General features: G+C 37.5%; 1 protein-coding gene across 1 annotated transcript; it reads right to left on the bottom strand.

Moving 5' to 3' along the window:
- Positions 1 to 14,045: 14,045 nt before the first annotated feature.
- EDIL3 (EGF like repeats and discoidin domains 3) lies at positions 14,046 to 275,261 on the bottom strand. The gene is made up of 11 exons (XM_059833892.1): positions 275,195 to 275,261; positions 203,506 to 203,634; positions 169,492 to 169,521; positions 144,135 to 144,263; positions 121,494 to 121,607; positions 92,298 to 92,479; positions 72,047 to 72,202; positions 70,798 to 70,942; positions 65,026 to 65,210; positions 26,041 to 26,196; positions 14,046 to 14,195 (listed from the first exon to the last, which is right to left on the bottom strand). Exons 1-11 carry the CDS (start codon positions 275,259 to 275,261, stop codon positions 14,046 to 14,048), a joined length of 1,443 nt encoding a protein of 480 aa, XP_059689875.1.
- Between the last annotated feature and the right edge of the window lie 301,455 nt (positions 275,262 to 576,716).

Here is a 576,716-nt window from a genome sequence, read left to right on the forward strand (position 1 = left end):
TAATTTGAATTTTAAAAAGTTTTTTCCTGGAGTTTTCTAATATTAATGATGTAGAAATTACATTGATAGAAATTAAGCATGAGAAGACCCTAGCTTTTGAGTGCTTTTGATGGTGTATAGACTATTTCTTTTATTTTTTTTCAAATAGTGAGTATAATTTTATGATCTGCATTTCACTTACCTTATAAAGAACAAAATACTGCCTCAATTAGAGATTTGAACTACAAAAAGGCTAAGTGTTCAGCATTCATTGCCTTCCTTCAGACTGCGAGGATGAGGCATAACCTCTCTCCTGATGGTAATTGTTTGCTGCATTTATCTCATTCATTTTCCCTCTCTCTCAAAATCCGGCTGCAGAAGGATGGAAGAAAAGGAAAGATTTCAATACGAGGGACTGAGTACGCCTTATCCTCAAATATGATATGGCATTCCACAAAACTGTAAGTCATCCTCTGAATAAATAGTATCAGCTGCCTGCATAATATTTGACTAGCAAATGTTAGACTTTATGAATCTAAAACTGCATCACTGAAAGTAAATGGAAGATCTGAATTAGATCCGCATTTGATTTTTGATTAATATGTTTGAGTGATGCATTGGTTATAGGCAATATTCTCAGAAAAAAATACAGTTATGGTGATATCTAGTAATTCCACTTCCTCACTTCCCACTTACTTGGATTAAGATCAACAAACACTTTTTAGGGACTGCAATATATTAAAGCACTTCAGTACCTACTGAATGAGACAGCACAGTTAATGGAATTTGAACAGAAAACAGAACAGGACAAGACAAACCACTATACCAAAAGATGAGCACAGAGCTGAAGTCACTGCAGAGGGTGGTGGCAAAAACCTGTATGTCTTTGAAGGACTCCTAGGTCTGGCAACAATCCTGAGCCAAATAATGCACAAGTAGAGAAAGGCTGAATATTGTTGCCTTTGAAAGTTTGATTGTGAAGTCCAGGCATAATGGACTTTCAGACAAACCTGAAAAATACACGTTTGGCTATATTGCAGGATCAGATGAGCTTTAGCTGATGAATTCCTCTTTTCACTCGTGTATGTGTAGGAGAGCAATACAGGTACCACAGTGCACCAGAAGAATAACTCCTGGGTCCTTCTTCCTCATCTGATGGGCTGGATCTTTCTTACAGCTTCGCTGACACCAGGAGACTTATTTTGCAGTAAGTCCTGATGGTTTTCCTTTGGGGCTCCCCAGCATAAGTGGGGTGCTCCACTTGCAGCCCTCTGCAGACCTTCCAGTGAGAAGGGGGAGTCAGCTACCTCCAGGGCAGACTTCCCTCTTCCCCCTGCCACAGCTATTGGGGAGGGATGGGGTTCATGAGGGTGTTTCTATCGTCCCTGGCTGTCAGGTCAGTTGCACACCCACACATGCTGTGCGGCATGGTGTGGTGGCAACCAGGGCTGTGCCACAGGGGAAAGGCACCGTCAAAGCTGTAGGGACCCGGAAAGAAAACCTGCAAAGTGTCTGCTCAGTAACTGCTTTCTCTGAGCACAGCTTGTGGCTCTTTGGTTTGCGAACAAATCTGATGTTTTTCATTGTGTCTTTTGTTCTGACCTTTTATTTAGTGCCTGGCTTTTAAGTATTCACAAAGCAAAACAAAATAGTGCTTTTCAAAGTAAATAAGCAAAGTAATATGGAACATATTAGCATGTACTGATTTTTCATTATGCTGAAAATTAACTCTTTGGTCTTTGTGTTTCATTGTCAGCTGCAAAGAATAATTAACATCGGACAAAGAATGAATGCCATTATAAGGAGCAGTACAGCTGAGATTTCTTGTCTCATTTGCAATCATGCCTGAAGGTAACAGGATCACATAGCAGGCTGAGATCCTGCATAATCAGTTAAGAGACTTCAACATAATAGGAATATAAAAAGGTTATAGTGAAGACATAGGCAAAGATGCCAGTCATGCAGCTGCTTCTGCGTATGACAATCTGTGTAGCAGTCCCATTCAAATCTGTGCACCCACCCTTGATTAAAGTCAATCACACGTGCACGCACACGTGCTGTGCTGTAGTGCCCTTACTACATCTGAGGAGAGCACAGAGAAAAAGTACCTCTTACAGCTTTGTTCCTCTTGCTTCTGTAAATATAGCTCAAATTCTGACTTGCATCTTCATGCACTGCTTTTCCCTTCCTCCTCCCACTCCACCACCACCACCCCCCCACCCCCCCCTTAACTTCAGTTTAATAAAGGCTGAGGATTAGTATTCATGAGTATGATCTTTCCTTTTCTCAAAGTAACTAATTCCACTGCATGCAATCAGATTGTCTCAAGATGAAAACAGATGAAGAAGCCTCTGTGAAGTAGTTAAGATGTGAATTAAGACAGCACTGACATCTGAATACATTTTAGCCAGAATTGTGTCATATGAATTAGTCTTTCAACCATGTTGGTTATAAAATTAATCTTAATTAATTTAATGAGGAGTAACTCAACTGTTCAGAGCCAGACCATGCTTATAAGATCTCTTAGAGACTGGAAGACCTGAAGAGTCACAGATGTGCTGGGGGCATAAGTTCAGATGAAGATCTACCCTTTTGCCCTTCAGTAACTCTATAGTGAATATTCAGTCCCAATAAGTTGGATAAAAAAAAATAAAAACAAATTCTATACTGCAAAGACTTGGTGCACCATTTTGAACTCTGTCTGTGCTCTTTCTGGCAGTGATGCTCGTAGTTCACAGAGCCTCATGGATTGACTAGCTGCTTGCAGGGCCAAGCCCAAACCTCTCCCTCCTCTCCTTCCACCTTTATTTCAATTTCTGTGCGCTCCAGAGTAGGGAGAGAAGGGCAAGCCAACACCATGGGAAGGGTCAGGGACTCTGAGGCAAAGTGGGAGCTGGAGTCACCTTCAATGTGATTTTACCAGCATTGCTTACCTGGCCCTAAAAACCATGCCAGGAGTCTTACTGATGAGAGCTCAATTACTGTGGTACAGCCAGGGAAGTGTAGTTGAAACCTTGGGTTTTTTTCTAGTGCTGAAGTGCAAGCACAAGGATCTGTGTAAGATCCACCGGGATCGGGGGCTGGTCGCATCAACAATTTTACTCTAGAGCTAAAGGGGATGACCCTTATTTGGGGGGGATAATGAACGGAAAAAGGGGTGTTCATCAAAGTGCCCCTCCCCAGCACAGCCCAAAGTATACATTCCTTGGTTTAAAGTTATGTTACACTTGGCGAGGAAGAACCAGTCCAGGCTGTCTTGAGACAGTAACTGAATGCTAATGAGCCTTTGCCTATTCTTCAATCAAAACACTGCTTTGCTGCATTTCAGAAGATGATCTGGGCTGCAAAAGTGTCAATATATTCAGTTGATTCACAGTGACATTGGAATACAACCGAAAGGATCACCAGTACATACAGAGGGCTCAAAAGAAGGAAAAAAAACCAGCTATGACACAGTCCTCAGTAATTTACTAACAAACTGTGCACCGGTGAGGATTTTTCACAGGACAGACAGTGCAAGACAATTTAAAAATCACTTATGACAGATATTAGCACATTACAAGTCATACTGGAACACTACTGGTGCATTTTACTCTCCTTCAATTAAACAAGTCCTTACTTCTGTGAAGAAGTTGCTTGAATTCAAGGTGCTGACTCATATGGCTATTTACTGGTCTGTTGGCATCAAGGATTTCTCAAGGAGTCCTTCCATTTGGTATGATGAGGATGGTAGACCAGTACTGTACATCTCATCATGGACTTCTAGCAGTCCATTATCTGACTTCAGAAACACATTCGTTAATTCAGGCAGTCTAAATGCATTGCAGATATTAATCTGAATAGAATGTAACCCATTGGAGAAGAAATTAACCACAAATGCATTTTTTGCAGGCCATAGGAATGCTTGTGGTAGAGGCTAGGGAAAAGATTGCTAAATGTTTAAAAATATCCAAACTGTTTTAGTTAAAGTGCAGTCTTTTATACCATGAAGGGATTAACTGGGACATGTTTACCGAGCCATTCCTGTTACCCACTCTGTGTTTACAGGTGTAAACTGTGCATGCCATTCAGTCAGCTCAGCAGTTGCACTGGGACCAGACAAATTTTCCTTCACCACATCACACCTAGCTCCTGAGCTGCTCTGGTTTGGAAGTCTGGTTTTAGACTCCCAGAAATATTTGGGGAATGTGACCGTTACAGTTAAATGTGTTCTTAGTGAAAAGCCATTTGTGAATAGATGGTCTCATTCCCACAGCTAAACAACACTTTCTATTACAGCTCAGAAACTGGAAAGAACTGGAAAGGTGGAACAGCCAATGCAAGTGGTGAGTGACATGTGCTATATATGTATATTATACAAATATTGGGTCGGATTCTTCTGGAAGCCACTTTGACTCCTATCTGGAAATTGAATACCTTTCTGAACAAAAAATCCTTCTTACTTATTCTGGTCACCGGTCAGTGATGGATTTTTTAATAAAATACTTGCAAATCACTCAATAAAGGGGAAAATGGCTTTAAAACACAGAAGTGTTTCTGACTTTCAAGTAATGTTGCCTGTTCCCATGTGAAGAAAACTCCATTTCTGTATAAGCCTCTAAGCCAAGATAGTTAAACAAACCAGGAACATAAATAAAATACCTACAAAAAGGGCTGCCCCCGCCTTATTTCTCTTAAATGAAAGAAAATTATATCAGCATATATAAGATGAACAGCTAGATTAGGTTGATGAACTTAATCAGCATCCTTGAAATGCTAGTTCTAAAATGTTAGAGAATAACAAAATCAGAAAAAAAAGACTAATCACACTGCTGAACATAGAGGTCTGGAGCCACAGCTGGTATAAACTGACAGCTACAAATCAGGCACTTGTCTGGTTTGCAGGCGCCTGTCTGTGGGATCTTACTGAGGCTTCAACTGTCAGAAAACCCCTCCCGTTTCAGTGATATGCTTGCTCAGCTTTAGCTTGCCAAAGAGAGAGGATGAAGCACTGACAGATGTTCTCCCACTGCCTTGACCTAAGGCTTCGCCCTGACTTGCACCACATCATCCACAGACCTGTACTGAGATGCTTGGATGCCTTACGCTACCGCAAGTGACTGCCTTCGGAAGTGCAGAACGACTGCAGGGATGGGTTGTGCCAAAGTTGTAGGCTTAGGCAGTATGCTAGAAGAAATCGTGGCTCTTCAACAGTGCAGCAGAGGACCTTTCATCCTCTTGACATGGTAGTTTCTAGCATGACTTTCGCAAAATTTAATGCTGTACTGGTTGAAATGGGGGGTGTTTATTTTCCTTTGCATCCTTTTAAGGAGGGGTCAGCTTTAAAAAAAAAGATGAATTTTGGAGAAACACCAAGAAGAGTGTACTGCAAGTTCAGCATGGGTCATAAACATTAACTGCCTTTCTATATAACCTTGTTCATCTGGTCCCAGGCAGCCCTCCTAATCCAAAGTCCCCCCGTCCTCCTCTTTATCCTTTTCCAAATTATTTCTTCATTCTAGTCTAATGTTGTCAGTCTGCAATTTTCCTTTCTCTTTAGTAGTTTTCATTCTCTCCATACTCAAAGCAGAGGACTTTGTCTCCCACACAGATTGGGTCTCAACGGCAGCATTTGTGAAAGAGCTCTTATCTTCAGTTCATAGATCAGTGCATTTTTCAGCCTTGTGAGTATAGATCTGGTGCTGCTCATTTATTTCCTATACCAGTGGTGCAAGAACAGGCATCCTGAAGTAAGAGAAAAAGGTACTGTGCAGGTGTGCATGTATCCTGTCTATGTGTACTTGGGAAAGACGGGGTAGGTTTTCATGGGTCATATACCTGTGATGAAGGCTAGTCAAGGCCAAACTGAGCCTAAAGTAGAAAGTAGCACATTATATCTCAGTCTGGGGATTTTTAAAGTTCAGGAAAAGTTTTACAGACCTGGATGTAGACAGCTTGGTATAGACACTGCCTCTAGTCCTTCTTCTCACTTCTATTTAGATAGAATAAGTTGTACTGGGTGTGTTTACCAAACAGTTACCCTTACCTCCTTGCCTGGCAAGATCATAGAACAGATCCTCCTGGAAGATATGTCGAAACATATGGAAGACAGGGAGGTGATTAGAGAAAGCCAACGTGGCTTCACCAATGGCAAATCATGCCTGACTAATCTAGTGGCCTTCTATGATGGAGTGACAGCATCAGTGAACAAAGGAAGAGCTATGGATATCATCCACCTGGACTTCTGTAAGGCCTTTGATACAGTCCCCCCCAGCATTCTTTCCACTAAAGAAACAGGTTTCACAGGTTCACAGGTGGACTGTTAGATGGATAAGTAATGGGCTGGTTGGCCATGTCCAAAGAGTTGCAGTCAATGGCTCAATGTTCAAGTGGAAACCAGTAACCAGTGGTGTCCCTCAAGGGCCCATACCAGGACCTATTTAATATCTCCATCAATGACAGAGAAAGTGATACTGAGTGCACCCTCAGCAAGTTTGCAGATGACACCAAGCTGAGCAGTGCAGTTGATAGGCTTGAGGGAAGGGTTGCCATCCAGAGGGTCCTCATAGGCTGGAGGCGTGGGCCAACATGAACCTCGTGAAGTTCAACAAGGCCCAAGTGCAAGGTCCTGCACCTGGGTCGGGGCAATCCCCAATACCAGTACAGACTGGGGGATGAATGGATTGAGAGCAGCCCTGCAGAGAAGGACTTGGGGATGAAAATCTGGACATGAGCCATTCATGTGTGCTTGCAGACCAGAAAACCAACCGTATCCTGGGCTGCATCAAAAGAAATGTAGCCAGCAGGTTGAGGGAGATGCTTCTGCCCCTCTGCTCTGCTCATGTGGGACTCCACCTGGAGTACTGCATCCACTCTGAGGTTCCCAGTACAAGAAAGACATGGACCTGTTAGAGTGGATCCTCCTCCACAAGAGGGCTATGAGAATAGTCAGAGTGCTGGAACACCTCTCCTATGAAGAAAGGCTGAGGGAGTTGGGGTTATTCAGCTTGGACAAAAGGTGGCTCCAGGGAAACCTTATTGCAGCCTTTCAATACTTAAAGGGGGCTTACAAGAAAGATGGAGAGAGACTGTTCTGCAAGAAATGGAAGAAAATACTGAGTGAAGGGGCAATATACTTAAGCCATCACTGACCTTACCTACATCAAAAGGTTCACTAGAAATGGGATTAACTCTTAGGCTTACTATTGAGTCTCCTGATGCACACTGGATTTATTTGGGCAGTTCTATAAATACTAAAAAGAGCTACAGGTATTGCAACAACATGGAAAGCATAATCACCCTTCTGCTTCCTCTTTGCTCTCTCTATTCCCATACCTATTTAAAGCAAAGTGGATGACACCGCCCTGTAGAAAATGCACTTTTTAATGTATATATATACACACATATAAAATGTACATACTGTATTCACATAAGCGATGCGTGGTTTAATTGCTTATTCAAAAATTCTCCATTGGTGCCTCCTCTAATGAAGCTGTGAACCTGTTATAGTAACATAAGTCACATGTAGTAAAGGAATTTCTCCAAGTCAAAAATAGTATAGGCAACACCACTCAAGAGAAAAATGTGACAGCTGTAAGAAGAGAGGAAAGAAGATGCAAGCAAAATACTTTTCTATACAATTCAGTGTGCATAATTCTAGACCCCAGATATGATGTATGCTTTGCATTTAAAGTTGTGGTGTGTTGACCCTAAACATCATCTAAGCCGCACACAGCTGCTGGCTCACTCTCCTCCACCAGTGGGACAGGGTAGAGAATAGGAAGACCGAAAGTCAGAAAGCTCATGGGTCAAGATAAAAACAGTTTAATGAGTGAAGGAAAGAGGGAGGAAAAAAAAACCCAAACCAACACGTATTGCAAAGGCAATCAGTCAGTACTTCCCACAAGCAGACTGATGCCCAGCCAGTCTCCAAGCAATGGTTACCTTCTCCTAAAGCCCCTTCCCAGCAGTGAAGAAAGGTAAATCCATCCCAGCCAGACCCAGTACAAAAGTCCACAGTGTATCAGTCCATAGTGTCTACACCTTATTGTCTGACACTTTAATAAAAACATGCTGTATCACTTTTTAAGGGGCCTTTGACTCTGCTCCAATGGATTGCATATATATTTTATGCCCAACAGCCTGTGTACTTAATTGTATTTATTGTGGTCAAGGCAATACAATACATTTCTCTACAGCTCCTACTGACCTCCTGCAGCAGCCCAGAAAACCACTGTATTTCAAGATATCCATTTAGTCTTCTTTTGATTTTCCAGTCTGATGCAAATGTTTAGTGACCTTTCCTACCATCTTTTGAGGGCTGATATCCTTCATCTAGTCATGTGGCCATCAGAAATGCACCCACTGACCTACCATCTGATGTGCAACCTCAGATGACCACAGCGCATTAGCTTGTAAACTAGCAAGAAAGCAGCATCAGAAGCATTACCATGATGAACAGACTGTGCTCTGACCGTTCTCTCCATTCGCTGTGCCCCGTCTGTATTTCACTAGGTTATTTGTGCTTCCCATACATTCCCATACACGTGGAGCCTACTTCTAAAATGAGATATACTACATTAAAACACAACTGGTATTCTTACTAACATATACTGGAAAAATGTATTTCGCTGCACTCTTAGCAAGTTAAATTGTGAGACTAAGACATGTTTCCATGTTCTTATGTTCAGAGGCATTTAAATACACATACTTACAGCCTCCTAAATGCTCATACTGATATGTATCATTGAAAGATAATTTGGGATAAATGCAGTTAGAAAGCTATGCAACAAAGACTTATACAAGTCTGCCTTTTCTGTTTTATATTTTTAACCTAAAGCAGTCTGTTGCATCATAAAGTGTATTTCTCTATTAAGAATATTATGCAAAATTTTAAAAAAGAAAATAAAACAGTTTGTATCAGTAAAATTGTCTTCTATTATGTCCTATTTTAATTTATAATTTATAAGGCTAAGTGATCACAGGTCACTTAGTGATCACTAGGTGAACAGAATAACCTCCTGTTATTTGAATCTAAGGTACAAAGTAAGTGTCATTGTATTTACCACAGAAGTATCAGAGACTACATATTTCATAATGATGTAGAGTGTTGGTATGCATGTTAATCCCTTGAGCTCATTAGCAACGGGTATGGGAAGATGGACATTGATAAATAGTTGCTATTCTGAAGAGAATTACTTGTTATTTTCTCTCATTGTCTTCATTAGAGTTCCTGGGGATCTACATTATGAAGAATGAGAGGAAAAAATCACTTTTAATTTCTTCAGGAACAGGCCCCCTGTTTCCTGAAAGAGTTGCGATTTATAATGAAAAGTCAGAAGGATTCAAGATGTATATTGTCAGGAATTTATGACTGAAGCGCTAATATCCAGCCATCATTCAGCAAAAGTAATCCTCTTTTTGTGTGGACCATTATATTCTCATTTTTATGATTGGTAGAGATATGTAATCAGAAAAAATTGCAGCATCAATTCTGTGACTTTTCTGTTGAAAGATTACATGCTGTTAGCGTTCAGACCGCATATTTGGCAGACGGTACCCGTTGTCAGTGCATACTTGTGGATGGGTTTTATCTCCAAAAGACAATTTTTGGTGAAAAGACACAAGCTGAAATGGGTTTCAAACAAAAGCATGTGTATCTATGAGCTTATTCTGGATCAGAAAGGAGTCAACCACTGAAGCTCCATCTCTCATAGGTACACAAAACTTTAAATTTTTTTAAAAATCTCAATGTTTAAAATCGGTACTGAATGGCTTTTCCATGCGGTACTTTAACCTCTAGGCTTCTTCAGAAATTGAAATGATACAGTTAACTGAACTAAGAAATTTTGGGAATTGGGCTGTACAGCAAATGAAGTGAGGATAGGCAAGGGTGTGAGCAAGCACCGGCCTTGCTTTGGCATCTCCGCGGGAAGCCTCATAGTGGGTCTGCGCTGCAGCCGCTGTTTATCTTTTCAGAAATTAATTTCCCTATGCAGGAGTGGAGAGGAGAGGATAAGGATTGATAAATATCCCAATAAATTTGACTTAAAGGAAATGAAATTGTCAGTTTACATTTCTGGTGCTCACTCAGAGAGCAGTAAGATAGAAAATTATTTTTAGACTCATTCAAACCTTTGCTTTTTTATCTGAAAGAACAAAGGGAACACATTGAAGGGAGCAGTTGATTTTGCCAGAAACAAACTTACCTACCACAAAGACCCCACGAATGAATCCAGGAAAATGCCACATCATATCTCTGCTCCACATTTGCTGCCAGTGAGGCTGAGATTAAGTTGCATCTCCTTCAGGTATTGCAATATAAGTGCTTCAAAAACGACCTCATTTTTCAAAAGTTTTATTGTTAAGTTTGAAGACTAGACAAGGTCATACTGGTTTTACATCGTTCTACATGATTTAAGTATATACAAAACCATTTGAATATTACACAGCTTGAAAGGTTGCAAAGGTCATTGTGTCCGAGATACTTCTGTACTTACTGACACATCAGAAGCCAGCACTGAATATTATAGTTCATATTTGTTGTATAGCAAAGATACACTCATTTAGTATCCTTAGTCTTCAAAACCGACACTAATTTTTATGCAGCCATTCCAAAAGAGAAAGTCAACCTCAAAACCAGAGCCAGTTAACATGATAAGCCCTTAACAGAACACAGATAAAACGGAGCCTCGTGCCAGCGCTTTATTTCCCAGGCTATAAATGTAGCACATTACAGAGCTATAGAAAGGTGAAATCTGCCTACAAATACTTAACTGGTTCAGGGTGAAATTTAATTAAGGGAACATTTTCAGTCTTGTTCAACGCCATTGTTACAATTAATACAGAAGTCAAGCATCATTTCGGAGTGTTTCTCCATCCCCTCTTAAAGGGACATATCCTGCACTTTTTTCTGGTTTTGGGATGACAGTTGCTTTCACTGGGAGAGTACAGTCTGTTAATTTATAACTTGTCCCTTATGTCAATGGTGTTCACCAAGACAAGAAAATCAAATTAAAGGGAAAAAATTTAATCCTAGACCATAATCTATTCTCATCTGTTTTGTTAAATCTAAAGTATTCCACAGAAATCAAGAGTTATTTCAGACTTATACTGCTGACACTGGGAGCAGGATTTGGTACTATGGCTGCACAATGCCATTTAAAGAAATCTTCTTGGTAGCTAAGGAATAATTTCATTAGAAAAAGCCCCAGTATGTTGGCTGAAATTGTAAGGGCATCAAATATATGATTCTTTTATAAATTATCACAGAGTGTTATCACAATGTATGGAGCTTTCTTTGCAGGTTGTGAAGACTGCTGGCAGATGAAAGCTGACACAGGATATAAGGGTGAAAATAGTCAACTCTAAATTAATACAAAATAAAATTACTATGTTAGGTATCATGACAACACTGGTTTTATATGCAGATGAATGGATAACAATTAAATTATTAAACCATGAAAGATTAATTCAAAACCAAAATTGAACTTGCTCAAGATCACGAACATGAAAAAAATCACTTAAGAACACAGAACAAATATTTCAAAAGAACATTAAAACAAGTTGGTAAACTAGGGAACCTAATTTTCAGAAATGGCCTTCCATTTTTTGGGTACAGTTGACTAGTGAAATAGCTAGATGCTATTCTTCATATCTGTAATTGCATTCATTAAATTTAGGGTCGATTTCTCTCCCACAACAGGAAAATGGTTTTGGATCTCTTTAAAAATTGTGTGTGCCCTAAAGATAGATATATTACTTCTTTTTTTTTTTTTTTTTGTAGAGACTAAAGTGCAAAACATGGGCAGTAAGTAATTTAGGAATACACTTGTTCCCCATTATTCAGAACTTTTTTTGCTCTTTGAAAATAAATACCACCATGATTGACTTTCTCTTTAAAATCGCTCGCTATGCTTGAAGACCACTCCATATATACATCATTAAGGAATGCTGTTAACACAGTTACAGACAAGACAGTAACAGTCTAGTGGCTTTTGTTATGCAGCACAAAGTAAAAAATAAAGAACAAAATTAGCAGTGTTGCACAGGACCTCAACGTTTCTTACACATACTTTTACCTTTACAAGACTCTTCTTTAGAAGTCTTTAAATGTCTAAGCCTTATAAAATAAATACTTGTATAAATACAGTTTAAGGATTAAGTCATTTTATAGAGGCAGGGTGTTCTGTTTGTTAAAATGTGACAGTTTAAGTGACACTATCAGAAAACCGCCACCAATATATCCCCAATTCTTGTATGTAAAATTCCTGGCTGCTATTCTAGAGTCTTTCACAGTTCAATGGATAATATATTTTGTCTGTGGTGGAGAATGTGTGATTAAATGCAGGTTTTTGAAATCCAAACCATTTTGTTTCCAAAGTAAACTTTGCCCTTTGCAGACTGTGGGCCAACTAGCTGTTTGCCTGGGAAGCAGTGCCCAGGTTCGTACTTCAGTGTTTCGGTGAGAATGTAACTGTGACAAAAAATAAGTTCAGTGGCATTTGCTAAAACATGCAGCTGTATAGATATATACCTATCTCTCTCCACATCAGCATGTTATGAAATTAAAAGGGTGGCAGTAATACCAAATGCTGTTATTTCAGGTAACAGATAAAATGACCCCTCGGTCCTTGTCCCAGGATTTTTTTTACACTTAGGTGCTACTCTAACATAGTCATAGAGCACTTTATTCCAAGGAAACTTGGAGTGCTCTACAAAGGTTGGTATCATTATCTCCATCATCATGGGAAACTGAGGTACGGGGAGAATGTCCTCCCTACTGCTCCACTTTTCCTCCAAACCCCTACTTTTTAAACTGGGGTCCTCAGTGGCTATCGTGTTGTTAAAACAAGATAGTGTGTATGAAGCATTTCTGTAGATGAGGCAGGGTAAAAATCAGCCTCCTGGTGGCTCGCTGACATATGTCTGAAAAGAGATAGATGGGAGTGGGGGGTGCCAAGGACGCAGCTTTGATGCATTCCTACGACACCTCTTGCCTTCATGCCTGGGAGGAAGGCTGTGACCATCACCAGAAGAGACTACTGAGGGGGTTTCCTGGCAGTAAGGGAGTCATTCATTCTTCCTGGCTGTCTTTTAGCACCTGATTCCTTCACCCCACACTTACCTCTTCACAGAAATTAAGGACGTTTCTGAAAGAAGCAATTGAGCAGGCAGGTCTGCCTAGGGTTGTGTGCTCACCCCTGGGCAAGTCACTAAACGGGCCTTTACCTGTGTGGGTACTTAAGATGAGACACCACAAGTACCCTGGCATCTCATCCCAGCCTCCTTGAAAAAGCGCATCTCAAGCAGAATTAATAAACTTTGGCAAATTCATTAACTTCATAATATACTGATAGCAGATTTTGTTCCATATGCAACCAGGTCACCTCTTTCAAGGAAAATAACGTTAGTAGTGATACTAAACAGAAAAGATGGAGTTCATGTCTATAGCATGCAAAATAGAGAAAGAAAATGGGGTTAGTTAGGAAAACCATTTAGGTGCATGGACTCTGCTGTTCAGATGAAAGTGATGAAAGGTAGCTTGCAATATCACAGGTACTGTATTTTACAGTACCACAGAGTATCTTCCAAAATATATGTCATAAATACTGACAGTGTTTGATAGGCACAATTACTATAATGCAGTCATCCCCAAGTAAACTTATTGCTAAAAGCTGCAGTATCACTTTTTGCAAGTAAGATGACAGTATGATTTATGGAGAACTCGTCAGCCCAATGTTTCTAAAGCTGCAAATGAGCTTTGTCATGCTATTTCTCTTCCCTTGTAAAAAGGATGCTGCTGTTTTTCCCTAGCACGTTTCAACTAGTGTGAACAACTCAAAGGAAAACTAGAAAGATAATTGCACAGCAGAAGGGACAACACTAACAGATTTCAAGGACAAAATTGGATTGGATCATTTAAAGGGCAGGCTTAGACCTCCTTGCGAAAGACAGTTAGCGGCCTACCACAAAATGAGCACTTGTTCATGAAAAACCCACTCAGCATCCTACAGGCTTTGCACAGTTTCGTCTACGGAGGGACTTTTAGCTACACTGAGAGCTGCGATGCCTAATGGAGATCCACCTCAGTCCTCCGCTGTGCAGCCCAGCAGCTCCGACCGCAGGGTGATCCTGCCGTACCATGACCACGGGAGGATGCGGATGTGCCGGGCGTAGATCGGAGGATCGATGACGTTCTTACGGTGCGTGTCATTGTCAAAATTTCCCTGGAACACCTGAGGGGCAAGTAACGAGAAGATTTAAGCCTGCATGGCTTAAGGAACAGCTGTGGTACACCCCTGATGTCCCTGGGCACCTCCCTGATCTCCATGCGGAATTTTGATCATCTGGGCACCCAACTGATGCTGCAAAGAGCACCTGCCTTTGTTAAGACCTGGGGATTTTGTTGCAGGGCAAGGACCTCAGAGCTGGGTATGAGCGTGGCATGCTCAGCCCTGGTACAAATTTAGCTTTTGATTCAAAACTTAATCTACTGTTCTGCAACACCCAGGGCCCAGCTCTAAAAGTTGCATAAAAATAATTAACATTTAAAAAATTAAATGTCTTTTTACTTGGCATTTGTATCATGTCAAATTAATCCCAGGAGATCCTGTTATTGTTTCCAACAAAATAACATTAATAATTAAAGTTAAGAAGAATTTTTATTGTATCACTTATGAATGCAGCTTGGATGCAACTACAGAAACCCTTGTAGAGTCAGTGATTGTCAAGAATACTACCTTCTTCTGTCAAACAAAAGTCAGCATATGAATTAAGGGCATCAGTTTGTGATCAAACTAAAAAATCCTAGCCCAGTACAGTGCATGTTATGATGTAATTTCCACTAGTACGGGTTAACCAATACATAAGTGAGTTCTCAAACTTCTGTCTGTGTTAAAACAACGCTGTATTTTTCTCCCGGCAGCCACTATTTAAATTCAAGGGCCATACCATCACTTTTTGGCAAAATGATCACATTATTCTCTTGGGGTATTTTCAGTTTTTATGGGAAATGTTCATTCTCTTAAAATGTCAGCTAATTCACTTTTCATTTGTAAAAACTGTGTTTGATGGCTTTTTGACTTGAAATAAATGAGTTTCGTTTGCATCATGCAGAGAAAGAATATGGACCTCCTGAAGAAGGGCTTATATGACTGCCTTAATGCAGAATCACAAGTTTCCTAGACGTTCTTAGGAAAAATGCCAGAGGTTGAATTCAGAAGAGCTGATCTACTATTTTAGCCCTTAAGCTGGTTCTTTTGTGACATGTTTACAAAGGACTATAAGAAAATCTTCACTTTTTTGTCTGTATGCTGCACGTTTTCGTTGAATTTCGAAAGCTTCTCTCAGGTGCTATCAATTTGGCATCTCGAACAAAATGTGTATCTTCCACAAGTGATGCTCTTTCACAAGTAATAAATTTCCCTTCTCATCTGGCATCTCACTAACACAGCGATGGGAGCATTAGAGCACCTAGGAGTTAAGATAAATGGATAAAATTGCAGACAGACTGACCACAGAAACAACAGTGCTGTGAGGCTAAGGAAAAAGTGTATTTACTACAGGGCAAATTGTTTGTTGCCCAAGTACAGTGTTGATTACATAAATCAGCTGCAGCTTGAGCTAACAGGATTGCACCTGAATTTGAGTTTCATTTCTGGCAATATAGCATACGATAAAAGGCAGTAAGCTTACTATTAAAGTTACAGAGTGGCACCCTCCAATGTACAATATGCAGCTAGGAAAGCTTAAAAGTGAATTTTTTTCATTTGATTTCCTGTGCATGCATGCAGTATATCTTTATATTTTTCACCAAGCCAGGTGATAAGCAATGCAGAACTGCAGACAATTCTTGCTGCAGAGCTACTGGAAAATTCTTTTACTCTCTATTTTATACTCCCTATGGAAGATGTATTTCAGAGGTAACATTTAAATGAAGGCTTAGAACAAAAAACATTGTTGTTTGCCAGAAGAACCCATCTACAGCCCCAGTATTTGTATCTGCATATAGCTATGCAAAGTAAATAAAAGTGTGTGATGCAAACCAAGGAACAAATACACCTGAAGAAGGTAGGATTATGTCATTTACTTGGAGCAGGAAAACAAGAATTAAATTTTATTTCTAACTCATACATGATTTCATTAGCACTTGAAGTCAAACTCATCTGCTTCAGAGGTTAATTTATGCAAATCTGAAATTTACCTTCTCTCAAAATTCAAGATCTGGTTTCAAGAAATTAACCAAATGTGCTAGATCAGAAAAAGGATTTTAGGGAAATAAATTTATCAGAAAATGAGGGAAGCATTTTCAGCATCCACAAATGTGACCTGCACAAAATATAATATTCTAAAAGCAAATGTACTGGATTTTTTTCCTGTGGACCCATGGCAAATTTCTTATGGGAAAAATACATTCTTTGTCACTCTTCATTTTACTTCAGCCTATGTTCACTAATGGAGTCACGGAACTTGGAAAGAGCAGGGAGGACGAAGGACAAAAACTGTGCATCTGACTTATCAGTAGAAAAAAGCTATTTCTGTAGCCAAATATAATTTCTCTTTAATTACCTATTGCTTTATGCCCAAACAGTCAATACTAAATGAACCACCTAAGCAATTAAAAGCTCTTGAAAAGATGGTAGCCTCATACCATAAATGTTCACTCCTCACATTCCTTTCTGAGAAGTTTGTTCCAGTATAAAACACCTCTGAAGACTGTAACAATTTATTAGCATTCAAGAAGCTGATGTTGGAGTTATAATAGATAGCTCTGTAATTTTTTCAGATGAAAAAAAAAATGCCCAGTGACAATAAACCCCAAGCTGATTAGTGGTCAAGGAATAAAGAGCAGAGTGTAAGTTACTAATGTCTCAGTGCATAAAGCCAGCTCATATCTTAATTTTGAGTTCTGGGTTGGTGCAGAACTGATCCTGACTTATCTCAAACAGCAAATATACAGAGTGAAGTGGCAAGATGGCCACAAGCACAGAAGAACATTCTTTTGCAAATTATTAAATGAACTAAGTCTCTTCAGCCTGAAAGGAAATTATGATAGACGTCTATAAAATTGTAAGTGGCATGGAGAAAATCAACAGCGGGCAATATTGAACTGTCCCCTTACCAGAGCCACAACAGGACAAGAAATGATAGCAGGTTTGTTCTGAGCCACCTAAAGGTCACACCTCCCTATAAAACACGTAATTAAACTGTAGCACTGTTTCCACAGCCTTTAACTACTGCTAAAAATCAGACAAACTATTAGGGTTAAAATCAGCAGGGGCTATTAAAAGTAGAGGTGGAAGAAAGCTGGAGGTTGGGAAGGTACACTAAGGAAGAATAACAGCCCTATGTTTTTTATTTCTCTAGTCATCTGCTACAGGATGCTCCCTCCCTTGGACAGAGCTTCAGCCTCACCCAGCCCAGTGGCTCCCCCGTTACAAGGTGCCTGTGTTGGCAAAAGTGGACTGAAGCTCCTGCATTTTGACAGTCCTATTGTAGAATGTTAAAGATTTTACAGTGGATGTATCTGTTTATGTCAGTCTGCATACTTAAAAGGTGTAACTGCTTAAACATTTATTCAGCAGCTTCAGCAAGTTTACACATACACACCCCACACACATATGTGTAGCTCCTCTGTAGCTTAGTCTCTTACAGCTGCTATTAAAATAAAAAAATAGAAAATGCATGCTGTTGTACTTTTAAGTATGATAACTTATTTTATGATCAGTTCATAAAAAAGAGAACAAAAACCTGGAAAATAAGTACTGATATTTTCTGCAAAAAAGATTTCTGAAATATAAACATCTTGTTTATAATTGTGTCCAACAAGGAATTTGGATGTCTTGCCTTCAAACATTCACTAAGATTTTTCAATAGAACTAAGTGTTTTATGGCATAAGCAGCAAATCCGAATAATGACTGTGTAAATTGATTCATATTTTAAAAAGAAAGCTATTGTATATTTTATGATAAAATAATTTAGAAGAAATACCTGAAGAAGAATAGCTTGGGAAAAGTGGAATTTATTACTAGTGATATTTGCTTTGCTCCAAATGTAGAGCTGGAAACCAGGTTTTAGGGCATGTCCATTAACAGGTGGCTGCAGTAGGAAAGATTGTTTGTGACGCTGTGTCAATGGATGTGCAAGCAGGATCAAAATTCTCTGCACAGAGAATATTTCTGGATCTCATGTCTTGCAGAAACTTAATTTGCATGAAAATTCTGCATCGGTCATAGCATTATTGGTTCCTGCTATTTATGATGGCTGAGAGTTGAGATTTTAATATTCAAGCCTCAGATGGTGAAGTCACTATGTTTTCTGCTGTACCTTAACCATATTTTTTACTCTGAGCAGAATATTTTAAACATGTTATTTCACAGAGCAGTTAATCCTGCTTATATTACAGGCAGATTATTTAAAAAGAATAGCTAGACCTAGTTTCTGTTTGGAGTTTTCTTCAGTGCAGAACATCTCAGTGTTCCGACAAATAAAGGGGGCAATGTTCGTTTGAAATCTAAAACAAAGCTGCATAAAAAGAAATTTTTTTCTTTTATTTTGGAAACATTTTATTTCTTTATTACTATTCACTGAAGAAGACTTGCTTAAGCAAGAGAGGGAATCTGCAGATTTGAACAGACCATTTACTTGCTTTAAAGTTTTTTATTGTTGGTGGAGTAACTGTGTTCACCATGAAGAATTACAAGTGAACAACACCAGGTAAAAGGTAGTAAAGGATGTCTTGGTTTCTCACCAGAAACAGAGCTGCTGTTTATAGGCATACTCCATTCTGTGGAAGATGCCTTCCACTCTAAAAGACTGGGCAGGGGTTTTTTTGATACGCATATATACATATGTAAACACACATGTATGAGTGTGTGTGCACATGTGTTTTTGGAGTGATTAAGAGGAGAAAGACATTCTTTCTTTTTGGTTGGTATACATAAAACCTCTGCAGGTTGGTGTAAATTTTCCACTCCTGATCTTAGCCATCCTCCTTTCTTCTTCTTCACAGAGCACTTTCCTCGGGACAGGCTGAAGAGTCAGGAGTTGGTTGGCATGCAATGCATAGCTATGCAAAAGGGTCCAGTGCCAGGAGAAGGCCTGGGTTTTCCCTCTCTGTGATACATGAATAAGAATGTGTATTACATGACCTTTATTATTTCTTTGAGTTCAGAGTAGGTATCAGGCAGATAAAACTTGTGAACTTGAAAAACATGCTATCACATTCTTGTTATTTTTTCCCACTTGATCTGTGTACTGATGCTACTGAAGTGGGAACTTACTCCGCTGTACATAGTTTATAAGTGCTTTATGACAGAAGGTTCAAAGCCAAGTAAAAAGAGAAATATTTTGAAGACCAACCTCCCTCCAGAAATACTTATAGTAATTCAAGGTAGAGACTGTTAGTACGAGCATGTTGTCTTCTTTCAGCTCTTAGTGTGGTACGAGGGAGAGAGACATGTGTGCTGGAGGCACAGCCTAGAATGAGTATAGCTAGATCTTCATCTTATACAAATCATGTTAACTCAGCTGAAAGTAATAGAAGTCACTCATAATTTAAACCAGTGCAGAAAAAAATAATATCACAGTTAGATTAGAAATATTATTTTAAATAATAGTATTAAATAACAATAATAATTTAAATAATATTACTAAAAAATTGTTCTTTAACTGTGCCAAGTGTGTAGATTATATGTAGGAATTGAATCTATCATTGTAAACCAGGTCTAATCATAATTAAACAGCATACAGAAAAATCATTAGCAAATCTAGCAGAAAGATTTTTAACATGACATGATCTAACTTTCAATTTATAATTAGGTTCCTGTCTTCTGTTGCTATGGCAATTAACTAGACATGCAAAGCATATAACTTATAACTAGTTCATCATTTTGTGCACAAATCCAGAAGGCTATTTGCATACTGGACATTGTCTACCTGCAGTTAATTGCACTGCTGATGGCTAATAATGACAGACAGTGCTGCAGACTGCTAGACTCCTTTAGGCTACGTGCAAATGTTCTCATCTTATTTTAAAAAACAGCCTCTAAAATGCCATGTGACATTGCAGTTGGCCTTGAGTTACCTACAGCAGGCTGTGCAATTTATAAATCACATGTGGAATGTGATTTAAAAAAAAAAAAAAAAAAGGTCAAATTTAGTTTGGAAGTCCTTAGCTTTGGAGGCATAGACAGCTACTGACCTCTAGTTGAGAAAAACAAGATAGCTATTAGGTCTGGTCCTTTTTCTAAAATAAATTTTCTTCCTACTTGCCAGCCTGCAATGCAATTTATTTTCCTTCCTGAAGACAACAGGAAAAGATTTCATATTTTCCAGGCAACTCATTCAAACTATTTAAAATGAATGAGAAAGGCTTCACTTTTTAAAGTCATGCTTTTTTTCCCCCCAGTACCTTTTCATCTGCATTCACAGAAGTTTAGCACAGATGTGAACTCAAATGATGGGCCGTTAAAACAGCAGAAGCCAAACAGGAGCTGCAGGAGCCACTGTTGTTGGAACAGCTTTTCCATTTGACGTGGCGCAAATAAGAAAACTGAACATCATATTTCCTTCTGTTTGAAACAGCTAATTTGTTGCAGATTGACCAAAGATACAGACTGCACACAGTGCACTTGTGAATACAAGACACCAATACTTTTTCCTTTGTACAATAACTTCACAAATGATGAAGAGGCAGAAGTGAATAGCTTCAGGAATTCACTGAGATCCGCTGGTACATTAGTCCTCATCCTGTAAACTGCTAAAGAGTGAGATATTCAGCACCAGACAAGATAAAGCCCTCAGCTCTTACTTCAGCCTGACCTCGGTGCCAGGGAAGATTATGGAGAGGTTCATCCTGAGGGCGCTCACAGGGCACGTGCGGGATAACCAAAGATCAGGCCCAGCCAGCACGGGTTCTTGAAAGGCAGGTCCTGCTTGACCAACCTGATCTCCTTCTATGACCAGGTGACCCACCTAGTGGGTGAGGGGAAGGCTTTGGATGTTGTCTACCTGGACTTTAGTAAAGCCTTTGACTCTGCCTTCCACAGTAGTCTCCTGAAGAAGCTGGCGACTCGTGGCTTAGACAGGTTCACTCTTCACTGGGTTAAAAACTGGTTGGATGGCCGAGCCCAGAGAGTTGTGGTGAATGGAGTGAAATCCAGTTGGCGGCCGGTCACAAGTGGTGTTCCCCAGGGCTCAGTTTTGGGGCCAGTCTTGTTTAATATATTTATCTATGATCTGGATGAGGGGATCGAGTGCTCCCTCAGCAAGTTTGCAGATGACAAAGTTGGGAGGGAGTGTTGATCTGCTGGAGGGTCACAAGGCTCTGCAGAGGGATCTGGACAGGCTGGATCCATGGGCCCAGGCCAACTGTATGAGGTTCAACAAGGCCAAGTGCCGGGTCCTGCACTTGGGTCACAACAACCCCATGCAACGCTACAGGCTTGGGGAGGAGTGGCTGGAAAGCTCCCCCGCAGAAAAGGACCTGGGGGTGTTGGTCGACAGCCGGCTGAATATGAGCCAGCAGTGTGCCCAGGTGGCCAAGAAGGCCAACGGCATCCTGGCTTGTATCACAAATAGTGTGGCCAGCGGGAGTAGGGAGGTGATCATGCCTCTGTACTCGGCGCTGGTGAGGCCGCACCTCGAATGCTGTGTTCAGTTTTGGGCCCCTCACTCCAAGAAGGACATTGAGGTGCTGGAGCGTGTCCAGAGAAGGGCGACGGAGCTGGTGAGGGGTCTGGAGCACAAGTCTGATGAGGAGCGGCTGAGGGAGTTGGGGTTGTTCAGTCTGGAGAAGAGGAAGTTGAGGGGAGACCTCATCGCTCTCTACAACTACCTGAAAGGGGGTTGCAGAGAGGTGGGTGTTGGTCTCTTCTCCCAAGTGACAAGCGATAGAACGAGAGGAAATGGCCTCAAGTTGCGCCAGGGGAGGTTCAGGCTGGATATTAGGAAAAATTTCTTTACTGAGAGAGTGGTGAAACACTGGAACAGGCTGCCCAGGGAGGTGGTGGAGTCACCCTCCCTGGACGTGTTCAAGGAACGTGTGGACGTGGCATTGTGGGACATGGTTTAATGGGCATGGTGGTGTTTTTTTGGTTTTTTTTTTGGTTGATGGTTGGACTTGATGATCTTACATGTCTTTTCCAACCTTACTTATTCTGTGATTCTGTGATTCAACGCATTTTAAAGTTACAATATTCATCCACAAATCATTCTTACCAGCCTACCAGTATCACCATAATTTCTGTGTCTGAGACATTCTTTTTATCTTTGCTTTTCCAGAATGTAAAATGACATATTTTGTTAGGACTTTAAAAGTAGGTTTTTTTCTTTTATCCTGTCTTCTTTTCCCTGAAAGTTTTTGGAACCACCTTTCTCCTAAATTATAGGTTGATTGTACAAGGATCACAGGATGAGTATAGGATGAGTAAATCAGCTGCAGAGGAAATAAGAAATCTATATGTTCTATCCTTTATAGAAGAAATCAAGATGTTCAGTTAATAAATAGAATGAATGGGGGTAAATTATGAATAATTTATGCTTGGTGCTGTTGATAGTTGCCAGTATCTATATTTTATCTCCTTTCTGTATCTCCAGGGGACAGAAGAAACATTTCATGAAAGTTTCACTTTGCTGTGAAAACATGGTTTCTCCAACAGTGTTCTTGCATTTTGGGCTAAATCTGGTGTCTTATCTTAAGCTAAGGAAATTGTTGCATATCCTGTGGAAAGATGTTACTATTAGACAGGACCAATGAAGCTATTTCTGTTCTGGTCCCTTTGGATGAGGCACAGCATTGCTTTTTCTTCGGCTGTTTTTTTTTTTTTCCATTTATATGTTTGTTCCACTGCACACAGACCAGACTGTGGCCAGTATTTCTGGTGCTATACACATCCAGTGGGCAAATCCCATCAGACCTCACCGCATAGACACAAGCCTAGCTGGAGCGGTGATGAAGGGTTTGGTGTCAAACTGGAAGGTTTTACTGGGTGACGCTCCATGCCTCTGGCCGCATGCAATTTATGTATTCTCAGTAATGAAATAGATGATGGAAATAGAGTTGCTTGTTAAAAGTGCAGATGTGGCCAAGATTTTCCCATTTTGAAAAGTGGGATCAAAATTCAGAGTGGTCTTGACAAATTGGAGAAATGCGCAGAAGATCAATGGTGCAATTTAATAATGACGAGTAGCAAGCTAAACCTTAGGAAGTCCTAACCAATGTCACAGGTACAATATGGAGAATGATGGAGCAGGCAGGAGTTCACCACTAAAGAATGCAACACTACAACAGGCTTGGGAAACCACACTTCAGGAAGAGCTGGTCCAAGCAGAATGATCTGAGGTTGAGAAAACATACCCTTTGAGGAACGACTGAAAGAACAAAGATTATTTTTTCCCCACGAAGAAATTGAGAAGAAATAAGTTAACATGTTTCAACCAAAACAAACTGTCTGAAAAGAGGAAGATAAAATCACTTTTTTGCGTCCCCTGAGGACAGGGCGGATGTACTGTAGGGAGGGGGATAAGCAACCTTTCCACCTTTAAGGATGTTTAAACACTGGAATAGGCTGCTTGTATAGTAAAATTTTTATCACTGGCTGTTTCTACAAACATATTAAATAATAATCTGGTGGAGAATGGCACAGGGTAAGAGCATTGTATGAGGTGAAGCACAGGTGAACTAATTAAGCCTTAGTTCTAACAATGAACTGTTTGAACCTACTCCTAGGATGGCAGGAAGAGACTTGGGGGTTGTTGAATCCCATCTTCTGCTGAGAAGACCTCAGATGGGATGGGAGGAGAGGAGCATAGTCTCTTCATGGGTCAGGAGGTATATGTTTAGGTGCTGTCTCGAGGTCCTTTCCAGTCCTACCTCCTATAAAGTTTTGCCAAGTTCACTGACTGGCATCTAGCATTTCTGGAATGTCAGACTCTGCCATCGGACTTTTGACTTTTCCAGACTTTTTTCATATGGAAAAAATTAAAAATAGTAATGATATTTTGGATTAATGTTTGTGTATCAGAGACTGAGGTCTAGATTTGTATCAAGTGATCTTGTTTGTTTATTTCGTACAAATTTAAATTCAGAAGTTATAACTTCTAATTTCCAGCTAAGTGTATTTGATCTTACTCTGCTTTTAATTGCTCTTGATCTGTTAAAGAATCATAATAAGATGCAACTATTTTATTCTTAGGGATATTAGTTAATATGGGATGTGAGATGTTTTAATAAGACAATGATTAAGAGTTTTCCATTGCTCTTAACGGACTATGCATATAACAATTAACAATCCAGCTGATGATGAAAGCAAAAAGAATTTAATTGCCTTGGCAAATGTTATAAACAAGTGTAGATTGGAACAGTGCTGTTAAGTGAGAGTGCATTTTCTTTTAGATTTGCTTGGAACTGTTACTGTGTTTCTCACTGGAGATTTGAACATGTTTGTTCCCTTTTTCAGGAAAATGAATTCAACAGTTCGCTAATAGAAGTTTGGATTGGAGAAGACTTTTTTTTTCACAGTAGATCTGCTTCTGTTTTTAAATGCCAGGGATTTAACATGGGATGTGTACAAAGTACTGAAGTCATTATCTGTCATTTATCTTGAATGCATTTATGGTACGTTTACGAAAGGTGAGTTGTTTGTTTCCAGTTTTTATCTGACAACCGATTATACTAGACACATCCATAATCATTGGTGTCAGGACCATCTCACTTGGATGGCTAAACCAACTGATTTTGTTTTCCCTATCTAAAATCCTTTAGAATTTGATAGGGAAAAATCTCAGTGCAAGATAAAACCACAGTGAACAGCCATTTGGCTTTTAAGAGTGGTGGTTTACAGTATCATCTTTGGATAATAACCTTACAAACATCACATGTCTGTGCAGACACACACATACAGTTAAGTACATATTTAACCAAGTAATTTAGGATACCTTCCCCTAATAAATGGATTTATTTTTTAATCATTTAAAATCAGTGAAATTAAGAGATGCAGTTGTCTAAGCCCTCATCAATACATCTACCTGTACTCATACAACACATATCAATACGTATCAAAAGCTTTCTCATTACGTCAAAAAAAAAAGAATTTAATTGAACTATATGAAGGGTATTAATTTTTTACTGAAGAATTTTTGTTTATTCTAAGAAAAATAAGTACAAGTGGGAACATTTATCACCTGAATACAGATGTTAAAACGACCAGATTTGAGACATGCATTATCAGACATATCAGCCATCTGGTATTGTTATTAATGTATCTTTTGTTTCAATCAGACGTAAACCCACTAATTCACATTTTGTCAGCTTGCTTAATGTTTCCCTTAAGCAATGCATATGCTGTAATCTCTTTCTTAAGAGACGATATTATTAATTCAGGTATTTGCAGTATGTAAGTGTTATACAGTTTAAAGGAAATAATGTATAATATCCTAAATAACAAGAGAAAAGTTAAATGCTTCCAGGTAAATCAATCAGCAAACCTATACTTTCTCTACACCTCTCATTAAACATTTGCAAAGGAAATTGTGAAACTTTTTATGTTTTGTGTTCATTTAATAGTGCAATAAAAAATAATGTTCCCATTGGGTATTTGACACCCTGGTGATTAATTTCCAGGAAAAAAAAAAAAAATCAATCCAACATGGCTACATAATGAGGTACACTAAAGATGTGCTTTACAGAAAATTACAGAAAATAGTGCATCCTTATCAAAATATGCACTGAGACACCGTTTTTGAATATACAAATAAACCACTATTTATATACCTTCTCCTCTAGAGTTAAAGGAAGAAATAATTCCAATAAATGGAGAACTGTAAAGTTTTATGTCCCATATTTAATAGCATTAAATCAGGTGCATTGCACTGATAGGTGTGATATTACTGCACTGTGAATGTCATTGTGTTATATGACTCTTTTTTATTCACCTTGACTTTCGTCTGTGGGATCCTATGCATATGGAACCCTATAAAGCAGGCAGCATGCAATAATCTACAGGCTTCCAGCACTGGAGTTACTACAGATGTAGTCCTCTGTCAATGCAACCAAAATATCAATTTTCTCTTTGCTTTACCTTATCCTTCTTTTGTTTTTCATCTTGGTATATGATCCAGTGCTCCCCATCATTACTGTAAGCAAGCTTGTAGGACCCCACAAATTGGACGTGACCAAAATCTTTAGCTCCTTGGGTAATTATGCCAGTGATTTTTGTAGGGACAAGCAGGTCAACCTAAACAAAACAAAACCAAAATAAAACACAACACAGGAGAACATGATTAGAACAGTTTGTGTTTGCAGTTTGACTTTACACCACGCCAAAGCAAAATGGCGCAGCACATCACACATTGTTCGCAGGCGGTTCTTGGATGCAGGTAGGAAAACCCAGGGTCGTTAAGAAGCCCTTTAGCGCATGGTGAGAGAGGACCCAGTCCAAGAAGTGGCTTTGCACTGCTTTGTAACTGTGCCCACCGCATGCTGACACCATAGACAGTAACTTTCCTTCTCCAAGCTCCAAGTCAATTTACTTTCATTTTCTGTTTGTTACTTATTGTTTATACCACCTAACAACAAAACAGGGCTAATCTTGTGCCATTATCCATTGTGCTAGGTGCCATACACAGTCCGAACAAAACAGCAGCCTCCATGGCAAATAATTTGTAGCCAAAAAGTGTTCCCATGTGGTCCTAATAATCAGAATACAATATGCCAGAGGTTGATTCCCCAAGTGCCTTTCTATTTCCTTTGCAGTAACACAGTCTGTGCTTTACTAAGTCTTTTAAAACATTTGCTATCACACTTCTTTTCCTGCTGATCTTTTCCTGTCTCTTTAAGCCTTTATTTCTTTTTTTCCCTCTAAAGCTCTGACTTTTTCATTCCTTGATTTTTTTTTGAGTTTTTTATTTTATAATCTTAGCACAAGACTTTTAAAAATGCAAGGCAGGAATCTTAAAACCTAATAAAATCTGAGCTTTCAAGTGGCTTTCATGTGGGTCAGCACATCTGTGATCAGTTCTTTTGAACCAGAACCCAACACTGAATATAACAGATTTAGGCCAGATGCCTTGGATTAAAATGATCAAGGAACAGAACGCAGTAACAGAAGTAAATTGACCTAATAATGTATTTTTAGAGGAAGAATGGAAGAGTTGAATTCCCTATCAAAATTGACATTTTCTTGAAATGTGAAGGTAAAACTGAGGCTTCATTCTGTGTCCTCCAGCAATGCGGCAAGCCAGTAAAAAAAAAGAAAAAAGCTAGATTTATTTCAAACTATAAATGGCTCTGAAGCAGTTGGCATTTTTAATATTGTTCGTTAAATCAGGCAAGAGAGACTAACAGTAAAAATATTACAGTAAAATGAGAGGAGTGCTGAACTCAATGAGAAGATGAGTGATATGTTTTTACAGCAAAAAATTAAGAGGAGAAGGTGAAGAAATAAAGAATCTCTGGCTGATCAAATCCTGAAGATCCAGTCTTGCGATTTTGGGAAGCTGAGGCCCCCTGAGAAAACTAGATTTTGACCGGAATGTGGGGCAAGACAGAAGAACAGATGTGATACAAAGCACTAGGAATTAATCATGAGAAGAGAATGAAAAATAAACAAGCATAAGAAGTCAGCTAGTCCAAGCCAATGCCTTTGAAAGATGGACACTACACTTTGGACTCTATAAAGAAGAAAACACAGAAAAGTGTAAGAGTACATTTATAAGAAAAGAAGAGGAAAACTGACTCTTTAGAGCAATCAGAGAAGGAACACTGGAGACCCCTGCCCCAACATTTGAAGACAGGTAGCAAATAATGAGTAGCAAATCCTTTTAACAAAAGGAATAACTTAAAAGCTTCAGCACTGAGATACTATGATAGTAAGTGGAAAATGTCATTGTCCACAGATGGTCCAAGAGTTGTGGTTCTACCAGAATTAACTAATTTATTGCCATCTGATAATTTATTGCCATCTGATAGCAGCAACGTGCTCAGAGAAGCACCCCAGCATATGAGGAAAGTATCCTTGGGAGGCAAAACTCTTTTTGTTTTCTCTTTGGTTAATGGAGAGAGAGAGGTACTCAATCAATGATCACTCAGAGCAGGAGTCCACTTTGGATGCTCTCATGGACTGCTTGAAGGGACTTCTTTCTTCTGCAAGAAGTGCAGGGGGGATTGCTTCCATAGCCTAAGTGGGCCCCAGGGAAATGAACACTGGAAATTAGTGTAAGTCTTTCATGAATTAATAAACACCAGGTCTCTAGGTCTTGCTTCCAAATATTTTTGAGTCTAAATGAATAGTCTGTTTTTCAGAAAGGCTGATCTGGTAAGGAATCACTAATTGGACCACACTTCCAGGCAGCATTTGAACTAAACATTTCAGAGTCAACTTTAGATTCTCTTTATAAATAATTTTAACATTAGCATTTTCCAAGTGTAACCTCTTTTAGCAGAGAATGGTTATTATACTAAAAGTTAATGTCTCTCCTGTTAACTTGAAAAAATGCCTCCATAAAAAAGTTGTTTATTTTTAAAATGTTGAAAGTAATCTAAAAGCATTTCACAAATATTTAACATGGCCATGACACTCAGAGTATTTCTCATTGAAATTCAGAACAGGGAGAAAAAATTCTCATTAAGATTCAGGGGATTTCAAAGGTAAAATCACAATAAATCTTTATTATCACACAGATCTAGTGTTAATAAAAATGTCCTAGTAAAAATTGTTTTGTGCTTATAGGACATATCCAGTGGCCTTGTACTGTTTTTCAGAAAAATGATGTGGAAAGCTGAAAGGTAATTTGGCATATGTTCAGTCTTTTTCTGAAAGACTTACATAGCATTATGTAGAATATGTGTGTGTGTGTTATATTTAAAAATAATATTTTAAAAAAAGAAGTAATGAATAGACAGACTGTCCTAGGTCTTGACAATATAGACAATGCATCTTGCTGGAGATGGAGGAAAAGAATAAAAGGATGTAGCACCAGCATCTCCTTCTCATACTTCAGTATCTTATTTACTTATTTATTCGTCAGCTGATGAGAAGCCTTCAGGCAATAAAGATTGCTATTAACCTAGCATTAAAGAAATATAGCTTTTACTCTGTTGCTTTATTACCTACTGCAAAGGGTTAACACCCTTGCTTTTCAGTCTTCCTATTGAAAGTACTTTAGAGCAGAAAAGTGAGAAGAATTTACACCAATTTCCAGGCAAAACATCTGCATTAAAATAGCTTAAATGAAAGTCATAACTTCCGATCAGGATGCAGAACACATTTATTCAGTTAGTGCAGATTGCAAGTAACAGGCAATCAAACAAATTACCAGGGAGAGAAGTTGAATTAACACACAACCACTATGTACTCTTCAAAGCTGAATGTGATTAACAGGATCACAATGTGACTTGGGCTTTTTCAATGCAGCAGAATTTAGCACGAGGTAGAGGCAATTAGTCTGCGACTGATAGGATCATTAGCTGGTTACAATAAGAACCATGGTTTACAGTTTAGTGTACATTTCTACAAGCAGCTGATCAAAAAGCAGTTTAACATCTTGTGTCTGAAAGAACTCTCTTGGGCTATAGCTACTCCCTTTGTACATATCTGTTTCTCACCTTGCTTCAGATGTTAAAGACAATTCAGTGTGATTTGGAGGAGAATTAATTTACGAAAATTACAAAGATAGATCCACCTGAATAGGAAACATTTTTAATGAACCACTGCACAGATGTGCAGCATGAACTGTGTGTCAGTGTGCAGTTAAATGTGGAGTGACTAGTACTTATACTGTAAGTAGGTCTTCTCGATCAGGAGAAAACAGTCACATGCATGCTCTGTCCCTGCTCTGAATAGTCCGAAGCTAATAAACCTCAACTCTCCGCTTCTGACTATGCACGTGCCCAATCTTCATATAGCCACCTTCGCACCTGAACTCCTTGAGAACTGCAACTTATAGATGCAGAGACCTTCCGCCAGGTAACATTCACTTCTCCCAAAAGCAGGAACATAAGGATGAGACAATTCTAGACATTTGGGACAGCTGCTCATAAATCAGTTTGGATCTGCAAGCAGTACAACTGCATTTGCATGCACTGTGCTTGAGCACAGCTATACCATTTCTGGCCTCAAGATAGTCCTCATGGTGATGGATTGCCTACCACAACCTACTGGCTTATATCAGGAAGCTCAGTACAAGTGGAGAAGATGTGCCATGAAATATCAACCATAACTTTCTGAACATTCCCTCCCCACTCCCAACACACCTTTTCCCTCTTCTTCATACTTGGCGGAAACAAATTAAGTTCCAGGCATTTGCTGGGACTATTAAGGAGGCAGGACAGCACATGAATGATAAGCCATGTGTGGACAGGACTCAGGAGAGGAAGTGGGTAGCTTTCATGAGATCACACATGGAAGCTGAGTGACCACACAGCTCAAGTAGTCTCTCCTGGGACAGAAATACACACTGCGACTCTGGCTTACAAGAAGACAAGCCTCAAGAAGATACACATTGCAGAAGTCTCCAGCACCTTAGACATTAACAGGGGAGATGCCTCTAGATGGCCCTACATGGCAACCAGATCTGGTGGCCTTGCATGATCGGGGGACGTTGGACCAGATGACCCCCAGAGGTGCCTTACAACCTCAACTATTCCATGATTCTCTGATACCTATCAAAACCCAGCCACACTGCCCAAGGCATTGGAGACAGGGAAACCGATAAACACAGGCAGGCTGCATTTACACTGACAAGCAGCACAGTGCAATGGGCAGAGACCTGTAAATCAAAGCAGCTGATATGGAGAAGAGGATGTCTACACAGTGTGTGCTGCAGGGATTTTACTTCCAGCTAGTCTGGACCAACCTTTGAAGCACGTCTTTTGGCTTAAGTTCATCTGAAAGGAATCCATTTCATGCTCTGTGAGGATACTCCGTCATGTGAACCAAAGCATGAAAAGTGAAGACAGTCTTTAAAAATAACACACTCCTTATCTACGCTGTAATGTTAAAGGAAAAGAAAGAACTCTCAGAATCCAGGGGGCACCGGGTCCTATTTCACCATGAAGATAATGGCAGGATGGCTCACCTGACCTTCAGCTGTGCATCTCTTCATCTCAGGACACACTATCTCGGCTTCAATTCAAAGATGCAAAGGAGAGACATAGGATGGAAGATTTCAGGAGTGCTGAGGTTTAAGGTTAGTTCAATAATGTTTTTTAATAAAAATTTAAAATGTTCATTTTAGTCCTCTCCTTATACAGATATTATGTTTCTGCTCCCAGTATAGCTAATCCCATGCCCAGCTTTTTTTGTAATTTTAGAGATGTCATTTTCTGCCAGTTTTTCATTTATTTACCTTTGTAGTTTTTGTAGATGGTTTTTTATCACTTGTTGCCAGATGACTCTGATGAATTTCGGGGTAGTCCTACTCTATTTGGCAAATAAAAGAGTCCTTTGGACTAAAAGCACCAGGGATCAAACAGAAAGAAACACGAATCCAACTACGTGAGAATAAGAGGGAAGCACTGCCAAGGTCAAGGCAGTACTTACCCTTAAAAGATTGAAAAAAGAAGGCCTGCATGGTCTCCAGCTTCTACTTCACCAAGGTGCAGATCTGCCTATCACATATGCTGGTCTTGCAAGGAGGTCTCGGATATTTTGGGATGCACAAGGTAACGTTAGAGACTCAAGGTAATGTTAGAAACTCATGGTTGGGCACCTGAATCCCACCAAGACAGTCTAATGCACTTAAGCTGTCCTCTTCATTTAAGACCTCATGGCACCCATGATTTTTCCCGGGTAAACTGGCACACTTGAGTAGTTGCTATCTGCACCTAACCATAAGAAAAGGAGGGACAGGCGTGCAGTTTCTACAGCATAAAGGCAGAACTGCAGCTCTCCTTATCTTATTGCATCAGATTCAGGCGCTTAGCGTTCTCCTCCATGCCCGGACACTGGAGATAAAAGGAAAATTGGTGACAGTACAGTACGCTTGCCACAGATGTGCAACATCTATATGTTTCTAACAACATTTCAGCAACATTTCTTGTTTGTAAACTATGAAGCTTAGAATTTCAGGCTGTTTGCCAAAGGCTCATATTAAAAAACAAAACCACAGACTATAATCCATCATGCCTAATTGCATCTACAAACTTTGAAGGAAAAAAACAACCAAGCAACTATACACACTTGGTAGAGAAATCTAATTTCCATTGTAGCATCGTAAGTGGCAGAGTGTTTTTAGTATAGTCACTTAAATATACATTAGTAGGGTAAATACTTATTAAGAAAATCTGAAAAAACTACAGTAAGAAAATAAGTTATGAGACAAAAGGAAATGCTTTAGAAGGAGCCATAATAATCTGATAGGAAGAAGCATTTCAGACTGTTTTGTTCAATATTCCACTATAAAGGATTTGCATTCTCTCTAAATAAAATAAAATAAAATGAAATAAAATAAAATAAAATAAAATGTGTTTACATTTAATTGGGTCCGTATTAGCTAGCATATGTTTAAAATTAAACTTCTTCTCATGAACCCAGGTAGAGATGGGTTGTTTTCAGATGAAATAAGATTGGAGTGCCTTTCTTCTTTAATAATGTAGGTTTTGTTTTGCTTGTTGCTTTTTCAATTTAAGCTTAAACCTTCAACGTTATTTTAACATTGTGCCACTGTATTTTTAATGACTGTAGTCCTCTAGCCTAGGATAATAAATAAGACTCTTATTTTCTTATTTAGTCTTATTTGCCTCTTCTTAAAGAACATATTTCCTCTGAATCGCTTTATGACTGCAGCAATTCCGTATAAGAAACAAGTTAGAAAGAATACCATGTACCATCAGCTGCCCCCAGTACAATTTAAAAGTGAGACACTGGGGTGTGAGGCCTGTTGCTTGAAATCTCTATGGCCTGTCAAAAATACTTTTCAGGCCATTACTCTGAAATTTTTGAAGTGAAACACATACAGAAGCTCACAGGTCACTTCATTTCCATAAGCAACTTCTTAAGGAGCAGCTACTTCTTCAATAGCATGGACTGTGTGAATCCTTCGTTAATGTATTTATGTACTTAGTAATAATGGTTATATAGGTATTATGGGAAAAAGAGAAATAAATCACCTGAATTACTATAGAATTTTTTCAGCATTTTCGTAAAAATTCAGATAAATCAGATTTATATGATCAACTGCATAGCCATTTTAAAAGCAGCATCTATTTCTCACAGAGAAACTTTTTATAACCACACTTTACTAAACCATGACTAATCTCATTTTATTGCTGTCTCAAACTTAAAATGTATAAAAAAAAGAAGCAGCCAATTTTAGCCTTACGATCTGGATTTTCAAAAGTGCCAAAGGGGGTTGCTACCCATTTCCTATGGGAACTCAGGGCACTTGATGTTCTGTGGTGGTAGTATCAGCACACTGGTAAATCCCGCCTGCAGCACACAGAAGATAACAGTTTTCATACTGATCCTGCAAGCTGGAATGACTGCTCTGAGTGTCAGTAACTCCCACAACTTATCAGGGAGTATTCACATCCTCATGGGAAATGGCAGTACCTGCTATGTCCAGGTCTGAATACAGTCTGAAGTAAAAGAAAATTTAGTATTTCAAAATGATAATATCAGTGATGATTAAATCTATAACCTTTTCTGCTAACATTGACTATTTCACATCTGTGTACAGGAGTATTTTTACCATAAATGGGATTAGAGGATTTTCGTAGAGAAGACAGTTGATTGCATTGGTCATCAACAGTCAAGAAACCATTAATAAAACAGCAACAGTCTCTCTATCTGCTATGGAATATTCAAAGCTTATCAGCCCTTGATGATGCTAAGAGATTTAAAAATAGTCCATTAAATTACCAGTGATTAAGCAGGCTTAGACATCTGGTGGAGTTAGAAGAAGCTTTTGAGCTGCATTAGTACACTTCAGAGTTGATAAAATCTGTAATACCATTCTGTGTTAGATCAATCAATTGGAGTTCTCATGGGAAAGTCAAGGACAAAACAATACTTAGCCATTTAAAAAAAAAAGAGAAAAAATATCAATATGATTGTGAGTAGTTCATGGTAAAACACACTGACAGTGAATTATGCCACCTTTCTGTCAAGGTCTTCAGCTGAACAGTACTGCAAGCAGTTATTGTGCTGATCCTGGCACCTAGTTATGGCTAGAAATAGATATGGAAATGGGAAAAAAATTTCATGTACATTCAGTTCTTTACTAATGGTACATGTCTTTAAAAACAAAAATTGCATAAAACTGGATGATAGTATCTTTCAGGAGTTTAATTTCTGGAAGATATAATTTAAAGCAGTTATTGCTGTACTAACAATAATGATGCTGATAACTTTTGATCAAAAGATTTTGACTATGAATAAAGGTGAAAATAAAACACAGAAAAGAACAATTACCAAGGTAAAAGAAAAAAAAATTATGAACAATATTGGCCATTTCCATTTCTGCTTGTCTTTCCTCTAATTTATAAATAAGGAACAGCTCATCCTGAGATGCTAGATGGGCATGCTCCACTCTCTTTAGATTGCAAGAAGAGCAAGAAAGAAGTTCTGTTACATCTCCTTATTTTACTAAAATATATCTCAAGTTGATGAGCAAATTTATCAGTAGGATTTCCTGCGTGCCACCAGTGCTGTGGGCTCTGACCCACTGCGATTCCCTAGTTTTCTGCTAAAGACCATTGCAGGGAATCTCAGGTGCTGGAGTGGGTAAAACACCAGCAAAATCCTGGCAAACACAGATAGGAGAAAACTTGGAATGTAAGCAGGGGAAATGTGGTCTATTTAACTGTAAATTTCAGAATGACACTTGATAACCAGAAATGTGAAGAGCAAGGAAGTTAACATTTTATACCAGCACTTCAAAACAGCATCAAACTTTTGAACTACAGTCAGGAGAAATCTAGGTATCTCAGATTTCATTTATCTTAGGTTTTCAGTGCATTATGGGTTTCAAACTGAAGTCAAAGGCTGATGATGCAATGCCTGGGAAAGCAAAATCCTTCCCTACAAATGAATTACTGCAACTTCTGCTTGGTTTTCAGTAGAGAAGATAATGTGACACCTTTTATTAGAGGACTGATAAATATCTTTGTAAAAATGTTGGGATCATAAATGGACTCACCTATGCATAAATAGTGGTAATATGGAAGTTCATTATTCACCTGGTCAGCTTTTCTCAAGTGATTAATAATGTTGCAAATATTTTCTGCAGTACATAAAAATGTCCCGATAATCTATGAGTATCTGGGCTACAGATCAACAAGTAAACTGAAGATAAGCTTGCACACAAGATACTGCAAAGTGACTAATTATTAATATAACTACTGAACTGTTGAAATACTAACAAAAACCTGCCTGTAAGCAAAGTTAAATCTGCCTAGAAGATAAGTGGTGTTTAGGCTGAAAGTTCCTCCCTGTATTTAAAAGCTCTGGGTGCATGACTCTTATTTTCATAGGAAATGCAGCCAAGACGGCGTCATTCAACCATTCTTTTTAAGAATGACTTTGCCCATCTGTCAGCCAGGATTATTATGCATAACCTGTTTCATACAGCTATGCTGCTGTAGCTGTAAACTAAAAATGTCAAAATTGTGCTACCAGACTTTGAAAACAACAGTAAGCTGCTTTTTTTTCTCTTCTTTTTTTTTTTTTTTTGTTCCCTCCTGAAATGATAGGACAGGCTCTTGTTTCCAGTGATACACTGTTAATGACCAGCAGAAATACACAAAATTGGTGCACTACAATGTAGGAATTGGCTTTGGCTTTTTTAGTTAGAGAAGTATTTTTCCAGGTTTATAGAAGAAACCAAGTTTCTTTTTCCTTTTAGACTAAATGGCTTGGCACTTCTAAGGCAATAATCTCGTAATGTACTGGCTTGAATACAATTAAAAGGTCTATTAATCTTCATTCTCCAGGACATAAGAAAGATTATCTGTTGTTAGTCAAAAGGACACCCTGGAGCCCCTATTATAGAGCTTCGTAAATAGACCTCTGGTCAAAATAAGACTAGGCTACTGCCAGGACATATCCAACCCTGGGACTCAGTTCTGCCTTTGATCTGACACAGACGTATTTTCTTGGCTTTCAAAACACCCTGTAACGCTTATCGGCTCTCTGCACCTACTGCAGAGCGTGTGGAAAGCACATGGCATGACTGATTTAAGGGATTAACACTTTGCTAAAATTGTTGACCAAGCCTGGAGTTATAAAGGAAAATATTTTCATGTTCCCCCAAAGTTTAAAAAAAATAAACAAATCACTTTGCACTGTCAGAAATGGAAAAAATCTTGAGAGACGAAAAAGTATGCTTTTGAAGCAGTTGATCTGTATCTTGGCCATTAGGTCTGCCTGGCCCAGCTTCAGTTTCTGATCTGGGTAAGGAAAAGAAAGGTCATGAGAATGGACTTCCACATTCCAGATAAAAGTAACAATTGAGTAACTTTTACCATTTTTACCACATATTCCATTTTAGAGCTTTTGTGATGAAAGTTCCTCAAAAACTGATTGACTGGGAAATAACATAGGAATTTTCAACACAGAACTTGGATTAAATGAACTTCCAAAGTTCAAACCCAGATGTTAAACTGGAACCCACAGATGCAGTAGCAGTTAATTCAAACTGCACTGTATTAAATTAAATATTAAGTAAAACTGATCTGGAACCAGAGCTTTAGTTTTTGGAAGTGATTCAGAAATGATTTGTCTCTGAAATTTGAATGATATTTCTCGTAAAATTAAAAGTTTCACCATTTTAATAGTGATATGAATTTCTAATGAAGACATTCAAAATTATCTATCAAAATATTTCATTTTCATAAGGACAGGTATAACAATAAAAATATGAATTCCAAAATATTTTGAAGTTAACTTAATAGCAAAAAAATAAAATGCTGCATTTTTCACTTAGAATGTTTTCCATGTCTTTTCTTAAAAATTGTTGAAAGATTTATTTTTTTTAAATTGACAGCTATTCCATACTTTGTACTATTAAATAGTTAATCAAAGGGGTACTGATGCTTTGGTGCACAGACAACAGGGTAAATCAATGCAGACAAATTATTTCCTAAGCTTATCTGTACTATTCTCAGCTTGAAAAAGAAAAGGACACATAAAACTGGAGGTCTGTGAACATGGAACTTGGTTGTTGAAGTTACATCTGTTTTGGAATTAAGTATATCTCCTTATGCCTCAATGGACCATATTCCTTGGGAAAATGGCTGACTGTCTGTGACTGGCCCTGACAACTAAAATTAGTCCTGAAAAATATTATTATTAATTTTCTTCAGATTTATAAAATTAAACACTCCTACTTTTGCACTCTAACACATGTGAGAACTTAAAAAGAACATAGTGCAGAAAGTTGGCTTATAAATATATCTATCTCAGACTCTCAACCAACACTACAACATGGTTTACAGATTATTTTGTAAGCCTAAGAAACCTAGGCTTTAGGTGACTGAGGCTTGAAACAATTTAAAAACTGATGACTCCCCACAAAGAACACTGGACAAAACACTTCCAGGGTTATAGAAAGGGATCTGCAGCTACAGTCCTTCTTTTGATACCCGTCCCCCCCCAGAGGCCAGCAATGGTCAGGCATAACCAGAATTTACACCATTCAGGGGTGAAACTGGATGCAATGGACTTTCTGTCAGGGCGCACAGAGATTTTATGAGCCTGCTTGGTCTTTTTTACCCTTCTTTTTCACTCACCTCCAACTGATTCTTCATTATGCTCTACAGTACTTCCACTGAAGAAAACAACATGCAAACCAGACGTGCATGTTTTTTATAACCTAAACACAACCTAGAGTAGGTTCCTACACATAAAGCCTCTCTAAGCCCTCCTGAAACAAACAGAATGAACTCAATGATTGTTAATGGTCATATCAATACCCGCCTAGTGGATGAGGGAAAGGCTGTTGATGTTGTCTACCTGGACTTCAGCAAAGCCTTTGACACTGTTCCTCACAGTATTCTCCTGGAGAAGCTGGCGGCCCGTGGTTTAGACAGGTACACTCTTCGCTGGATAAGAAACTGGCTGGATGGCCGAGCCGAGAGAGTTGTGGTGAATGGGGTGAAATCCAGCTGGCGGCCGGTCACAAGCGGAGTCCCCCAGGGCTCAGTTTTGGGGCCAGTCTTGTTTAATATATTTATCAACAATCTGGACGAGGGGATCGAGTGCACCCTCAGCAAGTTTGCAGATGACACCAAGTTGGGCGGGAGTGTTGATCTGCTGGAGGGTCGGAAGGCTCTGCAGAGGGATCTGGACAGGCTGGATGGATGGGCCCAGGCCAATTGCATGAGGTTCAACAAGGCCAAGTGCCGGGTCCTGCACTTGGGTCACAACAACCCCATGCAACGCTACAGGCTTGGGGACGAGTGGCTGGAAAGCTGCCCAGCAGAAAAGGCCCTGGGGGTGTTGATCGACAGCCGGCTGAAAATGAGCCAGCAGTGTGCCCAGGTGGCCAAGAAGGCCAACGCCATCCTGGCCTGTATCAGAAATGGTGTGGCCAGCAGGAGCAGGGAGGTGATCATGCCTCTGTACTCGGCGCTGGTGAGGCCGCACCTCGAATGCTGTGTTCAGTTTTGGGCCCCTCACTCCAAGAAGGACATTGAGGTGCTGGAGCGTGTCCAGAGAAGGGCGACGGAGCTGGTGAGGGGTCTGGAGCACAAGTCTGATGAGGAGCGGCTGAGGGAGCTGGGGTTGTTCAGTCTGGAGAAGAGGAGGCTGAGGGGAGACCTCATCGCTCTCTACAACTACCTGAAAGGGGGTTGCAGAGAGGTGGGTGTTGGTCTCTTCTCCCAAGTGACAAGTGACAGGACTAGAGGAAATGGCCTCAAGTTGCGCCAGGGGAGATTCAGACTGGATATTAGGAAAGAGTTCTTTACTGAGAGAGTGGTGAAACACTGGAACAGGCTGCCCAGGGAAGTGGTGGAGTCACCCTCCCTGAAGGTATTCAAGGAGCGTGTGGATGTGGCATTGTGGGATGTGGCTTGATGGGCATGGAGCTGTGTGGTGTGAGTGGGTTGTTTTTGGTGTGGGTTGTGGTGTGTTTTGTGGTTTGTGGGTGGTTTGTGTTTTCTGGGTGTTGGGTTTTTTTTTTTTGTTTTTTGTTTTTTTTTTTTAAATGGTTGGACTTCATGATCTTACAGGTCTTTTCCAACCTTAGTGATTCTGTGATCTTCGAGATGATACTCAAAAGTCACCTTTTAGATGCATTGAAAGTATTAAACAATATTACCACCATTTCCAGTATAAATAACTATACCTGTGTTCCAAACATCATGCTTCTTGCTTTCTATGCTTAACATAGTAAAGATTTGGACAACATCAAATGTTACGTCACGTTCACACTAAGCAGGTTAGTAAAAACATTTGAGTCATTTTTTAATATATGAAGAGTGCCAAAACTCCCTAGGAATACTTTGGCTACAACTAATTGCAACTAACATTTTTGAAAAAGAAGAAAACAACTGTTTCTTGAACCAAAGATAGTAAAAGAGAAATGTATAGCTATTGCTGGAAAAGCAAACACAGTCCTCTCAAAAACATAACTATTTTCTAAAATAAACAAGGCTGGATCCCAAAGAAAGTAATATCTGAAGCAGAATATTTGTGAAATTCTACATTTGCTCATACCCACACAACCCCTACTGACAACTGTTACGGCTAACAAAGAGCTGCACACATACCACTGAGTGTGAAGTCTTGTCTGCCATAAAACAGCAGAAAGATAGGAGATCAATTATTAATGAAGTCGAAATTGTAACTTAAAAGTTTTGAGGATGAACACACAGAGAAGTCTGTAAAATCACAGATTTAAGAAATCTGAAAAGAATATATTTTCAGTTCTGGGCGATGCGTTTTCCTTGTAAATCCATCAAATATTTCTAGCTTTTTTTGTTTGTCCCTTGTGTTCCCAGTGTTCCTTTCTCAAAGATTAATCTCCTGAATAGCCCCTGAAGCTCTTGCTCTGCCAGGTGGGTATAAGCCTAATTTATTAAAATTCAGTGCTTATTGTCAAAGAATCTGCACCTTTGTGGAAGGCTTGGCAAAACCAGAATTTTTCAGTCAACTTCAAGCACGTGGGAGATGTTGTGACACATCCATTTTCATACTTCAGTGGTTAAAAAATAAATTTAAACATATAAATCACAGAAATAAACTTGAACATCTACCAATTGCATCTACCAGGAAAAAAATCCAGATAAAAACATGTCTTAATGTAAATTAACTTCTTCGAGAAAGTAAAGCATTACATTGGCTGGCAGACAGAAATAAAAGATCTTTGGCTTATCACTGCAGCAGACTGTCTGCTAAGTAGAGTTTTCTATCAAGAGTTCAAGTAAAAAATTATGGATATGCAGCTTACAGATTTTCTCCACTGATTGTAAGTAGATGTTTCTCACTCGTGCATTACGGTTCCATGGAGTGGATTGTTTCCTAACTATTTGCTCTGTAGGCAGCAGAAAATATACCTCTATTACTATAACACAAATCAGCAGTAATTTGTGTACTGACTTGCAGCAGATTATTGTGCTTATATCAGATGACTCAGTGAAAGAACACAATTTTCAAATTTGATGTGGTATCCAATAGTGAAAATGTTCATTCTTCTCATAGAAAACAGTATTTTAAAAAACACAGGCATAAAAAGAAAGTTTGTATTTTTTAGAGCAACAGCACCTGACGTATTTTTCCTCAGTGACTGATTCCCAGCAAGCCTTCGCAGAAAGGTCTTGCCAAGGTGAGGTTAAAAAGACACTCCTAAGGTTATACCCATGGTGGATATAACTGTCTTGTTTTTCCCAAATGTCACGTTAAACTGACCAGATTTAAAGGCTTTGTGGAACTGGGTATCAGTATTCTTCTTGGAGTGAGTACTGCATTGCATTTCAGTTGTGATTAAACGGTGTCTTCATCTTTGCCCCAGAAAAACACAAAAAAGCACCTGATTAACCTCCTTTATGTGTACTAATGTGCTTATCCCCATAAACATCAATGAAAACCTTGGCTATAGGCAGTGCACATGGGTACAGGTATTAGAGATCCGGAGTTCACAAGAAATTATTAGCTCAGTGAACTTGACCTGCTTGTATCACAGGCCAGAGGTCTCACCCCAAAACTACAGATCATCCCCTGAGACTATTTAGGTTAGCTACTTCAGCCTTTTTAAATTGCAAAGCCATGGACAAGGCAGATGAAGCTTTTCCTACATGTAATTTTGATTTTAGAAGGACCTTGCTGAACAGAAGGCAAGGGGGTTTCACATAAACAGGGGTTACCCTGATTTAAAAGTACTTTGTGACTCTCCATGGTAAATGGTCCATACTCTATCCTGAACAAGAGCGTCAGGGAAGACCGGAGAAAAAAGAGAAGGTATCTACTACTTTATATTAAGCAAATCTACTGATTTGCTTAATATAAAGTGGGTACTTTATTCACAGCAGTGGTTTTCTTTGTAGTACTGTGAGTGACGCAAATAATTCCTAAATTAACAACAACAACAACAAAAGCCAATATTTAATTCCTAGTATTTCCAGAATTACAAATGCAGTCAGGTTGTATGAACTCTGATCTTATCTGCTGTATTCACTAATTTATATCCAAGGTTGAGATGATGATCCTGTGATGACAGCACATTTTGTACTTTGGTTTGAAAGAGATACTTGGTTAGTATGTCTGCAGTTATGCTCGTGGACAAGAGAATAAAGGTCAGAGGCTAAATCAGAGCAGAGTGTTCCGGCTTTTAAAGTTACCTTCTCTGCATTTCTTTACTTCTATTTTTGATTACATATTCAACAGCAAAAGAGATCCTTAAAGAAAAGCAGTTTTATTTTGCTTGTCCAAGTAATGCAAATTTGAAATGGGCAATGGCCATTTAGAAAACAAACAAAAAACCCCTGCACAATCCCTTCCATTTTCTTGGGACTTCACATAGTTCATGAAAGCCTCATTGACTGAGATGGTAGTGAAATTATCTGCAAGCAGAAGTCTGGCTGCATTTTCATTGCTCAGAAGCCAATCGGAGTCTTTACACCGGCAGGATGTCAAAAGAGCTTTTATTTGAAATGTTGTAAGACGGCACCAGCTCTTGACAGCAGGTGGGAGGAGAAGCCTGTAGAGACTCTCTTGCTGGCTGTAGCTCAGCAGAGCATGGCAAAACATCACAGACATGCGTGGTAGCAAGGAACGCGATTCCTTCCTGATTGCTACTTATGCAAGGCCTATTGAAAACTCTAAAAGAAATTCTGTACAAACTTTTGAAAGATGACCTCACTTTCTAATAAGGCAACTTTTTCAGTGCATTTGCATACATTTGGCAAGTTCTCTTCTGTACATTGAAAGTCCTTTGTAGCCAAAAAGTGTTCTTCCATTATAGAAATACTCAATGTGTATATATATACACACACACGTATGTATACTTACATACAGATATATACATTCAAAATTCCACTGAGACTAACCTTTACCATAGCATTGTATGTCCCAATGTCAGGGCTATATTTATTATCTATCTATCTATTTATTTATTTATTTATGGTAAATTCAGCTGTGATCAGGTATAAGCACATGTGGAAGAAGCAGCAAATTTAAAAAAGAAAAACATTGCTGAAAGCAAGCAGAAAAACTGAGTTTCTTGAAGTAGAGGAAATCAAAGAACGGGAGATATAATGTAGGTGATCTAAAAATACTGCAGGATTGTGTGGCTCTTGTAACTGGGGCAGTTGTAGCTAAGAGCTCGCACCCATAGCTTGAGGAATTTTCATTTTCATTGTGGTGCCAACGACATGGATATTGGATCATATTAAGTCCCTAATGTTTTTCAGCAAAGCTATGTGAAATATTAAAAACACGTATTTACATTACTTTTATTTAGTCTACATTTAATGTTTCCTTCTGTAGGCTCTGGATGCCATAGCCATACACCATCAGAAAACAATGCAGTTCCATTTAGAAGGTTTAAAATAGCTGCTGGCGCTTGGTCTAAAAAAACCCCACCAATTCACATAGGAATAAATACTTCACACAGGCACAAACCCTTTTCATGTTCCAGTATTTGCCAATACTGGGATAAATAATTGAGCCGTAGAGTGTCACTGTGAAAAGCACCTTCTGGAGAACATTCGTGACAACAGCTTCTACCCCTGAGCACCAGTGACAGCACAGGTAGCAAGCAGACAGCTGACACCTTATCTGACAAGTTCAAACTATTCTATGAGTTTACGGTTCAATATTAATAGAAACCAACAACCTCCTCTCAGTGCAGCTCCATTTTCCCGTTTTCTCAATTCCTTTCATTTTTGGCCTCTGGAAGACCTTCAGAGCAAATCTAAGAGTAGCAGGACACACTTAGTCCTGTGCTGGCCCATTAGCTACAACCAGGAATGCTTCGGTATTCCCTTGAAGTAGGGGATACTAACAAAATTAAGAACATTCCTGTTAATGATAACAAATATATCAGTTGGCCACATAAGGAACATCTATTTCCTCTGCAAACCTTGCCTCAGCTACGTTCTCGCTGATGCATGCAAATGATAGGTTATTTGTTATAAGCATCTGTGCTTCCTCAAATATTTTTTGAATATTGTAGGAATATCCTTCTTTTATCATTGCTTTCTGCACCAGTTTACATGCACTTATTATCCAATCCACTCTGACTTCTCTGAAAATCAACAAAAATAATTCAGGCCAAAATAAGACAAAAAAAACTTCATAAATTTTTACCAGGCACTGAAAATGCATTTAACCTGTTGACAAGTTCATTAGTTACATATAACTCACATCATGGGCCTCTTAAATTTACCACTGCGACAGTAAGAAGTGTTCTGCATACCAAACATTGCATTTCATGTATTCACACTGTTCGTAGTTTCTCAGGCTGCATATCAGAGAAGTTAGGCTTATTTCTATACAGCAGATGAAATGTAATGATCCTGGAGAAATATGGAACTAACCTTTTTGAGAAGAAAGTGCTGAGCTAAAATAAATGAGATAGTACTTGCCTGTATTTTTATGTACTACTTAATGTAGAGCTCTGCAATATATATTTTTATCTGCACAGACTTCTGAAAGAGCTAAACCTTTTCTAAACAGAGCATCGAATCATTAAGAAGGGATATGATATAAGTTTTTCTCTCCATAAATGCTGATAATTTTATGTCTGCCAAATTCTACACCAATTGTTCTAAGAGTGTCTCTGCATGCATGCAAACAAGATTCGTAGCTATGTACACAGTCCAACTCTAGCTCTGTCTTTTTCTCTCCACTGAAGAGTAAAACAAGCAGTTTACTTCTTAAAGGAAAGTATTTAAAAAGTGGTATTGGCTTTTTTCCACTTACTGCTTGAAATGTGTTACTCATAAGAAGCTCACCACCATAAACCTTCCTGCAGAGATCTGATTATTACAGCACCCACTTGCACTTAAGTACAGACTAGAAACATGTTAGCATAACCAGAGATTAAATATATATAACTGCATTTGGTGGTTAAGGTAACAAACCTAGGTACTGTAAAAGAGAAACCAGTTATGATGTAACATGCTGTAATTGGTTTCCCTGATATTAAACTGATTGTCTTAGAATCAAATCTTTTTCCTCACATGTTGAACTAGTGAATGCTCAGACTTCTCTTGTTTGATAATTTTGCTCTCTTTTTGACGTATAAATATTTACAGTGTATGCAGCATGGCTGATGTGAAATCTTGGCATTTGGCTGCTTTGTGATTGTATAAATGCAAAAAGAGCCAAAACCTTGCAGATTGTCTGGCTAGCTGCAATGATAAATACTGGTTAGCGATAAATGACTCCACTGCCATGGATGCCTTGAGCACTGCTTCCAAAATACCTTGCCCTACACATTGTACCTGCCCAAAGTAATGCAGCAGCTCTTGTTATTAAAATGAAATATCTGCCCCCTGCTTTCAATAAGTATGTGTCTGTGATCTTCATGAATCATCATGGAAGGAGTGGAAGAACTTGGAAACAGGAACATCAGTGCCACAGAAATATCAGATACCTGTCTGGAATAGATGTCCAGCAGCAAAGTGGTGGCCTCTGCGCAGGGTTGCCATCCACATGCAGAGGCATATGGAGGAGGCAGATGGCCAACATCCCTTCACGGCTTCCAGCACGGCTGCAAGTGCAGGCTTTGACAAACACAACAATTAGGAGCCTGCACTAAATGTCGTTGTGACTGAGATGGATGAAGGGATGCAAACCTTTGCTTATTATAAGGGGATGAAATATTCACAAGAAAATTATAGTGGGATGTTGGCAATATGACTCAGGCTGCTGCTGTTTCAAGGCAGACTAGTTATCTTAATATGAATTATTTTTCTCGGTAGGTAGGTTGTATTGGATTTTTCTGTAGTAAGACTGACTTAACTTTTAACATGAGTCTGGCATCGGTGTTACTTTTCATTGGTAAAATGTTTAAAAGATTCCACCTTTTTTTGTCTTGGAAGTGACATACTTACATTATAAAATCAATATGCACCTCAGGATACCTTTATCCGCCTGCTAAATGCCTCAGTTTTGGCACGGTAGACAGAAATGCATGGATGTGGATTACAGCTGTTGAGCAAAATCTCTCCACAAATTTGAAAAGAAATACAGACGCCATTAGCGACAACATTTTTTCCCACCTCAGATGGGTAATTCTGATTTAATTTCTATTCTGGCAGTGTGACCAGTGCATGACTGCAATGTATCATCCAGTCTAATGTGATGCATCAGATAAATGAATTTGAACATCATGTAAGGCTTTTGATGCATTCTGCAAAAACAACAGCTAGCACTTCACCCCTTGTGATGCAGCTAATCAAGAACAGCTCATCAGGTCTTGCAACATGTTCTTAGTTCCCAGAGGAAGCCAGCAGCAGCCACAGTGGCTTGGAGCTTCTGAAAGGAAATTCAGACCCTATTAACTTCACTCTCTAGCTAGGGAAACAGGCAAGCTGGTTTTCTTGCAGATGGGTTGTGAGCAGAATGAGGAAAGACTTCAGTCTGGCGAAAAGTAGGTAACACAACTCTTGCTGAGAGCTCTGAGTGCCTCACCAGGTCATTCTGTGTGAATCTGAATTTCCAGCCACTAGCCTCTTCAGACTCATGTGCTCTCAGAAAGGCAGAGCTGCCTAAAATACTCTGGGGAGCACTTGGAGCTTGTTTGTGGTGAGGCCTGTGAGCACATATACTCAAACAAAAACAAAAGAAAGCCGAGTCACTGCTAGACATTACTCAGTATGTAGTATGGACAATGTAATAATTGTTACGTGTGTACAAAACCCAGTAAAAATAAAATGCAAATGCATTGATAATGTTATTATGGAAGTTTAAATATTTTTATAAATATTCCTATGTTTGTTGAAATCTATAAGGATGTATATTTGCACAAATATGTACTAATTTGGAAACCTGTACAACAATTAACACAAAATAAAGATGTTGAAAAGACTAAACTATAAAGTAAGGTGTCTAAACAGGTCTTCAAACATTAATTTGCAGCATCCATGCAATATCCATTGGTCTGCTGTACATGTTAAACCCTTCATCCCAGGGAAAAAAACCAAAACACCTAGGAAAAAATACATCTTGTAGGCAACATCTCCTCCTCCTTCAAGTGATGAAAAGAACAGACAATATATAAACACCTGCTTGTTCTTTGTCTGGTGGACAAGCTCTTATTACCATGCCAATTTCCTACTGTCTCTTCTGCTCCCTGTAAGGTTCCCCCATAACTACTACAACAGCTTATATTGTTACAATGGAGTGTCAAGCATTCTGTGTTTCCTCACAACATCTTAGCCTAAATCACACATTTTTGTTACTGCAAGCTTCATCTAATACAAAGTGCTTTCACCTCAATCACAGTGAAACACAGCAGAGTGAAAAATCTTTCAGCTTCTATATCAGCAAGAGATTCCTATGAGTTCTCACAAAAAAATTTGAAGCTCTTGTCACATGAAGTTACTCTTAAGTACATGTTACAGTGCACACACTTCTAAATTCTCTCAGGTATTCTTCCTGTGATATTTGTAATCCAACAGTAAATTCTGCATGTCATCCTTATTTGTACAGCGTCTTCCAACAATGACATTTTACAAGTACTATTAAAGCAGGTGCATTTAATAATGATGGTTTTGATAGTAAGAAAGTAATGCAGACTTGAGTAATCAGATTTTAAATCCCTATTCTTTTTCCTCTTTTTCCTCCCTAACTTTTATAGTGGACATAGCTAATTATGTTCTATGCCTTGAGTACTTACTCATCAATGTGCCACAAACACGTTTAGATGTTGCAGTAAATTAAGCTTTTTGTACATAGCTCGCTATCAGCATCTTGCCCATTCTCCAATTGTTTATGTAACCAGGCTGAAAAACATTGTCATTCATACAAATCAAAGCTACTGTCAGTACCTTTAAAATTTCATTGACCATCAGTAACACTTCAAAATTCTTCTGTAGAAAACCATCTTTTGTCCATTTACACAACAGCTCTTCTATTCCGTTATGAAGTGTAAACTCCTCTGTGCAATTTTACTTAATAACAGAAACAATATTGTGAAGATTGCTTGACACTATCACACATAATGGTATTTTAAGAGCTTAGAAATACTGATAATGAAACAATTAGGTAGTAGCATAAAATGTCCTGTCCTCCTGGCTACTTGCTTAACTGCTTCTGTAGGTAATTCATTCTATGATGAAGGTATTTCAGCTATGTAATGAGAAATACAGCACAGTGCTTGAGATGAAATATATAAAAATCAAAAAAGGAAGCCATACACATAAAGGTTTATAAGATATAAGGAAGCCCCTTGGCAGACCTGAGGTACTTATCACCCTCTTCTAATGCAGTCCTCCTCGTCCACCTGACAGTGCCTTTGGGACCTTTTCAGTCCAGTCTTGTGGATGAAACCAGCAGATCTACTAAAAACAAATTCCAAATACTTTGTATTATCTGTCCACACAATCAGGTTGCCCTGATTGCCAACCCCCAAGATTTACTCTGTTTCCTGAGGGCTAACTGGAAAAGGCATGTGTTAATTTCAGGGAACAGCAGGCTGGCACAATACTGTTCTTAGCATTGAAATTATTTCAGGAATATATTTCAGGTTATTACCTTAGTAATATTGAAATAAAATCAGTTGGATAATTATATTAAAATTACTTCAAATAAAAATACTGAATGACAAGTTGGGGTAGACTTGATCTCGACCAACTTCTTTTTTTGTGAAGGGTTGGCTCCTAACCAAAGCTAGACATATCAACTCAGCAGAGTGAATGGAGAGTCAACGGAGGGAACAGCCTCCTCCAGAGAGCCTTCATTCTGCATATCCCAGATAGGCACCTCAGGAAATCAGTAATTGCTCTTTGCCTCCCTTTAAGAGAGACTAGAGTGATGGAGTGCCAGTGACTTGCTTAGATTTGGCTAAATACATTTAGGAAAAATACAGACACACCAGTGCACAGTAAGCAATCATACTGAAATGATCTTTTTACAGGATTATAAAACAGGAAAATTCCTATTGCAAACTGCAGCAACAGTTGCAGGGTATGAGTCTACAGAAATAAACCTGAAAGTTCTATAAAATTAGAGTAACATCCATAAAAACCCTGAAAGTTCTATAAAATTAGAGTAACATCCATAAATTAGTCTTTTGACATTATTCCCGAGTCAATCAGATTATGCAAGCTCAGTGGAGAAAACTATTTTGATTATTAGACTACAGAAAGATGTGCCCCATATTTGGCCTGAAGCACTGAGCATTTACTTCCAGCTGAATGAAACAGGAATTTTTGAAAGCAGTTCTCCTAATGATAGAATTACACAGAAATCTGGAAATGAAAAAAAAAGAAAAAAAAAAATAATGCCATGTTAATGAACAAATATGCTGTCCCAACCTTCTTGTTCAGTTTATTCTTCCCTTTCCTTGACTGCAGTACCTTTGCTTGTATGGTAAATGTCTCTGTAGAAGACCAACAGAAGAAGACAAGCTGTACTGGTGCAAACAAAGGGCCAAGTATTTGGCTTCCATAAGTGGCCAAAAGCAGATACAAAAGTCAAAACATATACATAAACATTAGCCCAAGACACCTGCAGTCTCCATTAATTTTCAGGTAAGGGAATTTCTTGAGCCTTATGTGTGTTGCCTATTTAGTAATTCCTAATGGGTTTCTTCCTGTAAGAACTGAATGAGTTCATGTCCAGTCTCCCCTTGAATTCAAATCGACTTCTCGCAGCCACAAAATAATTTGCCAGAGTTTCTCTGGTCTGTCATGCAATGTGTAAAACCACCTCCTAAAACCTGACTCCCACTGTTGATGTCCTCTAGTTCCTATCACATGTACTTCCTTTATCCGTGCACAACAGGCAGTATCTTATTATCCACTTACGGGCAGTACAGAGGAGAAATGGGGGTACAGAAAGAATGAAATTCCTAAATCCTCAGTTCATAGAGTCTATAGGTGGCTAGTGGTATGGACTACTGCTACTACAGTGAGCTTAATGCTAGCTCTTAATGTGGATATCCTTCCTTTTATTTATATAAACCTGCCGCCTGCTAATCTCATGTGACCCCACTTAATTCTTATATTGTGAAAAATACTGCATATTGCATTCCCAACCTGCTTTCTCCATACTCTTTTCTGACTTTTTTTGTTATGTTACATACAGAGAACTTAGAAGATTGGTCTCAAAAAAAGCCCCATAACTCAAAACCAAATTGATAAAAGTCTGTCAAGTACTTTAGGCAACTGAGCTAGAAATCATTTACAGGATGGTATGGAGAACAAATCCGGCGATTAACAGGAAGAATTGCTGTAGTAAGGCAGCAGGGTATGAGTAGGGGTTGCAGTGCATGACACTGTTTACTCCCAGTCATTATCATATGTATTGTGGCAAAAATAATAAATACCAGCATTTACACTGAATTTGCTACATCCTGGATCAGACTTCTGATACTTATTTTTGAAACATCACAGCATCAATTCTTAAATCTAAATCAAAGAGTGACGACCAGCATGCTGCCACTCATTTCTGAACATACACTAGCTGGCTTCTTCTACTTCTGTTTCAAGTAGACATTGTTTATCTTGGATATTAATGTTTCTGTAAAAAACCCCACATTTTACGTTACTGTAATAGGTTAGTTAATGGCAGTTCCTGAGCTGTAAAAATCCTCCCAAATAACTCCTACAGTCTTTTGTGGGCAATGTGGTCCTAAAGTTGGTGTGATAAACTAATTAATATAACAAACTAATGGAACTGCCTGCCATTTGTTTTTATCCCTGCTACATGATGATTAAAATCAAGCACAGTTCAGTGAAGAGATCTGTATTTTATAGATGATGCCTTTTTAGAAACATGACATTGAGTTTCTTTTTATGCATTTCCCTTTAATCTGTGAAATAATGGTGTGATACAATGCAAAGTGACAGACGATCAAATTATCTAGAAAGCTCCTCATACAGAGTCTCTATTCCAGTTTTAAAGACCGCATTGCCTAAATGCCTGAAGTGCAATGCTCAAATGAGAGTTACAGTTCTCTGTAAAACTGAGGAACAGATTAAAATTGAATAATTAATTTTAATGTTTTCATTTATTTTCTTGTGCATTAAAGTTTAACTTGCTTATACCTTTTAATGCAAGAAATAAAATCTAATTCCCAGAATTCAGTTCTTGTTTCAGTCAAAATGAAATGGAAAGGCTTATGCAATGTGGGAGGACTGTAATGTAAATTGATTAGCCACAATTTCCACCTTTCAAGTGAGCTTCCATGATAGTTGACAGACTTTTTTAAATCACAGAGTTAGATGTTACTCAACATGACAACATTTATTTCCAGTTGCTCCATTTTTTCCCAGAATGCTATTATTCCATTTGAAGTTTGACTTTTCAGAGGGTCAAAAAATACAACACTGCAGTCCTTCACTACCTATCCTTTCTTGCCCTGATAGTGGGTGTCATTATTGTTTCATTAGAACTAAAACAAGATAATATATAATGACATTTTACTATAAAAGTGGAATGCAATCAGAAAATTAAAAAAAATATAGTGGAAAAAGGAGAAAGATTGCACCCTCCCCATATGCATCTGCAGAGATATAAAGTAACTCAAACCTGCAAAATTCTCAAAAGACCCTTCCTTCATTCTCTAGTGTTGTATTAATGTTGTATATTTTAAATGGAAAATTATCTTAGAATTACAAAAAAATTATTTTGATTATATATGTAGACTCAGATTACCTTAGCAACAAAAATTACATACAGTAGGATGGGGCATAAAGAAAATAAAGGGAACTCTCTGATAATAACCCCTAAATAACTCTTAAATTCTCATAAACCAGAGTTTTAATTTTTAATATCAAAAGACTCTCTAAGACTATGAATTGTTGCCGTGAACCTTGGAAAACAACACTTCTAAGCTCCTCTCAAATAAAAACAACCCCTCTTAACAACAAAAGGAGACATAAGGAGAATCTTCATCCTTTATTGGATGCAGGGCGAAACATAGTGACAAAGGATGAGGAAAAGGGTGAGGTACTTAATGCCTTCTTTGCCTCAGTCTTTAATAGTAAAACCAGTTGTTCTCTGGGTACCCAGACCCCTGTGATGGTAGGTAGCAATGGGGAGCAGAATGAAGCCCCCACAATCCAAGGGGAAATGGTCAGCGACCTGCTACACCACTGAGACACCCACAAGTCTATGGGGCCTGATGGGATCCACCCAAGGGTGCTGAGGGAGCTGGTGGAAGTGCTCACCAAGCCACTTCCCATCATGTACCAGCAGTCCTGGCTAACTGGGGAGGTCCCAGCAGACTGGAGGTTAGAAAATGTGATGCCCGTCTTCAAGAAGGGCCGGAAGAAGGATCCAGGGAACTACAGGCCTGTCAGCCTGACCTCGGTGCCAGGGAAGATTATGGAGCAGATCATCTTGAGTGCCATCACGTGGCAGGTACAGGACAGCCAGGTGATCAGGCCCAGTCAGCATGGGTTTATGAAAGGCAGGTCCTTTCATAAGGACTTTCACACTTGACTAACCTGATGTCCTTCTATGACAAGGTGACCCGCTTAGTGGATGAGGGAAAAGCTGTGGATGTTGTCTACCCAGACTTTAGTAAAGCCTTTGACACCATTTCCCACAGCATTCTCCTGGAGAAACTGGCTGCTCATGGCTTGGAAGGGTGTACACTTCACTGGGTAAAAAACTGGTTGGCTGGCCGGGCCCAAAGGGTTGTGGTGAATGGAGTGAAATCCAGTTGGCAGCCGGTCGCAAGTGGTGTCCCCCAGGGCTCAGTTTTGGGGCCGGTCTTGTTTAATATCTTTATCAACAATCTGGATGAGGAGATCGAGTGCTCCCTCAGCAAGTTTGCAGACGACACCAAGTTGGGAGGGAGTGTTGATCTGCTGGAGGGTCGGAAGGCTCTGCAGAGGGATCTGGGCAGGCTGGATCGATGGGCACAGGCCAACTGTATGAGGTTCAACAAGGCCATGCAACGCTACAGGCTTGGGGATGAGTGGCTGGAAAGCTCCCCCGCAGAAAAGGCCCTGGGGGTGTTGATTGACAGCCGGCTGAAGATGAGCCAGCAGTGTGCCCAGGTGGCCAAGAAGGCCAATGCCATCCTGGCCTGTATCAGAAATGGTGTGGCCAGCGGGAGCAGGGAAGTGATCGTGCCCCTGTACTCACCTCTGGTGAGGCCACACCTCGAATGCTGTGTTCGGTTTTGGGCCCCTCACTACAAGAAGGACATTGAGGTGCTGGAGCGTGTCCAGAGAAGGGCAACAAAGCTGGTGAGGGGTCTGGAACACAAATCTTGTGAGGAGTGGTTGAGAGAACTGTGGTTGTTTAGCCTGGAGAAAAGGAGGCTCAGGGGAGACTTTATCGCTCTGCAACTATTTGAGGTTGCAGAGAGGTGGGTGTTGGTCTCTTCTCCCAAGTGACAAGTGACAGGACAAGAGGAAATGGCCTCAAGTTGCACCAGGGGAGGTTCAGGCTGGATATTAGGAAAAACTTCACTGAAAGGGTTGTCAGACATTGGAACAGGCTGCCCAGGGAGGTGGTTGAATCACCATCCCTGGAGGTATTTAAAAGATGTGTGGATGAGGTGCTTAGGGACATGGTTTAGTGGTGGACTTGGTAGTGTTAGGTTTAGGGTTGGACCTGATGATCTTAAAGGTCTTTTCTAACCTAAACGATTCTATGATTCTATGATTCTAAGATATATTTTGGAACACAAAGCAAATCCTTCTGTGGCCCTGCAATTTATATCAATGTACCTGAGGGGGAAGTGAAAAGAGTAAACAGTTTGGTGGCAGATGCTGTGAAAAACAGTCAACCACTAATAAGTAAACTGGCAGCTGTTTTAAAGCAGCTCTGAGGTTTATTTTGAGTAAAGCAGTCCTCCCAGTGGAGATAGATCTACGGACAGGAAACAGGCAAGTTTCTGTAAGGAGCAAAATTAATGTATCCTTTGTTCGTTAGTCACCTGGCCCCTCTCTACTGATGGTCAGGCTAGCACTCCCATTAGCTCATTTGGATTTGGCTCCCATTCTCCTAATGAGCGACCCATCATTGTTGTGATGTCCATGTATTTGATTGAGGTTCATCCCATTCATTGTTCATGTGTTAGCATTCAAGACATATTTATATATGGAAGAAAATAATGATATTTCCAGAGATCCTGTTGACGTGGATGAAGAACCTTCACAGGCTCATGAAAGACGCTGAAAACAATATGGCTTTCTTCTGTGGTGGACTTGTGTGCTGCTTTCAACTATGTGACTGCTGTGCTCTGAGGCCCTTACTGAGTTTGGAAGCGTCTCAACTTTGCCATGTATGTTAGCTAGTGAGTCAATAAACCACCTTCTAAAAATATCTTACTTTTACTCTTTGGCTCCATGAAACAAAATCAACTGAAGCTGTCTGGTACTTCTCCAAAAAAGCAAGTATTTGCTACTCCTCCAACATGCTATTGAGATTTCTAAAAGTTCAGGATGCTCAGCGCTATGTAGGAAAACACAAAACTGAATCCACAGTATTTGTATATCTGGTATATAGCAGCAGTATTTGAGTTCAATGTAACAGAAGTATAAATAAGACAAACTGAGGGACATCCTAAGTAAAGTCAATAAAAATAAATTCAGTTAAAGGAATCTACAGTGAGGGTCTGTTCCTATATTTATAAATACTGTATGACGCCTTTGTAGTATTTCTGATGTTGCCAAAGGCAGAACATTAACCATCTGTAGTAAGGCCTTTAAAAAACATTCTGATGGTTTTCTTAATACTTCTTAGGTTAAAACAGTATTTGTGTGTTATATTTCTCATTACCTCTTAACAAAGATGACCCATTAAAATAGGTCTGAATATTTTTACTTTTGACATTAGAAATAACACATCTGTGTTTTTTACAGAGGTGTTTTCCTTTTACTAGTTATATATAAAATTAACTTCTAATTGTGAAAATATTTTTCTGCTTAATTATACAACAAAGGAAGGCTGGGTTGAAATAGGATTAATATATCTTGTGGTTAATTACACATGAAGTTTCTAAAGAGATCACTCCAACAACAAAACCAATTAAGACTTGGTTATGTATAGGACATAATTAGGCAGGAATTTCTTGTAATCCCAAGGACTAACTTTTAAAGTATGCATTCCTTTAAAATAACCTATTATCTGACTTACTTTAGAGAAAACTATCAAATGTGAGCACAAGCACTGTCAACTCAGATATCGTCTCAGCTCTGCCCTGATGTCAAAGATGAATTATAGATTAAAAAACATGGATCCATTCTGAGAAACTTTGCCTCTCTTTCTACCTTTATGCCTGTTGAGTAAGTCTCAGCTCTTGTGAGTAGATGTACACACAGACACAAGCCCAAAATCAGTGAGGAAATTCCGATGAGAGCCTGTTCTAACGATCTACATTACAAGTCTCAAGGTGCTCTTGAACAGGACCCAGATAATTGAAGAAATGTTTAGTTCGAGTGTTTTTGTGTCTACTGTAATTTCCCTTTTAAATTCTCCTTCTCTCTTTCTCACCTTTTCTACTAAGATTTTTCTCTTATGTCATGTTTTCCGACAGTGAAACTGCTCTTGCATTACTTGAGGATCAAGCAGGATGAATGTTACTAGGCCGAGTGGAAAGAGGGTCTTGCACAATACCCTGCTATATAGACACACCTGAGTTAACACGGAAACCAAAAACAAAAAAGCCAAGCTATTAAGTATTCTGCTGAGACCAACAATAAACTATGATTGGGATGTTACTGGGGAAAAATACATGATGAAACCAATGAATAGGCTAAGATTCAGAAACAGCAAGAGAAATGTGTGTATCTACTTTATGTGATACTTTAACATGCAGATATAGGACTGTTTCATTTTTCTGCTTACTGCTAGGTAAATGTCAGCTTGGTTAATCACGTTTCCCCCTCCTCTGAAGAAGACTGCTAGGCAGTTTGTTGCCTTATAATTTAGATTATTTTGAGGTTCCTTTGCCACCACTACTTCTTTGTGTTTGTGTCTCAATTTCTTTATTTACTTAGCAAAAAAGATACAATCTTTGTTCACCATTTGCCAGGCTAGGAACCAATCTGTTGCTATCTACTTTATGTAGGGAACAGAATAAGAAAATGAATAGCAGATTTTGAACAAACTTGTTCTGAAGTCAACCAGCATCTTGTAATACAGCTTCACTGTCTTTTTAAAGTGAAGACTAAAATCATATGAATGCAAAATTGAGACGCCTATTCAGTGAAGAACAGCTTTCCAAGACCTTTGTATATTTTACTCATAAGATCTTGACAGATACATGAAGAAAATATAACTGTCTTGCTTCGTCAAGAAGTAACATTTGGGAACAAACGTGCAGGGCTAATAAAAACAGCACAGTCCAGTTAATAAAGCATCAAGCTATCAGAAAACAGAACTAGACCCAGTTTCACTCTATTCTTTTGCTTTTGTCTCGTCTTTTTTTTACATCAGGTATTTTTTTGCTGCTTAAAGATACTTGACCTTCTCAAGGTCGCTTCATTTCTCTCCTTCATCTGTATTTTCTTTGTCATCCTTTTGTCTTGTTGAGACTGAAAGTATTGTGGGGCAACAACTGTGTCCAGTTGTGCTTGAGTCTAAAACTAATTCATATGTAGCTACAAAAACAATGAACAGTTTTATTAGGAAAAAGTTAATGCTATTTTGAAACTCTGCCATGGAAGAAGGCGGCATGAATAAGAAACACATTTGCTTCCTTTCCTTCTGTATGCTTATCTAGTCAATTTTGTAGCCATTTTGTTATGTTAAGAGAGGGAAAGGAATACAGCTTTGTTTCACAAATAGACGGAACATTTTTTCAAATTAGTGGAAAGGACAGCTAGGTAAAACAGGCAGGAATTTAAAACAATGAAAAACTAACATCTTTCCATTAAAATTTAATGCATGCCATTTTCAGAAGGTATTGGCATCAAGTAAGAGCAAAATTTCCACTGTAAATACACAGTAACAAAAAATACTTCAGAGTCAAATCCTATGTACAGCAAAATTCAGAACAACCAGAGAGATTTTTCTTACACTCCCGGATTTTTTAAAGCAAGATCAAAAACTGTTATTGTAATAGGAAATGGGTCATTGTTCAATTTAACTTTCGTCTGCAGGGGAGTGATACACAGAGAAAAACTACAAGTCAGTAAGGGAACTGACAGTACTCTCTTGCAACGCTTTAGAGCTAGACATGATTCAACTGTTTATGGAAGCTTCTCAAGTAATTTTTGTTAGTGATGATGAATTTGTGATTTTTCAGATAGGCTCTGGAGCAGAGTTAAACCCTCATTTTTTACTGAAGACTTAACAGAGAGAGTAGGGAATATAATTCACTGAACAGAGAAGGACTTTGTGCAATGAAACATTTTTCTTCTATAAAATCTTAACCATAACTAATTTCAGATAGACTCTTTCCTTTGTACCTGTTTACGAAGGTGTTGTCATACAATTTTTTTCCCAAGAAATAATCATGCTGTATCTATTTGTTGCCTATTTCCCAGACATGTTGCAACAAAGAGCTTCTGTACTCTGCCTCTCCTTCTAACAATCTCCTTGTATTTGGCTGGAGTAAAATCAATGATTCTACCAAGGCTCTAGACCTTGCTAACTAAATGATAAAATACATCCTATCCTACAGTATTGAAAAGGCAAAATAAACCAAGATTTTATGCTGCCTTATTTAATTTCAAGGCTTAAATTCAATTACTACTATAAACATTTCCATAAAATGAATTGCAGAAGAAAGCTTTGCAAAGTCAAAAGCAATTTAGGAAGGGCAATGCTGAAATGCAGCATTTAGTAACATTATTAATGTGAATAATGTATTTAACTTGAAATCATTTGGAGGAAAAACTGGGTTAGAGAGTGACCTCTGGAATGGCCATCAAATATTTTCTGGCAGGTAACTGCAAATAGGAAATCAAGGCATACCTCTTAACACCATTTCTCTAAGCTATGTGTTTGTTAGTAGTGTTAAAACAGCACTGGCATCAGAGTTAAAAAAAAAAAAACCAAAAAGAAAGAAAAAAAGCTTGCTGTTCACCTCGAGCTACACACTGTCCTGAAAGCAAGCAGTGATCATCTAGTTGCAAACTTAAGTCTATGGTTTATTGGCAAGTGAAGAAGTCAGTAAAGTGACCTGTTCAGCATTCTAGCCTAGGCAGGGCAAAGTGGGTAAATTCAACAGTGTGCAATTTAGTAGTGGGTATCTCTCCGTACCTGCTTTTGTCTTTGACTAAATCAGTCTGGACTCTTTGTCCATTACTACCTTATTCTACCACTAGCTGCTTTTTATAGGGAAATTTATCTAGAGCGAGTTTCTGGCAAAGTATGGGAAAGGAAAGATCCATATTAATAATTTAATCACAACCCCCCTTGTTATGTTGCTGCATCCTGTGAACTATCAGACTGTGTGAACAGACTATTACTCTGTGAAGCTTGTCATCGAAGCAAGCATATGACCAAGGAGATGCCAAAGCTGAGTGTCCAAGTTAAGTCCTTCAAGCAGAAAATGACAGCTGCCTTGCCAAGAAACACAAGGAAAGAAAAAGATGACTCTGAGTTGAAAAGATAAAATGACCGATATTGATTGTAAATAACTTTCAGTATCCCGATAAAAAGCATGGCACAACGAAACGTTGACCGCTGCACCACTTGTCTTCTGCCATCTGAAATCTGAGAACTCACTTTTCTGCTTGTGAGAAATTATGATTAGAAAACAGTACCAACTTTACATCTGAAGAATGAGAGAGACATTTTGTTACTGTACATGAAAAGGACATTGATTCCTTTCCTGAAATGTTAGTGATGGCTGGGGTTTATTGAAGCTACAGAGAAAGATACATGGCCTTCATTTATAATGTGTTATAATTAAGCTTACAATTCCATAGAATACTGTATCTTTCAAAGACTAGTCACAACACACTGCTTAGCAGTCCAAGCCTTCTAGAAGTCATGTAATTTCCTCATTATGTTAATTACTAGATTGGTCTTAAACTAACATTTTATCCTATTCCCATTTTGGGTCTTCCAAGTCCTTATTTAATTAAGATGTTGTTAAGCATCTTCTCTTTTTCCAGAGTGTGGGTGTTAAAATAAAATATTTAAGCTGGTGGCCAGACATAAACCACTTATTTGGCTATTTTAACCAGTATTGGTATTAATGCTTGCTTTGCTAACAACACAATTCAAAAGATAATTAAAAGATCCACACAATTCTCTCCTTATGAGTTGTTTTCAGCATTTAGGAAATGCTACAGTATAGTGATTTCCTATCTAGTAACCTCTGCAGAATTCATTACAAAAAAACCAGGTAAATACAACAAAAAAGGGGAAAAAGAGGCAGGTGCAATAATAGATGAGAAGCAAATACCACATGAGAGACAGGAAACAACATTCCTTTGTTTTAGTGACAGTGAACACTAACATTAAAATAATCTCAGGTAACCAATATAAAATGAAAAATGATGTTCCCTTCCCATATCAAAAAAAGGAAGGATTCACCTCACGTAACTTTCATCATTCAAAAATTAATCTAGTTTAAGCTAATTGTCTCTCTCTGTGGCTAACAGAGTAAAGGCATATCTCCAGGATGATTCATAACAGGAAACTTAAGACACTTACTTAGAGTAGGATGAATTATTCCCTGATAGTGCTGTCCTCTTTCCATTGACTATAGAAGGAGCCTAAGCAACTAATGAGAAGCAGATATTTTAAGGTATCTATAAATTGCATATGTAAATTTTATATATAGAACCTATAAAATTAAATATTACTGTAGTTTAGTCCCTTTGCATCAGGTTATATAGCCAACAACTTGGTGAAATGCAAAAAAAAGTCTGGGTTGTCTCTCTAGGTTCATGTTAACTGTGCTCTGCATGAGGCTGCTGGAGGTTACATAGCATTAGGCATGGTTACCCTCTGTCTTCTCTTAAACCTCATTTATCTTAGTATTTAGACAATTTCAGATGACTTGTGTTGGTGGTGCAAAGCACAACATGTACCACTGTCAGGTTTTGTGAATACTGCAGAAATGCAGCACAAAGTCTACTTTCTATTAGAGTACTTTGTAAGAAAAACTGAGTAGAAGGTGGGTCTGGTTTAGCCTTTAAATAACAAGCCTTCCATTAAATAACAAGACTTTCATTTGATCACTTAGAAGCTTAAACACTGTAAATAAATGCTAAGCAATGAAGATAAGTAGATCCTATGATGGCATGAGACTTTGTAGGTAGAGATGGTTTTGCATATATATAACAGAAAGTGAATAAATATTTGGAATAAAATTTTGCCTTTGTTTTCAATCAGGAGACTTCGTGATGTAAAAAAGATGATCATGTATTAAACTGGAAGGATAAGTCAATTGCAGCGCTGAGACAATTGCTTTCTAATGGTGTTGATGAAAAATCTCCATAATATTGTCTAATACTGGAGATTAGGTTGGCAGGAAAATACCCAACCCAAATGTATTATACTACTGGCAATCATCACATTTTAAAAATGTGTAGGTATATATTTAACAGTTCTTTGGCAATCTTCAAACAACCTGCTATCTTTATCAGCAACCGCTTTTTCCCTAATAGTGCTTAGCTGATTCCATCACATACAATCACCAAAAGAAACATTGGAATAAGACATTACTTGTTGCTCCACTCTACTATTTAAGGGAGGGATGATTTTCTTAAATCATCTGAGCTCAATGGCAACTATATAGAAGAACTGTGGATAAACTATATGAGGTTTATCACTCATGCACATCAAGCTGCAGAACCTTCCACTAGCTTTGCCACAAAATACAAGCTAAGCAACCAGATGAAAGTAATTTTTGCAGTTAGTAAACTGTTTTAAAGTTTCAAGTACAACTAGAAACGTAAAGCTATTGCAGTGCTGCTGGTGAACTGAAGATAATATGAAGATATAAAAGGAACCACAGCAGGCTTCCAAGATGGGCATCCTTTTCATCTAGCTGTGCTCTGTAGAGATACAGGCCTTCAAAAAACCCAGCGTATCACTGGTTTTAAAATAAAATACTACCAATACCCATGGACAACTAGAAAGTTAGAACTAGGACAACATACAAAACAATTTATGCAAAGGAGATGGTTGGGGGGGAGAATAAAGCTCCAGCTATTTGGGGACGCCAAATGAACTGAGATGCCTCAGCTCCGAGGAATATTGCAGAGGACAGTAGATCAGAGAAGAAGCATCAGAGAAATTACCTGCTGAAGCACCAGACAAAGGACAAACAGGCAAAGGCATTAAAGTATGAGGTGTTGCTGTCCTTATTAGGCAGTGAGAGAGAGTGGGAACTCAATACAATAACAGATATGGCATCTGCTGATCTAGCAGAAACAAGGAAATATCTTAAAACAGAAAAAATTAACTAACAGTAAATAGAGAAAAGGGAGTTTAAGCCGCTGTCCTGATTTCATAATTTATAACTGCAGAAAATTAGTAGTAGAGTGGGAATGAATTTTGAGGAAAATGTTAATTCTTTTGAACTATAATCTCAGTTAGGAAAATGAGATGCAGAATGGTGAAAATCTGTTTACAAGAGCCATCACCAAACACCTGAAAGATCAGCAGGAATAATTTTCAATAATCTTTATAGCCTCAGTGCCTCATTATAGGCATAAGGCAGGAAGTACTTTAACATTTCCTTTCATGTCAAATAACTGAAGAAATGGGAAGTGGGGTGGCCGGCTAGAATGACAGCCCTGGACTGTGTCCAGGAGGAGCAGAAGGACTCCCAAAACTAGCAAAGCAGCCTTGCTTGGTAGTTCAGCAGGAGATCCTGGAAAAAGCCAGTGAACTGGTTCAAGGTAGCAAATGATGCTGACAAACACATCAATGTAATGAAGGAAAGGGACTGCCTTGACGAAGAGCAAAGTTTAGGCTTTTTCTTTCTTTTCTTGGTAATTAATTTGAAATGCTTTACCTCGCTTAGTTTATGCTGAATTTATGCATAAATATGAGAAGCAAAACTTTACTATTTTTTTTTTTAATTTCACCTCCCCACCTCTCCCCAGTCTTTAATTTTACTGTTATTCAGATTATTTCACAGACGTGTCTCCAAAAGGATGGGAAGCCCTAAAGAAAAGTATTCAGGAGCAGAGAGAGTTGCTGGAACTCATTATTTGCATTAGATTTGGTACCAAACCTGAACAGCTACATTGTTCTCTAGATACTGCGTAGATTTCAACTGTGATGAGTAGAGAGACACTAAAGTGGCAGGTTACCTAAGTCAGTGTAAGCTCCTGTGCTATGAATTAGGCCAGGTAACTGACATGGCTTCTGCAGCATCATCTTTAAAGGAATGGCAGGAGTGCCCTTGTGCAAGCACGTGCGGGAATTCAGACCCAGATCATGACGGAGCTGGAGAAGGATGATTTTGGTCGTCTAATCTCATCAGCTTTTCCCCCACATCACAAAAATACTTTCTTCCATTACCAATGATGGTGCTTGGTGTAAAGGAGTGTTGTGTGGGGAACCTGAAGTTTGTAATTGAGTAGAGTCTAGATCACAATAGATTTTCGACAGTGGCAGCACCAATAAGGTGAATATTCCTCTTGAACCCGAAAACGCGCAGTCTGTGTGTGGAGCACATAATACTTCATATTCCTGCCCTCTGGAGCTAAATTATGGATGTATCAATGCAGAACACTTTAAAACAAAGACCATACCTATTAATGGCTGCATTTTTAATTACATAGAAGTTTCAGATTTTCCTTTTTGAGAGAAAACCGAGTAAAACAACCCCAGCTCATGACGGAGAAGAATTTATCTCTAGGGTTCATACAAAAGTGCTTTGAACTGCCCCTAAGTAGCAAGTAGCATTTATGCACATGATGCAAACATCACCTCTCAGCAACCATTATCACAGCAGGCGCTTTTAAACAGAGGAACAGTTGATAGCAATGGCATTTGGGCATGGATCCCTCAAAATAACTGTAAGTCAGAGCAGATCCATTCAAGTCATCCACAACAACAACAACAACAATAATTTTTAAAGGCATTCAGTAGGCTTTTACCCAATTTTATAGGCTTTCTAGTGAAAATTATAGAAGATAAAGCAAATAAGGCATGTGGAGAAAATTCAAAAGGCATGGAAAGCCAACACTGTGAAATATCATATTGGTAGGCCAGCTACTTCAGCAAAATCCAGCAATCTATGTCTTACTTTAAGCTTGTTTTAGGATAACATGGAATTGCTATTGGGATCATTCCTTGTAATATGTAATTGCTGAGAGAAAAGGGCATACAAATAAGTTTGCTTTCACATGCTTTTTCTTACAAAAGTGATTTGACTAAACTATATGACAGCAGCATGACGATAAAATTGCAGTCTGTGTTAAAATGTTACAATACAATACTCTGCGTTTCAAAGAAAAACAGCAAAGAGAAGAACAATGAATGGATGAATTTAAATGACAGGCATGTCTTTCTTACAGAATCGTTACCTAGACTTGAAGTATGTGAGCCCATCTCTACTCGTGGACTGAATTCAAAACAATCGGCCTATAGTAGAAGTTAACAACCAGTTTAAGCACTGAAAAAAACAAGTGTTTTTAATGTCACCTGGTTTTTTTCCAAACAAGAAATATTATCATAATCTTCTGGAAATATATCATTAAGTATAATGACTTTCAGAGAAGGACATCAAAGTTGGTGAGGGGTCTGGAGCACAAGTCTGATGAGGAGCGGCTGAGGGAGCTGGGGTTGTTCAGTCTGGAGAAGAGGAGGCTGAGGGGAGACCTTATCGCTCTCTACAATTACCTGAAAGGGGGTTGTGGTGAGGTGGGTGTTGGTCTCTTCTCCCAAGTGACAAGTGATAGGACAGAGGAAATGGCCTCAAGTTGCACCAGGGGAGGTTTAGGTTGGATATTAAGAAAAATCTCTTCGCTGAAAGGGTTGTCAGACATTGGAACAGGCTACCCAGGGAGGTGGTTGAATCGCCATCCCTGGAGGTATTTAAAAGATGTGTGGATGAGGTGCTTAGGGACATGGTTTATTGGAGGACTTAGCTGTGTTAGGTTTAGGGTTGGACTTGATGATCTTAAAGGTCTTTTCCAACCTAAACGATTCTATGATTCTAAATTGGTCATATTCCTGTGAAGTTATTGAGCTCATATTACAGCCATATGACAAAAGAAATAAAAGATGAATATTTCTTCACAACCTTCTTTTGACTGGATAAAAAAATGTATGCCTGATACTTCAAGGACTTGCAGAGATTCTGCAAGTGGTCAGATTCAATTCGCAGGTTCAGGTAGGCTCAAGTACAGCAAGACTTAGAATAGAATGGAAAATTTTAAAATGTAAGAATTAACTCTGCATCCCCTTGCTATCTGTAGTTAATTAAAAATCCACTGTCACCCACAGGAGGAATAACACACCACAGGATATTTCTGTGGAGTCTCTGCACGCCCTTCATTTCTTGGTATCACTGATGGGGCTAAATATAATATAACTGCTTCTCTTTTACATGGAGAAACATTTTCATCTGCTTCTCCACCATAAAATACAGCAATAAAATCTTCCTCCTCTCCAGAGGTTAGTAGCTGCTGTTTCAACAAGCTGCTCTAAAAAACTTTCAGCAAATCCCAGGAACTTCAGTTATTCAAAAGTTAAATAGACAAGGCAACTGCTCCTTCCTTTCATTATGTGTGTAAACTTGGAGAAAAGATAGTAATCCTATTGCTAAATTGCTTAGCAACTGTAGGTAAAAAAGCTAATATGTCATAATTTATACGTGAAAAGATTGCAGGGGCTTAGTAGCCACGTCTAGTGCTATTGAGGCTTCCCCCTGAGAACTGCACTGCAAACTGGCAGCTGACTCTAAACACTGCTATTTTCAACAGTTCAAAAAATGTAAATGTGTCAGCGACTGGTCAAATAGGCTTCCATACCAGTGATTTATTGCAATCTTTCACATTAACATACTACTGACTTGTATAAATTACTCCTAGGCTGAAAACAACCCCTGTGCACCGCTTTATAATGAATTCAAGTGCTGAATCAATCTTGCTAGCTTGAGAGTGATGTCGGAAGGTAATTTTGAGCAGTCTCAATTAGACAAAGATAATTTCAGTGGGCCAGATTTGCTAACGTGCACAAAGCTGAAGTAAATATGCTTTTCCAGGGAGCTTTGGAAGGACAGAAGGGGAAAAAAAAAATCACCTTTTTCAGCAAAAGAGAGGAAGCCAGTGAAACAGATCCGCAACTACTATTTGTGTCCATTAACAAAGGAAAATTCATGGCTGCTGGGCAACTCGTAAGGTTTGGCTAGTGGAGGTTTCCCTGAGCAGGGTTTTCTGCAAGTGTGTTACCAAAGACATGAAGATCTGCGTGGGCTTTCATAGCTTCATCACCTATATGTGGCAGAGTTAGGATGGTTACACTCAGAAGCTGAAGAAAATGAGTATAATCCTAAACCAGTCAACCTTCCCCATACCTGAAACACAAAGAAGATAAACTTTTGGGAAAACATATGTGAAACTTTACCTGCAACCACTGTGACTGATCATTGTGGCCAGAGGTCCAGGCATTAACTTTGCCTTGCTTGTCCAACCGGGCTTTCCTGGGCTCCCAAGCAAACATGTCCATGTTGAGTGTTCGGAAAACACTGGAAGCAGTAATTTGGTAGTCCTGTATATGTCCCGATTTCATTCCCAGGGGTTCAGAGCAACCTGGAACAGCAAAATAAGATCTATGACACTACCTACATATCTCTGTAAGTGGTTTAGGTTTTCCATTATGGAAAAGAAAACTAGCAATTCTTGAAGAAAAGGCTTTAATCAAGATTATTTTTGGAGGAACTTGCAAACAAACAAATGAAAAATAGCCAATTCAAGGCACTTTATTTCAACACTACCTTGGAAGAATCAAAAATAAGATAGAGAATTCAACATATTTTATTCTGGCATAAATTTATGAAGGCAAACAAACAGAAAAGATGTCTTTTGTCTCTTCTTATCTTTGTTTTATTTTCCTGTCCAGCAGCTTGCTATTGTTTCTCCTATTCAGTTTGATTTTATCATGCTTTTATGCCATATCACATCAACCATGTGTTTGCCTACTGAGGAAACATTAATTTTTCTTAAAGCAACTGCTGAAGTAAAATGTCAACAAACACTGAGCCTTCTACACTTTCGAATTACTTGACACCTAACAAAAAACTTAGAAAGCCCCAACACCTACTGGCAGTGGAAAACTACAAAAAATATACTGTGAAGGAGGGACAATGGTAGGAGATGATCACTTAAGAGAAATTGAGGATTAAAGGCTTATTTGTTTAAACCAGGTGGATGTCCCACATCATTGAGTTATTTTGATTGCAGCAAAAGATAGATCTTGAGCTTCTCCTTTCTTTGTTGGGTGTCCATGAAAAAAAAAAAAATAGTAAGTGTCTCTATGTTTCTCTGCCTTGCTATTTTACACCGGGAACACAGGCAGTACATTTGGACCCAGAAGAGGGAAGAAACAAGCTGACAACAGGAGAGGTACCCTTCAATAGCAGCACTGTAACAACAGCACTGGAAGTCAAGGGAGGTAGACAAGCTGCCTGGTTTTAAGACTAAAAATGAAATGTAAAAGAGAGGCAAATCAAGTGGCTGAGAGTGAGAGGGCTGCTAAGAGGTCAGGAAAGGTGGATGTATGGCTGGGTGGAGTTTGATGGTTGGTTGAGGAAAAGGTGAAAGATGGAGACAGGAACATGAAAAGAAGCAATTTTCTCATTTCCTTCCCGCCTCAGCTGCCAAAAACCTGCATATGTGCAGTTGTTCCAAAGTTTTCACTTCACAAATTTGGTGATCCTACTTAGTTCAGTAGCTGACTTGACATAGTTAAACTGCAAACAATATCTTAACATACTCTAACTCATTGAGTGAGAGTGTGCCCAGGATCTAACCTGGTTTTGGAAGGAGTGCATCATCACTGTGAATGCACAGAACTTTGACTTTATGTATCATTGGAAAGACAGAGGTTTTCCACCTGACACTCACATCCCATGTTGCTGAGCTGGTTGCTATCAGGTAATCATTTGCCGAGTCACCAGACATGTTTCTTAAAGCATACACGTAAGTTGTGAAGGCTTTCCTGCTGGGACAATGATCCTTCTCAGCTGGTGTCTCTCAATAGAGCCAGAACACTATGTGACCACTTAAAACACCTTCAAAATTCTTATTTCGTTTTTCAGTTTGTTTAAGCTAGATATCCAAGCTGGTTCTCTTGTTCTTAAAAGTCCATTTCCTCCACAGTATGTTTACCCAGATTTAAAGACCTGATTCTTTTTTAGTTTCTTTGATATTATTAGCAAAGACCTTTTGGTCAGATTCTACTTTCTGTTTCTCCTGTAGGTTTAACACACAGAATTAAGTGGAATTATTAGGGATTCAAATCAGGAAGGTAAGGCCAGGCCCTTTGTGGGGGCTCTAACAGCAGGAGCAAATGCATATTACCAGAGACAGATAATAATAATAAGCTCTTTAATGTAGTAACAACTGTATTTAAAATTTGAAATACTGACATGTTTCATATTCAGTTAAAAATTTAACAGAAAATAGAGTTAACTTTTGAAAAAGCCCAACCTTTCAGAACTGATTCTCAGTGCACAAATGGAAATTGCACAGCCTTGTCTGTAGGAGGAACTACCTAGTTCAAAACAACAACAAAACAATTTTCCTCACAGTAGTAGGGAGCAATTGATAGCACAAATGAGAGAGACTCATCTGTTGCTTTAGAGAAGGACTTTGCTTATTATTCAATTCTGAAGTATCGCTTCAGGATCACAAGGGCTGTCAGCAGGAATGTTTCATCTGAGGAATCTGAAGGAGGCTCCTGACACAAAAACATGGGTTGTCAAAAGTGTTTTTCAGTGCTGGTCCAATCCATCAAAAATAGTTCTATCTTTTCTGAGTATTATTATTGATTTATGAAACAACAGATGTGTCTGCTTGTGTTTCTGTGCATGCGTGCATGCATTAATTGGATTTTACACTCGCCTTCCTTCTCCACTGCCCCAAAGGGAGGAGGAAAACAGTTATTAAAGGTACAGGAGAAAGTGAGAAGAACAATGAGAACCAGAAGAGATGAACATGATGCACACAGGTGGCAGAAAACAGTCTTAATGCTGTGTCACAGAAAGCAACAGCAGACCCAGTCGCTTCCCAGCTCCCTCGGCACCCTGCTGCAATGACAGAAGATAATGACTGTTTATTTTGATCGGCGAGCTATGACTTAGAGTGCAAAGGACAGAATTGTCAAACTAGTACAAAACTTTGTGTCTGTAGATAGTCATCCCCCAGAGAAGTGTTTTTTTAATAATGCTTATGCCTCCCCAGGACATCTCCTCTTCACTGCACTGTATCTTCTTTAAATTTGCTTTGCAATGTCCCTGCGAAAGGATTCAATCTCTCTTCCCATTTTTAAAATCTGTCAAAGTTAGTGAGAACTGATATAGACATACTATGTTCAGTGCAGCATCTTAGGTCAAAATGTTTGAGATGCTTTGGATATCACCATCTGTGGTAAATGATATCTGATAACTCTGTATGTTTAAACCTATCTAGGTATAAGTTTGCAGTTACTTCTTATTTGGTCTAGCTCAATGAAACAGAAGCAGCAAAATAATGAGGATGAGTATGGATTAGCATTGAAAAATGAAAGAATCCACATGAAGGTTATTCTCTGTTGACTCTTCTGAGGGCACAACATTTTACTCTTCAGTCTGTGTCCTGTACCATGCCCCTCATCTAACTCTTCTTTCATGAAAGCTCAAATCCTCAAAGGAAATATTAAATATCCAATGCAGCGGAGGCAAGACCACAAATGGATCTGCATGCAAAGGTCTACATGCGTCTTGTCTTGGGCCAGGATTCATGCAGTATTGGTGAAAGCAGCATAAGTCAATTATTTGAGGGCAAGGGTGATTTTGTTTTGATTAATACTCTGATATTTTTCTTTTCTGAATACCAAGAGATTTTAAAATTTTTCTTCCTACTAATGAACATAGGATTCCTTTCCAGATTAGATAGTGCTGAAGACAAACAAGGGGAGGGGAATCTAGTATTCGATGGAGATGTTACAAAGTCCTCTTGTGTGTGAGTTTGCGTGAATGGTACCTATAGGTACTGTGAGGATAGAGAAACAGTTACAAGAGAACAACATACCAAAAAGAGGAAAATTACACACTCAGAAGGTGCTATAAATCTCACAAGGATGGTTAAGTTTTGGTGACCAGCATCCCTCTGTAAGAACTGACAAACTCAGAACACCAAGAATTTGCTGAATTGGTACACAGCCACCAACATACACAAGCATCAACAATGTATGACACAGACCACATACAAGAAGGCAGAACCTGCTATCTGCAGGTGTTTGAGTGTGTGAGTGAATTGCATGAGGAAATGACTGTGTTGTGCGAACAGTTACCGGTTTTTAAAGACAACAGCTTGATGCTGCTATTAATAACAGCTTAATGAATAAAGGCATTCTAATAAACAGTAGCTGTGATCTGTTTCTCCCCCCACATCAATATTCTATGAAGGGAAGGGAATTTACAACACAGAGATGTGCAAAACACAGGTAAGGCAGGAACACAAGGCTATGAAAATTAATGCCTAATTTATTGACAGCCGACTCCACAAGCATTGATCATGGTTTTCAATAAGATCTCACCATGGGTCCTGGTAAGTAAAGCTATTTATGAGCCTAGAGCAGATTATATTGAACATTTTGTTGAAGATTTTCCTAATAAAGAATTATTTTTTTTTTATGATCTGGTGCTGTGAGACAGTCTTCTTCCCTTCAGTAGTGACTCTCTTCTCTAGCACTAGAACTTGTTAGAGAAGCCAGACCTCTCAAAGTGTTTTTCTGCCTAAGACAGACCACCTGGAATCAGAGTGACTTACTCTGTTGTTATGTATAATCACACTCTTCTTTCAGTAAGATTGAAATTGTTTGGCTGCGCCTTGGCTGCCTGCAGTTCTAAGAAATGATGACCTTGAAACTGTTAGCAGACCACTGAAAAGAATTCACTTCAGTAGCTTTCACAGTTCTTTGAGCAAAACAATTCCTGGTCATTCTGGCAAGGACTTACTCTAAACTGTGGTTCCAGAAATGGAAGACATAAAAAAAAATTTTCTAATAGACTAAAGCAGCTAGACAGAATTTTCTATTTACTCTCAAACCTATCTATATTGGAAAAGGGCTACAGTGAGATTAATACATTAACTTTTCATTTCTGAATCTGGTTTTGATGCCGCTAGAGGACTGAGAATTATTTAACTCCAGCTGTGTTGATATATCATTCGTGAACTGGGTGACTATTGTTTGTACAGTCAGCAGGCAGCCACATAAAAGTCATTCTTAAATGAATTCAGTGGTGTGCTCCCACCGGTAAAAGGTTGATCTCTTGAAAAAGATAAAAAATTTACATGCTTTACTGAATTTGTAAGGGAACGTGGTTCTTGCAGAGAGTGGCTAGAGGTCAGGTTTTACACTCATGAGCTATAACTTCTGCTACTACAAACCTTAAGAGGGTTTATATTGGCTCCACTTGTTGATTTACTTTTTGCTATGAGATGCAATCCCTGCTTCTGCTAGAAATCCACAAAGCAAATCTAAACTGAAATCTTGCCTAAGCAAAATACATCTTACTGCACTTCGAGTGGTCCTTGACGGCAGCTGAAGCACCCTTGTCCCTCTGAGGATGTTACACAGCACACCGGTGTGGTCACCCAGCAGCCAGGAGAAATTACTCAAATCAGCTTTGATGCCTGCTTCTGCCGTGACTCTGTTGTACAGCACTGCACAAACAGCTTCAGCTCTCAGAAAACGATTTCAGCGCTTACTTTAGGCTGTGCTGGGTGTAACTGTGAGTTAGAGACTCTTTGTCTCATGGTCTGCTTAGTATGTAACATAATGGGTCCTGATAGCTGTTGATACTTATTAAAACTGCTGTAAATGACCTTTCTAGGTCGCACGTAATTGGAGGCCAATGTGCACAGAAAGATTTACAAAGTGTTATTAGGTTGCTACCACATTACCCTACTAATATTACTGGCCTACTGCAAGCAACTATTGTCACTTACATCATTTAGGTAAGTGTTGTTGCTTATGTAATTTACATAGAAAGAGATAAGTAACTGTCTGGATAAACTCAGCCCTGCCAACTGCATTTCACCAGGAATAAACTGCACGCAGTTTAGAACATGGGCACAAAAATACGCTGCTTGATGGCTGACTTCAGAGATGAGGTGATTGCAGAATACCCACCTGACAGTTCACAGCCAAGAAGTTCCATTCTCAACGTGCAGTGTCTTCTGCACACCTGAGGATACAGCCGTATGTACTGCGACTTAATTGGAGGGGTGAAGGAGTTCGCGTACGGGGTGTTGTTGTCCACGTTTCCACGAAACACCTGTGATAAAATGAAATATTCATAAAAATATGCCAGGAGGATTACTCGAGGTTCAGTTGATTTCCATGTCTCAAAAATATCTGCATTGTTTTTCTGACCTTGCCTGCACATATCTCTGCAAGTTTTTCCCAAATAGAGACTGTTTTATAATTTCTAGTGCCCAACATACAAGTTTTTGAGCAAAACTTACTGGCGTTGGCTCGCATCGGCATGCGTTCGCCACCTGTGCTGAATCAGGACCTCTATCTTGTCACTCCTAGAAACCAAAGCTACTAATGGAACTAAATTATGTCTTCTTTTCTAATTAGTGTATTAGTTCCAATTCAATTTAGCCTGCAATTATTTATGCTGACTGCTTATTTTTTTCCCTCTACTTCCAGAACCTGATCCAACTGCCACTGAAGCGCACTGCAACCCTCCCATTGAGCTCAGGGGAAGCTGAATTAAACCTATAAGCATTCTTCTGTTCACGCCTCACTCTAACCAGATATGCTTGTACTTTGTTTTCTTCCCTCATTATATACCTCTTCACACAGCATTTTAATTTCCTAGTAGAGAAAATATGTCTAATGCCGCAAAGTGCCTTAGTTCTATTTTAACTTGCAGAGTAAAGGGATTTTTGCTGCTTTGTATGCACAAGTCTATAAAAAATAAGTGGTAACTGTAAACTGTAAACACATACTTCCCACTGGATGATACTGTTTGTGCAATACAGAGATTAGCATTGATGAATGGGTTCTATGCTTTTAAGGGTTAACGCTAATCTGCCAATGTAATAAAACTAAATTGAAAACGGAGTAATGAGTAATTACTGGTAAACTAATTAAAATGAAAATCAGTTAAGTGTAATAAACAGGATTATTCTAGCCTTGGGACATAGTATTTATACACCCATCAATTAAAGTATAAGAAATCCTTAGCAGACAGAAAGTGCAAACTTATTGATGATTTTTTTTGCAGAGAAAAATAATAACAAGGCAACCTATATCACACTGTCAGGCAATTAGGCTTATCTACTAGAGATACCTCATACTTCTGAAGGCAGCTAAACCATAAGATGTATTCACCATAAGATGTATTCATATACAGATGACTTAATCTTACCATATCTTCTTTTGTGCCTTTTACTTTGTACATTGCCCATGACTTCCCATCATTACTGTATGCAATTTTGTAAGATTTTACATATTCTGGACTTCCAATCCTCTTGGCACCTTGAGTTATAACTCCAGTGACTCGCATCTTCTTCTGCAGGTTTATCTGAAATAACAGTACAATGTTACCACCAACCATCTGAGGGACACAGTTCTGATTCCTTTTTTTTTTTAAGGACAGAAATGAAAAAACATAGCTGTAGCATTTAAATTACTATCTTTACACTTGCATTAATTCCTTTTCTTTCATTCATTTCATGTTCATATGCATATAAATAAATGAAAAAAATTGAAGCAAAAGACTGTACTATGCTTATGGCTTCATGTGTATATGTACACATACATGTATATATTGTTGACATACAGGATATTACTGGTATATTACTGGGATATAACATATTACTGGTATAGAGGATTACTGCTATATATTTCCTTCCTAAAAAAGAAATGCAACAGTGCAATAATTTACCAAAGGCTGAATCTTCTGGTCTATTAGAAGCCAATTTGCAGTCCCATACAAAAGGGCCTCAGTTAACTTCAGGTCACATTTCTTTGTGAAAGTAAAAATACAGGGATGTTCTGTCAAGCAAACAAATAGACTTTTCCTTGATTCTCACTGAAAGTTCATATATCTAAAGACCATGGTTGAAATGCTAATCCCAAAACAGTCAATAGCAAAATACCAATGGCTATCAATGGATATGAACATTCCCTGTGTATTTGTGTTGACCTCAACACCTTGAAGTACAAAATGAAGATGTACGGAGAGTTCAACAATATTCAGACAACCTTAATTTTGCCTTCTTTATCCATCTATGATATGGGAAAGACAACTATCTTCTCACAAAATTCAGAATGTGACATTCAAATCAAATAATGCTGGCATCATCAGCCTCGTCCCTGCAATGAAGTCAATCATGAAGCAACCTTTGGCAATTGCACTCCCACCCTCCCACTGGTAGACAGCTGAAGTCTATAACTTTTGCACTAAATGAAGCTTAACAAAGAGCTGTCATACTGTGAGAATTGTGTGAAGGTGCAGGCAGATGTGTGATAAAAGGAGACGAATGGAAATACTAGAGAGTAAACAACTGGGACAGTGTAAATAATACATTAAGCTACATTAGCACTGTCTCCTCCAAATGAATCTTATCTCTGCTCCCCAGTTAGAGGAGCTGACCTAGTGCATTCCCTGCTATTTGGGATACCACCCCCAGTACAAGAATATAGAGAGTCAGAGACAGATCAGGGATCTGCTGTCCAAATAGTTTAATCCCTTTTTTCTTTACAGTGTGGTTTCAAGATTATCTCTCACTTGGTAATGTAATTTAGACTCTAGTAAGGACGCAAGATGATCAAACTTCAGTGTTTCAATATCTTACTGTGTACACAATAGGAAAGTGGAGAAAGAATTTTACTCCTGTTTTTTTAAGGGGGTCTAGCTATTTCTCTGTTACTTATCTGAAATAGTTGGACTTCTGATATTTTTATTCTTGAGGAAAAAGAAACTTCAGTGTAGTTTTACCATAGTTCTCCTTATAAGTAATTAATAAACATTCATACACCTTTAGAATAACAATGGATATTTTAGAGGTTTAGACTCATTGTAAGGGGAGAAGCTGCCTATAAAAGATCAGATTTTTTTACAGGATCTCTCTCACATATACCAAGAACACTCAGGAACATTTGCAATTGCAATGGGGAGAATGCACTCACAGCTGGAATTTAGACAGGTATTAATTAGAAGAGATTCGGGCCTTTTTACAGTCTTGGGAAACCTTCTTTTCCCACATTCCAGATTTCCCAGAGACAAGAAAAAGACACACTGTATTTGTAAGCGGACAGCTCCAGAGACTACTATCAGGCCCCTAACTACATTGAAAAATGTAGTTAACATAGGACAGTAACCAGTCAGACATAAAGATTTCTGGAAGTCTCTTATACAGATTTCACTCTCTGTATGGAATTTAAGAACATGAATAAACAGACAAGTAAAATAATCTTTCATATATTTACAAAATTACTAATAATTAAGTGAACAATATCACAGAATCACAGAATCACTACCATTGGAAAAGACCTGTAAGATCATCAAGTCCAACCATCAACTAAGACCACCATGCCCACTAAACCATGTCCCACAATGCCTCATCCACACGCTCCTTGAACACCTCCAGGGAGGGTGACTCCACCACCTCCCTGGGCAGCCTCTTCCAGTGCTTCACCACTCTCTCAGTAAAGAATTGTTTCCTAATATCCAGCCTGAGCCTCCTCTGGCACAGCTTGAGGCCATTTCCTCTTGTCCTGTCGCTAGTCACTTGGGAGAAGGGACCAACACCCACCTCTCTGCAACCTCCTTATCTCCAAAAACAAATTAGAAAGCACAGTCAAACAGAAACCAGCCATTGATTATTTGCATTTTGCATAGTAGTATCATTTTGACTTGTAGTATCTTCACATTTCACTGTTTGGGAGAAAGAAGATGTAAGGCAACACCAAATAAATTTTCTTTGATCCAGTTCTGCATATACCTAATATTCTTTCAACTTCATTCCCAGTTTTTCTTTTTCCAGATAATAATCTAGGACAGGTTATTTGGATGAGAATTTATGTAGAATTTTTTTTTCCCTGTTTATTCAGGAAGAGTAGTTTCTAATGATACCATGGCTTTAACCAGTGGATATTATATTCCCACACTGGCTCCTTTCCATGCCCCAGCCTCCATCTCTAATGCACAACAAATCAACCACTGTATTTGACGAAGCAAAACAATGACAAAAAAGCCACCCAAAAGTAATCTGCCGAAAAGTTTAATAGTATGGTTGAAATTAAAAAAAAAGAAAAGTCCTACTGAATGAAGGGAAGATTTGGTCAGATAATAATAAAATTTAAACAAAAACAATTTTGTTTTAAATACTTATTTAATATACATACTATTTAACCTGTGTTCTTTGAGTTTCAGGAGGTAAAACCCCTGCCTCTGTTTTGCTATATACCAGCTTGCTCTGTACTCTTATCTGTATATCTGTACATATAAGCTACACAATTTTATTTACTTCTCTGTTTTAACAGACAGAAGCTTTCCTTTTAGAGGCCTTCTTGATCAGTATCCATACTGTGAGTCACAAACTGAGCTTTGGCTTTAAGCAGTATTGAGCTTGATATAACACCGGAAATAAAACCAGGTTACTGTGTTTTGCAATTAGGTCTACATATTCTGGCAATGTTTGCAGGAAAATCCCAATGAAGGGGGAAAAAAACCTGCTTTCAAATCCTTGCAGCTTTCCTACATACAAAATCCCCATGGGGCTAACGTCAAGGCTGCGGTAGCTCTTTTCAGTGCATATGGATACACCAGGAATTAATTGGCCCTTTGTGTCTGGGTTCTTTTATTTGTTTTAAATTTTTCAAGTCAGAGCTTAGCAAAACTCAAAATATTACAACTGGGCAATGACTATAACGAAGCAGGTGCTGAATTCTTTCTTACTTAATGTACTTCAGTAAGAACCAAAGTTCCCCACGTGAAATGTGAACTAGCTCTTTTAGCACTAAAAGCATTTTCAAAGGTGTTTTTCTGCAGCGGTTGTGAAGAAAAGCAGCTTAGGAAGCTCTGCTTTGTGGATTCAGATCTCGGACAGAATGTTATATATTCTAATTACATGGGTGACTGTTTTAAAACAAAGAAAGAAGTGGAAGTCACCAGGATAAGAACAAGAGTTTAACACACTTTTTTGAAAAAGGTAATAGCTTATTCAGTTGTAAAGGACCCCTTACCATTACCTAGATTAACTGGAAAAAAACAAGGATGATAGAAGATCAATAGCATTTTGAGGGATTTACCCCAGTAATTTAAGTATTAATGCACAGTAAAGACCTTATAGGAAGAAGATGCTTGCATAGAAATTTGAGGAAACTACTTACAGCAAAAAAAAAAAGGAACTGATCACTTCTATCAGTCCCACTTAAATTTAAGGTTATTTTGAGACTAATGGATTCAGACTTGACACTCAACCCCTGTCCATGGACCTGCGTTCAGCCCCAGCTCAGAGTGGGGCTCCTGGGTCCAGCAACCTCCATGGGACCTAATTCACCCAAAATACGTCAGGAATTTGGCTACGATGTTCACAAGCAAATACGATGATGCTCATTGCCTTACATCCTCATGGCATGAAGCATTTTATGAAGCTTGGGTAAGGTGCTGTTTAACACCTACAGGTAATGGAATCTGCCTCAAACAGGTTTTGCATTTCAGTGAGGAAGTTTTCTGAGGCTAGAATAAATGATGAACACTGAATCACTCAGGTAAAACTGCATCTGAAAAGTGGCCAGTAGTCTGACATCAATCCATTTAAATCTGATACTACATGAAATAGATTATGTCTACACAATATATGGTGGATGATGCAACGTCACTGTGGTGATACTGCAAAAAACTCAGCTAGACCACAGACATGGTAGTCAACTCAAGTTAATAGACAGTGCCAAGGGACAAGATACAATACCTCAGAGTCAGTGCTGTATATGCTGTCGAAGGCTGAATTCATGTACCGCCAGTCACTCAGTGCCTTCTATACTAGGTCATACAGCCAAAACTAAGTAAACAGAAAATCACTTGAGGCACACTCCCTCGAGTGCCATGTATGCGCAAAAGCTGGGGAATAAAATTGGCTCTGTCAGTTTAAAAAGTTGCCAGCAGTTCTTGAAATTTCTTTTAACTTTGTTCCTTTCAACTACCACAATCATTCTGACTCCGAGGTTAGACAACTTTTATCATCACAGCAGGTTATAGAGTCATGGTTTCTTTCAAGAGGAGGGGAAAAAGTAACCAGTATGCCATGTTTCCTGCTCTCAGCACTGATTCTGTAGGAGTAATTATCTATTAAAACAATTTTCACTGGTGTACTGAAGTTTTTGACTGCAATGACTCTGTTTGAGGATGTTTGAATCTGTTTGAGGATGCTGAATTATTCAGTTGTCTACACTGATGAAGATGTAGCCCATTAAGATTTTCCCGGAACTTGAAAAAATCTATATAGGAAAGGAAATAAAACAAATGAAAAAGAGTATTTTCCCAAGAGAAAGTGGCAATATGAACAAGGAAATTTTACAAGTTCCTCTAGATTGTGCAGTGCCTCATTTTCAAAGGCAATTCAGAACCAATTCTGCAAATCTGCATGGTGTGGGTGCAGCTTCCATTTTAGGTGTGAGTAAACGTAGGACTGTTAAGACTGGAGGGAACTGCTTCAGGCTTGTTTTCCACAAACAGTCCAAAGGGCTCCAAAAAACAACGACCAAAAATAACTTCCCAGCATGCTTAACGAACCTTAGAATTGTAGAAAAAAGATTACATTCATAGTCATAATATGTCGATGTAACAGAACAGCAGAGATTAGGGACAGCAGCAGTGGAAGAAGTTTATATTCCTCTTCAATCTGTGATCAAATATTAGTATATTCAGTGTGCAGAAGCTATGCACTTGACAAAAAAGATAAAAATATCAGTTGCATCTGTCTCAACTACATTATTACATGCAGTATGGGAGAAGAGGGATGAGAAGATGGAATCACAGAATCACAGAATGATAGGGGTTGGAAGGGACCTCTGGAGATCACCTAGTGCAACCCTCTAGCAAGAGCAGGTTCACCTACAGCAGATTGCACAGGAATGCGTCCAGGCGAGTTTTGAATATCTCCAGAGAAAGAGACTCCACAACCTCTCTGGGCAGCTTGTTCCAGTGCTCTGCCACCCTCAAAGTAGAGAAGGTCCTCCTCATGTTTAGATGGAACTTCCTATGGCCAAGTTTGTGCCCATTACCTCTCATCCTGTCACTGGGCACCACTGAAAGAAGACTGGCCCCATCCTCCTGGCACCCACCCCTTAAGTATTTAGAAGCACTAATAAGATCCTCCCTCAGTCTTCTCTCCTCCAGACTAAAAAGACCCAAGTCCCTCAGCCTTTCCTTATATGAAAGATATTCCAGTCCCCTCATCATCTTTGTAGCCCTTTGCTGTACCCTCTCCAGCAGCTCCCTGTCCTCCTTGAACCGGGGAGCCCAGAACTGGACACAGTACTCCAGATGTGGCCTCACCAGGGGAGAGTAGAGGGGGAGGATAACCTCCCTCAACCTGCTCGCCACACTCTTCTTGATGCACGCCAGGATGCCATTGGCCTTCTTGGCCCCAAGGGCACATTGCTGGCTCATGGCCATCCTGTTGTCCCCCGGGACTCCCAGGTCCCTCTCCACAGAGCTGCTCTCCAGCAGGTCAGTCCCTCACCTGTACTGATGCATGGGGTTATTCCGCCCCAGGTGCAGTACCCTACATGTGCTGTTGTTGAATTTCATAAGGTTCCTCTCTGCCCAACTCTCCAGCCTGTCCAGGTCACGCTGAATGGCAGCACAGCCTTCCGGTGTGTCCGCCACTCCTCCCAGTTTTGTGTCATCAGCAAACTTGCCGAGGGCACACTCTATCCCTTCACCCAGGTCATCAATGAATATACTGAACAGGACTGCACCCAGTCCTGACCCATTGGGAATACCACTTGTTACAGACCTCCAACTAGACTCTGTATCACTAATCACAACCCTCTGAGCTCTATCAGCCACTTTTCAATCCACCCCACTGCCCATTCATCTAACCCACACTTCCTAAGCTTGCCTATGAGGATGATGTGGGAGACGGTGTCAAAAGCCTTGCTGAAGTCAAGGGAGACAACATCCACTGCCCTCCCCTCATCTATCCATCCAGTCACGCCATCGTAGAAGGCTATCAGATTGGCCAGACATGACTTCCCCTTGGTGAATCCATGATGTCTACTTCTGATAACCTTCTTTTCCTCCCCATGATGACTACTCCTGATAACCTTCTTTTGCTCCAGATGCTTGGAGATGACACCCAGAACAAGCTATTCCATCATCTTTCCAGGGATGGAGGTGAGGCTGATTGGCCTGTAGTTTCCCGGGTCTTCCTTCTTGCCCTTTTTGAAGACTGGAGTGACATTGGCTTTCTTCTAGTCCGCAGGCACCTCACCTGTTCTCCAGGATCTTTCAAAGATGATGGAGAGTGGCCCAGCAATGACTTCTGCCAGCTCCCTCAGCACTCACGGGTGCATCCCGTCAGGACCCATGGACTTGAGGATGTCCGTTTTACTTAACTGGTCTCTAACTTGATCCTCCTCAACCAAGGGAAAGTCTTCCTTCTTCCAGACTTTCTCTGTTACCTCCAAAGTCTGGGGCTCCCGAGGGCTGGCCGGAGCAGCAAAGACTGAAGCAAAGAAGGCATTCAGTAACTCTGCCTCCTCTGCATCATCTGTCACCGTGGCACCTGTCTCATTCAACCGCAGGGCCACGTTTTCTCTAGTTTTCCTTTTGCCTCCAATGTACTTGAAGAAACCCTTCCCATTGACCTTGACATCCCTTGCCAGGTTTAACTCCAATGACCTTAGGGAGACACCACATGTGATGCGCCTGGCCAGAATACATAACCGTATTCCCCTTATTTGTTATTGCACAATAATAGTGCACTAATATTTCATACAGGACACATTTCTCTGAAGTATATCTTAAGAGCAAGCTTACAAGAAATGCTTAGATTAAAGCCTACATGAAAAGTTGGGTCTGAGACTGTAAACATAGTTTTACATGAGGCTTCATTCATAAACAAAAATGCAGTTTATGGAGAACTATGGTGTTCACCTGTTTCAGTTACGAGAAACAATAGCATTTCTATAAATAATTCTCCCTCTTTTCTAGCATAAAGTATATGTATTTTTACTAACACTCACTATTACTCATATAAAAATAGAGTTGAGTAAGGGATCAAGGTTATACTGGCATTCAAAGATTTATTACAGCAACCCTTCCCTGCTGATTTCATCAGTTTTGGAAGGATTGAAAATTAATTTTTTTGTCTTTTTTTTTAAAGTCATAATTCTGATAAAGCTAGATAGAAAACACCCACAGAAATATTTTCTGATGAAAAATAGGGACACTTGCCAATGGAAATGTTTGTAATAAACTCAGGAAAGGAGTAACCTGACGTGATTCCCTCAATACTGGGAAATTTAATGAGCCTAAAAGCTCCCTCCCATGTTTCCTTTTCCATCTTCAAGCACTAGAGGCCCTGAACATGACTGAACATTGCTGTTTCACCCTGATGTCAAGAGCAAGGGTCTGCAGAGCAGGACTCGCATGTGATGAGGTGCAGGAAGGTCGGAGCAGGTCAGTTACTATTATCTTCCCTGTTGCAAAGCATTGCTGACACCTGGACGTAAGGCGCTCATATATCTTGCCTGTCTGTGGCTTTTTGTTACTCTCCTAATCAGCACTGCCAGCAGAGCTTCTCTAGATTTAGTTGAGGGCATTAATGCAGTCAGCATAGTAGCAGTGATATGTGTTTTAACTTGCATCCAGATTAGGTAACGCAGTGATTTATCCACGGTAGCACTCCAGCTGTTGCTGCCGTTCTGGAAGGGGGTTTATTACATGGAGAAAAGCCAACATGTTTTATCTTATAATTGTGATAGTCTAGGAGAACTAACACAGTCATTTACTACAGGTCCCTTTACAAATAATAATTCCTAACCTCATTTTGGGATAGTACCTTGCAGACAAACCAATTAAATACTTGGGTTATTTCTGATCCCAATCCCATTTTTTTTCACTTACAGGGATGCAAATCCAGCAAAGTCTCTTCACAACTTTGGTATTAAATCCTCTGCAAACTCATCCTCCCAGTACTGTTGTTTCCAGAGTGCCTTGCCAGTCTATCATACCTTATGGTAAGAACAAACACCTCTCAGGTCTTGCCTGTACTCATCTACATCTTAGCCCCAGCCAACCATCTAAAAGCAACTCATCACCTTTGCTATCTTCAATAAAACTGTTTCTGTGCTTCAAGTTAGGCATGCTGAATCAGAGACACAAATTGGCCCACTAATTTAATTTGCCTTTCTGTGAAGAGATCAGAATATAGGTTAAACCCTACTTGTATGGAAAACATAAATACAGGGATCGTTTGGCCCATGTAATGCTAATACAAAGGAGCATATGTTATGAATATTACCAAAAAGAACTCTCTCCATTTGGCTTCCATTGAGAACTTTAATATTATGCCTTAGAGTGTTTACATAATTAGAAAAACTAAAAACTTGCTTGGTCTGTTTCTTCTTATTATTAAGTCATTATTTCAGTCCCAAAGGTGGTTGTTACAAATGCCAAATGCTACATTATTCAAATACTGGCATGTTTAGACTGTCATCTCAAGAAGAGGTCCATAATCAGTCCTATTTTGTTCAGAGGTTTGTAGCCCTGTAAGATTTCATCTCATTTACAAGGTATTGATTAAATGAGTATTAACTATCTGCAATTTACGGTTAGCTAAGGAACACTAAGATTGTTTGTTGTTATTATTAATTCCTTCATATACTTTGAATTCATGAATACTCTTCCTGTCTTTGGCGTGCTGATGTCTCCCAGAAAGGACTTCCCCAAAACGTCTAGAATACTTCTTAAAGTATCAGTCAAACGATGTGTAAATATAAATGCCAGAGAAAATATCTATATGTATTTCCACTTGTAAAATAGCTTTGATTAATAGTTCACAGAGGTTAGAAGATAGGATGTCACAGAAACAAACATTCACTTTTCTTTTAATCCTACATGAAGACCCTCTTCTTTAGGGAAATGAAGTAAATTCAAAAGGTACAATATTAAAATCACCATGAAAATATACCCAGGAAAATTCTTTATGTGCCCATTGCAAATATCAGAGGTACTTTCTATTGCATCCTTTCCATTTGTTTTTAAAGCACTTTGTTAGATGAACTTTGGTAAAAACTCTGATAACAAATATGACCTGCCCTCAAGCCCAGGACAACTGGGAAGAATTCCCATTCTGAATTCAGTGGGGTTTGTCTCGGTCCTGTGTATTTTCTCAGACCAAGAAATGTAAAGTAAGAAGGAAATCTGCTAGAAAATGACACGTCTGTTGCCCTAATGAAGAAATTATCTTCATTAGTTTTGAATATTGAAGATGAAACTGGAATTAAACCCATCCATTTAAAGATGGGAGCTAAAGCAAAAACTGAAATAGCAGGGAACACACAGGAGATTGGAATTCCCTGGCACTGTGAGATCCCTTCTAGGGTTTTGTGATCATTGCACATTCCCAGATTATTTTAACACACTGGAAAACTAAAGCTACTTAGTTCCTCCACCAGAAAAAAACCCGGTAAAATGATAATAGTGCTATCAAATGGTGCACAAACAACCCATGCAGAGAGTACTTCTTAATCATAGTTCACTACCTTGTCTTTTTTTTATACAGCTTATCTACAGAAATTATACTGATTACTACTGTAAAGGAAGGGGAAGAGCCTACCTGAGGAATGGTTCCACAGGACATGATCATCATGGGTTGTGCAACAGGCAGACTTCCCTCCCTATGTAATCCTGGCTACATCAGCCTTGGGAGATGCTGCAAATCCCACTATTTAAATGGGGTCTGGATTTTTTGCAAGGAGTCCACGAGGAACAAGTGACAGAGTAGATCTGTGCTTGCAGACTCCTGATGTTTAACTGCTTCTCATGATACCACACTTTAGCTACCGTTCCTCAGCCAGTAATGAAATGTTATTTTCAGCTGCTAAGTAACTCACAATGCAGTATTTCAATTTTCCTAACACTGATCATAAAATACACATCTTTACCTCCTTTCTTCCTTGGACAAGATAATCCCAATCTTCGTATACCTACTTAAAACTTTCTTTTCCAATGAACCTGGCAGCTGCAACTGGCTTTATGCTGCCTATCATGCTGATCATACCACCCTTTTGTTTTTCCCATGTATCTGCAAATACCTTGTCTAGTTAGTGCAGAGTCTTTTTAGTTGTCTGTTTATAGAGGACCCAAAGCACATTGAAGTTCCAGCTGTAACTAGGACTTCTGACTGATCTGGTAATGCTGTTCATAATTAGGGCAATTGTAGACTGTGTTCGCATCATGACAAAATTTGTGGGAGAAAGACAAATGAGAAAATGGGAGTATGTGAAAGCAATCCTTCCCACATATTGCCATCTTTGAGAATAATCTGTTAGTTACTATGAGACTGGCTGTGTAGGGAGAGAGGCCAAGGCTTTACATGGCCACAAGTGGAGTAAAGAGGTAGATTAGTAAGCACACAGGGGACAGATGTCTTCGTGACTGCTGAAAAGACTATGACACTCAAATCATTTCTCCATCCACGGATGCTATTACAGAAAATGAAAAGTTGGCTCAAATGATTAATCCCTCCTGAACCTTAAGAAATTGGCTGAATATTGGTTGCATCACAACAAACACACTCATCATATATTTTTCATTATCTCTTGAAATTAAGAATCAATAGACAAAAAAGTTGATATATAAATACAAAAACTTATCCTTCACTGAGACTTTCCAATCATTTTAATTATCTCTGCATTTTTCCTTAAAATACTTTTTCTTTCTACAAAAATTCACAGGCAATAGATTAGATTAAAAGCTTTAAATTTTGCTTGGGTTTGTGATAGACAAAGAAAAAACCCTCAAAATCTGAAAAGTCTCATTGAAAGACTCAAGACTTGAATGACGTCTCTTTATCTTAACCACTCATGGAATAAGGAGGTTGTAAGAGTGCAAGAGTAAAATACACTCCTATTTGTCAGTCAACAAAATTGATGTTCCGCTGAAATTAGAATGTCTTTGAGATGACAAGCACACATCATCATTTCCAGGGGAGGTCAAGGAGTATTAGTTTACTTTAGCCCTTGTTTTCTGCTGTAGCATCATGGTGCTGGTGACTTCCCCTATTTCCAACAGCCTATATAAAACAGTGGCTTTTCTCCACCAGCTGTAAAATCACAGAGAAACATGGAGGTGCAGCCAGGGACTGCATGCTTGCTTCTCCACAGCTAGAGCTGTACCAACGCTTTGCCCCTGTTTTCATCCTGCAGATTGCTCTGCACTTCTGTGACCTACCTACACACATATGAACTCAGCATATATGTACTGCTCTGGGGCCGTCAACACAGAGGTAAGTGTATATACATGGTTCTATATCACACAAAAAAAATCCTTAACACATTGGCATGTAATTTTACTTTTTCTTGAACTTTGTTTCCTGAACCATAGCTGTAATGAAGTAACTTGAAACAGCTTTTTTCTAGTAAGTCAAGCCTAACAGAAAAGTAACTGTAAGTGAGGATCGTTTGCCTTGACAGTTTAGAAAGTGAGTGTTTGCAACATAAAATATGACTTGTTTGACTATCACACATCAACATAGTCTCTTTTTGCAGATTTAGATGCTGTGCTCCCCACAAGAGAACTGTGGTGCCCACACATCACTCCATTACAGTTGGCGAGCCACCATATAGGCTCTGGGGCATCTCCACATGCAACTTATTACTGACACGAGAAACCAGACACACATTAACTCACTTCAGTGTGTCACCACGTGCTGGTTTGCTTACTTTTAATATCAGGATCGTAAATGTGAAAAACCATTAAGTCAAAATAGATGGTGTTACAGATGCGTGAAACAACACATTTAAAAGTACTGTTACTTCAGTCATTCAGCCATATTACGTAGAGTAATTAAGGAAAGTTGGCACGCGGGCTGACAGAGGATGTTATGGATAGTGTTCATAACAGCATCAAGTTTCAGTTGCCATGGGGATGCTAACTCTGAACTGCCTGCTTTTGTGTACCCAAAACCTCAATCAAAAGTTGTTTGAATACGTCTGTGCGTGGGTGTTTGTGTGTACAAAGAATGAAACTAAGAGATATAAGATGATATCAAATAGATACCAAGATATGGGACACAAGGGAGTATCTGGATGATTACATGAAGAAATAGGCTCCCAGTCCTTTTGTTTTCTTGTTTGTTTTGAGTACATAAATAATATCTTTAGCCTGTAAGCTAAATGTATAGATGTTGAGGGAGATCTGCAGCTAGCAGACATTGGTATTGAGTTCACTGAAGTCAGTGAACTTATAGCAGACTTTGACTAGCTGAAGGTCTCTTCTAATTCCTGCAGTTCAAAGGTCCCATGTGGAATAGTTTTGAGAGAATTCAGCTGTGCTTTCGTTATTAGTTTCTGTTCTTCCCTGCCAAGGGCTTTCAGGTACTTACTGCCACTTGTCAATATCCCCCAAGGAAACCCTCCTATGATATTAAGTCAAATTTTGGAGTATTGACAAAAAATGCAGAGCTTTAATAGTTTTTTCAGCATTTAACTTAGCAGTTTAAGTCTTCCTATATGGTTCGAGTCATCTTACACAATGACTCTGAGGTTGTATTTCATAAGGTTTACTTGGCCACATTATACTAAGCTGAGAGCTATATTAAGTAATATTAAATATTTAATCTATGATGACAGGTATTTTTGGAAGCTGATACAACAGTACTCACGAATGAGGAAATGAACTTTGACAAAATGAATGGTTTGACAGATGGTAGTTTGCTTAGAGCTCTTACTAACAGATGTTTGAATGAATGTTCTGCAAGACCTCTGTGTATTTTGGGTTTTATCATTTTATTAGCAAATAGCTATCACCTGGTGTATACTTGTTTTTTGGAAGTTCTTGATGTGGAAGCTGCTAATTTTTTTGCTTGCCTTTTTTGGAGAAAATCCCCCAATACTTCATTGATTCCTGCTTGGGAATAGGAATGATGGAACTTAGAAAGTCCTTATTACAAGTCCATTTTTTGCGTGTCACAGTAGTTATGATTAGGTTTGTGACACTCACAGACACACAATTAACTATGCCATTATTAAGGACTGCAAGCCCCAAAAATGTGACGCTGAACGTCACAGGTGGGATTGAAACCACAGGTGGTGTGGGAGACACTTGTGTAAAAAACATATTAAGCCACAATTAAAAAGATACATTCTACCTACCAGAAACATTATTCCAATATATTTAGACTTAAAAATTTAAAACAAAAAGAAAAAAAAAGAAAAGCATTCTCAATAATCACTAAGTAAAGTACCATCATGGCTTCTGGAGTAGAAACTTAGATTCTCTCAAACAAGTATCCTAATCACTGTGCTGCACAATTCTTGTCTTAGCCCCCTGATTTTAAACTACTGTAATGTAAACATCGTATCCAAGAACATGTTAATACACTATTATTCCTCAGATATATTTTTAGTGAATGCTGTGTATGGGCAATACTTAAGGAAGACTCTCGTGCTCCGTTTTCTCTGGATGAACATCACTATCACCCATGCAGCATGCTGACTCTGTGCACACCCTCCAAGGCACTGGACATTTCCATGCATTTCAATGTGTGCCCAATGTATTGGTCACTAATTAATCACTGTGATTTCTGCTGTGGGAAAAAGTTCTGATAAGAACTACATTTTTGTGGCTCTAACTGTACTTAGTTGACCTTAAAATTCTAAATTATAGAGGGGCTTGAGAAAAAGTTTACCCTGAATCTGCTGGGGTAGATCCCTTTCCATCACAATAAATAAACCAATTTTTTTTTTTTTGGACTAGAATACTAGCATATTCAAATTACCAATTAGAAGTTGGATACCTTTTCCATCAAATTGTTGTATCTCAAAATATGAAGTTTCATCTGAACTTTAGCATATAGTTTCAGAAAAGCCATTTAGGGAAGAAATTAGAGAAATGCTAGAATTAGAATACTCTTTTCATATATTCTAAATAAGACTTCTAGCTTTTCCGTTTTGAAATCACATTTGACATTCAAAAATTGACCCCAAAAAAGAATAAAAATATGAAATAGAGCTGGAAAGGGATGAATTATTTGCAGAGGAAAAAAACCCAAACTAAATATTTTGGAAACTTTTGTATGCAATAAAAACTAGGGGGGAAAAGCTAACTACTCAATCTGAACCTACTTCATTTCCCATTTTTTGATTCTGCAACCAAACTGAGCAGTCCAGCTGTTTTGTAAATGAATCCTTCTCCTTCTCACAATAATAAAATTCAATATTTGAATATTTTATTTAAAAACCAATTGGTAACCACACTGATGTCTCTGGAGAAACGGTTCCTGCTATTTTAATGAAGGATATCAAAATAGCTTTTTATTTTTACATTTAATAACTTACATTTATATACAACAGTCTCTAGCAACAGTTCAGGTGTTCAATCATAGCTCCCACACAGTTGTATGATATGCAATAATTAGTTCATTTTCTTAATATTCTCAAGATGTAAGGTATGCCCAAATCTGCTTTTGGTGGCTGTAGATTAATACTGACCTTGTAAAAACAATTTCCATGTCCAAAAGACCACAAAGCACTTCAAAAAGAGCTGGTAGTCTCTTGTACACCATTATATTTATTGCATCATCAGGCACATGCCTCATGGAGATCCTCTTCACAACCACACTCGGGGAACAAACAGAAATTAAGGGATCTCTTGTTCTCAGATGTGATAGCTCATTCACAGTGCAACACCAGCAATTGCACAGGAACCGGCAGGCACTGATCTTTTCCAATCCTTACTTAATCAGTTGGCCACAGCCAGGACTAGTAAATCAAATTCACCCCATCCTTCCCTCAATCAAAACTTTCCTTGACCCCTCCTGACTTGAAACATCATCTTTGGCAACTGTACCAATCTTTGCTGCATAATGCTTCCTACCAGACTTCACTGCACACCCACATTCTTGCTGTCTAGCATTAAATCTGATACCTTCTACCCTATATGTCTTCTACACCTTTACCTGCCTTCTTCCTTTGTTCTAAGACTGTCATGTATTTTTGAGGTTGATACTCTTAGGACTCGTGGTACATTGAAACCCAACCCAGCCCAGCCTGATGCACTGCTGTGAGCTCCTTCTCCACTCCAGGCTCCCTGGCGTAGGTGGTATAAATCTCACTGTTGGGCAAATTAACATTTAGAAAGGTTCATCTATGGACTGAGAACCCATTGCACTGGTATTATTTGCAGAACAAAAAGACCATACCTACTCTAAAAGTCTAAAGAAGCAGGACTATTATCTTACAGACAATATTCACCCACTTTGCTCTCTCATCCCTGAGTATGGTTCCTCAACGTCCATCCTTCTTCCAAAGTTACATTTACATTTTAACTGCATGACTTGGGATTTCAGTACTGTAGGCCAGTCCTTTTATTGCTAGTTATATCAAATTATTCTATCTTGTCTTACAGTGTTCTTCACGACATTGCAGTTTATGCATTTTTGGCATATCCACCATGGCTGAAGTTTTTGTGTATTACAGGAAAAATAACTGCAGTGACATAAAAAAGGATAATATTTTATGGGAGGAAAGGGAAACCAGTCATGAATAGGGGAAAAATTAGTCAAGAAATATTAGGTTTGGGTGGTGAAACTCGGCGAGAAGAAGAAATGTAAGGTATAGGCATGGATCTCTCGGTTAGAAATCACTAGAAAGGAGTAACATTTAGAAGGTCCTGTTAGCAGGTTCGTGTTAGAGATTAGCAGTTAGTATGACTTTGGATATGGTAGAGAAAGAATAGAAAGAACAGTCCTGCCCATGGCCATCTCTATTCTGAGCCACGCTGCCTTGAGAAAATATAGATATGAATAGAAAAACATAGATACGTGCAAGAAAGGAGTAAAGATGATGTGGAATCAGAATAAAAAGAAACAGCATATTTTCCAGTCTTGAATGTAAAAGGACAAAAGGCAAAAGAGAAACCAGTGCTCTCTTAAAAGAAAAAATTTTGCCAAAAAATTTGTTTGTGCAAGCTGTGCAAAAGATTGCACAAAAGAAGCTGTGCAAAAACTTTGTTACCGGAACAGGCAAAGTGACCATGTTGTTTATATCTCAAGAACAATTAATGAAAAATAGAAGTGTGGGAATTTTTCTCATTGTATTTGGAAACATTAAAAGTTAGTGTCAGTAATAAAGTGTTAAACAGTATACACAGGTGTTATTTTATCACAGCCAGCCTACGAGGAGAAACAGAGGTCAGCAGAACTTTAAAAGGGAGATACGACTTACTCTGACTTTAATTTGCTTTCAAAAACATGGTCACTGACCCTTTAAATCACAAGCCAATTACAAGCATTGTAGTGCCATTACTAATTACATGCTGAGAGTGTAAATTTAAAATGGCAATTTCAATTTTCAGTTCATTGGGAGAATGCAGGAAAATGAAATTGCATACTAATTAGTTCATGTGTGTCAGACACCTGAAAGATTAGAGAAAAAAACTCTGCACTCATTACAAGTGAGTTATAGGCAAAGCACTCAAACCTTTAATTTGCCAAGCTGCATATAAATAAAGAAATTAAATGACAAAGAAAATTGATAATGATGGAACAAGGCAAAAATAGCTACAGGCCTATACATAATTATACTTTGGGGAACTTTGCCCATTATACACAGCTTCCTTTAGAGTTTATCCAGCATTAGAAACTATAAGAGGGTAACAGGCTACTGCTTTAGGTTCACTGTGCTAAATGTTAATTTACATTTCCTAAAAACGGAGTTTCTGGCTTTGAAACTTTCCTCTTAATCTCTGCCAAACATTCACACCGTTTTTCAGGAGCCGTCTTCTGGACCAGCTGCTTTGTCACTCAGACCAACATAGAAAAGGTCCCATGTGCAGACCCCTCACATTAGGATCTGTGAAGAAGCTGGTGATACAATAAAGAAAGTAAAAACTCAGAGTAGGCTGTTATTAGAGGGAGCATCTCTCCCACAGACCAGAAGGAAGGTAGCCAGAAACTTAGCACAAATCAGAGTGGGCTGACTTTTTGTAACCTTCCACACATGCTTATGAAGTATCTCCCTGGCCATTACAGAAGCTGTGCAAAAATAAGATACGGGATTTCTGCTTCTCCTCTTCTCTCAGCAGAAACTGTTCACCCATGTAAGGGTCAGGCAGTGTCTGTCTCTTAGAGTGTATTTCACGCTTGAAGAACAAGACAATGCATAAAGTGTGAGTTTGTGGAGGTCTGTATCCTTGCCAAATCAAAACAGGGTTTCTACAGAAGACTAAAATGCATTTTTTCTCTGCAAGTATCATCTCTCTGACAAATTTAGATTTTCTGTTCCCAGGTGTCTTAAGGAGAAAAGTCTTCAGAAAAGGAAAAAAAAATCCTCTCAAGATTTAAACTGCTGTTTTTAAATGACGAAGAGTTTTTTATTTTTACTCTGAACTACAAAGAAAAATAAAATACTTGGCAACTTTGTGAAAAGTATAGACCAAAGTTTATTTTTTAAAGAAAAATGAGAAGAAAAAGAGGGGATGCTAGGTGCTTAGTACACATTAATCATATCACTTAATTAGCTTCTAGAAAGTCCTTACATACTGTGGCTGTCAAAATTACAGAATAACCCACATGGGACTGGCACTACCTAAATTACGTCATTAACTCCAAAAAAGAACAAATTGTTCAAACCTGATGCCATGGGCTGAAATTTATAGCCACATTTTCTCTATTGGTCCAACCTTCCTTCCCGGTAAGAGCAAGAGGAAGACTTCGCTGGGAGCGAAGTCCGAGACAGACATAATTCTGGTCTGGGTAGAAACCTGCACAGCTGCCAGACTGTTGCCTCCATGGTGGGTGGTGGCTTTGCCAAGTACCAACGTGGAAGCAACAGACCATTAGCCATCCCCATCCAGTTCATCTCCTAGTAAAGACATGTCTAGGTAGCCAGTGCTAAATGGTTGCTAAATTCAAATGATTTTGGATTTTTTCTCCAGCTCATTTAATAAAGCCCACACTCTAAAGCAGCCCAAAAGCTACTGTAACACTGACTTTTTCATTATCCATAAAAGTTACATTAGCTTTCCACTCCTGTGAAAATAATTCTGCTCAAGTCCCTTAGCAGTATTCTTTCCAGTTCTGTTTCAATGTATAAATTTTACAGACTTCCTAACCCCTCTGGTCTTTACGGAAGAAAACTGACTTAAGATGCATTGAAGGGCCTTTGTGGTTTCACTCTGCAGTGAATAACAAACAGTAACACCGGCTTCATTTTTCAGAACTGACAAAATCCAGCACTCTCACCACACCAGTTTCAGAAAACTTCATCAAACAGCGCTTTGTGCCCACTCCCCAAATAAGAAAAATGAACAGGTAATCCTGTACACTTTTTCCCCACATATCTGAGAACTGCTCAGAAAAACCACAAATGGTGTTAGTACAAGAACTTTAATATGAAGAAAAATCATGCCATGTACACAAAGGTAGCTTCAATAAGAGTGTGCCTGACACACCCGAGGGACATATGGACAGTTCAACTTAGTGCTGGTAAACAAGATGCTCAAATACCATCTTTTGCTACTCCTGTGATGGTTTTACTGGGAGGGAAGCACCCTCTTCACATATTGACTATACTGATTACTGCAGAAGGTTTTCCCCTAAGTATCTAACATCACCGTTATTAACTAACATCTGAAAATGCCAAAGCTTAGCCCAATTCACGTATCATGAAAAGAAAACCCCATAAAAGTAAAGAGCTACAGCAATCACTAGATAATCATTATCTTCATTAAAATACAGCCACAGAACTTTATATTCACTGCTTCACGACTTTTACGGAAGTCATTTGCTGAGTGCATAGAAATCTAGTCCACAATGAGGGCACTGCCATTTGAATCATTCTAGCGATTACATCCTTGAGTGGGAATGAAAAAACGTGTATTTTCAGCCCCACGGATGTGGTTGAACTAACAGCTATTTCAACCTTAATTAAACCAGTTCTTGTTACTTCCAGCAAGATGCACACAATACTTAACCTGTGTGCCCACAGCAGCTCAGCAGAGAGGACAAACTATTCCTGCAGGCTCTGGTACAGCCAAAACCACATTAAAGCACTCTAGAATGATGCCCAAGAAAGGCTGCATGTGTCAAAGTATCTCTACCAAGAGATATTGCTGTGAAATGCTACTAAGGACCTAACGAGCAAATGTAACATATGTGGAAAGCAGCTTCCTTGAAAAGAGTCTTTATAAATTTGCTTCCATGGTTTAGAGACACAATGCAACATATGCACGTATTTTTTAAATAAAAAGATTTGTGCATTTGTAAAGTCAAGATTATTACTGTTTTGCAATTAAATAGTCCCTTTTAGTCTAGGCTACGTTTCTGGCAGTGAATAAGAATCTAGCTGTTAGTTTACCACTTGTCTTCATCAGTTTCTTAAGTGACTCTGGCAATTGAATCAAGGAGATTTTTTTCCTCCTCAGCTCCATCTGTTACCTGAATCCATGGCCATCTGTCATTTTCTGCAGCAGTCCAAGCATTCACAAGACCCTTCTTATTAAGTCGTGCATAGTATGGATACCATTTCTGGAGTCCAAAAAGAGCTCGATGAGTGGATGACGCAGTAATTTGTTGGTTTGACACAATTCCTCCTTCTATACCTAGTGGGCCAGAGCATCCTGCAAATGGAAACAAGAAAATAAATGAATGCAACTGAAATGATCAACTCTTCTGAGTCCCAAGTGGCTGTAATTACAAATAGCATAAAAATAGATCCAAAATGTCATGTCAAATATGTTATTAGAAGAGATTTAAAGCACTCGAGTAGCATCTTATTTTTGTAAAAATTAAAAAAAAAAGTACAAAAATACTGCTCGTAAATAACTATTTCCATTGTAAAATTAATGAAATAGATTAAGCTTTCAATTTCTTTTAGTTTGTTCTATCTGAAGAGTTGTGAGTTTGGGTTTTACGGATACAATGAAAGAAAATTATCCTTAGAGTCAAATATCGAAATAATTGCTAAAAGCAAATTTAAAATTCTGTAATTACTGTAAAGTTCCATATTGCTGCTCTTGCCATAGAGGTTAGCATTTAGCCAATACGCTACAAATTGTTATTGCAGTTATCTTTAGAAATATGAAACTAGACACGATACTTGTTCAGTTACATTAAAAGTAGTTAAAGGTCTTACACATTTAATCAGCAAGTCACAAAGTATGTATTTAACTGTAATACTCAAGTGTTCATAATTTTATGTGTGGTATTCATCGTTAATTTATTCACCTGAAATACTTGTAGACATAACCTTTTTTAAACTCAAGATATTTCTGCATACATTGTTTTCTGAAGCCACTCCATTTGGGTACAGGAACAAGAGCATTCAGTTATTGTGAGCAATCCAAACAGAGAAAATTTTGAAAATTCATTATATACAAATGATTGGCAGGCTACCTACTATTAAATACCTCCACTACTTTTAAGTAAACGAGATTTTTTTTCTCAGCTCAATTCTGATGCAGAGTATAAAGAGAAGCTAGTTGCAGAAACTACTGTAGCAGCCGATCTTGCTCAGTTGCCCAAAAGATCTTCTGCTTTGTGGGTCAATTGCACTGCAGCAATTTTGAACACAGCAGGACAGACATTTACTTACACTTTAGGTTTTCTCAGAAGCCTGGCAGTGTTTCACCTCAAGTAGTACCCAAGAATGAACTCTGAAATGGTACTGCTATGAAATCCTTACACCACATGGGCAGAAAGTCATATATAATTTAATTCCTCATTAATTTAAAGGTACAGAGAAGAAAAAGTGACCAATGCAATTTGCTCCTCTTGGCAGAAGCTGAGGCAGGGAGACAGTGCTGGGAGTCACTGGCAATACAATCCCCAGGTATTGTGTGTCACTGATAATGGAGACAAATATAAACTAAATTGCAGTTTTAAGTTGATTATTGAGCAAGGGCCATGGAGCAGCACGTGCTTGCGCACTGAAAAGAGAAACCAAACCCCCCCACACAGACAGGGTTCTGAATATGTTCCTTCTTAAATGCAAAAATTGGCTTTCTTCCAGGATACGCTTAAATGAAATCCTGGCCCTGTTGAAATTAATGACTGGCTTGCACCATACGATGATTTCATCCTCATTTTTAACAGTCCAAGAAGCTCGGCTAGAATCTAAACTCCTAGTGCTACTTTTCTGTGTCACGGCACCCAACAATGAAGGCGGTGCATTCAGCACTTTACTAATAACTGTTCGTGCTGCACAAAATATAACAAAATGCAGCTCTCTCCTGCTGCTGTGCCAGGTGCGTAGTAGTGCCAGAAAAAAACAAATTCTTTGTCAGCAGCACAGGCAGGGACAATACAGGATGTATTCAAAAAACCCACGTATCGGTGGGGGAAAGTGTCATTTTTCATCGTGATATCAAGCGTTAGTTATAAAATGAAAGACCTGTTAAAATCTTAGCTCTGTTTCTGAAATCTTTTCATCTAACCAGAATAAATTCTTTTGCTGTATAAACTGCCATATCTGCATGCAAGCCAGAGATAAACTACTTGCCTAAGAAAGCTGCCTATTTTCAAAAATTTCTTGTATTTACTTATTAAAATATCTTTCTCATCTCATAATGGAAAAGAAAGTGCACACAGGTGTTTCTATATGTATGTGTGACTCACAAACACACACATGTACATGCAGGACTGATTCCAGCTTACCATAAAATTAACCACCCCTAACAGCTGGTATCTCAGATTGATAATTATTTAAAAATAGAGATGTGACAAAACAGAAGAGACATTTCCAAGAGGAGCTTGAAAAGGAGGCATGGAGGCATGGCAGGTGTTTTAATACGGATGTGGAGCATGCAGCTGTATTCTGTCTCCTCACAGTGAGGAGCACAGGGATGAGGACCCTGCCAGCCCTGATGCTGTTATCCCATGACCCAAGAGGAAAAATGTGTGCATGAGGACAGGGTCCCAGCTGTATCAGGGCCAGTTTTGAGTGGGGTCCAGAGTAAGGGTATTTGGCTTTAACAGATAATTTTCAAAAGAAGAACATGTAGTGATGCCAAGACCCTTGGTCTCCTATGGACATCCCTGCTTTGGCAGACTTTGGAGACATGTGGATGTCCATTTTTTTTGCTTATCAGGCTCTGCTTAAGGTACAGAACTTTGTGGAAAGTTTTGATTTGAAGGCATGTTAGTTCTCATGCTTGAGATGCATTAAATGATATTTGAATTATGTGCGAATTCCTTATGAGAGAAAGGTGAATTTTCCTTTTTAAATTGAAGGCAGTTAAATTACCAAGTACAGCACTTCACTTTGTCAGTTATGACCTTATATGGTCATAAGTGTTTACCTTCCTTAGCTTTAGGAGGATTATTCCTGAAATCCAAAGCAAATCTCTACCTTCAGGGAATAGGTACTTCATTCTACAAGCTTCTCATTTCGATTGCAGTTCCAGTCTTGGTTTGTCATGTTTGTCAGTTTTTCAACGTGAGTTAAACACAAAATTTACCACTCCTAAAAACTAAACCTACCACATCAGAGATACTTTCTACTTCGGTGTTAAGTTCAAGCACAAAAACATGAGATGCATAGGAAATATGAGACTGGATAATATTTTCTAAAAAATATTAGCCTTACAACATAATATTTATCTACACACCACTAAGATCTGTATTTAGAGGACCATTTTTTTTCACCGCCTTGAAGGACATCAGATTGTTCTCATAAGGTGGGAAGCTTAAAGGGAAGCTAAAGCTTAATCCTGCTGAAGACAACCTTGCAGGTCCAAACCACAGAACCTGCAATGCAATCCAACTCTGACCATAGCAGTGTGATGAACTGAGCAATTTCCGAGGCACAGGCCTGGCAGATGGGCCTTGAGGAAGCCCCCCCAAGGCTATCTCTTCCTGAGACATAAGATACCTCCACATGCATCATGAGGGGGGTTTTTTTGAGTTGTCTTACCTTGAACTGGACCACATTGAATTTAACCTTCTGTTTCACAGAATCAATATGTATTTCAAGATATTTTTAAAACTCTTCAGTCCGTTTTAATAATGCCACGTACATTTCTTAAATTACCAGAATATTTTGCTCTCTTTCTTATTTATTGAACAGCCAGGACTTCAGCAGAGGTTTTGCTAGGACTCTGTGAGCAAGCTCCTTCCACTGTTAAAATTGCCCATTTACCCACCCTTTAGGTCTTTATTTTTAATCAGACATTATTCTACCAGAAAACTTTTCAATTTACTTTCTTTTATCAGTTGAAAGGAAATAGTTGAACACATTTCTGGACAGTCAAATACCACACAGCAAATGGAGTTCCCTTAGCCATATGCTCATTAATTTCTTCCAAATACTCCAATAGATTTGTGAGTCATGCTTTCTCCTTGCAAAAGCTCTAATGGGGCTATTACTCTCTAAATTCCCAAGAAATTTACTTTGCCTGAAAACTCAGCTGAATAACCTACCTCTGGTTCCATCAAACATGTTATATCAGTAAAGGACTGGTTACAGACTAGCTTCTGCGTAAGATATTCGAGACACAAGCAATACTTTCCTTCAAGTTAAAGATATCCATTATTTTTTTTAGTGCTTAAGGGTGTGATATGCCATTGACTACTAACAATGAAGGAAACAAGCAAATGCAGCTTTTGGAGATTGTTTGTCTTTTAAATAAAACTGAGATACATATTTGGCAGAACAAGTACAAGCTGTATTATATTTTGTTGTTATACATCTGCTTCTATTAAATCCACAGTTCATTTAATATAAATAATGACAGCTTGGGATACTGCAGTCTCCAAGGGAGTAATAATATCACTAGAGTGACTCTGTACAATTCAGTCTGGTCAATGTCAGTCATTAAATAGAAAAGCATTTTTATTAGTTAATGCTGACACACTGGGGTATAACAATCAGCTTGATGCAAGAAAGTAAAAAAAAAAAATATGAGCAATTAAAAAGCTGCTTGACAGGTTCATGATACAGATTCACAAGGAAGATTTTGTCACTTGAAGCTGTTATTTTAGTGTCATTAAATAGCAAAATACTAACTCAAGCAGTATTGTTTCTAATCCCACAGTGACAATTGATATGCACTAAATAAAAACCTATTGACACTTCTCTTGTTCTCATCAAACACAAACCTATGCCCACATTGCCCCATTGTGCACGAAGATGACAGAATGCAGAGATGCACCAGTAAGCTACATACCTGTGAATAGATCCAGTGAAGGATGGGAAAAGTCAACAACACAGGAAAAATGACGGATTAATTTATATCTTTTCAGTTGTCCTAAGAATCCTCCCCAACTCATGTGAAGATGGCATGGTTATAACGCTGTCTTGAAGGTTTCTTTTACAATCTCAAACTTAATTAGATATGAAATGTTATGTACTGTTTTGCACTATGAGGCAAATGATCATTAGTCCAGATTTCACTTGTAGACCAAGGGTATGGGGATCAAATAGCTCCCCAGTCAAAAGATGAGTTCTGCGTTTCCACCCTTATCTCTTACAACAATAAATCACTCCAGCTGAACAAAAATATTTGTGCAAAAGGAAATAGAAGAAGATGAAAGTTAGCTTACTGTGTTTTACACTGATATCTCTTCAGAGGAAAATTAGAATAGGGAAACATGTCACTGATTCTCCCTTTTAAGTGGAAAGACAAAACATTTTAAGATAAAGAATTACTACAGTAGGAGATAATAAGCAGAAAGCATGGGTAAACATGTTACTTGAGTATATTTAAATTGGACTCCACATTTATGTCAGTCCACAAATTAAGCAAAACCTCCAAATGGTTTAAAAATTGCTTGAAAATGTGAGGATTATGCCTCTGCAAACAGAAGAAAAAGATTTCTTGTTATTGACGATGAAACATGCCTGATTTTGCAGCATGAATATACAGCTTTCATTTCCTCTGTTGGTTTGTCTCTAGCTAACGTCATCAAAACAAACAGATGCAAAATTGAAGGCATGCAGAAAACAAATCTGCTTTAGACATCTGCAATCCTGTCTTTCTCCAAGCACCTCATTTTCTGGAATGAGATTACTCTGGCTGTGCTTAGCATAGCACGGTGATTGTGCTGAACACAAACCCTAACAATGGGATTACAGATGACCTCTGATATTGCAGTAATTAATGCTGCTCCCGAACATGCAATCTAGGCTTTAGCCTCCTATTTCTTCTTGTTCCTCCTGCCACCAACACATCCCTGCCCAGTTTGCTCTGTCAAGGATAGCTCTCTTCAGATAACAGTGAATTTGTTTTTATAGGAGCTGGTTAGATGGGTATGGACAAGCATTTAGCAGTCTGCTATTAAAGTGCCCATCCATATGCAATGTATGAAGCGATGTTCTTGTAGGGCTTGTTTTTCCACAACCATGACATGATAATGCTAAAATCCTCTCTTCTTTATAAATACTGTGTAAAGTGCTTTTGCAGAGAGGTGGCTGGGAGACACAGCTTCCCTTTCTGCTAGAGGTGTCAGTGGACCCTCTCATGGTTTTAGTGACATGATGGTCCCCAATTGCCAACTTCACCATTGCACAATGGGATTACAGATGACCTCTGATATTGCAGTAATTAATGCTGATACATGCATAAGCTCCCCACCATGCAATCTAGGTATCAGCTTCCTATTTCTTCTTCTTGTTCCTTCACACAGAGACTTTGGCTCTCTGACTATAAGCATTTTCCCACACTGGCCTGCAGTCCCCAGGGTGGGATTTATATCCCTCATATCCCTCTGATGGACATCCAGAGGGATTTTCTACTGAGCAAGTCTGCAAAAACTTATACTTCCTGCATAGTGCAGGAGCATATGGAGATGACGGCTCAGACACTGAAAGCAGATTATATTTTTTTTATATAGTGCTGTGTCTGAAATGGAGGGTTGTTATTCAGGACTAATTTGCTTAGTTTTAGTTTGGCAAATTCTCCATTCTGCTCTTTGAGTAGAATAGACAGGATTGTAAATTCTCCCCAAAAAGCACAGGGATTAACCTCTGCAGAACTGCAACATACAGCACAGTTGAAGAGGGGACCTATTCAACAGGAATAAAATTACAGGAAGATACAACTTCTGATTTAGGAACTCCCCCAAACTGAAAACTGCTGGAAGCTGGGAAAATACAATGGGAGAACCATCACTCAGTGCTCATTCCCTTTTCTTATACTCACTCATTAAGCATTCATTTCAGATCACTGTCCAAGACAGGACTACTGGACTGTCATTCAACCAAGCATGGTTATTCTTATGCTCAAAAAGAAGGGTACATCTAAAATCTCATATCTGCAAAACTGTAATCAGAAAAATCACTCTTTTAGTATTGCTCCATGAAGTGATTGTTGCTGCTATTTTTGTGCTGAACTCCGTCACATTAATAATATTAACAGCATCCCCAGGCATGTTCAAAATGCTTTTAATGGAACTGGCCTGGGAAAAGGACTTCCAGAATGAAGACGCACTGTTTGTAGAGCCCTGTCAGAGAAAACCACAGCTTTGAATGATCTGGAAAAGTCTCTATCCCAAGACATGTCAACTACATTACAGCCACGCCACTCCTGACAAATGTTTGCTGAATGCCTTTTTTCAAAAGCTCCAGTAGTGAACATACAACAATCCCATTTGGTGTTTGATTGAAGTCCAACTCTAATCTTTCTTATTCCATTTATTATTTCTTGTCCTGATTCTATACATGTGGACAATGATGTCCTCTTCTTAAAAGAGCCTTTAGTGTATCTGTCTCCTGTCCTCTTTCCCACCTGGGGATGCCAAATAACCACAATTTAGACTAAGCTCACGGCGTAGCACAAAGTGGGAAGGAGCAGAGCTGTCCTTGCCCTATGGGTTATTGGACTAACTGGAGGCACAACCCAAAATCCAATGGAGAGTTTAGAACCCAGAAAAATGATCAACTGAACCTTGACCATGACACACCATACGGCCAATTTACAGCCACAGCAGAAAACTATCACTCCATGGTGATTTCAGAAAGGACAAGCACCATTGTCTAACTACCAAATGCAAAACACTTCCTCTGAGTTTATACCATTATTCAAGTTACAGCATTCAGCAATTCACTGATACACGTTACCTTTATTTTATTTTGTTTTCAAGCAGCAATTATGAATTTTTTTTTTAAAAGATTGAATTATACTGCAGTAAGGAATTTAGTTTCTCAAACTCCTCTGTTAAGCTCTCATATAGAAATATATTAATCTTTATGTGAAAAATGATTTTTACATTTCAAGTTGGCACTGTGAAAAATAGCATTTCTACCATGTTTGAGTAGTGACATTAACCAGTTTTATATAACTCATAGCCACTTAAACACTACTAAAATTAATCTGAATAAAACAGAATTTATGGAGTAACACTAAAAAAACTTCTCACAAGAATTAACCTGCATTCATATTATAGCAGTTAAATTCATAGCAGCTTTCAAGTCACACTATAAAATAATTGCCATGTGGTCATACTTACACACTTCAGGAATGGCAGACACAAAAAACATAGCCCCTAACTGCAATGTAACAGTAATTGATTATTATTTTCTTAGGTCGCAATGACATGAAAAGAGATGTGATCCCAAGTTCTATTTACCAATCCCAAGATTTTATGGTGGATCTGGACTTGGGCAGCTGTGGGTAGGGGAGATCTGTGCAGTTGTGGATCTATTAATTACCTCCTTTACTTCTAGCCATTGTAAATGGTTGTGGCACCGAGTACAGCCAATTAACAATTTAAGCATAACTTAGTCATGTAAAAATGAAATTAGGAACACAACTGGATTTTAAAATAATCTTTTTTAATTGCTGCTGCTGAACGCTGTGCAATCTGTGCACTTCTCTCCTCCTTGGGTATTGATAGAAACATTTCTTCAAAGAATACAGGAAAACTCAGCAGCTTTCCAGGTATGTTAGGAAATTTGCTAATGAGACACAGTATTCTGCGGAAGTTCAGCCTGATTTCACGATAGCTACAGACAACTTTTCTCAGATTTCCTTGGTTTTATATTTATATTCATCTGTCTTCAATGACAAAGAGTTTGGGGTTTTTTTTGTCTATGGAGCATGCAACGCAGACAAAGACCTATGTGGCAAATGCACTATATTGTAATGTATGATCTCTTCTTCCTAAATTCATTCCAAAGGACACGTTTTTTTTCTGTCAGAGGGCAACATTTGTAATAATTTGGTGAAACAGCAGAACAGGCTGCCCAGGGAGGTGGTGGAGTCACCATCACTGGAGGTGTTCAAGGAGCGTGTGGACGTGGCATTGCAGGACATGGTTTAATGGGCATGGTGGTGTTGGTTGATGATTGGACATGATGATCTTACAGGTCTTTTCCAACCTTAGTGATTCTGTGGTTCTGTAATAAAAACCTAGTAGTTTTTAAATAGAGTAGATGAATATATCTTAAACTGGTAATGTTACAGTTTCCAGGAATTGTCAGCACTCCCAGGAAAAAAAAGTGCAAGCCAAAGAATATTCATACCAGTGATGCAAAATGGGAACCACTTCACCACTTGGAAAGCCCATGTTCTGCCTCTGGACTAGAGTGACCCGCTGACGCAAATGCACACTCACAGTTGTCCTGGCTGGTGGTAATGCTAATTTCAGAGGTGCTAATGGAACAGGAAACCTCACTAATTTCCTTCATAACTTTTGTTAAATCCTATCAGAAGAGGTGAAATACCTGGATTCTGACCAGCTGACCGTTTTGAAACTCTGCCTGATTCTCTGAATCAGTTACAGGAACCAGATACTGATACTACTCTTTTTTTTAAAGTGCTAACCAACTACAGCTCATGATATGTGTATCTATGTGTTTAATGCTTGCTTCTTCTCAAAATCTGCCTGTTCCAAAAAGAAACTTTTAAAAAAATCCAAACCCAAAGCTTCTCTTGGAAGTAAAACTGGAAAGACAAGTTATAGTTACACTGAAAGACAATCTGCATTTTTCTAGTAGGTCTACACTCAGTGGGATTACAACGTCAATGTAATTAACATTCCTGCAAGCCAGCCTGACAATGAGAATGTTCATTTGCCAGGAGAAGAGTACGTGTTTTTCAAGTAGCAAATCTCATTTTGCTGCCTAGAGACATTCTTTCTGTCTTTGTAGTTTGGTCTTGTTTTTTTTCCCCATAAGAACAGTAACTGTTCCTAGAAATGACAATATTACTAGTTACAAGATGTATTCATTGAAATTGTTTAAAAACTACTAGTGGCACTAATATGAATTCTACATTACAAAGGAATCCATATTCTTCAGAAAGAAGTAAAAAAATCACGATATACTACAATATACTGCTGCAGTGATATACTAAAGTTGAGCTATATCCACAGTACCAAACACAAACTGCATGCAAACAACTGTTATTTAAATTTGACTACCCAGAAACAGCAGTTCTTATGGTCTCTAAGCTGTTTTCATTTTCTTCTATAACATGTCTAACTTTTTAATAACTGGAAATTCAGATATTGGCATTTAGATCTTGTTCCTGGAAGCCATTTGATGTAGGTATAACCTTATATTCATGTAAAGCAGCTTTAAGGATCAGGGCTTCAAGTCCTGTAAAAAATACAGAATTAATTTAAAGGTCATGGACTTTTATTAGGATGGAAAAAAATTCAGAATGATGATTCAGAAAGTTATCTTTGTATATGTGCAGTAAAAGAAGTCTTTCATTACTACAGCAGTGTAGTAAAATGAGATGTTATATTTGTGACTCCATGGTGTATTTTAAACATAAATCTCTACATATACTTTTTTTTTTGTACTCCCTTATTTTTCCCTTTCAACATCTCTTTTCACCATAAAAAGGACATTATTCTAAAGCATTTATATTAAGAAATAGCTAACATTAAAAAAAAAAGAAAACATAAGGGATGCAATCCACATGACACAGCTTCAGCCATCTAGAAGTTATGTATCTGCCCTGAACTACGTGCTTAGGCTCTTTCTGTCATCTGTGGGAAGAAACCGGCAACTCTAAACCATGATTTCCATTATTCCATTATCTATTAAGAAAGTGTTTGAGAGAGATGTAATCATCTTTTCCATTTCTACTGACCAAGGAACAAGCCTAGAGCACTATCTTCAACTTAGTGCCTAGGTTTAAGAGGCTAAAATGCAGTAAAATTAATGAAATGAGTTTTAAAAACACTGAAAAGACATAACTTGAAAAATATATAATGATAATTTTTTTCTGCAATGTTAGATTTACTAGACAGTTAACATAGTTGGGCTTTATAGAAAAAGGTCTTCTAAAAACAGATGCCAAGGAAGAGATGAGCATAACAGCAAATAAACAACTTTCCAGACTTTGATTTTTCTGCTGAAAAAGATGATTATGAGACAGTTGATGTGACTTTGGAATTGGGATTACCAAGTGACTCAAGTTGAAATACCCACATCAAACTTCAGACAGCTATTTTCCATAGAAATGCCAAGTGACTCCTCATTCTGTCTGCATTACATCTAATGTTGCTGGTGCTGTACCCCAGGGGTCAATACAGGGGCCAACACTGTTCAGCGTCTTCATTAATGGGACAGAGTGCACCCTCACCAGCTTGGCAGATGATACAAAACTGGGAGGAGTGGCTGATACACCAGATGGGTGTGCTGCCATCCAGAGGCTGGAGCAATGGGCTGAACAGGAACCTCATGAACTTCAACAAGGGGAAGTGCAAAGTCCCGCCTCTGCCCCTGAGGATGAACAACCCCATGCATCAGTACATGGTGGGGGCCGATGAGCTGGAGAGCAGCTTGTCAGAGAAGGACCAGGGGGTGCTGGTGGACAACAAGTTGACCTTGAGACAGCAATGCACCCTCATGGCAAAGAAGACCAAGAGCCTCCTGAGCTGTATTAGGCAGAGCATTGCCAGCAGGTCAAGGGAGCTGATCCTTCCTCTCTACTCAGCACTGGGGAGACACATCTGGGGTGCTGTGTCCAGTGCTGGGCTCACCACTATAAAAATGACATGGACTTACTGGAGTCAGTCCAGTGCAGGGCCATGATGACCAAGGGACTGGAGCATCTGACCTACAAGGAGACGCTGAGAGAGCTGGGACTACTCAGTCTGCAGAAAAGAAGGCTCAGGGGGATCTTACCAATGTGTATGAATGTCTGATGGGAGAGAATAAACACAAGGGAGCCAGACTCTCCTCAGTGGTGCCCACTGACAGGACAAGAGGCAATGAGAACAAATCAAAACACTGGAAACCCCATTTGAATGCAAGATTTGGGTTGGTTTGTTTTTTCTTTTCTGCGAGAATGGCCAAACACTGGAACAGGTTATCCAGTGAGGTTCTGGAGCCCCATCTATGGAAATACTAAGAACATGACTAGACATAGTCCTGGGCAACTGGCTCTAGGTGGCCCTGCTTGAGCAGGGAGGTTGGACTAGATGATCTCCAGAGGACCCTGCCAACCTCGACCTTTCTGTGATGCTCTGATTCCAAATAGTTCTAACCCCATGTTCTTTTCAGATCAATGCTGACATCCTGGTAAATCCTGGTGTCAAACCAGCACAGAGGAGCCCTTCCTGAGTAGGAATAAACTGACATTGTTCTGTTGACTTTGGAATGTTATTGACTTACAATGAGTGAGAATTTGTCCCTGAAGTACTTCACTTTACCCAGTATTATACAGTGCTACATGAAATAATAATGATAATAATAATGATGATGATGACGACGACTATGACGACAACGACGACGACGATGATGACGATGATGATGATGATAATAATAATAATAATAATAATAATTTGATCATTGATTTAGCACTTTTTTCTTCTTGGGAGCCATTCTTAAGCAGAACACTTGATACAAATGTATTTGCAGTCCAAATTTTTTTGATAAAGTTACATATGAGTATATTTCTGTCCCAGTCAGTCACAGTCTGTTAGAATGATACCTGACATACAAAAATTCTGTCTGTTTACCAACTTCAACTTTTGCTGTTAGCTGCATGGATATTTAAAAAAGTATAAAATCTATATTTAAAAAGTAGAAGAATTTCTAATTGTAGGAATTACATCTTAATTTCCAAAAGTAGCGGCCCAAGAAGACTTTTCATCTTCCAGAAGATGCTGTCTTTGCATATGTATGCAGACCATTATGTGTAAACATACACTGTGACAGACTGAAGAATAGCTAAAATCTTAAGTTACTAAAAGTACTTTGTTCGGCTTTGTACATACAGTTTACTTCAGTCATTGCACAGAGCAAACATATTGTGTGGAGGTATTGTGAAGGACAGTCACATATCCCAGCTCATTATCTCATTAATTGTCTCACAGTTTGGCTTCAGTAGTCCAAGAGCACTGATCACAGTGTACAATGTACAGCTGGATATTACACAGAAACAGTAGGTATATTCCTATATACCCATTTTTTGAAAGTATTGGCCCCCTTCTTTTCATCAGACACATTCTTACTGACATCTCATCCACCCTCGAGTTCATGACAGTTTTCCCCCCCCCCACACTAGCAGCTATTGCTTCTTATGTCATCTCTTAAAACATCACTTTTAAATACAAGCAAAGCCTAAGCCCTCTACAGTCCCTCCCACACAGAGGCAGATTTTCACTTGGAATGAATCCCAAATTGTACAAGAGCTGTGTATGGAACACTGACTTTTTAAATTCTAAAACTCTGCAGATCTCTAATATGAATATTAAAATCACCATTGCCCAAAAGGGATGGTATACTACTGCATCCCCACTAGCTATAAATCTGGTTTTGCTAATCAGACCTTTACCTGTACCTAAAAATCTCTAGCTCAAGTGAAACAGTGCTTTGGACTTGAGCTATTCAACCTCTCACTATATGGACTGGAGTTTGAAGATTGCTTGTGAGCATAACATAGGGGGATGCAGCTGCACATTTTAGCTATTGGCTATTTCAATCATTCTCCAGCTAATCAAATCGTTTGCTTATTCCATGTAACACAAGTGTTTTTTCTATAATCCAATGTTCTGACCTGAGTGGTATTGAGTAACTTGATTGTAGCAACTTATGTTAATTGTTATTCTGAGGACTAATCCTGTGGGCAAGACCAAATCAATGTTTTCATTCCCATTGAGGGAATTTAATTAGCACTTCCACTGAGACAAGGTAACAGATCATGTGTTCCTCTTTCTAGTCCATCACAATGCAAAATGAAACCACAAAATAGAATTTACAAACCCCCATTTTATCTTGCATTTCAACAGACTTGGAGAACACAAAATGTCAGTGATTATTTCAGATAGTTTTTATCTATTGCTAGATAAAAAACTTAAAGTCACAGGATTTATAACTTCCAGGTGATTCCTAACTACACAGTGGAATAGCACATTTTTGCCCGGGCAAGGTAAGTTTATAGAGTGATTCAGCTCTGAAATCTGATTAACAAAAAGCATTTATCCCCATAAGTTTGATTCACAAATTTAAAACAAAACAAAATGAATTTTCTTGAACTATTAACATTTTAATTATTATTACTCTGATTTCTGAAGTGTGATTCCAAGCACGTTAGTAGCCAGTGTGGTACTCCAGCACTGAGGTGAAGAACATGATTAATCTTGTTTCATGCCTTCAGATAAAATACTGTATGTCAAAGGTAACATCTTTACCAATTTGCATCAGTAGCAGCTAATGAGCACACAGACACTTCCAGACAAGCAAACTTTTCAAATGATGTTGTGTTAAGCTACAAGTCTCTAGGAGGTGACATGAAAATGAAGTGATTAGTTATGTTCCATGCAACAGAAGACAGCTTTTCTGACAGTAATGGGAAGAATTGCTACCTATTTGCTGATATGTCCAAAGACATTAAATGCTTTTCATGCTGATGTAGCATCTCAGCCAACAGCGGCGCGTTATTCTGTTACCATATTGGTCAACACGGTTCATGTCTGTAAGCAATGGCTATCAGAACTAATCAAATATAAAGAAATTGGTTGTCACGTTCTTCTTCTCAGCAGTGCCATTACTGCTAAGTGACTATCATGTGCCTCCGTTACCAAATCCTCTGTTCGTACTTTTACAGTAAGGTTGTAAAATTCACTTTCGGCCTTTGCTTGCTCTACAAGCTCCATGCTGAGGACACAGACTGAAAATAAAGTTAGGCAATGCTTAGGTAGTCTGACGATTTAAAAAATGGAAGCAAAAGGATTTTCGAGTTCTTTCAGCACCTAATAATGACTTCCTTTTCTCAGTGGTAATGTGATTTCATGATGTAGTGGTTTTAGGAATTGTGCCTAGATGAAAAAGCTAGATTTAGGGATGATAGAGCTGCACCGATAGATTAGTGCTCCACTCCCATCTACCAAAAACAGCTCTGGGGTGCACTGTGGGAACTACAGGCAGGCAAGTCTACTTTGACACCTTGTAAGCTGCTGAGTCTATAATTAAGATCACTAAGTACTTGGATAAAGACAATCTGTTGGAAAAGAGCCATCATGACTTCTGTAAATGGCAGTCCTGCCTCACCTGATGGAGTTCTTTAATGGTGACAATATCCATAGGGGTAAAGGAAATACAGTGGAAACAGCATACTTGGATTTTCAGAAATCATTTGATAAGGTTCCACATGAAAGACTCTTGCTTTGGGCAATGGCCCTGCTATAGACAGTAATCTAATTAAAGAACAGGAAGTGCCTTTTCAGGATGAAATGTCAGCAGTGGGATCCCTTGAGGATCATTGCTAGGGTCAGTTTTACTCATCAGTGACCTGGAGGAAAGTATAAATGGGGAAATTGTCCACTTTGAAGCTACTAAACTCTCTTGATCAAATGCCACTCTGATGATGAGCAGCTCCAGAAGGATATAAAAAGTTGCGTGAGTGTTCAAAAGGGTGACAGATGAACCTCAATGTATGCAAATGTATACTGCATCTATAAAAAAAGCCCCTAAAATGTGCCTATACAATATTGAACTCGGAAACTGTCATTGCAACTGCAAATAGATCTCGGAGTCATCATCATCAGTTCTCTGAAGTCATTGGCTCAAAATGCAGTGGCAAACAAAAAAGCCAATAAAAAGTTAGGCATTCTGAACAAGACATAGAGTATTATTTTACAGGCATATGAAACTCTGGTGTGACTACATACCATGTGCAGTTCAGGTCTCTGCATCCCAAGAAGGTGTAGAGCTAAAGAAACTATAGGGAATGGCAGTTCAAATGATTAAAGGGATAAAGCAGGTATCATAGGAAAAGGGAATAAAAGCCTAGAATTTTTCAAGTTGGAGAGGAAAAGGCCAAGGAGCCATATGACTGAATAAACATAGATGAAATGAATACAGTACTGTTCGTCACTTCTACATTACTGAAAACAGGGAGCACTCACTGAAATTCACAGGAAATCAGTTTAACTTATGTAAAAGAAAGTACTTCTTTGCAGAGTGGGTAGTGATCTTCTGGAGCCTTCTAGAGGCAGATACAGGATCAACAGGTTTAGAAAGAAACTGGACAAATTCAGGCATAACAGGTCCACAGATGATACTAAAGAGACTGATAAGGGGAGTAACCTATAATATTCCTACAGGAACTGTAGACCTGGAGGAGATATCAGGGGAAAAAATGACAGAAACTGCCCAAGCCTACATTCTCTCCTTAAATAAAGTTTATCATTGCCACAGTCAGAGAGACATGATGGTAAGCCAAACAGATTGTTGAACTATCTGACCCAATATGATGCTTTTTTGTGTTCTTAAGAAATTACCAATAAAATGGTAGTGAAATTTAGCTGAGAATCCATTATGTTATTCACGTAAATAGTCTATTTAAAAACAACCCCCCAAGAAAACTCACTGCATACATAATGAATAAGTAGAGCAGTTCAATTAAGAATAAAAACTAGATTTTAAAAAGCTACTATTTCAGAAGGCATCTCCTTTTAATACTGTTTCCAGGCCCTTTACTTGGTATTCTGTAGGAAATCTAATTATCCAATACTTTAATATTATACAGGAAAAAAAAAGTTTGTTAGGGAATTGCCAAGAAGAGAGTTGTATTTCTAAGCTGACAAACTAAAAAATAATATCCCTTTTCCTGAAATTCCTCAAAAATACACATGGTCAATGAAGCCAGTATACACCTGTGACTTTTTCATTCCAGCTGTTTAGAGAAGAGATAGATCATCTTAGAGAACATCATCCAGGCACCAAAATCCAAATCTTTTAGCATTTTCCTTTCATAAATAAAACAGAGATAAATATTTGCATTTATTGTGGATAAAATCCTCTCACCTTATTTAGAAAATGCCTAGACATTTGAAAAGATAGAGATTGACTTAGTAAATTTCACTTATGACCGTGTAACGAGAACTATTCACAAAATGTTATAACAAAAGGCAAATGGGAAGTTACCTATCAGTAATATATAAATGAGCACAACGCTGTTTAAAATTCATCTTGATGCATTAGACTCTGATGGCTGAGTAAGAGCCAAGAGACTCCACTGTGCTGACAATGTCTGTATTCAGAAATTCCAAATAAAGTTGCACAGGACAAAATTACAATGCAATTACCACAGCCAAGCTGATTCTTTTGATTCAATGAAGTAGTAATAGCACTGAACTATGCTATTATTTATCTGTAACGACTTATCAAAAAACTTTATGCTATAAAAATTTACACATCTCAGTTTAAATTCCCAATAACCTCTTTGTCCTATGTCCTCAGTGCCAGTGCAAAAAGCTCACATGACCCTGGAAACATCTTAATGCCTTTCTTGTCTAAGTCTCCCTATGTGAAATTCCTTGTGACTTGAAATCCTTTTGGCATAACATGGACCACAATATTACAATGTTGGATGCTGACCTGCTAACTTAACTGCAGGAGGATTGACAGAGCAGGGGAATTTGTTTCTTAACTTCTTTTCTTGCGCAAGAGAGCAATCTCAGCACTAAATGCAAAACTCACAACAAGAAGGAATGTGTGCACTTAACTACAGTGTATCTGTCTTCAGCAGGCATGCATTTGCATCTAACAACACAAATAAGAATGAACTGCAATTTGGAAAATGGAGCAGCCTGAGTTGGAGGTTTATATGTCTTTCAGGAGTGGTAAAGCTTAAGTGAACAAGACTACTACCTACTTGTAATTCCTTCATTATCTGATCAAATTTGAAATCATGTTATTCATACCCCAGCCCCTGACGTACTGGGAATTATGGGTTGCAACTCTGACAACCGTCTCCTGAAGGATGCCAATTACTTTAGAGACCAGACTTTGCTTTTCATCAGGCGCCTTCTTGGGTCACAGAACAGCATGGTGACATGTCTGCTTTCCCAGGAGGAAACAGTCTTCTGCATCACATCCCTTACACACGGGCACTGTGGGCAGGTGCAGTTTTTGCTGTTCACAAAAACTACACTTTTCCTCAACTTTTCATACTGGCTAACTTATACAACTCCCTACAGTAACCTCTCTTGGTGAATTAGTTGGTGTCTCCTTGTACTTTGCAGACATAGCAAAGGTGACACAGATGTCACTAGGATAGATGATGACTGCCAATAAGGCTTTCCATATTGAATCAAAACCCACTTTTAACGCGTCTGAACGTAGGATTCTCCATCTCTAAATATTAATAATGAACAGCAAGAAAACACTAGTGTTGCAATCTTTAAATCAATGCGCAATTAATGTTAGACAGATTTAACTTCTTAGGTGAAGGGGACAAACATACTACATTTCATTAATAAACTGTATTTTACTTCCAGCAGTTATACTGTATGTCTAAGACTAAAGCACAGCTTTTAAAGGGCATCATGTAACTTGTGCCCCATCTTGCCTGCAGACAACTCAGTGGGAGACCCACCACCACCTTCAGCAGAGATGAGAAGAGGCTGAATCATGCGCTTTGGGAAAGGGATTTAATTCTTGAGGATTTTCTGCCTGACACTTTTTATCAAGGAAAAAACTTCCTATGTCTAAAAATGAAGAGAACCCAATAATCACTCAAATTTGCACCTGATGGAAAACTTAAAGCTATCTTGAAAACATCTGTGGAAGAACTAGGAGGTAAGAAAAAGAAGAGGAATAGATTCCAGTAATCACAGTGAAATCTCTATTCAGCTTCCTGCATGGACATTTTACTGCTATTCAGAAGAGAAAGGACACTTTTTAGAAATATTGAAGAAAAAGAAAGAATCATATTTGCACAGAGTGAATGTAAGGATTCAAATTTGCTTTCAAAGTTAAAAGAATACTGGGGAATATTTTTCCCAGTAATATTTGCTTTTCTCTAACTTTGATGTAATAAATCACAATGTGGTTACTTTTTATGCTATGCCTAGGTTAAAATTTCAAAACATGGATGGGTAAAAGTGAATTGCATAAAAATAGGAACAGAGTAATTACAAAATTACGTTTCAGCAACAGAAGCATAAATGGGAATTGATATTATTAGAATAATAACAGATACAATATTACGAACTACACACTGAAACTGATATTCAGTGAAGGCAAGCAACGGTACCATCAACTGTACAGATTTGCCAAAAAAGGAAAATCATATTTATGGGTGAGCTCTATCAAACAGAATATTGCTGGATCAGTAATGGATATTAATCTGTCCATCAGTTTTAAAGAGTAAAAGTTTTGCGTCATTCTTTTCTGTAAAGAAAATTTCGAAGCACCAAACCAAGAGCTGGCCAAATTACATTTAGAATTAATATTAGAAAAAAAATCACTGATACAAAGGAAAAGAGTTTGAGCTAAGAGTAATTCCACCAGCCTTTCTTGGCAAAGTAATAATCCTTTATTAAATTTGTGAATTTTTAAAGTTTTAACTCTACTTCAATTCGAAAACTCACTTTCACTCTTCTGAGTCACAATTTATGTACACCATGACAGAAACACACAAAGCCTTTCACTCTCAGTATTACAGTGCCGCAGAATTTTTCATATCTGTTCAACTCCTCATTTATTTGGAAGCACTGACAGCCTTCAGTGAGTAACACGGTGGCTGCTGATCCTCCAACCTGCAAGGGTGCACCCACATGGGGTGGCTCTCGGATTGATGGCCACTGCCTGTGCAGCTGCCTGCAGCCACGGAGGCATGCCATTCGCCTCTGATCTGATAGGCAATGAACGAGTGCCCTTCCCGTGCTGAACCCTGAAGAGGCTAGAAGCAGACTAAGTTGTGATGAACAACATGCTGCTTTGCCTTCTAACACAACCAACGATAAGACGCTGGAGATAGTCTGAACTTCTTGTCCTGTAAGTCCTCAGATCATCTAACAGAAGCAACAAATGACCATGGTGGTGGTCTGGGACTAAAATGGATGTAACCTACTAGCATCGCTCACTCCCCTCCTACGTATCTTACACATCACTGCACTAATGCCTGGAACAGGAGCTTTGCTGGACTCTCCGTCTGTCCAAAGCAGCAGGACCTGTGAATCTTCCCTCAGTGGGAAGTTGATCACTGAACATATTACATGTCCTTCTCCTTCTGAAAACTGCAGGTGGGAGCTGTGCAGAGCCTGGAGATTTCAGTTCGTTTAGGGCTCACGTAACCATGTTTTGTTCCATTTTCTCTTTAGTTCACATGGATTGTCATTTCACAGCTTGGCTTGAATTCCAAGTCCAAATGAATCTCCAAAATGTGAATCAAACCTCCAACTTCTGCAAGGTTTATGCCATACTTGCCTGTAATTCTACTCTGTGCCTGGTTTGTTAACTACTGCAAACCTCAAGGCAGTTTCATTATGTGGAGTTTGTATGGCTCTAAAGATGGTTTTCCTCTCATTGCTCATTCCTGTTTCCACCAAAGGGCAGGAGCAGACTAGACCAGGCTGACTTGGATGGCAAGCCACCCTCCTCAATTAATCTATTTTGAAATAAATGGCCTATATCTTATAAATACTGAGCCTTGAAATAAGGTATTTTCCAATTGGATTAGTCCCTGAAACAGAAAAAAATGGTCCTGTGACTTGGCTATTGGCAGCTGTAAATTGTTCATTTCATGTATTTATAATCATTAGTGCTTTTATTGAAGGAGTTCTTCCGTACTTTTAAGGGTGTTTTTTGTCATAATATCCAGTGATTTGTTTTCAGCTTGCTTCTACTGGCTACAGTTTGGTTTTTATTTCTTTATAGTACCAATTCCTTACCTGAAAATTATTTTTCATTTCTGTGAGGATGTAAAAAGAGTATGTGCATTATTGACCAGACCAGGAACTTAAGAGCTACAGAGGCTACTTTGAGTATAACAATGAGCTGTAATTTTTCTTGTAAGGCTTAGAAATGCTGAAATATGCATTGTCATAGGCTTTGCCACACATAAAAATGCACATAAAAGTTCTTCCAACACAGAAACGGTGGTTTATATTTATAAGGTAAGCTTTTTTTCTCCTCTGCTTTTTGTGAATACCTATGATTCCATGTTACTGAAAAGGTAGGGTCGCATTGCTCCCTCAGTAGGAAGAACAGACAGGTAAAGACAGGTAGGAGAAGGAATCCCTGACCTCCGTACAACCTTCCTGTCTCTTTACTGAGGGTAATTGAGGGGCACTATGAGTCAAGAATGCCGGAGAAAAGAAGATCAGTAGGTTTAAGCAAGAAAACATGTCAAGAAAGTTGCCACAACAAGGTGGTTCAAGCTAAAATGAGATGTTACAAAGTCGAGTTGTAGATGTCTGAATATAGGGTTGAGTTCATATTGTAGTTATTGACACAACCCAAAAGCTACCATTGCACTAGATGACTCATGTAGTATTGAGACGATTAAGTGTGTAAAATATGCCTGTTGGGTCCTAAGGGCCTGTCTGAATATTTTACAACAAGTTTCTGTCAGGTGTCTGACTAAAGATTGTATCCTCTACTGCCTAATCAAAGTAAGATATTGAGAAATGAATTTTCAAAGGGAGACATTGCTGTACAGTACAACTGCAGCAAGATGAAAACGTACCCAAAGGCATAGGGCTGAGGGCTTTGTTTCAACATCAAACACTAAGAGATCAGTTTCATTTTCCTATTGTGTTGAAAGGAAGAACTACAATTCTGATCTGTTGAGCATAATTTGGCACACATTTGTGTCTTACACGGGATGCTTGGACAAAGAAGGTCTGCAGTGGAAGGGCCAGAGTGTGCTTTGTTGTTTGAAGACTCAATATGAGAAGTGTTAGAGTTTGATTAATATTTCTCACTAGGTCATTGAAATGCCTGGGAGAACATTTCAATGTTAACAATGTGTTCTCTCATTTCTATAACATTTTCTGCCTCTTTGCACTTCATTGCACTTCATACCAATACACTGCACAGAAATCCTAGCCAGACAATATTCCCAGAATGGCGTAGCCTCAGCAAACCTCAGTAGTTTCAGCAAGATCATCAAGGTGGGTTTTGTCCAATGCATACATAGAAATTGTGTTCCGTCCACGATTAGCTGAAATAGTTAAAAAAGTATATAAAGCATCACCCTTGCTATTGATACATTTAGCCTGTCTTTCAGCATTTATTTAATCTCTTAAATAATTTCTGGTTTTATTCTTATAGCATATTCAAAAAAGGACATGACAAATTGCCTAGATTGAGTTGAATTATATGGGTTAAAGCCACTTTTAACATGTAAAAGTTTTCTTTCTTGCACTTTCAAAATGTATTTCTAATATGTTTCTGGTCTAAGATATTTCTGTAATCGAGGGAAGTCATAAATCAAGTATTACCGGTAACTTTATATTAAATTGATACATTTCTTCATTTCTTTTAGGCACAAACATTTTTCCATTCTTCCTTTTGCCTGCGATTAACGACATATTATTCTGTAAACCAGTAAGGACATCATATAAATGATAAGTGAACTACCCTGAATGCATTAAAAAAAAGTGAATTAATTTTTCTAAGGATAATATTTGAGTATACATACACCTACACACACCACCACACCACCCCCCCCCCAAAAAAAAAAATCTCCTTAATTTTTCCATGTAATCCCTGAACTTGTCATCTAAATAATAACAGACAGGAATGTATATATTTACTGAATTTTTATTCATTGTATCCTTGGCATTTATGTATCCTCTAGCTTTAAAATGCTATGATCCTTGAAGAGAAACAAACCAAGAAAATACAAAAATTAAAATAAAATAAATTCTTATCTTTTCTTGAGCATGAATTAAAGAACAGTTTCTACTTTTTTGATTAGACTGTGGCTTGACTGACATTTTTAACTTGAGTTCTTGAGTTCTCTCCCCTGCCATTGCTTTGTAGCAGCCCAGTATTTGTGTGGCCGTGAAGTTTACCACATCAAAGAACTGATGTGGTTCATTAATTACCTTATTTATTTCCAGAGTTGTTTTTTGCTGGGCCAACAAGGCAAATGGATAAAACAGCAGCCCAGAATGAGTAGCCACAAAACAGCAAGATGGGCAAAGAAGAGCTGAAGCAAGGCTCCTTCCGGCAGTAGCAAGGTTGGTTTATGTCCGTTTTCAAGGAATTGCTAATTTACAGTATGATGCAATGTAAAACAGGGGTAGGGCCTTTTTGTCCCAATTCCCTGACAAAAATAGAAAATCTGTTTGGAAATTTCTGGAATTTGAAGGCAATTACAAGAGCTTACCTATTTAATAAACTGGAAAGACAGCAACAGGAAAACTGTCTTGATTCAGTTTAAGGTCATAATCTACAGGTCATCTAGAAATCTCTTGGGTTTAGCATGTGCCTTAACAGAATTTCCAGTACATACTGGCAAGATGAATGAAAATGGAACAGAATATCCAAAATAAGAAAGTAAATTATTTTTGTACCAATGAATGTGTATCTTCTTTTGCAGATGATTATAATGCCCTTGATTTAAATACAGAAAGTCTGTATTTCCAGAAACTACAATTCTTTCTATAGTTCATTTTTTTCCCTAATGGAAGTTGAGAACCTGAATCAACGGATTAAACATGAATGGTTGGTAGATATCAACATAAATCATTGACATCTTGAACTATAGAGCGATTTCAAAAACACAAAAGAAAAATTAGTACGTTTGACCAGTTTTGTTTTACAGAATTTTGCTACATTTTATGTAACACTAGTATTTCAGAGCATAAAACTGTCAGATATTCCAAACAATCAAGAATGTGCTTAAAACCAAACTTCATATTGGATTATTCACAAAATTAGTCAAACTGGTATTTTGACCTGTAGAGAAAGTTAGGTTCTTCTAAATATCATTCAAAGAGATTTTAATAGTAATCAGTAATTTAGGGAACTCAAGTCCATGTTGATTCCTGTCAAGTAAAGTGTTTCACAGTGGCTCAATACAAGCTTTAAGCCACACATATTGCCAACTGGATGTGCATTAAAAAAATCTCATGCCTTAAAACCTAGGTTCCCCAGCAGGTAATCTGGAAATGAGGCATGGTTGTAATGGGATCACGTTTACTATTCAACAACAGCCCAGTGCTTAATAGCTTAATTTTAATAGGGCATTTTCATGAGCTGAATTCACCAGAAAGCCTGTTACAGGAGAAAATGGTTAAGTTCTGATCCCATATTTTGAAAACACAGACTTCTTGGAAGAAAAATTTTAGCAAGACGCAAAGTTTCCCCCTGAAAATACAGCTTTTAACTGTTTCATAAATTGTTTTATTTTGCCTGTGCACTTTTTATTCCCTCATGCTGTGATGTTTGTTTTGTGTCGATTTTTCCTGAACCTAAGCATGGAGGCTTTCTGAACCCTGCTGAGCCAGGACTGGTAAGAGCCAGAGCTGGGGAAGTCGGAGATACCCACTAGTCACTGAAGACTGTGAGCATCAAGCAGAGGAGTTCAAAGGACAAGCACCTGAAGCCAAAAAGTCCCAACAAGTGAGGACACGGCCTTGTAAACATACTTGTAAGTGAAATACAGAAGACACCAAAAGAAGCGATATAGTCTTCTCAAAAAATACAGTGAAACTAGTTATTTCTCCTGCGCTACAAATCATGCAAGTTGCAGATGTCCTGTATTCCTGGGAACAATTTTGAAAGAAAGAAAATACTAAAATCACAGCGCATCAGAACATTTGGATGACACAATCTAGCCTGGGTGTACAAGGCTGCGTGTAAGCAGAAGTCTTGCAAGTCTGTCAGATCTTTAGATAATTTTTAAGTAAAAATGACACTGAAAGAAGGGGTATTTTCATTTAAATAAAAAACCCACCACTTTGATTTTCATGGAGAGGACAGCAGAAGACAACCAAGTGCAATATAAACACATTAGTGTACTAAAACATAAAGCACAGGAAACAAATGAAAATAATGTGAAGGTACACTGCTTAGCAGGATTTCTGACATGCTAGACAAACTAAATTGGTGCACGTGCTCTGAATGCAGTCCTCCTACATATGGGCATGTTGATAACACAGAAAAGGAGGTGAAGGGGCCATAGCATATGCAAAAAATATTTACAGTGACTAATCTGATCTACATCTTTAAAGCATGAGAAAATTTGCCATATGCTTTAATGGCAGCAATTCTTGGCAATCAGGAAAATACAGCTCCAAAATGCACAATAGTGAAATTGTAACATGTCCACTGTATAGTACCATCTGCTAGATAAAAAAAAAGTGATCAAAAATTACCTGTGGAACTCCTCACAAATTATTGCAATTCACAATCCACGTTGCTCATGGGAGATTTTAACAATATAGATTCATACTGAATAATGCAAATAGTCTGACACTGATGAAAGTGGCTCCCTGTTGCCTGCAAGAGAATTTTGTGATCCAGAACGTAAAAACATCAACCTTGGGAGAATCTGTCTTGGCAGCAGTACTTATTTATAGAGACTCCAAGACTAAGGAAAGCTGTAATGGAGGTAAATATAATTGATAGCTTGAATTCAGCACAGAAGCAAGAAATAGGTTCAGAGAGTGCAAAAACAGAATGAGATGCATCTCATCAAGGATACGCTGAGGCCTTAAGAAATCCGGAAAGTAATATGGAATTAATCCAGTTTAGCTTTTGCTTTCAGAGGATGCCAAAAGGTGGTCTCTTTCCATTCTGTGTTTCCTAAACATCTGCAGGCAAATTTTGTAAATACCAGATGCTCAGTGAAGTATCTCTTAACAGGTTGATAAGCTTATTCCAGAACAATTGAATATGTTTTGAAGCCGTCAGTGCTCTTGCACTCCACATTACTTTGACTTTGCCTCATCCTGTGCTTTCCAGCAATGAGAAGCAGCTTGTTGAAGTACCATTTATGGCTGAATGGCTAAAGATAGCAGTAGCTAATAAGAAAGAAAGAAGACTGAATTTAAGCCTCTTCAGAAAAAAACCAGGTCAGAAGAGTGCTTCAAAATAAAAAGGATATGTCAAAAAAACAGAAGGTGGCCCCAAAGGAGCAGAAGCACTGTTGGGGTGCGAAGCACATCAGCTGGCCAGGAGATCACTCCATGTCTTCTGAGAACCTTACTTCATGGCTGAGCCCTTAGAAAGCAACTCCAAACCTCATCCATGACAGAAGGAGACTCAGAAGATGGTCAAGGTGGTCCAAATATGGTTCCAAGCTCATTAGGCATTTTAGCACTATTTTAGTACTCAGTTCCAGACAAATGAAAGGGAATTATTTAGGAGATCAGCTAAGAGAAATGAATTATGGTAAAATTAAATTGTGGAATTAAAAAGAGAGAGAAAACTTAGTTGGAGCATTAGGAAAAACAGTCTGACATAAACTACTTCAAGCTGATGAGTAACATGACAAGTCATTATTACAAAGCATTGGTATTTGGGATCTACCAAACTAGATATACTATTAGAAAATGTATCCTGGAGAACAAGATTGCGATGACAGGCGAACTGACTGATATATTTTTGCCTTTTTATTCTCAATCTAGGATATTTCACATATTTTCTGTGATGCGGATTAGAAAACTTTGAGCTTTGTGAGGTAATTCTGAGAAAGCAATCAGTAATTTACATAATTAGCATAACAGTATTTAATTATATGATTACTGTAAATATGTGTAAAACTCTAATGGTGTAATTAGAATGTGTAATTACTACTTGTAATTACATAATTAGGTATGATGACATAACTAAACATCTCATTAAAAAAAAGGATATTTACAAGCCCAGCTATAGGAACCGGTATAGTGCACAATTATATTGGTGGTATAAAAAGAAAAGTTATCATTTCAATGCTAGCTGTGCTAAAGCTAGCTCAAAAGTAGACGAATGCTAGAAGTTTGTGAACTGTGCCATATACTAGAAGAATGCATTGACTTTCCTCAACAGGGGTAGTTCAGTGATTACAGTCAGTACAAACATTATTCCCATCCTTAATTATCTGTTATTTATTGATAACTCTTCATACGCTTAGCTGAATAAGATGAGTATAAAGAGTGGTATAATGGGAGCATTCAAATATCTACATTGTGTAGCATTTTCTAATTACTGATTTAAATAATACATTACTTTTCTCATAAGTCTTCAAAGCATGTCTGATTTCACACTCCTCCCATGATACCGTCCTGCAGACACCAGATTGGTGGTACCTCCATATGCAGGTCCCTACCCACAGGAAGTAGAGACCAGAAAGTTTTTGCCACGGCACTCCAGTGTTTCATTTCCACGCCCCCATTTACCACACCAGAGAATCATAGAATCATATTGCAGCTGACAAACTAGCAGTTACTGCAAAGCATGTTTTAAAACTTGCTGTCCTTGATCTCTACACCAAAGCAATTTGACTTTGGTATAGAGCATTATCATAATAATAAAAATTCTTTAACACTCAACAGAATTATCCTTTCAAATAACTTAGTGATCTTCTCTATGGGGTAGACGATGGAGTCCTGGGTCACAGTTGTCAGCATTTATCTACAGAAGCATCTCCAGAAAGATCATTTGACTAGGTGATTGGCTTACCAGTATAAATCCCCAAAGTATGACCCAGAGACACAGGCTGTGGGTAGTGTATTTTGCAATTCAGTAATGCTTTACTGACATTAGCAGAATTCTTTCATTATTTCAATATACTGGAAATTTCTAATTTTTGTACATGTATACTTTTTGTTATATGCTCTCCAGAATAGAAATATGTATGTGTGTGTATATATATACACACACAAAACCAAATCCAGCATAATATATAATATATACAACTTCACACACAAAGATTATTTTTACATATAATTACATATACATCTATAAAAAGAAAAAGAAATACCAAATAACAGATGATGATCCAGAAAATGGAATGATCACTTCAAGTAATAGCCCTGACTCCCCCACTTCTAGCAAAACAGGACATTGATTTTACGTGATCTAAAATCTGAGCAATGTTTGTGATGCAGTCAAAAAAACAGAAGGGATAGACTCTGAAGGGATGGATGAGATTCCTGGTAAAATTCCAAATGGTAATTCAATGGCATCTTATAAGGAAACACATGAAGTGATTCACCAGCAACTTTTACAGAAAACTTTAATAGATGTTAATTTTTTACAAATTCTTTCAGGTAGCCATATAAGCCTGTAAAATTTCTCAATGCAAATCTTAACCTTTGATTTCTCTCTAGAATTATAGACGAGTTATGTTGGATGCCTCAAATCTTTTGCCTGTTACATATATAAATCTGGGAATTCACTGAGGCTACTTCAAAAAATTCCCAGCTTGGCATTTGTGATTATTGGTCCATGTTTTTTTCTTCTCCATTCTTCCCTGTGCATACACAACGTGAACACACAAAAATGAATCATACTCTTCAGCTTTGTTATGGTTTCATTTATTTAGTATTCAACTTGCAACACTTTTTAAAATTTTTTTCCGGCTACACATAGTAGATCTTCCTTGAACTAGAAATCCCCTTTCTTGAATGTGGATGACTCCAGTATTTCAGGTATTTTGAATGTAGTGTCTAATACTAGAAATGCTAATATACAAATACTTTCCTTTTTATCCTTAAGGTACCAGGCTTGACATATCCTGGGACAATATTAGCTTTTTCCACAACACCATCATATTAGCATCCTTTGTTCGAGTAAAACACACAGGCTTTCTTCTCTGAAGTATTTCAAATCCATGAGCCTCTAACATCTGTTATTAACCGTTAAGGTATATCACATTTCGTACCATAGCAGTTTATTCTATTTTTGTTGTCTTGGTCTTCAGGATTACCTGGTCTTTCATACATGAAGAACTCCTTTGTAGTAACAACTTTAGGAATCAGACCTTTATAGTGCATTCATAGTCAACGTTATTGGTAAAATCACGCGAGGTTGTTCCCAGGACAGATCCTGGAGGAACTCCACTAATAACTTCTCTGTAAACCAGTGGTCCAGCTTTCAGAGGCTAGAGGGATGTCAGAGAAAGTAACATATATTTTTGCCCTGCTGTTACACTTGTTGATATCTGCTAATAATTGCTGTCGAACACAGGATACTTGGCAAGATGAACCCCTAGGCTGAATCAGTCTTTGTATTTTTGTACTTTACACTATTTGCTCCTTCTGGTTTAACTCTTAGATAATAATTTTGCACTTTGCAAATGTTTCCATCATATCAGATGCTTTACTTGAATGCATGACAGATTTGGCCTCTTAAATTTTTCCATTTTGAAAAGAATAAGATAGCTATTTTGAGTGTTATGTATTTGTAGACTAGAGAATATTTCCATAGCATACTATAGTTGTTTCTGCAAAAGAAAATACTTATTTATTTTATTTTTAAAAATAGATGTAAAAACATGCATTACTTACTCTGTTGGCAGTTTCTTCCCATAAATTCGCCTGGACATTCACAGGAATAATTGGCAACAAGGTCTGTACAGATTCCTCCATTCTTGCAGGGTTCCGCTTCACATTCATTTACATCTGCAGGTAGCACACAAGATAATGTCAGGATTAGCAAATACAAATTGTAAAAACAATAAGCATGTTTTCAAGCACTAAAACACAATGTATTAATACAATGGACATTAGAAGACATACATTCTTTTGCCAAGCAAACATGCTCAGTAAAGGATGTGATTAAACAGGTTGTGCTTTAGGAAAAAACCACAGCAATCTCATATAAATTTAGCTAGTTTCATATACCTATTGAAGTTTTACTATGTCCCATCACACAACAGAATTTAAAGTTTTGCTCAGGGATTTTCACTGTAACTTCTAGAAGACATCAGGGCCACATGTCACAGTTTGGCCTTAAATAAACAAATTCAATTAGTTCAACAGAGCACTCATTAGTGACCCTTGCAACTTCAAGAAATGTAGCTACTTCTTTATCAACAGATGCCAGCTAAGAATGTCTTTCAGTTCGTCTTAATTCATTAAACTTCTAATTGACAAGGTGGTTTAACCGTCTAAAAAATTTCCTTTCTGTGCATGAGTTAGTGGGCAAATTGAAACTAATAGCTTGATCTAAAGGCTTGCAAATTTTATTAAATTCAAAAGACAGAAAAGGTGGTTAATTTCATTTGAGTTTCCCTTTTCCAGTACACTTTGTTAAATGCTGCAAGAATAATACTCCCCTGTGTTTTTCAGTGTAGTAACCTTGAAGTATAATATCAGATTCTTTTTCTCAAATGCAATATAGCATTTTTCAGTCATCATAAATAGGCAGACAAAGGATAATGATATCTCATAATTAAAATTCTCCATCTTTGCATTTATGGAGTCTCCGTCACTGTAGATATTCAAAAACCATTTGGATATAGTCCTGGGCAACCAGCTCTAGGTGGCCCTGCTTGAGCTGGAGGGGGTGGACCAAGTGAACTCCAGAGGTCCCTTCCACCCTCAACCCTTCTGAGATTCTGTGATAATCTTCCCATTGCTGTGAACAGAACTGCAGGGACAGACCTTCAGCTAAATGTGGAGCCTAGTTTCAGTTCTTTGAACCAGAAAAGATTCAGATTTTTGTACTAAAATTGATGATGATTACTGATCTCTGAGCTCCTTTTTAGTCCCTTGTGTTTTACTATTTGTTGCTTATAAAGTTATCACATACTGGACTAATAAAAACTCACAGAGTCAGCTGAACTTCTGTGTATTGAAGAGGAAGACAAGGAGTAACAGCTTAGTGTGCAAGAAATAAAACCTGCCAAAGGAAATGACCAAAGAACAGAGTTGCTCAATTCTAAATTAAATTCTCTCTATGTATTTATAAAATCTAATAAGATTCTTCAGCTCCCTATTTGCCTTTTTAAGCAAAGCCCATTAACCTTACTTCTTCATCAGGTTATTCATCATTTTAATACAGGCTAACACGTTTGTGGCAAAAAAATACGAAGGTCACTGTGAACTAAAAAACATTAAGTGAACATAGGAACTATCTCTTCCTTGATGAAATAAAGGTAGTAATTTATCCTATTAAAAGCTTTTCTGCGTAAAGATAACATCTCCTCAAGATATTTAAATTTTTTTAGTTTGCCATTCATATTGAAATACATAGGAAAAAATGCACAACTTTCCAGCATATTTCATACTGGCTATGCAATGACGTAGAAAACAGACTGAACGTTAGATACTTAGGTACTTTTAAAGCAATCCTCATATTGTATCCCTATGGAGCAGTTAGCTATGATCAATGCAGAAAGATGGAAATTTGCTTCCAGTTTCCCAACTTTTTATAATAATAAAAGTTTGCTTTTATTATTATCTTTGTTATTTGGATCCTACAGTGATTTTTTTCCAGTAATTTGACAACTTTTAGTCCCATCAGTTCAAACAAATATGTCATATTTGATGAATGAGGAAAGACTAGCTCATTGTAGCATCATGTTTGATACCAGAACAGACGTTTAGTTGGAAAGATAATGAACTGAACTGTGTTAAAAAAAGGAGCATAAGTTCTACAGAATTATTTAATTTACTATTCATTATTTCATTTGATTGAATGTGCAGATGTAGCATATTTAATTAAAAGTGGTTCCTACAAATTGTGGTCAGAATTTGTTCAAATTCCTAGATGTGCCAATTATGATACTAAACTTTACACCAGCTGGTGTGTTTCTTTCTTCTGAAACACATATTCCCTTTTAAAATTTGTCATATTGTCATGATTAGAAGTAAATTTGAATAAAAATTTTAAAATGCCAGAGTTTCTGGAGTAGTTGCTCCTGAAGCCAATAAAGGCTCCTAAAGAAAAGCCCGCTGTATGTTGTCAGATATGAATTCTTCACTGACTATGCAATCAACCTACCTGTGTGAGAAGGATGTGCTTTTAATGTGCGTTAACTAATACAAAGTAAAATCGCTGTAGGTTGCTCATGATTTTTCAGGTAAGCTTAGGTTTTATGCTGGGTCAGATTTTGAAGTGTAGTTCAGATAACAATCTTACACACTGCAGTAACTAAAACAGAGATAGCTGGGTGTTACCAGAGAATTCAGGGTTCCTCAGAAAGGGACTTAATAAGGCTTTTAAATACTGAGTGAAATGGACTCCTGAAGTGGTTTAAGTGCCAGCACAGGAGAAACCTGTATTCCTAAATAGTGTCCAGGTTATCTAAAAAAAAAAAAACAACAAAAAGACCCTACCCAAACCCAAAAAAACCCAACCCTCCCATGCCCAAACTCCCAAGATTTCTCTACTGAAGATGGATTCTGAAATTAATTGTAGTGCAGGAACAAGGAAACACTGACCGTTTTCTGAAAACAGATTGTTCCTTGAATAATAGCTTGAAGGGCTAAGACAGTTGATTAGGAAGTAAAGGTTTCTTTTTATGTTGAAGATGATTGATTAAATTTACATTTCCTACTTTTAGGATCAAACCATAACTACAAAGCTGTTAAGCATGCTTCTGCTGGAAGCACAGTTGTGCAACCTGGAACAGAAGTATACTGTCAGAAACTGGGCAAGTAAGAGAGAACATCACTATATTACATAGTGATTTGGAGAATCATCATGAGTTCTGGGGTTTTGTCCTTCTTTGCTGGATTATATATATTTTTTTTAATCCTCTAAGTATTTAATAAAATATGAATAAAAAGTAGTACTGTACTTGCAAACATGATATAATTAAAAATACATAATCCTCATTTTGGACTTTACCTGTTAAATACGGTCACATGTGTTTTCCTGAAAAATTACCCCACATGAAATGGGTGTATAAATAATGTAACTGTTGTAATCAAAAATTTACCTATTACTTCCAGTAATGTGAGTTCTTCGGCAAGCTACTTGGTATAAACCTGACTTTTTGTGACAAAGGGACTGATAAGCTCAATCAGTTGTTTTTGCCAACGCAGCTTGTGTTTTGGCTGCAAATGCACACCACTATCTTGTTCCTGCTCCCTGCTTGCTTGTTCTGTACTTAGCCCAAATTCCTGCTTCCTGCCAGCTGAACCCTTGTTTCTGATCCAGGACTCCCTTTTACAGTACAGACTTCCTGAAGTTCCCTCCTGCTGACAAGCACATTCTTCCCTTATCCTTTGATTTTATACTCATTTTGGCTTCCTGATCACAGTTGGTCTGCTCATCTGAACTCATAAGTCATGGTTTTAATTGTCTTCCATCTTGATACAATGGGTGGCCCATCACAGACACAGCAGGTAGGTTCAAGTTTCCAGTCTGGAAGTCAACTTGGCCCTTATTAGGAGCATTGATTAGACATAATCCAGTTATACCTTACTAATATTGCAAATATTTTTTTCCATAATAAGGTCAATTTAGTATATAGAAAATGGATGGGAACAGAAGACCAACTGGTTATAACTTCTGTATCATAACCATCTTCTAGGAAGACCCACAACTATACACTGGATAAAGATCAAGTCACAATTTGAGAAACATGACACACACACACACGCACAATTTTATTTTTTTTTAAAGAGAACCAGAAAACTTACAATCTTCCCTATCCAGTTCTATTTCAAAATAAAAGTTGTTGGTAACTAACAAAGTGTTCAAATACCTTTACATCTGGAAACTGGCAAGGTATAAAGTGGAGAAACATGTAGTATGGAATAATGATCTTTTAGCTGGAGCTTAGTCTAGGCTTTTTAGTTGCTTGATGATTCTTGACAGATTTTTAAATTCATTCTCAGTATTTTTTTCTTTATTATATATTGATCCAGAAAGATTTAATTTAATTTAATTCAGATATTAAAACTTTTCATTATTACTTTCCTAACAAATACCATGAAAGTCAGATTATATACTCTTTTTTGTTATTACAGATTTGTATCAATATGCTCAAGCACCATATTTTTTATGAGACATTAAATGGTAAAGCTCCATTGAAAACAAAATTATGCCAGTTTTATTTGGTTACGAATCTGACTCAATAGAATCAATAGAATTTAATATGGCTATCTTAAAAGCAAGCTACTCAGTTAAATGATAAAATTTGAAAGATTACAGCAATTCATGTATAGAAGGACACATCTCCTTTAAGAGTAGGAAACTTTTGGTAAAATATTTACAAAAAAAAAAGTCATGGAAATGTTCTTTCTCATATTCCTGTGGTTTACTAAAACAATCCTGAATTGTAAAGGTCTCCTAAATGAGGATAACCTCATTTTTTTCTAAAAAGCTAAACAAAAAATAAATATTGTATTTAAACAGAATGAATAAGCACCACCAAAAGGTTTGCAAGCAGAGGTAGATCACCTTCAATTTTTGGTTAAAAGATACAGAAGAGATAAGTAATTACCATGATAATAATTCATTTTTTTATTGTTAATTATAGGTTTAAGAAAGTTTCTAACCGGTTTCTAAAGAAGTTTTTGGCTGTAATTAATGTAAACAAAAAATAAGCTGTAACTTCAGCTATAACTGTTCCTTGATTTAACTAGGATTATAAAAAAACAAGCACTAATACATTACTGGTACAACCCTGGTTTGAAACATTTAAAAAGAACTGGAGCATATTCCCACGAAATTTCGGAATTTAGTATATATCATTAATTCTGAACTGGATTTATTCAATGCACATGCAACACAGGACAGACATCTGTTAAAATTCAGTGGTTTGATTGCTTTTTCAAAGCTAGTTTCCTGACCACAGAAGGCTCTAAAAATGCTGTGCCAAATAACCTGCAGGAAACTTCAATATAATGTCATACTAAAGTGATTCACTGTTCAGATATCCTTATTAACTGATCTTCAAAAAGAGCAGAAAACAGCCTTAAACTTGAGACAAAAAAGTGTAAAGCCTCTTGCTCCCCACCCTTAGAGGCCAAACATTATATTACCCCTACTCATATTATTCTATATAATATTTTCCTTCTCCTGCAAGTATTTGGCACAACATATTGTGGTAAATGCCCTCCAGAATAATCTGTCACAGAGCTGCCTATTAGAATTTTTCCTGAACCATTCAGTACAAATATTTCAGATAGCATTATTCTATTAAAAAGAGAGTAAGTCAGACAAGAGAGTTACTAAAGTTGTGTTCTGAACCCAAAAAAGGCATTCTAAATAAGCAAGCCAAGGAAATAAAAATAATGTCTAGACATAAGTCAGAACTTTTGACTTGACTATGTGTGAATGTTTAAGATACCCTCGTAACCCGCAATATATATTAATGTCTAAACACATAACAAACACAATTTTGTTGCTCCTATCTAGACTTCTGTCAGAAACTGCCTCTTAAGCATTCTTCCTAATATAACAGACTTGCCTTTCCAAGCAATTTTATGTCCTCTTAGGCTTCTTTAGACTAATTTATACTTTTTTCATTATGTATCTGAAACAAGGTCTCTTAAAAAAAAAAAAAAAAAAAGAAAAAAAATACTTAATGTTACCTGCAAACACTGATATATTTCCTTAGTTTGGAAAAAAATCAAGTGTTATTTCCTGCCTTAGTGATTTCTGAAATAATTTTAGGTCAACTTTTTTCAAGAAAAATTCAAATATATAGCTATGATTCTGAGTTCATCTTGATTCTAAAGAAATCCAAGTTCTAAGAAACTGAAAATGAAAGAATATTTTGAAGATTTTTTAAATGATATTTTCTTAAATTTAATGTGGCAAGTAAAATCTTTACTTTTGACAAAACAGCATTTTTATTATGACTAACTTCTTTCCCCACCAGTTCATTATTCATATTTTCCACCTATGATTTACACCTCTGTTCAAAGTAACGCTGTTACAGTATTAGTGAATCAGTTGTATCATCTATCTGTAAAATCACATTTTAAAATAGATTTATTATCTATAGCATTTTCCTAGCTTTCTACATGTTCTATATCGGCATTTCCCCTATGCAACCCTCACTTAAACAAAAATTTCCAAATTCAATCTAAAGTTTTCAAGTCACTTATTAATACATTTCTATACAATAGTAACTATAACCACAGTTTTCAGAATGATGAGATTAACTGTAGAACTATTAGAAAAATCATAATTAAAAAATTATCAAAAAAAAGACCCAATGAAATATTTTGCAGACTACTTTTCTTCTTTCAGCACTTTGAATTAAGGCCAGGAAAAAAAAAAAAATTGTTCAATATAAGAAATGCTACTAACCTACAGAAGCAACCTCTGTGAAAACTGAAAAGTTTATGCATCACTCCAATATACACATTTAACATTTTATGTTCTATGCACATTTTCTAATGCACAGGTTTTTCAGCAAGAGAGCAAATATTAATTATTTCTGTATTTTAACACTCTAAAAGTTGTTTTCAACTGTTTTGCATAGAAACTATTGGAAAGTATGTAAAAGAATGGTGAGATCACAGAATTCATTTCATAAAAGTCTAATGGGAGATTCTGGAGAGAATAAAGGTGCTTGTTGACTTCAAAGGACTTGAGCAGATTCTAAATAAGGCAGGGCTTTAGAGGAATCTTTGCTGCAGTAACTATACGTCTTGTTGCATTCACAGCAATACTTGTGGCTTTATTTTCATACTTTTTTGTGTATTTTGAAGATACCTTTTTATCCGTACTTGTGTTTTGAAAACTCCCATAAAATAAATGAGAAAACTGACTATTGCTCTGATCATACAATGAAATTTGAATCCACACAGGTGCGTACTGCTGGTCTTGCAAAATTTTTATCTTTTAGTTATAGCCACTAAAAAGTTATTGTAATCTTCTCTGCGGAGTCACACTTCCAACACTGGACTATGACAGTATTTTCCTGATCTTCTATTTACCTGTTCAAATGCATATTTAATGGCTTTTCATCTGAGGTAATTTAAATTTAATAGAATTTTGGAACAGCATTCCCAGGACCTTTCTTATTAGTTTTAAAAGAGTTGGTACTTTAAAAGTTTTTATATAAATTGAAGCAGATTTTTCATTTTTCATTACTTTTAATGTAGCCTGGCATGGAAACCTTCGTCCCATTAAGTAACTTACCATTTAATTTTACACTGTAGAAGCATGTGTTCAAGGCAACAATTCCTATCGTTTCCAATGAAACTTATTAAAATAATTGGCTATTTATATAACAAGCATTTGACAAATCATTTTAACTGTAGTTGAGAAAAAAAAATCTTATTAAAAAGTGAATCAAGTTGTGAATCATTTTTTATTACAAGCAATGCTCAAAAAATATCAACTTCACAAGTAAATTTAAATTATCCAGCATTAGACTGCAAACTCTAACTGGATTATTTGTTAAAACAGCGTAGGTGGGCTCATGGCAAGAAGTCCAATTATTTTCAAAGCAAGTTTGAATCCAGGTCAGTAAATTAGCTTATTTCCATTCACATATCCCAAAATAATTGTATTTTTGAAAATGCAGTTGTTTATGCATTTCAGAATGGAGTGAGCGTAGGGATATATCTTTTTCACATGAGTACAGTTATGGCATGTGTTTTGATAAATGTTATTAGACCAACAAGTCCTGAAGGATATGATGATGGATGTTCCAAAATGACTAAAACAGATGGTTATATTTGTTCACTTGTCTGTATTTGATATACACAGGGTGAAGTGTATTCCTTTATGGCCAATCTACATACATCTCATTTAAGCTCTCACAAGAAGTTGTCTGTGGGACTTCAGTGCACTTACGTTGCGTAAGTGCACATAAACGTGGTGCATAAAGGTAAGTTCTACTCTTCGCTAATACCTTTCAAATTCATACTCTCAGTTGCTCATAAATACATGCATGTTTTACTGTTTATGAATATTACTGTTAGATTTAATCACAGAAATAATCTACCACTGTAAGTAGGAGAATGGGTTAGGTCTTTTGGCACAGTTCTCTAACCTTTCCCCTCTAGTGGCTGTAGAGTACCACATTTTAGTACATTTAACATACATGGACACATATTAGATTAAAAGCACATTAATCACTTAAGAGTTATGGAGGGTTAATAAATGAATGGATGGCTTAATACGTGGTTAACCAAATGTCTTCTATTCACTATAACAAATCACTATGTTCATTATAATCATAGGTATATCCTTAGTCCTATAAGGATTATACATTATACATATATATATAGTATATGTACACAAACATAAGAGCAAGTGGAAAGACCTGGGGAAGTATAAGTCGGTCAGTCTCACCTCAGCCCTTGGAAGGTGATGAAGAAAGCTGTCCTGGAAAGCACTTCCCAACACATGAAGAACACGATGGTGATGCAAAGCAGTCAGCATGGATTTATAAGGGAGAAACCATGCTTGACCAAGCTGATAGCCTTCTACAATGAGGTCATTGTGTCAGTGGATGGGGGTGAGCACTGGATGTTGTCTACCTCAACTTCAGTAAGACTTTTAACACTGTCTCCCACAACATACTCATAGGCAGGCTGACAGGGTGCAGGTTAGATAAGCAGATGGTGAGGTGGACTAAAAACCAGCTGAATGGCTGGGCCCAGAGGGTGATGATCAGTGGCAAAAAGTCCAGTTGCTGGCAAATTGCTGGTGCTATACCCCAGGGGTCAATACAGGGGCCAACACTGTTCAATGCCTTCATTAATGGGACAGAGTGCACCCTCACCAGCTTGGCAGATGATACAAAACTGGGAGGAGTGGCTGATACACCAGATGGGTGTGCTGCCATCCAGAGGGACCTCACCAGGCTGGAGAAATGGGCTGAAGAGGAACCTCATGAACTTCAACAAGGGGAAGTGCAAAGTCCCGCCTCTGCCCCTGAGGACGAACAACCCCATGCATCAGTACACGGCGGGGGCCAATGAGCTGGAAAGCAGCTTGTCAGAGAAGGATCGAGGGTGCTTGTGGACAACAAGTTGACCTTGAGACAGCAATGCACCCTCATGCCAAAGAAGGCCAACAGCCTCCTGGGCTGTATTAAGCATTGCCAGCAGGTCGAGGGAGGTGATCCTTCCCCTCTACTCAGTGCTGGGGAAACAAAGAAACATAGAATGGTTTGGGCTGGAAGGGACCTTCAAAGATCATTTAGTTCCAACCCCCCTGCCATGGGCAGGGACATCTTTCACTAAAACAGGTTTCTTGAAGCCCCATCCAACCTGACCTTGAACACTTCCAGGCTTGGGGCATCTGGAGTGCTGTGTCCAGTGCTGGGCTTCCCAGTACAAAAAAGACATGGACTTTTTGGAGTCAGTCCAGCAGAGGGCCATGATGACTAAGACACTGAAGCATCTGACCTACAGGAGATGCTGAGAGAGCTGGGACTGCTCAGTCTGCAGAAGGAAAGGCTTGGGGGAATCTCATCCACGTGTAAAAATATCTGATGGGAAGGAATGAAGACAAAAGAGCCAGACTCTCCTCAGTGGTGACCACTGACCAGACAAGAGGCAATGGCTCTAGTTAACATACAGAAAACTGCATCTAAACATATTTTCTTACAGTGAGAGTGGTCAAGCACTGGAAAGAGGTTGTGGAGTCTCCATCTGGGCAAATACTCAAAACATGACTGGACATGGTCCTGGGCAACCTGCTCTGGCTGACGCTGCTTGAGGATGGGTATTGGACTAGGTGATCTCCAGAGGTCCCTTCCAACCTAAACAATTCTCTGATTCTGTGATATATGCATATGGTACATATGCTATGTATGTAGTATGTATTATCTGTGGCAAATACACTAACTTGCTAACCACTTATCAATCATTTTATCTTTTGGACTATGGCAATTTCCTTGTCTCCTCTGCAAAGGTGAAAAGGAACACCACATCTCCCTCCCCATAAAAGATGCAAAATGTCTATGAAGTAGTTTCCTCATATCACCAATGACTGTCTAGTACAGGAAGGGAAATATTTATTGCAGTGACTTCTGTCTCCATCTGACTGACAGCTCTATTATCTCAGGGCACATACACCCCAGTTGTTCTTCATGACTCACAGAGAGTTATATGTCCTGCACTAAAACATCTCTCAGAACTGGAACTTGTATTTATGGCAGCTGGTCTAGGCAATGTCACCTTTGCTTGATGATCACAGTGAATAAGACCTATCCAAATAGGTTTATGCATTTTCCACAATTATGTTTTGGAGATAAGGAATTGCCTTCCAGTTGATAGATATAGTCTGTACCATAACTTAGAGCCATGGGTGGTACAATCCCTGTAAAAGATCTTTATTTTTGCTGAGAAATAGGAGGAGGTTTCCTCTCTGTTAGAGCACTGAAACAGTGAAGTCAGAAAAAAATATGGTAAACTCTAAATTTTAGACTCAGGCAAAAATTCTTTTCACCTTTTACTTTTTTCTCATTTTGTTGTACGTCTTCTGCAATGTTATTCTGAAGCTCCCCTAAATATTAATTGTAACTGACAATGAAAATAGAAAGGATGAGAAAAGAGCAGACTAATTTTTCTCTAACAATGAAAACTACTGGTATCGGAAGAGAATACTGCTTTTACATAAACTCTAAAAACTACATGAGAGTAATGATTGTATGCATAAACAGCTCTGCTACATACACGAAAGTATCACATAGAACACATTTTCAGAACCAGATATCTTACTGACTTGTGTTGAGGATAAAATGAAATCTGACAAGATTACAAAACTTACCTATTATTTGCAGGTAAATAGCAATTTAAATTTGCTTTTATGGAGTAATGCATACACATCTGGACCAAGCAACATCAACTCACTGCCAATGATTTGTTGTAAGGGAGCAATTCTTGAATGCTACCACTTTTGCTCATTCATGGCCAAGCACAGATCCCAGACAAAGTCCTTCTGAGATGATAAGCAACTACTGATGGTTAGAGTCACAGAAGCTCTGTGCGCTTGGGCAGAGAAGTGTCACAGTAAGAACTAATAACTTCCTCTGGAAAGCCTTAGGAGTATCTTTGCTCTTATTAACAGCAGTCACTGAAAGGGGGTGTATCAGTTTCAGTATTATATTTAATCTGTTAGAAACGGAGAGCTGCCAATTCGACCTTTTATGTCCTTCTGTTCGTTCCTGTCTCCCCACCTACTCTGGGAGTTGTGTGGCTACATTCAGTGACCTGATCCCACTGAAAATCCCTTCTTGTGGTTAGGTTGTACACTTCCAGACAAGCCTGGTGAGATGAACTCAGACTGAAGTGTGATGGGGATATATTCTCAGGGAAGATGGGCACCATCGCTTTGGCAGAATCAGGCAATCACATTAGAGAATTAAACAAAATTCAGGCCAGATCATGAGACTGCAGAAAACCAAGTGCCACTCGTGATGTCAGACATTAACAAGCCATAAGAAAAGGAAGATAAGATCTAGCCATTGTTTACAGTGTACTTGGAGAAAAATGTAGGCACAGACAGATTATGTCTACATTTGTGAGTAGTGTGGTCTTACAGAATTATAGTTGTAGAGTGAAATGATTAGAGCTGAGGACACGACGTCTGCATGTCCCTACACATATCTCAGGGATGTTTTCTCTGTACAAGTTCTAGGCTGGCTGGGGGGATGGAATGCCCATTTACCCACTGGAATATTTTATGTCAATACACGAGGAATTTTAGACTACTAGACTATTTTCTTTCAGATTATTTTCATCTCAAAGGGATCCATTGCTTGTGCTCTGAGACTGCTGTCACATGAAGCAAAGCACAGTAAATGGAGATGATCAAGAGATTTTCTTTAAAAATGCACTCCTTATTCAAACTAAAACACTCAACCAGATGCCCTACAGAAATAATTGTATGTTATTTAACATATCAGAATAAATGCAAGCTAGAAGAATATCCTGGCTATTCATATGCAAATGTGACAGCATCATGAGTTTTGCTCGAGATATTTTATGAATACAAAGGAAATACATTTGTAATGCAGATTGGTATATGCTATTAGACTATCACCTCATTATATTGAGCTTCAAGTCCAAGTACCGCTTTTTCAAGTTTTGCACACATAGGTAATGAGTCTGACGCTGTATCCTTCTCTCCCTCTGTATACCGCTTACTTACAAATAAAACCACTGATCTCAAAAGTGTATCCACATGAATAAATACTATTTATAATTTCAAAAGAGTAGCTAGAGTACTGAATATATTTCTGGATCTTCCTTCTAAAAAGTTCTTGGCTTCTTCAAACTGTTCACTAGGTCTGTAGTATAAAAACAACACCCGATAACTAAATGTTTTTCTTTCTTTAATTTTTACAAAAATTGCCATGTGAATTGTTAAAGTTCCAAACATTAAAGTCAGTCATATAATTTTCAACTAGTTCAATAAATAAAAGAAATACTAATATTCTCCATAGCAATAGGGAACCACACAACCGTATGCCAGCATAAGTTCCTAACACAAATACAATATTTCAATTCCGCATCCTTGACACACCTACACACACAGATGGCTGAGCACAGTAGTTCTTACAGCAGCAGAACAATAAAAAGAAAAAACAAGAAAAAAATCTAAGTTACAAAACTCATCTTTTTTCTAACAGCTACTTCCTACACAGATGGATCAGACCGTGCCACTGTGTGACAAAACTCTAAATGATAAGTTTTGTCTCATTAAATAATGAGATTTCATTTACCTTCATTATCTTCCTCACAGAAATATGCTGGTATATCTGTAATGAACCTGTGAGCACAACAAAGACTGAAAACAATCCTTCCTTTAGGTGCGGCTGTGTTGATCCTAAACCATCACAATGGCTAAAATTGTCTTATAATTTCCTGAGTCTATCTAAATAGGCATAAAAAGTGGGGAAAAGGAACACAGAACAGATGCTTTGTTCAGCTTCAGTTTCCCTGTGTTCTTCCTTTAACCATCCATAATTCTGTTGTGGTTCATCAATTGTTCTCCTGTGTGGGACTGAGTGCACCCTCAGCAAGTCTGCAGATTAAGCCAAGGTGAGTGCTGTAGGTGACATGCTTGGGCGACGGGATGCCATCCAGAGGGACCTTGACATGCCTGAGGAATGGGCCCATGTGAATCTCATGAAGTCTACAAAGGCCAAGTGCAAGGTCCTGCACCTGGATCGGGGCAATCCCTAATATCAACACAGACTGGGGGATGAATGGATTGACAGCAGCCCTGCAGAGAAGGATTGGGATGGATTGGTGGATGAAAATTGGACATGAGCCAGCAATGTGCGATGGCAGCCCAGAAAGCTAATCGTATTCTGGGCTACATAAAAAGAAACATGGCCAGCACGTGAAGGGAGGTGATTCTGCCCCTCTATTCTCGTGAGACCCCACCTGGAGGACTGTGTCCAGCTCTGGAGTCCCCAGTACAGGAAAGACATGGACCTGTTAGAGTGGATACTCCTCCTCAGGAAGGCTATGAGAACAGTCAGAGGGCTGGAGCACCTCTCTTATGGAGAAAGCCTGAGTGAGTTGGGGCTGTTCAGCCTGGAGAACAGGTTCTGGGGAGAGCTTATTGCAGCCTTTCAATATATAAAGCGGGTTTATAAGAAAGATGGAGAGAGACTTTTTATTTTACCACGGCCTGTGGTGACAGGACAAGATGCAATGGTTTTAAACTGAAAGAGGGTAGATTTAGATTAGACAGTAGAAAGAAATATTTTATGATGAGTGTGGTGAGACACTGGCACAGGTTGCCCAGCGAAGTTGTGGATGCCCCATCCCTGGAAGTGTTCACAGTCAGGTTGGAGGGGACTTAGAGCAACCTGATCTAGTGAAAGATGTCTCTGCCCATGGCAGGGGTGCTGGGCTAGATGATCTTTGAATCTTTCCAACTCAAACCATTCTATGATTCTATGATTCTGCAATCTATATGATCTATATGATCTTCTGGGCCAGAGTAGCAAATATTAACACATACAACAATAATAATTCCATACTGATGTAATAATGTGGTTAACACAGTGTCTTAAGAGTTTCTTATTAATGCACTTTCTTGAAGAAAAGTTGCGTAAGTGACAATTTGGGAACAGCCCAAAGTTATAAGCCACTTAGCATCTCAAGGCCGTGTCAAAGAAACTCATGTTCAAAGCTTTAAGAAAAGGGCTTATGACATGCAGAAAGTCAAGGATATTGCTCTCACAACAAGCATTCTTTGACTGTTAGAAAGATGAAGTTGTATAAAGAGATGGAAAGCAGGCTCATTTACAAACTGTATTGCTTGTCAAACTGACAAATGTGAAGGCAAAAGTTTACAATAACTGAAATCAGTTAGGATCAATAACACTAACAAATAAGGTGAGTTTAGGTCTTCCAATTGCTGTTATTCCATTCCAAGTCTGTTTTCCTTTGCAGAGTCTTTCTATGCCAAATCCTTGCTAAAAGACCATTGAGAACATTCCCATGGAGAAGGCTAAGACTGAACAAAAAGAAAATGGACAATTGTCACACTTCTGGGAAGTTGCCAAAACCGAATATTGAATTTGGGAAATGAAATATGCAAAGCAAAGCAGTAAGAAATGCGTATTTTCTCGACTCAAGTTCTGAAAAGGGAAGGCAAGAATAGCATTTAGATATGACGAAGTGACCTTCTCCAGCGACCGCTTTTCGTCACAGAATTGAAATGAACATTTTTTGGTAAGTATGAAAAGAGAACCCAAAAAAGGAGAACACAAAAGAATAAAATGACACTGAGCTCCTAGATAATAGCTTTTGCTTGTTTGAATGCATAATCTTGAAGAAAAATGAAAATATTTATATAGCAGATACTGCATGGAATAATGCAGTATTAAGTGATAAAGAATGAGCGTAACACATCAAGAGATACTGTATTCATTTTTGTTGCTCTTAACCAAGAAAACCTTCCACTGATCTAAACTTAAGTTTGAACGACGAGTGCATCATCATGCCTTTATCTGAAATACCCTATCTGTTTAAGTATGAGACATTATATGTAAGAAACATAAACTCCAAACTCTGGTATGATAGCTTAAAGAAAAAAACAACCCATGGAAGTAGGAGTGGATGACACCAGAGGAACCATAGTGTCCAGTTCCCTGTCTGTTCCCTGTCTCTGAAGAAGATCATATAAGTCCTGAAACTAATCATAATTTTCTTACAATATTTATCTGTTACAAAATGAGTTTAACAGCATGATCCATATATTCTTTCACATTCTTATTTCATAAAGCCATGTAAGACCATTTACACATTGCTTTCAAAAAAGCAGTCTACTTATTGAACATCTAAAAGGGAATCTTTGTGGAATTTTTTGTAAAAGTGTTTTCATGCAGCATTAGCAAGACTCATTGCTAGTATTTTTGTGTAATGTATTCAGGAATATAAACAGTTATTCTTATTCAGAAGAAACCCACTGAAAAGGCATATTATAATATTTATGTTATAAAAGAGAGAATGTGTGACATTGACATTACAATGGGATAACTATTATTGAATTTAAAGAGGTCATTTTTAATTCAGTATTTATTATTAATTCAAATATAAAGAGGAGCTTGTATGTGCAAAATATCTCCATAAGTTATCTTTTTAATGCAGAACATGAACAAATTAAATTTCTTTAACAAACAGCAATTCATGGATTTTTGGAACATGAATTTATTTCCACAGTAAAATAACACTAATCCTTAAGAAAGACAGTAATTAGGAGAAGAGAGATTTACCCTCCTACAAAATATGTTTATAATGGCTATTGACAACCAAAGTGATTTTTATACCACAGAAACACACATCTTCCTAAAACTACCATTCATTGTATAGTTCAGTCAGTGTACAGGTCATAAGAAATCCACCCCTCTGTTCAATATCCCTGTAAAACCCAAAAGCAGTCGGGAAGATCTATTTCCTCACACTATGACATCTTATGAAAGAACCTTAGGCATCAAAGAAGGCAGCTTAATAAAAGCCTCAGCTCAACATCCAGTTATGGTTAAAACAGGAAAAATCAAAAAGAAACTTCCAACAACATGCTGCATAAAGAATATAGAAAGTACTGTAAGGATCTTCTACCTAACAAATGGTACAGCTTTGTCTGCAGTATAGGTCACTGTCTCAGTAAAATATACCACAGAACAAAAAGGATTTTGAGAAGGCTACGGAGAAACCGTTTAAAAGTACTGGAAAAACTCTCATGTGAAACAGAAAAGGAAACAATCTGAATTGTTTGCATAGGAAAAAATAAGAAGGAACATGAAAAAAGTATGCAAAATAGTAAGTGGCATACAGAAGGCAGTCAAAAGCTGCTTTTTTTCTAGTCTTATAATACAGAAAGAAAGAAACATTTAAAGTTGCTGAAAGACAGCATGTTTGAAATTGAAAAGGGATTTTTCTCAATATACAGCACAATTAGACCATGAAACTGAATGCATCAGGAAATTGTTAAGGTCAGTAATTCAACAAGAAAAAAAAGCTGTTGGAAATGTGTATGAATGAGAATAAACAGTGCTATATAAGAAAATGCGAACAAGAGCGAAAAAATATTAGAGGGGCTATTATACTTCCTACCTGGGATTTTAAGCCGATCTTTGGGTATTACAGAATGAAATAAAATCTTCAAGTAGGGGGCAAGTTATGCACCTTCTTTTCATGGTGGGGTTGTCTTGACCCCTCCTGTGAAACATCCAATGCCAGTCTATTACCTGAGATTTAATGCTTTTTCTCTCTGTGCTTCAGGTAGTCTTATCTCAATCAGCTACTGCTTTAACCAAGATACTTATCTGGATTTCAAGGGAAACAAACCCCTACTTCCAACCCCTACTTGTTGGTCAATCTCACCACACATTTGTTGTAAGAAGCTTCATCATCAAAACTTCCTCTGTTTTCAACTGATAAACCCATCATTTTTTACCTCATTAGAGCATTTGTTTTTCCAGTCAGTTTCACAAAAAAGTTTTCCTGGACTTTTGTGAATGGGGCAAACATTTGCTGTGCTCCCACACCTGGTCGTTCTGCGATTTTTGTGCTCCACTTTTTGTCCTCTTACACAGTTTCCCTTTTAGGAACAATATTTTATTGACTTTTCTTCCAATAGCATTTACTGGCTGTTTGCTTTTTTCTTCTTTATTAGTGAGCTCTCTTAGACGTCTTTCAAACTACCCATTTTCTCTTACATTTTAATTAAGCAAAATTCTAGAAGATCCCCAAATGAGCAACGGTGTATCTGTCTTCCTTGATTTCTTATCTAAGCGACTGGTCAGACACAGGAATAGTTTTCAGATTCAGCTCAACAATGCTTAGATGTATAAGCTCCCTAAGGCATACTTATACATGTAACTTACTACTACTATACTATATAGCTTATTGCTACTACATTATGTAACTTATTGCTAGTCTAATTTGTTAGAACTATGCATACCGCTAGTTACCACGATCCACCCCCACAAAATAAAAAGGAACACCTTCATTAGATTTAGAACTCCCCAAGCCCAAACAGGTATTAAAGGAGAAGCCATAGTGAGTGTTCATCAGCAGAAGCATGGGATGAACATCTGGTATGGTGCAACTGTATCTATCCTAGTACATTAAATTTGCCCACTCGGCTAGGGGTCCGCTGGCTTGGAAAAAACTGCATCTGTGCAAGATACAATTGGCTTTAGCCTCCAAAACAAGACAGCTGCATGAAAACCACCTGTGGAGAATGGTTTCTGGAGTGCTCTACCACCAGACTGCAGCCAGAAATGGTTTAGCAAGGGCACTCGCTTGCTGTAACAGACAAAATCCATGCCATAGGATGTTCTACAGCTTCCTCACACATATTTCTTCCTAGTAGCTGGAAAAGTTACTAGGATTTGAATTTGCTGGTAGAGCTGAAGCTGTAGATCATGCATCATGTCAACTGGCCAGAAATGCATGGCCACTGGCCTTTCCAAGTTGCAGTGCTACAGTTGAAAGCTCCTGTTCTATGAGTAGTTGGGATGATGCCTCAACGTGCTATCAAAATGTGAGCTCTGCTACATGACCCCCACCTGTGCAGTCTCCCAATACATCAGCAGATGTGAATACCACAGACCATCTATGTCAGGGAGGTACAAACCAGAGAACTCTGTACAAACACTGGAAAGGACTTGCTACGTTATTAAATGTGTTTGATTAATAACATTTGTTCTTCTTGGAGTACAAGGCATTTAGTTATGGCTGACAGAGTTAATGATCCTCAGAATATAAAACCACATCCAAATCAAACCCATAAATACTAACTCTTTATTGTTTCACACTTGATTTTTTCTAGTTGGATCTCTGTCATTTCAGTTAGTTGAGTGGCAGCCAATAACCCACACTTTGACATATATTGTTACTAATGCCTCAGTTTCCTATTTTATCAGCAGGCAATCTCTATCTGATAATCACAATAATGCATATTGTCTATATCTCTCAATGTTATGGAATTTTCTCGGGGTGGAAAAACTGTCCATTTCAGTCTTCTGGGTACTTCCATAGGTTTTGACTTGTTCTGCAGAACTGTATTTCTAGGCTGTTTTAATAGGTGACAGTATAATTCCTCTATATGTAGATGAAGGCATCAATTGTCTGAACAGCAACTATTTGTCGAGCATTTTCATCTGTCATATGAAGAGTAATTAGTGAGGTTGATAATGGTTTAACAATGGATGTTCGTTCATGAATAGCAGTAGGCCTTTTTCAATAAAAGCCAGAAAGATCTCAGAAGACTGAATTTCTTGAAGACCATGGTTAAAGAAAAGGGAATTATAATGCACCCAATGTTTACATTCCTTCTGGTGAATGACAAGGACACATATTTACATGGCTTTCAGTCAAAGTGATCCTGAAGGAATAAAATTATTTGCTGCTCTTACGAATGAGCATCACCACCACAGAGTACACCCTAGTCTTCCTGGGCATGAGTTGTATTCTATTTTCAGGAATTTAAATGCTCTAAGTTACTCTCTGGAAGCACTGCTTTCTCAGTGTAGTAAGACTGTAGGGAGACTTGCCTTGCCTCAAGGTAGTTCTTGCAAACAACTCCTCTCTCCTTGTCGCTAGGTACTGTCAGTAGTACATTTGAAAGCCAGATTGCCATACATTAACTGCATGAAAATTTGCAACCTGGACAGGGTTTCAGAAGAATCTTCATACCGAGCAGATAAGTAAACACCTTTTAAATAATGGAGGAATATTTAAAGAACATACTGTTCTTGGGTATCACCACAAAAATCTGCCTAGGCTTCTACCTGAGGTAGACTTTTCTATCCAAATATTGGTTAGTTTATGAGCCCTGAAATGGGAAACTCTTTTTTTGCCACCGGGGAATCAGAATCTTTTCAGACAATCATTGCCAATTAATATTAGTTTTGCAATAAAACTAGAACATACAATCAGTGAAATTGCTAATGATCTCTTTTATAATTTACATATTAGTTATTTACATGGGTGAAAGGTCAAGGAAGCTCAGAAATATTGGCAGGATGTTTGTTGATGTGAATGACAGAATACAAGCTTTGGGAATGTATCTTGACTGCAAGATCAATCACCTAGCTTAGTTGATTTAGCAACATAATATTAGACATGAAAGAAATCCAAGATAAAAAACCTTGTACAAGAGAAGTATAACATGATTTTTGGAAATCTTAACAGTTTAAATGAAGATACATGTCTTGCAACGAGGTCATTTTAATTTACCTTTTTATGGTGGAACTACTTTGACAGACTTCTTAATAGATTTACAGTGAGTTCAGAATTGAATTGCTAAACTTTATGAAGCAGAGGAATTTTTATTAAAGGAACTTTGTGAATTGAGCTAAAGGGGTACCATATAAAAGAGTTATATTAAGTCCACTACTGGAAGTCCTATACTTCCTCCTGATTGCAGAGACCTCCTCCACTGCTTCTCATAGCTGACATCCTTAGAGACGCTCTGAACACCTATACATTGTGTATGGTTTATCACCACATCTTAAATCAGATTATCTGAAAAGGACTGAATTTCATTGTCCCCCAAAGAGTAACTGTTCACATAAACTTGTCTTACCTCAAATCACTTTAGCTGCCTTCCTGGGTTCTAGTCTCCCCACAGTGAATCTGAATCACCCATGTGAGAGCTCTACTTTATTCTGAGGTTGGTATAAATACACTTTGCTGATTATCAGGATCATTAGCTAACTGTTACATACCTGGATATTTTTAAAAGAATACTGGGGACCCAGCAAACAACTACAACGAATCACTCCATAATGCACTACTGTATGTTTTTTTCATGAATTAGGTAACAAGAGATGGTATTTTCCTGATAGCACATGTTAAGCATGGATCTCACTTGATGAAAATTTATGGTGTTATTCACTTCACTGCATCCTTAACAAAGGTTGCCTCTTTGACATTTAATGGAAACAGAAGCGTTGTATGTCACATGTTGACTACGTGACTGGTCTCATGATGGAGCATACCTGAGAACGTTAGGCCACATGAGGGTGTTTTCACATGAGCTCCTCCATATGACTGGACATCAACGGTACACAGAAGCAGTCTGCCTGTACCCTCACTTAGAGCAGTCACAGGGATGAAGGTACAGCTTCCTGTCTTTCCACTCTCCAATGACTTTTGCTTTACTTCCCAGGTGGCAGACTTATATAAAATGCATGCAAGTACAAGGAACAGGATCTGGAACCACAAGGTACTGCACTCACAATTTAGCCAAGGTACAATTTTTAAGCTGGTATAACTCTTGAGTTACAGCTAGACATAGTCTTGCCTGCTCTCCTGGTCTTGAGGCTCTCAAACTCCTGGCCAGGTGGTTTGAAGGCTGGCAACGACTATATCCTTTGCCATCACGATTACACTATGTACTCAGTCACCCATCTTGACTGAGTGCTCTAAATATATGACCATTAAAACAAAAGAAAGTCCGTATGACTGTTGCTGGCAGTCAGCTCAACTAGACGGCCATCCCCAGAATCAGGGCTAGGTGGAATAGATCCCAAAGGAGTGGATAATATCCAAAGTTTCCATGTTCCCAGTGGAGGAGGTAGACACATAATTTAACTAGATTAAGTTAGTGGGACTGCCTATGTTACCTGCGTAATTAACTGAGAGAGAGAGTGTGGCCAACATTAATGAAATTGAATATCCATATTCAGGTTTTTTGGAGACAGTGTCTATTGAGTATATAAGGAACATAATGAACATAAGTAGTTATTTCAGCTGGACTGTATTGGTTTCTGACACTTCAAATTATAGACAAGTATCTAAATGGAGCACTTAATTAAGGTAGATTGGATTCAGCGCTTATTCACTCTGATTTGAATGAGTGGATTTATCTTTTATGTGCAAACGGAACTCGATTCTTGACTGTTTGTTTGAGTTTTTAACCTTCTAACTGAGTAACAGTTGGCTTCCAAATGCATCAATAACATGAGATTTTAAGAACCATGCTGTGCTTTATTACACAAAATAAAACACAAATTTGGCACATGAGTTTCTCCTTAGGCAAGCACTTGTTCTAAATGAGTTCTACACATGGAAAAAAACCCAGCTTCTATTTAAGTGACAAATAGATAATGAAGATTACATTTATAGGTTAGAACATGATCCAGTCAGTCACTTGCAGATGAACATGCAGAGCTCTTACTAGTTGGTTTTGATCACACAGAACTTCTGATGACATTAACTGGAGAAACATGGACCTGTAGTTTTCAGTCTGAGCACAAAAATGCAACACCTATTTACGTCTTAATATTTTTGGTTGGTGAAGTGTAGGTCTTGCTATCCAGTCCCCTACGAGATATTATTGAAATCTCAAGATTTTTTTTTTTCATATGCCTACTTATCAGTTCTGTAAGTGCACAGTCTAAGACTAGGATACCAACCTTCTGTTCCCAAACTGACTTGAAACCAGGAAAAACTCTTCAAATAAATGATAATGATCAGAAAGAGGTCCAGATACTGTGTTTTAAATACGATTAAATGTAAATCCGATTTAAGCCTGGAACTTCTACCCTTGAATTTAAGTATTCCTTACCATGCTCTAGAATATGCGTAGCAAATTATGCACTGTTGTGTCAAGTAAGTTGGAAGTAAGGTCATTTTCTGAAGGTAGTAGTAGTATTCAGTAGTATTAGCTTGCTCATAATATAAAGGCCAAAGACTGATATACTTCAGAAAACCAGATCCAATGTTAATCCTCAACATTGCAAGCAATAAAGAGGCTCCTATCCATAAATACAATAAAAGTTACCATCTGGAACTTACTGTGCTGGCAGTGAATCCCATTAAATCCCTCTGGACATTTACAAACGTATCCTATGAATGTGTCGCCTCGGTATGCTTCACTAATTTCACATATCCCACCATTATGACATGGATTAGGAAGGCAGGGTCCTGAGAGAGGAGAAAAAAAAGAGAAGTATATATACATACATAATAACAACCATAATAATTTCAGTCATTTATATGGGTTCATTAAAGAAATAAAATCCCTTATGTATACCCTCATATTCCACTAACCCACTAAAGTATACTCTTCACTTAGTTCAGATTACTTGCCAGCACAGATTTTTATGAACAAGAAAAAATATGAAGCATGTCACTACTCATTAATCACAACATTATTTTTTAATGTAAGAGAAGACAGGAGACAGAGAAGCTAAATCTTGCTCTCCTATTAAAGATAACAGGCATTCTAACTTTTATACCACTGAGGAAATATGTATTAATCAAACGTGCCTATCATGTACAGAGTGACATGTACAATATCCCTGAATAATCACTGCATGTCGAACTAGTAGTTTGAGGAGATCTGTGTTATGGCTTTGGGTGACTTTCTGAATATGCGACTACCTGGGCCAGCAGCTAGCAGCTACTAAACCAACTATTGCTTTTCCATTGAGTGCCTTTTTAGCATATCCACCTCAAGCTGATTTCAAAAATATCTTCTGACTAATTTTTTTTCCTCCAACTAATTACATGGTAGGATACCTAAAATTTCAGCAGTGAGATCTAATTTGTCAGGTTTTCAATGACTATACATAGCTTCAAATAATAGCATCTTTTGAACTGATGTCTAAAGTTTATTCCTTTAATGGCACATGTTAAAAGCCTTTTACATCCTATTATCTTACTAATACTACCTGTAACATACCTTCTACCAGAGGAAAACACTTTAGCATTTTGAAGAATTTTTTTTCCAATCTCACTTTAAAGAACTGGTAATCGTTGGCTGGAAACCTCATGTGCAAATTTGTGAGTGAAAAGATTTGTGAATTCAGTATAAAGTATGTTATTTTCAACCTTTGCCATGTACACAGAGATGTGTTAATCTTCGTTTATGGAAATGCAATGTCATAATTATTCACCCATTTAAAATTGCATTTAGAAAAAAAACAAACCAGAAAAGAACTTCTTTCCACAGAATAATTCACTGACAATCAGCACTGGGGATTGAACAATTTAAACTTAAAAGAGCTGTAAGTTTAATGTTTCTGAGGGTCTGCCTATTAGTTTATGTTTCCAATTACAAACCCAAGGTTTGACAGATGTTCACAGCAACAGCATTCATTTAGAATGTCACGTTAGTGAAAACTGCACTCTAACAAAATATTAATTTGCAAAGGATAAAAATTAACAGAATGACAAGGATGTCAGAACACATGCCCCAGCTATAATTGCCCGGGTGGTTATAGCAATTTGAGAAACTATCCATGTACACATTTCTATTACAACTTATGTCATCAGCCTATTCCAGGACACAATCCTGCAGAAGTTACGCTTGTGCGCATCGTTAAACATGGGATATGTCTCACTGAACCCAATAAATATAAGACATGAATATATAGCAGCTTATTCTAAATTCAATTAGTAGTAAAAAAAGGCAAAAATAATGAAGATGAAAAGGAGGAGACTGGCTGTTGCCTTTTTTGCCTTTCCCCATCCACATTCTGCATTACATTTTAAATGTAATACTATACTACATTCTTAATTTCATGCAACATATATCATTCCTTTAACAGGTCTAGGAAGACTCATGGCTTTCAAGTATTGCAGCTTCTGTTCATGTTATTTCTCCTCTGCAATATTTTGGGAAGAAATATGTTCAATAATTTGCACTTTCAGTCTCCCAATGAATATGAGCTGTGTATTTTTCTTCAAGTCTCTGTTATCGTGCTGCAGTTTGGGGAGTACCTGCAGGTAGCCTCACATGTTAATTATTTCCATGCAAGCAGATCTCTAATCTTCTAAGAACAATACATCTTTTAATAATTACTTTCTCATTTTCCTTGCTGCTTTCTCCATATGGCTTGTTAAGCACATGTTCAGCATACTTTCATTGATTTTCTTTAGATTTTGCATTTTCTCAGATCAGTCCAAAGTATAAAGACTTTAAAGGTCATTTGAGGTGTACGGTAATAAATATACTGGTGCATGCCAGGATTTCTAATTAATCTTAGTCTTCTACGATGCCTTCTTACTGAAAAAAAACCCCACACCAACAATATGAACACTTTTTTTGCCTGATTATAGTTGTTATTTGGTCGTAGACATATAATAGCAGTATTTTCAATCTAAATGTTGAGTAATTTTGCTTTGTTTTTTTTTTTGTTAGTAGAAATTGGTAGTTCAAAAATGATTTTGAGAGCAATGAAACATCCTAATTAAATGCACTGAAACTAGTAAACAACAATCATCTAATTTTCACTAGTTAACACTCATTTCCTAAAAAGGACATGAGTTAGGTTCATCTGTGTTCTAAAAGAATGAATCAGTGAAACTTTAAAAAGCCTGTATCATCATACCTTGTTTCGCCTAATTCTCCAGAGGACCATACTCTTGAGTTCACACTGCTTCAGGATATTTAAATTGCGTGAACCTTCAAGGATATGATTCCTTTTTTTTACTGAGTCTCCAGGGTCCCTGATGCAAGTTATGCAGATTTGAGTCTCTTGAAGGACCTGGGCCCTAAGTCTGCCATTATTCCATTTAAGCATCAAAAATCATAAGACCTAGGCACTCCTGCTGAATGATGAGAGGTCCCAACTAACTTCCATAGGGTTGCATAGGCTTTTAAATAACATGCTAGATAATTAATTCCCTGACAATCTGATTAATATTCTCAGCTACTCAGATCTATAGCAGCAAGTTCAAAACCATCCTTCTTTACCAAAAAAAAAAACAACCCAAAAAAACCCCAAACTTGTCAACTAATTTTCAAAAAACAGTGGATGGACTTCAGGGATTTGGTTTTTTAAATCAATAGCACTGTAATACTTTTGCAGGTAATCTTTAAGTGGCTTCCAACACAAAGAGAACAACAACATTTGATCAATATTAATGAGCAGTGGAATTCAATGGTATGCTTTCCAGGCATTTTTAACCATGGTCATATAAAATAATGTCAACAAGATTAATTGTGCACTCAAAGTAATAGATCTATTCACTTTGCTGCTCTTTTGAGTGCTTCTTTGTGCAGTTCCAATGGTATTAGCCAACATAATAAGCATAGTCCAAAATACGTTATTCTGTTATTCAATTGAAATCCCATGCTGTTTTTGAAAAGACATTGAAAGTTAATTTAAAGCATAACAGGTTTTAAATTTTTAGATACTCTTACTAAAATCTTTGAGATTTTATACATGGACGAATCAAACAAATGCATCCTCAGTAGAGCTGCAAAGGGGCTCAAGGCAGAATCATGTTATCTGTTTTCTTCTTTGACAAGTACAGTCAACTAAAACTTCATAAAAATAAAATCTTGTATAATGCAATACTGATGTGGCAATTACATATTTGAGAGAAACCATTAGTTTGTCTATAGCAAAAAAAGGCAGAAAAACAAGGAAAGCACCATTTCACCAATAAGAATGTAATTTCTGACAATGATAATATATACAAAGAATGAATTAGCCTATTTAGGAAAACTGTAACTTCATTTTGTCTTCTAGTATATTCAAATTCCTTTGAAGTAATAGAAAGAAGTGTCCAAATACCTTTCTACATTTTTCCGCTGACAGTCTGGAGCAAATGTATTTTTTAAAATACCTAGTCTGATTTCGGGCTTCTTCTTTTTGCAGGGTCTTCCATTTTTGAGAAAAAACCAAACAAATAAACAAACAAAAAAAGACTAGAAACACTGTCAATTGTAAAGCACATTTAAATATGTGTATGTGAATGTCATTACCTGAAATTCTGATTGTTCTCTTTTCAATTATTTAGTTTTACTACAGACTGACTGTATCTACATGAGCAAGCTACACAGTGAAATAGGAAGGCATCTGAAGAGCAAGAGGGCTGATGCGGATCTGATGCCCACACAGTGTCCTTTCTGAGAAGGGAGTGGTAGAGTTACTCTTGTGGTAGACTAATTCTAGTCTTTCTCAAGGTTTTTCATCTGCTTAGGTTTGTATCTTTACACATGAGGTATGACACTAATTACTGTCCCCTCTAAGTGTCGAGGATGCATTAGAATTTAAGAAAAAAGAAGAAAAATATTACGTTTCCAGCACGTTGCTGATGAAGCACTGCACCCAGCTGAGGACAGCAAGAGCCGTACACGAGTTCATTTGGAGTGCCAGTGTAAAAAGACACAGAGCCTATCTGAAAGGGCAGGCTGTGCAGATGGTGAGCAACACAATGAACGCATGCAAGATTTCGTACAATGCACTGAGGTGCATTGTCAAGAAGTCTACAGTTGCTTTGCCAGATATTTTTCTGATAAATCTTTACCTAGGACTTAAAAATGTGACAAAGGCCAACTTTGAAGTACAATGATTAACAGTGGAGCTGTGTAGCATTAGCTTAGCAAAATACAAGAAATCAGAAACTAGTTGAAATAGCAGCTGTAACAGGAAGAAAAACCAAACAACACCCCCTCAATGACCCTTTCCCTTACTACTCCTCAATTCAGTGACAGTCACCTGTAAAGCAAGCCAATTCTCATGATTCCACCAAACAGCATACGCATTTTTTGCCAAATATAAAATCTGATGCTGCTTTCGTGGGAAAGACATTCAAAAATACCAGGCAGTTACAGGGGATGCAGTTAAACAAGAACTCTACAACAGTCACATCTTCCTCAAAGTCTGATTCCCCATACTCAAAAGTCTGCTTGCTGCTGTGCTAAAACAAGAAGATTATCAAAGTTCTAAACCCAACATTTCTTACTAAGACAAGATTAAATGAGGAATGTGAAAAGCATAAAGAGAAATAAAAAGAAAAATATATTCCAATGGAGTGACACATGCCAAATAATCACATTTTAAAAAAGTAAAATTAAAGGCAGTGCAATACAAATGTTAACACTTTTGATGGTATCTATCTATCTAGCCATCTTCTCTTCATGTAGAAATAATGCAACTTTAATGAAAAATTCTAAATTAGATATTGACCTTGATATACATCAAGATGAAGATACTGTTAGCTACAAAACTAATTCCTTCATTTATTTTGTGGAACATTACTGAAGTAGGACTAATAGAAAATGTTACTCTGATGATACAGTAAGCACCAAATCCCATCAAAACAAATACTGGAGTTATCATCAAACTAATAAAAGGTATCAAATGATTTTACATTTCATTGTAAAAGAAAAGTATTCTCTAGCTGCTTGCCTTCATACCACTGGCTTTTCTTAAGTCATTCTTGGCTCTACACAAATGTCAGTCAAATAGGGTTTTTTCCCTCTGGTAAGTTGAAATCTTCATCAGAGATCTCTCATGCAGTTTTAACATTAGTAGTTTGAAGTCTTCCCCCCACCTATGTTTTCATAATACATAATACTTTAGATGCTTCCTCTGCCAAAGCAAAGTCTTCAAAATAAGCTGTGACAGAGCCCACTTAAGAAGATCTCTTGTATTTTGAAACCAGTAAGTGTAAAAGAAGCCAGTGGCACATAAGACTTCTTTCATCTTTATGGGAAGAGAAGAATTAATCTCCTTGCTGCTGGAGCTAGAAAATGGCACAAGCTTCCCATGATGAAGTTAAGGATTATCACACTGAATTAGACTCAGTGTCGAGGTAATCCAACACCCTGTCCCTGCTTGCTACTCATCAGTTCCTGCAACCTCAGAAGAAATCTGAAGAATCCTGTAGTGGGAATAATTAAAAATCTGCATTAGATATCTTACAAATATTTGAGATGAGCTTAATCTCTGAATCTTTGTATTTGACGTTCTTTTCTAACTAATATGTATGTTTTCTCCATACAGTTAAAAATTATGTTTATACCACCTATATATACATAAACCAGAGACCACCTCTTTTGCAGAACTATATTAACCTTTTCATTCCTCATCATCCTTTTAAATAAATTAAATCACAGAATCACAGAATCGTTAAGGTTGGAAAAGACCTGTAAGATCATCAAGTCCAACCATAAATGGATTAAATGGATTTTTGAAAGGTGTGCCCCTTCAAATGTGAGCTTATAGATTTCAAAGTTCAGCAGACACAATTCCAAAATATAACATAATGCTATTCGAAAGAGACCATCTTCCACAGAGACACACAAATGAGCACTTAAAGCCAACAGGAATGTCCCTACAGGTTCTGACAGAAAACTTCTTTATTGCACAAAAAGGGCAGGAATATAACAAAAGCTTTTGAGGCTCTCTGATCTTCCTCACATTTACTACTTTGCCTATTAATTTAACGTGATTGTGCAAGGCTTATCTAACACAGAGGCTGGTTTTGAATGCCCCCCAACTGCATGTCTGTGTGGGAGTCGTGCTACTTCAGAGGCTATTTTAACAACTTGACAGAAATAATCCTGCATCTGCTGAGTTCTGGGGATCATTAAATCATACCAAAATACATGCTTATGACTCAGCCTATTTGTATGTTCAAACACACAAGTATGACATATCCATTCCAGCAATGCTACGTAGGGAGTTAGGTCTCACTAGCACATGTACTTAAAGCCTGTGCACCACATTTGTGGTTAGGACCAAGCTTCTGCTTAAGTATTTTGTAGATTTCACCTGTATTTAGAAGAAAACTACCATTTCCCAAGAACAGTCTGGATGTAGCTGGGTCCGAAGAACAGCATGCTTGTCACTACTTGAAACTACAGCTACATCTCAGCTGCCTGCTTTGCAGTGCACGGTTTTGAGGACATTTGAAGAGAGCGTTCCCAGCAGATGTGCTATTGACCTTCTGCCAAAAAAGGCTGTAATCATGAAAAAGGTTTCTTCTAGTCAACACGCCCGTTCTGCCACTTATGTATGAAGCATCTTCAGTAATGAATGAATAGGTTGTAGTCCAGTATTTGCTGGTTTTTACTTACAGAATTTTTTTTTTGCCCTTAAAAGTCATTCTGGGTTCAAAATTTACATAAACATCTAAACATTTTAGGGTCCAACTCCCATTATACTGGTGCATCATGACATGGCTCAAAGAAAATAAAGAAGTCTCTCAGTTTAACTAAAACCCACGGAAGATGAACTTGATGTATTTTGAACTACCTCATCCTTCAAGTCTTCCGAAGTGTAATAAGAAATTCTTGCTTGTCCAGCATACTTGAATATTTACAAAAAAAGAGAAAAAAACCCAAACAAACCATAATAACTCCTACAGATCAATATATTTCATACAAAGTCCTTTTGGAATTTGCCACTGTTGATTTTATTTTGCTATTAGGATACAAATGAATTTTGTATCAACAAATATTTATTATACCTACAGCCTGCTATTTGTTTCATTATTTTAGCCAGAAAAGAGTAGGCATTGCAGAACATCATTCACAGTTTATGTGGAATATTGGTAATAGTGACTGATTGCTATATGTTATTGCAGTTAATGCATGAAAGTAGTAAAAATAATTAGCAGTTACACACACCTTCATCTCTTTACCATTCTCAAAATATCAGCTTTGAAAAAAAAATAGATCTGTTCAGCTTGGTTCATAAGTGAATTAGTACTGTATTAGATTCTATCTAACTATATATTCATTATAAACTAATGGCACTGATCCAGACTTAACTGCACTATGATTAAATATTTATCTTGTTTTTAATGCAGCAAATGGAGCGTACTGATTATAAAGATCAAGGTGTCTCCATCTGGATGCAGCAAAAGCTAAGGATCACCCTTTGAGTGCAAAATGCTGTAGGTCTTTTCTGCACATTTCCCTCTAATTCTATTCTGTGGATTTCTATAACAGAGAAGAAATTTAAACTGATTGTCCAGCCATCTCCCAACCTTTTCTTAACTAAATAACTAGAATATTTTCTGGAAAAATGCTATTTAAACTTGATGGCTATACAGTGCCTTTCCTTAATAAAAGTCTTAAGTTTCTCACCTAACCCTTCCATTGACTGAGAATGATGGATTATACCCAAATTTGAGGTGTGGTCAGTGTAGTAGGCAATGTAGTGATACTACACAGGGTGAGACCTGAAAATGCTCCAAAAGCTGGAGAAAGTGTTCGATGCACGACAAGACATTTTCCCCAAGTTCTCTCTCATTATTTCTCCTCATACTCCTCAGCTTCCAAGCTTGAGAACTTTCTTTCCCCATTTTCAATGCTGTTTTTCAGGTCTTTATACTCTTTGTCACCTACATATGTTTCTGAATAAAGCCCACAGTATTCTTCTCCCACCAGTTATCTCATAAACCTACTGTAGTAAATTAATATGAGAACTGTTCTGCATCTCTGCATGACCTTTCACAGGAGGGTTTTATCTTCCCAAAGATCACCTGCTTTGTTTAGAGAAAAGCCAGGTTCAGGCTGCTTTCCTTCTCTTCCTCTAACTTTACACTCATGCAGCAGCATCGAGGTTTTTTTCCTAGATTATACTGTTCCTGTCACTGACTTCTCCCATTCTTGCTGACCCAAGTGTGGGGCTTGGTTGCTACATTCCATTTTTTGTGATTTGCTTTGTGTCATCATTAAGTCCACATTAATTTTCCAGCTTATGTTAGAAATATTTTCCAAATCTCTTTTTCAGTTGATTCTGGTTCACATCAAACAGAAAAACCTCTGCAAACAGAGACAATCTTGTCTTTTCAAAAAATTTTGCTGGAGGACTGCAAAGACTTGAAGAATTTTGTACATTATAATATTCAGAGAATTATTATAGATTGGGATGTTCGAAAGATTCAGTTCCAAAGTGCAGTTCTGACAACACTAATGTTTACAGGTTCTACGTTAAAATAAACTCTCTGAATCCTTTCTCTATACAGTTGAAACAAATCCATCTCTGTATTTACCTCATTGGTCTGTTGCTTAGGTAAAATATACCCAGCAATAAGGAAACTATACATAGTTTGGTACCTAACGCAAAGCCTCACTGCCAATTGGGATTTCTGTGCAACAGTGCTATTTTTGTCATCGTAATTCTTGTCATCATATATGAAGATGTCAGTTTTCATTGTTTCACTGCACTTTAAACTGCCAGTGGTCAGGATCTCTCATCCTTTTTTGCTGTGTTCCACTAATAACTGGAAAATGGAAAAAAACAGATTATGTGAATCTTAATTATAACAGCAAATAGATTAAAATCGAGTTAGTCTGCTTGCTGAGCATTCCAATGGGAACTAAAAAAGGCAACAGCCTAAACTTAACGCTATTCATATTTGTATGAGTCAGGTCCTAATTACTAGTGTCGCATTAATGACACGGGAACAGCAAAAGAGAATCTCAGAGGGTGGTTATCCTTAGGACATGAAATATTATTAAAAAGTGATGAAAGAGAATTAATAAATGTGAAATATGTATATAGTCCAAAAAGGCATAAAGTTGTCCACAGCAGAAACCAAGGGAAATAGACAAGACTTACACTCAGTCATTTATTTCCCTTAGGCTATAGGATAGAGGAAATACATCCTTTCCTCTTTGCATTTTTTTCCAGCTGTCATGAAACCCTTCCGATTTCATGTACCCTACCCTAAATCCTTTTGAATTCCAGATCCTGTCACTGTTCTCTAACTCTTACTCCCTTCTTAGCTAGATCATCGTTCTCGTTTCTCCTCATACCCCACTCCTGCTTCATACTTGTCTCTTGCCAACTCAGAAAACCACAAACTGCATAACCATCCCAACTTAAAATCAAAACCCGTGTTTGCACTTAGGTGCCTTCAGTTTTTAAGATATACAGTAGAATCACTGGATGTCTGCTTCCTTTGCACCAGCTACATCCACAGCACAAACACAAATTAACTGTTCTTGGTTAATATGATTCACATGCAGTTAGTTGTACATGGATGAAAATACTGACCTATTTTGGTGGGTAATGGTAATAATTCCTGCACAGCAATACTGGAGATTAGTCTTTTCAGATAAACAGTGCTTTAACTTAAAATTCCTTTTTGTGTTATTACACACAATGCAGATGTGATTATTGTGGTTCAAATACAGTTCTCTGAACAGGTAAGTTTTGCCTTCAGCAGAGCCTTGTGCAAGGGCTAGGGCATAAACTGCAGCACTCCTGAGGTCACAAATATAGTCCTTAGGGAACAGCATGGCAGACTTGCTCTGGAGCCACACACTCTTTTCTGGTGTCCACCCTCAGCTGTGGCATGGGTAGTTCATCAGACACATCCAACTTTTCTCTGGTTTGCAAGATCCACAGATCTGTGCACAGGCATAATGATGGCCATACTCACCTGAGTGACTTCAAAAGACGAGGGCATGTACTAGGCATAATTAACTTCCCCTCACCTCAGTATAGATGACCTGAGTGCATGTTAATATTCCCTTTCCAATCTAGTATAATCAGTAGCTGGATAAAGTTCCTGAAAGGGAATCCATAATATTACTCATCTGTTGATGGAATGGAGTCAGGCACAGAGAAGGTTGGCTGGTTGAAAAATATGGATGCTGCATTTAGGTTCTGAATGACAGGGAATAAGAGAAATATGATATGCTATGAAAACAAACCCACTACTTTACTAATGTAATGTGTACTTTCAGTGAGGATATCCCTAGCTACATGACTTAAACAGTTTGAAGCAAATTCTTTATTTGGAATTTCTTAAGAGGTTGCAACACATTGCCTGTATTCTGGTACAAAAAATTTAGATAGAAACAAGACTTGATGACAAATATATTACATTAGACCTTCTGCCCCTGCCACTGCTCAAGGGAGGCTAAAGCAGAACACTGACCTGACAGGATCATTGATTTGTATTTCGTTTCAAAAAATGCCCGGTATTACTGTTTTGTAGAGAAAAATATTAAAATGTTTTTCTCTTCTAGGAGGCTGATTAAAAAAAGAAAATTGAGAAATTCCAGGTCGATATGGAAAGATTAAGAATCAGATACTGAAATTTTGTCACCCTGTCCCTTACTGTATATTAAAAAATAAATACTGGTCTGCAGTTTTAACAGGACGAAATACTGTAGAAAGCTTGAAGCTAATGACATTCATGAATAACTGTAACAAAGACTTGTAATATTGCTGTAGAGTGTTAATTCATGCCTTGCGAGTAAATGTTAAAATATGGTACTGCAGACAAAATTAATATATAAATCTATCCCCAGACCCTTTTTTTTTTGGGCTATGGTTTCTTCATTGTAGCTAGCTGTTTCAAAAAAACTTCATGAATTCCAACTCTTTTCTCAGCTTATTTGACACAATTCAAATTCTGAAGTATATAAAGGTACTGTTCATTTTAACACTTTTTAGTAATAGACTGCTAGACATTCATAGGAGCATGTTACATTCTTAGAATTGTTATTTTTATCAGAACAGTTGTCATACAACCACAACTACCATGGCAGCCAGTGGAAGTTGAGTCTTGAATAAGTAACGAACATACACTTCTGGAGTGGACTGTGAAAGCTCACGCTCTTTTACTTATCTCCAGTCATACTGATAATTTTCATTTGGCAGTCTATTACTTTACAGTACTGTGGATAGTATGTAAATATTTTTGCCCCAATTTTGAAGTCACATAGTACTTACTCATAGGGAGTACTACTGAAGTCAACGGTTTTATAGAAGTGCAAAAAAAGAGAAAAAAATAGTTGTTTCCAAAATAATATTTTGAAACACTACAATCGTATAGATAAGATTACACAATACAGCAGAAGATATCTGAACACTACATGTCATTCTTTCTTTATTCCTAATAATGGACATTCATGCTCTGAGGTAAAACAGTGTTTATCTAAAAGACTTACAGTGAAAAAAATGAAATGCATTTTAATTGCAGTAGTAAGGTCTTCAAAAGAATAAACAAAAAAAATCTGTTCAATTTCTAAGATAAAAGAAAAAAGGGAGATCTTCACTCAGGGAAATGGTTTTTAGCGTATGGAAAGTCAATCTATAAGAGCATGAATGAGAATTAGTAGATGTGAATGAAGTGACATGTATTTGTTATTGCAAGGAATGGTCTAAAAAGTTGCTGCATACGTGCAGAAATACCCACATCCCTGTCTGAGTGAAGTCAATTAAGCCTTTGCTTGATATTTCCATGCCCCTAAAGCAACTTATGTTCTCTTTATGGGAAGAACTACATCTGGATTTCACCTGTAACATTACTTCAGCGATGCATTTCAAAGAGGGCTGTTTATTCTTGGTCAATGTTAATGGCAGGTAACCTGTGACTGTTTTTTAAAATATAAATGCCAAACCTTCCTTCAACACTTTTTTCCTTTTCAGGCTAGGAGAGACTTAAAGATCTTCTCAACACCTCAGTGATACAGCTACTCAGACAGTCCAGCTAGCTGATCCCATACTGAAAAACAGTACTGACTGAAGGCAGAGTCAAGACAGTTTGGGATAGCAGGGCTTTTTTATTTGGTAGTGGGTTTGGGGGGATTAGTAGTAGGTAGAAGAACAGCAAACACAGCGCAATACAGGAAAAAACTCATTTGGATGCGAGCTAGGCATCAGATCAGTAGCTGATGAGACACAGATTCATAATAAGAAAGACCAGATGGAAGAAAACAACCCACCTCAGCTTTACTTTAAACCCTGCTCTTGGTCCTCCAGGGCACTTAATTCCATTTGCAGATAATTCCATTATCTGCCAGTTTTAACACTTCCTGGGCTTTGATGCACTACAAATTCACAGCAACATAATGGTATTATGCATAGCCATGATCATGATCGATACAATACTGCTGTTTCAGACATGAAGAAAAACTCACGTGTCTGAATGTCTGTCCATTTCACCTATCAGCTGTTTCAATAAAATATGCTACCTGTATCTACAAACCTTTCCTTGTTATAGCCTTCCTGCAACCTATGTACGTACAACAGAAAATGATCCTAAACATCACATCTTTCCCTGATTAAAAAAATCAATCGCAGAGGAGCCTGAATTTAACAGAAGTACCATATTGTCTCAGTTCAGCCATGCTCTCAGTAGTAGCAGGCTACTTTGCCACACACCAGAGAGCTTTCCTTGGCACTTCCTCCTTACTTGCTTTAGCAGCTATCCAACCTGCTTAAGATTAGGCAGATCTATAAGTTCTTTAACACCCTTACATAATAGGATATGAATTACTGAAAAGGTAGGACAACGATTCTGCTTGCAAGAATTAATGCTTTTTTTGCTGTGCAAGATTACTGAGAATCAGCACAAGAGTCAGAATAGACTTTTCCTCTTTTGCTTCCTTTTTACTAAACAAGAGTTATGGATAGAAAATGCATTTATTTAGGAACAAGAAATATTAAGTGATAGGAAAAGTTACTAGAACAACAAACATACAAGATACATGATTGAATTTATCCTTACTGTTAAAGGTTTTCCTTGGCTGCTTCACCATGTCAGCCAACTTGTAAAATTGTAGACATTACGCTACAGAGTCATTCCCAGGAGGGTTATTAGAGAGGGATATTTCTCATTCATCCTGCTGTTAAACATCATAACATGGGGAGCAATAATAACATATAGGGGCAATTTGTTCTTAGCTTTAATCTCAAAATACTATTTTTTGCTTCTCTTCCTTCTCTTGCTTATTGCACGCAACAGCCATAGGACTGGACAGCAGACAGTATGAACTTGCAATACTTACACCTTTCCATTCCTATGTAACCTGATTAATATTTCTATTGTTTCTTTATATATTGATTTTACTACATTCTCAAGATAAGGCTTTTCTAGTACCCTTCTTCCAACATGACACTGGAACTCTACAGTCATATCAATGGTACAGGGTACTTTTAAGATGCACACTGGTTAACTTTGCTCAGAATCTACAAATGTTATGTTGAGGTAGTCAGCACCAAGAGTGTACAACTTCCACCTCAAAGATCATTAGATTTCAAGGAACCTCATCACTCCCACTCTTATTTATTTTATATAACTATAACTATTTGCAGCCTGATCTTTAGGAACTTGCATCAGCACAGTTATATATGGATGTAGCTTTTTGTAGGCTCAAAACCTTTGAACCACAGAACATTCAATGCGTTAAATGTATATCGTGGAAGGAGATACCATAAATCAGTATGAAGAAAAACAAATGACAAACATAACAAATCAACAGTTTTATGAAAGGTGAGGTCCTAAAAACCTCAGGAGAAAAATCATAAATGTGTGCATACTCATATGTACATACACACCATGACACTGGACTACACAAATTCAAGATCCACTTCTGGGTCCTTCCTGTAGAACCCAGAAAAAGGGATTTACTTAAACTCACAGTTTATTCCTAATTGACATTAGGAATGTCATGTACACTCCTTCTGTAGTAAACAGAGAAAATGTGGAAATAACTGTTTTAAATATCTAACTTACTGCCACTACTCATCCTCTACAGGTTTGTGTTTCTTTTCTTTGACTGCAAAGACTGACCTAGATTGGACATTTCATTCTTGAAAAGGGTATCAGGATGAGATGACATCTACCCATGCTGTCACTGCACTGCTGTCCAAAAAGAATATTACTGCCCAAACAGTCTTGGCACAATTTAGTGTCAAATGCACAACTGCCAATGGTGAGGATTTCAAATTCATAAGTATGCAAGAACTGGCACTCATAAAGTATATGACACCACTAAAACCTTACAGTACTGAATATTATTTGGGTTACAATGACTACCATGGAAGGGTCTGGTTTGTTGTCCATGCAAAATATACTTTAACACCTTTAACAGCACACCTACTTTATAGTACTTAACTTTGCTATCATGTACTATCTTTCTACAAGACCAGTCATTCTACAAATGGGTCATTATTCAATACTTCTTTATCCTCCTGAATGAATGTGTAATACAAAGCCTTAGTAACCAAAAAAACACTTAAATTTGCACTGAACAGAAAATGACTAAAATTTCTTCCTCTGTACTCTTATGTTTTCATAGTCAATCCAATGCTTCAAAGATGGTCATAAGACAGTTTAAAACCAAAATAAGCACAAAATAAGCCTCTTTGGGATGCTATTTTTGAACAGAGTCCTTTTCATCAGGCTTCCAAATCCTCAAGTGCTACTCCTGTTTTTTTTGCTTTCATTAGTATTTGCTTTGTTTTTTTTTCCTTTCCATGCATCTAATGCCTGGATGGGAATCTTTGACTGATTTAATCCAATTTAATTACAGTATCTCACCAACGATGACTGGTATTTTCTTCACTCTAGCTTTCGCTACTTTTTCACCAAGTTCCCCTTCCCACTGAGAGCACACATGCCACTACATGGCAAGTCAGATCAAGGAGTTGAACCAAATGAACACTAACTCTGTCAGGGAAATTGCATTAGGCAAGATGCTACTTTCAGCTGGAACAGCCACCTGATGGAGCTCAACATGTAGCTGTACAATTGCTAGTACAAGCATAAAGGAGAGAGCAAGAAAGCACGAATAGGTTGGAGCAAGAAATCAGAAATAAACGGTCTGCATGAAGGAAACGACTCTTCCAACAGCAGCCAACCCAACACAGATCATCCCACTGCAGCCCTTCCCTTAGTATGCATGTATTCAGACCCACACACTCTGTGTCCATGCGCAACTCATTAATCTCATTTCTTTGCCTGTCAACTCCCGTCACCCTCAGCAATTTCTCGTCTGAGTTTCCATCGCTTCTCAGATGAAAATCTGTCCCTTCTAAAAGGAGAGGATTTTGTCACGTGTTCTCTTCAATAGTTAGTCTTTTGCCATATTTTCTCCTGTGCTTCAGCTCTGCTTCTTGGAAGCACAGAGAACTCAAGGAGCAATATAGTACACTGAGATTCCTGGAGCAACAAGAACAGTAATTTTTTCTTTATCTTGTTTGTTCTTGCTCCATCGTCAGAGGATGAAGCAATCAATATAAAATAATAATCTTTGACTATTTTATTCACATGACCCTGTCTTAACTGCTAGTTCTGCTCTTTGTATTTGTCCAAGCAAGGTCTAGATGTCTGCAAAGCCTCTTCTTAGGGAATACTGCTTCCTAGATAGAAAAGCACCTAAGTAAAGCTACCCTATCGATACAGACCTGGTACCAACAGACAGTGCTGACATTGCTGGAGCCTGGGACAAAGGTGTTGTGTTTCCCTTTCAGGGTGACATCTCCATCTGTTCTGCTCCCTGCTCTCCTTACAACAGAGACACATTGGTAGTTGGTATGGCAGACTTGATTTCACTCACCTTCAGCCAGCCAGTATACACTGCTGGTTTCCCTATAACAGACTTCTCAACTCTGTTCGGTTAGGAGCTGTCTCTGCTAATTGAGCATGAACTAAGCCTACCTCCTTGGCTGACTCTGTGGACTTTTCCATGGCAGTAGTAAAAGCAACCTCTGACACTGCACTGTGAAATTGCATGTCCCAGCTCCAAAGTATCGGAGCAGAAAGGTTTCTCAGTAGAACAGCTTGGAGAATCAAAATGGGCAGCAGAACACCTTTTTTCCTCAACCTCATTATGCGAAATAGTGAAATGCTTTGAGCTAAGTTCAGCCTGAGGCAGACGCCTGGCATGGAAAACTTCTGTCTCAAAGTTCAGGTGAGAAAGTGATAAGCAACAAAAAGAGAATGTTCATGACATAAAGCAATAGCTAGTTTAGGATATACTATACGATCTTCCACTTGTATGTGTACACTGGGATGAATGTTGTATACTCACCACAAATATCGCTCTCTAAAACTATGCAAATTATGGAAAAATGCCCAAGTATGATTTTCTCAGACAGTTGCCAGCACTGAAGACTAATCTCAACCTCCTAGCATCCTTTTTGTCTAATCCTGAAAAGAAGTGAGCAATTTTGCCAAACTGAGTTATTTTCATGATATATGGACAGACATTCACTAAGGGATAGGCTGAGAATACTAATTAATTTCCATTCCTGACCTAAGCAAGATTTCCAGCTTTTAAATGTGACAGCCTACCGTAATAGCCTTCAGTGCCACCTGGCATCTAGTGCTATTTTTACTGCATAAGCCTCATTTCCATCAGAATAGGGTTCAATATGACCTTTATATAATGTTCTGATTTAGTCTATATTTTTCCTGGAATATATGGGAAAGTAATTAACAAGTTAGCTTCAGGCACTGAAAAATAAAATATGCACTTCAAGAAGAAAAGGAATTGTTACAAATGTGTAAACCAAGTTAAGCAAGAGAGTAAATCTCCGTTACAGACCCTGGGGCAATGGCAAACCCTTTCCCTTAGAACAATACCGGAAGATGCTCTTCCTCTTCGAAATGTGTGAGACAGAATAACTTTGCATACCACAGAAAAATTACCGTGCCCCAAAAGACATCCTGAGAGCATGCTATCAGAAAACTACAACACTTCAGATGCTGCTGTACAGCGGGCAGTAAATTGAAGCCCTTGTGACTAGACTGGATGCATCTTTGAGGTTTTGAGGGTGAAATACTAAGCAAATTAAATATCTCATGAACTTTTTGAAAAGTGTCATTTCAATAAGCTAGGGACATCTGTTTATTTTGTTTTTTCTTTTCTGATAAAAATCAAAGGAGTTACAATTTCAACTTCTTGCAATCAATAGAAGGCCATTAGGGCATTATTTTCAGGAAGAAGAGATACCCGTTGTGAAATCAAATTTCATACCCACAATCAATTAAGTATTTTTAAGGCAAATGTGTATTATAGTTAGCATATAAGGATATAAAGATAATTCCTATGTAATTATTAATCTCAGTAAGTTCTCAAATGTTTTTCATTTGAACTCCTAATGTAGTTCTCTGAGAATCAACGACATGTTGCCAGTGCTTTAACCAACTGGATTTCTTCTGCTCTTTGGAAAACTGTGCAGCACGAAATGTTAAAAGCATTTGCTGACATGAAGGAAGGAAAGACAATGAAAAAACTACAGTATTCCTCTGTTCAAGCAAAAGACTTATCTAATATTTGAATCATAAAATCATAGAAAGGTTTGGGTTGGAAGAGACCTTAAAGATCACCTAGTTCCAACTCCCCTTCCACTAGACCAGATTGCTCAAAGCCCCGTCCAACCTGGCCTTGAACACTTGGGGCATCCACAACTTCTCTGGGCAACCTGTTCCAGTGCCTCACCACCCTCATGGAAAAAAATTTCTTCCTTAAGTCCAATCTAAATCTGCCCACTTTCCAAACTATCTAATATCAAACTATTCTTAACTATCTAATGTAAAGCTATCTAAGATGGTGCTGAGTAGAACCTTCCTACCTTCCACCATAAATAGTTATGAAAAATCAAAATCTTAAAAACTTGATGTTATGAATTTACCCCAAAATAAATTGGGACAAGGGAAAACCTCTGATTTTAATAATTTTATGTCTAGTGTTTTAAATCTATGAAAAATGATAATTCAGCAAATTTTTAAATGTAAGTATATTTGAAACAAGAAAAAGCACTTATATTTTGCCAAAAACATGGCTCACATTTTTACAATACAAATTCTATTCTGTTTTTTTTAAACTCACCATGTCCTATGAACAATTTTATTTCTGAGGAAACAATAATATTACTAGAAAATTGGTAAAAAAGTCTTTTTATAGATAATACAAGTTTGCATACTGATTTTAAATCTACACATTAGTAATGTTTAGCACTTATGCCTGGCAAATGCACATTAAATACATTGCTTTATTGTCTCTATGCGGTCAATTTCCAGAGGTCCATAAGGGGAAACACAACCAATGATATCATAGGCATCTTTTTATAGGAGCAAGTACCTAATTCCCATTCTATCATACATTATGCCCTAGAAAGCAGGTGCTGGCTTTGCTTTGCTATTTCAGCATGCTACTCACAAGAATAGAGTCAGCGTGTGAGCACTGGGACACTATGTCAGGGAAGGGCTTATGGGTCTAAAACCTCCATGAGAAACTGCCCCATTCACAGTAAGGCTCACACTAAGTCCAGGGGCAATGCATGGCAGGTAGTGGAGCCCAGGGAAGCAATGTTATTTCTTCCTAATATGCCAGCAGCCTAAATCAAATTTACCTAAATGTTAATGTGAATAAAAGAGAGAAATCTAAAAAACAAGTCAAAAAGAAAACAGAACTCCATTATTACTACAGAAGTCTAGAGGATGTCTAATAGGAAAACTAACAAGGTGTCTCTTAAGAAGTATCTAGGCTATGTCTAGTAAGTCAGGTTTGAAATATCTATTGGTTAAAATAATTTATAACTACTTCTAATTTTTCATCTTTTTCCATCTTTTTTTTTCCAAACAAAATGACTGATCCATAGTTTCTTATTCTGCAAATAGGTTCCAGGGCAAACACTAAGGTAATATACTGGTGTCCTGCTTTAAAAGGCTTCTTAAACACAAGAAATCTGGGAGAGAAACAAAGGTCCAGTTTTAATAGCCAGAGAAACCTGGAGTTCTCCTAACAGAAACAAAATAAAATACATAGAAAGCAATTTAGATTTCAGTTATCGCTTAACACCATGCTCATAGCGTAAGGTTAATGGGCAAATCTTAAGACTTTCAGATGTCTATTTTTTATGACTTTTTGATAACTCTTAAGTGCTATCTCTAGTACAACTTTCTACCTGGAACTTCTGTTATTGTGCTTTTCCATTCTAATCCTTTAATTTCTTTTTCTGAATTAAACTCTATTCTAGAGACTTTCCAATAGAGTCCCCTTCTCCATTTTATATGGCATTTTCCACTTCTGCTGTTTCTCAAAAGCTATTTTTTTCCCTTGTTTTTTTAATTCTTTAGGAAAAAATGCTAAAATAAGTTTTATAGAGGTTGAAATTCTAAACAAGGAAGGGAACAGATTAAATATCACATGGAATTGTAGAAAAGTAATATTATTTTCCATGGGAAAAAATAGACTGCTTGTAGTAGTTACACATAGATACACAATGCAGCTGTCTGCACATGTACATGCTGTGCCACAGGTTGTTGTAGGGATTACTTTTTACTAATGTCTTTGGAGAAGAAATTTTCCTCATATATTGAGTCTACTATCTCTTCAACACCTACATTTCATTAAAAAAATATTAAACTCAAACCGTAAAAGAGCTTTTACTGTCATGAAAGTCTAAATACATTTGCATATTGTACATAGATGGAATACAAAGACATAAATGCCAGTTACCTAAAACACTAGGCTTAAAAGAAATCAGTGACAAAAGCAAGGAATGGCTTCAGTTAAGTGATGATCTCAAGGGCATGTATTTATTATTTCAGTCAAAGTCACAGTGTAAAGGTGACTGTACAAGTGCTGCGTATTGTGCTGTACTCTGTCTCATCGTGTCTTGGAAGAATTACTCTTTGGTATCTTTAGAAATTATTCCAGACTCTTTGAGGAGAGGGGGGCAATATGTAAAACCACGGGGAAACATTTTTGAGATGCAAAGCTTCAAACAGCAGGACATCCAACAGAGGTTGATACATTAGGCTTAAAAACAATTTTCAACAAAGCAACCTCCTCCTAGTTCAAGCTTTAAAAGACTCATGTCGCATGTGTAGATGGGAAAAGAAACATGGAAACAAATCTCCAAGAGAACTGTCCTGAGATTTTCCTAGCTTGCTTTCACAGGATGCATGAGCTTCTGGTAAAATTATTTAATTGATCTGAAACTCAAAATAAATTAACAGATATGCAGAACTGCCTCAAAAGACAGTGTTTAGATGTCTACGACAACATAAAATCATAGGTATTTAATTGGAATTGAAAAAGAGATCTAGATCAATGCTTATCCAGAAGTAGGGCTAAGGAAAACCTTGTTGAAACTCTGAGGATCATTTGAAAAACTCCTTGGTTTGGCTTTAGTTAAAAAGCATGCAAAAAATAAATATGCTTTGTCTTAGATGAACTATGTTTAATGAGTTATAATTACAGTTCATTAGACTGAAGCGTTCTGAAACTGAAGGAACTTCTGTGAAATACCTTTTCTATAGAGAGATACTCACAGGACATTTATTATTTCAGGATTACTAATCTTCAACAGAGTGTTCACAACAATCAGAGTAAAATTTTAGTAATTCATTTCTATGCAATTACTCATGGAGGGTGTTGTCAGAGAAACTAGACTCTATCCTAAAGAACAGAGTATGGAAAATACTATTGTTTTTTCCCTTTGACTGAGTAGAAAAAGAAATTCTAGTTTTGATCCCAGGTCAATTTGATCCCAGGTCAATTAAAAGTTATAATGTTCATAAAATGTTCAAATAACATTTATAATCTTCATAAAAGTAATTTATTAGCTGCAATTTATCCTACCTCATATTCTTTACTAAGTAAAGGGATTGTTTAGAAAAATACTACATTGCCCTCCAATTAATCTTCTCACCTTTCCTCCCCTGTAACTGTTACACTAAATGCAGTCTCTTATCTCAGAGTGTTTAGAAGACAATTATAAGGTACTTCTAATGATTTTGAATGCTGAGTGATGACTTCTGGGCCTTGCAGCTGGAAATGTGTGCATACCTCTTCCCCAACACTACTGTGTCAGCACTAGAATCAGAAGGTTAATGACACTCTGCTAAGATAAATGTCACAAACTGGAGGAAACTTGCTGCTTTTTTTGAAAAACAGCAAAATCTGGTAACTGATAGAACTTGCTTTCTGTCTATAGAAGGCACGTCCTACTGAAAATCCCACTGTGAAAGGCTCTAGGTGACTGCATGAGGCTTTGGATGCAATTTCTATTTATTTTTCAGCACCCCTGTGTCTTTCAAACTGCATGACTGCCTTCCTACTCTGAGGAAGAGGTATCTGTTATAAGCAGAACACACAGCTTTGTACATGTAAATACAACCTGAGAAATAAGTTGTATTAAAAAAATCCCGTAAGAATGCACTAATCCGTTACTTTCAAAACAACAACATGTGGTCATATCTTAAAGCAAAATCAATTGAAACTACAAATTATAAAGCATCTGAAGAGCTAGCACTGCTTATTAAATTTTAAGATAAAAATTAATGTTAGGTAAAGAACAATTGCACTTTATTAATAGATTTTCCTCTGGAAAAGCTAGAACAAGTAATATCTTTATAACAAAGGTTTAAAAATTACTTCAGTTTCACATGCATGCCCTTCATCACTGAATCTAAAACTTTTTCCTGTTTTTTTCCCAAAAGTCTGGTTTTTATTTTGATACTGCCAAGAGCAAGATAGTGTTCTTTACTGTTAAAATTCATATTGCACTTCTAGATTGCACTTCCACTGCACCTAATTTGAGCTCCAATCTAGCAAACACATGCTTAAACACATGCTCACAAAAACAATAGGTCTACTATGCACTGACATTCAAATATTAACTACATACTTCACTGCTTTGCTGAGGAAGATCCAAAACAAACTATGTACACATGTGCAGAAAATTATTGTTTCATCTTACAGAATTTCTAAAAAACAGTATCTGTACACAAATATAGCTTATTTTAATCATAGTCACATTTCATGGAAATGTAGACATGAGTTCTATTTTATTAATATACAGCAGAAGAGTGTAAGATCCGAAGTTTCCTACTCAAGGCAAAGATTAAAATTGTTTTCCCAAAGGTGGAAATTTTCATTTGAATAGGAAAAAAAAAATCATTCTGTGCCTGGAGTTTAGTCAAATTAATTCCTTGAAAAAGCTTCAGATTAATTAAAATTTTTCTCAAGAAAAGAATTGTTTCAAAAATAATTCCCGAAGAGTCTAACCACTTGAAGTATCAATGTCGTAGAACCAGATTAAATAACAGAAAGTGTTACTGCTACATTAATTCACTTACTTTTGCAGGTATTTAGTCATGTTCCTTTGTAACATAATTTCTGAAAGTTGAGATTTATTTGCACAAATGTTTACAAATATGTGTTTTGTCTTGTGTTGTAAATCTACCAGGTACCATTTATGCCAGAGGCATTTGTTCATCTCTCCAAATCAAAGAACAAAAACATTCTAGTGCTGCATGTTTGTGTACTTTTAGCTGTTGATTTGTCTGTGTGGGAATATCTATCTGCATTGTTGTATCAGTGCACCTCACACATGCATACTCTTACTGCAAACAGCATCCTCTCATGGAATAACTAATGAAAAAGTCACCAGTCTTTCCATTAAGAGTTTCATACAGAAAGTTACATTGGTATAGCAATTACTGCATAAATAATTGTGGCACATTTTTAGATGCCAACAAACCCTGAAACACTAAGAACTATAACAATAAAAATAACAGCTAAAAATTAGGCACAGCTCATTCAACCAACCACAAGTAAGTAAATTATTTGAGTCTGAAATACATCTGATCAGGTCTCGGGGGAAAATATTTGAAAAAATACTGGTGTAAAAGGTGTTACTGATAATGGGTGAATTCAAGGAGATTATGAACATTTAGGAATATTCTGTGATGGAGCAATGCTCAAAAGATGTTCATTGTAAATTATTGGCTAAGCTTTGTTGAACACAAGAATTATTTGGAGAAATAAACAAAGCAGTGATACTAGGGCAAAGTAAAACAAAACAGTCAGAAGTGATTAAAAAAATCAATTTAAATGAATACAAAAGCAAACAAATAATGTCATCTGGCACTGCAAAAGGTAAGGGCCCCCGAGGAACTGAACATAGAATCTGTACGCTTTTGTGAAACTACTGAAATTTCTAAGTCTAACAGAGACCTGTAGTGGAGCCTGTAGTGGAGCCCATGTGGGCATCCTTAGAAATTCCTTCTCTCCTTTTACCCATTTTCAGCTGATGTATCTGGTTAGCTTGGCCAGCTCACAGTTACGTGTTTTGACAAAAACAGCAGTGATTTTCAAAATGCAAAGAGGGAGGCCATATCTTCATGAGACACTCCACTGGTCGCAAAAGGAATGATGGTTTTACAATGCACAACCACAGCAAGATGGTCTTGAGGATTGCCACAGCGTATTCACATATGCCTCTAAACTCTAGCTCTACAAAATGTGTGTACTTAAACCAATTCCATAAAGGGAAAAAAGGGTGCTTTTTTTTCTTTCCTATGTAAAAAAAAATCTCCTTTTGTAACTGAGACTTCTATTGAACAGCTGCAATAGGTTTCTATTAAGATATTTTCCATGAAAATTTCAAGACTGACATCTCTCAAGAAACAGATAGTTGAAGGCTGATGTTTAATAATTATATACTCCTCAGGAGTGTGTTAGTACTCTACAGTTCTTTCCCAAACTCTTCCTTTCTCTGTTTCGCAGTGTTTTTTCTCATCTCAGCCATGCTTTCTTTCTATTCTGCTACTATCTTCAAGTTAAAAGCTCCCTTTTAGCTTCTTTGTCTATTCAGTACTAGTTTTAACTATTCTCCCTCTCTCACATTCTACTCTTGGCTTTGTTCTCCATCCTTTCATTTATTATTCTCCTCTGTGCCATAATTACTTATATTGCTCCCAAGTTGTAGGTTAGTGTTGTAAACAGTTAGTGTTCAATCCTTCCTTGCCATCTTCCTTTCTTCATTCACTTCTGTTACCTTCTCTCCTTTGGTCCTCTGGAGACCTTTACTTCTTTTAACAAGCCACTATAAAGTGACTCCCTATTCATTTAATGTCTTAGCTCACTGAGTTTATACAACTCAACGCCATTTCAAATATGTTAAGCTGTCTAGTGGCATTCTTCTTTGGTACGTCGTCTTCTTTTTCTTTAAATACTCCCAAGCTAATGGATTGCCAATTAATTAGAAATAGTTAATCTTAACAATAGAATAAACACTGCATGTTTGTGTCTCTTGGGGAGCTCCTAAACTAATTTTTATGACTGTGTTGTTAACCGTTCTCACTACTTGGCAGCCTGTCAATGGAAATAAAAGTTCACTGAGCAGATATTCAGGCCATAGTTTGCAGAATGTTTTCTTTGAGCAGGATGCTTCTGCACCCGCTGTCCTTCCCTTCCTTCACTGCTTGTTCCCAGGCTGTGCTGTCTTTAAGGATGCCAGTTTTGGGGGTCATGCAGATGATTGAGCTTCAACAGCATAAAGACAAGTAAAAGAACTATCACAAACACTGATTTTTTCGAACTCTTGATTGCTTTTGACCTGGTTTGTTGTGTGAAGCCCAATGTGCCAGCTTAACCGAGGAAGAAGCCAAAAGGAAGGAACTGTGGCAGGGAAAATTTTGAACCACCACTGGAGTAGTATATCTCCTACTGTCTCCAAATTGAGGGAAAAAAAAATGAAAGGAAGGGGAGCAGACAGAAAAGAAAAGAACCCAACACTGATATGGCTATTTAGCACATATTATGCACAAGATAAACCTGGTTAAAATTATTTAGAAAAAAAGGTAGCTCTGAAGGAATGGTTACCATGATGCAGGTGTAATTCTAAATTATTCATACCTGTTGAAGTTGGTTCCTCTTCAACTGATGCTGTGCAAAAAGGAAGGAGGGGATAGGGAAGGGGGAAGGCGGAAGGGGGAGAGAGAAAAAGAAAGATGAAGAAATCCAAATAGTGCTAATTGTTACATTATTTACATTTTCTTAATATATGAGCAATAAAACATCATGAAAAAACTTGTTTATTCTAAATAGTGTGATCAACTTTAGTAACAGATGTTTCATCTCAGTGGAGAACTAAGCTGAAATGAGTTAAGATCTTAGCCTACATTTATAACATTACACTATTAACCTTTCCTTCTAATTTAGCTAGCAGGATAGGCCTAATACTTTAATAGAAATGCTCAACAGAAGAGTTTCAGTTAACTTCTCTGCAGTCAGATTCACTGCCAGAGCTAGCTGTTGCTGTTCTTAAAGTAATGCCTTCTAAAAAAATCAACTGTAGGATCCAGTTATCTGGTTAGCTAATGAAGACTCTTGTCTGATGACACAGCTAAACCAGCTGCTGGTTAGCAGTTAACGAGAGGCACAGTACACATCTTTTTCCCATCTCTCCCTCCTCCACCCCTTCCCTGCCCTTCAGTCTCTTCCCAACTTTGTGCTGGCAGCAACGATTTAATGAACCTGAAATTAAGTAGTTAGGGAGCAAAAACCACAGTTTGGGGGTTTTGGTTTGGTTTGGTTTGGTTTGGTTTGGTTTGGTTTTCTGGTGGGATGAGGCGGGGGGGGCAGGGGGTGGGGGCAGTTGCCCATTTGACTCTTCAATCCAGCTGTTTATTTTCTGAGGAAAGCAATAAAAATCTGTATCTTCATACCAGAACCTTTCCCTTTTGGTGCTAGATAGCCATTAAATTGCCTTAAGTTACCATCAGAAAGCACCTTTGACTGTAGACTATCTATTACCTGTACATTCAAAAGAAAGAAACAGATGTATTCACAGTAAAGCTGTATTTTAAAAGCACATCAGTGACCTAGTTCTTTCTCTCCTTGCAGTCAGTATGTTTTATATACACATGCATCATAAAAACAGTCTTCTCACAGTCTTGCAAAGTTTTCAATGACAGAAAAACCAGCAATCAAGTGATTCTCACTGGGATATTCTAAAAGCACCTAGAAGTCTGAGACAACTCTCCTTAAATGTGATATAGAGATCCTCTTAAGATACTAAACACGGGTATCCATACTTTTATTTTTTCTCTTTTAAGGAGTCTCTTCTACCCATTGCAATGGAAACTTCTTCTCTTTGATTTCTTGCAGAATCAGTTCTATACAAACAACGCTCCTACAGCCATGGCAGACATTGACCCATCCTGACAGCATCAAATCTTGCACTTGGCATGGGTAAAGATTTCAAAGATTTTCTCAAAGATCAGTGCCATGCTTCGTAAATTGACTTTTTTGCCTTCAGCATCACTCCATGTATTATGTTGGGAGAAATTAGGAAGGGAGCAAGAAGATCTTTCCTCTTTATAGTGAAACTTCATCAGACATAGCAGAGACCTTGTCAACAGACATCAACTGCATTCGAGACCAACTATAAACCTTGGTTAATTTAGTACAATATTCTATATGCAACTGTATGTGACAATTAACGCTGGATACATCAGTTATTTCTAATTGCAGAGTAGCAAGGTGTCCTTTTGGGGGCTGTCAAATCCAATCGATAGAAAATAATGAATTACTGTCTGAAGCACCAGCCAACTATCTTATATCTAACTAAAGTTTCCTGAGGTGAATAGGTGATTTTTATTTATATAGCTTGGTATTCAAATAAACACTTAAGAAGGCTACATTACAAGAACAGTACATTATGAAACGCATAATCTAAAATGACCTAAACAGGGTATTTAACAGGCTAACCCTTCTCTTTTGTTAACTTCTCATTTAGTGTCTAGATGTGTATTTTGAAACTAGATTAATCCATTTTGAGATGTATATAAGTAAAGATCACATCAAGCTTTTAAGTTTTACAATAACACGTTCTTTTACTGTATAATTGCTGAATTTAAGTGAAATGTGTTTGTAACAGAGGATTTCAAGACAATGAAAGAAAGAAGGGAAGATACTACCCTATTGTTTTTAAGTTGAACTAATCAGATACATCCTTAGTTCAACAACAACACGACAGCCAATTACACAAAACAGAAACAGCGTTGAAATCTTAAGAACGACAGAATCGGAATTAATTAAACAAACTACAAGCTGAGTGAATCAAGCATGTTGTAATTTCTCAAGCTACCAGTAGCAGAGAGGATGACTACACAAACAGTACAGAACATGAAAGTTAGTTAGAAGTTCCCTTATTAAATTTTACAAATGCCCCAAATCAGCTCAAATGCTGCTTGAGCAACAAATAATTAAAAGTACTAGTGACTGTGCATTAAAACTGGTTAAACAAAGTTCTCCAATTATACAAAGAATATTCATTCCAGTAACAATTTTTTTCAGACTGCTATTTGAATAATATTCTTAAACTTAATTATTGGGATGAATACCAGCATTAGCAATTCAAAATCGTTTCAGTGGGACTGTTCTGCACTTAGGTACACATCTAAATAAAATAGCATAGCAGAATCTCAGCTGAAATAAATCATTTGGATGCCAAGACAGTTACTTTTCTGTTTATTTAATTAATTTTGACTATTTGATTTTTGGTTTAGGCTCTTTCAGGAACAGACTGTGTTCATTTCTTGTTTGAGTTAGACTACAGTTAGTTAGAACTGCTTTTGTAAAATGCAAAAAACCTAGTTCTACTTGTCAATACTGTATTTCTTAACCCTAGACAGAAATTAAAGGTGCATATTAAAAATAGATATGAAAATGCAGTTATGAACTTTTTTGTTCTTCATGAACATTTTTTAAAAATCAAATAAACTTAATCTCTTGCTCTATGTGCCAGGACTTCTTTCACCCTTCATGGCTTGATAAACCGTGTTTAAAAAACCAGCCTTCAGTAAGCTATTGAATACTCAAAGAATATGCTATTTTTGCTTTATCATACCACCCTGTATGCAATGTCAGCACTCTGCTTTCCACTCGTTAAGTAAATGCACTAAATTATAACACCAGAAATTTCCTACACAACACTACTTCTTTTTTTCATCAGCAGAGATTTAAAACTTGAAGTTATTTTAAAAAGCTATTTATACAGTGAGTCATCTCCATAGTAATTATCTGTAATTTACTTTCTCTACTTATTTCAGAGGGGTGGAGAGGGAGTAAGTTGGAATTGCCTTGCTGAACAGAGCTGGCACAAGCTGTGACTCACTATGCTGGGTGGTGGATCACCATCAGCCTGGCTTTCTCCTTCTGGCTCCAGAGCGGTGAGACTTGCACAGAGGAGCCAGGTATTTGACAAAAAAGGCCCCAAAACAGTCACAGACATCCCCAAGCCATGGTCTGATAACAGCATTCCATGACCTTAAACTGTAAAATACTCTGCAGCTTTAAAGCATTTTCAAGAATTTTTTCTTCCCATTTTAATGCATCATTGACAAAACATAGTAATACATATGGCAGCACAAACATCAGGTTTTACCTTCTTAGAGAAAATCTGATGTTCGCTTGGGAAAACTTAATCATGTTTTCCTTAGAGGTGAGTAGTACTGCATGATAGTAGTGGGGGAAAAAAATCCAAGAAGACATGGGCAGATTTGGAAAGTATATACCAGTATACATATCATCCAATATATATTAGCTTGAGAGAGATAATGTAAGAAGGCAATGCTTGGACAGTTTCTGAATACCTATACCAGACTTCTGATTATTTCTGTTACAAAGGTAGAAGCCTTGACAGGTCTGGGAAGAATCTGAACTTTGAAGCGTAGGAAAGTTGAGGGAGACAGATTCAGTGTAACAGTGTGCTATATTACATTATATATTATGACACATTACATTAGATTTGTGTTTATATTAAGACTTGTGTTGATTTTACATTAATGTGAAATATGTTTGCCTTTAATGTTCAAATAAAATGTAAGACTCATATATAAAAGAATAAACTTAGATATATGACATTATTTCTATGGAAAAGGCTATGCAAGAGCTCTAAAAAATTATCCAGATGAACCACCTGTGAAAAGCAGAATCCAAAAGCAAATAAAAATTTTCTGAATGCAATGTCAAAATTATATTCCCCTCAGCATCAAATCTCAGGGTCTCAGAGGACCTGCACGCTACCACAACTGACTGACTTCCCAAAAACTCAGCATTGGTCATTAAAAATGTGATTTTAATGCTACAGATGTTTCATTGAAAATGCACGTTTAAGAAGTCTATCTCTTCACCCACATCCCATTAAACAGACTTCAGTTCATTTTTCCATAAACTGGCTCAATTTTCTTTGGTTCTCAACATGGCCCTGTGGGCAGTATTGACATGACTGATGAGTCAACCCATCGTCAAGCAGAGAGCTGAAACAAGCTGTGTTTCCACCAGAACCCCCTTTGCACCCAACCTCACTCTGTCCCACACTGTCAAGTTAAATGTGCTAAAGACACCTCCAAGCCGCAGCTCAGATGATTAATGCTGTCTCACCAACTCATAGCAACTCACCCAACCAACTCAGCTGGCTGCCACTGCAACAACCGATATAAATAATCAGCACACCTAGTTATAAAAAGGAGGAGCAAACCCTAAAAAAAACCAGATTGTTTTCAAGATGCATGAATCTGATGAATCTGGAAAATGCACCATGAGTCTGGAAAATGGACCACTTATGCCAGTCGGTCAAAGATACATCTGTTAGTGTGAGTAAGAGGTTTTTATCTTGCAGTTTAACAGTGAGGTTGGGCTTTTTCTGTTGCTGTGTGTTACTTGTAATTGTGGTACTGGGACACCAGCACAGCCTTCACCATTTGCAGGCCCTTGGGAACAGCAGTGCCTCCTTCTAGCTTCGGCCAGTTAAGTTGTGTTTGCAGCTTTTCGTGAAAAACAAAACAAAACAGGAAGGAAGACACCAGGCAACTCACTAGTGCGTGGCAGCAATAACTCACTATGAACTGATAAAACTCTGCTTGGATGACAGATGTTAAATGGAAAACAAAGTCTTTATAATTGAAGTAACCTTAGAAATGCCTGTGGCACTTAATAGAGGAAACCTATCACTCTGCATAGATTCAGATCCACTTAAGCACTTACAGCGTATGAAAAACTTACTCTGTCTTCTCTTCATTATTTTATTTGAAAAAATAAATTTCTAACACAAAGCAGGTATGCGAGCAAATTTTCAGGTATTATTAAAATCTAGAATACTAGTGTCTTAAAATGACAGTGTTGGAAATCACCAAGAGAGGTGATTAATTCCTTCTCACTAGTCTTCTTTATTTTCTAAACATCAGGGCCTTGTGCAGAATGAGAACATGTTTAAATATGAAATAAAAGATTTAGTTAGGTGAAATTCTATATTTTGCAGAAGACAAGATTAGATAATGATTTTTGTGGTTAGTGCCTTCACATTTACAACTCTGTAGAACAAGCCAGTCAACGCAGTGCCCACTGAGCCTAGTTTGGCAGGATGTTCTTAAGGAAAACAGCGTAAAAAAGATTTAGTTTTAAAACAATTATTCAGTTCTTAGTCAGCTGCAGTTCTTGCCAAGGTTTCAAGTGCTGCCAAAGGCACAACAGTACTTAAAGCTGTAATTCTGAAACCAGGAGTAGTCTGTCATGACTTGAAAAATCACACAATTTTACATACACACACACACACACACACACACTGCCATATGCAGTTTTGAGATGTGCATGTTCCAAAAAAGCAAAGAATGTAATCAGAAAATATCCTAGCACTTTTACTTACAAAAACAAGTGTACTCAAATAGCTAAGTGACTAAGACCGTAAATCAGTGTACAGTAATCTTTGCTTCCTTAAATTTCAAAGAGCATTCTCCAACATCCAAATGCATAATCTTAAAATTTAATACTAAAAAAGGCTGTAAAATATAGCTATGGTTAAGCAGGTACCTGCTATTGTCTGTTACGCTTATGGATGCAAAAGCCTCCCATATCCCCATAGGATATCCCCATAGTTACACATAGAAAGCCTCACCTTCCAAGCCAAACAATTTCATATTTTCATATTTCAGTCACTTGCCTGAAGCTTTTTCACTTGGTTGTTTTATGTGTTTTAAGGGAAATTTGACCAGCTATTCTTACGTGAATGGAGAATTTTAAAATAACGTCAGATATCACACTGCAAAGTAATAATGCTGATGCTAATAATTTTTATTTTATGGCTATTGTCTCTCTTGGGAAAAAAAAAAAACCACACCCACAATAAAAGCCCACTCAGATGCTCACAGTGTGTTTGACTCTGGTTTTGGACTTGCACAGGAGGCTGGATTAGCTCTCACTGCACATGTGTACCCAAGTACATGATCCAGGCCAAGTCAAAGGTATCTGGGTGCTGTGCCAGATAGACCATTCCTTTGTATTGTGGGCTGAAAATGTGTTGCATCTCAATCCACAGGTGACAGAGGCTGACTGAAAGGGCAGTCTGATCTGCTTTTGAGAAGAGTTTACTCAAAGCTGGGAAACTCCTGGCACTTGCTGTCTGTGCAAGGGAGCAGAGCAAGGCTTTCTCAAAGGTACAAAAATTCAGGCTGAAACAAAGTGGGACTGAGATAAGTAAAGGTTGAACAGGGTCTGAGCATCACCAAATCTTCCACCAGAAATAAGAAGGTAGAATTACTACTATACTGCCTGACAATATCCAATATCCAACATCCAATGAACGAGGAAAGATTCAAAAGACAATAAACAATCCTCAAAAAAGAGCAGAAAATAGCAACAGACAAATAAACCCCGGCTCTACCTGGTCTTGTAACACCAGCTACCAACTTTAATGCATGAACTTTCTGTGACGCTGTTGTGCCATTTCTTACCCCAAACTAACCTCAATCAGCCAGCCAGTCTGCTGCCAGCAAATTATGTCCAGGCTGACCAGCTTGCCTCACTGAAATACATACTAGGAAGGTCAATAAACACACAGGAAAACCCAACAACTTTCAAACCCTAAAATTTCAGGACAAATATGTATCCTGAAATTTTCAGTGCTTTTCTAAATACTTTGTGGGTTTTGGCAGATTTTCTAATATGCCAGTTATAAAGATTGTACTGTCATCCTTTCCGGGGAATGGAGCTGTATAAACCAACAGACAACAATTTTATCACCATACGAAATGTCTTTAGATTGCATCAAGATGAAATGAAAAGTATTCAATAGTCACCATTTCATAGAAAATACTCTACAACATGTTAAACAAAACCGCATAGGACTATACACGGGGGCATACAGTTCTCAGTTCAAATGCCTTGCTTCGTTCATAGGCCCTACAGAAGAATTAACTTTTTTAAAAATCCGAGTCTATAGTACTCTTTTCAGCATGATTGAGGGCCAGCATGCTGCTTTACTGAGATAATTTCCATGCAACACAATCTTCATCACAGAAAATTTGAGCTGTAAATTGTATAATGTGCCAAGAGGAGAATTCAAAGGAGCAGATGGCAGCTACAATGAAGGATGGGGTGTTAGAGGCGTCCCATGCAGGGAGACATATCGCTTCGGTGCGGTATGTGTTTTTAATAGTTTTTGAGTAACTTCAGGAATGAGGAATGGGAAATACCTCACCATAAAGCTACACGGCATGAATACAAGTATAGAAAAGAGAAGACTTGAGTCATGGTGCAAGAAAGGCAAAGCAGGTATTTTTAAATGAATAAAACAATTGATTGCCCAGATAAGTTTTGGAGATTGGAACACACTGCTGAAGGAATGATTGACATACCAATATACAGTTCTAACTTTTCTGATTGGGCAGGAGCAGAAGAAGGTCCTATTACCTTTGTAGCTAATATTGGCTTTATATTTAAATTCAGTACAACTGGAATAAATACCTAAATATATTTGAATCCATTATTGTTTACTATTGAAAAATATATGTTGAAAAATATGTATGATGTAGACTGTGGCAAAACAGTGTCAATAATGTCCAGCTTCAGTAAAACACTGCCCTCATCTAGATCTCAAAGAATTTATTACCATATATCTGTGTTGAAAACAGCAAGAATGACTCATAGAAAGTACCAATTTGTCTAAGGATATCTGCAGAGGCCATATTGAACCTGGACCTTTTCAAACCTAGCACATTGTTCTGCCCTAAAATAAGAGTGACAAAGCAGCTTACTTTAAACCTAGGGCAGTTTGAACAAATTACTGTACCCTAAACTGGTTTTATTGAGCACGCAAAGTTCTTTGCTGACAACTGTGTTTCAGTGAACAGAAATGCCAAAAGAGAAACATGCTTAAACATAAGCGTAAAAACATATGTTTTTCTCTCTTGCTGACACTAACATGGGTTTGCTGTGTGCAGTGAAACAAGGCAAGAGAAAACACAATGATATGACATAAAAAAATACACCTGGCATGAGGTTTCTTTATTCTTCTCAGAAATTCTACATTTTTCCCCTTAATTTGTCATCTATATACTATTCTTAATTTTTCAGAGAATAATTAAAACTTTAGTATTCAAGGTTTTTGCTCATGAACAAGTGAAGATAATTTACATTGATTTTTCTTTTATCTTAATGAATAAAGCTACTAGAAGTCAAAAGTTTGTCAGCCTCTCTGACTTCACCCCTGTAAAAAACATTTTCACAGCAGTCATCAGTCAGCACTCTGGTGCTCCTCCACACCTTTCAATTTTCATTAGTGTAGGAGTCAGGCCTATTGATTTTGAGCTGTTTTTCTTTTTTTTTTAAGATTTTTTTCATCCCAAGTATATGGATTTTCTGAAATTCACCTCACCCCTACTTTTCCATACGTTCCTCAGAGCAGATTTATTCATTTTCTGTGCAGCTTCCATCAGAAGCAGAGTTCTGCGTTTTCAGAGGGTGCTTAGCACCCTCTCCAGTGGCTACATTTCAAAAGCAATCCCAACGAGCACCTGCTGCCATGACAAAGAAGAGCTGTTGGGCTCTGGCGAGCTGTGTTAAAAATCTGTCCTTCATTCCTTTTGGTTTTCCCTCTTCTGTGCTGCAAACAGATGGTAAAACCTCTCCTTGCGTTATGCCTTTCCAACTAATGTTTGATGGGGTCTAGAGCACTGCTACACACTTGCATCTCCACTGCACACTGTTGCAGCCCACTGCAAAAACAAGGATTACTAGTCATGTAATCTGTTCTCTTCAGCACTTGAGATGTTGCAAATGCTTTTTACTTGGTCCGTTCAGGTCAGAATAATGTAAATCAATACTTTGATCCTTGCTCCTGGACTCAGTAATGGCTGGTGTTCTTCATAGAAAGTCATACAGAAATGCAGGATACACAGAGAAAGCTGTGTGGTGCTCTGAACCATTGAGTACAAGACCTGTAATCTTACTTCTTACCTGCTGATGTGGCACTTTTGTTTGGGTTGTCAAAGTGCTCACCATTCTGGATTCCACACACTGGACAATATGTAAGGTTTTTATATTTTTCTTTGAGGACGAGAGAGGCTATAGAATCTCCCTCCTTGGAGATACCCAAAAGTCATCTTGATATGGTCCCGGGCAACCAGCTCCAGGTGGTCCTGCTTGAGCAGGGGCGGTTGGACCAGAAGCCCTCCAGAGGTCCCTTCAGCCTCAACCCTGCTGTGATTCTATGAATCATGTTCTGTTTAAAGAACAATTAACAGAAGGGCTGTGCAATGGGAGAGAAACGAAGTGTATGTCTAGTTATTCAACTTTTTTCTTTTAAGTATTTGCCCTCTTTATATAGGGATCTAACATGCATTTTATGACATGTTGACTGACATACTATCATTATTGAAATACGTTACATTTAAAGGACTAATTACAATGACAGTGATGGAAAAATCCCTACTGCTTCCATAGTCTTCATCGCTAATGTTCAAGGAAAATACATTTAAGTGCTCTAAGTGTATGTTTCTGGAGATCTGGGAAAATGACAGACAGATACTCACATACTTAACTCAGAGGAACTACTGAGAAAACCTTGACTGGAATGTGATTGATTTTTATTACAGTTAAGTGCACTAAGGAAAAAGAAATTACAAGTTTGTCTTCTCCATCATTAATTGCTTTCGTCAGGACAGAACCTGAAGAATAATCTTTTGTTGTTTTTTTTTCCCCTCACCTAGTGGAAAAAATTAGTATATATTAAGCAGAAGTGAAAACCTTTATATTTGGGTCAACCTAAAACTTTCATGCTTGTAGTGAAATAGCTTATCTTAATTTCAACCCTTTAAAGAGACAAAATAAAACCCCAACACTTTTAGAACACTTGGAATACCTTTTAAAAATTTCAAAATTAGACATCAATAAACAGTCTCACAAAAATAAAAATTAAATTCATTAATATATTTCCATGAATATTTTCCCAAGTTTTTAGGTTAAATCTTTTTCTGTTAGTTTTTAGGTCAAAGTTATACGTGTTAGTTTTTAAAGTAAAAAATGCCGTCTGAATTTAACTCACATTCATGAATAATTTGCATGGCCCCCATGGCATTTTCCAGTTAATATGCATGCAAAAAAAATTTCAGGTTTAAAGATGAGCAATCTAAATGCCTGTAATGCTAACAGATGCAGTTTTATTGCATTTTCAATTACTCAACTTTATACAGCACTATTAACGTTAACATGAAATAGTATCTAATTCCAGTATCTAATAACAAAGTAAACTTGAATTAACTGCACTGACTTAACTAAAAGACAAAAACTAATACCACAATATTTTGTCAAACAAAATTAATTTTATTCCCTTCCAAAACCTCTTTTTCACTAGGAATTTTATGATGACATCATTGAATAGAAAATAATGCCCTTAAGGAAATTTGCTAGAATATTAAATTTTAAATTAAACCATACATTTTAAAGTCTATGTTAATTACCACGTACAGCATTCTGCAAGAACTTTCTACATCAAAGAGTATTATGACTAAATACAAGATATATTCAAGAAATAGACATAAATAGTAGTCATGAAATATTAATCTTCTACTTCATAAATATTATGTGTTTCAACGTAGTGAATTTTAGCCATGACTCTCCATTAAAAGGACAAAATGGCACACTATATATGTAAAAACAATACACACATATATACATACATACATGCCTGCGTACTGTAGGCTGATAGAGCAAAATGTCCAATTGCTATTTGCAGTCAATGACTAAAGCAAAACAGCCAATATTTGACTGAATATCTTTCACTTATGTATCTTCTTATTGATCCTTTGCACCACACAAAGGTCTTTACATGAGATCCACTTTATAAATGTAAAAGTGACTGACTGAATTTATTGTCTCCTGTCGACCTGGAATAAATCAATCAAATACACATTTATATTACCGTCCACTAGCTGTGCTTCTCTAACTGTAATGTTTTGCAGTTTAAGAATTCCTTAAATGGCCTGCCACTCCACTAAGGGACAATTCAGACCTATATAATGCAGATTGAAACTCCACTGAAATCACTGGAGTTTAGTCTAGCCAGGACAAAATCCAAGCTTATAACTCCAGGATAATTAATTCCTCTGTAATTAGGTCAAACTTTCCCATCAGAAAGTGATCATGTAAATTTTGCTACCATTTTGCCATGACAAATGCACACCTCAATGAGTGAGAAGCTTAATTGTGTTCTAGCTGTTTTCCAAAATGTGTTATATTGCAAAAAAATCTTCAGCCTTCACTCCACACGCGGCCTCACAAGTCTGGGCAAGGTCAGTAGTTGCAGGTCTGTGGTTGGCTACTGTGCATCAAGGCGGTCAATCAGATCACAGGGGAGGGTTTGTTTTTTCTTTCTTTTTATACTGGCAGAAGCTTCTGTGCTCCTCAGGGGAGATGACAGCTCAATTTAATGAGCTTTCTTTTCCTTCAGATAGTCTTATACCTGATTTATCAGGCAACTTAAAAAGTGACAGTCACTTCGGTGGATTGAGGGACTTGGTAAAAACTAAAGAACGGCAGATGTTGTTTGTTTCCTAATAATATTAAGGAGGAAAGAAGTTAATGGTAAATCCATGTTACCCATAAAAAATTTTTATGGATACCAGTAAACTGAAAACAATCAAACCAAAACGTTTTCTGTCCATGTTTCCTCTCCATCTTCTAAAAATCCTTTTGCCTTTCTTAGTCACCTTGAAGCCTTTACAGGGTACTTCTTGTCTGCTTTCTGTATTGTTTGTTCTGCACTGCATAGTGACAAGAGTGATACTAGGGTTTTTTCAAAATAAAAGCCCAAATTACTTTTCAAAAAAACTCCTGATGGAAATCTTGCAAATCAATTAGATTTTTTTTACTGCCTATAAACTTCCTTGTTTTGTTTTTTCTGTATGCTGTGTACAACTTCAAGTATGCTATTCCATGAATAAGTGTCCCAAATCATTAGGATTACTACCGTGGTTTGGGGATTTGTTTCCAACCTACGATGCCAGTGACACTAATACTTTAGATTGTTCATATATCAAACTTATTCCAGCTCTCCTACGCCAAACCTGGGGGTGAATAAGGCTCTCGTAAGCCTTTCAAAAGGTTACCCCATCCATGTCCCATGATCTGCATCACCTCTTGCAAGTATGAGCCTGTTAACTGCTGCTGCTCTGCAATAAAGTTATATTTACAGGTTGCCACCACCTCATATCGTTATCATAGGTTGCTTTTTCCTTTGTCTTTTCAGTAAGAATGCCATCGCCATAATGCCATTTGTACCTGGTGTTATGTTAATCAAGGATACATCTGGACCCACAAAGAGTCCATGTTCACGAACACCTTCCAAAAATGTGTTGAGGATGGTCAGAACAATCCAGAAGAACTTACCATTTCTCACCCAGTTTTGTTCAGGGCACACTATACTGGATAACAGTCAGTACCAATATTTGGTTTTAAATAACTACTGCCATTGTCTGGGATAAAATCAGAACCCTCAGTTCAGTTTATCCCTGACGCTAAGCTGCTGATCAGTTCTGGTGTATTTCAAAATACTATGGGGTTTCATACTATTCGTCCTTTCATTCATCAACATTACTACTGGAATATTTATGGAAAACTTTCTTTCTATATTCACCTTCTCTCTGGGTGCTCATCACATTGAATTACACAACTTTACACTTTGTTTAAATGCACACACCCCGACTCTCCTCCTCTTTCAAGTTGGGACCACTGTTGATATTGTACTCTGCACAGTCCTATGTACAACTTGCAATATCCAGTTGCCTACATGACAATGATTCTGCTGTATGACTGCATGTCAGATTAATAACTTGCTCCATGGGTTTCTCGTCAGCAATCTATATTTACCCACTGATCAAAGAACTATTTTGCTGTGTGTCATACAGTCCATTTTCCATCATCTCATCCACTCATTTTTAATATTAGAAGAAATATTACAGTAAATGAGATTCCTGGATATAGAGACATAACAAATCTTCAAAAAAACTGTAAAATTAATTTGCTTCTTCTTATAACACTGCTAAAACAGATTTGGATTAAGGCATCCAGTTGTCATGTCTACATTTCAGCAAAGACGTTAAAATATCAAAGAAAGAGAAAATTAACACATCAAAAATGTTACCAGAACAAGAAACACTAGAAATAATCAGAAATAAGGGTTAGAGAGTTCTGTCACTCAGGCAATGGAAACATAAATAGAGAATCACCTGACCACTATTTACATATAGAAAATAAATCTGATGCTGAAAATGTTTTTGTTTTCTTTTTAAACACAGTGTGCTGACAAAGACAAAAAAGTTCAGTAAATTGGAGACATTCACCTTTAATACATGAAGTGATGTTTCTAGATGAAGGTGTAACTGTATATTTTACCACAGTGGTAGTCAGAAAAATGGTCAGGAAAAAAAATTACCCTGAAATATGCACAATCAAACCAATGGCATTTTCCAGCTACTTTTAGAGCAGGGACTGTCAACTAGATCAGCTGGGCTTCTCTCACCTCATCAAATTCCCTACTCTAAAATCCCCTCTTCTTTCTGCCTGTATCACATTTGTAAGCTTCCTGAGAAATGCAAAGCTTTAGTCTGACCCTTTGGACTTCATGCAGCAATATTTGGGTGTGATGACACACCGCGATTTACAGGAGGTCATACCATATTTCCTAATGGTCTCTTCTGGTCCTATCGTTGATGAATCCTTACAGCCAATCAGAAATTCATTTCTATTCAAGTTGCATGCTTGTGAATAATGGACCCTGAATACTTGTTAAAAATTTTATAGTGCACATATATTTAAAAAAATAAATCTTAAAAAAAAGTACTATGAATGTGCTTCAGTTCTTTGGAAAATGCTCAAATCATCATCTACTAAATGCACTGTTTCTTTTGTAAGCATAGTTACACAAATAGCATGGCATGCTTTTGCTTACCATACAATCCCATAAACTGAGCATATTTTTCTGCTTTCCCTGAAGCCTGACACCTGTATTCTCAGCTCCTCTGTCACCATTTTGCACTGACAAAGAGTTTGAGGACCCTTCTCCAGGTTCTTCATTACCTTCTGTATTCCCAAAGAGTGGAAATGTGTAGTCCTACAGATGACATAGTCCTACAGATTACACATGCCACTTACTAATCAACAAAACTTAATTTTCCTGAAGTTTCACTCGAACTGTGGAATCAGTTCCTTCCCCTTCTCTTGTGCTACTACTCAGCTGCTTTACTAGGCTGTTTTGATTCCTTTTAATCACACTCCCTTCATCACTTTGTTCTCACCAGGTAGGTCATTGCCATTATGTTTCCCTGTACTGCACTCTGGTTTTCTATTAATCACATTCTCTTTGCTGCTCCAAGTGGCAAATGAAATTATATAAAAAATATGCCATTTAATTCAATTCTGATTAACCAGATTATTGTAGTTTTAATATTTATTTTCCTAATCAAAGGTTGGATAATTCTCTAAAAGTATTCCTATCAGTTTGATTTCAGCAAGGCCAGACAAGAACTATGTAACTTAATACTTTCTGTATTTAACTGTAAAATGCATGAAAGAAATACTTAACACATCCCAATTCTAAATTGTATCAACATTCATAGCGTGCTGATTTAGGAAACTGTTTATTTCCTAGTCTTTGGGCATTCATATATTCAGTTGAAATACTTGAAACATAATTAATCTATTTCATTTTGGATTACTAATTCTTTGAAAGTGCTCAGGTCCCCGCTTCCACACTGAGAGGGCAAGTGATACATGTACTGATGTTTTGGAAGTATCCACAACTTGTATTCAGATTGATATATTTAATTACTTTGTTTATGCTACATTGGTCAGGGTCTCTTGTTTTAATATAACTAAGACTGACCCCCATGATACCGCTAGTGAGGACAAAGTTAATCCACTGCTTACTTTTGTTGCTGACTTAGGCTAACGTATTGTTCAGCTATGAGCTAATGACTCCTGCAGATGTTTCTTATTTCATGCCAGGAAAAGCAGAAGCTGAAATTAAATATTTTCTTTTTATGACCATTATAGTTCCCCTTATAAATTATAGACCATTCAGTCATATTTTTGAATAAATCAAATGACACTGACAACGCAGTTTTCCTATCTGCAAAAATTAATCTTACAGGACAAAATTCTGGCCTCATTAGACTGTTCATAATGAATAATTTAACTGATCATTAAAAAGTTGACCTGCCTAAGAAGGAGAAGAAAGTAATAAGAATTTTTAATCAAGACATACCTCTCTCTCTCTTTCAACAAGAGTACATTTGTGCTTAAAGACGTTGGCATGTATCTGTCTTTGTATTATTTCACACCCTTGCTGCCCCTACCTTACTTACACGTGGAGAAACCCAAGAAGACATCTTCAGGAATTCCTTTTGTTTAATCTAATGGCAATTCAAATTTACCTTGCCATATTCAGAACTGGATATGGTGGTTTATATTTCTCGATAATAGTAGTCTAATACACTGAGTTTTAGCTCTTAAAAAATATTTTCCTTGCTTTTTTCTCAGGGCTTTAAGGCTTGATCCACAATCACGATTCTGTTACAAGCCTTGATCTTACCACTGCCTGTGCATACCCAGATCTTGTGCCAGCACAGGGCTGCAACAACTTGTCAGGACCTTCGCTCAGGCTTATCTATGTAGCTAAGAATCCCTACTAATGATGGTAACTCTCTTCGCCACAGCAGAAATATTATTATTTCATACTGTCCCAATGGCAGAAAGCTGGTTAATATAGTGGAAGGACTCATCTATCATGAGAATGGGGGTTTTGTGTACAGAACTAAACATAAAAAGTGGTTTTAAGTATCTGAAAATGGTGTGTTTTGGGTTTTATGATGCCTTTTAAACAACATTAATACTGAGACAAGTATATTGCACTGAGCCCCAAAATACTGGCGTCTGTACTCACTGTAGGTTCTCACTGGGAATCTAATTTTCACCTTAATTAAATGCAGCTTGTTGGTTTGTACATAAACATCTTGGAACTGAGCTTTTCACTCTTCCTAAGCCTCTAGGCACTGCAACTGGTGAACAAACTAGGAAATAAGCATTTTTTAATGAATGCATATGTTACTATCATGTTGAAGAACTGGACATAAAAGATCTCTGTTCTCCTGTTCTGGTACATTTCTAATAATGTATTACCTTTTCCTCAGCTACGCCCTTTCTTGGCACTTACAATTCATCACATCTCCTGTCAAGCTGTTTCTGGGATCACCATGTCTCTGTCTTTGTCCATCTGACTTACTGTCAAAGCACATGACTGTTCACCACATCTTGGTGAAAAGCCTTGGTGACATCCACACAGCAGAGCACTCAACAGGAAGCAGCATTTGGACATTGCAACTTAAGAACTTTGCAGGCACTTTCTTTGGCCTCTCCAGTGCAACCTCACAGGCAGTGTCCCTCTTCCATCATTTCTCAGGAAATGGGACAATGTGTCAAGCTACTGGAGGCCGCAAGACCAGTTCAGCAGCTAACATAGTCTAATTTTGCATACAGTTTTAATCCTTTATGAGTTACAGCAAGGAATGCAGGTATTTTTGCAGAATAAACTTCCGAAACAGCACAACTTAACATGTGCATGTCCCTTCTCCCTGGTGAAATCAAACCTGACGCTAAGGAACATATGTATGAAGGATTCTTTTAAGCATCCTAACCTCTGAGAATCAGTTGTTTTGGTTAGTTCCAGCCTCCACACCCTCCATTTTCTCTCACTGGATAAGCAGTGCTCTCTTTGCCTGAGATCACACAGCAACACCTTCTTCATATAGCTGGATCGAACATCTCCCACAGCTCCCCAGACCAGAGAAAGAAAGGAGAATGAGAACATACCTTGCCCATATTTTTCCCCATTGATGGCTTTTGCTACAACACATCTGACAGTTTTGGGACTACCATCTTTTTTTTTGCCTTGCTTTGGGTTTTTTTGTTTTGTTTTATAAAGCACATTAATTGTTGATTTATAGCCAATTCATTTAGCCTTAAATATGCACTTGAAGCTGTAATTACTTCCAGAATAGGTTTGAAATGAGACGAGGTCATTGTCAGCAAATGTTCCTAAAGGTTAGCATTACAAACACAGGAGTCATTTAAAAAACAAAAGGGGAAAAAAAAAAAGGAAGAAAGAATTCACAATTTGAATACAGACATAATCTTCAAAATTTGGCATTCTATTGCATTATTTGTTCATCTTTTACATGCACCTCATTATGCCGCCTCCATTCTTTTTTCACAACAAACCTTTCATACCTCTTCCTCTGTTAACAGTCTCTAATAACTCTCTCAACATGTTTGCCATTGTTTGTACTTCAAAAGGCTTAATAAATACATACTAGAAATGACTCATACTGCATTTGAAAAAAATAATTTTCCTTTGTGTTTGAAAAATACACTTTGCATGAACTAGCTTCTAACAGGATGCAAATACCTTGGCAGACCCCTGACAGCTAACTGAATTGGCAGTGTTGCAACTTAGGTTAAAAAACGGGCCTCCTCTGAAACAGTGAAGAAACCAGCAAATCTCTAAGGTACTATAGCAGTACCCCACTTATTGATTTGTCATAGAGTCTCCTTATTTAGCGGAATCAATTCAATTCTGGCTAGTGCTTTGTCTGCCTTCTGCTGCCAACTCGTTTTCTTCCAGCTTTGAACTTGGAAGAGTGAAGCACTTTGCACAACATGGGCATTGGTCCACTTAGATACACAGATACCTGCATGGACAAGAGAAACTTTAGTTCTGTCCTGTTTCTGTTTACACTATAAAAGGCACTAGACTCCATGAAAACAGTTAAGTATGTTTAGAAGAATAATTAACTTTAAGGCAGTTACCACAGCTGCAGCTATTCTTTCCTCTCTAGTTTTTCCTACACCTGCAGCTAGAAAGACCAGTTGAGCAAAAATAGTTAACAGAAGCCAAAGAGTTAATTCTGTTCGAAGCCATGAAAAACTGCAAAACATACTGGCTGGGATTTAGAGGAAGGACTCTGGCGTTTACAAGTATCTTGGACTTTCCCCCTCAAACAGAAGCTCTGAACCACCCACCACCCCCCCCCCCCCCCCGGCTCCCACGACCATCTTCCTGAATGAGGGATGTTACATGGGATAAATAGCTGCAACTTGTACTTCTTTCCATGTTCTTTTTGGTGTGTAAAAGAAATAACAAATGCATGACCCAGATGACAGTTACACGTCCTTCTGCAACACTAAATGTTTGTTTGGATGCACAGATGGGGGGGCAAGAAAGACATCTATATGAATTGAAATGCAATATTTGAAGTAACTCCATGAGGATTTGAAGTCTGAGCATTTGTATCCCATTCTGTATGTAGAAAATGCTCATATGGCAAACCTAAATATTCCAGGCTATTTTGACCACCCCCGTTAGCCTGTCAGGAAAGGGGAAGGGAGTAAGTGTAGGATACCAGAGTTTTATGCATATGGACACATAAACGAAGTAGATTACAAATGCATGTCTTGTAACCATCCATTTGAAAAAACATTAAAACCTTGCATGCATTCATGCATATTTGAATTAGATATTTGTCGAAAGCATAGATCAGAAGAGTGGAACTATGCATATTTGCACCAACTACGCATGAAGAGACACATAAGCTCAATAGCATCATAAATACCAAGGAAGATGAAGTGTGGCTTCACCAAACCATGTAGCTTGAATTCTACCTCACCCTTTCTAGTTTCAGGGACAAAAAATCAAACTCATGTCCAAGTCAACCCCTCACCCATGCTTTTCCAGACTTCAGAATTGCCTGGTTTACAGTGGAATCAGTCCAGTGCATGATTGAAAATGAAGATGGTAGGAATGATTGGAGAGTTTGTACCTCAAATTAATATTCTAATATTACAGATATAGCCAGAGAGGACCAGTTGAAAATATTAATCTCATTGATTACTTTTTTTAAACATAGGAAATAATATATTGACTCTCCTACCTCATGGTGCAATGGCAATTCTCAAGCAGGTGTTCAGCTCAAGTAATACATTTGAAATATTAATTCTGCAACCATAATTTAGCATAGAATCTCATGCCCTAATAATTTTGGCTATTAGTATTATAACATAAATATGACTGAATTATTAGTAATCATTATTTTATAGCATCATCAAATTAAGAAAGCTGTACACCTGTGACACAACATGAGAAACTCTCAGTATATCTAAATGAAATTATTAATATGCTTCATATAGTCAGCATTTCACTTAAGTCCTCATTATCCATTCTGGGGCCAAATTGAAAGAAAAAGGATGCCTGACTCGTCTTGCCATTAAATAGCTGAAGTGTAAAAACCCATCCTGAATAACATCCAGTGCCACACCAGACGTGTGCCAATATCCAGCAGCTGCACACAAAGATGAGCATGTGACATATAGTGTCTTTTCACTCCCAAAACAACCATCCCAGATAATTTACTAGGTAAACAAAGGAAGAGGAGAGGAACCAGTGGGGGTCCTTCAGCCTGGTTATTAACAGCTGACATGAGCTGGTACAGCTCAGGCACGTCTGACTGAATAGGAACAAGTCTAGACAAAAAGCTGACCTTACCCTGACATAAGGTAAGAACGGTGAGACACCCCTCCAGTGGCTCTTCATGAGCCACCTGGAGCTGGGATACAGCAGCACCATTTGAGTTCATTCATTATAGAGATTACCCCAACATCTCATTAACTTATGCTGAAGGGTTATCAGATAACACTGTTTCTCTGAGAACTGAAAGGACTTCTTTCTTCCTGTTATTTTGAGTGATAATTTTCACAGAAGTTTGATAATGAACACTGGTCTTTCAAATTCTGATTCCCATTTTATTAGATTATCTCCTATAATTCCCCTGTTTTGTTTACACCTTGCAAGAAATCCTGCATTTATTCAGTAGCCTAATACGAAAAACTTTCAACCATAAACTTATTAGGAAGTTCCTGTAATTACATCTATATTTGAAAAAAAACCACAACAAGCGACCACACCAATTAAGAGCTAAAACATTTAGTTATTCCCCTTACCCAGGTAAAATGGGATTCTGTGGGTACTCCTTTGCTGAAAAAAGTAAAATAAAAATATCATCTGCTGTACACCAGCACAATTCTTCTACATTCAGAGTTGTGCCCACTTCTACCAACAGTTCTCAGTCTTTAACATACTTAAGAACAAGGTATATTTGTTCAAGACAATACTAGCTGTATATATTCCAGTTTAAAATCTTAGTAAGTTCATTAAGTATTGTGGAACTGCACAGAAAAAAATGGTAAGAGAGTAGAGTAGATACATTATTCCACACTGTTTTAAACACTTAAGAAAATTCTGCTTCTGGAATGGAGTGCTCAACAGCAAAGATCAGATCTTGTACCCTTTAGCAAATGACTTTTAACAGAGATTTTAAATAAAAAGGGAATGAGCATACAAAGGCATCAGCTCCCACAGAGTTACAGAGTGAAAAGACATTTCTGAGCTACTAATAGCAACTTTTCCCAGTTAGAAAGATTAAATTTATTCAGAGAAACATTTGGGTACTCTTATTCTTCTGCTTCTGAGCATAAGAATATTTATTACTGGAGAAAAAAGAAAAAAGGTTGATGAACTATTGCATCTCTTTATAGTGTCAAAAAAATGTTTCCCTAATTCATTATTTTAAATATAAGTAAACATACATGGGGAGAAAAAGGTAAGCAAATGTGATTCCAAATCATGATGAATTTTGCTCTATTTAATGAGCTATTTATACAAATAGTTTAGCAAAAAACATCTGGAAAATAACTTGGAGCGGAAAAGAAAGAAACAACAGTAATGTCCATCTGTCTCTGGGTTTCAATATTCAGCTTTTAATTTTTGTTTCTTTTACTCTGGAACTGCACTGCATTTAGAACTTGCATTAACCTGAACACCACTAGGTTTTCCATCTGATCGTTTTTGCCTAAGAAGTCTAAAATCGTCTAATCTGAATCTCCTAGGATGCCAGAATTATCATCTCATTAAAGACCAATTTGCCTTTTCAGCTAAAGAATCAGCTTCCTTCTGGCATTTTTATTTTAGTAAGTTGTTTCCATGCTGTTGAGTCACATCCTTCTGCATAAAAATCCAGCAGCACACTATATTATGTAAAACGGGAACACAAACAGGAGCGGTACTTTAAGAACATTTGTTTCTTAAGTCTAAATTTTATGAGAAATTAGGTCATCTGGTCTCTTCAAAAACATCAAAATTACTTACTTTACACTAGCCAAAAAACTAAAGGAACAAGAAAGTGAATCTATAAAGCTACCACCCCATTTCTAGCAAAACAGAAGAGTAATTAATCCCTGAGCCTTATTGATAATTCTTAATGAGTGGTGTATTTTAAAAATATAAAAAGTTCTGCAAGTCTTCATTTCTTGAGTCGGACATGAACATACAGATCTCTGATTTAATAGTTGGCAAAGATAATGGCATACATACAAAAACGATCTAATATAAGGAACTCTCTTAACGGCACTAGCAAACTCCCAGTATTTTAAAAAATAAAACATGTATCTTTTACATGTTTTTAAACACACAAATACAAAATAAAAAAAAGTCATGAGAGACCTATTTTAAATACCTAGCTCTTCAGACTTATGTAGAACCAAGGAGTCCAGACAGGGCCAAATCTGTGCTGCAGCTGACAAGCATAACATGAGACTCTGCAGTAAACACCACTTTGTTCTAACCAGTGCTTGCATGGCCTCATAGAAACCACAGATCTCCAGATCTTTCCTCACCAGCCAAAAATGAACAACACTGAACAACAAAATCAACATAATATGGAACTTCACTACAAACAGCCTAGCAGCAATGTCAGCAAGTCTCGCAGGCACCTGGACTACTTCAGAGGTACTAATGGATGTGAAATGTGCATAAAGTTGTGTACCAGAATATTTATTCCATCAGATCTCGATGTGTCATGTACTAGATTCAGCTGTTTTAATCTGCTACAGCTGTTGCCCACCAAGACCTCTTTCTTTTGAAGTGGTTGAATTATCTGCAGGCTTCTTTTTCCAGGCACTGTTAGAGCACCTATCCAAAGAGCAATTTCCATTGGCTATTAGCATAAGCTCTCCACAGATTTTTATGTGCTGCCTATTTTACTGGCAGGTCTGGCAAAATGTAATTGGCTTATTCTACCTACTTGTTTGAAGCCAGTTTAAAACATATCACGCCACAGACACATCACATTACTAGGGAAAACACTCTTATTTTTTTATGTCTCCTCTTTACCCCTTAAAGTAGGGCAAAAATCCCAGTCAGCTGCAGACAGGAACCCAGTGGAAATGGACCTGGCTCACAGGAGATGCTTCCCTTCCAGTACACACAGCCCAGGCAGGTCTGATCTGCAGCATGCCAAGTCTGTTTTCTGCAGTACCACGCCTTTAGCAGACTCTATATACTTGGAATTTCCAACTAAATACACACCTCACCATTTTGTGACAGTTCTCCATGACCTACACGCATCCTTTTCTGAATGTTTTTTGTATGCAAGGCTTGGCATCGGTGTTGGAGCTGTTAATCAAAACATGATCTACTACTGAGAGCTTCATCCCTCCAATTCAAAACAGGGGCTGGGGGTGTGTTTTGCAGACCAGCCCATGCTCACAAACCTTATTTATCTTTGCAAGGCCTCATCCTGAGCAGTAACTCTGGCAACAAGAGTCTGGATGTTTTTCGTTTGTCTTCTTAATTAGACTAAAATGCATAAAATCTCCCTCAGTATGTTCCACTGCTCTTTTGTCAAATGCTCTAGTGTGGGACTACAACTACTCATTCCTTGCCAGTTTGTACATTCAAATAACAAATTTGTAAATAGAAAAAAAGAAGTGTGATATGATTTTCAGGATAGGGTTTATTTGACAGGATATTTTTAACAAAGGTACTAAACTTCCCACTACCTACCAACATTGTGGATGGTCATCTCAAGATCAATGGTACTAAGTAGACTTTTAAGATTAGTCATATACTTCAAAATGCTTTATAAAAGATACATCTGATTAAACCCAAGAGTGTATTAAGCAACTTTTTGCCCAATGCAGCTTGGGCTGCATCAGGCAGAGCATTGTCAGCAGGTCAAGGGAGGTGATCCCTCCCTGGTGAGACACATCTGCAGTACTGTGTCCAGTTCTGGGCTCCCCAGTACAAGAGAGACATGGACATACTGGAGAGAGTCCAGCAAAGGGCCACAAAGATGCAGAAGGGACTGAAGCATCTTTCATATACAAGGAGAGGCTGCACAAGCTGGGACTGCTCAGCCTGGAGAAGAGAAGCCTCAGGGGGATCTTATCCAACTGCATAAAAATACCTGATGGGGGAGCGTAAAGAAGATGAAGCCAGACTCTTTTCAGTGGTATCCACTGACAAGAGACAATAGGCACAACCTAAAACATAGGAAATTCCACCTGAACACAAGATAACAATTTTTTTTGCTACGAGCAAGGTCAAACACTGGAACAGGTTGCCCAGAGAGGTTGTGGAGTCTCCATCACCAACTTTCATATGGAGAAAAAAACCAGCTGGACACGGTTTAATTGACCATGCTTGAGCAGGGGATTAAGATTAGGTGATGTCCAGAGGTCCGGGCCAACCTCAGCTGTTCTTTGATTCTGTGACACTGTCCCAATGAATTTCAGCTTCAGTACTCCAATACAGAAGTTCTTTTAATAAAATACTAGCTCCAGTCAAAATGAACATGGTTGTGTATCACTCATGGGGAAAGTGTTTCAAGGATTACTTGCCCAATTTACCGATGCCGACGCAATATTTTTAAACAACTTTTCTTTCAACCGCGGTGAAACAGAAAGCAGCACTCCGTTGGCAAGGCATGCAGCTGCAGCAACAGTAAGTTCTGTGGCTGAGCGCTAGATCGAGGTGTACAGAGGGGTTCCCGGAGCCCGGACAACCAGAGGAAGAGCAGAGAGCCTTGCCAGCAGCCGGCAGCTCTTGCCAGAGAGGCCTTGGGCATTGCCAGGAGCAACTGCGGGAGATTTGAATGGCCCCAGGGAGTGCTAGCGACCAGGAGCGCTGCGAACAGGACGTGCAAAGAGGGATCGAGATGGCGCAGCAGTTCACACAGAAGGGCGCGTGAGGAGGGCCATGCACCCTCCTTGTAGGCCCACAGCCCAGGGAAGTGCTCTAGGTCTCTGCCATAATGGTGGGCACTCGCCTCAGAGTTAAAACCAGTGTTTATACAGAGAAAGCCCCTGAGGTATCTGATGCTTCCACCCAGACGGAACTGGTAAGGAAGGAGACTTCAGTACAGATGTTAGGTTGCAATGAGTGCCCAGGCCCTTCCCCTGGAGAAAAGGTAAGTACCTGCAAAAGATGTGCACAGGTTGATGATCTGTTGTGTCAGGTGGCCAAGTTGCAGGAAACAGTTAAAAAGCTGCACAGTATTACAGGGGCTGAGATAGAGATGGATAAGAGGTTTCAGAACCATGCTCCTGTAATGGACACCACACAGAATGAGGCGACCCACAAAAGCAGGACTCTGCTTCAGTCTCACCCTCCAGCATTACAACCAAAACCAGATATGAAGCTTTAACAGCTATAGACACCCACGAGCAAGGTTTGCAAGGAGAAACTGTACCAGCAGCACCCAGTGGATACTGCAAAAAGAAACAACAAGTGCTTGTAGTGGGTGACTCCCTGTTTAAGGGGCACTGGCGCACCCATCTGCCAGCCTGACAGGGAATCACGAGAGGTGTGCTGCTTTCCGGGAGCAAAGGTCTGACATGTTGCCTAGAGGGTGCCACAACTTGCCAAGAGCACAGACTGCTATCCATTGCTACTCTTCATGCGGGCACGAATGACACTGCAAGCTAGAACTCGGGTGGAATCAAGGAAGACTACAAAGCCCTGGGGGTGCAAGTGAAAAGTATTGGTGCCCAAGTTATCTTTTCTTCCACTTTACCAGTTAGAGGAAAGGGTGCAGCCAGAACTAGATGTATAATGCAAATCAACTTCTGGCTCTGTGGCTGGTGCTGTTGTGAGGGTTTTGGCTTTTATGACAATGGAGCATTCTTTGATGACTATAGCCTCTTAGGGAGGGATGGGATCCACCTGTCTAGAACAGGCAAGGTTATCTTTGGCAGCAGGCTGGCCAACCTGGTGAGGCAGACTTTAAACTGAAGGACTTGGGGGGGCAGGGTCCAAAGTGGTAATGCTCATGCCATTGCAACCAACTAATAATAAGCCAGGCCAACCAGAGCAGCAACAAATGTTCCTTAGCTGCCTCCCAAGATGAGAACCAGAAGATCAATCACCTCAAATGTATGTATAACAATGTACGCGGCCTGGGGAACAAACAGGAGGAACTGGAGCTCTGTGCCCAGTCAGAAAGTTATGATATCATAGGAATAACTGAAACATGGTGGGACAACTCACACGACTGGAGGATTGCAATGGATGGCTATAGGCTGTTTCATAAAGACAGGCAGGGAAGAAGAGTCGCACCCTGTGTTAAGGGGAACCTTGAATGTACAGAAGTCATCTACAGTGATTGTGGAAGCCCTATCGAATGCCTCTGGGTCAAGATCAGAGGGGTCATCTCTAAGGGGGATCTTACAGTAGGCATCTGCTGCTGACCTCCAAACCAAGACAATAAGATCAACAAAGCAGTATTTGGGTCACTTAAGCAAGCTTCAGGTCAACAGAACCTGGTTCTTACGGGTGACTACCCAGACATTTGTTGGAAGAACAATATAGCAGCTCATATGTCATCCATCAAGTTCCTGGAACACGTAGAGGACTGCTTCCCCATACAATTGTTAGATGTGCCCACCAGGCACGAGGCAGTGCCGGACTTGCTACTCACAAACCAAGAAAAACCTGCTTTGTAAGGTTAGTGATAGCCTTGGCTGTGGTGATCACAATGTTGTGGAGTTTGGAATCCTGCTGAGCATGCTGAAGGTTAGTACTAAGACAAAGGTTTTAGATTTTAGAAGAGCAAACTTCAGCTCACTCAGAGCTCAGTTGGGAGGGATTCTGTGGGATGCTTCCATGGAGGATAAAGGAGCTAGTGAGTGATGGGAGTTGTTCAAGAATGCTCTACTGGAAGCACAAAAACAGTTCATCCCCTTTAAAGGTAAGGGAAGTAGGCGGAGTAAGAGACTCTGCTTGGCGTAACTGTGAGCTTCTGAGTCTGCTTAAAACCAAAAGAGAGGTGTACCAGAGGTGGAAAAGTGGATGAATACCCATTGAGGACTACAAAGGCATTGCCAGGGTGTGCAGAGATGCAGTCAGAAAAGCAAAAGTTCAGCTCAAATTTAAATTGTTCAGAGATGTCAAAAACTACAAGAAAGGGTTCTTCAGGTACGTAAACAACAAGCAGAAACAGAGGAAAATATTAGCCAGCTGTTAAATGGGAGAGATGAATTAGTCACCAACAGTGCTGAAAAGGCAGAGGTTCTCAACACTTTCTTCACCTCTGTCTTTATCAGCACTCTTGGGCCCCAGGCCTTGGGAGCAAAAATCCAGGTTGATGCAAAACAGACCCACCATCAGTGAAGGAAAAGTTGGTATGTGAACTATTACAGGAGCTTGACACTTACAAATCAATGAGCCCTGACTTTATCCACCCCAGGGTGTTGAGCACTGGCTGACATCATTGCGAGGCCGCTCTCCACAATCTTTAAGAAGTCACGGAGATCAGGGGACGTCCCAGAAGACAGGAAGAAGTTTAGTGTCACCCCCATCTACAAGAAGGGCTTAAAGGAGGATCCAGGAAATTGTAGGCCCATCAGTCTTACTTCAGTCACTGGGAAAGTTATGGAATGAATTCTCCCGGGGGCTGTCACAAGTCAAATGAAGCATGTGATCGGGAAAAGCCAGCAGAGGGCTTTAAACTAGATTTGAAGGGGGAAGGGGATGAAACCAGGCTCCCTAGAGATGAGCCTAGGGCCGGAGTGCTGATGTTGGGGGGGAAATCGATAGCCCAACTCAAGTGCATCTACTCTAATGCATGCAGGGTGATGCCCTTGCTGATGCAACCCAGCACCCTGTTGGCTTTCTTTGACAATGTCAAGAAAGGTTGGACCAGATGATCTTAGACGTCCCTTCCAACCTGGTATTCTATGATTCTACAAATATCTATTATTTTAGCATTCTCACCAATTTTGACTTTAGCCCACATTTTCACAACAGATTTACTAGCAATCAACACCAAAGACAATTGTTTTGGCACAAACATTGTACAATTATCATTTACAACATTTTCTGCGCTGCATTTAATGGCATTTATTAAGCCATTCTACTTACATGCATTTAGTCTACTCAATTTAGATTTCTGTGCAGTACGCACTCTTCAAGCTACCCAGAAACTAAAAATTAATACTTAATTTGTCAAATTATTTTTATTAATATCTATTGATTGCCTTTCAACAGAATTCCGTAACCTCTGAGAACATCTCCTAATGAGCCAAGCGCCCTGATTATATGAGAGTTCCTGTTTAAAAATCTGTTTTATAGTGAATTCCTTGGAGATGTGAAACTATAGGCTGTAGACTTCAGAACAGAACTCTGAGAAATGCCCTCAACGTCCTGAATGTACAACTGCTACAACCTTACTGAGAGGAAATTTAGTAGTCCATACTCATACTGCAAATTCTAATCATAAGGAAAGTAATATGAGGGTGCACTTCAAATAGTTTAGCAAACACCTTGGGGATACTTTCCACTAAAACCAAACAAACAAAAATCAGCTTCACACAAAACCAGCTTCATTTTAATCAGGTGCCATGCTGATAGGGCTCCACTTAACAACTGCTTTCATTGCTCAGAAGTGGAAACCTGGACATTATTAAGAACTCTGCAGCAATAAGCTGTTGCTCAAGAAAACTAACACTTTCCCTCTTTGCCCACAAGGAAAGAAATCGTCACAGAATCCAAACAGGTATCATAGATAAAGCCCATCAGGGAAGAATCCCCTCTCCCACTCCATCTCACTCTTCTCCCAGGACAGAGTAACCTTAGACCATGAAATCTGATTATTCTTCCTACAATCAAATAAACATGGGCCCAACTCACCATCCTGCTGTTTCACTTTTATACCAACAGAACCATTGAAAAAATTTTCAAGAACAAAAATATAAACAAACACATACTCCTTTCCTTTGCAGTTTTTCCAAATAATAAATCAGTATCAAGAGCAAAGCATGACACTTTACTGAAGAAGAACTCACAGCCAGGTAAAAAAATCTCCCTGTTGGCAGTAAGAAACATGGTGAGTAAGTCACTTACGTGTGATCACCAGTGCTTTAACTTGCACTATTTCAGGCTGCCTAATTAGAGCTAAGGCAGCTACATTTGTATCAATTGCATACTAGATACACATGACATTAAGCCATTGGAATTTATTTGCAAGAATGGATTCATTTCATTATTTCTACCTTAGAGAGAAAATCCATTAGTACATATGTTCAATGTGTGGTGCAAACAATCCTCCTTAAAAAATGACATATTGTAGCACTATAAAAACATCTTTGAAATCATTCAGTCACTTCCACTCACGGCATTAAAAAGCATCTGTAACACTGACTGGAAAATGACAGAAATTTATCCTTAATAATTTTTTTGACATGCTCTTGTCCTGTCAGTGCAGAGGTCAGAACAGCAAAGGTAGAGACTTAGGTTGTGCAAAGAAAGCCACAAAGCCAACAGATCATAACACTCTAGGTCTAATCCATCTTACTGAATTTTTATTTAGCAGCATGAAAAGGAAAGAAGCCCTTTGATTCCTGTGTCCCAGGCTCAGAGACAGTAGCTCTCAAAGAAATAGTTTCCCTTGGATACTGGAAAGACTAAACTGATACGGAAAACAGTGCAATGTGATAAACAAGGAACTCTGCAATCACTTCTTAATCACTTGGCAGAATAAAGAGGTAACACAAAACTGGCATCTCCTTTTTTTCCTTTCAGCGCTCCTCCCTTCTCTCAGCCACCATGCTGCACTTAGACCCAAGTTTCCTGTATTATGTGTATAAGATCATTAACTTGCCTTTCCACCTTTCTAAAATGCATATAGACATTTTTACCATGTTTTTCAATACTGAGTTCCTCCCAGTGAGTATTGAGAGCTGATGCAAAAGGTAAAGACACTTTCCAAAAGGGTTCCGACAGCCTGTTTGCAGCTTTGGAGAGTGTTCCCAGCTCTTCTCTAATGTGCTCGTGGCTCCTTTACCCTCCCTGTCACTGCACATCATTTATTTTTCCACTTACATAAACTAAACATGTTCGCCAGTTTATCCTCTCAGAAAGCTATTGAATTTCAGATTTGGAAGATCAAAACTGCGTGGCTTTAAGTTGCTCATTTTTCAAATGTGAACAACATGGTCACTCATGGTACATACTGTGATAGCCTTATGGCATACTAAACTTAGCTGCTCTTTCTTTAACTTTTATCTTCAGCCATGTATTTCTCTTCGTTTTTTCCCCTAGGCACACAGCAAATAAAACAGGAATAATTTTTATGTCAAAAAAAATTTCCCCAAGTATTATTTCAATCTATATAGCCACACTGTCTTTGCTCCCTTCATGCACTGTACATGACTAAGCTACTTCTCTTTGATCAACTACCGATGTATTAAAGACTTCTATTAATTGTATGTAACAGTTGTAATTTATGGTATTTCTGTAATTTACATGGCTTCTGAGAATTACTAGTGAGTTCTTTAAATTACGTAAAGTCTGTCAACTTGTTGTCTGTAATGCATTTCAATACCAATGTTAATTACCTGTGAATCTTTTTCAGTCTAGGTTAAAATTCATGTTTCCAAAGATATACATAGGAGCCTGCTAAAGAGGTAACTCAGGCCATAGTGTCCTTATCTCTGGAAAACATCCTGCTATTTGGGAAGCTTGATATATAATTACCTTTTACTCTTATCTGTTCAGCTAAACAGGTTTCTACCTCACTGGAGGATGTGCTGTACTGAAAAGAACCACATGTACTGTTTCCTGCTTGCCTCTCTTATACTCTGCCAGTTTATCAGATATTTAGAATCTGTTAGGATACAAAGAGCATTGAAAGGATCTGGCTGCACAGACAGGGTGATATTATAGACCTATTGTCTAATCTCAACTCTTTTAGCATGACTATGCATAGTATTTAGTATGAGGAAACATAGGAAATAAGGTAGGATTACCAATAGAGAAAGAGTAGGATCAGAATAGGATTAGTAATTTGAAATATATAAACTACTATTGCAAACATTTTAGAAAAATTTTGGGTTAGATACACTCAAAGTTACAGGATCAGAAAATAATGGAGGGGTATGGTAGAAAAGTCAGGATTTTCCATGGGTAAATTTAGAAAAAACCAGCAATAATGAATCTTAGACTGAAATAAGGTGCTATGATCATGTTGGGTTATTTTACATCTTCGTTTTATTAAGCAAAATAACGGGAGTTACATTCTTAAGTCCTTGAACTATTCATGCAGCTCCCAAACTGTCTTGAAACTTGTTGATCAATGTAGGTACAACTGCTGCCTAAATATTTAATCTTTCTACCTTTATGTAGTTTTATGCATCTATTTTTTTTCCTTTACATGGATTTATAGCTTCCTGTCTGTATGGCATTGTTTTTTATTTACCCACTTTAATGCGTGATTAAGTAAAATCCCCGTTACCTTTTACCGTGAAATCCTCCCGTCTGAGGTATGTTCCTTGAAAATTTGTGACTTTCCAGCCATCGTCCAGAGGACAGTATCCTGTCACTGGGACTGAATAAAGTCTAATAGTGGTGTATGTAATGAGAGGGCCGCACAGAACACTCAACTGCTTTTAAAATTTGCTGTACAGCCCTTTCGAGGGGAGACAGAATAACATAGGCTCCTGTCTGTGTTGGTCCTCTCCCCAACCCTCCTCTCTTCTTCTTACTCAGTGCCTCCTGACATCTTAAATGCCTAGTTTTCAACACAGTGTTTTCAACTACACAGGAAATTGACAAGAAATTTTTTTGAGGTACTAAGGATTAAGAGAAACAGCTTTTGTGCAATAACTCGTTAAAAAGCCAAAGAGAAGTAACCTTTGTTAGCATTCCTTCTCCAATCTTACATCTGCTAATAAACACGCTTGGTAAAAGTGATCACACAGGGTCTTGCACACCTGGGCTCCTCACAGACCCACCTTTCAACTGATTATTTTACTTGAAACACTCCAGTATTTGAATTAATGGAGTCTAACTGACTAATAGCTTACACTATTCATCATCATCTTCATAGGAAAAATCAAAATATTATCTTGAAATACCATTTTTTTCAGTAGTAAAGTAATGGCTAGTCTCTGTATCCATACATGAAGCATAATCATACTGGACAAACACAAATTAAATTAACACTCCGGATTTTAGATAATATAGCAATATTATTAAGTCCTTTACTTAACCAGTTGTCCGGTAGATACTCCCTCTGGATTGCGAACTAAAAACGTAATATTCTGCCTGCAGAATTCTGTGATTACCACATATTCTCAAGCTCTCTATTTGCTTATGCTTTTCTCTGTTTACCAAACTGAGATTTTCTTGAAGTGTTTGAAGAATTTAGTTAAGTATATGTGTATTTTTTAAAGCCCTATTAATATTTAGTTGTAAATTTCAGTGACAATTATCACAATATGCTTTTCTCTCAGATTCACTCATGATCAGCATCCTCCCAGTTATGTGCAATGCAGTTTTCTGCCAACAAAGCACATGATAAATCCAAAAGTTACCTGCAGTAAACCCATGTCAGGGCCATTTTATGGTATCATGATATATAGCTGTAGGATAAATTCAGACCCTTCAAGCATGCATAAAACTGGTAGGGAAAGGAATGGGAAACAGGATTCTGAGGCAGTGTCTGGTGGCTGCATTAAGGGAACAAGCAGTTTCTTGTGCAACTCAGATGTTAGGTAATAACCACATACTATGACATTTTACAGTCAGAAAAAAATGCAGCTGGTATCTGATCAAAGCTGGTCATTCTCTCACAGGAACTAGTTCATTTGCCTGCAGAAAACTTATCTTCAGGGAAATCAAATTCAATCCAAATTCCCTTAAAATTGCATTGTGGAGATGTAGAATTCACTCCCAGAACAATGGTAGCATCATTTTCAGAAAAGAAAAACAGAAACCAAAACCAAAACCAAATCAACCCTGGGTTCCTGGACTTAGTTCTGCTTGCCTTATCTCATGATACAGAGGGATATACTTAATCCCCAGAACATTGTATTCAGGTTGTGCTTGTGTAGCCTTTATTTATTTATTAAAAAATGAAAACCACACAGATTTAGGATGGTTGCAGCGTTAGAGAGATGTTGAGCCTAGCGGTGACAGTTTCAACGAGACCTCTGTAGAAGCAAGGCTTCTTTCAGACCTTTCTGCCCAAGGTTGGTGCCCTTCAGCACAACTGGGAGAAGCAAAATGTGTGAGTGCTACTCAGCTGTCACAGACTGAAGCATGTTAGTGTAACCCAGATTGATGAATCACGGACGCGGACGTAGGATATGAAATATGTGAAGGTTTGTACTGCTTTCAAATCCTTTGGCTGTCAGCAGAAGAAATGCAGGCAGGGCATGCAAAGCCTTCAGATAAGAGGTACTGCCACAGAACCTCCACTTCTGTGTATTTTCCTAATACGAACAAAGTAAGAGACACTGCCATCTCTTCTGTAAGCCAATGCTTTTCTGTGTCTTTCACCTTCCTATCCTAACTCCCACAACTCCGTGGAGGAGATAGGTATAAAATGTACCTATTTAAACAGTAGTGTCTATTTGTTGTTTTGCTCTACCATATGTACTTTTATACCTTTTTGGGATAGTATGAGAACTTGGTCAACTTGAAGTTCTTCTGGTCCGTCAAAAATGATGGGATGGACTATGACACAATAAGCTGTCTTCCATCTTTACCTGTGCACTTTGATTTTCTCCTTAGGTTTTCTTAAGACGGAGGCCTGACCTGCCAGATGTTTTGGAGCTACCACTCATATTTACATTTACCCTGAGTCAAACACACATCACAAAATTTCAGTAGATTTGTCTTGCACTCTATGCACTCATATAATGATTAATTACAACCTCCAGCTGGGTTATTGTTTTGAAATTCAAACAAGTGACTACTATGTGTTATTCTGATTTCTCCTGTACAGTTTCTGTAACTTCACTTGTTTAAGTAATTACTCTCTACTCTGGACCTAGGCATAAAACTACCAGAAACCAAGATTTACATGGCCATTGATCAGCAGAAGGATGTACAGGAATACCTAATTACATTGATCTTTGAGAAATGTTGGCCACTTTAAGTCACAGTACTGATCTCTTCTCTTTGTGAAGTAGAGCACTGAACTTTTCTGAGTGATTATGTTCTGTAGATACATTTCTCAGATACTGTTTTAACTGTTAATTACAATACAGGTATCTATGATATAGAGATAAGGTTAAGAAACCAGTAATGAACAATGGAATGACCACAGCACTATACAAAATGTCGTGGACATGATCACTGTTTGGCCAGCCACAGACTAACAGGATACTCAAACAACTATTCCAGCATTTAAAATTTGCACTTACCAACCTCCACAACACTAGAGCAATTGGGGTCTGTGAAGCCTTCAGGACACTCGCATGAGTAGAAGTCATCATTCAGCCCCGACAGGCAGATGCCACCATTTTTGCACGGGTTCGAGTCACACACGTCCCCTGTGGGTAAAGGGAAAAAAAAAAGATTCCTGTATAAAACTCTCCAGAAGTTATGCACAAGCTCTAAGTATGGCAGATTGTTCATAACGAAGAACAGAAAGGAATGACAGCCTCTATGTCCTTTTAATACCTTTTGGCTAATTCCATTTAATATTTATTTAAGAGCACACCTCTGTGTAATCATCTTTCCCCTAGCCTTCTACACCGTGAAATGTGATTCTTTTAGACATACTGACGGCTATTCACTTGCAAAAGACAACAAAATTTAACATAAAATAATTTTTCGCTTTCTCTCATTTGAAGTCATTCAGGATATACACTTGGAAAGGAATTTACCCAGGATTTTACCTCTTCAGGTTCCCTTCAACATAAAGCTGAATGGTCATTTCAGTTCAGGCTATTGGCTTATCACCTGGTTCGTAAGCAAAGAACTGTGGCTGTGGTTACACCACCATGTGCTCCAGACTTACGCACTCTTATATGACTCAGCAGCACAGATTTGATCCAGATCAGGCATTGGCATGCAGCTGTATTTCTGCTAAACACGGAGCATGGCACTCAGGGCAGCACTGTGCTTCTATGTTGGCTTTATGTCAGTTGCACGAAGATCAATTACATGTGATCCCAGGATAAAGTTTGACAGTACAGACTAAAGCCATTAAAGTGTTTTAAGCAATTTAATTCTAACAGTAAATTTACAACCAATCAATGATTTTTGATGTGGAGCTCTGTGACCATACCCGCGGTATATTCACACTGTGCCCCCAGGGAGGCTTCCACTATGACTTGTCACCCAGCAACTCCATGTCAGGGATGGAGGCTAAAGAACTTGAGTGGCCATAGTCCCTCAGTGCTCCTCAACAGTCCCCTCCATGTCCCAAGGAGGTTTGCCAAGTTCTCCCATACTTCATTTTGATTGCAGAATCTGAACAAATCACTTAGAAACAAAGCTATGCTTCACTTCAAAACTGTGCTATGCTGTGAACCAGCTATGCTTCAAAACTCCCTGGGACACAGGGCAAGCATAGGCACAGTGGGTAGCTTCAGTCTGCCTAAATAATGCTAAACAAACAGACTTTGTTTATCTTTCAATTGCTCTTCAGTGAAGACACCCTATATAGTCAATTAGTGTTGAGGTGATCAACAGCAGAAAGATGTAAACTCTGAAAGATGCACCACAGGGCTGCTTCATATGCTCAGAAGTTGAACATGCCTCCAGTATTACCAGTGTGTACAACACATTATTGTGATTTTCTATCTAATATTATTCGAAACAGCCCTCAGGAGGAGATACAAAAGAGAGAACAGAGTGCTTATTCAATTCTTGTAATTCCTCAGTTTTAACACCCTTAAAGAACCCCACCCTATCACAGTTCTACAAATATACAGAAATACAGGATTGCATGCTGTCCCCAATGGGATAACTGGAAGCAATCCTAAAGAATGCCCTAGACTTTGGTCAGCTTCAATTTAATATTTTTTCTCAGATAATTAAATATATATTTAGATGCATTTTTTATATATCTCAAGCTTCATCTTATAAGACAGATATTTCTCAGTATTGTTTTTAGAAATACTAGTAATTTCTGCAGTACAGTTTTGTTCTGCAAAATTTTTGCAAATGCAACTTAAAGCAACATCTGCAGATAGGTAATTATTGAAAAATAAGTACATTATTTTGTATGCTTTTTTAGATTGAAAAGTTGCCAGTCTTTTGCCATGTAATTGTAAAGAGTTATAGAAATGCACTTGCTATTTTAGTAGCACTGACATTATAATAAATTTTGGACTATAGTGGTGGTAAGGGAACTCAAAATGTTTTCAACGCCTTTCTGGCACACAGGCTTCAGATTAGTGCCTGGTGTGAGAATTCCAGTCTAACAATCACTTAAGAAATTTAACTGATGTACAAAATTGCCTTTATGAGTTCTGTGCATCAGTTGCAAAAAGCTTTGGTTAGTTTGCTGCGTTATTTTTAATTTTATTTAATTTTAATCTGTCAGCTTTAAGTTGCCTTCATGACACAGAGAATTGTCATGTGTCTACGTACTTGGCATTAACAGTTTTGTCTTGAAAATTGTCCAGCTGACGGAAGAGTAGAGCTATTTGAAAAGAGTCAATGACATAGAGGTTATCTGTTCAATAACTAGACATTATGTCTTCCTAACTGTATCTAAGTAAGTCAAGACTTCCCATTTTCGGTTGCATTATTGGGGTAGCAAAGGATGCTTGTTTTTTACTTCGTGGGGCTTAGGCATTTGGTTGTGAAAGAACAACTACTATTAACTGAATGCTCTGATAACTGTATTCCCCAACCTTTAATTAAATTAATAAATTAAAGAGCATCTGGAGCAGGATCATTTATTATGCAAATCCATATGGATATTCTGATTAAAATGAGAGGGGACATTTTTACTATGTGTTTCCTGATTCAGTGTTCTTCTGATTTCAATTATGCAATACAAGAAAGAAAAAGAAATTTCAAAAGAAAAAAACCTGTTTCCATTTGTAAGTTTTATATTGACTGACAAGCAGAACGCATCCCCAGTTTTCCATTATATTTCCAGAAACTGAAATCTCCTAATATGATCAAAGTGTGCATACTTAAATGTGTAGTCTTCATTTGTCTGAAAATTCATGTTGGCTTTTCCAGTCTGAAGTAAAGTGACCCAACCTACAGTTTGGGACTAATAAAGCAGATGCTGTCCTCTAACAATAGTCATTTATTTCCATGTTCAGGAAATAACTGCACTAAGTGCTCTTTTGACCCACCACCTTGGCCCAGATTCTACTGTCAGTCACTGATGTAAATTTTTAATTGTCATTATATCACATCACAGAAATAAAATGAGTACAGCACACCTGTAAAGAAAATGGGACAAAAAAAAAAAAAAAACCAAAAAAAGGACAAAAAGCTCCAAAATGAAAAATTACCTAGCCTGTCTCATTCATGTAATGCTAAAGAGGGCTAAAGAGGGAAAATCTATACTTTGAACAACAATGGTTAAAATAATACCATAGTACGATGTCAAATATGATGCAAAGAAATGAGCAACTGCACAGACACAAACAAGCAATAATTCTGCTTAAGACTAGATACCAGACTGTGCAAATTTGCATACTTAAATTAGTAAAACTCACTTAAAATGTTAGCACTTTTATTTATGACTTAGTGTCTGTGAAATTGTTCAGAACACAATAAATATCACCTATGAATCAACAATATTCCCCTCAATTTACATTTTGTGCCTCTTGAGAGGCCCTTCATATTGAAATATTGAAATCTAATTTGTTATACATTCTACTGAGTTTGACAAACAGAATTTGATTTTAAAGCTCTTTTCTTATTAAGACAAGCTTATATGGGTGCACTTTGTCTTAACACAGCTGATTAAGGGATTTGTTACCATTAAAATACTATGTTGTATATGACACAACTTTTAACACAACAGTAGTTTTGGGATTTAACCTTAGAGTTACAATGAATGGAAGAGTAAAAACTCTTCCAAAGAGAAAACTATATATCCTTCACAGTAACTCTTACAGAACTGTGTTCTGTGCTGCTGACTTTCTATAGTGATAGGTAATATGCTGATTGTTCAAAAGACTGTGCAATTTAAGAAATTTGTGTAAATTGAACAAATATTCTAAGAGAAACTCCACTATTTAAAAAAAACCCAAAAGACATTTATTATTGTACTTTTATTAAAATGTTCAGAAAGGGATCCAGCAAGAATGCAAGTGTCAAATAAAAACAATACTTCATGTTTTTCTTTACTATGTCTGACTAACTCTGCGCTTTTCACTACGTGGCTACTCAAGCATTAAAGTATGTCTCAAGACTGTGTATAAAATATGTACTACAACTATTGCTGCCTTTACTTCATCCTCGGGAAAACCTCAGACAGCAAAATCTCATTGCATCAAGCTATTGAGATTTGCTGCAAGGATCTGTGAAACAGAATCAGCAAAGGATACACTCACATGGTCCCCCCTTTGCAAATTGCCAGAACTCATGACCACTTTGCATCTACCTCTTTTAGGGGACCCTTGCTCTGAAGTGATGTTATATATGTAGCTTATTTTATATATATAAAATATATATGTATATACACATCCTTTTTGCATGACATCATGCATGGAAGAGTTAAGGTAGAAATGTAATCCACATTATCTCAGACCATACTGTATTGAGGAGCAGACAAAACTTTTACATGATTAGAGGATACCCAATTTAGGGGATTTTTTTGTTTTTATTATTCCTCACATCTTTAATTTCTTCAGAACATTCTTAAGTAAGTCAAATAAGTCCTTGAGTGAATTATCCATCCTTCTCTTTAGAAAACATGGTTGGTTAATAATAAAAAAGCAAGACAAAAAGAACAAAATGAAAGTGGAGATCCATACATCTCACCCTGCTTCTACAAACTCTAAGAACCCTCCCTGCTTCTACAAACTCAGAAAAAAATATACAGCAAAACTCAAATAAAATGGTGAGATATTTGCTCTCTAGTAACAATTAGGCTTTTTTTAAAGACTATGACAGCTTTTGTCCATAGTGAATAACTCAGTGAACCTGGGCCTCTTTTATTAAAAGCACCTGGAGAGGAACTGTTCTGTAAGTCCATCATGCTCCATGACATACCTTCATATAACCACTCTTAAGCGATATCCTTTTCAACAAAATACTGAATGTACAACTATTGCTACTTTCCACAAGCAGCTAATGGTGGGTAGGAGGATAAAATTGTAAACCCACTCTTTGACGAACTTTACACTTTTATATGGCATAGTTTTTGATCCTATAAAACCCTGCAATATGTTATGTGATTCTTGACTGAAGAGTGCAATACTATGCTTGACAGCAAAGGACAACCTGAAAAAAGGAACTCAACTGCTGTGTATAAATAATGCAGCACACCATGATGGTAACACTTAGCCCATCAATCCTTGTCAAGAACAGAAATTCACAGAGTTTATGAAAACAATTTTTGTGATATGAAGGCTAAAGAAGATGCATTGTGATAACAGAAAAGTACTATCCACAACCACGTGCACGCACTACTTTGTAAAGCACTCTTTGTTGTAAAAGCACATAGACCAGCCAGCTACCGTTACTATATCCAAATCAAATTGCAGTTCACTAACATTTGTCAATGAAAAAAAGAAAAATAATTATTTACTCCAACTAAAACTATTTACTTTTTAACAGTATAGTTCCTGGGATAGGAATACCTGCCAAAAGCTAAGGTACAGTATCCTGAATTAGGCATGGGAGAAGCATTTCAGTCGCTATGCACAAAATCATTAGCCTGAAATGAACACCATTTCCCTCAACTACCTTATAACACCTAGAATGATAACTGTTATGATTTCTGGCAGAAGTGTTACTGTAAGAAACATCTGCTTGAGACAATGAAATGATGACAAAGAAAGAAACAAGTCTTCAAAAAATCACATGGAGTCATAAGATTTCAAAACTGGAAGGAAAGAAGTGATACAAGAAAGATGATTTGGGTGTTTGGGCACATTTTCTTCTATAATTTAAGAATAGAGCTGATTCCGTGAAATAGAAAGTGTGCATGGCAAAATTCAATCCTATTTATTCTTTTTTATAATGTGCATTAAATATAAACACATTTAGTATGCATTACATATTGATGTAGTGAAATTTTACCGAAGTTGATCCTGAGGTAAATATACTGATGCTGTAGCAGTCCAAGGAGATGCTGACACCCATCGAAACAAAAGGCATGATGAAATCTACAGGTAAACAGTTGCAAATGTAATGACATATGAGTTCAGGGTGGTAGGCATGCAAGTCGTTAGGGAGGTACAACACTCTTTACTGGTATGATATATATGGGTGTTTTGTAGCTCAAGCATTTGGCTTCACCATTGATGGGAAGAAGTGGACCATTGTTCCAACATAAAACAGAAGCTATGTTTTTATTCAATTTCCTATATTGCTACATGAAATACGGCTTATTTTAAAAGGTCTCTCTAAAGAAATAAAATGAATAGCTATTCCCTTTCATGAGAATAAAACTTGTTACAAAGAAGAAATCTCCAGGTGGCACCAAAGAATAAACAGCCCAGAAAATAGCCAGTCAATAGAAATTTGGTGTAGGCATAGTAAAAATGAGCCTCACTTCTGAAGCCCAGAAGAGCAACTAAACTTCAGAAGAAGACTGAGAAAGTACTTGTTACCAGTAGCAGCTTCACGTTAAAATCAATTTTCAGAAAAAGAGCTTTAATAGTTCTCTGATTTACAGAATCATCTGTGCAGTGTCCAAGTTCAAATCCATTTCTCTATAGCTGAACCACTACTGAGAAGTAGAACCATAAATCATATTGAAGACACACCTGTGCAGAGATGCAGAATGTGAACCTGAAAACAGATGAGCTCTGCAGTTCTCATAAGAAATTTGTAAGATGCTTTTTCAGATTTAATGGCGAGGCAGCTGATTTGTTTTTCCTAAGGTAAAGAGACAGTTGAATAATTAACTTGTATCCCTTATTATTTGAAAGAGAAGTTAAAGTTTCTAGATAGCAATAGCTTATCTACCTCCTTCTGCTTGTTTTCTAGGCTGATTTGCTTACCACACAGGTAGAAGGTTCAGCCAACTTTCTAAGAAGAATATTCATGGCAGACTGTTTAAATGGTTTTAGAAAATGCATAAACTGAGATCATCAACTCTAAATGTCTGTATATGAATTGGATGGGAAAACTTACATGAAAACATAAATTTCAGAATAAACAACTCATGATTTTATCACAGTTCTTATGAAAATTGAGGTAGTTGCTTCTTCCTCTGAAAGCCTCTGGGATCGAGAGACTGTATCACAGAACCACAGAATCACAGAATCACTACGGTTGGAAAAGACCTGTAAGATCATCAAGTCCAACCATCAACCCAACACCACCACACCCATAAAACCATGTCCTGCAATGCCACGTCCACACATTCCTTGAACACCTCCAGTGATGGTGACTCCACCACCTCCCTGGGCAGCCTGTTCCAGTGTCTCACCACTCTCTCAGTAAAGACATTTTTCCTAATATCCAATCTGAACCTCCCCCTGGCACAACTTGAGGCCATTTTCTCTTGTCCTATCACTTGTCACTTGGGAGAAGAGACCAACACCCACCTCACCACAACCCCCTTTCAGGTAGTTGTAGAGAGCGATGAGGTCTCCCCTCAGCCTCCTCTTCTCCAGGCTGAACAACCCCAGCTCCCTCAGCCGCTCCTCATCAGACCTGTGCTCCAGACCCCTCACCAGCTTCATCGCCCTTCTCTGGACACGCTCCAGCACCTCAGTGTCCTTCTTGTAGTGAGGGGCCCAAAACTGAACACAGCATTCGAGGTGCGGCCTCACCAGAGCCGAGTACAGAGGCACGATCACCTCCCTGCTCCTGCTGCCACACTCTTTCTGATACAGGGCAGGATGCCGTTGGCCTTCTTGGCCACCTGGGCACATTGCTGGCTCATATACAGCCGGCTGGCGACCAACATCCCCAGGTCCTTTTCCACCAGGCAGCTTTCCAGCCACTCATCCCCAAGCCTGTAGCATTGCATGGGGTAACTTAAACTTGCACTTAAACAAGCTGTAGCTTGTAGTTGTGGAGAACTGCAGCATACTCTTTTAAACTAGACGTAAACATTTCTTTAAATGTAACTTTTTGTCTTGTAATCTGAGGGGATGCACTAGATGATTTTTGAAAACCTGAGATGGCATTACGAAAAGAAAATCAGATAATTCTAAGCAGAGAATTCTCTTTCAAATACCACTCTGGGACTGAACTGAAGCATTAATCCTGGGTGAAGATGAAGTGCTGACTTCAGCTTTGGATTTAGTCTAATAGCACAATACTGTAAAAGTGTGTTCCTACTTTCAGGGTTAGAATAGAGTCCTAAAGTAGTGGCTGCAGAGATTAATTTCTATCATAATAAACCCCCTTCTGCCTTAAAAAAGTATAATCTCTTCCCTTTCTAAAGGTCTACAGTATGAGCTACTTTATTCATTCGAATGTGAAAGAGCAGTAGTTCACTGTACTTCAGTCTGCTGCGTTACAGACTTTTAAGCATCTGATATTTGACAGTATAAAATACAAGTAGAAAGAGAAAACAGCTTAAAAAGTAAATTCTTCTCTCTTTCATAGGTTGCAGAGAGTTCATTTCTATGTCAACTGGCTCTGCAGGGAATAAGATGAACTATACCTGTCATTTCAAATCTTTATTAGTAAAAAATGGATCAAAAGTGATTAAAGGAGGAATATGGTTATATAATGCATTTCTGAATAGTTTTACAACTTGTGGAAAATTTTTCATGCACACACTGTCACGAGGATTTGGGAAAAGCTGTCATCAGTTGAGACATTGCTTTATCAAAGGAAAAGAGATATACTCCCCCAAACTGATCAGCTGATGATACCAGTGGCACACAACCCCTAGCACCCAACCTCAGCTAACTGCAATGATGCTTCCTTCACAAGCAGAGAGCCAGCTGATACATGCCTTTAACGAAGATGCCCTAATCCCTATCAACACAACCTTCCACAACATCTTTTCTCTCTGCGTGCTCAACAAAGCTGGCAAAAATTACCTAGGCACTCCTTGCGCGTCCTCATTTGATTTCAGCTGTCATTCACGTCAGCTGTGTTTATACAATTATTTGCCACTCGCTAACACTCATGTGAATCAACCTGTATTTCTGCACCTGTTCAGATCTACGGGGTGAGAGAGGTTTATGAAAAGGGAAAGAAAAAAAGCTTAAACTGAGACTTACTGTACAAGCCACTTAGGCTAAACTGTCTCTCCATTAAGTTGTTTTGTCTAGTTAAGACTTTCAGAGAGACACCAAGTCATGATGGGAATACATATCATTTTCAGTCACTTGTCCTTTGTTTTTAAAGCTGATCAGGAGATATTTAGTACTATGTTCACTTGAAATTTCTCAGTTAATAAAATATTCACATTTCTTGCTAGAAATTAGTATGTTTTGCAGATCTCCTGATACAACTTCATTGGTTTCTGTCAAAAATCAGCTGGGCTCCTGCAGGCTTCTCCACAAACTGTTAGTAGGCTCTACTTCTATATCCAAGACTATCAAATGGTCAATATTGGGATTTAGATTTCTTATTTGACTTAACCTACACTGAACTTTTGATTATTAGCTCTTCCTAAATCTTTCTTCAAAATATTCATTGTTCCCAAGGCTCTCAAAATGCCTCAATCCCCTGATCAGGAAACAACTCGGACACACAGCAGCTTCTCTCTTGCCCATCTCCTGCTTTCCATGGAGAGAAAATCCATGCACGCAGTCAAATCAGCAGCACAGTCCAAAGGGTGCCCTTTAAAATAAACAGACTTAATTGTTTATGGCCTTCTCTAGAGAGGTAACATCTATCTTCCTTCCCTCCCCTATGGACTGAGAGCGTTCAGGTACACATATTCTTACCGGTCTTGACAGTTATCTTTCCAGGTTCTACTTTCTTTTCATGAGTGAAGCAAGATGGTTTAAAAACAAACAAACAACACTTATTGTGGAATTACCACTTTAAAATAAATATTCCCAATTTTCATACACACTTTAACATCTCAGTTTTACCTTTCCATTTCTCTTCTTTATGTTCCACAGCTTTTGAGGTTAGTAATTTGGAAGCATGAGAGCGTATGTCTATATGTATACATACACACACACATATTTAGCACCATACTTAAACATACTGTATATTTATGCAAATGAAAGTGTATTGTTTTCCCTTTGTTTGCCCTATATTGGATATACTCAGGCACCGGTTGCTAGGCAATTATTAATCTCAGCACTGGTGAATTTATCTTTTCCCATCCTAAATAAATCCAAACTTGAAAGCTGAGCAATTAAAGAGCCATCATTAACACCTTTAAAACTCTGATTATATTTCATAATATCCTCCTATCTTCACCAAAATGAAATATGAATTCTAAATATGCTCTCATTACACTTTGAAAAGTATTCCTCGAACTCTAGCTACTGCTATTTTTGGATATCCACTCTTAAATACCTTATTTGGTCATATTTTTTACAAGAGGTGTCAACACTATTTAAGAAATGGGCAGCATTTAATACCCCAAGTTAGGTATCCAAAATACAGAACATGCAAAATTTATCACTGACTTTTCAAAATTTTGAAAAATCATGTAAGAACCAAGTACATCCCTTAAAAACCCTTAAATATATGTCTACATGTATACAAAAATATATACATTTATAAAAAAATACACACACTTTCACCTCCATCAACAGTTTCAGAATGCATACTGAAAATGAAGGAATATTTTCTGCTTTCAAGCAATATTCCAAACTGCAAAACATATCTGAAGATGTGTCCTATGAAGCAGTCAGCATTGGCTACGCCTAAATTAGAAAACAGCCTGGCACAATGTGAGCAGACCAGTATTTCAAAGCATGCAGCGCTCAGGCTTCTGTATCTACATTATATGAAGCCTGTGGCTTTTGTTTCAGATTTAATCACTTCCCTCCATGTGATTTGAAGGTGCCCAAATGACCAGTCATCTGTTCAGACCTGTAAGTAACCATTAGGGTGTCTACTTGAGTACTGCTTCTAGTCCGATGTCCTTGGGAATGAATCCAGCTCATGCTCATCAAAACCCCTCTGCAGGCAGAAGCAAAGCGAGCGTAGGATGTGGAGGCCATCAAGGGATTCACTTCCAAAGCCCACCGGCACGCTAGATCACCATTTTAACAGACGTGCCAGCACTAAACACTCTTTCCTGCATGAACTTTTTCTACAATGAGCTCTTCTCTTCTATCATACCAAACCCTGCAGCTAAAGAGAATAAAGCAAAATATTCTGTAAATTTCCATTGTTATTATTAGCTGATCTTACTGCATTCATTTCTTGCATGTTTTGGCCACATTTAAATCTATCACCATGAAGGTTCTATCACCATCATAAAAGACATGTCACCGAAGGAGAGACAACAGTATTGCTGGTTTTCATAATTTTCTTTCTGACTTTACAGGAAGGTGATGTTACTGATCGCACTCAGAATAATAATTAGGTAGTGAAGATATGTGTCCCTTCTGTGAAAGATATGAAATAAGGGCATTACAGCTGTCAGCTACAATAAAGAAGTGATTCTCTTTATTTTGAATGATGCAGCTGGCAGTAACATGTAAGCTCTGTGAGTGAATGATCCAAACCCTTTTGGTTATTTTTGCTAAGAGTCTCTGGAAAGAGGAACAGATGCAATTTTTACCTTATTTGTTTAAACTTGTTCAGAAATAGAATAAATGTGAAATTTTTGCACCTATAAAGACTCCTGTATAGATTGTATAACATACTGTTACTTGTAAAAGCGGTTTCTTCCAGCCCTAGCTTTTCCCCAAATACAATACAAAATTAGATAAAACAACATATCTACCAGGCACATTTTAACTAAAGGCATCTGCAAGAACTGACTGTGAACCTCTGAGAGCATTTATTCCATGCAGCAGCATGGAATACACCTAAAGACACCTAAAACAAGGACTTGGCCAAGGTGGTAAATTGGATTACATAAAATCGTTTGATCGTCACAGTTGCTTCACACGCATCTGCATTGTACTCAACTCGTACAGCATAGCCATGACCTTAAGCAACCACTTATCCTCACTGCTCTGCACCGTTCCCCAGTTTTTCTTTCACAGTGGACATCCAAGCACTCAAAGCCATGCTGCAAGGACTGCTTCAGACTTTAAAAGCCACTTTACTATATGACGGTTTACGGGAATGTTAAGTAAGAAAACAGTTTGCGTATGTCAAAACCTTGTCTCAGTGTGTCCACACTGCAGTAACAAGCTGTATTCTATTCCATGTTTTTTAATTTGTCTTTATTTTTTAGGGTAATTTGTAAACCAAACCTAAACAAAGATGGGTAGCAGCTTGAATGTGCTTGCTGCTTGTTGCTTGGTATGGAGTAAGATTTGAAACTGAAGAACTGGGAATAGTAATTGAAAAAGAATGAGAAAGAAAAAAGTCTGGCAGAGAACAACATAAACGGAAGATACTCACAAATGGAGTGGCTGAGAATGTGATGCTTTTAGTACACTATATTGTAAGAGGGACCTTAACGTTTTTTTTAATAATGGTATATATAGATCCTTGACTATTAAGCTAAATAACTACACTGTTTCAGCTTCTGAACATAGACAAATGTTCCTATAACAACAGGTTTCTTGTCTGGAAATCAACCAAAATATCTGATCTTCAGAACTGAAGTGCACTATAATTGCTTCTAGTCTCAAGGCCAAGTCATTGACCTGCCCTTCAACATCCCAGATACATCCCAGATTCAACAGCATGTCTTAAGCAGACCTGAAAATAAAGCTGGTCTCCCACCCTGGCTCAATTAGTGGAAAAAAGAAAAAGGAGGGTTTCCCTAACTGGCCTGCTACTTTTTTTTTCAATTTATCTGCAGCTTTGCTTTATTAATTGCATCCAGGTAATGTTAACATGGTTAATTATGTATAGGATGTCCACAACATACTGTTTGAAATGCAGCTGCTGTTCTTTGGCACTTAACAGAGTCCTGAGTCTGCATGTATAGCATATATTTTAAAAACACAGGGCTAGGCAGAGAGTAAATACCAAAGGAAGGGAAAAATACTAAAAAGGAGGTGAATATACTGAATATTAATAAATAATGAATAAATATAATCTATAAAAAAACACTGCCTTTTTTCATCAAACATAGAGGAACAAAGGGAGGAAGGTGATTACAGTTTAATAGGTACAATTAAAGTCATAAGCCTTTGTCACCGTACATCAATGCCTTCTGATATTTTTCCGCTTTCCACACTCCTACCATTTGTAAACATGGGATGCCAGAACAGAATACTGTAGTTTTTTTAGAGTAAGAATGAGGTCTTTACATGGATTTGTATGATGCGAGCACTACACCAATAAAACACATTTTATGTACCTACACATAGACATATGCATATAAAGTACATGAAAGTATATAATATGTAAAGTATACAAAATAAAAGTCTAGATCACTGCCATCTTCAGAAACAAAGAAAGGACCTGGAATGGAAAACACTCATGGACATGAATATCTTTTCTCTCAGAAGACTTCATGTGAGTATACTTTCTCATGGAAAAAAATAATGGAAAATTCACTTTGCTTTGTAAAACCTCAGAGCCCTTCAAGTTGAAAAGATGAAAGAATGATTATTTTCTCAATTAACTCTGAGATAAAAGTAGATTAAATTTATTGCATTTTAAAACAAAGCATTAGGATACTTCTGTGGAAGGCTGCTCAAGCCATTGGATTCTTGTAGCACAGGAAATAGATATATTAAAAAAAAGAGTAATTCAGATTGAGAGAACTAGTTTAAATTCTAATGGTATAGATAGTATTTCTAGATTTTTTTATCACTCTAAAGAGTTTTTAATCCTACAGAATACAGAAATAGCATTATTTGAAAGATCTTGAGAGGGTTCAACATTTTCAAATATATAATTCACAATTATATTTGAGTTTACTGTTCAATCCTCGGTAATTATTTATGGTAATTACTGCAGTTGGGAATTCACATGGTAGATCTTATTGAATTTGTTTCTACAAAAAAAAGATTAATCTGAAAATTAAAGATTATTTTAAAATAAAATTCAGTACACTTTGTTGTGACACATTTCAGTTTCTGATACTGATAATAAAATACTTCCTAATCAAAATTGAATCATTACACATCTACGAAGCTTTCCAGTTTCAACAAATCAACAGTTGCTGACACAAAAATGTTTTGTGGAATACTCCTGAGAAGTAAAGCTTGCCTTCTAATGAGAACAGCTGCTCTTTTTCACATACCATCTTTATGATACAAAAGGAACCTAAAAATACTCTCTTGCGATTCACCATAAATTCTTCTGCCAGGACACCTACAGAAAATAAGCAGATAAAGTATATAAAAGTATAAAGTTTTAAGTGTAAAATTGTACACTTTGGGGGACTGAATGCATTTTTGTATACTCTGGGGGACTGAATGCAGCTTATTTTGCTGATCCACAGTGACTGGCGAGATCCACATAGCGGGGCAAGATCACCACCGGTCTCTTACTTCTTTCTGTCCTTGTACATCAACTTATTTTCAAATGCGTTCATATAATTAACTTCATTTGGTTTTCCTTCTCTCCTTCCCTAAACACAAAGTGCAGACCATTTCCTGACTCCAATCCCATGCACTAACTTAGAAATATTATTTTTTATCATTTGCTGTTGGTATCCTGTAATTTATGCCAAGAACAAAGAACACAGTAGTTATAGCACAAACAGGTGATTAGAGAAGCCTCATTATTCACCAACAGGAAATATAAAAGAGTTATTGTGGGTACACAAATAGATTGCTACTACCTGGTCTTGACAAACAAAGGGACTACAATAAAAAAGGCCAATAAATAGCATATAACAGTGGAGTCTGAAATTCAACTCACTTCTCAGATTAACAACAACCCAGAGGCTCATTAGGGAATTCCTTTCTTTTTCCCTCTATTTGTGGTCCTCGTTACAGGAATCACCCGTTATTTTGTGCATTCAGTAGTTGTGTGTTTGCCACTGAAACTTTTAATTTCCTTTTTCCTCCAAGAACAGGCTTAGATTTTATTTTTTAACAACTGTTGATCCCTCCCCAAACTCAAAATTATTGCCACTATCCCTGCACATGCCTCCGTGTTGCCCAGGGACCCATGCCACGGACCAGAATCGCAACAGGTTAACTGCTGCCATTTCTTTGTTTTGGTCTTGACCTCAAACTAACTTTCTGAAAATATTTTTTTTTACTAAGCTGGCCCAGACCACTGCCTACAACAAGGCAGTTACAACCGCAGTTAGTTGCCGTTACGGGGCTAGGACAGTATCTCCGCTGTAAATTAGGTCTTCTCCCCATCAGAGCTGAAGGCAGAGATGCTGTTTTGCACAAGCTCCGTAGCCAGGACACAGGCAGTGCTCCCCCTGATTACACCACTTCATTACCAGCAAAGAGGAGTACATAACGCACAGCAGTGCTGAACGTCCTGAATGATAAAAGCATTATTTGCATAACACTTGGCACTCCTGCAGGTTTAAGGCCTAATAAATCTCCCAGGGAAGTTAAAAGCAAAACTCTTCCAAAAAGCTGGATCAGAGCGCTGCTGCTTAAGATCTCTATGTCAGGAGCTGTTACACACAACTTCTAATGAGTTCAGCAGAATCGGTTTAAATCCAAATGCTATTTGCATCACTCTTGTGCAAGTCCAAAGTAACTCCATTAATTTGATGGTATTATTCCTGTTCGATGTTGTCAACAGAAGCAGTATTTGAATCGTTTTCTTCATTGCTTAATTATATTGTAACATCAAAACAATTTTTAAGACAATTTCTTAGGATTTTATTTCCTCACAGTATTGCTTTTTTCCTTTCCTCCAATTTCCTGTCTCATTTATTTTTAATCCAGCAATGTTTAAACCACATTTCTATTTCTCATAAGTGTCTGATTAGTCCTTCCTTTTTTAGCCCAATTTATTTTTATTTGAACTTCATTCAGTCGGTAGTGTTTGCTTTTCAATTTGTGTACAGCCTTTTATGATTTTCCACTTGTTACTCATCTGCTACAATTTTCTTGCTCAGTAGTTTAAAGCTATTATTTTAAGAAGTGTCTAGAAACTTTTGAGCCCTTTAGTGTGTTCTAGTGGCGTATCAGTTTTGTCTCAGTAGTATTGCTGATTGCTGGGTTACTAAGCCAGAAATTGCTGCAAATGGCTCCTGCTAGTCTTGCTTAAATCAAACATGCAAGATGTATGTAAGACAATTCGGAGAAATCAATAAAAAACATTTATCCTCTATTTGCATTTGCGTTATACAAAAAAGCCTAAAAGGGGTCAGACATTTATTACTCTGGACAAAGGCATTTGCTGAAGTCTCCTGCTATGTTATTCAGAAATAAAGCGATTTAGGTTATGAAAGCTGCATTCAAAGTATCAGAATATTGCACACAGTTCAAGACAAGTCACTTCAAACAATTTCAGCATTTTGCAAGCTGCTTCTTCTTTATACATCTACACTGGTAGGTGACTGAAAGGAAGACAATGCACTATGAATATTTTCCTTGCACCAGCTGCCAAGTAAGCCTAACAACACTGTCTGAAAAGCTTAACTACTGAAAGCAATCAACAAGGCATCACAATACAAAGCATCTTGAATAATTATAGATCAAAGCCAGACACTATTGTACTCCACTACAGTCTTTTATTTTCTTGAAACATGCTATAAAGAAATAAAAGTAAGCATGAAGTAAATTTGGTAGGTTTCATTGTCAGAAGCGCAATGAAGACAACAGGTCTTCTCAGATAACACATATTAGCATGTAAATTAGAGTAAAAACCATGATCACAAAGTAGTTAAAAGAAAGTGAAAACATGGAAAGCACAGTATTTATCAGTGCTAGAGACCTCTGTGTTTATCTTCAAAATCACTGGTTGAAAATCGTAGCTTAAAGTATTTGCTGAAAATGCTTATCTATTCAGTAGCATGAAATGTAAGTTGCATGAACTGATATTTCCCGGGGTACTGTATTGCTTCTATTTTTAACAGGAAAATTATCACTACCTCCACAATCATCTACGTCCTCATAAATCCATCAGATACCTAGTCCTAAAGAAATCAGATTATTTTCTAATAGATCAGGTCCAAAGCTTATTGATTAGCTTTTTGTAAGAAAACCTGCTCTTACTGCAATACAAATTTGACTAAAGAGGACAAAACACAGATTATTAAAAACGGTGTGTAGAACAAAAAAACCACATCTTTGCCTATGGCCATCTTAACCCCCCCCCCCAAAAAAAAAAAAAAAACACAAAACATTACGAGTCCCGGAAAACTCTTTCCCCATAGGTGACTCATCCAATCTACTACCAAGTCTTTAAATCCCACCATCTTCCAAACTGTACCAAGCATTGTCTGAGAGCTGGTATACCTCAAAGCTATGCCAAGGAGAGGATCAAGAATTAAGCAGTAGAGGCTGTTGTGGGATTGTGCCTAGTTCTGTATGGTGGACCTGTTTTGTTATGAGCGATGTAGATTCTGTAGATGTCAAAAAGCCCCTTTCCTCTGGTATCAGCACCTGAACAATGAGAACTACTTCATTAGACAGAGGAAACAGAGACCCTCTTGTAGCAGGAGAAGGCTTGGCTCTTCTGTCCTCCATTGCTAGAGATGCAAACAGTGATCACCAACAGGCCAAAAGGGAAGTGGTAGTTAAGAGGAGCTGGATCCCACCTCTATCCCTCTATCTTATCTTTAAAGGAAGGGACCTTTAGAGGACCCTTTGAACCCAAACTATTCTATGATTCTATATCCAAATTTTCTTGCTGCTATTGTGGTGAAGGGAGAAGTGACTGACACTCCCTACGTTCCTTTTCTAGCAGTATTATTAAGCACTTTTAAAACCTATAGATTTTAATGAGATTTAACTGTGATTTTTCCTCTCTAAACAAATTTGGCACGTGCCTCAGTGTTTTCTGTTAGCTTGCTTTTTGTTTTATTTTGTTTTTTGCCGACCCCTCACTGTTACCATGCAGATCTAGGTTTCAGGTGAACGTAACATAGAAGAAAAAGTATCAAATTATCATCTTTTCAATGACAGACCATAGCAGAGAATCTGAGTAGGCCATTTCTCAGGGCAAAGCAAGACCAAAGGATTTCATTAGCGAGAATGAAAGGAGATCACAGGGCACTGGTGAGAACACCTCTTACGTGTGTCCTCGCTTCCTTTTGGGAAAAGTTTGATTCTTTTAGGTTAAACTGACAGTGGCTGAACTTGTGTATTGTTCTGTGGCAGTACTAGCAAGTAAAAGGGGTTTTTTTGAGAAGCAGGGCAAGGGGGAAATACAACATGTGTTAGAATTAAGAGCTAAAAGCCAGTCTACCATGTCCGTTCTCCTGCATGCCAATGCACTTTGGTATGGGCTACTGTCCTGCTACAATACAAGTAGGAAAAGAGAGATCTTACCAATTTATAAGAATTCATAGAAAAATTTAAAAAAAACACAACACCAACAACAACCAAACACATATGATTCTAGATGGTTATTCAAAGAATGCTGTTTCAGATCCTGCTCTAGGAAGATCTGGATTTCAGCCTTTGAGAAAGACCACTTCAATGGGTTTACATGCCTTAGCAGCTGTCCCTAGGGTTTGACTCATAAAAAGGAAAACCATTTGGACTACCAGAAGACTAACCCCCATACCGAGTAAGCAGTCAACGCTTTTCCTTGTGATAACCACAGATACTAACAGTTCTGCACAGAGTGCAAATTGTCGCAAGTCTGCACAGCACCTTCATATAACATGCTAGTATGCCCTAAAGAAGTGATTCTTACATGTTAGCTTCCATTTCTAGATCTTCTGAATGGGAAGGGTTATGATAATCCTAACATTTCAAAGATTTACCTGACTTCAAGTGTAATCTGTTCCACGGATATCAAAGGGGCTCTTCAAAGACACAGCAGGCTCCCTATGAAAAGCAGCTTGCAGGCTTTGTGCTTCAGGTCTTGAACGCCAAATTAAATGGAAGCCAGGATTACAGGTACTCCCAAATTAAACCACTTTTATATACATGCTTAATTTTAGTTCTGAAAGTCATAGTTCTTCAGAAATTTAGTACTTATTATCATTTTGGCATTCAGGCCATTTAGCTAATGCCAGAATCTTCCCCAACTGTTTGGACACAGGAACATGCACATGTATTCAAGAACAAACTACTTCACTTACTTCCCTGCTTCCCCTCCTTTTTTATTTTTAAATTAAACAAAACTGTCAGGATGTATCTAGATTTGCTTTAAACATCCGTGTGTTTAGAAGGGCGAAGAAGCTGGTGAGGGGTCTGGAGCACAAGTCTGATGAGGAGCGGCTGAGGGAGCTGGGGTTGTTCAGTCTGGAGAAGAGGAGGCTGAGGGGAGACCTCATCGCTCTCTACAACTACCTGAAAGGGGGTTGCAGAGAGGTGGGTGCTGGTCTCTTCTCCCAAGTGACTAGTGACAGGACTAGAGGAAACGGCCTCAAGTTGCACCAGGGGAGGTTCAGGCTAGATATTAGGAAAAAGTTCTTTACTGAGAGAGTGGTGAAACATTGGAACAGGCTGCCCAGGGAGGTGGTGGAGTCACCCTCCCTGGAGGTATTCAAGAAGCGTGTGGATGTGGCATTGTTGCATGTAGCTTGATGGGCATGGAGCTGTGTGGTGTTGGGTGGGTTGGTTTTTGGTGTGTGGCGGTTTGTTGTTGTTGTGTGTGGGTTTTTTTTGGTTTTTTTCTTTTTTAGGTTGGACTTGATGATCTTACAGGTCTTTTCCAACCTTAGTGATTCTGTGATTATGTGATTCTGTGGCTAACATGTTTTGCTTATTTTAAGCTGGATCGTATTCTGAACTCCAGTTTACAAAATGAAAAATAGTACTGGAATAACAACTTGGTAAGCAGTATTATGGATTAGTAATTTACAATATCTCTAGATTTAGAGCATCTCTCTCTGCTCCTGTCTGAAGCTGCCTAGAGAGAACACGTTTGTTTTCTCATCCTTCTCCCTGTGTCCTGCTCATCTCCTTGTTTTATTGACCCCCACCAGTCCAAATGGAAACCACATAGCACAGTTAGGTATTGTGTCAAGAGCATGCTCCCTTAAAAGCAACACATCTCACACTCCACCTGCAATACTACAAAGTGGATTTAGAATGCTATAGTTTCATGTCTAACCTGATGCAAGATTTAAACTTGAATCAAAGGAGTACAGACCTCGCTCTCTGGGCAGCCTTTTTGCAACACTGGTATTTCCACAAAGAGTTTATGTTTTGAATTTCTGACATTTTCCCATGAAAATCCCTTCTGTGAAAGAATTCCAGACCATCCTTAACTTGCTTTGCTTTACTGCCAGGTAGTAAATGCACAGTGATCTGAGCATGCGTTTCGTATAAATGTGTGATAAATGACGCACAAAGTTGTCCTGTGAAAAATGCCAGCAAAGCATACTGCATACAGTGACCCTTTCTGTGTCTACTGCTGCATGGCCTTCAGCAGGGACACAAAGGACAGAGTCCAGCACACGGGTCGTGAGCAGCATACTGTGAAGCCACCAGCAACCAGAGGAACACATTACAGTGAAAGTGATGCTGTCACTTCTCATTGTCAAGGTAGTAGGTGTGAAATAACATTTTATCCTCCAGGGCTTTCTTGGAATTTCATTATTAGCATGTTAAAAAACTGGGAGAAGTCACAATAATTTTAGTTTCTAAATATGAAATGCACTAAGAAGCCAATGCCTATGTTTTTATTACTTATTAGAGAGACTAAAAATCTGACTACAGAGTTTGTGAGACTCTCTTGAAACTTGTTTTTTAATTATACTCCTGTGAGACTTTTTTTCAATAATGATAAATATCATGGGATATATTTTTACATTAAAGGGCAAAAAATTACCACTATTACCACCACATTCAGAAAGTGCTGATTATACATGATAGACTTATAAGCCCATGGTTACTTTCCACCTCATGGCAGAAGGCATTAAAAAAAATAACAAATAAAGGTTTTGACGATACACCGCTGACATGCTAGTGATTCCTCCGTTGGGTACCTACAGGCCGCAGTCTGATGAATTAATTAAGCTAAGTTATAAATAGGATGTTTATTAAATTGAGAATAAACTCAAGGAGAACTCCTTTTCAGCATGCAATATAAATCCTTACTTTTTTTTATTTCAAAACATATACAGACACTTGCCCTTTCTATACTTACCCATGCCTTGGTTTTTAACTGTCTCTATATCAAAATAAAGTGGGAAAATTTCATCAAAGTCACTGGGTTGATACAGGAATAAATGTGGTGTGGGGAAAATAATTAAGCCCATTCTCTTAACACTTACAGAGAAAACAAGATGTTCACTAGTGTAACTAAGTGTGTGTTTAGTGCAAATAAACCCAACACCTGGCCAAATACAGAAACCTGTAACAAAGCCTAGGTTATGACTCCAGGTTACCATGACAGGCAAGTGACTCACTCCCTCCTGCATGGGTAGCGCACACTATCGTCTAAGGTTTTTTCCGACAATTACAATAGGACAGGAATTTGATTTTCTACAAAAAAGCTAGATGAAGGCAAATATCCAGACATAAGCCAAGCTTCCCTGCTGGAATTGCAGCAGGCACAAAACAATATTTGTTTTCATGATAGGGGAGCTGGGAAACACAGACTATCTTAATTATGAAGTTCTCAGTACTTTCTGAAAGAAAGGGGTTCTGCATGGCTACTCCCTACCTGACTGACTATTCCTCCTGTTCCAGCATAGTCATGCTGCCATCTGACCATACTTGCACCTCGTCACTTTTTTCAGTCCCTCCAAGAATACTTGCCAGCCAGAACATTAAATGTTGAAAAATATTATTTGGATAATCCCTGTATATTTCTCATGTCATGAGCCAACAGCATCATTTTCACCCGCAACACATCTCTTTCATCTCTCATTCTATCTCAAATCTCAATTTTTTCTTCAAGCACATAAAAATTAAAAAGGGGAAAAAAAAATCAGAAGGCAGTAAAAGATAACATCAGATAAGCCAAACTGAGTACCAACTGATTTTCAGCCATTTAATAGTTTCACTGCTATTATCACCCTCTCCATGGCAAAAATCAAAAAGGATTATCTGGCCCATAATTAGGGAAAGATTCCAAAGTGTTTGCTTTTTGCAATCAGATTGTGTTGTTCTCTCTGTTCCTTTAAAAGGTCAATGAGGATTATTTAAAAAAAAAATAAAAAATCAAACTACAAGTTTGTTACACAGAAGTTGGCAGGAAAAGTCATTATTAGGGGATGGTAGCTTGTTTTAAGATCTTGTATTGGCATGGCTATGAATGTTGTTACAACACAACGTAAAGCTAAATATAACATTCATTTGGCTGGTGTATTTTCCTTTTTTGAATTCAGTATTGCTCAACGTACCTCATGCACAGTCAGCATAAAGTCCTACATGGAAATAATTCGGAAAACAGTGTTTCTCTCTTAAACTTGACATTAAATTATCATTACTTCATTTCAGTTTTAGGGAAAAAAAAATCTCACTCTAAACTTGTGTTGATATTGTTATTAATTCAGAGGTACTATAACAAAAAACTAAAGATGGAAAGAAATTTTAGTTAGATGACCACCTTGCTGAGAAATTGATTAAATGAAAACCACACTTGGTATGTAAAGAATGCATATTGTCTTAGCAATCAAAAGGGTTTTTTATCTAATAGTATTATAAATACAAATAAATAAAATGCTAGGTTTCAAGGAATCTAACTGACTGACTTACCATTTGAATTAATAAAACCTCTGAATTTTACCAGAAACAGCATCACTGCAAGACATAATTAAGTACTTTAATAGTATCTAAATATTTATATGGCTTTTGAGAATGTAGAAATGTTGGCCTTATGTCTAAGCTATTCAAATAAGGTCCTAGAGGATGCAAACATCTGGCTTCCATTTAGGTTATAGAAACTTTCAAGTTCTTAGTTTTCTCCAGATTTCAATTATGCAAAGAGTAGCCAATATACAAACAAATCACTGCAATGGCTCCAAATTTAATTTATCATTAATACAATAAGGGGTGACAACTGACAGTCTGTAAGTAATTGCATCTCCAGTGAAGTCCAAAAAACATATAAGCTACAGCTGAAATAATGAACAATCACAGTAATTTATGATGAAATACGATTAGTATGATGAATCATAGTAATTTATGATGAAATTCATAACTCTTCAGGATTGCCATGAAAGCCTGATGTGTGAGATGAAAGCACAGCATTAACTACATTTTTAAGCTATTCAAACTACTTCATATGAGCTCCTAATCCTTGAAATTCTGCATAACACACCCAACTGTGATTTGTGAATACAGGTGTAGAACACTTTAAACTATTTGATGCTGCTCATGTTAGCTCCTATCTGGTTTAGGGTTTGGTTTGGTTTGGTTTGGTTTTTTTTTGAAGAGACAAGCAAGGACGCGTAAAGAAATAAACTAATCTGTGTTATCCATTGCATGTGAATGGTTCTTGCTGACAATCCACGATACCTGCAGTATAGGGGCTACTAATGCTAATATGCCAGCACTTCTAATGTTAGTCCACTATCATCCAACCTAAAAGACAGGCTGAAATAGAAATATCATATCCTTTTCTTCCTAGTCCTCTTACCCAATATATACTTCTAGACAAGGGTATTATCATACATTTCTATTGTATTTTCTTACACACATGATACTACCACTAAAAGCATTTGCATGGTTAATATAAAGTTGACCCCAGTTTTTGGACGAGCCTGTCTTAACTGTCCCTTTAAGCCAAAACTCTTAAGACAGTCGTCTTCTTTTACAGAACAACTGGAATGTGGTACTGTTGGATGAAAAAAAAAAATCCCATCACACTCAAGCTACGTCCTAAGAAAAAGCAATCATCAAACAAACAAACAAGACAACTTCCAAACACCACTTTGACAAAACCAAAATATGGATATGATTCAATTCTTTGTCAGGCAAGACAATGAAAGCATACTTCGGCTATCGACTGTTCTCCCACATGGCGTCGCCAAACATGCATGTCCCAAATTTCATAGGTTTTAGTGTTTTTTTTAAATGCCTCAATGCAAGCAAGGAATTAGGTGAACCTCTCAAGTCTGGTAGCCTGCTTTATAAACTTAAGTTTACAGTTTATATGTGAAGTTGGAGAACAACAATGATCATAAATAGAATCAAGAATCTAAGGAAAACCAAGGGTACAGTAAAAGAACACTGCTTTTCAAAATGTGAAGAGCACCTCATGACTTAAGTTTGAGTCATGATGTGAATGAATTTATGATTTTTCAAAAACTTTAAGGTAGAGAATACCAATCTATTATTATCTCAGTGTTTACCAGAAACACTGGTGATGTACAATGGATTATATATGGACTGAACTTTTCTGGTGCTAATTAAACATACAAAGAAGCAGCAGTATGACAGTAACCATGTACAAAAGGAGCAGAAAAAAACCCAACCAAAACACTTAAAATTAAAGGTATTAATTTTTTGCAGACACAAAAAAACTTCTGAAATTTACTTGTTGTATTTGCTAGGGCCCAAGAAGTCAAACAATCAATCAACTTCCCAAACGATATAATTTATCTAACAGCTCGTCCATCCCCATTAAGTAACAGCTTCAGGGAATGGTATACAGAATAAGTCATAGTAACAAGCAAGCAGTAAACACTCACAACAGGGAGACCTTCTGGGGTGCCTGCTTCTTAATAATTACTTCACAACAAGCCAGCCATTAATTTTTTTACAATAACAATTTTTAAAATTTAGAGGCCACATGAAACATGCAGTGAAAATATGTTACTGAAACTGCATTAAGGAGGAAAGAGGAAAGAAACATATATCTATAGAACCCATTGCTTTCTCTCTTCAGCTCCAAAAATCTGAATAATCAATGTTGCAGTCATTGACCAGGAAAAACTGGGTTGGCAATTTAAAAAAATAAAAAATTAGGAATGATTGAACTAAAATTAAATAACTTACAGTCATCCTTCTTGTAATATTTGCATTACTGGCTGTTCTTTCTAACTCAAAAGCTATAGTTTGCAGCCAGCAGCTTTGATAAATCTCTCATTTCACCCAAGCAGCCACACTGATGGGTTACTCAGGTTAGCATTTCTCATTTTGAACCAGAGATTTCAAAAGTGGCCAAATCAAAACTCAATGGAAAAACTGGGAGAATTATTAAGTTGATCATATCCTGACTTCTAAGTGTTATATTGATGGTCCTTAAAGGGCCCATATTTGCTTTCACTCTAAAGCTACAAAGGGTGTCTTGGCATTGATTATATGGTATTATCAGTTATCCAGCAAATGCTACCAGAGTTTCTGAGGAAATAATGTCAATTAAATTTTGTTATTTGTATATATGTAGGAATATCCAGAATATAACTTGGAAATGTGTTTTCTTCCTTCTCTCTGTTTCCTCACTTGCAGTGACCCCTTTTCATCTATTTTTCTTGGAAGACTATGGTTGATGAAGTGGCTTTCAAAGATGTCCGGTATTAAAACACATCTGGCAGACTGACTTTCTATAAAACAAAACTTGACTTTCTGCAGAAAAATAGAACTGACTATACAGAAAATAGAAGTAGAATCCTTCATTCAATCACCATGTTTCACATATTATATTACACAATTAATGCACAGGCTTCTACCCAATTATAAATGCTGTTTCTTATTTGAAAACACACGTCTAGCTTTTAACAAAGCATACAAGCATGGTGCAGAGCGGTCCAGCTGACCGAGCCAACATTAACAGCATGCCAAACAGCAGGAGGAAAATCATTTCAAATGACCTGCGTTTTCTGTGGCAAAAAATTCTTGTTTCCAAAGGAGGAAAACAAAACATATTTTTCAACATGCATGCTATTTATACAAACACAGTCGATCAGTAGGAAAGCAGATAAAGGACACAAAGGCAGCACAAGACACATTTGTGTCCTCCAGCAAGGAAAACCCCATGTCCATGCAACCACACACCCACATACAGATACAGATAAAATGGATGACTCCACAAGCCCCAAGGAGTTAATCTGACACATTTTCCCTGGGCGATCAGGTGCAAGCCAAAAAATTCCTCCAATGAAAAAACTGTGAAGTCCTGTCTTCATCACAAAATAACCTGTCGGAACAGGTCATAGAAAGACTAATGTTATTAGTAAGTTGTCATACAACAACTCAGTAGTAATTTGAGCCTCAACCCTGCAATCTGTCTTCTCGAATGCATATTATAAGTCTCATTAAAGATAATGAGGTTTTGACGAGGCTTCAAACTTACAGGCTAGATTTTAGGATTGTGCACTAGACATTTCAATTGGACTGTTTTTATCCATTCTAGTTTTTGCCAGCTTGCTTTGAGGTTTGCATCTTCCCCTTGGCAAAACTATTTCCCTATAATGCATTTGAAGGACCAGTGTCTTTAATTATGAAGTTAGCTTACTCACAATTATAACTACTGTATATTTCATGCCATGATACAGCATTTATTTTGAAATGTCTGCTGTAAATACCGCTTCTTGGGTTATTTTTGCAAAATGAAGACTTCCGCAGACTGTCTGGAATGCACATGGAGCATGCAAGTATGCTGGAGAAAATACCTTCTGAAAAACTCACCTTACTAATATGCAATTAATATTAATTCACCATTAAAGTGTCTTCTTTACAAACAAAAAAACCCCAGCAAAACAGAAAGGAGATATATTGACATATTGACGTGATGTTATGAACATGATGTCTCAGCATACCACAATACTGAGGCACAGCATCAACAAGCTCAGAGCCTTTCCTAAAAGAAAAACATTTTGGTTACAAATGCACAGCAGAATCCACAAAGCTATATCTATCTGACAGTGCCACCCCTTAAGGGAATGAAGAAATTTGCCCCAGCCAGAATATAGAACTTTGCACGCTATAATGCAGGAGAATCCACAGATGTTACTCGTTGATTTTTGCTATTTTTGTACGAGCACTCACCATTTTAAAAAACGCTTGAGAGTATTAAGTAGGTTTTCTAATTAGAAGTGTCTCATCATGGGTTTGAAACTGTCACTAAAGCACAGATTTAAGCAGTTCAAAGGAACTCAGAAAATGGTTGTTGAGAATCTGTTGTTCTCAAATTCAGTGGAAAAGGGAGAACCACATTTACTCAAGTTAATCTGAAAACTTCCATGCTTCTTTCAAGGTGATAGTAAATGTATTTGTACAAAATGAAGAATTGATCTAAAGTTCTACTTGCTACCACAACAGCTAAAAGGCCATTTATAAAGACGCATAAATATACATCTGGATGCTCAGGATCATGACTGACTTTCCGACCTCACCCTCCTCTTTAGACAGTTTATGAGGTAATTTTATTAATATGACCACATAAGTGGTTACTCACCCAAAAAACCTTAAAAATGTGTAACATTGTTTCTGAGTAATCTTCCAGGTCTTTTAATACACAAAAAAGACACCTCTAAATTCTAGAATCTAGCACTGTTTCAAATTCTCCCAGCTCATCAGCCAGCCAGCTGAAATACTACATCCGTTTTACAGTTGCTTTCTGGTGGAGCTAAGAATCATTATCACATAGTGGAATTAGGAAAAGATGTAGGAAAACATGTATGACGTTGCTTGCCAGGTGTTAAGAGTCCCACCTGCAATAATGACTCACTGAGCTACATGATTTTCCTGTAAAGCAGCCTAATGTTCAGGCAGAGTCCCTTCATCATGATATTAAGGTGTTATCCATCTCACCTAACCACAAAAGTCTATACTATAATGTTTACAGTTAATCACCTGGCTATTTTCTCTCCTGAATTAAATTCTGCAACAAAGAACACCTGCAAAATTTAACTGATTTTCTACTTTAACTTAGATTTTTATTTTTTTAACATTTCTGCAGTTTTGCTTAGAACTGTTTAAATATGGTATCAGAAGAAAAAAAAAAAAACAACTAGGATCAGGACTTTGCCAAACAAGTCACTGGTCCCAAGCTCCCTCTTGGACTTGATCTTTTATGTGAGTAATCAGTGCAGGTCATTATCAGCAAAACAGTTTCCAAGTAAAACACAGACACTGTAAAGAACAACTAAACATATATTACATTTTTTTACATTGTTGCCCTTGTTATCTTGCTGCAGATAAGGCAGCTCAGTAAAGAGACTCAGGAACCAGCTATGATAAAAAAGAGGAATATGGCAGTTCATCAAGTCCTACTTGGGATGTGTATTTATGGACTTACTATCTTCAGTCAGCAGCTGGAACAAAAACTTGTTTCCAGAACTGAGAGCAAGTCTGACAATTTGCACAAAATCCGCCGGCAGAACTAAATTCCTGCACATGTTGCAGAGTACAACCCTCCTGCATCCAGCACCCGAGTCGTGACGGCCTCTCTCTTAGAAATGTCCAACACTGCCAAAAAGCACAATTTACTCTGAGCACATATGGGCCGCGAGGTTTTCTGAGCTTTTAAGTTTACTTAGTTATGAAGATACAATAATGAATTGCATCAAATCCTGGAATCACAACATTGTTACATACACAATGAAAGATTATACTGAATGTTCTCTTGATTTGATTTTGCCTGGTTTTTTCTGTAGTTAGAAAACTAACATTTATTAAAGTAGCTGCCCCAAATTCATTTGTATAACTCGCTTTGGGCACTTGCATACACACACACAAACACTCTGCAGATGTGAAATTAGGTCCCAGGTGCTCAGCAAATATTGAACGTGTAAGCTGTACATGCTGTTTTGTACTAGAGATTAATTGCCACTTTTTAGAGTGTTGAATATGCTTTCTAGTTTCTAAGAAATGAGAAATATGTAAAAGGTTAAGTAACTGAAGATCTGACTATTAAACCTGAGATTTATATTAAACATAGGAATATTAACAACTACCTCCATATTTGAGTTTTTAGATATCTAACACCATTGAAACAGAAAAAAATGAAATGCTATCTGTTTTCAGAGAAATATATTGAACTACCTGATGTTAACCACCTTCTTTAATGGCAAATGAAGCATTTCTTATTATTTTGTGGTCTTTAATCCAAACAAAATATGTTACCTATGAATAAACCAAATTTCACAAATTTTCCTCTTTTGGCAAGTGAGTAGATTTGACTGAGAATACTGGGGAAGAACAGTGAGAAAGAAATAAAGAGGACACAGACAATTACAACCCAATCCACCACAAAATCTTGGGAAACAACTTTGTGAGAGTTCCACAAGATGATTGGCAAAGAGAACATTTAGTCTTAACTAGATACTAAACTGTTTTCTTGTGATTTTAATGTGAAAAAAGCATATTTAAAAAAAATTCAGCAAGGCATTATAAGAAATGGTTGCGTACAAATTATTTTTAAAGTCTATCTACCAGTAATTCCTAGGTGACATACAAATCTTAGCATATAAAATGTACTTATGTTTTAAAATGTTAGATCGCTCTTAAAATAGGTAATCTGGTAAATTTATACTAGCTTGAACATTTCAAATAGATGTATAATAATTATGTACTCTAATCAAAATTCACAAGTTACTTGGAACCAATGACTATTCATACCTAAATATGCTAAACATATGAAATTGGACTCACTTCTCTATTTTTAGTTTTCCACGGCTTCTAACCAGCTACCCTGTAGGAGCTTCCCAGACTTGCATAAATCAGCTTAATTAGCAGATGCTCAGCTGGATCATACTCTGTGTCAACTTTTCAGCTTTAAAAACAAGCAATTATTCTTAAAATGTATACACAACACCATTTTACCTAGGTGGATAAAATTGCACGTCTTTTCTCATCTATGGGTAAATGCAATTCCTACTAAGTGCTGTATAGAGTTCATTGGGACTATGCATTATTCAGGGATATATCAAGATTTAAATGGTGAAAACAACTCTGTTTCCAAAAGGACTGAGCCTTGGGATAGCTTTCCTTCAGTTACACTAGGGAAATAAGTCACTACACTGCCTGACACAAATCAACCTGCCCCTCCTTTTTCATGGCTAAAAATTGTAGGTAGGAAGAAGGGCAGATGAGTACTGGCTCCACAGTACCAGTCACTGTCAGCCATCCTTCCACTTGCAAGGGCAAGTGTGAAAATGGAAAAGATTGGACAGGTCTGGAAGACATTGGAGAGGTCTTCAAATGAAATCTGAGGCCTTCCAACTCCTTCTTACATACCTCTTACAGAAGGTCTGAGAGGACTTGTCTCTAGCAATAACCACTTTCTCAGGTACATAAAAAAATACTGTCTAGCTGATGTATAGTTTTTAATTATTGTTATCATTGTCATCTTGAAAAGCTTCTAAAAGGTTTACCTCCTTTTAAATCTCACATTGGTTTGCCTAGCTTTCAGGTTCATATATTTTTTTAAGTAACTTGTACAGAAGAGTGTGGGGGTGTGACTCCACAAGCAAAACCAATCTTCTTTTACTAACAGAATCATAAAGATCTACTCAAAAAAATTGTCATAATACGAACAAAACTCCTAGGTTCAAAATAGATGCATGAAGAATGTATCTCTCTCCACAGATTGCCATTTGATAAAATTCTGACATGTCTGACCTTCCTCAAGAGAACAAAGTCAGAGCTGTTACTCCACATTTGGAACATTGTTTTGACTATTCAGGGATACTTTTACCAGTCAAAATAAGCCTTCAGGTGTGGCTATCTAAAAAATCCCCCCCAAAATCCATTTATTTGAAGATTATATTGTGAGTATAATTTTTTCTACTTTCTAGTAACAAACAGTAGATGCAAGTAGATGACTCAGTGCATAAGAAATCCAAACCATGCTTTCACGAACAGCACTGAGATTGCAGTACTTGCTAGTGGAACTATCTATTGTAAAGCCAATAAATAAATTATGCTTCTCCGCTGAATTGTTATTTATAACAGTCATGTCAATAAAATATTTTTCAACGTTTCTTCACTTTTCATAATAGTCTTCAGATGATTGGTCAAAGTATAGCTGAGTACAAATCACCAGAAGCAGCTTGATGTGATGCTTGCTATTTAACTTCACTCTTTCAATCTGCCATTTGCAAGAAAATGGACAAACATGAAGATAGAAGCAGACAATAATCTAAAACTCCATGTAGCTAAAATGATTAATGCACTGGTGACATTAATTCAAATTTAAATATGCCTTCAGTTCAACAGATGTGCAATATTCAAAGGCAGTCAAACAGCACATATAATAGAGACCACTGCCAGCGGACAGGAAACAAAGATGCAAAACTATTATGAACGTAGACATATTTGCACAGATAAGTCATTTTCACAAGCAATGTCCTAAACCCAGTTTCTCTGCCACTGCCATTTCTTTAGAATTACATTAATACCAGATTCACCTTTCCCTCACTGATTTTACCTAATCATGTTGTTCCAGTACAGCCAGGGACATCTTTCAAAAAACTACTTCTCCTGAAATGAAAGTAAGTCAATTTTATAGTATTTCTGTCTCCAGGAGAAAAAGTAGCCGTCTGGGGACCGCTCCACATTCCCTTTGGGAGAAAAGATTTTAGAGAGAAGAGGGTTAGTCCACATCACACCCACTGAACAAGGGGCAGAAGTCCAATACTTGATGGTGAAATCATTTACTCTTCCTTGGTCTTACTGTCTGTGGCCTGTCACTTATATCAGCAATACCAGTCCCATAAAAAAAACACCCAAACAAAACCCAGGGAATCAGGATGTGAGGTAGGGGGAATGGGTAATCAGTTAAAAGACTATATTAAGAGAAAGACATAATTGGGCAGCAGAAGGACAACCCAGAGTGCAAGAGTTGTAAACTAATGATCTGGGCGAGAAAGATGAACCCTGTAAACAGCCACAGAAAGTGTGCAGATCCACCTATGTAGAACAACCACTTTGCAGAATACAGCCAGATGATTTCAGGTTTGTCAGCCAGCATTCAACAAGGTTGAAAGCTTGAAATTTTTTTTACTCCATTCTAAAAATCTTGCCCAGTTGGCAGACCAGTAAGAAGCTCAAATATTTTTAAAAGAGCCACACACAACCAACCTGTGTTACCTGCTTTTTCTGAGAAACTTCAAACCTGCTGCCAAGCACCTTAACATCAAGATACTAAATCCATACAGGCAGGATGTTTTAAGTGTCCTACACAGTTTTTCAGGAATAAAATTATAAAAATGGTAGACCTGTGGATTAATTTCTATCATCATGGAAATCTGGTCAGAACAATACCAATGGTTGCTTCCAGTTTTGTAAGAAACTGTAGTCTATTTTAGGTGAAAATTTTATTATATACTTCACTAGGTTTTATTTTGCTATCCATGGTGATCCTGTCTTCTGACAGATCTAGTTTCCATTTTAAGAGCTGTCTAGCTAAAAGTTTCAATGTACCAACAGCTGCTCACATTAAACCAAGAGTTTTCCACCAGTCTGAGGAAGATGGAACTACACAATGCTGAAATGGAGGTTCCTGGAGTGTGTGGAAGATAACTTCCTGATGCAGCTGGTAAGAGAGCCTACCAGGGAAGGTGCCCTGCTTCATCTGCTGTTTACAAACAGAGAGGGTCTGGTGGGAGAAGTGAAGGTCGGAAGCCGTCTTGGGATTAGCGACCATGAAATGATTGAATTCTCAATTCTTGGCCAAGTAAGGAGGGGGGTCAGCAATACCACGATGATGGACTTCCGGAGGGCAGACTTTGGCCTGTTCAGGACACTGGTTGAGAGGGTCCCTTGGGAGACGGTCCTGAAGGGCAAAGGGGCCCAGGAAGGCTGGACCCTCTTCAAGAAGGAAATCTTGAAGACGCAGGAGCAGGCAGTGCCCCTGTGCCGTAAGAAGAGCCGGCGGGGAAGACGGCCGGCCTGGCTGAACAAGGAGCTTTTGCTGAGACTCGGGGAAAAAAAGAGGATTTATCACCTTTGAAAGAAGGGGCAGGCAACTAAAGAAGAATATTAGGATCTCGTTAGGTCACACAGAGAGGGAATTAGAAAGGCGAAAGCCCAGCCGGAGCTCAATCTGTCCACAGTCGTAAGGGATAATACCCATCTACCAGAAGGGCCAGAAGGAGGATCCAGGGAACTACAGGCCTGTCAGCCTGACCTCAGTGCCAGGGAAGGTTATGGAGAGGTTCATCTTGAGGGTGCTCACAGGGCACGTGCAGGACAACCAAGGGATCAGGCCCAGCCAGCACGGGTTCATGAAAGGCAGGTCCTGCTTGACCAACCTGATCTCCTTGTATGACCAGGTGACCCGTCTAGTGGATGAGGGAAAGGCTGCGGATGTTGTCTGCCTGGACTTCAGTAAAGCCTTCGACACTGTCTCCCACAGCATTCTCCTGGAGAAGCTGGCGAATCATGGCTTAGACAGGTGCACTCTTCACTGGGTTAAAAACTGTCTGGACGGCCGAGCCCAGAGAGTTGTGGTGAATGGAGTGAAATCCAGTTGGCGGCCGGTCACAAGCGGAGTCCCCCAGGGCTCAGTTTTGGGGCCGGTCTTGTTTAATATATTTATCAACGATCTGGATGAGGGGATCGAGTGCACCCTCAACAAGTTTGCAGATGACACCAAGTTGGGAGGGAGTGTTGACCTGCTTGAGGGTCAGAAGGCTCTGCAGAGGGATCTGGACAGGCTGGATCGATGGGCACAGGCCAACTGTATGAGGTTCAACAAGGCCAAGTGCCGGGTTCTGCACTTTGGCCACAACAAACCCATGCAACGCTACAGGCTTGGGGACGAGTGGCTGGAAAGCTGCCCAGCAGAAAAGGACCTGGGGGTGCTGGTCGACAGCCGGCTGAATATGAGCCAGTGGTGTGTCCAGGTGGCCAAGAAGGCCAACGGCATCCTGGCCTGTATCAGAAACAGTGTGGCCAGCAGGAGCAGGGAGGTGATCGTGCCTCTGTACTTGGCATTGGTGAGGCCGCACCTCAAATGCTGTGTTCAGTTTTGGGCCCCTCACTACAAGAAGGACATTGAGGTGCTGGAGCGTGTCCAGAGAAGGGCGAAGAAGCTGGTGAGGGGTCTGGAGCACAAGTCTGATGAGGAGCAGCTGAGGGAACTGGGGTTGTTCAGTCTGGAGAAGAGGAGGCTGAGGGGAGACCTCATCGCTCTCTATAATTACCTGAAAGGGGGTTGCAGAGAGGTGGGTGTTGGTCTCTTCTCCCAAGTGACTAGCGACAGGACAAGAGGAAATGGCCTCAAGTTGCACAAGGGGAGGTTTAGATTGGATATTAGGAAAAATTTCTTTACTGAGAGAGTGGTGAGACACTGGAATAAGCTGCCCAGGGAGGTGCTGGAGTCACCATCACTGGAGGTGTTCAAGGAATGTGTGGACGTGGCATTGTGGGACATGGTTTAGTGGGCATGGTGGTGTTGGGTTAATGGTTGGACTTCATGATCTTACAGGCCTTTTCCAACCTTAGTGATTCTGTGAAATCCTTTGTCTTCTGGATACAAATTAGAAAGACAGATACAACTAGTCAAGGCTTAGACAATTCTGGGCTCAGGAGCTGATTTCTGTGGTTTTTAACTGCTCCTGGTAACAAACATTTAATGTGGGGCATACAATCATTCATAACAATTTCCTTGCATGTTAGCAACTGAAAGCAAGACAGTGTTGAAGAAAATGAAAAGTTTCAAACCATAAAAATGGTTTTATTGTTTGTCACTTAACCTTGTCTAAGTAATTTTTGAATGCTTAACATGATTTTCATCACATCGTTTTTCAGCATATGCAGTAACTTGACTGTCCTTTGAAACAGGGCTTCCAAGACACTTTAGCCTTGATTTTAGTATTAAGATACCACTTCTAGAAACTTAGTCTATGTCTTATTGTGGTCAAAAATGCATGCTCGCAACTGTACCCACCCATGGAGAACTCTCTACTTGTCATAAGCATTTTTCCTCTGAAGATCTTACTGAGATAGCTTAATCACTGCTCACTCTTCAAGAATGCAAACTTACTTTTAAACATCTGGGGTTTTTAATGTGTTACCTGAATAACTAAATTGTTAGAAATCTTCTCTGCATTAAAGTCATATCCTCGGTTCTTTGCCATGAAAAATTCATTAAGGGTACATGAAAAAAGTCTTAAGTAAAAATTTCTCTGAAAGCTTCTCAAATCAGTAGTTGTTGAGCCTAGCAATAGTTACGGTCTCAAGATGTGAAACAGAAACAGACTTCACTTCAAAGTCAGCAGACCCTTGCAACGCTACCTGTCCCCATTTCCCATTTGTATGCCACATGTCTGTACCCTAACAAATTCTGAAACTTCTACACAGTTGTCCACATAGTAGATCACTGAACTACCCAAATCTCCTGTTTCAGAGAATGTCTAAGAAAGTAAGTGTTGAAATCCATTCCTGCTGCTATCCCTGAGAAGATTGCTCCCAGCCTTCTTGCTATGCCTTCTCCAGGATTACTAGGCAGGATGGGCAGACCTACTGTTTACACAGACAAAAAAAAGGCAGAGGGAGAAAGAAAATAGAGTATCAAATGGAGATGTGTTTGCAAGGCAACCTGATTTAAAAAAAAATATAACCGTGGTTATTCTCATGTTGTTCATTAGATTCCTGCCTGGGCACCTCCTGTCACCAGAGACAAAATGATGAGGGGAAAAAAAAGATCTCAGCAGTGCAGGGAAAAGAGAATATTGAGTGCAGAGTAAGATCTCTCCATCCCCCTGACTGAATCCTTAAACATCTAATTCGAAAGAAACAGACACTAGCAAAATCCTTGGAGGGAAAGAAAATGCTTTCATAGATTTTTCCTCAGATTACTTGCTCTGCCCTTGCCTGCTGGGTTTTTCAGAAAGAAGTACATTTGTAAAGGAACACTTGTGTTCCGCCTTAGAGGTTATCACAAAATCTATATTGGAAACGTCAGATCAAGCTCCTATTTTCCTATCTCCACTAAGCAAATGACATTTTTCCCTACATTTTGCACCTTTTCTTTTGCAAGGAAAACCTATGCTCAAGTTTTTCCTTGCAGAGATTCTGAAATTGATTTTGGTGGTGGTGGTGGTAGTGCCCAAATATACAAGAAATCCTTTCAATCCTGAGCCTTGGGCCAGTCAAAGAGAGTAAATTCATCCTGGCTGATATCCAGTATGTCTTCTATAAATTTCATTCTAAAAGTGGCGCCTTCTCAGATGACAGCCTTCTTGGATTTCTTGAATTTTTTTATTATTATTTATGAAGCTCCCTGTATCCCTTGGAAATTAGTAAGACAGAGGTGTACATCCTGTACCTGAAAGGCTAATAGCTATGTCAACAGTCTGAATTGACACCTGAGAATAAAATGCGGTTTTGATTGCCACTTACTCATGAAGCAGCCAGACTGTCCCCTGATTACTTTATCTAAATATCTTCCTTTTTCACAATGCATCACCTTCCTGAAGTTTTCACCACATTCACATTGTAAGAGATCACTTATTATATCCAGCGCTTCTGCTACAGCTCGCGGTTTGTCCATACTTGCAAGTCCATCATGATTAAGTAAGTAGAACATGAGTTTAATTGCAATAGGTATTCCCAGATATCTCCATGCGTGGACACTTTCACCCATTTTAGATTAATTTATAAGAGCTATTGCTATAAAAGTTCATGTAGAGAGAACTCCTCAGCATGATGAGACACACAACAGCCTTCCCCTATCCTCTGTACTCTTACACTCATGTCCCTTGATGCTAAGATAAATATTTGTCCATCTTGATTCTCTGAGAGAACCTTTTTTAAATCAATGAAGCGGAAAAACTAATTGTTATGCAAATACAGAAAATACATTTTGTTTACTACTTGGTTTTGTTGATTATATTGTAACATGAAATTTGACTACTTATGCAGTAAAATTAACCAGAAAAGGTTGGAAATAGCAGTCTCCAAGTAATTTTACAGGATTTGTATTTTCACTGATGTTTCTAGAAGCTTTGCTTGCTGATACCCACAATAAAAGCACATAAGAAGTCCTTCTCTGTAAAGAATCTGAACCCACAGGTTCCAATCTCACAGCACCCCAGTTACCAGTTTGGGTCTTCCTCTAACCCTCCCATTCTTCTCACCATTAGATGGGAAACATGATTTATTTTCTCTCTGTTGAAAAACAGGGGTTTATTCCCTTCTGGTACTACTTGAATGGAAGAGATAAATGTATATAGCTAGATGAAAGAAAGTATATTGCAAGAAATAAAATCTTAGTTCTGGATTTAGACCCTAGAGCTACTTACTATAAGCAGAAATATTTGTATCAAATACGTGGATTTCCAAAATCTGCCTCTAAAGCCTCATCACAGTCAAATGTGCATAAAGAAGAGCAGATTTTAACACCTTTTTATACTTCCTGCTAATTCACCATCAAATAATCAAAATGTGTATTACCTGTTTTCTAGTATTGCTCTGGCACTAGTTAGATAATTATGGGGATCACAGCCTCTACAAAGTCAAAACACTTAGCAACTCTCTCAGCTGGGTAAGTGGAAAGACAAATTAAAAATCTTTATGTACTCGAATAAACCGCCTTCCACATACAAGATTTGGATGGAGCTCTGCCATTTGCAGTAAGGTTTTGGTTGTGTAGTTTTTTGATATTTTGAAATGACTGAAAAGGCAGGAGTTTGCATACGCACCTTCTGGAGTTGTTTGGGTCTGTGTGCTGGAACACTCTGAATCTGGAAGCTGGTGGGTAACCGAGGTGTCTCAGTACCTCTGAGACACGGTGCCACAACCTGAAATAGGCTGGATCATCAAGACAGTCAATTCTCACCTAAAGCGTGGGATTTTTGACAGAGGTGTCTCAGGGGAACACAAGGAAACACACTATTAAAGGAGGGAGAGGCAGCAATCTCAATAAAACCACTGCCTTCAAAAGCTGTGGATAACATTCATCACCACATTAGTCCAAAGGCTGATTCTAGCACTCTGTGGAAACACCTTGAAAAACTATGGATATCTGCCAAGTAAGTACTGATAACTAATATTTAAAAGGAAATAGGTCCAGATTTTAAGTAGGACAAGTCACAAATATATGGAAGAAAGAAGAATCTGAATAAGTTGTAGGATGATGTGGCTTTAACGTAATGCCCTGACACTAACGAGTTATCGTTTGCAAACTCTGAAATGCAGAAGCACTTAGCATGAAGGTGTGCCAGTCAATTATTCTCTATGCTAAAATCATTTGTGTGTCAAAATGAATAAAGGAAGCAACCTCCAGTGTCTGCATTAATATCAGTTCTGCAAACTTACGTTGAGTGTTAGGTATGGGTTTACATACTTCCAACCGCAATCCTGCTATCTTTGGCTAGATTAATCACTCATCCACAACTGTAAAACTTCACTTTCTGTTGGACTGAAGTCTTCCAGCTTTTCTACTTCATATGATATTTAAGGAAAGAAAAGACTTAAGTTATATATGCAAACAAGGTGAGTGAAAAAATGTTTGTTCAGCCACAGTGAAGGCATACAGGCTGGACCTAGTATGCATCATAGTTGAGCGAGCTGAGTTATATTGTAGTAATAGATTAGTTACTCATGAAATAACAGTTTGAGCTGAATGTGCTGAATTACAATTGAATTTCATGACTGCTTTGCCAAAAGAAAAAACTGGGAAAGTTTTCAAGACAGCATAAGTATTTTCAATTTGTATCTTGAAACAAAATTTCACTTTGAAATGTGATTACTGTGGTTTCCTTAGCGAAGTGAAAAACACTCCAAAACCACATAATGTATTATTTCAGGAAACAAGCAACATTTTTGTTTTGGGGGGAGAACTTTGTCTCTATTTTGTTAAGCAAAACAAGAGTTATTCACAAAGGTCACAACAGGAATGTGCAGTGAAAGATATTGGAGATACCACTGTTTTTTTATTTACTGGAAGTGTTGCAAGGTACATAATGGTTGACACAGGCAATTACAAGAAAAGGAGAAAGGTTGTCATGGTTAAAACAGTGGAATGAAACTACAGAGGTACCTCCTGTTTCACTCAGACTGCTCGTGACTGGTTGCTACCTGTACTGCTTATTTTGTGAACTCCAGATGTTGTAAGCAAAACCGATGAGAACTTAATTCTACAATAAATGTATTATTTGTGAGCTGAATTTTTTAAATTCTCTCTAACAAAACAGACTACCATGACAGTATCAGATAGCCAGAGTGTCCTGCCTCAGTTTCCTATTTCTGCAAAGACAGTGATATCCTCTCATTTCAGAAAGTTGTTATAGAAATGTTTTCAGACACATTCAGGAAGCTTGCAAAGATACTACAAGGATGAACACTGATGAGCCTGCAAGGAAATTAATGATTCTATTTCAGGAGCAGGTTTTGAACAGAATGCAATAAATAATGTTCAACCCAGCTGTGATTACAAGGCAAATGGGCTTTGAAACATAACTCTTCTCTGGGAGAAACAACAGGGAATAAAAACCCAACTTTCATGCAGGTTTGGGCTCTGGACTTGTATGTTCCCAGTTTGCCAACCAGAATTGCATAGACAGTGTGGTCCAAAGGGCAGTCTGAGAAGTGCTTCTTGATGGAGCTGAAAAATGACTGCTCAGGTAGCAGGGGACTACGTAGAAGAACAGTCATATTGGGGCAGATCAAAGAGCTCAGCAGAATTAACAGCGGTTTACAGCAGAGATTTACAGCACCAGTGAATAGCAATTCTGTACTGCTATGCTCTTTGAATTTCCAGCAAATTACAATGAGAGACTTCTCAAGTGAGAGTAGGTGCCTTCACAGCAGGAAAAATCCTGCAAGGGATTTTGTTCTATGAGTATGTCCGTATTGCCTTTTGAACCTGAGCAAAACCTGTGGCAATAAAACATGACAAACTGTCACTGTTTACCAAAACACTGGACTAAGAAGTACTTCCATCTATTTGCTTTCAGGTGAGACCACCTCATCCGAGAGCACATGTAGCGGAACAAGACATGTGCCCACAACACAGATGACCCAATCCTGATCCAATCCACTCTGATGTCTTAGCACATACTTGTCTTCACTGGCAAATCTTTAAACCCTGCTTAATCCTTTGATCATCTTCCAACCAGGAAGAACTTTTAGTAAGTTTCATTTTTTTTAATCCCTGTACTGAACAAAAAAAGTTTCACTTTACCTAAACAGCAGGTATATATGCTCAAATATTTGAAAGAAAATGAGGAAAAAATATCAGCTGGTATCTGTAAGCTCTATATATGACTTGTATTCTATATTCTGTGTGTAGACATTGTTTTACTTCTCTCTCAGCTTCTCTGACAGTGTCCTTTTAAGCTCGAATAATACCGTCATACAAAAACTAATGAACTAATGAACAACAACTCACTATAAACTCATCTGGATTTTTCAAAGAAATTTGCATTACCATTGAGATTATTGCATAATAGATTAAAAGCTGTTGAAGAGCCACCTGTTACGGAATGAGGAGATCTACTACTAAGTGAACACACCCACCACTGCCTTGTGCCGTGATGAAGAGTCTCGCCTTTATAGGACAGAAAACGGTATGTAATCACGTATTACATCACAAACCAAAGATGAGCTAAATAAAGGCCATTCAGACAACATTAATTTTTGTGTTTCCCTCTGCTGCAGTGCTTGCCTGACTTTGCAAACTTAATATTCCTTTAGCATTTTTTTGTGTACATGCTTTTTTTTTTCCCTAAGCACACAGGTTAGTGCAGCTGAACAGGAAAGGAGATATATGAACTCAAACATTACAAGAAGCAATAAAAATTGAAGAGACTTATTTAGCAAACTGAATAACAGGAAACACAAAGCTTTCTTCCAGGGACAGAGCAAATTAAAGTTTCCCCAGTTTCCAAAATTAGTTATTTCTGTAAGCCTTAATTTTAGACTAATATGTAGAAATCATTAAAATAATCTCTAAAATTTAGGCTCACTGAGAATGAAGCACTCAACTGAAAACACATTTCTGAAGGAAAGCAAATGGAAATTAAGAGCAGGAACAGCCCAGTGCTCAATAAATTTTAACATTCTTCAAGGTGGCATCATCTAACTAATTAAACTGATTACATTTAAGAACTCAAAAGGCCTAGAGATAAATTCCTAATCTTGAGTAGTCTTAAAAACCTTGATTATTAATCTGCTAATTGTGTGAAGGCATGTGCTATTAACTTTAGCAGTTCAGAAAGAGAAAACAACCTTTGACTATCGCTCAAAGCCATTTTAAATAATAAAGTGAATTTCTAAACTCTGATTCCCACTGCAGCTGCTGAAAGAAAGTAATTGCATTCTGTATCAGAAGGCAAATTTAAAGTTAACAGAAGGATAGTTAAAACTATTCTCAGACTTCCAAATATTAGTTTTTCTAGTTCCCATCCGATGGGAAATATTATTCATCACAAGACACATGTAGGAAGGAATCTATCCCTAGTGGCCATGCTCTTCTGTACTGTAGAAGAGAAAATGTTTAATGTTCTTAACCTATTTTCACTCAAGACTAAAGAAGCACTATTATTACTATGCAATAAGCAAGCAGTATTATCTGAGTTGTACAAAACTGAGGACAGCAGGAGGAAGAGGGAGGAAGCTACTGAGAAGGCGGCACCAATTGAACTAGATGATCATTCTAGGTCCCTTCCAACTGAACTAGTCTAGTCTAGTCTAGTCTAAGTCTAAGAAGGAGCACTAGTTTGAACCCAGGTCTCCCAGCTCCTACCCTTTGAAAAGTTTTTTCCTTATTGCACAATTTCTCTGTAAGTTTCCAAGGTAGAACTTTAATTCAGGTAGACCTGGAACATCTCCCTGCTCATAAGGAGGATTCTCTTATGATTTTCGTGCATCAAATACATGTGGGGGAAAAGAGAGTTTTGAGTTCCCTTTTTTTTCAGACTACACTACCGAAAGATGTACCCTCTCTTCCTACACAGTTCAGCTCTTCCTCCTACACCACTCTTCCCCCAGGGCTAAACTGCCAATAACCCTTGTAGCTACATATTCCTGCCAGGTATAGCCCTTCTTCCTGAGGGATGAAAGAAGGAAGGAGGAAACTGGACCCATTCTTATCACTATACAGACTCAAGCTACCTCTTCCAGTAAAGTTCCTAAGTGAAAAGGAAAGAGGAACATGACTAGAATTCATTCCATGTCTTGTGCAACTTCCCTTGCCCACACAGAAATCTAGACTGCAGACCTACAACTCCTCTTCAGTGCTTTCCTTCCAAGGAATAAATAACACCTCTTCTTTGGTATGGTTGGCCAGACACGCACTCATCTCTCTGACTTCCAGAGACTGTTTTTGTCTGCTTTCCTAAACAAAAACATGTATACAATTCAATTGAATTAATTTTTAAATATGCTTCAATTCACTGAGTAGAATATCAAGAAACTCAAAGATGGTTGCCTTCATAGGAGTTTTGTGAAAATAGCTGGCTATAGACAATTTATTTCACATCACGTCCCATCCCCATGCCAAAATATGCAGTCCTCTTATCCATCATCAGATATCAGCAAGCCCACTCTAGAAATATGCTAAATACCAGTAACAGTTTAAAATCTGTTCTTACAATCAAAAGATATCATTAGAAAAGTTTTCACTGAACTACTTAAACAAATATTTTAAGAATCCTTTCTGACAAGCCAAGTGTGAATTACAGCGGGGACAGAGAAGAATGCGTACAGTTCTTGGTTAAAAATAGGGGGGAAAAAACCTAGATAATTTATTCACATTCAATACTCACAAAATTATATTTGAAATGATACAGTTATTTAAATGGAAGGGGATATGCTGTTGATCTCTAAATGAAGCAACTGAACCCCATACAAGCTCAAAACAAATACTGCGGCTAGTTACTAGCTCTTTGGCAACGGTCTGTGAAGCGCCAGTCAAGGCGTGCACAGGAATTCTTAGTATCAACTCTTCATTTTTATTCCAATGACCAGAAGCAGATTTTCTCAACCTGTCAGTCTTTTCAGAGCTAAATCAAAAGCATTCTGCTGACATCAAGCCTTGGAACTGTCTCTAAAGGAGAACAGTGGCAGCCACATGATTTAAATTTTAAAAATTAGCTACCTCATTAAGTACTAATGCATGTTCAGCAGGAAGACAATCCTACACAGTGAGAGCGATATGGGCTAGATGATTAAGCTGAAAAGCTAGCAGAATAAATGTTCTCAGTTTCACCAGGTAAAATTCCTGAGCTAAAGTTTCCTAGTTAATTGTTGTTTTGCTTTTTAATCCCAGTTTTCACTGAGGAATTACTACATAATAGGCCAGGTGGGGCTACTGAAGGCTTCAGTGACGAGTTGAGAGAATTAAGCAACGTCACCATTTCTAAAGCAGCTGAATGTGCAGGGCTAGAGAAGGAAACAGTGGACCTTGCAGGTGCAAGTAAAGGAAAAAACATCTACCATCAACTCCGTAGTTAACCAACATTAATGGCTTACATATACAAGCTTATATGCTCACCAACCTTACATCAATCACTTCAGTATCTTAATCTGTGATGTGAGTGGGGTCCTGCATCACAGTTTACTATGAAAAAAACCCACACCACAAAGCCAGAAACCAAACAAAAAGCCTACCATCCAGAAAAAGGGTAAAAAAAAAAGGTGTGCTCGAGCATACTCAAGCAAATGCGAGCGTAGAAGATAAAGGGTCTATCTTCACTATGTTCACACATATAATGTGAACTTCACACTGTTTCCTGAACCTTTCCTGAACCCCATGCTGTAAAATCTACACAAATAGCTGGAGGGAAAAAAAAAAAATGCTGAAAATTTACATCAGAAGTGAAAGACCCAAATCCAGATTCACTGCTGTTGTACCCTTTCTAAGGTAAACAATTTCCTTCTGCAGTTCATAAAGGAGCTGTAGGGAGCCAGAGTCTATAATCTTGCAACAGAAAGCCTGGAATAACTTAGCACAGTGTTTCAAAAACTCTGGCCTTGGAAATACTAAAACTCACACACAAACCGAATACGCATAAATAAAATACCTACAAATGTACATTCATAGATTTTATAGGCATTATTAGACCACAGATGCCTTGGGTCAAAAATACCCTTTTTTCCTATGTTAAACATAATGTATTAATAAAGAATAATGTGATCTCTGTTATAACTTTATTTAAGTATCTGTTACAGTACATTCTTTAATATATAAGTCTATAGTACATTCTAATAAATGTCTGGCCAGTATGTCCTCTACATGGTGTATACAGTTGGAATGTATTAAACCACACAGTACATTATTTTTTGCTTACACATGTATAAACTCTGTGTTTGTGCTCCAAGCTGCCAAATACCAGTCCTTTGCAATTCAAACAGCCCTGCAAGTGTGTCCCCATGGCACCCTTCCTGTGCTCTCGGAGGTTTATTAGCTCAAGCACCACAACTACCGGACTTCTGCCTCCCTTTTCCTTTCAGTAAATCATGTGTGTCTCACTTCAGGATAGGCAGGTGAAGATATGCAAATCAAACATACATTTTGTTCTCTTGTGATTATTTCACAGGGATAGCCATGAGTGTGGCGTAACGTTTTGTTGTACAAATTATTATTCCTTCTTTCCTCTTAGAAGACTTTGTATTTAGATGCACCTGTAGATGTTCATTGTGCATTTTTAGGCCGCGCTTTCATTCTTCCAGCAGTAGACTCTTCCATGTACAAACATAACAGCTGTACAGAGTATTTTTTTCAATAGTAACAACACTTTTTGACAGAGAGGATGTGACAGGACAAGTTCTCTTTCCAGTAGAATAAGTAAGAACATTTGGTGAAGTGCAGGAATGCCACACAAATGCTAATACAAATTTGGGACTCTAAAAAAAGAAGCTGGTACACCCATCATTTTATGAGTATTTTGCTGGTTTCCGCTAGTCCTCCCTCTTCTTAGATAAGAAGAGTTTTTTAATTTAAAGCTGTTAGAGGTAGATAACAGATTAAATACTATTTCCACGTATATGAAACACTATATCACTACTATTGATTTATTCTGAAATTTTTGGACATAGAAAGCAATAAAAGGTGCAAGAGATTATTTATTTAATAGATTATGGTAAGCATCTGAAAGCAGTAAATTTTTTCTGATATTTGAAGCTCTTGATAACATGTCACTGAAATCAGCAAGACTGCTTATAGTATAAGAAGTATACTCAGGATTAGGTTTAAAGTGAGGAGTCATTCTACAAAGTTTTTAAACAGACCTATTTAGACAGCCATATTCCATAGGCATTTGTACTGTTTAAAGTTTGCTTGCTGCCATAACAAGCAACAAAATTAGGAGGACAAGGAATAACAGAAGAAATGCTATCAAAAAGAACAAAAAAGCCTTACATGAAATTTGACAATGTATTCCAAGTTTGTCTGGATATATAAGGAGTAGGCATGGAAGAAAAAGAAGATTAATCAAATGAGATAAATATTCCTAATAAGTGATGGAGAATGCTATGCAGAAGCTAGTTTAGATAACACCTATATTAAAGAAGTGTCTTTTAAAAAGACAGAGCTGTTGATGAAATACAATTGAACCTTACAATTCTATCACTGCCCAAAAAGGAGGCTCAAATTGATCTAAAGAAGGACTGGTGAGCATCTGACACTTCCCCTAAGTACTTTTTCAGACTCATGTCTTTTATTCTGCTCACAACCACCTTCTACATAAATTTCTTTATTCTTTCACTTGCAAAAGGAATGTTATTGTTCTCTTTCCTCCTCTCTACCCATGACTTTTCTTCTCTAAACAACAAACTAATAGATAAAGCTAAAAATAAAAGCGAGCTGAAGATTAGAAAGATATTTTATTGTATCACTGTCTTGAACATGCCTTCGAAACCACTTCTAAAAAACCTTTTATTATGTTAATACAGTTTGTATTGATACCATTCCCTACTGAAATGTAGATGACAATAGCATTTATGAGCATGTTTGAACTGCGTTTTTTCTTTTTTTCCTACCAATTCTCAAGTTTACACCATAATTGCATAGGACACCTAGAGGCACAGCCATATGTTATGGATACCATCTCTTCCAGAGTAATCAGCAACCCTCAGCTTTGCCTTGCACGTTCCACCTATCACAGGTATGCTGACATCCATGACAACAGACATCCTGCCTGTGTCTCCCAGCTTAATTAGAAGTGTAACTTTTCTGGACTCCGACACTATGCAGTGAAATTGTAATGAGTCTAATGCATGTCTAAAACCATCATCTTCACAACAGACCCAGAAATACATCATTATCATAACAGGTCAACTATATTCTTGTTCTCCATATGATTTAACTGTAACTGCTACTGTTTACACAACATGCTGGAGGAGTTATATTCACCGATTCAGTGTTAGCAGGGCCTCCTGTCAGCATCATTAGCAGAGGCAATGTAAGGTGAATACAGACTTCATGTGGATAATGAGCATGCTGAAAAAAGTAACTCTGGCAAAGAGCGGCATTGCTTCTGAAATGTGTCATTGAATAGGTCTTTTAGTATTTCCACTGGCAGTCTCGCTGGTGATACAAAGCTGGGGAATGTTATCAATACTGAGGCAGATTGGTATAGCAGAGGAATAATTGGATGAACTCAAGGAATGCAATCATACAGATGGGATAGCATTTACTAGAACAACATGCCAGTTCTCAATATCTAGGAATTAATGGGTGCCTCTGAGCTGTGGGCTCAAAGACCTATCAATCATATGATCCATACTGTTCTCACTCCATGAAGAAGGCAAGTGGCATGCTAAGGATGTATTAGATGAAGTATTTCTGGTAGACATGCAAAAACTTGAGTAGCATTCTATAAGATCACAGTGAGCTCTCATCTGGATCATTATATACAGTCACGGTCACTAAAAAAAGTGGATTAAAGCACGCACAAAGGAGTATAGACCTTACCACACATGCAGAAGTCAGAATAACTGTTTAGATAAGGCAACACTGACAGCATAGCACATTCCTGTTAATTTCAGCTACTGCTCTTTATTGACGTTTTCCCTACTTGTTTAAAATATCAGTACCAACACAAGCACCCATGTATGTAAATTATTCATACATAAAAGTCTGAAAATTGGAAAAGATGTCTACATATTACTTCAGTGATATTACTGATATGACTAATATGAGACTTACAAACAGCTGGATTACCAGTCAGTACATATTTTAAACAAATCAAGTGAAGGCAGGACTTTATTTCCCTTATGTCAGATAGAGCAAATGACATATAATTTATGTTAGCCACACACTGGCAAAAGGAGCAGGTCTATATCAGAGCATCATTTTGCTTCAGAGCTGGGAAGTTCTGATCTGGAATGAAAAACCTTAAACTTGTATTTACTGTGTGTTCAAAATTATGGTCCAATGTTTTAGAGAATACAGCCTTACGCTTGGAATTGTACGAGCAAAAGTCTTCAAAAACTCTACTCTCAAGCAGTTTTATTGATGGTGATGTTACAAAGAAATTACTTAATCAGGCAACTGTTAGCCATGTAATGAGTATGGAGAATGTGAAGCTACTCTACTCAATGTATCTACAACTCTACGTCATAATCTGCCTGCACCTCCAATGAACAGCCTAACGAAATACATATACTTTTTTTTACCTTCCCAATCTTCTCTAAGCCAGTTGATTTTGACCAAGGGCACACATTTACATTTCTTGCCACATGGACAGCAGACTTAATAACTAACTTTACAGTTGCATGGGAGGAGAGATACAGGCATGTGTGCTACTTAAGTCTTACATAAACCTTTCAATTTAAGGATTGATGACAAAGCAACTCAAATCAAAGCATTTTGTACTCTTCCTAAAATTCTAGCTCTCAGAATAATTTCACTCTTTAAAAACAAAATGACAGAATGCCGTCAGCACAGAAATGACTTTTAAAAGACCTTCTGCAAAGCTTGACATAAGGCTACCATTGAATGCAGCGGTCAACCAAAACCCCTAAAATAGATACAACTGCCATACCAAATCAATTATTACTACCTGGACTACTATACTTAACCTATACAATAATAGTTACAGGGTTTACACTTCAAAAAATGACAACTCTAACTTACACATTGGTTACTTAGCATTTCTAAAATAATAATTCTGACATGACTAACAGGAGTAACTAAAATTCTCTTAGGGATTCCCATCATAAAACCCAGAAATCCCACATGTTTAAAAGTGGAAAATTTTACTGGGTATTTGCTTTATTCCCTTCACATACTCCCACATGTGACTAGAGAATTGTGCGAAAAGCACACTATTAAAAAGCACAGACTATTAAATTCCTCTCATTTTTTGATATCTCAACCCTCAGGTGACCAAGATGATCAGTTTACTGGAAGGGCAAGAATAAGACAATGAGTCCTACATATTCACAAAGAAACAAATCGTTGCTCCACTATGAAGAACTAAATAATTCAAAAAGGTATTTATCAGATTAAGTATTTTTTTCATAAATGAAGAAACCAATCTGCAGTAACAGTTAAGATTGTTGTTTTCATAACTATAAACATGGCTGTAAACAGCAAAAAAATGACTAGTTACTAACTGGACAATTCAAACAAACAAGAAAAAAGTAATTTCACACAGAAATAAATGGTGCCATTTAGATATTTTATATTCTGGTAAGGTTTCTAAGTACAGAATATCTAGCAAAACACTATAGGAATTAACAAAAGATACTTGGCTGTTCGATAACATGACAAGCATCTCTGATTTTACACAGACGAAACAGACCAGTGATCTTTTTATGACAGTCCCTCCCTCCTGCTGATTCATGGCTTATAAGTACTTGGCAAAGGGCAGCTTTCAAATTTCCTCCCAGGATGATATTCCAGCTCCTTCTGTCCCAGTAAATACCCTTCGCATTTCATTACCAAACCAAGGATGTATGTGTTTATGTGATGAAAAAGGAAAGGAAAAGGAACCAGGGAAAAAGGAAGAAAAGGGACAAGAAAGCAGAAAGTACAGAACACAAAATCCTGGCACTGGTGTGTGCCTTCCAGCACAGCCCCAAGCTAAGAGTAACACTGGGATGCTTTTTGCAGATGACACAACCCTGTATAAGACTTGAGTCCTTTGCATCGCCCTGTTGCTTCAGGGAAGTGCAATTTTCTTTTGGCACAAGCAGTGCTGAGCACCATCACCCATTGCTCCAGCAGCGCTGGACCGATGCAACACAGAGGGGCTAAACAGGTCCAGCCTCTTCGCTCTACACTCATAGCATATGTTGGGCTGTGACAAACTGAGTTTTCCTACTCAACTCGTGTAATGCATAGTCTTATCCACTCTAGTCTTATCCACTGTGCATATGTGTGCACGCACACCCTGATTTTAAAAAAAACCCAACAAACAGAAGAAACCCATCTGCCTCTAAAGCTTCCCTGAGTGTGCCATGACACTTCACCTCTCTGTTTTAAGTAATGACCTGCTCCACACAGACTATTTGCAGACGTGACGGGTCCTAGAACAGTACTGCAATCTTCCATACCACTGGCTAATTAACAGGCAAGCTGCACATAAGTCAAAGACCATGCTAAATATAGTCAAATAGTTGTCCAGGTGTTATAAGATAATGCTAGTAGTTACATGTAGTTAAGAGACAGCAAATGCTATTTATACTTCCCAGTTTATTTTCCTATTTCCATCAGGCAATTCCTTTAAAGCACATAAAAAAACCTGTGTGTGCAACAGGCACGAAAAAATATTTAAAGCAGGTCTGTGCTGCTCAGGGTTGCTCAGGTAGATCTGAAGGCAACAGAATCCACACCAACCCTGAGAGCAGTAAGGACACAGTAGTGCATGTTGTGTTGGTATGGTGCCACTTCTGGACTGCAGGTGTACCAGTACAGAGCATCATGCTACACCACAAGCACATGTAAGCTTGCACTGGGGCAGCCAGCACTAAGCAGCTGTGACTGAAAATTCCTACCGTATGTAGGTCAATCTGTTCTGTGCAGACTTTTGACAAAGTCTTTCAAGAAAACAGTTTTGACTTTGGTTTATTCCTCTAGCCTACACATGCCTACACCAGCAGCTTGAGTCAGTCTAGTTCAAAGCCATCTAATTCTTCTCCTCTGGCTACACAAGAAGCTGAGGACTACACAAGGCAGAAAACTTACTGGAAGCAAGGGATGCAACATGTATAAGGAGATCCAAGAGTTTATATTCTTGAAAGTTAGACAGAAAATTATGCAACAAAGACCTGCAAAGTACATGCACCTATAGTCCCTAAACAGACCGTGAGGAGCCATGTGATGGTTTCTACCCATGTATTGCTCTGGGTAATGAGCTGTGTAAACAGTTTACTAGTCATGAAGTGGGTCTTCATCACGACAAATGCTTTATGAACACAAAACAAGAAGTATTCCCAGATGCAAACACTTAGAGTCCCGGGATGCAATTCTCATCCAGGGAAAGGATATTTTCATCGATTACCCTGGTTTGAATACTTCAATTCAAATGTGGAATGCCCCAAAAATGTAACCAGTATTTTGTTACAGTTGACTTTTATTCAGGTAAGTGTCCATTTTTATAAGCAGTCACATTGGACAACTGAAATGCTATTAGTCTTCCTAAAATCTATAAAAGCTGCATAACCTTGAGCCCCATCTGCTGGTACCTGATCTATTAACAAACCTATAGAAGGTATCCGTTGTATTACAGGGGAGAACTACTGAAGGTCTTACATACAAGCCTACCAAACCTACTTATAGACTCATTTGGTAGTGTGGGTTTGTTTCTTAACAGATTTAGTTTCATCCTCAAATATATATTTGTAACACACAGTTACAATTGTTTCTGGACAAAGCTAAAAAAGCCCAGCATGGGTATTTTAAGGACTGCATTTTCTTATAAAGCATTCAACTTACCCTTTAAATGGCTAAGATGATATTAGCATTGTCTATACCATTAAGTTCTCTTTTCCCTTTGACTTTTCTATCCTAGTCTATCATTTTGATGATTCTGCTGTCCTTAGGCTTTTCTGCTGGAATAGTCCCCAAGTGAAATTGTGCCAGATGATTTAAATCCTCTTGTGGCAATACTAGTGAAAGAAAACACATCATTCCCATTTCAGATAGCCACATCACTGCTAAACACAGAAGACTGTCAAGTTAAATAAGCCGCTGCTGAAGTGCAGCCAAAAATCCAGCTTCCATCTAAAAAACGACAAAGGGAATACTGAAATGACTGGGTGTTTGTTCACAAACCTGAGAAGGAATGTATGCATTTATGTTTAGGATTAAATATACTCAGATTTTAGTAATTTTCTTTAGGTTTCTATTACTTCATGAAATATTTTAAATACCTTGATAATCAGTGAGAGACCTTAACATTTCTGATACTAGCCACCGTATTCAGAAAATACCCAATTCTTATGGCGCATCTAATACAAGTTCTGATCTTTTCTTTGCTCTCTGCCTTTTATGAAGAGCAACAGCTTTATCTTTTTGTAAGAAAATACATACTATACATACTTTTTTTTCCTGAAGATAGTTATGGAGGTCTGGAAATTCATTTCCTTCAAGAATTTCTTCTATTATATTACTCAATGTTTTTAATTGCAAATTTTAAGCTGACTCACCATATACATCTAACTATTTTTAAACGAAAAATGCATGCAATTCTAGTGCAGAAAATTACTGTTTCTGTTGGAAGTCTGTGATCAGCATGATTTACTTTCTTACTCCTAAAAGCTTCAGTAGTTATGAAGTTAATGAAAGAAATGGGAAATGGCTTAAAAATAACTGTAACATAGCTGAAATCAATAGAGTATATTTAAAATCTCTGATTTTGAAGGACAAACATTTGAATCCTGTTGGTCTTGGTGACCAAGAAACAATCCCTTCAGGTACTAATCTTGAAACTATTGTATGTGTCTAGCAATTTGATAGTTTTACTAGGATTTACTAACTTTGGTGACTGGGGGGGTGGGGGGGAAACACCACCAGAAACTCAAAACAGAAACAGGACAAAGTTCCTTCTTTTGGATTCGTCAAAGGTTACATTTCTCTCTTCTTCATTGAAATACATGGTTTCAATAATTTCAGTGACATTCTTATGAACACAATCTTGACTCTTCTCCAACCAAACCCACCAGAACACAGCAAGATTACCAAAGGTGGGGGAACAAACAAACAACAAAAAAACCACAGTCAAAACAAAACTAGAGTCCTACAGAGGATAAGTGAAGAGAGACTTTCAGCTTGGCTTGAGAAAGATCCTGCTGCTACACACATTCTCTTAACCTCCACAGATGCCACCTCCATGGCACTAATCGTTCCTACTATTTCATCTCAAAGGTCATTCCAGTGACCACAGAACAAGCATCTCCAGTAAAACTGGGGTGACATAGTCTGATGTGGTCCTGGCTATACACCATCATCAGGTAGTCTGCAGCCTGATAGCATTAACTCAAAAATACAGATGACCTCAAAGAGAGGTTGCTCCATCTTGCTCCATGAGAACATAAAGCAGCCACATAATTCACCTGAAATATGATTAAAAAACAAGATTTTTTTAAGCAAAGCGTATTTACTATTAAAATAAGAGGAGTTTTTATAAATAGAAAAAAAATCCAAAAATTTTATGTTAAGCCACAGCTTTGCTCATGTCTATTGCTAAATCAAAATTCACCTTTGCTAACTTCTGGGAATGACATAGACAAAGGTATCCTGGCACTTGACTTAGAGCAAGTTCAGCTGTAACCTTACTAGAAGAGTGAGAAGCAAGTTTACAGAAAGTCAATAAAAAAATACAAGGAATGAAGCCCAAGCAGGAAACTCTCCAGGCAAGCTGATACTAGTAAATCTAATACCTAGATGCTTGAAACATTACTCATACAGTAAGACTTCATAGTGTCATCATACTCAAGTGCATCTTGGCTTTATTATATTATTGCTTGATGTTCTACAGCTATTCAACTTATTTCCAGTCTCTTTTCTTAAGGTTACATGGGATTATTTGAACACAGTATTTGTTTATATTTTTTTGTGATCCATGAGCTAGACAGACGCTCACGATCGGTAGCATATAAATGGCTAGGGGAAGCAAACATTAGCAAAACATTACTTTCCTGCATGTACTAGTCATTACACATGTAGCAACCAAAACTTTGCACAGTTCACACCCATAAAAGAAAACAGAGGAAACAAGCAGCAGATGCTTTAAGGTGCTGTTCTCTGTCAAAAACCTGGGGCCAAACTCTCAGCTGGTAGAAGACAGAGCTGCTCCAAAACCGCCTGCCAGGCTCTGGCATTCAACCAGAAGCAAGCCGGGCTCCTTCTGAAAACAGCAACTGCTGACAAAAGGCTATGGAGACAAGAGCATAAATAAAGTTATCTACCTCTATGGCTCATTTCCTCTGAGACTCTGCTATCACTATTTCTACAAAGATGTTCCACCATTTTATTTTTTCAGTAGGACTGAACAAAAACATTAACCTATGCAAGATCTGTCCTTCATTCAATTTTTACTCTGTCAGTAAATAATGTCCACCTAGAACCTTTTCACAATCTGAGATTTCAAAAGTCTAGGGGGACAAAAAGACTGCTATGTTTCAGTCAGGTCTCCTCATCACCTTTCCCCAGAAAGCGAGGTAGAAAATTACAAATGGTATGATCTGGTTTATTTTTAGCTATAACTTAAGACCAGTCATTTTTATCTTTACAAGGAAAAAAAAGTTATTTTCACCTGTTTCAAGAATTGAGCAAATTAATGTACAGTTCTTTGAACATGCTACCCCTTCCTGTTTGTGCAGACAGAGGACACCATGTAAGAAAAGTCTCTCTTTCTCAATGTTCCATTATTTTTAAGTGTTAATACATGCAGCTTTGTTAATACTATTTAAGCATAAGAAACCTAAAATACTTTGAAAGTGGGAGCTACAGAAAAACGGATAGCTCCTCATCTTCCTTTGGTTGCACACAGATTCTGCAAATAGAGCACAAATGGAAGTCAGAGTCCCACATCAAATTAACTCAGAAGTCTGGATTCCCACTTGACGATTCTGACTCTGCACTTACAAAATTGATAGAGATCTATTTTCACAAAAATGCTCCTATATGGTCTCAACTGCCAGTAAGTACTTTGCTTCTTTCATGTTCCAAAGGAGCTATGCAGCTTTTTTTTTTTTTTTTCCAAGGAGGGAAAAAGGAGTTTTGCAAGTATAATAGTTAAAAACAAAGAAAAAAATGAACACGTTTTACTGATGTGGACCAATGACCTCCATTTGGCCTAAGTTAGCAGACCAGTGCCTCAAAGTATGAAGATTTGCTGCTCATCACAACTTATTCCAGAGATGTGCTTCTCCTCCTGCAGGATAAATTGGATCTGACTAATGTTGCCTAACATAAAATCACATTTCTCTCTCTCTGTCTCTCATGAAACATGCTCTAGTACCCAATGAGTTCATTGAATCATTACACATGGTCATCTAAAACATTCGTGGATATTGCCTAAGGTAAATAATTTTCTAAGTCAGTTCAATTAAATCATCCATGAGACTGCTTTTTGAAGGCTGATGATACTCATGTGATCTGCATGCAATAATTATCCAGCCTTTCTATTCTGCATAACACATTATTTGCATTGATAGTGTTAAAAAATACTTTTTTCTTTCACCCTTGTTTTCCAAATGACTTACACTTTGACCTTCATGAACTAAACCTGAAATGATCTCTCAGTTGACTACACGACTTGTCCCAAGACTGCAGTCCCCTAATTATCCAGTTTAGGTTGGAGTAATTACAGAGAAAAACAGATCAAGGCATCTGGATTTCCTTTCTTTGGAAACCTGTGCAAAGAAAGAGGCCGTGGTAGCATGGAGGGTAAAAGGGTCTCAGACCTCAGCCCAGTATAGCGTAATGCTTGTACACACACTTGGGTCTCGGAGCTTGGAAGTGCCCCACATCTCTCACTTCAGAGACTCTCTCCTGCATATCCTTTTCTTTTGAAGAAAAGCATGCCCCAGAACTTAAGACTGGAATTAATTTATTTTATTCTCCAAAATCTTTGTAACAGATTCATCACCTCTTGTTCAACTTCCATTTCACTCCTTGTCAGCTCAAGTCATGTGGCTACAATGAATATTCTTCATCCAAACACTGCCAACTAGAATCAGCTGGACACGTTCAACTAGCTGATTTAAAAACTTTGTTAGGGATAGGTTTTCCCTTTTCACCATTTACTTCATGTATTTGCACTCCATGGGCAGACGGAAGAGCTCTTCATAATGCGTGCTGGAACTTCTGGACAGAAAGAGAGGTTTGAATAAAGAAGAAAAAAGATTTGAGTCTTAGTGTTCAACTACTCGAGAAGCACACTAACAACTAACTACTCCCTCAAAGATCTCAGTGACCTTGATTTCCTGCCAGTATATGAAGGATCCTCAATTACAATGGCTTATATGGTACAAAACCAATATCGCAATACTGACCACTATTACTTTGCTTGCCACTTGATTCTAAAAGGCGTGAGAGTAAGGAGCTATGCTGGCTGACGTTCTGCCAATTTTTTCCTTAATTATACCCCTAAGACACAGCCCTTCCTATCCACTGGCAGAGCTAATCATCCCAAGTTCTCATCTGCTTGAGTTTGTATTAATTTGTCATCTTTCACTCATGCTTTCAGAAATGGAACGGTGACTTTCCAAATGCTATTGCGGAGCATTACACAAGCCTTTTACTTTAACTAGATCATTACCATCCTTTCATACCTTCATTTTCTCACCCTTTCCTATCACGTCCAACATATGTCACTACTCTGTATTTTCAAAGCTCTTTGAAAGGATATCTCTTAATGTATCGTCTCTTACCCAGTAACAAGAAGTCCAGCTGCAGCTTCCATGTATTTAAAAATTCATCACCAAAGCACCCTGTGTTTCAGTCTCTCCCATGTCGCCCCTTAGCTTTGGAAAGATATTTTTGAGAAGTTCAACAAAGCTGCCTTTCATCTTCTCTAAACCCGTTCTTAAAACTCTCCTTGTCACACCATATCGCTGACCTTTAGTTACACCAGGGGATCACGAGCTCTATAGCCACTTCGACCATCAGAGCCTCATAATTCATTAGGCTCCATCTGTGTTCAAGCAGCAATTTCTCTTGTCCTGAGGCTGCAAGGTTTGGGGATTCTTTTGTGGGGTTTTTTTTGTATGGTTGGCTATATACAATGCTGTGGCGTCAGCCGATATGTCCCTAGACACTGGGAGAACAGAACTAGACACATTTACTTAACCATGGTCTTCAAAGATTTGCCATGAAACCTTTTGCCATGCCACTGGTTCTGCTGCAATTCAATACACTTTGTTACAAAAACAGAGAGATGTACTACGTACCCCAAATATCACTCTTAATATTTGCAAAGCAATTTCATGCTCTAGATCAGAAATTATAGGAGCAGCAATAAGATACTTGTACAAGTGGACATCAAACCAATGGCTCAGAAATAAAACATGATCACATTTATTCTTGCAGCCAAATGCACTAAGTAGGAGTAACAGAAATCAGTAACTGTCCTGCTGCATCTAAGCATCCTGAACACATTACGCCACCAGTGCCGTATCAGCAGCACTGTTACTATTTCAGGACCCTAGTGAAAAAGTTAAATTAGAAAGCACGCCCTTAATTTGAGGCTCTCGTGCTGCGGTATATTTGGCTAGGAGAGAAGACTTGTGTAAGCATTAGAAGAAAATACAGGAATCTGAACATTAACCCTGAATGTAATCCTCAGTTGATTACTTTTGTGGTAAAGAGTGAAGTGTTTACATATGAGAATACATTTTCCGGAATACACAGCATTGCAAGATTGTGCCTTTTTTATTCTAAGTTCTATTGAGCCCTTTCAATTTGTAATGAAGGCAATCAAAGGCAAGGAAAACTGACCAGCTTATTCGACTGACATCTTCATTTTTCAAGTAAAAGAAACATTTCATACAAAACTAAGAGAAACATAGCTCATGATCAATGGTCAGTAATCAAGACCATTTAATTTATGCATATTTTTATTTCTCTTCTTATACAGATTGCCATATACTGATCAGCTATGTTTACACACCTTTTTTATTAATAAACTAGTGCAGGGTACATACATTTTACTGGCTAATTTGCTTGAAACTAATTTCTTGAGGCAGAGCCCAGTGAACTGAAGCACCTATAGTTTTTGTGAAAAATATAACAGCACTTCCCATTAGTTTTAAAGATCAGCTGCTTTATTATACAAAATATCTAATTTCCTACCTCAGCCAAGAAACAGGGAGTTTTTAAATTAGATAATTAATTATTAGAAAATGTCTGTTCTTCCCCCAGAGTGTAACCAAAATGAATCACCAATTCAGTTCATTTTAATTTCTTCCCTTAACACTCATATCAGCAGAGTTGTTAAACTCTTTGCATGATCACTGAATCTTAAATCTATAAATCTCATCATCTTAGCAGGAGGTTTTCATCTGAGACCTCTTGTGCCAAATCCAGATCGCATTTTAAAATGCAGTCTTATAACTTCATTCCAATAAGTTTGAAAGCCGTGTTTTTCTGTCACAGTTTCGAAATTGGACATTTCTATTATTACCATCTCAAGCAGGAAAATGTTCAAGAAGTATCTGTATATATTGCTATCCATTTCTTCCATTTTTATTTCATAAACAAACATAAAAGGAAGTTAATAATGGAAGTAAATCTTTGGGTTTGGGTTCTTACTGCCAGCCCACACAACTGCAAGACTATAAAGTGAAAACTGCAAAACAAAACGAAAAAACTTTTCATTGAAAATTGCAGTTTGTTTAATGTTGCTTAGTCGACTTCATTAATGATAAGCAACAATTACAAAGTAAACGAGCAAACAAACCCAAAAAACACCAGATGTACCCTGTAGGTCTTAGATTTTATTTTTGCTTGCATCTACATAAACTACAGTCCTATTCTTTACACTGAAAGGAAAAAAAAAAAAAATCACTATTCTGCAGACGGCTAATTGAACAAGAGTCTTAATCTCACGCAGCTATTCCAAATGGGGCTTACGAGGGACACGAATCTTCATATTCTCCCCACAGTAAGGGTCATATTTACAGAGAAGACGACTCTCGCTCTCCTGCCGTGCACTGCTGTGAGGGGTCTGTCTCTGTCTCCTCGACCCCCCCTTCCTGCAGGCAGCGGGGGCTGCTCTTGTACCCCTGAAGCTGCCCCCCTTGCCTGCTGAGGCAGCCCTGCTCCCACAGCTCTATTTGCAGGGCAGGGGCTCCAGTCCCCGCCAACACAGTGGTCTCCCTGACCTCACCTCCATTTATCCAGGTCTTTCCTGAACTGGGGGTCCAAGACCCAAAGACACATGCCCTCACCGGGGCTCTCCCTGTCCAGGGCAGGACTTTGCATTTGTCCCTTTTTACGGCTCCTGTTGGTTCATTCCCCAAGTGTGGCCTCTCTCAGCGGCAGCCCTGCCCCTGAGGGCATCCACTGGTCATGGTGGTTTGGTGTCACCTGCACACTTGATGGACGAGGACTCTGTCACCTCTTCCAGGCCACTGATAAAGATGCTAAACAGGAGAGTTCCCAGACAAACCCCAGTGGTGCCCCACTTGTTACCAAGCTCCAGGCTGATATGACCCATCTACCACAGCCCTCTGAGTCTCATCATCCAACCAGTTTTTTACCTGTCTCACTGCCCATCCATCCAAACCACCATGGCCCAACTTGGATGTGAGAACAGCGACAGTGTGAGGTGCCTTGCTCTAGCCCGGGTACATGACACCCACCACTCTCTCCCCATCCACACACCAGTCATTTCTTCCCAGAAGGCCATCAGGTGCGTCAGATGTGATTTACCCCCAGTAAACCCATGGTGACAGCTCCCAAACACCTCTTCCTTCACATGCCCAGAAACATGCTCCCTGATTTTCCAAGGGACGAAGCAAGGCTGACCAGCCTGGAGTTTCCTCTTGGGTCAACATTTTTGTCTTTTTGGAAGACAAATGCAACATTTACCTTTCTTCGGTCACTGGGGACATCCCTGGATCTCCATGACCTCCAGAGGTTACAGGTGTCTTGACCTGCAAGGACACTGGCCAGCTCTCAGCACCCTCAGGTGCAGTCTGTCTTGTCCCATTGGCCCATGGGTGAGGTTGTCTCCAGCCAACCTGGCTTGATGCTCACCCACTGCTCGTTATTTCTCTCCTTGACCCATCTCTCCAAGTACAGAGGTCTGGCAGGACTGCCTGGGGAGGACTGTGGCAATGGCAGTGTTTAGTTCCTCTGCCTTCTGTGCCCGCTGTCACACAAATCACCTACCCCACTCAGCAACGACCCCACATTTTTTTGCCAGGCCTCCCTGGCAGTATCACTGGCCATAGTCTCTCTGCAGCATCCCAAACCTAAGCACCCAAGACAAGATGTCAAGTCACCAGACATGTGCCTCTTTTCCCTGCAGGGGAGTCTCCATTAGCTATCACCCTCTTTTTTTTTATTTTGCATGTTCACTTGGTTGGTACCTGTAACTACAGAACCCAAGGTGGAGAAGAGGGCTGAGATGTGATGCCAGAAGTGACAAGCTTCCAGCCTCCCCCATAACATAAGACTCTATCCACAGTTTGTTTGGAGCTGATCCTCTAGATTTCCCTCCTCCCTCGCAACGCAGGACTTGAGCTGTGGGCTTTGTGAAGTCTTTGCAAGACCCTGTCAAATCTCTTGTTTGTCCTCTCTGATGGCACACAGCACATCTTCGAAGGCAAGGCCATCACCGTCCCTGCCCCGGGCATCTCCACCTGGAGCAGCAGCATCCTCCCTCAGTACCTTTCACCTGGGTCAAGATTTCCCATCTGCCAGGGCAGTTGGTCCAGCCCATGCCAGAAGCAGCCTCGTTTGGCACATAAACATAAATGAACCATGTTCTCCCAAGAGTAAATGGCCACCTACAACACCTATATTTGAAATACAGTCGTGTTCAGGTCAGCTACACATAGTGTTACTCAGCTGGCTTATTGCAAAAGGATGATTTCACCACTTAGTATTAAAAAAGTTGATAGGGGTTTTATATAACTGCTGGCAAGCAACCCAGATTAAAGGCCCCAGATTAGATCATAAAGGGACTTGCAGTCATTAAGGCACAAACACACCTAATGCATTGCTGGCAGTTTTTGCCTGAGAGATGGGAGTCCAAAACTGAAAATGTAATGTAACTCAAAATTTCAGAGAGGTTTTAGCCCATTCTCTAATGAGCTGTACTGCAGCTCTTTCCCAAAGGTTCTGTGAAACTATAAAATCCTAAACTATGTTTATAATAATAAAAAAAGCACATCTGATTTGAAGATTTAATTACTCAGTTTGGACATGAAGTGACAGCTTGCAATATAGATAATAGTTTTGGCAAAGCTGCAGACATTAATCTAGAGGAAGCTCTGGTGTAAAGTTATTCTGCTGTATTCACAAAAGGTGTCTTTGCGTTACTGCAAACAACAGAAGCCACAAAAATCCATATTCCTGAAAGAGTTAAATGCGAAGAGCAACCTACTTTCAACATCAAATAATTTGGATTAACATCTACCAGGGCCCTTGGTCTTTGAACCATCAACAGAAAAATCAAAAATCCAGGAGTTCAAGTCAGTTCACAATTACGAATGGAAACAAGAAAATAAAAAGGCATAAAATAATAGTCCAGAGAAAAGAAGCAATGGGTTAAGGTACAATATAAATTCTAAACAGGAAAAACACTTTCAAATAGCACTGTGTTTGACACGGTGAAGCCTTTTGTCTGTGTTTCCTGCCCTGAGTGTACTGCGGTTGCAGCTGACTCTAGTCCTTGGCCATTATGGTTTGTAACACCGCTAATTTTCAGAACTGTTAGAAAGCTTTCAATTTATCAGGAGAGTTCCAGGAAAAGAGAAACTCCATGTCAAACCTTTGTGCAAAGGAAGAAGGTAGGACCTCATAAAAACCTCAGGCTTGAAGAAACAAAATATCCAGGTAAACAGAAGAGAATTACACCTCTTCCTACATAAGAAAAACCACCCCAAAACCAAAAAAAAACCAAAAAAAAACCCCAAAACCCAAAAAACAACCTCTTCTTTACTCTTCCAGACAACAGTACATGTAGTCTAGAAGTTCAAGGTAGTTAGTGATAAACTAACTAGGTCATTACATAGATACCAAGGATACGTACAGTAATTTCTAATGCAGGGAAACACTCCCAGAAATTTTTGTGAAAGCCTGAGATAGCTGTACTGAATGCAGAAGCCTGTTTTATCTACAAACTTCACCACCACTCTTCATTTTTTGGTGAATATTGCAGAACATAAATACTATATAAAGATTTGTTCTGTGTTAGTACTTATAGGTATGTTAGAAAAAGCCAAAAGCCACCACAAAAATTGCACCGTAGTACAGTAATGCCTCATCATCCCCAACTAATACATCCCTCTTACAATTCATGCCACTGCCATTTATAAGCAGACTACCCATGAGCTCTGACGGGATCATGTGGTGACACATCTACGCTGCTCCAAGAACAACGCTGGCAATATACCACAAACTCCATACAGATACAATTTCTTCTGAGTCCTCGTTTACACCAGGAAAATAAGGGATGTACCATGCTTTAAAGAAATACTCTCCCCTTCCACCCAGACAGCAATAGGAAGTACATGGCATAGGACTGACCCTACTCCTTGATCGGTCACTGGTAGAGTGATGTCCATCTGTGGCCTTCAGGCTGTTCCCCAAAGCCCAAACTCTGGGCAAAGCCTATGTGGCTGAAGAGCAGAGGCAATACAGTTATTCCAGTGCTCAGGGAAAGTATGATCCAAAAGAAGTTAGCATTTTATTTTTAAACTACATCAACTTAGAAGAAGTACCTTCCATAAAGCCAATTTCAGCAGATATACACTACAGCTTGTAATCTACTAGAACAGTAATTTTATGTCTTTTATGCTGCTCTCTTTCAAAGAACAGATGTAATATGTCTAAAATCTTCAGTAATTTTACTGCTGTACCTTCACAGGAAAATGGGGCAGAACAAAACTATACCCTTTCTGAAACTGCTTTTTTTACAGAAAATCTGTTCTGAGATCCTATATTAAAGGCTTTTAAAAATTATTCCAACTGTTACAAAACACATATACCATGCTGTAAACAGGCTGGGCATTTGCAATTTGAATTTTAAAAGCTTCTAACACCTCATTTTGAAAATGAAAAAAAAATGAGAATCTCTTGCATATACAGTAATAAAGTGAGAATACTCAATAACATTAACTGAGAGTTCTCCTGAAAAAAGCAATTCCAGATGATTACCTGTTTGTGAGAACCCTGCCACTCTTTGGGTAAATATTACCAGTATGCTAACACTTCTCACACACACAATGAAATGTATAAGCAAGCAGCTGCAATGCTTGCAATGCAGGAGCTTGCACTGAGGAGACCTAACATCACAGCTTTTAGCAGACATAAGTCATCAAATCTCACTATTTCTCTTAAAGGTAGAAGCCTTTCTATGTGATGTATTGACCTTTGTTTTCAGACTTCAGGGATGCTCTTTGCATCATCTGGAAGGTACACACACTTCAAGAAGAAAAGGGATAAAACCAAAACAAAAAAAGCTTGATGTGACACAAGAGACAAAAGATTGCTATGAAAGATGCTAGCACAAGACATTATGATTATCTGCCAAACTAAAATATTTACAGAGTGAAAGAGTAGCTTCCTGAATCTCCAAAAACATAAAAGAAGAAAACCTCTTGTATTTCTTGTTACAGTTCTTCAGCTCTGAAAACAGTGCTGCTCTAGAGGAAAAGCCATTTCACAAAACTAATTATAATTAAATCAGACTGATCTTTATTCCAGTGAAGTTGGGGTACAGTTTTAAAAGGAAATTTTTAGTTGGAATTTAAAATTCTGTTCAGATTTTTCTACAAGCATAATGCCATAACAAAAATTCATTACTGGAAAAGAAACCAATGTACCCATTTTTAAGTATTTATTGCTTTTTACAGGAAATAAAAAAACCCCAAAACTTGTCTATCAAAAAAACTATCAAGCAGCAGACTAATTGGTCAAAATTAGTCAATCACTGACTGGTGTCAGACCCTAGGAAGAGACACAGCTCCCATAGTGCTGCTGTGTGAAGCTGGGCTAAAGGGACACTGCCTCTTGCAAAGGTCACATTTCTTGATCAGGTTGTTCACTTGCTGAAAGATGCTGCTTTGTCCAGCTGAATCCAGCTGCCAGATTCAGCACACACACATACACATGAAGTCTTTGTGAAACAAATAACTGAAAAATTTTATATTAACATTTTGAAGAGTTTTCTTTTTCCTCCTGAAGTAACTGAAGCATGTAGTGATGTTACTCATTAATTTTGGCCTCTTCTTTCTTCCTGCTCAGCCTTCAGTTGCTCTGAATGGACAAAACAGAACCAAATCTACTCATCAGTAGTTTTAAAGCAGTTTACCTGCTTCAAAATAAGACAGGGTAGAACTTCTAAGGCTAGCAGCTCCTCCTGCTCTACTGAGAGCACATGGGGAGCTCCTGAGCCTCACCTGCTTTGCATGGGCAAGGAGCAATCTTTATCCATAAGGTAAATATTTGGCACAAAACAATTAAGGAAGAAAAACACTGTAATCTGTCCTCATCAAAATAACCTACCAGGGCAGTTTAGTTAATCAACGCTCGATTGGCCTCAGGATGGTGAGGCAGCATGCAGATACTCAGGAATAGGAGATGGCAGGAGAAATGCAGAATTTGCTCCTCTGCCTACAGCCACGCCAAGGCAATGCAGACAGGAATGCAATGCATACTCACGCATCTGATTTCTGCACCTGGTTTCCACAGTGGGTCATACATAGCTATACACAAGGCAGGGAGAAATGCGGCATTCTGCGCTCCAGGGTAGGGTGGAGGAGCGAGTGAACTTGTCTCCTTGCTCAAAATGGTTTAAGTTTACCTGTTTGGCAGTCTGAAGAACAGACTTGGGGCATTCACACCTTAAAAGCCAGCGAGCACCTGGAGGACTAGGTTCAGAAACATGTTTCTTGGCAAAAAATGTATAAGCTGTCACCAAGAAAACTATCTGTAACTTCCCCTTGAAAGAACCAGGTGAGGACACATCTGGTGTGCAACAGCCCCGTCCCACTCGCTCTTCCCTCCCTCTTCCTATCGCCCTTCCTTGCACCAGCACTGGGACTTGCCTGGTCCTGCCCTAAGTCATCCCAACAAGCTAAACTACCAGAAAACTAGCATGGAATAGCAGTGAAGTTTTTTATTGCTCTGAATAAGACCATCACCAGTGCTGAAATTAGGGAAAAGTCAGTGGCAAAGAGCAATTAGATGGGCTTGGCCATACTGTCAAATCTCACACGGCAGAGTTGCTCGTCTCAGCTGATGCTTAGTAGTAACAAACTATAGTGACTTAGGAAGTTTCCTACAGACTAGACCCTTGTTTCACCCCTCCAGTGGCCAAGAGGCTCTGACCCACAGGTCAGAGCTGCACCTTTTACTCGTCTTTCGCTCACACTCAGCATTTTAAATGCATATTAGCACATAATTATTGAAATATACTGAAAGATACTGAGGCATACTAGAGTAATAAATGTGCTTGCTGTGTGAAGTAATATAGATGTAGTCTTAATATTAAGCCAGTATATATAGTCAACCACACTTTACTCCAGCTGATTTTAGGGTTCTTACTCAGTATGTTTCTTTGATTTTTTTTTCCCAACAGATTTCATGAGAGAAGAGATATACCTCTGAGACTACATTCCCAGGTATGTCTGATATTGCTTCAATTACCTTTTTTTGTTGATCTCTGGTCGTCCACTATGATTTTAGTAACAGGCTGAACCACAAGCCCCACACTTGGAGAAGAGTTTTAGGTTAAGTAAAACCACCATAGGAAGGAACCAGAGTGTAAATGTACGTGTAAATGTGCAACAGTACAAAAGTGCAGCATTTCTTAGAGAAGTTTCTAAAAGAAAACATGCACCTGAACAGGGATACAAGGTTAAAGAGAAGCCTGGTAAAGAAAGTCAAGAGGTTACAATAAGATGGGCTTGATCACACCCAGGAAAATGAAAGTCATTATTAAAGAGGCTGATCTTTATCCTGAAGGACTCCCTATAAATGATGCATCATTTTGTATGAGGTCAGAAGGTAAGCCATAAAAAAGACATCAAAGAAATTAGACAAAAGCATCATTAAAGAAATATATATAGGACATACCATAGAAGAGAACTACTCGTCATTTTAGCTACTTCCCATGACAACAGCACATAATTTCCGCATCCACACTGTACAGTATTCACAGTATTAAGCTAATCTTCCCTTAAAGTTGTTCAAATAAATGAACGTTCAGTGGTTTTGAAATAGTTCTGGAATAGTATCTGAAAGCAATCAGCTACTAGGTCTTCATTTTTGACCTAGAAAATCCCTTGTAAGGCAATCCTGTGCAATCCCTCACACAAGTAAGGAATCTGACAAGTAACACAGCAAATAATATTTCCCCATCTCTATTTCAAAAGCCCAAGCTGCAAAGGGTGTGAGTAAAAAAACCCAAAAGGTCAGTCTCAGAGCCCAGGCCTCTGTCTGCAAACATAATACTTAATTAGAAAAACAAAAAACTGGTAAACAGATTAAAGCAGTATGGCCTATGGAACTGTAATAGAGAATAATCAGAGAGGAAGCCTGGATTAAAGGGGCTGGTTGTGTGCAATGATATCCAGCAGTGATAGAGGCTGCCGTACATGAGGGAGAGATATAAATGCTAAAAATAAAATAAATCAAACGTCTTTTATTGTCTATTTTTCGCACTCACACATGGTGTATATAAGTCTTATCCAAAAGTATTTCCTATATTGTCTGTTGTAGCTTCACTATTGTAGAAACCTAAGACATGAGTAATCAGATGGCTGAAATGACTGTTATTTACGCACTGCTGTCACAGCTCTCCATAATTATACAGGTTGACACAGCATCTTGACAATGATACGAAAAAAGCAGTTTTTGTAGAAATTTTGTCAGCCTCCCTACATAGAAGCATGGCAAATAAAATTACTGCAGCTAAAAATTGGCAATCATCTCTTTCAGGTTTTTTTTTGGTCTCTGTCAAAAGGTTACTATTGTGAGAATATTCAAAGACACACAAAAAAAAGCCCTCTATGTCTAAACTGTAGCTTTCTCCTACGGTAGGGCCACAATCTGGCTATGCACATATGCCTTGTGTTGTTTAAAACTTAAGAAAATTAAGGAAAAAATGAGTTGCAAAGGGAGTGGGACAGAAGAAAGTTGTTTGGAGAACACTGAAAAAGTCCATCTCTGTATTAAAATAAAAAATTTGAAACCCTCAGATTCAAATCCACAGTCTGAACAGCTTAATAGTCAACTGGACCCCACACTGTCCATGTCCCAGGTGAGCAAGCTAAACACCAGAGCAGGCCAGGGAAGACTGAGTACTGGTTAAACTCTTGTATGTACAGAATTGCAATGTTCTGATACAGTATTTTTTGTTGGCAAACTTCTCAACAGCTTTAATCAAGAGCCACCAGACTCTGTATGCTGGGCAGGTTACGCCTCTGGATCTGCCCCCGCTCTCCCACACACCACCTGGGATGAGAGGCAACAGAGAGCACCCACACCAAACCTCCCACCTCCTCCGCGGCGGGCAACAGTGCTCCGGCTCCCCTCCCTCTTCCCTGGGTGGCCTCCAGGGTCACACAAGACCCATGAAACTGAAGCAGCTGCGCATCTTTCGCTCACGATTTTAGTTTGCTGCTGGGATGAGCAAAGCTCCTGCCCGGGCTCCGCTCAAGGACAGGAGGTCTTCTTGCGCCTGCTTATCCATCCGCTGCTCCTCCCTGCTGTCATCTGGGATATACCCACAATATAGTATGTATGCATATAGCCCCTATATAGTATGTAAAATTAAGTTTTATTCACGTACGTTTCATATGATAATGCATTCACTCACACACCACATACTGTAATTAATAGCTAGATGAGCTAGACACTTTATTAGATAATCATGACCTGTTTCATTTCTCAGCTTTTAAAACTTAAAATAGAAGAAGTACCCCACTGTGATGAAAGGTAACACAGCTTGCTGATTAAAGGGAAAAAAACCCACACAAACAAATGAACAGAAAAACCCCATAAGTATAGTCCCACAACAGCAAGACTGAGATTTGATAAAATCCCAAGCCATGAAAAGACATGCACAAAATCCTGTGCCTCCAAATTGTTGGGACACTTCAGCTGCTAGCTGAGCCCTGCTTTCAGTAATACCCAGCATCCAGGTCCGCAATTGCAGCTGCTGTTTTCGAACAGGTCCACGCCCTGGTCCTGCAATACAAATGGCACAAAAGCTGCTTTACCCCCTACACACCATATTGTTAGAAAATTAGCCATACCCTACTGCCACTACATACAGTGAGCAGCTCTCCCTTTCAGATAAGATCTTGCACAATCTAAGTTTCTTATAAAGAAGGAAACCTAGACCCGTTATCACTTATTCCTCAGGCTTATGTAACACTCTGAGTTTAGGCTGATGTTGGCTTTCTCTCTACTTCCTTCCTTTACTCCCTTTAAATGGAAAATGTATGTAGGTCCTCCAGTACGAGACAACATATTCCACAGTTTTTACATATGCAAATGTTAAGGTTCTTACAATCCTTATTTGTGTTTGAATCTTTTAACTCATCTTTTATTTTCCAGTTTATCATCTGACCAAGAAAAATTAAACTCATATTTTCACTGCGAACCCGTTTTGAAAGTTGAAGTAAATTAATAGTTTTGATGTTTAACCCATATTCTTTCAAACTTGAGGTAGCTAGGCTTCAAGTGTGCTACAAAGAAGCCCAATATCACTTGTAATACAATGCTGATCATCCTCTAAGTTTTCAGAAATACTCCTGGCTCTGTGGCTTACGTGAATTTTAAATGTGTAAAAACCTAAAAAAATGGAAAACAGTAACATGCTAACTCCTGTGTGACTCACAAGAAATTTGAGAATAACACAGATTTATTTCTGACTCTTGCAGTCTCTTAAACGCCGCTTCTCCAGATATCTTTACTTACATTGAAGGGATATCAGGCTATGAGTTTCTTACTGCTGCTATACGGACATGTGCTGTATAAACAGCTAATTCAAGGCATAAAATTCAACCTCTTAATAAAAAGTGAGCGTCTTTTGAAATAACTTCCAAAGTGGATCATTTCCTTGATTTTCAACTGGATGGTAATTGGAAAAATGTGGAGGAGGCGAGATAAGACAGTGCCCCTTTTCACTATGCTACCATTGATACAAAACCTTGTATGAAGTATATCCTTTGAAAAAACACATAAAGGATAAAGACATAAAGGGCAGAGAAATGGAAGTCGGACATTTAAAAACCCTAACGAATACCACCAGGACTATTAATTCCGGTTATAACAATGCATGGCTTGACATCAAATTCTGTCCTAGACTGACCAGACACGTACAGGATGCAATAGTATATCTGCTATATGCTTTCTGGAGGCTATATGAGCAGTCATGGAAAATCAATTTGAATACAAATGTAATTTGTTAAAAGAACAGTGAAAATCATTATGCAGGGTCACACTGTCAGCAGTTTGTACAGAAGCAGATGCTGTCCAAAGACGCAAAGGCATTTGGTAAAACAGAAGAATCTTGGTCTTTTAAAGTGTCTGTGATCTTTTCAGTTTTTTGGTATAGTTACATGAGAACAAAGCTACAGTTTACCTCTCTTGTTTCTCAGCACTTTTACTCCTAGCAGCTCATTCCAGCTGCAGAAAGAGGCTTTATAGAAACTTCTAAGCCTCCGAGAGAGTGAAGGTTCCCACTGTAACGGAGAAAAAGCAACATCTTTGAAACAGTTCCTTGAAAGCTCCAAAATACTTGTCTCAGGCTCACAGGACAGAGTCATAAAACAAAGAACTAGATTTGCCTGGTTTTGGCAATGTCAATTCCATTATCAGGCAAAACACACATAAAAATTCAGCAACAAGCTAAGTGAAAAAGCATGATACAATTTAAGGATCAGTTCACAATAAAAACAACTCAAATGGTAAATCTTCAGAAGATCCTGTTGCAAAGACATATAACACACAGACATGGAATATATCGATTTGCTATGCACTTTGAGTACCATTACTGTAGCTGATCAGCTTACCCCATTCAATGAAGTAAATCTGGGGACTAAAACAGCCACCAGTTTTAAATTATATCTTCCCTGCATTTGATCCCAATGTTCACTCAGTGTTCTGAAATGTATTGGCTTATTTGTTCCTAAAAATTACACAGTGGGACTCAGAAACCTGTATTACTATAGATGAGATGCACTATATTCCTTCCACCTTGTGGAAGGAATACTGTCTTGTGGTCTCTGTAGTCACTTTTGCAGTTACTGTCTGTCTACTACAAGGTAGAACATCAGATTGGCTTGCGTTCAAATTTGACCAAGGAACAGCAACAACAGCAAATGTAAAACCTTACAGCTGTTTTGAAATATGTATAAAAGGACATTCCTTATTAAAAATGCACCTACATCTTTGTTGCAAACTAAGGAGTAGAAGTCACTGCACCCTTGAAGCCTAGTTTCATCATATACGTGCATGTAAACATATCTCCGAAGACCAGGCTCCTGTTACAGTGCATGAGATTGCAAATTTATCAGACTGGCCACAAAGAAGAAAATTCCAGTCTTCCATTGGGATGACTTTTTCATCATCATCATTCTCTCTCTCTCTCTCTCAATCTTTCTCCCCCTTCTCTCTCCCTATTTCTTTTAAAAAAAAAGAAAAAAGAAAAAAAAAATTGCTGATATACTACGTATGTGTTCCAAACGCAAAAAGCAAAAGAGGTTTTTAAGACATGATGAATAAACAGGATTTTGATCTCCATCATTACTTTTCAGAGGTCCAATAAAAAAACTGTAGGTATTTTTCTTTAACAGTAGACTTGAAACACAGATCAGTAATGAACTGTATGACTTAACTTTGACCTGCTGTTGGAATTTACCCCAAAAGAAGGCAGGGAAGAACTGGCCACTGCATAGATGACACTACCATAAGTTTTCATTATACAACATTATGCAAATGGACTCATGAGCAAGCAATGTTCAAACAATGCAGAAAAAGTTTCATACTGTTCAAAACCTGCTCTCTAGTTTCAGTTACTTACAGTGCTTACAGTCATCATAACTTTGAGAGGATCTATTAAAAGTAAACGTTATGACAGCGAGCAAAATTAACCCAGTATATCAGACCTGTCAAGCATCGCTTTACTCTGTTTCAGCATAAAAAAAGACTCCGTATAATTTTCTTCTGTTCCATTTTGAAAGCCAAGGACAACCCTTTAACTGAACAATTACAGCTTAAGCAATCACAGAGCAAACAGATTTTTTCCTTCCTATTTCACGTCTAGTGGAAAATCCATGAAGAAGTTCTGTTCTGAAGTTATCTAAAAACATGGCAAGACCATAGACTTAAATGAAAAAACGTCTCAGATGTGAACTATGAGAAGTCCTACGGAAGCCCAGTGGAAAGTATTTATGACAAGTCCAGACTTTGTGACAGCTACAGTATCTTTTGCTTAGAAGACTTTCAGCATAAACTGCAGGTACAAGGATGCATTGCATAAGCTATCACATGCTCGCTGCAACTGTGTGAGTGTTACTGGATTTTGAGAAGCCACCGTGCTGAATAATTTAAGATCTAGTAAAATATTCAATTTTACTGATACATTGGTTTCGTTTTAAAATAAAAAATGTCAGTAATGACCGGAACAGGTCTAAAAGTCAACGGAAATATTCCGTTACTCATTAGGATAACAGTTGTTCTACTAAGGTTCGGGAAGATACAACTGGGACGATAAAAAGGTCTCCAACCCCGAGAGATTCCCCCCAGCCCGGCTATCGCAGGGAGGGACAGAAACAGCCCCGGCACAGGGGCACGTTTGGAGCTCGCAGAGGGCGAAAAGGCTCTGCGGGGTTGGGGGGGGGGGGGCACGGGGAACCCCCACGCGGGACAGAGGCCGCCCACGGAGGATTTCGCGCCGGGGGGCGAGGGGGTGGCGGCGGTGCGGAGGGGACCCACGGCGGCCCCGGGGGCTGAGCTCCTTCCCCGACGGCGCTGGGGCTGCCTCGGCGGGGAGCGCCGGGGCGGCACCGGGAGCGCCCGGGACCGGACGGGACGGGCGGCAGGTGAACTCCCACCGCCCCCGGCGCCTTCCCCTGGGGCAGCCCGGCCGCCCCCGGCCCCGTCGCCTTCAGAAGAGCGGCTGCTGTGGAACCGGTCCTCCCCCACCACCACCTCACGACGTTCAGCCCGTTGCCAGATGAGCTCCGACAACTTTTTTCATGCGAGGAGGGAAAACCCATCTAGCCTGCACTAAATAATTATTCTAAATAATATTAAAGAGAACTCCAAGAGCTCTAAAGTTATTTTTCTGGAGTAGGGTTGGCTTTTGGTTTGGGTTTGGGGGTTTTTTTTGGGGGGTGGGGGGCATGAGACACAGAGAAGGCGCCGTTGGTGTTTTAGATGGAGATGCCCTACTTAGAGGTAGGCAGGAAAGGGGTCGGCTGACACGAGCTGTTCACCGCTGCCGAGATGCTGAAGCCCCCGAACGTGTTTGCGAACTGTTCCGCGGTTTGCTGGATCTCCGGCTCAGAGCTGGCAGCCTTCAAATTAAAATGAAGACCGGTGACTGGGGAGGGGTGAGGGGGAGGAAGGGAAAAGAGATGTGGACAGCTCTGCGGATATTATTAAATCTTCCCAGCCGCTCATCTGGATTACATTTAAGCTCTCAGGGCATTTCTTTCCCCCTCTAATTAAGCGTAGTTTCAAAACAGAACATGTCTGAGGGTGGATCTTTCGTCGGCTTCTATTTAAAATGTAGAGATAAGTATTCTGTTTTCAATGGAAAAAAAGAAGGGCAAGCCCAGACGGAGGCACCCGGCTGAGAGCCGGTCGCGCCTCCCCGGTCCCCCGCGCACTTCGGCTCCGACTTTTCGAGAGCTCCGGCGCGGCCCCAGCCCCGTCCCCGCCGGTCCCCGTCCCCCGGCCCCTCACCTCGGGCGAGGCGCGGCGCCGCCAGGCTCCCGCAGAGCACCAGCCAGGCCAGCACCGCGCGGCTCATGGTCCTCTCCTCCCGCGGCCGCGCCGCCTCTGCCGAAGGAAGCAGGCGGCAGCGGCGCCTCCGCCCGGCGAGGCGAGGCGAGGCGAGGCGAGGCGAAGGTCCCTCCCGACGCGGCGCGGCCCCCGGCCGAGCGCAGCCCCCGCCGCGGCTCCCGCTGCCGCCGCCCTAGCAGCGGCGAGGAGGCTGCCCCGCCGCCCGCCGGCTCTGCTCGCCCGCCAGGTGCCGCCGCGCCTCCAGCATGGCCCGGCCGGCCGCCTCCGTCCCGCGGGCGGGCCGCCGCCGCCTCCTCCTCCTCCTCCTCCTCCTCCTCCTCCTTCTCCTCCTCCTCCTCCTGCGCGACCGCGGCCGCTCTGCCCGCGCCGCGCTCCCGCTCTGCGCGCCCCGAGCGGCTCCTTGGCGGGGGGGAGGCGCCGGCGGCGGGCGGCGCTGCCCGACACACCCTGGCACCTGCTCCGCCCCCCCCCGGCCGCACCTCCCTCGCCGTTGCGGCGGGCGATGCGGGGGTCGGCGGCGGGGCGGTGGTGGTGGGAAGGGAGGTGCGGTGCCACGGGTGGGGGCGAGGAGGGCGGGGAGGCGGGAGCTGGCTTCTGCCGGAGCCTTTCCCCCAAAGCCCGCTCCCGGCCCCTCTGCCCGCCGGCCCCGTCTGAGGGGACCGCGGCCTCGGGAATGGGCCCAGGACTGCACCCCCGGCCTTCCTCTCCCGCGACGAACCAGTATGTCGTGGTTCGGTCGCCGGCCCCGTGGGTAGCTGCCCTCTCCCGTTAGGGAACGGGGGCAGACCGGCGCGGTTCACGGAGGTAGTTTCACCCTCCGCAAACTTCCGTCTTGTAGGTGTCGTCTAAGCCCTGCACTTTGCCGTGCGCTACTTCAGCTGCCGACTTAAAACCCTTTCCGAACATCCAGACGGGGAACTCACACGAAATGTAAATGTCTGTTCTTCCACCGCCCTCCCCGGGTAGGATGTCATCCCGCCCGTTACTGGAAGGAAACCAAGGCGAGAATGCAAGACGTGGTGAAATTCCAGTAGTCCAAGGTGGAGGACGGTAAGGTCCCGTGTCAGACCACCACTCAAAATTTCTTTTTTTTTTTCCTACCTGCATATATACAGCTACAAGAGTGTAATAAGTACTAATTGCCCAACGCGAGTCAAAAGGCTCTTCAAGTATTTTTATGTCTGTAATTTGCATCCCCTCTACATGCCCTCACAGTAAAAGAGCCCATATTAATACTATATTAAACGTTAATGCAATTGCTGAGTGAGAAGGATGCACTTAACAGCATTAGGCTGTTGAGAAGCATTTCTATAGATACAACCTGAATGTCTGGGCTGGTTGCATGACGACAAGGAGAGACATCATGAAATTAAGTGCGGAAACGACCCGTTAAGTCGTCTAATCTGTTGGCTACTTTGGCTAGCGTCTCACAATAGTTTCCAGCATCTAATTTTACAAGCCCTTTCTCTAACATTAAAAGCCTGCAAGTGGCAGGGTGACAAACCCTTCCCTAAAGCTCTAGTTTTACATCTGAGCTTGCAATTAATCACATTTTTCTCGGACATCGCAAGTATTTCAGTTTCAACACATTGCATTGTCAGGAAAGAATTGAAAGGATCAAGCTTTTTGCCTTGGTTTTGCCTGGAAATTACCAGAAATAACATACCTTGATAAAGAGCATCTTACACACAGAATCCCAGAGCATTTTCTGCTTGCATACAGAGCACAGGTGTGCACACCACGCACCATCACGGAGGTGCAAGCCTCCCTCCTGGCACTCAGCCACCAGTAGTGTGGCACTGCAAAATCATCCAGCGGGTTAGGACAGATAAAGAAAAAAGTCTCCCCTACACTTAATGAAGCCCACGCTAGCAGAGGAGATATGTTAGCGTGGGCTTTAGTCCAGCATATCTCTCTGGACATGCGGTAGCTGGTAGCATTCACCAAAACTTTCACTGTCTTCACTGTTATGTGCGCTTGTGTAATTCACCTGGCAGCGCTCTCATGGTCTACAATCATGCCTCCGTTTTGCTGCACAGGCATACTCTGCCATTGCATCATCACTTCTACAGCAACTTGGGTTTTACACGTCAGTTTCCATGCCAGAGATCTCCCTGAAGAACTAGTGTCTGGAAAGAAGATACTTCTACTTCTCCTCGAGGCTTGCTTTCCTATAAATACAGAGATTGTGGAAATTCAGGAAGCCTTAACAAAGCTTCTGATATTAATGCACCATTTCTCCAGAACGGTGCTAATTTTACTGCTTATCTCTGTTTTACAACCAAGAATCCAGCTGTCATAATTACAAGGCAAGCTGCACTTTAGCTGCTGTGGCAGCCCAGCATGCCTGCACCCCCAAGTGGCAGGCTTGCCTTTTTTTTTATTTTTCTTGAGGGAATAATCCCATAATGCAGCCCCGTTATTTCCCCAATTAGGATAAATCTAAAGGGCCTAACTACATTTGGTACTGGGAAGCCTTTTTCCACTGAGAGCCTGTGACTAGCAGCTGATTAAAATGACATAGAAATAGCTTCTTCAAAGCCAGGCATTGTTTATTCAGCCAAGAGGGATGAAACAACAGAAGGCTTTTATGTTTGGTTCTTACCTAAAGTGCAATGCCTTTTTGTCTCCAGATTTTGAATAAGTCTTATTGAACAAGATCTATCTCCCCACCCCAGAGTAATCAGGCTGTTCCTGCAGCTTTCTCTCTGCCCCTCTCTGCCAGGCTCCTCTTCAGGTGCTGCTTCCTGGTGCTTGTTCCCCCATGTTTCCAGAAGGACCCTGACTCAGGGAAGCTGCAGGAGCCCTCCTTCATCCAGCGCCTTCCATCTAGCCCAGTCGTTTTTCCTAGCACAGAGAAATGCAATACCCTGCTCCAGCTCGGTGCTGTGAGAATGGCTCAGAGCTACAGATTGTTCCTTCCTCCCAACTCAAATCTAGGAATTATTTGCATCTATGTTTTCTTAATATGGATTTTTCTGATATGTATAAGCCAAACCTATTTACTGTGCTACCCTGAGTTTTACTGAAGACTCCCCATGCTATTGTGCTATGGGATCGCAATTCTTCAGTGCTACATCGCCAGCACTGTCATCGGGGTTGTTGCGGTTGCAGCACGTCACAGCGCTTTCCGCCCTCACTGACTGATCCCTGACCTGACCTTCTTGGTGAAGAGGCTGACCTGGTGTCCTTCGTTGTCCTCTAAAGTTCAGAAATGGTGGATTTTTGCCATTTGTCGTAGACAGCTTTCTTGAAGCAACTGCCTCACTTCACAGTGGGAAAACCTGCCTTCTGACTCTACCATTTATAAGTACTACAGGTATGTAAACATCATTTTCATACGGGAAACCTCAGGACTCAAGACATCTTGAAGGTTCTCTTTCCCTTATTTGCTTACATATCTGCAAAACCTTAATGACTTCCCAACGGTGAAGGCACTTGGCTGAAATATGGACGAGATGGGACTGGAATGGCACAAGCCGTTGCAGCTCAAGCTGACATTCTCACCTTTTATATGGATTTTAATATTTATATACCATATATAAATATTACATTTTTATATTTGTATTTTGATATTTATCTGTAATGCAAAATTCTTCCTTCTGTCATGTGAATTCATCACATGCTTCATGTTCTGGAATTTAGTACCAAAATGGGCTCAAGAGCTGGCAGATATTACTACTATCTTCCTTTTTCTGCCATCCATTGCATGAACATAAGACACAAAGACCGCTTTTCATTTTCCAAATTGTTTCCACATGTCAGGATAATTTCTGCCGAATTTTAATTAGCTGCAATCTAATATCAAACTATTTATTTTATTTGTTTACTAATCACTCAGGGTCAAGAACTCTTTTGCATCCAATCTTTTTAACTTCTTCCATCTAAATGATCAGCATTGTTTGCCAGGAATTTCTGAGTAACAGGATTACCAGGTAGGGACTGTGGAAACTGCCTAAACCTGCAACACCCCATGCTTAGGCTAAGGATCCTTACTGATCTTCTGTAATAGAAAGGGTAGAGAAGAGAGACAGATCAACTGCTACCATTCAAAGGGAAAACACAACATTGTCAGCTGCATTGACGCTGGGCAAGAGCTATTCCACAGCTGGTAATGTCCCCATTTTTGCCTTCATCTTCCTTTCATTAGTACTGTATTTTTCCTCCTCTTTTCTCAGCATTATTTCCTGTCCTACCTCAAATGCTCAAATTAACCCTTTGAAGTCCTGCAGCACATCAAACAGAAAAAAAATATAGCCGTTAGAAATGTAGGCAGCCACGCCATTTGCGACACTGCCCTTAGAGGAAAAGCTGTCAGTAAAGGAACAACAACAAATCTTAATGCACAAAATGAACACATTTTTAGCATAAGAAATAGAATAATGCTTAATGTAATGACATAAGGTCTAATACTTGTTACACAGAAGGTGAACTGTGTAACTCCCATCTGTGCTGAGGTAGTAAAAGAGTAAGAGCTTATCCTTACTATTCGTCAATCTCCTGCCAATTTTAGAAGTCGTCTAGTAAACATAAATGTAACCTGCCGATTACCCTGTAACACCTTTAGGGTATCTTGGATACCAGCTTTGGTTAGGCGATTAGCTTTATCACTGGCTCCCATCAAAGCACCGGCCAGATTTGAGCCTTCTTAAAGTGAGAGATCAGGACAAGCTCAGAACCCAGGGTGTACCGGCAGAGATTATATTGCCACCTTAGTTATAATTAGGGCTATAAAAGGCCACTGCTGCACACAAGCAGTGTAGACCTTTCCGTAATGTTTTCTAATAATATGTACTTTGTTTGTCAGGGATTTGTCATACACCATTCACCATAAGCGACTGCTTTGATTCTGCAAGTCATCGGCATATATTTGCCTTGGAGAAAAGAACAGCTACTACATCTGTCTATCACCACCACCGCAACACTGCCAGAATTATTCTTTTGGTTGACACTGCCTCTGAAAAAGGAAACAATTCATTCTTTTATCTCTTCCCAAACAGAGCCTGATCCCCAACTTTTTGAACATGCAAGGTTTCCAGTTAAGACAACGTGTGTTTTTGTTGTGTAAAGCATGGAAGATCCTGCTTCCCTCAAACCATTCTGGTTCAAAAGAAGTGTCATGTAATGCTGCATCACAGGAAAGGGAGAGAAGTAGCTGTGCAACACAGGGAAACACTCCAACTCCATGTGAAAAAAAGAAAAAGTACTTTTTCTTTCCATCGTCTGTAGCATGGATTTTTTTTTTTTACTTTTTATAAAAAGGAGGCAACAAAATCAGTGCCATAATTGGTTTTGATTCCCTTTGTTTTATCTTGGAAATAAGTCTTTACTGTCTACAGAGGACAGATATTTAAGAATCCCGTGCAATGGCTAAATGTCTGAGTACCTTTTAAAATGAATCCTTTGCCACCCATAATATGAGTGTGTAATGTGCACGAGAGCATAAAAGAGGAGAAGGGTGCACAGGCTAAGGTGTGAGAGCAACCCCTGAAATGAGGTATTCCTACATTTTGTTCTACATATCTTTCTGCACACCACTGAAGTTATGGAACTAGATGCTAATCAATTCCTGCCGAAATTATTCCCTGCCCACTTGTGAAAGGAAGAAAGTTAGCAATTTAAATTTATGGGAATGGTGAACTGCGGTTCTTTGGGCAGCAGTAGGACGTGTAGAAGCTGAGTGCTAATGCACATGTGTCTGTTCACTCCCTCTACAGACAGTTCGTCACCAACACCACGTGGTTCCTCTACTTTCTACACAGGAAGGTCTGAGTTCAATGTTAATGTCACTCCTCTGCGTTGCTGGTGTTAAGGTAACCCCTGTAAAGTGTTACTTGCAGCAAGCTGCACATAGTGGGTCTTCTCATATGGGTGCGAATTGGTTTCTGCTGAAGATCCTGTACCAACAGGCAGTGATGCTGTGAGATTGCTGTTCTCAGGTGAGCACAAATCCTTCTGCCAGAGGGCTATGGGGTATCCGCGATTCTTGAGAGCACCGTGAGTACCCAGAGAGTCCATGACGCTGCTTAACCCCATGCTTTGCCACCTGCATCAGTTTACAAAACACTTTTGCACTTGGTAGTGAGGGGGAGTCTGACTGGCATCTCCGATCTTACATTTCTGTGCCCTCCATGGCCCTGCATCCCACTTCCAGCTGCAAACGTGTACTTAAAGGAAATCAGTCAGTGGAAGAGAGACTATCTGAACAGACCTCAGTTCCTTACGAAACCAAGTTAACACACACCTCTCTCCTTTTGGAGTTCGCTCTTTCTGCACTGGTGCATGATTCCTATTTTCTCCACTTGCACACTGGCTGCCTTGCACTGCTAAAGATTGTTCTGCCCTGCTTGTTTGTATTCCCTTTTACGGCACAGCTAAATCATGATCGTTAATGGGAGCATTAAGTCACTATCAAACACATACACCATTCCGAACAGCTGTTTAGAGAAAAGGAGGCAAGAGTTCTTTGAATTCTCTAGCAATGTTTGCCTTGCCTCTCATCCCTCAATATTGGGACTTATTAGCACCCTGAATCATTGCAGGAACAGCTATGAAGTGCAACCCAGTGAGCCAGATTTGTAGAAGCTGGAAGGATTCATTCTCATGCAGTATACGTTGCAGGCTTTGAAATCCGTGTTCCCGGGTGTTGCTACCACTTGATCAAATGAGGCTGAAGCTGAATTTCCAGAAAATACACAAGGGCTGTGGTAGAAAGCTTATAGCATTCCAAATATGTCTTTTTAGAGGCAAATCTGAAGTTCCTGCCTTAAAGTCTGTAATGACCACAGTGTTTTGTTTTGTTTTGTTTTGTTTTTTTCCCTTCAGTGCTTCGTAAATGCTGGAGTTGCAATTTTGCCAAGTTAAAAGTGTTACACCAAGGTCTGCATTCAACTGTTATTTATATCAGAATTCCAAGGACAACACCACAAATTAACTTGGTGAAAGAGTTTATTTCAGATACTTACAAGAGATATTTTAATCTTAGCAAGAATATGCTTTAACCATTTAAACTGTAAGCAGCTCTTACAGTGTGTGAGGCTGCTTTTTCTTAAATGTGCTGTTGCAGATCGTTCCAATAAATAAGAAGACTTTACTCCTTTTTCTGTTGTTTTGTTGTTGTTGTTGTTGTTGTTGTTGTTGTTGTTGTTAATCTTTTTATTCTGAGAGAAAAAAGAGATTGGGAATGTAATTTTTAAAATTCTTTTGTCTTACTTGCAGCACTTATTTTGCACAGTTAGTTTTAACAGCTCATTCACACTGAATTTCAGAACCCAGGGGAGGTACCATTAAATCACAATAAAGTATTTAATGGAGTTGTGCCATCTGCATTTCAGAGACTTAACTGCAAACTGAGCCAAAGATCTTGTGATTTCAAAATAAGAGGATATTATTAGAGCCAGGAGACTTTTGACACCTGGTCTCTTATAGTGGAATGCATTTCAAATTAACATTACATACACTTAATAGATTTCAATTATTGGTTTTCTGTGAAACAAGAAGACAAGTAACCAAAACTTTTTCTTTCATCTTCTGATGAGCTGGCAGCCTATCACCATATATTGTAAATCATTCAGGTTGGAATGTGTCGATGTGAGAGATTTTAGGAATACTTTTATATCACTGCAGTGAACTGACAGAGACATTCTGTCTCAATGTATGACAACTTTTACTTGTCATACGGAATTATTTTTAAGTGTTCTCGGGTTTACTTTTTTTTTCTTTTTTTTTAATAGTTTTTGTTTGCTTGTTTTGTGTTTTTTTCTTTAGGTAAGACCTAGAAATGTGTGTTAGAAATTGATGTTCATCACCAAAAAAAAAAAAAAAAAAAAAAGTAGAGGAAAGGAGATGTGCTAGTTCCAGTCAAATTTCTGAAAGGTAATATTTTTCATGACTGGTAGAACATTTTTGTGCAAGACGGAAAAGGGCATACTCATCTAAAGAAGACACAATATCCTCTTTTCTTTTCAGATTATTAGTGGTACAGCAGACAGAAAACTTGCCAGACACAAGATGCTGAGATTCCTACCCATACTCTAACTCAGGCAATACAGCTGCTTCATCCGGCTTTCTGGTATATCAATTAAATATCTTGACTATTTCCTTCCCCTCAGGGACTCCGCTCTTCCAATGAGTAGTCTGGTTCTCATGATAACTTTGAGAAATCTTCATTTTGTCTCATTTGATTTTATCTCTATTGACAGTCAAAACATATTTTCCAGACAGCTGTTGTAGAGTCTCGGGGTTGAGGCTGCACCATATGAGAGTCTGTGCCAAGGTGCAGCAGCAACAGCCCCGTCCCTGGAGGATTCCCAGTTTAAGATTACAGCCGAAAACACACAGCACAGGAGAGAAACAAAGTGAATGGGCAAAAGAATAAGTAAATAGATAAAATGTTTTATGGCAAAATAGGATCTAGCCATGCAAGTCTTCTTCTATTTATGGTATTAATTGCATCGAATATGGGTCTCAGGAAAGAAATAATTCGAAGATAACTTGGGTTGTCTGGTTAAAAGCTCCTTCAGCACTGAGTGTGACATATGTATCTCACAGAAACCTCTTAAGGATTGTGCAGGTCCCAGAGCACCAGCAATGTCATCTCTTTTGAGTTCAAAATCAGGACATCTCTCCCTGGAGCAGGAGGTTGCTGCAATACTCTTTTACCCCACTAGCAGTCAATTTTAATAATAGTATCAGTATCAGTATCAGTATCAGTATCAGTAGTAGTAGTAGTAGTAATACTTCTGCTAATGAAAATAAAGAGAAACTCAGAAAACAAAAATATATTTAAGTATAGACACCTACAACAAACGTTTATGTCATCACTGGACGGCCACATTGACCATATTATTCAACAGAATTTATAATACAATATGATTAAATGTTTCTAATACTATCGATAAATCTTAATAACATTAAAATATATAAATATTTCACACAAATGTTTTCTTTCTTCCAAGGTTTTTATGTATGCCTCTCTGCTTACTCCTTTTAGAGATCCTGAAGTGCTACCTGAGTGGTGGTTTTGTCACATCAAAAACTTTGTTTAATGTTTATAATTGGGAGTTTTGTATCTTAAGCAAGAACACTTTAAAGGGCAATTTCCATCCTCCATTTCTCTCAATCTGGAAAACTTCCTGTTTAAGAGATTTCCTTACACAAGAACATGAAAGCAAAGAGTATGATAAAGGACATTTCTGTATGTATATATTTTTAAACGTGGTATTCAAGAATTGGAATTTTCAGAAAGGTAGTTTTCTTTCAATTCCTTTGATTCCAGTTGGCTAAATAGAAAAGATTAATTACTGCTATAAAATTCAATTATAAATTTGTATAGATATAATATGGAAGCATATTATTTGTTGTAGTAGATGACAGACGAACCCCCTGCAATTGACGGTCTCCCTCCCCTTTTCCTCTTTTCGCAGAAACATGGGAAAATCACAAGTACAAACCACAGTGACCCATAAGTACCCAGTACAGAAGGTGCCTGACCGGCAGAAAGGCAGTCGGCAGAAAAGGCAGACAGCCTGTGGCTTTTGTGGTTTGATTTTGGATCATCATAACTGCAAGTAGATGCACATGGGTAAAGCAACCTAGCATATAAAAGCTGAGCTTTGGACAGAATTAGCTGAGGATCTCACTGGCGTGGTGAGATCGTCCTGGCCAAAGACGCTTGACTGTACGTCACTGCCAGTTGCCATAGTTGCAATTGTAAGTTTGATTTGTATTGCTATAATTTTAATTTTGATAAGGTATTTGTATATCTTTATCAATGAGTATTTGGATGGAGTTACACCTCACATAATTTTTGTGAATATATAGATGCTGAATAAATCATATATAAGTTGGCAATCTCAGTGTTTGATTGGTTTATTTCTCTTCCTCTGGGGGGCCAGTGGACACTTTTCTTTTATCTCTTATTCACAAAAATCGTTCTGTGGACACTGGTTTGGTGTTGCACACACACCCATTTTAGAGAGCTGGGCAGAAGTAAGGCAACCGAGGAGGAGTCGTGTATGTGACCATGGTTATAGCCAAATACCTGGGTCTGCCTCCACAGCAGCCTGAACCTTAACCAACGCATAACCCCTCAGAATAGTTGGGTTATGACATTTGTCAAACTAGTTTTTAGTATAAGCAGTCAAATATTTTAGTATCTTGCAAATTAGGGTGGATCTTACAAATCTTGTATACTCACTCACCAGAGATGTAATGGTGTCTAACATCTATTCAACATTAAGGTTTTGTAGCTTTGGTAATCAAATAGCCAATATTGGAGCACTGCAGCTGTAGAGAAGAATATTAAGTCTCAAAATCCCTCTTTTCATGATGGGGGGAAGAGAGAAAAAAAGGCAGAAGCTGTTAAGAATAGCCAAAAATACACTTTACAAAAGCATTTTGATCATGAACCTTTGGCAAGTTGATGATTAAAATCCAGCTTCTCAACCATATGTATGCATGCAGGTAAGAATAACCCATTTACACCCAGATTTTTTCCTGGGCCAAAACAAATTGTTCAGCCTAAGCAAGGTTTAAATTCACTTTTACAGTCCTCAGATTAATACAAGAATATTGTATCTGAAATACAAAAAAATTATGACCTTCGAGCCTGAAGAAAAGTCACCTTCTATTAGATGGACAGAGAAGAGTTGTACTTCAATGCCAAATGTTATTTGTTGATTCACATATCATTCCTGCTTCTGGTAACTAAAGTCCCTAGAGATCAAAGGACTGGCCCAGATGACCAATCCTTTAGATGCTGGTGTTTTATTCTTCCTGTTCATTTGGATCTGCAGGTACTGTTCTTTTTTTATAAGGTTGAAAAATGAACCCTTTATGCTGAGGTGCAATGAACCAAATACTCAACATGTTACAGAACATGAAATGAAAGTTACACCTGTACTTTATCCACTATAGCCTACCAAAGCTGAACTGCCACACTGTGAACTGCACAAAAGAAATTTGCTGCATCTGCATAGTTCACATTATTTAGAAGAAATAATGTTCTGAATAAGAAATTCCTTTCAGTTCTTGAAAAAAAAAAATCCACGTGATTTAGCATGTTTGGTTTGGATTGAAAACGCAGAATTTCTTTGTTAAGTTTTAGAAAATCTGAAGTTCAATGGCTCCAAGTCCTACCCAGAAGTCTTCCCTGTAATCTAAATTTTTAATCTTTTAATCTAGGTTAGTTCCTCCAAAATTCCTCTGTCCTTTAGGTTTTTTGCGTTTTTTTTGAGCAAGACAACATGTTTAACATTCCTTTGACCCGTATTTCTTACCCCATTTTCCTGCTGGATATGAGACTTCTGGAAGACCATGCTCCCACAGTAACTCCAGGATTTTTCTTTTCAAAGATTTAAAATAACTTCTAGAGTTTAGCTGTTTGAAAGATGGATGCATGTCCCAAAATACTGGGAAGATCAGTGGCCAAATAAAGACACCTTTGTCTTTCCACGGGCAGAAAGGCACACACATAATTTAGACAGCAGTTGCTCACATTGACAAGAAGATGCAGAATAATCAGAGTACAAGGGTGAGGAGATCTTTGTCCACGAAAAAAAATTATGGAGATACTAGAATGAGGAGAAGAAGAAGAAGGATTAGAGGTTCCTTATAATTGGAGGACCACATAAAGTAACCAGAAATATCATCAAAGACTGGGAAAATGAAAGGGAAGAGATAAACTCATTTAAAAGAGACTGAAATACTGTGGTGTGGAAGAGAAATACTAATAAATTATTAGAAGGGGTGACCTGATGCTACTTCAGTGTGGCTTTATAATGGAGGACAGAGATTACCATGGTTGGAGTGTCATGCAGATATTGCAGTAGATTTTGACAAAACAAACAAACAAAAAGACCCCACAACACAGGTAGAAAAACAGGCTTAATTAGTTCTGTTGCTTACAGAGGAACTCTTTTTTTACTGCTTTTTAATACAGATGCTTTGGAAATGTAATACATTTTGTAAATGTGTTTATTGGTTGTAGAAAAGTCAAGATAAACATTTTTCTCTGCCTTTATCTACGATAACAAAAGAGATGCTATCCATTAAAAAATGTTAACATTAACACTTTGATCACTTGCAAGAAATATACACTTGGCCAGCAATTTTAAAGACTGAAATTATTACACATAAAGTTGTTGATATCATCTCTAATAAAAATAATCGATACCATTGTAACAATACAGATGACCAGCATTTACTAGAGTCCATAGTTACTATTCTGGCTAAACTTTAAATACTTTTTGTATTCAGTTTTCTGCTTGTTTTTTGGTTTTATCACCTTTCATTTCCATCCACTTAAAAAAGTTACTCGTTATTTTAAGATGATATCTCCTCTTTATATGTTTTTTTTTGATTCAGGGTTGCTTTTCTGGAAGGGAAAAAAGGAAGCTAGAGCATGAACTACTTTCTTATGAACCAAGTACAGCTCCTGTGACTCATTTTCACATCAGATTAATTCACAAAATCTGAAACTTCATAAATAAGAACACAAGGCCATCATTTCTCACAATTTCACTTGCATGGATCATTATTACACCAAAAATATTAGTACAAAGACCAGTGTGATTTAGAATACATTTCTAATGCTTTGTAATACTTAATGGCAGCAGTAAACAAACCAAGACAAGAATTTGCTTAACAACACCATTTAGTGAGTTAGAGTCATATGGACATTCATGACTAAGGTTTTGAAGAAATGCCTTTCAAAGCATACAATATCACACACAGTGTCACTTATTGTGTTTGTTTGCTGTCTGAAAAAACAGTTTTCTCCCATCTTTGATATCTTTGATACATTTGACAGTCTCTTCAATATACACTGATTAAAAAATTAAGGTGTTGGATTTGTTGGTTTTTTTAAAACTGAAAGGATATTTACAATATCTTAAATCTTTTTTTCCCAGTGCTGAAATTTAAAAATGCTTTCACAGTTCATTGATTGCAAGAAAGAAATACGTGTTATTACAAATAATCAAGCAAACCAAACCTCAAAATGAGAGATGGATATTTGAGTAAAAAAAAGTCAAATTTCCTTCTTGGAATTTAAATACAGGCAATTATTATTTTTCATTCAACACCATGGAAGTTAGCTGGAATAATGGAGAACAAAAACCTGATTTTACTTAGGTAATATACACTAATTTGGTAACTCAAGAGACCAGTTTTTCCTACAGTCCTGCACTAAGTTAAAGAATACCTTCGTTAGAGAGTGTTTATTTGCTAATACCTGTGATTTGCCAGTCTTTTATCTCTGATGTTCTTTGAAAGATAGCCTGATTGATTGAGAGTTGATCTATAGCCTCCCTTAACATGCCTGTGTCTTGTCATCTCTTAATCCACACACAAATGATCGTAACACGTGGTGTTAAAATATGTGTGTAGAGCACTCAATCAAATTAAAAACCAATAAAATGCAGCAAATTAATGTAGGAAACCATAGTTCGTTTCCACTAGACAATGTTGAGGATGCTTACGACATACATACAATATATTAACAAAAGATAAAGGCATTATTCAACATCTGGTTTAAAACCACACAGCATTATGAAATCTTATGTCTTACTTGTTTTAAAACCTAAATACCCAACCAGCACTTGCAAAACAATACCTGTAGGTTCACATTTATTCTCCTTTATTTTGTGTGGTCAGTATCTTCCCTTTTTCCATGAAACTATCATAGACAGGAACTAAGTTTACAGAAAAACGAGATTAAGAAAAATTGTTCAATAAAAACTGAATTATTCAGTAGAGGGAGGGGCACTGCGGGATACATTGATGAATGGATAAAGCTTTCAACATCAAATATATGCTTCCTACAACTATAACTTGTTAAACGCTCAGTTCTGTTGCATTCCAATATATCATCAACTCCCAAACCCTACACAATAATTAATTGTCCTTTTAAACACTCTGTCTTCAACAATAATTAGCAATAAAAGATCCTCCCACAACAATCTACAAAAATCCAACAATGCTTCATCAGAAACACCTCCAACTCAATCAAACCTAATTACTGATGAAATAATTTTTATGGTCCACCTCAAGGATACTGTACTGCAGCTGAAGTAGCAATGGCTGTAATTTTCTGATAGTTTATTAAAAAAAAAAAAAAGTACAATTTAACATAACAGCAATTTTCTCCTCATGTACTTGCAATTTGGGATTTTTTTGTTTTTTAAAAGTGGAACAGCCATTCTTAAAATACTTTCTAATGTTTATTTAAAATTGTTTGACAGCCACTGTAATTTTTTCTGCTTTTTTTTTTTTTTAATTTTATGTACATTGAATTGGTTATTTATGGACAACCTACAGTGATTATCTTTAGATTTTCTCAGTTTCTTGTATAGAAAGAGAGAATTCGCAACAGCATCTTCTAGAGCAGAATTAAGTCCTAAATGTTCCTTATTTACTGTGGCTATTCTACTCATGAGTGGAAAAACATAAGTGAGAAATGCAGGTCATTCCTCCCAGAAGCATGAAGCATCACAAACAATGTAATTTGTTTATGCTGTATAGTTTTCATAAAAAATACTAAGACAATGTAATTATTTAAAAAATATTATTGCTATCTTTTAGCTCTTAGATTTGTCAAAAGTCACCCTGAATAGGAAGAAAATAAGTAACTGTAAAGCCTGGAAATGATCTGAGATCTCCATCTACCCAACAAAACCTTTTCCAGGTATCTAATATTATGTGTTAGGAATTGTTATACTGAAGTGTAACAGACTCCCATAACACCTGAAATACCTGAAATGCAGAGGCATGCAGGTTTCTGTGTTGGAAGCTGTTGCAGAAGGGATAATAAAGGGATTTCAGTCTGCAGGACCCTTTTGTATTCCCATGCTCAAGCAGAGCTCTAAGTTAAAACCAACAGGAAGGGAAATTTTGGATAGCTTTTCTCCCAGTTCTACCATTTAACAAAATTGTCTCTTAAATAGAAATCATTTAGGTAGTGCTAATAAATTAATGTCATGCTTTGGTAAGTTACCAAACTAGTTGTTTGATGGGTGTTTTGGGGGGTTCGGGGTGTTTTGTTTGGTTGCTTTTTAAGGCAGGATTCCCTCTTCATAGTCATTTTACAGAAGACAAGGTCTTTGGAACTTAGGTTCCTGGCTCAGTCTTTCTCTATTATGTTTCCAGGATAGCATTATCCAATTTCCTCCATTATTAACTTGATTACAGACCTACCTTCAAGGACCATAGAGCACTTTCAGATAACAACATAACTGACTCTCTTTAAATGCACAAATGCACATGTATTTAGGTAACATTTTATTTAGCCAGATAAATATTTTATCTTAAAAAATGTCAGTTGTCTTCCGGTTCTCTTTTTTTTTTTTTTGTCTTGAAATATACTGTAATAGCTTTCTAGAGCTAATTTGCACTTGCTTTTCTTGTACCAGGCCTCAAATGTGGAAGTGTTTAAGCTGTGTTGAAAGCAGACTGCCCATGCCTTATTCCTCTGCCTCTTCCTTCTGCCTACCCAACACTCTGACAGTCTCTTCTGCGATGCAGATTACAAGACTGCTCCTTCCTCATACCTGACAAACTGTCATTGCTGGATACATGCGAGAAAAGTATGCTAATGGTGCATTTCTTGCATAACTATACATGCATCATCCTCTGATCCCTCAGGAGGTCTGGAAATGCTGCACTTCAAGGTAGTCTGTATATAGTTTTTCTATGTAGCTGCTTATCATGAGAATCTGTCTCTAATATAGGTGATTTACAAGAAGAGAAACATAATTCCAGAAGATGAGTTGATTCAGTGTTTAGGGAATAAGCTGGAGACTAATGTTGCTATTGCTGAGTTTCTGTGTGATGTTTTATGGCTCATCAGGTACATAATGGGACCGTCAGCGCTGCTTGGATGCATGCTAAGGTGCAGTCATGAACTACCTGGGCTAGCCCATGGATGGAAAAAGAAGCAACACTTGAAATGCTCCTTCTGAGCACAGAGACCAATACATGCTCTCCTGATGTACAGATAGGGCAGTCAGATATGACATATCCCACAGGGCTTTCTAGGAGCATCACTTAACCACATAGGGTGGACAAGGCAGTCACCTCCACATGCTACTTGTCACACTGCAGTCACTGGAGGCTGTTGTGATAGAAATGTCTACATTATGGTAAAGTGCAGAGGTATAAAATAAAGGTCAGAAAGACCTGTGTGCTGTAGCACATTCTCAAACCATGCTGCTCTGGGCAAAATAAATGCATTCTTTATGTGTCTATTCTTTTTTGTAAACGGGGATGGTATTGATTCCTGACCAGGCAAAGATCTTTGTGGTGTAATAGATGCATAGGAGACTCTCAGAAGCTACATTAAATGAAACAGAGAAGTACCTTCTCATAGATATTTATTGCAAAAATATTAGGAGGAGTGGGCTGATGCAGAAAGAGGAAAAACATTGTAAGTATTGTCAAATACTGAACTAAAAGTATCATCTAGAAAGTCACATTAAAAGGACCTATAATTCTATTTAATAAGAAATTAAGTAACATTAATCCTCAGTTAGTGGCTTCTTTGAAATACACTTAACATGTTAGGTTGAATTTAGAATGAAACTCATGAATCTTTTGCTGTTGCTAGCACATAGATGCTACTAGTCAGGACCATACTTCGAAATATGAAGGAAGCTTATTGCTAAAAATTTGGCTGTGCTCTTTGAGAGAGTTTTCTTTTTGCAGAAGAAAAAGCTGACAGATTCATGCATTAGTATCAATATCTTTCTCTCTGTCCAACTCTCTTATATGTACGATTAATGTATTTTCAGTTAATAGTTTCTAAGATTCTTTGTTATGTCTTGTCAAACAGTAGGTGGACAGCATGCTAAACAATTTCAGAAACATATAAACAAATAATTAAGGATTTTGTACATTATTTGTTAAACATATGGCAGAAGAGAATGCAACAATTCTTCATTAACTAAATACTGATGATAATATGGTGTAAAGTGTGAAATCTACAAATTTTTCTATTACTTTTAGAAATAGTTTTTAGAACAAGGAAATTATTAAATGGTTTACATAAAAAAGTGTCTTAAAACATGAGTTTCTTTTCTTTTCTTTTCTTTTTTTTTTTTTTTTTTGGATGGCTCTCTTCCAAGACTAAAGAATAATAAAGATCAACAGTTTTGTACTGAGCTGTGAAATAGATGGCACTGTTGGCACTCAAATTGTTTCTGTGTCAGGTCTGGACTGTTTGCCTGAGAACAGGAAACTGAGGCTTTTGCTTAGATCCTCGTAGTCATTATGAAAAGGAAGAAAGTACTTCTGGTAAATATGCTTCTGTACTTCCAGGCCATTCACCATGATATTTTCTACACTACATTTGTGCTGATAGCTCTTCATTAGGTTCACTCATTCCGAAGGGTTTTGTCGCTTCTGGGAAAAATACATGAAAGTAGACAAGCAAAAGGTAAAAACTTAGACGCTGCTTTAAATTGGCAAACTCACCTGGGCTGTGATTATTAAACTTTGTCATCAGTCATGAAATCAAGTAACAGAGAAACATAGAAACACCTTATTAGCGTTGATGAGACAGGTTACTACCTGTACATTTTTCTTTCAGGCATTCATTAATTATTATTTGGTAATCTTCTACATGAACACAAACTATGGATTCTCCTAGTTTTCTTTATGTGCAACCTCCAGCCTTCCTTTTGTGTTTTTCCTGTTAAACCTTTTTTTTTTCCCCTTAAAAAACACCCAAACCAAAATGATTTAACAGATAAAGGACTCATTTTTATTGTGGGCTGAAGCAGGGCTATTTGCACTTCACCTGGTGCGTTAAAAATTAGCAACCTGAAGTAAAGTATTTGAAGACAGAGTTTGGGTATGTGCAGTCAGTGATACTGAAGGAGCCATCAAATTTTGTCCTTTCATCTTTTAGACACAAGTTTTGCTAAGATTCACCATGTTCTAGTACAAAAAGAACAGGATATTTCAACCTCTTTTTTTTATGTTTGGAGTTGCCCTTTCCCCTTCCCCTCCCCTTCCTTCCCTTTCCCCTTCCCCCCTCAGTTACACCTTCTAACTTCATATGCTCCCATGGACCATATAAACCACTTAAATGTATGGCATGAAGACTTTTAGTACAGAAATCTGTTTCATACCATTTGTTTTCATTAGTTTTATTGTGCCATTTTGTCCTATTTTGCAGGTTTCCTCTGGATGACAGGGAAATGGATTCCTTTAAGGAAAGTTAAAGTTTTTAACTTGTTTTTTTCTTATACTAGACTTATGCTTGCCATAAAAGCAAAGAAAAACAGTCATTACTTTTTATAAGGATACTGCTTAATCAAAAGTGAATATCTGGAAAATATAAGGCTATTCACACCATATGACAGATTCAGCCTAAGTAACCCCACATCCCCAAAAAAGTCTCAAAAAACACATAAAAACATCTTCCCCCCCTCAGCTGAATACAGACAAAAGTCTAAGTTCTTTCAATAAAAGGAGAAATACTGGCTCTGTAGAAGACATTAAAAGATTATGGAAGCTTTTAATAGCAATTAATTAATGCAACCTGGAAGTCATTGATAAGAAAAAAAAATGAGAAATTTTCTTAAACTTATCTGTAGAAAAACTTATCTGTTCTTTCCTATCCTTGAATAATTCATTGAGAATCACACATATTTTCTAAAACCTACAGTTCCATCACTCAGGTTAGAAAACAATTCCCAGGCCTCTAAAAAATCAGTGTGCTTAGATAAGAAAATGTCTTCACTGACGTCAGAGTCTAATGAGGCATTACTTTTGCTGTATAAGAAAATATAGACAGCAGCCAGTATTTATACATGCAGGAAAAGAGCCTGATCTCCAGCTGTAATCCTAGGAGTATTGCTTAGCTATCTTTAAAGAGAATTACTCTTCTGAGTAAAACTTTGAGTATCAGGCTCATTGAGGGATGCACTCCGTATGTGAAGGACTTGTTACTAATGAATGTTGTTTCAGGTTAGCTGTAAATGCCTAATATTGTGAAGTCAAATATCAAATACATTAAAAACTGCTCTTATTCAAGTACATGGAAGAATTACTCATTAATTTGAGCGTTCAAATGCAATTTGGAGTTGTTCCTGAGACTTGGGAAAGTAGTACTATATGCTTTAGTATTTCTAGTGCTAAACAGATTATTTTCTCCTGTTACCCTGTGGAAGAAGACTTTGGAACAACCAATGCTCCTTGCTCTTTGAGGCTGGAGTAGTGTCTTTGGAGCAATTTTATATCTATTTACTCTTCAAGGTGTTTTTCCCCCTCTAGGAGCTTTAGGATACTTAGCTGAGTCCCTTGAATAGACATAAAAGGTTTATGTCTGTATTTTCAGTGGTGTGGGATACAATAGAAAAGGATCTTAGTGACAAAACACTATTATTTATTACTTTAAATGTTTTACAGAGGTACCGTAACTTGGTTTTCTATTTCTTTTTTTATTACTTTCTAGGGGAAATGTTAATGAGCCAACTAAGTAAGTTCATAGTTTGCTAAAATGCACTAAAAAGAGTAAGACCTCTCTTTCCTTTGACAGTCAGAACCAGATCCAAACTCTCTGTCTCATAATTATGGATAAATACAAAGAAAGAAATAATTCTGAATATCTAGGCTACAGAGTTCATGCTAGACTTGTGACCTGATTCAATATAAACTTCTGAAATACCATAGTTCACTTCTTTTCTTAAGACAAGAAAAGGATGAAGTCTTCCCTACGTGTGGTGGGAAGCCAGCAGCTAAGCCCCACACAGCTGCTCAGTCACTGCCCCTGCAGTGGGATGGGGGAGAAAATAGGAAGAGCAAAAGTGAGAAAACTCATGGATTACCATAAAGACAGTTTAATAGAAGAAGGAAAGAGAACAAACCAACAACCTATACAAGTGATACAAAGACAATCACCCACTGCTTCTGAAAAGTAGACTGATCCCCAGCCAGTCTCTGAGCAATGGCTCTCTTCCTGACCAAACCTCAGTTTCTCTTCCTCAGCTTTTATTGCTGGGCACAACATTATACAGATGGAATATCCCTTTGGATAATTCAGGTCACCTGCCTGGGCTGTTTCCCCTTCAAGCCTCTTGCCCACCCCCAGTCTACTTGCTGGGGGAGCAGAGTGTCAAACAGAGAAAGCCTGAGTGTTGTACAAATACTGCTTATGGGATCCAAAACACTGGTGCGTTATCAACACTGTTTTAATCACAAATCCAAAACTCAGCACCATACAGGCTGACACAGTGAAGAGATTTAACTCCATCCCTGCCAGACCCATCCCATCATCGTGGGTTAGTTATGAATACTTCTGCCAAGGACCTCTAAAATAATTTTGGAAATGTGTGTTAGAAAGAACATATCAAATGACACTGTGGGATACCAAGCTTCTCTTACGAAAATGATCTATTAGTAAAAGGGTTTATCTTGGGCTTTCTGCTGCTCATTACCTGTGTAAGTGCGGATAGACAAGTTAACACCAAAAATGAAAACATGTTTAAAGGTATGGATAGATACACAGAGTCTCATGTCTCAGTCCAGATAAATAAAAGCCAGATGCAGGACAGAAGATGCTGATCATTCTCTAAGGTATCTTGTTTCTTGGCGTGATCTTTTAGATCATGCTCAGTACAACGTCAGTTTAGTGACCAAGGCAGGACTGCATCCAGTTTAGGAATCAGGCACAATGGGCGTGTTTGTGGTGCATAAGCCCACCTGAGCGTGGTCCTCTAGGAACCTATCCAACCTGCTGGACATAATTGTTCTTTAAGATTGATCTAAAGTTCCTCTGGGTGGCCAGCACTGAACTTCCTGTGACACAGTAATTCTTAGTAGGGTAGATTTGTTGACTGAATTATGAGACTTTCAGGCATATGGGTTATTGTCGAATAATCTTTCATTTGAGCAAACCAGATGATTTCATAGTTTTCTTTTTCTCCCCCATGGCCCCCAGTACTTTCCTTTCCTCTTTCCCTTCCCTTCCCTTCCCTTCCCTTCCCTTCCCTTCCCTTCCCTTCCCTTCCCTTCCCTTCCCTTCCCTTCCCTTCCCTTCCCTTCCCTTCCCTTCCCTTCCCTTCTTTGAAAGCTTTTTCTGACCATGAAATTCTCATGGAAATTTCCATGTTGTGCCATAAGAGTAGCCTGCAGAAGGTTTGTTTCTATCCCGGTTGGAGGGCAGTTGCTTTTTTCCAGTTCATGGAAAAGTCAGATAACTTAGGAATTTACATATCATCTACTAAGAAGACAGGGAAAAGAAAAGACAGAGACAAAGGGGCTAAGTTAGACATAATTCTTGATGAAAATCAGGAGGAGTTAAGTGCTTAATAGTCGTTTGAGTTTTTCAGAATTTTCTTTGAACAGAGTAAAATAACACTTTTTATTAGGTTATTATTATTTTATTTTATTTTTATTATGCCATTATGATATACGTAATTGATCATTTTGTATTAAATGACTGAGTCAGATCTGCCCCTTGGTGGCCTTGTAAGCCTAATAAGAATATTGTCTTTGTGTCTATTGATGTTTTAAGTGTGTTTCCCCCTAAAATAAGGTGCATATTTCAAATTGAAATTGTGAGTTGTTATTGAACTTATGACAGGACAATTGTGGACAATACATATCCATAGAAATTACACAAACACCCGCAAGGGCCAGTTGTTAACTTGCTCATGGGGCAAGCTGCCAGACATTTTTAAACAAATTGATTAGGCCTTTGCTACAGATGCTGCATTTTGGTATTAACAACCTCAACTGCTGTTTTTTCTTAAAGCTGGAAAGTTATTTAGAAAGTGGATTTGGAATTTTTTAGCTACTTTTGTAATGCATAGTCTGTCATTGTTTTCTCAGTCTAGTTTCAGTCTTGGAGGGGAAAGACAGGCTACATTGATATTTCTGGGGGGATAGGTATCAAATTGTATTTAAATTGAATTCTTGAATTTGTTAAACAAAATGGATACGATTTGAAGAACAAAGTTTGAACATATGTTGAATGAAACTCATTTTGCACAGATCCATTCCCTTTTCGCAGTGAAGTCCTGAAAGTCTGCAAATTAGCATCATCTCTGGGAATCTTAAGCACAAGGGAAAACATAGAGATGGATGTGGTTTAAATTCTAAGCCATCCTAAACATACACACCTATGTTAATTTTAACTCAATTTGTCTAAAAGCATCTGATTTTTTAACAATTGCAGATAAACTCAAACTCAGTTACTGAAACATAACATTGCAGTTTTTTGAAGGTAGCCTGAAATGAACTTATGCCATCAGGAAATTCCTACTTCAGCTTTTTTTCCTTTGCAATATGCAATGGAATAGAAATGTTATTTCAGCAACCTAAAAAACCCAGAACATACTGTTAGTGCCTACTTATTAGGTTTCATACTTGGAGGTTTTTTGATTTCATGAGATTATATTACTAGAAAAATAAGTCTTTTTACTTTTTTATTCTTCTTTTGTGCAGTTTTCATTTTCTCAGAAGGACTGCAAGCACAACTCACATAAAAAGTCCCCCGTCAATACTGGAAGTTAAAGTCCCTTTTTGCTATTATGAAATGAAGTAGAAGTTCTACCAAATATAATTTTAGTATGATTTACCCTGTTTGGGAAAGACCCCTTCTCAAGATGAAACATATGGTTATAAAATGGCAGGACTCTGGATGTGATTTCAAAAATCATGACAGACTGTGACATGGATTTAAAAAGTGAAATGAAATAAACAACTTTTATGAAAGGTAATTCTTAGTTAGCATCAAATTTGAATGAAATTCTTAAATACACTATAACCCCCTGCTCACTTTCCTTTGAACATAACTTTTGAAAATAAATACTTCCTGAGGATGTCTTGAGGTTAAGGAAAACAAAAAAATGGTCTTCCTTTATAATAGCTCTGATATTAAGTGTGTTCTGAAAACTATTTGTGAGATAAATGCATAAACAGCATGCTAACTGAGCATTGTTTTTATGAGTGAACAATATAATGTAGGGCTTGTTTCCTGATAAATGAGAAAACCTTAGTTAACATAGCTGTTAACACATATGTTGGTATAATTTTAAATAAAAATATACTTCATTCAGTCTAGCATATGATCTAGAAATTGTAGTCCAATATCTCAGTTCAGCTTTCAGTGATGCTAATGAAGGTTTTGTGGCTTATTATATGGATCAGACCATATGTCATGGTCCTGAGGAGTCCACTGCCACTGCTTGTCTAATAAATGAAAATCTCTGGGAGGAAGTGTTTATGCCGGGTAAAAATGCCACTAGAAAATCAAACTCTAATTAAGATCACTTTTTTCTTTCAGGTATGTCTGCAGTATATGCTGAAGCTGTATGGATAGAGGATTTAATGTCAAATGAGTTAAATTAAGTAGCATAAGTAGTTCTGCTACAGCAATACAGATTTGCCTACAGTGTGCATGGTAAACACATTCTCATTTAGGCACATTCAGGAATATTTCTGATGGAAAATCTTTGATACTTATTTCTTCACTGTTCTGTCTACATTTTTCCTCTTAACATTTTTATTGACTTAATAATCAAGAATATTTTCTGTATGATATAACGTTAAAGAGTCTGTTAACAGGATCAAGCATCTTATTCCCTATTAAATTAACCTTACCTAAGTAAATGACTTTTTTTTCAGTTAGTTACATTATTTAATTATTGCAAATCAATATTTCCAACACTTTTTCTTCCATAGTCTTTATAGGGACCTTAAGTTTCTTTCTTGCTCTGTTTCTTCCATGTATTCCCCTCTCTGTCTTCTTTGAGATAAATTTGATCAATGCCGATCCATTTCAGTGGGCTTTGGTTTGGGATTGTAAAAGTTGCTTGCGTGATAAAATTTGAGTTATTCGAAACATTGGTCCTTTTATTTTTATGAGTTGGCTCAGGAAAGTGAATATATCTCATTCCACTTGTGGGAAAAACTTATAATGGCCTACAAAATATACAGGTTTTGGAAGCAAATCTCAATCACCAAACATTGACTGCTTGTCTTTCAGGACGCAGGATGTGTCAGAGCAGAGCTATGCTTTGGATAACATGTCAGTGAGAAGAAGTCACCTTCTAAGTCACCTACTTCTAAGAAGTCACCAACCTAAAGGGCGGTTCCAAAAGCCTCAGCGATTTTCAAACAAACAAACAAATATTCTCACTGCAGAACCGGGTCTTGGGGGTGATATCAAAGATGACAGAGGAGATTTAACAAAAAAACATAAACCAAACAGTGATGGGCAGAGCTTGGAACATCCCATGCTGTGGAAGAAAATCTCCCCTGACCTCTGCAACTCTTCACATGGACTTGGGCTTTGACTTAGGAAGTCAGGAAGCTCTGGTGATTTTATCCTAACTTGCATAACCATTGATAGTGTTCTTCAGTGTAATTATTTAGCATTCTTAATTGAGGTAGAACAAGTGAAACATAGTAAATTTGTTCATAAAATTCAGATGAGATTATTGTCCTACAAGCATGTATCCCCCTACAGAAGTTTCTCCAGGGAAGAAAATAAACCTGAAATACTCCTAAAGCAAATCTACTCTACTCTACTTGTTCAGAAAAGATAATAAGTAATTAGCAACTTACTATATTGAAACCACTAAATCAGAATGATTTTTATCTAAAAGGAAACATTTTTTCTTCCTCTATTCTTAGAATACACTAATGGTTGTTAAAAAAAAAAAAAAAAGAAAAAAAAGGTTAGGTACAAGTGGGTTTTGCCATAAATAATTTTTATATACAGGGGTGTGTATGTGTGCATGCACATATAGGAATAACTGCTTACCAAACCAGAAATACAAAAAGATATGAAAAAATGTAAGGTCACTGACAGAAAAGGGCAATAGGTCACATTATTTTTATCAGCTTTGCAATGTTTTTAGCAAGAAAATGATTTAGAAAAAACATAAATCATTGTTCCACACTTTGCTGTCCACAGCACATCCATAACTTTATAAGCCTGCAGTGTTAGATACTAACATTCCCCTTTTTAGCCAAGGGAGAGAAAAAGTCACTTGCAGAACATAGTCATCTAAATCATCTCATCTACTTTAGGTTAAATGAGCTTTTAGATTAAGGATGAGATGAATTGTTCCCTTTTTCTCAATATCTACAGTAAAGGAAATCCTGATGGCCAGCTCATCAGCTGAATTCCAGCAAAATTCACGAGGTAGTGCTGATCTGTCAGGTGTTTTCACATTATTAGCTGCTAAATATGTGATGAGAGCTGAAATTAAATACCTGTGCATATAGACAGAGAATAGGAAGGTTTTAAAGCTCCTGTAACCCAAGTTAGTGCTTTTACTCTTAGGAGATTTGACTGATGGGGAAGGTCACTTTACACTCAAGACAGAGAATAAGGTTATGACCCTATCTGTGAGTCCCAGTGCTCAGAGTTTTAAGTTAAAGCGTTCCCGCATTTTGTTTGCTTTTGGATGTCATTCTTCAAATTGCAACAGATCCAGACAACCCTAGGATGAAATAGAGGAAGGGAGCTTGCTGCCGTAAACCTACAACCAAAACAAAAATTAACAAATAAATGGATGAAAAGTTTATTGAAAGCAATATAAAACCAAAGATGTACTATCGTCTTTGCCAGAGAAAACCCCTAAACTTTGTCCTGCTAAAAGCTGAGAAGCCCTTTGTATGCCTGACCTGATTTTGTTTGTCTCTGAAGCAACACTTACAGGCTACTATTAGAGACAGGATACTTGGTTAGCTGTGATGAGCTATTTTTATAGCTCATGCTTGGCTTTATTCTTTATATTTAATGTGATCCAGTAAGGCCATTCTTAAGTTCTTGCGTATCCTTTCTTCCTTTCCTATTGATAAGTCAAAGCAGACCCTTGTTAATTCCTGTGAATCCATTCGCAGGACACACGTTTCTGTGTTACAGAGTGGATTCTTCTTGTTGGCAAGATCCGTAAATGTTCACCATTGTGCTATTCATCTCAGTAATGCATGCCAAAGGCACTTTGTAAGGAATACCTTTAGTTCATTTTTTTTAGAATCTGTTTTAGCAGTCTCAGGCAAAAGGACTATTCAAAGCCCATTATTGGCAGGGAGATTCTGTTATTCACTTTATGAGGCTTTGATGGGATCAAGCCCTGTGCAATAATGTATAAAACAAACATGGTCCAGCTCTGCAGTCACTGGAAATCAACGGAGTTTATGAGTTCCCCAGAGATGTTCAGTATCTCAAAAAAAAATTAGACCCAAAATGTTCTCCCTGACTGTAACTTTGGGATATACTTTCTGAATGAATATCATCGATCATTCTGAACTGATAGGACTCAACAGATGTTTAATACATCCTCCTTTGAAATATCTGGACAGGATCTTAAAAGAAAAACCCCACCCCTTTAACTCTATATGTTTTCCAAAATTTGTATCTGAAGAGGTAAAAGCAAAGGCAAAAGGAAAAATAAAATAAAATAAAAAAGCACCACAAAACAACCATCCTAGAGAGGGAAAGGAAAGCTGAACGTTGAAAGCTTTTTAAACAGGCCATTGTATAATTACTGAATTCTTGCTGCTTTTCTAATTAATCAGACAATCAAAATCTTGAAGATAAAATCTAGCAAATCCTTTTAAAATTCCCATTCTCTAGCCTCATCTGTGGGTCTCAGATTCTTTTCTTTGTTTCTGAGATGGAATTAATGACTCCAGCACATTTCACATTTAGGTTTGGTTGATTGTTTTAGAATATCAATCCTGAACTTTGGACATATTTTTACTTATTGTCAGAAAAACATTTGCTAAACTTAGCATCTATCACATTTATTTGAAAGTGGTTTGCATTAATATTTCTTTTTCTTGGTATCTTTACTGGATTAAAACCATTTGGCTTTAGGACTTCTTCTGACATTTTATTTTTTCTTTTGCAGGATGTTCTTCCATGAGCAGGAGTTTATTTTAAATAAATACATGATGGCTTGGAATGAAATTAAAAATTAAGTTCCTAATGTGCTTCAGGCATGATTACCCCACCCTCAGAAATCCTCCTTCTGTTCTCAGCTCACTTATATAAATATCAGAATGATAACTTTTCCTCCAGTAATTTAAAAGGAGAAAGAAGATTTCAGAAGTAGGGCATACACTGATGAGTCTCAGGTCAGCAAAAATTAGTCTTTGTACATCTCATTTTACTTGTAACCATAGAGAAATCTTGTCCAGTCAAGCCCAAGCTGTTTTTCATCATCTTTTGTTTCATGTCACCTGCCGCTGTTTCCTTTCTGCATGGTTACTCCCCAGCCTCTTTGCTCAGCTATCCCCATTTCTTCCTCCCAGCTGACTGTCTCGGTCCCATGAGGAACCGGCAACGAGTCTCACTGCAATAACTGTCTTTCTTCTAACCTGTTCTTCCATCCTCCCGTATTTTGCAGTTCCAGAATTTTTTTTTTGCTCCTCCCACTCCTGTTTGTCTTCCTCTGTCTCATAGTGGTTGGGTTTAGCAGGAGAATATTGGAAGCAAGAAAGGACAGGCTCACTGCTCTCATTTCTGCTGTGAGTAGCAGCTGCTGGGAAGGTCCTGTTGTGTTATCACACCCAGATCTGTAGCATGGGTGCTGCAGGTAAAATCACAGAATCACTAAGGTTGGAAAAGACCTGTAAGATCATCAAGTCCAACCATCAACCAACCCCACCATGCCCACTAAACCATGTCCCACAATGCCTCATCCACACATTCCTTGAACACCTCCAGTGAGGGTGACTCCACCACCTCCCTGGGCAGCTTATTCCAGTGTTTCACCACTCTCTCAGTAAAGAAATTTTTCCTAATATCCAGCCTACAAAGCATGTGTGCAGGGACCTGGCACTGAATTTATTTCTGCTGTGCAAGTCTGCTGTACAGATAGGGGAGAAAGTGTGGACACATTGTCTGTTCCAAATAAAGCATCAATTCCTGCTGGTAATTCTGTAAGCACAGACTGAATGCAGAGGTTCAGCTCTTTTCCCCTAATTGTTAGATAGCACACACACTTTATGTATGACAGCTACAACCTTTCAGAATGGTCAGACATGAAAGTTTCTCCACACATAGATATATCCCTGTTGCCCAGATCAACCATCTTGGTAAATTTCTCTGTTCTAACCCAAACAATGGGGTTTCTCTGGTTCAGACGACTTGAGGAACTTCTGCTGTGGGCAAAGCCATACTTTCTCCCTAAATTTATTCTTTGAAATTATAGTTACTTTTGGACAAAATCTTGAAATAAGAAAATACTCAACTTGAGATGTCCTGACATGGAGAATTTCTGAGTGATCACAGTTACATAGACTGTGCATACTATGCATTAAACAATGCATAATAGTTTTGGCTAATGGAAAATGTCCTAATTTGACCATAGATCCATCTATTGCAAGATACCTTTATTTCCTTTATGTGCTAGTCTTCTGGTAATATTATGCTATTGAGAAATGTATAGTCAGATGAAATTTTGTGTTCTATATTTCAACGGTTTAAATAGCCAGAATATACATTCTTTGCCATTTCTGGTATGAAACTTTTAAAGTAAGGCTTTAAGTTCTTCTCCAGGATATTAGAATTCTGGAGAGTAAGAAAATGACTCTTTTCAGGTGTGCTGTTACGAAAAGAAGGCAAGACAAAATATTTCAAGCTTTCAACTGTAACTAATTACTTAACTTTGCACATGGAGTTTATATATACATTCTTAGATATTATCCCAAGAATCAAAATATTAATATATTTATCTGAAGCTTGTAAATCTTAAAGCAAATAAATATCTTTGAGTTATTTGACTTGTAACTGGTTTTTGCTTCAGCATAACAAAACACACAGTGAAAGCTTAATTTTTTAAAAGAAGGAATGATACCCTGTGGATGAATCTTGTACCAGATTTTATAGGAAAAACTAGCTTTTGCTGACATTTAAAGTAAATAATCTGAAATGTCCTTTATTTTCTCTTGTACAGTTTTTGTAAAAATATGATTTGGAAAGCATCCTGCTGATATGCATAAGGATGCAAGAAAGCAACAAGACTCAAAGTGTGGGTATATAATCAGAATTCAGTACTTATATAAAATTATGTCTGTCTTTGTTAAGTACTTTGAACTCTGCAAAAAAGATTGCAGGCTAGATGGTGATGTTGTTTTGGTATTCTTTTTCATTTGTTATTAGTGTTTAAAGCATAGTATATTCCTCCACTACAGATAATTTAAGTTTATGTCCCCCTTGCCATTCTGAAAGATTTTTTTTTCTTTTTTTTTCTGAAAATATAAAAATGTCTTGATCATGTTCTTAGTAGCAGCATTTATTTCCATCATAGTTTTACCAAGAGAACCACCTGAGGGATCCAAATGTGTGATTTTCATGTGCATGTTAAAAAGATGCCCAGACCAAAAAAGAAAAGCTTTCAGTTTACTGTATATAATTAATGTGCTGTGGGATTTTAATAGTGATCCAGCTTCAGTATAGGCATTTGTTGCTGAAGTCAATGATAAAATTTCCACTGACTTCAGAATTCAGGACACTTGGAGCACCCTTGAAAACTCCATTTCATACACGCTGAATAATACAAGAGATCATATCCTGTGATCCATTGCCTAAGCCTAGCTCCGTCTGCTGGTAACAAAAACTTTGCTTCTTTAAGGACCCTCACAAAGCACAATATGAAAGAAGAGGGAAGAAGGTCGAGCTTAGGATGAGAAGCAAATTTAAAAAAAATGCCTCACTTAAAAATTTTAGACATTTCTCTTGCTGTTCAATGCAATAACTTTTATAGACAAACTTTTTGGGCTACTTTTTTTTTTCTCTTTTCTTTTTTTTCCCCCAAGTTGTGTAGCAGGATAAAGACATGTTTGCTGCATCCTTAAAGGTATAAGCCTTATTCACAATCATTACTTCAGAAAAGTTCTACTGTTACAAAAGCCTTATTGCCATAAAAGGCCTGATAGAGGATCAGGCCCTTGTTCTGTAGTCTGTATAGCCCTTTTTCTTAACTAACTGTCTGGATAAGAGAGGACAGACATTAATCTTTTTGCAGGTGTGAGGTGTCCTTCCAGCTGCATAGGTGATTTGTTTTGCTGGAGTCAGAACCTCCTGAAACCAGACTTTTGAGCATAAAAGTCCTTTAATGAAGGTGTACCATTCAGCAGAAAGCCGGAGCATCTTGTGGCTAAGTAGTCAAATGTGCCTTGCCCTCTATTTCTTATAGGATTATTGCAAAAACTCTGTATTTCTTATGTATGCCAAATGGTCTGTGGCTTAGGGACACACCATCTTCATTCTGCTGACCTTAGTTGTGATAAGGCATGCATGTTTTTTCTGGAGTCCATTTTGAATAGTTTATCTTGTTTAAGCTTACATTTAGGTCAAGTTGAAGAGCTATAGAAAAAGATTGCTTTTAGAACACTGTTGAACACACTCCAGTTCACTCTATTCTTCCCTTTCTGAAAACAAACTCTGTCCTTGCCAAGTTATCTAGAAATTGTTTAAGCACTGAGGAAATATGCACTGTTAATAGTGGATGTAAAATAGCAATCGCTTCTGAATTATTATCTGTAAACACATACATTACTTCAAATATATATAACTGATGCTAAAAATTATAAAAGTAGAGAAGTCAACAAAAATACCTCATTGTAAACAAATGTTTGAATTCATTGGTTAAAATTATATTTTGAATTATTTTTTTATTAAATAGCTGTATTTCTTTGAAAGCCTTTGTTTTCTTCTGATACATTTCAAAATGTATTACTTTATTGAGCACCAAATGGGAACTGAAGCTCTTGTGCTAAACATTTTTTAACTTCAAAAACTGGGTGGACTCTGCCTTGAAGAACTTCCCAATGATCTAGTAAATTTTGACAGTGTTATTGTAAAGTATGCTGAAATATTCCCCCAAAAGCAGATTTATAGCACCACTACAGCACAGGAGTGTATCATCTATGTAGCAAGGTCCTTAAATATGCAAGACTGTCACAGATGCTATCATATGTCATTTCCATTCATAATAATTATAAGGGATATGGACAGGGGAAAAATGAAACATGGATGACAGTGGTTCCTTTCTGCTCCAGCAGTTCCTGGCTTTACAGTAAATCCCTGGGACCCTTACAGTAATTCAGGAGAGAGAACTGTGGGAAGAGCAGACCAGCTGTGTTATTTTGGGGTAGCATCCTTATCCTGCATTGATAGCCCAGGTGGTGCCACTATTTTGCATTGCGTCTTTTCATAGGACTATTTTTCCACCTCCTTTTTTTAAGTTGCACTTGAGTTTCTGACCTCTTCTCATATTTCCTTAAGAAATCCAAATCCACCCTGAGAGATAATACCACTGTCAGAACATTTTAGGCTTGATAGATTATTTCTGCGATGTGTACTACAAAGCCTGTAAGTAACCAAACTGAGCTGCTTTCTCCCAGCACTCGGGCAGGGTTGCACCGAGCTGTGTAATTAGTACAGGTGCGGCGTACCTCTGGGGAGCGGGTCAGCACTGTGTGCTGTGCCTGGGGGGAGGCAACGGGACGGGACGTCAGCGTTTAGATGTAGCTGCATGCTGAAAGATGCGGGAGTCTGCTTTTCTGGACAGAACTGGTACAAATGAGTCAACCCAATGCAGCTGTGCTCTCTTGGAGCTTAGTGGGCAATCTTTATCTTCAATATAAATTGTGTACACTTGCAAACTGAGCTCTTTCGGTGCTATGCTGCTGCTTTAGACAAATTTGGAGAAATAGATGAATGTTAATTTGACAGCCCCTGTATCTCTGTCCTCATTAGAGATTTCAAAATGCTTTTTGTCAGGGGATGACTGATTAAGTAGTAGCACTGTGAATGTGCTACAGAGCTGAGAAAAAATTGATTGGCCTGACCCAAACATTCGCTTCTTCATTTAGGTCAAGCCTTTGTTAGAGATTGCTGTATTTTGATTAACTTTTTCTCATTAATTTGTATTTTCATAAAACTTTGCACGTTGAGATTCCCTGACGATCCCCAGGCAGAGATGTTAGTCACATAGAGAAACCTCAACCTTATACTACATATAACATGAATAAAAAACTAAGTGGATTTGGGTGAATACTAGTGCTGTAAGCTAACTTTTGTGTGATACTAAGTGTGCCACTGTGCCCAATACTGAACCTCCTGTGGTTCTGAAGCAAAATTCTTGTTTGTCTTCACTGGAAGAACAATAAGTTTAAGCACATACTCTGGGCAGTTTCAGGGTTTATCTTTCAAACTTGTTCAATTTACCACCCTGTTACCAAGGTACTAGGAATTCTCTTTCATTTACTGTGTGGAAGTTTAATTTTGCTCACCATATCTGGCCAAGTTGTTTTTGCAGCTACTTCTGAAATCAGCAGGATTGCATACATTTCTTTGAGGGTGGTTTTGGCTCTTCATATGTGCCTTTTCTGTTGTGGAAAATGAAAGCATTTTAACCATTAATAAAATATAAGTAACATAATAAGCAAGCCGATTATAAGGGATGTTAAAAGGAAATTTACTAATGGACAAAGAAAATGCTTGCCAAATTTTACCCTGACATTTATTTTAATAGCAGAGCAATATTTTTTTTTTTTCAAAAATATGTTTCCAATAAATAGCTCAACAAATTTTAACAGCAATAACACCTTCCCATTGAAAATATTTTCTAATAAAATGTAACAAATGTTTACTAATTTTGCAGGTTAACATAAACCAGTGAATTAACAATTGGTAAGAGTTTCACGGAATTAACAAATTTTTAATCTATTATATAGCTGTTGATTAAGTACTGTGAATGTAGCCTGTAGAAACTGCCTTTTCCCATAAAATGATTAAAATATATTTGCAAAACAAGTACATAAGACATTCTGGAGGTGTGTTTAGTTATTTCCCTCAATTATTTTCAGAAGTGAGAGTAATGAAAATGAATGACAGTAATAAAATTGGAATTCTCACCTTAGAAAGCTTTTATCTTGTAGAAAATAGTTCAGAGAAAAATAACCTAAGAAACAGCGTTTTGTAAACATTGACCAGTATGTAAATATAGAAGTTAGGTATCAGGCACACCACTGGAAGAATAAACCATTGCTTATGTATGGCAACAGATAGATCCTACCATGTTGGGTTGAGTAGCTGTCTGCAGTGTCATCTTCTCTAGAGGGGGCTTACGAGCGATTCTGTGGTCGGAAAGGAAATAGAAGGTGTGGAAGTCTATCATTAAGCTGCTGGTCTTCACAACGTATTTAAGCAAAGCTTGTGTCTAGCCTGGTGTCTTGGTGGGTTTGGGAGCTTCTGTCTTGTGTTCTCTGGTAGCAGCAGGTTCATGGTTTGATGGTAACACATTCCCGTTTTCCCCAGCTATGTCTGCAAACCTGTGATAGTTATTAGTAAACCTCACAATTAAAGGCATTTAAAGTCATGTCAGCGCAGAAATACATGGTATCCAACATATATCTGCAGCTTAGTGTATTATGACATGCTATTTACCCCATTCACAAGCATAAATTGATTTGTACACCTAATGAGTGAAATGGGGAAGAAATGCTTGGGGAAGAAAGGTTTTCAGTCTCTAGTAGTACAGTATTATATGATCAATGTCAAAGCAATAAGTCTGTCTGAAAGAGCAGTGGGCCCTGGGAGGGTGAGAGTCTAAGCTTTTGTAGACCAACATCTGCTTTCTACTGGATAAGACCCTAAGCTTCTTATTTTGGCTGATGTTTTAATGCTTAATCTGTTTTGCTAAGGAGTTCTAATATAAATGTTAATATTTTATACAGATCATACTACGATGCTTCTTCCAAATAGCTGGAAAGCCTAGGAGCATGTCTGAAATGAAGTTCCTGGAATTTTCTGAACAAGACAGAAGGCCACCTTGGAAGACATTTTTCATCAGTATTGAAAATTCGTAAGAATTTTCCCATGCACACTCTGTGTTCTAATGGATTAACACATTAGTCTCTTACCTCAGAAATCTTGGAAGTTTTATAATCTGGGTTAATGTACATCTGAAATTAGTTCAGTGGACTCGAAATCTTTCTAGTGCAGAATGATTCAAAGTTCATAATCACAACATGATCCTACAATACTCCTGACAGGTAAAAAAAGATACATATCTAGCTAAGGAAAAAACATTTGAGGAATGCAGTATCCCAAGGAACTTGGGAAAGCAAAGCATGAATAATTTTGACCAATTCAAAGATGCTGTTTTCTGTGTTCTTGGATTCCTGGTATGGGAATATCAATGGATGCTTTTACTTTAAACTACATTTGGTTTGAAGGAGAAGGGAAGAATTCTTCTACACTGTTTTTTACTAACCCTGATGCAAAATGTAAGTTCTAGTAGGCAGCTTGTCAGAATCATGGTCAGTGATTGCTTTAGTACAAATGTGCAAGTCAGATGAGCATTTTTGGAGTAAAAAAGCAAAATGTGCACACTACTTCTAGGGAAGATACTAAAATTGACAGGAAAATATGGACAAGAAAAAGAAGAAGTTGGTTTGGGAGTAATTAAAGTTTAAAGGACAATGATAATCAGAAACTGTTTCTATATTACATTTGGAACTAAAAGTTGATGGGTCTCTGAGAACTGTTTTGATAAAAGTTCTTAGTGTTTGTTTGTTTTGTTTTGTTTTTTTTTTTTTAACTTAAACACAAGCAATGGTATTCAAGATCAGTTGTATTCAAAAGCTGGAATGAAAGGAAGGCAGGATTTTAGCATTAAAGGTTATGATATTTAAACATCCAGTTTTGCAAATGAAGACAGAACTGGCAGGGGTCACTGGCGTAAAAAGACTTTTTCAGATATTCAGAAAACAGAATAACACAATTAATTTAATATCAATACCACTCAGAAGATGTATTGTGTGTTGGTTGTACCAGCACAGTATGTCGAGAGTCGATTTTCAGATTAGTTTTAGCCTTGTGCAGCTTAACAACATTGTTGTAGGTGCAATAGATTGTTAGTTACGCTTCTTCCATTTATGCTCTGGTGATATTCTTTACAAACTCATGAAGAAACAATATTGAAACCAAATAAAAAAAACCTCATGAAATGAATGACAGTCTTTCCAACTAATTTCACTAGGTATTAGAGCAGGCTGTAAAGTTGTACAGTCTGACTGTCTGCTCTTGCACATGTATAAAACCAATGTAAGAATGTGGAACTGGTACCCAGTGGATATGACAGTGTCCAAGCAACATAGATTTGTACTCATACAGTGCCTGCAGGTGTAGAAATCTGGACAGAAAGAATGTACTACCACAATCCATTTCAATATTGAGAAGCAATGAGAAGTCTTGGGTAGCACTACTTTAATTTCTAAAACCTTTTAGGTTTTTTTGGAAGTGCAGATAACTTTAAAGTTTTGATTGAAAATAAATTATCCTGGGGAAGGATTTGACACTTTCATGATGAAATACACACTGTTTTTCAAGTAACTGAACTATCTCGTTGAACATCAGATATGTTTTCTGGCCTCAGATTTCCATTTGGCTAATGACTCTTTCAGCATAGAGTATGACTAAAGCTGTCACTGCAGTGGCTATAGTAATACATCAATAAACAATGTTTCCCCATTTTTGCTAGCTTTACCAAGTGAAATGAAAAAGATCAGTAGACTAATCAAGCTGCTGTTGGTGGAATGAAAATTCACAAAACATATGCAGCTGGAAAAAATGGGAATGGTCTTTAAGGGCACTTACTTTCTTGTACTCCTGGAAAGAAGATCTTACACCTAACAAATACATTTGTGCAAAGTTTGTGAGTCTCAAAGACCAAAATGATATTGTTCTTTGGTGAACATAATATGATTTTCTTATGTGACTACACAAATAATGTTTTAAGCATTGATCTGTTGAAGGCAACGTATTACTCTCTCAGATGTTCACAAATCTTGAATCACAAGCTGGACAGTGTAGAGCTGTACCTATTTATACCAGCTGAGATCTTGTTGAGATCTCCAAGGACATTTTCACTGAAGATGCAAAACTGAACCATGTAATATACACACCACAATTTCTCTAAATTACTTCTTACTCAGACTGATATGAATGAATTGTTAATTAAATAAGGGAATTTTTTTGCGTGTTCTAACACATGGGAAACCTAGATCACTCAGTAGTGGTGACACCCTTCATTAACAAGTTCAGTTTCCAGCAGATGAGGTGCTCACATTTCAGTTCTATTTGACTGTTTAAAAATAGTTAATTAACTTCTGTTTTTGTAACATTTTAAGTTACATTTGCCAAAACTATGGATTATGACTAGCAAAACAAAAATAAAAAATGTTTTTTTAAGGAACGTAATTCATGAAGATATTTTCTACATAGCAGATTGATGTATATGACCATGAAAATGTACAAATACCGCCTTAACCCTAAAAGCTCCTAAGTCCCTCAAATTTATAAGCACATGGTCTTTTTTCACTTGCCAAATATAAGACATTTTTATAATTCCAGAAACTTTCCTAAATGTACACACTTATTTTGTCGTATCCTGGTCCTTACCATCAGCAGGGGTGTTCTCACTAGCTCAGTCCTTTGTAATTTGTTATTTCAGTTACTTGCCCAGGGCCTCACCCCATATCATTGGCCTATTTCGTGTGTTCGCAGGAACCAATTCACAAGCTGTTAAAAAGGGATGATATTGGATTTAGGAGTCTGAATAAAGTAGGGCAGAGATTTCTGCTATGTAGGTAGAACAGCTGGAAACATGGGCAAAAAAGGGGCAAAAAAGGGGCAAAAAAAAAGGATTTACCTGATCTTACAAGCAGAAGCTGCATGCAACTGAAAAATAGGCAAAGATACTAGTGACTGACTATATAATATGTTAATGAAAGATGGGAAATCTGAAGGTGAAATGTTGACTTTTTTTCCAAAGAAATAAAGGGAAAATAATGAAAGTCTTTCTCATATTAGGTAGCATATGAACAAACTATAACCAACAGAGTGTTTCTCCAATAACCTCTTCCATTCCTGTACACTTCTTTCCTGTCTCATTCTGCTGTTCTGTCTTTTTCTTAGGATGAACACATTGATAATTTCCTTGTGGTTTTGCAGATATGCACAATTCTAATCAAAAAACCTTAGAGAACTGGGACATATTACTGGTCTCTTTGTCTCCATGGTAAGCAATCTGTTGGCTGTTTTGTCTGAGGAGGTACAGAAACAGAATACATTTCCAGTTTATAGAGGGATCATGTTTCCCTTATGTCATAAAAGTTATGGCACTTTTTGCACAACTTTTGAGTTTCACCAGGCTTCTATTACATTCATGAATGAACTAAACTGCAGAAGTCCCTCCCTAAGCACAAAGATACGTTTGGGTTTTGAATTGTATTTTAAACAGGAAATACATTGTTTAAAATTACTTTCGTTAATGTTTAATGAGATACTGTTAAAAAAAGGTCCTTTGATGCTACATTTTCAGTACTAGCAAATGCTTACAGCATGGCAAAGGAGAAGAGCTTGTGACTATGAGATATGTGTTCTTCAGAAGTTAATGTGGTCAAATGGAATACTTGAGTACTCTCATCTCCAGTATCAATCAGGTCTTGTATGACTGTAACTTTAATTTATTTGCAATTCAATTTCTCCATTTTGTTATAGAGAGAATAATACTTGCCTTTCATCAGGAAAGAAATACAAAATTTGTAGCTGAAAGTTCAAAACATGAATAAGAAAAATAGAACTCATGTCACATTTCATATTCTACTTGCAAAGCTCATCAGTGCTCTTAACAAGGTTATCTCACTTATTTTTGGAAAAAAAAATTCTTTTCCAAAAGGTTTCAATAACTCAGCTCTTTAATTGGGATCATACATTGTACTTTTGCAGTATACTTCTTTTATGAACGTCTTCTAAAAGGTTTTATACATATGTGTTTCATAATAATGATGTTATTTCATGTCTAGGTACTTGTTGACCTTTCTCCTGTTAATGGAATAATGCAGCCTTCTCAGGTATTTCTCATACAGCTATACCGACTCCTTATTTAATGGCACATTTTGAACAAACACACAGGAGCTCGTTTTTAGTGATGGAGAAAATTGGATACACTGCTTATTCTTATTTGGATATGGCAAATTAATGCCACCTTTTGCATCTTGCCTATTAGCAACATGGTTGTTGATGACTTGCCACAACTACATTTAATATACAATTAGTATTAATTTCTGAGTTGCTGCTTATATGAAGGCTTATGTTCTTGAGAATATTCATGAATAATATTTTTGATATTTCTACAACTTCAGCTCTTTTCAGAGATGATTGATACTGAGATAAAAGTAAGTTTACTCAGTTATACAGTGATTCCAGTGTTTCATTTTAAAATGACACAGTTTTGGTATTGATTAAGTCTTTCAGTTCAAACATGTGATTCGTCTTCCTTTTCAATCTTCTTTAAAAAAGATCTAACTACTATTCCATTCTAAAAAATAAACATATAAAACCCTAGTACTGTTGCATATCTGTCGGATATGCTTTTTGAAAATAACTATTTTAGAACTATGTTTTAAGATGCAGACTATACGACACTTGCTCTCAGTAACACCTTATTCCCTGTGAAGTCCCCTGTTGTTACAGAGGAGTTGAACTACCTCTTGGAGCGAATAAGCATGACAAAATCGGATCCTTCATTTCTGATACAAGTAAAACCACACTGCAGCTTATCAGTTCTCCCTGAAGTTAATTTGAGGTTTAGACCATTAAGAAGGGGGGTGAAAAAAAGAAAAAAAAGAAAAAAAAAAGAAAAAAGAGAGCTAATTTCTTTCAGACCTTCTCTCCGCATGGGAGATTTGATAGCAAGTACTGTAGTTTAAAAATCTGAGTAAATGCCAATGAAGGAGAAACTGGGACATCTGGGTATAAAAGTATATTATGTAGTTCCAAGAGGTCCAGTGGCACTCGTGTTGTGTTTAATCAAGTAGAACAAAGTAGATATTAGATCCTGGTAGACTATTTTGCTTAGCATTCTACAAGTTGTATTTAAATCTCAGTGGCCTGAATGCTAATTAATAGAACAAATTAATCTTTTTGACCCAAAGGAAATTTACAAGCATGTTCATCTTACACTTACAAGAGTATTTATGTAGGCTTTCAATGGCTCCATTGGAAAGCTTGAATAAGAGGCATGTGGCAGTCCCAAATCAAAATTAGGAAGAATCAGATTTTAATCAGTGAGGCTTTTTAGAATGTAATTGTTAGAGTAGAGCTAGGCTGCCACTCAACCCAGTGTCAAAACGGTCTGATATCTCAGAGGACATTATTTTCTCAGAAGGAAACCTTTTTTTTCCCCATTGACGTTTGTAAACCGATACTGTTCTCTAAAAGTATCCAGAGGTTTTCTGAATGTGTTTTGTTAATGGAGAACAAGGAAAATAACATTGCAGTGGATGCCAAATGGAAAAAGGGATTTAAATGTGAAGGAAAGGAAAATGCATTCTGGTTATTGAGGTACAAACTCAAAAAGCGAGGGCATTGTGGGTGAGAGTGAGATCTGAGTGGTGCATTTCCAAAATTTAAAAAAAAAAAAAAAGGCGGCATCCCCAGGCTAGTTAATGGGAAATGTTCCAGAGAAGTACTTTTAGCTGCTATGTGTTGGGTTGGTGGGGAACATCAAAGAGCTCTGTAGAGCAGAAAGGAGACATATTTTCACTGGCTCAGTTTTGGGACCGGTCTTGTTTAATGTCTTTATTGATGATCTGGATGAGGGGATAGAGTGCTCCCTCAGCAAGTTTGCTGACGACACCAAGTTGGGAGGGAGTGTTGATCTGCTGGAGGGTAGGAAGGCTCTGCAGAGGGATCTGGACAGGCTGGATCGATGGGCTGAGGCCAACCGGATGAAGTTCAATAAGGCCAAGTGCCGGGTTCTACACTTCGGCCACAACAACCCCAGGCAACGCTACAGGCTTGGGGATGAGTGGCTGGTAAGTTCCCCTGCAGAAAAGGCCCTGGGGGTGTTGATCGACAGCCGGCTGAAGATGAGCCAGCAGTGTGCCCAGGTGGCCAAGAAGGCCAACGGCATCCTGGCCTGTATCAGAAATGGTGTGGCCAGCAGGAGCAGGGAGGTGATGGTGCCTCTGTACTCGGCTCTGGTGAGGCCGCACCTCGAATACTGTGTTCAGTTTTGGGCCCCTCACTACAAGAAGGACATTGAGGTGCTGGAGCGCGTCCAGAGAAGGGCGACGGAGCTGGTGAGGGGTCTGGAGCACAAGTCTTATGAGGAGCGGCTGAGGGAGCTGGGGTTGTTCAGTCTGGAGAAGAGGAGGCTGAGGGGAGACCTCATCGCTCTCTACAACTACCTGAAAGGGGGTTGTGGTGAGGTGGGTGTTGGTCTCTTCTCCCAGGTGACTAGTGACAGGACTAGAGGAAATGGCCTCAAGTTGCGCCAGGGGAGGTTCAGGCTGGATATTAGGAAAAAGTTCTTTACTGAGAGAGTAGTGAAACATTGGAATAGGCTGCCCAGGGAGGTGGTAGAGTCACCCTCCCTGGAGATATTCAAGGAGCGTGTGGATGTGGCATTGTGGCATGTAGCTTGATGGGCATGGTGCTGTGTGGTGTTGGGTGGGTTGTGGCTTGTTGTTATTGTGTGGTGGGTTTTGGTTTTTTGTTTGGTTTTTTTGTTTTTGGTTTTTTTTGTTTTGTTTTGTTTTTTTTTTTGTTTTTTGTTTTTTGTTTTTTTGTGTGGTTTTTTTTTTTCCCCCCCCAGGTTGGACTTGATGATTTTACAGGTCTTTTCCAACCGTAGTGATTCTGTGATTCTGTGATTCTGTGACAGAGGCCTTTGAAAGAATATTTTTGCATGCAAAAAAAAGTTTGGATCATTTCATATTTGAATTAAGAAATTTCCTAAAGCATGAGAAAAGCTTTCCCAAATAAATGTTTACCTCATAAACGCTCTGATTTTAGATTTGAAGCCCTGCTCTCCAAAGACACAGCCTTGCCTGCTTTGCTCTTGTAAAATTTCACAATATAATAGAAAATGTCAGGTTTACTTTCAGTGTTTTTCCTCACTTTTCATGACTACAGGTGTAGTGATTGCTTCTCAGGAAGAGCTGGTCAGGTTATTTATTGTTTGTTTGATCATTTCAGAAATAACAACAAAAGTCTTGAGACCGCTGCCAGCAAGAAAAAACCTGTCTGAGCCTACCCTGGGGTGAGCGAACCCTTCACTCAGAGGTAGACCAGCAAGACGTGGCAAAGCAAACACAAGGAAGCAAATACGGGATGGAGCAAGCTTTGCATTTGGCTCTGTTGTTTAGCATCTTCTTGCCTTTATTGCTGTCAGCAGTTGCAAAGTTTACTCAGGTAACGTCCTGCCTCAGCACTGAGCTGTGCAACTGGCCAGTCGTAAGACCACTTGTCTGACAGAACTTTCTTTCCTTCCCTGAGGCTCTTTGAACATGAAAGCTGTGTTAGACTTCATGGCTGCAGACCATGGTAATAAATCACCTCACAAAAGCAGATCCATGCAGTTGTGAACATCTTTGCACTACCATCCATGCTCTGATCCAAATCCATTGGTTTTGTCATCCCCTAAATGCGCAGGATTCTCCTCTCTGAAGGGTTGTAAAATGATACCTACAAAAGTTTTAACTTCCTTCCTGCCATTATTATTGTTGTACAACCCAGAACAACTTTATCTTAGCAGCTTTTGGCATTCTGCCCTCAATCTTGCATGCAAAGTCACATGTTCAGGCATATTGCCTAGTTTATTTTGTTTTGGGGATAAGCAAGGAAAAAATTTTTCACTTCAGCTTGAGTGTCAGGAGAGACTGAGGAAATTCTCACATATACCATCAAGACATCTTTTCAATAAAAAATTCTGCATTTCTCACTGGAAAACAAAAGCAGTCAGGTAAGGACACTTCACTATCAACACTAAATCTCTGACATCCAAAGCCTGATTTAAGTTCTTCCTACTAAACTGATACTCATATGTCATTTATTGCTACCTATTGAAAACCATTCTCTGTGGACTGTTTACAGGTGAAAGAAAAATGCAAACATTTTTTTCTAAGGCTGGAAGAAAAAACAGTTAGTCTGAATTCTCACCATCATGAAAAAGCCATACCCAAAAGATGGATTTCAGTTTATATCACAAAAAAACCCACAGCTGACATTTACTTCGGTCATACCTTTCCAACAACCATGCTAGCTGCCCCCTGCCCTAAGCTGTATACATGTAATGTACCACACGTAGTCTTTTCCTTTTTCCCAAAATTGTGACCCTTCTGAGGGATACAAAAATGCTCACTGAGAAAGGTCTTGGCCCAATGGATCTTCTGAAGTGCTAAATAGAGTACTGTGTCATTAAAACACCACCCTTTTCTTCCATTTAATTGAAAAGACTACAACACACAAAATACTGTAGGGTTTTTTTTTGTTTCTTTCAACTGTCCCAATCAAGTAAGATTGCTGATCATATATCATAATATTATTTAACTCCCTAGTTTCCCATGGCAGTTAGGTGTCTGGCTGCAGCTCTAGCAACAGACTCTGCTCAGGCAACATAAAAAATACACCACTCAGCAGTGACAGCACAAAAGCAGTCATTCATGGTATGGAGCTCCTCAGCCAAGCAAGCACTTTTACAAGGCATTTTTATCATTATTACTATCTGGATACTCTGCCCTAACAGAATGTAGCAAAATAATTAAAATGAGCAGACTGCCAAAGTACATGTTAATTAACTTTGGTTAACTTCCTCCAGTATTAGCCTATGAGAGGGACGTCGTTTGAAATAATTAGGCATTGGAGACCTCTAAAAGTTCATCAACTTGTTCATTTTCTAATGCTTTGCCCTCACTGAACGCTTACAAACCTCAGGGATCTGCTTGAACTCTGCTACTAACACTGGCCTTTCATAAGCAGGTGTTCTGGTGCTGCATTTCTACAAAAAGCAGGAATCTCACATTAGTGTCAAGTCACTTGCTCAGATGAAAATGAAGGACATCGAGCTTTACAGAGCACCAGAAGGATGAAAATCTGCTTAGTATTAATGTAAAACAACAGAACAGGCAGGTTTCCTTCAATCCAGGAAAGCAGCCTGCACTTGCAGAAGGAAAGAATGAAAAAAAGAGTTTTCATTTAAAAAGAAGCATGGCAAGCGACTCCTCACACATTGAGCAGTATGCTTCTTTATGATACTGCTAATTCCTCCAAGCCTTGACCTCTAGTCCCACAGAAACCAAAGAGAATTTTGTTAATAAACTTTATAGGTGGTAGCTTTTTACCTTTGCTGGGGGAATGCTGTGATTTAAGACAGCTGCACTATAGCTGCTGTCATTACTCTTCCCAGAAGGAGAGAGTAGTAACCTTCTTCCCTCCCTGTTCCTGGAAAGGATATCTACCTTTAAGAAGTCTTTTGATAGCACTGTTGAACCTGCTGAACAAGAGGTAAAAAAACCCCAGCAAACAACAACCAGTGCAGACAGACCAATTCTAGGAAAACAGCTATGGCTTGAATATGCAGAGAAAACCAAAACAGCATTGGGTTTTATCGGGTTTGCGTGGCAGCGCTTTGGTAGCAGGGGGGGCTACAGGGGTGGCTTCTGTGAGAAGCTGCTAGAAGCTTCTCCTATGTCTGATAGAGCCAATGCCAGCAGACTTCAAGACGGATCTGCCACTGGCTAAGGCCGAGCTAATCAGCAACAGTGGTAGCGCCTCTGTGATAACATATTTAAGAAGGGGGGAAAAACCGCGAAGGGGCAGCTGGAGAAGAAAGGAGTGAGAATATGTGAGAGAAACAACTCTGCAGACACCAAGGTCAGTGAAGAAGGAGGGGAGGAGGTGCTCCATGCACCGGAGCAGAGGTTCCCCGGCAGCCCCTGGTGAAGACCATGGTGAGGCTGTGCCCTGCACCCATGGAGGTCCACGGTGGAGCAGATATCCACCTGCAGCCCATGGAGGACCCCACACCGGAGCAGGGGGATGCCCGAAGGAGGCTGTGACCCCGTGGGAAGCCCACACTGGAGCAGGCTTCTGGCAGGACCTGTGGCCCCGTGGAGAGAGGAGCCCACGCTGGACCAGGTTTGCTGGCAGGACTTGCGATCCCGAGGGGGACCCACGCTGGAGCAGTCTGTTCCTGAAGGACTGCACCCTGTGGAAAGGACCCATGCTGGAGCAGTTCATGAAGAACTGCAGCCTGTGGGAAGGACCCACCTTGGAGAAGTTCATGGAGAACTGTCTCCTGTGGGAGGGACCCCACACTGGAGCAGGGGAAGAGTGTGAGGAGGAAGGAGCGGCAGAAACAACGTGTGATGAACTGACCGCAACCCCCATTCCCCGTCCCCCTGCACCGCTCGGGCGGAGGAGGTAGAGAAAATCGGGAGTGAAGAAGGGAGGGGTGGGGGGAAGGTGTTGGTTTTTTTTAAGATTTGGTTTTACTTCTCATTATCCTACTCTGCTTTTGATTGATAATAAATTAAACTGATTTCCCCAAGTCAAGTCTATTTTGCCCATGATGGTAGTGGTGAGTGATCTCCCTATGTCCTTGTCTCAACCTACGAGCCTTTTCCTCGTATTTTCTCTCTCCTGTCCAGCTGAGGAAGGGGAGGGAGTGAGCAGCTCTGTGGTGATTAGTCCGGCTGGGCTTAAACCACGACACAGACCAATTCTAGGAAAACAGCTATGGTTTGAATATGCAGAGAAAACCAAAACAGCATTAGCCTGTCTGTTGACACTAACCAGTTCAGCATTTCTCGCTTTGGGTTTCAGTGTAACCATTCTTTTCAAACAATCTCAATTTTCACTCATAAATTTGTGCACGTGTTGCCTTAAACAGCTTAGTGGTATCCTGCTTGTTATGCACAGTGTAACTCTGTTCTGTACCCAAACCACCAGTTCAAGAGACTACTAGCTTCCCAAATCACTCATATATCTTCTAACATTTGCACAGCCACCTACTCCAAATCAACACTCGGCCCAGAAGAAATGTGCAAGACTGCTATATGGTCCCTCAGCTTTTGAAGACAGGGAACAACATACTGGTTTACTGTTTTGCTGTTCTATTTCTACAAAGATAGGCTTCTGGATATATCTGTCACTAAGTGTAAAAGAAAACAACTGAAAAGAAAAAAGTTCCCAAGTTTGGCAATGCATTAGTGTAATTTTTCAATCGGTTCATGTGTATGGTCACAAGCTGAAGCGGTCTTCACACAAGTTCTGCATTAATTCCTCTCAGGGTGAACTGGCTCCAGACTAGGACATTGTGCCAAGGAAGCCTGAATATTCTGCAGAGCTGACCTTAGAGATGTGGCTCTGATTTATTGTAGTAATAAATTTGAATTTATCCAGCATGTCCACCTCTTAAAACTGTTGCACAACCCTTGGGCTTCTTATCACTGGCCTTATCTTCCCCTCCCAAGTGCATACCATTCCCAATGACGACACCATTCCTGTGTCCCTCTTTCCCTTTTCAAGGCCCTACAGGTAAATACAACCTAGGTTAAAAATGAAAATATTAAAAATAAACAATCTTCTTCTTTTCTTCTTGCTTAGGCAAAGATGTGAAGGAGATTTTTTTCAATTTAAGGGTTTTCTTACTCACATTCATAATCTCAAGATAACATTACTATATTCTTTAAGGTCATGAAAAGACAATTTAATTCATTACTTTTGAGCCAAGATAAGCTCTAGAGTCTGAAGCAGACTCTGAAGCAGACAAAGGGTTTGTAGCACTAGTAGAAAACCTGGTCTTGAGGCTCTGGGTCACTTTCAAAATCCCACCTCGAGCTGACATTCCACATCAACCCAATCACACCAAACAGGGAATGTCCACTTGGCATTCCATGATGAACCTCTGAGTCCTCTACAGCATGGCCACATGTCTCCATCCCACCCTGCCCTGCTGGGCACCATCTGCATGCCCAGAGGGCTCTGCACAAAGCTACATTCTGATCTCAAGCTGTGGACAGTGGCAGAGAAGTCACTGATGGCGGGATGAACCAGGACTGAACAAGGTATCGCACTTGTGAAACACTTGCTTTTCGTTGTCAGGTGCTTGCCAGAAAGCAAAATTCCATGTGGCCAGGACACTAGACACCTGTGTTTCCCAAGCCCACCAAAAACCTGCTTTGGGAAGTCCCTTCTCCCAGTCCTCCAATGCCTTGCTCACCAGCATCTCTGGAGAGAAGGTGTCTACAGCCAAGTCCCATAAAGCCACTGTCACTGTACCACCAGCAGCATTATTTAACTGGGAATTAAGAAGTGAGTCTGGGATAAATATTGTTTTCCTCTCATCCTGTACTTTAATACTGAAATGCCTGCCTTTCATTTAGATGCAGAATGAAATCTTTTTAGTCTCAATTGAATGTCATATTTACTTATTTTCCTGCCATTATTTTGTGTCTCTAATGCTGTTTGTCAGATTGGACTATTTTATACACTGGGATATTTTATAGTTGGTTAATGTTAGACACTGTGGGTGAGTCCGCTTTAAGCTCTTGTGCAGTGCATAGGCAGGCATTGTTTTCCTGGCTGGTGATTTAGAGCAGTAGCTTAATTTAGGTATTTTGAATTCTCTTCTGCAAGCACTTATCTCCCTCCGTATGTAAGGTCCTGGGGCACTGCCACTGCCGAGCCTCCCCAGGGCCTCCGCAGAGCCTGCCCATGGCCCAGGACCCTGTTTCATCCCAGCCTGGGGCAATCAGCCCCTGCCCCAGTGATGTCGTGAGATGCTACAGCCGTGCCCTGCTTGGCCATGGACCATGCTGAGCCAGGTCCCACACGCCAGCTGACACCCCATGCAACCTGACATCACAGGCTGTAGGTAGTTTGGGGGCTCCACCTCTCTGTGATTGTGGTTAACCCATGAAAACACTCATTTCTACTTCTTCTTCCTTATTACTGCAGTTCTCAGATCATTACACAGTATAACTTTTCATCTCTGAAAGAAAGTTAACCTGTTTATGACTATAGCCCATTTAAAAAAAAAAAAATGCCTCAACTTGTGTAATCGAGTGAAGCATTAGGCCAAGAGGAAGATTGTTTTTTGGAAAAAAAAAAGAAAATCAATTCTTTGGTAAGTTCTAAGTCTGGATTTATGGGAAAAAAGTCCCTTCAGTCCAGTCTAGAAGGTTTTTTCCATTAACATTGGGATAAATCATAACACTAGCAATCAATTGTGGATCCTGCAATCTGTTGAGAGTTGGTTTCTGCAGCTGTACACTCTGTGTGGATGAACAAGTGTTCATTTCATCACTTTCACAGGTCTTCAGAATGACTCTAGGGAATTAAATCAGGAGTTTTATTATGCATCAAAACTGTAGCATATTGATAAACAACTGTGTTGTAAAAATGAATGTCAGCTTGTAGTGCCATGTTTTACAACTTGTATGGAAAGTCTTTCCAGGTGCAGTAGTTGTATTACTTGAGCCTGTGTATATTATATGTCCAGTACGAAACACATTCTTGCCTATTTATTCACCTTGGTCAACAGCATAGGTTAAATTAATTTTTCTTGCTCATTATTCATAGAATAGGACACTCTTGTTCACTGCTTAAGTTATTAATTTGTCTTTTTCCTCCCCCAACTTTCATTTCCACCAGTGATCTGAAGATTTTGTACATTCTGCCAGAGATATCCACAAACAAGTTCCTGCATTTTGAAATATGTATTTATTGGCTAATAAAACTGGACTAAAAATCAGGTACTATGCCTTGAGTTTTCTTAATTTGTTTTAGGAAAGCTTGGTTGGTTATCAAAAGAAATGTTCTTAAAAATTTGTATTTAGATCTTGTAGCTCAATTTCTTTGTTCCTTCCATTCCTAAACCACAAAAAGTACTTAGAATACTGTGAATTCTTAACTTATTGGTTTTGAATATAATTTCATTTTTAATCATTTAACTTTTTAAAGTTATAATTTATTTCTAGTTAAGAAGCCAGGCTTGAAAAGAAACTTAGAGGTAAACTTTAAAAATATGTGGCTGAACCATCAATAACTTAGTCTTTTCACATATAAAGCTATTTAAAAGCTATGAGTACCAGACAATTTCATATTGGTGGAAAATTAAAGACTATATTACCGAATCTCAGTTCCACAGGTATTCTCCACACTGCAAGTTAAATTAACTGAAACACATTCAAAAAAGATCAACAGGAGGCATTTTCAGAAAAGACATCTTCCTTTTCAGTCAGTCATTTGGAAAAATGAAACTATTTTTTATTTCATAAAGCATAAAAAATTAGACTTTTTTGAATCAATTAATGTTTCTCTTCTTCTCTTCCTCTCCTTCATTACAGCAATGGTGGGGTTCCGGTAGGGAAATATGAAGAAACAGTTACAGAAAGAAAGAAGATGCAATACTTTAAGCTGGTATTGCTGCTGACTATTTTGATATGAAATTGTAGCTTATATTTCTTGGGTTTCTCCCAAGTATGCTAAAATTTTCTTCCTCATTTTCCTACTTTCTTACTCTTGGTTTTCTTCTCCTTTCACACACAGACATGAACATGTGCAATCATTCAGACTTCTAACCTCAATATTCACTTTCAGTCTCAAGGATATCCTATAGTTCATACAATTTAACATCTGATGTGCACTGTTTTACAGTTCTTTGGAGAGTTTTGGGTCAAGGACCAAGAAATAATTGACCAAAGAAAAGGCCTACTTGTTTATTTCTTTTATTTGACCTATTCCATTTGTCTATAACTGTAACAGCACATTTTAAGAACACAGTGAAAGGTCTGCAAACCAAAAGACCTATGCATTATGGCAAGCACATTTTATAGCATAACAATACTTAAACATCTGAGTGGATTACAGCCAATTACATCTGATGTGCAAAAGGATAATTGTATTTTTCTTGAAATTAAAAATAGAATCTCATAGACCTTAGCTGAATTCAACCATATCCTTTGTGAAGCCTACATTTTGGCAGCTTTTAGAGTTTTTTGGAGTCTTTTTTACCTTATCAAGCCAGTCAGGTACTAAACTCATGTCAACAAAACATTGGTCTTTGGACTGTTCCTTTCCAATTAGGAGAATCCCTCATCCTTAACAAATTAATTTCTTATCTGTATTGCTTTCATGTTATCACAACTAAGTGCCAAAGCAGGACAACAATACTTAATGAGAAATCACGTGAGACTGAGGAAAAAAAAAAAAGAAAAGGTAGTAAGCAGAGACAGTTTTTCAGCTGTTGTGTACATAAGGGTAGCTCTTCTAAAGCTGCATCAAGCTAGCTGAGGTTTTTCTGAACTGAAATGTAGTAACAAGAACTTACATCAGTAGAAAATATGGCTTTTTTTTTTTTTTTTGGTAGTTTTTCATTCTCATTACAAGAAATGTTTCTGATTCAGTCTGGATTTTTTAAAATCTTGTCTATGGAATTCAAACTTCTTTTTTTCTTAAAAAAAACCAACTTACCTTGAGTTGCTTTCTAAATTACTCCTCTACTGGTATTTCTACAGTAATTTGAAAAAACAAAGTGTTTTGTAAACAGCATTAAGATGGTTTGGTTACTATAGATCTCTAGAGGTTAAAACTGAGTGCTGATCAGAGTACTCTTTAATTTTTACTTTATTTCTGTATGGTAATAGAACCTGGACAATTGCATTTCTAAGTTTATAATCAACTTTAGAATAAAATTAAAGATGTGCATTGGAAAAAGTGAGTTAACGTTCTCAAAAACATTGTGTAATATCTGTGTGTAGAAAATAAATTCAAAATGTAGTCAGTCAGTTGTTTGGATGCAAGGTTATAGTCTATGTGCATCTCTGTTATACAGTAAATACAAACTTTTCATTAATGGTTGTGATTTGCATTAGGAACTTAAGGTCTGGAAAAGCTCTAACTTCCTACATTTTACTGATATATTTCTTACCGTTCCAGGAACTAAAGCATTTCAAGGAACCTGATAGAGTGGAATTGAGATAGAACGTATGTTACCTTTAAATGGATGGCCTTTGACTTAAAGACTTCAAAATCCAATGGAGATGAGGGCACCAGTTAGCCTAGTGGTTCCAAAGCTAAACACTGCACCAGTTTGATAGCCTAATTTTGAAAACATTGGGAGAGAAGAGTAACTCAGTTGTCCTCTCAGCCAAGACAGGGTATACATATGGTGTACTACAAAAACATGGAGAAGCTGCTATCCTTTGACTCCCTATAATGCAAAATATCTTCTTGTAGAACATTTTGGCATATATGGGCGTATTCTGCATGTATGCACATATTTTGTGTGTACAAAGATAGACGTTGTTGTTTGCATCTTTCATGGGACAAATTGATGGGACTGGATCACCAACCATCTAGAACTTGTTGAAAGATGAGAGCACTTCCTTCTCTTTTCATGAAACTTAGAATGATATCAGGAGTCCTTTGAAAGTAATGGTAGTAATATTTAACACACCTTAATATCTCTTGAAAAAAGTTATCAAATACTTAGATGTTAAAGTTACACAAATGTAGGTTGGGAATAAAGTGTATTTTTTATTAACAAGAGCAAGACTAATTAAATAAGAACTCGCCAAGGATGAAGTGAGATCTTGTAATCTATAAAACAGGATTAGATACCTTCCTCACTGAAAAAATTGCACAACTCAAATTACATGCAGAGTTCACTGGATTAGTCTTAGAATCCTAGAATTGTTGAGGTTAGAAGGGACATCTGCAGATGTTCAGTCCAACTCTCCTGCTAGAACAGGGTCAGCTAGAGCACATTGTCCATAACCATGTCCAATCAGGGTTTGAATAACTCCAAGAATGGAGACTCCCCAAGCTCTTTGAGCAATCTGCTTCAGTATTTGATCTCTGTCAAAGTAAATTTCTTATGTTTAAGTAGAATTTCTTATATTTCAGTTTGTGCCCATTGCCTCTTGTCCTTGATATGATTGATTCTGCCTTCTTTACACCCACCCACCCACACCATTAGGTATTTAATACATTGAAAGATTTGACTATGGTATAAACCAAGCTAACAAAAACCTCCGCTTTGGGCTGCTGAAAATTTAGGCTGCTATTTCTCGGGAATTTTGAAAATAATTTGATTCCAAGTGAAATGGACTGAAATCAAGCAGGAAAATAACAAAACCCTTCTGCAAATGGAATTCTAGATCTTTAGCTATGAGCACTGTATTAAAAATATGCAGTAACCTTAATTTGGTAAATACAAATCTACATGTGGGGAACACCTAGAATTTAGGCAAAGATGATTTACAACCACATATTGCTTTTCTGTCTAAAGTATTTCTTCCATCTTCTGTATATAGTAGTTTAATAATATTCTACATATTTACTTTTTGCATTTAGTTAACGTTTGATAGAGTTCAGAGTATTCAGAGGACACAGGGCAATTTTGGAAAATGTTATGCCATATAGATAAAAAAGAGGCATGTTGTCCTACTGAGTATTGATTGCATCATACAGAAAGTGTTGATTTATTTTCTTTCCATTGAAAATAAGTATAAGTCCCTCCTTGGACTTATACATTGAAAGCCAGAATAACCTGAAACAAGTTCTACAGCATCTGCAAATGAGTGACACACCAAGAGAATTTGGCTTCCCTCCTGTGCTGTCCTGATGGTTGAATGAGAATTTCTAAAGCTCTTAGGTTTGGCTCAATGAATTTGAAGACCTTTTAAAATTCTTTTCTAGAAGGTCACTAAAAATAAATTAAAACTCAGCTGTTTTCTGTTACAAGGTTTCCTACAGTAACACACAGTATCTATAAAGTCTGTCAAGTAAAACCCTATTTGTAATACTTATTTCTGTCAATAGATATATCTTTTTCCATTTTTTCCAAAACAAATTACATTGTTTCTTAGGTAATTTAGATATATGCAGTACAGACTGTTATCAAATATTGTGAAAACCAAAAGTAAACACTTGAAGAAATGCAGGGTAAGACTATTTAAATTCAGACATTTTATAATAAACTAAATACATTCGAAACTACAGAAGTGGGTGTTATTATTTATTCTTTTAAGACTACCATTCTAAGATGCCTTAGAAATTCTAGAGGTAAACATTTATTTTAATTTTCCTTGAAGTATCTGTTAAATTTCAAGAATCTGGCTCAATAAATGCATTTAAATTGATGTGCCAGGAAACAATAAAAAATCAATTTTCACTAGTTTTATTTGAAGTTGTTTAGAAGCCCAAAACAAATCAATTGTTGTGTATATGCACTTTAAATGTCAGCAAACATGAAATGAAATGAAATGAAATGAATTTTTGATTACATCACGAAAGTCAGCATTCATACATTAGTTACATTAGAAAATCGCCCAATAGACCCATTATATGCTATAGTCTGTCAGCATTTCTGTTAGAAACACTGATATTTCACATACCACAAAAGGTCGCTCTGATTAATGGAATTTTTTTCTTAAATAAATTTTGAAATGCATTCTCAATTTGCAGGGTTACAAAAAGCTAAATGCATGGGATTTTTCCATATTCCTCCAGCTAATACTGAATTGTTTTATTTTTCATAATGAGCACTTGTTGGCATCTAGCCTATGCACAGTGTAATAATATTCATCATTTTAAAAAATTAGTACAATGTGGTATTCTGAGTGAGAATATGGAATGATGGATGTGTAATGTATGTAGGTACTATGCAGAGAGGATGTCATTAAGGTTTATTATGCATTTTTAAATACAATCAATATAGAATAAAAATACCTTATTTCTCTTTCCACTATTATTCATACATTTTTTCTGTTTCTGTGGATTCCTTTATAAAGTTCATAAAAGCAAAGCTTCTTGCCCATTTTCTTGTCTGTTTTACAGGCTACTGGACCTACAAGTAGCTTGTCCCAAAAAGACAAAAAGTGCCACGTCTTTTTTCAAGCACTTTCATGCATGCATGTCCTCCTTAACACTCCTTCGGAATGTATCTTCTTTGAACACCGGGAAGACTAACAGCCATTTTACAAAATCTTTGAGCACAAATCCTAGAACATCCACATCTATAAGAATGTTTACAAGAAACTTTAAAGGTTATCTTTTGGGCCAATGAAGACTGTCAATGGCTTATCATGGACTCAGAAATGAATGTTCCTTGCACTGGTAAGGATTTAAGGTCCAGATTGAGAGACTTAGGACAGGTATCAGATACTCAAAACCAGAAAAAAAACTTTTTAATGAAAATACAAAGTAATATTTGTAATCAAACTATCAACTCCATGTTAAATTCCTGTCTTAGAATAGTTCCAAAGGTGAAGATACTCCAGGCCAAAGAGGGAAGCAAGTGTAAGCATTGGACTGCTTTAGGCAGGACAGTTTGATAAGACTAGCTGCAGTACCTTCAATGATATTTGTGATGTGTTCTCAGCCCAGCTTTTCATTTTTTCAAAAACAAAACTCACACACATCTAAATGTACAGAGTATCCACTCTCAGTTTCCCCGTGAATAGAGGTAAAATTACTTCTCTGTAAGTCTTTACTAGTTACATGTGCTATCAGCTTCTACCAGCAGAAAAATGGAAGGACCTTTTTATGTTTCTTGCCATGATCTGAATCCTTTCAGAGCCACTGCTTTCTATGAGATTGTTTCTCTTTATATGAGCATGGGAATATTCCTTTTATCTACAAGTGTATCATTGTATTTGTTTGTTTACAATGAATTTTCATTGTGTCATGCACAGATTATAAAGCAATCATCTGAAATACCTTTCTCTATTGATTCTGCCTTTATTTATCCAGACAGTAAAATTAGCTTTCAGTTGAGATACAGGGTTGTGGCACACATGGCATTTTGGAAAAGGGCACTGGCTTCCAAACTTACAAGGTCTGTGTGAATTAAGATGCTTATTACACTATTAGGACAAAGACTGAAGCAAAGCTGTGCTTCTGCAGAAAGTAATCAAGGGAAATTAACTAGGTCTGGTTATATGAGAGATCTGGGGATTATTATCAACAGGTATATTAAAGCCTGCTTTAGTAATCACAGCATGTCATGACACATGGCCTTCTGTGTTATTTTATCACCTGGAAGTCTATATGTAAAAGTAGGCATTTTTTATGCAGCAAAATTTAATTCAGAATTTAAGTTGAATTTGGGTCTTCTTTATTTCAGTGGCAACGTACTCATGGAAAAACGAAACATCTATTGTAATTACTTACATAGCTCCTGTTACTGCAGTACCTGAGAGCCAAAATCATACTTTTAGATATCTGCACTGAAACAGGGAGGCAGCAAGAACCATATCCATAGAAAAAATAAAGGTATTGAAATTCAGTTCTAGAGTTCCAATTCTCCAAAAGAAAAAACATTCCTTGCAAACTAGAGGATTGAAATTGAAGAAGAGATAGTCCACCTGATTTGGGAAAGAGGGGTGTGTAGAATATCAGGCAACATTCTTCAACATACACCAATTCTCATTGACATGACTCATTTTTTTAAAGTCGTAAGACCTGATTCTCAGGTGAGAAATCAGCATCCACACAGACTCAGTTATGTGTGTCACTGTACAGATCTAACCCACCGCATACTGTGGAAAAATGTGTAGTCAGAGCTTTATGGTAAATGAAAGTTTCGTTGTATTATGGTAAAACATAGTCTTTTTGCTGTACTGTTCTGAAAGATTATATGGTTGGTTTCCTTTTCATAGTGTGAGGGAAAAAGTCACTTCAAGAGAGAATAAGGTTATGCAGTACAAATCAGCAGTGGAAAGTTAGGCTACTACTTCCTCAACTGGATGAAACAAAATTTATGCATCAGGTGATGGCAGAGATGAAGCTATATATACGAGATATATTCATAAGGCATGAGATTTAAATATTCGGCTGTGCACAAAGGGTCGGATTATCACCTCCCTTCTGTATGTTTAAGAGAAATGTAGGGAGATGAAAGAATGTGCTAACAGTGTTGATGAATCATGCCAACTCTGCAGAGCTACTGCTTTGGCAGGGAAAACATGAGGCAGGCTGATGGATCTGCTCACTTGCTCATGTCCCCCTGTGTAATTCATTCCTAATACAAGAAGGAAAAAATGATGCAAGGCCATTCACAACGATAGTCCTAGGTGTATACCATGAAATATATCTTAACGGTTTTATTCCTTTACCAATGCTCTGTACCCCACAGAAGTCAAGGGAGAATCACTGATCTTTCCACATGTCCATGTCAGTTCATGTTCCCGGTTATTTTTCATTACTGTGTTTGTGATTGGGGTGAATAAAAGTTTTGCTGCATATAAGCCAGGTAAAGGGAAAGGGGTTAGAGTACCCTAGCATGGGATTAGGGAATGCTGCCTTAGCTTCCTTCTATCACAACTTGTGATATTGAATAATAATCAGGTCCTCGGTGGAATTTCAGGATAAGGATTCAGAAGTATTGCCTCCACAATATACAGGGGAGTTAGACGCTTCAAAGTGGGTATCATAAAAAACAGACTGCAAAATAGAGCTGCCCTAGATAACCTGTAAAAAATGCTGAGGAGAGGTATTACAGCATCTTAAATCCCAGCTGTCTCCAAAGTTGGAGTTATTCTTTCTGTTTGAGGTGGGTGAGCTTGAAACTTTTCCTAAATGTTCTTTTATTTTAGAACTGGGAGGAAGATCCTACCCTTTTCCTAGGGCCAGCAAAAAGATCAGCATCTTTCTATACAGCAGCTGAAAGGTTAGAGCACTCCACCGTCACCTGGGTCAGATGAGTCCTGATTCCTTTTCTCTGCAAAAGGTTCCAAACCACAACTCCTGCTTCCCTAGACAGTACCCAACACATCAGATGCTACTCCTTGTTAGAGTAATGGGAAATACTAAACATAAAGGATGTGATTGTGTCCCACTGTAGTTCACCTCACTATGGGAAGCATGGTGGGAGGCAGCCTGAACAGTCTCTTCTTGGCTACATAGGACTGAATGTTTTAGAGCTATCAAAAATAAGTAGTGATCAGGGGGTGTGACAAGAAAATCAGAGAAGCCTATGTGAAAGTGACTGCTTTCTGAACTCAAGAATTGCTAATAATGCAGTCTTTCTGAATTACTTTTTACTAAATTTCTTTTTTAATGAATAGTATACTTTCAGAAAGCTCATTTTTTCCACTCCATAATACCTAATAACTGAAACTCATTTGAAGAGTTTGCGATCCCTTCCTGTAATTTAGAAGCTTTTTCAGGAAAGGGGAAGTTTCTGCAACTTACTTGATAACTTGAGATGAACAATCTCATGTAAGGGTTGTAGAGCTCCATTACCTCTGAACTAAAAATCCTGATGGGATGCAAGTGATGAAGGGAAACATCATTCAGTTCCTCATCTCTTGTCTTATTCTGCCAGAGCAGTGTCCTAGCTTTTGGGTAAGGTCAGTTGTACAGGTTCCTGTGGAGCATAGGGTCTGCAGCCATTCTTCCATCTGATCTTAATCAGGTGTCGAACCTGACATTCCTATTCATGTAAGAAGACATGGCTACTAACGTATAACACAGAACACCTTTCTTTTGTGGAATCCTTTTTGATAGTACACAGCTTTCAAAGTCACTCCCTTTTCAGTCTCATTGAAAACATGCAAAATGTTTACATTTCCGTAGCTTTAAATTGATAATAGTTGCATAAAAAAAAATCCTTTTTTTTTTTTTAAATGGGAATATTTTTATTTGAAACAGAAAAGGAACAAAACAGATACTATATTTACTTACTACATATTCTGAAAATAAGTTCATTTCTGAGTTTTTAACAAAACAGGAAAGATATTACTTATGAGGAGAAAGAGCATGTATTTGCAGTGAATATTTTTAAAATCTGTATAAGGAGACACAGTAATTATAAGCATTTGTAAAAAATGTAAGCTTCTGTTAGTAACTGAATGTGATAACCATTTAAGAGTATCTCTGATACTAATAAGGATTTCACTGGCTTCACTGAACACTGTAGCAGCTTTTTTTATATCCCATTGTATAGTGGAATGTCTGCCTAAATCAAAGCTCTTTGTACTTCCACTGTAGTCAATGAACAACCTCACACAAAATTGAAAATGGGCAGATATTTTTAGTTCTTTTTGAATTAGTTAGTCAGTCAGCAAGGACCCTCATGATGATGCACTTCAAGTCCAGAGGTGAAACAATCTGTCTTTGTGTCATGAATGGAGAGATTAGCTAAAGATGCTGAACAGTCAATAAGCAATGCAGAGCTGTTTAGAAAATGATTATAGGCAGCATCTTACAGGGCAAACAAGGGTAGCTTGTACATTGATCTTTATTTTAATTAATGATTACAAAGATCTGTCTGGCTTTACAGTGCCTCATAAGATTAGCTCAAGCCATGGTAAAGACTCAGCCTGGTTATGAATTTTGCCAAAGTCTGCAAAACTGCTAGAGTAGTAAATAAGAAACCTTGTTGCTGCAGATGCTACCTTTCTTAATACCTCAGTCTGCCAGGAGGGTAAATATGCCATAATCATAGAACAGCTTGCGTTTTAGCCTGTTCAGAACAACATTGACTAGAGTTGTATATCTCCAAAATTAGAGCAATACAACATGGATTGGTAAAAGCAGGAGTAACCTCTCAGATTAAATTCCAGTGGGTGATATATTAATGTAGTGGTGCAAATTGTTTCAGGCTCTTCCTGGGGCAGGTTTTGTTCTGCTAGCATTTTTAATAAGTAGTGGAGGCATCTTTCTTGAATGCATTCATTACAATGGTACAAATTTATTCTGTTATGTTCCTTTTTTCCTTAACTGAAACATAGTACCTTTTAGGCAGAGTCAAAATATTTCATTTACAAAAAGAATATTCAACTAAATTTAAGTGTTATATTCAAATCGTGTCTCTGAAGGTTTATGGTTTTTTCTTCCATCACACTGACAGCTTCTTGGCATTTTGGGGGTAATAGTACTGTCCCAAAAACTTAAGATTAGGAAGCAGTCACACTTTGGTCATTTGAGAGCCCAAGGGACTCTGAAGATACTTGAGATGATTCTTTTCTATCAGAAATATGTATACAGGTGTATACATTGCAGCCAAACACATAGAGATGCACAGCCACAACCACAAAACCAGAATTTTCCTGAGTAGATTGTTAGTCCAAACATGTGCTGCATGTTCTTTTGTTGCTCACCCATTAGTACTGATAAAGTAGAAAGACATTCATTGTATGTCTTCGTCATTTTGCACTAGGAATTAGCAAAACTGTATTTTTAAAGCGAAACTGTGAATTAAAATAACAAGTTTTCAAAACACATGGAAATAACTATCAACTTCCTTTCTACTTTTTATTAGAACCTACTGAAAATCAGAAATTAACTGCTGATACAAATTTTGATATTGCCTGCTTTATTATATCATACTAATTTATTAGAACCTGCCATATACCATATTTAATTAGAATTTATATATAATGATTTCCATTCACTTTCTTAGACATAGTTAAAAATGTAAATATCTTTTCATTTGACTAATTAAAATAAATTATGAAAAAACATTATGCTACACATTGATATCGGATCATATATCTTGCAGAATTTTTGTGAATTTAATGGGACTACACTTTGACTTATGTGTTAGGGCCAGGGTGACCCTTTTTTGCATATAATACAGTGTAGATCTTTAGCACTCTCACTTTGTGTTAGCCTAGAAGAGAAACTGCACTGTTTTACTGTGTTTATTTTGTTGAAGTTTTTACTAGCTGTATACTTCTTTATTTGTTAAAGTCCTTTTCTCAGTTATGACATAGAATTGGGCACAGATTAATTGGGTTTTGTATAATTAAAGTAATTCCCTTGCATGTGATCTTAATTTTTACTTCTCCATTTGATACAACATAAACTAGTTCTCCTGGTTTGAAAATGGGTATCAAACTGACTTGTATATTCTTCATTGATTTGTGTTCTCCGTTTAATCAGCTCTTGAATTTTCTGTTGTATTTTTCTGCCTTTTTATCTTTCTTATCATATTTACTGCTTTTTTTCCTAACCCTAGAAGATCTGCAGCTGGATGCAAAGGTACCTCTTTTGGCTCAGTTGTCAATGAAACTAAAATTTTTGGAGGCTTAGAAAAATTTAAGCGTGTTTTGTCTATTTCCACGGTCTTCTTTAGGCATCTAAAGTTGATCCTTGCTAGATACAGTCTACAGGCTCAGGTAGACTTTTGATTGCACTTAATATGGCTGCTCTGACATTAATATAAATCAATTTTTAATATAGTGACAACACAACACTATTTTTTCTGTATATCCTAACATTTCTTTGTATTTCTGTTTTTCTGTTTCCACTGAATGACTTACTTAGGCATATGTTGCAATTGAACTGCTGTGAGATATTAGTGTGTTTTCTTTTTTAAGCTTCATTTAGACTGGACCTTATTGCTACATATCAGTAATACACATTACCCCTTCTAGTACGTGTTCTTATGCAACTGTTGACAAAAAATTCTGCAGTCAGGCTATCCAATTCCATCACATATTTTAGTCCCTTTCTTATAGTCTCCCACTCAATACTGAACTAAAACATTGTCCTCTCATCTATAAACTGTGAATTTCTTATTTAGTCAATACTGTCTTGCACTTATTGTTCCTATTTTTATTTTTTAGGAGAGGTGAGGCCTGTTTTAGCACGAATTTTAAGAAATATAAATGAATATCATAAGCAATGCGACCGCAGGAATGAAAGCTTCAGTGTATTATGTCTCCCCTGGATTTTAGCAAAGGTTTGTTACTATCCTTAAGGAACAAAAAAGGCATGCATACATAGCCAGTTGTAAGTCCATTTGCTGCAGAAAATATTTCTACTTATTTTTTCTTTTCCTCATATAACACCACTGTCTGCTGACCTGTAGCTTAAATGGAGAAAGTTGCAGACATTAGGTTTTCATTGCTTGCATGCAGAGGGGCTTAGAGGTTCTTAAAGAATAAGCATATTTAGTTTCAATTATGTAACTTACTTTAGAGCATTGAGTCAGAAGATGAAATTCCTTTACATATTAGAAAAGTGAGGAAAAAAAAAATCATGTTAGCTAGTACCTCTGGTCTTTTTGGGGAAAGAACTTGGAAAAGGTGCTATTAAATATTATGGTATATTTGAAATTTTTGAGCTACTTCACAGAATTTTGGAAAAGCTCATGTCTCTCATAAGCCATAAATTCTAGGGAAATATTCCATAAGGTAGAGTTTGCCCTTAATTATAAGAGCATAGGTAACTAAAATGAGGTGGTTTATTGTCTCATCTAAAACTAAAGAATCTATAAATCCAAACAATTGCACTACAGATAGAGTCATAAACAGAAAAAATCTTGGGGTGCCTTATCAAACCAGAAGAGACATGACCAACCTGAAAAGAAACATTTGTTTCATTTTCAAGACTTCAAGCACTTCTAAAATCCTTCAAAAATAAAATGCATGCTTTTATAATAGTTTAATTCCAATTTTTAAAGAATCAAAATTAATTACTTAGAAAACCCATTTGTATTTGCATGGATTGAAATTCTTTCTGTCAGTTCAACCCATTTGCAGCACTGGATTTGTGTGAACAAATTCCAGAGAAGAGGAGACTGGAGATTGTATGTATTTTTCTGGCTGTTTTATTATGCATGATGGAAATAATGCTAAAACAGCATCCAAAGTTCTAAGACGGTCACTGAAGACAAGCACCCAGACCCTGCCAGTTGCAGATGCCTTAAGTTGCCTTGTCAAACCTAAATTTTAAATCAGCAATGAAAAAGAAAAAAAACAGCAAGGATCTTAACTCATGATGAGCTAAAAAGGCTGCATATTTGATAGTCAATTTCATTTTTTTTAAGGTCAGGAAAATGCCTTCTCTTTCCTTACACACCACTATTTCTCATGCTTTGGAACTCTACAGAAGTGGAATTTTTCTTTTTTTCACAGTTTTCAAGGTCACCCTGTGTAGTGAAGAATTCATAATTTAAATTTGAAATGTCTTATTTGTTTTAAATAGAGTTAAGGGTTAGAGTCTAGATTTTGATTAGACCAACCCCAAATATCAGTAATTCTCTTCTCTAGGTCTACAAGGTTTCTTTTGAAATAACACAGTCACTTGCTGGCATTAAAAATGCAGCAAAAATCCTGTACTTGCAATTTGGTAATCTAGCCCTAAAATAAACTTGCTGCTTACAGGACCTGACCAGATTGTTATTTTTGACTTTAAACTCCAATTTCAGATATCGATTTTGGCAGCAAGAATGTTTCCAGATGGTAGTGCCTGCCTGACCCTGGAATGAAGTTAGACACTCTGTCTGAACAGGAATTCTGCTAAAATTAAAAATAATAATAAAAAAAAAAAAACACAAAAAAACCCCCCAAAAAACCCCCCAAAACCAAACTCACAAGCAGACCAAGTCTTCCAGAACATACAGCTGTGGAGTTTCTGTGCAAATTTGCTCAAACACATGCCCAAGTATTCATGTTTATTAAAGGAGACATTTTGATGAATTTCACACGTTAAATAATACTAATATTTTTTGCAATTATATGCAGGCTTTTCTCTTGATGTTCTTTTACCTCATTTTTTTTTACCAAAGTGTCCACTTTGTGCGCTGGTCAGAGCAATAGATGAAGCCCACTTCCCTTATTTCCTTTCTTTGCTGGAGCACTAATGAAAGAAATAATCATAGACCTAGAAGAGAAGTATTGACTTGAGTAAGACCAGTTTCATACCCTTGTCCCCTAAACCAACAGGAATATCAAGTTAATATCAATATAATGAGGGAAAGAAATAACACTGAGAATAATGTAAGGTGGAAATAGCCCCCATGTGACAAGAAGAGAGGAATCCCATGGTCTCTCAGGCTGAGACCCTGTATCCTGGCAGTCCTTATCAGATGCCCCCTGAGTCCCTCGCTGAGACATGAGGAGGACATGGAGCTGAAGACATGCTGCAGTGCTGCCCTGGGAGCTGTCAGGTCCACCACATCAAGAGAGCAAGAGATGGAGTATACTGCAAGGTGATGGGTATTAATAATCCTCTTCCATTAACACTCCCTTGACCCTCGGGAGGGGCCAATAAAGAGAAAGATGTTATTGATGAGAGCAGGGGGCAGGTAAATAGCTAAGAGACCTAAGGGACTAATCAACCTAGCAGACTGTGAAACCAGAGAAACAAATGGGATATTTGTGTGAGGTTGGAAAACCAAATGAAAGCATTTTTGTTCCTGATAGAAGGTATGAGAAAAGATAACAGAAAAGTATTGAAATGTTGATAAGGTTTGAAATACGTGTATACACATCCAGGTAAAGATGATGATATATACTATGTATAAATGAGTTAAGTAAATGTAATAGAAACCTTAACGTTTTGGGTCAAAACTCTTTGAGGGAGAATTGTGAGAGAGTTTCTCCTGAAGATGTATGGATCTGCTTCTAATAGGCAAGTTTTGATCTATTTCAATAATATCAGACAATAAATATTGAAGGGAGTTATGCCATTATGAGAAATTTAAAATTCTGAAATATTTACAAACCACTTAGGTAATTACTTGTTGAAATAGAAAAGATGAGTACAAGAACTGTTAGTACAAGAATTGTGAATTAGGGAAGAAATTAAGGTAGGGTTGGCAACAGAGTGTGTTGAAAGGAGAGTGTGTCTGAAGGATGTCATAGTAAATTTAACAAGGACATTTACCTTTTTCATTTAGACTTTGGCATACAAACTGGAGTTTTTGTAGCTAAACTGTTTAGTGGCATGAAATTGGGAAGAACTGTTCATGCAGGAAGGATTACAAAGTTATACAGGAAGAACTGAATGTTTTTGGAAAGGGAGAAATAAAATGGGATGGCATTTAGTAACAGAAAGTAAAATGCCTATATGGATCTTGTACTTGGAGGCTAACAAAGGTTTTTTCCTATGAATGAAGGATTATTAGGAGCAGAAAAAAACCTGTGAATTCTAGCTGACCCCAATGTGCGGAAACAACAAATGTGATGCTACATGTCAGGATCCCCCATATAGAGAGAAGAATTACAAAAACCCTAGCTAGCTTTAAGTTGCAGCTTGATAAAATGAAGAATAAAATATGTGATATGGTTAACTGCTGTACTGTGAGACCAGGCTCACTAATCTGGACAATTGTTCTAGAACAAAAGTTCATTCTTCTAATGTCTTCTTTGCCTGATCCTCCTTTTCACATGTCTGTGCCATAGTCATTGCAGGGGGCAAGGGTTGCTTCAGGTGTGTTTTGTTCAGTGACAGTGACTGTCATTGTATGGTGACACTACTTGGAAAACCCCTAAAACTTCAACCATGTGACTAAGTTGCTTATGACCATATTTGCTTAAATTATTCACTTTGAGAATTTAGTCATATGAAATACAGTGCCTTTGTCTTATAACTACCATCAATTGTATTTTGCTGCCTTCTAAGGTGAGTATATTTTTCTGAAAATATAATACTTTGTAAAGCATCTTCTTATTTTAAATGACACATAGTAGGATGTCTGTGAAAAGACTAAGTTAGAGCTTAAGTATAATTTTGCTGCATAAAGTATCTAGAAGCACAAATAATGATCTCAAGAGATCTCAGAAAAAAAGAACCTCAACAAAGCTCCAGATTTTTTTTCAGGAGACAAATACTGTCTATTCAGAAGGAAACTTTCTTCTCTAGATTTAACCTTTCTGCTATTACTTTAGCTAGAAATATGGATATCTAGTTCACCCACAAAGAACATAATTGAGTGAGATATTTTCAACTACTAATGAGTCAGCAACTGAAGAAGTAGTAAGATCACAAATAGAAATTAATCTATTTTTGTGCTGTCACTGGATGGATTCTCTGGTCCTCAGCTTTAACACGGTTTCATACACACTGTCATGAAAATCTTTCTCCAGTAAGTACACAGATCCTCTCTGCATCTCTCCCAGCAGCTTCTCTGATCTTTTTCATTCATAAAGGTCACTGAGAAACTTCAAGAGGCGCACAGCATCACCAGGTTTAACGTGTCAACTAACTCGCTTGGGTGGGTGGGAATTTAGATTAGACTCTGGATCCTCAGGTGAGCCACAAACATCAATGTGGTCCATCTGACCCTTTGAATTATTAATAAATAGACTACTTTTTAATGTTAATACATATTTTTAGTATCAAAGTCTCACATTCAAAGTTTTCGTTGCATTTGACAGCTAATGTACCCACTTGAATTTATGTATTATACATATAATGTGTAATTTTTAAAGTAAGTTGCTAGGTAAACAGCCCTCAGTTTGTTACCATACTTAAAAAAAATCATTGGAAAAGAGAGTCTTACCCTGCAAAGCATTTCTGAGTACATTACTTTTCAGATGATGGAAATCAAATGGTACATTTCTGACACGTAATTAAAATATTCTTGTTAATGTTATCATACAGACTGTTCTTTTCAACCATTATAATAAATTGTAGTGCTATAAAACAAGGATTAAAATGTGCACAGTTCTTTGTTTAAAACGTAGCATTACAATTATTATTAAAGTTCTAAATAAGTGTCAAAATTCTAAATTTACATATATATTAAGCTACCTGGAGAAAACAAGGGTGAGGTGTGTGAGTACAGATACAAAGAATAAGTTTGTTTTTGTTAACTAGGTTGTAATTTCCCTGTTTCTACAGGGAAAACCGTAGAGTTATGTCAGATATAGGTAGATACCTGCAAAAGTGTTTTGTCTATCTGTCTGTCTGGTGAATTACAGATCTGAAGCCAGGTTGACGACCAGTGAAAGCACTGAGCACGCAACATTGGATTTATGGGAAATCCCTGCACCACCTCCTGGATGCAGCCATGGTGAGCTGCGGATATCTGTTGTGCAAATCCCAACAAGACCCAGATACCAGTAGGTGCTTCTTTGCTCAGTTTGCTGGAGATTTCTGTACTTCTGGGCTAAAAATCAGTATTTGAGGCAGGCCTAGAATGCCTGGAGGATGTGAGGTCTAGGTTGCTCTGAACTCTGAGACCTTCTTGCCTGGATGGTATCAGCCATGTGGTGGTGGCTTAGGGCAGACACAACAATCAACAGTGCCTCAGGCATCTGAACTTCAGGCGGGTACAGACCTCTGTGAGCACAGGCATACATTTCACCTCAAAGACAGGGCTAAAACATGTCCTGGATGCCTACTATATCCTGGGCCATGCCTGAAGGTCTGAACAGTAGGAAGTTGTACCTAAAATACAGTGAATATATAACGTTAATATCTAAAGAATTTTACTGTCAAAAACCTGGAGAAAGAGAAAGTATAAATTCAGACGTGTTTCACATTTTGTGCTTGCTCTTTAGACTGGGAATGTCTTGCGACTTTTATATTTGTATAACGTTCAGTAAAACAACGTCCAAACTCATCTGAGACATACAGGCTATATAAAAATTTTTGGGTTTTGGAGCCCCTAACTCGTGGTCCAATAAACAGCCCAGCACTTTCCATACTGAAACAAGCCCTAGACATGCAGTGGCACCTCACACCTTTGTGAATATGGAAAAAAAAACCCAAACCCAAAACCTGGGTGAGTTGGGCAGGCTGAAGAGCCATGATGAGCTCTAGCCCTGGTGCCATTGGAACTGTCTCTGGAATCAAGAGTATGAGCCGTGCTACAGAGGGCTCCCACATTTCTGCATAGACATAGCTTTCAGCAGTGCAGCCTATTAATAACAGTAATGAACATAGTACAGCCAACAGAATAACAGATGTACCTCCTTGATCAAGCAGTTGGAGAAAACAGTGCAGAGGAAAGGCAAAGTATTTATATATCCATGTCATAGTCATATATACCAGTTAGCAATAAATACACCAATTTAAATACATGTGTGTAGAAGTGTGTTTCTCTAGAGATATATACACACATGCATACATACAGCCTCAGTGGTGCTTATCACTATAGTTTGAATCCCTCATACATATTAATGAATTTAGCCTCAAAATACCCTTGGGAAGTAGAGAATTATTATTATCATAAAAAAGGGAAAAAAGTAATACATTGCATCATGAAGTAAAGGGTAGGAAAAAATATTGCTACAAATATCCAGTAAGGGTAACCAAAAAGAAGATGTCACAGAGAAGCTAAGATAGTGCAGTAACTGAACATTACAAAACAGTAGACCACTGAAGAAAATAGGAAGGGTAATTTTTGGCAGTGTAGGGAGTCATTACAATGTTTTAAGATTCTGTGTGTAGCTATTTGTATCTCAGGATTGTCCAGTGTATATACCTCTCAGTATATTTACTTGCAAGCAAATTGTAAGTTTTAAGTGTTAGTAGGAAACACATAAATAAATATTTTTAATAATAGCAAGCATATATATTGATTCTTTCACAGCACAAATTGCTGTAAATCTGGCAAATGGGAGTCTCCTATCTACATATTTTCATCTTGCTCAATACTCCAGACACTCCTACACCCTTCCAAAACCTGGCCATTTTACTTAGGAGTCCAAGTTCTTCGAAACTTAGGTTAGTTTAAGAAATAAATAAAAATCCCCAAACAATACTTATGATCTTGAGAGATTTTAGAGGTATCTCAAAATATCTGAAATGTTTCATAAATTCATCTAGGTGTGAGGATTTCTTTGATCATTTTATATACACATTTCTGTTGAACTTATCTCTAGTGTGGGACATTTCTAGTCCCTGCAGCCCTTTTCTCTAATAATAAGATTCAAGATACTTCTAATTATATCCTCTTCAGCCCAGTTGTCTGTCTATAAGAACTTGTACAAAAAAACTTTTCATGCTTGTGGCAATCCATGTTATTTCTTCAATTTTCAGTTGCCATCTAGGCCACCTAGAGTGTTACATAAACCTGTAGGTTTAAACCTATATTTATACACCTTAAAAGTTTACAGAAATATACTTGCAGAGATAGTCTTTTCATATTATTTAGCACGCATATTTCTGAAAAGCCAGTAACTCCACAGAGATTTTTTTTGTTGACACTACAGTTGTTTTACTTCTGTTCCCTCCCCAGTGTAGAAAGTGGATTTTCAGCTTTCTCATTGTGACATTGTCAAAATCAACAGTAAAAGCAGCTCTAAAGGTATTTTCATAGAAGTTAACAACTTAAGCATGAGTTGGATCCATGTTGAACCTGTTACATGCTGTGCTTTTTTCTACTGACTTGCTTTCAGCTTCATGCAACTTCACTGTGCCATATGTTTTTGTAAATATCCTGTAAAATTACATATTTAAAAAATGCTAAATAAAATACCCTCTACTGTCCACATTATCCAAGCAGTGGACAAACCCCAGTAAACTTCTTTTCTCTGCTTAGGTTTTCTGCTTTGAGCAGGTGGACACCCAGATCCCACCATGAAATTTGAGGAGGTTAAGTTGTGCATCTACAGCTGGGAAGTGCCTCAAGGTTCCAACTTCAGCCTCACTGAGGCCAAGTGATGGAGTGACGTGCTCTTAGGTGTGCGTAAAAGTGACAGAATCAATAAATGAAAGCGGCTGCAACATTTAAGGATTTTGTGAAACAATGCTTTCAAATCCCTACAGAAAAACAAAACATACATGCACATATGTAGGTATCCTTTCTGGTAGGTAATCATGGTAATTTCTAATTGTATCACTTGAAAATGCACTTCTATATGTATATACCTCTCTATATAAACGTGACTATATATGAATCTGTAATACACCTTATGTTGTCCTACTCAATTCTAAATCAGTCAGCTGTTGCCAGATATCTAGAAAAACCCTCTGTGGACTGAATTTCTGGCAGGCTGGCATTCACCCTGACAGTTGTCATGTACTAAAAGAAATAGAATGAAAACTTTATACCTCCTGAAATAGAGATTAGAGAGAACAATGATACTGAGGTACTACTGGAAAGACAGAGGTAGTTGTTATTCCAGAGCAGTTAGGATCAAGGCTATGCTTCATGCCATATAATTTATTATAATTTACAAGTCTTTTGTGCTTCCTACCCGTTCTTTTTTACAGGGTTTTTTTATGTTTTTTTTATGTTGATCAGCAATTTAATTTCTTTCCACTGAACTTTTTGTTTTATAGCAGTGAAATATGATTTCCTGAATCTAGTTCTGGTAGTTTTTGGGGAAAAAATATTCAGCAAGGAAGGCAGGAAGGGAAATTAGACTGTGTGTATAAATTATCTTAATGGTATTTATTTCTACCTACAAGAACATACGTGAAAACTGAAAATATTGGGATAATACTTTCCTGATGTGTGAAAATGCATGCATCTAATTCTTATTAGGAATAATTACTATAGCATAACACTAAGCTCTGTTGCACTACTACTACTAGTCCGTAAGTTAATTTAAAAGTAGCTGAGGTAGTGCTAAACTACCCTGCAGTCAGAGGCATTTTTTAAGTTCTCTTGTGTATCAAGTACTTTGAACTTACATTTGAAGACTATTTCTGTCGTGGGAAGGACTTTTTTAAAGAACTGAGTAGTTCAATGAACAAGGACAAGCATGCAGAGCTTTCCAGTCTTGGGATCCTGGTTTGAGGTAGAGATGTATTGACTGCCACCTGGCAGACCCACCTCCTCCTGGGAAATGAATTTTTTTTATATATATATAGATATACACACACACATGTCTATATATATGTGTGTGTGTGTGTGTGTGTGTGTATATATATGTAAAAGGCAGGAAAACTACAGAGTCCAGGACTGTTAACTAAGGATGTAGAGTGACCACCCAAAGGAAAAATCCTCCTCCTTATTGTTTCTCATCTGACAGAATTGTATATTACGAAAGAGGCACTGTCATCCTTGCTGTGATGCTGGCCTTGCCTTCGTTCACCAAGCAGCTTGCCCCCACTGCTCCCTGACAACTTGCAGTTTCATCTTGATCATATTTGGTAAAAAATGCTGGTTTTCTTTACATATTTTTACGATGGTCTAGAAGACAAGCTTCATGTCTGTCAGAATATTAAATTGCCTTACTCTCCATACTTGTGCCAGCAGAGACTCTAGAAAGCTGTAAGCTACTAACATGCCATCCAGCTCCTAAACGATTTTTACTCCATTTGGTAAAAAAAGCTGTGACTCATTTAACCATGTCTTAACTTACAGAAATTACAGCTCAGAATTGCTTAGGCAATCTGGTTATTATTTTGAAAAGGCACTTTAATGAGTGAAATTTCCTTAGTTACCCTTAACAAAATTTTCTCTGGGAAGTGCCTATATCTGAGCAAGTGTAACATTAACCAATAATTCTAGCCCTTAGCACTAAGCTGTAAAAACAACAAGAAAAGGTCATTATTTAAGGAATATATCTACAGAAATCTGAGCTTTTTATACCCAGTAACAAGCTAAACATGAACTGGCTCAAGCTTTTTCAAATAAATTACATTTCATTATGAAGATGATAATGTATTTTTACTAGTCCATTCTATGGGAGCTGTAGAAAAATAAGCGTTCCAGGTCTGTGGAAAACTACATCAAGGTAAATATTTTATTTCTTTCATGTTTAAGAGCATTTTAAGACAAATTTTTTATATGTGTGTATGTATATAAAAATGTGGAAATTAATTCTTTATCTTAATTTACTCAATGATCAAAAAAAGTTGTTATTCTTAACATGAATAATATGAAACCTTAGACAGCTGATGAAAGGGATGGACGTGTTATTTAAAAATTTCTAGAATTCTGCCTTTATCTCACTAATATGTCTGGAGACCCATGCAAATGTTCAAGTGGTAATTTTGAAAGAGCTTGCCTAGATTCCAGGAAGAACAATCTCACTCATTTTATATCTTTTTAAGAAAAGAGGAAAAGAAGACAGCAGATCAATTCTTAACAGTGGTGAATATTTACATAAAATACAATAATAATCATTTTATGTTTCAGAAAGCTTCTCTGGTTTTGCGTTTCATTTTATACCCACACATATATATAAATATCCATGTACAAATGCATACACATCTATAAATATATATGTGTGTATGAAAGCACTTTTTTTTATTACAATTCTTTTTCTCTACACAATTAATATAGATTAAAGAGGTTAGTATATAGTGGTAATTAAAAAACATTGATTTTTGGAGACTTGTTTAAGGATTAACAGCTTTGGAATACCATTTGCTAAACTCTCTCCCTGATAAAGTGTTTAATTTGAAATAATAATTTTAATAGCTTATTAATATTTACTTTATGCCAAAATTGTTTCATAGTCAATGCTTACCACAGTTAGAAAACTTCAACAAATTCACGGATACTTGAAGCTTGTGCATATGACCCCGTGTTCTTGTCTCTCCTTGTGAGACATTTATGAGATTTATGAAAAAAAAAAAAAAAAGGGAAATATTAGTTTTCTCATATTCTGGGGAACCTATTCTACATGACAACGCACTTCTGTTGTTTTATAACCAGTCCGTCAGATCTAAGCCGTGAGCAATAGCATTCAAGCCTGTGCTTTAGTTAAGGAGCAAAGGTCAGAAGAGGCATATATGAGAAGTGGGAATTATAACTTCTTCCTTTATGTTATATTATATACCTATATATCAGTATCAGCGTCCTTTATATCATATTTTCTCAAAACATATTCTTATGCAAACCCTTTTCAGATCCCCTGTGAGGATAGTTAACCTCATGATGGCTACTTGTTCTTGATGCTATATTGGTCCTGAACCAGCGCTCTAGTTTCCCTGGTTAGGGGAAGCAGAGAGTGTGCTGTCTCTAACCTTTCCTTACCAATTACTGGAAGTGGCTTCACCTGCTTGAATTCTGAACTATGGTGCAAACTGGGCATAGATAACTTCAATTAAGCTGATGAACTACACAATTTGTACAGGTAGTGAATATATGTTTAAGAACATAAGAATGTATGTAATGTCAAAGTCTGTGTCTGTAAAGGGTTAAGGAAGTAAATAATACGCCAATAATTTATAAATGCAAATCATGTTTTCAAAGAGGAAAAAAAAAGGAAGGATTTTTGCAATTAGTTTCAGACATTGTCATCTTAGTTTTGGAAGCAACATGACTTAAGCACTGTCTTATTCAAATATCAAATGATTGAAATGAAATGCAAATATCTCTATTTGTTAATCAAGTTTCAGAGTTTTCTGTGTAAAGAGATTTTTATTCCCACCTACAGTTCAAACTGTAGGGAACTTAAGGGAAAAAAAAGGAGTATTATGAACTTTGAAGAAGGAAAGATTCATTATTTAGACTGTAAGAGACCTATTTCCTACGTTTCCAAACTGAAAAACCTAAAAAAGCTAAAAAAATCTAAAAAATCTAAAAAGTACTTGAAATTTGGGCGTGTATGTCATTTTCATGTCACAACATTAACAGAGGAGCCAGACATAAATCCTGAATTCCTGACAGCCATTTCCATTTGGTAAGTACATCACAGCGATTTCTTCCCTGAAGAGACAAAATAAATAAATAAATTCTCAAATATTGCAACAGTGTTACTTCAAAAAAATAGGGACTCTGAGCAACCTCTTGAATAGTTGAATTATTAACGACGATTTCAGAGGATATGCACAAGGTGGGCTCTTCCTGGTGCTCAGTATGGACAAGGCATGTTCTGCCTGGTGCTCATCCCACGGCTGATGATGGGGCATAGTTCCCCAGCAAGCAATTCCCTGCTGTCCCCATATTCCCACTGTCAGGAAGGTGCTCCTCACTCAGGGTGACAGCCACCAGCTCAGAGGCTCTTTGGTGGGAGTGAGAGACAATGTGACTGCTTCTGGTGGACACAGATATCCACTGCTTTTGTTGTACGTGCTCCATGCCTGGAGCCATCCCACAATGGCTCATCCCCTACCCCCAGCTGCAGTTCACACACACCTGTGCCCAGTCCCATCCCATTTCTCATTCCCAGCAGTATTTCTCAGGAAGTCTCCTTGTGTCATTTTGGGAACTGATGCACTTGGTGGCAGTGGAAAGAAACTCTCCCTATAGACCAGCGCATCTACTTAGGGCATCCAGCTTGCTTTTTAAGATATTGGTATGAACTATGCATAATATCATTCACGTCCTTAAAATAACAATATTGGTAATGCTATTAGATATGAAAAGTAATTAATAAACTATTTTGGATCTATTTAATCTACATCTATTTAGCCCTATGAAGTATACATTGTATTTCAGCCTTTAAGGTTGTCCCTAAATTGCTCACTTCAAACATCTGCTGTCTGGAATTGTTAACTGCAAATTTGCTACCTCATGTGACATTGTTTGTATCCCAGGACTAGATGATTATAACATTTTAATCTGGAGATGAATGGTAGATAATGAATATTGTACTTTTGGTGTAAGCTGTTGGACAGATAATAATTTATGACATAATTCATAAGCCCTGAAGGGTTTGTGAATAATTTCATAAACACAGAATCACAAAATCTTTAAGGTTGGAAAAGACCTGTAAGATCATCAAGTCCAATCATCAACCCAAGACCATCATGCCCATTAAACCATGTCCCAAAGCGCCACGTCTACATGTTTTTTGAACACCTCCAGTGATGGTGACTCCACCACCTCCCTGGGCAGCCTGTTCCAGTGCTTCACCACTCTCTCAGTAAAGAAATTTTTCCTAATATCCAGCCTGAACCTCCCCTGGCGCAACTTGAGGCCATTTCCTCTAGTCCTGTCACTAGTCACTTGGGAGAAGAGACCAACACCCACCTCTTTGCAACCCCCTTTCAGGTAATTGTAGAGAGCGATGAGGTCTCCCCTCAGCCTCCTCTTCTCCAGACGGAACAACCCCAGTTCCCTCAGCTGCTCCTCATCAGACCTGTGCTCCAGACCCCTCATCAGCTTCGTTGCCCTTCTCTGGACACGCTCCAGCACCTCAATGTCCTTCTTGTAGTTAAAACTGAACAGAGTTTTCAAGATGCATGAAGAGCCCAAGGCAGACTAAAAAGTACGGCTATAAAGCAAGCTGTACTTCACATACTTCCAGAATTTTAAAAATTATTCTTTCAACTCCGTCACTCTTGTCATCCATTAATGCCCACTCCATGCTGTCTGGGAAGAGCATATGCACACCTCCCTACCTTGAAGTACCTTGGGCATCTTGTTAAATAGGACAAAGCTATTGGTAAGGATTTTGAGGGGGAGAAGGACAATAGAGCATATTTCTAAAAGATTGTAGCCTGCAATGGTCCCTTCTAGTTCCCTTATAATGGAAACTGCAGGGAAAGAAAAGGGTCTGTACATCCATATATGTAGCGTGTCAGGTGTAACTGACCTCTGCCATAACTTAGTGTAGAGTATTGTGTGGTGGTATTCCCATCTGTTCTTCATCCTTTTGAGGGAGATATATTCTCAACTCATAGAAGCTGTATCCTGAATGAAGGACTGTTCTTGCACCTTTTGTGTAAAGCAAAGTTTTTTGCATCCTAACTATCATGATGAATGGAAAAAAGTGTCTTATGTTTAGAAATATATAGAGACGTGTTGATAACTAGTCATATTTTAAGGCACACCTCTAGAATTATTGATTTTAAATCCTCTTTATATGGGAGTAAAAGTAGTAAAACCCCTGCAGTTTTTCATATTTGACTGATGATATAACACACTTATTAGATATGCCAACTTTAGCACTAACATGAGTTAGTTACTAATACTTTCTACCTGGGTCTTCATAAAAGATGAAGATATTTAATTCCCACTGTCACATATGAAAGTTTTAACCGATTCATAAAACTTTAAAATACTGAATTCTTATAGATAATAGTTTTCAACTATTTACTAATATTCAGTCGTTGTATAAGAAGAAGATGCTAATGTTCTGTATGAGGTCACTAACTTTATGTAAGAATACTGTTACTTTTTGGAACCTATAGTAAAAACACATGCATATGAGCAAGTTTAACTTTGTTATGGGGAGGAAAAAATTGCCACTAAATAACCATTGCTATAATCAGTAATAATCACAAAAAAAGATATTCTGCCATTATAATAAAGGTTGTGGGGTTATTCTGGGATCATGTGTTTGAGATATTTGGGTCAGAAGGGTAAATTAATACAGGAAAACACAGTAACTTTACAAAATGAAGACAGTGAGATTAATCTTTTTGAAATCCAAACATGTGAGTGTACAATATCTACTAAAATCTTAGCAAAATTTATATTATGTTTGTGATTTAGAAAACCAGAAATATCAAAGGACAGTATCCAAATTTCTCCCCTTCTCTATTGGTTTAGAGATACCCAGATGGGGAAAAAATATTGTTAATATATTATTAAATATCTTTCTTTGGGCTACATATACTCTGCAATATTTTTTAACCAGCTGAGTGTTACAGCTGATGAGATATAATGATGCTGGTCAAATTAGCAAATAGTTGATATTCTAAAAAACTTTTATTTTCAATTTGATTTGACTTAGTTACACATTTATTATTGACAGATATCTGATGAGTTGGACACTCTATTCAAATATCCTTGACAGTTAGCTTGTTAGCAAGTCTAATGGCTGTTCTCTAAGCAATGATGGAGAAACTGTTTGACCTCTTCAGTTGAAGCGAGCAAGACAAGGACATGAGGTTGTTGTTCAGGAGTGCGCAGTTCAATTAAAGAGAGTCTGTCCTGTGCTGAGCCAGGCCCTCTGCACAGTTTAAGGCAGTATCACATTTGCTGCTATATTTGCTGGCTTCTGAGGGCTGGTACACCAGCCAAAACCCTTTTGGGTGTGGGAAACTGTGAACTGCTGTGAATGCTCGCACTCCAAACTCCTGAAATCCAGTCTCAGCAGTAGAGGGTGAAAAATGTGGGAATCTGGGAACCATTAAATCAGTGCAGCTGCAAAATAATTAGCCTTAAGTGGTCTTATTTTGACACTTTGTTCCACCAGCCAAGTGTAACAAATCTATACTAGCAGAGTCAATAGGGATAGAGCTCCACTGAATTTAGGCATTTTGCTAGCTTATAACCGCTAAAGATCTGCTGTAATAATTGCAGGTGAGGCACATCATCTTGCAAAGACATTTTATCCATCATCGTTTTCCCTCTTTTTGCCTAGTTTTGGATGAGCTAGCTCTGGCTATATAATTTGTGAAGGATCACTGATATGCTGGCAAATGAAGATGCTATGATGTGGATTATTTTAATATCAAATTAATATTGCTCATTAGGTGGATAAATGTATTGATGGTTTGAGGGGATCCTCAGTTGGGGTTCAGCAGAGATCCCTTCTATTTTGGAGAGGGACAGGAGAAAATTGAGTCTTGCTTTCATGACACGTGATATCCTGCATTTCAAAAACTAAGCCTTCATTTAAAACTAAGAACAAATCACTCAGTGTTGTAAATCCTACCGTCCCTGATTTCAACAAGGGTATCCCAGCTCATAGCCACTGAAGTCATAGTCGTGAAGAAAACCTTTGTGTTATGAATGGAAGAAGAAAAGGACTCATTGGTATTTGCCTGAGCAAGCAGTCAGAAGCAGTCATTGCAAGGCGTGAATTCTTCCATTCATCTTATTAATATCATTAACTCTGGATCTCAATTATGCCAGCTGATCTGTTAAGTACAGCTATCTCTTTGATGACCAAGCATATATAGAAACAGAAAAACTACCCCAGCTGATAGCATGGTATTCAGTGCATTAAAGTAAGGAATAATATGTCATAAAGATCTGTACACTCCAGTGCATATTTCATTATATCAGTGATATATTATGCTGACATCTTGAATGACACAAGGCTTATGAGTGAGCCTGGTTGGTTTGAAATGCCAGAAAAAACACCCTTTCCTTTTTTTCCCCTCTACATTTGACACCGGCTGCCAGACACAGTGAGTCACAAGAATTAACTGTCTGCCAAGTTCCAGCTGGTATGTTTCTGCTTCTGTGGTTGCTGAAACTTTTCACTTCTGCAAAAACACAAAGTATTTGGGCCAGAGGCTAACCAACAAAGGAGGATTTTGAACCTAAGCATGTTGATCAATCTTTATTGACTTGGCATATTTTTCATCTGACTACTGAATAATATTTATTGTTTGCTGTCTTTCTTTTTCAGTGCATGATGAGAGTGGGAGCAGACCTTATATTCATTTTTCAGTTTCAAGCATTGGTGTTTTTAATATAATTCATTAATCCAATCTGGTAGTTTTATTTATTTAATTTTGCTCCACAACAATGTCTGGCAACACGTGGATGTATACCTAGGTTTTTTCAACTCTCAGTCATTTAATTTGTGAGGTAGATTTCATCCCTAAGAAGACCTGACTGCATGTGGGATGGATGTTTCTCAGAAATGAGGCTGACTAATCAGAAAAAGCAGTAATTTACAGTGATGTCATTCTTACTATAGACAAAGTAATAATGATTGGAGCTGGCTCTCGTAAATTAGACATAAAATGAGTTATTTGATTTCCTTCACCACTATTACCACAAAACGGGAAAAACAAAATTGCACTTCTTTCTCATCCTCACTGAGCTTTGTGCCTGCAGCAGGGATGCATTATAACTTATTTTTCTTATAATCTACAAAATTAATGTGAGGAAGCTGAAGAGAATGGGACTGTGGAGGAATTGCTTGTTTCTGTTGGTAAATTAATTTTGTGATAGCTTGTTGCTCTGGACAGATCTCTTTTTCATCTGTACCGAAGATTAGACTTCAGAATTTTTTCACTGTCTTGTGAAATGTCACTGAACAGATGGTGCTTTTCACTGTTTTCTTGATTAGAACACAATCTGTCAAAGTGCTTACACACATGCTTAACTTAAGCACAGCAGCACTCCCATTTGTATCAGTTTTATAATCAATGCTTTGTAGATTTTGGATTTTAAATAATCCTACCAGCTAAGGAAAAGTTTCCTTAAAATTTAGCACTCAGTTACATGTTAGTTAACTTAAAAACTTATTTAAACCTCTGACTGCAAAGAAGCCATTGTCAGAATCCCTCATTTATGAATATACTTCAGTGTGGATGGCTGCATGCTCTAGCAACAGGTTAACATGATAAAGTAAGAAAGACCTGAATGAACTACAAATTAATAATAATAGCAGTCTCTCTATCATAAATAACAAGGGTTTTAATAATAATATATGAGCAGATTAAAAAAAAACCCATAATGTTTGGGGTTGTATTCTCAGATCACTCTCACCAGTTGACATACACAAAGTCTTACTTACTTAGCTTAAACTGAACATTTACCAGCTCTCCTCAGCAGCACACATTAAGCACTAGAAATCTCTTCCTGCTACAGGATTTGAAGTGGTGATTCCATCATTTGTGAGTATGCAAAGAATGGAGAAGTATTTGCAGTTTCTTTTAAAACTTGTGAGGAAGAAGAAATTTCAGCTTGATGGAAAGGTCAGCATCTGAATCCCCTTAACTGAGCTTGCAGGTCCAAAGCCATACTTCCTGTTTTTTAGGGGCTTATTCAGCGCACCAACCTATAAGCCAACTATCTCTCCTTTTAAACTTGGGCTATGGAACAATTCAGCTTAAGGGTGGAGAAGGAAAACATTTTAGCAGGCATGACTTTTCACGTAGGACACTGTCCTTGTACTTTTCCCAAACAACAATACTGTAGATTTCACTAAATGCTTTTGGATGAGTGAGCAGTGAACAAGCACAAACGGGACTCAGTCATCCTTCTATTACTTTGTGTCATGTGAGATTGCTTTGAATTTTTGCAAATATCATCCTATCTGTTTCTTGGATTCATGGCTAGAGCAAGCATCCCTTTCTGATGTTTTTGTTTTCTTTGTTTGTTTGGTTTTTTTTTTGTTGTTGTGGTTTTTTTTTTTTTCTCCATACATCCAAGGCTACACACTTAAGACATCTTTTGGAACAAACATATTAGGGTATGAAGCCACCTGTCTTGCTATGACAATTCTCAGCTGAAACATGAAATGAGATCCTAAAATCAGGAAGGACACATTTTCGAACATCTATTTTCATAACAGCTGTGAAAATAAACTCTAACTTCATCTCAACCTAACTTTGCCTTAAACCTTTATCTCACTCTTTTCTTCACCATAATCTCTATTTTGGTATATCATATTAGCTTAGAATTTAAATTTAAATTATCTGCTACAACACTACTTTCCTCTTCTTCAATATAGTATTTATTTTTAATTCCCTCTGATTACACCACTTGGAAAGAAAAATTGTTTATGATGAAAAAAATCCATTTACAGCAGTAAGAAACAGTCACAGATCCATAGTTCATGAAAAAAGAGAAGTAATGCAGTAGTGAAATTATTTTTCTTCAGGGCAGAAGATTTATCAGAGTATTTCCTTGCATTGGATGCCAGTTCATCCATTATAATATATATATTATTTGCTGGATTGTTTCATTACACAATAAAACTAATTGTCTCCTATGTGGTGTTATGCAAAACACCATGAAACACCAAATGTACTCATGGTCTAAATATATTATAATAGTAGTGTGTTGAAATGACATCTGTGATTTTAACAAAATAAACACAATTCAGGTGTTCTGTTCCAGGTCCTTCCACAATAGTTATTTCATCATAATTGCTTCATTGTCATTTTATCCTTCATGTCATAGTCCCTATTTGTTTTTCAGTCCATTGTCTGTTGCCATACATTTTGAGTGCCAGCTTGTTGAGATAAGGAATGTGCTATTTTTGTACTTTTTCATTACAAGTATGAAGTGCCTAGTACATTACAGCTCGCATCTCTGCTAAGAGGTACAAATGAAATATGAGCAACTGTTAGATGAAATAACAAAAGTGATTAAATGCAGAAAACGTGCAAAAATGCTGTTTCAGTTGCCCTAACAGTCATAATTTGAAAAAGCCCAAACTGCTGTAGTTCAGTCCTTATACTTGAATATGGCATGATGTAGGATTGTATTTAATGTTCACCTAAAGAGGACTTATGACAGGCACTTAGAATGATGGCATAGGATTTCAAGGAAATGTTGAGTTTTTGACAATTGCTATTAATCAAATCTGACAGACACTGGATCCTCTTTTTCCTGAAAGCAGGCTTAAATATGCTTAAAGTCATTAGCCTAAACAAAATTTCATCTGCATCCTCAGGCTTAGTGATTTTTAATAGCCAAGTGCTTCAGAAGTTTCCTTCCATTCTCATTCCCTCAAGTTTTTCTGGAGTATCATGCTAAATCCTTAAAGAATCCCTGCCTGTTTTTTTTCTGACTCAACTGTCAGGTGGCTGCTATGTTCATATAGGAACTATATGTATGTGAAATGTAAAATCCCCTAACGTCTGTTACTCTGCAGAAAGGAAAACCATAGTAGAAAATGTTCAGCTTAGACTAACTGACTCTAAATTTGGACTACATGAGAATTTGTCTGTCAAGGTAGTATGCCTTTACTAAGTATTTACCATCTTCAAAGAAAGAAAGAATTATTCTAGATCAAGTAGGAATGGATTTTGGTGGTGAATTATAAAGATCTACTTCAGTTCTTGCTGGCCAGTTTCAGTATGTTCTCCAGGCATGGAAATGTGATAATAAAATGTGAGTGATTGCAATGTAGTCCTCATAAAAGGAACTGTTGCATCTAACAGGTCAGCTACCTATGGAGCAAAAGCCAGGAGAGACCACAAATGTTAGAAGGAAAGACAAAGTGAGAAAGTTTTACTAATTGTGATTCCTTCAGTTGATTCCAATCTGACCAATTAATAGCAGTACAAAGAGAAACACTTTTAATGAAAGCTGAAATGAAACTCGTACTTCATCTCCAGGGAAAAAGCAGACCTCTGTCAAGTATTTCTTCTTTCTACCTGTGTTTAATGATATGCTGATGTGTTCATACACATGTGTGAAGATCTGGCAAGTGATGAACAGACAAGGCATCAAGATACGCATTAAGCAAAAGAGAGAAACTTAATGTTCTTTTTCTATGATAAAATTACTAGGTAGAACACGTATTTTCAGTTTAAATCTTCCAGGTGTTGGAGAATCAAAAATTGTTTTTGGATTTGCCTTCAGAACAGCTAGTGAACAATCAGGAAGGGCACTGAATGCACTGAAAAACATGCTTAACACAGGAGATTCTGGTAATTTTTATAGTCTTTAAGGTAGCATGTCAGTTACCATTCCACCTCACCAGCCAAAATAATCTTTTCTCACACTGAGGGTCTCTGGGGAAAGGTTAGAATTGTCTAATAGAGTCTTATGACTTAATCATAGCTTCATCTGTTTTTAAGGAACACTGTGTTGTCAGATTCCTTCCCTGAAGATGCTTGTGCGTGCTGAACAGGAAAGGAACACCTCTGAGGAGCAGAAACCTGTAGCTGCCACTGTCTGAAGGCTATAAAACCACTCTCGCATGCATTTCACTGAATCTAACCCTTTTTTCTTGCTAGGAGTTGACAGAACTACTACATCAGAAAATTGCCATGAGGAGATTGTACCATCATGTATGAATAAAATTTCTATACTAAGCAACATTTAAAACAGGATAGCTTAAGCCTCCCCCCTCCCAGCTTTTATTTTAGTATGTCATCTTACCCTTTTGCCTGAAATAGATATCCTGTAGTCAATTATAAATAAAAACTGTCTTACAAATACTGTTTTACAGCTTATTGCAACCAATAAAGAACAGCGCAGAATGTTTTGATGTCTTCCAAAAATGAACTATGACACATTAACATGAAATCTATTTTTTTCATTTCCCATTCTAAAAGTTTAGACACAGTTCTTTTCTTTTCACCCTTCAGTTAAACCTAAATCTTTTGCATAATTTCTGTTTCTGCTAGTGATTTACCCAGGCATATAGTCATCATACTATAGCCATCTAAGCAACAATAAAACAAAACTCTGAGCAACAATGACATTTCACTACCCAATATCTTGGTTATTTTGATACTGACTGTACAAGTGCATATGAAACACATCTTTGGTATTTAACAGCAGGCTGTGATTTCTATGTTCATCCATAGTTAATCAATCTACAAATCATGACCCAAAGGTGCAGAAAACATAATGTGCTCATGAGTTACATCTGTGTGTAACCAGAGAAAGCTAAATATGCAAAGTAGTAATAGATATGGTGTTATGATTTTCAACAATTCTAAATGGCTTTATTTTGCTTTGATTCACAACCATTTTGGGATAATAGAAATATCACAGTGTATATAATCACATACCTAGCAGAACAATTTTTTCCCTGAATACTTGCAAGGGAATAATCCTTTGTGTACATTCTGAGATATTTTTTACCTAATGGTTTTATTAGCAACTTTTGAATAGAATATTTTTGGTAGAATATTCTAAATGAAACAATTAGAAAACTCAAAGAGAATGAATTCTGAATTTAGAATTTCAAGAAGCCAAACCAGATGTCTGGCACAGGACAGACTTTAATCTTCTAATCAGTGAAGGAAAAAATTGCATTTTTTCCTAATAAAAATTGCATTTTTTCCTGATAACAAACATTAATTTACAAATCATCAGCAGATGTAGAGTAACTTTTAGAGATTATTCCAATAAAAACTTTAAATGGTTAATAAAGGTAAAAATTGCCTCAGAAATTCAATTTTCTTTATGACATAATATTTTCTTTTCTATTGTAAAGCATTAATGACTTTTTCCCCTCAATATAGAAAAACAGATTTATATGATTTAGTTATCTGATTTTTTAAATCTTCGTGTTAGTATTTACAAGACATGCAGATATAGCAATGTCACTTTAGCTCAGAAGGTTTCTACAATTTTGGGAGATGTGTGGCCATTATTATAAGCTTATCCAGTGTCTCCTTTTCCCCTAGGCGTGACAATTTGTTACCAGTTTTTCTCCATTTCTATTTCAGATATGGACATTGTATTGTGCCCCTGATAAAATGTTTCAAAGCATCTACAAATTTTGTGGCTTTGGTTATTTCTTTCTTTGATATAAAAAGCCTGAAACTGTGTTCAAAATCGGGAAGAACAGAAAAAAAACCCCCAACAGATAGATCTGATTCAAAGGTTACTTTTCAAAGTATATTGAACTCTTGAATTAACCATCTTCTATTTTTTATTTTTAAATAGTCATGTTTAGATCAATATTACTTTTTCATCACCAGTTCAGAGGTTTTCTTGTGATCTTCTTTTTTGGTATTATTTAAGGTTAGAACCATTTCAGTATATTTAGTACTTTTTTTTCTTAAATTGTAAATTATACCTGAATAGAAGACAAATGCCCTGTGGGCTTTTTGTGTGATCATCCCATTGTGTTATTCCTTCTAAGGAGCAATTTGAGAGGTGGCTACTGCTTCATTTATGTGCACAAATCCATATATTGACCCCTTTAAATTATTATACTTTGTAAACTACCAACAGTTTCTCTTGCTTCTCCTTCTTGTTTCTCTTTCTACTGCTTCTCTCTGCCGAAGCAAGCCTACTTATCTTCTTAATATCCAGGGTGAAGTTAACAAACCACACTGGCATCAGTTAGTCAGCAGAAACAAATTACGATGTCCCTACAGGGTTCCCAGATATGCTAAGAGAAGTTCAATCCAAACAGCCTGCAAATGCTGTTTATTAAGTCCCACAAAACCATCCTCTGCTTTCTACTGCTTTTCTTTCCATGGTGACACCAATAGTCCCCAGGCAGGAATAAGCCTCTGTATGTAGGATGCTCCGCAATCTCAAAGTAAAACAGGGCTTTTGCCCTGGAGATCTCAGAATGCAAATGCAGAAGGTATCACCACTATTTTTAGGAAATAATAGAGAACTGAAATGTGGATGAGGCAAGATAAATTTCCTGGTCCGTGCAGGAAGGCTGGCCTGCATTTCGGTTCTCCAACTAATTTATCAAATTTATTTTTAAACAGGATCCAGTTTTCCACTGGACCCAATGAATAACCTGTTTCTTTGTAGAAAGTGGATCATGCCAACAGGTGACCGATTATCATTCCCTGCAGAGGAAAGAGCTGGGTTTCTGTTGTCAGACAGGCAAAACCTCAACTCCTACCTTCCCTGAGAGCCCTCCAGCCTGCTGGTTTTGCTCTGGCTATCCTGGTGCAGTCTCTTTTCCAGCTCCAGGGAAATGTCAGTTTTCGATAGTAATGGATATGAAAAGTTAAAAACTCATGGTATCATTTGTACTGGACCTGAGGCATGGCTGAAGTGGGAGGAGAGGGCACCCAGGACACCCAAATGTCTCTCTCACATGCATGGAGACTTTGCGTAGAGAAGATGAAGTTGTCTCCTACCACGTTACGTCTCTGAGTGTAGCTGTCACTCCTGTGGAAATATTTATTCATAAAAAGAGGGGGCATGACCTTTCAGTTTTCTTTAGAAATCAATCTATGAAATATTCACTCTTTTCCATGCAGAAAAACCTTGATAAACAGCTGATGTTTTGCTTTTCTGTGTGGTTTCCTTCTTTTTTGTTTTTTGCTTTCCCACAAACAGCAGCATATGGTATACGAGTGTGGGGTTTTAGTTCAATACAAAATAAAAATGTAAGCTAAACCTTTTCATGAATCTTCATGCTGTTTTGATTATAAGATGTTCTTAGGGCAGAACAGCTTTTATCTTCATGAAAACAAAACCTGAATTCTTTATGCTGTGCAGATTGGGATTTTTCCTTGTGTTTTAATGTATTGCTGGAGGTTAAAGTGTAGGTCAAGAATCTTAAAACCAATTTTTTTTAATTGTCTTATGCAGCGAAAATATTTTTCCCCAAAACAAGAGCAAAAGTGCTCTGTTGTTTTTATGTTACCATAATTTCATAAAATTTGACTTTCACAGGATATTGCCTCAGGACCATGATAATACACCCCAGACCAAACCAGGCATATTCTGATATACTAGTGTCCTGTCTCCAAGACTGAAAATTGGACATCATGATACTATCATTAGAGAAATTTTCCATTAGTAATTTCTTTATGCCCTAAAATGAAATAATGTTGCTCCTCTTAAAAATATAAACTAATCACTGTTTAAGGTAGATATTCTAATACCTGATACAACTAAAAAATAATTCACTTAAAATTTGTAATTTAAAGTTTAAATAATAGCAAATTGACATTTTTATAATATAGTTTATTTGAATCAACCTTAAAAATATCCTTTTATGAACTATATAATATTGTTTAGAAATCATCTTGTGCCAGCAAATACTACAGTTTAATGACAAAGTAGGTGTTTTTTCCAGACAAGTTCCTTCCTATTAGTGATTTTGCATTTTTGGACTTTACATTTCTCTGAATTAGTTGGTATTTTGTTACAAACAGAAAGGCCTAGCTGACCTTTTGAATGTTGTTCATTACTGATCAGGTGAAAAGGGTTTTTATCAGATCACTTCAGAATCTCAAAAAAGTTTTAAAAATATCCAGTTTGAATTGTAAATATGGGCCAAGTGTGAGAGGGTCTTTGTTTTGTCTGATGACATTCCTCCCTTTGCAAGGATATGATGTTTACAGAAATATTTTACTAGACAAATTCTAAGGCAATATGTAAACTTTCTTGAGTACAGTAGTTTAGAAAAGAAATTCTGACAGATCACTAAGCTGAGGGAAGCAGATGACAACTTTCTACAACTATAAATTACAGGCATTTGTTTATTTCTATTTAGCATTTCCATTGCAGACTGCATACTGATGATGTGAATTGGAAGGATAGATGTTGATTAATCTGTAAACACTTTAATTGGCTTCTGAAATGTAGCAGAATTATATGCCAGGGTTTTATCCACAATTAAGTCAAGTTTTATGAACTTAATTTCTCACTATTGTTTGCTGCCAAAATAAAATTATCAAAGCCTTTGTTCATTGATATGCCGTGAACAATTACAGGGTTATTTATCAGCACTTGTCTTGAATATTGTGATGAAACAGCCTGTGCTAAGGTGCTGGTTTGAAGCATTAAGCTGCATTTTGACAGCATTTTCTTTAAGTGTCTTAGGTCTGAGCTGCAATTTGGAAAATGTGAAGAAGCAGAAAAGTGCACGTATGCAGTGAAATGTGTGAGTGCCCTGTGTGCACCTGAAAGAAGTCACCTGCCATATCATGAGCTCCACCAGAACTCTATCGATTACATCATAAGTTTGTAAGTTTACTTAATTTCTATCATTTTGAGAAGCAAGTGTGAAAGTCCAAAGTCTAGGGAAATGAAAGATTATGGAAGGCTTCCTCATACTTTCTTTCTGCTGCACAGAATCACAGCAGAGATGCAGACAGTGTCTTCCTCATACTGCTCTGTATGCACCTGGTAATGGGTTTTATTACATCTGTTGCAAGATGAACAGCAACCTCAATTCTGATACACGCTTTAACTTTTTTAGAGGTCTGTTTTTGTTAGTTACATCTCAGTGAGTTACAGCAAAATTTGCCCAATATGCAATGAGATTGACTCTGAAAATTAAATTTGGAGAGCCAGGCTCCTGGTCAAGCTGATCATATGTTCATAGGTGCAGTTACTTAGGTATGATATTTAGTTAAAAATAGTAGGTGTGCGTTAATATGGCAACCTAAGATAACTATAGTGAAATAAGGAGGGGAAAAATTAGGCTTACAAGAATAGGCATCTGCCTTTTTCAACAACCATCCATCCATCCTCCAGATTGCTTTTGCCATTTTGCCATATGTTCCTTTCTATTTTCTGTTTGCTTACAAGGATGGCTAGTTTACAGGAGGCAAAATTATCTAAAAAGTTTATTTTGAAGAAAATGGCTAAGTAATCAAAGGAATTCTATGCTGATTTTGATTTTATTATGAGACAGTTAAATTGAACATAAATTGAGTTTTTTAGTAATTTTTGTGTTAGAAGAAAGTTTTTCTCAAAAATATCAAGCATGACAACTCTTGCTAAAAATACCACAGAAACTTTGCCATTGAAACTCAATAGGTAAATAAGTGGTCTGAATAAACACACTGAATGTGCTTTCATACATGTCTTACATATAGCCATTTAAATTCCCAATCTTTTTAACACATTTTAATTCTGTTTTTTCTGTACTCACTTTGGTTATTCTTTTTTTGGGCAGGAGAAAATGTCAGAAACACTATTTAAGTACAGTAAAGGGTATTAATAACATAGACATCTTTCTTTACACTAGCTGAAAAGAAAAAAAATCCCATGCTAATGTCAGTTTAAGGAAAAGGGGAAAGTGCATATGCAATATTCAGGTTTTTTCTGTATTATTTATTATTACCTATAAGGTCCACAGGAAATTCTTTCTACCCAATGTGCTACTTCTGTTTTCTGAAGTAATAATTTTGGGTTTTTATCACTTACAAGAAGTTAAATTTGTTGTATTTGAAAAAGTGAAATTCTATAAAAGAAAAAAATATCTAATCACTTATTTTCAATCTGCCTAGATATTTGGCAGCATTCTGCAAGCCTCTTATGATGTTTTGGTGGTTTTCCGTATTTTTGCACTTTTTTCCCCCCATTTATTGGCTTTTCTTCCTTTTTTTTTTTTTTTTTTGTTTTTAAATTCAGCTTCCTATTTTTACTCCATTCTACTCCCTGCCTGGACATTCATTTAATCTCTAAGAAGTTCCTATTACGTCTTGACTTCTCTAGTTCCTTGTTAAGAGACATCTGAGTGAAGACACTGAGATTTTAAAGTACTAAATGGCAGAAAGTTCCAAATCTTTTAGGAAAAAATGCCCTCTTGCTTTTGAACAGACCAAATTTCCTACAGCAAAATCACTTCTTAAAGTACTTTTTACTTATCTTAGAATGCATTATAGCAACCAGAGCTGGCTAAATACTCCCCAACTCTATCATGGAGCTTTTCTGTGGAAGAGGAGATAGATATTTTTTAATCGTTCTAATGTCTCTTTTGTACAGATCCAGGTATTTGTCTCTGCTGGTATATAGAGGATGATGGATATAAGGCCCCAAAACAAGGAGATACTGTTTTGAGCTTCTAATGACACAATGAATTGCTGCACTTTTCTCAGATCACCTGTCACTAATAAAATAATCTCATCACTAAAATTTGAGAATTACATTATTTCATGTTAGTGTAATGGTCCCTTTTTGAAGAATTGTTCTAAACATAACAAAAATGGCCACTGATTTTTCAACCTTTTTTTCCCTAATGTCTAAAACCTGTTTCTTGCTAAAGCACATTCGAAATCCTTACAAAACCACACCGCATTGAAATCTCCTCTATTATTAAGCTCTGTCACCCAGTTAGCTGACTAAAATTAGTATAGATTTTTTTGTGAGGCTAATTATGCTTGTAAATGACTTGTTTGAATTGCAACACCTCTTTATCCCTAACCACCCTGAAAGAGACTGTTTGATACTAGAGAGAGGTAGTGCTTAAAGTGTGAGTTAACTGGAGGTAGGTCCTGCTCCCTCCCACAAAGTCTATGTCTCTGGTAGTTGGTAATTCATGCAGGAGCATTAAAGACCTGTATTTTTAAGCTCTGGCTGTGTCTCACCAGATATCCAGTGCATGGGGATTGGTGGAAGTGCAGCAATTTAGTGCATCATCTGACCTGTCACTGTGTGTGCCCAGTGTTGGCTCTTGAGCCCCTAACACTGCCTGGGTGTTTTACCCAGCTTCTGCAGTAGCATTTTTTTTACCATAGTATTGTTCTTGGACAGAATACAAGGATATGGAAATACTCAAGGCAATATTCATTATGGTTAGTATTGCTCTAATGCGAAATGAAGGAGCTAATAAAGATTTGCCATATACTATGTAGTGTTGCTGTTTTAATTTTGTGTTTTCTAGCAATAGACTTCATTAACCTTAGAGAAAATCTGGTTTAGGTGCTCTAGAAGTTAATTTGGTTGTGTGTACTAGTTAGTGTTACACATTTTCTATATACTTGTGTGCATAATTATGTATTGCATTTTATTTATTTATTGTTATACATACTTATGCATATGTCTTATGACGACTACTTCCAGCAGTACATAATAGCACTCTTTTTCCTATTTTACAGCAAATCTCAGCTTTGTAATTAACATTTGACTGTTCAAATTATGAAAAATTTTTCTTTAAGTTTTTTAAAAAAGGGTCAGTGTGCGCACTTACAAAAACAGTTATGAGCAATGTAAATATTCATTCAATGTACCAAAAAGTAAAGGCTAGCACATATTTAAACCAAAGATACCTGAGATTTGCATAAAAGATAAACTGATTACATTGCATAAGTGATTTGGGGGCTTGAATTCTGTGGAAGGTTAATGAAGGTGCTGCGGAGAGACCCATCTTCCAGACATCACTGATCATTGCAGGGCTGCTTAAATAGCATGGTGAATTTTAAAGTTAATGAAAATAAACAGAAACTAGGAGCAAATCAGAGAACAAAAGAAGATTTTGTACATTTCAGTAGTTATGTGGATTTAGAGATGATAAATGAAGTAGGGGCAGGCTGGGGGAAATGCTGACACTCAAGGACTTCAGGAGGATCTGAATAACGGTCCTCATGGTGCCAGTTTGCAATGTCCTGTTAGTAGCTGCTACTTGATGAGGTGAGCTGGAGCATGGCAGTTTATAGAGCTGCCAGCGCTCTTCTTTCCTCCTTCTGCTTACAAGAATGACAATGTACTGCTCTTTCTTCTCCCAGCTAGTCATATCTCCTACTGGTCTTCTTCCCTGCACCTTTGAACCTGATGGTATTATGCCTTTTTTTTTTCTTTTTTTTCATTTTTTCAAAAGAGAACCTCCTTGTGTGAATTTTACATTAACTTTACAGATACCCCCAAAAAGGATCTAACTCAGAGCCAGCTGGTAATCTCCTGCCTGTTATGGTTTCTTTGCTTGCTTTCTTTTATCTTTCTTTCCCTTTTGAAGATGTTCAGTCACAACAAGGAACCTTTACCAGTCCATCCTCTAGCTCTTCCAGTTCCATAAAGGTTAGGACACTTGGAAGGGTTTTCTGCATTTAAATAAACAAGAGAACACGACTGGGATAGTTGTACATCTGGCATAGCTGTTTTCAAAAGTAATAGTTAAATAAACTCTCTAAATGTGAATTCTTGTAACCATAAAATATTGTCTGTATTATTAGCAAACAATTCTCCCTTGATTTTGAAATATGAGCAAAAAAATATACAAGGTGCATATTTTATTTATTGTATAAGGGAACAAACATGGATTTAAATCACTTATATTCTAAGGTAGAAATCTGAATTATGTTATATCTGTGTTTGTAATTAAAGGGCAGAACAGATGGTAGAGTCTTAGTTTAAAGCAATATGTCTATTAAATTAATGCATGCTGCCAAGTAGTTGTTCCAAATCACAAAATGTCCATTCACCATGCTTTCAGAAGAAACTGGCAGTCTGAGACACAGCTACTTCTTGGGAGAATTTAACAAAAAATAAAAAAAAAAGTAAACAAAGCATTTTTCTAATAGGCTGCTAATAAAATCCAAAGTTAGGAATATTAACTAATTTTCATAAAGGAATCACAAAATATCTATATCAAGATTTTGTTAGATACTCATAGAATTGTTATACGGGTTGGGCAGTGAGAAAATATGAAAGATGTAAATTTTTACTTTAAATAGACATACTTATGCATGTGAGCATTGTTAATAAGTTCTAAGAATGCTTTTATAACAGTAAACTGTGAAAACATAGCTTTTTATTTCCTTGGGATTCATATTGAGGCTCCAAAAGATTGCATGCAATTTTTACGTTTTCTGTACCTTTGCTTTGCACTGATTTCTGCATCTAAGACTGCTCGATGCTTTGCTGTTTTAGGAACAGTTCTCAGCAAAATTTCACCTCATAGTCTGAAGTCATCACAGTGACTCAAGAGAGGAGACAGAGAGGTGTTGATGGTAGTCAGACAGGTGTAGGGGGTACACTTAATTTCATCCCTATTATCAGATTATCTTTTGCAGACTGGAGCCAGCTAAGTACACAGCGGTAAGCCATTGTCAGGCACATAATCAATGAGATGTAACATGTTTAAGTGTTTTCTCCTCTCTTCAAGAGCATAAAACTATTCTTTTATAGAAACTTTTCTAGGGTTTTCTGGAAGGTTTAATCTATTTTCATCTACTTTTTCTAGTGTTTACAAATATGTGCTTTCTGACAGAGCCTAGTTTTTTTATTTTGTATTTTTTTTTCCTAGGAAAATAACATTAAGATATTTCTGAAAAAAAAAAATTACAGAAAAAGCTGTTTAAAACTACCTGACATTTGAAATCTTTTTAGGGTGTGTTCATGAAGTTAAAAAAAAAAAAACACCTTAGGTCTTTAAATTCAAATTAATAAAGGCTAGTTATGTCATAAGCTTTAAAATGTTTTTATTGTTTTGAGAGTACAATTCAGAATGTGATTGCACTCTCTTATTTCTAAATATTCTCATCTACAGTGAGTTCTGAAGATTATGGTTTCACAGATGATCACGAATGTTATCCAGGTAAAGTGGCTGGTAAAAAGTGCTTATGCCCAAAAGAAAGTTTGTTCAGTCAGAGACAAGGAATACATTAGATACTGGTGTTAATTTACTACAGTTCATGATTCCTGTTATTCAGCACGACCTCAGATCCTAGAATGAAATTCACTTGTCATTTTTAATCCAGCTTGGCAGACAGCCTTTTCTTACTTGATGACGTATTTTTGTTTCCTAGGACTCCTGCTTTATTCATGTGCAGGAGAGGGATGAGTAAGACAAATGGGAGAGAAAAGAATGTTTATGTTTAAACTCAGGATTGCAGCGTATGATAGATGGGCTCTTTTCCAGGGTCTGACAGACTTCCAGCCAAGCTAAAAATTGTAAAACAATTGTATCTCTAGTACTTAAAAGATGTTTGCCTCAGATTCTCCAAATTTAACTTATGACACCTTTAATTCTGAATATGGATAGTTTTCTCCTGAGTGTTTATATGTAATATATCTCCTATAAGTACTTTTTTCATAAAAAAGCAACTATAAAATGATATCCCATTGCTCTCTTAGAAAAACCCTAAAATACCTTTGAGAAAATCACAAAGCAGAATTGTAGAAACAATTGTAACACATCATTAAGAGAAGATAAAATAAGATCTCTGTAAATGTTTGAAACGACAGAAGTAGACAGATTCTTGCTGATGTGTTTAAAAATAGCAAATTAAAGCCGTTCGTGGCTTTTAATATGCATTTTTCTTTCCTGTTCTTCTAGTCCAACATTTGACAGAGAGATAAAAACATTAATTAAGAGTAGGTGTGCATTTGACATGCTAGCTTTCCCACATAGTTTATGCTTAAAAATTTTCATTATTTTTCAAAGACCTGAGAGAAACAAATTTACTAAAAACAGGGTGATGTTTAGACTGCAGACTGTTTTTTAGATATGTAGTTGTGATTTTAGACTAGAATCTAAAATAGAAGCTAAAATCCTGATACAAGATCCAGCAGAATTGCAAATTCTCAACTCTAAAATTGCTGTTAAAAACCTATTGATTGCTGTTCACTTAATCCTGGAAATAAACAACCTCATAAGATATCTTCAGGTATGACCCAGCCTTTTTGGATACCAAGAACTGGGGTTAGGTATCGGCAAAAAAACCTGTTCAGACGTATTTAGCAAACAAAACGTCTAGAAAGGGATTTTGAGTGCATACATTGTTGCCTTGAGCTCTTAAACACAAAAGATCCTTTGTAGTCAAGCCTTTGGACAAAAGAGAAAGCCTGATTAAAACAAATACATTAAAGTACCTTGAAATAGATAATATATTGATTCTAAAGCACAGCCCAATAAGAGAAAATGTACAACTGAAATCTAATCTTATAGGTAGGGCAAAAGGATGAACAAAATTTTTAATAATTTAGAGGGCTTTTTGGGTAGAAAATAAACACATTCTGCTTACTACTTTCTGCTCTGCCCAGAAGTAGTCATGATGAGACATCTATACTTCTTATGGCACCTGAAATGGCTGTGCATGTTTAGTATGGAGTTTGAATTCATGAGAAAGATGAGTGAGATATTCAACCTATTTACTATACAAGGTTATTTCTTGGATAAGATCTGGCTTCTTACTTTAAAGGGGACAAGTAAAAAGCATGTTTAAGTTGCCTACAATTATCTTCTTCTGTTGCCAATGTACAACTGAAGTCTGGAAGCACTCTTTTCTCTCTTAAACTTAGACATCACAGGCTAAGGGACATTGAGTAAGACTCCAGACATCTGTGGCCAAGATTTCCCCAAGTAATAAGCACCAGCCTTTTGTACTGTGCAATGCAGATACACATAGATACATGTATTATTCCCATAGTAAGAACTGTTTCTGAAGTCTTCTAGAAAATTTCAGAGAATGCACAGAACACTTTCTGGGAGAGAATTTGAATCTTGACCTGTTCTTAGTCTCTTTCCTTGTAATTTCATACTGCTCCAAATCAAATACTTGTCTGTTTCCATAATTAAAAAAAAAAATCCTGTGACAAAAATGGTACTGTAGAGTTGGACTGAAAGTTAAAGGCCTGCTTACTTTTCTGTTCCCCTCCCTGCAGGAAAGGGCTTCATTTGGAACAGATGGGGTGATGAGTGTTTTCGCACCTGAGATTCCCTGTCACTAGCATATATGTGCAGGGAATTATGCACATCATTTACTATGCATCTCATTTCCCTAAGCTATGTTCAGCTGGACCCTGTACTCTCTGCCCTTCACTTTCATGGACAATAAAATCTTCTTGAACATATGCTGGGGAGAAAAGAATTAACCTGTAAAAAACACCAAACCCCTTGATCTATCAATGCAGATGATTCATCTTAAGCATTTCTAATTCAAGGAACACCTTCCTTGACAAATTTGTGTCTGAGGTGATTTTATCTGTTTTGCTTAACCCCACACTAGGAAAACTTAGGAAAATAAATCACTTTATAATGAACAGTGTCACTGCTTATATTTAAACAAATACTTGGCCAAATCTCTCTTTTAATATCTCTTCTGTCACTAAGGTTGCTTGCCATTAAATCCATTGAGGGTAGTAGACATTGCTGCATACTGTCACCAGTAACCCAGAAGCCTGAAATTGTGATGTTGCCAGTATGACCTCTAGGGAGGTGATTTGGTTTTTGCATTCCCTTGTAGCAACTTCTGTCTTTGACGTTGATTACCAAGGAAAGGCATTTCCTGCTTGACATAACAAAATCATGTATGATCATTTCATTCCTTCCAGAGTTCATGCTCAGTGGTAAGTGAACTTGCTTTGAAAGACCAACAGGTTAAACAGTGACAACAGTAAGATGAATCATTGCCCTGCTGTTCTGCCTCTACCACCCTGACTAGAGATTTCTAAAACTTTTAATTTCATTTTGCTTCTATTTCTGTTTACAAGTTAGCAAAGACTAAATCTATATCATTAATTACATTGCACATCTAAAGGGTAGATTACTTGCCAGACCAAAGAAAAGACTTTTCAGGGCATAAAGCCTTCTTTTTTTGCCATTGCATCCATGTCATCTGTTAGTATTACTACATTATACTTGATTTTACACACTTTAATGCTCTCCCCATCTGTCAAAAAGTACACACGGCTGGTCTAAAAAAACCCTAATTTATTCTGGTTTCCCAAAGTGCGTAAACATAAATACCTGAGGTTCAAACTCAGATCAAACTTGTTCTGTCTCCTGCAGACGTTTTTGCACTAGCTCCGACTTAATTATATTGGCTTTTTAAAAATTAATAACAAAGCTCCCATTCACTTCAATACAATTATGGTCTACCCATTGAGGTTAATGGGACCACTAAATTATGCAGATATTTTCTGGCATTTAAGATTTTGAAGGATTTTTATTTGAATCCAAAACCATAACCTTTGATTTGCAGCCTGTGAAGTCCCTTCAGCAGATTGCTTTTGAAAAAGAAGATGAAAAGGGCTTACAACCCCGAAATGACTGCATGAGTCCAAAACATTATATTTATTTATACTTATAGGTGTATTTGTTTTTATTCTGCATGGGGTTTTGTAGTTTGTTACCACAAGTTCTCTGCAGGAATTAGAAACTCCTTTTCCAAAAGCTGTGTTCATCAGATGTCAAAAGCAGTTGGAAGCAGTATTTCCCTCTTAAAGGAGACTCCTCGAGGAATAGAGTGAAAGAAATGTTGGTAGCACCTACATCTGTGGGAGAAAAATATTTTATAGGAACATAAAAAAATAGTTTGATTAATAAATATTCTGAGTAAGACTGTTCTCAACCTCAGGCTGCCTCCAGACGATGGGGAAGTTAACACCTGGCACTATGTGCAAGGAAATATCTTGATACACATGAGATTCATCATCAATTACGCTCATTTTCTTTACAATAAGGTACTAAAAGGATTGCCATTGTTACTGAGCCTCTTGGCCCAGAGGAAGGTGTAGTGGCTTCAACTCAGGGCTATATCTCAGTAAAATGACTGTACAGAAGTATTATACTCTTTTTTTTACCACACAGCACTTGCAGTGATACAAGAAAGTTATAAGGACAAATCATACACTTCACAGTACAATGTTATACTTTCAGCTACAATTTCAGCACTACCGTCATTCATTATCCTCAGCCATCATGGCTTAGTTGTTATTATTGCATTATCAAACAGGTATTTACTTTCTGTTTCTTTTTCGTTGCAGCTGTGTCAAGATTTTTATCAGACATCCAATCCCTACCAAACAAATACTTTCAAGCCTATAATCGTCAAGTGATGTTACTGTCAAAATACAAAGCTGTTTGTCCTTCAAGTTCACAACAAAAGTAGTGTGACTAACCCCTTCGATACTCAAACATTGGTGAATTGTTGTGTTTCCCCCAGCATGGGATCTAATAGTAAATGTGGTCAATATTAAGTATACACAGACAAGATTTTTTTCATCTCTTGCTGTGTTAACAAACTATTGTGGCTCCCTTTCTTTCTTTTTCTTCCCCAGAGATAGCAGCACAACAGCAATTTGAGGCATAACAGTAAGCCTGGCTGAAATACATGTGAAACCACTGATTAAAAAGTAATTCTGTTGTGTGCACATCCTGGAAGAACATGACATTAATTAATTAAACTACCTACTCAATGAGAGATAAGTAATCAAGATCACAATTATCTTTTAATTCCACTTCTGGGCAGTGCTGTGTTATAATACAAATAAGTAACAATAATAATCAATATTAGTAAATTTTTGTTCTAATTCTGCTCTCATAAACATAACTAGTATTTCCATGGATAATTTTATTGGAAATAGGTAGGATCTTCTAAAAACTCAAAGAAAACCCAAGCAATACAAACCATGAAATTCACATTGTATGATTTGCTGGGTGTTTTCAAAGGAGTTAGTCCTCAGAGGTATTCTGCAGAAATGCATTCACTCACTGAGGTTCTGGGTCCCTCACATTTTTCCTTTTCAAAGTCCCAGTCCACCAAACCGGCTGTACAAAACGAATGAATGGTGGTAACCTTTTTAAGTAACACAATCACGTGTTGTACCCTTTCCATTTCTGATTTGTATAACTTCCTTCTTCCTTCCAAATAGGTGAATCAAAAATGTGACTTCTTGAGCTTTGCCTGATTCTTAGGTACAAAATACACTGAATAACTCAGGCGTTCTTGACTGAGGACAGAGGAGAAGTGCTTATACTACTTCATTCTTCTTTCAACCCTCCCATCCTCAAGGCCTTCTCTGACAGCAGGAAGGGATGATGAAAACAGTCTTTTCGAACTTAATATACTCAGTCACAGACCTGCTGAGGAACACGTGCCTATGGCCCGAGAAATGCAGAAAACATTATTTTTTTCTGGGCACATGCTGATTAATACGGATGTACCTCTTCACCATTAGTAGTAATCCACTGGTCTGCTACTCCCAGACTTTCTGCAAAGATGGTCTATAATTTCTGTGCCAACATCACAAAACTTGTTTTCTTTGACAGTGAATTACCTGACAAAAAAACGCAAGTGACATCATTTTATGCCTGTCTGCCAATGTGTCATAGCTCAGATGTGTGTTTACCTCCAAGGGCTTAGAAGTGAAAGACTCTCCCTCTTTCCAGCACCCCTTAAATATTATCCTTTCTCCAAAGCCAAACTGCCATTGCTAGGTTATACATTTGTCAGGGATGTCTCTGAAGGTCTAAGGCTCTGGTGAACAAAAGTCTGTAGCAACACATGCAGATGATGAAAAATGAGCTGTGATTTTGATAATAAAAAAGAAGCACTTGTTGACGTTAATGGGAGGTTTTCCTGTATTATTTGTTAAGTAACAATTTGTTTCTGAAATATTCTGTTCTTAACTATTGGGTAGTCATATTTGCATTGTCTGGAGGCAGAAACCTAATTCATAGTGAAATTTTATGTAAGGGCAGCCACTACCTAAACAGATAGGTTAATGTTTTTTTCCTGTTCCTAGGCTTGTGACTCAACGTATCAAAACCCAGAAAATATTTAGGAATGGGGAAATAAGTTTTAATACTTTTATATGAATAGTAACTAATGTTTCTTTTCTGTACTTCTGAATAGTGATTAATTTGTGTGATAGGGCCATGACCTTTGTCTTACAGACTTTGGAGTCTTGAACTATATATACAGTGGTACCTTCACTGACTGGTTACAATTTAAGGTATGAAGTACTGCTTTGGTCAGAAAAAAATGTATATTGTCTCCTATTTTGCAGTTAGAAGCCTGATCTGACAATTAGGAGACACCAGAGTTTTAGAGTGTCTGGAGAGATCTGTAGGTTTCCACACGAAGCTTCAAAGATCAGTGTGAGAAATAGCAATGTGAAGCACCAAAGTCTGGGAACATGAGTCACCTGTAAGAAGTTTCTTACAGCTTAGGGCAGCCTCAGAATACCACTGTTGTTGCACAGATAATACTTCAAAAATGTCCTTTTTACTCTAAACACTGCAGAAAGGAAAACCAGGAGAAATAAACAGAGAAATACTGCTGTGTGCCAAAAGGAGAAATACTGAATTCTATGCCAAAAAGATTGCTTTGCTTTGATTTTTCTATTTTCTTTCAAGCATCACAGGGTTTGCATCAACTAATTAAGTCTCCTTCCCTTAGGCTTAATTGATCTTTGACAACTTTCTATTTTCTTTTTCAAGAAGTGATAGCTCACCAGCTAGGACTTTTATAAATTCTCACAGTTCTAGCTTTTGCAGTCATCCCAAATCTGTTTACTACTGACCAAAAAAAAAAAAAAAAAAACGGGAAGAAGAAGAAAAGGAAGAAAAATCCAGAGCGCTTTTAGGACTATTGTCCAAATTCAAACTGGTTGAAACTGAAGGAATTATTATTTATATTACATCAGCTAAATGTGGTCAAATAACTGCTTTTATCATGTTTTTTTGGAATCACAATTGTACAAGAAAGCCCAAAAGTAAATGGAAGACTTTTTATGCTATATTTGTATTCAAACAGTTCCCATGTGATTTTTACCATACATACCAGTCATATGCAGATTATGACTCAAATCTTTTGAAGAACTACAGGTTCACAACATTAAATCATCCTTTGTCTAGAACTTCAGCAAAATGAGTAACTATAGGAACTTCAGAGATTTCTCATGATCTAAAAAGTGATTTAGACAGCTAAAACCAATAAAAAAGGTTTTTTCATGTTTCCAAAAGTGCAGCTCAGCACTTAAAGATTAAAAACAAGTTGAACAGCATATAATTAACAAGAAGAAATTTTAAAATTACATTATGGCTTCTAAAAATGCACAGATATCTCTTTTAATAGTGTAAGTTATGGCCATTTTTTGTATATAAATAGAAAGAACATTACTTTGATTAGTGAATTCTGTTTCTTGAAATATTATCAACTTGGTTTTTTTGTTATAAAATATGCCCTGTCTGTGAGAACTTTCAAATTACAGCTGTTATTCTTTCAAATGTGAAAGCTTCTTTTATCAAAGAGTTCTAAGATTTCTTTTGTCAGAAAGCAGTCTCTGGACTTGATGTGTTTGTAGAACATGTCTTTTCACACTAGAAAAAAAAACAACAATTTTTACCTATACAGATCATGTGAAGACTGGGTTTTAAACTACTCCAACAAATGCTGCAAAACATACATTAAAGATGTATAAATACTATGTAATTTCAAATTTGTGAAAGTAAGTCCATACCTTTGGTCATAAAAGTAAGACAGATAGATATTCTAGATTACACATGTATTATCACTTCTCTGAAGAATCTAGTAAGCCTTTATTTTTTTTCTGTTCTTTGATTCTTTCTTCATTTTTCTGGGGCAAGCACTTTTGTTTAGGCTTCTTTTTCTGGGTCTGTGTTTAAATTCAGCTTAACTTTGCATTTCTAAAATGACCTTCACTGTGATATGTCAAAATCTGGTCACTACAGTAACTGCGGGAGTCTATGCAAATTCCTCCCCCTCTACTTGAGGCAAACTGGGAGTCCTGATCCAGACAAGCAGCAAATGTAGATCAAGCTCAGACTGGGCTTTAATCAAGAAGCCAGCAAGTGCTAAACTTAGTAATAAATAGCATCTGTTCTTACTTATACTGTGGTACAACCTGGGCACTTGGTAGACTCTTTGTAGAGTATAAAAGTCACCTTACAAAGCCTTCAGTTCACTTTCAGGAATCAGCCCTGCATCCTACTGTGGCATAGACATCTACAAATATATAAATCCTGGCAGGTGTGTCTTTTAGCCTTTATGGTCACCCTCAAGTTATTGCAACCCAAACTTGTCTCTATTAGGTTTAAATCGATAGTTCTTTCTAAGCTAACTGTGCCCAAGACCTAGTAACCAAGGTGAAGACATCTACAAGGACTGTGTCAATTCAGTCTCAGTTCTTTCCCAATCTCAGTGAATTCACTGACAACCAGTGAAGGTTGCTCAAAACCTCTACATAAAATACTGATAAATAAAGCAAATTATTAAGTATGTCAAGTGTTTTTCATATCCTGTAAAACAACTGCACTGGTTGTATGAAAATCAAGAATCAAGTTTCTCACTGTGCTTCAGGTGCCTATCACACTTTCTCTCTCCTCAGCTATGTGTTTTACATGGAGTCACTGTCTAGAAACTACTTGATCCCGTCAGTCCAGCTGCTGGTTATTCCTCTCCTTCATTCTTTTGTTGCCAGATGCCTGGGCTTATTGTATACTAACTACATCATCCACTCAGCTGGGAATGGACATTATATGCAAGTTTTGCTGCTTTCTCTCAAATTCAGTCTCCTCCTCTTGGCTGCGTTGACAGAGCACATTATCCATGTGGCACTTCATATTGCTGTTAGCTTGCATATCAAGAGACAGATAGACATAACGAAACCCTGCAACTCAGTTGAAGTTTGCTGTTAATACCTGTGGATTGGGATTTCACATCCTGAGAGAAAATGCCCTTTTGTGTGGTAGGATATGCAGCAGCTAAATTGGAAGTTAGATTTTGAATTTATGTTCTGGGCTTACACTCCAAGGTTTGATAGATTTTTATATTTTAAAATGAGGTCTTATAAAGAAATGAAATTCAAACACAAAAATATGTATTTCAAAACAATGCCAGAAGAGCCATTTAAAGTGCATAAAAGCAGATTGTTCCTCTTTCTAAAATGACTTCTTTTTTTATACATATTTTCTCACAATAGTAACATTATGCATTTGCTAGAGAAGACATGGTGTACATGGTTTAAATGGTAATTTATTTCTGTAAATTAAACTCAAAATTTGGTAGCGTTATGTCTCCCTGCATCTGTCTTGAAAATGATACGAGGCCATTCTTAGTCTCCAATAATGAGAAAAATTGTTCAGTTTTGTAGACTGCTTAATCACACAGTATCTCAATGTGTATTGGATGGCAGATAGCAGGTAATATTTAGCAATGTTTTAGTTCTTTACGGAAGGCAGAGTGGAATGATATAATATCCTATTATATAATAGGAAGATCACACAAACAGATAGCACTAGAGAAACATTGCAAAAGTGTAGCTTCAGTGTGTTATGATGAGTATACTCCCCTTTCTATTACCAGCACCATAAAAACGTAAGATCACCCGCTGCAACCCAAAACTTTTGTCTGAGTGAGCTGTTTCCGGAGAATTACATGTAATACAGAAAAAATCAGATTTAGCAAATAGTGGCAATTTGAATATTCAATCCATTAACATCACAGCCTGTAAAGGTTAAAATGCCAGGAGATAGGCTCAAGATCTGAACGCCACAGTGCTGTGAAAAAAGGAGGTGAAGAAAGTGGAGAAGAGTTGTTTATTCGTGCGTGAAGAGGTTATAGTGACTCAGACTTCTGACATGCTCTATTTTCAGGCCCAGATTCTAATCCCAGAAGAGCTGCAGAGCTACAAGCTGAAGAAAACCTGCTACTCAGCTTGTGTGCATAAGGAGGTTTTAATATTTTTTTGTGTTACAGGAGCAGCAGATACATCTACAATTAAGAAACAGTCCCTTGGACTCTTTGGAAGACACATTCCTTGTATTTACTGCTACATATGAGGGGTTCTGCTGATCCCTGGAGTTTATTTGCCTACTTTAAAAATTACTGTTAGTAGCTAACTTAACTGGACAAAACCCACTCTTACTAATTTTCCCTGCTATCCCTGCAATCTGTTTAACATCTTAGCAGGATTTATGTTATCTGTTTATCCAGTAACTGGAATCAGCATGGCTATTGACTTAGCAGTATCTTCTGTGAAGGACATTGATGCAATAATAAATACTTACTAAAGCAAATATTAAAGTATATTTATAGTAGACAATGTAAAATCTAATTAGGAGCCAAGTTAGGGTATTATTGAGCAAAATGCCATGCAAACACATCATGAATGAGAAGTCCTATCTGAAACACCTGAACTGTTACAATAAGAAGTCAAAGGTTGTAATTCACCAGGAGGAGAAGGGTGTAATCCTAATAGGGTGGTTTACAACAGCCCTGTAGTAGGCAGATGTCACTGATGAAACAAACTGATTGTGGCTGTGACCACAGCTCCCTGCCCTCCCAGCCACTAGCCAGAGACCTTCAAGGTGGAATTAAAATACGAAAGTGATGGCTATGTCTGTATACTTTTCTCTACCAGGAATATGTGGGGATACTCAGAAATTAACTCTTTTGCCTCCAGTCATGCCTGTGTTGTGACTGACTCTCTGAGGTGTCTTTTACAGTATATTTAATGTGCAAGTGACGACGTACAGATGTAGCCCAAATGTGTAACCTGAAAAATGAAAAGTAAGGGGGCAGGAAATATATTCTGCTGACATATAAAACAGAGAGGACACAGACATTTCCAAAATTTTGAAACTGTTGTGTTTGGGATCTGCAATGACCTTTTTCAATGATCCTGCATAAACACAGTTTTTAATCTCTTCTATAGATATAGGGTATTGCTGCACCAATGATTTATATGAGTATATAGTGGGAGGGAGAAAAAAAGCACATTGGCTATCTATTAAAAATATTTTGAGAAATGACAAACCTAACCTCAAACCCTCAACCACAACCAGTTTTGTCCTTTTTGTTTTTGTTGTTTTCACTGAAGACTCACAAAGCTCCATTGAGTTAATATAATTTTATCAGTCCAATTTAGAAACGGAAGCCATTCCTCAGTCTAGATTTAGTTGCATACCTCAGTTATTTATTTTGAGGTGATGAGAAAAGAAGGCTGTTGCTGCTCTCGTGGCCAGGAGTAACAGCTGGTATTTTCTCCTCTTGAAAGGATTGCCAAGAACAGAAATACATGGAGCGCTAGTGGCGCAAAAGACTCAGAAATCTGTCTGAGCAGCTGTCACTGCGATGAACATAGTGCAAATATGCAAAACGTTTCTTTGGGTTGCCAAAATCTTCAGTGGTTTTGGCACCTCTTAGCTGTAAAACTGCATGTTCTGTGGATGGTGACAGTAATAGCAATGTCAGGGACCTCTCTGCAGCGAGTAGGAAGATGCAAGGTTTTTCATTGCATGTTTACTGAGACGCTGCCAACGGGATGGCAGAGGCAAGACAGGCATCAGTATGCTTTGGTGACTTCATATATGGATTGTTCTTTAATTTAATTTAGTTTCACAGTCAAACAAATATGAAGCAACCAGTTAGCATTTTTCACAGTAGGGTGGCAAGAAAGAGATATGCTAAGGAGCAAGTCTTCAGCTCTAGAAAGAGGCGAAGAACTCAGAAGATGGATTTAGGAAAAGAGGAGGGGAAAGGCAAGAAAATCTGGGGTTTGCACAGTTGTTGAGCATTTCTATATAAAATAAGTTACTATTTGGAAATGTGCCACTCAAGAAACATGGACTCTTTTTTTTTTCTTTCAATTTCGTGTTAGTGCAGCTTTCATAAAGGAAATTCATTGCAAAATCATGACACTAAAGTTTTGCCATTATACTTAATGGGATAATATTCCCTTAAGTGCATTGTGGGCAACTCATTCAGTTTGGATAATCCATTTTAGAGTGGGAAGGTATTGCTTCTGTCTTGTCTTCTATCTCACATGCTGAAATGGAGGGGAAAATGTCATCTGATTGTTTCAAAACAGTCTGATTCATCTTGTTGTGACTAGAGCAATCATTTCAAGGTCCTGGTAATAGAGTAGCTAATGCATGGCCCAGACGGACTTCTCTGCTATAGGACATGAGCTAAAGATCAATTATTTTTTATTTTTGAAGTCCATGTCGTTAGTCACAAACTAATATTCAAACTCCATTGACAGGTCATCTATGTGGGAAAGCTTTGCACCTTTTTCTTTTTGACTGCTGTGTAACAGGTCTACTCACAAGCATGCAAAAGGAAGAGAAACGTCTAGGACACACATCTTTTTGAAAACACAGTTGTTGAACAAAGCACAATTTGTAATTATTAGTCGCCTAAGCACTATGGGACACAAAACAAAATATAAACCACTTCCATTAAAATAAGAATCCAGAAAAAAAAAAAAAAAACTAAAGAGGTTGCTTTGTTATTTCTTTGACTATAACTAATTAAAAATAAAAATGTAAACAGGCACTAGATTCTAGCAAATAATTATATAAAATTATATTCTTTACTCCATATTTTTCTGGACACAAGAAAGAACAATACCAACCACAACATAAACTGATATAAACATTGCAGGAACATCAAGAAGGAATAATAAAATTAACATGATGTTGTAAGAGAAACTACCTAATGGTCCAGGATTGGCACTGTTGTCTGGGCAATGTGCAGCAACAGTAAAAACAAATAAACAAAATGTAATGATGCGTAAGGAATAGGGTGGGGAAAACAGCAGAAAATATAATGTCGCAATATAAATCAGTGACTTTCCCTCATCTGGAATATCATTCGGTATATTCCAGCTCTGAAAACATACATCAGAATAGTGTAAGCCATCCAGAGGAAGGTGTTTAGAATGACTTAATCCACAAAAACTCTTTTCTGAAGAGAGATTGAAAAGATATGGCTGGTTTATTTTAAAGAGAACATAAAGAGAACACAATAAAAGTATATTCCAGTAATTTGCATAACAACTACAGTACAGAAGATCAAACAGACTCATATCAGTTGTCATCACTTTTCCAATTTTCTATTTCAGGGAAAAAGCACCACCAAAACCAGATAGAATACAAAGGTCATATTCTTTATATTTCAAAAGAAAACTTACCATAAGTACAAATAATTTTCTGACGCTTTACCAGGAAGATACTTTCTCACAGGAAAGTGTAAAGATGTTTTTGTGTTTATATGGCACAAAGGCTTGGAGGTAGAAACTGACCCAAAATAATTGTCACAGTTGCAAAAGCACACAGTCATACTACCAGATGCAAGAACCAATGCCAATATATGTCAGTGAAGATGAGGTAAAAACTGATGAATAACAAACAGCTCATATGATCATTCGTTTTGATCTTGAAATGAATTTTGCTGAAAGCATGGGCAAATGAGCTACTACAATGTTTTTAAAGCTGTTCTGATTTTTAACATTGTTCTTAAGGTACAAAAATTTAGAGGCTGTTTTTGTAAACTGTTCATGCTGCTGTTTCTTTATCATTTAAATGGAGATAAAAATTTTTCCAACAGGACTCTGTTGAGGCTTACAGAATTTGCAAAATGTTCTATGAAGCTTGAACAGAAATGGTGTGCAAAACTGAAATGTGCTGTTATCCTAATGGGATTTTTGTAAACATACATGGGAAAGGTATACAGTTTCATCTGGCTTCTAAAATTTTAGCAGGTTTGGCTTGTCCTTACAAGAAATCTGCCTCAAATATTCAGTATTCACAGCCTTTCAATAAAATGAGCAATATATAACCCCACAGAGATCTTTCATCTCTCTCAATAATGCACATATGATGCATTAGTGCAATGAGAATTAAGCTCTTCTCACAGCCAGACTCTACTTCGTGTTCTCTACTTCCCATTTTTGAGATATATTTTCAGTTTACAATTCATTACAAATGTTAGAACAAATTGCTGTGCTGAAAACCAAGAACAATCATTAAAAACACATTTGTCCTCAAAAGAGAATGGTCCATATTACCTATTTTGAGGACATAATTTGCTTTTAATGTGCACTTTAAAGAGTGAGAGTTGTTTTGTTTTTGTATGTATGAGTGTATGACTTTTTTTCACATTGGTAATGATGTTACCAGATTTCAATTAAAATTTAATTCTCAAGCCCTTGGTATAATGAGTCTTGCATCAATTTAAGCTCTCTTTATGTAAACCAGACTAATATAAAGTAATAAAGTGTTTGTCTTTAGCCACTTAGAAAGGATAACTTCCAGGCCGTTGGCCTACCTGAAATTAAGTCTTAACTTTCTCAAGTCCTAACTTTTCTCTGCTTAATGTTCTAGACATTTTTCTTCCCCTTCCCTTCTTCTTTTCTCAAGATATTTTAATTTTCACATGCTATTATGTTTTCCATTGGACAAAGTCTACCCCTATTTTTCCATTTCTAGAACAGAAAAAACATAGTTGACTGCAATACCTGATGATCCCAAGAAGGTCTCCTATACCTATAAATTGGAAAAATGACTCAGATGAATTAAGAATTTGGAGATTTTTCCCCTAGTGTCCAGAAAATAAGAACAGTAATAATCTTTGGAGCATGGCAAAGGTTATTCCCAGTGGCAAAAGGACAAGTTGTGAATAAAGACAGAGATATATCTTAAGAGGACAATGAAATACAGAGAGAGTGAGGAAAGTGCTCCTGTTGGGAAAAAAATTATGGCTGTGTGAAGTCTGTTAGTTATTTTATGCACACAAGTGATCAGGGAGCTGTGTTCTCGGACCAGATGCTAGAAGAAGTGTTGCTAAGACATCTTGTAGGAGCACCCCATGCTCATAGATCTGAAAAAAATTTTAGTATTTTAATTTTTAGCAAACACATATTTGATAGGCAGGTAAGATGAACATACCTGATAAGTGATAAATGACCATTTGTCTTTCTGAGAAAGGGCACACTGGGGGTTGTTTTTAAAATATGCTCAAAAATTCATTTGACCTTAAAAAGTGGGAATTCACCAGACAATGTAAAAAAGCTTGTCTGTCTATAATTTCTATGGCCTTAAGATAAGTTTTATTCATTCTTTGGAACTTTGTTATTGTTCTGAAATCAAGTAAATCATACACTAGACAAAGTAAATTCTACATAGAAATTAGAACTAAATGCCATATGTAAGGCTAAGAAAGAAAAGACAGCTACTTAGTAAATACAGGGGAAACATGCTAATATACAAACCAGAAGATTCTAACTTAAGAAACTCAAATGAAAACAAAAACTTTACAATGGAAATGTTGACTAAGAACATAAGGCAAATGAAAACAAATGTTCTGTAGAGTTCGTGGTAAAAACTACAGCATTTCTATCCATTTCTATCCAAAGCAAAGTACGAATTCCTTAAGCAGCAGTAAGTTGGAAAAATATTCTTCAAAGGAAGGAAAAACATCGGATGAGAAATTTTCTCATTACCCTTTTAATAAATGTGAACAGAATATGATAAAATGTGGGAGAGTTGGTTTTATTTTTTGTTTGCTTTTATTCTTTTGCATTGCTTTTAGTAAGCAGCTGAAGGAGAGCAGCTATGTATCAGGAAAAAGGGAGGAGGGGAAGCCCTCGTAAATTCTACTAACATTAATTATTCAACACATGGTCAGATTTATTGCAATCATTATCTCCTGTGCTTATAGGCCATGCAATGTCTTATGCCTTGACGCTATTTCTGGAACCTAAAGATCAGAAATAACTTGTCTGGCTTTTTGCCTTTTTGAACAAGATTATGTAATTTCCCACAATTACTAAAATGGATGATGAATGCACTCTTTACTTAAAAATGCTAAATAGATGGAATTATCATAAAGGTGTTCACTTTGCCTTTTGGCAATAAAAAAGCTGTTGCAAAAGTCATGTTTTAGTGAGCTACTTGGTATTCAGGTTCCTGGTGTAGTCAATTTAACTAGAATATGATACTTCATTGGCAAAAAACTAGAATATTACCACCTTAGCATTCTTCCTGCTTTCTGTAAGATGCTTACAGGTCACAGCTTTATTTGCACTGGTCGTGGTTTGAATTCTAATATTTTTATATTTGGCAGAAAAAGGTGATTATGGAATACACTAGAGATACAGAAATTTGAACTCAATTTCTCTTTTGTCTTTCCTAGTAAATAGTATAGGTACACAGTGAATGAGTGATTATTTTTTATTCCATACACATCTTAGTTTTGTATGTTCCTGACAAAAATGGGGTGTTTCATACAATCTAAACTGAAGAGCTATGGCATGACTGTCATATCATTTACTAAGCAGAGATGGGAGATAAGTTCATTAAATCATACGTCGTTATTGCTGAAATTTTGGACGGGTGAAACAGCTTTGCCCTGACATTGTGGGATCACTTTCAACCAAAATCATCTCATTAGTATGCAGATTATCCACGGTGCTGTACAAGATCCTTGATTGCTTCTTGCTACAGCTGATAACAATGATTTCCAGAACCAGAAGGAAGCAAGTTTTTCTTCTTCTTCTTCCAAAGTTTTTTTTTCCAATATATTTCCCCCATTCATATGGTATTGAAAGTCTTCATTTATATGAAAGTCTAACCATAGGTCTACAAGGTGTGCCCACCTTACCCCATGCCCATAAAAGAGGATGAGATCATCTGACCATTAAGTTAGTGGTGACATTATTCTAGAGCATGGTGCAAAGTCTTTCTAGAGCACTTTCTACACTGAGGGTTTGATGGCTAAGATTGCATAGCTTCTCTGCTATCAGTGGTTTTCTGTTCTTATCCTCATAATTTTTTCAGGAACACTTTGGAAGGAACCTTAAGTGCACTAGTGAAAGTTTGCCATTCCAGGGAAAGTGTAAAGAAAATGGAAGAGCTACTTTGAGATATGTCTTTATTAAAAATGCATGCATTTATATTGTTATAAACATGTGCTAACACTGAGCAGCCTCTCATTGTTAGAAGGCTGAAAGCAACTTGAAACTTGTCATTAAGTGCTAGTTCTTTCCCACTTGTGCAACAGCACAAAGGTATTGGTCTATCAGGTCCTTTACACAGAGTCCACCATAACTTTTGACATAGTTAAGAAATAGCTTTTGTTGGGAGCTTTTTACTTAGCAATACACAGCAGAAAAATGTAGATAAATAGTTAGCAGACAGAGTTAGGGTGTGTACTTTATGCAGTTTTAACTCCTCGGTGAGGGACATGAAGGCCACAACATTTCAGCAGCCAAAAAGCCTCAACGTACTATCTCCTGCCCCCAACTCCTTTGGGCTCTTTGCCACGGTATGTAGGAAGAATTTATTTCAATATTTTTCTGTTCAAGTGAGTATACATTGTTAAAGCATAGTCACTTGCATTTTAAAAAGAAAAAAGTTTTTTAACTATTTAAATGCTCAACTCTGATACCAGCCAAAACTACCAAGAGCAATACAGAGAAACAGTTCTGTATGAGCAGTGTTTTTATTAAAATGGAATTAATCCCTAAAGATTACATTGTTTGGCTTCATCAGCTCTAGTGAGTCTGGAAAAAGGGATGTAACATTTTTCACCACACAAATCCCCCTCTAAAGGTACTAACTAAACTCAGTGTCTTGTACCATTTATTTTAACAGTATTTATTTTTGAATGAAAAATTTAAAATTAAATTGAAAAAGAATTAATAAGGGCACCATTTACTTTTTTCTTAATGAGCTTTTTCATAGAACAGAAGAACAACTCTAAAATGCACAGATTTGTAGGTCTGTTACTTTAAAAGAATACTAAATAGTTAAAAGTGGATGAAACATGCTCAAAAGTAATAAACTTTGCAAAGATGTTACAGCAGGTGTACTACCGATAAGCTGCAGCTTAAAGTCTTAAAAGGTCATTTGCAATTCATACAGAAACCTATATCTGTGCTGCATGTACTTTAAAAGGTTGTGTGCAACAGAGCAGAAAAAGAAATTATTTTAATCTGCTAAATATTGTTCTGATACAACCTTCTGAGACAAAAATGTTAATTTAGTACCTGTGGCATTCAGAACGTTCTGTTTTTGCGATTATTTGCCTATTTTACATGGCCATGTGACAGTCCATTTAAAATACAAATGATCATCAACAATAGTCCTTTATGGTAGAGGAAAGTCCTATAGAAAAAGCTGGTAATTTGAATTTCTAATGAAAAAGTCTGCAGATATATGTTCTATTATTTTGTTGAAAATGAGTGTATTTTAGTTGAAATAATATACTTCTCTCTTTTAAAGAGTCAATAGATGCAAGAGTCATAAACATCTAGATAATGCAGGCAAATTATTTGGACACCTGAAACTAGAGTCATTGCAGAATTAGAGAGAGAGACAGAAATAAAGCCTGAAGTCGTGCAAGAGCTGGTCCCGTTCCCAACATGAAACCATCCAGCTTCCAAACTGTGTTGATGCACTGGCATCTGAGCTGTAAGATGCCATTCTGGCACCTTATAATAACAGAATGGAAAACAGACTCCTTTCCACCATGAATGCTGCCTTTACTGGTATGTGGGACTGGCAGTAGTAGAAAGCTTTTGTGCTGGCTCTCCACACCGCAATTTGCCATTAGGAAATGAGATGTTAAGTAGACAGTTAGGGTTTGTTCAGGTGCTTTAGCAGTGGGCAGAATGTTTCCAGTTAGAAGATGCAAACTATTAAAATGTTACCTAAATTAAAAAAAATAATCTGACAGACACACTCTAGCAAGTTTTAAAGAATGAAAATTTGCAACCTTGGCAAAAATGCTTGTCAGATTTCATTTAATATGATAATGTGGTTTCATTACTTTTTAATTGAATTATACTTAGCTAATACTTGACAGCTAAGACTCTTAATTTTATAGGAAGCCATTTCACAATGCAAGAAGTCTTAAGTGATCAACTAATTGGAAGAGCTTTCTGAATGTCAAGCATTATGTAAATGAAACTCCTAGCCTATTTAACCTGCTCTTCTAATGTAATTTTGTGAACTGTGTTCAAAGAGTGTAGTAAAGTATACTGCGTTACTGCAGCAGTACAAAGAGCAAGATTGCTGCAATGAGCATTCTTCTATCACCTTTAGTGTTTTTTTACATTATCCTTGGAAGTCATTAAAAAACCCACTGTTCTACACCAGTTTGAAAACTGTATTTAAAATTTTAGTTTATGCAGTGGAACTTCTTCTTATACAAAGGGAATTATCCTTTAAAACTTACAAATGTGTCAATCTGATCATGTTGCTGTTTCAGTGGCATTAAAATTCCCACTTGGATTTCTTTGTCTCCCCCCCCAGTCTGGACCAGTAATGATTGTGTTACATCTTTCTGTCATTTTTCACAAGTCTGCCTTTCAGCTAAGACTTCTCTATACATTGTTCATAAATATGTATTGGTACTACACAGACTGCTGAGAGCAGATGAATGACCAGGGTGGTGTCAGGTACTCCAGAACCCTTCCTGACAGATACCTTTAACTTGGTTTTCAGAGTTCCCATTAGCAGGGGTTTTACAGCACCTCCCCAGACAACTAATTTCAGTGCTGTACTAGACTTTCAGTCACAACATTCTTCTCCTAGAGTCTTTGTCTGTAATTTACTTCCATTTCTACTTGTCTTATCCCTGGTGAAAAGAGGGAACAGTCTGAAAGCTGTTACCACATTTATTTTCAGCCTTCAGCAGGAAAAAAACACTAAATCTTGCAGTTGTGTTTTTCAGATCACTTTTGTTGCTCTCTCTTGCATCTCCTGCAGCTGGTCCCCGAGCGGATCTGCCTTCATTTGATCACTGTGAGATGGATACATAACAGTGTGAAACCTCACAGCTTCAGCACCAGTGGATATTGGCAAGTTCAGGCAAGTGAGTCCCAAAGGGGCATTGCCCCCTTAGAAACAAAGACATCTAGTATTCTGTATATCCCAGTATTGTGGAATTTATACGCCTAAATACAATGCATTGGACAGTGTCCTACCACTGTAAGGTGATCTACAAGATATGGGATGAGCTGATTCCTTATGTATGCTTACACCAGCATCAATCACGTCAGCATTGGCATTAGGCACATCGGCTCAGTGTTGGGTTCATCCCCCAGCACTATTTCTGCTGACCAAAGGTGGTCCTTGAGTATTTGCATTGCACAATCGATTGTAGCATTTCTTACCTCACCAGCAACCTTGACTCTCTTGCAGGGAGTTGTTCTGTCCCTGGCATCCCTGCTTCCAGCCAGTTTAACCCCTTCTGCAGTCAGACCTTCTTGCCATCCATGCCAGATCACGAATTACCAGTGCTGAGTGATTACAGTTTGAATTTTCCCTCCACCAGGCAAATTTTCCCTCCCTCCCTCCACAGCGTTATGGAGAAGGCTTTTGTTAAAAGTAAAATTGAAATGTTGCAGAATATCTACCATTTAACAATAAAGTAACAAACTCATTCTTTGTGGTGTCTATTTTTCAGCTGCACTTTTAATCCAACTATTCATGTTCGCAAGTACACATTAGTAAAGTGTGTCCTTGAGAAATAGTTTATTAATATTATAATCACAGGTTGATTACATTATGTAAGATTTCCTTTCTAAGTGGGGCCATAATATTAAGACCCTAAATCTTTTTTTTAAAGGTACTTACATGAGTGGTCTGTTTTTTTCTAAAATGTTAAGTATTCGGTGTTTCCAGCAGTTCAGGAAAGAATTTAAGAGTTTAAGTGCTCATTTATTAAAAAAAAAGGAAAGATGTCTGCAGTGGCTATAAAAGCAGTAAATGCCTGATTATTCAGCTATAAAACACAGCTACAGCTCCCATTGCCTTTAACTAGAGTGGAATATTTTCTGCACCTTAAAAAGTCAGACTCTACTGTATGTCCAGGACATTTTACTTCACGAAATCAGTAGTCAGCCATAAGATATCAGCATTTGAAATCCAGCTTTCTCTACCCAGTCTAAGCATTCTCTGTTCAGTTGACTCAAGCTTTGATTTACTAGACTAAAAGGGAAAAATTTAATCATTTTATTGACCTTTTTACCTAATTGTCTACAAAGCTTGATACCTTCTACCATTCCCTCCATCCCCCAGGTTTTGGCCACGTTTCTGAGGAGTTCTTTTCTCTGAATGCCTCTGTTCACCTCTGAACATGTGTTTAAGGGAAAACCTAAAGATTCATACTCCTGTGACTCCAATACAGTCATGTGTTTAGTCTCAGCAAGAACAACATAGAGAAGTTGAATCATAAAGGAGCTGAAGCTTAAATTGTACACATACGCAAAATTCATGAAAACACAGTATACTCATTATTCATCCATAATCAGCAGCCACAAAAGTTTTTTTTGATGCAAGTAACATGTAGGTCTGTCCTGGTTTCAGCTGGGATAGGCTTAATATTCTTCCTTGTAGCTGGTATAGTATTGTGGTTTGGGTTTAAGATGAGAATAATGTTGATAACACACTGATGTTTTAGTCGTTGCTGAGCAGTGCTTACACTAAGTCAAGGAGTTTTCAGCTTCTGCCAGGTGCACAAGAAGCTGGGAGGGGACACGGCCAGGACAGCTGACCCAAACTGGCCAAAGGGATATTCCAGGCCATATGATGTCATGCGGAACAGAAAAACAGGGGGGCACAGCCGCTGTTCCGGAACTGGCTGGGCATCAGTCAGCAGGTCATTGTCATCATCGTCATCGTCATCGTCATCGTCTTCTTCTTCCTCTTCTTCTTCTTCTTCTTCTTCTTCTTCTTCTTCTTCTTCTTCTTCTTTTCTTCTTCTTCTTCTTCTTCTTCTTCTTCTTCTTCTTCTTCTTCTTCTTCTTCTTCTTCTTCTTCTTCTTTTCTTCTTCTTCTTCTTCTTCTTCTTCTTACTTTCTTCCTTTTTTGTTCTATTAAATTGTTTTTATCTCCACCCATGAGTTTTACCTTTTCTCTCATTCTCTCCCCCATCCCACTGTGGGGGAGTGACCGAGCGCCTGTGTGGTGCTTAATTGCTGGCTGGGGTTAAACCATGACAAGGTCTATACTTTGTCCTTCTCCTTGTTCCTGTGTCAGTGCACTACAATACAGTAACGAGATTATTTCTCTCTTTGTAAACATTTAGGAGAATAAATTTGCTTTTACAAATGTTCTAAATTTCTTTGGCCCCAGAATATTCAGCATCAAAGGTTGAAGATAACTTTTTAATTGAATTTCCAGTTTATAATGAAATATAAAAAGATTTGTGCACTTGGCACAGAGTCAATACAGTCCTTAATTGTAAAAGGATAAGCTATCCAGTAAGGCAATATTTTTGGTTATCTTTCTTTCAGATTAATTTCTGGAGAAAGAAAATCCTGAAAGCACTACAAAATTTTGCTCCAGAGGAGGTGACTCCTTAGCCAGATTATTGGAGACGTATGGGGGAAATACTTGGGAAGAGAAGAATATGGTACTTCTGCCATGAAGAGAGTAAGATCTACGCCGTCCCACGGAAGCACATAAATTTCTTTTAAATGATGGTAATGCCTTGAAGAACAAACCCCAATTGTATGTAAAGCTATTCTGATCAAATATTCTTCCTACCTTTTTGCTGCCATGAAGCTATATTTGAGTGCTGAAAACATGTTAAGACTAGACCTTAAATGAAAACATATTGAGAGGTATACACATATTAACAGGTGCTGAAAGTTTTCCTTTCTAAATGAAAAATGTTGGAAGCTAAAATCACATGGTTTGTGATGGAAGGTGTTGCATCATATTAAACACCAAAAAGCTACTGCTACAGTATCATGAACTTTCGGTCATTTATTTATTACACAATCTGAACTGGAATAATCTGATGCTGGTTAATATTTGAACTTGGTGAATAGTTACATCATTTCTCAAGGTTACCTCTCCTAAAATCTGTTTCTGCTTCCAGTGTTTGTAGTACCCCATCCAGCAGACTTGTTTGAGCTATTAAACAATCAGACTTTGCAGTAAAAGTTAAACTGCCTAATATGCTAGCATTCAGCATTTCAGAAAGCACTTTGTATGTTAATATTTTGGAATTGTCATATCTTTCAGCTGCACTAAGAAGAATGAATTGCAATCTCATGCTGGATTTCAGAGTATCTATTAGAGACTCATTAAGTATTACACCATTTTCTTTTAGCAGCAGTCTGGTATGTGACCATCCAGTTCTTCAAATACTAAAGATCAATAGTAACACAAGAAATTTTTTTTTTTTTTGTATGTGAGAATTTGTCTTATGGATAACAATCAATCATTTCTTTAAATGGGTGTAAAAAAGTGATATGCATCATACGAATTGATTTAAACCAGTACCTCAAAGTATTCTCATGCATTGTTGTATGAAGGGAACTGGATTTATAAGTGAGCTAAGGACGGACCTTTGCCCTTTGCAGGGTCTGACATGTAGAACCAATAAAGCTGATGGCGGGAGTGCCTCAGGCAGAAGTTCCACTTTCAAGGGAAGTCCTCTGTCTAAAGAGATTAAGCAGAAGAGGAGGGATGCAATAAGTGAATGGTGGAGTTCAATTTATTTTACATAGAAACAAGCTAGGTTTAAAATTTGAGTTTATCAATACATTACCTTTCTCTTTTTTTTCCTTCCTGAGGGAGTGAGAAAGGCAGGGGAATAAAGGGAACTTATCTTTTACTCATCGGTATTTTATTTTTAACTTTTGCTGGTTTTTTGTAATAGGTTGTTATTGAATAAGAGTTGAAAGTAATTTCCTTCTAACCATATTGATGTTTTCTGGTTGACAAGAACATACTTAAGGGTGATACCAAAATAACTTAGGTGGCACACATTTGACTGGTAATTTCTGTGGATGATTAGTAGATTAATATATAATCCAGTGAGCAGTGTATGCAATTGTTGCTGTTTGTAAAAAATTATGCCTTAGACTATGTTGCCTACATATTTTTTAAACTATATGCAGGTATTTATAGTAGCTGAATATGCAGATGACTATTTCCAAACAATGTGTGAACAAGAATTATGAATAATTATTTGCTGATACTTAATCTACTCTGCAAAATTTCCCAAGGATGGGTGTTTATTTTGTGACAAAATGCTCGGTTTCTTTTATTTCTGATCCTGACTCATTTAACATTAGTAGTGCAGAAAAGGAATAACAGTCTAATGATATAAACCCCACTGATTTCACTGTCAACCTGCAGTTAAACACAGCATCTGATGCAGATTAGTAGTAATTATTAAGACTCAGTGATCTTAAAATTATTCTGAGAAATACACTCCCCATTTTTGTCTAAAAGGAATAAGAACAAGTGAGTGCTCTCTGGTTTGACGATATGAGGTTGATAAAGAAAAAAAACCCTGGGAAATGTTTCTTTTACACTACCATTACTGGTTGCCATAACTATCAAAACAGAGCATGTCATAACACGAAGGTGAAGGAAGAACTGCTAACCAAAAGAAAACTGTTAGGATCCTCTTTCCACAAGATAAAGATTAATCTGAAGACAAAAGAAGAATGATATCCTCTTTCCATTTTGTGTACAACATTTAGAGATACGCACAAAGTCAGGCAAACCAACCTTGTTTATGCTAAACTATGTTAATGAGAGATAAAATAAATCCCTATATAAATGTATATACATGCTTATATACATGGTCTATTTGGGTAGGCTTATTCCCTGGGGAATCCTTCTGGTCTTCAGTCTTCCTGGAAGATTGCTCAGATTTTTAGTATTTTAATACTATGGACAATTTTATATGATTTTATATTGTCTTTTACAAGAACTTGAGAACCATTGAAAATTTGCTTTCAAAGCTGTGGCAGTTCCTCCACTCTCTGTCTTAAAGAATTCCTGAGTGATTTCTTTTGCACATTGCCCATAGCTGTTCAATATTAACCTGTTGTACGTGCTGGGTTAAGGTAGTGTTAAGGCCTCAAGCTCTAGTATTGTTAATTGAATGTTAATATTGAAACATATATTAAAAGTATGGATTAAATAAAGCTGGTAACTGATCATGATGAACACATTACTGTAATGCTTGAGTATGCATGAGAATTCAGAACATGACCTAACTATAACTTAGTTAAATGTTTAATGAATAGCATATTAATTACACCACACAGTTCTTCAGTACTGTAAAACTTGAACGCTCATGTGCATTTGAAAGACAAATCTTAATGTCCTCCTGTTCTTTTATTTCCTAATATGTGTTTTTTCCCCATCTTTGGTCACATTCATTCCCTCTCTCAGCCAAGGGAGTTTCTTCAACCCATAGTAGTACTTATGGGTTCTGGACCTTGCTACCCATTTTATTTTTCTTTTTGATGTTTGGTGTAATTATGGGGGAAAGCTGCAAAATGTGAGATGACTGGATGCACCTGGCAGAATAACGTTTTGTTATGCCATGTCAGCTGGTCAAGTTATGCCACAAAACTTTGCTTTTAGGGGAAAAAATATTCTGAAATACAAATTCATTTTTATGTCTAAACAGTTTAAGCATTCCACACTGCTACCACTCAGAATTCCCTGTTGGTCACCTAAAGCACTGTTCAATCTCAGCACAGCCTGCCTTTCTTGATAAACAGGGAGAAATAGCGAAGTGCCATAAGAAAGGATTTGTGTGACAAGGAGCAGACACCTTAACAAGTGTATTATTTAGCCTTGACACCACCCCCCCACCCCCCCAAGTTTCCGATCTGGGTCCATAGAAGCAATGAAAAAAGATTCAAAAGAGGTTCTTATCTTGACCAAATTAATTTGCATGATGCGACACAAAATGCAATCAACTTTAATACATAACTTGAAAGGTCAGTTTGAAGGATTAGAGCAGTTTGGCTGTGAAGTGTGCCCAGAAATCTTGATCTGAAAGATGATGATGAATTTCTTCAAATTATTATTGGAGCAATAAAAAGCACAAGGTTGAAATGTTTGAAAATTAGGTGTGCTCACATAATTTCCAACTCATTGGTTTCCCATCTAGAAAGGGAGAAAACAGCCTGGGGAATTCTTTGAGGATGTGAATCATGAAAACCCCTCATCTAAAGGCTGCTGTAGGTTCAGATCTCTGCAGAAATGGTTATTAAAGTCCCTTGAGGAAATCCAAAGGCAGCTGTAGTGCTGCAGGATATGCCTTTAGATGGTAGGAAAAGTTCATCCAGGTAGATGAATTCCCACACTGACTGAACTTTTCTCTTCCCCTGTATGCTTGTGGAGGCTTTGGTGCTGTGATGCAGGGCAATGGAGGACTCTCAAGAACATGCAAATGGTAGATCATTCTTTATATTCAGTACAAAGTGGGAAGCTGGGGAATGCTTACCCAGCTGTAGCAAGAAGCAATTCTCTGATGGCTGTCTGCAAAACATTCTTCTATTCAAGCCAGAGGAAGGAAGTCAAATGCCCCGTTAGCCAAATCCTCTCATCATTTCTTTTTAGCATTTTAGTACTATTTGATTCTATCCAAACCCAGCACTGCCTGTCTTGGGTCTACCTATAAAAATGTCAACGAAGACACTGACGAATATTGGCCAATACCCTGCTCTATTTTCAATCTAATTTAATCTTATGGTTCCAAATATCTTGCTATGTTTTCTTAAAGCCTCAAAAGTGAAAGGTAAATTTTAATGAGAATATATTCTCTTTAATGAGAATATTTATCTATGTATTTTTTGCACATGCTATAATAGTGAGACTTTTTTTTCCTGCTTATACCAGCAGGTTCTACAATAAAAGTCATGCCATGGATCTTCCAAAACTGCAATGAGAGACTGATGTCAAGAGTCTCACTTCAACTCATTTTGCCACAAAGAGAAGCTGAGCTACATGATGTTCTTTTTCTTTTTCTTTTTTTTTTTTTTTAATATATGAAGTAGCTGCTCACCAAGCTAAAACTATGGTAGAGATAGTCCTTCCCTCCTATGCATCTGCAACAGACCTGAAAAATTAAAAAGGTGCAGCAAGGCAAAGAAACTCTTGAAGAAATTAAGATAAGATTAAATTTTCCTTTCAGACTGTGTGAACATTTTGTTCTCATTGGGGCTTCTTATCTGATGCTCAGCATTACAGTTTAACCTCAACATTGCTGATAGATCAAAGCAGCCAGGTGAGGAGTCATGTTTAGCCAACTGCTTCCCTGAACAAAATATTTTGGGGTACTGTTAGGCACAATTCACAAATGAGATAGAGAAATGTTACCACCATCCATACAGTCAATAACCTGATAAGCAAGGTGATAAGATAATACCTGTGCCCTTTGCATATTTTTTTTTACAATCAATGGAATAGACTTCATATCCCAGAAAATGAGGGGCAGTAATATTTCCTCTCATCCTCCAAAGTACCCCTAGTCACAGTCAAAGTTAATAACCAGCCTTACTTATTCAAAGATGGTGTCCCTAGCAGGTAGACAGGTCACGTTCAATGTACAGAGTGAGCAATTAGAAGTTTAATATATACCCTTTGGAAACAGGAAGAATAATTTGTCTACTTATAAGTGATTATTATCAAATACCAGGATACGTTTCAGACACTATTTCTGATGAAATAGTTTCAGCTAATGGGTAATGATATGTATCTGATGAACTCTGAAGACTTTGTAAATCCTTTGGATTTCCGAAAGCAAATACATGAAATCAGCAGATTATATTACTGTCAACTAAAGGATTAGCCAGGAAGAAAAAAAAATAAATACAAATAGCTAATCTGCTAGGAAGTAAGACAAAAATAGTAACTTCCTGCTATGTCCACCGTCCATAGAGCTGTGACGTTTCAAAGGAATTTATGTTAATGAACATAAGGGTCAACTGAGAGTGACATGAGTGAAAAATCTTGGCGCTGCCATTCACAATGAAAAAAATGAATCTGAAAAAGAAGGCAAATTTTATTATACATCAAAATAGAAAAATTCTTTCTTTGCTTGGTGAATTCGTGGTGAATGGAGTTAAATCCAGTTGGCAGCTGGTCACAAGTGGAGTCCCCCAGGGCTCAGTTTTGGGGCCGGTCTTGTTTAATATATTTATCGATGATCTGGATGAGGGGATTGAGTGCTCCCTCAGCAAGTTTGCGGACAACACCAAGCTGGGTGGAAGTGTTGATCTGCTGGAGGGTCGGAAGGCTCTGCAGAGGGATCTGGACAGGCTGGATCAATGGGCCGAGGCCAACGGTATGAGGTTCAATAAGGCCAAGTGCCGGGTCCTGCACTTGGGTCACAACAACCCCATGCAATGCTACAGGCTTGGGGAAGAGTGGCTGGAAAGCTGCCCCACAGGAAAGGACCTGGGGTTGTTGATTGACAGCCAGCTGAATACGAGCCAGCAGTGTGCCCAGGTGGCCAAGAAGGCCAACGGCATCCTGGCCTGTATCAGAAATGGTGTGGCCAGCAGGAGTAGGGAGGTGATCGTGCCCCTGTACTCGGCTCTGGTGAGGCCGCACCTCGAATGCTGTGTTCAGTTTTGGGCCCCTCACTCCAAGAAGGACATTGAGGTGCTGGAGCGTGTCCAGAGAAGGGCGACGGAGCTGGTGAGGGGTCTGGAGCACAGGTCTGATGAGGAGCGGCTGAGGGAGCTGGGGGTGTTCAGTCTGGAGAAGAGGAGGCTGAGGGGAGACCTCATCGCTCTCTACAACTACCTGAAAGGGGGTTGCAGAGAGGTGGGTGTTGGTCTCTTCTCCCATGTGACGAGAGACAGGACAAGAGGAAATGGCCTCAAGTTGTGCCAGTAAAGGTTCAGATTGGATATTAGGAAAAATTTCTTTCCTGAGAGAGTGGTGAGACACTGGAACAGGCTGCCCAGGGGAGTGGTGGAGTCACCATCCCTGGAGGTGTTCAAGGAACGTGTGGACGTGGCATTGTGGGACATGGTTTAATGGGCATGGTGGTGTTTGTTGGTTGATGGTTAGACTTGATGATCTTACAGGTCTTTTCCAACCTTAGGGATTCTGTGTGGGATTCTGTGAGGGATTCTGTGTGATTCTTTTACAGTATAACAATATGGAGCTTCCTTGGCACCATTCAATCTGTCGAACAGCTCAAGGTCATATGCAATATGGAATAGATGTTGCTTTTTTTAAAGCAACAGAATTTTGAGTACTGTACAATCATACCTGTTGGAAATATGATCTATGATGTTGTAACTGCAATCATAAAGAACCTTGTGCTTTTATAAGTCTTAGACTTATCTGTCAGCTAGATAAAAGGAAAACTCAATAATGGTCACACACTTATCGAATGCATCCATCCTTTTAATTCTGAAGAAGAACCAGAGATACAGAATATATGAACTTAGAGTGAAAGATTATTCTATGTGACAGTTATGTTATTAAGCTGTGAGAACTGCATAGAAATTTCCACATGTGTTTGATTTACACAGAGGTGTTTTGTATCAGAATAGCTGTTTTCAACTTTTTGATTAGCAAACCATTGCAACTTAGAGTTGAAGTACAAGCAGACCTCTGTCTGCTGAAGTTAAATTAAGGGAAAGTAATATGAACAACTTTGTCAAAAATCACAACAGCTTAGACTTCTCACAGTAGTAAAAATACACACATAATAATGTAAATCAAGTAAGACATTAGATATTGAAAATTGCCCTTATTGTTAAAAACAGGTGTTTAACTTTACCTGCCTTTTCCTGGTGGATTGAATTGCTTTTCATAGTTCTTGCACATCATGTCTGCACTTCCTCTGTCTTTTTCTACTTATCCTAGGATATCCCATCCTTTCACTTAGCTACTGCAACTTAGCAGTAAGTAGTTCTTACTCAGCTCCCCTTTTCCCTTGCTTCTTCCTTTCAGGTTCTTTTAAAGAACAGGCTTATAGGACCTGTGTATGGGTGCCAAAGGTTAGAAAATAGTGTGACAGCTTGTTGGTATTGCCTATTTTCGCTATGAAGGTACATCGTGTTCAAAGACCCTGACTTGCTAGGTTTATATGGAAAGAGAAAACACGTAAAGTGACTAAAATCTACCTAGTAGTATGTATTTGCAGTCAGCCATAGCTTATCATCTGTCTAAGGTAGAGCTGCTCTGTATCCATGCAATTCCAACCTTGAGATGATGGTTCTCTTCTCCAGTCTTGCAATCTTGTGTAACTGCAGTAGAAGACCCAAAGAAATCTGAACATATGCTAGTGGCTGGTGGTACAGTGGCTGAATAAATATAGCAATTGTCTGGCTGCAAAAAATCTAAAATTAATCTTACTTATGTATTTGACATTACAAGATCATTCCTGTTAAGGTGTTACTTTTATAAACATAAACATTTCTTTGAAAGATATTAATGGCTTATTTATCAGTATGATTGCAACATTCATCTAGCTCAGTGTGCAGATGTTTATGTGTAAAAAATATGTCCTGCTCACAGTCATTTATTTCTGGAGGAGTTAACTATGTGGCATATGTAGTTCTGAAAATATTATGTTATTGAATTGCATGTTTTTTGTGTTTAAATTTGAGTTAGTTACATTTGTAGGTGTTTATGTCCCACATACTGAACAAAATTTGTCAAAATATATGCACTTTATGTCTCTTTACAGAAGAAAAGAAAAAAAGTAATTTCCATTACTAGCATGTCTGGTCTTTACAGGTGTATTTACTATATACAAGTGACATGGCTTGTACCTGTTTTATAGAATGCAGAATCTCAGTGTTTGTCTCTTACCCTTTCCTTCTCAGGACATTTCATTTTTGTTATTTCTAATCCTTTATCTCTTATAGTAATTACTAGATCCTAAAAAGGATAGGAGGTATGGTAAAAGGCTGTTTATAAACCTTAAATATATCTGACTATTGGCAAATAGGTGTCACCTAATTTGGAATTTTGAACTGCAAGTGTTAAAAAATAAAAGTCACGTTTTTGTTAGGCTCCTAGCCAGTCACAAAAGGTGGAAATACAAAATATTAGAAGAGTGAAAATAAAATGCTAAAAAAGGGAACAGCAAAAAAAAAAAGAGAACAAAGGAGTAAGAGCAGACTTTTAAGTTATCATATAAAAATTAATTTAATCTAACATTCCCTGCAAAGTGATCGCTTATAGATATTCTGTCTTTTGCTTCTGTCCTTTCAGCCATGATATTTGCTCTTTGACCTGAAAGAAGTTCCACCTTGATGCCTACAGATCATGGAAGATCCCTGGGAATCCAGAGCCATTCATATGATGGCATTTAGCTCTCTGCATTGACTCTGCTCCCAATTAACCCCCAACCCATCTTCATGTGGAGCCACTCAGTAATCAAGATTTCCATGGCAGCTGCAACCCCCATGAAACATGACAGGGGAGATAGAATCCATATGTCTAGTTAATAAGGTTAAATCCATACAGGCTTCTCCAAATAGCCTTCCACATATTTTTATATATAAAAATCATATTCTTCCTCAGCTTTAGTTCATGCCTTTAGTTCCAGCTTTTATATCCCAAGGGATTTCTCTGAGCCAGAGGTACAATAACACTCCATGAGTGAGGAGGACCTGTGTCTACACAGAAATGCTCTCTCAAATGCAAGAGGATCTACTAATGGTGATAAATGATATTGTGAAAAATTCTACTGAATTTAATTCCATTTCTCTTTCTTAGTTCTGATTTAGTTATTTCATGCTAGTTTTAGTTATTTGTTTATATCAATGCATAATTGTAGCAGGGGTTGAAGAACTGTAGCCTTCCTTCAGGTAGAGATGCTTAAATCCTCCCCATAAGAATCATTTTATTGTGTATAAACATGGTGTGGCTGTGGAGGAGGAGAGGATGTGCTTGAGAACTCGAATGGTATTTTTAAATTACATTGAAAAGAAGTAAGCCACTAAATTAAGAGGAATCCAGACCTTTTACTTCTCGAAACAAAAAGATCTAATGCTAATCAATCAAATAAAAACTTTTCCACACAATCCTTCGAAAGAAAGTACCCCACCTTTCACAGAATGGAGTGGTATATACCTTCAAGCCTTCTGTAGACCATCTTGTAAACTCCAAGTGGGAGTAAGGAGAATTTCCTAGATGTGAGTAAGGAACCCAGCTTTCTGCTCTGCTGAAAACTGGGCAAAAAGAAATGCTCTTCAGGTCTAATTTCTAGAGGAGGTGTCAAAAAGTGTGGCAGAGCATGTGAAGAACGCCTAGATTTCTCTCATAATTTTGGACAAAAGCATGAGTGCCTATCCCATGAAACAAAATTGCCGTAAATCTGGGAGTGAGACCTACTTCATATGAGCTAAGCAGGTGGCCAGCATAGGTAGGTATTAATTTTACAAGGCAGACATAATAACTGTTTGGACATCAGGAACATTGGAGCCTGCAGACGTGATGCTCAGTTGAGATGATTGAGCAGGGTGCCCGTTGCATTGGGCTCGTCAGTATTATAGACTGCTCCAATTTCTGAGTTTTCAAGCCCCAGAAGGCTAACAGGAAGGGCTAAAGAATACACTTTCAACACTTCCTTTCTCTGCTAGAAACCACCTTCCTGATACCTCTCCAGGAGCCTCAGCAGTTCCTTAACCAGCCATTTCAGCAGTTGATCACTAGTAGATGCCACTCTGAGGTACCTAGCTCCATCTTGGTAACTCTTGTTACACCCAAATTGTTTCTGAATCTGTGTTGTAGCCATTTTCTGTATCATGGAACATGACTCCTGAGACATTTCTTCCTCTTATAGTTGTCTGCCCAATCTGCTCTTTAGATGTGACATTGAAGCTATTACCTAATTTCCAAATAATTTATTGCTGTACAGAGTATCTTTCTTAGAAGGTATTATGTCATAGAAAAAAAAGTTTGCTGCTTTTTTTTGACTTAATTCCCTATAATGTCTGTGACTGTAGTTATTGCTACTTGAAGATCACCAGTTCTGAGTTTAGTTTAACAAGATTAAAGTAGTATTAATTCAGTCTCCAGAAGCAGGTGTTCTCATATAGTCGCATGATTTCAAACCGCAAAATTTTAGAGACGTGATAGTAATTTTTGTGAAAGAAACAGAAATAGAATGCTTTGTGTCATTAGTAAGAATAGCTGTTTTGTTTGCAAGATACTTTAATTTTGATTCATTTTATGACAGCTGTATATACTTCAAAAAGGAAAAAAAAGTTTTATTAAGAACTTATATTTATTTGTTACTTCCTTTCCTCATAGTATAAGGAAACGTTCAAACAGCAAGAAAAGGCAATAAAAGTCCAGAGAGATAATGTGGTGCAGGATTTAAATGCTTGACAATATTCTAGCAATGAACAGGGAAAAAACCAACACCCTTCAAAAGACTTACGAAAGGACATTTCCTATTTATGCAAATTAGGATCATGTAAGGAATGATCAAACTAGCTTTCCAACAGAGTGCCAATTTGTTAAATGGAACAGATTGAAAATAACAGGGCATTTTACACAGGCATAGGGCATGCAGGCCTATTTCAAGCTAAAAGGGATCACAAACAGTAATTTGAAAATAGCATGTCATACATTTTGTCACCCTGGCGTATACACCTATGAGCAAGGTAGTTGGTGTGTTAACCCAGTGTAAAAGCTCTTCATTTTCTTGGTTAATACAGACCACTTTATATTCCTAGAGAAAAGAGGTCTTTATTTCCAAGCACCAGAAAAGTTGTCACATAATTTGGAAAGCTCACAGCACTTTGTAGTGATGCCAATTTGGTAGAAAAAGTATAAATTGCACCATGTGTTATTTACAAAAATAATTGCAACTATGTCTGGATTCTTTTCTGAACCAGGTTTAGCGCCTCAGGAAAATAAATGAAGTAAAATCAAATTGCCCATGTAAAATTTGTCAGAGAGGAATGTTCTTTATAAATGAAAAAGTTCTGACTCTTCCTCCTCTGGGGAGAGTAGCTTGCTGTAGTCATGTGCCAGCTGGAAGGGGCTGTTTGTTGAAAGACTCACAATAGGGTGCAAAGAAAACTATGCCTACTCCCTATGTCCTTTGAGCTTTATTGTATAATGTATTTTGATTATCCGGGCAAAGACTTGACACGTTAAGCAAATGCCGCTTACATTGAGCTTTAGTCAGTCACTCTTTGCTTTTACTTTCTGTTTGCAGAAAAGCATTTTTTAATTACATGTACATCATTGATCATAGCAAGAAATGTCTCTGTGTCCACCTCCCAAATCATTGATGACTTTCTGTATAACTATTCTCTGCCCTTTTCTATTCTCAAGATAAGCCACCCATATGTCCTCATCCTGAGGTCAAGCACTTTGTTCAGAGTTGGTAGAAGTTTGCAGCCTTATCATAGGCACACCCTATGGCCAACTGTTTGGTACTTGAGAGGGTTTCTACCATCTCAGAAACTGCCTCTGCTCTCCCACACAAGAAGTGCTCAGAACATGAGCTCTTACCGTAAACCTATTCCCTCAAAAGGTGTTATTCAGGGAGTAATTGGACACTCATGCAGGGCCACAACAACTGTGAATTCTGATTTCTTCCTCTTCTCATTCTTAAAATGTGCATTTTCAGGCAATGAGCAAGAAGATGAATGGAAAGTATTCTAAACTAATAGAATGGCTGAATAAAAATGAGTCACTGAAAGTATTCAAACAATAGAAAATTGTGGTCTTTTAAAGGGTCATTGTGGCCCACACTCTATCAGATGCTTATAGAAAGGGGTGCGGTAGGTATAGTTCTCTTTTGGGCCCAATCTGAGTTTGTGAAACCGAATAGGAGGCCTTTGTTAGGAGCATTGGTCTTTAGGAAACGTGTAGGGCATTTGATGAACCTGTTCTCACCACATCAGCAGGATTGTTCTAACCTTTAACTGAACCAGAGCCTGAAAACCTCAAAACGTAGAAATGATACACGTAGATGGACAGAAAGGCTCTGTGAGCCTTTAAATTATCTTCTTTGGGAGTAGCTGGGCTAACACAACCGAGTCAAAGTGTCAGGCACAGCACCTGCAATCCTGGGGCTGGCTGGATGATGACTATGCATGCTGGGGTTGCATCAGTTACTGGGGAGCTGAGGGCTCTCCTTTGGGAGTAGCTGACCTTCTTCTTCTGGTATCTCCACAACTAGCTGCCAACGAACATGGCTTGGCAGCTCTGGAGCCAGGTAAGGAGTCACTTGCAGGAGTATGGGTTCTGCCAGTTTCCCAGAGCATCCAGCTCCTCAGCCTCTGCCAGATGGGTATGTCAGTTAGCCCAGACTTCTGCCAGCCCTCTTGAACATCCTAGGGGATTCTTTTGACAACAGCCACAACAATCCTGTTTGCTTCTCCCTCCTCTCCTAGAAATGCCACCTTGTCCTGAGATGCTGCTTCTTCCTCTCCAGGGGAATCTCTTACAGAAAACTCTACTCCCTACCTGTACAAAGATAGAATCAATGGGTGAAGGCAACTGCCACCATGTTCCCTCCTGCAGTGAGATCACAGACTATCCCATATGGAGACATCAGTACCAAGAGACAGAAGCCCAAAAGACAAATAAGAAGCTGACTCAGTAGTGTGCTTCTGCCTGAAAAATCTCTACATACAATAGGAATAGGTCTGTCATGCTTCCTCTGAATCAGTTGTTGCTCTAGTTCCGGATCACCACCTTCATCATATCAGGTTGACATGAAAGATAAGAGAACCACCAGAGGCAAAGACCTTAAAAATCTCCTGGTGCTGGTACCAAGATATCCCCTTGCTGAAAAGCTTGTAGTCCTCTCATGGTAGAGATTAGTGTATGGTGTTATCTTTTGGGGTCTTCTGGCAGCATGTCTGAATCTTTTAATGTAGGGATAACTAATGCCAGGGCACAAGAGTAAGGTTAGAAGGAGGAAAAGGAAAAATGAAGGAACAATAATCCATTTATCTTTATTAGAATCATAGAATCATAGAATGGTTTAGGTTGGAAAAGACCTTTAAGATCAAGTCCAACCATAAACCTAACACTGCTAAGTCCACCACTAAACCATGTTCCCTAAGCACCGCATCCACACATCTTTTAAAACCTTCAGGGATGATGACGTTACTACCTCCCTGGGCAGCCTGTTCCAATGTCTGACAGCCCTTTCAGTAAAGAATTTTTTCCTAATATCCAATCTAAATCTCCCCTGGCGCAACTTGAGGCCATTTCCTCTTGTTCTGTCACTTGTCACTTGGGAGAAGAGACCAACACCCACCTCTCTGCAACCTCCTTTCAGGTAGTTGTAGAGAGCGATGAGGTCTCCCCTCAGCCTCCTCTTCTCCAGACTGAACAACCCCAGTTTCCTCAGCCGCTCCTTATAGGACTCGTGTTCCAGACCCCTCACCAGCTTCGTCACCCCTCTCTGGACACGCTCCAGCACCTCAATGTCCTTCTTGTTGTGAGGGGCCCAAAACTGAACACAGCATTTGAGGTGCGGCCTCACCAGAGCCGAGTACAGGGACATGATCACCTCCTTGCTCCTGCTGACCACACCATTTCTGATACAGGCCAGGATGCCGTTGGCCTTCTTGGCCACCTGGGCACACTGCTGGCTCATCTTCAGCCGGCTGTTGACCAACACCCCCAGGGCCTTTTCTGCCAGGCAGCTTTCCAGCCACTCGTCCCCAAGCCTGTAGCGTTGCATGGGGTTGTTGTGACCCAAGTGCAGGACCCGGCACTTGGCCTTGTTGAACCTCATCCAATTGGCCTGGGCCCATCGATCCAGCCTGTCCAGATCCCTCTGCAGAGCCTTCCTACCCTCCAGCAGATCAACACTCCCACCCAACTTGGTGTCGTCTGCAAACTTGCTGAGGGAGCACTCAATCCCCTCATCCAGATCATCGATAAATATATCAAGCAAGACCGGCTCCAAAACTGAGCCCTGGGGGACTCCGCTTGTGACCGGCCGCCAACTGGATTTCACTCCATTCACCACAACTCTCTGGGCTCGGCCGTCCAGACAGTTTTTTACCCAGCAAAGAGTGCACCTGTCTAAGCCACGATTCACCAGCTTCTCCAGGAGAATACTGTGGGGGACAGTGTCGAAAGCTTTACTGAAGTCCAGGTAGACAACATCCACAGCTTTTCCCTCATCCACTAACACGGGTCACTTTGTCATTGAAGGAGATCAGGTTAGTCAGGTAGGACCTGCCTTTCATGAACCCATGCTGACTGGGCCTGATTGCCTGGTTGTCCTGTATGTGCCATGTGATGGCACTCAAGATGATCTGCTCCATAATCTTCCCTGGCACCGAGGTCAGGCTGACAAGCCTGTAGTTCCCCGGATACTCCTTCCAGATCTTCTTGAAGATGGGCATCACATTTGCTAACTGCCAGTCAGCAGGGACCTCCCCGGTTAGCCAGGACTGCTGGTAGATGATGGGACGTGGCTTGGTGAGCACTTCCACCAGCTCCCTCAGCACTCTTCGGTGGATCCCATCCAGTCCCATAGACTTGTGGGTGTCTCAGTGGTGTAGCAGGTCACTGACCATTTCCCCTTGGACTGTGGGGGCTTCATTCTGCTCCCCATCCCTGTCTTCCAGCTCAGGGGGCTGTGTACCTGGAGTACAACCAGTCTTACCATTAAAGACTGAGGCAAAAAAGTTACTAAGTACATCACCTTTTTCCTCATCCTTCATCCCTGTGTTTCCCCCTGCATCCAGTAAGGGATGACAATTCTCCTTAGTCCTCCTTTTGTCACTAATACATTTATAGAAACATTTTTTGTTGTCTTTTATGGCTGTCGCCAGGTTAATTTCTATTTGGGCTTTGGCCCTTCTAATTTTCTCCCTGCAAAACCTCACAACATCCTTGTAGTCCTCCTGAGTTGCCTGCCCCTTCTTCCAAAGGTCATAAACTCTCTTTTTTTTCATGAGTTCCAGGCAAAGCTCTCTTCAGCCAGGCCGGTCTTCTTACCTGCAGGTTTGTCTTTCGGCACATGGGGATGGCCTGCTCCTGCGCCTTTAAGACTTCCTTCTTGAAGAGTGTCCAGCCTTCCTAGACTCCCTTGCCCTTCAGGACTGCCTCCCAAGGGACTCTGTCCACCAGGCTCCTAAACAGGCCAAAGTCTGTCCTCCAGAAGTCCAAAGTAGTAGTTCTGCTGACCCCCCCTCCTTACTTCTCTGAGAATCAAAAACTCTATCATTTCAGGATCACTGTGCCCAAGATAGCATCACACCGTTGCATCCCCCACAAGCCCTTCTCTGTTCACAAACAACAGATCCAGTTGTGCGCCTTCCCTAGGTGGCTCACTCACCAGCTGTGCCAGGAAGTTATCTTCCACACACTCCAGGAACCTCTGGGACTGTTTCTTCTCTGCTGTGTTGTATTTCCAGCAGACATCTGGTAAGTTGAAGTCCCCCACAAGAACAAGGGCTAGTGACTGTGAGACTTCTCCCAGCTGCTGATGCACTATTTCTTCTGGCTCCTCATCCTGGTGGGGTGGTCTATAACAGACTCCCGCCATGATAGCTGCCTTGTTGGCCTTCCCCCTGATTCTTACCCGTAATCACTCAACCTTTTCATAACCATCATGCTCTAGATAGTTAAAATACTCTTTGACAGACAAGGCTACCCCACTGCCTCTCCTTCCTTGCCTATCCTTTCTGAAGAGCTTATAGCAAACCCCTGAACCACTCCAGTTGTGTGTCATCCCACCGTGTCTCTGTGATGGGAACTATACCACAGTTTTCCAGCTGCACAGTGGCTTCCAGCTCCTACTGTTGCCCATGCTGCCTGCATTGGTATTGATGGACTTTAATTGGGCTATTGATCCCATCACCATATTGGGAGGAGAAGCCCTAATTCCTGTGTGACTGATCTCAGGCGCTTCCCTGTTTTCTAGCACACCAACAGCCCCTACATCTTTGCTGCTGCATGGGTCCCCATCCCCTACCTGCACTGAGCCGGCATTCAGGAGGTCCTTGCCAGCATACTGCCCTTCAAACATTGGTGTGCCACCCCCAGGCTTATCTTCAGGGAACCTGTTTTTGTCCCTTTCCCCTTTCAAGTCTATTTTAGAGCTCTTTCTAGTTTAAAGCTAAATCCTGCACCAGGATCTTTCTCCCCCTTAGAGACAGGCATTCCCCGCCTGTTGCCATCAGGCCTGGTGATGTATAGAGCGACCCATGATCAAAGAACCAAAAATTCTGGCAGTGACACCAGTCTCGCAGCCAGGTATTGATCTGCTGGCTCTTCCTGTTTCTTCCCTCGTCATTCTCTGCCACTGGAAGGACAGAGGAGAACACTACTTGTGCTCCCAATCCCCCGATGAGTTCTCCCAAGGCCCTGAAGTCTCTCTTGATCACCCTTAGGCTTCTTGTTGCAACTTCATCACTGCCTACCTGAAGAATCAATAATGGATAATAATCTGAAGGCCATACCAGGGTAGGAAGCTTTCTTGTCACATCTTTAACATGAACCCCAGGGAGGCAGCAGGCTTCCCTAAGAAGTGGGTCCGGTCTATATATTGGGCCTTCTGTTCACCTTAGGAGAGAGTCCCCGATGACAATGACCATGTTTTTTGTCTTTATGGAAGCCATTTTTACAGAGGGCGTAGGCTGGCTTAGCCTTTGTGACACCTCCGAGCTGGATGAACCCTTGTCCTCATCATTGTTTGGTTCCACTTGCAGAGCCTCGTACCTATTATGCAACAGGACCTGAGAAGGTGGGGTAGTAACAGAGGGGGCTCACCTGCTGCGCTGGGCAGGAACTTGTTGCCATTGCCCGCTATCCTTTGACTCACCTCGTTCTGCTGGGTGGAGAGAGAAAAGGGAGTCTTCCGTATCCCATCCCCTGTCTGCCTGTTGGGCCTGTCCCAGGGAAGGTAGGGTGTGATTCCAGTGGTCTGTGTCCCTCTCACACTCCCTGATACTCCTTAACATACTCACCTCCTCCCGGAGCTCTTCCACTAAGTGGAGGAGCTCCTCTCCCTGGGTGCACCTCCCGCAGGTGTGCTCACTGCTGCCTTCCGATACCGGCATCAGAGCAGGGCATGCCCTGCAGCCTGACGCCTGGGTGGCAGCATGTACCCACTGGAGCTCTGTCTGGGAGGCTGCGTCAGTCATGGTGGGTGTAGAGCTTAGAAAGGCCATGGCTTTCTGCTGGGTGGATACCATAGCTCCCTTGCTGAGCCGGCAGAGCTTTCTGCACCCTCCCTGCACACCCTTCCGTGCAAACTGCCACGCAAAATGCTGTGCCATGCCCTGGTCGCTAATGCTCCCTAGGGCCCTTTAAATCTCCTGCGGGGACTCCTGGCAATACCTAAGCCCCATCAGCCTCACTGGTGAGAGCTTCTGGCTCCTAGTGGGTCTCTCTGCTCTTCCTTGTATTTCCCTGCCTCTGGGAACCCCCTTGTCTGCCACAATCTAGTGCCCAGCCAAGGAACTTACCGTTGCTGCCGCTGTGTTCCTTGCTGACTGAGAGACAGTAAGAGACATAAGGACTTCTGAAAAGCAGGGCAGCAATAGAGGTACAACAAGAAAAGAAGGGAAGACCAGAAGTCTAGATGGAAGATGGAGAAGCAGGAGAAAGCTGAAAGAAAGAACAATTTAAATGCTCAAAGTAACTAGCAGCTAGGGAGATGTACACATTTGACCATTCATATTGCATGAGAACCATTGCAGGATGTCATGGCAGCTTTAGATGAGACCCTTCTGCTGATGCATGCTATTGGATATGTGTTGGAGGGCATAGCTGTCTTATGACCAACATGTCAAGCTGTAAGCAATGTCTCCACTAAGCACTTGATGAGCTTCTAGAGCAAAGCTTTTGGCTGAATTCCTTCCAAAATGAACATTGCTCATGTGCACTAAACACTGAGGTCCAAAACACCATTTAGTTAATAGAATCAGTAAGATGACTTATTTAAAGCTGCTCTTCTGCTCTGAAACAAATCTCACTAGCAGAGACTAATGCTATTTCAAACTACAGTTTTTGTTGAGAAATACAAAACTTCCTTGCTTCATTCATCTGCTCTTCTGCTTCACTACACCCTTGGAAAGAGTCTATTCTTAAAGTTATGGGAATGCATCATAATCTTCTGTCTGTCTCACATGAAACCTCCTACAGGAATGTCCAGCTTCATGTGAAATGAGCATGTAAAGAGGAAAAATCCAGGAGTTGAAATTTCAGGCCTTCCAAACTGAGAAGGCTGGGGGTAGGAGGGGGGAGAAAACCCATGTTATCTCTGCAAAACATGAGCATTTGTGAGTTTCGACTGAAGTCAGTTTCCTCATTCAGATTAGAATTTTTGGGCCATCTGATGTGCAGAGGATTCCTGATATGCTCAAGTCTGTTCAGCTTTCTGTCTGCAGGTGAAGTGCATGATGAACAGTCTTGAATAACTGTGAAAAGAGATAAAACTTTATTACCTCACATCTAAAATTAGTTAGGGAAGTCTGTCATACCAAACAGAGAGGAAGACCGAAGTTAATGAGCTGCTTTCAGTGTGATGGGTTTCTTCGAAAGAAGCTGTTTCCCCATAGCGGTACCATTGAAGAAAAACTATCACAGAATCAGTGAGAGGCTCCATAAATAATAAGGCGCGAGAGCACAGTGCTGCTTAATGTAACATAACAGTTCTGATCTCAAGACAGTGTAAGCATGGGCCTTCATTTACAAAGACTCGTTCACTATCCCTAGAAAATCAGGAGTTATCAGTCTCATCAGAACCTGAAAAGGTACACATGTGGAATTACTTCATTATTATGCAGTTAGGAAAGAAATGCTTTGTTACTGTTTGTGGCTATACTCTGACCTTTTAATTGCTTTAAGATTCATTGCATTGATGCATCTGTTTGGTATACCAAGTTGGAACAAGACACATATAGCACTTGGCTAAATATTCAGCACAAAAATAAGGCTTAAAGGCACCCCAAATGTTAAAACGGTTTGAAGTTATAGTCAGTATACTCCAAGCGAGAAGGAGGGCAGACAAGTTTGTTTGACAAACTGCTTTTATACAGCAAGTGCTTTATTTGCTATTTTATTTCATCTTATATGCTGATGTCTGCACCCGATCACTTCAGCAGACTGAACAGTTATTCAGAGAATAACAGATTTCCTGAAGGAAAGAAGCAGCATATTAAAACCATTAATTAAAGAGATGTTCTATTCAAGTCTAGGAATAGCAGCCTTTTCATTATACATACGTGAAATAAAGTCATAAAAACAGACTGCAAGTTCAAATGCTTAAAGGTGCAAAACCTTACTGTTTCTCCTGCAGAAAATGAGGGAATAACTTGTGTTCTCTCCATTTCACCACTTCAATACCAGCTTGAAGTCTGAAGAGGTAAGAGTCTAAAGAGGTAGCTCTAAAGAGGTAAGAGGTAATTCTAAAGAAGTAATTAAGGCTTTAATATTGAATTAACTTTGTTTGAACTCATTCAAGAAAGATTTTAACGCCAGGTACATCTGAGAAGATGGAAGTTCTAAAGAGTTTCAGAAAATGGCTTGAATAAAAAGTTAAAATATTAGCTAAAATACTGTGATGTTCTCTGTAATATGAGCAAGGACAATTAGAAATATCCTGTGTACACATTAAATAGCATATTTGAGATCTAAAGATGTTAGCAAGATCCATCCATGGCAATATTACATCAATAAAAGGATGAGAAAAAGTAATTTTAAAACCAGCCAAGCAAAAGACATGTTTTAATCCTTTCATAAGGTATAGAAGAGGGTGCGAAAACAAGATTGTTCCAGTCCTAATCCTAGTATTAAATTTCCCAAACGCTCTTCCCATTTCTGTAAGTAAATAGCAAACAGAAATGAACTAAGGTGTTAGATAGAGGCAACAAGCCTCTAATTCAGAAGACATTAAGAAGAGTAGCACACTTAAGTATTGGTAGCATACTGGAACAGTGATAAAATCAAATTCATGGATTACTTATTTTATAGGTAGCTTGTAACTCAACATTAGGAAATGTAAATTAAATCTCAGAGAACTGAAATCCTTTGCTGTGACCTGACATATTTAAATCCTTATCTCCAGCAACTTTTCTTCCATTTAGAAGCTAGGTTAGAGCCTTGCAAAAACCTGTGGTTTTGACATAGCACTTCTTTTCTCCTGAAACATCTGCTACTAAAATTATGAAATCTCAAATTCTGATATTCTAGAAGTTAGGAGTTGCATTGTGTGTGTCACAGGGAATCTCAAACTGGTTAAATGAATGTTCAGAACTGATGCTGGGAATATTTTTTATCTTGTACTTATCTTGTCCTGATTAAGAAAAAAAACAAAACAAACAAACTTACCTAAATTCAGTTCCTTTCTTAATGTCTCTACCTACAACAAATTGTTGGCTTTGTACAAGGAGTTTGCCCTACTGACGTCAATGAAGCTAAAGGCTCAGGTCCTGAAAAAGAGCTCTGAATAGAACTGTTGTAGTCAAAGGTAAAATCCTCAGAACTTGTGTTCAAATAAAACACAAACTTTTAACTACTAACTTTACTATTACTACTAACTACTACTACTAACTTTAAAACTAAACTAATTCTGAAAATTAGTTTGCTAGTGAAATGAAAAATTGGCTTTGAGTAAATCTAGAAACACATCCAATTTGATATTTATTGAGGTGAAAGTCTTAAATAGGCATTAAATATTTCTTTCCCTGAATTGTTTTTTGAGGTTCTTAGCTTTTTCCAGGCATTAATCACACATGTTAAACTTCAACAGAAGATAAGATTTAACCAAATTCCCTAAACTATTTTAGTGAAAAGAAACTTAAGTGTGAAGTAAAGCTTTATGTACTTCCATCTTCTGCTGGAAGTGTTCAACGTTGTCAAACATTGCTTTAGAGCCCATAGGGAAGGAATTATTATTAAAAAGATTTGGAAAGTATTTTATACATTGTGAGTTTTCAAATAAACATGAATTTACGACATACAGTACTCAGGAACAATAGCTAACATTTAATAAAGGCAGTACTATATTACTTCATTTTTTGGATAGCAGCATACTGAAATTTAGAACAATCTTTACCTTAATAAAATGCACAGGTAAAAACCTTAATCTAAGACTCTTAAGGTGTAAGGAATTATTGTTCATTATTTTGTGATCATAAAAAAGTTCTTCTCCCCCTTCTGTCAAACACCCATACTCAAGTCCCTTTTCCCTTTCCCCACACACTACAACTTCTTTTGTTCTGGAGCCTCAATAAAGAAACATGAAACTCATGCATTATATATTCCATGGTATTGCTTTAACATCTTAACCACTTAAAAATAATTTTCAGGGAAAAAAAATCTTGTAGAAATTTGAAAAATTTTGCAAATCATCATTGCAGTAAAACATACAACAGTTACATCAGAAAACACCTCTCCTTCTGGGAAAAAATATCAAAGTTGTATCCTCAAAAAATTTAATTACCTTCTGATTCCAAATCATTCTTATCAGCTATGGGCTATCATTTCAAAACGATTCCTACTTATAATAATTGTATCTTACATGACTGCATTTTCTTATGAAACTATAACTGAAGTTAAAATTTCCAAATAAATGCTTTAAATTCTGTCATGTTATTTGGCATTAATAGTAATATAAAAATATTTTTTGGTTATTGACACAAGTAAGTACTGATTAGGATATGTCATTTTTTTTTAGCTAACTGTAGACTTTAAGGCATGCAGAGTGGTTTCTGTAAAAATAGTTCCATGTACATTTTACATGTCTTTTATATTATGAATAGAAATTCATGACATCAGTCTAACAATCTGCATAAGTAATTCTACTGTGCATAGGTAATACTGTGTTAAACTACTGCTGATTAACTCCTTGAAGTTTATAAGTTTTACACAGGCTGCAGCAGACTTTCCACAATAAAAGTATGTAAGATTTCTATTCCCTTTTCCAGCTACTGTTGTCAGAAACATTATGAAAGCAGCCTTTTTTGTAGCATTTATTCTTCTATCTTCATCTAAGACATAGTGAAGTACAGTCAGAAGAACAGAGACAGAGGAAAAATGCAGTCTGAACTTGGACATAAATAAAATGTAGATGAATTTTTCAAATAAAGTTATATGCTTGTTTTGATTTAAACCTTAGCCATGGAAATACAAAGAAGATAAAGAAATTATATTTCTCAAATCTACTTCCTTTCTCAGTCTGGATTCTAGGGAAAGGAACAAGAACCTACTTACTTTAGTGTAAGCAGCATTTTGTCCAAATGATAATGGAATTACATAAATACATATGCTTTCCCTCCCCAGACTTTCAACCATTTTCTTCCCTGAACTGCTTGACTTGCTTAAATAAATAAAGCAATACAAATGTTGTGTTTGCAGACCTAATCCTATCACAATCAGTGTCAAAGCTAAAACCTCTTCAGAAACATGACCACCAGAAAATGGCTTAGCCTTGGAAATTGATACAAAACTTAAATACATCATGTTTCCAGTGATATGGACAACACTTCACTGAACCTTCAAGGATGCACAGACTCTCTAAGCGGACTTTGGGTGAAGGCAGGAGAAGCCAGCTCTAGACCACTTTGTGTCCTTGGGACTCTGATCTCTTTGGATGGTGGAAGGGGTAAAAAACCCTGTAACTCAGTGTAAACCAGCCTAACCTCAAGTCTAGTTTAGTTTGGATGGAATCTGGAAATACCTTCCTCGCTCTTCATCCCTGTTCACTTTATTATCCCCTCTTTATGAAACTATCTTCAAGACTTTGTTTCTATGTCTGAAAAATTACATTCGTCTTCTCATTTAAGTCTTTGAAAACCAGTTAGATCATGCATATTCTGGAAATGTGACAATGAGGACTAAACGGAAGGGAGACATTCTTTTATTCCTGCGTTGCTATTTCTGTTGGTCTTTTATGGCCATTTTCAAGGTTTCACAAATCCTGATTTGTCTTTGTCTTCAATTTTTCATGCAGCATTTTCATTCCCACACTGTCCACCTTCTTTCCCAAGAAGATATTTGACCGATCTACCATTTTCTACTACCTACATTTTCCTTAATTTTACATTTCCTCTGAATACTGTTCCTCAATACTGAAATGTGCATTTCCCCACTGCATACATGTTTATGGAAGGTTCAGGCATATCCACTTACTGGGTTAATTGATCAGAAACACAAATTACTCCAATCAAAATTCAATGCCTACTTTGTTTCCTACTGACTTATTCATAAAATGGAGAAGTCGCTATTCTTTTCCATTATATACTATCTTACACTTACATCTTGCATTTAAGAGGATTTTTGCTCAGCAGATATAACCATCATTGAGTTACAGAATGATATGATGGCATTTTGAGATACAAGCATGTTTTGAAAGAGATTGGTTTGAAAAAAGTCTAGAAAAAATAATTGGTTGGGATCTTTCAGTGCTATTTTGAAATAGAAATAATTAAAAATCATAATTTTTCAATGGGAGTAACTGATCCAGGGCTCTTCTAGCTATTAATGAGAAAGTGCACATAAAACTACCTTCCAGAGATATTTCTTTATTGGTGAAAGTGAGCAGAGTAGTTTATTTATATGTTCATTTTGATAGTGAGACTCTGAATTCAAATTTGGCCAAATAGGATCCCGATATCGAGATTTTTTTTCATAAAAGTCTACATTGATTTTTCAGCTGCAGCCAGAACTAGGAGTGATAAAGTCTACTCTACCTCATCCTGCTTTGCCAGAAAAAGGTTACTTTAGAATCTGTTTCTGACCAAAGTTCCTTCTGACTGAGCCGAAAGCTGCAACAGTACTCCTACACTTGGAAGAAACAGCTGAGTCATCACACAATTATACACAGTCAACAGTGGTAAAATTTTTGAGTAGAAAGTATTTATTTGATTTGAAAAGCCTAGAGGATAGCACTGTATGCGATTACTCAAACGGCACTAAAATGACTTTCATGGTGATGAACTGAAAAATACTTGTGGATAGTAAATATATTTTTTTTAAGTACACTAGAGTACACCTATGGGTATCTGAATTTCCTCCATAGGTTTTGGAGTAGTTCCACCTGAGTCTGGCTAAAATATGAACCCCATGAAGGTGAATGTGCTATATCCAGGCTGGCAAACAGACCTATCCCATTATACTACTTATTAATATGTTTGACAGCTCCCTGGCTTCTGGTGAGCATGACTTTTGTTGCTGGTAATTACTCTGCATGCTTTGACAGATCTGGTGATGAAGAATGGACACACTTTCTCCTGTGTAGAACATAAACAGGAAACAATCTTAACTGGCAAGCTTTAAAGTGTAAGAAATTGAAGATTAAAATTCTATTAAAATCCAAAGCAACTCTATCACAAAATTAAGAATGTAATTATCATTCATCTTTTAGCTGCTTGTAATATAATAACACCAGAGTACTTAGTTTCTTCCACCTGCGTTTATTGAAAATAGTATCTCACAGATGCTTGGGAAAAGTTAAAATGCCCCAATCAAAGCATTCTCTCATTCTTTCACTCAGGAAATCATTATGAACCCTAGACATATTTCCATGAACTTGCAAAATAGGAACATTGAATTTGTCACCGCCAGTCACTCATCCCCTCACTCATATGTAAATGTTAGTAGTCATCCTATTCAGTTCCCTGAGCTCAGAGTTTGAAGACCCAATCTCCTTTCTTAGTGTGATACTATGGATTAAGTTCAGGATGGGAAAAACCAAAACCACAAAGCTAGTATGACTCACTCTTCTTCTTTGAAATTCTTAGCCCTTATTCTGATTTTAAAATACATTGACTAAATTGTCAGACTTTTCTGAGAGGGATTGAAAAGTGAGGAAGCCCTCCTATCTTTCTTTTCACTATCACCACCATGGCATAAGTAGTGGCAAGGATTTCCATTAGAAAGCCACGTATTCACAGGTAAGAATGAGGTGCAAAATCTGATTTGTTTGAGTTCCTGTGGCACACAGGGGTACTACAGGGCAACTTCTTCCTGGACAAGCCCACTTTAACAATAAGTAATCTTGTCTGAGTAGAATCTGAAATCTTCAGATATTTTCCCAAGATTTCTCTGTGTTACAAAGTTTAGCAACTACTCCACGCAAAGCCCAGCTATGGCTAGCACTAAAACATGCACTATTATCACGTGTGCTGTGTTGATAATCACAAGCTCCACAGGGGCATCATGTTCAGCTTGCCTCTGATTTAATGCAAGTGCTCTGTACTGACTCACTGTGAAGTTGATGTGTGCAGTACAACTCAATTAGTGCATATGTGAAGCTCATCTGAGCTGTGCATGTATTTCTGGCAGAAAAACACTGAAAGCCCTAACACAGGCAATTGAATTCACAAAATGCCACAAAGTTTAAGTGAAGTTCAAAGGATATGAAACTGGATCAAGAGGCATTGCATTTCACTTGCTAAATTACAATTAAAATGCTGTATTTTCTTAATCTGTAGCAAAAAACCTCAAACCTCAAAGACAAAAGAACCCTTTCTGACCAAGACTGAGTACAGAACTTAATATGATTGTCTTCAGTCTCAGGTGAAGAAATGGAGCCATGTTTCTACATATTTCTGGGGCAATAGGAAAGTATGTTAAACATTCGGGAAGCAAAGCATCTTTCTAGGACTTTACGTTGTTATTTGTTTTTAGTTCTAAATATGGCTTTGATACAATTAAATGCTCTTTATATAGAAAGGTCTTACTGAAGTACAATAAAATAGAATGCTTAAAAACAGGCTTATCTTTGCAGATAGAGATCAGAGAGACTGGAAAAGAAAAATGTTTTTTCAGAGTGTCATTTTTAGATGCTGACCCTAGATGTTATTGTATACTTTTGATAAAGGTTGCTTATGAGCCCAGGAAGCACAGCTTAAATAAAGCTAGAGAATCAAAATAGCTTCAGTAACTGTTAAAAAACATGAAAACTTTTACCGTGAAATTTATCACTGCAATTGTCATCACAGCTGGGCATGCAGTAGGAAAATATTAGAGCTGCAAGTAAAACAGAAAGGTTGCTAACCAGTTCTGTCTTCAGAGATATATTTGAAAACATACATAAATACAAATATTCAACTATCTGAAATTGCAATACATTAGGCTTTGAGGGGAAAAATCTGAAGATAAAGCACATTTGTCAATGAACAAGCAAACAAAGGCTTTATATTTACAGTGCCTAGTTCCATCTCCTTACTTAAGTATGTAGAGGCTTATTAAAAAGATACAGCATGTATGCATTGTAGGAATAATAAGAATATGGTCTATGTAAGTGTGTTCTGTCACAAATATATGGCATCATCAAAGCCAGTCATTTAGCTAGTCATTCTGAGATGACAGAGGGTGCATAAGACAGTCATATCTTCATATCATCTTTTTAAACATTCAGAAAAGGAACAAAAAATGGAAGAAATATTCCAGAAGCTACCACATCCGGTAGAGTGCTCATAACAGTGTTTCCATATAAACAACCTCACATTTGAAGTCCCTCTGAAACAAGAATGTGTTGTGAATTCTTTTCGCAGAGTAATTGTTGTAAAATCAGCAGAAACAAGATCAGGCTAATCTCTGCTGTCACAGTAAGGATTTCAGCTTCTAGAATGATTCACACCCCAGTACTGTTCTACATTCTTTTGCGCCAACTGTGTGGGAAAGAAATTGAGGCTCTTCTCTAATAATAAACTTTTTATAAGCCAATTCTTACAAATGTTCCACTTAACAAAAAACCCCTTTATAACACTGAATTACCACAGGCACCAGAGTAAAAATAAACTGACTGGTGAAGGGGTTGTGCAGAAATCAAAGCTGAGCATCAGCAAGACATGCACTGCTAAAAATAGGTTGAAACAGAAATTAGATTCTTTTTTTCTGCTTGATATTAATCCTTAAGATGCAGAGGTTTCTTTGAATCCAACTGTTTGCACTATTGTCGTGAAAACCCACAACTGAATCCCAAAACTTATGAAAGGGAATTAAAAAAAAAAAAGAAAAAGAGAAGAAAAAAGACAGACAGGAGTAGAAACATAGTAATTTTTACCATGCTAAGCATATTGATGAAACATAAGAACTCAGAACTGTACGAGCAATACACAGAGATGCATAAATACCTGTTCCAGATGTATGTGTGCATTATTGGCAAAGTCACGCACAGTATGTGTGTATTGTTCTTGAATTTCTTTGGAAATCTCTTACCCACACCACTATAGATCTGTATTATATGTTCCCAAAGGCAAAAAATGATTTTGCAAAATGATGTTACAAACACATGTGCAAACACATGTTTTTAGAATGCATTAATTATTGCATAATGTTGAAGAGTCACAATTTCAGTTTCTGAACTTACAATGACTGAGTTGGAATCTTAATATGGAGAATGTCAGCATTTCTATAAAGATCTTATCCTTCTTCAGTCTAGCCTCAAAGAAGATCTTTACTAGATAAATTTAAGAAACTATCCCAACCCAAAAGATGAACATAGTTTTCAGTTTTCCCTGTTCTTTTTCCAAAGAAGGACAAAAGCTTCCTTAATATTGATACAGCTGCAGAGTTGTTCAGCGGTAATTACAGCACAGGGGTTAGAGTAGTGGGTGTTCCCTAAAAGGTAATAAAAGAGAGATGATGTGAAGGCATGATTTCATCCAAGTCAAGATTGAATAGGACTTGAAGTTTAATGCCTGAAATGGAATGGCAGCCTGAAGGTTGTTGTAACCATCTTTGTGGATATATACAGTTCTTGTCTAATAAAATATAATTACCACTGAATACATTCTCTTTAAAATTACAGTAAAAAAGGAAGAATTTAACAACATATGAGAAAATACAATTTTGACAAAATGCCGTTCACAGCTGAATCTGACCATTGCACTGTGGCATTGAGAAACGTATAGAATAGCACTTCTCTAAAATCTCCTTCTTAGAGTCTGCAAAGTGCTGTAGCAATGTCTCCATTTGAATGTACAGAAAATTGGGCAAGAGTAAAGCATGTTTGCCTATGTTTTCAAAAGTCTTATTTTAACAAACTTACTAACAAAGTGATTCAAAAGCTTCTGTACTTGGGAGGCAAGATTAAAGTTTAAGGCTAAGTGTAAGCAGATAAGAATCAACATTTAATATTAGCTATCATGTAGATGTTTACACGAAATGTGTTTCTTGCAAGTAAATGACCTGTTTTAGACACCTTGACCCAGACAATTTTAGAAATATCATTAAGTGAAATGATTATCCTCAAATATTAAATTTTTACTCTAAGTACATTCTTGTGATTTTGTTTATTCAGTTCACAATGCCAGAACTTCTTACCTGGTAGTTTACATAGAACATGTGACTCGCTGTGCAGCAGCATCAGCTCTACAAATGAGCTCTGCTACATACATTTGGAGAAAGTATTTAACTACAGTCCTCACTCCAATCCTCACCATAGAAGCAAGTTAGGAAGTGGATGAGGGAAAAGCTGTGGATATTGTCTACCTGGACTTCAGTAAAGCCTTTGACACTGTCCCCCTCAGTATTCTCCTGGAGAAGCTGGTGAATCGTGGCTCAGACAGGTGCACTCTTTGCTGGGTAAAAAACTGGCTGGATGGCCGAGCCCAGAGAGTTGTGGTGAATGGGGTGAAATCCATTTGGCGGCCGGTCACAAGGGGAGTCCCCCAGGGCTCAGTATTGGGGCCGGTCTTGTTTAATATCTTTATTGATGATCTGGATGAGGGGATCGAGTGCTCCCTCAGCAAGTTTGCAGATGACACCAAGTTGGGTGGGAGTGTTGATCTGCTGGAGGGTCGGAAGGCTCTGCAGAGGGATCTGGACAGGCTGGATCGATGGGCCCAGGCCAATTGGATGAGGTTCAACAAGGCCAAGTGCCGGGTCCTGCACTTGGGTCACAACAACCCCATGCAACGCTACAGGCTTGGGGACGAGTGGCTGGAAAGCTGCCCTGCAGAAAAGGCCCTGGGGGTGTTGGTCAACAGCCGGCTGAAGATGAGCCAGCAGTGTGCCCAGGTGGACAAGAAGGCCAACGGCATCCTGGCCTGTATCAGAAATGGTGTGGTCAGCAGGAGTAGGGAGGGGATCGTGCCCCTGTACTCGGCGCTGGTGAGGCCGCACCTGGAATGCTGTGTTCAGTTTTGGGCCCCTCACTCCAAGAAGGACACTAAGGTGCTGGAGCGTGTCCAGAGAAGGGCGACGAAGCTGGTGAGGGGTCTGGAGCACAAGTCTGATGAGGAGCGGCTGAGGGAGCTGGGGTTGTTCAGCCTGGAGAAGAGGAGGCTGAGGGGAGACCTCATCGCTCTCTACAACTACCTGAAAGGGGGTTGCAGAGAGGTGGGTGTTGGTCTCTTCTCCCTAGTGACAAGTGACAGGACAAGAGGAAATGGCCTCAAGTTGCGCCGGGGGAGATTTAGATTGGATATTAGGAAAAAATTCTTTACTGAAAGGGCTGTCAGACATTGGAACAGGCTGCCCAGGGAGGTGGTTGAGTCACCATCCCTGGAGGTACTTAAAAGACCTGTGGATGAGGTGCTTAGGGAACATGGTTTAGTGGTGGACTTTGCAGTGTTAAGTTTATGGTTGGACTTGATGATCTTAAAGGTCTTTTCCAACCTAAACCATTCTATGATTCTATGAAATTCATACCTTTACTGTTCTGTACTTTTGTAATAAAATTGTGGTTATCAAATTGTCAAATGCTGCACTGCAGATATGGAAGCTAGTAAACTAATTTTATTGTTAGATACCTTCTCTATTTTTTTTTTTTTTTTGTTACCCTATATTTTGTAGATTTCTATAGTTACTTAAATCTTTCGCACAGGCCAAAATTTCCTATTGATTTTGCAATAGCTTCTATAGTTGCAGGAGAATCAATCAAGTAAACAAATAAGTAAAGGAGCTCTGTTGTGAAAGTACAAAAACACTGAAGCAAGTAGAAAGAGACTGTCATTTACTCAGAAGTATAAAATTAGCAGTCACTTCTGAAAATTTGGTCTTCCTTGTTCTTCTGTTTATGTAGTGTTACTTGTCTTTCCCACCTTCTCTACAGCATTCACATGCTGCAGGTATCCATACCAGAAAATGCAATAAAATGAAACAAGTGCTTGCACATAGGTCCAATCTCATATTTCCATCCAGCATGTTACTTTCTACCTTGCTGTGTTTGCTTGGATCTTGGCAACAGAGTGAATTTCCCATGAGCTTGCAGGAATAGTTTTTCATGAAACGTTCAATTTCAAGCATAGACCCTGAATTGGTTTTGGTTTAGCTTTCATTGAAGGGTGCCCACGATGGGGCAGAAACAGCAGTCTCATGTGCTAAATCCAACAAGCACCATGAGGCTTGTTTGGAGAGTTTGAATCTCTGACAAACAGCCAGCTGTTCCTCTGGAGAACATTTCCATCACCTGTTCTCATCAGGAATAGTCTGCTTATCAGGTTCAATGCCAGTTTCTCCTCCAAAATTTGAACTCATGATTTCAAACACACACCCACAGAGTTATTGCCTCAGGTTATGGTCATGAATCTTGCTTAATCAATAACTTGTATTTCTCTCAGGGGTTCCTGTATGGTCTCAGTGGCAAAGTTTACAGTATTTGAAGGCACAAGTTTTGAAAGCTGAGATTTACAGGAGGGAAAAAAAAAAGAAAGAAAAGTAAGGGAATATGAAAAATACAGCATACTGAGTAATACATGGGTAAAACTAATTTATAGACTGCTTTGCTTAATCAAGCAAATCCATCAATATGGTATTTAATTAATAGGAATATCCCAAGCAAACCAAACTGGAATCAAAGGAAACTGCAGTTTGCAGTCACGAATCTGTTTGCACTGTTCTTAGTGTACTGGGCATATGTACCTGGCATTGGGAGTCATGACAAAATCCAGACAGTTATCCTTGCTTTTGAAAATCATGGCACCTGTACCTTAATTCTAAACAGGTTGGAAATAAACAACATTAAGAAACATAATGTCTGGGAAGAAAGCATTCCTAATGATAGGCTTTGCATATGTCTTCGCAGTAAGTTCTCATTGTTTAAATATGCATTTTTATTTTTCACTCCCTGGATGTGAATCTTCTTATTTTTTTTTTTTTTATAATTATAAGCTAGACTCTCAAGCTCTATTTGCCTGCTTACATAGATGGAGTACTGCATGTTAACAGGAAATCTTTTCAGGGATTTCTGTGCTTCTTCTGTAAAGAAAGGGTAAAAAATTTAGTAATCTCTCTGCTTATAAATGACCCTGCATTTACTTTCCAGGTTAATTATGACAATTTGAAATAAAAGGGCATTTATACACATTGTGTGCTATGCTATGTCATATGTCATATTACTGCATTTTCTCCATACTTTTCTACAGTTAGCATAGTTTTCTAACCAAGCCTTATCACTTTGATTTGCAATATTTGTACAATAACAATTATTTGTACAAAATACCTATATGAAGCATTGGCATTTTCAAAATCAGAAGGAATAACGATAGCATTTTGCTTTACATGGAGACTGTCAAATTTCACTTAAGTGGCAAGAAGATGCAAGTTCAATTCCTAGACCATAGAGTAGCATAAGGTCAAACAAATTGATTCTGAGGTCAGTTTCAGAATTACTGAAGACATGAACCTCAAGTAGTCTAAAAACTTTTCGTATTAATAAGCATCATTTACTCTATATTTATTTCTTTTTAATAGATGATAGTTTACAAATAGAAGTATAATAAAACCAAGCTTTTAAATTTTGTTGATGCTCTAATGTAATTTACAAAACATACTCATTGTAAGTGTACCTTCAAGTCAAAATACCAACAATTAGCTAATAAAATCTATGAGTATTATTTCACATAAATTTTGAATGAGTATTATCATTTTATTGAAGCTTTAGCTACAGTCCAACAACTACAAGTAGCTGAAGTCTAACACTCCATAAGCCTAGAAATGGAAAACTCTTCACAGGCTGAAATTTTCTCTACCTGTTAAATTACAGAGAAACCTATAACCAGCTGTAGTGCCGAAATGATCTGACATTTTAAGAAAACAAAAAACAAACCAAAACCCATCAACATTTTCCTGAAATTTAGTAGTAGTATCTGGAGCTCTAGCTGTAGTTCCCATGAGAAATTGCAGTAGATCTAGAGTTTTGTTCAGAACTCAAGAACAAAAGTTTTGGATGACATTTCCTCCTACGATGCATTGTCAACATGTTGGGCTTTCCTGCATGGAGACTTTTTTTTTGTTTTGTTATGGGAGCTGTTGCTGAATTTCCATTACAAAGGCATTTAGAGAAGGTCTGGATGTGCAGTTCAAGTTTTCTGAAGTTTCAAAGTGAAAAAGAATTTTTTTCTTTCCTCTTTACTTAAATAGCAACTCCTTCAATCCTTTGGAAAGACACATAAAAACAAGTGATTTAAGACCGTATGAGTTTTGCACTAACCCCGGTGTTTATTTTTTATTTATTCAACCACCCTTAGTAAGAATTCTTGTTGTTGCTGATGGTGAATACATAAAATATCATTATCAATATCGTCTGTAATGGTAGCCTTGTGGATTCTCTGCCAGAGCTAGCAAATGATGGGATTTTTACAAAGCTTTAATATTGCAGGTCGCAGATGAAGAGAAACAGAATAGATAATTCTGTATGCCTCAGTTTGGTTGACCAATCTGAGAAACATAAATGGCACCCAATAGTGTCAAAACCCTATAAAAATAAAGCTTAAAAACTTTGTTCTAAATAATTTTCATGTGGAATAGAAAGAAAAGTAGATTTCAAAACAGAAAACCCTTTTTCATTCCAACTCAACTTTACCCAGAAGGAGCTAGTAACTTACATGCCCTGAGGAAGTGTTGGGAGCTGTCATGGCCCTGACAGCACTTGCTCCAGGGATTTGGGTGCCCCTGTCTAAGGTGCAGCTGTGAAACCTTGGATCTCAGTGCTGTGAAAAAGCTGTCTGAGAAAGAGCTGGGGGAAGTCTTTGCAATCCCTAACCCTCACCGTAAACATGGACTTCACTTTCTGGCTCAGTCTTGGCCTTGTTCTGCTACTAGGTGCTTGTTGCATGGCCATAGGGACACTGGCTGACCCTTGCTCCCATTGCTGGTCCAAATCCTGACTTTCACTAACTGGCTTGAATTCTTGGCTTGACCTGGTCCTGCCTCATTGCCGTGGGCTTGTCTGGTGATCTAGACTCTTGGCTGACCCCAGTTACTGTTGCTAAACCTGCCCTGCTCTTCTTGGTCAGGTCCTGTGGGACTGTTCCCTTGTTGGTGAAGGGACTGTCCCTGCCCACCGCAGCCCCCAGTTTGCCTTCCCCTCTGGGGGAGCCTGCTCCTGCTGTTCCCTGTCTTGCACAAGCTTGACAGGATATCAATTTTTACATAAAAATATAAAACTTTTTTATAGATATAACATTACGGGAAGAATGAAGGGAAAAGTTAAATAATTTGTTAAATCTATATAATCTTGGTTTTCATCTCACAGAATGATAATGGGTCCAATATTGAATTTCTTGCCACTTTCTCCAGAGCATTTGATCCTGCCCATTGACAGCGAAGGGGATGCTGAAAATGGACTTTGGGGGTGAGCCACTAAGGTTTGTGTTATTCCCACCTCTTGTTCCTAGCAAAAAGTTGCCGAGAAGCTAGGAAGGCCACAGCATTTGCACGCATCTTTGGTGCCAGACACAAGCGTTTTGAGACACCATATAAAATGAGGTACCACTTCCAGAACCTTAAATGATGAAACAGAGAACCTGAAATTCTGGTACCCTTGAACTAAATGTGAGCCTTACGATTGATTCCCAGTATGTCCAAATTAACTTTTGATTATCATATATGTGTTTGAAAAAAAGTGAACCCAAAAGTCTGTATTCAATCGCCTTCTGCCCCACAACTTTTCTGATTAAAGAGTGGACAATGTAATTCATTTTTCAGTAAAAAAAGCAGCAAGTAATGTCATATTCTGGCATTGACAAAACTGTGAAGCGATTTGCCTGACTTCTGCTAAAAAGCCCTTGTTTGGTTTCAGTTGAAATGGTGCATGGGTAGAGGCAAAACTGCTGAATGGAAAGTAACTTATCAAGCCGCTGTTAGATGTCTGTGCTGACTGATACACATTGGTGTCTTGAACATAAAGCAAGGAGTATTCTGCTCAGTTAGGAACTATCGATGCCAGTCACTAAAACAAGGTGCTGTCCCCAGCAAATCAGGACAGATGGCAAAATACTTACATTGCGAATAGCATTGAGCATATTAAGTTATAGCTTCAGATGAGCTAGGAGAACTTGTCAAATGCCAGCCTTCATGTAGTCTGTGAATTAAGGCTGCTGAAATACCAACAATTAGTTCCCACTGCTTCATAGTTTGTCCACCTCATTTCAAATCCTGGTCTTGGCTTGGAGTGGCTGATGTAAGTCAATACTTTGACAGTTAGATGGCATTTGTTCAATTCAAATGACACCCATCACGCTGACTTTTGTTCTAAAGCTCTGAGAGGTTAATTGAATGGATATGAAGAACAAGCCAGGCTAAAATTGCCTCTGCTCTAACTCAGAAGTACTAAGCCTCTGGACTTAATTTAAGACTCCTCTATTTTGTGCATTAGACTGAATCACGTAGGCAGTTTAAAGGAGAAAATGTTAATAAAAGACAACTTAATTTTTAAATTTGCATATGGTAAGGAATTTCAGTACAGCAGAGTTTAGTGGTTTCTGTACCTATCAGTGAGATTAAGGCTTTTCCCATCTAAAATATTTTTACTGTGAAAAAGTAAAAAGTGGAAAAGTGGGAAAGTGTGACATAATCTGATTTTTTTTTTTTTTTCAACTTGCGAGTTTGCTTATGACCTTCAAAAATTAATTCACAGACAATTTAATGTCAGTTTGGGGGGATCTGTGATGACCTTAATTTTAATTTCAAGAGCAACACATTGCAGACTTCTGTTTTAGATGCAAATTAATTAAGGGAATAGTCATTATATGCTGTATTCAGTAGGTAATTATGAGATAGTTTGGAACATTTCTGTGAAGTCTTATGCTTAGTTTTGTAAAACAGCAGTCTGTGTTGGAATAAATGAGCAAAACTAAATCTACTAAGAATTTTTTTTTCCCTCTGCATTACCAAATAAAGTTAAGTTTCTCTCTAAATTGGAACAGGCTTGAGATAAAGACAATATAAGTAGACAGTGCAAAGTGCCTTGTTGAAGAAAAATACTGCCTTAGCTAGAAAATATGCTCAGATGATTTTGCAGGGAGTATGGTTGTAATCTTACCCAAGATTGCTTCATGTTTACTGTAAGAACCTTTCTGATTGATTGCATTTCAGCAGTTTTCAGTTTTAGGGAATTTCAGATTACTCTTGTTTATAAGATGACAGGGAGTATACCTTTCTGCAGTAGTTATTCTAAGCTGCAGAAGTAGGTATTAATTTTTTTCTTCCCCTATTGACACCAAATAGATTGTGTACAGCTTATGTGTTCCATTACAAGAAAAATTCAAAATTCTGTTAATAAGGCTTCCTGTAGTTTGCTTTATCTGTGGAATTTCTACAATATAAAGAAAATCATGATACAGCTTTATTCTTTCTGTTACTTTTATTTTGCATATTTTTCAGTATGCAGTCCTGAATATTTCTGCTTTGCTGGAAATAAAACCAAAGCTCTTTCTGCAAATCTACACTTGTTTAAATTTGAAGTTAGCATTCAAGTCACTTTTCAAATGTTTTTATATGTCTTCAACACTCACTGCTGCTGAGATTATTTACAATTTCATTTGCCTCCCCTTGAATTGTATCTTCTCTTCCAAATTTCCCATCTTTGTCTCTCTGAAATCTACTGAATGTCCTAATGATGAATCGGCAAAATGAGACCTTGCTAACAGGAAAAATGCAGTGGGGAGCTTTTCTTCCTTACCACTTTTTTTCTATGAAGCTAACACAGCCATGCACCTGGTTTTCCAGGTTTGGGTACACAAGGAAGACATATCAAGCAAACAAGTGAAAATTATTACTAAAGATAATGTTCACTGAGATATTCCATCAGCTTTGTCCCATCTCTAATGAACATTCATTTACACCCCGAAATCTCAACAAGAAGTCAACAACAAATGAAAATCCTCTTGGGACGTTCAGTGGCTACCATGAAATATATTTCATATATATTCAAATAAATTAAATTATTAACTGTAAATGCCATACTTTTAAAGGAGAGCTAGTATTCTTTCAGATCTGCTTATGAATATCAACATACAAAATACATAGGACTTACAAGTTAATATTTCTAAACTAGGTATTTGACTATTTTGTCATACAGTCCTTTCAATATATATCCAGCTCTATTGTAATGAAATTAAGGTTCCTGATCTCTCAACCACCTTTGGAAATCTACTTCAGAATTTTACTTTCTGGATGTCATTTTGTTTTAAATTGATACTGACACAACTTTATATTGTGTTTTAAAATGTTTCTGAAAGATGTATTTTAAACAGTGGCACCTTAACTTATTATAGTTGCTTTAGATTTCTTATTTATTGGTAACAACATAAATGGTGAAGATCCAAAAGACTGTAAAATAAAAGTAATGAATTTCTTAATTTTTTAATAGCATTACGTTTTTGGCATTTGGTATTCTTACAGAGGCTACTTCATTACTGAGAGTTTAGAGCTTAAAACCACTAAGTATGGAGGGCTGAAAGATTTTTTCTGGACCATTAGATTCAACTTTTGCCCTCAGATTCATTCACCTTAGGAATCCAGCTTATAAATGTCAAGTTCTGTGTTAAAACCAGTAGCATTTCTTTCTACTCTTGCTCTGCCAAGGCTACTAAAATATTTTCTCTAATGTTAGAAATACCCTTTGAAATAAATTAATTGACAGCTTACATTTGAAATTGTTTCAAAATTGACATCGAAAGGCAGGAGATCAGGATTCTGGTATATTAGTGTGAGGAAATCTGCTTCAAAATACATATATTGTAAGCATTCATACAGCTAGGAAGATGAGATGAATTAGACCACTTCTGAGTACTTGAGTATTGAGTATAATATATTATTTGGTAGCTTATAAAAATCTTTTAAACCTTTCATATTATAGTGAGTTTTTGCACATATTCAGACAATGTAGATACTACTTACAGATAAAACAATGCAATCTGCAGAAATGTGTGCTTTTAGGTTTTGTGTTATGGTATAAATCAAGTGGTTTTCTTGGAGTGGCGCCTCTGAGACAGGACTAGTGATGACAAAATGCATCAATTTACAGCACTGTTACGGTGTTATGAATCCCCTAATGTTAAAAAAATTTTCACTAATATGCTGATATATTGATTGCCTCATAGCAGACGTCTGACTAATCAGCTGAAGTAAACATTTACAGAATTAGTCCAGAATCAAATGTGCAGAATCAAACGTCGTTATTAGACATGGCAACCTGTTTGTTGAGACATATAATACATAAATGCAGCATAAAATAGAGTAATGGAAAAAATTATTTTTATAAAATTTTAAGAAGTTGCCCTTTCAAAATCTAGAATTTTCAGCTTTTACTTCTATCAAAAATTTCTAGCAGCAACATTGTATGCACAGAGAAACACCTGAAGTCCCCACATGCAGGGATCTGCCTGAAGGCATTCTTAACATCTGGCACTGAAGTCTGTAGGAGTTATGTAGGAACCTAAATTAGGCAAAAGCTTTAGAAAAAGTATATACTTTTTTCCAACTAGTAAAAATGAATTCAATCAAAAATAGCTTCTCACATGCAAAAAAGATTTCTTTTTTTCAAATTAAAGGAAAGTGTGAGTCTTCATCACAATAAATATTATCACGAATTGTGTTCAGTTAAGCCTTTCACCTAGTTAGGAGCAAGGCAGAAAGAAAAGCTCTTTGGATTAATAATGTCTTTCATATTTCTTGATGCTCTAAGTCATTGAATTAGTATTACAGAAAAAAGTGCTTGAGGCAGTAAAAGAAGTAAATATTATGCACTAATCCCAAATGATGCTGAACAAAATTTTGGAAAAGAAATATACATGAAATGGCAATTTCTATCTGATTTTGTGTAAGAGAATGCTGGTGGGCAAGGCTGAACAGTAACTTACAATATCAGGATTGCAAAACAGGCTGTTTTACTTTTTCCCAAAAGTCAAATCCCTCTTACTGCTGTTCATGATATTATTTTGCTGTCTCACGGAAGACTTCCGTTTAATGTAAATGTGGCAGATTCTGGTTCTAAGTTTTTGATAAAAAAGTATTTCCACAGGGAAGATTAAAGAGTTCTGCTCTCATGTTTGAATATTACTTTCAGAGTCAAGGGACTGTGTTGGTCCTATCTGTAACCTGTTCTTTATTTAAAGAGAATTTCTGGCTGTCTGAAATCATGTTTTAGATCACTATAGTGCTGCAGAAACATTGATTTGCACTTCTAGATGAAAAATGAAAGACTGGATGTCAACATTATACAGCATAATTATGCTGATGCTTCAGCTGAGTTTCAGCACATGTCCTGTGGGGACTATAGTATCAGAAGTCTGAACAGAGTTGGGTTGAAAAATAGAATGGCTGGTCCCTTTCATTATGAACTCAATTCCTGATCCTTGTCTTCTGAATATGCTGAATCTAATTCAGTCTTTCATTAACATCAGTGGTAATTGCTTATAGAAACTGGAGGTCATGGAACCGTAGGAGTACAGCAATGACAGGAGAGAATATTTTAATCCTTAAGTGTTTTCTGAACATTTCTGGCAGTTGATGGAGAGGCCTGTGGCATAGACAAACAACACTGCATGCTGTGAAGGCACAGATATCTCTTGGGTCCTTCACTCAGGAAGGTTAAAAAAAAAAAAAAAGTAGTCAAAATTGTTCCAGGTAAATATGAAGAGTTATTTTCTATGATGTGACTTCTTTTCAAATTTATAAATGTGTCTAAAAGTTAAGCAAAGTTTATTCTTGTCTACTGCAGGAGCTAAATAAATTCTGCCCCACAGAACTTTAAAAGTTCATGAAATATTGTGACATTCCTGACTTCCCTCACCACAATCAAAAGACCATAATGTATCAACATGTTCCTTCAAATAGTTAGATGCACAGAATTTATTTTCTCTCTGAGCCCATTCATGAAACACCATTACCCCTTCATGCAATTTAGTGTATGCATTGACAAGATCAAGGTAAAAATATACAAGAAAAACTGCACATTTATTATCTAAACTAATTCCAGATATGGTTGTTAAAAGATACTTGAAAAAATTCACTTTACTTCTCTTCTAAAAGAACTTGCAGAACCACAAGTGACAAATGCAGTCTTACTTTACTCTTAAGTATGTAGAAACTTCCCCTTGACTCAAAAGATGTTGAAAAATGTTTTCAGTTTCTTAGTCTTTTGCACTATAACTCAGTAAGTTACTGGTAGCTCCCAGTAGGCATATCTTTCCTTGGTGTGAAACTCTATCAAATTTCATACCAGGTCCCAGTCTGCTATTTTCAAAAAGATTATATATTTTCATGGGAGAGTGTGAGGAATATCTGGTGATTTTAGCTTTGCCAATAGTTGGAGAATGACAACAGAAACCAAGTTGGAAATCTTGTTTTTAATTTCCAGTTTTTCTTACTGTTTTGTTAACAGTGACCAAAGCACTGTTTCATGTTCAGCCCTGAGTACATCTTGAATTCCCAGAAATACTGAAAATGTTTCTTTTAATTAACTGTTCAGTTATAACACTTTCTATTTTGTTTTTGTTGAGTCAGAAAACTAAAAAAATGAATTAATTATAATTATAGTTGTAATATTCATTTTACAAGAAACGCTGAAAAACTGAAAGTAATTTAAAGTCAATTTGAATAGAACATTCTGTTGAAGGAAAAGCCTGAAATGATCAGAAAATTCAATGTGAAATTCTGATCTTCAAAGCTTCTGGCTGTGATGGAGAATCTGGACCTCACATAGTCTTGGTCTTCATACTCCAAAAGCCCATGCTGAGCCAGGACTTGGAAAGCTAACAGTTAGAGTTTTCAGTGTTTTCACATTGTCAGGGTTGTGGCATAGGACAACCTAAATATTGAAAGATTATTTGTTTTATTTGATGCTATCGGAAGTCTTTTCATCTTTATTTGCTCTGAGAGCTTTCATAAAATAAAAACCAAGATAAATTATCTAAGTAAATAATTAAATGAAAATTCAGGAGACATATACGTCAAAATGTCTTCATTGATTTACTGAATTTCCCTCTCAGTCTGTCCCAAATAAAAGGGTAACACAGCTGTCATAAAATATTTTTTGCTAAAATATTAAAATATGTTAAAAAACATACAGTCACCACTTCTGAGACACTGAGCTTTCTCTTTATCTACTCCGAAGATCAGATACTAATTGGAAAGACTTCCTTTGGACAATTACTCTTATATAAAAAAATGTATCTATAAGATATTGAAGGAAAATTCTCATGCTTTTCCATTTCATACTGACATACTGATGAATCAGGGATTAGGAAACAGACCAGAGTTCATTCACTTTATATTTCAAAAAGATCTATAAACGTTTATTAACTTTAATAGGTTAAGTGTCATCTCTGTTTTGAATACCTTATATTAAGAAAAAAAAAACCAAGAGTGCACATTTTATGATCTGCCAGCAGTCTAATGGAATATATTATTCATCAGGTCCTAAGCAGGACAGAAGAATAAATAGGAAAGAAAAACAGGTTCAAAATTGTGGCTGCATTTCAGCAACCACTATAAATACTCCTCTGGCTACAATAAGGGCCAGAATGTTATCTCTGGACCTCAAATTAATGTGGAAAAACAAGAGAGTCAGGAAGGTCTCAAAAGAATTTGAAGGTCATTAGTCTGGATGAGAACAAAGCCTTGAAATGATCAGAGGACACAGAAACTAAAATCACAAGGCTGTGAGTTAGCACCTGGTAAACAATCGCCAAAGTAATTCTGTGCATAAAAAAAAAAAAAAAAATATCATTAGCAAATGATTTTGCTATGGCTATTTTTGAGTGTCAGTATGTGCTAATGGACTTACTTGAATGTCCAGCTGAAAATCATGTTCCAGCATGATTTCCAGGTCAGGAATCTGTCAACAGAACTGATGAACATGGAGACACACTGTAGAAAATGGTTTGAGATTGTCCTTATTAAACATGTCTGTTGTAGAAAGGTCCAAACTCTAAACAAAAAGAAATTCTCATTGCAGTCAGCCCTGTGTTAACACAGATCTTAGACAGTCTATGCCTGAAGAAGCTGACAAAACAGATGGCAGAATGATATATATCATTATGGCATTTTTTTATCAGTTGGAGTTCCCACTTTGCTGTTTCCCTACTGTCATAAAGCAGAGCCGACGCACGTACCACCATGTCTCCAGAATGGGGGTTAGACACTATTGGATCCTCTGCCCAAACCTAGTGCCCTTTTGCAAAGGGTCACAGAAAACCCCTCCCTGCCCTTGCTAGAAAGTTATCTGCAAGTCCATTGTGTAGCTTTTCAAAAGTCTAATTCTCGCCCTGAGATGGAGAATTGAGGACCTAGTGCAGTGAAGAAAACAATACAGTCTTTGCAAAAAATGTAGGGCGAGGGAAGAAGGTGACCTATTACTGTGAAAATATGCTCTGGGGTTGAAAAGTATAGTGCTGTTGGAGGCAGAGTTACATTTTCATTTTTCTGTTGGGGGTAAACTGAGGGATCATTCCTGGAAAACACACTTCTCAAAAAGACAGAAACTAGCAAACTGAAAACCAGCAAAATGTCAAAGAGGTATCTCAGTTTCAGGAATGGAAAAACACTGATACGTGTGGGAAAAGGTGTAGATTTACAAAACAGCACCTGCTTCTGCCTTCCCCACATCAAAATGAGAAAAAATGAACAGTTGTGAGCATCGTACCTGCACCTAGGAGAGACAACATATTCACACTGTCACTCATAGACAGGGTGAATTCCTGAATCTCCAACAGCTACCAGAAGAGCTTTTTTCCCTACATTATGTCCACTATGTTTCAAAAAAAAAAGCTGTTTTCGGAAGGCAACATCAATGACAGAGAACATGTGTAACTGAAAGAAAGAACTGTAACTCCCATTCCATCTCTGCTGCTCATTATATTAGCTGTGATGTTTTATCATAGCTCTATCAGTACATTAAATATGAGATAAGTTCTGTGTCTTGTATTTTAACCATTAAGTTGTCTTATATCAATAATTATTAAAACATTTCTGAATGTGTGTAGTTTTGCAACTCAAAGTATCATCAAGAGGCATGGCAAAACCTTAGGTACTTCATTTAACTATTTACACTCACACATATGTTTTTTATTCATATAATAAATAACTATTCATAGTAATTCAGTGACTTTTATTTTCTATGTAATAGTTTCAGTGATTTAATCATTCATTATAGTTTTTAAAAAGGACAGTCACATCTTATGGCAAGCAGATCTAGGTTTATGACATGCTAAAGGTCACTGAACAATTATTGGGGTTACTAATTGACTTTAAATTTTTATAGGTCTGGCAAAAAGTTGTACTGTATATACGGCAGGCATGCTTTATAAAAATGATTTAGCTATTGGATAACTTTCAAAAACCTTAAAGAAAACACTATTTAGACAAAGAGAGGTGATGGACTATAAAATATTCCTATAAGATTATGGTTCACTTTGAGCTTTAATGAGATGATTTCTACACAGTATTACAACAAAATGAAAAGCAAAGTAATGACATGGGTTGCTGCCACCTGTAGTGGGAGGAAGTTTTATTACATTTTACAATTATTTCACCCTTTTATTTGTGTTTTCTGTCTTAAAATAAATTGGAAGTTACAAGTACATTTAACATTGTAAATTGACAGTGTAATATTAATAATAGCAAATAGATAAAATATAGAGTAAAATTGGAAAAATGTATTCTTTTAGCCTCAGAACTGCTTTTATAATTTTTTGTTTGTTGGTTTTCTATTCATGATTTCATTTCTGTTCTTGATATTTTATGAAGCCTTCAAAAGAGAGGGAAAGGATCTCTATTTGCATCAGTAGCGATCCTGTAAAATTGACTGTTAATGTATGTAACACAATGATACTGCAGCTGTAAGCACTCTTAAAACTTTTCAACATGTGTGCCTTACTGCTTTCATTATGGCAGATAATAGGATGAAATAAAAAAGTTCCAAATTACAATACTGTTACTCAAACAGAATAACACTTTATTCAAAAAGTTGTTCAGCTTCCTTCAGGGGATTATTCATACAACACAGTGCTTGTTAAATGGAGTTGCTACCATTTAGCTCTTCTCTACTTAGGTTCATAGCCTCAAAGATATATACACCCATAACTCCTGATTTCAGTGGGATTAGTGGGATTTAGATACCATTCCAGTGATACCTAAATACCCTTGAGAATCTGTCTTTTAGTTAATTTAAAGGAGTCTTAAAGTCTCAGAAGCCACAAATTCATATTATGTTCACCCAAATTCCTCTCAACTCACCTGAAAGTTCTGGAATTGTGTATGGTAGAATAATGGTAGAATATTATTAACTAACCCCAAAGTCACCAGCCATTGTGTTCAGACTAATGTTCTTATTGCATTATTACAGCAGCTCTCTTTGTATAGAAATTAAAAAAAGAAAGGTAGGCAGATATATGTTTTTCATCTTCTGGTGTAGGTCATCTTACGATGTAGAATATCTATGTGAGATGACTTTGGGTTCAACATCAGTAATTTACCCAGCCTCCAAAATTCAGAATTTTAGGATTTATAGGCACCAACGTTGAAATTTTATTTCAGCCCCATAATTTATCATTTCAAAGCAGTATCCAAGAGACTAGGAATCCTTAATTATTTCTGAAAGTATAGAGTGTATAAACACCTGCAGTTATTGCTGGTTTTAGTGCTTCTTTACAGGACTACAGTTCACAAGTAAGAGTTTTCAATTACCTAGTATTCTAATGCAACATTTGTATAATTATAATACTGAGCTGTCAAAACTGAATATAACTGCACTTGAGTAACTTGGATCTGCCATAGGCAGCAAAGAAAAATAAAAGAAGCAACTTTAATTAAAAATTATGATCTTCAAATTAATTCAATATTGTCAGCTGATGCATGTGGTCTATCAAAATTTATGGAGATTTGAAAGAAAAGTTCTATTAAAAAAGAGATGGAACATAACAAAAATCTATGTATGTATCTGTTTTGTTTCAATTTTATCTTCTGTTTGGTGCTAATTGAAAAATTATGTATCTTACCTGGCTTGTGTTTTTATCATATCAAATTTTCTGATGACATGTAACCATACTTCGCAAGTGGTTGTAACATCACAACCAAAAAAGGGCGTAAGCAGTCTGTGTTTAGAGACTTGTCTGGAATGTCTGAGGCTGTAATGTCTCCATTGAACAATAGTACACTGAGTGCACAAAGACAAAAATTTGAATTTTGTTTCCAACACAAGCTCCAAGGTTCACCCACGATTTAAGCCTTGAGTTTTGTTCCCTCCTCTGCCTAAGGACTTTTCTATTCACCGCTCCCCCTTCCTGGAACAGGGCCCTAAATACCATCTTACACGATGTTCTTGGATGGTGCTTAAAGGTGTAGTCAGTTTCTCTTTTTGAAGCAGTTCAACATACAATAGTTGCATAGTACCTGTGAAAGATTAAAAATGAGAAAGTGAGTACAATTTTGAAGTGATCAGGCCACTTTCCTGCTTCACAAAATATTGTAGATTGTGATATCCCACTTTTATGAAAAGTTGAGCACCTTTGGCCAGAACTGTGAGGATCTTGTGCCTCCATAGCTTTAACCTGATGACTACTTGAGTTCCCAGTGATCTGGAAGGTAGTGGACCCAATTTTCTTCGAAAAGTAGGGGTGGGGGAAATAAAACAAATAGGTCTGTACCACCTGCTGGCAGAATGCACTGGAGATGAAGAACCCAAACCATTAGCTACCTTCTTGCAACCTGTGAGTTCAAGCTCTACCTTCCCATGAGCTGCTCAGCACTGCCATGTCTATCAGGACTTCAGTGTCTGGCATATTTTACTGGTCAAACTGAGAACTAATACAGTTTTCTAACACTCACCAGAAACTGGAACAAAAAGTTTAGAGAAATATTGGATTTAGAGAAACATTGGATTTAGGTCTAGGATCATTGGGGAATACAAATATTTTTCTGAATTTGGTTCTGCTGTTTTCTTAGAAGGATTGTGAGCAGTAAGGATTGTAGCAGAGGCTTTTGTTGATGTTGTTAACTCTTGTTTTGCCCTTCACTGTGACTTGAAAACCTAATGGGGACCAGAAATATACATCTGATCTTTAACATGTACACTTGCCATACCTCACAAAATTTAAATAGTATCAATTATGTAAAATTATTTGATTTTAGCTTCAGTTCTCAAAACATTTCATGTTAGAGTCACTGATGCAAAGTGAGAACGTCTGCTCTGAATGTCATACAAGTTTTTTTTTCTTTCTTTAGGTTACGAATTATTATGAAATTTTTTTTTAGGGTTTGAACAGAACCTAATCTGAAGACTAATGAACTAGTAAATACTATTCAGTTCAAATACATCTAAGGATATAGCTTTGCGGCTTATAAAGCTTCTGCATGTATGCAGTATGGTTGGGTATACCAATATGTATGAAATGTGGCTTGTACATTAATAATGCATTTTCTGTTTATTTAGATATTGAGGACCAAGAGTCCAACAGCAACTACAAATATCTGAAAGTCAAACTCACTGCAGTCACTGCTGCATTTTTTTTGCATAAGCCTAAGTACCCTTAATAAGTTCATCTTTAAAAGATGTTACAACTTGACACAGCAATTTTCTTCTGCCTTTTCTGCTGCCTAGTTTTGTATACCAGTATATTTGATGTTTCATCAATACTGTCACAAAACATGAAGTTATATTATAAAATACTATACTTTGAAGAGAAAGAGATGAAAATGAAGCTTGAAAACATTTAGACTACTTTATTGTCTTCTACACCAACTGAGCAGGTTACAGAATTTTGGATTTGCTGTATTTTCTTTTTAAAAACAAGGAAAAAATAGATATAAATGTAAATACCTACACTCTTTGGAAATGTAGTCTTAGTCCATGTTAATATATCCTTCCATTTTTCCTTTAAATGTTCCAAAATCCGAAAACAGTGCAAGTAGGGTTTTGCATTTTGGAAGTTTTTTAAAAAATAATTCCTGAATGATTTCAAGTCTTTAACTGTAAATAGAAAGATAGTTTCTTTATCACAAGATTGCTGTCAATTTCATATTTAACTCTGACTTCAAAATAGTCTAAAAGTAGCATGGACAACCCACTCAATTTTGTTCAGATCATAAACCAAAATATTTGTGTCTGTGGTGTTTATTCGAATAAGGAATCCTTTTGGAAGATCGAAATTAACGTGAGGACTAGTGAGTCTGATGTCTTTACACTACGCCAACCATCCTCTAACATGGCTGCAGGAAGAAATATTTCATATTGTTCTTTGGTTCTGTTGTTTATCTGGATGTGTCTAAAAGTGTTATTCCACAGACTTCATTTCAATCTCTTGAATGGGACTCTGTTTCGATTCTACATCAGAAGGAGAAGTTCATTGAATCTTCCTTTCCACAGCCTGGAAACCTGCAAACATGATTTGGAAAGAAAACATGGCAGGGTCAGGCCAGGGTTAGATGGGGGGACCTGATACATGAAGTACACTTCGGATTATACTAGCCCAACACTCTCTGACGTAAGCTAAATTTGAAACTGGCCAATTATTTTAAAATTCTGGCTTTGCCTGAAGAACCCAGGGTTTATGAAAAGTTTTAAAGGTCTTTTTCTTGCCCTCAGGTTGCAAAAAATGTTAAGAGCTTGACTTTTTTCCTCTATAGAATTGAATAGTTATTTTGTGTAAAGTTCTATGGTCTCATAGAGAATAACTCGAGAACAGGCCAATCTGCATTACGTGACTGAGTGTTCCAGAAAAACAGAGCCAAGCACTAATAGGAGGTACTGAAAGCTTAAACTTTCAAATAGTTTAAGCTAGGTCTGCCAAAAAAAAATATAAAGGCACACTACTAAATTCATATATATGTAAAAATAATGCTACCCCCAAAAAATGTCTTTCACAATGTAAGAAAGAAACATGAAACAAAACTTTTCCCCGCTGTGAATTTCAATTCACAGAAAATCCCAGTCAGCTCTGATCTGCAAGTAAAAGTTTAACTTGGAGGGCTCAGCATAAGAATCAAAAACCAAAATGAGTTCTGAAAATAGATGAGTCAAGGCAAGGTTCTTGTTGTGTGCATTGAAGGAATTAAAGATTCTGCACTTTAAATTATACTGTCTGATAAATTCAGTCATTCTGATCTGACAGAATTGATTCTGGACTGCAGTAGTTACTGGAAGCTTTTGTCATGGACTGCCACGTGGCACATTTGAAAAGCCACGTACATCAAGAGATGTGAGGATGAAGTGGCAGCAGTTGATGAGCAACGCTGCCTTGGGGGAAGCAGTTTGCGAAATGGAAAGGGAAAACCCACGAATGCCTACAATATGACAAATGGTGCTACTTGGCAGGCAAAACACCTGATTTTCAGGAAAGAAGATATAAATATATAGACATAAGTAACTTCTGAAGGAGGTGGGGTAATCAGCAATAAGAATCGGCATTTGTAGCATAGTGTGAATGGCCTCTTACTAAGGCTAGTCCATTAGCAGTAGTATGATAATTTTTTAAATAAAATTCTTATTAATAATAGAGCATTTCACATTTTGATGTAATATACTTGATATGCTGCTCAATTTTTATCTTTAATTTAGATTTTCAATCTATTTTCCAAGGAAGACCACATTTAGAAAGAAAGCATAGACTGATTCTTAAGTAGAAGCTGACACTTCTAAAATAGAAAAAAGGGTTTTTTGACCATTTAAAAACTTTTGTTTCAAAATTTCCTCTAGACTTTTTTCAATTGTAAAAATACAGTTATTGAAAATGATAAAAATCAAAGTGAAACTATAAACTGTGAATGAATCAAAAATATTTGTACCAATATAATACATGTAATGAATATTCAACAGTAGCTCTTTGATTGTAGATTTTTTGATATGGGGCTGCTTTTAAGGATATGCTTCTATTTTCAGTTCTTGAAATATGCAGATTAATATTTCTTGCCCTATTGAGCCAATACTCAAAAATATAAGCTAATGGAAATGTAAGCTTGTAGATTTATATTTAATTGTGATTTCTAGAAGTTATATACACACAAAAAAGAATCAATTTGTGAACTCTTAACGCATCGCATCCATTTAATCCTAACTTTGTTTTTCTCCTCCAAGGAGAAAATATATTAAAGGTTACTTAGGGTCAATTCTGAAGGTCTAAGTGTATTTTCAAAGTAGAGAAAATGCCATTTGCCTTCAGAAGAAATTGAGACGCATTGTTATGGAGCTAGATCAAGCACTTAAATAAGCACAGTATACTGTGTTCAGAGGATTTTTGTCATGGGAGCATCCAACATCCTCCTTGCTTTCCCGTTCACCTGGAGAAAGGGGATCTGCTCTGGGCCGCACAAGGGCAGGTCCTCATAAGCATCCCTTCCAGATTAGTGAAGATCCCAGTAGGGTGAAGACCTAGGACCCATTGTGGCACAGGATGTGTGCAGATAGGACTGTTCAAGTGGCATGAGGCAAAGGCCAAGCTCAGGGAGTAGAGGGACTGGCAGGTCCTGAAGGGATGGGGAACCCAGGGTGGCAGGATCTTTCTTTGTTCTTATTTTTCCTTTGTTCTTACCCTTCTCTGTAAGCATCATGTACTTGCCTCTGCCAAGGACACTGGGAAAGACAGACTTTCGTTTTGACTCTCTATAGCAAATTTTCCAGCTAGAGTGTAGGTCTCTTCTCTATATTTTTTCCATTAATTTAAAATGAAAAATTAATAAAATATTTCTGGCTGAACAAATACCTAGTTTGCTTATCCTATCAGCAAGAAAGAATAAACATATGATGCACAATATTACAGTCTCTTTAAGTTTGTTAACTTTTGTTCGCATTCGCAGTTTGTTCTTGTGATCTGACATCAGACATTTAAAAAGTCTAAAACTGGGTCTGATAAATGAAAAAAATCAATACATGGTTTGCTGGTTTTCCCCATATGAGAGAGATATTTCAGCTGTTTAATTTATAACATTAATGAGACAATTTCTGGATGACTACAGGAAAAGGGGATGATTTATATTTTTATTTACTTGACAAGTTACAGTCTTTGTCCTGTTCAAATAGGTTTCCCACTTGAGAATATCAACCCTTAATTAAACATCTGTCTAGCAACCAAGATAGAATCACGTATACTAGACCAACATCTTATTGAAATGTGGGGGACTTACCACAACTACCACCACCACCAACACACACACACAACAGAAAATAAGTTTGAGACATAGCATCTGTTTGACAGCCTGTTTATTAAAACTTATTAAAACATTTTACAAAACTTCTTTGTAAAAAAGAAGAGGTTAGTTAAAGGTGTTCCCAGGGCAGCTGTGATGGATGCACTGAACCCCTTAACCAAACTAGCAGTAGTTTGGTACAGGCTCCAAAAGAGGCAAAAACCAGAGCTGTAGCTGCGCCTGTGAACTCCTCGAGTTCCAATCTGTTCTCTGAAAGCCCACAATGGAGCAGAGTGACACAGTGAGCATTGATACCTGAGCTTGGAACACCAATCATGTGATTAACACAAGAATAATGGGTGCCTTTTGGGAGACCCATTTATCAAGGAACAAAAGAAGTTGTGGGTACAAGTAGTCTCATGTGTACCTTTCCCATCATATGTAATTTGACTAGGAGCCAACCACTTTATCCCATAGATATGACAGCCTAAGCGAGCATTCTTTGAGCTCTCCCTGCTAGGCAGTGTGGCTGCATGGTGGCGATCTCTCCTTGAGCTGGGACTCCTCTCAAGGTTGCTCCTCAAGGCAGAGAGACCTTTTACTGATGGCAGATCTTTGGTAAGTGACCAATACCGCACATAACCTTGTAGGATGGTAATTTTGATTTTGCCTTGCTAAATTTGATTGCATGTTGAATTGATGCTAATGGAACATTACATAAACTTTGTGTATATAATCCTTTAGACACAAACTATTGTCCGAGTCTGAGACTAAGATTGGACCTAGCCACACCTATGCTCTATCAGGAGTCTAGAAAGCAAAGGGGTCCACTGTGAACCTTGAGACTCAAAGGGAGGGTCCTCCTTACTCTTTTGCATCCCTGGTCTCTCTGTGAATCATTCTAACTTGAGTGTAACTCAATTTTCCTTTGTATGTTTTTCCATGCAGTAATTAATAGAGTGAACCTTGCAATCAAACTTTGTTAAGTCGCACTTTTACAACATCATATTAAAACCACATCAAACCAATAGCTTTGATGGTGATTCTTTAAGTGATCTAAATCACTCATTTGCAACAATTGGCATAGTTGGCAGGGTCCTAAATCAGGATTCACGACAGCAGCTCAAAAGTATTTTGTTACTTCTTGATCATCTTAATCAGTGTTAATAAGTACAAGAAGGTTAGTCACTGTTGCTACTGATTATACAAGAATGGAGGTAGATTTAGATACCTTAAAGACACAAACTCACCTTTAGAAATTATGTCATATTTGCTCTCATATTTTTTTGCTCTCATATTTTCTGCCAAATATTGCAAAATATTTAAAATTTTTGCTTAACACTTTAAAAGAAAATATTCTGCTCTGACGAGGCTTTAAATCAGAAATAAATTTTCTAAAAAAATTTTAAATGGGAACCCATTATATTAATATTCATATACTGGGGGAAATGGAATGGTAAGGCAGCATTTTAAAATGAGTTAATTAGTAACTTAAGTGAAAGTTTTTTTAATTTGAAAGTGGAAAAATGAAAGTGGCAAAAATTATCTTTGTAAGTACACTACAGTTTCTCATGTTAATTCTTAAGGCAACAATATTTTGACACTTGCACAATAAAAAAATTGCGTCTACTACTATTCTTTTAAATTTAGAGAGTTTTTTTGCTTTTAAATTACTCTGTTCTTTTCTTTGAAGTGTAAATGAGTTAGATGCTTTCTTACAGAATCTAAACAAACACAGGCTGCTTTGGTATGTGGGTATTTGGAGGCTGGTTTCATTAGGTAGTCTGGACTGCAGCGTATCTCACCTGTAATGTAGTATTTTATTTTTCCTGTGTCATTTTTTCTTCCATATTAATAGATAATTTTTTTCTTCAGGTCCTAGACCATAAAGTTAAACTCTAGCTTCAGTCACACAGAGGCATCAATAATGTAAGTAGTGATAATTATCTTACAAAGTCCAATGGTCATCAAATGTAAATGAAGACACTTTGCTAATAACTGGATTTAAAAAGCTAATACTGTGTGAATGGAATACCATAGTGTTTCAGCTCAGTGTGAAATATAGGATACATATCTTTAGCTCCATATTTTTAATTAGGTTATTTAGTCAAATGCAGCTACAATGCCAAGGATATATCACATGTTCAGGTATATAAATTATGAAGGTTGATTTAAAAAAATACAGAAAAAATCTCAAGATGTGTCATGTTTGGGCTTCTTTCATTTTAATTTTATTAATTTTCATTTTAATTTTATTAATTTTCATTTTAATTTTATTAATTTCTGAGATCAGTATCAGCTTTTATTTTGTTATCCTGCTTTGATAGTTTTCCACTCAAATAGAGGTGAAAGAGATCATTTTATTTCCAATAATTTTGAAGCAGTATCCGATATTTAAATTAGATATTTTTCAAAGAACTCTTTCTGACAAAGGGAAGGGCACGCATCTAGAGAGAAAAGGAAATCTGAAAAATATATAAGATGAGAAATACCTTCCCCAATACATGTTTATAAAAACTATGTATCAGATATTATATGGATTAACTGTAAAGAAGGAAACTGAACTGGAAATTTCAAAGTCTTATGACTGACTGGCAAAAAATATAAGTATTTTGTAGCTAGTTAATTCATAAGGCTTTTATTTTTGAGATTGAAATTGTCTAGAACAGCATTATACTCTCTTCCCCTCATTAGTTGGTCTTAAATTTGACATATGTGGTATGTACTTACAGTGTGATTTCTCCCTATTTATAATTTGCTCATGTGACTGCAATTGAATTTCTGAAGTGAGCCCAGATCAACTGGAAATGAATATTTATAAGAAGAGTAAGTTTAGCCTTCAAACTCTATGTTGTACAATAAGACTGAAAAATGACTTTCATAGAATCATTAGCAGTAACATTTCCAATAATCTGTTGTGACTGAGTATTTATTTGGCCAGTGATATACTAAATAAAGCAATGTAAACACATTAATAAAAGAACGGACTGTAAAATAATCTGTGCATTTCATGTCATGTCTAAAAGTTGAAAAAAAAAAAGCACTGGTATCTCATCCAACAGCCTCTTCAACAGCCAAACTCTTAGCTTTGGACAGAAGTTATAATAAATAATTTGTCAACAATTTTTCCAAGTGAAAGGTTGCTAAATTTTTTTTTTTTTTTTCATTTGGAACACCTAGGACTATATAAATACTTTGGAGTACTTGCATATTGAGATCCCCCTCACACTTCCGTTATGAAGAGAATGGGTTATTTTTACAATTTACCAGATAGTCTATTAAAGTACAATACTGAATATAATTTATGAAGGCAATATAAAAAAATATTATAAAGGAGATTTTTTTTCCTGAATTTTAACCTAGTTCATTAATTTTGTATTTGGGTAAAGAGAAAACCTAAGTCATTATCTTTCAGATTTCAGACATTTAGCAATAGGAGTAATGATTTCCTGTCCATTTGCTCTGGGATTTGTCCTATTCCAGGATAGTCAGACTTCATTTATAATGAGAGACTAATAGATAAATGTACTACCAGCATATTTTTGTCTGTATGATTTCTAAATCTATTTAACTACAGTATTGCTGAATTTGCAGCCAGACTGTAAGCAATCCAGTGCCTGATTTATGAATTCCTTAGCTAATCTCACATTGCCTGAAAAATCAGTAGAGATAGATCAGCTAGATATCTCTGTGGCTGACATAGTAACCCGTGTTTAAATCATTAGGACATTCATTGACAATAATGGAGACAGCTATGCACAATCCTGTTTCGTTTGATTTGGCTTATAAACTTGAAGCTTGGCCTTCTACAACCTGATTGATGATTATACATTACCAGTTATTCATCACTTTCTAGGGTTTCACTGTTGTTTGCTTGTGTATATAAGAACAGGAGAACTAACAGAGATTCAGCTCAAAATGGACAACTTTACTGTGAGAAAATTTATTTGAAATGTGGGGATGAATTTCGAATGTCTTCTGAAGAACGAGGATTTAGATCATCATCTCTCATACTCAAAATACAGGTTGTCACTATTAGGACAAGAAAAATTCTTCCTCTGTTTTTTTTTTTTTTTTTTTTTTCCCCTCATTTTATATGCCTTCCTTATTAGATTATATAACTATCTTTATTTTTTTAAGTATCACCAACAAAGTGTGGTAGGCCAATACTGGCCATCGGTTTGCTATTGAGTCCCAACTACATCTTGTTTTGAAGAAGAAAGAGTTGGATGTCAGGGCTGTGAATGCACTCATATGTCTTAACTGCCCTTAACCTTTGGGTTCTGCACAAGTCTTTGCACAGGAATGATTTTTTTTTTTTCTCTCTGAATTATTAAACTGCTGACTCTGTCATTTTGAACATCCTGACTTTTTACATTTTCTGAAAAACATTTAAATGTGAGAAAAATAATTCTTCACTAAGATGTTTTTGCTTGTCATATTTTTTTTTTTACATTTATAACATAACATATCTGTTGAAAGAAAAAAATTTTTAAGATGTTCCAAACAAAACTGTTTAAAAGACCAGCTCATTCTAAGGCCATAGTTGGCATCCTAAGAAATGTTGAGACTGCAATGACATATTTAAAATTGCTTTCTAGATCTGCTGAGATGAGGCAGATCCAGCAATGCATTCTGTTTTCTAACATCCAGAAGAGGTAAAAAGAATCTTTGTTGCCTATATTTACCATAAAATATCCAGCTACATTCTGGACTCAGTCAAATTGTACTGGAAAGGATTACTATAAAAACATACATTAAAGGGAATTTTGCATCTAGGGCAAACAATTATGCCAAACAAATATTATTGTGTTTGAAGGCACAAGCAGTTACTGTCACAGTCTGCACACACTTTTACCAAACAAATGTTCTCACACTGTGAATGCTGCAGCGAGTGATGATAGATCATAGTGAACACTTAATGCACTTCACACTCTTACATAAGACATTGTCATAGACGTGCTACAGCCCTGAAGCATAAAACCTGAAAAAACCCCAACTTGAAGCTCTCCCCAGTCGTACAGGTGCATAAGCCTTATCCTACATGAGTCCTTGAACAATCGTCTTTTTCAAAATTCATAAGAGTCAGCGTCCAACTGGATAGTCTGTCTGCAGTTTCTTATTTATAATTAGATATAGATTATATATAGATATAGATTATCTATAATTGACCATTCAGTTTCACTTGGACTCTATGTATCAAATTCCTGCAACAAGCTAAACCCCCTTCTCAATAAAAGTAAAAAACCCTTCTAATCTTTTACATAAGAAAAGATTGTCAAAGGTGGATATACATATTCGTACGGATAACTGAATCTTGGCGGTACCTTTGGAACTGGACCACTAAAATAGGGCTTAAATGGGTATTGTTAAATCTGCCATCTAACATTATATTTTTAAATGTGAATGTGACAATTACATATGCTAACATAATTTGATATCAAATGTGGAATTACTCACTCTCCCATCATGTAGAGAAAGATTTTTTCAGGGCACAACAAGGGAGCAACTTTCCTGGAAAAGAAAGTATTTCAACCTCCTTTAAAGATAATTCAAATAGCTAACTGAAAACTGCAATAAATGGTACTTTAAAATTATGGTTAAGCTATTCTTAAAGTAAAATTTTCTGGAGGAACTTAAGTTTGGACAAAAAAAATAAAGCTGCTACATGTCAACTTTATTCCTCTGCCGTACTGGAAAATCTAAGTGTAAGATAATTTACAGATATAGGTATAAGCCTGAACATTTATTTTTTTGGCAGAGAACATTTTTTTTTCCCATAAAAACATTATTTGCCCCTGCTATTTGAAAAAACAGAAGCACTGCCCCTTCCTGAAATGGAAAAGTAATGTTGGCTGTCTGCAGTCATTACTGCACATTAGCAGAAGGTTATGACACAGGCATTGCTCAACTACAGCAACTGTATAAAGAGGAGACATGTTTTCAGTTTCAAATCTCTTCGTCAAGATGTTGTTTCTATAAAAAACAGAACTCAGAATAGGGGAAAAACCAGATATTTTGATTTAGAGACAACTGACATTCTGTTGCCTAGAGTTCAGTAAATCATTCTACCTAGCTCTGAGCTTGAAAGTAGTGTGCAAAATTTGGTGTGAGAATAGTCTGCAGTAGAGGGTGGATTTGTTTTGTTTTGATTTGATTTGATTTGATTTGATTTGATTTGATTTGATTTGATTTGTTTGTTTGTTTTTCCCCAGGAGAATAACTCTTAAGAATCTATGGGCAATTATATTTAAAAACCCCAATTTTTATTCAATTGAACTAGTTTTCCTTTGATAAATATTGTTGTAAACTTGCATCCAAGGTTTGTAGGCTTTCAGACAAGACCTTCTGAAAATTATTTATTTTGGGTATATGACTTAAATAGAGTTATGAACATTTCTCATCACCTGAGTTTTTAAGTCTATTGCAAAAGCTTAAATAGGATATGAGAATTGGATAGGTCTTGAGCTGGGTCTTCCATGTAGAAGTAAATTTTATTTGCAGCTTAAAAACAAGAACTTGCTCCACTCCAGTTTGCTTATATTAATGGATAATCTTAATACTTTTTATGACCCTTGAAAATGCGATACTTTCCCATCCTCAGCTAGATACATTCAGGAGTAATGGCACAAAGGAGATCATGCTCTAGATTTTCACTGTATGTCGCGCTTGTACGATTAAAAAATATTTGAAATATGTGAGAAAAGTACTGTTGTGGCACTGAAAACACTAGTGATTTTTTTTCTTAAGTCAAGAAATAAGGCAATAAGTGTATAAAAGAATAGGAAGGAATATACTCATGTATATAAGAACAGAGATAATGTGTAAAAAATATGTGGAAAAAAAGAGGTTAATTCAGCTACAGTGTGTATGTATAAGAGAGAGAAAGAAAGACTACTGAAAAAGTGTTTTGTCAGCAATGTATAGATAATTATAAAAAGAGTTGTTTTTAGCCAAAAAATATACATAGATTATTGAAATTGCAGGTATATATTGTGTCTTGCAATTGGAAGACATGTTGGTCTTTTTTTGGATAGCAATACCTTCATTTATCTTAGCATCTTGTTTAAAATACTTAAATATCATTAAATTAATATTTCAAAGAAAATAATGTCAACATGAACACCAAATTTTATTTTAAAAATATTAAAACAGGATATTATGACAAACAGTATTGAAACTTCAAGCCCTTTCACTCAAAAAATACATATCCAAATTTGAATTTTTCTACCTTAAATTTTAATTATGGTGCAGCAAAATGATACTTCAAAAAAAGTTTCAGCTACTCCTTTCTAGTCAATTCTAATCAATACAAAAATGCTTGCTGTAATTGCTGAGATGCAAGAAGAACTTGGGAAACTAAGTATATTCTTATTTGCTTATTTAATGGTAGCAGCACAGCTATGGTGCTACGGTTTCAGTGCAGCTGGTTATCTCAGCTAACCTCAGCTCATGAATGCTTATGCAGAAGTTAAGGATGCTTTCCTATGATTAGTACTGCAGTTATAAGAGGATGGGCCCTTCTTCTCATTATGACTAGAAACTGCAGGAATTTGCTTTGGATTGTACTAAAATAGAAAGATGATAACCTCTCATACTGCACAAAAAGAAATCAGATAAAGTTAAAAGAGGGATAAAATTCCATCTCTATTCAGACTGACTCATGATTACATTTAAAAATATTTAAGTTAAAAAAGTACACAAAAATTGACATCTCACTTTCACAGAAAAATCATAAGTAGTACAAAAGTTATCAACAGAAAAAAGAGAGGTAGTCTAAAATAGATCTATCTGTGTCTCTGTTACCAGTTTTTAAATGAAAAGCATCATAATAATAAAGGTACAAAGGGAGAGAGTTGCTGTTCATTTCAGTAAAGGTTTTCATCCATTTCCATAGCTTAACTGAACCTCATGGTGATCTCTCATGTAAGGAAGGTAGTGACAGGAATCATCCTGTTCTCATCCCCATCAAAAACTCTAGAGAGCTGATCAACATTGTTTCAAAAATTGTAAACATTTTCCCAGACTTTCAGAAACATATAAAGGCACTGTTTAATGGGCCACCTATAGAACAAACAGAAACAACAGAGCTCTGGACTTTCTATAAAGATTGCTTCCAATTACTACATTCCTTGTTGGAGAACTGTTAACTGGCTCCCAGTACAGATATGACCACTGCCACGGTGAATATTTTGTAAAATAGGCAGCAGATAACCTCTTCACTTGTTCAAGTCGGACAGTTGCCATCCATTTTAACAGAATAGTGACTGATCTTTTCAGAGGAAAACTGTTTTAAGGTGAGCTCAAAAGTAAGAAAACTTGTCAAAACTTTTCATATCGTGATAATAATGAATATTAAAAAATGAAAAGATGATAAAACTGAATATACTTTGCTGAGTGAACAGATCACTAATTAGAATCACTTAGAATTCCTTTTTTTGAAGTCCCTTTTACTCACAAAATTTTACATTTCTCCTCAAATCTTATCTTCCACCCTTTGGTGGAATGCTGGATCACTGATATTCTGAGTTACATACTTTTAACTTTTCTTTAGATCCACCTCTTCAGCATTTTTTTTTCCTTGCTTCTTGGAATCCTCCCTTGTGTGTGAAATACTTCTGGAAATAAAAAAAAATCCTTAAAATTAAAATCCTGTTGATACTTGAGTGTCATGGATGCTATCCATTATTTCCTCTGTAATCTTAAGACTATGTGGAAGCTTTGTTCACAAATACTAAATTTATTGTTGACAACATCCATACTTGACAATGACATATGGCTGATAGTATAAGATCCCTCTGTATAAAATCATAACCCACAAATTCTCAAGCATGATATGCATATGTTTTTATTCTATCAAATCCCAGCAGGGGGCCACAGATTGTCTAAAGGTATACCGCTTAATCCTGTTAACTACACTGAGTAAGGCAAGGAAGTTCCCTCTTCTGCAGTCTTGGGTGAGTGTCAGAAGAGGTATTTGCCAGATCACTTCTAAATTTCATGTGAATGAAACATCCTCAATGCATTAACACCAGTAAAGGGGGAAAAAAGAAGTCCAAGAAGGTGATGGCACTCAATCATCTAACCATATGCAAAAGAAACACTTTCATTTGCTGAAGGGAAGCAATGCAGCCTGGTTTCCAAGCCATAGAAAGCCACCTGACAACTTTAAGTGTACTGTCTGAGGTGGGGAACAATAAAGAATAAGTGTTAAAGACAATGTTTTCAGCAGTATTTCTTGAGTAAATGTTTATAATATCTTTTTTCCTTTTTTTTTCTTTCCTTTTTTTTTTTTTCTCCAGAAAGGAAAGAATGCCTCAGTTTAATTACAGAATATTATCTGGAGAGCTTAATGTGTTTCCCTACTGTTAAAATATTCAAGTACTTTTCAAATTCTGCATAGAAGCTTCTATGCTGTTTTCTGCAGTTACAATTGTGAAATAATAAACAGATGTTTTCTGTGTTGAATCTCTTTAAGTAAATTGTTTTAAATGTCAAACCATATTGTTTAATATTTGCATGCCCACATTTTTCACCCATACAGCCAAATTAAAATGTGAAATCAAAGCGTGAGACTTAATCAAACAAACTTGATAAAGAAGTTAATTTATAAGATAATATGTTCATTAGTTGAGAATAGTAAATGCAATAAATTAACCATTTCTTCAAGGTTAATTAGAACAGGTTAATTGATTGTAAGGCTATTTATTTTGACTGCAGCATCTCTGCTATGTTTCACGTCAAAAATCCTACAACCAGCTTGACTTTCACCAGTAGAAAATGTCCTTTCTGTCTTTGGTTCTGCTTTACCTATTTGTACACAACAACTTTCCTAATTTTACTCAACGCCCCATCTTCAGTCCCAGTAGATTCTTTATTATGATTAATTTCAACCCTCAGACAGTTCACTTCTTCCTCTGCTTCTGTCTCTAAGGAGCTTATTACTGATTTCTCTAAAAAGAAAAATCGACGAAATGTAATATTAAGTCTTTTCCCATCAATATCCTCAGCCACCTCCTCATGTCTTGCTTTTTTCAGCTGTTATTGCACTTCTCTGATCTTTCAACACCAATGAAGTATTTGTCATTTATGCTTTTTTTAATCTTTTCACTTACACCAGCTCTTTTCTGAATCATTTTATCAGTGATTCAGATAAAGTATTATGAAGTTACATCCTCTCTGTTTCTAGGTATGGAGGCAAAATAGTAACTTCTTGACACTTTCTATACACCTGAACACCTATGGAAGTCCGACCCATAAACAGAACAGAAACAGAATAGCTTTATGCTCCTTGTCTCCTAGATGCTCCATAAGTCTGTATAACACACTCTCTCTTTATCTACATAACATTATTTGTTATTGCTTGGTAATTAACAACATCATTTGACAGTCTAATAGTATAAGTACATATGCTGTGTATTTCTTTCATTAACTACCTTTTTCATTTTCTGAAGTACTACAAAGTCTTGGAGTTGTAAGATCATCCACACAAGTTTGATGGATCCTAGAGCTGAGTAGTTCTCCTGTGTATTTTACTGCTGAAGAACATCCTGAACATCCCTCAGTGTTTAATGAGGCAGGTTGCTGAAATTCTTATTCATAGTTGCCTCAGGAATTGATTTTTTGCAGCTCTCTTAAGAAGGTTATTTTTCTCATTAATACTGCTTCTACAGTTCAACTGCTCTTTTTCTGATCCCCATGCCTCCGCATGTTTAAGGAAGAAACATATTACTCCTTTTGACCACTCTTCATCAGCTTTTCATACAGCAGGATGATTAGCAAGATATAGTCTTAGATTAGTTTAAGTTTCAGTTTGATTTTCTACCCACTTATCCTTCTAAATCCCCAGGAAACCTCTTTGCTGACTGCTTTCACCAATAATCATGTATTGAATCTTCTCCCTCTATAAAATACAGAACTTCTGGCATAATTAAAGAACTTTCTACAATTATGGCACCATTCTCTGAAAATACCCTTCCATCACATTGTAATCTTGAAAATCCGTGCTCATCAAACACTAGAAACTGCAGTGAGGAGAAGAAAAAATATTGTTCATAGACTGTTAGCAAGTTACTTTGACATATTTTTATGCTCTCAGTTTTAAACAAAGATTTCCCTATGATCAGTTGGTCTGTAGTGTTTTACCTTTGATTGCCTTCATCTCATCACTCTTTAAGTTCTTTATCTGGTGTCCAAAATATTGTTTAGACAGTCCGGATAAATATCTTTTCTGTACCTGAGGATTTGCACTTGAAAAAATCCATGGAAATAAATGAATGTTCAATGACAGAGTTCAACCAATTCACATGCAGCTGGCCCATCCTTTACCCAAAGACAGGTGTGTGCATAGGTATGTATGTGTAAGCTAGTAAATAAACACCACACTTAAGAGGAGGTATTAAGATTCTGCTTCAACCACAAATTTGTTCCCAACAATATTAAAATCGTTCCTCTGAATACTCACATAAGAATCAAAAACTTTAGCTAAAGTTTCAGTTTAAAAGTTTAATATTTTATGAAGTCATACACTCCCTATGAAATTCTACTATAGCTCCAATTAGTCATTAAATGTAGTGAGTATTCCCCAAACCAGGGAAAGGAGTATGCCTCTTTTTGTAGGGTAGAGCCATTCCTTTGTTTATCATACTTGTGCATTATAGGTGCTCCTGTCATTAGCTCTCTCAGGCAAACAGGTAACTGAGGCCACAAAGGGATGCAGTTCAGTACTACAATCACAAGTGTATTAGTGAAGGACAGCGTCCCCTTATGCAGTAATTAAGGTTTACACTTTTCTATTTTGCTTAATGGATTCCATTCAGTTTTTTAAATTTTCCCAATCCTCCCCATCTGAGGAAGACTGGGAGCTACCAAGATGTGCATCTTCTAGCCTGTAAGCCTTAGATCTTCTTGCTCTAGAAGGAAAGAAAGTCCATCCATACAGTTGAAAAAAAAGACCACTTTACCTCTGGAGGTAGCCTTTTGTCTTTTCCACTGTGAACCCCAACCACAAAATTTAACAAACTACGTACTACTATGAAATAATGAGTATTTTTGAGCCTTCTAAGACCTGAAATTACATGGGATAAGCTCAAATGTTCCAGCACGAACATGATGCTTTCCTGAAAGCCCTTTTAATGTATTTTTTAACCCAATGCACTGAACTATGAGTCATTGCAACTGTGACAGAAGAAGAAGTTCCAGTCTGCACAATCTGCTAAAGGCTCGTGATGTCCAGGAAAAGATGGGCTGAATAATTAGCAATAGTAAAATCTTGAGTTTCCGGAGCAGGCACAGCCCAGTAACCACCAGGCCATGAATAATCACTAGCCTGCAGGTTGGGGCCCGGATTCACAAGACCCATGGCCAGGCACAAGCATGAGCTGGAGACATACACTTCTGAACTGTAGCTCAGGCAGGTTCGGAAGCCGTGGGACTGAGCTTCAATGGTAATGTTGGGCCCATAAGCAGTAGGTGGTGAGTGAAGGCCCCAGGTGAGGTCCACTAGTCCGGGCATAGCTCAGGGTCTTGGCATAGCTCATACCTCACAGCAGTTAAGATATTTGCAAGGAACATCACACAGAAGTTGTGCAACCAAGTGATAACCTTGTAGCAGGATATCTCTGATCCCTTCTTAAACCCAGCCTCATAAACACAGTGATCATGCGCTTTTCACACTGTTGCGAAGGGAGGTTCCTCTTGGTCTTGTACTTACTGTGATAATTTGTCCCAGTGCAAACCTAAGCTAGTTTAATTTGATAGCTTTTTTTCCCTGTGTACTCTACTAACTGTAAAAAAGACACTCTTAATCAAACATATTTGCCTGATGACACAGTTTGAAATAAGAGGACTTAAAAATAAATTTTCTTGTGTGCCTTAATCTTGTCCACTGTGTCATTGTTTTTTGTTGCACTAATTTCCATCTGTTTTCTGAGCTGCAAAACCACAATACATTGTGCCAATATCTCTAGGAAACTCTCCTTTTAGTTACTTCTTAGACTTGATTGCAGAGCTGTGTCTTGCTGCTAGCAACGTCTTTGCTTCACTTAGTGTTATATACATGAAGATTAGACTCAAAGAAAAAAAATATCTGCACTAACAGCCATTATGGCTATGCCTTTATAAGCAAAAAAGATGCAACTTGTTTTTACAAGCAAGCAAAACAGTTTCCTTATTTGATGCGATCGATTTGAAGTACCTTGATGCAATTGGAAAACAACCTCCGCCTGTCTTAAGACAGACTGTTCTTGTCGGAACCACTGTCTCTGGATAGTATAGATCCTAAAAGGTAAATTTATATTGTTTTTGTTTTGCTTTCCTTTGTGAAATTTGTTTACTCTTAGTTAGAAAATTCAGTGGCTCTGCTGAAGTGAAAACGTTGTGTGGTTTATAATCTTAAGACTTCAGAAGCTCCTCAGATGTTAACTTATCTCTGACTTCCAAGCCTCTGAATGTTCTTGTATCACTTATGATAGATACTGCTTCACTCTGATGAATTTTTTTCTCCCAGGCTTTCTCATATTTCTCATTTGTTTCGTATCCACATAAACAGGGCTCTTATGAATCCATCTTAAATGATTTTCAAGAAGATTTATACTGCCCATTTGTATTTCCATATCACTGCTGATACAAGGTAATTTGCCAGAGGTAAACAGAAAGGGTGTGTAATAGATTGTTCTTAATTATTACAGACAAACAAAGCATGTAAAAAGAACACAGAATAAAGGAAATTTATGAAAGAAAACTGGCCAAATTCATTTAAACCTACTTATATTTTTTCTCAACAATAACACTAATCTTCCACTAGGAAAGCTGTAGGTGTGGGTAAATGAATATACAATAATTTTCTTATTATCTTTTTCATTATCTCAGCAGAAAGTTGTTCTATTGCAATATCATGAACATTTTTAGCTCTGTCTTCTCACCTTTTAAGGATAACGTGTAGGGTAAAAAGTAATTTTACTGTCCTTGTAATATTCTGTGGGTTCCTAAACCTTTTAGGATTACTCTCAAATCAAGGACTACTGCAAAATTAGATATCACAGGCTCATGTCCAATTTTCTGACTGTGTATGACATGGTCTGGGGCTTTGAATCTGGTTTGCATAATCATAGAGGTAAGAAATGCATTATTTTAATGTGTTCTAAGATTAGAGTTGTCTGGAGAACCAGGCATACTCTACTGGAGAAGCAAAGGTGGCAAGGAAAAAGTACTTGCCAGAGCTCCAATAGTGTCTACAAAAAAGATGTTAACAGGCCCATCCAAAACCATATGATCCACAGTGAGATAGCAAGTTTAATGAAGAGAACAAAGACTTCACACCATCAATCAAATCAATAATGTTCTCTTCAGAATCTCATTCAGGTCTCTGCTACCTACGTTGTACAGCTCCAGAAAACAAAGATAAAAAAAGAAGTTTTAGCTATTCGTATTATTATCAGTTCAAATGTATGCATGATTTTAATGAATATAAAAAAATCCTTTGGATACAGAATGATCCAGTGATTCAATTACTTATGAAAAGTGTGTGTATTGGGTTTGCATGGCAAGGTTTTGGTAATGGGGGGGCTACGGGCTTCTGTGAGAAGCTGCTAGAAGCTTCCCCATGTCTGATAGAGCCAATGCAGCCGGCTCCAAGACGGACCCGCCGCTGACCAAGGACGAGCCCATCAGTGATGGTGGTAGCACCTCTGGGATAAGATATTTAAGAAGGGGAAAACCCACTGCGCAACAGCAGCTGGAGAAGGGAGGAGTGACAATACGTGAGAGAAACAGCCCTGCAGACACCCAGGTCAGTGAAGAAGGAGGAGATGAGGTGCTCCAGGCACCAGACCAGAGGTTCCCCGGCAGCCCATGGTGAAGACCATGGTGAGGCAGGCTGTGTCCCTGCAGTCCGTGGAGGTCCACGGTGGAGCAGATACGCACCTGCAGCCCCTGGAGGACCCCATGCCGGAGCAGGGCAATGCCCAAAGGAGGCTCTAACTCCATGGGAAGCCCACACTGGAGCAGGCTCCTGGCAGGACCTGTGGACCCATGGAGAGAGGAGCCCACGCTGGAGCAGGTTTGCTGGCAGGACCTGTGACCCCATGGGGGACCCACGCTGGAGCAGTCTGTTCCTGAAGGACTGCACCCCATGGAAAGGACTCACACTGGAGCAGTTTGTGAAGAACTGTAGCCCATGGGAAGGACTCATGTTGGAGAAGTCCATGGAGAACTGTCTCCTGTGGGAGGGACCCCACGCTGGAGCAGGGGAAGAGTGTGAGGAGGAAGGAGTGGCAGAGACAATGTGTGATAAACTGACCGCAACCCCCATTCCCTGTCCCCCTGCGCTGTTCAGGGGGCAGGAGGTAGAGAATTCGGAATAAAGTTAAGCCCAGGAAGAAGGGAGGGGTGGGTGGAAGGTGGTTTAAGATTGGGTTTTATTTCTCATTACCCTACTCCTATTTGATTGGTAATAAATTGAGCTAAATTCCCCAAGTCAAGATGCAAGAAGGAACCTTGGGGAGGAGAGTGAGTCTGTGCAAGTACTTGAACAGCAGAAATTATAATTCTGAATAAGAACAGGATAGCTCAAGATGGGAGAGACACTTCAAATCTTTTTGTCAGGTACAATACACACCTTTCATAAGGGACTTTATCGGAATTTCTTAGTCAAATATTTAATATCCAATCAAAGCAAGTCCAAATTATGTAATTATTAGAGGAAAGCCTCATTAGTAATATAATTAAATTTATTGTAAGCAGATTTCTTAGTATTTACCTCAGTTTCTCTTGTGTGGTGCTCATCCTTCTAGCATTCCTTTGGGCCCTGGGGTCAACAGTTTCAGCCTTCCTCAAGAAGACTGGGGGTGGAGAAGTCATGATGAGTTACCAGTGTCTTTCCCTGGGAAGAGTGTGAAGTCTGTGTGTGTGTACATGTGTGTGTGTCTGTGTGTGTAGATACGTGTGTTCCCAGCTAAAGTCTGAAAGTGGCTCAGTATTGTTCCCAAATCTCAGTTACTGTAAAGATCTTTCTGTTGTGGGTACCTATCAAGGTTTTCCTCATGTGATAGTCACAGAACCTAAGCTAAACCAAATTAGGTGATAAAGAATTTTCTTGTAATTGAGTGACATCAGTCTAAAGCAGCTCAGGCCAAGGCAGGTCTTGAGACCTTGCACTATATCTTCTATAATGGTATAAAATCTTAATGTAGTCTAAATAACTTATTTGATTTATTTGAATGACAGTCTCCAACGCTTCCATTGATTAAATGATGGAAATGTATCGATTCTTTAAAAGATACCAGTTCATCAGGTACTCTGCAGTTTAAAACTTGTGTATTAATGGTACCGTGATGTTCTATGTGAATAAGCAATAATTTATTCAAAGGTCTTCAGAATGTCAATGGGACAGAAAGGAGTATTTTGCTGGGATGTTCCCTTTCCCTCTGCTCATCTTTGGAAATGGAATACAGTAGTGTTTCAGATCTTATTACATGTTAACTTCTTCATGCACTTCTCTTTCTTGTTAAGTAATTACAATGGCTGAATAATGAAGGCAAGTTCTGATTTGCAGGTTTGTATTTTTACTGACCTTAACTGAGTTTCTTATACATTTTGCATCTTACAGTGAATGATATTGATCTAATCAAATTCAGTGTTGTTAGTTATTTGGAAGGAACATGCATTTGGTAACAAATGTGATGGTTATACACTTTTTTTTCCATTCTCACACTTTTGAGATTCTTTTCTTCAAGCTAATGAAATTCACGGTGCTGCATGTGTGAAGCTATTTCTGTGCTACAGACAAATAAGCCAGCTTGCTGAAAAGAAGTACCAGAAGAAATCTACTCTAAAGATGGACAATATGCCTATACTATGTCATGTCACGAGTCTTATTGAATGGGATATCGAACAGTAAATACTCTTTTGATACTGGCACAGTTCCAGTCGTGGTGACCCATCTGGGATGCTCTGTTGTGTCCATACCATCACCCTCCTCAGCAAAACTAAGAAAGTGCTCTTAGCGTGACTCTCACACTCTGAAAGGGCTGCTGGCAGACCATGCTTCACGTTCCCAGCAGATACTAGATGAGAAAACAATTACTTGAAGTGTCACTGGAGACCTGTGGATTTGGAGAGGAGGTTGTGCTGGAGTGGATGTTATGTGCTAGAGGAGATAAGAGAGTAAGAAGGAATTTCAGCCTGTGTTGCAGGACAAAGCTTCACTGTGGAAAGCCCCAGCATCTGACACAGTAAATAACCTATTCTCCAAAAGGTAAAAGACAATATGATATTTATTTTCATATGATAATTTTGCAAGTGATGACTGAATTAAGATTTAATTTTTTTAATAACTTGTAATCTAGTTGCTGTAATTTAGAACTGCAAATGGTGAGGATAGTAACTTGGAGCTACAAACCCTCAGTTTTTGTGCCTGAGATGTGGCAAAGTGAGAGGAAGTGTTCTGCTGCTGTGTAAGAATTTGGGCAAGGTTCTTACATCTCAAACGAGTGATTCTTGGTAGGATTGGCTTCAGTATTGAACTGCTATGGCAGAAGAACTCTATGGGACTCTCTGAGTTGCTGATGATAAACATGATAAGATACATATACTTTGAAGTTCTTGCCTCTGTACTGTTGCCTTGAACAAGGGGTTCTTGCCTCTGTACTGTTGCCTTGAACAAGGGTTAAGTAACATCAAACTTAGGTACTATAGTTGATGGATGCCTTAACCTTAATTACTCCTCCCCTTAGCCTTAAAAAAAAGGGTTCCAGAAGGTGAGGTAGATATTCACCTTGCAGTCAGTCAAGGCTTTCAGAATAGGAGAATGTTTGCTGGGGCTCTTCAGGTACTTCAGAAGCTAGAGCACACATTTTTTGAGGATCTGGGTGTGAACACTTGCAGGTACTGCTTATGACTCTGGTACAAAGTACTTCTACAAAAATAAAGCATAGCTGATAGTTTTTTCCCCCCTCTATTTCCTCTCTCCAAATACTCAATGCCTGGGCATCTCCTGAGTGTTCCAGTTTTCACTGTTTTAATGGCACAGTTTGGTAGAGAAACTCAATTTCTGCATTAGAGAAGGACACTGGCAATGTATTTCATTCAGACTGATCTAACAGGCCTCTTTAAAAGGATCCCTACCTGCCTGTTACACTGTTAATGAAATGTGCAGCAATCATTGGGCAGGACCATTGCAAAAGCATGGAAGTTGCTGAAATGAATAAAAGTTTTTGTTATGAAGTTTTTTGAACATTTGTAACAGCATTTCTGACTAGTTATAAATGCTATAAGCCAAAACTTGAAGGAAGACTAAAAATCAAACTGATGGCTGCTTGAAACAGTCTTCTTATGTAACTTGGGCTTGAACCAAAGAAGTGCAGTTTTCCTAATAACCACTTGCAATGTTTAACTAAAATTTATCTGAACATAGTAGTACACATCTTGGCATGAGAAAACTCACTGCTGTGTTAAGGCTTATATTAGTAGCCTTGGCACATTTAATAAAATCCCTCCATAAACTGGGAACAAAGCTGTTGTTCTGGAGGTGGCTCCAAATTAGCCCTGCCAGGCTGTAATGCTGCAGTATTAAGGAGACTGATACTTGGCACAAAGTAAACTGAAAAAAGAAATGTTAAGCTAGAGAAAGTTTATTATATTGATGGAGTGTGAGAGAACCATAAAGGTAAATCTTAATTCCTTCTTTATTGATCTTTTAAGGAACTTAAAGAATGTATTGCTTTTCCTAGTATATATTTACCTCAATAGTCATAAGTTTCTGAGCATGCAGCATGCTGATTTTCTAGGGTGCACTGTGGTAACTTGTCACTTTTTCTACATTTATGGAGGCAAAAATGGAGGAAAGAATTCTGACTATCTGTAAGAATAGCTGGGATTCATCAAACACAGATCAGTATGGAAGTTGAGACCTGAATCCAGCACTAAAAATAAAAAAAAACCCCACAGAAGTCCATGATGAATCTGCTCTTTCCTTAAATGTTAGCCTTCACCTACTTCCAAAGTGCATTTGCAACCCTTGCCATATTATCTGCTTGAAAGGAGAAGTGCAGATTCAAAAGAAGGGCAGAAAGGATTGGAATAGGCAATATATGTGCCCACTGTATAGGAAGAGCTGTTTTCACAGTGAAACATAAAATCTGTAGAATCCTGCCAATTGGTTTTGGCTTTGCGTTTTATTGGAACTGATTTAAGCAGCTCATTTCTCTCCTTAAGGTCTCTCTTAATTTGCTGCTGGAACTTTGCCAGTGAGTTCTTTCATCCTGTTTTAGTCTTACTTTTGCTAACTCTCCTTATACAGTGAGGTGGGTGGGAGTTTCTTTTACAGCCTTCACAGAAGTGAAAAGTCTGTCAAGTATATTGTAACTTTGCTCCAGACACCAAAAGGTCTTTCAAGGCTTAACCCTTAGGCACTGTCCCATTGCCCCAGCTTTAGCCATCTGGTCCCAGATATCTGTACAATCAATGAAAAACTGTAAGAGTGATTCATCTGGAGGTTAGTGCCCTAAATAGATGGGATAAACTGCTCTGAAGATTGTATGCATCTGTTTCCCCAGAGTGGAAGGGAGTGATGCATACCACTTTGTTAAAATTTTGCTGAAAACAGATTTTTAGCCATTCCAGTCCTGAATATATTTTTGGGTAGAGTAGATGAGAATAAGTAGCATACTGAATGAAGAATTACGTGTTCAAGGGTCTCATGGGATAAGTGTCCTAACTGCAGGATCTATATATAACCTATCTTCTGAGTTGACACTTCTCTAAGACGTATGAAACACAATTCATTAGAAAGGGTGTTTACCACCCAATTGGCTATTGAATCTGAAATTTATTTTCCCTCATTAATACCTGAGGTGGAAAGATCCCCAGAGCCACTGGACTTTAATCTATAGCTTTCAATTTCATAAATAATGCACGGAGAATTGAATTCTGGATTCTGATAATATAATGGCCATAGAAGTTTCTTCAAAACATTAACTTTTCTTTTAACTAAATACGGACTAAAGACACCTCTTGAACATGAAAACAAAAGTGACGTTTCTTGCACAATATTGTTTTAGGCTATTAAACAAGGATAATTCCTGTAAATATTTGAATGTTCTTAAGAAATGTCCTTCAAGGAAGCAAATTAAATAATGGTTCTAGACCCTGTGTCTCTGGGTGAATGGCAAGAGATTTGCTTTCATGTATAACAAAATGAAAAATATTGATTCTCCAAAGACATAGTACTGTGACAAAGGTCAGATGCTGACCCCTTTTAGTTTGGTGTAGCCCATCTCTTCATAACTGTGTTACGTTCTGTCAGCAACTGCTTATAAAAACAGACTATACTGGGTTATAATACTCAATAGAGGGATCTCATTAGTGTTTGTGGGGGCAGGTCAATTTGCACTTCAGTGCAGACTTTAAATAGTCTAAACTCCTTTTAATGGCTTTTTTTGTCTTTGCTGGGAAGGGAAGTTAAGTCCAGGGTCTGTTGACTTGGAATTTGTATTTTCACACAATCACAGAATCACTAAGGTAGGAAAAGACCTGTAAGATCATCAAGTCCAAACATTAACTAACACCACCATGGCCATTAAACCACGTCCCACAATGCCTCGTCCACACGTTCCTTGAACACCTCCAGGGATGGTGAATCCAGCACTTCCCTGGGCAGCTTATTCCAGTGTCTCACCACTCTCTCAGTAAAGAAATCTTTCCTAATATCCAGCCTGAACCTCCCCTGGCGCAACTTGAGGCCATTTCCTCTTGTCCTGTCACTTGTCACTAGGGAGAAGAGGTCAACACCAACCTCTCTGCAATGTCCTTTCAGGTAGTTGTAGAGAGCGATGAGGTCTCCCCTCAGCCTCCTCTTCTCCAGACTGAACAACCCCAGCTCCCTCAACCGCCCCCCATAAGACTTGTGCTCCAGACCCCTCACCAGCTTCGTTGCCCTTCTCTGGACACGCTCCAGCACCTCAATGTCCTTTTTGTAGTGAGGGGCCCAAAACTGAACACAATATTCGAGGTGCGGCCTCACCAGCGCCGAGTACAGAGGCACGATCACCTCCCTGCTCCTGCTAACCACACCATTTCTGATACAGGCCAGGATGGTGTTGGCCTTCTTGGCCGCCTGGGCACACTGCTGGCTCATAATCAGTCGGCTGTTGATCAATACCCCCAGGGCCTTTTCTGCAGGGGAACTTTCCAGCCACTCGTCCCCAAGCCTGTAGCGTTGCATGGGATTGTTGTGACCCAAGTGCAGGACCCGGCACTTGGCCTTGTTGAACCTCATACCATTGGCCTGTGCCCATCGATCCAGCCTGTCCAGATCCCTCTGCAGAGCCTTCCGACCCTCCAGCAGATCAACACTCCCTCCCAACTTGGTGTCCTCCGCAAACTTGCTGAGGGAGCACTTGATCCCATCATCCAGGTTATCAATAAATATATTAAACAAGACCGGTCCCAAACCTGGGGGACTCTGCTTGTGACCGGTCGCCAACTGGATTTCACTCCATTCACCATGACTCTCTGGGCTCGGCTGTCCAGTCAGTTTTTTACCCAGTGAAGAGTGCGCCTGTCTAAATCAGGAGCTGCCAGCTTCTCCAGGAGAATATTGTGGGAGACAGTGTCAAAGTTTGTTTGACTACAGACATTGTCAGGATAATTTATACTGTATTTCAATTGTGTTTAGAGTTGATTCTAAGACAAAAGGAAAGTGAAAATATTCATTTATGTAGATGTACACATCCCAAGTGGCACTAATGTTGAAATATTGTTTCAAAATTTGGACAAATGTGTTGCTAATCCTCCAACCTGGCATTTTTGCATGTGGTCCTGACTCTAAAGTGGTGGCATGAAAGACTGTTCCTCCTAATGCTGTGCATGGTTGCATCAATACAGATAGTGCCTGTTTTCTACTTCCTTATGACTTGCAGGCGGTGTGTTCCCTTTGCCAATAAAGCTTATCTAGCAACAGCTGTAGCATGTTGAGAGAGTTAAGGTCTGACATTGAGTTTACTAATTATTGTCTATGCATCATTCTTTAACAGAATCAGGCTTTTTAGCCTTTCTTTTTCACCAGTATTTTTCATCAGTTTTTTTTTTTTTTTTTTCTGGAAAATCTGCTAGAAACCAATTCCATTGCTATGTCTTACTTCTGCTATTGGTTAGAAAATCTGGAATCCAGACACAAAAAGAAACAGACCTCTGGGTTCCCTTGCAGTTTCTGCTGTATGGCTTGAGCAGGCTGAACCCTTTTTGAACATTGCCTTGTGTTTGGCTTGAGCAACAGAGGCCAGTGTATCACTGGGCATTAGCGTTAGGCCAAGATGTATGCAAGTTATAGCGATAGCTAGTCTTTCAGAGCTTTTTCTCTAGCCATTGAAAAGATTTTTCACTCATCTATTATTCCATGAAGTTGAGTAAATTCTGCTTTTCAAGATCTGTTCACTCCTGTACTGGCTACGTGCATTCTCTGATGTGGAAGCAGGCAATGTTGGTGGTGAAGTTAGCCTTCGAATCAATCAATTTGAGCCTTAGGCTCAACTCTGATTGCAAAGTTATCTGGGCTTTATTGTCCAACAGCTTCTCCTCCAATTCCATCTCGTACTGCCTTCTGCAGCTGCCAGAAGGCAACTTCACCTGGCATATTTCTGACTAAAGAAGTCCTGACTCCTGGGTCTGTGAGATAAAGGTGATCTGTTCCTATTTGATTTAAGTGTGGGTTTTATTAAGTATAGCTTTCAACTCTATTCTATGGTAGTTTAAGGAATCAGCTTCCACCAACAACAAAATTGTCATTTATTGTTTCTGAAAGTAAATCACACAGAGAAAAGCTTAGTCTCAAAGGTTAACTATGAGTTTGAGAAATATTAGCACACTGGCTCTTACACACTATGAAAGATGTGGTTCATGATTTTTAGGTTATTTTGGTGCTTGTCCTATTTATTTTAAGTTTCCTTTAGTTAGGTAACAGCAATTTTTCTGAAAAACTGGACCAATAGGATTAAAAAGTGACAAATGAGCTGGATATGGTGTTATGAATACCATGTTCCCATTGACTGATGGGAGATCAATATTTTCAGATTTTTCTACAGTGATTACCTAGGAAACCCAGCCTTATAGCAGATTAGAAAACTTCGCTAATCCTTCTCTTCAGTGATACTTGTATAACTGCTAACTTTAAAAATTAGAATCACAGAATCACACAGAATCACTAAGTTTGGAAAAGACCTGTACGATCATCAAGTCCAACCATTTAAAAAAAAAAAACACCAAAAAAACAAACCACCCACAAACCACAAACCACACCACAACCAACACCAAAACAACCCACCCACACCACACAGCACCATGCCCATCAAGCCACATCCCACAATGCCACATCCACACACTCCTTGAATACCTCCAGGGAGGGTGACTCCACTACTCCCCTGGGCAGCCTGTTCCAGTGTTTCACCACTCTCTCAGTGAAGAACTTTTTCCTAATATCCTGTATGAATCTCCCCTGGCGCAACTTGAGGCCATTTCCTCTAGTCCTGTCACTCATCACTTGGGAGAAGAGGCCAACACCCACCTCTCTGCAACCCCCTTTCAGGTAGTTGTAGAGAGCGATGAGGTCTCCCCTCAGCCTCCTCTTCTCCAGACTGAACAACCCCAGCTCCCTCAGCCGCTCCTCATCAGACCTGTGCTCCAGACCCCTCACCAGCTTCGTCGCCCTTCTCTGGACACGCTCCAGCACCTCAATGTCCTTCTTGGAGTGAGGGGCCCAAAACTGAACACAGCATTCGAGGTGCGGCCTTACCAGAGCCGAGTACAGAGGCACGATCACCTCCCTACTCGTGCTGGCCACGCCCTTTCTGATACAGGCCAGGATGCCGTTGGCCTTCTTGGCCACCTGGGCACACTGCTGGCTCATATACAGCCGGCTGTCAATCAACACCTCCAGGTCCTTTTCTACAGGGAAGCTTTCCAGCCACTCGTCCCCAAGCCTGTAGCGTTCCCTGGGGTTGTTGTGGCCAAAGTGTAGAACCCGGCACTTGGCCTTATTGAACTTCATACAATTGGCCTGGGCCCATCCATCCAGCCTGTCCAGATCCCTCTGCAGAGCCTTCCGACCCTCCAGCAGATCAACACTCCCGCCCAACTTGGTGTCATCTTCAAACTTGCTGAGGGAGCACTCAATTCCCTCATCCAGATCATCAATAAAGATATTAAAGAAGACCTGCCCCAAAACTGAGCCCTGGGGGACTCTGCTTGTGACCGGCCGCCAGCTGGATTTCACCCTATTCACCACAACTCTCTGGGCTCGGCCATCCAACCAGTTTTTAACCCAGCGAAGAGTGTACCTGTCTAAACCACGGGCCGCCAGCTTCTCCAGGAGAATACTGTGGGGAACAGCGTCAAAGTCTTTACTAAAGTCCAGGCAGACAACATCCACAGCCTTTCCCTCATCCACTAGGCGGGTCACCTGGTCGTAGAAGGAGATCAGGTTGATCAAGCAGGATCTGCCTTTCATGAACCTGTGCTGGCTGGGCCTGATCCCTTGGTTGTCCTGCACGTAATTAATTAGTATTTTTCTAACTTTTTTCCTTGCATGACTGCACTGTTGGTTTTTGCATTCATTTTGAAAACTATTTAAACATAAGATTCAGTTTCTTTGCTTGAATTTTGATATTTTTAAAATGCATGTAACTATTGCATAATTGTGCTTTTAGTAACGTGCTGCTGTGAAGATTTTAACACCTACTTGATAAGAAGTGCTAAACAGGAGCAAGATGTTTTTCTAGTAACAAGGTTTAACGCTTTACGTTAATGACTCAAACACCTCAACTTCTTGAAGCATATGAAACAAATGCACATGTGTAATGGATCGTCTGTGCATAAATTATTAAGGCTAAGTCTGTTTCTTCAACTGAGGGAGGCTGAAGCAAAGACCTGAACCCACTGCAGTACACAGCTTCTGTTGAGGAACACTAACTGTAACTTTAATTTCACTGATGAGATGTCATTTGACTGTATAGATTAAATTTTGAACTTTAATTTAGGAGAAAGTTTGCTTTTCTGCCAAGGGTAACACTGCCTAGATGGTTGTCTCAAAAATATCCTGAGCTGCTGCCAGGGAGAATTTTGTTTTGTTTGAAGCCAGAAGGCAGCTGTAGTCTTTGCTCTTAGTCTAACCTTCCAAACAGGTGTGAAAGCTGGTCAACTATTCAGCGAGTAAAGTTATACAGGTGCATGTTTTCTTTCTCCTGAGTCTCTAGCTTGCATATGGAACCCAGTATTCCCCCACTTATCCTATTTTTTCTGTTAATCATGTCAACTCTGCCCCTCAGTTTTGGTCATTGGCAAATCTTTTGTGGCATCTAGAATTAGAGTTCCTCTCTTTTTCTAGCTTTCACATTTTTGCATTTCATAGCCCTTCTTCAAAGTTTAGTTTCTCTATATTATTAGGGAAATATAGGAAAAAGGGTTGGAGGTTAGCTCCAATAAAGGTTTTAAGTTTATAATGTAGGACACAGGCAGATTTGAAATACTTTAATTGAAAAATCACAAAATCTTTTGCTTATCTGCCACCTCCTTTGTCAGTCTTCTAACTAGTTCACAACCAACTTGTGTTTTCTAACCTTGATCTGCAATACTTGCCCCAGCTCCCCAGCCTTGGAGTGCAAGGTAGGGAAGGAAAAAGGAATTTTTAATCCTGTCTCTCCTACCCCTAGGCAAAAACTGTGCTGATGAAATAATTCTTCTGACAAAACTGGGCCACTGTGTATAAAGATACAACTTTTTTTTTGTTCCATATACTATGAACATTTTATGTGACTCCAGCCAAGTATTTTAAGGCCTGACAGGTAAGAAAAGATTCAGAAGAGTCTTTTATTCCTGTGACTATATGAGCTTTCTCCAGTGGTTTGTGAACAAAAAAGAAATCTGATAACATGGAGAATAGGGAGCCTGACCCATGCCCACGTCTTCTGACTTGAGTATTTTTAACCAGTTAGTTATTTTCCTCTTGGCTGCATAGTAGTCCAGATCCATGAGAAACTTACTGACTACGGTTCAGTGAGAATACTCTTCTGAAAGTGCAGTAGGTAGCTTTGAAGGCCCACAGGTTAACACAGGCTCTCTGCTGGGTCCCTGGCCCCTGGAAGACAGCTTTGACAAAAAGACTTTAACAAAACCAACAAAAAAATTACTAATTTTTCCTTATTAATGAAACTATCTGAATGCTGCTGTGCAAGATCAAGCACCTCAGTGCTTGCCCTTGGAGCTCCGCTTGCTTCCAAACTGGCAGAACTGAAGCTTAAGGAAACCTGTGTGTTTCATCCTTTAGGCTGGGGCATGTAGGTCCATGCATTGGTTCTCTTAGTGGGCTAAGCAAGACTTATGGAGGAATTCACCTTCTCCTTAAATTCTGTTATATGTACTGTTTCAGTGTTTTTGTCTCTATGCAGCCTGAACTGTTAGTATGCATGGGTTCATTTGCTTTCTTTTTATACTTTTGATGTTATTGCATCTGCTGCAGATTGTGGAATACACTTATTTTTCTTTCCTCTTCAGTAGTAAAAGTCATTCAAACATTAGGCTTCCTAGGCTTATATTATTTCTGAACATTTTCAGATTTCCCTGATTACATGTCTTTTCCAGAAGGTTTCCCTTTCCTATGAAAGACTTAGAAGACTAATTTGGACTTCAGATAATGTCACACTCTTCCACATATTAAAAATTCAGACATCTGTATTTTTTTTCCATCTGCACATTGAAGCCTTGATTTCTGTGAAGCTTAGGCTTTTCCAGTCATCTACAAATCTGACTGCAGAAGAGACAGATGAAGCATTAAAAATGAGGCTTAAAACTCTCTGTGGTACCAAACTGGGTTGAGTATAGTGTAGCACTCATGATCCTGTTTTAATATTCCTATAGTCGCCTGTTAATATCAGTATAGATAATACATCTCACATCATTAATCCCATTCTGAAACTCCATTAAAGTCCATATGAGATAGTTCTATACTGGCTCAACCAATTCCAAAAGTGCCAAATCATTAAAATTTTTATTATTTCTAGGCAGATTGAGGACACTGTTGTGATTAAGATTTCTTTAGTGATAAAATTCCTTGTAATGGATGGAAATTAAAACCCTTCTCTTGCAAGAGTAAAACGTTAAAAATAGAGATCTATAGTACAAGGTTCCAAGAATTAAGTAAAACCTAGAAAATTAAAAATGGAGAGCTGCCCTATTTGAATATCTTTATCTTTTCTTTGATAGGGGCACTGACTTAACTGAGGTCTTAAAGTACATGTCTGAGTTGGAGTTATTTTCATAATGCTGTTGAGTTTATATGTGTTTGCAAATGCATATTGCACTTTACTGTAACTCTGAGAGTACTATAAAAGACTATCCTGGTTTCTGCAGCAGCAATGTCCTTCCATTTGCCTAATGCAGGTTATAAAAAGAAAAGGACTTCAGAGCGTGTGACTGATATTTTAATATAACCCAAATTCTGTAGTCTTAAATAACATAACTTATACATATGTATAAGTATATACATGTATAAACTGTAAGTTCAGATTGCACACTTTACTGTTGTTAGCTATATAGCCTACTTGTGTTACCTTAACCATGTTAAATGATTACATAAACCAATGTTTTCAATTATTTAATAGGAGATAGTCACATTTATGGTTTCAAAAGAAAGCAAGCTGCAAATTTCATTGCAACCTACAATGTGCTTTACAGAAAGGATTTTGAGAGCTTTGATCACATAAGTTTGAGGGTTGTAATGGAAGAGTTTTATGGCAGCAATGATACCGTGTCAGACAGAGTAGTACTGCTGCATTTTGAAAAGGAAGTGTAAAATATTGCTACACTGGTAGTATAGAACCGTTTTAGTATGTTATTTATAATGATGTCAGCTTTACTGCACTGGAGTATTAGGAGAAACTATTGTCTGATGACTTATCATTCAACTTTCATTAGTTAATGGCTGATATTTCCAAACTGTATCCATGTGAAAAAGGGAATGACTTGCTGTTTTTAAAATAGTGCATGAGCTCCTGGAATCAGTTTTGTGAACTCTTCTCCATAGCTGATCTAATTAACTACCAAGGCCAGAGTTTATTACCGTTAATTATATCACTACTGCTCATGAAACATACCTGTGGGTAATTCCATCATGGTTTCAAGCAGTAGCAGCCTCCTTGAAGATCAATATTCTGTTTATATGTCTGATTTTCTGCTGCTGGGTATGTATGATTAATTAACCTTTGTATCACATAATTTAATTTAATGGATTTAAACCAGGACAATTTTGGGTGATGGGGAATTGACAGCAGCTTCACAGTTCAGCGGATGTCATTAATGGAATTCAATTAATATATTAAAATTGCTAAGTGATAGTAAGGAGTCTGCCCTGGCTAAGCAACTTGCCCACTCTTAACACTTGAAAGATGAGACTTCTAAAAGTGCTAAATGATAATTTCAGAATAACCCCAAATCTGAATCTGTAGACAACAAATGCTATGGCATATCAGACACACCTGAAGGATCTCGCCCCCACCTCAAAAGCTGGAAACAGCACTGCGTCTACATGTAACCATGCAGGCTTTTATTTTAACTTCTTTTCATTAAAATAATTCTGCTAAGTGAGCAAGTGCTAGTATAGCTTTTGGTGCTTTTTTCATGTATTAATGTTGGAGAAACTATTTTGATTCCACAGCAAAGGTGTTGAAGCGGTTCTGTACTATAACTACAACTGGATATGGCTTACAGTAAGTATACTGTTGTGACTGCTTAGCTGCATAACACTTACTGTGTGGTTAATTAACGCCTGGGGCTGCAGCCATGTAGAAGCACCAGTATGTTTCAGGTGAATGTGCTTCAAGAAATTTCTGGTGGTTACGAGTGATAAACTGAAAAAGTCAAAGTAAATTCAACTGCTTAAAATTCTCCTTGGAAAAGAGAGGAAGTAGGAGATTCCAGTTCCACAAAGGAAGGACCTGGCTAGAGGAAGAGGATAGTTCTATATATCTGTGAAAACATTGCATGTTAGGAAGACAAAACATTTCACAAGGATGAAGTTATAAAAAACATCAACTTTTTTCTCCCTGGAAAGAAGAATTCATTTCTGCTATTGTACTTCTTTGAAACTTTCTCAGGCCCAGCTACAGCTCGATGTTTAGATACACTGTATTATCTCCATACAGTTTCGTTAGAGAACATTTTTTCCAAAGCATAAATATGGAAATAATTCAGTGTTAACTTCTTTAACAGCTGCTGATCAGAAGGTTGGTATCACTTGCCATTCTGTACAAAACTATCATCACAAAATCAGGGTGAAAATAGTTTTCCTTTTTTTCCCCTCATTAAGCTGAGTTATGCATAACAAATGGTATTTTGTTCAGAGACTTAAGGCAAAGAACAAGCTTTTGGTGTACTCACATCTGCTGTCAATATCTGAGTATACTCAAATTCATTTTGAGTATGCTTACATCTGAGTAAAATTAATTTGAGTATACTCTGTTTTAGTAGCTGAACAGTGCACAAAGGCATTAAACCAAATGAAAACCTTTCTATACTCTGGTACTATTTCTGATTTTTTTTTTTTTTTTTAAATCCTGAGCTCTTGTATAGCTTTTTCATAATCCTTCCATTGTAAACTGACTTTTAACAAATTAATTTTCAGGAAAACTGTGTGAAGCTTTCCTCTGTCTCTTTCCTCTCCATGCCCACCTTCATGTTAAATGCCAAAGAAGAAATCTCCTCACTGTAGTTGACTTAAGATGTGCAGAAACACCATTCACAGTATTAGAATAGTACTAAAGCAATCTGGGGTGTGGCCAGAAGCAATACTGGTGTCAGTGAAGTCTTTTCCCACAATCAAAAGTGAATCCAGTGCCTGATTATGTAGTCTAGTGTGGAGCCCACAAATGACTGTGGATCAAGAATGAATTTTTCTCTGTCAAATATCACTTGTACAACTGCAACTTTGCCATGGACTTGTCGTATGAGTTTTTTAAGTAGAAATCATTTCCAAAAAAGCTTGTGTCCAAAAGCAATGCTATCTAGTCTTCCCTTATGGTTTACTAGCACTCCAAAGTCTTCAAAATGTTTCAGAAAAGGTGCTGAGGATACATGATGTTTCACTGCACTTTGCATACTCTTATGACCTGACGAACTTCATGAATGAGAAAATTCTTCTCTTACAACTGTAGTGATGGTGGTGATTGTGGGTTTTTTTTAATGCATTAGCTGCCTTTTTATGATATACCAAAGTTCATAAATAGTCTGTGTTTTACTTTGCTTTATAATTTTACAGTGCAATTTAGTTTAAATGTGATGTTTCCCGAAGAAAAATAATTAAAGGGAGAAATTAAAAAAATTCACTGCTCTCAGAATTTCTAAACAGAGTAGATGTATTCAATGCCAATTCAGAGGTGTGTAATCATTACCTGGAAGGATGAGTTTGAAGTTGAACCTATACTGGAAACAAATTTAGATTCCTCTGCTTTTGTAAAACTCAAATTATTTTAACCTTTCTGAGATGTATATATTTGTCAGTTTAATAGAGCAGCTTCAAAAGATGTTTGGATGATGGGACTGGCTGAAAAGCTGAAAATCTTGAGAGGTTTGAAAGAAAATTGAAAATCTGAAAGGGAAGGCTGATGAGATTATTGAAAACTCCAAAAAGCTCACTTAGGTCAGAATGAATTAAGATCTTTTGAGCACTGTGAGTCAAAGTAGTAGGGGCTGTTAACAAAACCATAAAATTAAAATGTTTACAAATGGTAAGTCTTCTGAAGTCACCTAAAATCAACACAGGCAATCAGCATCATTTCAAAAACAAGAAGGGAAGGGGATAGCGGGGGAAGCAACAAAACTGTTGCTTCGAAGTTCAGTTCTGACTTAATAAAAGTGCTGTAAGGATCAACTTGATATCAACTTACCTAAGATGCTTTCACGTGATGAAATTCCACACTCCAAGAAACATTGGAGACTATAGTGTAGCAGATGGCATGTATCTGTCCACTGTCTATTGGGATTTCTTCAGCTATGCCATGTGGTTTTTTTTGACTACTTGAAACTGCCGCTAAAGAACATGTGTGATAACAGACAGCCCTATCCTGGCTCAGCTGAGAGAGTATCAGTTAAAAGCAAACATTTTAACTTCTTTTTAAAACAACTTGCAGTGATGCTGCTAAGTGGTGTATTCATAGCCAGATTTGACACTGATTAAATGATGAAACTCACTGCCATCATCAATGGAAAATTCTCTGTCCATACTACTTGACCCAAAGCCTCACATTTAGCTCAGCTGTCATCAGAAAGAGACATGAAAGTGTGTGGATTGCCTCTAAGGAAATATATCAGCAACTCATCTCATCTTATTGATGTCATGTACATACTGGTGGAGTGATGAGGGCTGCAGCCTGTGGTCAAATCTTGGTCTTTTTCGTAATCCACAGAAGCTACTCTCTGTCTCAATAGATGACTGTTTAATGAAATCGATAAAATAAAGTATGGGGAAGAAAGAAGGCTGTGTGGTTACAGCCAACAGTAGCAGTCAAGAGATCTGTGGTCTACTGATGCTGCTTCTACAGTTTTCTGGTCTCCATGGCATTTTAAGGAAATCAAGGCATGTAGGATAAAAAGAAGAAGATTAAATATTACTTGGCTCAGGTTTTCCACAAAGTGAATTTGATCTGGGGAGTGCAGTGGTACTTTTCAACTATAGGCTATCATCAGGCAATATTTTAAAAATATGGATTTAATAAAGCTACTAAAGTATTGAGGCTTCTTCCATTGTCATCATGTGATTGCTCTTCACCTTTTAAAAGAATTTAAGCTAAACATTTATAGTTTAAAGCTAAAGGCAGGGTTATTTCAAATGCTGTTCTTGTGAAAGTGTAATGCACAAGCTTAAAATGTTGATGATGATACAAACCTCTTTTGTAACTGAAACTCAGCACTGTAACTCAGTGAAGCAAATATTCTCCCTAATTTGCAGGTAGCAGGTTGGAAATTGAGGCAAGGGAAAGAGATTAATTTAGTCTGGTGACTGTGATATTAAACTCATTTCAAACTTATCTGCCGAATTCTGCCACTGCTCTGTGACTAGGTTTAAATGAATCATATAAATTACTTACTTTAGCTATTACTAGCTATACAACTAATTAGAAGATGATATAGTACATTGCATGTAAAATAGTTCAACACAGTTGCAGGATGGTTTTAAAATTGTTTTGTTTGATCCTGATGTTAGCTTTCTGGAACATCTGAGTTTTATAATTATATGCCTCTATTTACCCTGAAGGAAGATGAGGGTTCCCCCACCCTCCCAGTAGTTTACTTAAATAAAAGTAGAGGTTTTAATTCAGCATCATCTTCTGTATGGATTAACCTTTCAAACAAAAGTATGACTGAATGTAATGTGTGAGCCTCTCTGGTGACAAAGACAAGCAAAAGCACCAGAAGCAGTCCAAGATTTGAGTGCATGGTGAGTGCATGCTGCTGTTTTCCTAATTTGTTTATAATGTTGGGTAACTTAGTTTTCATGTGTTTTGGACAGTTTTATGAATCTCCCTTAGTCTCAAAAATGAATTGTGAGGAGGCAAAGTGACTGGAGTTGAATGCAAAAGGGGAGGTACCAAAAGATACAATGAAAAGTATATAACAAAACCCAATCAACCAAAAGCCCAAATGTTTGAGGCCAGAAAGAAACATAGAATCATAGAATCATTTAGGTTGGAAAAGAACTTTAAGATCATCAAGTCCAACCATAAACCTAACCTTGCTAAGTCCACCACTATCCCGTGTCCCTAAGTGCCTCATCCACACGTCTTTTAAGTATCTCCAGGGATGGTGACTCCACCACCTCCCTGGGCAGCCTGTTCCAATGTCTGACAACCCTTTCAGTGAAGAAGTTTTTCCTAAGATCCAATCTAAATCTCTCTTGGAGCAACTTGAGGCTGTTTCCTCTTGTCCTATCACTTTTTACCCTGGAACAGAGACTGACATCCACCTTGCTACAACCTCCTTTCAGGTAGTTGTAGAGAGTGATAGATAAGGTCTGCCCTCAACTTCCTTTTCTCCAGACCAAACAACCCCAGTTCCCTCAGCTGTGCCTCATAAGACTTGCTTTCTTCACCAGCTTCATTGCCCTTCTTTGGACACACACCAGCAACTCAATGTGTTCCTTGTAGTGAAGGGCTCAAAACTGAACACAGGAGTTGAGGTGAGGCCTCACCAGTACCGAGTACAGGGGCACGATCCCCTCCCTACTCCCGCTGGCCACACTGCTTCTGATACAGGCCAGGATGGCGTTGGCCTTCTTGGCCACCTGGGCACACTGCTGGCTCATCTTCAGCCGGCTGTCGACCAGCACCCCCAGGTCCTTTTCTGCCAGGCAGCTTTCCAGCCACTCGTCCCCACGCCTGTAGCGTTGCATGGGGTTGTTGTGACCCAAGTGCAGGACCCGGCACTTGGCCTTGTTGAACCTCATGCAATTGGCCTGGGCCCATCGATCCAGCCTGTCCAGATCCCTCTGTAGAGCCTTCCGACCCTCCAGCAGATCAACATACTCGCCAAAGTTGGTGTTCTCTGCAAACTTACTGAAGGTGCACTCGATCCCCTTGTCCAGATCATTGATATTAAACAAAACTGGCTCCAGTACAGAGCCCTGGGGAACACGACTTGTGAGTGGCCGCCAACTGGATTTAACTCCATTCACCACAACCCTTTGGGCCTGGCTACCCAGCCAGTTTTTTACCCAGTGAAGAGTGCACCCCTCCAAGCCATGAGCAGGCAGTTTCTCCAGGAGAATGCTGTGGGAGAACTTTGTCAAAGGCTTTGCTATAGTCCAGGTAGACAACATCCACAGCCTTTCCCTCGTCCACTAAGCGGGTCACTTTGTCATAGAAGGAGATCAGATTAGTCAGGCAGGACCTTTCTTTTGTAAACCGATGCTGACTGGGCCTGATCACCTGGTTGTCGCATACATGCCACGTGATGGCACTCAAGATGATCTGCTCCATAATCTTTCCTGACACCGAGGTCAGGCTGACAGGCCTGTAGTTCCCTGGATAGTCCTTCCAGATCTTTTTGAAGATGGGTGTCACATTCGCTAACTGCCAGTCATCAGGGACCTCCCAGGTTAGCCAGGACTGCTGGAACATGATGGGAAGTGGCTTGGTGAGCACTTCCACCAGCTCCCTCAGTACCCTTGGGTGGATCCTATCTGGCCCCACAGACTTGAGTGTGTCTCAGTGGTGTAGCAGGTCGCTGACCATTTCACCTTTGGATTATGGGGGCTTCATTCTGCTCCCCAACCCTGTCTTCCACTTGGGGGGCTGAGTGCCCCAAGAACAACTGGTCTTACTCTTAAAGACTGAGGCAAAGAAGGCATTAAGTACCTCAGTGTTTTCCTCATCCTTTGTCACTGTGTTTCCCCCTGCATCCAGTAAAGGACAGAGATTGAATTTAGCTCTGTTTTTGTTGCTAATACATTTATAGAAACATTTTTTGTTGTCTTTTATGGCTGTCGCCAGGTTAATTTCTAGTTGGGCTTTGGCCCTTCTAATTTTCTCCCTGCAAAACCTCAAAACATCCTTGTAGTCCTCCTGAGTTGCCTGCCCCTTCTTCCAAAGGTCATAAACTGTCTTCTTTTTCCTGAGTTCCAGCCAAAGCTCTCTCTTCAGCCAGGCTGGTCTTCTTCCCCGCTGGCCCATCTTCCGGCACATGGGGACGGCCTGCTCCTTTGCCTTTATGACTTCCTTCTTGAAGAGTGTCCAGCTGTCCTGGACTCCCTTGCTCTTCAGGACTGCCTCCTAAGAGACTCTGTCCACCAGGCTCCTAAACAGGCCAAAGTCTGTCCTCCAGAAGTCCAAAGTAGCAGTTCTGCTAACCCTCCTCCTCACTTCTCCGAGCATTGAAAGCTATAATTTCATGACTGTTATGCCCAAGACAGGCTCCAACCACTACATCCCCCACAAGCCCTTCTCTGTTCACAAACAACAGGTCCAGTGGTGTGCCTTCCCTAGTTGGCTCACTCACCAGCTGTGCCAGGAAGTTATCTTCCACACACTCCAGGAACCTCTGGGACTGTTTCTTCTCTGCTGTGTTGTATTTCCAGCAGACATCTGGTAAGTTGAAGCCCCCCACAAGAACAAGGGCTAGTGACTGTGAGACTTCTCCCAGCTGCTGATGCACTATTTCTTCTGGCTCCGCATCCTGGTGGGGTGGTCTATAACAGACTCCCGCCATGATACCTGCCTTGTTGGCCTTCCCCCTGATTCTTACCCGTAATCACTCAACCTTTTCATAACCATCATGCTCTAGATAGTTAAAATACTCTTTGACAGACAAGGCTACCCCACTGCCTCTCCTTCCTTGCCTATCCTTTCTGAAGAGTTTATAGCAAACCCCTGAACCACTCCAGTTGTGTGTCATCCCACCGTGTCTCTGTGATGGGAACTGTACCATAGTTTTCCAGCTGCACAGTGGCTTCCAGCTCCTACTGTTGCCCATGCTGCCTGCATTGGTATTGATGGACTTTAATTGGGCTATTGATCCCACCACCATACTGGGAGAAGTCCTAATTCCTATGTGACCATTCTCAGACGCTTCCGTGGTTTCTGACACATCAATAACCCTTGTGTCTTTGCTGCCACGTGGATCTCCATCACCTACTGAAGGACCTCGCTAGTACACCGCCCTTCAAACACTGGTGTGCCACGCCCAGGCTTAGCTCTAGTCAGCCTGGTTTTATCCCTTTCCCCCTTAAAATCAGGTTAAAACTCTTTCAATGAGCTCTGCTAACTCGTGTGCAAAGATCCTTTTCCTACTTTAAGACAGGTGTACGCCACCTGTCGCCAGCAGGCCTAGTGTTGTGTAGACTGACGGATGATCAAAAAACCCAAAATTCTGCCAGTGACACCAGGCTCGGAGCCAGGTATTGATCTGCTGGCTCTTCCTGTTTCTTCCCTCATAATTCCCTGCAACTGGATGAAGGAAGATGTGATATTAGGGAGCTATGATGTGAGGGAGACAAATTTCTTAAATAAAAGCAATCAGAACAAGCTTTTATATGTTAATGCAATGTGGAAATCATTTAGTGAACCTAAAAAAGAACCCTTTCAAGAAATACTATATTGAAAGCAAGATGAGGGTTACTCCTCATCTTAAATAGTTCAAATTAAAAAAACAGGGATTATCTGAAATTGAGGGTCATCCGCCTTTTGGGCTTCTGTGGTATAACTGGATCTTAACCAAAATACACTTGGAAAAATACCATGTTCGGTTTCAAGGTTTTTCATGGCGTGGAGATGCACAGTAGTGAGACATACTGAAACAGAGCATTTTGTTGACAAACACATGCAGTGCTTCACTGTGTTAATTTTTTGTTAATTAGAAACTAGCTTAATTCTATTTGTTAAAGAACTGATTTGGAAAATTGTGACCCCTTCCTGTGCTCGTAATGACTGTTTTTCAACAAAGAGTTGGTATCAAAATCTTGAAGTCAGCAACCACAGTTACCTTACATGAAAATAAAAAAATGCAACTCCCCTTACACTTCCTACCATGGTACCAGTCCCTGTTTATTGAGATTTTTGGAGACTGAAAACAACCAATGGAAAATATCACTCTTTCCATTTGGGAATGTTATTCAAAGCTCTTTGTAAGAAATGATTACAACTTGCAAATTGATTTGCTTTCCCTAAAACATGGTCCTAAAAAAGTTGCATTCCAGAAATTGTGTTCAAAACCTAATGGCAGCTACTTATCTCATGCATGAGCATTAAACTCATTGAAATCTTTAGCAAAATTACATTTATTTGCATTTTATTTCCACGTATAAAGAAAATAGCCGTTTATAGTCTATCTGGGGCTATATAGTCTAAATGTAGGCACATCTATTACACTACCAGTTGCATGCAGGATTGCCCATTTGTGTCCAGTTTTATAAAACAGGTTCATAATTTAAAAGAAAATTCACACATGTTAGTCGCAGTTGTATGCAGATGTGGTTTTTTTCACCTATTTTGATGGTTTGGTAGAGGCCATAGAATAATTCAGGGGAGAAAGCTTGAGGGTTCAGGTTTTTTTAATGTGAGATATGAATGGACTTCCATGTACCCTACCCACTTTTTTACTACAAACATGTTATTCCATGTTCACCCAGTAAGTATGACAGAGATGAAGGCACAGCAACTGGAAGAATACTAACTTTTGTTCACCATGTCTCCAAGATTTCATTGGTGGTAATCCTAGCTTTCCTGACTATTTTGGTTTTGACTGTTTTTATTTCAACCTTTAAAAAAAGTTAAAAAATTGCTACAACTTGTAAGTAATTGGCTTATGCCATTTCCTCATCCCTAGCTTTTTGATTACTTATGATGAACAGATTGTGTCCACCTGCCTAATGTCTTAGAAGCCATTAGAGCAGGGTTTATCCCATGCTGTCTGACAGCACCTGGCACAGCAGGACCGCTAAACATGTTGTGATCGTCAGGTTTTGTAGGGTTTGATAAGTTTCGGTGGGATTAAGGTTTCAGCAATTAATTATGAAACAATTCCCCAAACAAGTGTTATCATAGTTTTCACTAGCATATCTAAATACTTGTATTCATGTGCAACTTATATTCTGAAAGCAAGGTGTAAGTACTGAGCATTCACTAAGTCTGCAGACCTGCATGCCTGAGCTATGAAGACTTAGGTGAAAGGATATCTAGTTTGCAGTGTCAAACCCAATTACTTTCCTTCTTGTTCTTGCTCCAGCTGTTAGAAAACTTCATAGAGTTCAGGCAGGAGACAGCCTTCAGTCTCAGGAGATTAGTCTTATTAAAAATAAAGGGTGGGAGGGAGAAAGTACATTTTGCTCTTGACATTAGCCACTCAGAACAGTGAAAGACTTTTCACAGATAATGTATCTAAAAAAAGAGACAAGCATAATTTTAACTGATTTCTTACATATCTAACCATTGTGGTCAAAAAAGATTAAATATGACAATCTAACTTTTGTATGATGATCTAAATGTTTGACTTGTATAAATGGATTGGTCTGAATTAAAAGTTACTTTATTTTTTAATCAATCTAAAGTGACTTAAAAAGGATAGCTCTTCTGAGGATCTGTGCTGGAAAAAGGCCATGTCATATTGTTTAGAAAGCACCTGAACACTTCACTTTTGAAATCCTTTATGTAGATCTTTTAAAGTTGTTGTTACATAGGAAGATGACCACACAGTAAGGTGTAACATTTAAATTAATTTTCTCTTGGAAAATTAAGACTAATGTCAGTGAGCTGGGAATAACCAAGTAGCTCAGTTTGTATATTCAAAAAGAAAGAATATGTAACCACTGCTGAAGGAAGTGACATAACAGTGAAAGCACCAGATCCCAAGAACATGAGTAGAAGACATTCCACAGTTATTGCATACAATTTATTTTTCATCATGTAAAATATTATAGAAAAATCTAATTTCATAAATCTTGTGGGGAAAACTATATAAAGAGCAAATAATCTTAGGGGAAGGATGCCCATAGTGAAAATGTACAAAGTGGTTGTAGACAACAGATTAAATTAATATTTGCTGCATATGAAAATGTGGAGAAAGCTGTTTAACTCTGCCACCAGTGCACAGATGTGGGGAGAATTCTGTGTTATAAAGGAGTATATATAAGAACAAATTTTTTGGCTGAGGAGGATTCTTACATTGTGTCAGGGATCATGCTGGTCATAAGAGTGTGATGAAACTATCCCATCTATGTAGCAGGCCAGAGGCATGAATGGGAGCAGAAGTCATCATTCAAATAAATGCATAAAAAGTACAAACTGTGTAAAGGTCATCATTGCATCAAAGTTCACGTGGATCAGTTAAGTTAATAAAGTGCAGTGAATCAATAATTTAATGTGTCAATTAAGACAAATTATATAGAACTTCATGAGCAAGAAGACACAGAATTAACAAATTACTTGTGCTGATGTTGCATTAATTTTGGTTCATATGCATTTTTGTGCTGGAAATAGACTAAAATCTAGCAGAATAGTAAAATAGAGTAGCTATTCTTAGTTCATATTCTGTATTTTTCCTTTTTCTCTGAAGCACTGGAAATTTCTTTCAGACCTATGTCTATAGATCTATATTAAGGACTTAGGGAGTATAGCCCTTATGATGCTATTGCTGTGAATGATAAATTAAAATATCTTATGAGTCTTGCCAACAAGTTCAGGGTTAAAATCATGTCTATCATCTGAATTGTCTATCAATTGAATCACTGGGTGATCCTTGCGCAGGAGGAGGTCTCGAGGATTCTTCTGAACTGAATGGTTATTACAGAGTTTACTGAAATGCAGGTGCCATGTTAGTACCACTTTTCCATGAAAAGAATGAAGACTTCTCTTTGAACCTGGATGATCTTTTATATTGACTGCCCATGTAGCTATTTTATTTTAAATAGTAGGCAAGTCATGGTTTTGCTCCAATGTAAATTTTAAGGAAAAATCAGTATCAGAATAATTAGGAAAGTTATCATCTGATAACAATCATTAAATACTTTAATGATAATATCTGAGACACCTTTAGGGTGTAATTATATCAGTTATGTTACAAAACAAATGTAGGAAGTAAACAGACCTAAGAGCATTCTTTCCAATTGAGCAGAACAATTTTTATGATTGCACGCTTATAAAGTTTTTCTAGGTTTGTTGCTTTCCTGAATAATTGTAATTTTCATAATTTTTACTCCCATTTATTAGCACTGTCCTTCTTCAAGGTAGAATAAAGTAGGGAAGAACTGAACTGAAATGTACATTTATGCTCTGACTTCAGTTGAAAGGAAATACATAAACATTTTGCATTTGGCAATGTGGGGGGAAAAAAATAAATCTTGGTCTTTAAAAAATTTACATTTATTTATTTTCTTTCCTTTCCAAACATGCAGTTTCTGGGGACATCCCCCCCACCCCACCCCCCATTTTGGTAGTATGTGAACGTATGGGGGCTGTGTATAAAATAGGTGTGATATTACTTGTACCAACCTGTAGTTAGGAGGAAATGCTTTTAATAACATATTTTAATGATAATTTCTTATTAAATTAAATCTTTTTCCAAAGACCTCTTGGATATTAAATAAATTTTCTTTATCCTGTAGAAATGGTTAATTTTAATTTAATTCAAAAAATGTCAGATATATTCCGTGAGAAAGTCTTATGAAATCTACACTAGTTAATGAAGTTACTCCAATTACCATTCAAGTTACATCATATTTAAAGGGATGGATTTTGAACAATAAATGGATATTGCGTAGCATGACTCGGCAGTATTACTAATATATTTCAAAATTATAGATAAGGACTTAACTATTGTGTCTAACTGAATGCACTCCCATCACATGATGCCAGGGGAGGTTTATAAGGCTTCTTTTATCCTTTGATTGCATCTAACAGTGAAGTCATCAAAGGGATACTAAGGCAGCCTTTGTATGCTTGTAACAAAGCATACTCCTCTCCCTTTAGCAAAGCAGTCAATAGCAACTCCAGGAAAGATAACATTTCATGTGCTGTATCTATGAATAAAGATTGAGCTCTCCATGAAAAGTTCAGTAGTGCATGTCAGGGGAACTAGAAGAATACTGTAACTTTCTGTGAGCATTTTCCTCTCCCCACTCTGCATGGACAAACATCTGCAAAGCAGTTCCCTAACATTAAAAGAAGGGGGTGGCTTAGACAAAGATACTGGCTTTGGAAGTAGTGCCAAATATGCATGGTTAGAAGACTGGGGTAAAATCTGCTTTCATGACCTTTAAATGGATTTGGGAGATCACCCAGTCTTTAAATGAAAATACTGAATGTCTTTAGAAACTAGGTTACTCTTCATTGATGATCCCAAAAGACCATGAGAGCTAATTTGCAACAAAATTTTGGCATAAATATTTATTTTCTTCAGAAGCCTAATACTTTTCTAAAAGTGTTCTTAGAATAATGCTTTCTTAGTCTACTTTGGGGAAAACCTAGCCACATCTTTTTGTCAGTTTTGTGAGGAGACTTTTTTTTCTCAGAAATGTTGTTTTCCCTTGAATACCTCACTTGCTCACCATCAATAACAGCTTTATGGAAACAATCTTCTGATCTGTACATGTTGATGTTTGCTAATGAAAAGGAGGTAAAATTATGTTAATGGGATAGGTGAACTATTATGGTAATTTTTTCATGGTAGTGTGTGTGTGCCCAATTGCAAAAAAAATCCCAAGTGTTTTTCACAATTTACACTATTATCAGATTACAAATGTATAAATACACAAACAATAGACTAAGTAGGTTTTCATGGGCATCTGCGTGTTCAACAGCTGTTGAAATCCCATTACCTAGTTCATACACATTTTAACACCTTACAGGACGCTTATACAGACTTTCTTAAACGTTTGCTTGATAAGTTTCTCTTTTGTATGTCTATTTTCAGTTAAGAAATTTTCTTGTAGACCTGAGATTAACATTTAGCCATGTTCTTTAGTATATACTTTATAAAGTATATACTTTAATGTAAAAGAAACAGCAAAATTCTTGATCAGCTGGTCTCAGAAAACTGTAAATGTAATCAGTTTTTATTTACGGACAATATTTATGAATATTTGAAAATGTTTGGCTGAAGTCACAGTGCAGTGATTGGAAGTGGGAACTTCTGAGCACAGCATGAGAACAAAATAGTTGGACAAAGTTCTTGACAGCTTCTTGTAAAGAGCAGTCTATCATCTTATTCATAAAATTCAAAAGAACCTGAAGCACCAGTCGATTTGAAAGAAAGGCTACATGTATATGCTGATGCTAAGGTATCAGTGGACTACCATAGTTCTGTAAATAATCTTGTATTTTGTTAACACAAACATTTTCTCTTTACGTGTTCAGGATTAAATGATGCTAAAATGGATGTAGCATCCACACACTTTGACTATTAGTCATTTAATAAGTTTATGGTTATTAGGAAAAAAAGAGATAATACTTAATTACTTTTTCCCCATCCTCTTAGCGGTCTTCATGAAAATAAATTAGGTCTTTAAAGACCATGTTATCAACAAGCTCTGTGGCTCTCCGATTACAAGTAGGGCATATAAAGTTCTAATTAAAAAAGTCAAACAGTTGAAGTCATGACAGGTTAAAAATCTTAAAGCTTTTTCTTAGTTTAAACTTTTTATTAAATTCCTTTAGGGTTGGAATTCTCCATTGTTCTTGCTTTAAATGCCCTAATTGCTTTAAATGGTGTTTCTATATAGAGGTAGAAACACTTAAGACTGCCTAGGCACCTATTTTAAGTACATTTTTATTTTATTGCGTTATTTTGCTGGCACATTTTACATGTTTATGTTGAACAGCCCTTGTAAGAAAAATGTCTTTTCACCATGAGGACAGTGAAGCATTAGAACACGTTGTCCAGATATTGTGTCATCTCCATGCTTGGAAGTTTCCAAGACCCAACTGGATAACACTGTGAGCAACCTGATCTGAGCAGGGGGCTGGACTAGAAACCTCCTGAGGTTCCTTCCAGCCTGAATTGTCTGATTTATAATAAGGGTGAAATCTTGATACTAAAATCATTGCTTGAGTTCAAGCAACAGCGGATTTTCACTACCAGTTAGCTGCTGCAGCCTTCCTGAAGACCTTGTTGGTCTGCGTGTGCTCTGCTGCTGGGTACTCTCAGAGATGCTCCTGGGGCCAGGGTGGTCCATGACGCATGCTGCCCCTGAAAGGCAGCAGAGCTTTTTAGTCTAACACTAATATCTTTTCTATGGAAAAACTCTGTAAGTTATAAATTTTTGGCAATGTCTACATATTGTCATAAAGAGTCTTTCAAAAGTGCTTTGAGGAAACATTGCTATCTATTGAGACAAATAACTGTTATCCTCATCAAAATTACTCTACCTGAATAAGATGAAAAATGTAATAAAATACATTTTAATGAAATTACTGAAATTAATTTGTTTTTTATCTATTAGTGTTATTGTAAGCAGTCTTTGGTTGCCTTTAGGAAGGCCTGTAAGATTTGCCAAAGCAATGCATAGTACTTTTCTGCAGAAGAATCATTAATTTAAAAGTAAAATATGCAGCATATAGGGAGAGAGATGAGAAAAATAGAAGGAAGGACTAACTTGCTGGTATAAAAGTATTTAATGATGCAACTACTGCCTGAAAAATAACATTGCTGTACTTCAACTTTGTAAAGGTGTTAGCTATCATTATTTTAACATCTGGCATTAGAACTTCGTACAAGCAAATTACGCACCATAAATGACATAAAGTTCGGAGCCTAAATAAAGCATTATTAACAAGGCAGATAATACTGCTCTGCTGTATGTTGCTACAGCTTAGTTTATAATCAAATAGGGTTTTAGATTAGATATATTAAGATACTATTTGTATTTGTTAAATATCAATAAGTTATTGAATAAGTAGTGATGAGCTTAATAAGGAGCAACACTGAATCCAACATACTTTAATTAACTCCAAATTATAAACAAAAACATTCATAATAGCTTCTTATTAAGAGAATAAATATTTATGAGAGTATTTTAAACACTAGCACTTGAGATAATTCAGGTATGAAGCATATGGTTTTTAAAAGATGCTTACTGGTATATATAACTGGATGCTACTGGAAATTTTATAAAATCACAAAAACCTTGATTTTGGGGATCTACCTAGGTTTTCCGATTAATTAAGTAAGAATGTAAAGTTATGATGTCAACTGTCAGTTGAATTGAACTGCATGGAAAATGTTCACAATCTTATTTCACCAACATTTTAAGTGTGTCAATTTTTGGTACATTCTAATATTTTTCTTCTTTTTTTTTTCATTTAGGGCAGAATACTTTCGGTAATAGCAAAATTGAGGAGATGCTGCTGAAGTGTGGCCATTTCAAGTGGGAAGAAAGAGTAACAATCAACTGTTCAAATTATTGCAAGCTTGTTCCCTGTGCATAAAACTGAAGAAGGTTATTCAGTGATGATAAGAGGAAATGCACAGATTTTGTGTTCATTTAACTATACAAAGGAAAGCAAAACAAAAAAAATCAAACCTTCTCTGTGCTGTTTTTAACACAACACCGTGGAACAAAATTGAAGTGTGGTTATCTTTCATGCTAACGAAATTGCTAATAGTAAGAATTAATGAAAACAGAATTCCTCCAGATTTGTCTCAAGACTGCTTTATTTTAGTAACTAAAAATATGCAGGCTGTGATCAAAGCTTTTTCCATGATTCAGTCAACTAAAAGATCTTCCTCCCTCTCCTGCCCCAGCACAGTGTAGATCAAAGAATCACTGAATGGTTTGGGTTGGAAGGAACCTTTAGAGATCACCTAGTCCAATGCCCCCTGCCATGGGCAGAGACAACTTTCACTATAACAGGTTGTTCAAAGCCCTGACCGACTTGACCTTGAACACTGCCAATGATGGGACATCCACAACTTCTCTGGGTAACCTATTCCAGTGTGTCACCACCCTCATCATAAAAAATTTCTTCCTTGTGTCCAATCTAAATCTATCCTCTTTCAGTTTAAAACCATCACCCTTTGTCCTGTCCCTACAGGCTGTGATAGAAAGTCACTCTCCGTCTTTATTGTAAGCCCCCTTTAAGTATTGAAAGGCTGCATTAAGGTCTTCCCAGAGCTATCACTTCTCCAGGCTGAACAACCTAACTCTCTCAGCCTTTCTTCATAGGAGAGGTTTTCCATTCCTCTGACGATTTTTGTGGCCCTCCTCTGGATCCCCTCTAACAAGTCTGTGTCTTTTTTCCACTGAGAACCCCAGAGCTGAATGCAGTAGTCCAGGTGGGGTCTCACAATAACAGAGTAAAGGGGGAGAATCACCTCACTTGACCTGCTGCTCACGTTTCTTTTGATGCAGCCCAGGATACGGTTGGCTTTCTGGGCTACGAGCGCACATTGCCGGCTCATGGCCAATTTTTAATCCACCAGTATCCCCAAGTTCTTATCCACAGAGCTGCTCTCAGTCCATTTATTCCCCAACCTGTATTGATCTTGGGGATTGTCCTGACCCAGGTGCAGGACCTTGCACTTGGCCTTGTTGAACTTCATGAGGTTCGCGTGGGCCCACTCCTCAAGCCTGTCAAGGTCCCTCTGGATGGCATCTCTTCCCTCTAGCATATCAACTGCACCACTCAGCTTGGTATCATCTGCAAACTTGCTGAGGGTGCACTCAATACCACTGTCTGTGTCACTGATGAAGATATTAAATAGTACTGGTCCTGGTACAGACACTTTAGGGACACCTCTCATTAGTGGTTTCCACTTGAACATTGAACCATTGACCGTAACTCCTTGGATGCAGCCATCCAGCCAATTCCCTGTCCATCTAATAGTCCACCTATCAAACCCATGCCTCTCCAATTTAGCAGCAAGAATGTTGTGGGGGACTGTATCAAAGGCCTTACAGAAATCCGAGTAGATGATATCCATAGCCTTTCCCTTGTTCACTGATGCAGTCACTCCATCATAGAAGGCCACTCAATTAGCCAGGCACAATTTGCCCTTCGTGAAGCCATGTTGGCTCTCTCTCAGTACCTTTCTTTCTTCTGTGTGTTTTGAAATATCTTCCAGGAGGATCTGTTCTAAGATCTTACAGGGCAGAGAGGTGAGGTTGACTGGTTGGTAGTTCCCAGGGTCCTCCTTTTTACCCTTTTTAAAAACAGGTGTAATACTTCCCACTTTCAAGTCACTGAAAACTTTGCCTGACTGCCATGACTTTGCAAATATGATGGAGAGTGGCTTGGCACCTACATCAGCCAATTCCCTCAGGACACTGGGATGCATCTCGTTGAGTCCCATAGACTTGTGTATGTTCACGTTCCTCAGATGGTCTCGAACCTGATCTTCACTTACAATGGGAGGGGTATTGTAATGCTTTATTATTTGAGTTTATGCTCCTGTGAGTGGGATATTTAAATTGTCTTTGTTTTCTACCTGGGTAGGGTAATTGGTTATTTTTCATAAATTTTCCCTGAGGATTTCAAAAGTATTGAATAGGGGAAAGTAACAAAATTGTTGGGATTTGTTTAACCTAGGTTAGGCATTTAACTCGACTTGGTTCCCTCTTAAGAAGTCCTCATGCAATACGGGTATTGGTTAGCCATGAAAGCCCAAAGAGGTATGTGTTTTGTGCTTTTTGCCTTAGATGAGGAAACAATCTTCATGTTCAGGGCTGCATCTAACATAGAATGTCAGATTTTTTCCTTTTTTTTTTTTATTAAATATTCTCTGAAAAAATTTGGAGCAGGGTTAAATCTGAATGATGTTCTTTTAGGCTGTATTTGGGACAGAAATGGAAGTGCAGTGTCCAGTGTCTGTAAGGCTGAGCTGAATGCAGTTGTCTTGGTGAAAGCTAAGTTATGTAGGCAAAAAGTGATTGCTTTTGCTTTTGCCTTTTCAGTAAAAAATAGTTCCAAGTGCATTTTGTGAGGGATTTGATCCTGCCAGTTAGAGTCAAGGTGTTCCTAGCCTACCAGGTTTAATTTGCTATGATGCGGGGAAAGAGTAATGTTTAATTTGTGGATCCAAAGTTTTCTAAATGGGGAGACTCAGTGTATCCTTTAGCAGAGTTTTAGATACTGAGGGAACTTTAATAGACACAAAAGCACCTTTTATGTTTAAAATGAGTGAAGGTTCCATGGATTCCACTTCTGGACTAGAGGAAAAGTGAGGTGACCTAAGTTAATCAGTCCTTTTTTAAATTTAAATAATTCAAAGGTGTGTGGTGTGGAAGAGAAAGCATGTCAAATATTAAGTGAAATAAATAGCTTAACTGGTAAAGGGACAGAAGTGCCTGAAGGTGGATGTGCGTTAGCCTGACTTTACATTTTTATTTATAACTTTATATCCTTTTTTTGTAATTTTTTCTTCATTATTCTACGTATTGATGTGAGAATTTGTACTTTTTGAATCTTATACATACAATTTTAAAGGACATACCAATTAAGTGAGAGTCATCTTAATCTTATATTCAGGACTGAAATGATATTTATTTTATTGTTGTTCATGTAGTGTTAATAGAGAGATGATATTAAATAGATAGAGCTACAGGATAAAATTCAAGTGGTGCAATTCTGTCAATCTTTTAAATAGTTGGGGAAATAAAAATGTTTAGAACATAGAAGTAATTAATCTTCCTCTTTCCTCTTGATGGTAGAAGAGAGATTGCCTCAGTAGCAGGTAGAAGGAGGTAGTTCTACTTGTCAAATAACCAGCCTTTTGCCCAGATCTTTTTCCTGGGGTCTGCAGCATAGTAACATATAACAACTCTTTCCTTTGTAAAAGCCACATTTGATGTTCTTGTCACAAAGTCTGAACATTGTGAATGCAATATAATTCACATATTACTGAAGGGTATTGGTTTTTTTTAAAAAATCAGCTGCTGAATAATAAAGGTTCTCTTTTTGAAAAATTATCGCTGTTTGTCATAATTATTTTTTCTTATAAAAGCAAACATTATCTGAATATTCATGATACTCATTTGACAAAGTGCACCTAAAAACATGTTACTCTAAGCTGTGATAGATTAATTGCTCAAAGGTAATTAGAATTGATATATGTAGAAATAGGCTTATACACTCCCTAGCTGTTATAATGAAGGAAGTGTCTCTATTTTTTTAAGTATAATTGAACAGGAGTAAAATAAATTAAAGACTTAATCACTCTGATATTCTATACAGCTCTGCCTGTTGCCTCGTATCTTGAAAACCTTAAGAATCTCAAAATGAATTTATTAGGCATTTGACAGAATCCTTTCTGGGAGCAAGAACTCTTCCACAGCATGTGACCACTTTGGCTATGGTGATTTGTAGTTGAATGGAATTACGTTACCTATGATATTGATCATTTATTTTCTTGTAGTAATAAGGTGGCTTCTGCATGCCATTGCTTCTGTATCTGGGGTATTCTGGTACCTGTTGCTGTCTGTCAGACTGGCCTTAGTAGAAGTTGATTTTTTATCACTAACTGGAAATGAAAATTTGGTACTAAAAAGAAGACTCTTGCAATAGTGTGTTAAATGAAGTTGTCACGCTATTAATGGATATCTTGTAAAGTGGACAGTGCTTGTTAGGGTATCAAGAAAAGATAGGTACCTGTAGAATTTTTTTTCTATGTTTTTATTGTAAAATTCCTATAATTTTGTACAATCTTTTGACATCTTTTAAGTTAATTACTAAATAGATTTGTATGTGTGTGCATGGCAAATATTGTGTTCACCTTCCTTTCCAGCACCTGAGAAACTTAGGCAGTCATCCTGAGCATGAAAGCCCTAATTTCTTGACTGGATGAGATGACCAGGGCTTTGAAACAAAAGCTGCTTTCTAATCTATCCCACAAAGCTAGTTTAATAAGAAAACCAAGAAACAAACAAACAAACAAAAAAAACCCAACAAAACAAAATACCCACACCACTTTAAAAACATTAAAACTGAAAGGGCTTTCAATCTCTGAAAGTAGGTTTTAGAAAAACTTGCTTTTTAAATAGAAGGATACAAGAAAAGAAATAGAGAAATGATAAAAATATTTTTTAGAAAAATAGAAAAATGCTATGGCTGGGGGGCAGGGAGAGTATTTGAGAAAATTTCCCTTTGTCCACTACACCTTATTAGACTGACTTTCTCCTATATCCTGTTCGTAATACACTAGGTTTCAGCTGTATCTCAGGTGGTAACATCTCTGAGGTCTCTAGGTTTTTGCCCATCAACGGTGAACCTTGTCTTCAGGTCTGTTCTCTTTAGCAGTCTCTGTACTACACTCAGTCTAAAAGCTGCTGCTTTGAAATGAAAAGAGGAAAAGAAAAAGAAGTTATTAAAAAAAATGTGTTAGTAAGCTATAAATGAACAGATGTTATCTGCCCAGTGAAATTTTGATCCCTTTTTCCTCTGCTGAATGTTGAAATCAAGTTTTTCCTTGTCCTGAAGAGTTCCTTGTAAAGTGTGTGGTGCTCTGCTGCAAGATGCTTTCATTCTCTTCTCTCAGCACTATTCTATACTATGTACAGAAACAAAGTTATGACAAAAAGTCTTGCCAGAACAGAAATCGTTCAGACTAGAGGGATCACTTTGTTCATCCTGATGACTGATCCTTTGTGTGCAGTAGAACAGCTTCAGTGGTAATGAATTCAGAATACCACTATGTCTTCTTCAGATAGTTAAAGAATAGGTGAGAACTTGGTTCAAGTCTCTTTCCTGGAACGGACAGAGTAAATTTGAAACTATTGCTTCATTAGTGACTTTTCTAACACCCTGAGCTATGGCTGAAAGATGATGATACTCATGCTGTTATTTTGTGCACATAGCTTTCTTATTTTGTGTTGTGGTTTGGGTTTTTTTAGTTTGGTTTTTTTTTTTTTTTTTTAATGTCTTAAAAACATCTTAAATTGGATAGCATTTTCAGACAGAAAAAAGGTCTTTATTTTAGCAAGGACAACAAGAAATCATTCTTTCAATGTACCTTTTCTTTCCATATTTTCCATATAACATTTCTATATCATAAACTTCTAGCGTTCATATTCTAATGTAGTATTTTTCACTTTCATCAAGCAGTCATTTGCACAATCTAGAAATCATGGGGTTTGCATAGATCAAAAATTGATAATAAAATGTAACTGGAACCGAAGTTATTTTCTGAAATTACCATGTACCTTTTAAAGAAAACATCTACTCAGGAGAGGAAAGCATTTGGTTAGAGGAAGAGCTGCTTGCTGAAGAAACCCTGGAACCCTGACCTCCTTCAGAAAGAAGAGGTTGTCCTCAAGTTCTGTACCAGTTTGAGTCTTGACCTCCAAGTCATACAGTTGCCACCACGCACATCAGCATTTCAGGATAACATTAAATTTAGCAGTGATTAGTTGGAAAAAGCTCCTGATCATTTGCCTTTTGGTACTTCTTGCAGAATATAACATAGGTTAGCTTTCTGGAACAGCTTTTGAAAAAGCGGTTAAAAAGTTCATCAGAAAAAAATTTTTTCCCTGTTATACTTAATGATTTTTTTCCCCTATATTTTTATGTGTGTGTTCTAAACACTTTGGAAAGAGCTTTATCGTACAAGGCAAAACCACCTAGCTTAATTTACAAAATTTAGTTCTTGGTTCTTACATGTTCTAAAAGAAGTGATGGAGCAAGAGCACTGGACATTTCATCAGACTTTCAAATTGAAGAGATGCAAGCCATACAACCAATTGACCTTGGCCTGTTTTTAAACAAGGGTAACTGTCACCAGAAAAAATACCTCAGCATGCTATATAGCTCTACATATAGATTCAAGAACAGACTCCAGGTTGCTCGTGCTCAAAAAATGAAATTTCCAAATTAACAAATCAGGCCTTATGTCCTGTAAAGGAGATTTATTAATATCAAAGCAGGTGCATGATTTTTAAGGATCAAAATTTGTATTTTAAATTCTCTTTTGCATTTAATTTTTTTTCTGTTGTCCTTTGTAAGCACAGTGAAACAATCAGCCTGCCAGCTATTTTTCCTGTCCTTACAAGAAAGATAAAGGAAAAGCTCTCCATGGGTTCATCTTTCTTGACATATACTATTAAAATAACAGCACTTGACTCAGAATGCCAGATCATTCTTCCTTGCTTGAAGGTAACTTGTGTACAATTCAATGTTATGAGGAGATACTTCACCTAATTGGAAATGAGCTAGCTAGGGAGCCAGAAGCAGTACAGTTCTATATTCATGGCACTGCACATGTACTAATTAGCTATCCTGAAACATGTAGCATTAGCTCGAGCATAATGTTACGTTAAAGCAACTGCACTATTTACAGGATATAAGGCAATGTTCCTGCACTGTGCTGTGTAACTTTACCATCATTGTCTGTCTTTTTTTTTTTTTTTTGAGGACTGCCTTGTACCACAAGAAGAGAGTTTGGATTTTTTTCTTCTTTTTTTCCATACTCTAATCTTTTTCAGATTTCAATTTAAGGACTAACATAGTAGTGGCTTCAGGTTGAAATTTAGTAAGGCTAGAGATTAAAAGATTTTGAAAGCTAAAATTTCAGTTTTCAAATCCTGAAGTGTTAATTTTGAAAATCTAAATCTCAACTTTTTGTTCTCCCCTAAAGCATTAAATAACTGAAATGAAGACAAAGTATTTTTTTGGGTTTACTTCTATCATCCATTTTCTTTTCCTTATATTACTGAAAAATTCAATTCATGCTCTTCCTCCACTTCTAAACATTAGCTGCTCAGATCCCACCAATTTTTTCATTTGAATTCTATGTTGAAAAAGTAGTTTCCATCCACCTTGAAACATAATTTTTTATATTTAGAGGTGTCGATCATTGAGAAGAACTATGAACAAGTGGATAAATCGTAGTGCATCAGCTGGTCAGTGGTAGATCTTTGGAGGTTTTTCAAGTGTATTCAGAAACAGCTTTTGAGAATATTTTATAGGAGAGGAGGGAACGCCAGTAGTGACTTAGCAGAGGGTGCCTGCCAAGTTGTCCGTAACTCAAATCTCAGGAACTCCTTTGCAAGATGTTTCTTAGTTTAAATTACTTGGCCTGGCAGGGAGATTAGGTTAGGGGGTCCTCCTGTGAACACACCCAGTCTGTCCAGTCTGTGTGGGGTATGGTTCTTTTCAATTGACCTAGGTCAACTTGTCAGAAGGAGGTAACTTGGATTAACAGAGAGGTGAAGGCACAGTCTCAGAGTACAAGCTCCCTGGGTAAAGAATTGACTCTATATGACATGGCAGCTGACATGAATACAAGAAAATAAGTGCCAATAGTGATAAGAATAGTAGTGTGGCTCTTGATGATTACGTTTGGATTAAAGACACTGTTATCACTAAACAAAAACTTTTGTTCATCTGAAATAACTTCGGTTGAAAGTTATTTGAACAAATAAAGTTGTGGAGCTTGCATGACTGATAGCAATTTGATTTGCATGCAAGGTTAATGAGAATGCAGAATGACAAAAAGGATTCTACTATCCTAAGACAAAAAATAGGGATTATGTACTCTTGGGTGTACTAGTTTATGCTTGCATCCAAATTTATTAAGGTACTAAAGTGACTTGGAAATATTAGGCTACTGGTAGTAGTAAGCAGTAAATCTAGAAGAGTTGATTCAGTTTAAATTAAATTTTAAGTTAAAAATAGGTCTAAATCTCTTCATTCCAGAAGGGAATAATAAGGGAAATAGTGTCAAGATAAGTATGATTGAGAAGTTCAAGGAGATGTTTAGTAACTTTCTCCGTAGAAGTTTCTGTAACTTTTAGAGACATCCATCTCAAATTTAGGAATTTGCTGAAGAACTGATCAGTGAAGAAAACTACCTATCTCTACAATTTAGTGACAGAAACATCTGAAGTAAGAATTGTCAAAAGTAAAACAATAATTGTAGAGATGAAGCATCTTGTTAAGAGAAAAAGAATAGAGGAAAATCAATTATTGTTACAAAAACAAAAAGTCTTTAAATAGAACATAGAAATAGTTATTCTATTTCATAAAAATAAAAGGCCTTCATTTTCAATGTGGTGGTGAAAAAGGGGTTAACATTGGTATGTATAATGCAAAGCTGTATATGAGAATTATCAGAACCATGAAAACCACATTTCCTCAAAATCATCACTGAAGGTGACTGTTACTTATGCTTTGCTTTTAGCTTTTACTTAGGGCAGAGAATTAAGCTTTTTTCCCTCAAATTGTGTAGTTTGCATAAAGTATATGTAGTCATTTTCTATTGTCCATCAGAAAGTCTGTACAGAATTCTCTTTCTATTGTTACTTTATTTCAAGCCAGACTTCATTTCCCTGTTCATTCCTCTGCTTTAGCAATATTTCCAAAATCTTTAGTTACACAGAAGGCTTTTTCAGGACAAATGTGCTCTGCTAAAATTAGAGACTGGGGGTGTCACTGGGTTGTTGGTTTTTTTTTTTCCTGCTTCAACAGTTTTCATATCTGACAAGTTCAAAAAAAGTCTGAAAGCTTGCTGGGCTTATGGAGATCACATATTAGCATCTCTTGAAAAATGAATTCCATTTAAGGAAAGTACCTGGTAAGTTTTCTTCTTTTTCTTTTTTTTCCCCTCCATCTTGCAAATGACAGAACAGTTCATAGCAGCTACAGTTACAAAATGTTAGTAACTCATGAAATATCTTAAGCATTAACCGTAAGAAAAAATTAAGTTAAAATTGTAAAATCACAACATATTCAATTGAACAGAGAATGCCCTTAGGAAAAAAAAAAAAAAGACCAGAACCAAACCAAAAAAGCCCTAACCAAACAACAAGCAAACAAACTTTAAAGAGTTAAAAAATAAGTCCTCAAGCGTTTTTATTTTTTATGGGGTGGGGATGGGGGTGTTTGGTTTTGTTTGAGTGGGGGAGGTTGATTCCTATAAATGTTCTAAGTATGATAACTAACCAGCCTACATTAATGCATCCACAGGTCTGCAGCAGGAGCTGCTGTATTTATTTGCTTACATACACATCTCTCTCTGTGTGTGTATGTGTGTATATGTGTGTATATATTTATACGTATGTGTCTGTACAGACAGATACACACATACCTGTACACATATGTGTAAGTATGTATTTTGTCCTAAAATAAAAAAATTCCTGAAATTATGCAAAGAATTACTGCTACTTTAACCATTTGGTATGAATGTGGTCCTGCTATGGTAGCAATTCAGTGACTATGATGCAAAATGCTGTAATATCAATGCCATCTCATTTTGAGTATTGATAAGGAGGATTGTCTTTTGGATCCTGACTGAACCAAAGAAATCCCCTAAACTTTATGATCCTGTTAGAATTTCTCAGTTTTGTATCACAGGAAAAATTACTATTATGGCTCTTTAGCTCATGAAACACATTATCCTTCTCCAAATACCGAAAGAACACACTTGTGCTGCTCTTAGCAATTTAAACTGGATTGCTTGATTATAACTGAGGAATTTTAGTATGTTGCCATGAAGAAAACAAAACCTGAGTAATACATTTACGGTTTGGAAACACAGCTTTTTCCTTATTTATAGGAAGAACATCTTCTGAGGCAGCAGAGAAGACTCCATGTAATGAAAAAGCTTCCTCTCTTTGGAAGGGAACTGAAGTCGTCTAGATCATAAGAAAAGCAGAACTGGATCAGACAAAAGTTCATCTAGTGCCATTAGCTAAGCTGGTAAAAGCAGAATTACAGTGCTTTGCTGACTGTCATGCTTGAACTCTATTTTTTCACTGCTTACATTCTAACACTTTGATTGCTTTTTCTTCTTAAATTCATTCCAAAATGAGATAAGTCTGCAAGGGGTATTTCATGTATTCATTGAAACTGATTTTCTTCCTGTAGAAATCACCCATTGCTTTGCTTAGCAGACTGGTTCCTTATAACTGTGACTATGTGAACAGGCAGACTGAGAGACTGTAAGAAATAAGCATCTCTAGTTGCTACTAATTTGTTCACCTCTGTTTTGCTTTCATTAGTTGCTTCTCCCTGTGTTTGCAAATAATAGATAAGAAGCCTAGTAGAAATGTTCATATATTAAATGCTAATGTTATCCTCTTGAGACTATTCACTCTTCTTTCCAGGAGACAACAGAATGTGTATTTGAATAATTTTATTTTAGTGCTTTAGATAAAGTTGTTCATGGGAAAAAAATCTGTAACTCATTAAATATGTCTGTATTTAATTTATATTTTTTTAAAAATTAAAAACCTATACTTAAATCTACAGGTTTGTACTTTCAGAAAATTTATGCTGACTTACACTTACAGAATTTAAGATGAAAATATTCTTTGCAGTAGTATATTTACATATTATGTGAATTGAGAAATGTTTCATGAAACAATGTATCACAGAATCACAGAATCACTACGGTTGGAAAAGACCTGTAAGATCATCGAGTCCAACCTGGAAAAAAAAAAAAAAAAAACAAAAACCCACCACACAACAACAACAAGCCACAACCCACCCAACACCACACAGCACCATGTCCATCAAGCTACATCCCACAATGCCACATCCACACGCTCCTTGAATATCTCCAGGGAGGGTGACTCTACCACCTCCCTGGGCAGCCTATTCCAATGTTTCACTACTCTCTCAGTGAAGAACTTTTTCCTAATATCTAGCCTGAACCTCCCCTGGTGCAACTTGAGGCCATTTCCTCTTGTCCTGTCACTCATCACTTGGGAGAAGAGACCAACACCCACCTCTCTGCAACCCCCTTTCAGGTAGTTGTAGAGAGCGATGAGGTCTCCCCTCAGCCTCCTCTTCTCCAGGCTAAACAACCCCAGCTCCCTCAGCCGCTCCTCATAAGACTTGTGCTCCAGACCCCTCACCAGCTCCGTCGCCCTTCTCTGGACACGCTCCAGCACCTCAATGGCCTTCTTGGAGTGAGGGGCCCAAAACTGAACACAGTATTCCAGGTGCGGCCTCACCAACGCTGAGTACAGAGGCACGATCACCTCCCTGCTCCTGCTAACCACACCATTTCTGATACAGGCCAGGATGCCGTTGGCCTTCTTGGCCACCTGGGCACACTGCTGGCTCATATTCAGCCGGGTGTCGACCAACACCCCCAGGTCCTTTTCTGCAGGGGAGCTTTCCAGCCACTCGTCCCCAAGCCTGTAGCGTTGCCTGGGGTTGTTGTGGCCGAAGTGTAGAACCCGGCACTTGGCCTTATTGAACTTCATCCGGTTGGCCTGGGCCCATTGATCCAGCCTGTAATATAATTTAAATTACTGTAATGTAAATTAGATATCTACCCTGACAAACTTTTAAAACTAAGATTTGGCTAAGCTGCTTTACGAGTGTTATTGATATGTTGCATTCAATTGCTTGAATTTGTTAGAAAAGAAAGATGAATTAAATAAAGTCAAGAATTTACTGTTAAGATTTTAATTAGATTAACAAGCCAACTAAATAATTATCATTATTCCAATTACAATGACATTGATGCTCCAAATTATGTACAATTAAGATATTATTATACCCAGGTTTACTATTATGTGCTTTTCCAGTTGTTTTATGCTCACTCATTCATTGCCCCTCTAAGGTTTGGGGAATGTGGTGTGTTGTAGTCCTGAGGTTGTTGTCAGAAAGGCTTGATGCTGATGTTCCTTCCCTCACTGTAGGGTCTGCTTCAGGTAATTTTTATATATTTGTTGCCAAAGACTACACCTTTCTCTTTCTTCACTGATTTGCAGTTCCACTCTTCATTCAAATTTACTATACTTGGTATGTTTTATGTTTGCTCATTACTTGTTTTCCATAAAACTTGTTTCACCCAGCTTCTAAGGTTGCATTTCTCTGAGCAGTATTTGACCATGGGAGAGATGTTTATAGCCCTTGTCCTCCCGCATCAGTCCGTGCCTACAATTTTTAGGCTTCTACCATCATCTTATGCCTGCACTCCACTACACTTTTAATTAATTTATTAATTACAGATACACATTGTGCTACGCTACATTGCTGTAGATAGTTAAGCAAAAGCTAAAACAAGCTAAATATAAAATAGCATTGGATAGATGCTTTTACTAACTAGAGCAGGTCTCTAGGCAGGTGAGATCCGTCCAGCTAAAGCCTGACACACCTTGAAGTCTATGTTATTGCCAAGACTGTGGCCTGTTACAAGCAATGGCAAGACCCTGTTTACTGGACTATGAGGCTTCGAAGGGTCACATAATATATATGCACATATCTATACATTTTTCATGTGGATTTTTTGGTCTTATATTATTATTCATAGAAAGTTACATTTAAGAAAATATTTATGCAGTATTCTTTGTTGATGCACTTTTTAATCCTTTTTCTCCTCTGGGGAGACAATTCTATTGTGTTCCAAGAGGAACCTTGCTATTCTGTCTCTTTACAAAGGAAGGCATTCATGAAACAGTAAGTCCTTCTCAAACTGTGGATGCTAAAAGATGTGTTCACCAAATTTAGAAATATTTTTGCAAAGGGCTATCATGCTTATCTGAACAAAATCTGCATCTGGATTTATAAGATTATCAAATCAAAAAATGAGATTTAATGAAATAATAAAAGTTTTATATTCATATAGTACCTTAATCTGCATATTCCAAAGACATTAGGATATTGCAAGTTTTATGCATACAGTTTCTGTACAGAAATGAGGATAACAAATGAGAATTTTGTGTAGATTTCTCAAAGAAAAGAATCTTGGCGACAAGGTAAAACATCTGGGCATGCACCATGGTCAATCTTTGTTACTAGTTTATTTAGCAATAATGTGAAGGTTGTGAGAATCCTCAGTATTCTTCAGGTGATGATCATCTACTACAAAAAACTTGCATGTATAATATTTCTGGCTTTTTTTTTCCCAGATTAATAGATCAATTTATATGACAGTATAAGTAAATCTCTGTACTGCTCCATCTTACTGATAAAAGATGCCAGAGAATTTGCTTAAATCTCGATTCTTTCAGTAATTCTGCAGCTGCTTTAGTTTGAAATGCCATGTGCAATCAACAAAGCATATATTTATCAATGAACGCAAGTTTCATCTAATTATCTAACAGCCCATTTTGAATAGTAAAAAGGAAGATATTTCTATGCTTGAAAAGAATTGATTTATGCTTTCAATTAAAAATAATTATTTCAAACCAGCTATGATTCTCTAGGCTCTGTGTGTGTGTGTGCGCAAGTGTGTGTGTGTGTCTAGTACAAATGAACAGATCTTCAAATGTTGCATCTTTGCAGTTTGAAATATTATCTTTTTTCCAACTACAAGAATAATCTATTCCGGTAACTAAAATAACACTGATGTTTACAGTGTGCAGAGTTTTTCTTGCATAAATCATAATAACACATTAAAAAGTTGAGAATTTATTAAAGTGTAGCAAAATTTTTACTAAAACCAAATAAAATTGTCACTGCAAATGTCTGTGGCTCCTGCAGTGCTTTATAAGGTAAAGTATCTGCAAAGTTACTGAAAATATTAGTGAATTAGCACACATTACAAATACTTACCGCTTATTTCTTTCAATTTCTTATATTCCTTGAGTTCTGGTCTGGAATTTTTTTTGATTCTTGTCTGTTTCTACAGAAATGTGGATTTCCTTGTGGTAAGAACCTGTCAAATGCAAATAATGTCATGCTCTATTTTGCTATACATAATATAGAAGTCATTGATTCATCACACTGTAGACTTTATTTCTGACCTTCCAGGAGATTTCCAATGCTACCTAGGAATCCAGTATAATTGAGGAAGGAGAACTTCCTGATGACAACAGTTGTGGGTTTTTTGGTTAGTGTGTTGGTTAGTGGGGTTTGGAGGGGAAGGGGTTTTGGTTGTGGGTTTAGGGTTTGGTTTTTTTTTAATCTTACTTTTCTGTTTTGTTTGGGGTTTTATCTATTTTTAAAAAGCCTAGGTTTGTTGGAAAAAGTTAAAACTAGTTTTCAGCATATCAAGACATGATTAAAAACTTTGAAGGTTTTTTAGTATCTTTCAAGAAAGATCAAAATGAAAGAGGCAAAAATAGCATTCTTCCCATTTCTCATTATACTAAATGGATGTATAGGACTGCAATTACTTCTCAAAGAGATTTATTTTAAATGACACTAATGACTTCTAACTCATGTATTTAGAATAACTCCTGTTATTTCCTATGAAGTGCTTATCTTTCTTTTTGTCCTGGTCTTGCCCCACATCTGTTTAGTTGATTTTCATTCCTCAGAGGATGGCAGTTCTCTAAGTCATCTGATCTCCCATGCTGCAGGTACCAAAGAAAGGAAAACTTCAGCGTTTCTTTTTTTCAGTGTTTATCCTTTCAGAATTTAAATATAAGTAAATAGTTAAACAGTAGCCTACTTCATTATAATGCCTATTATAATACACAATGCAAGCTGTATTTATTGACATTCATATTGTGTAGGCCTTCATAGTTGAATTCAACCAAAATAGCAGTAGTTTAATAACAATCTGACCTAGATGATGACAAATGACTCTGGTCTATAATGTGCTTTAAGTTTAAATTTGAATCCCTGACACCATTCAGTGAAAGAATTTATAAGGAAGACTACAACAATAAAGCTATTCCTGTGACCCAAAAAAACAGCATAATGGGTCTCTATAGCATAGCAACTACCGAAACCTATGGCAACATAATGTTGTGGTGCTGATCCACTGTCACCATCGTATCAAGTTAGGTTGTAGAAGCTAACACTAATTGTTTTTTACAATTTGGTTTGTACATTAGATTCCAGCTAAAAAAGAATATTATTTTAATGACATGCATTGTCTGTCTTCAGCCTAATAAGGCTGAAAGACAGTGTTCATCAGATTAGTGTTTTCCATCAGATGAGCGGATATTAAAATTGCTGGTGCCTCAACAAGGCAATGCAATAACACAATATAAATGTACTGCTTATTGCTAAGGTTTTGAACTGAAGTACTTGATTTTGTAATGTTACCCTAACAGATAGGTTTTTGCCCTGATACATATCAGTAAGGCTTAAGGCTTGTAGAATTAAATAGCAAAAAAAAGATTTTCATTTTTGAACTGACAAATTTCTGCAGCAGAAATATTAAACTTAAGAGAATTTTGTAAAAACTGTAGGATAATGTCCTTTCCTCAATATAGAAATAGATTTTTAGACTAGATAAAGCACAACCATCCAGATTTTGTCCTGATTAATTTCAAGAGCTTTTTATAAAAACATATACCAATGGTTAAACAGAAATCCAGTTTTCTCTAGACGTACTTTCATAAATCAGAACTGTCTGAGATTTTTCTATCCATAGTGAATTCTTGAGAGGAATTCTGTTTCATGGCTTCCAAAGCATATTGGATTGACCAATCTATCTCAACTCAGCTTTATCTCTTTATTAACATCATTGGACATATTGAGTAGAAAAGTATTTATAGATAAGACTGTGCAAGCATGTTTGGAAGTGATATTACCATCATCTGAATATTTTGGGTGGTGCCAAAATGAATTGGAATGTTTCATTTTTTCCTATGTTTGTCTTCAACATTTTTGCACGAGCTTTTGTGAATCACATTTATTGGCCATTTACGAGCAGCGAACCTTTTTGAGTGACGACGCTGAGATTATAATACTTAATATTTATGTTTAGAACCTGCATTTGCAATTTTTTCCCATCTCTAATTAAAGGGCAAGAGCAGCCTACTTATTACCAGCAAAACCTAGCTATATGATTGTATGGAAGATGAGTAGAGAATATGAACAAAATCAGTGCCATCCTGTTCTTTTTTGAAAAGCAGAGAGAAAAACATCCTTCATCTGTAGAAAACTGAAATGTGTGATACATGTCTACTCCTTGCCTTGGTTTACAAAATTTTTTTTTTAAGAAATACTGAAGTATGTCACATATCTCTATCAGCAAGCTGGCAGCATTACAGAGAGAAATGGAGCAGGACCTGCTCATGTCTCCAGGCTGATAGAGCAGTTTGTCAGACAGAGTACCTAATTCAATAGCTGGCGGAAATGGTTTAAGTGGTGTTAAACCCCTTTCCCTGCTACGTTGTTTGAAAAAATATTGCTACTTCTCTGCAGTCTCATGCTTTGAAGAGAAGGATCAGAAGGTGAACTAGGGAATCCTGTATCTGACACTCTGATCCTCTTCTTCCCTCGAGCATTATTAGAATGAAATGAAGAGAAAGGACACCAGAAACTGTTCTACAGTGTTTTTTGAAGACCTGAGGGACTGAGACAGTCACTCTCCTTTTTTGCTAGTCATAATGTTTTATTTGCATCATCTTAAGATACTTTTCTTCCATCAGTACAGGAAAGCTTAATTACGGTAGAAAATGAAAAACATCAATAAAATGCAGTTGCATGAGGTGTGCACTTCCTCTATTAAGTTTCAAAGCTTGGATTAAACTTTGTAGACACATCAGTTAAAAAGGTGAAAGAATAATTGTGATATCTGTCATGAGCTAGAAAATTTTCTTTAGAAGTACTGTCTAACCTTTGTTTAAATGAATACCCGGCTGATGGGAAGTCTGCAGACTCTTGATAAGATGTGGCTCCATTCAAAGTTTCTGGTTTTCTTTTAGTTCAACTCTAAATAGATTTTATTTTTAGGTGGCCAGACCAGCATGGGACAAATGAATACATGGCTCAGCCCAACATAGAGTATAAAAACTAGACAACTAGCAAAAGGAATCTCATGTAGCACCAACTATCTTCAGATAAGTAAATCTGATCTTAAATGTTACATCCTCCACGCATGGAATATCTAAAAGAACCTGTTCAGAGAGTACTGGACTCGGACAAGGATCTTTTACTGTCATGTTTTCCATTTCCCCTACAGATATCAAAAAATTAAGTATCACCTTCCCTCAAATATGTTATCGTCAAGTTCAATGAGTGGAGTGCCCTGAGTATTTTCCTCAATGCATAATTGTGGCACTGAGGTAGTTTGTTCTTCATACTCATTCATTCGATTACTTAGTGTTTCTTAATGGGGTGAAAGAATATGCTTTTTTGTTTTATCACCATGTCAGGTGAATAGCAGGTTGTAATGCAGTCATCCCTTTATTCAGTTAAACATTGTGCTTGTTTCTTGATAGTCTAAAAATAATCAACTTCAAAGCAAGAAAATAGATTTCATATACAACAAAACAAGCATCTAATTAGGTAGAAATACTTTTTATGAGCTTTAACGTCTCTTACTTAGAGCCTTTTAATACATTTTAGAACATATTCTCTTTGGTTGATACTTGAATGTACTGTTTCCTCTGTGCTGTTAAGCAGTAATGTTATTGATATACTTTATCTCCTGCTTTTTAATTATATTAATACTGATACCCTGCATACCTTCTACCAGTTTTTAAATGTGATTTCCACTATACTTGTCATTCTTAAAGAATATTCATATGTCCATTCTGATGTTTTTATGTGGACAAACAACACTGCTTAGGAAATGATAGCTTCTTCACACTAAACAATGAGATGTTTGAATCAATTCTGGTTTCAAGAATACGTAGGAAATACTAGTATTTACCACAAGTTAGTTCTGGTTTTTTTAAAGTAGATTATCTTGATCTCTTTATTCTTTTAAGAGACCAGGAGATATGAACATAATCCATGGCAAAATACAGGCTAAAAGTGCAATGTTAATTGGTAGCGTGAGGCAATCAAAATATTTACTACTGCAATGCAATCACATTTTCGTATTTTTCATTTTAATGACTCTCTCTGTAAATAGTTGATCTTCCTATAATTTTATTATTTCAAGTTGATGAAAAATGTATGAAAGGAAAACATTTTACATTTCTGTCAAACACTGAGTACCCCATTCCTTTGGCAAATATTTGCCTGTCTTTCCACTTCAGAGTGGATAGTGGAAACAGGTCTGTGGAACTTCCGTTTTGTGAATGAAAGTCTAGGGGAATTACCAACAACAGCAACACAAGACAATCTGTGATCAGTTTACTTCTGAACTGAAAAACACTTTCCTTATATTATAAATGTAAACATGTACTACTGACTTCTGTGTGAAAAAAATGGTTGTGAGTTGATGAAAAATGTGTTGTTCCACTTATGAACTTTCATCTCTTTCCTGGACAGTTTCAAATATTTGTGGAATCTTGAAGTGAAGCAGTTTTTGTTAAAATCTGTTGTTGTTCTTGACGATATGTTTGTGTTCCCCTCTTCTCATACCCTTTAAATGTTTAAAGACTCATTACATTTATAAGCTGGTAAATAATCGTGACCTTCAAAGGCAAAATTAATGTAGCTGACAGGTGTATTGACTGTAAAGACGGAGATAAAGAAAGTCTCTGCCACCCTCAGGGAGAGACAGAATCAGGGAACAGACGAGCTCAGTTCTGAGCCTGAAAGTGGACAGTTGGGAATTCTTTTGTTTTTCTTAGTAAGACTGACTTAAAGAAAGGATGTTGGTGGGGGAGGAAGGGAGGAAGGGTTGTAGGACATTCATCTTAAGGGTGGAAGTCTGTGGGAATTGGCAACATGAGTCAAAAAAAAAAGTTGTAGAATCCTGACCCAAAGGAACAGACCAAAGAGCTTTAAATGAAATAGGCTCGTGATCTTTTTTATAAGATGAAACAGCTAGAAGGTACATAAATCTGATACTTCTACGAATTTTAATAACTTTGAAAATGCTACTGTAGAGCGTTTGTGGGCATACAAGTAATTTCACATTCAAGATCACTTTAAAATCATCTAAATACCTGCCCAAGAAAAAGTGTGTTGTTCTTGACAGGGACTAATATTTGTTTCTGGTTTTGATAGGTGACTCTTAAAACTCTCTCAAAATTCAGATGTTGATTTAGTTTTGAGTTGTTATTTGTGTGAAAGATTAACACTGAAGAGTTCTGCAAGCTCTTGTTTTTATAAAAAGCCTTGGCTCAGCAGAAAACAAATTGGAACCATAGCGCTCTGAATTCTGCAGTCCGTGATAAATGTTCGAAATTTATTGACTGTGTATAAATGCTAAGGATTGAATTTAGGGAAAATACAAACTGGACTCCAAAATGAGTGCAGATGTAGGTGTGTTTTTATACACAGACATGCACACACTACTCCCATGCACTTCTCCCCCATAGTATTTCTGATAACCTGAACAAGACTGTGTGATCTTGAAAGACCAGTATGTAGACACTGAGGATGTTGTAGTCCCTACCAGTATTGATTTTTTGACTATAACATCTTTCTCTTCTATCCTCCTGTGTAGAGGATATCTAAGTAGAAATGTTGAGGAAAGAAGATGCAGAGGGAAAGCAAGAGCAAATTATATTGAGCTGGTCCATTCATAGAATCATAGAATCATCGAATCATAGAATGGTTTGGGTTGGAAGGGATATTTAAAGGTCATCTAGTTCCACCCCCTGTCCAACCTTGCCTTGAACACTTCCAGGGTTGGGGCATCCACAACTTCCCTGGGCAACCTGTTCCACTGCCTCACCACCCTCATGGGGAAGAATTTCTGCCTTATATAGCATCTAAATCTACCCTCTTTCAGCTTAAAGCCATTACTCCTTGTCCTATCACTACACGGCCTTGTAAAAAGTCCCTCTCCAGCTTTCTTGTAGGCCCCTTCAGGTACTGGAAGGCTGCTGTAAGGTCTCCCCGGAGCCTTCTCTTCTCCAGACTGAACAACCCCAACTCTCTCAGTCTGTCTTCATAGGAGAGGTGTTCCAGCCCTCTGATCATCTTCGTGGCCTCCTCTGGACCCACTCAAGTAGGTCCATGTCCTTCTTATGCTGAGGGCCTCAGAGCTGAACACAGTACTCCAGATGGTGTCTCACCAGAGAATCACCTCCCTCGACCTGCTGGTCACGCTTCTTTTGATGCAGCCCAGGATATGGTTGGCTTTCTGGGCTGCAAGCATACGTTGCCAGGTCATGTTGAGCTTCTCATCAGCCAACACCCCCATCAGCTTCTCATCAGCCAACACCCCCAAGTCCTTCTCCTCAGGGCTGCTCTCAAGGCATTCTCCGCTCAGCCTGTATTTGTGTAGTCTGCCCCATGGGTGGCAATTGATTGAATTTTATTCTCAAAATGCAAATTTAGTTTTGTTAAATATGACTTATTCTCATGCATACAAAAAATCCTTTTTAATTTGTCAATACTTTTTTGGAATATCACAATGAAAAAATACTATAAAAATCTTCACAAGTCTTCAGGCAAACACTACTGGATGTGGTTTGTGGTTGTTGACTGGTTACTGCTCTTCCTATGGTTTTTGGCTTGCTGGATAACATTTAGCAAAATCTCTGCCTACTGATGTCTCAGTCGCTCATCTGTCTTTTAAAATTGAACAGAGCAGGAGAGAGCGTTGACAGTACTAGATTTTTTTCTGTAAAGTTCTTAAAGAGGTTCAAATTCAAAGCCCTCAATCCATCCAAAGGATGTCTATCCATCCAAAGGATGTCTAAGTTATATTGTCTGACTTGAATTTGCTCTCATTCTCTTTTAATAAAAATTCTGAACTGTAAACTCAAATTCTTTTTCAAGATAAGCCATCATGGTCAACAATCAACTTCTTTTTACACAAATTTCATCTTTAGTTACACTCAGGCAACGGTTCAGTCATTAGAACACAGTGTTACTTTTGTATTCTCATTTTCTGTTGGATGATTTGTGGCAGGATTCACAACTGATAGAAATTTATCAAACAATTTTTTTTGATCATGCACAACAGAGAGAAAAAAATATACAGCTAATTAAATTTTAGCTGTGTTGGTTCCACACTGACTATAGGAGAGGAAAATGGTAAACTTTTATGTTTGTCACAAAGCTCAGTATATGTAATTGAATACATAGACAGATCATTTCCAAGAAGAAAGGTGCTCCTACTTCTGCAAAGTGACTCTTTCCACAACTGCTGCATTTTGCAGTTATTGACTCTTTATGCACAGAACAAACAGCACTACAAGATTTTATGAAGGTATTACATCTGAAGATACAGTCTGTGGATTCTCTGTGCATTATGAATGGCGTTGCCTTAAAATGTCCCATGTATTTTGAGAATACACATTTTTGTTTGTAGTTCAGATAAACTAATACAATATAACATATCTGTTGACAATCTCATTTACATCAGTTGTAAAGCAGTATCTGCAAAGGACATCGCATAATAAGCAAATTGAACTGTGTGCTTTGTATCTGAAATTGCTCCTAAGAGATGATCAGTTAGAAAAACAGGTATTTTACACCTGGAGTGTTCTACACTCTGGATGATCTGCCTGTTTAGTGTTTCTAATGTGGATTATGACCTGTAAACTTTGACATTGCCTAACTCTAGGGGTTCTGGTGGTCCTGTGCTTCCTTGGAGTGCCTCATAGCTCTGGAATCAGCTCTGTCTTGTGGTCTGAAATACAAGAATGTGTCAATTTGTTGATTAAACAAATGCCTTCGACAGGTTGAGGGAATGTTCTGGAGTGAGTCTGATGGTGGGTTTGCTGTATGTTTCTGTATGTTCCCTGTAGAATCATTAAAGCAGTCTCTGAAAATAGTATACTGGCTTTTACTCCTTTTGAAAACTTCAGAGCTCGTGAACATTTTTATTATTGCTTAATGAATACTTTTGGACCATATGTGTGAAACTAGAATGAGGACATGAAAATCTGGTCTTTTAACCATCTCCCTTTTAACCATCTCCTTTTGCTTAAACAATATTTCAAAATAATGCAGTACTTCCTCTACTAGAGATGCCGTTATGTTTTTGGAACATATGGGATTAAGTAAAAATCTTCAAGTTCAGCTCTGTATTTTGATATAGACTGAACTACACCATCTGATGTACCTCTTTCTAATTCTAATTGTTTGTTAACTAATGTTTGGTTCAAACATCGCATGTCTATATTTTGCTTTTTTTAATATTGAGAATGGCTGTTAAGGGGCCAATGAATCTATATTAAAATTCAAATATTAAGAAGTAATTCAATAGAAAAAAAATGAATGTAATCTGTAAAGGAGCTTTAATTCTGTGAATACTACTAATTGTCTAATGCAACAATAAATATACCTAGTTGCAGAGGTAAAAGAAACTTTGATTTCAGTGTATACTGTATTGTAAAATGAGATAGAAAGTACTCCACAAAGTGAAATAAATGTAATTGTATTAATATAGTAGGCATTAAACTTTTTAAGAAATATAAATGCTGCAAGGCGATGTCTACAGAAAAGTTGTATGAGCATTTGAATTTCTAGGGAAAACTGAACTTGAAGAGAGTTTATAGTCTCAATTCTAAAAATATATTTTACCATGATAACATGGATTACATAAAGCATGGCAACATCTAAATACATTATAAAAGTTATTTGTTTTCAGGAATACTATCATCTTTGTTTACATTTCATATTTGTTGCTGCCTTATCTCTCATTTCCCTCTGTATCTCAGAAGTGTGAAATCTCACAAATTATTTTGGGTTTAAATATCACTTTTCATTGAAGAATGAAACCCATAGCACTCAAATTTTTCTATATCATTTGCTCTGGATCTCTAATTTGACATCCTAATTCACATCTGTCTTTGTGATTGATAGGTCAATGAAGAGAGCTTCAAACTCTTCAGAAGTGTTGTCTCTTATAACAAATGTGTTATATGATACAGCCTCTGGTCATTCAAAGCCTATGTTTTCCCTCTATTCTGCACTCAGTTCTTAGAAGATACAAAGATTCCAGGCCGTGTATATTTAGAATTTTTTCTTTTTTTAGTCTAAACTGTAATGTAAACAAATAAATTAATTTGAACCTTTTCCCCAAGATGCTAAAATACTCATCTTTTCATTCAGGACAGAGCCAAATCCTTGAAACATTCACTGAAATAAAATTGCAAATATTTCTATTGTAGCATTCAATAATAACTAAGGAAGCTTGTTCTTGGCTGTCAATGCATGTTGTTCATTAACTGCTCACTGTGGTAGTGTAAGAATAAGAGCTTGACAGAAGCACTGGGCTCAGATCCTGATTCTTTAACTACTATTTGAGGTTATCCAATTTTATGGAATTCTCTTATTTCTTAGTGATGCAGTATATTTTAAAAAAGTCCCCTCCTGAATGTCTGGTGTCTGCATAGTACCCACCCTGGCTTGCACACTTTTAACATCCTGAGCCACTTGCACATCTCTTGAATGAAAGCTTACATTTTAATTTTTTTTTAATTCTAATAATAATAAAAATAAAGTCTGATGAGTATAGTTGTCAAACTGAGTCTGCCAAAGGAACCTGTATGTCAGATACTGATTTTACTTACACTGATTCTTTAAAAGATCATTAAAAAAAATAATGTAAGAGGTCAGAACGAGAGCTGTAAGATCTTGTAGGAAATTAAGACTCTTCTGTTCACCTCAGTACAGACATCATTAACTAGGGGATTATTAATAAATGTTGATGATGAAAAATCTGGGTATGTGAATGCTGATATTTATCCCGGATTTCAGACAGTGAAATGTTTGTTTTAACCTGAATTTCTCAGCGTTTTTATTTAGGCATCCTGCATTTGACCACTCCAAGACGTTGAAGACACTGCCAGAGAACCCAACTGGTCATTTGGGGAAACTGGGCTGGACCTGAGAAGGGGCACGACAGAGATACAAGCACACAGGGTACAGGGGTGGTGAAGTGCTAGTTTTTGACTGAAAAGACAGTGCAGCTAACCACAAGCACACAGCACAAGGGAACAACAAGATAAAGTGTTGTAATCCTGTTGGTTTTGCAAGTGAGGAGAGAAAATTAATTTCTTTGGTTAGGTACTGGATTAGGACCTGATTAAGTCCTGGATTTCAGAAAGTAAGATTCCTTGGCTTCCCTTTTCTGCCTTTCTGAAACAAAAGTCTGTCTCACTAGGAGAGACAGGGGTATGTGAAAATTATCCACACAGGTATCAAAAGCTTTCCTAAAACATGACCTTTTCCTGTAATTCAAGAGGGAAATCTTCTAGCAGCCTGTAATGAAATATAAAATAAGAAAAAAACAAATATACATGAAAACTGTTTGTTTAAAAGTCTGTTTTTCTAGTTTTGTTGGACATATTCTTGAACAGAAATAGGATGTTTTGTTTAGCTTGTGACGGGTTCTCGAGGTTGACTCCTGACAACTGAAGTAAAACCGAGGAAGTTTTTCACTGCAGAAAAGGTGTGTGTGATATAAATGGATGACTTTCATTTTTTACCAATCCTAAGGCATAGCTTAACTCTTAAACCTGTGGGGTTAATATCTCAGCTGCAGCACCCAGAAGCTGCATAAAAACTGAGAGAACAACAACTTCTGTGCAGGTCATGTTCTAATCATGTCCCAAGTCTGCATCAGAGTGAGATTAAAGTGGTCAACTGCTTCTTCTCCTCTCTTCTCCTCTCATCACATTCAGTGAAAAGAAAGAATCGCAGAATTATAGAACCATTAAGGTGTCTTTTTAATTAGGATTTACTATTGTATCTGCTACACTTTCAAGAGATACACAAGACTTTTTTTTTTCTACCTCCAAAGTCTGCGTCAGTGGTGAATTCTTGAAAACTGCTGGGTATTTTGCTTCAGGGAATCCTTTGGTTAGTATCAAGCTAGCATATTGGCAAAGTGGAAATGCATTATAACTTTTGTAGTTGCCTCCTTTTGCAAAAAAAAAAAATCTTTTGTCTTTCTATTCTTAGTTAACATCCAGAATATTTTGGCATGCAAAATACTACTCCCTTTAGAAAAATGGGTGATCTTTCTGGATATCCTCAGACAAGTAACAAGAAAATACAGGCTAAGCATGGGCTAACCTCAGCTACTTTTCATTACATGTAGTTTTTGGTTTGAATACAGAAAGAAAACTCAGCTAAAGTAAAAAGACTTGCTGCACTGATAGTTTCTATTAATCTTTGCTTCTGCTTCTAAAGAAATCAGGACAAATGCAACCTGTGGATAGAAAATGGTGCAGAAAATACTAATGATATATTCTTATGGGAAGGTGTGGGATTCCTGTTACCTAAACTGTTTTCAAATTTAGCCTGTAGATTCTCATTTGGTTCTTTGATCTACAGATTGTTTTCTATACCTGCCCACCTGAGATGGTTTGCTTATATCACTTTGATTGCATAAGATAGTCAGGGTGTACAGGCTTTTAAAAGCAGATTTTAAATGAAACTTTCCGCCTGAGTTTAAGCAGGTTTTATCATAGTGTGACAAACAGCATTTGGTCAGGCTAAAAGTATTTCAAAGTTTGTTTTACCACTTCTGTTTCTTGCCAATGTGCCCAACAATTTGGATGACCTCATCAAAAAATAGCACAGCCAAAAGTCTTGCAGGTTCAAACAATGAATTGATGTTATATTTTGACCTTTCTTGCTGTAGCTGGAACATATATACATGTTCTGTCAACAGACTACTTGAGAGCACACTGTAATTTGGCTCTGTGTTAATATGAATACCAATTGCTACCCATATTGTGAACCAAATTTTGCCATCTGGTACAACTACGCTACTTTACTGAACTGAATAGGGGAGAGGGTGTGTGTATGTCAGACAAAAGAAGGAGTACTAATTAATATTCATTAACATTCATTGCTTCTTCTTTTGCATGTTGTTTGCAAATGGATTGTAAAATTCACCACTAAGGGTTGGTCACAAATATTCATTAATTTCTATGTGTAATTTTCTCTTTCATGTCTAGTGCACAAAGAAGTTCCTATAAATATTCATAATTCAGAATGTGTTGACTGGTTGCATAAGTCATATGATGTTACTTCTGCTTTCGGCTGTTTAATTTATGTAAATAGCAAGTACAAGAAGAATGGCAAATTTTGAATGTTAAAACTAAATGTGGAGCTCAGAATTAGCATGTGGGGAACTGGCTTTTGCAAACACATATTGAAAAAGACAGAACAGAATTTTCAAGAGCATATATATGATCTGAAGTATTTTTCCAGGAATGTCAATGGGCTATGTCCTAAATTTCCTATGGGATTTTGAAAGCAAATTTGAATATTTATGAGAGGGAATATATAATATTTGAATTTGAAAGCAAACTTCTGATTTTTCAAAATGTACCTCTCAAATTACTAATGTCACTACCTTTTAAAAAGGAAGTGTTATAAGATGTTAATAATGATGTGTGGAATAGAAGTATAATGTCATAAGAGTTGGTAGGCAATTATAATGAAACAAGAGCTTCATAAATAAGTCTTTCCTTATCTTTGTTGACTCTTCAGTACTCTGCTAAAATGATAATCAAATAATCTCTTTAATAAATACTGAAGATTCCAGAACTGAGGCATTAAAATGCTTCATGTGCTTGCCCTAAATATTAGGACTAGAGTACTTTACTCTCAAATAAAACAGGGCAGTCCAGTAGATATAGGTCTCTAATCTCCTACACTGTGTCTCAGCAAAAAGCATTTACCAAGATTGACAGGGTCTTTCTCTTGTCATTCTTTATTCTTACATTTCACACATAAGAAATTAGTACTATCTGAACACCTAGCCCTGTCTACTTCCCCACTGTACAATTTGTCACTAGACCTCTCGTTTCAGGGAAGGTGATGACATGTGGCACCCCTCCAAAGAGTACTGCACAGGTCAATGTGCAGGAAGCTCTGTTTAGAAATACCAGTTGTTGCTTCTGCACTGGATTTCAGAAATGTACTGCATAGACCAATGCCAGGAGAAAAGGGAAAGAAAGAGACTGAAGTTTAAATCACTTTCTTGCTGAGTGCTTAGAGCATTTGTCAGGATAATAAAAGATGTGGATATTGGCAAATGCACACAAAGAAATACAGCTCAGGTCTTCCCCGTCCTAGGTAAGGATACTAACCTGTAGACTGCTATGTAAAAGGACAGTGCATAATTCACTTCTTCACATGCTTTTCAATGTGCTAGATGGAAATTTTGGTTAAAGGCAGCAAGAAACTTAAATTCAGATTTTATTTTAATCTTTTTAAAAGTCAAACTATACAAAACTTGGTTTGTTGTGGGCTTTTTTTTCCAGTTTAGGTGCTGAGTTCAAAAATAGTACGCATAGCCCTTTTTAGATCTTTGGATATTCCTCAGGATAGTGGCTTGTGCGTTTGCTGTATTTTTTAAAATTTGGCAAAAATTGTACCTCAAGATAATTTCTCTCACTTTTAAAAAAAACCCAAACATTTTCACATCATTCTCACATAATAGGACAGATTTGGGTGTTCTGATTCCTTTTGTTCTTGTGTGCACCTGCCAGGGTTTGTTTTGTCCTCATGTTAATATTAGCTGTAGAAGTGTTATATGTTCCTAATTTGATCTGACAGATATCTGAATTCTGTGGACTTTTTTCCCCACTGGGGCTGGGTAGGCCCCTTTTAATGAAAGAAGTCACATCCACAATTTCTAGAGAATCTATGCAGAAGCACAAAGAGTGAGGGCAGGTGTACATTGCTGGTTGCTGTAACAGACAGGCATATTTATATTATTTCACAGTGAAAAGAAAAGCTCTGGCCTGCAAAACAGTATTTAAATGGAAAGGTGTCTACCTGCACTGTTGTGGTGGTGTATGGAGACATTAACGCCACCGTAGCAGAGGCTCTCTCTCTTGCGAGGGTTTCTGGCTCCAGAGCTGGCAGCAGCCACATCTGCAGGACGGACAAGCTCAGACACGGTTATACTGGATGGACCGTTTCTGGTCCAAAGTCAGCACCGCCACACAGCCTTGTTCTGCTATGTACGTGTATCAGCTTGACATTAGCCAGGAGATCCCCACAGCATGGTGTAAAAGTGTATGGTAGTCATATCTTGTATGTTAATACTGCTGAGAGTAAAAATCTGGCTTTTTTTTTACCCCTGCTGAAGAGAAAGGTAATACCTCTAAAACAGGAATTGATACAGGCAATAAACTACTACAGTCTTCTTACTGTTAAGCTGTGTAACCAATGTACTTGTTGTCTCTTCAACATACTGTTGATGACAACAGGAAAAAAACCAAAACAAAATCGAGGTGCTATGTGATGTGATCTCTGATCTAATTATCTGAGGATATTGGTAAAGCTAATATTATATAATGCATAGGGTTATATTTGGACAACATTTTTTTACTACATTTGTGTTTCTTGTATGCCTTCCCAACACTTAATGATGCCACCTGTCCTGAGTGGTCTGTTGGCATATTTTCACATAAATTAAAATATTTTAACTGAGCAAAGGTAATATTATGACGTTAGCAGATCACCTGAAAACAGTGGATATCTCTAAGTTACTTTAAACAACCTTTTCAGTAGCACCTGATGCTCTGAAAGTTTGTTGTTTCCTTCTCCAATAAAAATGATTGTAACTTTCAGAAAAGGATGTAAGTGTTGAAATAATTATTTTTACAAAGTTTTGAGGTGAAAAGAAAAATTCACAGTAGTATATTGGTAGTAGCTTTGTATACCATAACAGGTTTTGGTAACAATGCCAGGATGTTATTGATCTGAAAAAAAGTATGCAAAGTAGAATATGGACTAGATTTTGGAATGTAGAAAGAAGGAGTATTCAGGGTTAAGCAGGTATGGCTTCAGGAAAAATTAATACAGGAGACAATACAAGGGTTCACCAGTGTCTGAGGAATACAGTTCATAACCAGACATTTGTTCAAGCACCAGTGTTTCAGTCAATGCTTGTGATAGTCAAATTAAACAGATAAATAAGCAAATTTAATATTTATTTTGTACTTTTTTTTTGCTTGTGTATTTATATTCTGTCACTGAGACACTAAGAAATTCCCATCTGACCTAAGAAGTATCAAAGCCCTGTCTCCCTACCTTGCACCCCTGCACAACTTGAAAAGAAAGAAGAAAAATAGAAAAACATGAGTATTTTGTACAAGATGAAAAGACTGAAGATTTCTCACAGGCCATTCATGTGGTAGTTCAGTTCATTTTACATGGTTCTGTGCTTTTCATGTTAAATAAAGAAACTGCATGTAGAAAACAGCACACTATACCTCCTTTTCATTGTGCTGTTCTGGGACCTTCTTTAAGAAATCCCAATCTTATGATAGAACAGCACTGCACCTATTGTATGACCATTTTTGAATATTTTTTAGCTAAATACTATTTTCTTCAACAGATTCCATTTTAAGATACAGCAATTCTTGATCTCAAAACCTCTAAGTAATGCAATTCCACAATGCTACCAATTATGTTAGAAAAAAGGTGTAAAGTCTTCAATAAGGGATCAATACTCATTTAATCATGTTATGGTAAGGTCTGTGAGGAGTTAAATAGATGTTGGAAATTTTCTAGCTTAAGTGCCTTTTACTAGCCTTGTTTTGTTGAGATGAGAAACATCTACAGGAGACCACTTTTTGCAAAACTCTAAATTTAAAAATATTTTTTAAAAAATCTAAAAAATTATCTTGTGTAAAAAGTTTATAATTAAACTACCGCATTTCATTTTTAAAATAATTTCATTTTGATATTTTAAGTAATTTTTTTTAGAAAAGTGCACAGAAGTAATGAATGAAACATGACTTCAGAATTGTTAAGGTTCAACATTTGTTCTGATGCAGTCCAACTTTGCTATCTTAATGTTGTTTTATAAATGTTGATCATGTATCCTGATGAAAATACAGGAAAATTTAAGTTTTCCAACTAAGCCAAGGCAAGAAAATTATTTCATACTCTCTAGTGTTAAGGAGGCCCAAATGCTTTTTTTGTTTTGTTATGCTAACACAGCTTTTTTACTAACTGTTTTTTTCTATCAATATGACTATATTTTTAATTTGATGCTTTTTGTAATACATTTCCCATATTGATCATTGTATACTGGGTTGGTTACACTTCTCCAGATGGTCCCAAATTATAGTACAATACTCTAACTGTACTATGCTAAGATTAAATACAGAGTAAGCACAAGAAGTGCTTGCTTGTATTTCTGAATATTTTTTCTTTTAATTTTGTATCTTTTTTTCTTTTTCCTTTTCTCACTGCAAATATAAAGTCAAACTGCATGTACTGTTTGAATACGTGTTGAAAGAGAGGGGTCTGAAAGGCATTGCTATTCCAGTGGAAATGTCCACTTTTGTCAGCAAATCTTAGAGATGAAAGATTTACTCTAAATTCTCAAGCCACCTTGTCGTGAAAAAATAATAATAGTCTTAACTTACAAAAAGAGCTAATTTTGACAGAGAATCAGTATCCCAGAAAATTCAAATGTACAAAGAGAAAAAAAGTAATAAATTTTTTTATTTTCTCAGAACCATAAGGAATAAATCTGGTGTAGGCCTCAGAAGGTCATCATGTCCATCCTCCTGCTCCAGGGCAGTAATGTATGCACTGATGTCATTCTTGGTAGATATATGACTAGACAGGGGATTCTTTTTCTTTCTTCTAAGGATGGAAATTCATTAAATCTTGATGTACAGTAATTATTTAGGCCCAGATTAATATACCATGATCCTAGGCATTTATCAGAGATGCCTAAAATAAGACGTTGTTCACATTACATTTCTATTTCCAGTGTGGGGAGAGAAATATCTGAGAGAGTGGCTCAAATTTGAGTGGACTTGATCATCCTCTTTATACTCCTGTGTGTATGTATTGAATATGTGAAGGGTTTTTAGGAGCCTCAGGTTCTTAAGAGTTGTCAAAATCTTGGATTCAGTTCTGCATTGGCAGGGAGCTGTAATCCCAGCCTTCTTTGCTAGACAGAAGGCACTCACCTGAAGGAAGGGACCGTCCATAGCAACCTGGCAGTGACCACACTGTCATTGTCTGCTCAAGGGTATTGTTAGGATTAAGAGAGCATCTTCTGCTTCCTTTTGGTCCTGCTGATCTCTATGCCATGTTTTCTGTTAATGATACTGAATCAGCTCTTGGGGGTTGCTGCCATGAAATTTATAGTTTAAATTACAGAGAATTATAGGAAAAATATGGATGTCTCTTAATCTACTTAGTTGCTTAATGGAAAATAGCAAATGCAGATAAGGAAATCCTTTATTTTCAGGAAGAAATATATGTTTCATAGGGGCATTGAAGACAAGCAAACACAAGAAAGGTGGTTTGTTTACAATACTGAGTTGGCTTGCACTCTGAAACTGTAAGGGAGAGGTACAATGAGCATAGTTTGGCTTATAAGTAGCCGAAGTGTCGATCACCTTTATATTGTCTTCATAGAGATAGGAGGGGAGGCATAACTCTTGAGGACTCCTAAGATAATTAAGAGCCTTATGCTTCTATACTTTATGAAATGAACTTATGTCTATGCAATATCGATTCAAAGACTTGCAAATGAACAGTCAGGCTATAAGAACAGAAAAACAAAACTTTTGACTCTGTAGCTAAATTGTAAACATTATTTTTGTAATACTGTACTCATTAAATTGCTTATCTTGGAGTAGCAACCCTCTCTGTCTGTGTGAGTTTTATTTCTGACATCAAGGACTGTTATATGCTGGTGACATAACTGTGTTTCCACACTCCAGTTTGTAGCTTTTGATTTTGAAGTACTAAAACTTCTGACTTATATAATTCATAATTTTAATTTCTGTTTCAGAAGCTCAGTTGGTTTTGTTTGTTTGTTTGTTTGTTTGTGTATTTTGCTTGGGCGTGGGGTTTTTTTAATTGCAAACTTCCCTAAATATGAAAACCTGTGATCTATCGCTAATTTGCTGTTGACTGACAGAGATTTCAGATTTTAATTAGTTTAGCTTCATTGTTAAGATTTCCTTTCTTTTATATTTGCAGTAGAAGAATAATGAATTTGTGGCATGTGCATCTCTCTTTTTTGCCTTACGTACTGCACCTTCTTTTTCAATACCTGTATTTACAATAGTCAGGAAGTAGTTATTGTATATATATTTGGTAAGTTACTGTGTTTACATCTAGTTGCTGGGAGTTTTACATATTCTGAGGTTGTTGCACACTTTATAATCTTTCTTTTTACCTCATGAGAGAGAGGTAAGAAAGGTCATGGTAAATTTAGGAAAAGTTACTTGAGTAAAAATTGGCTTCAGATTCTGAGATTATCAGATAGGTAGACTATTTCAAGAGTACAATTTTTTTTATTTTAAGTCTTTAGAAAGGTTTTTAAAATGGCTGTTATACTGTTTGGCAGGAAAACTGACATTTGTTTTTTCACTAATGCGTTTTTTCCTTTGCAGTGTAGTTATTTCTCTGATACATTAACCAAATAGTTTTGGAGTACTGTGTAGTTTTACATCATTAATAATACCGCTGTAGTTATCCAAAGGGTACTGTAGTTTACAGTTTTCATCTTCTTCCTGAAGATTAATACCAGTACTGCTTTATACACTGCAATTTAAAAGAATGAAAACTTTTTCTCCCTACACATATGCATGTACTGCAGAAACCTATATGCTGATTTTGTCTGATTTCTGCTGAACCTGCAGTAACAGCCTTACTTAAGATGACTCATTTTATTTGTGTGCTGAAGGAAGCCATGTCCTGGTTGATTTGGCAGTCCTTAGCCCACTGGAGCCCACTTTGGTGGTGTCTAACACAGTGGGTGTCCCTCCAGCCCCACACAGCCCCAATCAGAGGAGCAAAGACACATCAACAAAGATCAGTGTCTGTATTTGCACCTGCATAAATGCAGAAGAGAACATGCATCTTGCTCACACTCAGCTGTCTTTCTTATTATCCTTTTTCCATTTTCCCATTCTTGTTGCTCAACCAACCAGCTTGACCAGCTTGATCCCTTCCTTTTCTCAAATCTTGTCTCCTCCCAAATAAACAAGCCACACTTAATTATTTTTTCCCTATTGGGCCTTGTTTTGTTATATCTATACCCAGATTTGGTACTTCTGATACCATTACCAGTCTTTTATGATATTACCGTATGATATAATATTGACATGACATGACGCGACATGACATGTCAGCCTTATAAGGTATTATTGGTGCATACGCATAGATGCTGTGAGCCTTGTGAGAGTTACCTCCCCAAAAGTCCCCTGATGTTTATCTCCAATTATCTGGGAAGTTTAGCTGTGTCTCACATAATTCATCCTTAACCACCTGCAAAATCCAGCCAATCCACACATCTCTAGCTGTATCTTTTGCACAGATATAAAAGGCTTCTCTGTCTTATTTCCTATATTTAGCAGTTTCTCATGTCTAGTAGTTTCCTCAGTTAAAGAAACCTGTTTGCATACCCTAACACTGATGTTACTACTTTTCTCTTGTAGTAACTATGCATGTATTATATATGTCGCACATTCTTTGGCGCTGTTGGTGTAATTTGATGTTAATAAATGAGAGATACATAATTTTGTTTATAGAAAACATATTCGCCTGCTGTGTTTCTATAATTGGATTTTCACCATGATCAGTGGACATTTTCTATGCTCTGTCCAAGATTAAGTAAGCATAATCTTGCCAGTGATATTCTTTATTAGGAATACCTCTTATATCTAAGATGTTCCTCAACAACTGGTGTTAAAATTTGTCTTTTACCAGGACTACTTAGTGACTGGAGTATTTGCATCATGCTAGGACTGTCAGCAGAAAATTGAGACGTGGCTTATGAATTAAATGACTTGTGGGATAGTGTTTTTGTAGCAGGGGGAATGAATGAAGGTCTTTCTTGAATAAGCTAACTCTGAGAAATATTTAGGAAAAGATTTCTTATTTTTGAACTCATGGAAAACTTTCTACAAAAAAGGATCCCCAGAACCTCAGAAAACTGCTTTTAAACCAAAAGTGTTTCTGAATGATAAGGAAACTGAGTAAGGAAAATGTATATAGCATTTCTGCTTTTGTTCTATTAGAACCTTTAATGATACCTTAAGTAAAGCAATCCTGTAAATAGGCCTGTTTTATTTACTTCTTGGGGTTAATAAGTAGCTCTTAACTGTACCTGAGGAATCAAATGGTAAAAAAAAAAAAAAGATGGTCTTGGGAAAGATTTGTAAGTTCATTGAATGACATTAAGGGAAGATGGAATGAGAAAGCATTATATTTATAACAGAATTTACACGGTTAGTATGGTATAAAGAAGTCCATGCTAAAAAATGTTTGATATATAATTGGCACCAACTTCTTTACCATTGTCTGAGCCATACTGATGAAAGTTTAATTTCATAAAAATGGTGAGAAACAGCACCAATGCTTTGTACTTGTTTAAAACAAACTGTTTTAACCCCTTTACTAGTCTGGTAAACATATTTCTACTTGAAATAGACGCTTAAAGGCTCCCCTGAGCTCTCCACTAACCTCTGAATTCCTCCATTCTCTCTGCAGGATCCAATTTCTATCAATACACTATTTTCTGAAACACCATGACAACATCAAAGTCTGTGAGACAGCTTGCACAAATCGAAGGTTTTATTTTTTCGGAACAATGTCATTTGGCAGAAAACATATTCAAAAATAGTTTATATATATACCTGGCACTCCAAATAATTGCTGGCTTCTTAGATGGAGAAACCTGCCAGTCTCCAAACCCTCCTGACTTTTGCCTGGCAGTTGCTTGACCATCAGAGCTTTTAAACTTCTGCTCCATTCCTAATCATATAGTTGGCTCCTGAAGTTCCAGGGTTCCCCCCCAAGTAAGGCCTTTGAATGAGGTCAAATGCATCAATCAATGTGTTTCATCCCAAGTGTTAAGGCTTTTGATGTTTTCCATTACTGAAACACTTCTTAATTATTGGGGACGATTATCTCCCTGTTATGGTTTATTTCTCATTAGAAATAACATACTATTTTGCAGGCACATAAGATTATATTTTAGACTTGTAAGTGATATGAACTTTACAACAGTAATAAAATAATATTTGCAAAAACCGTGATTTCTATGCGTATCAAAAGAAGTCTTCCTCCTCCTACCCTGACCCTTTTGTCCCCTGAAATTCCTCTAGCTTTATTTAGTCAATGATTTGCAGAAAAAGCTGGTAGCTCAGACCTTTTAGTTCACCTTTCCCTTTGGTGCAGGCCTTTACATATGTGCATATAAGAGAAACATATTGGGCATTTTGGTCAATTGTAAACCAGCATTTCATCAATACAATGTTTGATCAGAGGGTGTATAGAGAGAATTACAGTAGCCTTCATTCTCAATAACCTGCATCTCAATAATGCATCTAAACTTCGTAAAATCTAACTGAGACAGTATTTTACAGTTTCTCGTTTCAAAACTTGGTACTTACTTGCCTCTGGCTGGATGCTAGTCAGCTTAGAAGATCAAATTGACAGAATCCTCATTTGCACATTTACTAACCCAGGCTGTTAGACCAAACCATGCTTGATCCATTTCTTGAAGAAATTGAACTGACAATTTCTCTCCCCTCGTGCCCCCTGACTTTGAATAATTATGAATTAGTGATAACTTAAACTCTAGAGGTATTCTGAAACTGAAAATCAGAGTGGAAGTATAATGTTCGTTTTCTTGTTTACGTGGATTATGTTTATTAATCCTGGAGTACGGATTTTCATCAGCAACCCTGCTAAACCAGTCGGTCACTGCTTCTAGAAATGTTTAAGATTCATATAAGGCTTTGTGCAACTGTTCATGATGATGGTTGTTGGAACTGCTCAGGATTTTACTGTGTGCAGAGTTCACAAACATCTCCTTACCTAATTCAGGCATTTGCTGTTGCTCATTGTGAAAATGTTTTGACACTCCTATCCTTACCCAGAAACTGCCAGTAGAACAGGTTGTGTTGCATTATGTTTTACTTCTCTTAAGCAACAAAATAGCATGAAATCAATAACTCATGTCTATTTGTGAATAAGACCTGAATCCATGTCACCGGTAAGTATTTGTTGTACAAGCAAAATAAGCTGAACTTCTCATCAATTTGATTCACACTGAACTCTCCACAATTTGCTGTGTCTATAAACTCAATAGCATGTCTTCACTAGTCTTACCCTCAGCTACACCAAAGAGCACGAATCTTAAAAGAGAAACCTGTTGCCACCAACTGTAGAATTGTCTCTCCATAACTAGATTGACAGGTCATGTTAAATTCTTCAACCAGAAAAAAATTTCCTCCTTTTTTATTTAATACCAGGGCCATCTTCCACTTTATCTCAAGGTGTCCTGTAGGAAAACAACATAATGTGCTTTAAAAATTAAATGCGATGTATCAGGACCTTTGAGAGCTACTTCTGTTAGTGGTTTATAGTGCTTAACCTGTTCATCTTCATGTTCATTTGTTCAACTTAATATCTGAAATTGGGAACTTTACTTGATATTTTTAGATAAATAATTTTTGATCCAAATTCCAGGTATTAAGAGATATTGTATTGTTACTGTTTCATAGATATACAGTCTACCCAGTCAAGGGCTGGATTATATACATATATAGAACAAGACTATTTTAAAATAGGACAGACTTCCAATACTGCAAAAGGAAACTGAGAAATGTTAGACTTGTAGGAAAGTGCAACATTGGTAAAAATATCATTCTTTCCCTTCATGAAAAGGAAAAACAGAGACTACAAGAATATTCTAGATAGCAACATCAGACTGATTCAGTAGGAAGGTAATACACTTTAAGTATTTTTCTGTAAAGATTATTAATGTAATAACATTACTAATGCATTTTAGAGAATGTTAATTTATTTTACCCTTTGAAAACTGCTCTTTAAAATGTTCATGCCGTTTAAGCCTGTATTAATTACACAGTACTTTGGTTTGATTTCTCTACCAGGCATTTTACTCAGCTGCTCATCAGGTTCAATGAGTTCCACAAGCAAAAAGATCACACAATTGTAATCACAGTAAGAACATCTAAAACTATTTGTGATCGTCTTCAGGATTGCCATAAGATACTAATGTGGCAGCATTTTCTGTTCACATCACAGCATTTACCAGATGAGCAGAACGCGGGGATTTTGTTGCCTTCTACATATTCTAATGCATAAGGGTGCTCTATACAGCTTTGACTTTTTCAGTGTTCAGAAATACTATAGGATGCTCTCTGCCACCACCTTTCTTCCTCAACTACTTGCAGGCAGCTAACCTGTAGGGAAACCATAGAACGGCTTAACCGATTAAAGTACAGAATATTGAAAAGGTCAAAGTAATACAAAACTCTGTGGTACATGAATATATCAGGTGCTTCACAGATTATTCTAGCTGTAGATAAGAAAAGAGGAGAAGAAACAAGATTAAATCACATTTGAGTTCAATCAATAAAAGAACCAGCTTTCCTGATAAGTTTGATACAGGAGGAGCACCCTGTGACTGCTGGGCATTCAGGACTGAGAGCATTTTAGAGGTGATCAGAATGTGCATTTGGAGTGAAATCTTATTCATATGGGTAAAATTTCCATTGATTTAAATGGTTCCAGGTTTTCTGGACTGCACAGACACATTTTCTGTCAGCTAGATCATTTTAACTTGATGGACAAAAATTGCAGTGTAAGAAATATCTCTTTCTGCAGTTAACAGTAACCTGCCAGAGTTTTGGAGCCATGCAAGAAATGTCATGTTCTAGAGAAAGTTTAATTCCTGCTTTAGCAACACCAGAACATTACAACTTTATCTGTAAATATACCTAACTGGTGTCTGGTAGAATTTCCTGAATAATCACTCAGAGCACAGTTTTACCTCTTACTTTAAATTTTGCAGCCAGAGATGCTGGTTTACAGCTCACAACTGATGCATTTTTCCTATAGCGTGGTTGTTGCAACAAAGGAGATGTCTGCTCTTTCTTATACTACTGTGAATCTTAAACAGCTGTCTTTAGTGCTTTGAATCACTCTTTCACTTTAAGCGAGTGATCTGTTTTGTGGGTGGAAAAATAAAATTTTTTCCTTCTCTGATTGGTTCATCATCTTGGCTGACTGACAATTCTCAGTATCATGACTTGTTAGCAGGTAGTTCCAGAAATTCAGTAAGGAGATTGCAGAATCACAGAATCTGTTGGAAGGTTGGAAAAGACCTGTAAGATCATCAAGTCCAACCATCAACCCAACACCACCATGCCCACTAAACCATGTCCCACAGTGCCACGTCTACACGGTTTTTTAGCACCTCCAGTGATGGTGACTCCACCACCTCCCTGGGCAGTCTATTCCATTGTGATACCACTCTCTCAGTAAAGAAATTTTTCCTAATATCGAGTCTGAATCTCCCCTGGCGCAACTTGAGGCCATTTCCTCTTGTCCTGTCACTTGTCACTTGGGAGAAGAGACCAACACCCACCTCTCTGCAACCCCCATTCAGGCAGTTGTAGAGAGCGATGAGGTCTCCCCTCAGCCTCCTCTTCTCCAGACTGAACAACCCCAGCTCCCTCAGCCGCTCCTCATCAGACTTGTGCTCCAGACCCCTCATCAGCTTCGTCGCCCTTCTCTGGACACGCTCCAGCACCTCAGTGTGCATCTGATAAGAATGTAAATCCATCAGAGTTTGTTGTCATTCTTAAACAATCCTGTATTCCAGACTAAAAGTATTATTTTTAGCTTCATTTATAACCATTAAACACATGTTTAGTCTAGACAAAGGATTGCCTATGGGTCTCCAACTCCCAAGCAAACTAAGGGTGTATTTTTTTATATATTTAAACTACCCAATGAGATATCAATTTCTGGAAAGGTATGTCTAAAGTTAGGTCTGTTTTTCTTACTCTGCTTGGACAAAGGCTTAGCAGAGAAAGTGGTTGCAATAGAAAGTGAAGACTTACTAGAGTAGATTAATTCATCTGAGTGGTACTTGTCTGAGCTAGGTCTCCCTAGCTCCAGGTTTACCCAATGGCCTCAGGGGCCTGGAATTGCAAAAGGCAAGCCTTACCTGTAAAGACAGGTCTTGCCAGTAAAGACCAAGGCAAAGAAGTTATTGACTACCTTGGCCTTTTCATTTTAATAGATTTGTTCCAAAGAAAGCCACACAATACTGGAAAGTCCATGTCCACTCTTTATTTAAATTCTAATTAAGAATCTGTTTTAAGATTATAATCCACTTCGGTATTTACATTGCCAAGTTCACTCAAGTGTACCACCCAGAAGCCACTCAGTACATGCTCTGGGCCTTCCAGGTGTTGCAGCTGTTACCACAGTTAAATATAACTATCTTGTTTCCATCCCAGATTTGGTGTTTCATTTTCATACGTTGCCACTCAATTGAGAAAATATACTTCTGAAACTTACTGGAGTTAATTATAGGCAATGTTGTGAAACTAGAGCTTTGTAAATCTGTAAATTAATGAAGAGTGCTACTTTATCTGGATATAATTTTCAAATGTACTCTTCCTCTGCACCGAAAAGTAAAATTTAGATATTTTAAACCTAGAGTATACAAAAATTTAAGATGAGTTTAAAACCTGTATTAAATTTGCAGGTAGTTCCTGCCAGTCACAACTCTGACTGGATAGTCCATAATTCTTGATGTTAATAGTACTCTTGATGTATCCTTAGCAGCAGCAATCTGTCTGAAAAAGATTCAGGAAAATCCTATTTTGGTGCTGAAATTATTCTGATATCCATACTGCTGAGTACACCATATGCACAAATACAATCATTTTTCAAATATTTTCTTATCCAGAGAAAGCTGTTACTCTTCAAACTTCTGTTCTCTTTCACCTGCACTAATTCTCTACAATACTTTAAAAACACAAGTAGCAAATCTCCTCATTCACCTGTGGTCTGAAACTTTGAATCTTTGACACTTTAGAAACTGAATCTTTTAATGTTTGCTATACCAGGTTATAATGTTCTGTGGGATCAAACATGCAAAATCAGTTATTTTAAATAGAAAAATCCTTACAGTCACATTGCCGTAAAGTATTAGAATACCTTTTTTCCTCTCAAAACAAATGTGCATTTATTTATTTATTGATTGATTGATTGATTGGGGTGACAAGAGTGCTAAGAAATTTATTTCACAGAAAAAATATTTTGTTTATAGGTAGACTGTAAGATTGTTTTTGCAGAAACAACATAGTGAAATATTTGTATTTTATCTGATGAGGTTAGATATATCCTGTGGTTTGTCTTCAGTTTATCCTATTGAAATTGCTTTCTAATACAGATGTCTGGAATTATATTTGCTCAGATTTAGATCTCACCCACATATTTTTCTTGCCTTCTCTTCTGCAATTTGGTGGATTGAATCATCATAGTTTTGATGAATCTGTTTTAAGGGTGTACATTCTAGTGCTTGACTGAGCAGTAAATGCAGCAGTCACTCACATAATATGTACAAAGGGCTTTCCCATCTGAATTTCTAGTGTAGTCCATGGATGAAAAATACAAATTTGAAGCATAAAAATGGTGAGAGAGAGTGCCAATGCTTTGTGCTTTTTTAGAAGAAACTGTATTAATCTATAGGCTTCACTGGAATGTTACTGATGTCCCTCAATTATAATAAATTTCTTGCTAAAATGAAAAGTTCTGGCAGCTAAAGAATGCAAACAGATTGCATTAAACACAAGATGTGGGAGTCTATGGGTGTGACTTAAATGAGTCTGTCAGCTCATTTTGTCTTTAAATGTTATTGTTCATCTGACTTTTTAATATTGTGCAAAAGTGTTAAAGTTTGTGCTTCAAGAATTTCATCATATAAAATTCTGCAAGGACATGAAATTTCAGAAACATTTTTTATAGACAAATGCTGTCACTACTATTAATTTAAACTTTTATCAGTATGGCTCAGACAATGGCACTGAAGTTGGTGCCAATTATATATCAAATATTTTTTAGCATGGACTTCATTAGCTTTCCTAAGAGATTCTGTTCTGCTCAATGGAAGTCATTGTACAATACCTACATATCTGTAAGTTTGCTAAGATTACAACATGAAAATGTTATTTTTCTGTTATGAAAAACTTTATAAAGTAAGTTTCCATAAATTTGTGAAATATGTTTAACAGTTCAGGGAAAAAAGGTGAGGTATATTGTGTTTCTTTATTCTTCCTTGTTTCATCCAGTAAATTCTCAAGCAATCTTTCCTAGATGACTTTTGAATTCTTTTCTTGTCATTAAGAGATGAACTCAGTTGTTACCCAACTTTTCCAAAAAATAAACCACATTTTGAACGCTATGTGTATTTAAGAGATTTCAGAGGAATGAAGTGGTCTTGATCCCTGTAAGTTCCTTGTTTCTTTAATAATTACATTATTTATGAAGAAAGTAGGTCTTCAGGCATCAGAAGGAATCAAATTATTAGTTTTCCATATCTTTTCTATGTTTGGCCTCATATATGAACATACTGTGGGTATACGAATATTATCAGCACTGAAAAATAGTAAATATTTTAAAGGATTACTCTGCTTACCAGTGAAGATCTGGAGAGATGCTTGCTGACTAGGGACTGAATGCTTCTGTTTCTTCAGTAACCTTTCATTCCTTTTTTTCTCTCCTCTTCCTTAGCTACATACTAAGCAAGATGTTCTTAAAGCTCTTCTCTTCCATCTCATCCTTTTTTTTTGTTTAGACTGTAATGGCATAGGATACTTTCCAAACTTCAAGCTCATGGAGACCTAATTAAGTAAAACTGGTCATGCTTAGATGAAGCATCCAACATTAGTTTTCACATTTCTTTGCCTACTTCGGACGAAAGCATCATGCCTTCTCCTATTCCTCCCTGCCCCTTACTTATCACTTTTTTTTTGTTGGACAATATATGGACCAGTCAACTTTATTTGAATTTTCACTGGATTTTTACCTAAAGTCTTCTTTGGTTATATGCATTTATTGTGGTGGCTGTATTGTCCTGGTCCTGCTCTGTTCACTTATTCTCCATAACACGTTGAAATACAATATGTGCAAATTTTCAATCTGTTGATATACACAGCTTTTCAGGATTTCTAGCACCAGAAAGTTCCAGAATCTCTGTCTGCTTCAGGTTCCTGTGGTTTATGTTATTCATGTCTGTACTACTCTGAAGAAACTATATGTGTCAGCACAAATGGAGACTTGGGTATATTAGCCAAGGAAAGATGTGGACAGATATCTCAAGACTTAGTGCTAGAGCTCTAGATGATCGCTGTGTACTCTCATATATAAAGGTGATTCTGCAAGAGAGACGAACATTTTGAATAAATCTGACTGGACTTTTTTTTAATAAATGCAGTACCTCATGGACCCAGAGCCAGACAGTCTGTCTCTATTCCTGTTATTTCAGAAATATTGATTCCATGGTGCCTTCATATAATATAAAGCTCTCAGAACACTAAAATGGAGGCATAAAAAAGAGTAAATTCAGAGGTAAAGGAAACTAAAGGAGAAAGCCAGTGTTGAGGATAAATAATCTTTTTCTGTAACTTTTTTTCCCATGTTAGACTCCTAGATTCAATGTGCATGTTACTATTTACTGTGAGAAGGTTTCACCTCCCACTGCCAATGTGCTTCTGCAGTTCATAGGTGTTTTAGACATAGCTTGTTTGGGCATTATTTTTTGACATAAAAGCAAAACCTTAGTAGGCTTTTATAATTGCTTCATTATCGTTAGTCACTGCAAGTAGTTTAAACACAGCTTTCAGTGAGCTTCATGAAGATTAAGTCAGTTTCAACATTCTGTATCTCTTCTGTACACTCAAAATTAGTTACTGTTCTGTAATCTAACTTGTATGAATAGTCAGTAACTGCTTTTTGTCCTGTCACTCCATTTGTACCATTATGTCTACTGTTTATCCTGTAGTGCCTGATTCATAAATAGTATTCTGTCTGCCATTAGCGCAAGAAATTTTATTATGAAGAATATACATTCAGAAAGGTTGAGGAGACCTTTATGGAATGAAAAACCCAAGCTAAAACACTTTTGTTTTGTATTTCTGAAAATTGGATTGCAAAGAGAAGTTTGAAGCCTAAAGACTATAAAAAACTTCAGTGCTTGAAAATGAATATATAGTTAATTAAAAATATTTTAATTTTAAAAGGGATGAATAGAAATAAAAGGAAATATATAGATGATGACACATTTAGGACTATTTATTTCCAGTTACTCCACTTACTAAAACTTAATAATTAATGTATTCTTAAGTCAGCAATTATCCAGCAGTAAGCAGTGTTTGCTATAGTCAACTGATACTAGCCTTATCTGTGTTCTTCACACTGGTTACATTTCTTGTCAAAATAGAAGATTTCAAAATTATTACTGTTCAATATCTTCATCAGTGACACAGACAGTGGTATTGAGTGCACCCTCAGCAAGTTTGCAGATGACGCCAAGCTGAGTGGTGCAGTTGATATGCTAGAGGGAAGAGATGCCATCCAGAGGGACCTTGACAGGCTTGAGGAGTGGGCCCACGCGAACCTCATGAAGTTCAACAAGGCCAAGTGCAAGGTCCTGCACCTGGGTCAGGACAATCCCCAAGATCAATACAGGTTGGGGAATAAATGGACTGAGAGCAGCTCTGTGGATAAGAACTTGGGGATACTGGTGGATGAAAAATTGGCCATGAGCCGGCAATGTGCGCTCGCAGCCCAGAAAGCCAACCGTATCCTGGGCTGCATCAAAAGAAACGTGAGCAGCAGGTCAAGTGAGGTGATTCTCCCCCTTTACTCTGTTATTGTGAGACCCCACCTGGACTACTGCATTCAGCTCTGGGGTTCTCAGTGGAAAAAAGACACAGACTTGTTAGAGGGGATCCAGAGGAGGGCCACAAAAATCGTCAGAGGGATGGAAAACCTCTCCTATGAAGAAAGGCTGAGAGAGTTGGGGTTGTTCAGCCTGGAGAAGTGATAGCTCTGGGAAGACCTTAATGCAGCCTTTCAATACTTAAAGGGGGCTTACAATAAAGACGGAGAGTGACTTTCTATCACAGCCTGTAGGGACAGGACAAAGGGTGATGGTTTTAAACTGAAAGAGGGTAGATTTAGATTGGACACAAGAAATTTTTTATGATGAGGGTGGTGACACACTGGAATAGGTTGCCCAGAGAAGTTGTGGATGCCCCATCATTGGCAGTGTTCAAGGTCAGGTTGGATGGGTCTTTGAGCAACCTGATCTAGAGAAAGATGTCCCTTCCCATCACAGTCTGGTTGGACTAGATGATCTTTAAAGGTCCATTCCGAACCAAATCATTCTGTCATTCTATGATATGTCCAAAATAAGGTATTAGAGCATACAGAATATTTTTCTAATATAAAGAAACTTCGGACATGATTTTTTAAAAAGGTGTATGACAATTATTTTCCGTCAAGATGTTGAACTAACCCCAAAGTCAATACTGTGTTAAGAGCATTGGTTTCTTGATAGATTTTGAGCTATTTCTATAGGAAAAGAGAGAGCTTAATCCTAGAAGATTGTTAAATGACTTTCTATGATCTCTGCAAAAAAGGAGTTTTGTCCTTTGGAAGTTCATTCTCAAGATTTTATTTCTGAATCCATCTTAATTTCTTAATAATTCCACATAACCTACATACACATGCACAGACATATATGCACACACATATGTGTGCACTACACATACACATACGCACATACACACAAAACCACACATACTTACAGAGACACTTTCTCACTTACTCTTCTCACCCCAAACAACATTCTTGATTAAATCCAAAACCTTTGGATCTCAGTGGAGATATTAGTTTTATTTCGATAGAATCCATGTAAAATCTCAGGATGAAATGTTGTAAAGATTTTAGGGAAAATTCTCTTGATCATACCTTTCTATTTACTGCTTTTGTACTGTTTTCCAGTCACTGGTGATATCATCTGTAATTGCCCAGGTATCTATGATCAGGGTATGTTTCATATGTCGCTGACTCACTTGTTTCTGGTTAACCTCATCAGGATGATACCTTCAGATGAGACTTCTTATTTTTTCCATTTTCTAGGTTATGGTTATTAAATGTGACAAATGGAGCTGGAAAATTTTCTCTTACACAAGAATAGACAGAAGGCTAATGTGTTTAAAATTTCATATTTGCGCTGAGGATGTGACAAGTGCTATGAATTTGAAGACAGGATCCTGCTAAGTGGTTTTGACAATGTTAGAGAAAACTAAAATCTCTGAACAATTGAAAAAACCCAACAGTGCTGTAAGATAAATAGTGCTGCTGTTCTCCTCAGGGATTTTTTTTCTTGTTGTTCTTGTTGTTTGTTCCTGTAACTAATAGTTAAGTTTCCTCCATCCCTTCCCACCCTGCTTCAGTGTGGCTGATTGTCTTTCTTCTATACCATCCAGCATATATTTGGGGCATACTTCCAAAAAAGAAAAACAGCTTTACCTGAAAGATTTGACTCAGGATACATCTGTGATAGACTGGAGTCTGGATCTTCTAGTTGGTTGTACAGACCATGTCCATATCAGCAAGACCATGATATAATAGAAACAGGCTGGCAGAGCAGAGCAGTTAGTACAGAGGAACAAATGTCCTCGTTGTGAACATCTAGAAGATTTATTTTAACAATCTCTAGTCTTGTTCTGTGGATTGATTGTATTCTGGACAGCATTTTCATGAAGTTTCATCCAAAGGAATTCACACCCTTCAAGACTACTCTACAACATGATCAATAATATGGTCAGTGGACACTTCAGAAAAGATAATACAGATGCACCTTTTGGGATTTTTTTTTCCCATTTTCTCTGCTTTCTTTATCCCATGAGAAGTCCTATTTGCCTTCAGTAATTATTGTATCGGAGAACTTCCAAATCATGACATTCCTCACACAAGAGAAAAATCCCCATTAACAGCTCCAGCAAACCTGAACAATACGATGAGGCAGTCTGCTACCCAAGAGTAGCAGCTATATTTAGTTTTTATTTTTCTTTTAGAAAATCAATACCCATTATTGGACATCAGCTGAACTATTAATGAAGAAATGTTATGAGTTATCCTGCTTCAGAGCATAAACTGATTGCCAGGTAGAGATTAAGATGAAATTTCTGCCCCCTGCCCCAATTTCCTATGACTGTGGAGGTTTGTGCAAAGTTTTATAACTTCCTTCGCATTGTTCAGTGTTTGCCATTAGGGTGATAAAGACATCTTTTGTTGTTTTTAAAATGTCTGGGATACTTTTAGTGATTCTTATGCAGCATTTGATTAGAAGCTCTGACAGCTGGAGAAATCTTTCCAGTTTATTTGGAACAGTAATAATAGATTGAAAAATAGATGGATTAAAATTTTCAGGCATCTAATTCAGATAACAATCCAAAATTGTCAAAAGATCCCAGTCAGCACAAACACTCAGACTTCACATCACACTGAAATGTAACTCTGTCTATCCTCCATTTATTGCTAATGTAAAATCAGCCTTGGAAGTAATATTGACATACAGTCCTAAGTGGCAGCGAAATATGTTTTGTCTTCTATCAGAAATTTCTGGAACCATATAGTGAGTAATGTAGACTCATTTACCAATTTGACCTAAATTTCGTTGCCCAGCTCAGATGATGTATTTCTAAGAGTTATGTGTTTTTTCCATCTTGCCCTTGTAACAATAATAATAGCAAAAACACAAGTTTCAAGCAGGTTATTCCTGGCACTTTCACTTCTACCAGAGAAATTCCCCCACTAAGAAAAAACATCATTTGTTTCTCTCACTTTGAAAATAATTTTGCTGTTTGGTGATATTCCTAAGGAGCTTTAGAAACATTGTTCAACTGTTAATTAATGAACCAGAGAATATTTCACTGGGCTATTTGTAAGAAAACCAAGAATTTCCAAAATAACATGTTATCCTATTTTACACTGCTTTTTTCTTCAGTTTTGTATAAACAAAGTCTTTATAATCCTAATCTTATTGATAAACCATAGCTATGCCTTAGGGGTCAGGAAAGTCAAAATCTTTCCTTTTACAAAGAAGGTGAAAAATGTCCATTTCAGTAAATATTGAGCTTGGATTTTCCTTATTGCTTTGAAAAAAAAATTTGTTTGAATTTCACAAACTCACAAATTCATTTGAATTTCAAAAATTTCCTCTGAAATTACAGCTTCATTTATAGCTTCCTGTTCACATTTGACAAGATTTAAGTAGGCATAGCTGGAATATATAATAATTTATCAGTCTGTTGTAAAATTCATTATTAGGCAATAACAACAACAACAACAACAATAACAATAACAATAATAATCTTTAACCAAGAATGCTATAATAGATTATTTGCTATTATAAAGCTTAATATACAGATATTCTTGAAGAAAGTGAAGCTTATTTCCTAAAAATCATGACAGAGTTGCCAAAGGTATTAATACCTTTTCAATGCATGCTGTCACTAATGCTTCATCCTTAAAAACCTCTGACACTGAAAATATCTTCAACCAGCTAAGTGGTGATTTCCCTAGAAGATAGAGTAATTTAAAAAATAAAATATTATTGTATAATTTTTGAAGAAGCTTGTGAGAAGTAGATACTTCCTATTAAAGTTCAAGGGTCTTACACTCTAGATAATTAATTCATTTTTAAAATTATCAATCTTAACTGTAATTTCTGTTTTCCTTATCTTAAATTGAATATGATATGTCTCCAACATAAGTTCTCAAAAAGTTAGCAGCTTTTAATGCCAAAACAGTGTCTCTTTTTCTGAGGTGACCTTATTTTATATTTCTTAGCTGTAGCTTGTAATGAGATAGTATACTAAAGGTCCCATGATTTTAAGAGCACTGCATACATACAATAGAGAGCTTACGTTTTGTGCAGATCCAGTGGTTATTATCATAAATTCTACAGCATTGTGAAGGCAGCAGAGAGAAAGCATCGTACAAGATCGCAGGGCAAAGCACATGCAACGCATGCAGGAGGTGTTGGTCCTTCCATCACTGAGAGTGCAGAGGAAGCTTTGGCCATGTTGCAGGAAACTAAATATAGATACACCATGTCATGCAGTCCATCATGTAGAAGCAAGTTTAGCTGGTGTGTTCTAGAAAGGTTTTTGATCCAGGGAAGGAAGAGAGAGAGTGGAAGTACCTATAGGGAGTCATGGGTTTAGACATATAGGTAAGGAGTATTTCATAAAGCAGCGGTGATTTTAAAGAACAAGGGAAGCAATATGGGTATTGTTAGGTTCAGATTGTGCACCATAGGTACTGACACTTTATATATTACTTAGCTCTGGCAAAGCTTAATGAAAATAGATTCTGAACTAACAAAATTTGTAGCTATGTGATTTTCATATATATATCTCTGGCTTGCTTTGTCTGTTGTCTGATCTGAACAACCATAATTCGGCTCTGATGCAAAAGCCATGTTTCTAAATAAAAGTGGCAAGAAGCTTTAACCATTAAATGTGGTTTCTTAACAGACACTATAACTTCAGGCTCAGCCATGGATTAATATGAATTTTCTGTTTCAGAAAACAGCTCGCAGCCCAGACTTTTTATTTGAGAGCACTAAATTTACTGCTCTATTTGGTAAGGACTATCACACCTGTTTATTTTGAAAAATTTAAAATTATCAATGTTTCTGACACATACATTTCCCCATTCTTCTGTTGGAAAGATCTTCAGAAATTTGGTTTTTATTCCCAGCCTAAATATATCCATGGCTAGTATACACATATTTAACCCTGTATTGTTACAGGGCATCTTGAGAAACAAGGGTTAAAAGTAAGAAAGAAGAATGTAGAGAAGATACTTTGTAACAACTGCACCCCGTACTTAGACTTATTAGAGATAAAGACTCTCTGCTGATAAAGATTGTCTTCACTGACTCTCTGCTAACTAGCAATAAGGATTAGCACAAGGACGAATCGTAGAAAAATAGAATGGACTGCCAAAATAGTGCCCTAGAGTTAACTTGGCTCATTATAATCTCATTATAATACTAAGGAACACACCTCCTAGCTAGAAAAGCCCCAACCCAACTCTGAGCATGCGTGGTGAATTAAAAGAGAACCGTAACTTTAAGATGAAGTAAGAAAAGTATTAACCAATAGTTAATTAAGGGGTAGAACCAGGAGGCATAACTAACTTTGTTAACTGTTTTAAATACCTGTCATGATTTTAACCCTGTGTGCAAGCTTTGTGGAGAAATCCCCTTGCACCCGGCGCCGCAATAAACACGCCTGCTTTATAACTCTGTGTGAGTTGTGAAGTTTGTTTCCGCGTGTCAGTATCAGCAAAGTTTGGCTTAAAAAGCTCTTCTTCTGGTCTACAGTTGGCCTCCGATGTATTTATAGACCGCAGTCATAGCATTTCTTAGCCTTTGTTTTGTTAGACTAAACAGCCAAGCTGGACCGAACTTCACTCAAGGCTGTATCTTTTCCCCTAACAACTCTACAGATATGTTATGAAACCTTTTCTGGTTTCAACTTCTTAAAAACTGGTGTCCAGAGTTATTTTCAGACAAGTCTGACATGGATGGTGTTCAGTGTCATAGATATTTCCCTTGAATTACCTCTAATTCTTTATGGCAACATCACATTTTGATGTGATATAAATCATTAGTATATCCAAAGCTCACTACTTGGTAAGACTGGCGTTAGCAATCCGCCTTTCTAATTTTCTCCTTTTTATCTGTCTTCATGGTCGTCCTCAATCTCTACAACTAGTTCCTCACAGTTTAATGATTCCTACATTAATCTGCTGCTAGCTTCATTAATGGTGTTTCATGTGGTCCCACATCAATTGCTCTAGGCCTGGAGCGATTAAATCTACCCAACTCCTTTTGTCTAGAAAATTAGGTCAGCCACCTTATTGCAGGAGAGAGGGATAAAGCTGGATATTCTTCAATAAACTAAATTGTATTATTTTTTCTTACATCCATGTTACTACTTTTTGTATTCTGCACTATGTTTATTTTTATATATATGTACTTTTTACCTTCATTATCCTTACTAGCTTGCCTCCAGACTTAATACTATTTCCTTTTTTTCTAAAATGAAGCCAATTACTTATGCACTTTTTATGTGTACTTAAATTATCTATTCATCCTTACTGCATAGCAGTTGCATTTTTCTTTTCTTTTGTTTTTTTTTCCTTCTTGTCTAGGTAAAGAACTTATCGTGAATCTTAAAATACACCTGGAAAAGGTTCTAGCTTTGCTTCACTTCTTGAAATTCTTATTTTGTTATTACATATCTTGACTTCAAATGACGGTTTTAATTTCCAAGGAGTTTCTTCTATTACATGCAAACTTCTGCTTAATTCTGAAAATCTACTTGAAATACTTACTATTGAAATTAGTTGAGAGTGTCTTGTGACATGTTCTTTTTCCCTTTATTATAACAAGACTGTTGACAGTACCTTTCACTTGAAAAACTCGCAGGGAGAACTATTTAAAAATAATTGATATATATGTTCAAATTACAAATTATTTTCTGAGACTTTACAAAATACACATTGTAGTGTGGTAATGTAGGGACTTAATACAAAGTACAGAGCAAATTTATTATGGTTGCAACTTTATATTTTAAGAATTATAATGGCTTTTTTTTTTATTTTAACAAATTCTATGAAGGTTTTTAAAAAACCAGGTCCTGAAAAAAACCCTTTTAAAACAATGGTGTAACAGCTGTAGACTTTTTACTGGTAAAACCTTTATTAGTATGTTTTTTCAGTTTATTCTGAATCACATAGTGATTAACTTCCGAAGTATAAGCAAACCACAAAATATTAATGACACTATACATTCCTGAAAGTCTCCCAGAAATACAGGTGTGCAATGAACTTTAAGAATGCTACTGGGAGTAGAAAAATATGATTTTAGAAACAAAATATTCTAACATTCTGTTCTAATATTCTTGTGACTCTGTCACAAAGGGCATAGACTTTTTTTCATGGTTCTAAGAGGGAGAACGGTTTCACTTTCAAACACCTTAAAAGTGGATTCTGTCCTGTCACTTCTGTGTTACATTTGTCAACAATTATCATGATCTTCACACTCTATGCTTTGTTTGTATTTTACTGGTGGCCCCAGGTCTGGTTTGTAATAGTAGTAGAGAGCTGCTTCATACAAAATTAAGTAAAAAATTAGACCTGTGCTTTGAAAATACAAAGTTCTGCATGCCTTCAAAACATGGTTTGAATTTCACACAGTAAGTCATGAGACCATTTTTAAGTGAGGTGATGAGAATATGAAATGTTAAAAAAGTAGTTATTACATAGGACCATTTATTCTGTTCATTTCATGAAACTGGGACACTGCTGAAAAAAAGTAGTATACCAATATAATTTAAAACTGCATCAGAACATACTAGAGCAGCCAAGCTCAACTATTCTCACTCCTGATATATCTTATCTTATATAACTTAGGATAGAATCATGAAATCACAGAATGGTTTGGGTTGGAAGGGACCTTTAATGGTCATCTAGTTCCAACCCCCGTGCCATGGGCAGGAACACCTTCCACTAGACCAGGTTGCGCAAAGAGCCATCCAACTTGACCTTGAACACTGCCAATGATGGGACATCCACAACTTCTCTGGGTAACCTATTCCAGTGTGTCACCACCCTCATCATAAAAAATTTCTTCCTTGTGTCCAATCTAAATCTACCCTCTTTCAGTTTAAAACCATCACCCTTTGTCCTGTTACTACAGAACATGACAAAAAGTCTCTCTCCGTCTTTATTGTAAGCCCCCTTTAAGTATTGAAAGGCTGCATTAAGGTCTTCCCAGAGCTATCACTTCTCCAGGCTGAACAACCCCAACTCTCTCAGCCTTTCTTCATAGGAGAGGTTTTCCAGCCCTCTGATGATTTTTGTGGCCCTCTTCTGGACCTGGTCCAACAGGCCCTTGTCTTTCTTGTGCTGGGGACCCCAGAACTGGACGCAGTACCCCAGGTGGGGTCTTGTGAGCCCAGAGTAGAGTGGGAGAATCACCTTTCCTTGACTTTCTGGCCATGCTTGTTTTGATGTAGCCCAGGATACAATTGACTTTCTGGGCTGCAAGCACAATTCTCGCTGTTTAACTTGACTTACCTTTAAATTTCTTAATATGAGAGCTGTTTGCTTGCTATAAGCTAGTATCACGTTATTTACAAAACTGTAAGAAGGTAATGAATAACTAAGGAGATCATAAATCTTACATTGACCATATCAACTAGCACATTTTTCATACCAAGTAAAAATGTGAATTTCATACCACACCCCAGCAACTTTAATAATGAGCTATAGATTATTTTTAAGATTATTTTTCTTTAATACTGCCTCCTTATATAAACATATTTTTTCTGCAGATGCAAATAGAACAGAAGGGACCTTCTCCTCCTGAGGTTCATTTCTCTGTAACAACAGGTATTGGTGTAAAAGGTATTTTCAACAGATGGAACATAACCTATGTTCTACAAACCATCACATTTTAGCTCCCAACAGATGTCAGACCTGCCATAAAGGTGTGGAAAACACTAATGTTAAGTATGTTAGTAGCATAGACATCAGATTAGCCCATGACCATCTCAATGGCCATGCGACCTCCTGGGTGTACAGTCAGGGCCATCCTGAACTGCATAAGCATCATTCTACCAGTGAATGGTCTAATGGGCCTTGCTTGTCCCTAACTTCCCCGGAACAAAATTTCTGGTAACTTTCTGGGTTTGTTCAGCCTATCCTTGAGGTGCCTGCATCTTTTAAGATAGGGATGGAATTCAAGTATATTTGGGAAGGCAGCCTAATAACATTGTTGATTCACCTCTCCATTTTATCCATGTAATTGCAACAGATAAGGGTGAGTGACTCATCTCATAAATAATCTGTTAATTCTTTCGTTATGTGACTGTCCAAGGACGGACTTTCCTAGGGAATTGTAGACTTATTATAAATTACTTTATTGCCCGTGTTTTGCTGGCAGCTGATTCTCTGTTCACTGAAAAATGTTATTTCAGGAGTATATCACTTACAGACTATGTCTTCTGGGAATTTGAATCTACAATGGAGTAAAGAAAAGAAAAGGATACTAAGACTATGAAAATGATGTTTAACCTAACACAAATGTGTATGAAGTTCATGATCTCTAACAGTACCCTCAAATTATCAAACTCAAATTTAAGAAACATGGTCTGTGTGCATGTAACAAATTAATGGGATTTTGTTTAGCTAGATGTAAACAACCATTTAAGAATGGAGCCATTTTGTAATGCCTTGCCCCAAATATGCATTTCTTCAAACTTTGTGGAAACAGATGGTACTAGTGTAAATACTGTATTATTCAGGATCATCAATTATTAAAATAAAATGTTTTAGCAGCTAGAACAGAACTTCGTTTTTAGAGCTGGATGAAATTTTATCTACTGAGAGGTTACTGTTTCCCTTAATAGTATGAACTGGTGTTTACACAAGTTAAATGTCTTAAAGACTATGCCTATCAACTGCCTCTAGTGAACCAGACAAATATCCTAAATGTGTAGCTGTTTGGAAGCTTTCCTAATTTCAGATAAATTTATATCTACTATAATGTATGATACATGTTGATAATTTAATCAGCCTGAAAGGGGCACAGGTTGACTGGCAAGCATTTTATATCTTTTATCTTCTTTAAAGCAGGGTAGTCTTCTGCATACGTTCTTAAAAAATAGTTTGTGTCTAAAACAAAACTCCACTTGGATGACTGATTAAAGCTGCTGCTTACCTTGAACATTTCATTACCATGCAAGACTTGTAAAGATTTGATTTTTTTGTGTGAGGTTTGAATAACTGGCAACCACACTACAGTTTCTGTTCATTTCAGCTTTACAGAGTAGAATAAAATGTATTTCCCCCATTTTCTCTTTGTAAAGTACATAATTTCCTTAAAGCCTTTTTTTTTGCTACTGTATTGTTGTGTGCCGTACCAATTATTTTTTCATGTCTTCCTTCAAAACAAAAACTATTAGTCTAAATATATTTTCCTACTGCTTGGTATGGCATGGGAAAATAAATATTGTCTGCCCCTCAAAATTATTCAGTTCAAGAGTAGGTGTAGTTTTTGCTTCCCTTTTTAAATCTGATTTTAAATTCATACTGATTCTGGAACAGTAAGTATTTTAAAATGCACTTTTTATTGATCTTTCTGCAGTGTTGCCTAGCTAAGCTCTTTTACAGTGAAGCTGAAGAAGACGAATATTTGACGTATTTTTTTCTTTTTTTTTTTTAATTTAATAATTCATATAAATCAGGGTATTCAAGAACCTTTGTTTCCATGATCAAATTGATTATTAATTAAAAGTTTGGTTTGTTGCTTCTACTTTCAAAGTTCCTGAATGTATGCTTGCATATGTGTTAGTATCTACACCATTAAATACTCAGGTTTGGTTTAGTTTGTATTTGCATAAAAATGTGATACCTTTAGTTATTCAAAAGGTTTCCTCCTGTTGAAACTGATTTCAAACTCTGCTTTGGGACCATAGCAGGATGTATGTTCGTGGGGATGATTATGATACCACATGGGCAAGTGGCCCTTATGACAGAAAACTGAGATTCATGTCCTTACCCTGTGAGTCTTTAATTGAGACAAGATCAGCAAGAGTAACAGGGACCAGGTTGACTTGGCATGTCTGACAACATAGACTGGTATCCTATTCAGCAAGGATGCAGAGATCTAAGACTTCCCAACCAAAGTATGAACAGGAACTTCCACTGCAGTTAAGTGTCTAAGAACTAAGCTCTCTATTATTTTTAGTTGGGAGCTTTGTTTTTTTGATGAGAAGTCCAAACTTTTCAAAATGTTTTGGTCTGTTCCAGTCATAAGCTGAAATTTTCCTGTGTAAAAACTGTGAAGTCTGAAAATTCCTGACCAGCTGTTACACTAAATCTGTTTAGCCCAGAGCACAGAATATTTTGAATTGTGTCAGGATTTAGATGGCATATCCTTTAAAGCTGCTGTGAGCAAATAAACTCTCTTGCTGACAAGGATAAGATAAATGCTTTCAGAAAAACTATTCTTGTTATCCACATACATTTTAGCAACGCTTTCTCTGAAGTGTTAAATGAATTGGGAAATAGGAATAGGATCTGTGTTCAGAGAATATGTGTCTGGATTCTAGATAGATATCCCTGGTGCGTGTATGTACAAGCACATTAAGAAATAACTGTACAGGAAGAATAAGATTGACTTATATAGTTCATCTCAGCAGCAGCAGCAGCAAAAATGATCTGTGCCAAATGAAGTACTTAAAGGAGAAAGAGACTCTATTTCACTCACATTGTGCATAAGTGGACCGAATGCTATAAATATTTCCATAGTCTAACCATAATCTAGGCAGTACAGTCATGTCATGATGGCCAAATGCAGCTTGCATTTAGGTCCTTAACCTCAATATTTCAAGTAATTTCTATTTCTTCAGGAAGTATGGTTGAAGGTCTCTCCTTTTCCTGCATGCCTAACTAACTTTCATTTTTAAATGCACTTTTGCATTTCACTTTTAAATGCATGTTATATTTTATATTGTCATAAAGAACAGAAGCTCAGACAGTCTGATCCAAAAAAAGTCTATATCCATACACCACTGACATCTATGCCGAGTTACTCCCTCTGAACAGAGATAAATACTGAACATAAAACGTATTGTAGACGAGTACCTAACAGGGTTTTCCAAAATGCTTAATTGCAGCAGGAATCAGAAAAGTATCTTAAATTAAAGATTTTGCCAGGTTCCTAAATAATTTAAAAACTTTTGTGCCTAATAACCCACTTAACACTTCCTAAGAAGTCTGTTTCAAAGGAGCAAATTAAATTCAGGCCATCCCAATGCTAAGCTAATGGCCTAATCACTATCTTTTTCCCTAACTGTACTTTGTTACAATTTTTGAATTATGAAGTATGTAATTTATTGAGCAATGAAGACATATGTATAGTGGTTTCATTAGATAAGTTCTCTTCAAAAAATATTTTTTTAGAACGCAAACCAAGTCTATAACCTTATAGATTTTTTTTCTGCTTGAAGTTAAATATGTCGTTTCTTATTTTTCAGCTATGCTTTTAGCCAGTTTCTTAATTTATCACTTTAAAATTACATTTTGAAGCTCTGGGGGAAAGCTCCACAGCTTTCGACTATTACAGATCATGAGGGCTAATTGCTATGGGTGCACATTAAAGATATATAACTATGTATAAGTGCCAGACCTGAATTCCCAGACATAAGATTAGACTCAGTTTATGGCCAGATGATGGAACAGTATGTTTATCCAGACAGGTGTAGGTAGATGTGAGTTTGTGTGAAAAGAGTTAGAAAGATGCCAAGGGGCAGGTGCTAGTCTTTGAGACACAACAGCGTGCCATATGGCTCCCAGACAGGATTTGGCTGGTGCCTTGTCAGATCTGAGTGTGGGCAGAAGATCTTCAATCATACTGCAGCTCATAGACATGTCCTTCGCATTTCTGTGATTCTGTTCTTTTTTACATGACAAGTGCATAACCTATGCTAACTATATCCATCCAAACATTAAACAGCTTGTTTTGAGAACATGTACTTTTACAGTAATTTCTTTTTAATCTACAAGTCTTTAAAATTTTTTGCATGAGTCTTGGTAGAGATGCCAACTTCTGCAAGATCTGATGTTAAATGACATGTGTCTCAGTGTTTCAAAATCCAGCCATCTTTTTCTTTTTTTCTCAGACATTAGAGCAGAATACTGCTATTCTTTCTATTTGGGTTTGGGGACTTCAAGGGCAATAGACATCAGTTAATTAACTGTGGCTGTCTTGCTGGGAGTGCTGATACTGAAGTAACATCCCAGCACAGCTTTAACATACATGAATAAGCCTTGGCAACTACCTCTAACTAGCTGGCAGAGGGTCAAGGAAACTAGCGGGAAAGAGTACAAAAATACCCAGGCTACTATCCTAATTCTGAAAGCAGTAATAATTATTATAACTTTATAAACATTAATATCTTACAATAACTATTAAACATGATATCTTTATAGTGTTAATTATTTGCAAGAATTTCATTTATGTCTACATTTTCTGACCTGTTCAATTTTATGCTGTACAGATCATATACGTAGTGTTAGCTTCCTAGCTACAGCCTGTTCAGGAAGTGACTGGGAGGTTATGAGGCTGAAGTTTTGATTCAGGATGGACCTTTCTCTGTGCTTGAAGAAAAAGAAATGGAAAGAGAGTATATTGGATGACTAAGGACAATTTTCAATTCCTCTCAAAAAGGCATATGGCTCAATATTGTTCTGAAACCCTAATGGTAGTGGACTAGAAGTAGTTATGGCTTTTCTTGCTGTAGGATACTTCTTTTTCAGGTGAACACAGTGACATCCGCTACCATGATCCAGAACTGGGGAAAAAAAAATTCAAAATATTATCTCCACAATAGTCATGGAAACTACATATATTTGTAGAGGAATAAATGTCAGAACAAGATTCAGAAATTCCTTTTTGAAAATGGAAGACAGACCAGGACTGACATGGTAAATTTATGATATTAATTTCTGAAAGGGGGAAAAAAAAGAACAGATAATGAATGAAAATTTTTCAGCGACAAGAGATCACATTTTCATTAAGTAAAATAATTTAAAGAATATTGAGTCAAACTTTTATCTTTAGGCACAAAAACCTGCAAATAATATACTGACTTCCCTTGCTCTTCTAGTCATATAATAGTCTTCTTCCTGGGGACACAGAAAACCTTATCAAAGAATGCATTTAAAAAAACTCTAACTTTTTAATTAAAACTAGAAAATTAGGGTATCATCATATTAAATAAAATTCGTAAGCAAAGGATGTAAATGCATACAAAATGATCAATATAATGAGTGATGTACGATCAATGACTGCTGTAAATGTGAAATCAAAAGCAGATTAATTTTTGATAAAAGATTTTATCAGGCATTTAAATCAGACTTGTTAATAGGCAAACACAATCAATAATAGGTATGAAATCCAATGCAAGTGTTATACTCTATCACTCTGTAACTAGAGGCAACATTATACTTGAAATTTCAACTATGACGTCCTGGTCATTCTTGTTTTATTTCCTTTCTGCATGCACATGTGCCCACATAGAGAACAATTCCCCCAATTAACTGAAGTTTTCACTAAAGCTTAATGAAAAAAAAAAATCACATAAAATAAGAAAACTTTTTTCACACAGGAATAATTGGAATGATACTAATATCACCTTTAATTCCACATTGTAAAAGCTTAAAAGGTGCTACCAGTAAGGTTATGACAAGTGGTCCAGTTTTGTTACTCACTTGCATCGATCTCCCACTTTTGTTGTCTCAGTTATACAGGTCCAAAATTAAAATAAAGGCATTAACAGAGGAAAAAAAACTAATAAGAAAGTTGCAGATCTAGTATCATTCTATTTTAATAATTCATGATGCTGTAATACATTTTCAAACAGTCAAGAAAAGATACCAAACTTATATTGCACAGAAAAAGAGAGACTGGCCTGCAAGAAGTAGTGACTCTATTTAGCATCATCTGTGCAATTCATAATTGCAAGATTGCATCTGATCATGGTTTTCCCTTTATCAAAGCTTGTGACAGCTTATAAGCTAGATTTGAGCTCTTGGAGCACTGAATAAATGGAACATTTATATGAACCAATAGGGAGCATTGGATTAAGACTACCCCAGCTGTGTGAAGCTACTATTCAAATCTAAGAATCACTGTTTTCATTTAAAGCCAATTCACTTATGAAGGAAAGCTGACATAGTGATAAATTTGCTTCAGTATATGGACATCAATATATGTTCTATGACTGCATCACCAATAATCACAAGAAGCGCTGTTCGTTTTAGTATTTAAAATGATCTTTTTTTCCTACAAATACAGAAGTACAAGGTGCAAAACAGATTGAGAAATCATCTTAATTATAGTTAATATGATCCTCTAACTATAATCAGTTAACCTCTTCTATAACTCACCGTCCGAAAGGAAGATGAAAACCCTGTAACTTTGTATGCCCTGAGAACACAGTTTTGTGCTGACACCTTGAAGTATTTGTCACGTGTGCCAAAAATATTGCACTAGAGTCACTCCTTGCTGACAATAAGCTCAACCAAAACTTTGTCATCAAAACCAGCTGTGATCACTCATTTAGAAAGTAAGATCAGCATTAGGGTTAACCAGGAGTAGAGGTCTCTGAGACTGCAGTACTAGTCATTACCCATGACAGCACTAACTGCAAGTAATTGTGCTACATAGTGTGGTGTGAAACTCTTTTCCAGAATAAGAGTCTAACCAAGATATTGGATACTTTTAAAGCTGTTGAGCATTTTTCTAAGCATGTTTCAGGAAGCGCTCAGCACGCTGTGACACTACGAATCAGATATAACTTTGTGTTGCTGTGTTTCAAAGGAAACCTGTTATGAGCATCCTTCATCTGGATAATGCCAACTTTGCTTTGCCAGAAGGATAAATGTGCATGTCCCTTCCTTCTGGATTTACTTTATCCTTCTGTATTTTACTGTTTCAGAAAAAGTCCCTGCTTGCCCCTACACTGGCTCAGCCTTGTGAAGCGCATCTTCTGTAAATTTGTGTGGTTGAGCCTATTTGAAATTTTCTCTGGTGATGAAAGGAAGTGTAGAAGATAAAGCGCCTTTTAGTTGAAGACATAGCTTAAATGCTGGGGACTATAGAGAAAAATAACTAGTGGCATTGACAAGGGGACAGCATTTCAGAAAAGCAAGGATTTTATGGAATTATTTTATTACCTTTGAAACCTGAGAGCTTTAAAGCTCCACTACATTCCCCCACAGCAATTCCTGGCTACTTCTTTATCCTTTATTTTATAAAATAACCGAGAACTACTTAGGCAGTATTTTCGTCAAACTTCAGTTCTGTGAAGGTCTCTTGAAACTTTAACTTTCAAAATAAAGGCAAACTCTTAAGTAGGTCTTATAAATTATGGTTGGTGGCATTTCTCAAATAATGTAGATACAAAATGTATCTCAGGTTCTTTTCATTCATTTTAACGACTGTAATGAAAAGATAATATACACTGAAATTCACTGCTCAATCTGAGCAAGGGGTAGGATAGAATGAAATAGCTACTGTTGCCCCTTAGGACTGCAATACATTAAGCTTTTGTTATCATTATATGCTTTACTGTTAAGTGTTATGTGCTGCATTTATAATTTAATTTCTGAGCTGATTCAATGACCTTGAATCTTTCAGATTCTTAAGGAAAAGTTTTCTAAAAGAAAGAGTAAGAAACAATTAGATGACTCAATTACCTGAAAACAGTTTTACTACATGATAAAAAGTTTTTGATTGGTATAAATCAACATAACATCAAAGTTAATGAAGCATAGCATTTTATATGAGCAGATTATTTGGCCCAATACTTGCATGTTAATTCTTTTAAGAGTTTTGCACATGGGAGTTCTAGTTCATAATGAGGGATTCCAGATGTAACGATATCACACGTTATAATGATTTGCTGTTGACTTGTTCTGTTCTCTTTTCACATTCTCTCTGAGTTTCACAGGTTTCAGTGTGTGAATTTTCTGTGAAATTTCACATTTATTTTAACATGTTACCACTTTTTTAAATTATAACCCTTGACAATTAATTGTAATCCTGGTATTCCCCAGTGAATCCTTTGGACACCAAAGAAGTCAGAATTAAACCCGTTATTTTCTCTGTGGTGGCCTACAGAAAGAAGAAGTAAAAGTGTAATCTAGTGAAAAAGGAGGATGAGAACTTAATCATTTGCACATAGACCTATATTATTTTCATCAATAATGAGGGGCAGAGGGTTTCAGCCTGCTTAAACAGAAAGATATGAACCTCAGGCTTATAGTCCAATTACCCTCTTTCATGAAGAGTAATGTCTATTTCCGATATGAGAACTTAGGAACTAGTTGTCAGACTGTTCCTAGTAAGAGCTTGGATCTTTTAAATGTTGACGGTAACTGCAGTCATTTCAGGACCACTTGTTTGGATGCAGGTGCCCACATTTTGCCTCAGACTCTTAATAGATCTGAATGACGCACCTCGTCTTCTCTTTTGGATGGTACTCAAGTAAAAATAATTGCTAATGTTGCCAGGAAACACCTATTCTGCAAATACTGAATGAAGTCTTAAGAATTTTTGTGCCAAGCAATATAACATCCTCTTAAAATGCAATGCTTCAGCGTGATCTGAAATGTTTTACTATGCTAGGAATATGCTGTGTCCCTTTAAGCCAAGTCAAGTGGGAGCCAAAGGGATAAAGGGATCTGCAGCAAAATCACAATGGTTGCCTTAATCTTACATTTCATGGCGCTGTCAATAAAGGTTAGTGACATCTTTATACTTTATTTCATGGCATGACCAGTGATGCCATTACATCTCATAGTAACATTTTAAATTGGGATTCTCAAATAAAGCTCTAATCCTTTGAAGCTGACATTTTCCAGACTGCCAGCCAAGTGGATATTTAGGAGGTTGTGTATATAGCTCCTGGGCCACTATTTTTCCCTTTGAAGTATGTTTTAAGGCTACTGTTAATTTCAGTAAAAGTTCAATAAACTGAATGCCTGTGTTATTGAAAGGTTAATTAAACTATAGCAAACTGTTCTCACATGTTCATCATAGCATGACTGTTGCTGAATCTGTTCTGTTCACTTAAATTATAGAAATGATACATCTGTACTACCTAATTGTTATTGTTAATACATATTAAAGGGTTTTTTTGACAGCTTCCATTATGTACTTTTGGAAGAAGATTATTTAGTTTTCTACTCTTTTGAGTTGGATTGATCTTTGAACTAAATGAAATATTTCCCTTACTCTAGCTCACTTTCTGAATAATTTTAAAAGATTCTAACTTTTCAGTTTAATAAATACTGTCTATGCTTCTGATTTGATTTTTTTTTTTTTGTTTACCAGTAGTTTTGGACTTCAAAACTTTTGGGTTCTATAAACATATTTATTATAGTTCCCTTTTTTATTTTTTTCCACACCATGTAATTAGACGTGGTGGTGCTAACACTTTTTTCACAGATGATGTGGTCACTCACTTTAACAAAGCATGATCAAAAAGGCATAATTATTCTTAGGTGAATGTGACTCATATTTAAAAGACATCCTATGGTTAAACAAAGAAAATTAAATAATTTTCAGAAAGTTGAAGAACACTGAACTTATTGCACACGGTGAGGTGAGCATTGGTAAATGGAAATGGGTCACTGCTATGAACACATGATACTGTACAAAGATAATGGAATCATAAAAATGTTGCTTGGAGGGAATCTGCGGAGGTCACCTAGTCCAACACACCACTCACAGTGGGTATATTGTTGGCACTGGATCGGGTCTGGTGAGGGTTTTTCTTGCTAAGTCTTGAAAGTCTTTAAACGTGGAAATTTTGCAAGCTCTCTTGCAACCTCTTCCAGTACTGCCATACCTTCCTAGTGAAGTGAAGATTGTTTTTTTATCTAATGCCCAGTTTTGTATGTCCCAATATTCCAAACCAGAGAGGACTTGACCCATCAGGAAAACAGTTTGTCAACACGTTTGTCAACATTGTTGTCTTTTAATCCTTCTCCACTCATATATAAGCTCTGACTGGAAAGCAATACATGCAAGTTCACACCCCCAAAGTAATATGCTGTTTCCTGTCTGAGTTTATTAGCCTCACTGTGGCATGGTTTTGTATTGCTTTGATCTCAAATGCACACCTGTAAGATTATGTATATGACTTGGATACTCCTCTGCTTCCTTATGAAACCAGCATCAAAGCATACCTTCAACTGGAGCTCAATTTAACTTTCAGCCCAGTGTTACAGAGAAGAATCCATGTCACAAATGACACTGTTAGTCCTGCAATTAAACTGGGACTAATGATTTCACAGTCCAGAGGATGCATATCAGTTGATATTTTTTCTTATTAGATGGATAATCAATAGGTGAAAGATGGTAGTAAAAAAAGCAATGTAGAACCTTGAATTGCCATTTGCTCTACTAACCCGCTCTATAGATGGCTCTAAGATATTCAAGAGGAGACATAACTTACACTGAGCAGGTATTAGAATTTTTTTTAATTTAGTTTTGATGTTATAACCAGGGGCTAAATATCTGAAGGGGAGTTCTGCCTTTATTGAAGGATTAAAAAATCTTCTAACTTCAGAAGAATGAGTATTTCTCCATCACAGCAAATTCAGAGGAATTTGTCACAGAAATCATAGGAAATGTGAAAAATGAACAGTACAAACAAACATTGTAATATATGATATTATTGCATCTGGAAATTTGTACACTGTAGGTATTAGCTTCCAGTCTGCAAGGCTTTTCATACAGTGCTTTAGAATGGTATACGCATAGAGGAAAGCCAAACCATCACCCATGTTAAGAAGAGACCACAACCCAAAGGGAAGATCTGGAGGCAGTGATGCATTGCTAAAATTGATTATTTCTTTGAAATTCAAGTGCTGGCTTGAATTTCTAGCCTGAAAAAGGCACTAACTTTTGTTTATGATTCATAACCCAAGACTCCCACAGGATCTTAAGGTTTTTGCTTTACATGATGGACAGCAGTCGCTTTTTATATTTGAAAGATGTCATTCTTCCCTTCAAGTCATTCTTGACGTGGAAGAAAGTAATAAAATACTTCAACAGTCCTTTCAGTCAGGAGCTGGGGCTAAGATTTTTCCCCTTTCACATCAGTATTTAATCACAAAGCTGCAGGATGATGCTTGTATTTGCTTTCTGTTAGTAAAGGCAAAGCAAGCTCTATTACCTCTGTGAAAAATGTATCAGTTTCAATAGAAGGTTTTGAATCTGTTCTTGTTTCAGAATAACTTTAAGCTTGGAGAGGAGACAAGTTTTGGTGTCACTTGAAGTATGAGCTGAAATAGATGTGCTTTAATCAATGAAATACAGGCTGAGAAAGGTGTGTTTGAAGATTCTTGTGGGCATTCCATAACACATAACAGATTCTTACATCTGATATTCAGTCACTTATGCTGTTAAAGGTATAGTTGATATGAAATGCTGGTAAAGTATATTTATACTCTTTTAACCTTAAATTACACAGGGGTTTTATCCATTTCTCATGGCCTGGCCTAGAGAATGAGCAGGTGAATGAACCCATACCTGTATTTACCATAAGACTCTTCGAAAATGTATTTGAATGTTTTTAAACAGGGGCAAATATGTTATGATAGGTTGCTGAAAGGACAAAAAGAAATGTGGTACTAGGGAATATACAAACAAAATTTTGCTTTGAAGTATTTAACACAGAAACTGGATTATGGCAGGAAAATGACACTATGTGACAATCTTACTCAGTGAGTAGTAGCTCAACCTGTTAGACAATATACTTGTTGGAAAATATCAATTGCTCCTCCTTGCATTCTTATGTTTCTGATGTAGTAAACAAATGTGGAGCTAACCCATACAGATATATTTTTTTTTAACTAAAAATATCCCTTAAGAGATCTTATGATTATTTTAATGAAAACAGAAAAGTAGCCTCTAACACCTTCTTTCTTCAAATAACAGCTAAGCAAGCTCATTCATTTCTAGAAACAAGTAGATAAAATCACTACATTCCTTAAAAAAGTGTGCAAAATAAGAACAGGACTCTGTTTCCTATACAGTAGGTGAATGCTACAGAGCTGAGATATCTTTTTAATTGTGATCATTATGTAGCAGAGGGAAGTTTTATGAAAAGTACTGTGTTCCTCTAAAACTTTTTTCTTTTTAGATCTTGAAATATTAATCTTTCAGTAATGCAAGTTTAGGCTAGGAAGATACAACCTGTAAAAAAGGACAAAACTGAAGTAAATTTGAAAACCACTGTGTGAAATTTCACACAATATAACAGCAGGGAATATGTCCTTAGTTTTCATTTTGTTGAATGTTTATATGAACCACTTCAGTGATTTATGTGTCTTTCTAATGGGTACAGGAATATGGAGATAGGTCTTAATTTCCATAAGGTGCCTAGCCAAACGGATTGCTGTTTGGATTTTTCTTTTTTACTTTTGATTATATTTTCTGGAGTCCTTAAATTTTATAAATATTTAACTATTGAACAAGTGCTTTCCTCTTGCTTCTCATCAAGTTTTACAGATGAGGGCACATTACCAGCCCAGTGCTGAAGATACGTGTCTTGATCTCACCCAGGAGGGTATTTGTGTGGAAAGGGAGCTCAGGGTTGAATTTAGCGGGGCTGGGGGGTGGGGAGGGGGGCAGAACGTGATCCTTTAATATGAAAGTAGATGAAGACTCGTGGAAAAATGGCAAGGATAGAAAATACTTCATTGTTTTCTGTGTTAGATGGTGATACGCACCATTTCTGTGCAGTAATTGTTACACTTGATATAGCAGGGGACTGGAAAACAAGATTATATGGTTTTGTCACTGGATTGCCTGGAAGTGCCTAATGGGCAAATCCATTTGGTGAATTGCTGCATGTCATTCCTAGGATGACTGCCATTTGTCTGTGTGGGCTTGGCAATCAAAGCAGGCAATGAACAGGACTGAAGGTGATGTTTGGGGTCCCCAGGTCAAACCCAGAGTTTGAAAAAAAGTGTCAGAACATGCTAGGAAAATAAGGAAAAATGTACACAGCTACATAGAGGATTGGTGTAAACTGCTTTTAAAAATAAAAGAAAAGAAAGGAAAAGTTAACAGAGAAAAGAGAGTAAATGTCAGAGATTCCCCTTGAAGTTCTGTCATATGGCAGGACTGTGAGAAAAATCGAGGAGTAATTAAACAGTGTGAAATGAAATAAAATACTCGGATTAATGTAGGGGACTGCACAGACTGCAGTCTGCCCACGGCTGGCTGAGGGCAGAGTGTGCTGTAACACATCTGCAGGTAACATCTGCAGGATCGCAGGCAAATGCAAGATGTGTTGTTATTCATGTGAAGCTGGAAGTGCTTGGCTCCACATTCCTCATCCTCAATCTTCCACATTGTTTGGTTTGGCTTCAGGGAATCAGAAGAGACTTTCTGTCACAAAATATTTTGCTCTGTTAGTCTCTATGAGCTATCCATGCAGAATTCTGGCTCCTAGTATTATAGATGACTTTAGATGGTTTCCAACAGCAGTGTTTCAACTTTATATGTCTTGAAATTGTTCTGGTGTCTTCAGCAGAGTTTTCTAATATGTATTTAGTTAGGTCCAGGACTTTTAAAAATGTCTCAATCCATTTACAGCAGTGGAGTTATGAAGTTTTGCAGCCTTTCGAAGTTGAAAAGCAGTTTAAAAACAAATGTGGATCTCAACAGCAAAGTGTTGTACAAGTAGAGTTGGTGATTATACAATGTACTCCTCAGTTCATAACACTGCAATACTTCCAGAGTCACATTTTTGGTTCATAGTCCCTCTATAAAATATTTTCTATAGTCCCAAAATATTTGCAACACTCTGATCTTTAAATTGCCCTAATTTTCTGTAATTACTAAGACTTAATATAACAGACAGCAATTTCTGACTTAGTCATACTTGAACATTTCATGCTAAAAGTACAGAGCCTGATCATTCAGTTTGTTAATAAAGAGGCAAGTCAAGGCAAGATCTGTGTCAAGGTCAGAAATTGCTTGGATGATCTGTATATTATACAGAGGACAACAAAGGCTTTAAAGAAAGTAAACAACCATTCACATGAAGCAATACAAAATAGTAGCCTTCTTGGTGCTAATAAAATGTGAGGTGAAAATAAAATTTAAAAAATGGCATTCTTATATACTTAAGGATTTGTACATCCAGAATATAAATACTATGCAGAAAAAAATGCAGAAAATTCTGAGAATTTTCACTTTAAATACTATGCAGAAAAAAATGCAGAAAATTCTGAGAATTTTCACTTCTGTGTATGTACGGTAGCTGCTTATTAGAAACATGACATCTGAGATTTTTCAAATGCCTTTTTCAAATACCCAAAAGCAACTGCAGATAGAATATCATCAGGTTTTTTGTGACACCTAAGTTGCCTTTAAGTTAGAGAAACATAAAACATGGATACATAAAACACCAAGATTTTTGTGAACTAGCAATTTGCATCAGCAAACTGGTTGAAAACAAAAGTGTCTGAGAGAAATGAACTCTCCATGTATGAAATGTGAAAGTGATTGTTAAACGTGAAGTGAAGTTTTACAAGACTGCTATGGTGTAATTCTATATAGAAAGTCTATAGTTGAAGTGTCAATTAACCCCCATTTCTGTGACAAAACAAAGAGTTAAATTAAAAATAATTTTATGAAACTTCCAATTATAAGAACTGTAGCAAAGCCATTATTTGATGAATTCATAGATATGTGGTTTCTAAGTCTAAGCCTGCTATCTGATAACATGGAAGTATTACATTTAGTTTCATTAATTTTATTTCTTTACTGTTTTCTGTCTTAAGTAAATTTGTCTGTCCTATCAAAGAAAAGACTATATTTACCCCACCAGGATGTTAAATACTGTTTTGGATGGTCAATTTCTGTTTTACAAATAATTCTTCTTTTCTGTAAGAAATCTAAATAAAAATGTAGTAATTAAATGACCCAATTCATCCTTTACAGAGATCAACTGGTGGATCATTATGTGATGCCACAATAGTTTAATATTTATAAATAAACACAAACCTCAGATTTTTCTTTTCTTTGTGTCTGTAATATGTCAGTAATAGTGCAACTTCTGCTCTTGGAAAGTAATTTTTTCAGGAAGTACACTTAAGGTGAGTTTATTTTACTGGAGCTAAGCCATCGAAGAAATCATATTGCCTTTTTTCTTCTGCTTTGCTAGACGGTGCTAAATATCTTTATCTTTAAGGCTTTTTCATTTGATCGTCTTTCCATCTTACACGATGACTAACAATATTAAATGTAAATTGTTTTCCATTTGTTTCCTTCATCGCATTGCAGCAACAAGCTTGTTTGTCTTGCAGTGTCTAAACAGATCAGAATGAATGTTCCACAGCTATGATTTGTTTTGTACAAATATTCCTGAATTTGCAAGTTCATCTTGTCTAAATGATAAAAGCTAGATCCATGTTCTCCAGGTGATCTACCTAATTGACCTGCATGACCATTCATCAGTGGAGCTATTTTCTCCCTTTCTCCTTTGAGAATTCTTCAGACCAGTGGAGTCCAGGGGGTTTCCCATTGGCATAAAGAGTTGAAATTAGAACATTAGTCGCATATGGAGATATAATTGAGCTTGTCAATATGTTCTGTTCCAAGCAATGAGGGCAGAAAAAAACCCCACCAAACAGAAGTAGAGAAAAAACTGAGTTCAAAGTGAGAGAATTTGAATTATGAAACGTGGTAGAACAGAAATGTACTTACTGGCTCAGTAAAGTAAATGCTGGAAAAAGGTGTTTTGATGCAGAATGTTCCGAGATATTGATGCACAGGAAAAAGATGTGTGTCTTCAAAAAACTTGTCTCTGTGCTTACACATTATGAACGGAAACGAGAGAAGAGTTCAGTGATGATGTTTTTCAGTGAGAAAGTTTGTTTTTAAATGCGTTTGAAAATCTTAGATTAATTTCTTTTGCAGCTCATACATTTGCAGAAACACAGTTAGGGAGAATTTAGAACTGTTGGATGTAAATTAGACATATTGTAACTACCTTGATTTTCAGATATACCCCATCACCCAGAAAAATTATAATGAGTGCCTGTGATTAAAGGAAATGTGAAGAGCTTTTGCTCATTTAGAATATTAAGATTGGCTATGGTTGCTAATGAAGTGCAAAATGAAATTCTAGTAATTATGTAAATAAGGGCATAAGTAAATCTAAAGATATTGCTGGACTTTCAAGGAAAAGAAAAACAATTTTGAAACTATCAATGGATAGTTACTGCATTGGGTCCAGCTGAGAGAGAATTAATTTTCCCCCTAGCAGCCGTCATAGTGCTGTGCTTTGTACTGGTAGGTAGAAAGGTGTTGCTAGCACAGCAGTCGGTGTTTTGGGTACTGCTGAGCAGGGCTCCCACAGCACCAAGGCTCTCTCTCCAACATTCCCCCTCCCCAGTAGGCTGGGGGTGGGCAACAGCTTGGGGGGGGACAGAGCCGGGACAGCTGACCCAAACTGACCAAAGGGATAGTCCAGACCATAGGGCATCTGCTCAGCAATAAAAGCAAGGAGAAGAAGGAGGAAGAGGGGGCATTCGTTATTTATGATTGTCTTCCAGAGCAACCACTACGTGTGCTGAAGCCCTGCTTCCCGGGAAGTGGCTGGGCATCGCCTGCTGATGGGAAGTAGAGAACAAATCTTTTGTTTTCCTGTGCTTCCAAATGCAGCCTTTGCTTTTGCTGTATTAAACTGCCTTTATCTTGACCCATGAGTTTCTTCCATCTTATTTTCTCCTCTGCCCTGTCCTGATGAGGAGGCGAATGGTAGAACAGTTCCATAAAATAATGTTTTTGCTTTGTCTCATGCTGAGGTGTATCTTGGCTGGGTGGGGTTTCAAAAATACCAAAAAACCCCAAAACAACTGACTGAGCTTGCTGGACATGATAATCTAACAGGCAAGTGAGGTTATGGATATGGCAGTAGTTTGCTGGATCATTAATATAGTCTGATATCTTCTTCATCACTGAAAACAGGGAAAATTATTACTTGACGATGAGTATTTAGAAATTTGTCTCAAGTGAGAAAGAAGAATTAAAGATTTCAGAGTCTCTACATTTGCTCCAGTAATCTTGATGGAGAATAGCTTAGTTTGCTTGGTAATACATCACCTTTTGCACAAAATAAGAAATGTTTAATGTTTCTTTTTCCTGAAACTAGCATACATGTACTGCCAGAAGTACAAGACCTTAAAAATATGTACATCTTTTCAGTAATATTATTAGCATGGTCCTTCAATGTTTACCTCCATTTGCATTTCAATAGGTTGCAAATACCTTTAACAAAGGTAAAGTTTCTGAGGGGCTAGAAAGAAAGGGCTATACTTTAGATATATGCAGCTTATGTACTAACAGGCAATGATATTAGGTTGAAAAAAGACTGCTGAAGGAAACTATAGGGTTACCTTAAACCAATTTAAGCAAGTAAATTTAAGATTAATAGATAGGATTGTTTTATTTTTTTACTTTAAATCCATAATACTGTTTTTGTATTGTTTTCATATGCATTTTTTATACCTACAAAATAAAGACTAAAAATACTCAACTTCAACTAAATATGTTTATTTCTACTGCAAATTACTGGAGGGAGAGAACAATCAAATAAAATCTTTGCACTGATTATGCAATGGGTCCCTTAGACTGTTCCATATTCATTAAACTGTAGCAGTAACAGGACTGCTAAAGACTTTTAGCTAGTTGTTCCAAAGTCCTAATTTTTAAGCTGACAGTCTTGCTGGCATGTTCAAACCTCAGGTTTGACCATTTAAATAATGACAAATAGTATGGAAATACTTGATTTGTGTTGCTAATATAAAAACAAATATTCATAGTAAATTTGAAGTTCTCTCTGGAAGTTGCATGTTGCCTCCTGTTTGTCTTTGTACTGTTTGTTTCTTTGTGTCTGTGTATACAATAACAAAGATGGTTAGCACATTAAACTGGCAACCAAAGTTCCACTGATTCTGTCTGGTCTTGAGCAATTCCTCTTGCAATCTACGTACCTGTAAAATTGAGAAGCTTATGTTGCCAACAGTTTTATGTGTATGCTTGCATGTAAAGACCAATCCAACTCTTTCTGGTACAAGGGTGGTTGAATTCTTTTGGTATTCCTAGTCTAAAACATGATAATGAAGTGTTAGTGTCTCTTTTAATGAAGTTCTATGACCATAAAATAATGAAGAGAGAAAGTTACTATTAGTTTTGTGTCTCCAAAGCTCTGGATCTATCTTCTGAATATCAGAAAGGGGTAGGAGGGAAGAATAGCATGAGTTTCATGGAAGAGTTTGGAGGTAAACTTTGAATCTTCTCTTTCTACCTCCATATAAAATACTGTTTACAACTGACTGCAGTAATTTCAGAGTCATTAATGACAGGTTCATATGCTTTTTCATGGTAACTACTTAGAGCATATGAAATCTATATCCTAACTTCAACCATCTGTTAAGGTGATGAAAAGCTAATAGGAGGCTACAAATTTCTCTCATATAGAAATGTGCTTGTTCCTGAATGAAAACAAGAAAAACATACTTCAAATATTTAAAAGACGTTCTTGTAAAAAAAAAACCTCTTGTCAAATCTCTACCTTCTAATGCAAATGTCTCCACCCTCTTTTACTGCCCTTACTAACTCTTCATTAACCCTCTTAAAATTGTAGCTGCATACATATATTGGACTCATCTTTTCAAATTCCTTTAAAAAGGACTGCACTTTGTTTTATTTTAAAAATTCCTAGTAACACCACATCTTATGTAATTTCATTAATGAGCATGGCTCGTTACCTGCAATCTTGTATCTGCACTGGTTTAATTCTAAACAAGGACTTGATGCCCAGCTGCAGATTCTGTGTATTTACTGATTCATTTCAATATTTACCTTGCATTTCCCTTAAGTTCCTAATTTGTTTGCCATAAATGCTTCTGTTTCTAGTGATGGTGCAAACATGCCGGACTACAGCAATAGTGATAAATGGTGTTGATGCCTAAGGGTGATACCTAAGTAAATTATCTGGTAAAGCTAAACTGGTCAGTTTCAATTTTTAATACTGTTTTGTAGCATTGGCTTTTCATTCACCACTGAATTGGGTTTGCTTACTTTGTGATTTAATTATTCTTCACAGGGTAATGAAAATTTAGAAATGTATAAGGAAGACAAATGTAATTTTACAACTGAAGTTAAGTAAGAACATGATAGCTAAAGAGTAATCCAGGGAGCTTTGAACTATGGAAAGCAGTTTAAAAGCTTTTAGAATGTGCACTCCTTACAAACAACTTTTTCACTGGAAGATTCAAGTCCTTCTATATTTTAAGATGCACAGCTCCTTAAGCCATAAGATCCTTCTTGTCCTATATCCTCTTTTAGAACAGTCAATATTGGATGTGCAGGGGAGAATGGAAGAAGAAGATATACATGAAATGATTCTTACCATCTAGAGAACTGCTGAAACAGAAGTGCTGTCTTTATGTTAATAAGACTTTGCAGACCTTTCAGATGTGAATTTTTTTAATCCATGTCCTCCAAAGTTACAAGAACATGACTCTTCCTGGAGCTAAGTTCAGCACAAATCTGTGCATAAAAGGTCTCACATGTAAGAAGAAAATATTCTCACGGCTAGTGTGTTTCTTAAGTAAAGATGATTTTATGAAACTGCTTGTATCTTGGGCTTACTTGGTTTCAAGGTAGAACAGAGAGGAAGCTTTCAAATATGCATAAAAAATATGGTTTTTCACCTGCATGCTATACTACATAGATACATCTAATATCCAGTCACTTGCTTATCACCTTTTCTGTCTCAGCTGCTGCCTGCATTTGTTGATCCATTTGTATCTTCTGTGTGTCTGAGAAGACCTTTCTCTTCCAGCCTGCCAATGATGACTATCTCCTCAATTCTCCTAAAAACCCTTCTTTCCTGAAATCAATAAAGTATGTTTTACCCTTTAGTTATATATCCTTATCTGAACACCAGGAAATACATATAATTCAATCATGCATATCTATCATCTCTTGCCTGACACTGTTATCTTATGAAATACTAAAATAATTCTTTTGAAATAGAACAGGTTAGAAATTTTCACATTTCAGTTTAATTTCAAATATTAACTTATGGGCTGTGTAGCTTTTTTGTTGAGAATGGTCAGCTGTTTTATTTTTTCTTTTAGAGTTTTGTTTAGAAGTGCTGGAAAATATATTTGGATAGATTCATGTAACAAATAAGAATGTAATACAGGTCTATTTACCCTGAAAGTTATAGATTTATTTTTAGCTAAATGCCTTGGAGAAATATTCTTAGCCAAGATAGTTTAAAAAAATCCAACACTTTTCATCATCAAATTTCACCTAATGAAATTAGAATTTTAAATGGGGAAAGGAAATGCTTTGATTCAAAACACTTATATGCAAGTTGATAATTTTCATTTTGAACTCACAGTTTAAATTGAGGTAATTAAATGTTTTAATTTCATTGAAAGTTTCAGGGCTTTTTACTCTAAATTTTTTAGTGTAAGGTAATATTTACCCTAAATTAGTATTATATAATAATTAACATACTGACTTTTTATTGGTGAGAAACTCAATCTTTTAGTCAATTGTATTTGTTCCTTTATTAAAATAAATTCTATCCCCTGTAAGAAATTTCATTTCAAGTAAGTAGGGCAGACAAAAGTCTTTGGTTGACAAAAAAAACACTGAGAAATAAAACACTGCTAAAAACAGGTGCAGGTTAAATAAATCCTCAATTATTTTTCTATCAAATAAAAATTACAACATTATGAAGAAGTCACAACTCATTAGCCAACAGCTACTTGACTCAAGTAACTCATCAGAGGTATCTCTGGCCTCAGAAGTATCTTGTGCTTAATTGTCTTAGAACCCTTAAGCAGCAGCCAAGCCCTGTGAGCCGACAGTTGCAGGGTATGCTTTTCAGGGAAAGATTTCAGAAATGTTTCTTTTACTCTCCCTGGTTGTATGAATTTTTGAACAGAAAAAAAATGAAATATTGGTGAGTTTATTTGTACTTTTATGATTTAAATGTATCTTGTAAAGCAGGCATAACTGTAAACAAAATTTCACTGTGATAGCTTTGAATATTATTTTTATGAGTAGAAGCAGCAGGTATGCATTAGACGCTCCTCGGGGTTTCACATTGTGTTTTGCCTTCCTTGTGTCCTGTATATGAGGTTATGTGATCACTCCTTGGCAGGCATAAAAGATCATATCTCTGACTTAACAAAAAACCAGCAGAGTTCTTAACTTGTTTCTTGTATGTCTCACCGAGCTCTCTTGACTTCAGTCAAGTTTTGAGCTCTCTTGGTTAAGGCCAGAAGTCATTTACCTAACTACAGGTGTCCAGTGTTGTTCTAGGTGTGTAGGATATCCTACTGAAACTCCAGCTGCCTCTCCAAAGAAGTACAGCTCTTTGAGGCATACTGTGTCATAACCAAAAGCTCCTCCACGACAGGTGGTAGCCCCATCTTGGTAAACTGTACCACTTCAAATGACTCTATGTGACTATATGTAGGCAGTCCTACCCTATCTCCCTAGCTCCTGGCAAAGGGTAGTAAGAAAGTGTTTCTGTCCAGCTGACATCTAGAAGTGGGGTCTCTTGTTTGTTTCTCTTGTGGACAGAGTTTTCGTTAAAATATAAATACCAAGAAGATTCCAATTTTCTGCTCACCAAAAGAATTGAGAGGAAAAAAATTGTGTGTGTGCATGTGTGTGTGTGTGTGCGTGCGCGTGAGTGTGTGTATTTTGGTGTGAGTACCACCACAAGGCATCAGTGATTTTTGCAGTACATTCTGGTTTTCTATTCTGGAAGACTGAAAAAATCATGTTATTGAGTCCAGTATCCCAGAAAAAAATGAACTTCTCTTTCAAGAACATCAAAAAAACAGGTCAGCCATAGAAACTTGGGAAGGAAGGAATTAGACAAACTAACTTTTCCAGGTTTACAGTCTTAGAAGGGTCTTCAAAATAATGGGATATTCACCAAAGCTAGCCAAAGAATTCTTAGTATAAACAAAAATTCTGGTTCTCATAAATAATCACTGACTTTTTTTAAAAACACATGGAATGCCTATTTGTAAGTCAAGTTACTGCTTTCCACTCATCATAACTTTCTCAATAGTCTAACTGCAAACCTCACGTACATGTCTGCTCCAGGCCACAGAGTTAACCTCGGCTTTCCTCAGCATTGGCTTACTAAAGACTTGATATCTCAAAAAAGTTTGGCAAGTTCAAGCAAAACTAATGTTCCATCACTGCCATACCAAACTAGACTAATATATATCAATAGAAGAGAGACATAAAATGTTTTTACTGAAGATTACAATTTTCTGTTCTATTCTCCTTCAGCGCTACAACAAGAGATTCTAAACTTTTTTAAGAACAGGGGTTTTTTGAGGTAGAACAACCAGGTAGGACAAAATCAAAACAAGCAAGAGTCAGTGATATGGAATTTTTATTTAAAAAAAAAGCAGAGACAACCTGTTGTTTCTGGGTTTCTTGCCAGATTTAATTTCCATGTCATAAAATGCTGACAGGTAGAAAAAGAAATAAAATTCAAGCCTGCCTAAAGGAATGAAAAAAAAAATATTTCAAAATGCCTTACATTGAATTATAATTATTTTGACATTGTTTTTCAACATTCCAAAAATAATTGTCAGGAAAGAGAAAGACTAAATAGATATTGACAATAATACGTAAAAATTATCTGATGTTTGTTATTTGGGTAATTTGCCTTGTTCTGTATTTCTTTTTTCACAGAAACAATGTTGATCAATGAATTTGATAATATACAAATTCTTTAAAAAGTACTATATTAGAAATGAACATAATGTATTATGTATACTTTAAATATCCTCAGTTTTCTTCTGAAAGTATCAAATTGAAGTGGAACTTATGGTTGATCCTGTTGGTCTCTTTCAAATTATGTGTTTTCATTATATACTTCGGAATAGCTGAAATTGATATCAAACTCAGTTATTTTGTCTGTATTGTATTATTTGAGTTCGCTGTGTCTTGTCTTTCTGTGTCCTTACTATAGGTTCCTGAATAAGTCTTGCATACAGATTTCTCAAGACTATTTATAACTTGTTTTTCTGATTTCAACGCCCGTATTGTCTTCCAAAAAGTATTCCAAGTCTAGAAGAGCTTTTAGCAAAAAATGTCAGATGTCAAATTAGTTCCTTCAACAGAAGGTATAGAAGTTAAGCGTGTATTTCTATTTCTATCGCAAAGATCTAATTAAATTAATATAATTGTTGCCCATAATTTTCTTTTATGATGCCATTGACATCACTAAGCACTTTTATTGAAGAATAAAGTCCTTAATATCAATATCTGAATAAATCTGTTAGAAAATAATGAGTTGAAATGGGTTATACAAGTTTCAAGGAACTTGTGAGATTGTATATCAAAGCTGTCAAAGCCAGCAAAAATGCCCCCAAATAAATAAAAACAAAGTGTAAGTGTGGAGTGATAGAATAATTTGGATTGTAAGGGACTGAAGGTCCTGTAGCTCAACTCTTCTCAAAGCAGGTCCAGTTAGAGCAGATTGCTTGGAGACTCATGCTGTTGAGTTTTGAGTATCTTCAGGGATAGAGATTACAGAGATTATCTGCACAAAATGTTCAAAAGATGACTTCCCTCATAATGAAATAGTTTTTCCTAGTATACAACTGCTTTCAATATCTTTCTCTGCAAGTGCTCTGATGAAAGAGAATGACCGATAGGGTAGAAAATGTGTCTGGTTCAGGTATGAGGGAGAACGCGTATAGTCTTTTTTCTCTTTTTAATTTTTTTGGAGCCCAACACCAAAAGTGATTAAAAAGGTGAAATTGGGTTGACTTAAAAATGTGTTTTACCTGTGAGCTAATGCAATTAATTTCCAGAATCGAAAAAGCCCAAGACTAGTAGTCTTCACTATCGGTACAAGAATTTTGATTTTGTGATATTGAAGAGTAAATTTATTCCTATGAAATATATTATTAAAGCATGTGTCCCGCTCTGTGTGATGAAGACTATAATAGATTATATCAGAGCTATTGCAATTTTTAGATAAATTTATTTAGACAGTTTTCCCAAGTCTTAGAAACAGAGAAGATTAAGACACAGGACTGTGTCTAATGTTCAATCCATGCAATTATTTTGGGGCCATATTCTGCTTAACTTGTATGCATGGCTTTTTGTATAAAGCTTTATACCACTGTAGCTATTCATAATCATCTGTGCTTTTAATCAACAGTGACAACATATACAATTTAACTTGTATTATTGTGTGATTAGGTTAATTAAACTTTGTGGCTTTCATGAAATAGGAAAAAAGAATCAAACTTAAAATATTTTTACAACTCATTTTTACACAGAATTATGATGTAATTATATTTTTTATGCAGTAATTTTAATCAGGGCACCATGGCTGCTTTAGCAGGGAGTACATTTGAATTAACAGAATCTATAGGCACAGCATGTATTCACTTTAAACATGAGTCAAACCATTTCACATTAATATTAATAAAAAATATTCAGAAGTCCTTTTTTCTGACTTTAAATTCACTAATGGAAAATCGTACTTTTCAATATTAGCAGAATAAGTAAGGCCAGCGGGCAGTCACAGAATTTTGTGTGATAAGAAGTAATAAAAATAAGTCTATGAAAACTACAAAAAGGGAATCTTTATTTAAATATTCTTTATGTATCCAATATAATACCCAATGAAAGAACCACTTCCTTTTTCTGTGCAAATACCAAGTTTGCCTGGTCTCCATTTGCTTTTTGCTGATAAATAATGTTGACTCTTCATGAAAGGTGTATTGTCAACATCAGATGGCAGGAATTTTCTTCAGAAAGATGGATTTGTTAACATATGAGTATTTTAGAAATAAACTGGTGTGAACTTAGTGGTTTCTTTTGATATTCTAACTTGATTTAAAATATAAAAGACATTAGAATTTCAATTTTTATTAGTTAACTAATTTCTTTTTTTTTTAGCTTTCAAACTATTTAACAGAAACTAAGTATTTTAGAAAAAGTTAATTACTTGAAGTTCAGTTATATCCCCAGTCTGTGAGAAGAATCCCTCTGTTCTTCACCTCTTTTTTTTCCCTTGTGGTTTTGGCACATATACTGTCTGACAGGATTGATTCCTTCTATTCAAGTTGTAGGCTGTAAAAGGCCTGAAATGGTATGGACAGAGGATGATTGTGTATTAAGTAAAACACTTTACTGTTGTGGGATATAGATGCTAAATCAGAACTTCATTCAAGGGGTAAACAAACTCTCCCTCCGGACATTTGCTTTATAACTCTGTTGGGTGCTGCTTTGTGAAAACTACCCATGATTAAACTAGAAGATGAGAAGCAATTTGGAACATCAACAAATGTTACAACTTAGCTGTAAAAAACAAGCAGAGAGAGTAAGAGGAGTAGAGATTGCAGCCAAGTGAGAAAGATTTGAGACTTATAAATGGGAAGCTGTATACAGAAGGCAAAATAAACAGCATTTCTATACATTAAACTGGAGAACCAGAAGGGGGTAGTGGAATAACTGACTTTATTTTATTAAAGAAGGGCTATTTTAAAACTTGTCTTTTTAATGTTATCCTCAAACTACATTTCTGTGTCCAATTCTATGGATGTAATAAGAGAGAACTAATAAAAGAAAAGGTTCATGAGACAATACTCTGAGCAGTTGCTAAAAATGTAAGGGATGAAATATTCTAATTCCAATATGTATCTTTTATATGGTTTTAGAAAGACAGCTTATGTTTTACTTTAAATAGTTAAGTACATATTTGCTTAAAATTATACTTTCAATTTTATCACAGTCTCATTTTGCTCTGCAATTTTTTTTCCTTTGCTCAGTACAAAGCAAGAATTAAACCCATTTAAAAACCTTAAAGCTAGTGACAAACATGAAAACATGCATTTAAAAGTATGTCGCTTAATTGTTTCTCTCTCCCACCTTGACTCTCTGGGATCCCTGATACAGAACAGAGGCTTTGCCCTGCTGAAATTTAAGATGAAATATTTTTTTTATTGGTTTATTTATATATTGTGCTCACAGACAATATCATGCTTTTGGATGCTGTTTTTTTTAACTTAGTCGTATGAAAATTAGAGCTTGTCTGAATATTTTTAATATGATTAGTATGAAGATTTTTATTTAACTTTGGAATCATCATGAAAGTTAAAATTATATTAACATGTCACAATTATTAGAAGGTTAACAGATCACATTTGCAATCAGAAGCAATTAGCCTCTGATACCAAGAAAATTATTTTTTTACCAAATTGCTTGGCTTAATAGTAGTCATTTGAGAAGATTTCCCTCATGATGTATGATACAGGCATAGATCATTGTGTTCAGACTTGATTTAAGCAATTGTTTCCAGTTACCATACTTATGAATCAGTTTATTAAAGAGCAACTGAAAGTATTGGGCTGGCAATTAACAAGCTAAAAATTAATGTTGATGACAAAAGCAAAGTGGAAAAAGTAAGTGAGAGTTTCATTGGGAAAGGAGAACGATATTCCCCATATACTCAAATACTACTGATGAGCTGAAATTGTAGTGCAGCTTTTGTCCCAGTTCCTCAGAGCTCTGTTTGTAGGATAGTTGGATGATGGACACTGGCAGATCTTTACTGGTAGAGTCTTGACATCAAACCTTAGGTCATGCAACAGTCTCTTACCAACTGCTTGATCATCTTGTATCTGATTTACTAGCCTGAATATGGGACCCATTCAAACCCTTTTCCAGAATGTTTTCATTCAGGTAAGACTCTCCTTTGCATTTCTGAACAACTCATTTGTTTTTTTCCTTTAAAAAAAATTCTAAATTTCTTCCAAAGTCAGTGTGTGAAAAGCCATTCCTTCTGAATATTTGTCAGGATACTTTCTTATCTTAGGTGTCTCTATGATCTCTAGCTTTCTCCACACTCCTTTTAACTTTTTTTCTGATAACTAACAATACCAGAAATATCCTTTGCTCCACAATGGATTTGTGCATCAGCGGAATCTCCTGGTTTTCCCTTCCTTTTTTTTTTTCAGGGTCTCAGCTTGCTCTTGACTACCATTTGCTCTAAGTATCTCCTGATCATATATTTTCACCTAATATTAGTTAAATCTGGAGTGGTATAGAAATGTGTTTTGTCTGCGTATTGTAGTAGCAACCTTGGTGTGCAGAAATATCTTTTTATTTTTTTTCTATCCCGTTTATCTAGCATCCTCATCTTAACTGATGCTGAAATAAACATCCAAATGACACAACTGAATGTTATCAGGTTCTGATTGACTTTAATTTCTTGTGGCTCATTTAATATGAAGTCCTTCTATAACCTCAGCATATTATAAGCATAGAACATCAGTTTTTCTCTTTTTGATGTACATAAACCTAAATTGTTCTAAAACCTCATAAGTATGCATAGTTATGAAATGCTTGAGATTACCACTGCTTAGGTTATCTTGATTTTTTAATTGGATAGTGAGACACTACATATATATACAAAATTCTATTGCAGGAGTGATATGTTGGCTAAAAACCTTTTGGATTATTCATGTGGAAATTGTAGTCTACATAATAACTCTATCATAATTCATAAGTTTATCTTGTAGGAAATGAGAGAAATTTACTTCATTTACTGACTTCAATTTTGCTTAGTACCTATAGAAAAAGTCATACTTTCTGTAATTTTTAGCTGCCAGAACAATCCTTCCCATCAATACTGTCTCTCCAATATTTTTCTTTTAAACTTCTGTTTCCCTGATCTACTTTTCTCAGTGTGGCAGAAAGTGTCCTGACAAATCTCTCATTGTGGTTGTGGGTAAAATGATGTCATGTTGTTTTCATTTACAGTGTAGTAACTAGCGCATGAGACATTTGATACAGTGTGTGGTAAGTTCATTTAAGTTAAATAATTAGTTAATTAAAAAAAAAAGAGTGACAACTTATAAAAGTATTGGTTTACATTTTTCTGTAAAATATTTTTCTTTGTTCTGTTTTCAGAATACTCTTTTGGGGAACTCATGCTATTTTTTTTAAAGGATTCTGTGTCAAATTAAAATTTCTTTGTGATTATTAAGTTACCAGTTACTCTTTAAATTGTGTTTTAAGTTGTGCTGTAAGAATCTTTATTCAGACATTTCTGTTTGCTTTATGAAGTTTGAGAGTATTTGATATCTGGCAAAAAGCACTTGGTACTTCACAAGATAAACTGAATGAGATCCTTATGATTTTTCATGGTAGCTGAAAATGAACAACCCCAAGCCATTGAGTTTCATTGTACTGAGCTGCTGGTGAAGAGCTATTAATGGCTACAAATACATATTCAGCATCTTCAGCAAACACAGATTGTGAAGGAAAAGCTGTTCAGCTTCAGTTTTAAGTTGTCTCTACAATTTTCTTGTGTGAATTGAATGCTGGGTTTTGGGTTATGGGAAAACATTCTTTAGATTGTCATCTTTCAGAAAGTCAGCAAATACTGTGCCTTTTTAGTTTGTGCTTTTAAAAGGGACAAGTTAATGTTCCAGTAACAATCCCTGTGAAGCTGATACAGTCCATTAAAATTGGGGGCACTTGGTCGCTTTGCAGAGTTACTTCAGAAGTAAGCTGTAATTTTTGAGAAGCCTCTCTAAGACATTAAGTACAAAGAAAGTGTAGGTCTTTAAAATGGTCTCAGGTAGTTTGTGTGTGAGGGGCAGAGGATGCCATCTTTTTTTTTTACCTGAAAGATACTAGGAGAATTATTGATTTTTCTTAGTGTTTCAGCTGATCAGTTCAAAGTTTATCATGTTTGAAATGTGTTTTCTAGATAAAAGAAGTACCTTACCTTTCTCTTGTGATTCTTTGCTTTTTAGTAACCAGTCAAGCTGCAGTGGTACAACATGCCACTGATGTTGATTTGTTTCAAGGGCTCTAGTACTTTCAACAGGAGCAAAAAGAAATAACAAAGAAAGATATCTTTATCGTCTTATATTAGAATTTTGTGTCTTATTTTAATCTCATGAACTTCTTTTACATGTTTTGAAGTAAAAAAGTTAAAATTCATTCACATTGTCTCCCTATGACCAGAAGCCAGCTTTATTATTTCGAAGAAGGCGGTGGCCTGGTCTTCTAGTATGCTACAGTATCTGTAATAAAAGATAGGTATTTAATTATATTTTTCTGTAAAATATATTCCTTTTATGAGAAAATTCTGAAATATAGTAACCTATCAGACTATGGTAGAAATAATTGGGCTGTTGGACAAATGAGTGGAACAGACCAAAACCCCTAGGGAACCTAAAGATATTGACATAATCCAAAAGACTCTACTATTAAAGAGTAATAAAATACATATAATATTTATAAGGTATTATACTACTCATAATAAACATAGTTCAGTGTATCAAACACCTTTTTGTATTTCTATTTCCTGCAGTTATTTATTTAAATACATGTATATCAAATATGTAGCTGATAAATAGCTGCAAAGTGCTAGAATAATGGCTGCAGATTAGAGAATCCTGTGTTATTTGGCATAACAGGCACATCAGGACTGCAATCTTCATACATCATCTTAATTATTTGCCATAAATGGGTTCCAGGGTTGGGGTTTTTTTTATGTTGATATTCATCCAATGGGAATATTTGGAAGTCATCAAACTAATTAAACTTCTAACAACTGCTTTGAACTACTGGAAATGAATTGTTGAAGAGTATATAAAAAAGATTGACAATCATATTTGTTTCAACCCCAGGTATCAAAAATGCCTGTGGTCCCTTAGAAACTTATTTGCCTCTAGATTTGAGACAAAAGACATACCCAGGTGTTTTGTTACCTTTGTTCAACCTTCTTAGATAATCTGTATGTTTCTCAGACTTGATGGTATTGGTAGGTCAGTCCACTGTAATTATTGAACATAATCCAGGATCACTCATTTAACAGTACAGTTTTCAAAATGTTTAACCTTTTGACTCTAGAAAATCTGTAGATTTTTATATAATTGTTCATATATGAGGGAATAGACCATTGGTAAGGCAAGGACAAAAGGCATCCTTCTGGGTGAGGTAACAGGGAATAGTGGAGAAGCCCTTGAGTTTGTTCATGGTTGTGTGATGGTAAGCCCAGCCGTGAGGCAGAAAAAAGTGAAGGACGTGCCTAGCTGCAGATACTAGATCTTGGCCATGTGATACTTATACCTGTTAATGTATCATTTTACAAATGCTATTTGAACTACTTGTTTTGTATTTGATAGAGAAAAAAAAATCTGGCAGAGTGCATGGGAAAATGGAATCCAGTCTGAAAACACAAACAAGAGCAATATATTAAAAGGAGCTTTTGAGTGGCAGAGTTAAAGGGATAATTCATATCTGATAGATACAAAGGAATCATGGTTGCTATTCAAAATTTTGGTAATGCACACAAACAAATACTTTCTGCCTGCAAGAGTGCCTGTTAATAGTTTCAGCTGAACCTACACAATCTTGTTACCTGACACCCTGTAGTAGTCAGAGGGGACATCTGAGTATATGTTGAGCTTTATTTAACACATTTACAAGCTTATTGCTTTGCTCCAAAGTTCATGGCTTAATTCAGTGCAGAACAGGCAGTTGTATTTGCCTCAGGAAGAAGCACGTCTCCTCCTTGAATAACACAGAGTGTCTGGCAAACAGGCAAACATCAAAGTATTCCCCATTTTCAAAAAGCAATGTCTGAAGGTTTATGCGACCTCATGTGTATTCCTATAGATGCTAATATTTGACTATTTAAAAGATGTACTTAAAGAAAACCAATAATATTAACATTTTCTGAAAGTAATTGCTTTCTGAGTTCAGTAACTTTCTGGGACACGCAAGATTAGGCAAATACCTGGATTCTCTGACCAGGGAGCTTGAGGTGGAAAGTCGGCACCCAGAAGATGGTTACTGAGGTGAATCACCTGGGAGTTTTACCTCCTGTGGGTGATGCCATCTGGGGCAAAGTAGTAGCTTCTGGTAGTCATGAGCTTTTTCAGCACTTTTTTTTTTTTGCAACAAAACAGAAGTGCATGGCTATTATGTGTGAAGCAGGGGCTATGGTACTTATCTGACTGCTAGCCACGTGCTGCCTTATTTCCCTCCTCTATAATGACAATTCACAACTCTTACCCTCCAATTCAGACTTTTCTCAGGGTTTTTATATCTTTATAACTATATAAAGAATAAATTCTTATTATGCCTAAAATTGATCTCTTTATGAAAATCATTCAGGGGGATGGAAAGCCTACCTATTGTCTATGCTTCAGTAGATGTATGCCATACTTGGAATATTCAGATTTGAATTATGTAAAATTGGAATGGGATTCACTGAAAAATATAAGATTGTTTTGTGATATCACCATTTCAGCTCACTAAAATTAAAGGAAGATTTTCTATTTATGATTATTATGCCTTCAGAAAGCATGTATTTTCCTCGAAAAATTATAAAATGAGAAAAGTTAATTCATTAGAAAATAGTAAATTTAGATTCTTTTTCTCAGCAAGCTTGTAAAGCACTTAGCACATTTTCAAGAAAGGTTCAGGACCAAGTTTTCTTCTTGCACCACTTGTTGACTGGAGAACAGAACTGGCTTAGTAGAACCTGGAAATCCACTTCGTACTTTCTGAGGAAGCATGTGCTCATAATTTATTTTGCCCTATTACCTGCGGGGTCTGAGAAAGATCTAAGTCCTTGTGATTTCCAGGATGCACTATTAACTAGTAATACACTGCTGTTCTCCAGTATCCTGATTGTTGACCTCTGCCCATGTGGCTGAACATAGCCCAGAATTAATAGAATAAATTAGGAATGAGCAGCCCCCTTTTCAGTTCCTTCCCTCATCCACACAATTTGTAAGTAACAATGGTAGATGCAGATCTTCTAATCTGTCTGAAGCTTAAAAAATTGTGGTGGCCAATATGTTCTGATGGTTTTGATAAAAGCAGTGCTAAGAACGCCCAAATTTACATGTAAGGAAGAGCACTCTTACAGTTGGTTTATTGTTTAGGTTTGTTAAAACAAGAAGATTCCACCTAAAAAAATCAAGAGAAAAGCACAAAAGGTTGGAGGTAAGTGGCTTGAGAAAACAAACTGAGAAGCAATTAAAAAGTGTTGTTCTTTATCATACTTTAGTTGATAGTCTTTGAAATTCCTCTGTGATCACAAACATTAAACCAGATAGATGAAGTAGTGGTATAAACAAAGCTTCTTCCTAAGTAGTATTCTAGATGCTATTTAATATATATATTAATCTTTGAAAGTAACCCCCAAAATATGGGAAGTCAAAACACTTCCTAAGGAATCAACAGATAAGTTGTAAAAGAAATTGCACCCATGTGACAAGGGGTTGACACTTAACGATAAACACATCAAGACTATTGACACTAAACATGTCAAAGCAAAGTTGTGTTTCAAAATTTACTGAAAAATGTATATGAAGAATCCATTAGGGTTTTAAATACTAGGAGGTGTTGAGTACTTTTTCCAAACTTGAAGTGTTAACTTTAAATGGTAAAGTGCACTTCCAGATATTTATATGAGGGATGCTTTATTTTAGGTGATCATAAATATATACAGGATCACAGAACCAGAAGCTAGAAAGGCTTCAGCTTTAATTCTAGTTACGATTTTGACCTCATTCCTTACAGGCTCTTAGATAATTTTCTTGAAGCAGTTTTACCATATAGAAAATAAGAAAATAGCTTCCAAATTACATTTTGGCATGGGATATTCATGATGGCTTAGTGGGGAAAAGAAAAAAAGTGGTAATGTGTCAAAGAGGTTTAGGATCTAAAGAGTTTAGTGAAAGTCAACAGATTAAAGACCATAGAGGCTAAAGTAAGTATAAATTCATCCCTCTGGGAACATTTGAATTACTCCTAGCTTTACTCTCCTTGTAGTCTCCATGTAGTCTCTTTCCTAGGTTAGGAGAAAAGTTCTTGATTTTCATCTTACCTGTTTTTTCTGTGTTTCAGCTGACATAAAGCCACAGGCTAGTTGTTCATTTATTCCCCTTTATTTCACAGAGAGGCATGCTAAAACTGTAGAAGGCTACATTGCTGCCTTGCATTTTTACTGCCATTAATGGAAGGCTTACACTCAATTACCACAATCTTCACAGAGAGTTTAATTAACCAACATAATGTGAAAAAAATGTATTTAGTAGCTAGATTGAGTGGAATCATAGTATTAAACAGAGTTAGATATCTCTATTTTGCACTAGAATGAGGTACATCCCAAATCATGAGAGGGGAAAAAATGATGCTTGAAACAACCTTGTGCCAGAAATAAATACTGCATTATTATTTCTGTCATTGGAAATAACGATGATAATGCATTCACTATTGATCTTTCTCAGTAGGACTCCAGCTCTGACTCATTGCTCATCTTAAATGGCTCAGTGAGTTGCAAGAGCTGTCAGTGCTTGCCCATTTTGTCTTACAATCTTTTGTGTACTCCATCTGCTTAACAGTACTAGCTACCTGTGGACTACCATTCACATGGACTAACAGTGAAGCAAGCCTGAAAAACAATATTGACTAAAATTTCTGTTTCCTTTTTTTTTTTTGAAGTATGGACCAGTAAATTTTGGATTCCAAAAAAGGAAGAAATTATATTCATGTGAATAAATAACTACCTTTGGAAAAATAAATGAAAGCAGTAATTATAATACCTAGGAGTCAAAATAAACTTTGTATAATTTCTGAATTCATTTTCAATTGCCTTTAACTTGCATGACTTTCTTCATTAAAATATATACATTTTCCTATGATTTTAGTAGGGCTTTTGATACTGTGCCTCAGAGCATCCTTCTGGACAAGTTGTCCGACTGTGGTATGAGCGGGTTCATGGTGCGCTGGGTGAAGAACTGGCTGAAGGGCAGAGCTCAGAGTGTTGTATTGAACGGGGCTACATCTGGCTGACGACTGGTCACCAGTGGTGTTCCTCAGGGGTCAATTCTAGGGCCAGTTCTGTTCAATACATTTATCAATGATCTGGATGAAGGAGTTGAATGCACGATTACCAAGTTTGCTGATGATACCAAACTGGGAGGTGCTGTTGATTCTCTTGAGGGACAAGAGGCCTTGCAGAGGGATCTAGATAGATTGGAGCATTGGGCTATGATTAACGGGATGAAATTTAACAACACCAAGTTGGGTGGGAGTGTTGATCTGTTCAAGCGTAGGAAGGCCTTGCAGAGGGAACTGGACAGGCTGGATCAATGGGCTGAGGCCAGTTGTATGAGGTTCAACAAGGCCAAGTGCCGGGTCCTGCACTTGGGTCACAACAACCCCATGCAATGCTACAGGCTTGGGGACGAGTGGCTGGAAAGCTGCCCCGCAGAAAAGGACGTGGGGGTGCTGGTTGACAGCCGGCTGAAGATGAGCCAGCAGTGTGCCCAGGTGACCAAGAAGGCCAACGGCATCCTGGCCTGTATCACAAATAGTGTGCCCAGCAGGAGTAGGGAGGGGATCGTGCCCCTGTACTCGGCTCTGGTGAGGCCGCACCTCGAATGCTGTGTTCAGTTTTGGGCCCCTCACTCCAAGAAGGACATTGAGGTGCTGGAGCATGTCCAGAGAAGGGCGACGAAGCTGGTGAGGGGTCTGGAGCACAGGTCTGATGAGGAGCGGCTGAGGGAGCTGGGGTTGTTCAGTCTGCAGAAGAGGAGGCTGAGGGGGGACCTTATCGCTCTCTATAATAACCTGAAAGGGGGTTGCAGAGAGGTGGGTGTTCTCCCAAGTGACAAGTGACAGGACAAGAGGAAATGGCCTCAAGTTGTGCCAGGGGAGGTTCAGACTGGATATTAGGAAAAATGTCTTTACTGAGAGAGTGGTGAAGCATTGGAACAGGCTGCCCAGGGAGGTGCTGGAGTCACCATCACTGGAGGCGTTCAAAAAATGTGTAGACGTGGCACTGTGGGACATGGTTTAGTGGGCATGGTCATGTTGGGCTTATGTTTGGACTTGATGATCTTACAGGTCTTTTCCAACCTTAATGATTCTGTGATTCTGTGAAGTCCAAATGCTAGATTCTGCACCTAAGACAGTAATGCAGGGCACAAGTATAAACTGGGAGAGGAATAGTTGGAGAGCAGCCTTGCGGAAAGGGATCGGGAGTGCTGGTCGACAGCAGGCTCAGTGTGAGTCAGCAGTGTGCCCTGGCAGCCAAGAGGGCAAACCACATCCTGGGGTGCATCAAACACAGTATAACCAGCCGGTCAAAAAGCATTGGTGTGGCCTCTCCTTGAGCACTGTGTGCAGTTCTGGGCCCCACAATTTAAGAAAGATGTGAAAGTCCTTGAATGCGTCCAGAGGAGGGCAACAAAGGTGGTGAAAGGGTTGCAAGAAATGTCCTATGAGGAGTGGCTGAGGACTTTGGCCTTGTCTAGTTTGCAGAAAAGGAGTCTGAGGGGCAACCACATTGCTCTCTACAGCTTCCTGGAGAGGGGAAGTGGAGAGGGAGGTGATGATGTCTTCTCCCTGATATCCAGTGATGGGAAGCATGGAAATGGTTCAAAGCTGTGCCAGGGGAGTTTAGACTAGACATGAAGAAGTATTTCTTTACCGAGAGGGTGGTCAAACCCTGGAACAGGCTTCCTAGAGAGGTGGTCGATGCCCCAAGCCTGTCAGTATTTAAGAGGCATTTGGGCAATGCCCTTAACAACATGCTTTAACTTGGTCAGCCCTGAATTGGTCAGGCAGTTGGACTAGGTGATCGTTGTAGGTCCCTTCCAACTAAAATATTCTGTGCTATGCTATGCTATGCAAATAATTCTAGGGTTTTTGTTCATTCTTGTGTATCACCTCTTGAAAATAAATAGCTGAACTTTTAAAGTGTGTACACACATTGCTAGATTAAATGGCTTCAGTTAGTAAAGCACATGTATAGTAAATGAAATTTATAGCCTGTTTTAAGTCATGTGACCCTGCTCATGTTCCAGCTGCTTGGCTGTTTACGTAGTAGTTCCTCTGCAAATGTGATAGATTTTTTTTTTTTTCAAATAATAGTTTTCACAACATAGTGATTTGATTTCTTTTTTTTTTCGTTAATTTTCACAGATAATTCCCAACTTCTTTTGCCATTCTTAATAGACAGGTCTTATAGTGTTGATAATTTACAAACATAGTCATTTACAAACTAGTACATAGTTCTAGTAACTATATACATAGTACTTGTAACCATGTACTACTACTACTACTACTATGTAGTACCTCAGTAGATTCAGGGTGGAGAAAAAGAATCTGGATATATACAAAAGAATTCTTAGAATTTATTTTTGCTTTAAAACACACATATAGAGTAAAAATATGACCTTGTGGAAACAGTCTCTAAAAGTTTTGATATTGGCTTAAAAAGTCGCAGTGTTCTGTAAGGATGTATAAACTGTGTGCTGTCAGATCTGGAGTGATTGAGTGATTGACAAAGATTTCTATTACAAAAATGAGACTACATTACAGTGTTCTACATGCTACAACTGCCTTGTTGGTAGATGAACAAAGAAATAAGAACAGCTCCAGCAGGCCCAAATAACCAAAAATCAAAATACATCACTGTTGCTACTAGGTCTAGAGGCAGGTCTGTAACTATGACTGTCACTGGAAAGGTACAGGGGGACTCAGGCAGTTGAACCAGACAATGAAGACCAGAGTAAAACATTTGGAGGCTGATACCAGATATAAAACCAGAGATAAGATGAGGTTACAGACCAGAGGCTATATCCATACTAGCCACCACCTGGTGACTTTAGCTACCTTGCCACTCGAACTCAATTCTCTTTACTGTTAAACTAGAACAGTCCTTGGCATCACTTCAAGGCACAGGTTGAGAGTTTTCACAGGTGAGGAGACTCTCATAATGCAGTAGGTGGTTTACAACTGACTATCCTATTTTTCCGAATAAGAGGGAGGAATAGTATTGGTATGGGTTGGTTGACACTGAGGCCACAGCTGTGGAGTCGTTCAATTTGCTAACACACATGTAGCTGGAGAGGTTAATGCTCTGGGCACATAACATAGCCAAGAGCCATGCTAAACTGGAGACACTGGAGGAGTAAATGGCACAGAAAACAAAATGAGAGCCTGATCATAAGGCAAGGGAAATGTCGTCAAGTCCACATGACAAGGCCAGAAATGAATTAAGGAATTGGGGCAGCAGCAAGGTCAATGGGATGGTTGGGAGATCCCAGGAATGGATGCCAAACAGCAGTAACCACCAGTGGAAATCATAAATCCAGAACTGAGCTACCTCAGAAATACTGAATAAAGAAAGATTGTTTTATATACCTTTTTTAGATATTTTATTTATTTTCTTTTAATATTTATTTATTTATTTAGATTGCCAGGTCCTGTGAATGTCTACAGTTTCAATACCCAGAAAGTGTTGGATAGTAACTGACCAGCAGCATTATGTAAAGGGAAATTTAAATAAATGGTGGGAAATAGGACACTTCAGATCTAATATTCTACAGAAAAAATAGTACACCCCAGTTTTGTAACCAGGTAAAATGATTTTATAATTAAAAGACTTCCCAGGCACCTGGATAGCTTAGGAGATTCGTGAATTTATCCTGTATGTATAACGCAAGAGATAATTCTCCAAAAACTCACTTTTACATATTATGTACATAATTATCAAATTTGTTAAAAATAGGAATCAAATTCAAAAAGCAGAGAGGATCTGGTTAATCATAAAAAAGTGTTAGGAACTGATAATAAATTTCTCTGGATAGGGAATTTATTCTTATCTTTTAAAAATAATTTCAATTCGACATAATAGAAATGTAGAGACATTAGTTACAGTTAATTTACATTCTATCTTCTAATAAAAAAAGTTAAATAGAAGCCTTAAAGTGGGATGATTTCTCTGCTGTGCTGCAGATAAGGTTAAATAATGAGTAAAGAGCAGCACAGGTGAAATCACACAACCTACAGAAATAAATTAAGTAACATATCTAATTTGTGTAAGGTACTAATTGAAGAATGAACTACTGCTATTGTAAATTTGAATCTACCTTGTTTCTCAGTACATTCTTAATCCAAGACAACATTAAATTTCCTCTGTAAAGCTTTCTATATAAAGTTAGAAATATTAACCCCAAAATGTTACATTGTATAAAAATAAAATTAAAACTTGTAGCTACAATAATAATGAGGGCAATGCTGTGGTTGCTTAGGTTTCATATATCTAATGTTAAGCTAAATTAATCCTACCCACATAATACACCTGTGTGACATAACAAAAAATATAGTATTACTGAATTAATAATCACATTAATTGATATGTACAGCTGTGGGAACATTGGTATTGAGTTCATTTAGCACAGATTAATATAGACAAAGCAATCTGAATGTTTACATGCCATTAGAACTTGGGGCCAATGACTTAGGGGTATTTTATCCCCAAAAAGGCCCTCGTTTACTGTTTTCAGTAGCATTTTTTGTCAAAGCTGAACTAGTGTTGATGCTACATTAATAATTTCAGGTGTTCAAACCTTAAGAAAAAAATAAACCTTGCAGAATAAGATTATTAGAATTAATCCCAAACCTCTGAATCTGAAATTCAATGAAATGGTACATTAAGACTTTCACATGTGTGACTTCATGGGAGGTTTTTAAATGTAGAAATTATAGCATTATTTTTAACCTTAAATAATCATCCAAGCTATATTAAGACAGGAATACCTAAAACAAATAGAAATTTAATGTAATGTCTTTCTGTGTTTTTTACAGGAGAGTGCATTAGTATCATTGTATTTAAAAGCTGTGGTTTTGTATAAGCAGTTTTCATTGTCTTATTACAGTGGTTAAGATTTGTTCCACAGTATATAGATTTAAGAGTTGAGATCATTTCTGTTATATATAAATATTTTAAAAAAACCTGATTCACTTAAAAAAACCTTCTTGGTCATGTAACAAACCTAATCAAAGAACACTGCAATAAATCACTAAATACTTTTGTCCAATACAATCTACCGATCAATTAACATTCAAATTGCATTATGCCTTCATAAGACCCTAACATTACTTAGGCACCCATTTGTCATTCAAATTAGGTAAGACCTTTATGTTTAATTGATATCACATGGATATCACTTATAGCTGTAAACTTAAAATCTGTTGATTTCAGTAGAACTGTTGTGGATTATGGAAGTGATTTATGACTGGGGACAAAATCAACCTTTTTCACTAGACCCATTTATCCATTTCTTTTATTTATTTTCTAGCTGTTGCAGCAACCTGGGCTGCAAATAATTCACTTTTAATCACTTAAATTAAGTCATTTAGTCTTACCTAGCAGTTCAAATCTTTCTATACCATTAGAGAGTGAAAAGGCCATTGCCATGGGCAATGGCATACATAGGTGCCTGAAGCTCTATATAGGATAAGTAAGTTGCTTGCAAAAACCATCTTATTTGTAGATAGCTAAAGCTGGATGGAATTAATCCCCACCTTTGCTATGTCTTTGATCTAGAAATCACTCACCTGCTCCTAATAAAGTCTGTAAAAACTGTAAAATGCCAACGATCTGAAAGAATTTGTCTTTAGTATAAATGTTGGAAATTATTAAATTATTATAGGATTTTCAGCTACTTTTTGATAATTTATCAACTTTCTAAACTAAACTTAAAACAATAACTAGTCTTTTAGATTCTTTTGGATTCTAAATAAATAGTTTGTCAGGCCTTTATTAAAATATCCTACTTGTTTCCCTTTAAATAGCACTGCCTTAATCTCCTGAGTCTTCTTCAGGCTGCTTCTTTACAGTTTCATACCTGTGTTCTAGCTTCCACAAACAGTTCATCAAATTTGAGTATGGGTTTCTAACAAAGTATGAATAAAAACAGAACAGCAAAAGGAATTTGAGTGTTAGAGAACTGGAGAATTTAGAGAATTGGAGAATTTTACTTTTTGAGTTTTTGAGGTGTTTTACTTAAGCATAGATTCAAATGACATTTGAATCCATAGTTCTTAATCCAGTTGTATTTAACCCAGTTGTATTAATGACTGTCTACACTGTCGTAAAAATTTCTGCTTGAATAAAAGACTTTTTTTGTCAAAGAAAAGAGGAAGATAGAATAAAAATTCAGTGTTCAATATCAGAAGGCCAACAATCACCCCTCCACACAAGAGCGGAGAAGTTTTGCTTTTATATTGCTACCCTGTGAGGGTTTTCTGTTTCCTGATGTGGGGATGTATGGACCCTAAGTCCTGCATGCTTCTTGAAACATTATTTAAATCTGTAAACAATTTAGATTTTGCAAAAATGTCTAGGAAATTCAAAAGTACTGACTTCTTAAGTAAAAATGTAGGTCTAGTTTGGTTAAATACTGCAGACACTCTATGCTTCTGTGGAATATTCAGAACCTTTCATTCTTGACCTTCTGATCTTTTCCTCCCACGCAGCCAACCTCCCTCTCCACTCCTACAGTCTGTCACCAGCCCTTTCCTCCTACAAAGCTCTGTTCAATTTAATGGGACAGAATTCTTTTAATGAGTCTCTTATCAGACTTTTCACTTCTTTCTCTGTGCTCAGAACCTGAGACACAGTACAACACAGTACATTCCTTTTTTTTTTTTTTTTCCGCTAGGGATTCAGTTAATGTCATTATACTTGTGGGCTTCATCTGACTATCTAAGCTGTATCAGCTGCACTGCATATAGCTTGAGGCTAAATTCATTGCCCAGCCATAGTTCTGACTTGCAGGTGCATAACTGGCCTGAACACAGGACAATATTACCAGAGGGTAACTGTGAGAAAAAAAATCCATAGGATTTCTTCATATTATGGGACACTGAAGCACAGTGGGATCTGAGGGAGAATACTTTTTGTTTGAATGTTTTGATAAACTATTCTAACAGATAGTCAAAGTAAAAACTAATAAAGGCAACACATGAATTAAAATAGGAAACAAGTCCAAACCCAGAGAGTAAATATTGTACTCTAGTCTGTTTCTCTCTTTCTTCGTCTTTTTACCCTCTAATTTGGTACTACATGATACATACATATTCAGACAGTTTACTTTATATAACAGTTAAGTTCCAAAAGCCACTGTATCACACACTTTCATTTCAGGCCCTTTTTGTTTGAGCAGAGAACTTAAATAACAAAAAACAAGCTGGCCACCTTGCCCACAGGGCTGTACTTCCCCAGAACCTTTTATTTGCCCTTCTCATACTTCTATTGAAAAAAGAGCATGTGGCGTGATTAACATAACCCCAATGTAGCCACCTGTCGTGGTATATCTGTGTTAACCAGCAATTCTCTCCATCAAAAGATAACCGCTTCCAGGGGTCTAGCCAGGCCAGGATACTAATGGAGGGAGTTGAAATTATTCTCTTAAATCAATGTTGTGTCATTTGTCAATCAAAGACCTCGTGGCAGCTTCTAACCCATTACTACATCTGTTTAGTGCTCAATGGCATGAAAAATATCAGACTAAAAATGCTGTATAACCTTTATGCCATACTTGAAAATGTTTAAAAAAGAATGACTAGTTGTAAAGGAAAAGGAGCATGGCTTTCTTTCTGACTTCAAGGAAGTCATCCAAGGTGTATCGTGCAGAATGTTATGTGTACATGCTAACATTTTATTCAGAAAGGATGTTAATAATCTATCCAAATATATAATGGCTATTTTACAACATATATTCACCATACACTGGAAAAGATTGCAAGGACAGCCATTGCAATAAACAGACTCAATCTAAATTCATGGCTTGTTGTTTTAGAAACACTGGGTGCTACATATGCACATGGAGAATTTAGCAGACTTTTACTTGAAATAATATAAAATGAGGGGAAAACAATATCTAATAGAGTGTGATAAAATACATTTTTTTCAAGGGCAGGGTATTCCAGTTTTATTCTTGACAACACAGTAGTATCTTTCATGACTTGCTTGCTGCCCTGGCAAGGACAAAACAGAAGAAGAAAACACAGCTTTTCGGTTACGCATATAAACTTAATAATCCACAAGTAAAGAATACAAGTCCATGTCACTTCTCAAGTTCAATTTAAGTACTTCGTTTACTAATCCTTCTAACTTTCCTTTACTGCTTGAAATTAAAAGTTATTGACGAATGTAGTTTTACATAGAAAGTAGATTTGTCAAGATATGATAAAGACAGTATCTGAAATGCCACACGAATGAAGGTATTATTCTTGACAGCAATTGTGCATGTGGCTGAAGAAGCTCAAAGTAAAACTGGTAATTGCTAGTAGCAATATTTTGCTGAATTATAATTGTATTCCACATAAACAACCATTTGGTGAAATCACCAAATAAATAACTATCTGAAGAATGTTCAAAATGAGGCAGGAAAAACTTTATCCATTAAAGAGAAATTTCTCCATTGGGGAGGGAAAAAAGTCTCTTTTGAAGAGAAATTTTATCTATTTGCCTTTCTATCCTTTCAAAATTTTTTTTTAAACATTTTGGATTTTGTCCTAGTATTTATTGTCTCACAGTGAAACTGATTCTCAACCACCAAGCAGAATAAGATACGTAAAAAATGTAATTTCTCTTGCATGAGCTATGGATTACTCTTACCAGTTTAGCACTCTGAAAGCTAAACTACAGTCTCTCATGCTACCTCACATTTGGCGTAGTGACAAGTATCAAAGGGAGACTGGCTTTGTGCAAATATTTCAATAGAAAAACTTTATCTGGATTACTGTGCCTTATTTTTCTTCACTTAATTCTTTATAGAAGCTGTGGTTATTACCTTGACGCATTTTTATTGATCTGCTGAAGTTTCTTTCCTAGTCAGTTATGAGACATTACCATTTTTTCAAAAGGAATTAAGGGAATGACAGTGTGGGATTACTGCAACTCATTTCAGTTAGTTTGTAT

The sequence above is a fragment of the Gavia stellata genome, chromosome Z (assembly GCF_030936135.1).
Source record: "Gavia stellata isolate bGavSte3 chromosome Z, bGavSte3.hap2, whole genome shotgun sequence".
Taxonomy (NCBI): Eukaryota; Metazoa; Chordata; class Aves; order Gaviiformes; family Gaviidae; genus Gavia; species Gavia stellata.

What these genes read in the sequence shown, in the direction of transcription:
- EDIL3 (XM_059833892.1), bottom strand. Translation starts at nt 275,261, where the DNA reads ATGAGCCGCGCGGTGCTGGCCTGGCTGGTGCTCTGCGGGAGCCTGGCG. An exon ending in TGGGATTCACTGCCAGCACA is followed by an intron (nt 121,608 to 144,134) that starts GTAAGTTCCAGA and finishes TGCTACCTGCAG; the next exon opens with ATGTAAATGAATGTGAAGCG. An exon ending in GGGAAGAAACTGCCAACAGA is followed by an intron (nt 92,480 to 121,493) that starts GTAAGTAATGCA and finishes TTCCATTTGCAG; the next exon opens with GATGCTCTGGCCCACTAGGT.